We start from the raw sequence: 576,716 nt of genomic DNA on the forward strand, positions 1-576,716 counted from the left end.
CCACCCCTGCTGTAAAACTAAGCCCCTTTGGGCATGTCTGTGGGGTGGGAATACAGCTGTGGGGTCACTTAGGCCAAGTTCACCCATGGGAATCTCAGCTGGGCCTGATTCAAACATGAAATACTGTCTGAGATGTTTGCCATGACCAGAACTGAGAGAAATCGGAACTTTTTTTGTGTCTAGCATTAATAAATGAGAGTATACTCGGAGGAATCCAGCTGGTAACCCAGCCTCCAGCCGGTGCGCCACCATGGTTTGTTAAAATGCTCTGTTCAGGGAAGCATCTGACAGTGTTACGTGGGTTTCTGTACGGGTACCGGCATCTCCAAGAAAAGTGAAACTCCTGGATCAGATTTGCTCTCAATTAAGCAAGTGAGGTAGAGATAATCAATCACTTTATTACCCTGGAGTCTCAGCTTTAGAACAGAGAAGCAACACCATCACCTCCCCTTCCCCAAAGCACGCACCAGCCGCTCCGGGGTGGCAGAGGAGCGCTGGCTGCGAGTTGCTGCTCTCTGCTCGGGTCAACGCCTCTTGTGCTGAACAAGCAGATGGTGTGTATCAGCAGTGAGGGGAGCCCAGTGACCGAGAGCTGGAGTTAATGGAGATAATTAATACTAAGGTAGTCTCAACGAGCTGATCATTACCCTTTATTAGGTATTTATCGGTCTCCTGGTGGTTTATTTGGATGATGCACAAGGCAGGTGTTTAAGTCACGGTTTAAGCACTCTACTTCACACGCATGATATTTGATCTAATTAGAAAAAAAATACTAAATTATACCAAAACTAATCCATACCTGTCACTCAAATACTTGATTACCACATCACTGCCATTCTTGCCCTTGTGACCGCTGCCCTTAGGCCTTCAGTGGGATCAGGTGCTAACAGATTTCAGTGAGGTCTCTTTGCTCAGTGGGAATCAGGAAGCACTTGGCAATCCAGTGTATCTGCCGGAGCTTGTGAGGCTCTTCTCACACAACACCTCTGGTGAGTGGAGTAACGCAGGCAGTTTGCTCTAATGCTGTAGCATCAGAACAAGAGAGCTGTGACCTGATGGACTCCTTTAAGAACTGCATGACTACAGAAGATGATGGTCCCCGTCCAAGAGAATTTTACAGCCTTAAGGTAAGCTCCATCATAGCTGAATCATCAAGGAGCTAATTGTAATTTGAGTGTTAGTTCTCCTTGCTTGGGGGGGGGGGGGGCATCAGTAACTGCCGAAGTTAGAGAATAAATTACAAGGAATTTTTTGGACAAGTGTTAAAACAAGGGTGATTTTTGGAATGATAAAAATAAGGGGGGGCTTTAGCAATATAGTTATTATAATATATATAATATAATCAATTATCTTTAACTTGAACAAGAGGATGCATGGTGATTTGTTGGACTGAGGTATTCTAAATGTTGTATTTAAACAGCCCAATGTTGACCAATTATTTATGTTGGCACTGTAGCATGGATGAAGAATATGTTTGGTTATTTTTTTATGGCCATATTGCAAAGTGTTTTCTAAAATATGTTACTTTGAGAAAAGTTGTGTTCAGTATTACACCTTTAGGCTTCTATGCACTGTGTTGCAAAAGAAATTGTTTTCAAACAAGAGTCCAACAGAAATGACAACACGTGCCTCAAGCGTGGCCTCTTGCTAGTGCAGAAATGTGGAGAAAGATATTTCTGAAATTAAAACATAAACCTAATTTTCTACTCAGAGAGGAACCTATAAACTGGATAAGCAGCTAAAAAAACTTACTCTGAATTCCTAGTGTGTGTGTTTGATAATGGAGATTCTAAAAGGTCGGTTTGAAGGGCCAGGGATGATGGTAGCGGAGGAAGCAATGATCTGTACTGGTGGTTTGGAGCAGAATACAGCGCTTTTAGGAGAGATGCTAAGTATGTCTTTCATCTTGAACAGCATTAATCTGAGTGGAATTTGCAGTACGTCAAATAGAGCCTGTATTAGTGCTCATTAAAAAAAAAAAAAATATCCAGCTCTAGCCTTTTTCTTTGTTAAAATACAATTTCTAGGCTGAACTGGTACTAAATCATGGCAAACTGCATGCCAGGGATGGAAGAAAGTTAAAGGATCTGCCTTCCAGTGTGATCTGCCTACGAACTGTTGTACAGATTAACCAGAGGTGGGAACAACGTAGAGTTGGAAAATTAAAAGGCCAGAAAACAGTCTATGAAAAGGCTGATGAAGTCAGGAATGCCCCAGTATTCATGGTTTACTTGGTGAAGCCAGGTAAACTGTAACAGTGGCCGAATTGGAAATATTTTTACTGGTGCTAAGGTCGTATGCCAGTGACTTGGAAGTTGTGGATTAAAAAGTAAGATGTTAATACAGTTTATAATTCATTATTATTGATCTTTAGGACTCTTGGAAGTGGTTTATTAATTATTGATACTATCATAAAGTACCTGTTAAGAGTATGCCTATGGGAGCGTAATCCTGGTTTTGCTGAACTAAATGGCAAAGGCTTCCTCTAAACCCAGCGGTAACGTGATCAAGACCTACAGAAAGAGGTCATCTGCAACAAAACACAAAATGTTGCGAGATGTTGGATTATTTTAGATAACCACAGGGGGATTATTTAATTTCAGAGATCCCTTAGACGCATCCGTTTGCAGATTGGAAAGGGCAATATTTTCATACTCCTCTTGTGATGCCGAGCATCTGCAGTGGTGGACTAACGACATCAAATCCTTCTGAAAATTCTTGTTGAGAAATCCATAGAAGACAGGATTGATGCATGTTGAGATCATGGCCACAAGGTGGCATATTGTAAATGCCAGGTTATGATTACAGCTCATTAGTGCCTCATGGTTCCAGTCAAAAACAACATTGAATATATTGAGAGGCAACCAGCAAGCTGCAAAAGTGACAACAATTGATATCAACATCATATTAATCCTTTTGTTTTCACTCAGTCTGCTGTCATTCTCTCTCAACCTGTCTATTTTACCGTGTCTCCTTCGAAGACATACGAATATCCTGAGATAGCAGATAAAAATGAACCCCAGTGGGAAGCAGTACTGGAAAACCAGCAGACTAGTGGTAAAAATCAGTCGCTCTGTAACAGATGGCCATGCTTCGATGCAAGCAACCTTGTTCTTGTAGAAATCGCTATGGACAGACAGATGTTTGAAGGGTTCATCCGTTAATTGGTGAAATACTAGAAAAGGAATGGATATTATGAGGGAAAACCCCCAGATGAAAAGAATTCCCCAGTAAGCATGTGAAATATTAGGCTTCCAGCCACGTGGGTTCACAATTAACTGATATCTCTCGATGGCAATCAGTACAAGTGAGAAAATGGAGACTGTGACGGATATACTTTGTATAAAAGAACTTACTTTACACATAGCTTCCCCAAATATCCAGTAGTCCATTAAGGTATATGCAACTGTGACAGGAATACACATGATACAGATCAAAACATCTGATAAAGAGAGGTTGGCAATCAGAATGTTGGTAACGTTTTGAGCTTCTTTCCGTCTCTTTATTATAAAAATCAAGCAAAGATTTCCAAAAAGCCCCACTATTGTAACTAATGCGTAGGCTGTAATGAGCAAAAATTCTGCAAGGAAGGAAGGCTGGCACGTATCAAAGTTCAAAAACTGAGAATAGCTAATATTAGAGAGAGTCTGATTAAACAGAATCTCACTGGGATGCTGTATGGCTTTATCCATCGTGAAGCATCCCCCAACCTATGGACAAAACCTAGTATGGTTTAGAATACGCTTTGTATGGGGCTTTCCAAGGCAACGATTACTATGAGTCTATCATAGTTGTTGTCCTTGAAGTTTTGATCAAATTTAATTTAATTAATTATAGCACTGGAAAAGCCCGTGGTTGAGCATTAGTGGGTGTATGTATATAGTTATAGATAGATGCAGGCTGTTGCCTTTCCGAGGTTCTGCACTGGCAGCGTTACAGACCTGTAACTGATGGTGAAGTACAAGAAATAGCAGTGATAGCTCTGATTAAACTTGTATGAACATTTTCATACAACTCTTCTTTTAGCAACTGTGGATAAACTTTTCAAAATAAAATAATTTAAGATCTCTCTCAGCCAAAGATTTATCAAAGTTTAAGGAATTCCAGTAAGGATAATCAGTTGCTTTTTTTATGATCAGAAAAGAAGAATTGGGTCCTGCCATCACATTGCTAGCTTAGACATCACACACATTTTCTCTAGAACTACAAAGCAATGTAAGCTAATACATCAAATCCCTCTGGCTTAATCAAAATGATAGGTGCTAGAGCTTAAGTGATATTTAACACCTCTATGAATGGCACCTGTAAGGGAGTTTCCTTTCTGTTTATGTATTAAAGACAGCGTGTCCTTTTTCGTCAATCTAATTTGACAAAAATGTAAACCAAAGATCACATCTTAGTTCTACACATAGTTAATTCCATATCAGTGGTTGCCAAAGGTTGTCTCATTTCCCTACACACCTTTCACTGTTGTACAAGTTTGACAAATGATGCCCCCCAAATTTTCTCAAATTTTTTTGACCCAGAGTTGATTCTTCTTCCAGTTCTAACTTAAACAGGTGTCAAGCAGAAAAATCTATTAGCACAATTCCATTGCTATAAAAGTAATATTAATGCGAAGAATTGGCTTCAGCAGAATATCTTGATGGGTCTGAATTTATCACTGAGTTAAAAAGTTAATCTTAAATCAAAGGCTCACCAGCTCTCTGGCCAGAAAGAGGTTGTTTCCAACCTGGGAAAGGAAAAAAAGAAGGATGTGAAGAGTTGTTGTTAAAATTGAAAGATAAGTATGTTCTATGCGTACCTTTCAAAACTCAACTCTTAACTCACCTTAATTCCTTTTTGAAGTAGGAATTATTGGGAAACTAGCTGGAAGGAGGTCATTCTTCACCTCTAGTAATAAATACCATAGTGTTGAGAGCCTGTGGAGAAAGAATGAAGAAGCAGTGGGAAGTTAAAGAGAATGCACAGGAAGAAGGGATAGGTGGATGTTTTGTTATTACTAGAAATAAACTCTTTATGCATAGAAATTTGTCAACCTTTTTATAGAAATGATTGCCATTATTTAATCACTAAGGAATAAAGTTTTTTTTCGTTGCTTGCATGAGATTAAACATCAAATCCAGGGTTAAGCTGAGAACTATGATTCTATAACTGTTTGCCCCACAGGCACTCAAAGAATATTCCAGCCAGAGCTACATCCTGGACTGATTTATCCTGGTACTTTTGCTTGACAGAGGTCTGGGTTCTTCAAATTAAGATTCTAAAAAACACCCCCAAAACAACACAACCACCTCTGGAGCATTATTACTACTCTCTTTCTGACTAAAATACACTTTTCAACTAACGTAGTCATGTTGGAGTGAAAGTGGCTGTAGATTTATGTGACTATGTGTGGCCCTGATGTTCCAAATACAACTGAATTTGTGGTCAGGGGCTAACGTTAAGCCCTGTAGCCCCCCTGAATAACCCACCTGGCTTGGTTACAGCTGTATTTTGGGAATGACATGGAAACCTGTACAATCATGCTGCAAAAGCTGTTGAAGTCTAGTGGCCCAGGTAGGGTGTGTAGTCCCTCACAGGTGTCCCTACCCCAGCAGGGCAAGAGCCAGAGCCATGTACCATACTGTGCGTGTGTGTATATATATATATACGCATATATATATATATATATACACACATACATATATATATATACACACACACACGCACATGTATACTACTGTGCATGTGCCAGCTTGCAGAAACTCTTCCAGTGAGTCCAGGAGGAGTGAAAGGGATGCCGAAGGTAGCACAGTCGCACCCTGCACACACTGATGATGTGGCTGGGCAACACCCTGAAATGCCCTGTAAACCCTGGGGCAGCACGAACTGCCTGGCTGAACTTCTCACACAGAAGGATCCGTGAGCTGGATGGGCAAGGGGCCGGGCGGTGGTAAATGTTGCCCTAATGAGCTTCGCTGCCTCTTTAGATGTGTAAGGTTCTAGAGCCTGGCTGCTTTATCCCAAGGGTGATCTTTCTCGGTGCGCTGCCCGCGGTTTTCACCCGACTCACACAGATCTGTGCCCTGCCCTTTGAGAACAGATCAAGTGTTAGCAGGGGATCGGGCTTGGAAGCAAGATACTTTCAAAGACAAGCTCTGCTCTTCTCTGCTTTTTATGTGAGCAGGAGAAGCTGTGGGGACTCTAAGGACATGAGGCTGAGCCAGGTTTGTAATATTTTATGCACTATTTATTATGCTTGCTTATTTATCCATGGTTGCACAACACAGTTTGATAGCAAGTGCTGAATGTCCTCTCCCAAGAATTCACTGTGGGTAGCAGGGCTTCTTTGGCACTTTCTACCATTAAGGAAAAGTCCCTGTACCGACCTTCTGATCAGTTCACTCACTACATCAGCTTTAGGCACACTAATCATCTACATTGTCCTTTTTTCAGGAAAAAGATTAATTTCCTTACACTGCTTGGTTTGTACAGTGAGTTAAAAAGTGTAGGTTTTGGTACATGTCATTCTGCAAGGCAATTTAAGCATTTCCGTGGCAATAAAACAATTACACCTGTCTTGTTTAAACATCTAGAGTATTCATAGTATTAGAAAAATAAGTTACACAAGTACTTACTGCAGCATGTTGAACTATGTTGTAATACATACTGGTATTTTTTTTAAGCTAATAAATATTAGCAGAATCGGCATCCTTCAACTGCAACTACAGCTGATATCAGAATTGATGTATTTAATAAGAGAACTAATTACTTCAACCCCTAACCCATGTATTTTGAAAAAGATTCTCTACCATAGTGAGAGTTTAACGCTGTGAGAAATGATAATCCACCAAGCCTAGTTGTTTCATTCCTCTAGATTCAGAAACGTTACTGAAACATGCATAAGCAAAAGAAAGTTAAAAGCATAGTCTAAAGAAAATGAGTTTTAAAAAAGCTTTCTCTCCTAAATATTTTCTTACCTATGTTAGAGATGCATAGCCCCATCCTTTCAAAGTGACCAGTAAATGTTTCAGTTGTAAACATCATCTGTTTATTAAGTTCCAAAGTATTCCACAGATAAAATGTGAAGGAAACTTTCCATTCAGTTTTAAATATAGGATATAGAGAATACAATAATCCTTTAAAATATATATTTCAGGAACTTTTGCCAGTTTTATGGATTTTCTGACTTCTTACCTGATGAAAAATTCAAGTCATATCCACACTGCCTTTCACAATTTGTCTTTTTCCTTTTTGAGTTAATTACAAAGCCAGCAAACACATCTCCTTTGTGTATAAAAGAATCCAAAGCAGAGCCATCTGCTGCCAAAGCAATACTTAAACTCTCCTTTCTTCTCTTTCCGAAACAAACCACAGTTCCACAATTTTCAACTGTGACTGAATCCACCAGTCTGTAGAAAGGCTGCTGAGGAATAAAGCAAGCTCTGGAATCCACGAAGAGGCGAGCAGCAATGAGCAGGGAGCAGAAAGGGCTAGTAGTCATGGGGATGGATTTTCCTCCACGGTGCGGCTTCCCTCCACCCTGTCAAACACCTTATCTTGCAATTTCATTTTCAATTATCTTATCTGTTCTGCAGTGCAAATGTTTTCCTTATGTTGGATTTCGAACATAAACATCTGCAGATGGCTTATTGCTTTTTTAACTGAGAGAGATATGAAAATACAGTAAGCTGCTTAGAAAGGGCATGCACATCCTATCAAGTGTATCATTTGCTCTCTTGCAATTAAGATCATCATATTTTCCTTATGAATTACTATTTTAGCTTATACTCTAGAGATACGAAATTACTCCTGAAAAGCAAAGCATGGCACACTACACTGGCACATATTACAAAGGGACTTTATTGTTTTCACTGTTTTCCCAGTAAAAGCCCATACCTTTTATAGTCACTTCTTTATAAAAATTAGCATTCAACGTTTCCCTGTTAAATATTTAGAATGGATGTTTATGGGACAGGAAAGGAACTGTTTTTTTTCTTAGGGTGTGCTATCTGGTACATTGCTGTTTAAACTCTTGAATTTGTACCTGGGTCCACTTAACCCCCAGTATCTCAGTCTCTTACACTGAACCATCTTGTGGCTCTCCAGTACTAGAAAAAGCAACAGCAACAGAAAATGGTCCAGAGTTAGAATGTGTCTGTATGGGGACAGACTCGGGAAAACTAGACGAGAAGTCCCTGTTAAATTAGAGAAGTTGAAACCTGCAGACAAAATATTTGAGAGTATTGGAGTCTGTTTTACTGCATCTGGGTTTTTTGGGTTTGGTTTTTTTTTTGAGAGAGAATGATTCTGAAAAGCAGTAGTATTTTTGAGATGAGCAAGACTGATGCTGTACCTAAAGTACAGGTTAGAACTAATTATCTGAAACTAATTGTTAGTTGTCATGCTATTCTATTTGTAGAAAATAGAGGTGGAGGAAGCCTCTGAGATCAGCCAGATGAACCTCCTGCTTCTAGTATATTTGCAACTATTCATGATATGTTTGTCTAACCTGGTTTTAAACATCTGTGGTAATCCTAGATTAGCTATTCAAGTGCCTAATTTACTGTTAGTAAGACTTCCTTAACACCTCCCCCTAAAATTTCCTTCACTTTAGTTTAGCCCATTGCTTTTTATTCTAGGAGTTTTAACGAAAATGCTACAATCTAGCAATGTGAATATGATTTTCTAAAACATTTCTAGCACTTGCTGGTTTTGATAATGTCAAAAATACTAGAAAAACAAAGCTTCTAGTTGTAGTGTGACCCAGGAAGTTAATCAAGACCTAAACACGCAATGTGCTGGATATGCATCAGAACAAGCCATAAAAATGCATTGTCTGTTTATAAAGGAAATACATGAATAAAATTAAAAGGTGTTCTGATTCTATTTATAAATTTCAAACAAAGGTTGGGTTGCTTATTTACATAGGTCTCTGTTTCTAATATAACACTCTATGCAAGTCCTCTGTCTCTGGAAAGACTGAAGTGTTTAACGAGTGGTCCCCTCGGTTTTATAGTCACATCAATCTGCTGCCTTCTGTGGATTTAATTTTGTCATAACCCATTTTGTTGTGAATTAGATTGCATCTGATATCAGAAGCTTGTGGGCGTTAGCTGCTCTTGGTTTGTTTATGCCTGATGTCAAAGGTATGTATGCTAAATGGAACCTATAGCTGTGTAGGAGGGGATCAAGATACGCTATTTTCAGCCAAATGCTGTAGCGTCTGTTTGCAAAAAAGGTTAATGGATAGCGGAATTGCATTTACTTTATGTAAATGATAGTGTTTATTTCTAAATTGCTCAATATTAAGTGATGGGAAAATAGCCTTTATCAGTAGATGCTGATAATGAACTGCAAGGCAGAACTGCAATTGTAGTGCAAAGCAGACTTTGTATGTAGCCTGATAACAAACATTTAAAACATATTGCAAATAAGACTGCAATTGGCTTGCCAATGTCAAGTGTAAATTTAGTAACTCTGCCTTTGTGGGATTTCAGCAGTTCAAAGTTGACTCTATACCGGGGGAAGTGGTAGGCGTTTTGATATGATTTTCAAAGAGTTTTATTAGGGATTTCTGTCTCGTTTTGCAAAACAAACAAATGAACGAGAAACCTCAGAAAAATCAGTGTGCTGATTCTTGCTATACTGAATGCCAATCATTGTACTGATTATCACCTCATCACAATCCTTGCTGTAAAAGTCTGATCCTAAAAGCTTTCCAGGCATGATATTCATATTGAAATCAATTGGAACATCTTTTCCAAACATCGGGTTACACAGCAGCTAGAGGCATGACCTCAGCTTGTGTAGATGTTCCCAAGGTGGTTTTAAACCAAGTAGCAGTTAACTAGTACAAGCACAAAGCTCGGGGCACTGTCGCCTGAACCAGCCAGCTCACAGCTAAACAGTGTCCGTGTCCGTGAAGTGCAGTCTCGTCTTGAGCGCAGTGAAGGCTCCCGGGCTATGGCATATAGACCATGTGTGGAAAACCAGGGGAAGTGATTGGGTGCCACAATAAACACGTTTTGGAACTTTAAGTGGGTAATAACATCTGTTGTGCTGGCAACAGCCCGTTGGTGAAAAATGCTGTAGCATGTTAAGTCCTTTGAGCTCACCTTTTGCTTTGGCATTTACACGATTCCTTGCCCAGCAGGAATCTTTGCTGATGGGTGACCACACTAAGCTTTGCTTGGTTGCTTCTCCCATGTAGCTGTGCAGCAGTCCTTGTTCCTGCCAGGTGCAGCCGCCTTCTTCAGGAAGAAAGATTTAGTAGAGATGTAGACATACGATTTCTCAGCTTCTTAGGTGAAAGAGTTCTTTAACAGCAGTTTGGCTAAGAGCTGGTTCAGTGACCTGTAACATCTCTGAAGGATCTGGAATATTTCTTCCTAATAAGTATTATTCTTTTATAGCCCTTCAAAGAGGCACAGAGAAATAAGCAAGAATAACTGGACATCTCTTGTGTTAGTGTCAGATCTGCCGGTTAATGTCAGGAAAGTAAGATAATATGCTATGATGGAGGAAAAACACGGTCCCTTCACATTTTCCTGTTTCAGGGAGACATCAACACCCTAATACAGTATCTCAGCAAATAGGTTATAATTTGACCAAACTAGCAACATCTGAACATCAACTAAGTATGCACTGTAAGTTTTTCTCCAAAGATAATGCAGATAAAGAATCACAGGACGGGTCAGGGTTGGAAGAGACCTCTGGAGATCACCTAGTCCAATCCCCTGCTAGAGCAGGTTGTTCAGAGTCATGTCCAGGCAATCCAAGAAGGACTGATGTATATGTGTAAGTTGGAGTACTGCTCCATGATGCAGAGTTTTTTTCCTAATTGGAAAAAATTATCGGAAAAGTAACTCGGGTTCACTACCTGGAATGTAGGTTTCACTCCATTGTATTGCGTAGCTCAGGGGAATAGTTTTGCAATATCCTGGATGCTTCATTCTGGTCCGTACCTCTCAATTAGGTCATGCCTAGAATGAAAAGTCAACTGTTCTAAAATATGCTTTAACTTTAAATGAGTTACTTATAACAGCATATCCATTTTTAAAATTATATCATGTCATGAACTTTCAGCTAATTTCTGGACCTTATTCAGCCGGCATACAATCGAGATGGAGATTGGTATACTCTCTGGCTGGAAGGTTAGCATCTTTGTTTTTTGGGTCAGCCTACTAGAAACTAAATATGTGAGCAACTGTAATAACAGTGTGACAGCATTAATTCATATTTTATAATAGTTTTCACTTTCCAAACCCTGATTCAGTCCTTTGTAGCTTTCTACAGCTTCCTCAGCTGATCTTTTCCAAGAGGGATCTCTGCCATAGAATGAGTTATTTCAATAGCTCTCAGATTTTGGGGGAGTATGATAATCTGCATCTCTGCTTTTGTGTTTTCAACCCCCCCGCATTCTACAGTCTTTTTATAATGACATTGTGAGCACCAAACCCTGTGATTCTCATGCCAGCACATCTTTCACTGCCCTAATTGTTAATTAAGAAATACTTAAATAATCAGAAGTTTTTTTCCCATTAATCTCAGTCTTTTTCAATTTTCCTACATGCTTCAAACTGTAGTAACAGTTTTGATTTTTCTGAATTAAAAATATGAATTCTAGATTGCTATTTTGTGTCTAGAAAGCCTTGCCTGTATACACCAACTAATTTTAAAATTTCTTTGATAGCATGGATACTTACAGCTAATTTCGGGCAGGTATATACTGAACTTCATAGCATAACTCCTCTGCTGTTTTCAAATAAAGCTAAATGTCAGTCATGCAAAAACACCACAACAAACACCCTATAGAGGCTCTGTGGAGTTAGAAATAGATGGGACCCAGGAATAGCTAGCGGGGGGAAAAGCAAGTAGATCTTAATTTAACTGAAAAGCGCATAAAGAAAGATTTGTAGATGAGAAAAGGTCAGAGCATGGCTGAGATTGCTTCTGGCTCCAGCTCTTTCCTTGGCAAAACTTACGATCCTGGTCTGCCCTCAACTAAGATACAGTGAAAGATCTACCCCCTTGCGTCTGTCACTGCATTGCTAGATTCTTTGATCCTTACAAGAACCTTGATTTTTCCGACCGTATTTTGCTGTCTTACCTTCATCCCATCACTCCAAATTATGACCAGCTCTTACATAAACTTTTAAGCAAAAGAAAAAAAGGAAACAATCAGTTATGACAGAATAGCGAAAAGATGAAAGAGGGAAAAAAGAAACAGAGCTTCAGAGGGAAGAGGACAGAGGGCAGGATTTAAGGAGAAATGGTAATGTAGGTCCAGAGAAAAGGATGCAAATTCAATTCTCTGATGATTTTCCTCTTCACCTTTCACAAAGGCGTGTTTCTCCCTTTCAGAACACTCCCCTTACATTGGCCTCAGGGAAGATTTTGTTCAGCAAGCTTGAACTATTGATACTACTTACTGAAGAAATAGTTCCTCTGGGTTATTCTGTAGTTACCTTTTTATCTGTAGAATCTTATTTTGCATTAAGCAAATAAGAGAGGTGTAGTGTTTTATTCCCCATCTGAATTTACACATGGTAGAAATTTTTATCCAGAGGAGTGTCATGTTCAAACTTCAGGTAGGCAGAAGACTTACCTAGTTTCCTCTCAGTGCATTTTTATCAATCTTTTTCAATGTAAACCAGTGCTAATTCATGACAGTCACAAAAGCAAGATCACAGATTTCATGTTTATGCAGATTGGCGTACAAACAGCAGAACAGAGTGAAAGATAAATCTTTTGCCAAAAAAGTAAGAGCTCTCTCGAGGACAATTGTATCTCTTATAAGAAGCTCTTCACACTCGTAGCTAAAGCAAGGGGCCAGGATGGGGAAGTTTGTGCTGCTGCTGCATGTTTTATCGAAAATATCTTCCTATGAACTGCAAAATTATCCTCTGCCTGAGGTGTCGATTTGGGTAGGAGCAAGGCTTCCAAAAGTCTAAATAATATCTCTTTGACATGATTGGATTAAAAAACCTTTCCTGGGTGTGTGAGGATCTCAGAGTAATCAGGGAAATTATGGTTTGAATGCCCTCTATGCCCAACTGTTTCCACCTATGCACATTTAGAAAAATCAGGATTAGATCTGTCTATAGCAGGGATGATGTCATTCCAGTCTTCAAGGACCATAATGTCAATGCAGAACTAATTGAGCAAACAGTCTGCGTGACGGAATCCTGTAGGCTGCAAAATGCTTTCCGTCTGCCGAAAGGCAAAACCAGACCTAAATCTAGAGGACTGCACTATACTAACAAAACAAACTCATAAAAAATCCGGTTGATATGCTTATATTGTTTTAAAAAGATGAAGCAACACTTGTTGACTATGGAAGCCAACACACCGATACAATCTAGATTAGAGGCTAAACAAATTAAAAGGCTAGGACTTTGTGTTTATATGAGGGTTTAGATAATCAAAATATCTGTTAGAGCTGATTTTGACTTCCTAGTGTCCTTCTATTGCCCCGATGCTCTTTTCCAAAACTTCAATAGTCATTTTCTGTCTCAGAAGATTGGACCCATTAAACAGCATGACAGAAGTGTGTTTCTTTAGTGTCAAAAATTGCTGTAAAAACTTCCTTAATTTATTTTTCATCAACTTTGACTAAGAATATATGGTAGCATAAGAAGCCTGGTGCTGGAAAGGGACTGTTCAGGCCTGTGTTTTACGATCTCTTAAGCGGTGATGCCCTCCTGTGGGCTCTAGGTAGTGTGCTTTCTACTGGAATAATGAATGTTTTATGCATGAAAACAATGTGTTTTTCCTTCCTTCTGGTACTGTATCGCTAACATATCCCATGAGGACATTAACACAGCGCATTATTTGGCCAGTGCCTCTGGTTTGAGAAACACATTTCCTTTAGGTAATATTACAAGCGCAGCTTTTTTACTTGTGTTAGAAACTGACGCTACTTATACAATGAATTTTATTCTATAGGTTGCTATCAGAATTGAAACAATGTAATGCTGTGACTGCCCAGTCAGGAGCAGGACAGTATGTATTTCTCTGTAATGGTGTTTGCCTAAGAACTTTTAAATACGTGGGATGATACTATGTATTTACTTGCATGCAGTTAAAAGCAGTTTAAAAATACAGTGGAGAAACTGCTGTAGCTGTTGGAGTGCTGTCTGTTCTAGCAGACTTGTCACATCTCACATGCACAGTGCCAGACTTGCTCTTTGGTGCTGTGCTTGTGTATCTCGCGTTCGCGATGGCTCACTTAGCAAGAGGGAAAGGCATGTTTCAGGAGCACATAAAGGCACGCAGTTCACAGGAATGTATATATAAGTGACGTGGTGCGCTGATCGAGTGACTGGACGCCTCACCAGGCAGGAATCCAAGAGGAGCTGGAGGTCTGGTTGGAGTCTGTGGTGGCTCGGATGACCTGGGAGGTATGAAGGTCTGTGGGGTATGCAGGAGAAACTGGGGCTCAGCTATCTGGGAAAGTCAGCGTCACGGGAGCCTGGTGGTACGTGTCAGGGCACATGTACGTTTGCTGGGTGCTTGGTCCTGCGTGGGCTGGACTCTGAGAACGTGATTTTGAGCGAATACATGAACTACGCGAGGTCACTTACGTGGCAGCTGGGAAAGGACAGTGGGCAGGAGGGCACCAGGTCAAGTGAAGTTTGGTCTTTCTGTAGTATCAGAGGAGACATTTCTAACTGCAGGAGATGGGTATATGTATTTTAAAGGCGTTTTCCTTTCATTAATCAAGCAGTCAGAAGTGCAAATGAAGAGGAAGCTGTTGGGCTATACCTGAGTTGTGTCAGTGACTGATTTTGCTGACTGATTTGCTCACATCTTAAAGACCCTCATCTCCTCCTCCTGCTGAAAGCAGCAGTGACTCCTGTCTTTGATCTCTTCCTTGGCCTACTTGTCTGTCTTGCTTTCAGGGAGAAAATATGAGCGGTAAACAAGTGCTCTGTTTTCTTTGTTACCCGTTGAGAATTAGCCTCTCTTAATTTTCCTTCCTTTTTGCTGTAAATTATTAAGGTTCTATAAAACTCTCATGGGTTGTTTTCTACATGAACCAGATATTAATTTATCTTGGGAAAGGCCACACATTTCTTACAATAAGTGGTAGGCAAAATATATTTTTGTATTTCCTGTAATTGTGTGGAGCTTGCAGACAGCCTTTGGGAAGAAACTTTTTTTTTAATAAGTAGGATGTGCTTAGTTTAAAACCACAAATATTTGAGTGACTTTATGGGCACATTCTCTTTTCTAAAGTTAGATAAAATGATTGTGTCTGTTCATGCATTGAGATAAATGGATCTAAACAGGTGACATCTTTCCCTGTAAGTGGTTGTCAAACATGGTCATTTAATATTCCTGTCATAATAATAAGATACTCTTAACAGACTTGGCTCTAACAGAGAAAAAAAAATCCAATTTAATAAAACAGAGATCACCATATTGCAAGTAATATTCCTACTGGTTAATGGTAATCATAGTGTTTGAGACTAAAGCATGAAAACTTGGCTTGCTGATAGGAAGGAAGGCAGAATTTTACCAGCAGTTAAACTCTGGAGTTGACACCATCTGATGAGGAGTAAGGAAGAATATTCATGCTGAAAATGTTCAGCCCTCTGGACTTCATCTGGGGCTGTAGTTAACTGACCTTGTGGCACAGTCCATGTTACATGTGTCTGCGAGTCTCCACGGGTGTGTTTCCACAGCAGCTGATCTAAATCAGGGGGATGTAGCAGCTCTGCTTCCTCCCTCCTGCCAGCGCCAGCACACATGGGATTGTGCAAAAACCAGAAAGCTGAGGCGGCTACAAAATAAGCTCCCTTTCATGGTAAAATTATTTTTGGCTGTCTCAGTTCTCGTCAGTGGATGGCTGTGTGTTTGCCCAAGTGACAGGGCTGGCACATGGGAGAAGGCAGGATCACATGGCTGGAGGGCTGGAGTGCAGCATTCCCAGCACAAATCAGTTCCGACAACTGTGAAACTACATCCTGATACTATGCCTAGTACAAAGCTACCCACCAGGTCGGGAGGATTGGAATATTCAGTTTATACCTTTATAAAGGCTCCCAAGATGGGTGTTGGATGGAAGACTATACTCTTCTCCCTGAACAAGGGACAAATATTGTGTCTGTCAGGGGATCCAGGGCATGATCTTGCTGGAAACCAGGTGGTCTGATAGTTATTTTGTATTAACCCAGTTCCCCAAGCCTCTGATTTCCAGTACACTACTCTGGATTTCCCATCTGTGACTCAGGAGGGTGAGATGACTTGTGCCTGTGAGGTTTGGTGTTAATGTTCTTGGATGGTGTGGAGAATAAAATAACACGGACAGGCTTTTGAAAGCCAAGCACTGGAATATAAAACAAGTACTACATAGGTGATGTCAAGATTTTTTGCGGGACAAACTCTTTCTTTGGAGGTGCAGTGTCTGACAAATACTGCAATGGTCAGAAATATTCCCAACCTTTGCTAATTGGTAGAGATAATAAGACCCTTTTTCATCGGGAACAGTGTCCTGAAATTTTTGGAAAACATCTCTTTTGCATTATCATCATGGATGAGACAAGACAGACCCGCTTTTCAGGATCTAGCGCCTGAAAAAGCAAAGCAACAGAAAACAAGGAGCAGAGCAAAGAGGGAGAGGTGCCCGAACCGAGGAGAAAGTCTTATCGTGAGTAGACCCCACAGCGTATTAGCATATAGATGTACTCAATAAAGAGGGAGAGTGGGTGGGGTGCTCTATGTATGGATGCTTTAGTGCTTCATGAGTTCTTGAGGTTTGTGCTCACTTTAATATATTTGATTATATGGTTATTCTTTCAAAGACTGTCTCAATGTCTAAGGAGAAACTTTTCTCATTGTGGAAGTAATGAACAAAGGAAGAAGCCACCTGAAAAGGTTGTGAAACTGCCTTCACTTGAAGGTTTTAGAAACAGATTAGGTAGTTATCTGTGAGGAAGACTAAGTTAACATGAGTTTCAGAAACTGTGCGGTGCAGGTGCTAGCGTGACTAGTAAAATGGCAAGTCACCTTGTCACCTTCAGGGAAAGAAAATCTCACCACAAAAATCGTTTGGAGCTCCAAAAAGAAAAAGGTTTGCACACCCTTGAGCAGCTCTAGTTATTTCTCTACGAAAATACCGCCTTTTCAGCGCTAAGGAGAGATTTAGGGGTGAGAACAGAAGGCAGTGAGAGGGCTGGAAAAAGTCTGGGAAGCAGGGGAGGCGAGAAGGAAGCTTCTTGAGTGAGCAGGTTTGGTAGCTGGGAGCGTGCTGGAAAGGCGAAACCGGATGCGAACGAGGGGCGAAGAGCCAGCTAACGCTGGGGGGGGTGGGACGGGACGGCGGGGCAGGCGGGAACGGGACAACCCGGCACGGCTCCAACCCCCGGAGCAGGGAGCCGCTGCCCGCCAGCACTGCCCTGCCCGCGGGGCTGGGGGCGGCCGGCCCGCCGGGGAGGCGAGGGCGCAGGGCTGGGCTGGCCGAGGCGAGAACGGAAGGCAGCCAGATGGCAACGAGAGTCCTGCCGGCCGTCCATCGGCCCCGCGCCGGCCGTCCATCGGCCCCGGCCCCGCCCGCGCCCCGCAGGCCGAGGGAGGCGCCGCGGCCGCGCGCCCCTAACGGTCACCCTTTCAAACCCTCCCGCGCGAGCCGCCCACCGACCCTCGCCCGCTGCGCCCGCCCGCGGGGCGGGGCCGCCGGCAGAAGGCGCGCGGCCAGCCCGGAGGCGGCCCATTGGCTCGCGTCCGCGGGCTTGACGCATTGGCGCTGCCCGGGCCGGCGGTGGCCCCGCCCCTCCGCTCGGCGCGCGCAGAAGAGACTTCGCGTCGCCGGCCGCTACAGCGCGACGCTATTGGCCGCCCGCCGCGTCTGTCAGCGGCCAACCCCGGGCCTCGCTCCGGCGCGCGGCGGAGGTCGCGCCCTCTGGTTAGTCGTCGCGCTCGTCGATCGCGGCCGGAGCCCCGCCCCTAAAGGTGAGTCGCGGGCGGCTCCAGCGGCGAGCTCTCATTGGCTGCGCGGGCGCGGGGGGCGTGCGCGGCGGCGGCCGGGCGGGCGGGGCTCCCAGCGTCCCCTTTGTGTGGGCACCAGTCGCCGGCCGAGCTCTTGAGAAGTAGCAGCCGCCATTTTGTGCGTGCCTGTGTTTTCCCCCACCCCCACCCCCCTTTCTGCGGGAGCGGCGGCAGCCGGGACGCCCCGTCTCTTCTGCGGGTCAGGTGAGGCGAAGCGAAGGCGTTGGGCCAGGCCGAGGGGACCATTGCCGGCGGCTGCCGCAGCCGTGAGGTCGCGCTGTTCGCAGCCAGCGAGGGGGAAGAAGCGGCAAGACGGAGAAGGGGGGGAAAAAACCGTCAGAGCTGCCCCCCAACAGGAGGAGGAGTCTCGGCGCCAGGCCCAGGCGCAGCTCCGGCACCGGCGGCAGCATGGAGAACTCGCAGCTATGCAAGCTGTTCATCGGCGGCCTGAACGTGCAGACGACGGAGGCCGGGCTGCGGGAGCACTTCGCGGCCTACGGCACCCTCACCGACTGCGTGGTGGTGCTCAACCCGCAGACCAAGCGCTCCCGCTGCTTCGGTTTCGTCACCTACTCGGCGGTGGAGGAGGCCGACGCCGCCATGGCCGCCTCCCCCCACGCCGTGGACGGCAACGCGGTGGAGCTGAAGCGGGCCGTGTCCCGGGAGGACTCGGCCAAACCGGGGGCCCACGCTAAGGTGAAGAAGCTCTTTGTGGGCGGCCTCAAAGGGGACGTGGGCGAAGGGGACCTGGTGCAGCATTTCAGCCAGTTCGGCCCCGTGGAGAAGGCCGAGATCATCGCCGACAAACAGAGCGGGAAGAAGCGCGGCTTTGGCTTCGTCTATTTCCAAAACCACGACGCCGCCGACAAGGCGGCCGTGGTCAAGTTCCACCCGATCCAGGGCCACCGCGTGGAGGTCAAGAAGGCCGTGCCCAAGGAGGACATCCAGTCGGGCGGGGGTGGCGGCGGCTCCTCCAGGCCCTCCCGGGGAGGCAGAGGAGGAGGAAGGGGTCGGGGCGGCGGCGGATCCGGCAACCGGGATCACAACGGCCTTTCCAAAGGCGGCGGCGGTTACAATAGCTACGGCGGCTACGGTGGAGGAGGCGGCGGCGGCGGCGGCTACGGCTCCTATGGCAGCGGCTCCTACGGAGGCGGAGGGGGAGGCGGCGACTACGGCAACGGGTACGGCGGGTTCGGCAGCTACAGCCAGCACCAGTCCTCCTACGGCCCCATGAAGAGCGGCGGAGGAGGTGGAGGAGGGGGCGGCAACTGGGGGGGCCGCAGTAACAGTGGACCGTACAGAGGAGGCTATGGTGGGGGAGGCTATGGGGGCGGCTCTTTCTGAGCTGGAGCGCCCATACCCATCGGGGGTGGCGTGGAGAGCCCTCCCTTTGATACGGGGCAGCTTCTAAATGGTTTCTCCCCTCATTCGCCGAAGGGCAGCTCCTTTTAAATGCCTCCCTGCTGTGGGAGCAGCTCCTAAATACCCCCTGGGGGTCGCCTCTGCTGCCTGTGCCACTTCGTTCTCTCTGAAGATGGACTGGGCCCCACACACACATACTTTGTGTTACAGTCATTGATGGACTCTATTTTTTTATTATTACTTGGACCTTGGTCGTTTTTATACTAGCAACGAAAAAATGTCTTGTTTTAATTTGTTTTTTGGGGGTATGGGGTGGGAAGTGTCTTGCTGATCTGGAGTAAAAACTGGGGAGGGTTATGGGGGGATTTCCTTTGTTGTAAGGACTCGATACCTGGCTACTACATTTTTTCTACAAAATCTACTTGGATCCCATGACTGAATTAACATTTCTGTAAAGGAGGAAAAAATCGTTTTTACGTTTTTTATTTTTTAAATAAATCATTGTGTTCATTGACCTTTACATGTCTAATTTTTTTTCCTAGGATCCATTCCGTACGGTTTTAAGACTTTTCTAGGTTTGAAGCAAGTGTTGCTCTGCTTTAAAATCTATGTACTTAAAGTAAGTATTTTATTGCCAGTAAAGGTCCTAACTGACTTTTTTGCTACCCCCCAGTGGATTTATTGGATTTCGAACACTCGACAGAAAAATTTTTGAAGTACTAATCTGTGGATGTGGTCTGATGTTTGTTTTTTCTTTTAAATACTCGTTCTCACTCATGCAGTTTGTGTACATCCACCATCTTGTACTAGGCAGTTTGACGTGCTGACATGGTTGGTCAATTTTTTCTATAGGACTTTTTCATCAACGTATGTACTGTGTAGTTTTGAAGAAATAGTTTGTGTTAAGCATGTGCTTCATTCATATAAAATGTTCAGAATTTCCAATTGCTTAGTTTCAAGTCCTCTTATCGGTTTGTCTGTGTATGATTCCTTCCAGGAAAGGGTCGACGTTTATCCCTTTTATTAAACGCATACTTGTTTTCACAGTACCGGGTTAACAAGACTTTTTCACTCTGAACTATTGTCGTTCTTTAAAGTTCCCGAGAATCTCTTGCAGCACCATCTACCGACAGGATGGCAGCCCCCTTGCTGCAGGCTTCATTACAGCAGGAGTAAAATTGGTTTGCTAACAATTGTACTAGACTTGTGAAAGTTATTTTATGCCGCTAGATGACTGGTGTAGAATGCAATGACATCTGCATGTGAATAAAGATGGGCTCCATGAGTATTGACTGGAAAAAAGGAATGGATTTGCAGTACCTGCCTCAGCACGTATTCTTTTATTTTTATTTTTTAAATAATTGCAATTGCCCGTATTTCAAAAAGTGATAATCTAAACTACATGGGCAAAGTGCTATGATAAATGAGCCAGCTAAGTGTACCAGTAACATAGGTGCCAGTTGTAAAGCAAAAATATCTGTGTAGTCTGCTTGATTAACAAATGTATATTTGTAGCCCTTTCACGCAATAGAATTAAAGTTTGTTGTTTATTAAAAAGCATAATGTTTTAGGGGAAAACTGCCTTCCTGCATAGAAAAATAGAATAGCAACGTTTATGGATATCAAATAAAGAATTGAATTCCTTATATGCTTGAGTGAGAGTATGTATGATATGGGGCATGGATTTAAAAAGTACAAAGTTACTTTGACTTCAGCTTTCTAAGCACTTAGTCTTTAATGCTGATGCTTTGTGAGACTGTACCTTAAAAGCTGGTTTTTGCTTTGCTCCAGATATGCAAGAGACCGGGCATATAATTCCCACTGATTCCAGTGGAAAGTTCGATGTCTAGGACTTTGTGCCTCTGGGTTGAAGGATTTTGCATGAAACTTCAAGATACTGTCAGTCTTTGATGTCAATCTAACCTGACACTGATTGTAGTTGAAATTAGTTGTCTTGTTGCTGTTAGAAGTAAAACTAGCATCAACTTAGTTACCTATGTGAGCTTAAATAAGCAGGACAACCTTTTGCTATCATCAGGATTTTAACCAAGAGCCGAGTTTCCTCTTGATTGCTATAAGTTACGGCTTTTACAGTGAAACTGGTTCTCTTTGGCTTAGCTTTTATAAACAGGTTCCAAGTAACTTGCTATTTGCAATTGTATTGTAATTTTTTTAATCTCAAAAAGCTTGTTAGCTGCTGCTGTGAATCAGTATCGCTGATACGTTGTTGAAAGTGCAAGTCATTTCAGAGAAGTATTTGTAAAATGCTGCAAGTACCAGCTCTTGGGGGCAGACAGCTTCAGGTGGTTTGTTTTATTTCAGCTCACAGGGCTTGAAATTTTTTACTTTACCTTTGCACTTTAAAACCATGTTGGACAGTCATCCTTGAACTTCCCTTGAAGCACAGCTTTTCTTTTTGTAGCTGAAGTGAACTGCTGAGTTCTAGGTCTTGTGTTAGTTTGGGCGTGTGATTTAGACCCTTGGAATCGTGAATTGCCTTAACCTTATCAAGGGACAGCCTAGCTTGGAAAGAAATGGTTAAATTCACCTCTGTGATGTGGTTTGTCAGTTGACTTGGGAAGGTAAAGGTTTGTGCACCAACTGTAGCTTTATGGTATTTTCACGTTATGTGCCATGAAAGAGTATGTTGATACTAGAAACTAGATTTTTTAAAAAGTGACTTTGTGTGCGAATCTGGCAGTTTTGCCAGGCTGTAGCTTGATTTTGAGAATTGTACTGAAACCTGCTGTTTGATTATCTATGTAATAGTCCTCTTGTAGAACTAATGTCTTCTAGCATAAGTAGTAGATCCCAGAAATTGCACTTACATAGGGAGTATGCTAACTAATTTCTCCCTCAAAAGATTGTCATCTGCGTAACAATGTTCTGTGATGAGTGTCTTGAGTAGATGGGACTTGATTTACTCTGACCTCGTCTCTGGGGAGCAATAACTTCCTTGTAACAATGCAGGTAACATTTGAGTGACTCGTGTAAGCGCTTGTTTAGTAAGGAGCAGCAATGCTAGGATGTGCCATGGAATATAGAAAGAGGTGCAAATCTGTACTGGACAGTGTTAAAGACACAGTGATTTAAAGCCACTGACTATAAACCTGCTTCTAGTACGTTTCCTAGTGAACAGAAGAGATTTGTTGATAAAGCTTTGCTTATGTATTTAATGGAATTTAGTAATTTTCTGACCCCTGGGTGGATTTATCTGCATAGAGGTGCGTAGGAAGAACTGAGATGAAACAAAGTATATGGCTGGCAGGTAAATAAAGAAGTTTGTGACTGTGCAGTCGCTTTAGGATCATCACGGAAATAGAAATAAAGTAACTTGAGTTTGCTGTTCCTTAAGTTTGTAATTGAGATTGGAAGTATATGTGTCTGAAATTCTCTCTAATTTTAACAGCTTTCTGTTCAGGAATGAGTGCTGGATTGTGTTGGTTTAACCTGTGAGAAATAGGACATGAGAGCAATTCGTTTACTTTCAGCATTTAATAATGAAAGTAGAAGTGCAGTAGTTTTCTTAAAACACAGATGATGTTCTTTTTTGTAATTGCATGAACAAAAATTCCCCAAATGTAAGCTTTTCAGAGACTACGGTATCACAGCATAGCTCAGTGTGTTGTGATGTGCACACAGTTTTTTAACAGAGATGGGTTTTCGTGTCTGCTCTAATTTGTTCTTGATTCTGCTTCTTGTGTGACTTGTAAACTTTATTTGGCTAATAAAATTAGCCTAACATACACTTTTATAATACTGATGACTACTGCATTAAAAAGAAACATGCTAAACACCTGTATATGTAATAAATTGGTACTTGCACAGATCAGTGGAAGTACCTCTCACTTGTTTTAACATGAGGCGATGAAAAGGTAGTTTTGAACATCAGTAAGAACTGAAACAGCTTTGGTGACAGGAATTCTGTGGGTCACTGACTGTATTACAGCTGTGACAGATTTGTGAAATAAAAGCTGTGCCTTGCCCTGCAGGCTTGTGTAGTATCCCAAGGTGGACAATCTTTACCCTCCAGAATTGAGCAAGCTTTCCGAGTTGTGTTGTGTGTTGACATAGTTGCAAGCTGTGCAGCTGCAGCACTGGCTCTTGGACTCCCAGCTCCGCTTCCAGGAGCGTGGAGCTGCTGGGAGGCCAGCGGTGTGCACAGCGGGGGTACTGCCAGATGTGCTTGAACTCTTATCAGATACTCTGTGCGCACATACATAACAGTGAAGCTGAAATATTTCAGGTGGTTAAAAATGTAATCTAGAGTTCTCAAATGCTTTATGGTGTTCCTCCCCGCCCCAGCCTAGATCCCATCTGTAAAGCAAATTTTGCTTTCATTTAGCATTGAAAGACCTAAGTGGATAGCGTAGGTCGGAACACTGGTTTATTATCCTGCCCTGTCAGCTGATATTGTTGTCGCAATATAATGGCATTCCTGTTGCTGCTGAAAAGGGTCTGAGCCTGAGTGGTGCTGAGGACCCCAACCTCCTATTCAGGTCTGAAAATAGAGCAGCTTCTTTTTTCTGCGTACTTCAGAATGTTCTTCCTAAAATGCAAAGGTTTGGTTAAAATTGTTAATTAGTCTCTATAAAATAAAACTGAAGGACACCCTTCTGATAACGCACACAGTGAACAAAACCGTGGTGCGTTTGTGGGAATGGGGTTTTGCTCCTACAGTCTGTGAGATGATTGGTTTTCTAATAGAAGGTAGCTTATCCAAGCCTTTTAAAAAGGATTGCTTGTCCTGTTGTGGCTATTATGGATTAGAGTTTATCATGTAATCAAGTTAGTGCCACATTTATGTGGTATACGTTATTACGGACCTCTGTTTTCTAAGCTATTTAATTGGAAGAAGGTATTTGCAATACGTTTTTCGAACTATGTGTCTATGTATAATACCTTGGATTAGTATCAGGTGATTGAAAGTGTAACACCCAAAATGTCAGTCTTTCACCTTAACCGGAGGTATAGTTTACAAAACAATGGGTTATTTAATATTTTTTGCAGAACTGATTCTGTGATCGGGTGTATGTATCCCTTAAAGATGAGTTTTCTGCTTGTTACTTTTGTATTTCTTAAATGAATAAAACAGTTGCATCCCTGCTTCACTTTAAAATGTATTTCACGATGCAAACACGCCATAAGGAGGTTTGAGCCAGCTTGAACGAGCACTATTTGCTTTGGTCGATGGGCTTTGTTTAGGCCTCCTATTGAAGTATTACTACTCGACTATTTCTGGTATGTGCGTGTATACCCCCACACATACATCACCTCTACTTCTATTTACCTTTAATGCGTATTTATTTGGTTTGTAATGTAAGTACTAAAATTGACGGGTGTCAGATGCGTGTTTCTTGTAACAAGGTGAAAGTGTTTTTATATATCTTTACCTAGGAATTTTGTATCATTTACAAATATATACTAGGACTTGTAAAGGGGCTGATGGAGGTGGGTGCTTTCCTCCTTGATGTTCCTTTGACAAATCCTAGTTTTTCTGCCTTCTCTGCTCCCAGAACTCTCCTTGATTTCTCTAAAGGGGAGGAAATATATATATATATATAGTCACTTTTGAACTGATGCCTCTTGTTCCTGTGGTTCTAAGAGTGTTTTAATCATATCTATATTCCCTGTAAAAATGTGTAACCCATCTTGCAGGGAAAATGGGTAGTGGGAACACTGAAAGAGCAAGGGCTGTAAAATTATAGTTTGGTGCAGAAGAGAGACATTCTTCAGATTCTTCTATTTCCTGTAGTTCTATCTGAATAGATGGAACGGTTAAAAAGATGGAACACTTCACGTCTAGGCTGTAGAAAAAAAAAAAAGCATAAAATAATCAAATTCAGGTACTGTTCTCTGTCCTCGGTTCAGCCTTTGCCAGTGGGAGTCCTAACTAAAATGTGCAGCAGCATTTTCTTAAGTACTTTTTCGGTGCGGTTGATCTTGGCGTAACGTTCTTTTTCCTAGGAGTCTGTTAGGCAAAGCTGTAGCGTTGCCTGTGCTGTTCTAGAAAGCGTCAAGCTTAGAGTACTGGCTATTCTCAGGTTGTCAGCCATCCAAGTAACCAAAGCTCCTTAACTTTGAAAACTAGATGTCAAGCCCAGTCAGACTAATAATGCCATCTGTCTGAGGCATCTGGATATTAACCCTCCTAGTCTGGTGCATACAGTTTCATTCCTGAATGCTTTCACAAATGGGAAATACACAGATTTGGAAAGAACAGCTCTTCCTCAAGAAACCAAAAATCCCACTATGTAGCACTACGTATAGTTTTGATACATATTACATTCATTAAACTACTATAAATATCTCTTTTAATGTGTAATGCAGTAAGGAATTGATGCCAATTTATAAAGGGTTTAAGTTTCTGGCTGGAAATGTGTCAAGATGCTCACTACCACCAAAGTACAAATTGCTGATGAACATTGCAGGAAAATTCCTTAGAAGCAGAGTGAGCTGATGAATCTAAAATACTTAAGTTGTTCAAATGCTACTTTATACTGTGCAATTGCCAACTAATTTGTCTCACAGAAGCCCTGTTCTCACTGGGAATACTGTTTTGAATTGAAAGACGTGCAAAGCCACACGTCTGAAAATATGCTGTTAGTCTGTAATCTGGTCAGTATAACGGATGAGTATCTTCCCAGTCTCTTCTGTCATTTCTGTAACTCTTGTTGCTTTCTGTGGTTTTGCGATGGATTTTTTCTATTTTGCAAAAAATTTTGCTTTCCACAAAATCCTGGAGGGAAGGAAGCGTGATTCTTGTCACTGCAGGCACTGATTGGGAAGAAGAAAGATCAGGAGTCCAGTCTGTATTTCCAGCATGGGCTTGGATTAAAGCAATGATGGATAAAATGTATGAGTGGTGTTTGCGGCTGGAGGTTCATGCTTTTTTACTTGTTCACTTTCTCCGTGGATCAATAATCTTGTTTTCTACATACGTACTAACACGGGTTCAGTGGCAAGCCTCCCTCTCCCAGCCACACACCTCGATGAACAAATCACAAAAACGTGGGCAGGATATGGCCCTGGGGGGAGGCTGGGCTTACCTAGCTGTCACATAAAAGCACAGCACTATCAGCTGTGTTTTGAAATGGTTTACTTCTATTTCATCCTCCAGGTGCCCTCCCTGCTCAAAAGGGATGTCCTCTGGTTTCGGGCTCGCTGGCTGCTCTCTGCAGAATCACGAAAGACTTCTGATACTTGGTTCTCAGTTTTCTCTGTGTGGTTATCTAGGACCTTTTCAGGTTTTTGTTATCTTTTATCTGATAACAAACTCATCTGAAGTTCTTCACTGTCTGATTTCATTTGGGTTTGTTTCATTTTTTGCTTTCTGCCACTGCTGGAATAATGATGCTCTTACTGGGGAGAGCTCCTCTGAGTCCTGTCTGATGGCAAATTCAGGACTTCTCCCCTGCAGAGCACTGCAGGCTGGCTATAGTGATTGCTAATGCCTCTTGCGTAGGATGTGTAGCAAAGTCCATCCTGCAAGAGCAGTAATGCTGGCTTTCTGCTGTTACTTTCATGGAGATGTATCCTCCTGAAAAAAACGAGAGATGCCCAGGAGCACAAGGGGCAGTGTCAAGCACCTGGTACGCATTGCCGTGTCTTTTTGCTTTTAGGCCCACCCATCCAATGTTTTCTGCAATTTTAAATGCAGGCAAGTTTTTTTTTTTTCCTGTACTTGTATCATTTAGAAGTAATGGTTAGTTTTCTTTTACTCACCCAGTGCCAGCTAGAATCTGGGCTTCTGCTCTGGGGTATCACTGTTACTTTTAAAGCCTCTTTGAGGTGTGAGCTGAATGACGCAGGGGCACCACGTGTGTTTTGGGAATGTTGCGTTGGGTTTGTGTGTAGCTGGTGGCAGTGGACAGCTCTTACTGCCTGTGTACTGGGGAGTCAGCTGGGAGGGAGCTGAGGAACATCACCTTGGGAAGGAGGAGTGGCAAGGAAGAGCTGGGCTTGTTTTGCTGGTGCTGCCCTAGGCCAGACGCGTTGCAGCGAGCTGGTGCCACGCGCTTTCTAACGCCTTCTGAGAAGAGCGTGTTTCCTTTCTCCCTCGCAGGGTATGCTTCTGTGTGGAGAGAGACAGGATGGGAAAGCTGAGCCCTGAAAAGTACACCACGAAAGTCCGGTAAGTGCACAGAAACCCGAGCTGAGCCCCTGACGTACAGTTCCTACTCTGAATATGCTATGGAGATTGAGCAGAAAAAGGTGTTTGCCCAGAAAATACCAAGCAGGATAATGAAGGAGAATCCGTTATCTGTGAGTAAGATGTGCTGCATGGGATGGTTTTGCCTGGTAAGGTAAAATAATGTGCCTGCAGAAACAATCTCACCCAAACTTTGTGTGGCAGCTGTGTGATTTACTCATTCGTGTTAACGTTGCAGCATGTTGTGTTTCGAAACTAGGGCGGTGGATTGTGTTTCTTGGCTTTTGCAAAGAACAAAAAAATGGAATGTTTTAAAACATTTCAAGAGGAGAACGAGACAATGAGTGTACGAGGAGTAATAGTAAAGAATAATAAGTGATAGTAAGGAAACTTGGGTTGGGTTGGTGACATCCTGAATGAATATATGATTGTTGGGGTTTTTTTTTTTATGCTGGTCTTTCAGGTTTACCACATCCAAATATTAATTAAACCATACAACATCTTTATGGAGCATATGGGTAGTTTCTGCTCATTACAGAAGGTAGTAGTGGAACCATTAAGGGATATATTATAAAGACAAAGAAACATATGAAAATATCTTTAACACAAGCAAAAAATTTGGGGGAAACCAGTCCTTTTTGGACCGTAGCCTAAACTTTTTGTTTAGTTAGAATTTTTACAGTGAGAACAAGTCCCTGTGTTCAGCCTGCAGCAAGAACTGTACACTTCAGCGGGTGCAGAAATCGGAGTCAAAACTAAGGACTCATGAGGCAGAGGGACTTGGTAGTATTTAGGCGTCTGAATATTGGCCTTTGCCTTTGTTCCAGTGCCCACAATAGTTGTTTTTACAGCTTTCTTCCTTGAATGCTAATTTTCTTTTTGAGTGCACAATTCTAAACTATAAAAATCTGAAAAAGTCTTCCAGCAAGTTGTTGATAAATACGTAATATGACTACAGGGCAGGAAGCCTGGGCTTCTGACATACCTGGCTGTGGGTGACATCAACTGCTTATGCTACAGGAAGAGTAAGAGGGGGGCCAGGGAGAACATTTTCAGCTGATCTGTTTGTTGGGGCTGTGTAGGGTGAGCAGCAGGATGGCTTACACCCCAGAAATCAGCCGGGGGGCGAAGCGGCCAGCGCGTGTTATTCAAAAGGCGGGTAATGTTGTGATGAAACTATTGGAGTAAAATCCCTATTTTTATAGAAGTTATTTAAGTTAAAGATGAAAAGAAAACGTATTTCAGAAGTACCGGTTGCAGCCAGGAGCGTGAGCGCGGGACGTTTACCAGCAGAGGGCAACAGCCCCGGCGGCTGGCGGGGCCGCGTCCCGGCGGCGGGGAGCGGGCTGGGGTGGATGCTCCCGCCGCCCTCCTCTGCCCTTCACATCCTTCAGAATGTGAAAAAAGAATCCTCCTACCTCTTCAGCTTCTGCTACCAACACATCCCTGATCCCAGCGGTGGGAAGGTCCCTGGCTAGAAGGTCTCCTGGAGCTTCCTTTCCAGCCTTGCGGTAACTTGCGTCCCAGTGAGTCGCCGTAGTAGCTGAAGTTCAGCTGCTCTTTTGGGTTTGGTACGTGGGAGCAATGTGGCATGCCCCGCATCCTGGCAGTGGTTGGGTGGCAGATACCTTCAGGGCTTCTCTGCCAAGGTGCCTTGTGCTCCGGATCCGTTGGGAACCAGCACACTACCCAGGTACCACCTCCGAGTGACTGCAGTTAGCCACCAAGGTACCAGCGCATCCAGTTCCATACAGACCTTTCACTGGTTTTCTTACCTTAATTTCCTTAGTGGACCTTTTCCCAGAAAACGTGATCTAAATACAGATCTAATTAAATAAGTATTTACTTAATTAGAATCGCAGAATAAATTTAGTTGGAAGAGACTCCTGGAGGTGATCTGATTCAAACACCCCTCAAAACAGGACCAGCTTCAGGGTTTGATCAGGTTGGTCACACAAAGAGAAAAATACGCTTATACGCACTTAATATATGCATTTATAAAGATATAGATGTTTAGACATAAATGTATGTATTTATCTAAAAAAAATCTCTTTTAAAAAACAGAATGAAAAATAATTTAGGCTGAGAAGATGCAGCCCTGGAAGCTTCCCTGAATGCAGTGTTTTAGGTACGCCTTTCCAGCTCTTCAGTGCAGAAGCCATAGCTTTCTACAAAAGCTGATTAATAATTTAGTGGAGGGGATTATGCAACTAAAAAAGAGAGCTGCTAAAAAGAGCAAATTGTTTATGATATGGATCTCTGGAACCTCTATGTTGGTATATACCTGGAAACAGGTATCTACAGGGGAGTGAAGGCTTCCTGAATCACTGCTTGCACTGTGTTTAAGCTGCATGATGCTGTGTTTTGGGGCTCTTGCAGGGTCAGGAAGGGAGTTTTTTTCCTCGTTGATGCAGTTTTCTTTCTGCTGGGTTTTGGGGAAGAGCCCCTTTCTGGCTTCTGCTGAAGCTGTGGAGATTGGCAGGATGTTGTCTGAGTGTATTGAAGCTCTTCACAGAATTAAATTCTCTGAAGCACTCGGTGTGCTGTGCTTTACAACCTCAGGGTTAAACCAGCTGCCAGACTTTGCCAGAAGAGAGTTTTGAGTCAGATTGGCAGGGATTGTTTTTATTCACTCCCTTCCTGGTATTTTTATTGGAGAAATTCCTTCTTGTAGGGATGCTGCAGTGCTTTGATCTCTCCTCTCCCTATGGCTCATTAGAGTTGGGGGTGTTTGGTCTTTCACTGTAGATTTGAAGATTGTCTGGGGAATCTGGAAAGGTTTTGGTGGGCAAAGAGATGGTGGCACTGGCCAGAAGGCATTCTGTGGGCCTTTCTGCTCTGAGCATAGGTTATATGGTTGTCAGAGATCGAAGGTAGATTAGATGTAGGAGGAGTTTAGAACTATTTGCAATTAGAAATGTTTTAAAGAGGCTGGAAAGCTTCCATCCATCGGGTGTTACTAATTCCTTTTAACTGTATGCTTTTTCAAGATATCAATCTTTGTACTTAAAAACAAGCAAGAAATTTGTGTATTGGGGTTGTTACCCAGTCACAATTATTTTGCAAGGCTGCTATAAAGATAATCCCAGATTACTGGAACATCCTTTTGTCTCATCCCAGCAAGGACTATTCACTGGTTTGCTTCTGTCACACCTTTCCGAGGCTGCTGATGCATTTATAGAGTCCAGTGGTACACATGCTGGTGGGGCAAAGCAGGTAAGAAGGTATCGCTGGTTCGGTTCAACCTAGGTGCCTAGTTCCCAGCTTGACTGAAGCAAGATGTAGCTTTTTATGGTGAAAGCCTAATGTTTGGTTATTTAAAAAGGATGTGTTAATAAAAACACACAGATACTTTGCAGCAATTTCAGGACTCGGTCTGGTATCTGGACTTTTCCTGGTTGCTGAGGGACTTCCTTAATGGAAACAAGCTCCAGCCCTTGTTGTCTAGGTAAATTCTACTATTTTTAGTAGAGTCACTTTTTCTCTGGTTTGAACTCTTGTGCCTTGCAGTTTTGCACATTGTGCATCCAGAGTGTGAGACTGAATGGACGGTGGGGAAGTAATTTTGAGGATCTTGATGTCTTAAACTGGTAGTTTAACAGGATTCTCAAAGGTAAAATGCAGGAATTCTGCCTGAATCCTGTGTGAGGTTTGATGTTGGGGCTTTATCTGTATTTCTTCTGTTTATGGGGAGGCTGCCAAATGGTGTTTGAACAGCAGGACTCTGGACTCTCCATCCCCATGTGACTTTGATAAAGTCCTTTAAGTTCCAGGTGTGTTAAGTGTTCTTATCTGAAGAATGGGGGTGATGACTGGTTCAGATTCTCAACAAGCTTTTGAAACGCTGATGTGGAAGGTGCAATAGCATCTGTTCAATCGCCATTGCTGATACATTTTTAAAAGATGTATGTAACCTAGGCTGAGGACGTGGTTTGGGGAGGAATGCAGAAGAGTGAGGTAATTTTATTTATAAAAGAGATGGAATGGTATCTTGCAAGAGAAATCTCTTGATACTTCTACTTATCTCTTTGTGCAGGAGCATTTTGTGAATGAAAGAGTAATGAAGAAAGCAAATGTTCCTTGTCTTGATTATGATTAACCTCTAGGGCCTCGCTGCAGAATAAGATTGAGAAAATCTTTTAATAAAATGAGAAAAAAACCCACCCACATTTATGTAAAACTCCCTACATTTGTATCAACTGGAATGAAAATGGCAAATCTGACTTAGTCCAGTGCTTCAGGCTAAATAGCACCTGCAGTTTAGAAGGGCCCGTGTTGCCTAGGCAGCACGGATTTGGCCCGATAGACTGCCCAGAAGGGCAACAGAATTTTTACAAACTGGAGACCTGGAGGCTAGATCCCGCTTTCTGTGCAGGGAGACCTAGAGGGGCTGGGACCCTCTCCCTCGATAGCAGCTCTGAGCATCACCGGTCCTCTCCTGCTGCATCCCTGTGCGCGGGCTTGCCCTCGCGGTTTGGTACTGGGGATTTCAGTCGCTAAAACTTTTCTTTAGCTCATGGACCGCAGGCATTAAAGCACTTAAGGGCCGGCATCACCCGGGGGGGCAGCGGCGCTGGTACCGGGACGGGGCTCAACAGCCGGTGGGTGGGTGGATGCACTGGGGGGACAGGCGCTGCCCCCCGCGGTGCCCGCTCCCTGCCCCGCCGCGCAGCTCGCCACCACCGCCCCCCGGTTAGGGCGGCTCGGGGCGGGCCTGTGACCCGTTTCGTCGCTCGCTGCCGCGATGGGGGCCGTGCCCGCGGCTCCCCCCAGTCCGGTCGGGAGGGGGGGGGGGCGGCGGGGCAGCCGGTCGGGGGGGGGGGGGGGGGCGGGGGAGCCGGTCGGCAGGGCCGCCCTCCCGCCACAGCTGCCGCGGCCCGGAGCCGCCCGCCCGCCGGCCGGGGGCGGAGGCAGCGAGGGGGCGGCGGCGGGGGGCGGTGCGGGCTGCGGCGGTGGCTGCGGCGGGGCGCGCCGGGACGCTGCGCTCCGCTCCCGCAGGAAGCGGCCCGGGGCGGGGGCGGCCGCTCGCAGCCATGCCGGGCCCGGGGCGCTGAGCTTGCCCCGCCGCCCGCCCCGGCCCCGGCCCCCGCCGCGCCGCACGATGGAGGAGGAGAGGTGGGTGCCGCCGCCGAGCCTTTGTGTCCGCGCCGGGCTGCGCCGTGCCTGCCCAGGGGGAGGGGGGGGCTGGGGGCGCCGCTCCCCCGCGGCGGTGCGCAGGGACGCGGCTTGCGGGGACCCCCCCCCGCCCCCCTTCCTTTCCCCTTGCAGCCCCCTGCGGTGGGCGCCTGCCGTGTTATTTATGCCGCGATGTTGCAATGTCATGGTGACAGGCTGCTTCGCCCCGCGCACCCGAAGCGAGGGAGCAGAGCGGGTTTGCAGGAGGATGCGTGTCGGGGGGGGGCTGGAATCGCTGGTGGGGTGGCCGGGGCCCCTTTGCCTCCCGAGCGCTGGGCTCGTCTCTGTCTTGCTGCTGTCTGGACCTGATTTTGTGATTCGGTCGAAGACCCACCGCTGCTGCTCGTTGCTTTTTTGGGTAATGAATGAAAATCCGTAGCATCTGCGGAGCCCTCGGGGGTCTCCTGCAGCCGTGGGAGCTGTGCGGTGCGGTGTTACAGCATCCCGCATCTCCCGCACACGGGGCCGGGGCCGTGGGTACTTTATTGCCATCAAGGCGGCCGTTTTGCCCCACACCCTGTGTGCAGAAGTGCTTGGGAGTCGGTGTAACGTCCACCGCACGCAAAAATGAGGTTATTGCTGCACAGGGACTTCATCGCTCAGTATCTGCTCTGCCCCCATTCCTCCCCGCTGTCGAGTACACACGAGCTCACTTATACTGCTTCAAACTAAACATGATGCTGTTTTTTTGGTTTTCTCTACACCACCCCCACCCCCCCCTTTTGGGTATTTTTTAAAAAAAACAGGATATGCTGAGTGCTTCCTTTTGTGCCCGTGACCTTACAGGGAGTGGGGGACCAGAGCAGGGGCTTGACCTGCTGGTAGTACCTATCGCCTGGGCTTGACACGAGTTTTGTTTAAATACGATACATTGAAAAATTAAGCTGGGGCCAACCCCCAAATTCTGGAAAATTTTCCTCTGTTGAGGGAAAACACTTGCAGCAGCCTGTGGGAGCTGCTTTCCAAGCTCCAAAGGGCAGCTTTCTGCCTTCTGTGACTCACAGGTTGTAATCGTTTGAGTATTTAATGTGCAAAACAAAACTTTGTCTGCCACATCTCTGTGGTTACATTGTAGAGTTGCCGCTTCCCATAAGGATGTGAATGACCACCTCTGGGTATGAATTCAGATATTAATTGGTTTCAAGTGCCTTGAAATATTAGCTTGTTATGCTAGTTGCTAGCCCTTGGAATGCGTTTTCCTTCTTTTTTAATTTATCTATCTATCTATCTATCTCAATGAGCCTGGTGTTTGAGGAAGTGGAGTGGAGCTGTTTCGGTACCCCAGGCTGGGATCATCCTTGGCACTATTACTTATTTTTTTATGGTTACCAGTAATGGTCTTTATTTGACTGGGGGTCTTTTGCTGGGAATACAATGGTGAAAAAGCCCCTGGGAAAGTACCTGGACTGTTCTGCCTCATCTTTTTTTTCCAGACCATCTGTTTTTAGGGCACGAAGGAGTGTCCCCATCAGCATGTTCTCTGCCTCTGGAAGTGAGGAATGATCACCCAAATTGCTGCTTGTATTTCTAGCTTTTGGGAAGAGGAAGGTGGTCCTGAACTCGGTGCAAGCAGTAGCAATGTGGGATTTGACTATGGCCAAGGAAAGCTGGAAATCTTCACCTGCTTTCTGATTTGAAAGGGTATGTTATATGGGACTGCGCCGAGGCTGCTTTGCCTGCACTGAACAAGTCCTGGGAGGAGGCACTAAAAATGCCCTTGGTGGGCGAGCACCGCGGGCTGGTTCTGTTCCCGGTTTTGTACTTTTGCCCCCCACTTCACCTCAGATCTATGTCATGCAGATTAAGCCTCAAATTTTACACTGTGACTTTCATGACAGCAGAATTCCCCCTGGTTTTTAATGTTACTGCTTCTTCCGTTTTTGTAGTCAGTGAGGAACATGCTCGTGTCACCTCTGACTCTGGTCCCAAGCCTGCCTGGACTCAAATGTCCTGGTAACTTGCACGTCCGTGTTGGTCAGTAGTATCATGTGCCCATGTCATTGCACATGGGCAGAAGCAGCTGGGGGCAAGGGGGATCTAACCTGAAACGTTCACGTTTGGCAATAAATTATTTCAGAATCCTGATTTTCTTTTACTGTGCCAATAAGGACATCTATTTTATGGAGAAAGTACATAAGACTGTATGGTCAGGCATGGTACCGTGGTTCTGAATTTGCGAGATGTGTTGAGTAGGAAAAGAACCCTGGAATGTTAATTTTTTTGGTTAAAGAATTAAAATGCCTGTAATTTTAACTTCATCTTTGAGTGGGGGTAGTCTCTTCATAGTATTTATTTGAAAAATACAGTATTTTCCTTTGAAAGCAAATGGTATTGTCATATTTGAGTTATTTTGTGTTGTTTCCATTACTGTCAGCAAAGACTTTTCTTCTCAGTAGTTCCTGAAGTCTGCTTTTCCCCCGAGGTCTCCTTTGATATGAATATCCTTTTGGGGATCTGTTGTATACCAATTGTGTGTTTTTTCTAAGCTAATGTCTCCATGTTGATGTAGGCACTGAAAAAATGCAACAAAATGGGAAAATAATATTGCTATTAAAAATGAAAAAGTCCTTTCCATTGTGCTACCTTCCATATGTTTTAATGATGATATGTTTCTCTGAAATCCTCTCAAAATCCATCTTGGTATTTGGATTCCTTCAGTCACCTTTTTGTACTATCTATGCATATACCTAAAGACAAATTCAGAAATTGAGTTTTTTATAAATACGCCATTACACTGACATCTTTTTCTTACTGTGGCTGCCTGACTTGAGGAATAAAATACTTGAGGCTAATGTATTTGCACCATGATTTTGGCCATTGATTCTAAACAGAGAGTTATGCCAGTTAAGATAAAATGATTCTTCATTTTGCTAAGACTAAATTGATATTTTGGTCTCCGTGTATCTTACTAGAGGCATTTAAATTCTGAACACTGGTAACTGCTATTGGGCTATTAAATTTTTAGCTATGTCAGAACTCTCAGAAGCTGAAGATTAACATTTTACGGTGATGATTGTAACGTATCCCACGAAGAAGCTCCACAGGCTTTGAAGATTTACAGTCAGCATGTCCCTGGTAAGTTAATACGAGCATATGAAGTGCCCGCAGAGGGGCTGGATTGCTGCGCTGTGGGAGGGCATGTCACCGAGCCCTGTTGGCTTCTTGGCCAGCCTTGGGTGGCCGAAGCTCTGCTGTGTAATGGGACAGCCCAGGAGAGTGGACCTCAGCCTGTGGTGCACAGGCAGGGGATGAGAGCATCTCCGAGAGACCCCCCCAGTGCTGCACGGCGGGATGAGGCTGGACTGGACGTGTCAGGAGTCCCATCATCTCGCTGATGTGAGAGCCCGGTCGAGAGGGACCTTCGTGGTGCCCACATGTGGGCTAGGAGCTGAGTCCACCAGCTGTGCTCCCAAAAACATGAGCAGAAGCTTGTCCTTCTGTGCTCCGTAGGAGAGCACATTTGAGATCTGCCCCTCCTTTAGGGTGAACTGGCTCCAGTAAAACCGGTGGTGGAATTGGTTTTGGCGAGCCAGGAGTTTTGTTCCTGGGGTTTACCAGCTCTCTGCACAGCAATAATCTTGCCAGGGGACAGTTTAGCTCTAAGGAAGGCTTTTTTTTTTTTCTTTCACGTAATCTACAAAGACATCTGTAATTACTGCTGGTAACTAAGGCAACCCAACTTTATAGTTGATACATGCACGCAGCGGAGCTACGGGTTATGGGTTTTTAAAATACCTTTCTGTTGGTGGGTATGCGGCTCTGCTGTGAGCCCGCGGGGACTCAAGCCGAGCCCTGCTAGTGGGTCTTGGAGAGGAGGAACACGGTGTAAATGGGCTTGTCGTTAGCTTCGCTGGCTTAACTGGGGACTCTCAAATGGGGGTTCATTTGTTCTACCTGGGGCCATGCGGGAGGTGGCAGTGGGGTTGGTGCTGTTGGGAAGTAAGAGCCTCTTTGCTTGTTTTGGGAGAATCCTGCTGTGTCCTTAATGAGGATGTTCATCTGGCCCAGGGAAATTGAAATGGTTTGTCCATTCGCTCGGTGCGTGGCCTCGGATAGCCCAGGAACTGAACAAATTGCTCCTGGCAGCCGGCTCGCGAGTCCCAGTGGTGCAGTAGGACATCAGCGAGGCAAACGTGGAGGTGCTGGGGAGAGAGGCTCTGTGACCACGGGGTGCAGGAGCTCCAGCACCTCTGGGTGGTCTCGGCCAGATCAGAGGACCATGTTCCTCCTTTGCTTTGCTCCGTTAATATAACAACAGTGTAATAAGTATAATAATTCTTAAATGTTGTAGGGAAAAAAACCTCTCAGAAAAGGGCTGTGCAAGGCACCGTTTTGGTCTTCTCAGGGGCAGCTTTTGCTTTGTGGCAGGTTGCGTTTGCATGGAGCATTTAGGTTCTTGCATTTTTTTATGTTGGAAATGTGTGGGTGATTTCTGAGAGTGCGTGCACGGGGGTGTGAAATCTTTCTCCCAGATAAAATTGTCTTCCATCCATTACTGGAACACACTTATGTGGAAGCTGAGTCAGTCTCAAAGATGAGTTAAAGGCTCTTGGCCATTAATTTTTCAAATGTGTTTTTTATGTGAGTCATATGGAAAAACTTTAAATAACATATCTTTATTTTTTTGAAACGAGTATTTAACCAGACAATCTGCAGTATTTTCTTATGGTAAGCCTTTGGCAAAATGTGAGATCCACCCCTGCTAATAAAACTGAGGATGTCTTTTAGGATGCTTTTAAAAAAGTTTTCATGCTTTTTAGGAAGAACTGATTGATCTTTTTTAGAAATTCTGAAGTGAGGTTTTTGCTTTGAAAATACACAGACAAGTGTTGGTAGAGTTGAGGCTTTACAAAGGCTTGTTGATCTGACAGTTACTTTGGTGTTCAATGAAACTTGCCATGTCCTTTGAACCATATCTTTTGCCAGCAGCAAAGTTTGAACATGGTGAATATTTGCTCTGTGGCACTGGCGTGCTAATAAACAGATCTCAGTGGTGTGCTTTTTCTTATTAAAGCAGCCCCATGGCTTTTGTGTGCATCACTTGAGTTTGGATCCCGCGAGGTCTGCCTTTGACAGCAACCAGAGTGATGTCCCGCGGTGGTCCAGCTGTCCTGCCCTGGAGCGATGGGTACCGCTGTCCTTGCCACCGCCTTTTGGTTTCGCTTTCTTTTATTTCTTATTCTTTCTTTTCTGTTTGTTTTGTTTGCTTCCTGTGAGGGTTTTGGCTTTGGAGACTGAAAGTGCAGTGAAGTCACTTGCACTTCCAGAGCCTCGTGTTTCACCCCTTGGCTCGGGCGCGCTGCAGGGGCAGGTTTAGCTGTTTTAAAAGCAAAGGGTTTGCGCTGAGGTGTTTAAAGCTGTGGTCAGGCTTCACTCGGCCTAAGGTTTCAACCAAGGCTTTTGATAGATACAACACTGAGGCTTAGTTGAACTTGGCCGCGTCCCTGGAGCAAGGAGACTGCCTCGCTGGGGTGTGTGGGCTTGGGGAAGAGCCGAGAGCTGCCGCTGCTCCGTGCCCATGAACGCTGCTGGCGGTACGTGCCGCACAGAATGAGTTAGCTTTCCTCGGGGACGGAAAAGCTCGTTGTCTTGTTCCTGGTACCAGTCCCTTGAACACCCAGCATTTAACAGGAGGTACTCTCTGATTATTATTATTTTTTTCTTTTTAGTGCAGCCATACTAAGCCATTTGGCTGCTGACTGTAACGGAGTCTGGGAAGTTGTCTCCCTCCCTGGGACATGTGCTGAGTGATGTTGTGCTCAGCCTTGTGGCTTCGCTTATGACTGAAAATATTTCACTTGCTCAGCAAAGTGAAAGAATTGGACTTGGCTGGTTTTTGGCGTTAACCTTTGTCTCGGGCACAAAGCTGGAGGCTGCTCAGTATGCAGGCATGTATTCGAGCTGCGTGCAGCTTGGCTGCTGTTCAGTGTCTTGTTTCTAGAAGGAGGACAATGGAACCCACCGAGGACAGCTGGAAGGGCAAAGAGCTCCGTGGGGTCTCAGGGGGCATGGTGCTAGTAACAGCCATCCGTTAGGAGCAGAAAACGGGGAGGGTGTGATGTTCAGCAAGGGCTTCGTGCTGTCAAGGTGTTGTGAATTGTGAATAATTGTGTTTTTCAAAGGAAAAGTCGCTCTGTGTGAGTATACATGTATATAGGTACAGATGTGCGTGCATACACACCTTGGCAGAGGCTGGCAGGCTGTTCTGGGGAAGGATTCTTCCACACTTCCCTGGCTTTGTACCCTTCTTCAGCCATCATCTTCTGGTCACCCCTGGAGCTGGGATGCTGGGCTGCCCAGACTGTTGGCTTAACTTGAATCAGCCTGTTCTTTATTGTCATACAAGCCCAACTAAGAAAGGTGGCAGCGAGGAGGGGACAAATGTGAAACTGAGGGAGATTGTTCTTTGGAAGGAAAGCTCTGAGAAGGTCCCCAGTTGGGTGCGTGGTGGCGATGGGGTTACCTCCTGACATCTGCCATTCGCTTGGGGTTGGCTTTCGATACAGACAGCTTTGCTTGACTTGTCTCGTTTGCCTTTGCCTGCTGGCAGGTTTGAGGGGCGAGCCGTGGCTGTCAGCAGAACAAGGACCTTGGCTCTAAAGTGTTCCTTTTTTCATAGGTGGAAACCTTCAGCTCCGAGTGATTTCACACACTCTCAGATCAGGGAGGTAGAGATATTGACCTGATGTCAATTCTGTACAAAGAGTCAATGCTCCCAACAAAGTAATGAGGACACGTCTGTGCCTTAGGCACCTGTTGGCCTGGTTAAACACAGCACATAACTGGGTGCATCTGGTTTGACATTACCTATGTAGCTGGTGGGTCTGGTAGGAAGGTCTGGTTTAATAAATCCTCTCATACGTTTCAGTGGCACTAAACAGACCTATTTCTAAAATGGAAATGGGATGTGGCCCCTGCAAAGCTAATGCTTCGGAAGCTGTGCAGGGAGTTCTAATAGTCCTTTTTTACTTGCCTCTGTAGAAGACGATACAAGTCTTGTATTGTATGCTTGCACTTTGCAGATGGGACATTGACAACTAAACTCTTTCTCTGTATGGATGTTAAAGTATCCATGGTACTCTTGTAGTTCCCAGTGCTGAAGTCTATTTCTATTCAGTGAGGGAATTATGTTCTGGCTTGAATTTCAACTTATACTGCTTTCCTGGCCTGAAGCCTCTAAAAGGCTGGGCTTTGTCCTCAAGTGTTTGGCACTTTTTCCTTTTCTTCCCTGCTGACTGAAATGTGGGCTGGGTTGGCTTTCAACATCCACGCAGAAGTAGCTGTGTTTTGTGATGCTCTTCATTCACACAGTGAACCTGAGCCGACTAACAAACATGCAAGTAACTCCATGCATAATACCCTGTGCTGCAGTTTTATGATACTTTTTTTTTTTAAAATGTAATTGAATCAAACTTTCTACTCTTTTTTTTGTCCCTGTTTTTAGCATTAAGCAGAGTTCCCGATCCTCTGAGGCAGCTGAAGATGAAAAGGACCAGCGCACAGTGACAGTCAACCCCTCTCACATGAGGAAGGCGTTCAAGGTCATGAATGAACTGCGGAGGTACACCTTTGACTTAATGGGCACCCTCTCTGGTTTAGCAGAAACGTGCTGATTGGAACAGAAGGGCTCCTGGGAGACTTAAAAAAAAAGTATCTGTGCCCTCTTTGTCACAGCTAATGATTGCATGTAAGGAATTAAGCAATGAGTAGAAAGAGACAGGTAAAATGTAGCCCTTTTGTGATGGGTTGCTCTTGCCAATCTCAGACCTTTCTCTCTTCCCAGCAGAAGGAAGCCAGCTATGGCTCAAAAACATTATCTGAGCAATAGCCTGCATTTATAGATGATAATTCATTTAGTCTTTTCCATTACTTACAGCAAATTCAGCTGTAAACTATGTTCTTAACTGAGCTAATGGTCTGAAAACCGATAATAGAACATTACAGACATTAAGACACCTACACGTAATTACAGACCAAAGATTATTAATGCGCTGTTCTTACTCTAACTAGCAGTGTCGCTCAGTCTGGGCTTAGCACTCCAAAATAGGGGTGACAAGAAAGCAACAACTCAGGAAGAATGTTACGTCTCTACTTGCAAATTTAAAAATCCTAATACTGCTTCAAAGAGAACACCTTGGTCTCTACGCAGTTGTGTGGGTACAGGGAGGATGGAGGCTGAAAAAGTGTCAGTGAATGCAATCTTCAAGAGCTGCTGTCATTGCATCAGCGATGTGGTGGCAGTGGTTGAACCCGAGTTGTTTCTTGGTGTTTGTTCAGTGCGTGTTTCTCTGGCTAGTTCATTTGAGTCCTTTACCATTCAAACAGAGACCTAGAAACCCAAATTTTGAAAAAATTCCCATGGAAAGTACATGTGTCATACACCCGAATGTGTGTGCTCCCTTGCTATCCAGATGGTGTGACGAAAGCAGGTAACACCCTTTACTGTTCCTGCACGCTCAAAGTACTCAAAAGATGCTGTAAGAGCCGCCTCTCTTCTGTGGATTAAGTAGTTTCCCAATATACATGTTCTCTGCTGTGGGGAAGGATTAGAAATGTCTCCTTCCACAGATGTCTGACTGTGATTCTCAGTTGCATGTGAACAGAAAATGGAAATATCTTTCCCCTGTAACAATTACATGTAGTGGAGTGCGGTTTTGTTGTTGGTTTTTTTTTTTTTTTTGAATTGGCATCCCTCTAGTCCTTTCTTTGTACTGAAAGCAAAGGATCTGAAAGTAGAGGTTTGTGCAGCTATATTCAGAAATCTATTGTGCTACTATTATTCCTTTATTAATTGAAGCATAGTGGGAATAGCTGGAGACGGACAATGTTCAGTGTTTCTTAGTGCCTGTAGTTAGCTAGATCTTGTGTAGTACTGAAGTGATAAAAACATAGAAGACTGAAAGCTGCCCTTAAGCACCTGTTTGATGTTTTCTTCTTCTGGGTACTCTTTTTTGTCAGCTCCTCCTGCTGTTCTGGAATATACAGTTCTCACATCTATTGTATGTGCATTGAGCTTGCGATCCATTAAGCTGTCAACAATCAGTGTTAATAGCCACCTGGAATAATAGTGCCTCCATTCAAATACATCCAGAAATCTCATACAGAGGGTCTAGGAAAATCTTGCTAAGCCTTTAACCTATTTGCTCTGTGTTGCTCACTTGAAATTTTTACCTTTCAAATATAGACAAAATTAACTTAATGAGTGCTACTTTAGGTAACTATAGTCCAAAGGGGAATTGAACAAAGCACCTTTGACATAAGCTGAAGGAAATGAGGGAGGCTGTCCAAGAGCCCCTCTCATTGCAGTCACCCCTTCCCAACGGGGCTGAACGCAGAGCACAGCATCTCATTCCTACTTTCTTCCTGTTTTCCAACTGTAACCCTCCATTTCACTGATGTTCTGTTCATGTGTTCCAGTCTATGGAGGAGACATACCTAGGCTGTTAGAAGCATATCAAATATGCAGTTTCCTAAAGACAAAGTGCGGCGTGGTGAGGAGAAGGCGACATCTAGATTTACAGACACTGATCCTTTTTCAGGCTTGACATTTGAAAAGAACACCCTTGTTTTGCATTTGTATGCTCAAACATCTTAAACCAACTTATTGGGAGGCTGAGCACTTCTAGCTGTCGGCATCTCCCAAGCCCTGTGCAAACATTAACTAATGAATCCTCAAAGGCCATACGTGGGGCTAGTAGGAAAAGGTCACGAGTTAATGAAGTGACTTTTCCAAAGCTGTACAATGAATCAGTGGGGGAGCTCAGAAGTTTTTTGGTTTCTGTTTGGAATCCCGTGCTTTATCCCAGCGACTTTTAATCCCAGACTAATTCATGTGGTAAACGAAGTCCTCAGGCCCATGGATAAACTCCAGTGATTGACATCTTCTCACTGGGAGATGGCTGAGGCAGCCTCTGGGCTGGTCAGTGCCAGGAGATGTTTTGGTGGTCACGTTCATTAGGGCCAAACACGGAAGGAAGTACAGAAATAACTTCATTCTTTCCCCTGTGGAAAGACGAAAGCACTGCTGGTGTTCCCTTGCACAGCTCTTTCTTGTCTTGTAGATTGACTAGGGCTTGCCTCCAGGGAGTGCCCAAATTCTTAAGCTCTTCTGTGTCTTCTCCAAGCCTTGATTGAAAACATGCTGTTCTTTGGGCTGCATGTATACCTAGTTAGGCTTCCAGGTTTGTGGTGGGTTTTTTTTTTGTTTGTTTGTTTTTTTATTTTGTTTTGTTTTGTTTTTTTCCTGGGAAAAGCAGAACCACTGGTAGGGCTGCAGCATCGGGAGGATTCAGGCTTTGCTTTATAGGCAAACACCGGTAGGAGCTGGTAGCTGAAGGATTAGAGAACCTTCCACTGGGATCTGGCAGAAGCTCAGGTGCCTTGTCTGTAGTGGTGGGTCTTCTGCTTTCTGTACCATTCTGTACCAATGTAATTTTTTGCCTGACCAGGAGCTGTGAAATGATCTTTGTCTTTTCTGGTGTTTTTCCAGCAAGCGGCTCCTCTGTGATGTAGTGATTGTGGCTGAAACCGTGGAGATGGAAGCCCACCGCGTGGTCCTTGCAGCCTGCAGCCCTTACTTTTGTGCGATGTTTACAGGTACTCTTCCTGACACCAGACACTGTACTGCGGTTTGCCACGCTTGATGGATGATGCTGGTCATCCTTGACTAATTCCTTGAGGCATGGTGTATGGGTATGGGGCGATTGTATGGGTGTGGGGCGAGTGGGTAGCATGTGAGTCACAGGAAGGTTACTATGAGGTTTGGCTCACTGCTTTTTGGGTTGGTTTCCCCCTCCCCCCCCCCCCCCTTAACAAGACCTTGGGTCATGAAAACACATCATTAACATCAAGCACGTGTACAGTGCCCTAAATGTTCATGGTGCACATCAAAGAGATTGCTGGCACAGGAGTTGTAGTTTCAAGGCTCAGCCCTGCCGATGCCGGTTTGCAGTCATGGATGTTTAATCTCCCATGGCACTTTCTGCTGCTGCCCGAAATAACACCATTGTTCTCTTGATCCCAGCGCGTTTTAGCAGCCCTGCTTTTTTGCAGGGTGCGTTGCTGCAGTCTGGTATATTTTGGTAATGGCAACCTCAGTGTGAAGGGAAGGACAAAATCCTTGCTCTGTTGGCCTGATCCCTATAGCAGGTGCCCTTTGGAGGCTGTGCCCAGGTGGGGCAGCAAAAATGCTGTGCCAGTCCCAGGGCAGGGGAGTGACCAGCTTGTTTAAGTTATTCTAGTAAAATTAGTCTGGTTGGGAGCTCCTTAGCTTCCTTGCTTTTCCTTGCCCTCCTTTCCAGGACAGGAACTGACTTAACCAAATACAAAGCAAATGCGTGTATGCTCCAGGGAATGGTTGTTGCAGTCCCTCAGCTTCAGCATAAATCAGGTTTGGGGTTTTGCCGCTGTTTCATGTTCCTTTGCCTGTGGTCTAGGGGTTGCTTCTTACTTTTAAAAGCCTTGAGATTAGCCCCGATTTATTTGCTTTACTGGAAGCAGAACACAACATTTCTTAGGAGAAAGCTTGTCATTTGGGAAGCTTTTTTTCCCTTCTGTAATGGGGGTGGGTGGGTGGGGGGTGGGACTCAGGTGTAAACAGATGTTTGAATGTGAGATGTGAGGTTCGCCACGGTGGCTTTATGAGCGTGGTGGGGAGCATCTGTGCTTTCTCAGGAACGGGCGCTTCCTAACTGGAAGCGGGTGCTGGCCGCAGTGGGGAGGCAGGGGAGCAGATGCTGCTCAGAGGCAACGATTCGTGCAGGGCACCTCGAGGAGGACTTAGTGCAAGTGTGATGCCCGTTCCTGACAAGAAGTTTAAAAAAGAAAAATAATTGGAAAAACCCTCTGACCCTTAGAGGTCACCTGAGAGGGAAGGTGGTGGTGCAGGGCTGCTCGTGTTTCCATGCAGGAATTCTCCAGGCTGTGTAATCCCTTATGCTGCGGGTTAAACAGTAATCAGCTAACCACCATCATGTGGCTGGCTCGGCAGCTCCCCTGGGCTGGGTGACAGCCTTGGCGGCCGCCGGTCCCCTCCCCCTGACATGTCCCTGGGGGCAGCGGGTCAGGCAAAGAGCAGTTCTCCCTTCGCTTCTGGTCTGGCTAGTCTCAACTGTCTAAGGTCTGGATCTCCCTCTTGCAAAGACTGAGTGCGTGATCTCCTTCCAGCTGTGTGGTGGTTCACTCGCTGGAGGGGAACAGTTTAAAATCACAGCTTGAACATTGGTTGGTTGTTGTGGCTTGTGGTGGTTTTTTTGTGTGTTTTGGTTTTTTTTGTTGTTTGTTTTTTTGTTTTGTGGTTGTGTTTGTTTTTTTTTTTTTTTTTTTTTGCATTGCAAGTTGGTGATGCAACCCCCTGGCTCCAGAGCATCTGCACCACATGGGTGTTTGCAGGAGCAGCTTGTGCATGCTGAGTCCCTGCTGGACGAGCCACTCTGGGGGGGTAGGGGGAGCTGGAGGGGTCCCCCAGCAGTGCTGGCAGCCATGTGGTAGTGCATGATCAGTGTAAAGCTGTGAACAGCGGGAACCAAACTGAGACTTGCGGCTCATCCACCTTTGCCTGATGCTTGCTCTGCAGGCCCTGTCCCTGTAGGTTGGGCTTGATTTTGGGCTCATGAATGACCTTGTGATGACCTTGGGGTCTTTCCTAAACCATCTAGCATCCTCTGGCTGGGCATTCCTCTTCAAAATAGCCTTGGGGAGTCTGAAAATAAGCAGGCACATCTTCCATTTGTGTCTTCCACTGCTGAAGGACAGATGGAGCCCAGCACTTTTAACGGAGTGTCCCTTCCCATACTGGCTTTCTAGAGCATTTTGGACAGTGGCTGGTCCTCGTCGGCACCATTCTATCTTTTTAGAAGAAACCACAATCATTTCAGAAAGTATAACAGATACTTCAGTGATGCTGCTAGCACCGCTCCTGTGAGATACCCGGGGGAGCTGCAGAAGTGCTGAAGGAGTGTGTCGCGGCTTCCAAACCACCAGTCTCACGTGCTGCTTCAAAGCACTCGCCCCATGTGCGAGAAGTCGTGGTTTTGTTATCGGATGCACTCGTATTCCCCTTCAGCACGCCTCTGACTTACGAAACAGCAAAAGCTGTCGCTGTGCACGGGGAAGCCTCTCTGGAGTGGGCTGTGTAGGAGGCAGGGCGAGCTGCTGTGCTGGGTAAACAAGGCACCACGAGCTGCTGGAGTTTATCTTGTGACAGAGCAGGAGAGCTCTGCTGTCCCTGCCCTGGTGAGCAGAGGGGAATGGAGGGAGCACCCCTGGATGCTGACCACGATGTGTGAAGGGCTTGCCTTCGCAGGGGGCTGGCTTCTGCAAACTCTGTCCCCTAAAGAGGCCGTGCTTGGAGCCGCTCTGCCTGTCCTGACTGCCTTTGCTCCCTCCTCGCCTGTCCCTCGTGTCTGCCCAGCCACAGCGCTGGGGGGACAGGGGCTGTGCAGCCCCTCGTGCAGGGCAGCCCTTTCTCAGCACAGCTCTTAGATACGATGCTGGCGCTTTGGGTTATTCTGTAACGAGCTTACCAGGCAAGGCTGGAGTCTGCCTCACGGAAGAAATCCTAGGGGTTGGGTTTTGTGGGCTTTAAGTTTTGGGTTTTTTTCTGAAGGGGGTGTGGGACGAGATGCCTTAATTGACCCTCCCATTCAGCTGCCTGCAGCCGTGCTATAGAGGCTGTGTTCGCCTTGGGTCTGTGCCTGGAGGAGGGGGCAGCTTTCTGCCTGCTCCCGCTCTGCACCAACCCCCACCTTGGCTCTCCCGAGGTGTCTTCAGGTTCTTCCTCGCTCTGCCATGTTAGACACGTCCAGAGCAGCACCCTCTGGCCAGCGGCAGCCGCCTGTCCGCACTGGTGCGGCTGGAGGGGCTGGATCCCACCTGGCTGTGGGGTGCAGCACCCGAGCCCCCCCCCCATCGAGCGCTGGGCTGTTAGCAGCGCAGAGGCAGCGGAGGCCATTAGTATGCAGGACTGGCAGCTTGCTGGTGGGTGTGGAAGCCCACACAGCCTGTATTTTTGTTGCCTGTGTCACGTGAATGCCACAAAGAGAGACGATGTTATTGGATCGGTCCCTCCAAGCTATTTCTGCATCAGTCTCTGGGTGCATGCGGCCGAGCGTCCCCTCTGCCCCGCGGGTCCTGGTGGGTGCTGCAGGTCCCCGGCTGCTCCGCTCACCCCCAGCTCCGCAGGTGGGCTTTGGCTGGGTGCTCCTTGCAGGCACCGCCAGCTCCACAGAGGCTGCTGGGGGCTGGCCTGGTCTCAGAAGTCCCCTCTCATCTCTGGAGATGTTTGAGGTGTTTTGCAGGGAGGAAGTATGTGAAGGAGATGACGTTTATTTTGTCAATTAAAGTCCTACTTGCTTTGAAGGCCTCCCAAATGTGGGTTGTGTATCCCTTTGTACTTGTGCATTTGTATTCATGGGCTTCTCTGAGTAACATTTCATTATTCAGTTTAAGAAATTGAATTTGGGGCAAATATTATTTCAGTCTACATGTCCCTTGGGACATTGTTGGCTCTTCTAATACTTATGGTCTGACCCTAGTCCTGTTATTTACCTCCTTATTGGCATAAATGAAGCCGGCAAAGTTTAATTTCCAGGATCCAGATTTTGCTCAGGCTTGGACACCCTTTAAGCATCTGACTGTGCTGTGGACTTAATGAGCCTGGCCGTGTCTTGTCACATGCTGCACGGAGATGTAGGCTTTAATTACGGCTCCCATAGGCTGCAGGAACCATTTTTCGACTTAATCCCCCACAGCAGTACTGAGTCACCAGATTTCTTGGAGTAGTGATTATTCATACCCAGGTTTAAGAATTGACATTTCTTCATGCTCCCCTTTGTTTAGCTTCCCCACCCCCCACCCCCACCCCCTTATTGTTTTCTTTCCGCTTGGGAGTTTGTTCTCTCTTTTCTGCGGTTCCTCAAGATCTCGGTGTTTAAAACCTGGGTGAGGTCACGGTGTGCCTGGACACTAGAAGTGCCACAGGGAGGCCTTTCTCCTCCCCGCAGCATGCTTTTGTTCTGGTGATGTGCTCCTGTCATGCACAGCATATGTGGGCATGGTGCCTGCACAGCAGTGGCCATAGCAGCGATGGGGAAGATGTGCAGAAAGCTCTGGTTCATGTATAGGCTCTTACACAGATACATGTTTTACTTGTCTATCTATAGAGGAAACTGTTGGTCTAGTTTTGCATGTTTGGTGTTGGTTGTTGGTTTTTGGGGTTTTTTTTTTTTGAAAGTTACGTGTTTGGAGAAAGGCTGCAATTTGGATCCAAAGGCTGCATTGCCTTTGAGGTGCAAGACTGGGAAGGTGAGAGATGAGAAACACAGCTTTCTGCAGAGATGCTTTGCGTAATGTTTGACCGTGCGGGCAGCTTACGGCAGGGTGATTTAGGAGAGAAGCCTGCATTGCACTAGATGTGACTTCTGGCATGTATGCTTGTTTTCCTGAGCAGGTTTCAAGTTTTTCCTAAAGAAAGAGAGTAATGCTGCCTTGCTTTTATTGTAGGGTATATGACAAAGCACCCTAACTTAGCTGTTGCAACTTACTCATCTACCTGTATGTGTGTATATATGTAAAAATTTCTAAAAAATATAGTACCTATATAAAATATACATATTTTTTAAAAAGCCCTCCTAAGATTTGTCCACAGTCTCTTTGAGTCTCTCCCTCTGCTGAGACATGGTTGAGGGTCATGCTGTTTTTTTTTTTTTTTCTTTAGCCCCTATATGTGTTTGAATGCAGGTGAACTATGCCAGATTCTTTTCTGGCAAGAAGTTGAGCTTGTTGCGTTTATTGTCTTATTTTATTTTACACTAATGTCTTCAAATGCTAAGATGTGTTTTAGGTGGCATTATGAGGCTTCTGGGAATCTTGCTGGTTGTCCTTTGATGGTCAGCGATAGCGCTAGGGTGGTCTTTTAGTCAAATACCAGGAGAATGTGCTGGATGTATGGGGAGCAATGTCCTGCAAAGCAACCTATAACTTCCCTTTTGAAATTAATTTCAGGAGACATGTCTGAAAGTAAAGCCAAGAAGATTGAGATAAAAGACGTTGATGGGCAGACGCTGAGGAAGCTGATTGATTACATCTACACTGCCGAGATCGAGGTCACGGAGGAGAACGTGCAGGTAGGCCTGGGTCAGCGGCTCCCGCGGAGACCCACATAAAAAGCTTGGAACTCGAAGGCAGAGGTCCTTTGGTAGTGAGTGATCTCTTCAGGCTGCAGAAGGTGAAAGGCTGAGCTTGAAAAGAGCTGCTTCCAGCCTCTGTTTAGTCTTGAGGCGCTTTGGTGCTTTCCTTGCGCTTAAGTCATGTTGCATTTGGGGTTTGTGTCGAGCTCGTGTAACGAGAGCAGGCACTTGCCTTCCAAGGAGCTGGGCTGGCTGGCGGGTCACTCTGTCGAAGGTCAAAATCAACTCAAACAAGCAGCGAGTCAAACGTTGTTCTAAGGGCATGGCAGAGGAATCTGGCTGTTGGTTTTTAGATTCTTCTGGGTAGTTTGTTTAGCAGAGCTTGGAGTCAAATGCACTGTACGAATGAGGGCATTCTTCCCCCCGTGTGTGTGCGCGCGCTGTCGTGAACTCCTTTGAGGTAAATATTTGTCCAGAAGTGGAAATAGTAATTCAGAAGCAGTCTAGGGATCAAGTTGGATGCTCAGGAAGACATTTCGCCATGTCACGTGGCTGTGGCTGCTGAAGTTTTCTCTTTCACTCTTATTTGTGGTAAGAAAACGGTTGTGCGCTTCGCCACTGATTTCTGGAAGGGACGTGGGATCTCACGTGCAGATGTGCTTTTTGGTTTGGCCCCATTATTGCTTGCAGGTGGCAACTTTCCTCTCTGTGACTTGAATCAGAGCACAGTCAGGGTGGGAAGGGACCTCCGGAGCTCACCCCGTCCCCCCAGTTGCAGCAGCTCTCCTAGAGCAGGACCCACCACGTCCAGGCGGGTTTGAATGTCTCCAGAGAAGGAGACCCCCCCGCCTCGCTGGGCAGCCTGTGCCAGGGCTCCGTCACCCGCAGGGCAGGGAAGTTCTTCCTCACGTGGAGCTGGAACTTCTCATGGTGCGGTTTGTGCCCGTTGCCCCTTGTCCTGTCGCTGGGCACCACTGGAAAGAGCCCAGCCCCCTCCTCCTGGCACTCGCCCTGTAGATATTTGTAGCCATTGCTAAGGTCCCCTCTCAGCCTTCTCCTCTCCAGGCTGAACTCCCAGCTCTCCCAGCCCTTCCTCACCAGGGAGATGCTCCAGTCCCCCCATCATCTCCGTAGCCCTGCGCTGGCCCCTCTCCAGCAGCCCCCTGTCTCTCCTAAACTGGGGAGCCCAGCAGTGGATGCAGCACTCCGGCAGCCTCCCCAGGGCAGAGCAGAGGGGAGCATCACCTCCCTTGCCCTGCTGGCCACGCTCCTCCTGATGCCCCCCCAGACACCACTGGCCTTCTTGAAGGCTGGTCCATGGGCAGCTTGCTGCCCCGCAGCACTCCCAGGTCCCTCTCCGCAGAGCTGCCCCCAGCAGGTCATCCCCAGCCTGTGCCGGTGCATGGGGTCATTCCTACCCAGGGCAGGACCCTACACTTGCCTTTGCTGAACTTCATCAAGTTCTTCACTGCTCAGCTCTCTGGCCTGTCCAGGTCTTGCTGAACAGCAGCAAAAGGGCACACTGTCCCCTCATCCAGGTCACTGGTGCTTAAGTTGAATGGGACTGGACCCAGCACTGACCCGTGGAGAACACTGGTAGCTACTGGCTTCCAGCTAGCCTCTGCATGCTGATTGCAGCCCCTGAGCTCTGCTGTTAGTTCTTGCTGTGGATGGGACATGCTCCTCTTCTGCCTCTCAGGGAGGATGCAGGTTGTTGCTGACCTGTCATTCTTCCTGCAGCAACCTGGACAAAACCCTGAGCTACGTCTGCTTTGCAGCCTAAGCCCTGTGCCATCCTTTGACCTGAGTCTGTGGGTGCCTTTTCTTGCCCCTTCTGCCCTCTGGTTTTACAAACCTGACTTTCTGGCAGTTGTCACATTGATAGGAGTGTGGACCCTGGTTGCTCTATGGTGAGGCTGAGGACCAGCGGTGAGGAGACCTTCAAGTTGCCATTACAGCAAAGAAGCTGAGGTTCAGACCCAACCGTGAGTTGCTTGAACTTAGCTGTTGGCTGTGTAGCCCATGCTCAGTGTGTAGTCAGGGTCACCAGGAGGTGAGATACAGCGTTACTTCAGTGGGGAACCAGGCTGGAGTTCCTTGCACCTCTGGGATCTTCCATGGCTGGAGGAAAAATGACATTTACACACTCGGGCTGGTCCCTCTTTCTGTGGGACATGTGAAGACTATATCCACATGCTTTCTGAAACGTATGCTTTCCTTCCACGCTGCTGGTGGTTAGGTGGCCCAGAAGCACCCACTCGGCATGTGGGACGTGCTGAGCTCAGGATACCATCTGGTGTGCTGGCCCCAGTCAGTCTGCCTTGAATGAAGCTTGCTTGGAGGGACTACGCGTGCTCTGGCTGTTTTCCCATGAGAACATTTCAGTGCTCGAGTACGTCTGCACCTGGCTGTGAGCAGCGTTGTGGGAGCTGGAGCAGGCTGGAGAGCCCGCTCAGTCCTGCTCCGTGCTGGCAGCGGAGGCTTGCCCAGGAGGTCTATGAAGAAGTCCAGATGTTACCTTTTCTGAGCAACTGAAAAGCTATTTTTATTTGTAATATCTAACCAAAGCGTACCTTCTGTGGCTTAGGGATTACAAAGAGTTAAAGAGCCCTGTCTATGTTTTGGCTTCCATCTCTCAGTAATACTAAGAAAATGTAAGTTTGGTGAACACTAAGGTTTGGGCATAGTTTCCCAATGTAGTAAAGCAGGTCCTTTTACCACAGGTTTTATTTAAATAACCACTCTCTGAGTAACTCTTTCAGCTGGAGATAAATTAATTCATGGGAACTAAGAAATGAAGCTGATCTAATACAAGATTAACTGATTAGTTTAGATTTTAATATGTGTTAAAATGTCCATGCCGAAAATGTTTTATGGAATTTAATATAATTTTGTGATGACACCAATAGAAAGTTTAAACAGGAACTTCCATTCTGTCTCTGGGTGTTCACCCGTGAATAGGTTAATATTCGCCAGGAAGAAAAACTTACAGTAAAGAGCTTTCTGGATTCATTGGAAAGGTTCACATCAGTGAAGGCAAACATGAACAACAAAATGCTAAGCTCCTTGCAGTCTCTGGTTTGGATTGGCAATGTCAGCCCTAGGAAGAAGTGAGGAGGTTTGGTCCCTTGCGCTGTCACATCCTTCTGCTGCGCAGCTTTGTGTCAGCCGCCCAGCTGGAAGGATGCTGCGGCAGCGCCTGTCTGGCTTCAGCAACGTTCCTTCGCAGTCTTGCTTGGGCATGGCAAGACTTTCTCTTTTCCCAGCAGGTATCTCCTGAGGGGGCTGCTATTGCTGTGTCAGGCACTCTGATTTTCTAGCAGGGCAAGGGTGCATTTTTAAAGGTTTTTTTCCAGACTTCCTCAACAGCTGGAAGAAGCGATGTCTGGGCATAGGTGCCAGGTAATTTCATTGTAGGTCCTACAAGAAAAAAGTTTGATAAATGGCAATAACTGAACAGGTGCAGCCAAGCTACCAAAATGTGTGAATAAATGCAAAGACAAGTTTGTATCTTCTTAATGAGCAAAAAAAACCCCAACCAAAAAAACCCAACAGAACTGAAATGAGAAAAAGATGAGCAGTAAATGTAACATGGAATGCAGGAACGTGTGTTCCCAAGTGTGCCTAGCACTTCACAACCAGAAGCCTTTGAACAGTAATTTTGTTGTTTCTTTTCTAAAAGAAACCTGTGTTGTTTGGGTTTTTTTTGTTTTTTTTTGGGTTTTTTTTTTCCCTTTTATGAGCCTGTTATGGCTTTCAGGAAATGAGTCTCTTTTTCTAAGCACGTATTTTTGTAGCTAGTTGTCATTTTGTTGCGCAAAGTGTTTGGTTTTGGTTTTTTTTTTTTCTTTTTTTGTTAGCTTTTTTAAAGGAAGGAAGGATGTATGTATGAAAAGGGTCAAGCCTGTACAGTCAGTTCCAGTCATCATCTGTGTAGTGAATTTACGGGGGGAAATTCATGCATTTTCTCCTCAACAGTGGTCCCAGGTGTGCAGGTAAAGAGGATTTTCAGTCCACTGTAGCTCCATGAAAGACAGCACTGAGCACATGTGGGAGCAAATATGCTCTTCTAGCTCTGGTGGTGGTACGTGAGTGAGAATTGCCCAGACAAATGCATTTCTGCTTTATGCATTGGAACTATTGGAACTTCATTTTTAGAGTGAGATTTCAAGACACTATAGATGCACTAGTAGGAGGCCGTAGGGATGATGAATGATGGAGAGACTTCTGTGCTGAGCAGTGTTTTGCCTCTGAACACATACCTGGGATTTAACCTCCCACTTGTTTGGAAGGCGTGGAGCAGAGGAAGAATTTCTGTCTTCACTGCAGTCATGTTGTAGTCTCAGGAAAAATCCACCCTGGGATTTCTGTCCCTGCTGCCTTCTGTTCCTTTTCTGTTGCACCCCACATCAGGGTTGGTTGTAAAGATTCACATGCCTGACAAAAAAACTCATTCATGTGAAGGTGCAGCTTAACAAATTTATTTGGAAGGAAGTTGTGCCATGCAGTTTCTATAAAAGTGAGAAAAACTAAAGTGAGCGACTCAGGGAAGTTCATAGATGCTTACACGCAGCCCTGGTTGGCTTCCATGGAAACCACGTGCACATGTCCAACAGAGCACAGGACCTGCTGCTCCCTACCTGTACGGAACAGCTGGCTGTGGTAACATACTGGTTCCTTCGATTTTTCAGTTAGGTCTTGATTCTGCAGCTGAACTGGCTGCGTTACTGCTTGCTTTGCAACACTCGTATCAAACCTGCTAGGTCAGTGAAGAGCGATGGGAGCAAAGTCCAGAGATGGATCATCGTGGTGTCCTTCAGCAGAGCTGAAAGAAGAGGAGATTTGGGACCTGGACGTCTCTGGCTGTAGACAGTGAATACAGTCCCTCTCCAACGAGTCCCGCCCACCCTTACTGATGGTCCTTAATTACTTGCAGGCAGCCTGAGAATTACCCTCCCAGTTAAGAAAGTCATTACCATTATGTTGTAATGATTCCCTGGGAAAAGTCCTGATTAACCTGATTTCACAATTAAATTCTTAAAAATGAGGTGCAGTGTACCACGTGTATGATGTGTCCTTGTGTACTATCACAGTTCGAGATCAGACTCTTATAGGAAGAACGAAATCTGAAATGAGCTGTCTGGAGGAAATAGATATTGAAACCGTCAGCTTTGCAGACATAGTAATTATAATAAAAAATGGCTTGAGAAAGGAGGAAAAAGGCTTTGCTAGAAGCTGTAGCATTTCCTTGTCAGAAGCGTGCTGCTGCACCGCAGCTTTCCCTAGGGACTGAGGGCTCCACAACAAGGAAGGAGAGTATCCGTGGCAGATGCAGTTTTGATGATAAAGGGGTGATAAATGGGTCAGTTCATCTCCCTTCCCCCTGCTCGTTCCAGAAGCTGCAATGACAGTAGGTGCAAGCCCCGGCTGAGGCAGAGTGCCTTTCAGGTCAGCTTTGGGAGACGCAATAAATCAGGGCTGCCTTCCTCCCTGGAGCCAAAGCTCCTTGCCATGCATCGCCCTCCCGGAGCGCCAGGCTGGGTGTCAGGGCTGGCTGCTCGGGGGTTTTCCGAGGCCCATGGAAAGTCTTTTAAATTGGATTGGCCTAATAGAAGGGTGAGGAGAAACTTGTGGATGTGGCACCAGAGGACTACGCTGTGTCTGAGGGGTGTGTCTCCATGTTTTCATCCCGCTTTTTAACCAAGGGACGGTGTATCTGCTCTGTGCGGTGACGTTGGAGAAGGTGGAGCAAGCAGGAGGGAAGCTGCGAGTTGCTCCCGTTTTCTCCATTGCCTCTATAATCCCTGGTCCTTCTCCCTGTGCTGGGCACTGGTGGGGCCACACCACGACCCCTGGGGTCAGTGTCGGGCCCCTCACTCCCAGAGGGACGCTGAGGGGCTGGAGCGTGTCCAGGGACGGGCAGGGGGCTGGGGAAGGGGCTGGGGCACCAGCCTGATGGGGGGTGGCGGGGGGAGCTGGGGGTGCTCAGCCTGCAGAAGAGGAGGCTCAGGGGGGACCACCTCACTCCCCACAGCTGCCTGACAGGGGGGTGTAGGCAGGGGAGGTCGGTCCCTTCTCCCAGGTGACAAGTGACAGGACAAGAGGAAACTGCCTCAAGTTGTGCCGGGGAGGTTTAGGTTGGAGATTAGGAAAAAATTCTTCACGGAAAGGGTGGTCGAGCACTGGAACAGGCTGCCCAGGGAGGTGGCGGGGTCACCTGGAGGTATTTAAAAACGGTGTTGATGCAGTGCTTAGGGTCGTGGTTTAGTGGAACTTGGCAGTGCTGGGTTAACAGTTGGACTGGATCTGAAAGGTCTTTTCCAACCTAAATGATTCTGTGATTCTGTGCCTGCTCCTGGCAAGGTTTTGTGGCTCCCTGATCCCATCACACCTGCCTCTGCCTGGGCTGCTGCATCCCAGGTGGAGCATTTAAGTAGAAGCACCGTTGTTCACCCTCTGCACTGCCTGGTAGCGCCTGGGGAGTGATAAAGCCTAATTGCCTTCCTTGCACTGAAAAGCCACATTACAGTAATGTAGTTTTATCTCCCCTACTTGTGCAGTTTAGTGCTCTTCATTTCAACCTGAGTATTTAACCTGCCTTGCAAACACAAAATCTGCTTGTTTCTCTGGTCACGGCTTTCCCTGGGAGGGTGCTTGGGAGCTGTCTCGTTGGGGCAGATGTGCAGTCCCAGCTGTGGCCCTGGATGTGCTGCTGAGGATTACAGCCAGGATGCTTATTTGGCTTCCCATTTGACAAGCTGTCAAAGCTGTTCCTAAGCTTTAATACGTCCACTGCGCTGGGGAAATGCTGCTCTCCCAGTCTTGCAAAGGGAGGAATGGTGTAGGTTAACTTTTGGCCCAGGTTACCTGGGAGGCTGTGTCGGAGCAGGGAAATATCCCCATCTCTGAAGTCTAGCGTTAATGTCCTGCCTATCGAGTGAACCTTACAGCAACACAGAGCACCTTTGGCTGAAAGGTGTTTCTAGTTCAGAGACTATCAAAGTCTGTGAAAGTTTTTAATTGCAACGACAATGTTGTATAAAACTGGAGCTTGGTACAGAATCTGCAGAGCGAGAGAACACAGCTGGTGAACTAGATGGTTATGGATATATATGTATGTGTAGGTATATATACACGCACACACATATACATATATATATGCACACACCCAGGCACCATGGATGAGGTTCTAGACATAACTTACATAACAAAGAAGTTAGACTCAGTAGTAATAGCAGATAATTTTGACATAGATTCAAAAGGCAGCTGGGTTTTGGTATGGAGGCTGATCGGCTAAAGAAGCCAGCTCTCTAAATTGTTCGCAGTGGTTAGAGCTCAAATATAAGAGCAAAATCCAAGCCAAAGTGAGTAACTTGCCTGGATGTTAATGGGCTTGCAGTTTGGTCCTGCTGCATGTTTAGGCAGGGCATTTCCTCTTGTTATTTCTAAAGGAAACAGACTTTGTACTAGCGGATATCCTTTGCTTGCTTTTCGCCTTCCCTGGTAAAAACAAGATGAGCGGTGAGACGTTCAACTGGGAAATAAGAAAGAGAAAACCCAGTCATCTCTTGATAGGCTATTTATATCCTACTTCTGTGAAGGATTATATGATAATGCCCAGTTCCCAATAGCTGCAGTGGTGTAAGGCTCCTTCTACACTGTCCTCTCAAGGCAGCACAAGGCTCTAATAACAGTACTAGGATGGGCAGGGGGCTGCAGCCCGTGGGTATTAGTGACGGTGGTGAGCACCTTCTGTTTTAGAGGCAATATCCCAAAACGTTCAAGGTAAGCAGCCCACCTGGATCTGCTGGCATGCACACTGGGTGGGTGGGCAGTGGACGGAGGAAGCTCTGTCTGGTACATGGCCAGAGGTAGTTTGCAGGGAATCTGACTTCTTTACCCAGCCTTTCTGCACCCCAGGTGCCTTTCTGCTGGTGTAAGGAGATGGTTCAGCTAGGTAGAAAGTGGTGCACAGCTAGGTTTCAAAAATGCAAGAGCGTTTCTATCTTGATTTAATCAAAACCACAAACTAATCTCCTCCTGGCATCAAGAGGCTTGGGCCAAAACTGTCTCCTGAGTTAATTGATTTCTTTTTTTTTATTGTTGGCTGTTGGGGTGGCTGCTTGGCAGCAGCCAGACGCTGCCGTACAGCTGGGCTGGAGCTGGAAAGTGGCTTAGAAAAGACCTGGAGCAGGTTGTGAGTGTCCTGCCCTGATGTGGAATGGGACTGTGAGGGCAGGTGGGCAGGGACAGGGAGGGGACATCTTTTTCCCTTCCCTGCCATCGAGATCCGGGGAGGTGAATGCTCTTAACCTATTGGTTATATTTAACAGCCGCTTATTTTTTTTGAATTGAAAATAATTTTCCGGAAGTCTGTGCTCAGATGGCGAGCACAGATGCCTAGATGGAAGGACATATGTGAAGCAGCCAGAGCTACGGAATTGCTAGGATTAGACACGTCTGCAGTTGCTGTACGACGTAAGGAAGCAGCTGATGTCACAGGCCTCAGAGGTGGTTTTTCCAGCAGATGTCACATTCCTGATCCACTTCTGTCTCCCTTTTCTGCACTTAGTTTTATAGATACAAAGCAGTACCCCATTTTCAGGTGCAGTCATGAAGCACAAGTGTCCACAGCATTTTGTGTGGGTGAAAACGAGGGCTGTTGGTTTGAATAGTTGCCCTCATCTTTCCTGAGAGCCTTGCTGTCCCCAAAACCTGCTTGAGCTTCTGTGCACTCCCTCTCATATACAGCAGTTAGGGCACCTGCTCGCAAGCCAACATGGTTTTGGTTTTTGTTGGAAATAAGAAAGTTCAAGGTTTCAAGGACTGCTGGGCTGTGATGGGTTTTGAGTGTGATGGTAATGCACATAAATAATATCAAGCTCTTCAGGGAAAAAAAAAAATGAATCTGTGTGCAGGACCTGCCTGCAGCAAAGTCAGAAATTCAGGTGCATCTGCGGTTGCTTGTGTTTTGCTGTCACTTTACCTGCCTTGAAGTCTTGTGGGGAGAAGATGTGAGGTGAAGAGCTCTGCTTTTAGCCCAGCATGACACGGCTGGTTCTGTCTTTCAGAGCACGGATGGGGATCTTCTGCACATAGACAGGGCTAAAACTTAACCCTTCATTCTTGTACACCACAGGGAAATTGCATCTGATTCCCTTCTTGTCTGAAGGGAAATTGCATCTTATTTGTGCAAGCTGTGAATCAAACTTTCTTTGTTGTTAACTCTAATTTTCCTTTCTTGCCTTTGCAGGTTTTGTTGCCAGCTGCTAGTTTATTGCAACTGATGGACGTTAGAAAAAACTGCTGTGACTTTCTTCAGTCCCAGCTGCATCCCACAAACTGCCTTGGAATCCGAGCTTTTGCCGACGTGCACGCGTGTACCGAACTGCTGCAGCAGGCAAATGCCTACGCAGGTGAGGGAAGGGTTGTCCGCTTGTTGGGTTAAACCTGCTTCCAGGTACAGCGACTCGTAGGTTGAGCAAGATCAGCACGTCCTGGTTGGTCTCCTTGTGCTTCTGGTATTGGAGCAGAGAAGGGACTACTTGGCTGGGCTGTAGGCTTGTAACTTTCTGTCATGCTGCAAATTGTGAAATGTGGTTTGGCCGCAGGGGAGCACCTAAGGAGGTAAAAAAACCTGATTCCCTGGATCCTAGCCCACAGAAGAGTTCCTTAGTAAGTTCCTAGTAAGCTCTTGGCTGCCTGTTCAATAGCACAGTGTTGGCATGCTGGTGTCCTCCCCGTGTGTGCTGCCCTATGAGAGCAGTAGGCAATGCTGGAATAAATGTGGGAATAAACGACACCGGGCAAAATGAAATCTTGTGAGTGGGAGCATTCAGCTAAAATTGTTACGCAGTTTGAGCCTCTGATCTGTGGAGCAGCGGCCACTTACCCCAAGGGTGAATAGACTTGTTTCCTTGAGAGTGGACGTGTGTGGTTGCAGTAAGTAGGTACAGGCAACAGCTTTCAGCATTCCTCCTCTACGTTGTAAATGTAAAGCTGTTCCCAGTGGCCCTATGCTCTTAGCTCCCCAGTGCTTTCCAGTCTCCTCCGGCAGGGTTGCCCTTGACATCTGCTTGGGAGAAGCTGGTAGTTTTCTCTACTCAGTTTGGGTTTCTGCATTTTTGCCTATTTGTATAGGGAAAAATACACCTGCTGTCTCCCAGAGCACCTGCTCTGTCCTGCAGCATTTTCCTTGGTACGGTTTTGTCCTTAATTGGACCATAAGTAGGCTCAGTGGAATTAAAATGTGCCCACCAAGCCCTCCCCTATTCTCCTGCAAATAAAAGTAAAACCTTTTCAGCTGCTCCGGCTGTATTATCCCCTGGAGGAAAAGGTACTCTGGAAGGAATGGTTAATTGTATAAAGGCTTGCTTGTAATATCTCATTATCCTTGCTTCCAGGCCCTGTTTAATCTTTAACCCAACAAGCAGTGCATTCACTGTATATTTATTTGGTTGTTTGGCAATTAGAAAGTCTGCTTTGTTGTTTTATTGGCCTTCATAAGTCCCAGTTAGTACAACAGCCCATGTAATGTTAATGGAACTCCATTAATAAAAATGCCATTAAAATTCTTTTCACTATGTTGTTTATGTAACAGCATTAAATCAAGACAGAAGTCCCCAAGCCCAAGAGTCCAGGCATGCATGAGCTCAGTTACTTGGGAAATGGTTAGTTCTGGCCACTGGATGACTTCAGTAGGCTGAGGAGCCTTCTCGATACAGGCACAAGTTACTTTAATAAAATCAGTAAATATTTTTACTAGCTCCAACTAACAACAAGAGATCAAATATCTTTCTGCTACCAGATGCCCATCCAGAATGAATAGGGGATTGTGTCCAGAAGTCGGAGTGCATCCAGCTTACTGTGCGGGGAGCGTTTCCTGCTTCTCAAGTACTTGGGGCCAGAAGGGTTCATTAGATCTTATATATGATTTCCAGCATAACAGACTGTTAAACTTTATCCAGATACTGCCGGTTTTAGTCAGAGCCTTTGGCTTAGCTGTGGTGTTTTGGTCCCTGTTAGACCAAGCGGGGTCCATGGTGGGGGAAGCCCTAGTGCCCTCTGCAGCACTGGCATTGGTGCGAAGTTGTTCAGGTGCAATCCCCAAGGAGCTCCCTCTGGAAGTTATGCCAGCTTGTGTCCCTGTGGTGCTGCTTTTTGGCAGGCAAAGCACTTTGCAGATGTGAAAATTAGAGGCAGATCTTGCTGTGGAGGGAGCTCTTTGGGAACGTGAGTCTGAGCTTCTCAAAACTAAAGGGTTAGAGCTTGAAAAAAAGCTGCTTCAGATAAAGTGTCTGAGATTCGTGTTTCTGTATTTCAACCAAAGATAAATGGGACTCAGCAAATGGCAGGTGAGATTAAATTGGCATGTATATGTAACAAATGCTTTCAAAGCTAAAATTGTCTGCAACGGGCTAACAACGGTTTTGACCTAGATAGATTTATTTTCTAGAAAATAATTCTTTCCTAGTGCCCTCTGGCTAGATTTGACAGATTTGATGATCCTTTTTGGACCTGTATTGTAATTGCTTGTAATTCTTCCAGTTTGGGGTTATAAGTAGTGATGTCTATTTTGTTTTCAGGTAACTCCCCATGTTACAAGCATGGAGGGATTTGGAGGCAAAAAGGGAGAAAAAGAAATCTAAACAATTGCAGACTTAAGTGTGAAGGGGCAAAGCTGCTGGGGAAGATGGGTGCTGAGGGTTTGGAGCAGAAGAAAGGTTATTTACACATTTTGGGGAAAGAAGTAAAAGGTGGAAGGAGAGAAGGAGATCTGATCCCATGTACGTGCATGGGACGAGGATCCCTGTTGCCCACCTCTTTGCCTGCCCCCTCGCACATCCAGATTCAGCTGCGTGCCCTGGGATCCCTCACTATTTGCTGCTGAGTGTGTGCACCAAACTGATTCGTGTTAAAAATGGACTTTCCTTTGAGTACCTACTAATGTCGAAGATCCTTGCTGCGGTCTGTCACCCAAGTGTTGAGCAGATCTGATTCTGTCTAGCTTGTTGAAGTTGCTAAGAACTGAAATCTCGAGGTGACCAGGTTATAGAAAGGCATATAGAAAGGTTACTCTAGAAAGGCATTGGCACTTTTCTCAGTTGCCGCTTCTACTCATATTTGCCCCTGGAAGGTACTTAGTGGCTTTGCAGAAAGTTGAGTTCCCATCCAGCGTCATTTATGAAAGTGTCTTGTGGGGTTTGTGTTACTTGAAATAACATCACATTTATTTAATCTGCTCTGATGCTATTTTCTGTTTCTGTTCTGCTGTGCAGTTGCAGTGTGTTGTTTGTCTCGGGTGCTCAGAGCTGTAATAATTGCGGGTCTCTGAATGCTGTAGTCCTTCCATTGACTTGAAGCATGGATTTCATTATAATTTTCTGTTCCCCCTTTTCATTTGTTGAACAGAGCAGCACTTCCCTGAGGTGATGCTAGGAGAAGAATTTCTTAGCCTTAGTCTGGACCAGGTTTGCAGTTTAATATCAAGTGACAAGCTCACAGTCTCCTCTGAAGAAAAGGTACAGTAAATTGTATAGCAACAGTGAATGTAAGAATGCTGGAACGTCTCTAGATCTTACGTCAGGACCTGCTCTCATGTTATGCTCTTAGGGGCCATTTTCCAACAGAGATCGCATGAAAGGAAAAATGAAAAATAACATGAATCCTAAAAAACACATAAAAATGACCCTCACTTGGTTGTTCTTTGCGGGAAGTAATGATTCTCAGATCCATATCACTTCCAAAGCCCCTGGAGGCCGGGACCGAATACCTTCCTTCTCTGGAAAGCTAGGAACCTCCCATCTGCTGTTGTGTAAAGCTCTTATTACCTGCTGTAAAACCTCAAAAAAGGTGAATTTCATTAGGCCAGGGAGGAGCATTGGCTTCTGTTGTATGTCAGGCAGAACGGCTACAACCAGAAAGGAAGGAAACAAACTTTTTTTTCTAACATCAGCGGTGTTTTTAAGGGAAGATGGGGGAAAAAAGGCACCGTTTGATGTTGTGTTGTGGTTGAAATGCTCAGCACATCTTGTGTAGTCCTGGGAAGGTGGCTGACTGGTGGTTGTGTGGTACCTGGTGAACACCAGGTCCAGCCCCTTTCTCCTACTTGGGCTTCTTGCACGACCTGCAGCAGGTTTCTGGGGAGAGGTGTGTGCCTCGAGTCCTTCAGCTCGCTCCACATTGTCCTGCGGGGAGATGGACGCCCGTGGGAGGCTTTGGGAGAGCTTGAGGATTACGTGGCTAGTAATTTCAGGACCCGTGTTGAATGCCTGTGTTTTGGTGGGATGGGGCTGGACCTGGGTGTGCTTGGTCCTGCTGGTCTGCGCTGGGCTGGTCAGGCTGCACGTCCAGGTGCGTGCACCCATCCTGCCCGGCCCCTCCGGGCTGCAGGCATGCAGGTGCTTGGGTGCCCATAGGGACCGTGAAGCTTGCCAGAAAACCTGCACCATGTGAGGTGTGAACGCAGCGATGCTTCATTCAGATCCTGAGCCAGCAAACTCGGAGGCTCCGGGAGCACGTTTCCGCAGACGTGGGGCTCAGCGTGGGCGTCTCAGTGGGGTGCTGTGAGGTACCACATGGGCAGGGCCACAAAGGGGGAAAAACAAATGGCACAAACCTGCAGTAGAATCGCTTTGCATGAGCCAAGCAGCCTGCAAAGGGAAGTGCAAGTTTAGTGACGAATTTTTCCAGTCCTGTGCAGCATTGTTGAAAAGCTTTTATTGGCCTTGTGCCCAGGGAAATCAAAGCACTCCCTCCCTCACCCGAGCTTTATACAATCAAACCCAGTATTTCTTTAGCTGGTTGTGAAAGTTGAGAATGCAAGGCAGTGGAAGGAAATGTAAGCATAAGCTGCATGTTCAGAACAACAGATACAGAAGTCTGGAGAGAGGCAGAGAATGGGGTTGGAAAATAAACATGAAATATGTGCTGGAGTCCAAAGAAGTGCTGAAAATTGAGGACAGACTTGTAGGCTGCTGTTTTATGTTGGCTTCATGACAGACAAGCAGTTTTCCTGACCTTTATCCTTCCTATCTGCTAATGCATGAAACTTATATTATAAAGAAATAAATATGTATATATATAAAAGTGTATATATGTGTGCATATGTATCTATGCATTCATTCACATCTATCTAGCTACGTGTATGCATGTGCCCCTGTGATGGATAGATAACTATTTTTAAGCAACAAGATGTTGTAAGTAGTCAAATACTTCAAACATCTGAGAGCTGAACTGTCACAGCCAGATGTCATGAGAGGCTCTCACCGTGTCTCGTGCACGTTCTGCAGCCTGGGAGCCAGAACGTTGCCGTCCCTGGGTCACTGGAAAGTGTTATAGCCCAGTCCTGCCAGGGCCAGCCATCCAGAAGGGGCTCCTGCTAACTCAAAACAGTGATGAAATAAATTTTTTTTAAAGGATTGGGATTTTTGGATTGGGGATTTCACAGAGTCCATTAATCGCCTCGTCGTCTCACACTGCTAACATGCAGTAGAAGCTGATGCACGGTTTGGTCGTCGCTCCTGGGAGTATCTAACAACTGGATTTTTGGCTGAAGAGACTGGGAAAACATCTGGGCTTGCCTTTTGCTTAGGTAGGGTGCAGAAAGGGAATACTCCAGGCTTTTACCCTTCTATTCCATAGAGTAGGAAATCTGCTTCTCCCAAGCTCGGGACTGCTCCTACAGCCCGGCAGGTGCCAGCCGCCCGCTCAGCCCGTGCCTCTGCTGGGAATAAAGCCGTGTGGGTAACTGCTTCATTTCATCACACCCTGGCAGCGGGTCTCGCTTGGCTGGAAAAACCCGTCTCCTGGGGGAGCGGCAGCAGCTGCTCAGGGTCTGCAGCGGGCACGGTGTGCCGAGGGCGGGCATGGCAGCGGTGGAAACAGATGTGGCCTTTAAATAGAGATATTGCTGTCTTGGATTAAGATTTCCACCCCCCCACCCCCCTTCTCAGAAAATTAGGAATCGTAGCCAACGGGAGGTGCCAGAATCTGATTTGTTTAAAAAATTCTGTTATTTTTAGAGTAGGCACAGCAGGGTATCATCAGTGTATGCCTAACCCAGGAGCGGTCTCCAGCACTGAGGAATCTGTTTATTCCTCGTGCCCATTTGCTTTTCCTTCCATTAAGACTCGTTCACTGTCATCTCGGTCGGTAGCTGGGCCTGTCCCCGTCCTGTGACCTGGTCTGTAGCTCAGCATTTGTGCAGGAGGGGTTAATGAAAAGCGTGTTTGTTGGCTAAACAGTTGCTTTATGCTCCTTCCAGGCTCATTTGCAATCAAAAATCTCACAACCACCTAAGTTTCTACTTTAAATGCCTTGTAGCCACAGTGAAATTGTTTGTTTGTTTATTTTCATTTAAAAATACTTAAAGGTTCTGTAGCAGTTACTTCCCTCTGCATTTGCTGGGGTATGATTACACAGCTCCCTGTTGCTTAAATCCTCATTGCAGTGTCCTGAATTCCAAAGAGTTTGTTTGTTGGCATAGGAAATGAGGCTGGTGCTTTACTGATTTTTTTTTTTTTTTTAAATATATGGTTTAGCCTAAGAGGAAGAAACCCCTTTCCACTCTGGCCCTGCTCTGTGGGAGGACGCGTCAGCGGTGCCTCCTGCAAATACATTGGCCAGCAAAAGCTGGGGACTGAGAGGTGGTGCCCTCAGTTCTGGTTGATTTTGTCAAATTAGAGACCTTGGACCGAACAAAATGGTTTCTTGGGGAGTGATGGAAGGGATGGAAAGAAAGAAAAAAATATCTGTGCAAATTGGCCTGGCCATTGGGTGACCCTGGAGGGAAGCTGAAGCCAAGGGCACTTGCTGAGCGTGCTGGGGCAAAGCCAGCGATGCTTTTCGGGACAAGCACGGGAGGGCTGGGGTGTGTGGGAGAGGGCTGTGCTCAGCCCCCTCTGAGTAACTGGGTTGCAGGAGCGCTTGGGGAGTTTTGCCTGTAGATGTGAGTTAAGGGTCAGAATTTAATTCTGCCTCTGTGGGGAAACTCCACTGCAACAATCCAGGTCCTGCCACGCAGCATCAGCCCCTCTCCTTGCCTTGTCTGGTGGTTCGGGAATCCTCTCCTGCTCCCAGTGACATTTTTAGGGCTTTCTTCTGGGAGGAGTGAGGCTCGCAGTTATGTAAGTTATATAAGCACATGCATATTCATACGGGAGCCCACGTAGGATGCTTCTGCCTCATGCAGGGCTCTGCATGGCTCCTGCTGTGTGGGGTTGTTTGTGAGCTGTCCGTCACACAGCAAAGTTTGGATGCTTATCTGAGCTGGTTGGATCTGGGAGTTAAACTAAGATTTTGGTTCGGACCAGGAGTCCGGTGTGCCCTTGTTTCCCAGCTGGAGGATCTGGGTATTTTTAGCAGTGAAACACATGCGGTGCAGAGGCTCTGTGGCTGCAGGCAGGGGTTTTCCTGCGTGTGTGGTGAACTTGTCCGGAAGATTTTTTGGGTTTTTGTGGGGGGGCAATGCATGACCAGTGCAGTGATTAAATACGATGGTAAGCATAGTGACTTACTGTGTGGCCAGGCTCCTTCGAGAGGGGAGATCTCCGTTCCCAGGAGTAATCGTTGTGGGTGATTTCATGAATAACGTCCAGCAGGCTAATTAAGTTTCCTGGCTGCCTTCCAGTACTAATGTCCAAGAGGTATACAATTGTCCTGGCCACATGCTTAGCTTTGAGAGTGATACAGCACTTCTAGATGTGAAGTTGCTTATTAATATGCATGGTCAGCTCACCCCTTTGCTGCCGTGGTGCTTGTGCTCTGTGCATAGTCACGACTTTCTCACCTGTTTGATAGAGATCTTGCACCTCCTTCTTTCAGTACCGTAAAATCACAATGCTTCTGATTTTGGGTAGGTGACTGTGCGAGCCAGTTCTCTCTTCGCTGTTTAATTGTACTTTATCTGTGTAGGTCTTTGAAGCGGTTATTTCTTGGATAAATTATGAGAAGGAATCTCGCTTAGAGCACATGGCTAAACTGATGGAGCATGTTCGCCTGCCCCTTTTGCCCAGAGATTATCTTGTACAGGTTAGTCTGCAAATAAGTAATTAATACTTGCACTTAAGCTGCTGGTAGCTTCTTAATTCAATGGCATGGCTGTTTGTGTCTGAGATGGGTAATTTGGCATGTTGCTGAGTCTGTAAACAGAGGTATAAAAGGAAGATCTGGGTGGACTCCGAAATCAGTGTGTGTGTGCAGAAACCTTTTTGTAAATGTGACCTGTGCTCTGCCAGGCAGTGCCGAGAGCAGAGCTCCTGCTCCTCTTGGTGGAAGCATTTAGAAGTTAGTATGTTGGGATTTTTCACCCTGAAAATACCCAGGTGGTGGTGTTACAAGCTTGTGTGGTATTTTTCCCTAATGCGCAGGTAAATTAGCTTGGTGAAAATATATCACGTGCGATAATTTTGGCTTAAGATGTGTGCTGCGCATAGAGATGGGTCTGTGTGACTGGCAGGTGAGATGCTCGCTGGCGGTCTGACTTAGAGAGAATCAATCCCCAAAGAAGGGGTTGACATACAGGCTCTTTGACTACTGTGCTTTTATCACGTGTCTAAAAAAAGCAATACAATCAAAGTAAAATTGGTATTCACAAGACGAACCCATCATGTGTTTTTTCCCCTCTCTTAACTATATTCTCTGATTGAGTAAACGGTGTTGCCTCTCCTTAAAAATTCTGACTCAAATAAAAGAAATTAACTTGCTTTGTACCCAGGTTCCTGGTGAATTCTCCTGCTGAATTAAGTGTCTGGCAGAGGGTGGTAAAATAGAGGGAGCACTGCTATGCATGAGTGATACTGGAAAAACGTGAGAAGCTTGGATGTTACTGCATGTGTTTCTTTGGGAAGAGCTGGAAGTCTGTGTGTGTCCTCTGTGTTTTGTTTTTTTTTTTTTAAATATATTGGTACTCTGGAAGAGAAATTCCAGGTTTCATGTTCTTTCCACAAAGCTCCTTGTGACCTGTGCCACCAAGTACTTCAGTTTAAATGATCTTTCATGTGTGTGCGTCTTCTCAGACAGTTGAAGAAGAAGCTTTAATCAAGAATAACAACACCTGTAAAGACTTCCTTATTGAGGCCATGAAATATCATTTGCTTCCTCTGGATCAAAGGCAACTGATCAAGAATCCCAGAACAAAGCCAAGGACTCCCGTTAGCCTGCCAAAGGTAAGCAGGGTCTCTCGTTTCGTGTCACCTCACACCATATTACTGATGGCATTTTCTGTCTTTGAAAGGAGCTTGTGTACTCGCCACATTAATTCTTACTAACTCCATCATCGTTCTTTGAAGTGTTTTACTCCCTCCTCTGGTATCGCTTATGTCCACCACAGATAGGTAATTCGGTTGGACAAACTTAGATAAACCCTTAGCAGAAGCAATATCTCTGCTCCCAGGGGCAAGATCTGCCCTTGAATCATTTCGTCAGCCACAAGTGGTTTTGTGAGCGGCTGTTGCTCCTGGAGCTGCGGTTGGGGAATTGCTGCCCTGTGGAGCGGCAGCGGCAGCAGCTGCCTGGAGCGCCGGGGGGGTCGGCTGAGGTTTCTGCAGCTGGTAGCACCATCGTGGAGCCCTGCTGAGGGGGGGTCGCAGCCAGGTGTCTTTCCTTTTCCCCGTATCCATCATCAGAAGCCAGGCCAGCAGGAAACAACGGCACCCAGACCCGCGGGCAGGAGGTCTGAAGCGATAGATTCAAAGCAGCTACTGAATAAACGATCCTTGTTACTCCCTGCGTTTATCCTGCAGGCGTGTGATGCTCTGTCCGCCACTTTATTAGTGAAGAAAAAAGTGACAACAGAAACTATTTTCCCTGTGCCCCAGGGATAAATGCGCTTTGGCACGATGTCTCTCAAGAGACTGCTGCTGAAGTTATCATTAAACATTTCGGAGATTGTAAGATGTCAAACCCACAATGTATTATTTTTCTAAGGACAAATCATAGGGAGCTTGGTTTGTGGCATGGTGTGTGAGATCCACGCTATGAGGGACTGTTCAGATGTTCAGATATTGAACTGTCCATTGAGCAATCATGGTTCTGCAGCGTGTCAGCGTGTTGTGTCCTTTCCACCTGCTGGCGCTGAGATGAAGTTGGTAGAACGTGACTTTGGGGGTACCATGAAGGGATGATGTGACCCTTGTTCAATGGCTAAAGTAGTTAAGGATAAAATGAACAGTGAACCAGCGAGTTCAGAGGTCTTCAACAACTTCTGTAGTGTAACCTCTAAGTACAAACCCAAATCTTCTGCAGGTCTCTCCTGCCGCCTTTTTAACTGTAAAGAAAGGGGGGAAGGTGATGATCTTCCAGCAATCCTATTACTGAGAAACTTTCATCTGGTCTGTTGCTCCCACTGGTGAGGGATTACCGTCTGCTGTGAAATCTCTTAATTCTGTAATCATGTGAAGCTCTGCAGCTTTCCATGGAAGACTGTTACACAACTAGTAGTCAGGCTGCTAATTTAGACTTTGTTTGCTTTCTAATGTCACGTTCTCATCTTTGTACATCAAACAGTCCACTATTTTCTTAACTTCAAATTCTTTAAATTGCTGTCTAGCTTTGTACTTTTTTAAAGCAACCGTGATTGGAGTTGAGCTCATTACCCGAGTGACCTCAAGTGACAATCTTATCCCCTCAGCTACTTGCAGCCACTGTGCAGAAGCTAAAGCTTGTTTCCCGTCTACTCTGGATATATTTGAAGCCCTGTTATCTTGCTTCTAGCTCCTTGGCCTTGTAAAAACCAGGTTGTTTTGGGTAATGTTTGCTTCTGCCAATTTGCTGTGATAAGGGGAACTAATCCTCCCTCTCGATAGGTCAGCAGGGTCGAAGGAAATGTGTTCAGAACAAAGTGCGCAGGTCGAGCAGTGTGTAGGTGCAGGAGGTCTGGACTCTGCCTGTGCACGTGCCCAGCTGGGGCTCAGCAGCGATGGGCAGCCCTCGAGCACTGAGGTTCAGGCTCCTGGGACCACTATCCCTGGACAAGTCAGTGAATCCATGGGGAGTTTGTCTTCTGGCGGCAGACAGGGCAGATTTGGGAAGGAGCACGCTGTGTGCTGTTCAGGTCTTCTCGCTTTTCCGCCAGCGTCCACCTCTTGCCATTGCTGGGAATGGAGTCTGGGGCTGGATGGACCTTCAGCCTGAGCTGGCAGAGCGCTTCTCACACTCCTGAGATTGCCCTTGATCACCTCACATAGATCTTCCCTGTCTGTAAAGAATTTAGGGTTTAATTACCGGATTTGCATCAATACATGTTGCAGCCAAAAGCTTTAATGAAGCTGACAAATCACTTCCTTTGGCAGCCCAGCACCCCGGGTCTTAATAGTCCTGGTGATTTCCCCGAGTGTCGTCTTCCCCGCAGGTGGCAATACAGCTGTCAGGTTTTATTTGCTAAGTGGCATCGATTATTTTTAGCACCACCATGGAGATAATGACTAAACAGTGGGCTGGCTGTGGAAATTACACTGGGATCTTCTTCACTTAAAAATACTTCTGCAGCGAGTCTTGCAGAAGTGTGCTGTGGTGTCAAGCAGTTTTGTGTTTCATGGGGAAACGGGGCAGGTTGCCCACGTTGGAAATGGTGAGGAAAGGTTAGGGGGCTGCCATACTTACTGTGCACTACAGTGAAGGTAACTTTTTTCCCCCTCGGAATAAATTGACTTAAAGAAGTGTTGCTGCAGAGGCTTCTAGTGGGCTTGCAGCATGTTTTTGGCAGCTACCCTTGACCAGATGTGGTGGTGGTTCCTTTGCAGAGAGCAGCTGCCTGGGCTGGTGTCTGAGGTTTCCTAGTTCTCGTCTTCCTTCTCCAGGTGATGATCGTGGTGGGTGGGCAAGCGCCCAAAGCCATTCGCAGTGTGGAGTGCTATGATTTTGAGGAGGAGCGGTGGGATCAGGTTGCTGAGCTTCCCTCCCGGAGATGCAGAGCAGGTAAATGGGAAAGTTTGCTGCAAAACCTTCTTTGTTTTACTAGTGCAGCTCTTCAGTGCTGGATGGATGTTCTCAGTCATCCCTTCAGCCTTCCTCTGTGCTCCTGGCCTCATGCAGCTCTTTCTTTTTGCCATTCCTTCCTCCTCTTTCCCTACAGACATGTGTCCTTCTCATTCAGGTGGATGCCCTGCTTGCTGGTGGGGTTGCTCCTGTCTGTCTGTCTTTCATCATCTCTCTCCTGGCTGCTCCTCCATCAGTGTTTCCCCTCCTCCTCCTGTCCTGCTGGCCTGGCAGCCCACAGGGATCCAGTTTTCCTTGCTGGTTTCCTCATGAAAATTAAAGGAGCTGAGTCAGTCCCTCTCAGTGCTGTAGAGTGGGTGATGGAGAGCAGATCTGTGAGTTAGGAGTGTTGCTCTGAAGACATCCAACAGGGTTGTGAATGCGGATCACCATTTGCTGTTCCCGCTGGCTCAGAAAACTACTCATTCAGGTGTGAAATCCATCTGTCCCTTATGTTGCCACGTATTTATGTACATTTCACCTTCCGTATGACACTATGTTTTATCATACTTGGCTCCAATGCTCTTAACCTGCAGAAAATGCCAAAGACTTGCCCACGTTCTGCTCTTCCCTGCTGTCCTACCTGCTCTGACAGACATCTGATGAGACACGCTTCCCGTACTGTTTGTAAAAGCTCCGTAAAAAAATCTCTCTCCTCTTTTGTCAGGTGTGGTATTTATGGCTGGCAATGTTTATGCTGTCGGGGGCTTTAATGGATCTTTGAGGGTACGGACGGTTGATGTGTACGATGGCGTGAAGGACCAGTGGACATCCATAGCCAGCATGCAGGAAAGACGAAGCACTTTAGGTGCAGCTGTGCTCAATGATCTCCTGTATGCAGTGGGCGGCTTTGATGGCAGCACCGGTAGGTGACTGAGCAAAAACCACCAGGCACTGCCTGACTTGCAGAGATGTTTTCAGAGACGCCTGCAAAGACTGCAGAGCTTTAGTGATGTTTCTGTGCCCTTCCTCTATGATTTTGTAGAGAAAGAGCCAGAGGCTGGCCTCCCTGCGTGTTACAGCTTGCCACGTGCGTGTTATGGCGCATCAGTAATTGCAGAGAAGTTCACCCGGGTCTTTTTCTTTAGTGATACAGTTCTTGCAGTCTCATTCTCTGTATGAATATGCTTTTTCTGGGCTGAAAAGGGATTTTTCCTTGTTTTAGTTAAATTTTTCATAGCGACATGAATAAAGTGTCAGCAAGGCATCTTATGGGGTATGTGTGCCTGGGATTTGTCTTGGCATAACTGCATGTTTAGATTCACACCTCTGCTGTAGAGCTTTGCCACTTGGTTAAGCCCTGAACTATTTCAGCTGGTGATGAGTATGATGCAACAGGGTCTGGGGGAAGTTTTAAACCTTTGCATGGACATTTTGTAATGCTTGAAAGGACGTGGGACATTTGGCCTTGGAATCTGGACTCTGCTCCGTCTTGGTGTCCCCAGCGCATCAGAGGGGCAGCAGTCCCAGGGCAGGGGCGATGGGGTAACAATTTTTCCAGCTGCTGAAGAAGTGGCACTGACGCACTGGTCACAGCCTGGAAGGCAAGGGACTAGAAAACTGGGCTGCAGGAGTGTGGGGGGAATTACGGGCTTGGGAGGAGGTAGAAGGCAGATGAAAGTGCAACACCAATCTTTTTTTCTTCTCTTTTTTTTTAATTAGAAAACCTGTGTATCCCCTTTTTAACTAGGTCTGGCATCAGTTGAGGCCTATAGCTATAAAACCAATGAGTGGTTTTTTGTGGCTCCCATGAACACAAGAAGAAGCAGTGTTGGAGTTGGAGTTGTGGAGGGTAAGAAAATCAGCAGCTGTTTCCATCAAGCTAATGTTACTGTGTCAAACCGAAGCCTGAACGGTTAAGTGCAATAGGAGGGAACTGCAGGAACTGTTCTCTAGACCAGTTGGTAAAGATTTATTTTATGTGACGTAGTTGCTGCAGCTTTTTCCATTCTCCTCTTTATCTTAGTGAAAAATCATGTGTTGCTTTCCAAGAGCCTCAGACCCATATCAGACCAGCCCATGCCTCCTGTGAATGCCATTAGGTGTGTGCAGGTTTCTTTCAATCCTTATTCTTCCTGGGCTGCTTCTGGCTGGTGAAAACCAATGGCATTGTGCAGTGAATGCTGTTGCTATCAGCAGATAGTGTGTGGATGGAGTACCCATCACAGAAAATCTGCTCAGCGAGAGAAACAGGAGCATAGTTCATCCCACGGCCCCAAGCTGGTGGTTTGGCAGGAATACTAAAACCTGTGTTTATTGACATCAGGCTCGCCGGCATGCACAGCACGCTTTGCTCTGGTTCGTAAACGAGCAGGGGCTGACGGCAGCAAACACTGGTGCTGTGGCAGCTCGGGAGGCAGGCGGGTGGGTGACAGGGCGCTTGGAGGGATGGGGGCAGCTGATGGCACCTGTGTGTCAGCACCAAACGCCAGTGAGCTGGAACTGAGCAGCTTGGTTTGGATCCGGGAGAAAGGGATGCTGAAGTAGGGATCTTTCCCTCCCTTAGCAAAATCAGTTGTGAAGCGAGTTAAAGGTTTTATTTGACCTTGTCTTCAGGGTGATGTAGCAGTTTCCAATTCGTATGGTGCAGAGCAGCCGCTGGCAGAAGCCTTGTCATAAACTGTGCTTTGAAGTGGTTTGGTTTGACCTGTTTGAATGGGGAATACATGAAATGTGTTTATGTACGTGAAATGTGTTTGTGAGAAGAGGGAGGGAGACAAAGTCAGAATAAATAGCAGTGGTTGTGCTAAATTTGCGTATTTGTTTAAGAATCATCTCCTTCAAAATCGGCCCATGTTTGTGAAATGCTGGGCTGCTGATAGTTACTGGGATTTGCTAAAGGGATTTGAATGCAGAACAAATACTAGGTATGTACCTGAGATGCATTTCTGTGGACAGGTTTTCTACTGGAGAGATATGAAATCCTTATCCTTGGCTTTGTTTGAGAGTGCAAATAAATGTTGCACATGTTGGAGTCCGTGAAAAAAGAAAAGAAGGAGGGCATGTGATGGGCAAGAAGAGCTGATCATATTGGTACCGGGGACAAGTTGCAGCCTGCAGCTAATCTGCAGTGTTCATCTGAACGTGGTGAAGATTGATCTGATGTCTGTGGGTACTGAAAATATCTAAGAATTGGTGCCAGCCAGGGAACTTTGTCTTGTCTTGCTTGGTCTGGCGCTCTCGCCTTGATTCATCGACTAACACCGAGCGGCTTGAACCAACAGCACAAATAAGAATTTGAAATGTTTATAGAGGCAGGAAGATGCAGAAGGAGCACAGTTGTTGACTTGATCCTTGCAGACCTCTCCTAAGGATCACAGCCTGAGGAGGCCATGAGTGGAGCTGAGAGAGAAAGAACAGAGCTGGCATGTTCTTGGAGCCTTGCAAACATCAAGGAAGCAGAGAATTGCATAGCTTGTTTGTGACCAGGCTCTGCTGTTACGGATTCAAAATTGGTCTTATTCATGGGTTTTGCCTAAAAATTTGGGTTAGAATTTTCCTGTGTATTTGTTGAACTTTATTAATGGTTGGTTGTTGTAGTGTCTAGGAGGTGTGGTCTTGAACCAGAATGCCTTTGAGCTAGGTGCTCTATCTAGTAAAGGAGCACAGAGAAAGGCTGTCTGCCTGGAGAGTTTACTGCCTAAATGCAAAACAAGCTGCTAGGTGATATGGGGAGATGAGGCAAGAGTATCTGCCAGGCCTGTGAACAGAGGATGTGGTGGAACATCAGCCTTGTTTCATGGATGGTGTAGTCTTGTGACATCTGATTTTGCTTCTCCAGTGTCCTGGTTTCAGCTGGGATAGCGTTAACTTTTCTCATAGTAGCTAGCTCAGTGCTGTGGTTTGCATTTGGCGTGAGAACAATGTTGATAGCACACCGATGGTTTTAGTTGTTGCTGGATCATGGTTATACCAAGTCAAGGACAAGGACAGTGAGAAGGCTGGAGGGGTGCAAGGAATTGGGAGGGGACACAGCCGGGACAGCTGACCTGAGCTAGCCAAAGGGCTGTTCATACCATATCACGTCATGCTAAGTATATAAGCTGCAGGAAGAAGGAAGCGGGGGACGTTCGGAGTGATGGTATTTGTCTTCCCAAGTAACTGTTACCTGTGATGGAGCCCTGCTTTCCATTAGGTGTGTGCAGGTTTCTTTCAATCCTTATTCTTCCTGGGCTGCTTCTGGCTGGTGAAAGCAAATGGCATTGTGCAGTGAATGCTGTTGCTATCAGCAGATAGTGTGTGGATGGAGTACCCATCACTGAAAATCTGCTCAGCGAGAGAAACAGGAGCATAGTTCATCCCATGGCCGCAGGCTGCTGGTTTGGCAGGAATACTGGGGTGGCTGAGCACCTGCCTGCCGATGTAAAGTACCCCATTAATTCCTTGTCTTGCTTTGCTTGCATGCACAGCTTTTGTTTTCCCTATTAAACTGTCTTTATCTCAACCCCCGAGTTTTCAAACTTTTACTCTGCTGATCCCCTCCCCCATCCCACTGTGGGGGGAGTGAGCGAGTGGCTGCGTGGGGCTTGTTCGGCAGCCCAGGCTAAGGTCCTTTTTGGGCACCCACCCCCAGGAAAGCAGGGCTCCATCACCAGTAGCGGTTACTTGGGAAGACAAACACCATCACACTGAACGTCTGCTGCTTCCTCCTCCTTCCCCCAGCTTATACACTCAGCATGATGCTATATGGTGTGGAACAGCCCTTTGGCTAGCTCGGGTCAGCTGTCCTGGCTGTGTCCCCTCCCCATTTCTTGCACCCCCCCAGCCCTCTTGCTGGCAGGGCCCAAGAAGCTGAGAAGTCCTTCAGCCAGTATAAACATCACCCAGCAGCAGCCAAAACCATCAGTGTGCTGTCAGCTTTGTTCTCACACCAAATCCAAACCACAGCACTGCACCAGCGACTCAGAAGAAAATTAACTCTCGCAGCTGAAACCAGGACACCAGGTCTCACTATCTGTATGTTATGTCATTGAGTTGAGGTAGGAGGACAGACATGCCGTGCTGTGAGGGTCTCCCATGGTATCTTCTGTGTCGTGGTCACTTGTAATGAGTAAGCAGGCTGGCCTCAGCTGTGCTAGCAGCGTTGGTTGGTTTTGATTTAGTCCAAGTTCTTCAAAATCAGGTCTAGGTTTCCATGCAGGTATTGTATTAACACAAGAGGCTATTGCATATTTATTGCTCATGTGATATTGTAATTAATGTACAGTATCGACCTTTGACAGCACACCTTGCTTTGTGGCACTCAAACAGAAGGAAACGCTCGATCAGCAGAACGCGCTTTGATGTTACCTCTTCTCCTGGGCTAACAAGTCATTTGGAAAACCCTCTGGGCTTTTGGGTTCTAATGAAGTTGTGTTGTGTTGTTGCCGTGCCTTAGTTGACAGCTTTAACAGCTTTAAAAACAGTCCCACCCCGTCTGCCAGTCCACTTCAGATCCTTTTGCTAGGATTTTCCCCAGACATCCCAGCAGGTTTAGCCACGTCTCCCAGGGCCTCCCTCAGCCAGGATCTGTCCTCACCTGGGGCAATCAGGCGTGATGGTAACGTACATCAGTTGTAGCTGCAATGCCAATGCCAACATGTGTCTCTTCCAGGTAAGCTGTATGCCGTGGGGGGTTACGATGGAGCGTCCCGTCAGTGCCTTAGTACCGTCGAGCAGTATAACCCAGCCACGAATGAATGGACCTACGTAGCCGACATGAGCACTCGACGCAGTGGTGCAGGTACCGCCTCCGAGATGTGTTCCTAAGAGTGATGATCCATGGGTTCTCCTTTGCTCATGGAAGGGAAGGGAAAGTGTGATTTGGCATTGCTGGGCTGGCAAATGCAACCTGTTATTTCCCACTCTTCCCATGAGGGAAAAAAAACATAACTGCTTGGAAGCTTTCAGCAGCTCTCCTGACTTTGTTAAAATCTGCCAAACTGAAATTAATTTCTGGATTAATGAAATAATGTTCAATGTTTCTAAGTAGCCTCGCTAACAGATGCACCTCACTTGCAAGCAAAAAGTTGTCTTTCCAAATCGCCAGCTGCAGGCTCAGCCGGGGACTGGAAAGTCAAGCTGCACTTCCTTCTCTCCTGTCATTTGGGGGCTGTCAGATGGATTTTCCTTTTGGATTTTCTCTGCAAACATCTAGTGGGTGCTTTGCAGCACACAGCACATCTACACTGGGTGATGTGCAGACCCAGGTAACAGAATTCATCTTGGGTTGCCCCTGCTAAGCTAGTTTTTAGTGTATCTTTTGCTGGCAAAAGTTGGTGATCCAGAGGATTAGAGGGAAGGGCTTGTTAAAAAGGGATTATATTCCAGTCTGTATTTCTGACCTACTCTGTGACGTTAGGCCAGGTAGGCGCTCGTCCTCTCTGTGGCTGTTCCTCTCTCAAAGGGATAGAAGCTCTTACCCATTGTGTTTAAGATCATCTTCAGGTGAAAGGGAATGTGTCAATGCTGGTCTTACTGCTCAGTGTGTGCAGCAGGTCCTCCCTGATGTCGAATTGTGCAGTTCTCATTGTGCAGCCGCCGAGCCGGGAGGCTGCCCTTGGCATGGGGGCTGCGGCGACCCTGCCAGGTTCAGCTGTGGGGGGAATTCCCTTCTGAGCTGGGCTGTTCAGAGGCTGCTCTCTACACACCATCCCTCTGCCCTCACTCTAACACCTTTTCTGTAACTCCAGGTGGGGAAATATGGTCACACCCCATTGGTTTGAATTCAGTTGAATTAAGTTTTTAGTATCTGCTTGATGCTTAAACCTAGCCTGATGCAACCTTATAGGATAACAGAATGAGTGTGTCATGTTGTTGACAACTTGTTGAAACACAGCAAAACAGTTTGTGGCTATAGTGAGATGGATTTTAGTGAATTTTCTTTCTTGGAAACACTCTGCTCTCAGTGCTGCTTTGCAAGTACATCTCCGTGTAGCAAGTCCAGCATTTGGAATGCTCTCACTTGCCTGCCAAAGAGCCTAGCCTTGCAATTTTCTGTTCCCAGCCTGAAAGCTGAGCTCAGGTTCTGGTTGTCACCCAGATAGCCCTCCAGCAGCCGCTGGGGAGGGGACTGCCCGGGGCTACTCATTGCCAGTGATGCTGCAGCACGATCTACCGTACAGCTCCAGCAAGGATGCTCGTGCTGCCAGCATCCCAGCATCGCCGTCCCGGTGCTGACATCTAGTGGAGGTGAGAACGGGTGTCCCCGAGTCCCCGGGGTGTCCCCGAGTCCCCGGGGTGTCCCCGAGTCCCCGGGGTGTCCCCGACACAGGCTGGGGGGGGGGTGGTGTGTGTGTGCTGCCCTTTTCCCTCCTGGCAGGGATGTTCTGGCCACGCGTGCCCTGTCCCGCTGCGCAGGGAGGCAGGTTTAGGTGGAAAACCCATAGCGTGTTTCCAACTCTTTTAAATTTTCCTCCTTGCTTAAATTAGTTTATTTCTTAGTAATTTTGATAATAGTTAATAAGTAAGTATTAATAGTTAATAATTAAGGTAATAATACCTTAATATAATGAAATTAGTAGTTTCATTAAATTATTTCTTAAAAGTGTAAGACTTCTGCTAAGAGCTGAATATAGATAAATGCTGAGGTGTTGCAAACCCAGGCTGCTGGGCTCAGATGCAGTAGACTTTCCTTACCGGTTGAGTGAGTTCCCGTTCCCCAGTCAACTGGGGGAGATACCTCATACGGCTGTGGGGCCAGGATGCAAACTGGGACGTGTTCTGCCCTTCCTAAGAGGGGCACGTTGAAGTGCCCCAGCCAGACTGAGAATTTGGTCCAGTAGGGTGGGTATTTATGGCAGTTAGACATTAATTACCAGCGTTTGCTGGAGGTGAACTGGGAATCCCAAGGTCATGTTGGGATTTCAGCACCTCTTGGTACAGCGAGGGATGGCTGGTTAAAGCCAAACCCAGCAGCAGCAAGTTATGAAAATCTGGAGAAGGGCAAGGTGATGGTGGTAGAGCTGCAGCAGCATACCTGTCCCCCAGACGACGTACCTGTCCCCCAGACGGTGGTGTGCCTGCCAGGGCGTTAATCCATCGGTCGGTCTCGGCTAGGCACTGGCCTGGTTTGGGTGAGGGAGGAGCACAAATGCTGGGATGGTTTGCTGGGATGGTTTCCCTCCCTGCCTTGTGTGCCTCCCGCAGGTGGAGCACAGCAGACGCGATGCTCTGTGCTCCTGCCGACCGTGACAAGGCTCAGAGCAATGTGACACATTGTATTTTTGGGATGTGACACACCACCAGGAGATGTTCCTGTGGCATGGGAGCTGGGGAGCCTGGATGGTACCTGCTCTCTGGCTCGCCATCGCAACTCTGCTTCTGTGCTCTCCTTTCCCTGTGCTGCATGTGGCCAACAGGAAAGATATTTGCACAGAGGCCAATTAAAAAACCCACCGGTTTTACACTGCTAGGGCCCCTCTCCTCCCTGCGCGCGCCTTTCTGGCCCCGTGCCTTTCCCTTGGCCATCAGCACGAGTCCGTCTTCAGGGCACAGGGGCTGTCCTGCTCGTTAGTGCCCGTGGTTGATATGATGCAATTCAGATCTATGTTTCTGTTTTACTAACATCCCACCTTGTTAATTTTAATAGAGGCCTTTGAACCTATTAATGAAGATATGTTGCTGGAAGTTTTAACTCTCATGGATTGGTGAACATTTTAATTCATTAATTCACTTTAACATTAGGCAGAAGCACCCTTCAGATCCCTGTCATTCCCAGAGATTGAGCCAGGGGACTGCAAAAGTGTTTGGGAGGGTGGCATCGGAGGCACCTTGTCTGTGCCAAGTGCTGCTGCCATGTCTGGGGGCACGAGTCAGGGGAGAGGAACCCAGCAGCAGCTGCAAGGGCTGGAGCCCGTATGTTGTTGAGGAGAGGACGTATCCAAGGGATGAAGCCGTGTGGTACCAAGGCAGCAGGAAAAGCAAAAACAAAGCTCCTGGAATTGGGAATCAGGCTGAAAAGCAAAGGGCCCCATGGCAGAAAGGATCGGGTAGATGGAAACAAGGTGGGGGTGGGATGCGGTGGTCGGGGAGTCTAAGGGAAGAGGAAACAAGTCAGTCCAAATAGGTCTCAGACGGGCTAACATCTACCCAAGAGGGGGCCCAGCCCTGAGGGACAGGACATCTGCCAGGCGTTGCTGCACTGGCCTGCTGCAGTGCCACGCGGCGGCTGGGTGGACGGTTGGCCACGTACCGGGTGATCGTCAGGCACCTGTAGCCCATGGTTTGGCAATGCCTTGGAGGGGCCAAGGCAATACCCAGCAGAAGACCCAGGGACACGCCGCCCCTTCCCCGCAGGCTGACGCTGGGCTCTGTTTGGCAGGTGTTGGTGTCCTCAGCGGGCTGCTGTACGCTACTGGGGGGCACGACGGTCCCTTAGTAAGGAAGAGTGTCGAAGTCTATGATCCAGGAACAAACACCTGGAAGCAAGTAGCAGACATGAATATGTGTAGAAGAAATGCAGGTAACCACAATAAGCCTTTCTGTGGTGGCTGGTTCAGTGGTCTGTGTGGTTTTTAATGTGACTAATGTGCTAGTGTAAATCATCAGTATGGTAAGAAAGTGATAAAAATGGAAGATGAAGAATCTGCTTGGGAATGACTCAGAATGTGGCAGGCGACCCGTCGTGGGAGATGAGTAGCCTGTGTCTAACCATCTGCGCTCTGCTTTGAGGTGTATGTGCGGTGAATGGTCTCCTCTACGTGGTGGGAGGAGATGATGGTTCCTGCAATTTGGCCTCGGTGGAATACTACAACCCCATCACAGACAAGTGGACGCTATTACCGACCAGCATGAGCACGGGCAGAAGTTACGCAGGTAAATAGTCAGCGGGAGAGCTGGCAACAGCTGGGGTCGTTCATAAACTTGGCGGCTGTGCCTCCTGAAGCTTTAATCTTACATTTTTGTATGTTTTATGTTGCTTTCAGTAGAGGAAACTTTCACAGAAATAGTAGACACCTCCCTCTCGGCTGCCCTGTTGCTTTGGCTTTGCAGGATGTTCTCAGCCACAGCACAGCCCAGGAGTGGCTCCCATGATAACTGTGTCTGTCTGTCCATTCTTACAACAGGTGTGGCTGTGATTCACAAACCCTTGTGACACACAATTAAGCCAAAGCGAGGAGCAGAAGTGAAGCGGATCCAGCTGGGTGGTGTTGGGAAGGTGACTGACCTTTGACTTGACCCATCTCATTGCTGTTAGTGTCTTAGCATGACAAGTGATAAGTTACAAACATCATCTGCTCTGCGGTGGATTGTGTAGCAAAGCGAAAATCCCTCTGTGGACATGTTCCATGCTAGACATGAGGTGTTGCTTGTTATCTGTGGTGCAATCAACTGTTCTTCTCAATGGCTTAGTGTCCTGAGATAAACACTGTGCTTGAACCGCAGGCACTGAATTTCTTGTGTGAAACAAAACTGCTACGTTTGGGCATGTGAGTAAAAACGAACACTTATGGATTTCTTCACTACTGATGCTCCGTGCACATTATCGGTTGAACTACTTACTCACTGTGCCTGAAGGGTGGACATTACTACTGGCAGTGGAAACTTCTGAGTACCAACTGAGAAAAGCAGTCGGCAGAAATGGACTGGAACAGGGTGCTCTGGCTTGAGTGTGACACTGTCTCAGTCATACGTTTGTATATGCCACCAGACTACTGTGTGTACCCCTGAAATGCTTGTCGTATGGTGGAAATAAATACCATGTGATTTTTCTACTTGCCATGAATGCTGTTTGCTGTACGTGATGGGACCTGCTGGGCAGTGCCTTCCCTGGGGCTGAGGTCTCGGCACCTGAACCACGCAAAACTTCACGGCCCCACAAAACGTGTGCTGCTCCAGTGGGGTTTGTTACTCCTGTGAAACAAATACTGCTTGAATAGAAGGTGTTCCCAACCTGTGCATTTCAGCTGTGCTGAAAGCTCCAGTTCTAGCTCTGTCCAGCATCTCGGTGCCATTTCATAATAGAGCATTTAGATGTTAAAAGAAATCCCTTATGGTGCCATTATTGTAGAGACATTACAGCAAGAACCCCCTGTCACCCAAGCAGGGATTAATGAGCAAAGTAAAATACCTGCAGTGTTTTAATGCTTCCAGAGTACGGAGATTAGTTAATCACTGTCACTGTAATTACTGTTTTAATCTTGCCCATACTGAAACTGTTTCTCTATTAGTATGAAGAATTCATAAGATTATTCAAAACAGACAAGTCTAGATCCAGCTGTAAGGTAGCTGTCTCGCTTACGTGCCAAATTCTTAAAGCTTTGTGTTTAAGAAGATGTTTGACTTGAAAATACCTTTTTATGTCTCCTTGTGAGCTCTGGCGCATGCTTCTGCGTATAGGAGTAGACTCCCAAAAGACTCCCCAGCTAAAGGGATTTTTTTTTTTATTTTTTTTTTTTGGTTTTCTTCCACCACTGTGGGTCAGCTGAGGCTTTCTGTAGTGGGCAGCTGGCCTGCAGGACAAACCTGCCCATGTTGCTGCTGAGCTCCAGCACTTACCAGTGTTGCTCTGCTGCTTTCTTCCTCCATAGATCTGCTGTCAAAAAGGCACCGTGTGACCTTCTACAGTAGAAAAATACTTAAAAATTTATTTCAGAGGGATCTAAGGTTACACTGCCTTCTGCAGCTTTTGTAGAGGAGCCGGGTGACTTCTGTAAATAAGTAGATTTTTAGCATTTGAGCTGACGCAGTCCTTGTAAGATGGGTGCCTGTTGGCTGTGGGTGAAACAGCACCTACCTTTGCTGCATCACCTCCCACGGAACGGGCTGACCTTCCTGGGGAGCGCTAGGTAGCACCCATTTCTCTTTGGATGTACTTGTTTTTGCAAACAAAAGCAAACTGTCCAAAGAAACGACAGGATTATTCTTGATGTCTGCCCTTCCATTGTGCGTCAGCTCAGAGGTCTTGAAAATCATCATAATTTAGAAATTCGCCTTTTCTAGAATACCCTTTAAACTTTTTGCTTTGGGTTCTGCAAGCTGCAGTGGAATGTGCCAAACTAGTAGTACAACGTGCTGCTCTTCCGTGGGCTGTCGCATGCTGTGAAAGCTGTTGGCGCTGTGGGGAACGTACCCCCATACCCCCGACTGCAGCTGCCTCTGGGTCGGAGCGAGGGGCATCTTCCCGTCTCGGACTGACTCACGTTCACTGCCCCAAAAGCAAACACCAAGAGGTGTTTTTCCCTTTCATGCAGCCTGGGGGAACAGAGGATAAAAGGGCAGAGACAAAAAAAAATATATTTGGTTAATTAGCATCTCTTGTCAGGTGGAGGCAATGGGGCAAGGGAGCGCAGGCATTTGGGCACTCATGGCCCTTGTCAGGGCTGGTGTAGGCGTCGAGAACGTAAAGCCGAATAACTAATGTATAACTACAGCTCAATAGTTGGAAATGGTTACCAGCTACTTCTCTCACCCGTGGCATTGCTGGAGCAAATGCAAATATTATCCAGAGACTGAGCTTACCTGGGCTAAAAACCTAATAGTTAGTGCTAGAGATGCAAGTTTGAAATCTGCTGTGTTTGTCAGATGTGGAAGGTGGATATGCCTGAAGGCTGGAGAATTTTTCTCCTGCAGTACATCTCTTTATAAACCTTCCTTGCTTATAAGGAAAACAGTTTTTGGTGTTCTTCTGCTATTGTAAAATGGCATTGCTGGCCTAGCGCCGCGGCTTGCTGGACAGGGCTAGGACGCAGCCTTGCCAGGGGCGAGCGATGCTGTTTCTGGCTGCAGCCACTTCTCCTCCATGGCAAATGACACGTACGTTTCTTTCCTTCTCAAACATTGCAGTGTTATGCAAGTCAAGTGACCTCGTTTTCCAGCTATGCAATATGAACAACCGTAACGTGATGAACCAGCTGTATTTCCCCACCCCACCCCCACCCCCCCATCCTGAAATGCTTTTTGAATTTGTCCATCTTCGGTGTGTGGTTTCATGTTTGTATTGTTAATTCTGAGCACCTGAGCCAGATCCTTTAAAGATTGCCTTTTTCTAGGACTGAAAACGTAGCATTAGCGCTAACAAAATTTACTGTAAATATTTTTATAAGACAATTTTAAATAATTTTTTGGATTGCTTTTTATGGTCATCGATGACACTTCGGTTAAATTCTGGATCTAATTCTTGCACTCCAGTGCAGTTTTCGCTGGCTGTGATGTAGGTGTGAATCTGTATGTTTTCTACACAAGAAATTACGTGTTGTAACTAAGATCTGGGATAGCTCTTATGTTGATTCTAACGTATTAGGAGGACAGCATTGGGCTCACCATTGAGATAAATTAAAATCCATTACCTCAGTCACCAGTATGCTCTTAGATTATTACTTATTTTATAACAACTTTAGTACTCTGATTTAATTCCCTCGTGCCGTGCGTTTGCTTCCCGATCCGGCTGCTGTTCGAGCTGTCTCAGCAGTTTTGTTTCTGGGCTCCTAGGCGAGCGCAGCACTACCTGAGGACGGAGGAGGCCGTGCACACAGCGGCACGTGTGCCACCCCGGGCTGCCAAACCCCATGATGTTATTGCAGGAGGTTTTGTAAAAGCTTTACAGACCGAACTCAGGCTACTTCCTTGCAATGGTCCTTTGTGAACATGAAGGCTTTCCTCAGCTCTCTTCTGGTGTTGGCTCTTTTTGTGGGTCACCATGTCCCTGTGGGATTCTGGCCCTGGATTTCCCCAAGGTGACTTTGCTCCCGCAGAGAGGGCATCCCTGGGGACATGCGCCTGCAAAACCGACAGCCTGGCGTGTGGGGACACACGCCGCCGGGCTTGCGAAACAGGCAAGCGTATGCAAAGCAGGATAGATTTGCCTCAAGCAATCTGTTGTTTAAACGAGTTTGAATCAAGTCCATCTTTTCCATTTGTGCCTAATAGATAAATTGGGGGTGATTAAAACCAATTTTCAGTTCATTCAGTTTATCCAAATACTTTTTCTGTACAGACGTGTACGGCACTGTAATTACCATAAATATACTTGGCAGCATTTGTATGACACCATCACGAAAGTTTAATGCTGTTCTCTCATTTGCAGTGTTTGGAGACCAAAATCTTTAATATCCAGTGAGGTGTGATTCTGTTCATCAAGCTAACGTGATGGTTCAACAGACAAATGCAGTTCATTGTTAACCTTTGGGATTCGTTACTAATAAAATGTAGTATCAAAGCAGTTGCGCCCTTGGCTTAACATCATACCCACAAATCATGTCCACACGAGCAAAATTTGTTGCTCAAAGTTACAGTGTTTGGGAGTGTGTTAGACATTATAGTCTGGAAATGAATTAATTCATGTTTTTCCCTCTGCCCTTATCTTTGTTTATGGGTTTATAAATTATTTTCCTCTACAGTGACAATAAATATTGAGAATTTTAATTTGTATATTTTATGTATAAAACCCCCTTAAGAGTAATGGATGATTGTGAAATAATTTACCTGGGTGTCAGATTCTTTGTTTTTGTAAAACAGGATTTGTTGGTTCAGTAGCTGACAGTATACCATAATGAGTTGGCTGACTGTTGAAGCTCTTTTTTTTAAGTAAAGATTTTTTGCATGAGTGTGGAGGACCAAGGACTTTGCAAAGCAGTTCTTGACAGCTGTCCTGTCCAGTGTGACGAGCGACTCAAGAAACAGCCTTCACTGACATATTTATATTATAAAAGAAGATCACGTTGTAGTTCCCCATCCATTAATTGGAATAAAAACTGGACTAATGAAGCTCTCCTGGGTCTGTTTTGATTTCGTCAGCGTTTGACAGCGAGGAATGATCTCATCACTCCACATGGCTTTTTCACCCCCCTCTTTACTTACAGCCAATACAGACCCCGGGTTTACTTTGTGTCCTTTGGAGCGGGGCAGCGGTACTCGCACGTGCCAATGCTGAGAGGCCCAAGTATGGAGGAGATGCTGCCCTGACGCCTGGCTCCGATGCTCTCCAGGGGTCTGCGCTGCTCCTTTTCCAAGGGAAGCTGAAGGATGTTTGGCTGCCGGGGTGCGGGAGAAGAGTGTTTGTCTTGGGGGTGGGAAAGCTTTGGATAGGGACACCGATGGCAGAAGGCAGAGCCTCTTAGTGAATGTGATTGCGAGGAGAGAAAACATAAAAAAAGGAGAGTTTACCCCCATGGGTTCAATATTTCTTAATAACACCATAAAGTAACACATTTCCTACACCACTGGAAAGATCAACACATACAATAAGTGGCACAACTCATTTTGTCTTATGATACGTCTCACTGAGCTCTCCAGTTTTCCTCATCTGTTAATAACAGCGTATGGCGTCAAATTTACCATGTGGGATCCTGAAATTTAATTACCTGATGAACAGATAATGACATATTGTGGGTTGCTCTGTGCAGCTGGGGGACTTTGCAACTATTCCATATTTTATTTCAAAATTACTTGTTTCCTGCACAGTTAGCCCATTTTTATTCATGTTTTAACTGGTAAAACTATAGATCTATGAACCTGTGGCTAAAGAAAATGCTTTGCACTACAGGAAGAAATCTCACTACCTTGATTTTGTTGCCTGATTTTTTTTCTGATATTATTGTTGTTTCTTTTTGCATCCTACATTTTAATATTTTGGCATGTGTTGCACCCCAGATTTCACCCTTTGCGGTAGCTCCTGCCTTGCCTCCTCCACCTCAGAAGGGTGAGTGCTTTTGCAGTGAGGAAAAGAATGGGAAAGGAAAGGAAAGACGGGGAAAACTCACCCAGCGGGGCTGTACAGCAGAGCAGTGCTGATCCCTGACCAAACTGGGCATTTCCCCACACTGGGCAGCACATGGGAGCCCAGCGAGTTCAGGTCCCGCCTCATCTCCACCAGTACACCGCACAGCTCCCTGCCTGGCAGGAGGGCTGTGTCCAGGGAGCACCACTGATGGTGTGATGTTGAGGCTTTTACCTGCTGAAAGACATTCGCTATGCCCCCCGCAATGCTCTCTCTAATAAGCCAGCTGATCGCCTGAACGTCTTGCAGGTGATGCTCGCTCCTGTTGCTCTCCTGCAGGCTCTCTTGCACCCACGCCTTTCTCAGGCTGGATGCCCCAGCCTGGGTTGCTGTTGCCAAGCTCGAACCCCAGCTCCCATTTTTGTTGCTGGGTAGCACGCATTTTGAAGTAACCCAGGGTGAGGTATGCCTCTTCTGCAAGAGCGATACTGTATGATCTGGTACGTGAGTCATCCAGAAATAGAATCAAAGGTAGGGCAGAAAACAACCTCAGCTATGGAAATTGCAAACGTCTGCTTAAAGATGAACCTACTTAATTGTAGCACCAAACAAATAAATATGGCCAGAGAGGGATTCCCTGCATTCCTGTGCCCTGAACTGCAGTGGGAAGCTTGCACCGTGTCTCCTTTTCCCAAGCAATGAGGATGTGGCCTGGAGATGGGACATGGATGTGGTGGCTTCAGAAAGCGAAATTGCTCCCTCTGGCTCCTGGCTGATGGCTTGTGTGAGGGCAAGGAATAACTGAAACTAAAAAAAAGATAAAGTCTGTTGGATACTTCTGAAAAATACAGCCTGTAGGAGGCACAGGACCTCTACGGAACATTGCCATGAACCACACAGGGGTTCCTAGAGTGTCCCACAGTTGCTCAGTGACTAATGATAGTGCTTCATATGATGTTATTCTGCACTGTAAACAAGCACAAAATCACTTAACTACTTAGTGACATGAAATATTCTAAGAAATTTGCTGGAGTGATTAATGTTAGTTTTCTTGTTCAGCAAATTGAATGAGATTTAATTGGCACAGCTGCTGAAGCTCAATGTGTTTTGATTTGGCCTTGATTTACAAACTGTATTATCATGAGCCTTCTTTCTTCCATTGCAAACCTCCACTGCCTCTGCTAAGCATATTGCTTAGTAAATTACAGGTCTTAAAATGTTAGAGTCTCTTTTTGCAATCAGTAAAACTTCTAAAGGGGCCCTTTAAAGGATGTACAACACCTGTCCCACAGGATCTGGTTTTCTTCTCTAAAGCATAAGAGGTTTAAATGTTATTTTTCAATGTCCTTCTCCTACTCCTTTATGTTATGCTATTTCTACAATGTTATCTGACCCACTGGTGAGTTTGTCCCACGGGACAAATGCTGAAATATAATGAGTATGCTTCAAGTCAGAGTTGTGTTGGGACAGAAATGTACCCTAAGGCTTTATTTGATACTTATTAAGGATTTTTAAGCACAAGCAATTTCTGCTGGTAAGCCCCAGCTGCCAGACCTGTGCAGGCAACATCAGAAAAACTGCACTTTTTCGTGAGACATTTTTTTACTGCGTTGCAACCCAGTATACATGTTGGCTGCTTATTTCCTTTTTTCATCCTGGGAAGAGGCATCTCTTTCTACCCTGCCTTTTGTTCCACACAACTCAGCTTTCCTGAATTTACCTAAAGAGGTTACTGGGCTCTGTTTATCTGCTAGAGGAGCAGGGAAAGTCACCAACAGACAGAACATTTTTTTACTTTATGCTTTACTCACAACCAGATCTCTTCTTGGTGCCCCATTCCACCTCCCTGCAACTTTCCTACCTGGAACACTTTCCCGACCCTATATATTGTAAAATACCACACAGCTCTGGTGCAAATGGAGTGAAGCTTCCAGCTTTGCGGGGCTCCTGTGCCTGCAAAGTCACCTTGTTGCTGTGCTGGGGGAGCTCCACCAGCCGCCCTTCCAGCTGGAGCTGCAGGCACCTGAGCCAAATTAGAGTTCAGGGCTTAATGACCAGGGACATGGCGTGCAGCCCCCCCCCTCCAGCTGGGCTGGAACCTTTGCCAAGTTACCCTGGGTCTGGGTTTTTTTTCATAACAGAATTTTCTCTGATGGAAACTCCAGTATTTATAGAGCTATAGTCTTCCAGATGGCTCTAATTTAAAGCAGAACTGGATAGTATTTCTTACCTGTGTAAGGAAAGTTTAATGAGCTATCAATTTGCATGTTATCACTTCAGTTTTGAATGCAATGCTATATATATAACGTGTGTCATCACACGTGCTTTAATGCATTGCTGTAGTATCCCAGGGCACACATCATGTGCCAGAGCACTGGAGCTTTGACCCAGTGCCCAGAAATCCCCGAGGCAGCTACACAGACCTGAAGTGATAAAGGACCTCAGTCACTTAGTGGAAAAAATGCTGTTGATGAGTTACAGCTAATTTGTGGACCAATGGAAAACAGCTTGGGACACTTAATCTATGGTTACCTAGACAGGCAAACATGATAAATCATTCCAGGAGTGTTAGACTTTGTATATACTGACTTTCCAAGCTCAGACCAGGTTTGAGAGTTTTAGTGGCTGGGGGCCCTTACACTAGGTGTGTTTCTATGATTTTAGGACCTATCTGTACCACCCAACCTGATGTTAGGACACCACTTGCTGGCTGTGACTCCCACTGATGCTTTTCCCTTTATCTTCCAGTCTGACCACATCCTGCCAACACACCCATCAGTTAACGAGGCCCTATGGGATCCGTGGTCCATGTTTTGTTTTGCTTTGTTTTCTCCTCTGTGGTTCTTAAAATCCCCCTTTACTCAGGTTTTGCAAGAACAAAGGCTGCAGCCCATGTCTTAGCCTGTATCTGCTGTTGTGCACCATGCTCCAGGCTTACCCCAATGGACAGAGCAAAAGCAAAAGGAGGTTTATAAAGCGTGTGGCTGACCAGAGCCCAGCGTGTGAACAGACTTGTGGTGTGTATGTCTCAAAGAGGTGCTAGGTCTCAAAAATCAGCCCAGTTACCAACTACGTACGTTGTTTTTAATAGCTATATATTGAATGTAAAATGTGCTTCTTTCTTGAAAGCATATAAGGTATCGGGAACAGTTTGGTTTATCTAACAAGATGTTATTTTTATATTCTTAGTTAAACCCAATGTTTATACAGATTGACAGAAACTCCAAGAGGAAAAGATCACATCCTCACTGTGAAACGAGTTACTCTGCATAACATGAAGACTGGGACTTGGAGCACTGGTAATGTAACTGTTAATATGGCTATAGCTACAACTGACCCTGGTGGCTATTTGGAACAAGCAGTGGCTTTGTTAGGGAGCTACCTTAAAAAAAAAAAAAAAAAAAAAAAAGGGTGGGAAACCAGGTGGAAGCAAATTACTTACAACAGGAACACCTGCTTGATGACTTAAACCTTAATTGTGATCAATTGGTTCAAGTGGCAGGTGCTGACTGCTTCACTTGCATGTCTCTCTCCACTCTTTTCCTGGCCACTCTGCATGGAGGAAGTTTAATTGCTTTTCTGGATTTTCTTCTGGTTTTTCTTTGCAAGAAATGTCTTGTGCTCCTGGTTGGTCCCAAACAACCTGTCCCACCAAGTGAAGACAGAAGAGTAGTTTCTGTGAAAGTTGCTGTGGTGGATGTTGGGGAAGGCAGTGTTGACTGTGAAGGGGGTGCTGTACCCCTGTGGCTGGAGGAGAGGGCATATTAAGGATGAAGCTGCAGGAGAAAAGGTATGTACAAAAGCGGGGGAAGCTCTCGGTGCTGGGTTATGCGTGGTGCATGGGTGGTTTGTTGCTCGAATAGAGAGGGATGCAAGTCCCTCTTGCTGCCCACGAGCTGGTGTCAGTGATGGTGGTGACGTTTGTGTGAGGTCATGGTAAAATCTTGTGTTTTCTCTGTTGTGCCTTCTCTCTACATCCCTAATAACTTGTGCTGGAAGAAGCAGTGCTGGGGTCCCTCCCTTCAGTGAAGGAGATGATGTGCTGAGGATGCAGCATCACAGACTTTTTCTTGGCTTAACCTATCCTGGGAGCTCGATGTTTTCCTGCGTAGCTATTTGATATTTAATTAGTTCCAGTATTTAACGCATTTGTTATGGCAAGATGTTGCAGCCTCTGGTGCTAAATGAAGGCATATTGGGCTCGGCACAGCAGTCTCGCAGGTGGTGGGTGCATGGAGGCACAGCCAAGGTGCTGCTGCTGTGGGGCTCCAGCTGGTTCACGGGTGGGAGTCCTGGTTCTGGCTCCCGCGGGGCTGTCCCAGCGCAGGTGATGTATGGGTGCTGTAGCAGCCTGTTTGCTGATACAGGGTTTGTGAGAAGTACAGGATCCTGAACAATACATCAAGCAATACTGCTCTCCTGGTTCATTTCCAGGGTTCTATTTATTAGTATTATTTTCCTTTCTTTTCCCTCCGCTTCAGCATTTTCCCTTTGTCCCCTGTGTGCACGTGGTGCCGATGACAGCCAGCCCTGCAGCAGGGGAGCACGGTGTGGCTCCAGCCGGGTGTCCAGCACACCCGTGACAGAAGGGGGTTCAGGGGCGATGTCCTTGTTCACAGACCCCTGAGCTCCAGCAGCGGCTCGGGAGGCAAGTGTCGGTCTAACACGTGGTGCAGGAAAAGGTGAAGGTTGGGCAGTGCAGCTGAGAACAAAGATCCTATCTTCACAGGAGGGTATATAGAGATTTTGAGAGATTTATCAGGCTGCCATTTGTGCAGAGAGGACTGGGAAGATAATCCCTGTCTCGGCTGTGGAAAAATGTCTCTTAACTGAAGAAAAACATCAGTATTCTTTTTTTTTTTCTAGGCTGAGGGTGGCATTGAGCCTTAAAAGTTAAAACGGTATGTAGGTGTGTTAAACTTGCACAGAAAAGAAGTGTTATGCCCTTATCCACAAGGAGACCTAAATTTGGCGAAGGGCAACTGTGTGGTCTTTTTAATGCCACGTTCATAATAAATGAACAGAAACACTTCAGTGAGCTCCTAGATCAAAGGAGAAGGTACAAGGCAAGAATCTGATGCTAACAGATGACAAAATACTCTCCCCCCTCCCCGCTCCAAGAAATACAAAGTCAAACCAGTACTTTTGACATTTCCAGTCTGGCAGATTTTCCTATTGTTATTTGCTGTGTGTATCCATAACTTTCAGTAGAAGTGCTGTGAACCGAACCCACACCATGAATAACTGTTTGCAGAAAATGTGTATTGCGGCAGTGATGCCTGCTCCTGTGATGATGGATGCTGCCAGTGTCCTGTGCTGGAGCAATTTTGGTCTCCATCACACTGGTTTTAACACTACAGTTGTGTTCTAAACAATAATTTCTCTTATACAGCGACCACCTAAGAATAATTAACCAAAATTATCCATCTGTTTTCTGTGTGTTTAATAATGGTTGATCAGTATGTTAGTTGTTAATATGAAAAATTATTATTTCAGAAAAATGGAAATATAAAGTTCTAAAAATGTGCGATAAACCAGTATCAGCTTCCTCCTGATTCAAGTAGTGGAAAGAAAGGATTCCCTTCTGCTACAGCTGGTGCTTATCTAGCGATAACCTGGGGTTTGCCAGGTGTGTGGCTAGAGATATCGGATATAATCAGACAGAGAAATTCATGGGGAAGCTAAGTGCTTTCATGATAGCGCCTAGGGTTTGGTTTTCCCCTTATCTAGTTAATTCTGCGGTTTCTCGTACGTGCAGCAATTTGAGGTGGCGCAGGGTACGTGCCAGTTTTCTCTCACGCTGTCAGGGTGCAATCATCCCCAGCCTGCGGGACCAATCACTCTACTCCAGCAAAACCTCTGGATTCGTGGTGCTGGGTGGGAAGCGTGTCACAGCCCGGTGGGTTTCGGCTTTGGGATGTGCCGTGCAGGGTGCTGGACTCTGGGGGTCAGCACAGCCAAATAAATGAGCACCAGCCTGGCTAGCAGAGCCGTTTGCAATGCAGGGCGGCTTCCTGAAAATAGTATTCAGGCAAAAAAATTTTTTTTTTTTTTTCTTCTCAAGCAGTGCAGCTTCATTATACAGGCACCTGTGCTTTATTTTACATATAGATTGGGATCAAAAGTACTGTGATACAAACCTTTCCCGCTCTGCTTTTCAGCCTCATTGTATCTGAGCCCCTCGTTTGATGAGACGCGTTAAAAATAACTCGTGGACAAGAAGCTGGAGGTTTTAATGTGTGTTTTCTTTAAGCCATGTAGTTTGTTATCTCCTTCTGAGTATGGGGGGGCCTGAAGGGGCAGTGAGCTGAGCCGCAGCTGACGGGAGGGGGGAGTCTTTGAACTGGACTTAGCGGGAAAGACCTGTGTAAGCCTGTGGGGCTGTAGCCTTTATTAACTGAATATTGGCTACCTGTGAACCCTTGGGGTGTCATTTACCCCGCTTCACAGTTTGATTCTCTGCTAATTGTTATGCCCTGCAGAAAACCTCAAAGCAGAAGTCATCCCTCATGGATGGAAAGGAGGGGAAAAATAAACAGGGAAGTCGAGGCTGTCTCACCAGCTGGGGCATGCCAAGGATGCTTGGGAGGAATTTGGTCTTTTGCTGCTTGTGTACAGGACCAAATCCTGCCAAAGCTCGTGCTGTTCCTTGGGTGCAGATGACAAGGACCTGGACACCAGTGGCGGTGGGTGATCCACGACAGGGGTGCTGGAACAGCACAGCTCTGCCCATGCAGCAAAATGCGAATGAGCCCATCTGGAAACGAGCTTAGAAAAAAAAAAAGCCCTGAGATAAAAGTGATGAGATCCCACCCCTGCTACAGCGCTGTGTGAAAGCTGGTGCTGGGGCAAGGAAGGGCTACCTGGGTGGGAAATGGGAAGCTGGGAGTAAGGACTGGACCGCCGCTTTTGGGAGCAATGCGGATTTAAGTTGGCATCAATTCTGTGTGATCCAAGATGTTGGATCTCTGCTTTGTGGCAGCTTAAGCCAAACAGCTGGTCTCAGCCTCTCCTTGTCCTCAATTCTTCCCCTCTCTCCAGGGAAGAGGCTAACTCTCCAAAAGGTCTCTGGGGTGTGATATGTGGATGTGTGCGCAGGGAGGGGAGGAGAACCAGAGGGGCCAGATCAGCATGAGATGCTGGGCAGCCTATTTTATGGTTCTTCTTTCACCACTCTTGTTTTTTGATTCTTCAAATAGTTAAAAACTGGGTCTCCTGCACACCTGCTGTGATCCACTGCTTGTGCATGTGGATGAATAAATGAAGGAATTATTTCAATTACATTCATTTTTCCTAAGTCCTAGAGGCATGCTGGGCGTGCGATAGGTGCGGGGCAGTCCCACAGGGCTCCTGTTCATGGGGGGAAAAGGATGTAGGTGCTGGCAAACCTCAGTCACAGGGACCCGCAAAGAACCTGCTAGTCCGGACAGATTTTGGGGGGCAACCTCCTCCTGTCATGCACTTTATCCGCACAAAGTTGTACCATGCTTATAGCTAGTTGTGTATATATAAAATATATAATTTTTTTTATATATAATAGTTTGCTTTCCCTCATAGAACTTTTTGTCAAAAATACACTGGGAAAGCTGCGGAAAGGGATGATGAAGCACAGTAATTGGTGAAACCGAGATTTGCAGCAGGACCCGATGACTACGTACTTTTTGGGTCACAGTGGCTTTCTAAATTTTTTTTTTTTTATTATTATTTGTTGGCTGTTTGGTGCCCTGCTGAGCTGTAGGAGCTCAGTATCTAGCAGATTAGGTCTTCATTCATAGGTTTTTTGGTTGTCTGGCTACTGTTTTGCTACAAGACCTTCTGGAAGTTCCTTCTAATTCCACCGGAGGCTGAAGCTTGTCCTCAGCACTGCCCAAAAGTCTTGGTGGCAATGAGACGTGCTGTGCTTGAAGTGCTTCGTTCAACTTTTAAACTGAAGGGAGCTGCCTTTTGGAAAAAGTGAGTGATTTGGAGATCCCGTTAGAGAAGAGTGAGATGGATGTTCTCCAGCCGCTGAGTTCTGGGATTCGAATCTAATGGAAACACAAGGCCAGGTTGGATGGGGCTTGGAGCAACCTGGGCTAGTGGCTGGTGTCCCTGCCCGTGGCAGGGGGCTGGGACTGGATGGTCTTGAAGGTTCCTATCAACCCACACTGTTCTATGATTCTATAATTTAAAAATCATGTCTCAATGGCATTACCTAAAAGCTGCTCCGCTCTGTAAGTAACACTTAGAAATTTCTGGAGGTCAAAGGGTATGATTTTGTTGTAGGGCAAATAATTACTCTTGGTTGAAATTAGAGCCCCTCATTTGTTTCAATCTGCCTCCTGCCTCGAGGGAATTATTTTATTTTTTTGAAAGTCAAGAAACGAGGCCCAACAGGTTATTAGCATCTCACTTTTCTATCATAACACAGAAGCCGGCATTGCCTAGGAAGGGGCTGATTGCCTGTGCTGTCACCGGCTTGTTGATGAACCAGAAAAGCTTCTATTAGTTTATGGAGATGAGATTTAGACTTACACAAAAGCTTGACACCATGCCATGTTTTTAATTAGTTTTTTTGAAAAGATATGTGAGATGAGACATGCATACACTGCCGGTTCTTAATGTGGCTGTTAAGGAGAAGGTCTTTGGTTCTGAAATCTGTATCTTTTTGCTGTTAACTCATTTTATAATTGTCATTTAAACAAATTGGGAACAGATTCCTCTAATTTTGCTCTTCCTAGAAAATAGGTTTCTTCTTCAGCTGGCCTGTTGCTTTTAATGAGAGATTGTCTGGATTTGATCTTAAGTAAATGTAAAATCAAGATCAGATACTTGAAAAATTTTGCTGTTGCATAGTTTTAGAAATAATTGAGCCCTTTCAATTAAATATTTTTCCTTGACATTTTTAATCTTATGAAGTTACAACTGATTCCTCAAATCTCATGATTTATGGATGAGATTATAGGTGGAACCTGGTCTCATTGTGGCTTCTTGAGGGAATTACTAACTTTTTGAAGCCCTTTTTCCTTTTGTGGAAGGCAAGCAGCTTCAGCAGCCTCTTGCTCACCCCCTCCACTCCCCACAGTGGAATGGGGAGGAGAACCAGGGAAAAAAGATAAAACCCGTGGGTTGAGAAAAGAACATTTTACTAATTGAAGTAAAATATAATTGTAATGAAAAGGAAGACAACAAAGAGAGAAATAAACCCCAAGGCAGACAAGCGATGCATGGTACATCTACTCACCCCCTGCTGACCGATGCCCAGCCAGTCCCTGAGCAGCGATTGGCGGCTCCCAGCCAACTCCTCCCAGTTAATATACTGGGCATGATGTTCTATGGTATGGAATATCCTTTGGTTAGGTCAGGTCAGCTGTCCCCTTGGCAGAGCCGGGGAAGCTGAGAATCCCTTGACTTGGGGTAAGCACTAGTTAGCATCAGCTAACCCATCCCTGTGTTATCAACACTGCTCTCATCCTAAATCCAAAACACAGCGCTGTGCCAGCCACCAGGAAGGAAATTAACTTTACCTCAGCTGAAACCAGGGTAGTTCTGTTGTTGGATCACCTTAAAATATCCCCTAAACCTCTTCAGGGCATCTCAGTTTCAGATTTTGACAGAATAACAGATGACCATTTGTCTCATAACCTTTGGTAAACCCAGCTTTAAGTAACTGACATTTTAATGGTCCCTGAGTGGTCACCAGCTTCAATATAACTTAATTTAATTTAAGTTGTTGGGCATGATTCTGCACACATGGAGTCTGTAGCCAAACTCATGTTATCATCCCTGCTGCAGCAGTGCCAGCCTGCCATCAGTCACTCACAAGTGTCATTAGGAGCTGGTCCAAAGCCCAGATAAAAGCAGTGTAAAGATAGCAGGAGACTTCAGAAGCTCTCCATGTAACCACAAATCTGTAAATAGCTGAGAAGTTAGGATTGTTTGTTTATTTTAAGGAAAAGACAAATTCCCTGGAGGAGTCCTGTCTGGTATAGGATGGCACTTTGCTGTGGAGCAGAGGACTCTCATGCACATCAGCGCAGCTCACTCCTCCCTAACTCAGTTTAATATCATCCCCAACCAGCCGTGAGAAACCTCCAAAAGACACTGAGAAAGAACTGGTTTGTGACCTTGCAAATGTCTGAGGCCTGCTTTCTGAGTGGATGTAGAGGACAAACGCCATAGCTGGTGAGTTCAGCGATCAGGCATCTCTGAATTGCTGAATCCTTGCTGCGTTGAGGGGATCTGTCTTCTGCAGAAAGAAATATTATTTGGAAAACCTTTCTTCTCTGAAACGGGTATTAGAAACTTAATAACTATAAATTTCCCTTTTATTAAATATATTTTTGGTTCCACTTCCCATCCTGTATCTGGGCTCCAGCCCTGGAAGACAGGCAGGAGAAATGCTTCCACCCGCTCTTCTAATGCAAGTCATATTTGTCCTGTTGAATGAAGCTGTCTGTAGCTTAAAAGTACACAAGAGATGCGCAGAGCATAAGCTGTACAAATGTTAGCACTTGAGTTTGAAGGCCTCTATTAAATTGCGCTACATATATTTGCATGTGTATTTATTTAATTCCTCCCTTTTATCAAATACATTCAGTGTGTCAGGGGAATGTTCCTCTGGTTTATTTGCTGGCAGGTCAGCTGTATCACTTCTCACCTACAAATGGTGTTACATCAATCTCTATGTGTTGCCAAAGAGGCTGATTTACCAAGAAGCTAAAATACTGTGTTTATCACATAACATTTAATTTAGTGCTTTAGAAAAAAAAAATCCCTGTGCTTGATACCCTAGCTGTTCTGGTCACTGTGCCTCTAGCTGGAACATGTACAGCTATTTTAATGAACTGTACACTTGTTTTTCTTAATGGTCAAAAAGTACAGAGATGTTCTATAATGCTGTGAACTGGTTTGGCAATACGTTATGTTTTTATAGTACCCTTTTGGTCTGAAGGTGCTGTATGGAAGTTTTTATAAACCAACACAGATGTAGGTTTAGACTATTCATTTTTACATCTCTACCCCTTAATTCTCGAAGGGCATGTTCAGCATCTGGAAGGGGTTCACCCTTGTTAGGGGAGGGTGGGGAATCCTGACAAAAGCATGCTGTGCAAGCAGGTACTCTTCAACGTTTTAAAGATAAATGGTGTGACACCCTATTTTACTCTATTGTAGCTATAATGAACAGTAATTTGGTAAGCTTACCCTGGGAGGCTTGGGATGACTATGCCAACCTGGATGGGATGACTTGGCTGTGTCTGGGTTCATCACCTGTGTCACTTAGAGACAGTTTCTCTCGAGCTCGGAACCTTGATGCTGGTTTCCATCCTTTGCTTCCCTGCTGTGTGACTGACTGATCTCTCAGCCTCCTTCTAACAGGGTTTATTTAAAACAGTAATAATGGAATTGGAATATAAAGGAACTGCGTACAACCTGGCAGTATAAGGCGCTGCCAAGAACAACTATGGAATAACAAAACCAAGTTCTCTTACAAAGCCCTAGCTAACAGGAGGATTGGCAAACTCTGCTGCTGACAGGTAGCAACTCAGCATGTGAAACTCTTACCCCAGGGGCCAAATGTCCTCTCTGGTGGCAGACCCCAGGCCATGCAGGTAAGAGGATGCTCACCCAGCCATTCCCTGGCAAAGCCCCTTTGGGGTCCACCTGAAGGCCATTTGCTATGCTCAGCATGCACTGGAATTAAAATTAATTAAGCCTAGTATTTTTTTTTTTTTAATTCCAGTGCATACTGGAATTAAAATCTAGCGCACCAAGGATTTAAAGGAAAAGTCAACTTCTTGATCCTCTTGGTGTAGTATTGCTCTACAAACTCTTCAACAGAGAATGGGAAACCTTGCCAATATTCTGAATATTGCTAAATGTTGCCTTTAAGCATGCCGCATTTTAGCACACAGGATGAAATTAATGAATCTGATGATAATGAAGGTATAACTGAATGAGATGAGCGCTGTGCCTAGAGGCTAATCATCAAGTAATTCAAGTGAGGCTGCAATTATAAGACTAGGATTTGTGTGATAACACTGTTTACCTTTATATAAACCAAACCCCAATACTTACTAAAGCAACAGCAAATTCAGCTAGACAAAAAGAAAATATAAAGAGATTTCCCCCTGCTTTTATCTTTCACAAAGCAGGCAGATTTAGTTAGCTGTGTCTGTTGTTCAGAAAAGCTTGGTGTTTCTGAGATGTGGAACACACAAGAAAACGTGCTCGAGACCCTCTGGGAAGGCGGGGATCTCACCAAGGCAGATGAATGCACAGTCTTTATTAGCTGTATCATCCCTGGTGCAGGGTACCGCAGGCAGTCATGGTGGGAGCTGTGGGCTCTCGCTCAGCAGCTACGTGTGAATTTTAGTGAAGCCAGAAAGGTTTCCACTGATGTCAGCTCAAGTGCAGTGCTCCGGTGGGAAGCACTGCAAATACCACCCCACTTTCTGTATTCTTTGCTTGTATCCAGGAACTTCATTAAGAAACAGGACTTGGAAATTAAGAAATTTTCTCTCTCACTGTCATTCATCAGACATGCTCACTCACAGGCATGGAGAGGTTTTTATTCCGGGTGTCACTCAGCCTTTGCTGGTTGATGGGCAAAGGGCTCACCTGGGCTGTACTGGGACAGGAAAATACATCTCGCAGCAGGCGAGAGGGAAACCCAGAGGCTTTCTGAAGTCTGGAGGAGGTTCTTGAGGTCAGCACATCCCACTTTCTCAGGCTTTTCCTCCTCAAGTTCTTTCTTCTTCCCTTGTTAAAGGCAAAGTTAAGCAGCAATTCCCCAGCTGTGCCCTGGCTCCTGCTCCCTCCAGTCAGCGCTTGCTCTGAGCTGTGGTCAGTACTGTTTCCCTCCCCAGCCCCACCAGCTGGGATGCTGGGAGTGCCCCTGCTGCCAAGAGGGTCAGAGCAGCCTGGGGACCCCTGGCCGTGCACCTCTGGGGGAGACACAGGTGCCCTCCTGCTCGTGGCTGGGCTGTGAGCATCAAAGCCTGGCTTGCTGTGCTGATGCTCAGGGTGATGCTCCTAACTTGGGTACCTGCTGCTGTGGGGGCTGAGGAGAAGTATGTCTGAGTTAAGAAGGTCCGTGGAGGCTTTAGGGTGGATGGTGAGCATGGCTATCTCACTGGGTAGGAGTCTGACGTACCTAAAAAACAACTGTTTTGCAGGTTGGGGCATGTAACTAATGACTGATGGGGCAACAGGTAATTGCATGCAACAGATGAAAGGCTTTGACCAAGGGAGCTTGGATCCGTGTGTGGCTCTCCTGGTCATTCTGTCCATCAGCAGATCATCCAAAATATACCAGGTGCTCTTATACTTCACAGCAGCAGTCAGCCTGGTGACGGGGTGAGAGAAGACCAGCTTGTTTTGCCTGGAGGTGTCGGGTATACTTGCACGTTGATGGGGAGGAGAGGAGACCAGGTGTCTGAAACAGATGAGGTCGGTACACAGAAAATGTAGTTGGAGAAAGATGTGAGGGGAAACATATAGGAGGATGTGAAATGTCCACAGGTGGTAGAAAGGATGAGAGACAGAGGTAGAAAGGTAGAGAGATGCACAGAGTGGTGTGAACAAAATACTGGCTTTCTTTGAAAGAAACCAAAAGTAGGGATGTCTGAAAGTAAGGAGTTTTCAATAGAAACATTTGGCAAAGAAGAAGAAGAAATCTAGTTGTTTAACATAAAAGAAGGTGGTTCTGGAAGTAGCCGCCTCAGCGTGGGCTGTCCCTGGAAGCGCTGTGCGTGCAGGGTTGGTACCTCAGACATGAATGAGGCAGGGATCTGCATGCAGGTTCAGCTCCTGAAAGCTCACACTCCAGCTCATTTCACAGTGCTGGAATAACCAGTTACAGCTTAATAGAAATACCGTTCCGAAGGCTGGGAGTCTGGAGGAGGGATGTAGGTCTGGAATATAGTCACCTCTCTTGTAACACTGAGTTAGGTGTTATTTTGGCTATTAAGGGAGACTGAAACCACCAGGAGACTGAGGGTTTTTCCACCACAAGATGGCATCAATTATGCAGGGAAGGAAGGAAAGCTTGCAGAAAGCCCTCAGACTGGAGATGGCAGTGGATTTCAAATAAAAACAACATTTCAAAATTAATAGCAGACCGGTACGAAACACGTATTTGTTATACAAGTGTCTTTTAGAAAATTGTATTATCTAAGAGCTTATTTTGGATGCATGAAATGGAATTGCCACTCACCAGATTAGCCGGTGCAGCTGCTGATAGTGATACTACTGGCATGAACAAAATTTCGCTTACAAAAGCTTTTCTGCTGTTTGTGCATACCGGATCTAAATGGTTTATGTTTCCCTCATTGGCCTCATAAAGCCTATCAGTTGTTCGCTGTAAGCTAACAACGATATTTACCCTTGTCTAATAGTCATCTAATGTGTTCTAAAGGTCTTTATTGCCGTGTGTTTTATGGAAGGTCCTCATTTAGATGCTCGGTGCTTCACATGCATTTTTTTTCCAATCCTTTTTCAGGGCTCCCTGTTGACTGTGTGGCCTCATAAAGTTTGTTTAAAGGAAAAATCCACCTAAATACTCATGTTGCCTTATGAATCTCTGAACAATCACCAGCTGGCCTGAGATTTATATTAATTGCGATAATTTTGTAGTTGTTCTTACAAATCTAGTAGTAACCTACTAGTAATCTTACAATACCTTGGTACTTCTTTGTCTTCTCTTTTCAGAGATGTCAGGGTTGTGTTTTTTTGGTAGATCCTTCTTTTTGGTTAAGAAACATCTCTCAAATCCCGTTTTATACCCTGTATCTGTGGTATTTTCTAAGAAGAGGCTCTTTACAGCATTCCAGTACGGCCACACTCCTATACAAAGAGCTAAACCCCCCCCCCCCCAAATAATTCTTTATGCTCTTAATGATTTATCTCTCCCTTTTTTGCTGATTTGGTTTTAAAAGCAACAGTTATCAAAATGTCATGCTAGAGCCTGTAACTCGTGGTGTCACAAGATTATGGCAAGGCATTTGGAGATTTATCAAGTGCTAACCATCGGTTCTCCTTTGTCGTATTTTACAACTTGAAGCTGCCAAAGGCTTATTTCTTCCAACTGTTGTGTGTATTGCTTCAGCTTTCATAGGACTCGGAATTCATATTTTGTTTTCTTGGTTTTAGAAAAAGTCATGGGCTTTAATGTCTTTCCTGCAGCCTTATGGAAGAATAGGAGCGTAAGATGGTGAAGTGTCCTCTCAAACCTTCCAGTCTAACCAGCCAAGGTGCAGAGCCCCAGCAGTGTGCCAAGCGATGCTGAGCCTCCGTTCAGCTGCACAGTAACGGGCACGCTCTCCTATTCCTCTTGCAGCTATCAATTTATTTCTGGAGCATAAAGTGCTTTTGTAAGTGGTATTGTAACAGTTGTGCTTGATCTTGCATGTACTTCACACGCGGGAACTCCACGGAAGTCGATGGGTATTTGAGCTAGCGGGCTTCCAAGCCTGGCTGCAATTGCTATTTATGACAATATTCGGTTCCTTAAAAAACAAACCCCAAAGATATGCTTGAATTGATATATTTTTTCAGCATGGCTGATACAAGATTAGACTGACATAGAGATGAAGAAGGACTTTTTCAAAACATAGCCACTCTCTGTAAGGGTTATACCCTGACTTCTCGATTAATTTTATCTAGATGGTCTCTGATGAAATTGCCAGGTTAGTACTTCAGAATAACCAGGAGGTGGTTGCTTCCACCGATGGCCTGCTAATGGAGGAGGTAATCACCTGCCCACCATGAGAAGCACTCCAGTGCCGACGCACAGGGGGATTTCATGATATCCTCACAAAATTTTAACTCTTCACCGCTTTGCATTGAAAGTTGAGGGAGCATCAAAGCGGTGACTATGTCTGTGCCTGCAGTAATCCTCACCCTTTCCCCACAAGCATCTGCTTCGCTGTCCCACAACAGATATCACAGAGCAAAAGTATTGTCTGTGTTTCCCTGCAGTGAGCTGGGAAAAGTGTACATCACTTACTGCTGGTCATCCTAGGTCGTCCCAAGCGGTGTTGGCCTTGCCCCTTAAACTGGCAGGGCAGCGCTGTGCCATGCTAGAGGAAACCCATTTCTTTCTAACCCAGTCTTGCCTCTCTCTGCACAGTGTGGTTGGAGTGTTATTATTTATTTTTCACTTTTTCTGCAGAATTTGAGGGGCAGTTACAGCTATGGTGGCTTTCTGCTAATCTGCAGCTGTGTATCCTCCATAGTCTCTTCTGGGTTTAAGTGTGCTGGCCAGTAGCATTTTCTTGAGAGAAGAAAATGTTCATTTTTTGTGTCTGTTATGCTCCTTCTTGCAAGCAGAAATGTTTCTTTTCATTTTTTTAAATGCCCCAGGAGGTAGGTTTTTGTCTTTTGATCTCAGAAATGTTTGACAACTCATGTTACCAGCCCTTTGTTTGAAAAGTGCTGGAAATAGTCCTATTATTTTGCCTTCAATAGTACCTTCCTTTCATAGTCCATTTTAACTTCTTAATCATGCAGATGTAGTATGTCATTATACAATTTTCTCTCTACATGTCCACTTAATGGCTTTTTACCCTTCTTAGTTCAAGGCACTTTGTAATTAATCCTTCATCAATTTTTTTTAAACTTTTCTTTCCTCTCCTTTTTTTAGAAAAGGAGATAAGAAAATAAAAAGTCAAATGATATAATTGCAAACTTGGTTCTTTTGCCATCAAAGCTCTGGTGTCTTTGACAGAAAACCCGCAGGACTCCAGAGCCTGGCGTACAACAGCAACGCCTGCAGCAGCTTTGCATATGCTTTAGACACAGTTTGGGGGAGATTTTGCTTTATTTCTGCAGAAGTACTGCCCTGCGCCTTGGACACCTATTGCACAGCCTTGTGTTTCATGGCATGACAATTCACTTTGGTTTTAGTGTAATCCTTTACTGGTGGCTGTAAGGAAGACGGAGTACAAAGGCTCGTGCCCCTGACCCTGTGTGTGGCTGTACGTGTCCCTCCTGGTTAAGAAGTACCTGATGGAGAAAGTCTTTCAAAATGTGCCACTTGTTTTCTGACAGAATAGAACATATATTGCCACCTGCCAATCCCCTATGCCGTGAAATACTTGTTCATATTAACTTCATAAAGTTTCTGTATTGGGGCTGAGCATGGTATGAAGCAAGGCAGATAACTTGGCTCTTCCCTCTTTCAACATTCAGCTGCTTTTTTTGCTTTAACTCCACCTGTATAGCTATACCCTCACACATAATGTATTCGGGTGTGAGCTGGCTGAACATGGTCCCCTGAGTTAGAATCAATGCCACTTACAAGCGAATAATCTCATGGGTTAGTCCCCCTGCATGGAAGATGCTGGGGGTATGGGAATGAATCTCCTCCTGCCTTGGGAAAGTGAATCAGCACTTTCAGAGTAATGGGAGGATTCCTGGAAGTGTTTACCGGCTTCAGAAAAGGAAGAGAAGAGCATTGTCAAGCCTGGATGATGCACTCACAGAATTGTCACGTACAGAGAAAGGAAAGAGGCATCTGGATGCCCAGGGAGAGGATCCAGGTGCAGAGTCTAAACAGGGTAGCAGCTCGGGTTTGAAACCAGAGGAACTGCTTATCTAGGTATGAAAGTAATACTGAATTAGCTGGAATTTTAAGGTTTTGAACCCAGATGTAGTTAGAAGTTCAGTTGGATTTGGATAGACATTTTTGGGCTGGCACATTTCTACGGAGTGCGCTGTTTGCATGACAATCCTGTATCCAGTGACCGTCACCTGCAGTCATTATAATATGTGCAGTTCTTAGATATTTGTTAATACTGACAAAAGGCCATAGTCCTCCTTTAGGGCCTCCACAGGCAGAGGTTTTGCAACATGCTGTTTTGTACCCTGCTGCTGCTCTTGGGGAAGCAACGTGCCAGGTGTGATGAGGGTGGTCCAGACACTGTGGTCACCAAGAAGCTCACCCAGAGCCTCCTCCAGAAACTGGAGAAGGACTAACAGGCCCCTCAGCTGACCCTTTGGTAGCACCCCGTTTTGCTGAAGGCGGTGTTGCTCTGGTAGAATTGCTGTGATGTTTTTCTCTGTTGTCAGGTGGGGAAAGAAAGCTTTTTCATCTAACAAGAGGATGTTTCCTTGCTAATCAGCAAGGGGCTTGGTCAGCCTTTGGATTCTTGGAACTGACTTTAAAGTGAGAGATAAGCATAAGTTTGTAATTGTTTTATGCTGGTATTATTTTGTAATGGGATTGTTGGCAGTAGCTGTTATTGGGAATTTCCCCTATATTAATTTAAACAGAGACTCATCAAATTCAATTCAGCTAAAGGGTGAGGCACTTTGAGTTCAATCCCCTTCATCTCCTCCTTTCTCCACCTTTGCTCCTGGTCCCACATATAATGTGAGTCTCCAAAGCCCTTGGCCAGCAGCCCTGCTCCAGGCTCGGCAAAGTTTTTTTCTATTTGTGAGAACAAAAGCTGTGCTGAGCCTGGAGCAGTCCCCTTAGACTTGCAGCGTGCACAGAACAGGCAACAGATGCTGGTATTTTTTTGTAAACCCAAAACCTAATTATGCTTGGAGCAGTCCCACAGGTCTGGAAAAAAACCCCAGAACAACCTGATTTATGGATTCCAGTCATCACTGCTGGGTTTTAAAGCAGCAGGTTATGTTTTTCAGTGATGCTCCTCGACCTCAGGCAAGCAGGCAGGAGCGTTACCTGAGCGGGAATGATGGTGCGTTTGGTGCAGGGCTGCGTGTTGGGGCTCCCCACATCACCAGTTGGGAGCTGGATTCTCACTGGGGCACAAAACAGGGAAGCTGGTGTTTAGCAGATGTGCAGGTGTGGACCCTACAGCTTCGTTTAGTAAGCGTTATGGGCTGATAAAGCTGCTTCTGAAGTGCTTTTAAGGATATCTTGTATTACAATGTCAAAATCCAGTGTGAACCAGCAAGCTGTTATTTTTGCCATTTCTTAGCAGGTATGCCTTGTCATTTATATTGAACAGATACTTTATTCTTATCATAGTATCTGCCCTGCAAGCCTGGATAGCTGGAGAGCCTTTACCCTTTTCTGATCCAGGCTTCCAGAGACACAGAAAGAGCCAAAAATATGAAAACCGCCTTTTAAGAAAACATAAATTATAAAGTGAATAACAATTTTTCCCTATCAGGATACAATTTGTGTACGCCTGAAGCAGGAGAAGAACTACATAGAAGAGAGGCAAGGCATTTCCCCAGTGCCTTGAGAGGGTGAGAGGGCTTGCTGGCTCCGATGAACTTCCAGTTCAACTGGACTAACAGCCCATGGCAGCTCTTGGACATCTTTCGTGTCTCTGCAGATCTCATTTTAGGTGCAAAAGACTACTTATATATATATATATATTTGCCACAAGGAGGCTAAAAGATTGAAATTCTGTGTGTTGTGCTTGTGGATGATGGAGAGAGGTTACAGCCTGTAGAAAAGTTCATTTGAATTGTACTTGCAAAACACATTAGCAAGAAGCAGAAAGTGAAATAATCCCTTCTGAGTGGAGATGAGGTGAAGGAGTGTGGAAATAGAGCTCCCTGGGATAGCTGGGAGGGTGTCCCTGTGTGCTGGGGAGGTCTGTCAGCCACCAGGGTGATGTGGGCAACTCCTCCAGCACAGGGTGGACTTGGCGGCTGGCAAAAGCTTTTGGCGTGAAGTTTTCTGGCAGAAGCATCTCCTCTTCCTTGGGAGGGGCTCGGGCCCTTGAGAGCTGAAGTCTCACCAGAAGGTGTAACCGAGGCAGGTACTAGGATTTTGGAAGGTTACAGCAGTTTGTAGAGGGGTGGGCTCTGACTGGAGTTGTTAGACACTCGTGCTGATTGTGAATCTGCTCGTCGGGTGCTTGTTTGCCCTGCAGAGCTACGATTGTGTGGCTATGTCTATGGTAGTACTGTGGTCTGGATGAGGACGTGCTCCTGAAGCGAATCCCCTGATTGTCTCCACTTCTCGCGCCTTGGTTTGCATTGCAGAGACCTCTCCAAGTGTGCAGAGCAGGTTCCCTTCGTGCGAACCCAACTGGCACGTATAGTGGGAATATGTTCCAACGCCAACACGCATTCAGACAAGGGCTGGTCTGGTGCAAATGTCTGCAACATCTGCAGTTTGGCCGTTGGCCCCAGCACCAGCCATCCCATGTGGCACGTCCCACCGCAGAGCACTGTGTTACGTATGTGCCTTGGCACAGCAGCAGGAAAGCTAACGCTGAGGCGACAGTTGGACAAAGCAGGATCGATCTTTTTAGTGCCCTGGCATGATTTGTTACAACTGACTTTTTCCAGTAAATCCTTAAAATTTTCAGCAGCTATAAGCTTTTTATAGCAAATCAGGTTTTTGCACCCATCTGGTTGACCGGTTATGAACATACATCTCTCAAGTTGGCTTGTTATGTTTTGTTGGTATTAAAAAGAAAACCCACAATGTGCGGTAGAGTATTCATCTGTATCTGCTTTTGATGACTTATGCCTCTTGCAAATGAACACAAAAAACCCCAAGAAAATCAGTTTGCATTTGAAATCTCAAAGACAAAAGACTCAACCACAACAAAGCAACAGGTTGGCATGTTGAAAAACATCAAAGTAGGCTGGCTGTGTTTGCTGCTCTGAGTCAAGAATTCTAGTAGAATAAAGAGCTTATAGGAAATTGATAGTGAGCTGTCTGGTTTTTAGGGGTGCCAGGCATCCACCAGCCTTCTCAGGGTGATGTGCCTGACTTTTGGCACCTGTATTCAAAAGTATTGACCTGGGCTGTCAGTACAAGCGTTCGCTGAGGGATAAGCAACACTAATTTTCCTCTGTTCCTCTGAATCTAGCTAATTTAAGAAACGTCTTAGTGATTGTGATTTTTGGCAAGTTAAATTTGTGTTTTGTGCGCTGTGAACATAAGGAGAACGGTTTGCCATTAAGGGCTGCAGTCAGTGACAGCATGTTGCTACTCACTTGGTATGGGAAACAAGGAGTGCTCTACTTACTGCTCCTTCTTACTCAGTTCCTGACGTTTCTGTTGCTTTGGTGCCTTGTTGTAGGCATTTTGGATGGATTCAGTAATCACAACTACAAAGGGTCTGAACCTTTTCTGCATTAAAATCTAGCATCTAGTGTACATGCCTGATCTCCGGGTGATAGTTGATAATAATCTCTCCTCCAGCATGTGTATGATTTTGGAGCATTTGAAGTAGAGAACCTCTAATGCTCCAATACAATTTACTGAAAGAACATTATTTCCGGGAGGCAATGAAATCATCTGAATGAACAATTAGCGTTTAAACTCCTGTCATCCCCATCCCGACTCCACCCACCTCTGTGTCAGAGGGAAATCTGGACAAATTCAAGCAAAATGTGGCCTGGAAGTGTATTGCTGCTGGCTGGCTGCCAGCAGCTGTGCTTTAAGGCTCATCACCTGTAGGATGTAAAATGCCAAAGAGAGAGACTGCCACATATAACATGAAATCTTTGAAGGGGGAATACACTTTGCAGTATAGATGACTCTTTCCATGGAGCCTTTCAGACTGCTCAGAAGTTACGAGCTTTTTATAGCAAGTCAAATTTCTTCACCCATCTGCTTGTCTGCTTATGAAAATGTATCCCTCTGGTGCACTTGTTACATTTCATTACTGTTAAATAAAATAAAAAGTCAACACACCTTGCCCACTGGTTTAGTCATCTGTATCTGCTTTTGATGAACTGCATCTCCTATAAAATGAACACAGATGCTCTGGACGTAAATATCACCCCCTGTTACAGCTTCCAGGCCTCTAATAACAAAATCAACTTCATTAATGATGAGTATAAAGGTAATGCACACCAAACAGAACAGCCACACTGGGAAGCTTTCCAAGTGGAAATATGATGGATATGTGATACAGATGTTGTCTTTCATGAACAATTAAATTTCCCTTGATTACACCCTCTTGAGAAGGAAAAATAGAAAAGGAAGCAGTATTATTATAGTCAGCTTTATTTCTGATTGCTTAAGTGCCCTTAGTAAGATAAGATTCAGTAGAAGTAGTCAGTAAAAACATCTGAATGGAAATGTTAGGCAGAAATTTGCTTAGGCTACAGACATTCTGTACATCAAATAAATCTCATGCTGTAGCAATCATCTGTGCTCCCTCTGCAACACTGTGGGGTTGGTCCTCTCCTCGCGGGGGATGGAGTAGCACAACAGCCCTGATCTCTAGGGACAGCCTCAATAGCTTGCGCTCATTTTGTCTCGTTGTCTTTAAGGTCTTAAAAATTAAGAACGTATTTTATTGCGCTTTGTATAAACAGTCAACCCCCAGTGGGGAAGTTAATTAAAATGGTCAATGCATCATATTACCAATCATCTGAGTAGTGCTCGGTGCTCTCTGTTCTATGGCCTCCTGAATGTAATTTTGGTTGTATAGATGCCGGCGTGAACTGACAGCGAGACTTGTAAGATGCTCTTAGTCATAGGTTCATCACGTGTTAAAATACAAATATTATTTGCTGTAAAGACAAAAATGTCTGGGGTCTAGTCCGATATCACGCCAAAGAGTAAGACACAGCTAATGAAACTGTGCCTTTAGATTAAGTGCTAATCCCTTCCCTTTTCCTTTTCTCTTTCCCTGTATCTAATTATTTTCAAGCTTCCAGTCCCACTTGCTTGAGGTTGAAAGGGCTCAATTTTATTCTGTTTTTCTTTCTGTACTTTTCCATAATCTTCAAAGTTTTTATTTTTCTTCTGTTTCCTTTGCTGGCATTTCCTTCGCCGGTTGGTGGCTAAAGTGGACTGTTGAGAACAGATTTTACAGCTTATATGTAGGCTGCCTTCAGATCCCGCTTCAGGTGAGCGTGTCCTGCCTCCCTGTGCTTCCCTGTCATCTTTGTTGGCACCAGTGTCCTCTCCACCCCAAGCTGGTTTGCAGCTAATCAGCTGCCATGTTTCTGTGCTCGGTAAAGTGATTCCTAGGTATTTAATTTGGAAAGCGTAGTGGGTTCCCTTCGCTATGACACTCCAGTAGGGGGGTTATGGTGTGAATGCAAGGTGATAATGTGGATTTTTCATCTCACGAGGAAAAGTCTCTGTGCACGATCCAGTCATTTAGGTGCTGCTCATGGGACACCTAGCTTTATTTAGCTGGATTTATGATAAAGTTCTTACCTAAGGCTAAGCTCACTTTTAAACCAGACAGTACTAAAAGTCAGTGCTACAGTACATAAACTTATCCACCCTTCCCCCCGCCCTTTTTTTCCTTTAAATGACTCTGCCATTATAATGAAATAACCAAATCCATGGTCTCCTCATAAGCAGCCGATGCCGCAGTCCTGCTCCTGATGTATTCTGGTACAGTAACTCTCTTTCTGCAGGGGGTATCTCAGGAAGCTAGGGCTGTGCTCTATCTGTTTATTTATAGGATCAAGATTAATGTAGTGTGAATGAAAATCATGTTTATTTATAGGATTGTGACTAATGTAGTGTGTGCATTCTACATCAGTAAACATTAATGATTATTCCTCGGCGTGAGGCTGAATAAGCGACTTGACTGCTGCATTGTTCCCACACAAGAAAGTGGGCACGACAGCAGCGGTGCGAGGAAATTCTGGCTCCATCACGGGACCACGTGTGCTGTACCCATTAAGGAGGCCAGAGTCAATGTTCCTGTAGTGAATGATAACTTGGGGTACTGAAATGTTTATTGAGATTAGCCAGGGGTGACACTAAACCTGGGGGATGGCACTGGTAGTACAGAATCCATTTTTTTTCAGGTAGTACCCTTCAGATTTAAGATATTTCTAAGTGCTTGAGAAAAAATTGAAATCCTGAGTGTCTGGTGACTGTGATAGCAATTATACTGGTCATCGTGAAATGAGTTGGAAAGCAGTGACAAAGCTGAAGTAAGCCCCATAAGCAATGATGATGTAGCACCACCACCAGAATGTAACCTGCACGCTCTGCCCAGCCCAGGCCTTGCTGTGTTTGCCTGCATGTGACAGATGACCAAGATCCTCAGTGCTGCATGTGCAGACCCCCAAGGGACCACTGAGGCCAAGGCTTTTAGGCACGAAGATCCTTCTGGTGCCTCCTCACCTCTGAGGACCTTGAAGCACTTGCCCAAGAGTGAGTGTGCCCTCTTTGTCAGAGTAAGGAATTGAAATACAAATTGGAAAAACCAAGTCAGGATCGTGGAATTCTTGTTTTTAACAGTTTGCTGCTTTTATTGTAACCTACCTGTTTTGTGTTATGTGCTTACTTCTCCTCTGCGAGTGGCTGCAGTGTGTCTAAAATGTGATGTGCTAGGATGTATTTCCACGGGATGTCCAGCATGTGCAGAGGCTACAGGCCATGAGTAACTGCCCTCTGCCATGGGAAGCACTTGAGAGGAGTTAAGAGACTAGTCACCTCCTCCTTCAGAGATCTGTAAAGTCGTCTTTCCACTCCTTGCAATTCCTCTCTGGGTATACCTCACTCCGTATCCATTCCTGAAGCTCTTGCTCTTTGGCATGTTCAGGACGAGCTACCCGTGAAAGACTCTCAAAACCACAATGCAAACATTTGTTCAAAAAATCAAAACGAGTGCTCTATGATACATGAAAAATAACCACAATATAATAGACAAAGAATCATAGAATCATTTTAGTTGGAAAAGACCTTTAAGATCATCAAGTCCAACAATTAACCCAGCACTGCCAAGCCCATCACTAAACTGTTCCTCTAAGCACCACATCTACACATTTTTTGAACACTCTACAGGGATGGTGGTCACTCCACATCCCTGGGCAGCTTGTTAAACATCATGAAAACACATCATGGTGTACGTTCAGGCAACAGGCTTTTTCTGCAGGTGCTCTTCAGTCTGTTGGAAGAGCAAGTAGAAGTGAGTTACCTCTCTGGATTGGAATCCCGCCTGGAGAGGTTATATCTGTTGGTGAAAGAACCCAGAATATGGGAAAGTGGCAATGTTTGTCCTTTATGGTCTTTATGATATGCTGAACTTTTGAATCTTTCCTGAGAAGGGTGGCCAGGACCACCAGCAGATGAGCAGGGCGTAACTTGCTGCAGCTCTGTGTAATGCCACTGTTAGAGGAGCTAGATCACGCCCGTGGGACTGGTTGTGCGAGCCTTTACAGCAGCTTCATTTTATACAAAATTCTTGGTAATGAAGGAAAAATAAATTGTAGAAAATTCAGAGAGGTGAATGGGAATTTGAATAAAACACCACACAGCAGAGCTGCATTCTTCTACTTGCATCAGAGCTGGCCAGCCATGATAAAGCACAAAGGTCTCACCTGGAATGATGTCCCTCAGCTCAGCATCCCACTGTTACCACTGGGCAATGCAAATGCCTGTGCAGGACTGGCACCTGAGGGCTTCCAGCCCCCAGGCAAGAACTGCTGTCCGAGCTCTTCTGCAGCTGCCTTTTGCCCTGACAACTCTCCTTACAGCTTTCTAGCCACCCGACACGTTTAAATTCCTCAAGCAATTTTGTGCACAGTTCCTGCAAATCCATCTGGGTGGAGGAGCAGCTCGGCACACCTTGCCTGTCTGTTTTGGGCTGTCACATGCAGGCTCTGCACTGGTACAAAGTGCAGTAATAGCATAAAATATGCTGACAAACCTGCCTCCGAACCACGTCGTTGCAGGTGATTAACAAGCCTTCCCAGTAATGCTTCATTGTGCTTGCTGGTCTGTCTGTGCAGATAGATGTGGGAAAAGAGAGGGCAACAGGGACTGATCCTGAGAATACAGGACAGGGCACGTGCTATATTTGACATACTAAACTGACGTGTTTGTGCATCAGGTGTGGGCTGAAGGAACTCCACCAGATCCTCTCTGGCTGGGAAGGAGAAGCATCTTTGGCTGTAGCTTGTACGTGACCTTGGGGTATCTTCTGCAGAGGTGTCTGGCTGGCAGATGCAGCCTGGGATGATGGACGGGTCCTTTGTGTACCCTCCTGAGGAGGCTTTAAGCCGTACCCTGCTCTGGCCTGTTCCTGCCTCTGCCTTGTTCCCTCCCAGCTTGTTGCATCATTGCTAAACCCTCCCCGGTGTGAAATGGCGAGGGAGCCAGCTGTGCAGCTGGTTCTGCTGGCATGACCTTGCTTGGGAGCTTTGGGGTTGTACAGGGAACGGATTGCTCTGGGAAAGTAGTTCTGGTCCATGGCCACGGTTTGGGAAATCAAACCATGAGTTCCTGCAGGCAACTCTTATTAGATAACCTGGCAAGAGCAAAAGCTACCAGCCAGGGAGTGGGCTGCTTTGGAACCCCAAAAGAGCTCATTCCTGGGGTTCTGCGTAACCTCACCATGCTTCGTTATTCCCCATTAATATTTTATCAAGCAGAAGAAGAAAGTTTCCCTTTGAAGTTTTACACTAGCAAATCAGCTTCTTATTATAGCATTAAAATAGTGACAGTTTTGCTTGGGGGAAAGGGAGGCAGGCAGCCCAGCTATAAATACTGTATTGGAGTGGTTAATAACTTTAGGAATAAGCAAGTGCTACAAACTAGAAATTTACTTTCTGTGGCCCTAAAGCTGAATCTGCAACAGCTCTGATCTTGTTCTTTCATTCTTTCATCCTTTCTGAGCCTAATGCAAACCCTTGAGGGAGCACTTCAGGCCTTAGATAGTACCAAGGACTAAGGTACTATAAAAAAGAAAATTTTCAGGATGATGTGCTGGGCTAGATGGGAACAGAGACAGAAACATACCAGGCTCAGGCTTGACTTTTTCTATCAATTACTGTAATATGGGAAAATGTAGTATATATATCTTTATTGTGTACTTACAGCTGGCCAGGCTAAAAGCTTGTCTGGGAAAAAAAAAAAAAAATCTCTTTCCTAGTGGACGCTAAGGAAAGCACTTTGTCTGGCAAGTGTAATAAAAACTGACCAGCACATGGTGTTGTAAAGATGAAAAGTGCTGTAAATGTGTCGCTACCTGTTATGTGGTTTGTATGAAAGATTTGTAGCCATCGCGACAAGCTGCCCATGGGGTGTACATTGGGAATTTGGGAAAGGGGATTGTACTTACAAGAGGATTGGACGTACAGATCCTGGTGTAATCCTTCCCATGAAGCGTTCTTTTGAAATCTCTGTTATCAGTAGCAAGACAGTAAAATCTAAATACAGACCCATTTGATCTATAGGGTTATCTCTATTTCCAGGATCAAAATCGGTCCCAGCAGGACAGTTCAGCTGTAATCAGAGAGAGCCAGGAAACCCTGTCCCTCTCCACATCAGCGTGACCACCGAGCTACCGAGTGCTGCTGAACACCCTCACTGAGACTGAGCAAAAGTTGGGCTTGTTTGCTTTGGTAGGCAACAGAAAAAAAATAATTTAGAAGCTTTTAACAAAAACTAGTTGTCCAAGCAGTGCTCTGCGATGAAATCTCTTTTGATGGGTTTTGCTGAAAAGCAAACTTCATGCTGATCAGCTGATGGCAAGTTTAATTTAATCTCGTTTTCCCTCGGGAGGCCTCGTCTGCCCCATTTCATTATCTCTTTGCAATTTGTTCATTTGGTAAAGACTTTTTTGTCGTTCCTTTTTTAACTACGTGTTTGCATAGCTACTGGCATAACCTCAAGTGGATCTGTCAATAATGACTATCTCATAAACTGCTAATGAAGACGTGTCCTGTGCAGGCACGGGGAGGTGCTTGGGTGTCTCAGACCCGATGCTGTTCCCTGCCAAAGCTCCTGCCCCTTTCCTCAGCCCAGGTGAGACCGCTGTTCCCAGCATCGTTCTGGGGAGAAAAACCTATGTCATTAGGTGGATTTCATGTGTATCTTCAAAGGCCTCTAATGTTTAGAGCTAAAAGCTTGGCCTGTCTTATCCCTCATTATACCTAGCTAATGCGTTATCCTTAACAAAAATGGAGCGAACAAGCTAATCCTTGAAGATATTAACTTAAGGAACCAATAATAATTCTAGATGCCACAATTTGCTTTCTGCTTTCAAATTTGGCTTAGCAAACTTGTGTACCTTCAGCTCAACTACTAGAAAATGGCCAGAAGATCCCCTTTGAAGTGACGGGCCCTTTTAAGGCTTTTTATCTGTTAATAGTATTTATAATCTAATGGAGAACAACTTTCCAAATCTGTTTGAAATATTTCCAAGCTGCTTATCATGATGTAGCATTATAATCTAGCACTAATTCACATTAGCCAAGGGTTGGGTTGAATTTTAATTAATAGTTGCAATACTGAAGTTTATTTAGCTAAACCATCCGCATTGGGGTGGCGTTCATAAAATCAGCATACAGTTGCCTAGATTTCTTCCCCATGCCCCTTGTAACTTTGGACCAATTTTGTAAATTATATTAAAAAATGAGATATTTTGATTTTTTTTTTTAAAGTTTTTAAATCCAGAGGGCTCTGAAGAAGAACAAGGCACATATTTCCTTGGTATCAAATTCTCTTCTATTGCCTTTTCAAACCCTGACAGAAAGAAATAGCATGAAATCCCAGTTCCAGTACTGCCTTGCATGTTTATGGCCAGACTTGCCCTGGTGGTAACAAACCCAGGCTAGAGAAAAGTGACAATGTGCAGATCAGAAAGTGCATTTCAGAATGTGCCATCGGGCTGAGTTCAAAGAAGTTTTCTTTAGTATTTTATCCTCTAAATTACTTGAACAGGATTCACTCATTCTGCTGGCGTTTCTGTGCATATTGCACAAGTGCCCCGCAGTACAAAACACAAATAAACATCAAAGCAGAGAAAATAATTTGACTTCCTCGTTTTTTGGATGTGTCAATTTTTTTATATATAATTCCTGAAGTAGCCTGTGGCATATATTAAAGTGCATTTGAAATAAAGTGACAGGCATTTATCCTCCTGAGAAAAAAGGAAACTTCTAAAGTGATGTGATCAGATCCTGAACTCTGGAAGGAGAAAAAAAAAAAGAAAAAAAAAAAAAGGAAGAAAAAAAGAGTGGAGTCTCCCTTCAACAGAACAAGCCTAAGCCAAAAATGAAATATTTCCATTTTACTTTTTTCCTTCAGCTCTCTGCTATGGGGCAGAACCTTAACAGTTTTCTTAGGGAGAAGATGGATGAGAGGGAGACCAGACGTACTTGTAGCTCTTCTGCAGTTTTTGACCTCTTCATATCTATGTCCTTTCCCTGTCTCTCACACTAATTTTTGGTGGTATCTCTATGTCCCACCAGCAGCTGCCGCAAGACCTGGGCAATGTTTATTATTTGTGGTTTTGTGACTAGCAGCAATAGCCCAAGAGGAAACATTTATTCAAAGCGGGTATTGGCAAGCAGTGTTTTTATGGAAGCAGCTTCACTTGACTCAGATTTATATGGTGCTTTTTAAAGAAATCATAAAGGAAAAATTGGAAAAAACCCCCATGTCCTCCTGTGCTGAGAGGGTGTGAGGGTTTGGAGCAGGGCTGGGAGCAGGGGTGAGCACTGCGGGGGTTGTTCCAGCCTTCCCTCTTGCTGAGCCCAGCACCTATTAACCCACCTGCTCTTGCTCCTGGCATCATTATAAAGAGGGTTTGAGATGTGCAGGGGTGGTTATTGTGCATTTAGACGCTGCAGGAGAAATGGAGAACATTAAGTACTGTGCTGCACACTAGGGTGCCCAAACCAGCTATCGGGGAATTGCTGAGGAAAAGGGACCTTTCGGAAACTTTCTCCCGGGCAGAGCAGCTGCAGAGCTGTGTTGCATACCCCTGTGAAGCTGGCATACAGCTGCTGAGGTTGTTTCTCACCTTTGGGCACGTTTGGTCTGTGTTTGTACATCCCTATTGCCATTTAACTCCATGTATTTCGCTGCATTTACTTTGCCTTTTAAGGCTGTGAGTGCCTGGGAAACCTCAGTGTCCGTTTCCCTGGTGTCCACCACGCAGCGTGTGCATCTCACCTCTCACTGCTCCCGTGTGTCCCTGCAGTCGGTTTGGAAACCTTTGAATGCAGGCGGATGAGGCCGGGACTGACCCCGAGGTACGTTAGCACTTGAGTGGAGATGGGATGTGGCACCCTGTCACTCCCTTGTCTCCCCTGGGATAATCCAGGCTGGCTGCGGCAGGGTGCAAAGCCTCCCGTTCGCCCGCAGACAGGCGACGGTGTCAGCGCCAACGCTGCTGCTTCAGCATCCACTCAGATCCCGTCTCTTAACGGCGACCGTGTTTGTCTAATGCTGCTCAGGGGTGCGTGTTTGCTTGCCTATCACTTTTGATCATCAGCAAAGTGACACCTCGAAAGCATGCAGCTCTCCCACAAGGGCACCTTGAGAAGCTGAGCGCCTTCAGGCACTCGGTGAGCCATCGTGCTCCTCACAATCCCATTTTCACTTGCTTATCTGCTGTAGCGGTTCGGGCTATGTCCTTCTGTTGCAGGGTGCAGACCTGGCCCCAGGCTTTGTATCTCCACTGGCTCACACGTATCGCCCCCTTCAACCCATGCACAGTTCCTGAGTAGCAACAGCTTTGATGTTTTCTGGCTAGCACAGCACAGAGTGATCTAACTCTAGGTGTTTCATTACCCGAATTGCACTGGGGAAATACAATGCTTAATGGCTTTGTGTCACTTGATCTAACAGTCTCCTCCCGGGCCATGTAACATGAACTATAGAAATAGTGTTGAATTTGCAGCCTACTAAAATTCTCCCTTGTTCTGCTGGGACTTGCTCTCTCCCATTGCTCACCAGTTTGCAGAAGGCACCAGGTTGCTGCTCTAGTGAGAAGGTTGGAGCCGTTCTGGCAATGTGAGTTACTGGCTCTGTCCTCCTCCTTCCCTCTGACTGTCCTGCAAGACAGAGTAGAAAATTATGTGGCTGCTTTCCACAGGCAACTATAAGATGTTGAAATGTAACAACTCCAGTAAAGAACAGCTTGTGATACTCTGCCTTTCAGCTTGGCTTATTTTCTTGTTTACTCACTATAAACATTTTTAGCTTCAGCAACTTGCAATGAAATCTCAGATATTAACAGGAATTAGCAGGATTTGGCTTTCCAGGGTAAGTCCGTTTGCTTTTGTATAGGTTATGTGCACATATACATGAAACCTGAATTTAAAGAACCAAGAGTTTGTAACAAATATGGATGGCATAATACGTGCTGTATTGTCAGTCCAAAACCAGCATATACTTTTATGTGAACTCAGCCAGATCAGGCTCCAGTTTGATCAGGGGGTTGGGCTCCAGAGGTCACTTGCAGCCTAAATTATTAGATTATAAGGACCCCTTCCCATCAATATTTCTTCTTTCCTTTCCAAGGAACACAAGGATCATCTTTCTCCTCCAGTGCTTCCATGAACCCCAGTGTCCTCTTTTTTTTCACCTGCTGCCTCATCTCCAAATCCTGGAAGTTTTTTTACTGTTTTCCAGGTTGAAGCTTCCCTCCATCCCCCATGAGGACCATTTTCCTTGTTCTTTCCATACACCATCAGTTGCTCTGGGACCACTCTTCATTCCAAATACCCTTGAATTAATTTACTGTTCTTGCTCTAGAGATCATTTGCTCCCTGTAATTAGTAGATGCCTTCAGCCCCTAATATTTGCAGGGGAAATTGTCAGAAGCATCATCTGTGGCATGTGCTGATTGACATGTCCCAAATGCCCAGTTTATTCTGTCTGTCCTCAGAGTCCACTACTCTAGCAAAAGGCAGAAATTATGACTTGAGACTAACTCCTGTTGGCATGAGCAGAGATGAGAAGGGACATTCATCTGGAGGGGGTAAGGATGGAGCCGTCTACTCACCTTTCCCTGGGTGCTCCCGAGGGCTGATGGCTCCTCCGTGGTAGCGGTTAGTGCCTACCTGTGAAAGCTGCTTGTCACAGAGCGGTGCTGGGGGCCGTTCTCCCCCTCTCTGCCCTTGGCCCTGTAGCACCCCCCTTTTCTCTCCATAAATGTGTCCTCTCATGTACCCTTTGTGTGGGATTACTGGTGCTCACCAGTACAGGACTTTGGGTTCTGCCCCCACCACAGCACAATCACCCTTCCACACTGTCTAGTTTTCATTTTATACTACTGGGAACATGCTTTGTATGTGAACTTCTTTTCCAAATACACGCTAGAAACAATGATTTCTGAGAATCCAGGAAACATCATGGGTTTGTTAATCCTCATGCAATGCAGAATGCTGGTGGGCTTCAGTTAGGAAAATAGTGAAAACTGCAAAGACAGGTTCAGATAAAAATAACAAGAGTTCTCTTAGTAGCATTATATGTTCCTCGCAGCTTTGTATGCTATTTGTAGCAATGCATTTGGCAATGCAGGTTAAATACATTCTCCTTGCAAGATTCAGATTTGGAGCTGGAAAAAACAGGGTATCTGTGTGTCCATGGGCAGCTGCACACTGAATGCTGGGACCGCATTTCCGTGGGGGTTTCTTGAATTTTTTTTAGGGAAAAAACATCTTATATTCAAATTGGCTTTGTAGATTTCAAAGATTCCATTTCTCTCTGACTTTGCAGTTTGATAACAGAGGCTTTCGACTCTCATTTGACTGCTTCTGTAGTGGCTTTGAGACCACTTCTTGTTCTTTCCTCAGCTCCACTCACCAGCTGGCCATGGCAGCCCCACTCTTGGAGGTGTTTTTAGCTCAGCCATGGGCAAGCAAAGGCTTGCCTTTGACCGAGGCTAATGTGGCTCTGGGAGCGAGGGACTCCATTTACGTCCAATGTTGCAACAGCATTTTCCACCTACTACAGCCACGCTCCTGCCACCTCTATCAAGCAGACAGGGAGGAGGAAGGATGTATGGGTGGGGGCGTGAGTTGTAAATTATTGGGGCATCCTACATACTGTCACCTTGGTCTCGCAGCATGTGGTCACCTTGGTCTCACAGCATGTGTGAGGAGCAAGAGGGACATTCCTTACCCAGTCACATTTTTTTTTTTTTTTCCTTCTGGTCTGATTTAGCCTGAAGTAGTGCAAAGGGATTCATGGGTTTAAAAAGAACGAAGACAATGTTGGTCCACACCGCTGTTACATGCTGAGCTGTCTGGTTTTAATAGCCAGAGGCCAAATGTATATCTCCAGGGATTTTTGTTTGGAGGAGTTCACAAAGAGTGACGGTTAGACATTTCACACCTGTTAAGGAGCACCTTTGCCTTCAAAAGCTAAAGGGACTCATGGTCCTAAGTCATTTAGAAATGTAGGAAAATTCCACCCTGAATCAGATCTAGATTTTTAAAAGTCTCTAATCATGACATAAATAAAAATTAAAACCTAGGGGAGATCAAAATAGAAAGAGCTATGCCAGCATCTGCCAAACAGATCTATGTGAAGAAAAGACAGTCTTTTCTCTACTGCACATCTCTTACATGAAATTCCTATACAATTTCTGCTTTAATAAACCTTTTTACCCAAGAGATTTCTCGGGGCTCTAGTCTAGTTACCAGCTTCAGACTTTAGTGAGGTTCAGACCTGGTGCTGTGCTCCTCATCCTAAACAACCAGGCTGTTTTCAGCCATCACTCAAACCTCTGATTTCTCCCTTGACTCAAAAAAGGTTCCTCCCCCACATTTCTTTTAGCACGCTCTGCACTTTTCCTCTCATTTTCTGGCTCTCTAGAGCTTTAAGAGTATTCTGGGAAATAGTAAGAGAAAAGATAAAGAGTTGATTTAGTGCTTAGCAAATATTGGAAGGAGATTTGTGCATGTGATTAGAATTTATTTGTTCTCTTCTTATGTAGCAGAGGAGGGTTTGATATAATATCTAAGAACATACATGGCAGAAATTGCTGAAGAAGGTTTTTCAGTGTTGACAGACTATGAATTTAAAATTAGCAACTGCAAGTCATAGTTAAAGAATCTTTTTTGGGATGGAGAGAGATTTCTTACCCGTGTAGATATGGCTACAGTCAATAGGCACACATCCATGGCACGTGGTTGCGAGGAATTTGAGGTGTGCCAGAAACATTCCAAGGAATGCAATGGGGAGAAGTGTTTGGGGAAAAAAAGAGAGATTATTTAGCAATTCTAAAAGTTTCTCTCTTGTCTTGTGTGGCATCAGGCCCTCATGCAGGGGAACAGTGAGTGGCTGCAGCCCCATAATGCTGAGTTCTGGCTTGGGCCAATGATTTCTGAAGCATCTTCTGTCCCCCTGTGAGTGTGTGAGGCTGGAACTGCTGAACTGCTTTTATGTTCAAACTGCGGCATGTGGGTGTTATTAGCGTGTTGTGCAGGAAAGACCTCGTTAGTCTGTGATGAACAAAAAGCAAAGGCACAGGAGAGAGGAAGGGAGTCAAGGGTGGTGGGAACTGGAAAGAGAATAAAATAACTGGGTATTTAGAAGAGGAAGTGATCTCTGTTTGAACAGATAGTCTTGTAAGAAAGTGATACAAAAATAAACTTAATTTGCTTCCTAACATGACATTGTGGCGACATAAGGTTGAAATAAATCTTGAAATGGCTTGTTGGAGAGAATACAGAGTAAAGCTTGATCAAATTGTTGGCATATAAAGAATGAAAGAACATGTAGGAAAATGGAGTTTTATTGAAGAAAAAGTGTGTTACAGAAGGAAAACAGACATGTGGTTCCAGTTCAGCAAAGCCTGTAAACGATGCTTTCATCTCTCTCACTGCTGAACACAAGGGGACTTTGTAATGAGCTCGCAGGAAGGAAGGTGGGAGTCAGACCTTAGACCAGCTGGAAATTGAGGAATTGGATGAATCCAAGGGATTGGGGATGTCCAAGGGATGTGACCACCACTCACTGGCTTCAGTGGAGACAAAGCAGCTGTGGCTCATGTTGCCAGCTGCAGTATCTTCTGGGCTTGGCTTCTGAGCGAGCACCTAGTGATTCCCATAGAGAGATGAGAGCAAGTAACACATCACTGTCCTACAAGTTAAAATACATACCTAAATTGGCTACCAAATTAGAACCTCAAAAGCATTTGAAAATGTTTTGTTGACTCTTTGTTTTGATGGCCATGAGAGCAACAGAATCTGAGAAATTCAAGAAATACATTTGAAGTGCTGAGAAGTGAAGAGATACTGTTAACAAAGTACAGTATTTTTTGTCAAGATTTATGTCTTCTAGGGAAAAACAGAGAGAGAGAGAGAGCACAGCAAGCCAGATGAACTGTCAGACCTAAGAAGTGTCGTCATTTTGGAAGTGGCTGAAAAAGTCAATAGAAGACAATTGACTTTAGATAAATTGTCAAAAAACTGTCAGCACTTGAGGTTCAGAGAAAGGCTTCTTGACAATAGAAACCTATGGTTTTCCTTGATAAAAGTCTGTTAAGATTATTAGTAATGCATTGATAGGAAGTTTATAAGCAGCTTTGAAAATAAATGACGAAAGGAAAATGACGAAGAGCAGCTCTGCCAGCGGTAGGAGAGCTACTGTTCTGTAAAAATGACCTCTGGTGGGGAGGGAAAAATGGAATGCAAGCAAACGAAATACATTTTTCTTGATTTCTACTTTTTTGTGATCACAAAATGCTATGATGTGGAATGCAAAAGAAAATTTCATATAAATGTATAATTCCTAAGCCAGAGTAACCACTAAGAAAGTCGAAGTATACAAATGATTACTCTGGTAACAATAGTGCTTGTGCCTCTGAAGACTCATTTTGCAATCTTTGCTGATAATGGTGTCTGTTTATTCATGCGAATTGTCCATTCGCTCTTTTGAATGTGCTATGAAAAAACTGCGGAGAAAAACTGAGTTTTACAGTATTTTCATTCAGTAAGTCTGGGGTGCCATAACGCACTGCTGCAATCCAGCAGCAGCACACGGAAATCCTGGGTGGCCCGGGTTTGTGAGGGGGGGAGCTGGGATACACGGCACATCAGAGCCCTCTCTAACCCTGCAGAAATCACTCCTGAGAAAATGATGGCATTCACTGCTCCTGCCAAGAGTGCTGAACGCAAGGCGCTGATGTTAAAATGGTCCAGATGTTTCTGTGGATGCTGTGAATACTTTGGGCTGGGGGAGGAAGGACCGAAACAATTGGCCTCCTTCAAAAGAAGGTCAGGAATTATGGAAAGGATGTACGTACTCTTATCCCAGTGCCCGAGCATTAACAGCAGCAGGAAAGCTCCCTATAGGCAGGTTCTTCTTATGCCTTCCTCTGAAATAATAAGTCACAGAGATGGGAGGCTGACCTGAGTGGACTGCCTGCATCCATCCATGTGCTGATCCCTGGGGTCCACCTTTACTTGGGCTCAAATTCCTTGAAGCTGGTAAAGTGGGATGTGGGGTTTGCTCTGCATCCATTTGAAGGAGATGTGCATGCAGAATAAAATATGATGGTTGAAGTACTCTATCTTGATATGATTTATTTAACTCATGAAAAATGTAAGAAGATTGAATTATATTGGCACCATATATCATATCGCTGGGTGAAAAATTAAGATATATTAGTGGAATTTAAGTGACTAGTTCTGACTGAATTTGCATTATGATTAGCCCTCTGCAGTGCACTCTGCCGTGAGCATAAAGATGAAAGCAGCAGACAGGTTGTGCAAGTGCTTTAGGAACTCCAGACTACGATAACATGTGCAGAGCTGTGTGGCTATTGCAGAGCCACGTCTTGCCTGCTTTTTGATGATATCGGACTTGATAGAGTCGCAGGAAAAAATTAAGAGGCAGGATCTGAAGTAGGGAGAAGAGCATGAGTGAAACTTTAAGTTCAAGTCTGAGGAACAAAGGTGTGGCAAATTGCAGGACAAAAAGAAATTTGAAGTGTGTTCTCTGAAACGCTGTAATTTGCCCGTAACAGCAGAAGGGGAGAGGCAATTGCAGTAATCAGCAAGAGAGGAAGAATCCTGAAGAAACCAAGAGTCCTGTACGTGCAAACATTTCTTCCTTATTAATAAAAATCAGGGAAGAAACCCAAAGCAGTTAATAAACATTGTACTTAAGCTTATTTTCTAATCCTAATTTTCAGCTATATATTTTAATTTGTTTCTAAATACTCTTGTGCCCATTTCCTAAAGGGCAATAAACTTGAATAAAAATAATTTCATTTGATATTAATTGCATGCTAGGATTTGTCAACCAATATTTTTCTAAATTTTCATGTAACACACTTTAATTCTCAATTCAAGTCTTCAAAAGCAGCCCAAATTTGTAATTTAATAGCGTAGTTTATTAGTTTTACGATCCCTACTTTTCACCTCACCCCTTGTGCTACGTTTGACTCGGTGGTTGCCATTTCAGGTTTCTATGCATGGTAAAATGGTTCTAAATGGCATTGTTCCTGTGAAAGCACGGCTGGATGGTGCTGTGCTGCTTCTCCCTGGGCTTTTCACCTGGTGCTCGTTGCATGCTTGCACTGCACAGCATCAAGGCCAGGTTTTGAAGGAGTTCTTGAAAATGTCGTGTAAGATGCAACTGAACAAATTACCAATTCAAAGGTTATGGATAGAAAAGAGCTGTCCAAGGAAAAACTACATCATGTTTGAAATCTAGACTAAGTGGCTTAAGAGGGCAAAATTTAATTAAATGCCTGGAGCCAGCCTGAACTGTCAGGAATAAATCTAAATTAAATATGATTACAAAGTGATCTAATAGAATGAGATAAGTTATACATGAATTAGGCATAGCTTGCATGACAGAAACAAATCAACAGAAAGTCCTTGGGTGTATATCAGTCCTAGTACATTTTTATGACACAGATCAAAACAGGATGAGAATTCCTGACTGTATGGCAGAACGGAGCCTATAAACATGACTGACAAATCTGCCAACAGAAGTTGAGTCTGTGCAGGGCAGAGATGGATCATGCAGCAGTTTCTGTATAACATCCCCTTAGTTGCTGAGAGGTTATAAATTATTACAAAAAGGCTGGGTTGCAGCTCTGGCTCTTTTAATAGTAGAAATGGTGGTAGATTTAAACAGGGGAACGCTTGATACAGAAATCAGATGTCATTCCAAAACACACTTAATGGTTTTACCTTACTTTCTGCCAGGGAAACATGTCTTGTGACCGCAAAGATAAGCTGGAGGAATTGCCTCCTACATTGGAATACTCATTGTGATTAAGCCAGGTCACAATTAACGGAGTAATCCAAGGATTTGATCAGTGATAAAAACATTTTACAGCATGTTTTTGTGTTACAAAAAGCAAACTGTAATTAACTTGTAGCCATTGCTTGAGCAGAGCCAATAAATAAATCAGGATGAGGCTGGCTGCTTAGCAGATTGTATCAGCAGAAAGAGAAACTGAATCAAGACAGCTCTTCGATGACAAACATCGATGTTACTACAGCTGGCAAGAGCCAGCTCTTCCCCAGTTACAACAGCCTCAAAGAGAATTCCAAGACTTCTATAATGAGAGAAATAACCTTAGAAAAAGAGAATGTGTACAAATACAGCAATTCTTGGTGTTCATCCTATTGCCCTTTGAATATTGGTGTGTCATTACTCCTCTTAGCATGGTGACACGTGGTAGGTTTGGGGGAGAGAAGCAGGTCAAGAGCAGACACAAGGGAAAAAGGGCCAGTGAAATCAAATATTTGGAATTTGACTATATCAGTGTGTTTTTTTAAAGGAGAATGTGATCAGAAGAAATGGTAGGAGTGTCAGGAGGCAGGCGAGGCTGCCTGCAGAAACATGGTCTCGAGGGGCACCGGTGTGTGACCGGCTGCTTCTGGATGGCAAAATAGCAGAGTGCTGGTGTCAGATCACTTCTGAACCAATGTCAGGATCAAAAAATACGTTGCATTTTTGCTAGAATCCTCTTGGTAGGCTTTGAAGGAAGCCTGGAGGCAGGGCAGGCTGGAGTGCTGTGTGCTTTGAAATGATTCCTCGGTGTCAGGAGCTGGGGTGTTCTGGGGCTGCAAACTTTCTCTTTGGTGGGACCACATGTTGTGCAATGGAAGCGAGGATCTTGTTCTCTGTTTTCAAAGGGATAAAGTCTTTCTGAGATAAAGATGGCATATGTTTCAAAGGTAGAAGAAAAAAGTGATCCCCTTTTTCTGGCCTGGAAGTGTCACGTTGCTCGTAGGAATCTGTACCATGGTCCTTGGGATGGTGTAGAGCTGCCTGTTGTGTTCTTACCACCCCTGATATCCACATTTGGGTGGGTTTCTCAGCTTGAACAGAGCAGCACAGATATTCTGCAATTCACTGAGATGAACTGGAACGGTGATGGAGAGAACTAGACTCCATGTTTATCTCTAAATTTCAGTGCAAGGGAGGTCAGATTTCTTGTGAATCACAGCTCTTACAGCCTGTGTTTCATTAATTGGTCACAGAGCCTGTTGCAGACTGATGATCAGCAAAATAAGACTGTTGAGTCCCCCTAAGCTGTCTCTTTCTTTTGCTTTTTATTTTCTAGCCCTTATCTTGCTTTTTTAGTACAGTGTGAACCGATACTGGCATGGAAAAACATGACAGTTCCCTGAATCAGCAGTCATAGGTTTAAGAATGAATAGGGCTTCTGTGGGAAATTTATTAGGCTTAGAAATAGAATTACAATGTTGGTGGATAAAATATAGAGGAATATAAACTTGTGCGGAAAAAACCAAAGCAGTCTTCTTCCCCGTCCTCTGCCTACTTTTCAAAGCTGACTCCATACGATCTCAGACTATTATTTCCTGGTCATCCTTTCAATTATTATTACCCTTATTTAAGACCTTTCTCCATGTGCTCTTCCCCATGCCCTTAGCAACTGGGTGTACTTGTGGCAATGTCGCAGGAAGAACGTCCTTAGCTGTCTTTAGTGGCAGAAGTGAGTAAGAGATGAGCATTTTTAAATGAGGGGTGTAACTGGGTTCCTCTGCAGGAGGGGTGGAGGGGAGGGATCCAGGGGAGCTGGGCAGTCAGCAGCTGCAGCATCATTTCCCCTCCCTGGCTAGTATGGGACTGGCTGATCCTTTGATCTGTGCAGGAAAAATGTCTTTTGGGAAAAGGCTTCACAAATCACACCCCTGTAACATTAAGTAGGTTGTAGCCTCAGGGCTGAAATTTGTCCAGTGAGCGTGACTTGATTTGTACTTCCCTTGTGCAGCTCCTCTTATTTTAAACGTAAAGCTCAGTCCTGAGTAGGTCAGCGCTGCTTTGCTGGGGGGTTATGCTGAAGCCACGTGGCTGAGCACGACGGTGGGACATCCTGCAGGAGACGTGGATGGAGGCACGTCTGCACCCACGGGACGTGCAGGGCTGGCCCCAGGCGGTGCTCACAGACGTCTGTGCTTCATGGGTGCAACCGCTGCTTCAGATACAACCCTCTTCTCTCTCACCTGCAAATTAGGGAGCCGAGCTGAGCGAGTACTTCCTAATAGTTCATTTATCTGACAAACGCAGCCTTTTTCTCCATATGAGTGTCCCTAAGTCAGCTGCAATTTGAGTTTACACCGTGGTTGGCTGTTTGATGGGTAAAACTTGAAATTGGAGCTGTGGTTTGGTGCTTGCTGGCAGTACAGCCTCTGCTGCTCAGCTCCACCAGCTCGTTTCGACTGCGGGGCTGCTGATCGAGAGCTTGCTTTAGGAGCTGGGCGAGGGCATTTTCAGGAATATTTGATTAAATCTCAGTTACTTGAACACCTGACAGAGAAAGTAAAGACCTTGCAGAAATGCAGCCGATATGAATTCATTCAAACAAACATTTGCCCAATCGCCACAGGGACCTTTTTTATTGCTTCTGTATTGGGATCCCTTTCCTGGGACAGCCTGATTTGTTAAAGATATGCATACATGAAAAATGTGGTGCAAACACTCTGGGTCAGATTTACAGCTGACTTTGCTGCCCTGCTTCATCTGGGGATTTGTCCTTCTGTACTAAGGTAGAGGGGAGCTGTTCCTGGTCAAAATGCAGCAAAACACATCCGTGGCCTAGATGTGAAATGAATTTTCTTACAGGGCATCAGTCACTCTCCCTGGTTCCAGTAACTAATGTCATTGGTGAAGTTAACTGTCCTTAATTCAAACCCAGAGAAAAGCCAGGATAAGTAATTGTTTCTTGTTGGCATCTTAATTTTGGAGCTCAGCTCAATCTATTTGATTGCTTGTCTTATGGATCTAATAATTACTTTATTTGATATCCCTACTCTAGTCTGTAATCGTTCTGTAGTTTCATTAACGAGAACAGGATATAAGGATAAATCAATCAGACTTTTCTCTTCATCACGGGGCAAGCTCTTTCTCCCGCAGAGGAAGAAAACAGCTAGAACTCAAGCTGGCCACTGCTGTAAAAGATAACAAAAAATGTTTTTACAAATGTATTGGAAACAAAAGGAGGGCCAAGCATAATCCGCATCCTTTTTTGCACACAGCAGGGAACATTGCCATAAAGGATGAGGAAAAGGCTGAGGTACTTAGTGCTTTCTTTGCCTCAGTCTTTAATAGCAAGACCAGCTTCCCCCTGGGTACCCAGCTGCCTGAGCTGGAAGACAAGGAGGAGCAGAATGAAGCCCCCATAGCCCAAGGGGAATGGTCGGTGACCTGCCACACCACTGACACACACGAGTCCGTGGGGCAGCCGGACCCCCGCAGGGCGCCAAGGGGGCTGGCAGAAGTGCTCACCGAGCGCTCTCCATCACGTGCCAGCAGCCCCGGCGCACCGGGGAGGTCCCGGTGACGGGGGTCAGCCAGCGTGACGCCCACCTACAGACAGGGCTGGAGGGACCCGGGGCACTACAGGCTGCCAGCCCCACCTCGGTGCCGGGGGGCCACGGAGCAGCTCGCCCCCAGTGCCATCGCGCGGCACAGGCAGGGCAGCCGGGGGATCGGGCCCCGCCAGCCTGGGGTGATGGAAGGCAGCTCCTGCCCCGTGGGCCTGACCTGCTGCCATGACAGGGTGACCCGCTGCTTGGCGGGGGACCAGGCTGTGGGTGATGTCTGCCCAGACTTCAGCAGAGCCTCTGGCAGCGCCTCCCGCAGCATCTCCTGAGGAAACCGGCGCTGGTGGCCAGGCCGGGCGCTGTCCCCGGGTGAGCGGCCGGGGCATGGAGTCACATCCTGCTGGTGCTGGGCACACGGGTGTTCCCTGGCTCAGGCTGGGGCCAGCCCTGTCCCGCGTCTCTGTCAGTGCCCCGGGCGAGGGCAGCCAGTGCCCCTCAGTGTGGCTGCGGGTGGCACCGGGCTGGGGGCAGCGTCGATGTGCCGGGGGGCAGGGGGCTCTGCAGGGGGCTGGGCAGGCCGGGCCCAGGGGCTGGGGCTGGTTGTGTGGGGCTGGAGCGTGTCCAGGGACGGGCAGGGGGCTGGGGAAGGGGCTGGGGCACCAGCCTGCTGGGGGGCGGCGGGGGGAGCTGGGGGTGCTCAGCCTGCAGAAGAGGAGGCTCAGGGGGGACCTTCTCGCTCCCCACAGCTGCCTGACAGGGGGGTGTAGGCAGGGGGGGTCGGTCCCTTCTCCCAGGTGACAAGTGACAGGACAAGAGGAATCAGCCTCAAGTTGTGCCGGGGAGGTTTAGGTTGGAGATTAGGAAAAATTTCTTCACGGAAAGGGTGGTCGAGCACTGGAACAGGCTGCCCAGGGAGGTGGCGGGGTCACCTGGAGGTATTTAAAAACGGTGTTGATGCAGTGCTTAGGGTCGTGGTTTAGTGGGACTTGGCAGCGCTGGGTTAACAGTTGGACTCGATGATCCCAAAGGTCTTTTCCAACCTAAATGGTTGTATGATTCTGTAAGAAGCTCTTTGTCACTTACTACAGTTTGTCACCCCTTAACTGCTGCCTTCATTCATGCTGCTGGACTCTCAACTGGTGAATTTTCTTGTCTTGGGTACAGAGGTTGGTGGACTCTGCAGCTTTAGGTTAACAGTTGGACTCAGTGGTCTTAAAGGTCTTTTCCAACCTAAATGGTTCTATGATTCTAAAAACCACACCCAAGCTTTTGCATGTGTCGGAAGAAGCTGTAGCTGCTGCCTTCCCTAAAAATAGGAAACTGGCCCTTTGGAAACCTTCATAAAAAGGGGACAGGGAGAGCCTCGTGTGTCCTGCTCTTACTGGTGCTGGAGGGGAGGATGCTCAGTTACTGCCGTTGCCTGTGTCTGACGGGCAGGCACTGGGCTCGGGCAGCAGTGGGCACGCTGCCCGCATGGGCTGTGGCCACTGGTGTTGCTCAGTGCTGGCCAATATTTAGAAGCAACTCTAATTTTGGGCTAGTTTTCCATTTTTATTACCGAGGCACTTAAAAAATTGAAAAAGTTAGTCATATCTGTGTTCACAGTCACGTCCCCGTTGTTAGCTGTGACCTAACATGCCATATTTTGCTGTTGCAGCACCCAAGTGAAATTGCATTTCTTAATAAAGAAACTCAGCTACACACAGTTTGGAAGGTGCTCTACAGAAATGTAATAACTGCTTGTGCACCTGTCAAAGTGGAAAGTAAGTTTGGTTGTTGCTTGGAGCACAATTTTTGCTGCTTCTGTACCATATTAGACTCGGATTTAATATTAAATAAATCAGAATTCATGAAAAAGGCTGCTCCTTTTTGTAGCATTAAATGGATTTTGAATACTGCACTGAACTGACAAAAATGGCACTGAAGGCAATGATTGCACAGACTGCAGACCTTTAGACTGCATTTGAAAAGGATTTAAATGCATTCTAAAGTTGGCTTTCAAATATTTGTATATTTTCTTACCCCTTCCTGCCCCTCTCTCCCTCTTCCCCCCAAAATCATGAATATAATTTCAAATATATTGGGAAAGTTTTGGCATAAATATATGTAAATTTTAAACCTGTTTAAAGGGATACTGTCAAATATGTTTCTTTAAATAGCTTCCAACAGCTTTGATTACTTCTTTTCCTCACACGGTTTGCAGAACTGCAAAAATATAATCCTCCTTGACCCATTAATGCCTTTTTCCATTTATCAAACATGGATTTTTGTGTGTTTCTACCAGAGCCTGAAATTAACAGAACCGTCTGATAACTAAAATACAAATGATCATAGCATTAGCCTTTTCATATGTAGATTGCTTAGTATAAACATCTAGATAGCTACCTGTAGCTGTTACTTATCATTTGTATTTACATATAAAAATTGAAGGAAACTTGATTAATTCAATTAAATGTTTTTTATTGGTTAAGGAAAAAAACAACAACCCAGTATTAAAAAAACATGTTTTCATCAGCATGATGAAATACTTGGGTCTTTTTTTGCTGCCCTGCTGCTGGTGACCCTCTTGGCAGGGGTTTTGGCTTTCTCGGCAAGGTGAGGGTAGGCAGCACGTCTCTCCCACTGCCAGTATTCGGTTGGGATGGCAAAGCTAGAATGCAGGGAGCTGGCTACTTCCAAAGGCGCCAGCTGCCATCGGGTCTGGCACCTCATGGAAAGGCTTAGCAGCAACAGCGTTGGGGTGGTGCGGAGTAGGACCCATGTCAAAAAACCTCTCCTGCCAAGTGATGCAGGAAAGCACACTTTGTGAGGACAGATCCACTGCTAGCAATGGAGGGATAAAGTACACCCTTTCCTCCTCTGCAAGCAACTGCACCGACCCTGGCAGTGCGGAGATGCTGTGCTAATACATGGTGCTGGCAGGCTGAGCAAACGAGGCATGGAAGAGCTGGCAAGACAGCAGCACCGTGGGGCAGGTTAGGTTTTGTCCCATTGCTCCCATCTATGGAGCAGATGAGGTACAGAAGCTATGACCAGATCTGGGGGGTTGCTTAGTGAAAACATACCTCCCCTCTGCCTGGAGAGGGACGATGTTCCTCCTGGGGTGGCCAGACCCTGGTTGGCAGCAGTTTGGTGCTGTATCTCCTGGCCCTGGAGAGGGGCCAGTGGACACTGGGCTCTGCTAGTGCCGTCACTTCATGGCATTTTTGCTTTGTGCGGAGCAGAAAAACCTTTTACTTTTGTGGTGTGAACATTTGTACCTGCCTTGCTGCCTCCCCGCTCTTGGCAGCGTGAGAGACTCTGCCCTGGCCAGGCAAGATAACTTCTGCTGGTTTCTAAGGCAACCATCACCGGCACATCCATTCGGACACATTTAAGGAGGCAGAAAGAAATGACGCTCACACCCAGACTCCTCCTCCTCCTTTTCCAGATCTGGGTAGCAAAAAATCATGCAATGGTGTGTGCACATACACACTTCTGCCGCTTGAGCATCTTCAGGAGACCACTGCACGTGTGCACATCAGTGTCCTAAAGATGCTCAGGGATAGAGGTGAAAGCAAATATACTAAAAATAGGCATTGTCAGTCAAAAAGCCAACCAAATGAAGTTTCCAGGCATGTGGATATTTAGATTGTTACCATCCACTGAGTGACTTGTAACATGTCAGTATGAACAGAGAGCATCACCCCCTCTGTAACTAGGAAAAGCCCATGATGGGCATGGGGCTTCAGAGCTGAATTTTGTTGTTTGACTCTGCTTTTTACAGGAAACTACAAATCTGGGTGCTCCTATCGAGCATTGGCTCAGCCTGTCTTTGGAGATGTGCACTTGCACACCCCCTGTGTGTGGGGTGCCCATTGTGCCAAGTTACACCATCAAGGGTTGTATGAGATTATGAACTTTATGGGATTATGAGCTTTGAGATTAGTAGGTTGTGACTTTTAAGAGTCATGCTTATGTAATAATGGCTCTCGCACTCGGACAGGAGTCAGTTTTGACTGCGTTTGGGCCAAGGAGGTGAGCTTCCTAGATCGGTTACTTGAAGCCTGATGTTAAACGGGAGAATAATTTCTTGGTACATGTGCTCTTATCCAGTGATGCAGCAGAGGCATGAACCGTAAAGAGATGCAGATGGCATTGCTTCGTAGGATTCCTGCTGGAGATTTTAGATGTAAGTCAGGTTGGGAATGGTGTTCAGTCTGCTTTGGCAGTTGACTGCAGTGAGAAGCATTTAGGTTTTGTACATAAAATCTGAAGTGACTCAATGACTGCACTAAAATAAAAGGAAAAGCATTTGGTTTGACAAACCAAACTATTCAAAACAGGTGAACCAAGGTGACCTTCCGTCCTGTTATTTTTCTTCATTCCTTTAGGAGCAAAGTACTTCACTGCTTTTTTACAGTGGGAGGTGATAATGCATAAAACTTCCCAATGAGTCTTTTAGAACAGCAAGTTTGGAGGGGAAAAAAAAGGGAAGAAAAAGAAAATCTACTGGGTTGTGAATGTCTGTTGCTTTTTTTAGGTAAGCAGTGAGTTTCTTGGGTAGCTGTAAACAGTAAGCTTTTATCCTTTTTTCACGGTCATCCTGTTGGGTGTGTTGTGCCCCGATGACAAGCAGAGTGCTGCAGGATGGCTGAGCTGGAGCCCGGCTGCTCACGTGTGGCCACCGTCCAAAGTCACCAGGCAGCTTCAGTGGAGCATATGGGCAAGAAGCGAGCGTGTGACAGCCTGCTCGTTTGGAGGGAGAACCGGTGGCACTTGCAGGGTCGGCTTCAGTTAGGGGCTGGATCTGCGGAGGGCTGGCTGAGCTCGCTGCGCGTGGGGCTGTGCGTGCCACTGGGGAAGGTCACCGGGGCTGAAACTCTGGATTGATTGTACTGTTGTACCTTGAGTAAAGGTTAAAGGAAAAGTTTTGTACCATATGAAGTGAGTATTGATTTCTTGAAGGCAACTGGGAATTGCACTATGGCTACACTTTCTTTTACTGAGGTGGTGTCATTGTTTTTCCTTTTTTTTTTTTTTTTTTTTTTTTTTTTTTAAAGGGCCATCATGTTTCTTGAAGCAAGCTCTTTGCTTTAGTGGTTAAGTGGTTGGCTTTCTGGTTTTGTGATTGAAATGAGAGTATGATTTTAATGTTCCCTGTTGCACCACCCACCAGTTCTGTGTCTGTAAGATTTCATTAACTTTAATGATACAATAAAAAAAAACCCCTAAGTATAATAATGCAGTGATGATAGAAAGGGAGTAACTCAAAGCAACTCTGAGCACTCCTGTTGTTAATGCACTCCATATGTGATCTTGCCTTTAAGTGATTTGGAAAGCAAAGTTGCAAGATTCATTTGATTCATTTTGGTACCTCTAAGACCGGTATTATAGGATTGTGTGTGCGGACCTCTCTGTATGGGGATAATTTTGGTTTTCACTTGCTACACTTGTATACACTGACATAACAGATATATCTATGTCAATAAGCAGAGATTGGGCTGAGAAGAATCAAATGACTGTGACTGAGCTCCTGCAGAAAATGCTAGGCTAAATAGCATGGCTGTATGTCTTGAAAGCAGCAGGAGAGGCACCAGAAGTGTACGCAGTGATGTAAATTAAGAGCTGTAGAGCCACGGCTCACCCCCTCCACCCCCAAACTTTAACCAGAAGTGATGCTTCTGATTCATAACTTCAACCTAGCAGGGCATAAATGCTGACTCCTCCTTTTTCAGTACGTGGTTTATTCAGCAGTCCAAGGCAACTGCAAAGTACTCTCAAATACTTCTTGCAGATAAGGTTTTGTCATTACTGAAATTTAACACTTGATACAACCTTGCCTTGAAATTGACTGGCCGGCCCTGTCACAAAACCATCACTGCTGTCCTTTTACTGTGGCCGTTCTGTAAAGATCATGATGATTTGTAATTTATTTTTGCAATAGAATTACTCACTCACTGTGAGTGGGGAGTACAATTTTGCAAGGCTGATTTAACTTGTTTTCTTGTTTCAAGGACAGATATAATCCTATATTTACAAAGTAATTACACGGTCCTTCATGTATAATACTTAGTCTGTTTGTGGAAGCTATTCATCATATAATTAAATGAGTGGTTACCCTTTACAACTTCTTGTGACAGTTAAAGAGTCCTCCAAATGTGTGCAGTACTAAACACAGCTTTACCCAAATTGCACATGCCCGTTAAAGTGACCAACAGTTTTGCTACATTATAATTATGTATTCTTTCTGTTGCTTTTCTTTGAAATTAATTCAGGTGTCTGAGTATTTAACTAGGTTTTGGGCTTTTTTTTCATTAGCTAGTGTGCTGAGGAGGGTTATATCTGAAACCAGGGATTAGAAAATGATAATTTTGCAACCTCCTAAAGTGCCCGCATCACTCATGTCCATCCTGTAATGCCCAAACCCTTTGCCAACTGTTTAGAACATTCAAAATAATAATAATGATAACGTTTTTTCATTCGTTTAGTAAAAGAGAGCGACAAAATGGAGGAGAGAAACTGAAGTGACCTTTCGTGGTAAGCAGAAATGTGCCAATATTGAAACACAATTATCTGAAGTGCCTGTGGGTACCAGCTTCCTGTTGATAACCTGTGGTGCTAATTACCTGCAAGAATTCAGGGCAGATATTTGTGACTTGAATTAATTGGCTCTCGGGAAAGCCAGCACTTGCAGGGGCTATAGAGAGAAAGTAATACAGAATAGCAGGATGGAAAATATACTTGTGACGACAGCAGGGCTTTTGGTTCTGTTTTTCACTGTTCTCTACACGTGTGGCTGTGCCTCAGCCAGCCTGTGAGATACCGTGTTTTATCACACTCCTTTAACCTTCCCAGTGATTAGAAATGTGATTTGGTAGCTTTTCCACCTCTTTGTCCCTCTATAGCCTTGCAGACCTGTGGGGCAGAAGCAAGGTGGCCAGTTAATCAAAATACAATGTACTGGAAAGGTCAAAATAGTAGAGCAGACTCAATATATTTTTCTAGAATGGGAGACATTAATATTCTGTGTCTTCACAGACCACAGCATAATGTCAAGGACTGCAACATCTGAGCAGAAAATAGAAAAAAGGCAATAGATTCCCTTGACAAAGATTTTAATTAGAATGAATAATGATACAAAATTAACTAGTGGGTTTTTTTGCATGTCTCATTTTGGAAGATACATGGAGTTCTGTGGAGTGGCTCGGAGGATACTTCTTTTTGCAAAAATCCGAAAGATTTGCACGGTGCATAAAATCAGCAACTTTGCTTTTGGAGAAAGTGGTGCCCAAATGCCCACTGATTTTAGCAGAGGTAGGACGGCATCACTTCTGTGGCATGAGATGCCCATTGCAATTCTGTGCCTGAGCCTTGCTCATCTTCTATAGCTGAGCTAATCTGCACATATCCTGGTGAAGAAGTAAATTGGCATTACATTTTAAAAGAGATTAGGTGGGATCAGGTTTTTCAAAGAGCTTGGTGCCTACCAGGGTGTTAAAAAGCCAGCAAACTTTTGTGAGGGCTTGAATCCTGCTGCCTCTGAGCGTCTGGCCGTGGAGAGCCCCAGAAGATGTTGCATAATCCCAGGAAATTTTGCAAAGCTAATCTTTACTGCCGTGCTGAAAAAGCAGCTTGGTTGCTTCCACAGAGATGCAGAGCCACTGAAGACGTGCTTTAAGCTTCAGAAATGCTCTGCTACCCACAGCTCAGCCCCTGCGAGGAGAGCTGATATCCATACACAGGGACAGCAAAACAAGGGCACCTAATTAGGTGCCTCCGTCTGCTTAGTTAATACAACCTGACCATGTCCTAAGTGATATTCCGAAGGTCACACAACTAGCCAAAGCCAGGAGCGGGCTGAGGTTGTCCTGATGCAGTCGTTCTGACCTGTGACTCCTCTAAAAAGGTGGATTTGGGGTCCTGCTGCCCCGGGAACCCCTCTCCCCTGGCAGGGACGCAGTGGGTGAGCAGCGCTCAGGCAGGTGGGCTGACATCTTTTCTGCCCTGGTGACAGATGTTCCTTGCAGGCATGTCAAAATGTGTTCTTTCTACTCCCCCTTTCCTTTTCAGGGTGTCTTTTTATTGATCAGTCCAGGCAGGTAAACCTGAGCCTAAAGTAATTACCTTCTCTTTGTTTCATAAGGTCCCTGGGCCCAATATGTTTTAATGACTTTCCTCCCCTTTAATGGATATCAAATGACTCCTCATGACGTCCATCATTTCTCCTCAGTGACACTAGTGGCTGGTTACAGCTGGTTCAGAGAATTCTGGGCAAATAGGCCTTTTAAAGATAATTAACATTCAAAAAGGTCAGTTATCCTTGCAGGTCTGCATGCCGATGTTCAGCTGTGAGTAAGAGAGTTTAGCTTCCCTTTATTATAAACACCAAATTGAAAACCCTAAGCAGAGCCAAATCCATTTGTAATAATCCCACACAGGTATGGCTTTTGCTGCACAGCATTATGAATATTGAGCTTTTAATTTTTTTTCCATTTCTTCTACCAACAAACTGCTCAGCTATTTCAATTCCTGTAAAATATTTACAAATACCAGCTTCTCCCGCCGCCTACCCCAGCGCTCACCTGCTCAGTGTGGCATTTGCATTTCTTTGTCCCCCAACAGCATTCATGAACACTTAATTAGGGTTTTTGGAGCCCTACCATCTGAACCTACTCCCTTGTTCATCTTGGACCACCTCCACGCTCCTTCCCTGATGGAGAACGCTCGTTCCCGTCCTGCACGTTTATCAGCCCCAGCTTGGCTCCTTCCAGCTGTGATTTATAGGGAACACACACCCAAAGGGAACGTCTCTGAAGGTTTGAAGGTCAGATGGGAAGAGCTGTTGCAGCTTGGTAGCATAAGCAATAGCTAATGTAGTACTTTCACATGCTTTCTTGTGTGTGTGTGTATGTATATGTGTATACATACACACGTGTATATGAACTTAAAGGCATGAGAACAAGCATTAGTCCAGCAAGGTGTGTAAGATGCGTCGGTGCTTTACTCGACTGGCGTTGTTGCGAGGGGAGCTGTGCGGGTTCTTGTGATGCGGTTTCTTTACCAGAATATATCTAAGGAATTGCAAGGCCCGAAGATGGTGATTAGATGGCAGGGCAGTTTTGCAGATACTGTCTTTCTATTTTGGCTGAAGAAAATGGCTTGGTCTTTTTTTATTGCATTTTTAAATGAGATCGAGACAGATAAAGATTTAACCTAAATTGCTGAGGTGAAAGACTCCCAAGGCTGACTGTATGGACAAAGCAGCTTTCCCAGAGAATAAGTGCTTATACAGTTATGCATCTGACCCAAATAAAGTGTCCATTAGAAACTGCAAATGGAAGCACTTTCTGAATGCATGTCCTCCTACAAACTGAACCTGAATTGGGATTTTTCTTTCATGAGAAAGCTGTGTCTGGAAACAAATGTTTTTTTGCTCTTGCTGCAAGGGTAGTTAATTAACACCGAGCTTCTGTGCTTTTATTATTCCAGTGTTACATGTTTATCTGCCAGGGATTTGTCAAAGCAGTGTTCTCTGTGGACAAGGAAAGCAAAGGGAAAATGTAATTGTTAGCAAGGGTCATGAGTTTTGGCTGGCAGTTACACATTGCCGTGTCTGCTGCATCTTTGATTTTCTTACTTTTCAGCTTGTGCTTGGCCTTGCACAAAACTTTTCAGTTCCTGTGATTCTGCACCCATGCATGGCATGGCATGGCATGCAGGCAACTGCAGCGGCTTCAGCAGAGGCACCTTAGGAACAAGCCAACCTTGTGGACGTAACAGGTATATAAGGCATGAGCAGTTTGGTGACAGTCAAACGGCTATTATGATGATGGTTAATATCTAAGATTCTGAGTTGGATGTTTAATGTGTCAGCTTGCAGATATATAAATGATAAAGTGAGGGACAAAAAGGTTTTCGACCAGAACACACCATTTATCTCTCCTACTCCTGTCACTTCTGAGAAGACAACGCTCAGGTCCTGGCCCTACCAATGAGCCCTGACCTCCACAGCCCCCCGGTCAGCCCCCAGCCTGCTGCTCAGCAGGGCCTGGGCAGCTTTTTCTAGTGGGGATGGATGTAAAGAGATGCTGCTATGTGCCACATGCCTTGCCAGATCACTGCAAAGGGCTCAAGGGGTGCTGAGTTTTGGGTGTCCAGATGGTGCCAGCAATTGTGAGTGTCGCAGTGAGGGATGGGCATTTGGGAGAGAGATGTGGAATTTGTTTTATTTCACAAGGCTGAAGAAATCTGTGAAAATAGGCAATCTCAGCCCATTTATACATGCTGTCTTTAAACTACTGCTAAAGGTAATCATTCAAAGCTGCTCAAACTGCACTGGTGACTTTGGGAAAGTCACTGCTGGCACCAGCCTGGACACTGTCGGACAATATGTTACACCAGGAGTAGGTGTCAGTTCTCCAGTTTCATTACTGCTGATGGTTATTACCGTCTTCTGGAAGTCTCCCTCCCACTGATGGTTAATCAATGAGCTTGGCATCGCTCCAAAAGAAGTTGTAGGTCAGTAGTAAAACTGCAACAATTAGTGAGTTTGCCTTTTGTGCCAAATACTGCAGCATATTTCCCCACCTCCTCCCCAAATAATCTGCTTATTGAATTGTTACTTTTTTGACACTAACAGATGGTTCCTAGTGGCTCGCATCTGCAATATTTGGGAACAGATTGATGAAATTGATAATGACCAGTTTCTGCAACAGATGGCTTATAGACAGATTTCTGTGTAAACTGACAATGCCGCAGTTAAAGAGAAGTTTCCAATGAACCCACACATTACAGCTATGATTACAACATTATTTAGACCCTGAAAAATGGATCTAAGCTTAGCATAAGCACTGTGTAGTGTCTAAGACAAAGGTTAAGAAAGATTGATTAGATAATTAGCATCACTTTATTAGCCTTTCACCACATCTGCATGATGTTCTTCCATAAACATTCCCTGCCTAAAACTGCAGTGAGGATGTTTTAATATTTATTATGCAGATAGGAGAAAACTCTATTTTATAAAATATAGTTGCCTCAAATTTGCAAATCCTGTCTAAAAGAAAACTACACACAGCAAAATCATAAAATAGAAAGAGTGAGCCCCATACCATGGTGGGATGGCAGCATGTTGACTGCAGCTATGGCTTCTGAAGGCTGCTCTCACTCACGTGAGAGAAGTCCTCTCTCACTTTGCAGTGTAGACAGGCCTGGAGTATTGCTGTGGCTGCAGAGTTGCTCTTGTCTGTTGGTCCTCTGCTCACCAACAGCTTTTCAGAACAGCTTTGACATTCCCCTTTTTTTTGTGATAGTCAATGTAAGAACATCCCTGTGATGTGGTGCTATCGCTTTGACGAGGGATTTTGTGGCTTCCATGGCATGAGAGAAGTCCAAGTTTGCAGCACCTTGAGCAGCCGTGGGCATCTGAGATGTGGCTCTTGGAGCTTGCTGAGCCCTCTGGCATCTCTGTGTGGTGCAGTGCCAGGCTGGGGTTGCTCCTGGCAATCATTGATATCTTCGTTGATCACTGGCATTGTTGCATGTCTTGTGTCAGAGCAAATGCTCTTTTGCTTTGGTCACCCATGCCCTGGGTAAAGATTGAAGATTGACTTCAACTGTGTCCCTGCGACTGTCTTGTTGGTCCATCACCCATGTTTTACTCGGCCACAGAAAATGGCTGTTGGCTAAGGTAAGTGCCACAGTCCCAAAGCAGTGTCGCTGAGGCAGAGGGGGTGCTGCTGTGCTGCTGAGCAGTGCTCCATGGCTGCTCGTCTTGCCACTTAATACGGTGCGTTTGTAAAGGCAGCACCTGCAACGTTTTAAGTAAGACATGCAGGAGAATAGTGACGCCCAGCACACCTTTACTTGTGTTGGATAGGTTTTTCACTCTGACACCTTGCTTTATTCTCCCCAAAACTGCCTGGGCTTTTGCTGTCCTCCCCGTGCCTTGTTGCCAATCGTTGCAACAACTCATTGGCACATCTCTGCCGGAACGCGCCGCCTCCTGGGCATGTTTTCCAGCAAGACGGCCGCCCCTGTCGCTTTTCTTCAGAGGCTCAGGCTGCAGCCGCGTGCGCTGTGATCAGGGCACTGATGGGCTATGGTCCCGCCCTGGGAAAACACGGGGCGGGGGGCCAGCACGTCGGTGACCTTTGAGTTAGCCAGGTATCCCTTGAGTGAAGGCTGGAAACTCTGCCACTGATAAAGCAGCAGCTGCAGGTTCATCCATCACAGGCTCCCAACCCATCAGAAACCCCGCAACGTAAAGGACGTTAAGTAAGAGTTGTGTGAGGATTTGGCCTTGCCTGGCACTGTTTTCTCCTACCTCGATCAAGGACTCTTGACATTGTGAAACAAATTATTCAAAACTTGCCTGGACACCTTAATTTGTGCTGAAGCTTTCAGAGGTCAACGGTGCTGAGGCTGTGAGGCCAGTCAATGAAGATGTATGTGGTGTGCGCTCCTCATAAATTCTCCTGCCTAAAAAAGCCCCGTCAGGGTTGGCTTGGGTTGATGGAGACAGGGACAACTATCCAGAAGGACCATGTTTGCATCTTTACTGGTAAAGCTGTTGATTGCTAACCTAGTGTTATTTTTCTAGCAATGAGAGAAGCGAGATACCATAGAGGGTACCACCCCATGAGGAATTCAGCTTCTTGTTGGTACAATTGGCATCATGGGGCAGTTTTGTTTGTTTCTTGCAACTGTATTTTTAAACCCAAGCACTCTTCCTGTAGGCAAAATTGAAATAGTTTAAGTAAAATGAATGTAAACCCAAACAAAATATCCCTTAGGGAATAGCAGTTTAACTGAAATCAGTTTCTCTCATTGAATTGGACAAACAGACTTTAAAACTGAGCTGCATTAACTACGTAGTCCTGGAAATAAATGTTTTGGTGTCTTGTGATACAGCAGTTCAGTTAGTTAAAACCCTCTGAGCTCTCTGCCTTGCAGAGCTGCACATCTATGCTGTTTCCCCCCAAAGACATTTCTTTTTAATTTGTTATTACTTCACTTTCTTTTTAATTTTTTTTTTTTCAATGGCTGCAGAGGTACTGGTGGCTAGGGACAGTGTTAGGGTCTTGCAGGAGTAACAGTTTCAAAACTACTTTTTTTCTGAGTGACAATTTCTCAGAGCTATTCCCTGTTTCGATTCAGCTCTGGTTCTGCTACAGACATTGTGATTGATGTGCAATTTTCATTGGGTTTGAATAAATCTGACAATTTGATATCAACCTGAAATTGCATGGGTAAACATAGAATTGAATTTGGCTGCAGCTATTTGCATCTAGTATCAGATTGTGGAAAATAGTTGTCCACCAAATGAAAGTGAAATATTAAAATACTTGAAGCCCTTTAATCCTGTTTGTACTTAATTTCTTTCTCTTATATGAGGTTCCTTTGGTGTAGAAAAACAAAACCCTTGTGCAATACAAATGCATCAAAATGCTAAGGTTAGTTTATTTACATAAATGCTGCTTTCACCGTCTTCCTTAGATTATTTTCAGTGCAAATCACTGTTGCTTGAATGTGCGGTGCTTATAATGATTCAAAAGCTATTATGGCTTCTGCTCCAAGGGATGATCTACTTCTTTAGCAATGCCCAGAGTAATGTTCTGCTTCCTAATTGTTGCTCAAAGGCAGCTAATATGCTCTTTTTCTGGTGCCAGGAAAAATGAGGCATGCTTACTTTATTTATCTGGATTACTTGGGCTAAGCAGAGTGAGGGATGTGGGGGCGGTTGGTGTGAGTGAGGGGATCTGCAGACCCTTCTTTGCTGTGGGTTTATCCCCTGGTATCTCTGCACCATGGCTGGGGACATTTGGGCCTCTCCTCCAGGGGAAGAAAGTCTGGGGGCATTTCTGTGCTTGCTGTTTGCAAGAGCACTCAGATGGCAGCCTGGGTTTGGGCCCGGAGGCACAGCCAGGTCTGGGTCCATCCTCCTGAGCAGGAGGAGGTCCCGTCCTGGGATTGAGTTTATTCCTGTTCTGCTTTCTCATGCATTCTGGCTTCCCATGCGCTCAGGAAAGTGTTTTCAACTCTGATCTACCCTCGGTGGTGTTGGCTGGGACATGTTCATGGCACTAAAGATAAATCTCTTCCCATTATGTTTTTGAGCAGCTTTAAGGAAGCCTTGTTTTATCACCGCTCCCATGCACCTCAGCACCTCCCCGTCACTGATCGAACATGGCAGGTCTGGTGAGGGATCATCATCACCACGTAATGAGGAGACGCTTTCTGCCAGCGAGATGCGAGGCTCAGTTTGATGAAGGTGGAATAATTCCATACAAGGATAAACTGGAAACTAATGAGATACGGAGAATATTTTTTTCACTTGCAAAATTGGAGGAGATCTGTGGGATTTTACATCCTTTATGAGCCAATGATCTAACGTTGTCTTTGCAGTACAGGATTAAATGCTAAGGTGTTTCTTTTAATTTTATTTATTTTATTTATTGTTCTTTCCTTATTTTAAGTGCCAATTTTTCTTTCTGTCCTTATCAGATGACAAGCTCCCAGGCTAGGAAACTCATGCCCAGAGGCAATGGGAAACCTGAGCTGATTTTCAGGAAGAATGAGGGAACTTCTGTCAGTAATCACCTCCTGCTGTAGAAATAAAGAAAAAAAAAAAAAACAAACCAAAGAAAAAAAACCCGACTAAAAAACCAAACAAGCTTCCTTGGAGCATCAGTGATGGTTGTAATGGTTTGGCATACTTGGGCTTTTAAGGGAAGATAAATAGACAGAGCAAAAAAGGCACAGGTAGAAACATTTTGGCAAATTTTCACAAATAAGATGTTGGCTGAAAACCAGCTCGTGCCCAGTGTTACTGGGTGCTGCTTGGCTGTCTGGTGACCACCCAGCTACAGGCAGTGCGGTGCCGTTATCACACCCAGCTACCTTCAAATGCAGCTTTGCAGGTGCTCCCCCTCACAGGCGTGCCCACACAGTCACTGGTCCACAAAGGAGGTTTGAGCCACAGTAAAATATCAATGAGGAAGCGCATCAACTCTACTGTGTAAGAAATTTAGGTTTCAATAAAAACTTGAGGCATGCTGCTGTAATGAATATCGAACTGTATTCAGGGCTCCTAACAGACACCTTAAAAGGGGGCATATTAAAAGGGCAGCCGGTTCCTATTACTTTTAGCAGTTTTCAGGGATGACTTTCTGGCTATTGCAATGAATAACAAAAATATTCATTCTGCTTTCCTATTTGCTTTTTCTAACCTACTGAGTCCCTAGAGCACTGTGGAATTGGAAGTGTATCTCTGATTGATAGCAGCAAGAAGGCAACTGAAAGTAATTTTTAAATTGCTCTAAGTGTAAGATTTATAATTAAAAAAAAAAAAAAAGGAAGGAGCATTGTTTCTTGTTAGCGAAGGAATTTATGGTTTTAATATGTAAATAGTAAGTAGCAGCCCAGTAAAATAAAGCAGGTCTCAACCGGAGGCTTGCTGAGATTTGGCTGCAGGCTGAGGTCCCAGGCAGATCTGATTCAGGCTCCATATTCCACACTGGAAGAATTCACGTGACCAAGGGGTTTAGGGACAAATCTCTTTTTATGAAAAGCCAGCATTGTACAGTATGTCTCACTGGAGCAGCCGTTCCAGCAAAAGTTTAAGAGACATCGACTGTGAGCCAGCTTTTCAGTCTTTATTAGTATTGCGCTGATTTCTTTCCGCCTCTGTAATGGTCTGAGTAGGTACCAGACATCTCCTGGGATGTTTATTCCTATAGAAAATGTGTTCACATCCAGAGTCAAAAGGACTTACGTAATAACAAATTATTCTGGTAATTCTGGTCTGTGTTTCTTAGATACAGCTGCATACAGCTTCCAAAGGGGCAGGAAAAGAGGCACCTTTTCCTCTCTGGTGCCTGTGACACATGTAATCGACAAGGGCTATTGGCTGCGCTTCTGGTGTCTCAGAAAGGGATTTGCTTTAGATCTATCAGGGCAGTGGTACTTAATTAACAATTGATTATTAAGGGAGTTTACTGATGAGTAACAGCTATTTTACGTATATGTATAACTTTACGTATAAAATGTGATTTGCGAACGCTGAAATCGTTGTTTAAAGCCCTCACTGGAACGTACCATTTTGCGGTGAGCAGGCGTCGCGCCTTGCAGGGCTGTGCCAGGGCACGCAGCTGTCCTTACAGCGGTGCCTGGGTGCCCTCTGCCACCAGCTAGGGGGGATCATCTCCCATGAGGGTGTCGGAGGGACCTTGCAGGGACAAGTCCTGGCTACAGGAGACATGTCAAAGTCTGCCCCTTTTCCAGGGAGCGGTTCCCGTGTGCTCTTACCCACCCGTGTGCCGCGGCGCTGGCACGAGGGGCTCCGGCAGAGTTAGCAAAGCCGTCTATAAACTCTGCCTTCCAGGTTTGGAAAAATGCAAATGCTGAGTTCGGGACAGATAAATAAGTCTTCTCTGGCTGCAGCTGAGCAACGGCTGCAGTTTGGTTTTGTGCCAGAAAAGTTAGTCCCCCCATACTCCTCCCATAATGGCTGAAAAGACGGGTGAGCACCCCAGAAATAACACCCTGGTGTTCAGCACCCACCGCTGGTGGAGGTGCCGTGGGCTCGGCGGCGTGCCGGCTCACCCGCCTGCTTTAGCTTTTGTGCCCTTCACCCTCTTCTGCTCCCCACGTCCTACTGCTTCCTCCGGCAGAGCTGCTCTGCTTTGCCCTCCCTTGTCTCACTCTACTAGCACCGTGGGTTTATTTGGCTTTATATACATATATATAATTGTATATATTTTACTGGTTTGGCTCCATCATTTTCTCTTGGGACTGCATTTAGCACTGTCTTGCTTCTTTCCTTTTATGTTCCCTACACCCTGAATTGCTCTAGTATATCACAGAGTATCATCCTGTCACTCTTCACCATAGCCATTTACTGCTGCCGCCGCTTCAGGCTGCGGCTCTGCCTAAACAAGCCGGCAGATGAATTATCGGGAGGGCTCAAATCGCACCTCCCGTGATCCACGGGCCATGCAGCAAGTCACGTTTACCCTGGACATGAAACGATCTTTTCCCACTATGGGCTGTGGGATAATAAAGGAGCAGTGCTTACAACAGAGTGGGCTTAAGGTGACAGAAACCCAGGATTGATTTATCCACTCTATCTGCTTTTATTTATAACTTCTGGCTTCTCTTCTTGGGGGGAATAAAATGGGTGTTTTGACTTTCCATTTCTGGGTTATGGAGTGGAGGGTCAAACCCAACTTTTGACTTAATGATCCCATGACCCAAAATAATGTGACAAGAGGAGCAAAGTGACAAATTGCCCTTTAAAATGTGTGCAGGTGTCACTGAAAGTAAATTGGGCACAGAAATTGATTTCATGGTATTTGCCTCCTATGACGAGGTAACGGCCTGAGCAACTTATTCAGATTGTCAGTAATTTGGGGCACCTATGTCTCTCTCCAGACTTGCAAAGTACCAAGTGTATTTTGTATGCAGCAGCCCTGCATCCTCAGTTCTTGGGAGCTAACGTGCTGTTGCTGCCCACAGCCAGCACCTTATTAAAACTGGACAAAAAAGGGTATTTACTAGTCACACGATTTGCACCACTGTGCCCATTTTCAAAGAAACTGAAGATTTGTGAAAAAAATAATTACTTTTTAAAGATTTTTCAGGTGGAAGTAAGTAATTTTTATACTGTAATAGTACTCAGGGGTTCAGACCTGGCGTCCAGGTGATGGATTGCATCTCTCCAGCCCTGGGGCAGCTTTTGGTACCCTCACATGTGCTTGGGAGAGCACCCAGCAAGGGGATGTCCTGGGTGGGGTTGGTCCCCATGCTTCTGCTTGCCACTGGGCTGAAGACACTACTTAGTTCTCTCTGTTACTCCTTGCTCTGAGTTTTAATGGAAATATTTGGAAAATAAACATGTTTCATCAATATTTTGAACTTTTGTACTGAGGAGAGATAAGTTGGGTTTTGTAGTTCTAGAATATTGTCTCCCAAATTTTTTGCTGTTTGGACTGTTTATCTGCAAGTTTTTTCCTGTATGGCTACAGTTTCCCATATTACCATGCTAAACAACACACCGAAGGCTTCTGAAGTAATTAACAGTAAAAAGGAGGCATATGTTATCAGCAATCTCTCCGTTTTGGGGTGGTGGAGTTACACCTTCCTGAGTGACATTTCTTCTGTCATGGTTCAGGGCAGTGGGACCATCTCCTCCTCAGTAAAAACTCTTGTGTTGGTTTCAGTGTGCCTGGAGCAGGAGCAGAGCTCCTGGGTGCTGTTCCTTGCTTTATGGGAGCGGGATTTTGCGTTTCCGTGTCCTGCGTGGGCAGAGCCAAGTGGCTTTCCCAGTGATGCCGGTGTTTGCACGTTGAAAAGTTATGTGGTTCTACATCCAAAATAGCTACACGTGGAGGGTGGGAAATAGCTTGGAGCTGTTTCCTGGCATGGATGTGTGTGGTGGGGAGCAGGCAGAGGAGGGAGCGGAGTCAAGGAAACCAGCTGCATTAACACAGGGGTTGCTAATCATGAGTCTTAGATGAGCAACTTCTAATACCTTAATTTCCAAAACTATGCATTTTTCCTCTCTTGATCTTGAAAAATAATTTAATTGATTTTTGAGATTTGGGAAAACAGAATTCATTGTCAATCATATCCTTCCTCTGCTTGCCTACCCGCTAGGTGATACTAAAGAAAAAAAAGACATTAGTGCTTCTCTGTGTAGCTACCTTCAAGCGCAGAGGATGTTTGTGCTGTGGCGGTACAGCAGTCACGGCACAGCAGCAACTTTAATTGTCAGGCTATCTATGAAATGTAGCATAACTCCCTTTGCAGAATTTGATACCGTGGCAAATGTATCTAGAGAATAGATTTTCTTAAGTAGATAAAATAGGTCATATATTTTTAAATGGCAAAGGGTGTTTTCATTTGTTAAACAGTGTTTCCTGTTTTCAGTCATTTAAGAGGATTTTCATCATGCAAACTGGATCCTAAAACACCCACCACTGACATTATAAATTTATCTCTGTAACCATAATAAAATCTTCATTTTTGCTCAGTTTAACACAGCAGGTTTAAACAGCTATTTAGCATGACAAGGATAAGTCTGTGTTCACAATTTGGAAAATAGGTCAAATGTATTAAAAAAACCTGCTTTAATGTGACTTAATCATCAGATACTAACTTTGCTGAATTAAATACCTGGGCTTCCTTGGGAGAACAGCTTAGGAGTGAAGTTTTACAAAAGTGCTGCCTCACCAGTGATACCCGGTGTGATTAGTATAGCTGACCATAGATGCCTATATACTTGTCCTTCCTGCATGACCCACAAAAGCTCTCTATATGTCCATGAAATAAAATATCTGGGGCAGAAATAGATGTGACGTTGTTTGAGGTCAAAACTTGTGGCTCTCGCCATACCTGGAGGCTGCCTTGTTGCACTGGTGCAGGCAAGAGCTGTCAGAGCCAGGGACCTGCAGCACTTTCTTATGGCCACATCGAGGGATGCGCTTAGGGAGGTGCTTAATTCAAAGCACACAGAACATCTCATTGAACCCATACAGAGCTGAAGAACACTTGTGCAATAAAGTACATTGCGCCGTTGGCTCAAACAACAAGAGTTCATGCCTGGCTTTGAAAGGCATGAAAATCACAGTCAGATGAACTAGCTGTACTGCAGCAGTTTCATCTGAATATGTATGATATTATTTAAAAAGTAACTTTTGCAGTAGCGCACTCATTTTTGGAAACAGAGCAAGTGCACTAGGAGCAGCTATTTGAGATTTGCCTTTAATGCAGTGCAACTGTTTGCCGGGCAGCTGTTCTTAATTATATATATTTTTTTCCGAAGAACTTCAGTCTAGACTTGAGTTTTGTGGATGCAGTGATCCTCACCGTCGACAGCACAGCCTCACCATCCCATACCATTGCTACAGCTATAGGAACCTACAGGTAGTTGTAACTATAAGTACTTGTTATCCAGGGAACTTGGGATGGCTGTGATCCCTGCCCAGGGTTGAGGTTAGAGTGCTCCAGGGATGCTTTGCTGGAGTTAGAAATGTGGGGTGTGTTGGATAAGAAAGTGTGTCTAAAAAGAAAGCCCCTTTCTGTCTGTGATACCCTCATTCTGTGTGGAAGGCAGGGCGGTGAAAGGCCTTCAGTCCCCAACACGACAGCAGTTGGCAGGACAGCTTACAGCAAAACCAAACCAAGCTCACCCTAACAGACCACAGCATTTTTTCTGGAGCAAAATCCCATGGCGTTGTGCCTGGAGCAGCTGTGGCTTTGCTCCATCCCATCCCTCTGCACCCAGGTGTGCTTAAACCCACCTCAATTTTATAACTGCATCTGTCCCTGTGGTAGCACCCAAGTGATGTGTTGGATCAGCAGTGACCGAAATGGCACAGACCAGTTTGGCTTTTGGTGTCTGCAGGTCAGGGGCTGGGAAGTCTGGGTGCTGCTCAGGGTGAGGTGCTGGGAAGTCACGGGGATGTGCTTTGATACATCAGCGTGAATTTGGCAATTGAATTTGCAGCTGCTTTCACAGTTGCGGACATGCACAAATGGGACTGATGGAGTTTCCTTTGCCTGCTAAAGGAAGCATGAAACAAATTATTTTATGTCCAAAGTTTGTTGTAGAGCCGCGAGGGACTTCTAATTAGAGAGCTAATGTGCACTTTCCCAGTGATTAGGTAAACACATTTTTTTGTTATTTATAATAGCTTCCATCACACGGATTCAACTAATTACAAAAAAAGTCCCTTGTAGAAACCATTTACAATTTTAATTCTAATTATTTTTTGATAATTCAGAAACATTTTTCCTACTATTCATGAGAAAGCAGAAACTTAATCCATTCATTACCACACTGAATTGCTGATTTGAAACCAATCATGGATTACAAAGTCAGACTGAAGGTGAAAACCAGGACTTGGCTGTGAAAAAAGTTGGGGGCGTGGGGGGTGGGGAGCTGTAAAATACCCCAGTAACACTTTGCTGAAAAAAGTGAATCATTTGCAGAGCTGAAGAGGAAATGCAGTGCTACATTTGCAGCTTGAACACTCCATGTTGAATGAGCCCTTTTGTAATGGCAGCAGCAGAAAGTCTGGGACGTGTTATTTGCCCAAAATAGCCTCTCTGAAATTTTTGCAGCTACGATAAGTTAGTTCAGTGGGCATGCGTCTCCTCCCGGTAACATCAGCTCCCCACTGACTCGTGCCGGGACTAAAAGAATCTGGGTACGAAGAAAAGCCGTGGCTTGTATTTGGAAACACTGGGTGTCGTGGAGTAGCAGCTTTTGCCCACTGGTCCGTTTTGCTCTCTCTGCACTCAGCCCCATGCCGAGGCCACTGTTTCCCAGCCCGCGGCCAGGGTGCCTTGAGCTCCTGCTAAGTGCCAGCCTGGGATGTGCAGGGCAGGAGATGGCCCCGGTCTCTGCCAGAACAGAAATTTTGCTTTGGATTTAGCTGGTTTTGCAGCAGCCTTAAGGCAAGCAGCTGTGGTGGGAGAGCCCTAAGGACGCTGGAGGATGGGGCTCATTGCCACTGCATCCCAGAGACATACCCCGCATCCCACATCACTCTGTTGGAAATTGTAGGTATTGTCATGTGATAGCTTTGCCTTTAAAAATACTAGTTTTAATTCAAAACATAAAAGGACCAAAGGTTCAAAGTGCCTTTGTAAGCACTGTGGGTTGACAGTGAATCTCCTGTGATTCCTTCTGATCAAAAAATTACAGGTCGGGTCCTCCCCGGTATGCATCTCCTTTTCTGCTTTCAGTGGAGCTGCACTGATTTACAGCCCTGGCCAGGGAGTGAATACATTTCTTTTAACCTAAATGACCTTTTTTTTAATGTACCCAATCTAGGAATTAAATATCGCATTTGATCTCCCATTTGTAATTTTATTATACAAAGCTGAAAGACACATACAGCTTTTTTCTCTGAAAAGTGATTATGCTCTTTGTTAGTCATGTAAAATCCTACAAAATTTGCTTCTGACTCCAATCTTTTGATTTTGTATACCAAACTCCAAATCTAGAGCCCTATAAAACTAGTTTATTGAATTCAGTGTGAAAATCTTTGATTTCTATACCAAAATACTTTAAGAAATGTATTCTTACTGTCTCTTACCTTCTCCAAATATTTATTTAAATATGTTTTTGAAAGAGATTTTCAGCTTTTTCTGAAAGGAGTTGCTGCCTAAAATGGGCTCAGCAAGCCATGAATGCAGCATTTAGGTCAAAAAATATGAAATGTTTCAGTCTCGAAATACATCTTGCAAGGCAGCTGCATATCTTTTGAAGGTGCAAACTCAGGAGGTCCATCTCGGCCTGGGTTTTGTGGCCGGTCACAGCTGACAAGTGATGTTTGGGACACCAGGGGACTGAGATGCTTTGGAAAGGGCTTTGCATGGAGCAAGGCAGAAGCAGGGAGGAAGAGGAGGGATGTAAAGGATGTCACACATGAGCACAGTGGGGGGAGCTTTGGCCTTTCAGTCCTTTAAAGACATTCCCTTTAACCTGGCTGTGCTTTTATCGCATCTGCTGTTGCCAGCACTACTGATGTGCTCCAAAAATATTTGCAGAAACAAAAAACAAGAAGACAACCTAGCGTGAGGTCTCAGCCGCTTCTTTGAGGACACCAAACTCGTCCAGCAGCCATCACTTTTCCTGAAAATGGTTCAACGAACATCTGTTGCCTCACCTTTTCTGAACCCTTTCATGTACCCCCACTCTTCTAGCCACCTTTTTTTTAAAATCAGTCTTGAGATAAGTGCTACATCTCCCTGCTACGAGTATAGTGCTGCCCAGCTAACTGGGGCTTTTGCTGAGGCAGAGCCTGATTTGATTTCAGAGGCCAACAGACACGATTGCTTTAGGCCTCATAACATAAATCGTCCCTCGCAGCCTTGCTGGATGGAATAAATCAGATCACGGGAGCAAAATGCTCTGAGGCATAGGTTCAGTGACAGAAACCAGGGAGGTAAAAGGGTCTAGGGGCTGCAGCAGAGAAACCACGGTTGAATTTCTGCTGAAAATTGGGCCTCAGAACTGAAGGGTGAAAAGATTTCCTCCATGCCTGAGCCACCACTGAGCTGGCACTTCTGTGCTGCGTCCCAGCAGATGACTTGCTCCCTTCCTAATGTGCCACATCGGTGAAACCGAGCCTCTGACTCAAAGCAGTGCTTTCTTCTTCCTTCATTCTGGTGGTGGGACAAGACTAAAACTGGGAGCTCTGTCACAACGTGGAGCTGCAGAGCAGTAAATTTAGGTTGAACATTGCTGGGTATTTCCTGGGGGATGCTGGAACCCCGAGGGACTTTGTGCTGGAGAGCCAGAACTCAGACTGGCTCATCCCTGGCAGCTAATGAGCATGGAGAGGAGGCAAAGTGATGGATCAACAGCTGAAGTGTTTTCCAGTATGCCTGCTGCATCCAGACATCTCATGGAGCTGCTTAAAGCAATGGATGTGTTAAAGTATTGCGATGCTTACAAGGGTATGGGTGGCAGCCAGGCTGCGTTTGCCAAACCCTGGACCTGAGATAGAGACCACTAAGAGACCAGTGAATGCGTTTGTCATCTCTTCAGCTTTTTGGAGACACCATCCGTAGGAAAGGCCAGATCGCCTTGGTAAAGGAATAAACACAGGTAGCGAGTCCTGGAGCAAAGCACATTGGATGACTTCCTTGTGGGATGGTGGGAAGGTTTGTGCTTTTTGGCACTCATTTCTGAAAACCTGATCTTCCTGCCTCGCCAGTCTAAGCACTGCAGCCTGTAAAGCTCCAAAGGCAAAAGCCAGACAGCAGGACCACCCCCTCTCTGCTGTTAATAAGCAAAGGGACCACCGAGGCTGGAGCAGATGGAGTGCACTTAACAGCCCCACCTGAACAGGGAGCCTCTTCATGAGAGTCCTTTGCTGGAGAGGATCCATTTGCTTCTCAGCCAGCCCCAGCAACGGGCAGGCAGGGCTCTCATCCTCATCACTAAAGATGATCACTCCAAAGGGAACACCGTGCCTGAGGTCTGCCAGAGCCGGCAAGGCTCAACGACCCTTTCAGCCCATTGAAGCTGCTTTATCAGCCTCTGAAGTGACCCAGCAATGCTGGCTGGCAGGGGAGTACCGCTGAGGGAGCACACAGAATTTCTGAGAGTTTCTAACACTCCCCTGGGAGGAGGGAAGTGGCACCGAGAGCTGAACCGATGTGCACTTGAGCAGGTCAGCAAATGCTGCCGATGTAACATGCATATTGCGTATGGTGTATGTCTCCGTAGGAAAAAGCTTCACAACTTTTAATTCTCTGCCCTAGAGTCACTGTCATCTTAAAGTTCTCTGCAAACATGAAAACAAATCATGCTGTCAAAAAATCATGCATTAGAAACAAATTATGGTCTCTAAATGCATCTTGGCAATATAATTGATAAACATGGAGTATGCGAAATAATTGAAAAAGTGGGGGGGAACATGCAGGATAAATGACTAAAATAAGGAAGTAATGAACACGTGTAAGTAAGAGCCACAATCAATAAATATAAATTACGGTGTGACAAACTGTAAATAATCAGAGTATTTCAGGCCTGAAATGTGATCCCTCTTCAGGGAAAACTTGTGTTAGTAAATCTGCAGAAGCCTTAGAGAAGAAAACAAGAAGAGACGAGGTTATCAGAGCTCTCTGAAATGGCAGACACGATGGATTAGCTCCTGGATTCATTACTCAAAAATTTCACCAGCGGTGTGGAAGTAAGATGCGTTACCAGCCCACTTCCTACCTCCACCCCAATGTACAAATGATCTTGGCAGGAGTGATGCTGCCAACCTTTCTCGGACCGCTATAGATAGATTAAAAAAAAAGGGATGGCATTTATCTTCTGTAATTTAGCCATTTAGAAGGAGCTTTTGATGGCTGACTCTTGTCTCTTGATTCACTCCACTTTCCCCCTCCTTCCCTGATGTCTCAGGAATCCTTGCGATACTCAGAAATAAATAGTCGCTGTCCCTAGCTTCTTCTGCAGATGCATGTATCAATACAGTTTTTTTGCCCACTGCGTAGGATTTTAACCCATCTCTTTGTTTCCAGGTCCTAAATCCTTTCCAGATCCTTGGGATTAAATTCTCATCAAGACCAGCCTGTGCCAAGACCCTTCAGCACAAGTGGGACTGCAGCCTGAATTAGGGATGAGGTTCAGACACTGCTGCAGACGTTATAAAGAAGCGGGAGAGGATGGACCAAGTGGTGTGGGAAGAGATTTGGGATGGATGAGGGCTGGCGGATTTACATCCTGGCCTCCTGGGTGATTCTTGACTTCTGAAAACAAAGGTGAGGGATGACCTTCATTTACTGGTTCAGAATATGGTTGGTTTCTCTTAGGACATATTTAGCTCATTGCCCAGAGCACCACAGGAAGGTCCCTGCTCACCTGCCCTCTGTGGGTGGATTAAATCCTCCAGCGTTTGGTGAAATTGCTGTGGGTTTATGTCTAGGTAGATTTAAGTGGGTTAGGACTGAGAAAACATTTCCTTAGTGGGCAGATTGAGGGAAAAGATTTGCTGCTTGCTCTGATTGAAGCTTGTCTAGAAAGCACCCTCACCCGAGCAGTGTTTAAGGCAAAGATTTCACCCCCCGCCTTGCTGCTGGCTGGCAGATGGTGTCACGTGGTAGAAATACATTGTGCTCCACGTCTAGGGGTAATAAGAAAAAGGGAAATTACATTAAAATGCGAACTATTGTCAGTGGTTATTTCCACGGATAGTCCTCTTCCATTTAATAGCACAGAATCCATCATGTTATGCTTTATTTCAGCTGTGATTGCTCCCGAGAAAAGATGTAGGTCACATCGTGTTGAACACAGTGCCTTTGAGAAGCGCTCACGATGCAGTTTTTCAGGTGGTGGGAGGGGAGGGTTGCTTTCCCACTTTATTTTATAGCTGTGCTGGCACTCACACTTGGCCAAAAGTGGGAGAAAGCGTTGCTTAGCTAAATTTGGCTGGGGGGCTGTACCACTCTGTGCAACGTGAGCGGTGGCTGGTGGTGTAAAGCAAGAGAGAGGCAACCCTGGAGTTCACAGATGCAAGGAGTAGCTGCGGGTGGAGAAGGAAAAAAAGGGGGAGAAGCTTTGAAATTTTGGGGAACAGGTAAAAACAATGTTCACACCCCAAATTCTGCATCTCTCCAGCAGCCCAGGAGCCCCGCTAAGTTAATGCTGTGCTGTGACTTGCATCACAGAGCCTGGGGCAGATGGAGCAGCCAAAATGTCCTGATTTTAATGTACCCCTACAAGCGATGGCTTGGGATGTAGCCTTGCTCCAGTTTAACAGAGGATTTCATGAGACTTAATTAGCAAGGTTATTAATTAATCAATTATGTAAAACAGATGAGCAATCAGATATCCTATTCTACAGTGATACAGCTCATTGTTAAAACTTAATTAACGCAGAGGCTTGGGGACAAAATTAAAAAAAAAAAAAAAAAAAGAAGAAAAAACCCCAAACCCTACAGAAGAATCAGGAGAGAATAATTTCAGCTGAGGATGGAAACTGGACTTGAGACTAGATGGGATGACAGCCCTGCTCTGAGAGGATATCGGGGTTATTTTGGGTAGTTTAACAACCAGCCTGATGTTTGCCTCTACTGCTACAGGCAGCTGAGCCAAATTGTACTTTATGGCTTGCCAAAATAAATCTATGGTAATTCCTTCTGTGTAACTGAATAGTGCCCACCTTTCAAAGCTGGCTGATGTGGTACGTGACAAGGGAGGACTTTAGCAGATGTATTTATTTGCATGCTGTCTCTTCTTGCCCGAGCGGCAGCTATCGCAGTAGGCGTGGAGGTGAGCTGCAGCATCAGTGTCACTAACAACCAGCACGGCTCGCTGTAGGTGTTGGATTCTTATGCCACTTGTACCAAAAGCAGTGGGAATATTGATCTTCTGTAATAGCCTCTTGTAACCCAAAGTATTTTGATAGCCGACATTAATCTGTGAAAACCTACATCTTGTTACAGTCTCAGTTTTATTTAATTTTACTTTAGGCTAAAAGTTATTTAGGTCAATTCCTTGCCAGTTCTGATAAATTGGTACATCATCTGGGATGGAGCAAAGCTGTGTGTGTATGCTCTTAGTTGTACGGACTCTTACCTGCATATATTTGCATTAACTGGATTTGTGATATTCAAGAGAGAAAAACCGGTGTCAAAATCTGTAAGTCTCTCAAAATCTGCAAATAATTTCAGCGGTAATATGTTTCCAAAGCACAAACCAATGTGCTTTTGGACCTTTCCTCCAGCAATATGCTCTGGGGTCGATTTTCCCATGTTTAAGGGCCAGATTGCAAATGTATTGGCTGGGAATGGAAGTAGAGTCATGCTCCAGCAATGATTTTTATTGAGTAACTATAGATGAGAAAAGGCAGTTACTACCTGGCAAAGACCCTGCATTTTAAGTTTTCTTTACAAACTCGCTCTCTGCCCAACCCTTTAGCACGAAATTGCAGGAATTTATAGTGATATGTGAAAGAAGTTGATAGTCAAGACCAGTAGCTGCCAGGCACCATATTTCTTCCTAAATCTGTTGTCAGCAGAGGGGTTTCTTGCACAGCTACAGCTGGGAGGGTGGCTTCACAACTGCTGAATGCACACATAAGAGCTTTTTACATACCTCTGCCTCATTACTGGGCTGATATAGTGCTGGCAAAATCAGAATTTGCTTCTGGCCTCGCTCTTCCCTTCCTCCTGGAGTGCCACTCTGCAGTTTGTGGGTTGCTTTTTTTTTTTTTTTTTTTTTTAATCCTAGTTTTCAGGGATGCATTTCAAACAGTTACTAGATATTGCACACAGGGGACAGGACCAACCCAGCCCGTGGCAGGAACCTGCCTCTGCAGTTTGTGGGTTGTGACGGGCTCATCCTGACCCGCTCAAGCCAGTGGGAATTTCCCACGGGAGCAGGCTCTGTCCTGAAAGCAGCGGGTGGGCTGCTGTGCCTGTGCTCAGGGTCTGTCCCTCTCCTTCACAGCTTACCGAAATCTATTAGTTTCACCGTTTGTTTTGCTTTTGCCGAGAGTGTACAAAGCCTGCTCTCCACTCTGCCTCCCCCACCCTCTCCTAGTCGGTCTAGTTTCAAAGATGGGAGTGCTTTGAAAGTCAAAAGCTTATTAATAGCTCTCTGCCTCTTTTTAATCTATTCAAAAAGCCGTACAGTGTGCAAAGCTGTTGTGACATGATTTTTCTTTTTAATATCTCACCCTTTGACTGTCAGTATTTAAGGAAAAATGAAACTAATCATCAGTGAAAGCATTAATGCTACTGTTTTATAGCTGGTGAGGTTCTCAACAGAAAAAATTGTTATAAAGAAAATAAAAGTCTGAGCGTGTGTGTGTGTGTATGTGTGTAAGTGTATGTGTGCATCTCACAGTGGAGGTTTCACAGAACAACCCAAGAATGGTATAGTCATTAGCAAAATACTATCAGTAAGGAAAGGGAAATAGTAATATATTGGAAACCAGGGGGTGGTGGGAAAGGCTATTTCTTTGTAAATGGTTAATCTTGTAACTTTGTCATGTGTGTCCCTTTCCATGCAGACGTGTCGACCCCCACCAGTGCGGTACTACCCGGTATGGCAGATTTTACTGAGGATGCAAAGTACAATGTTTGGCTGCAGATGGACGCCCCTGTCCTCCAGGTAAGAGCCACCTCTGCTGATCATTTTACCTTAAGGCCAAACTGACCTTTTGCCTTTGCATTACCTGGAGCAATGTTTCAGCTGCAGACACTCTTCAGTATCACTAAGGAAGCAAAGGCTGCAGCCCCTGGCAGTGAGTTAATGAAAATTAGTCCAAGATCCTCATCCAGAATGGAGGACAGAATCATGGAAAAGCGAAATATAAATCAACGCAGCTTATCAAGACATGACAGGTAGGACATAATAATCTACTAGGAGTATTTTAATGTTTGAAATCAAGTACTAATTCATAGCATTTAGCCCAGCAGAAGTTGTTACAGAGGAGATTAGTATGGGTGATCAAACACCAGCTCAACCTTATCTGAAGCATGGAAGGAATTCCCAGAAGTGGCTATCCCAAACCTAGGGGAGTCTAAAGACAGCAGTGACCGAAGCAGGAAGGTGTTAGCAGGAGGGAGCTGCCAGTTTGCTGCAGAGCAGCTCCTCAGAGGCAGCTGGCCGGGCCAACGGGGGGTTCAGTCCCCATGCTCCTTATGAGCTCCCCCTCGCTCCCCCAGAATACTGTGGCACAGGTGGTCATAACAGTGTGTGATATATATACGCACACACAAATACTCTGTGTGTATGTGTGTATACATGTACACGTACATTTGTGTATAGAAAAGAGGTGTGTGTGTATGCATACCTAGCTATGCACGTGTAATTAATACAAAACAAAGCTTGTAAGACACCTACAATTTTGAATCTAGAAGGTATATTAGAAAAAAGAAAACTCCAATCATTAACCCTGCCCAACAACTAAAATTTGCAACTCGCGTTACGTTTTAGATTTGGTTTGCTTGCCTTCCAGCCCTCAGTGCCACAGTGCTGGACATCTGGCACAGCTGAATCACGCCAACATGGGTGATCAAACACTTCCAAGCATCTCAGAGTGGTTTTGGAAAGGGAAAACTCATCTGTTCTCAGACTCAGGTAATGCAACGTACTGGAAGTAATGTGTGGTATCCACTGTAAAAATAAACTACTGAATGCATTCAACTTAACAGAAATTTAAGGCAGTTTCTGACTAGATGACACAACTCAGCCAATGGTGTACGGACAGACAAGTTATAAATGTATTATCCGATGAGATTATAATTGCACAAATGTTTGAAAATAGGTTTCGTGCTTTCATGTGGTTCTTTAATATTGCACATACAGAGGAAAGGTGATGAAATAACATTTTAAACTCTGTAATTAGCACTGTAATAATGTTGGCTGTTTAAATTAGTTAATAATATTAAAGAGGAGCTCTAATTTAATAATGGAGACACAAACCCAGGTATTTCTAAATGAGGATGGCTTCCCTCCAATCGTATTCAATATAATTTTGTTTTCATTTATACTGTAGATAATGGCCGCTGTGGCTGTGTTTATAGAATTGCCCTGGATACCTTCAGAAGAGACAGAAAAACATCACGATTTGCAAACTGGGGAGGAAATAAAAATGAAATCTAGCTTCCCCCCGCCCCTTCCCCCCAGCCCCTGCTAGATTCCTTAAAAATCAATTTTAATGTAATTTGAAAAGCTCTGATTTTGGTACAGTTATTACTTTCTGTTTGGTTTAATTTCTGCTTTTAAAATAGAGCTTTCTAGAGACCTTACCTCAGCTTCACAGATTACAGCTGACATTGGACAGAGGTATAAGGTATAAACCAAATATAAAAGACCATCCGTTTCTATGTATGATTAAATGCTGACTCAAGGTACCGCAGTATTTTTGATCCTTAAAGTTCAATAAAATTCAGGACAGGCAATAAGGAGTCGCAGACAAATTAAAATTTATTGAGACGGACAAAAATGCAACTATTTCAGACTACAGTTAAGCATTTACAGTTAACCAAAGTTAGCAAAATGCTCACATTCCACTTAACTCCTTATGGAAAAAGCATTCAGAATTTACTATGCAATTCTACTTACTATGATAGTCTACATCCATCTACAGTAGGGACATCAAACTGAAACACGTAATATTTGGATCTCTCCTTACAGATCTACACATTTAACAGTAACGGACATCAACAGCATTGAGAAAAGTATAAAAAGACCAAAACCCACCTACTGTAGAAAGGGCTTTTTGATGTATAGTAACTGTACAAAGCAGTCTATATATTAAAGGAACTTGAATGGCATACAGAAGGGACTGCAGTAAAAGCCAACAAATGTAGGAAGCTAAGCTTGAGCGATCTCATGGTCTGTATCAAGTGGTGACCTTAGATCTATGTCATCTGCTGCTTGAGGGGAAAGATGCTACAAAACTTCTAATATCAAAATATTCCCATGCCAGAAATGTACACCGAGACTAACAGACTAGGCTGGAGAGGCAAAGAGAAGCATTCACTAACAAACAGTGTTGTTTTAAATATAAACTTTACATTTTCAATATAAACTGTAGAATAAATATTAAATAAACACTTCAAATGGTTTAAAATAATAGTACAGAATAGCTTAAAAAAAAAGCAAAGAAAAGGAAAAGGATTCTTTGTGTTCACAGCGAAGGCCAGTAATGACCCAAAAAACCCAACTGTGCTGAAACCTGAACTCAAGATTTTGATTTAACCACAGTAGTTAAAAGAAACATAAAGCAATACCTAACAGTATTTCATAGTCTCTAACATGAAAAGAAAATGAGATTAAAAATTGGTTTGTGTCTCTGAAAGGGGTGGGACAACTCTGATTCCATTTTTCACAATGAGAAAATGTTGGGAATGTCAGTGACTTGATGCTGATGGGAAGCACTGCTTTGAAAAAAAAAAAAAAAAAGACAAAGAAAAAGAAAAAGAAAGGAGTTAAATTAAGCTGGAAGCAAATTAAATTCTTTCCAAAGTATGAAGAATGGAAGGGGCTTGATCTGGAAGATCTTGGTTCTTGGTAGAATCACTGCGTTCTTTTAAAGAAATAAAACATTTTCTTAATGCATCTTCCCAAATTGGACACAACACACATATGCACACACATATGTGTATAAACATATATATACAGACACACATATATACACAGGTATATATAGACTGCAGATCTTCCAGCCACTGGAGGATGCTCAAGGGCTTTGCTAAATAGCTTTGTAATACTGGGGAACTTGCTCTTAAAGCAATCCCTAGTCCGAGCTGCCCTTCCAAGCCCGGGAGCCTGCCTGCCCTGCTCCTGGCTGGGCTGCGACACCTCGGGGCCCGACACTACTGCCTTTTCTCTCTCTTGTAGTCGCACCCAACTGAACCAGTCAATACCATGGCGTTTTTCCCCCGGCGCTAGCTCTTCTTCAGAAGAATGGCTGAACAAGTGGAGCAGGTGACTGCCCGATCCCCTGGCTAGGGGTGTCACCCTGACCGCAGGCCAGCAGGCTGCCATGACGCTGCTCCACCGCGACCCGCAGCAGGTCCGTGCTGGTGAGTCCCAGCAACAGGAATTGTTTTATAGTTTAAGAGAAAGATGTAAGCCCTGCCAGCTCTGATCGGGAATAGCTGTGTATGAGAGGTTAAAGCTAGGAGAGGCTCAGCGGTGCTGCGAAATGGATGGTGGTGGCATGTCAGCTCATGTAAACTGAAGGAAGCCCACATTCACCTCTAAAGGCTTATTTAACAGCTTTTATCTAACCATCTTGCATGTTTGCATGGGACACAGAAGGGCTGCCGCTTTCGACTCTGGAGCTGCCTGCGAGGGCTCGGTTAGACTTTACCCCGGTGAGGTGCTGGGCAGGAGAGGGGATTTACTACGTGGCCTTTGGAGTGAGGTGTAGGTCCAGGGCAAGCCGCTGCAAAGGGACACGGGACTGCAGAAAAACACCTAGTTGTGTGTGGAGAATGAGCCCAGTCAGGAGGGTAAGTGTAACTCTACTGATTACAGACCTCAGCTTTATGTCGGAGTGAAATGTCAGCTCTGTGCCTTAGGCAGGTCCTGCACAGGACAGCAGAGCTAGACCCAGACAGTACGGGTTTAATTAATAACATACCATAAGGAAACCAGCCACAACCTCTGAGAAGCAAGCTACCGCTGGTGTTCAATTGCTTCTCACAAAACTATACTATTTAGGGAAACAGAAATGCTGCTTGTAGATGTTCCTCTTGCAAGTCAGCACAATTTTCCACAATTTTCTATGAAAGACAAGTAGAAAAGGCATGTGTGTGTGTGTGTGTATGTGTGCTGTGCAGCTCATGGACAACAATTTTACAATAAATTTTCAAAGGCTGTAAGAAAACCAAAGGGATTTGAGGCAGGACGGATTGTAGACCTTTTGCAAATGATTGTGATGGCAAATTTTTGGGAGGATGTGGGGTGTGAAACAACACACAACAAATTCCTCATGATTTTACACATCCTTCTGCATTAATAACAATTATGCAGGCTTGCTCTTTGTTCTCAGGTCATTGATCAAGACAAATAGGAAATGAAAGAGGAGAAAACAACTAAGCTCCTGCAACACACGGTGTCTGAAAGGAGTTCCTCTTCTGTATTGCTCTTCTGATCGTGTCTGAAAGCAGAGGTCCTCCAGCACAGAGGGGGAGGGGGGCATTGGCTTTAGAGAGGGGCTGAGGACCATAGCCCTTGGGCCAGTGTCCCTAAAAAATTGACTTCTGTCCACCAGCACAGTATTTTCCTGCTTTTGAGTGAATACGTAACCAGCCATGTTTTAACTCCATACTGTTTCCACCTCTATATCCAAAACTAACTCAGAGGGGGAAAAAAATCAATCTAATTAGTTTCTTGTGTAATAAGCACATTTTTCATTCTGCAAAATAACTCACAGGCAAATCACAGGCACTGCTGAAATACATCTGCATCCTAATGCAAGAGTGGGGTTAAGGTACCTCTTACTGTTTCTGAAAACAGCAAAACCAAAAAAAAGGTCACCACAGTACATTAGTGCATCAGAGAACTGCAACAGGAAAGGAACAGCAAATAATTTAATTTCAATATGCTGTGACATAATTGAAGAGCCATCAATACATGGGAGATGCTGAGGGAATCACAGATTGTATTTTAATACCGTTCTCTTTTATGTGTGTGTATCATGAGTGTGCAGCTTGTCACACGGAGCAAATGGGTTATGCTTTTGAAACATGACCACCTAAAGTTGCTTTTTTAAACAGGCCAAATAAATATGAACTACTTCAATTAAAGGAACGACAGCTTATCACTTCTGATGGTTAATGTCTTTGACAGCTTTGTAACTTCGGAATGAAGGATTGCTAAGAGTAAATGAAGAACAGGCAGATCCCTAGTGTGTGGCAGGAGGAAGAGGCTGCCTGTGCGATGCCAGTGCCACTCTCAGTGCAAACGAGTTCCAACAGAAGCTGAGGAATAACTATGGAGGTGGTTACGATGCTACAAATCCATAAAACACTCTTTCCTTAAACGCCCTGAAAGGCAGGTGGATTCTGTTCCCTGCTTGTAGGGCTGGGTCCATAAGAATTGCAGGTTCTCAGCATCTCTTAGGATCAAGGTCATGTTCTGTAAGCAAATAGTGTCAGTGAGCTGATCTGCACCCCGGTGGGACTTCTGGATGAAACGCCCGGTGCTGGGCAGCCAGAAGTCACTATCCAAAGAGACTTACTCTTTACTGGAACACAACTAGTTCTAATAGGGACTAAAAAATGAGGCACCTACTTCTCTTTCTTCATGAAAGAAAAAAACTGTTTCTGATATGACACAAATTCTCTAACATGAGAAGGGCTTCTAAGCCTTTTAGTGGTTTGTTGAGCCCCTTCTGCATTCTTCTTTCACAGGATGTATTTCATAAGCTGTGTGAGGATTAAGATATGAAATGTTTCTAAAACAAAACTCATTGCCCCGTGGATAGAACAAAAATCCCCCAAACCAACTGAATGAAAGCTGTATTCAAACAGTCCTTGCTGGAAAAAAAACCAGTTGTCTTCCAAATTAAATAGACTATACAAAATTAAACTCGGTAGAGAGGGAATATTTGTGCCAGGTACTCTCAGATACAATTGCAGAGATATGATGTGATTTGCAATATTGTGCAAAACGTGAGTCCTCATTATGATGGGCACTACCATATATAGCCAATTTCATCATCCTTATCATCATCTTCATCTTCATCATCTTCATTAGCTGCTCTTACATGAATCTTCAGCTTCCCTTCTTTGTCTTTTTTTGCTGCTTCAGGTTCCTCTTCCAAATCATCCAACAGTACAACAGATCCACCACTGCCAAAATCCCCTGAGGTTTCTTGCTCTTCTTCTGAAACAGGTGAGCAGGCAAGGTCATTCCCCCACACGACACCAAACCCTGTGTTCATCCCCTCCCTTGTCATTAAGCCACACTCACTTGCAATGTTACTTTTAAAATTCATTGGTTCAGCTGGTCATAAATAACCTTAAATTTCAGTTTTCATCCTGAACTGGGATGAAGATATATCAATTTACTCCGAAAATCTTACTCGCGTAAAAAACTCTGCATCACCTTCCTCCTAGAGACTTGACCAAAGAGTCTCAGTTCACACGCATGCAGGCCAGAAAATCATTACTTGTGATGAAATATCTTCATCCCACCACAGCTCTGTAAACCAGGCTAAAAATATTCTACAAATTGATTTTACTTGAGTGCATAAACCACGGTCTGCAAATGTAGCTATTGAGCCTAACATCTGTGATGCGATTCTGGCACCTCAGACCCTCCAGGTCGCTGCTTTTCCTGCCCCCTCTCAAAGAAGAAAGCTGCATCCACAGCCATCGCTGACGCACTCGGAAGCAATACGGCTGAAATCTTGCTTGCCTAGGTATAACAGCTAATTGGTGATTTCACAAATCTGCGTAATAGTGTCCCGTCAGCAATTTTATAGGGCTTGGTTATTAATTTATAAAATTTTACACATTTGGGCCTTCCTTTGTTTGAAAAGACATTACTCATGAAGTCCCAGTAAATGTTCCAGACTATACAGAACAATATGTTTAATAACCATGCATAGCAATCCCATAGCTTTAATTTAATATCATATTTAATATCAATTTCCAGGCTGGTAGCAAAAATACCTTCTTACCAGTGGTTACTGCCTGTTAACTTCTGCTGCAGCCCTCCAGTCCCCAGGACCAACATGTATACAAGGGCCCCATTTGCAGTCGGAATAGGAAAATACAGGAGCACTTTGAACACCGGTAGTCATGTTTCCTTGTTGTTACTTCTGTTATCACACTCCATCATACAGCAACAGCAGGGTTTACAACAGTGTTAATTCCTTTGTTGTCTGAGGAAAGCACATCATTACTCACCACAACTGACTGTTCCTTGCTTTCTTGAGCCGGCGATCTCGTTCCCATACTTATCAACACACCAGCACTGCCCTGTGCTGCCATGGCACTGAGTGGCTTTGTAATAACCTTCTTCATTGCACCGTGGGATGAAAGCACCTGAATAAAATATAAGGTATAATCAGTAATGCAAGCCTTTGTAGGACCAAATACAGTACTATGAACTTGTCACTTAATGACATGGAAATCTTCACAATGTTGGCAAGAAAATACATGTGATTATCTGGTGCCTAAAAGGGAGCAGAAATCTGTATGGTTAACTGTTTTAACCCTGGTCACTGCACAGTGCATAAATGTTTGCATATATGTAGCACATGGAGGTGATGCCATACGGTACTAGAGACAGGATCAGTCTGCCCCTGGATGATTAATATTCCCACAGAGCCCTTTTCAGATTTAACTCCTGGTTTTAAACTTTTCTTCCCAACTGGATTATTACCCCAACTTCATTAATTCTGCATTTCCCTTCCATTTGCACTCTTTCAGTGTTTATCATATAAGTCTTTCCACAACACTGTAATTATCCCTGGAAGCGATCTGCCATCTGCTTGCTATTCATACTCATCTCAAGCACAACTTCTGACTTACTGAGAGTTCCCACATATAAAGGCCAAGTAATGCACAAGCTTTACAGACAGGGATAACAGGATTTGAAGTCAGTCAGTCTTTGGATTTGAAGCCCAAGATTTGTCTCACAATAAAACCAAAATAGTTCAGCCTTGTAGACCGTGGTTCAGTCTGGCCTCTGCAGACAGGGAACCTCTCAGGAGAAACCTGTGTTATTGTTCCCACCATTTTCAGCAGATACAGCAAATGTACTTCAATATGAAAAGCCCTCTTGTCCTCCGAGACGAGTTAGCTTTACTCCCGGGGGAGGTCAGCACAGTCATTTTCCCTTCTTTGCCAATTGCTTCAGTTTGACACATGGCAGAAACCCTCCCTTGCCCCCAAGTTTCCTGTTTCAAATGATTTTTGAGAAAGTATTTTTCTCTATTGTCAAAGATACCAGTGATTTACTGGTAATGCAGTTAAGTTTTTTAACATGTGTCTAGCATCTCTTCAGACAGTTCATGTGTCAAAGGAGCTCTTTGCACAACATCTCACAGAAAAAATGAATGAAAGGTGCTGCCCAAATGTCATGAAATTTCGTATATAAGACATAGAAGTGGAAGTCAGTCAATCTCTCTCTCTCTCTCTCTCACACACACATCCCCCCCCATAAAGAGAATCCTTGAATTTCCAAATTCATTGTGCTGCAGATCTTGTCTAATATTTGAGTGCCACTAACACAGGTATGGAAGATGAGAACAGAAATCTGCAGAAATCTTTGTCATCGGATCACTTTTGGAGACCACTTCACATCCATTAGTGAGAGTATTTTAAATAACTTCAAAACACTTATAGTAGGTTTGCTTATAGGTACCACCATTATGTTCACATACAAATATAAGCACACCGATGGCTACCAAAGACTCACTTTCACTATTTATAAAAAAAAAAAGGTTCTAATAACTCTGCATACTCGCCTTTGCAGGTTATTGTAAGTCAGTGCTCACCATTCAGCTCTTTATTTCAATATTGATTAAGAAAGGTTTTTTTCATATTTATGCTCATGTCCTCTCCTTGTTAAGCACTCCAGGTGTTTATCAGACTACACACAACCTTGGAAAAAGTCTCAGGTGCTGATTTGCACCGCTGCGAGTCAGCATGGCTGTACCCGTGTCACTAGAGCTCTTCTGTTACCTCAAATGAGCATCTGGCTCCAGGAAAGAATCGAAGGGGGAACCTGAGTGGCATTGCGGGGTGAGCGGAGAATGGCCTCTGCATTTTAAACTGTCCTTTTTCCTTGGGCAATGCAACCTTTGCCTTCTTTGGAACAGACCTTTTTTGCATACTTTCACTGTTTTCCTTGTAAGGTATTAAAATGTTCCACACTGCCTGTAAAAGCCGTAAATTTAAAAAATAAATCATGACCCAGGCTCACTGCCAACATAACTGTGTGTGGGGAGGATCCACACTTTGGTTGGAGTAGAAGGTACTTTTCCTTCCGCATGGGAAATTTGTGCCAATTTGCATGTAACGCTGGAGCTTTAGATATTTAGCTATGCATACTAATGTCACAGTATTTGCCAACTATCAGAGGGAAGATTATAGCATGTCCTCTCCAATGTGTCAGATGCAGGTGACAACGTGGTGAGGATGGAGAGTCACTGGGAGCACGTGTTGTATGGTGTGATGATACGTCCTGTAAATCCTACAGAAATCAGCCCCTGCCTTCATTAGAAATAAGCTCTGGCCACACGTTCTGCTACTCCGGAGCATGGCATCCAGGCAGCCCATTTAGTGGGGAAATTTCACCCTATTATTCAGTTTGGCATCAGAGAACATCTGTAGACTTTGCAAGGAGAAAGGACTTTCCCTCTCCAGAGGTTCTTGCACAGCCAGTGCTTCCCGACAAGTGTGGAGAGGACCGCTGGAGGACCAGCTTTGCTATTAAGCCCTACAAAATGTTAGTCACTCCCCACTGAACTGCCTCAGGCTACTGAATTCTGCTTACCCCCCCTCTCTTTGTCCCATGGAGTATTTAATTCTTCCACACAAACTTGAACAGCACTGTTTCTATATCCTCTTTATGGATCCAGACCTATATCTCCTTTTTTTTTTTTTTTTTGGCAACATTCCCTTATCTATATAATACTCCCCTTCCTCAGAGAATATGGGGAGAATAATTACATGCTAAAGATAGTGAAGCACACAGGTAAAAGCCTGACAGAATTAAGTGCTAGCCAGCACACAGCTCCCTGTATTAGCTATTATATTAGCTGAATTCACAGGGCTGATACAGAAGAAAATAGTGACGGGAGCAGAAATTTATTACCTTAGTGATGTGGGAGAAGCATTATCAGGCTGCACAGTTGCATGCTCTAAAAGTACACTCTCTGCAGTTAATTGTACTCTAGATAAATCTGGTAGGAAAAGATGAATAGTGCTGTTTACTTTTTAATTCAGTCCCCTGGGATGCTAGACTCTATTTGAAAGCCTCCAAATTCAACATATCTAATGGCAATGGCTTTGAAGTACTTTGTTGCAACAGTCATGTGTTTTGAAAAATATATAGAGAACAAAATATCAAAAGTCATCATTTTTATCAATGGATACAAGTTAACAGAAATCTTCTACATGCATACTTCCCAGACTGTAAATGTTGTGCTCTGTATGTCAGGGACAGAGAAGGGAAGAGAATAATTAAAGGTTATTTTCTCTGAAAATATTAATCTCTCTTTTAAATTCTTTGTTGTTGCTACAAGCATGTTCTTTGTCACGTGTATGTTTTGGTTTCCATTTGCATGTTTTTTTCAGTCAGTGAAGAGAAAAGACAATGTTTTCTGCTGTATAAATAGCTATGAGATCAGATTAGAATCTCACAGACAGGTGCCATTATGCAAGCAGACTTTCAAAGTAGGTGAAGCAAAGAGTTCCTCTCTGTATTAGAATTTTTTAGCTTGTGGAACACCTTTGCCTGACACTACTTATTGAGCTTAGCCACTTTCATCCGTCATGTTTTTTTTTTTTTAATACAGTTGACTAGAAGTTATTTGTGGTAAGGGACCATTCTCACTGCTTTTACTTCATCATTTTACTCCTGCTATTGTGATCAGACCCCAGTGACACGCTACAACTGCCTGCATGTTGTACTACCTGCAGCACAGCCATCATTTTTCCCTGCACATCGGAACAAACCACTTATGTTTCAACCCAGATGACATTTACTGCATATAGCAAATAACAGCAAAGCATAAAATAAATACGGGATAGCCAAAGCTATCTATTCAGAACTGGGCTTCTTATTCTTTTAGGTGGCTCTGAAAATCATGACACTCATGAGACAGAGAACACCATGACTCCCCCTGCCACTACACGCATTTGAACACAAATGCAAAATATTCATTGAATGGAGCACACATGCAACTGAGCAATCAATCCTCCCTTCGCTCCCACAGCTATGAACAGCAGGAGCTGTAGCTCTGAAACATCTTAATCTTTATGTGAACTTTCTGTGAGAGGATGATGGAACTAAACCATAGTCCCTGTGGCCTTTGGGAATGTTTATTCTTATTTTAAACCCACAAATCCAGGTTGGGATTGTTCATGAGGAACTGAACCCCGAGGCCAAATGGCAGTGGCATCCGGGGATGGCAGGGTTTGGCAAAGACGAGCTTTGCAGCAGCTCTGTTTGCATGGTGTGTTAATGAGTATCTAGAAACATCAGGCTAAAATCTGAGAGCAACCTGAGAAGCCGACTGCAATCTGGGAAGCATTGCAGCAGCGCTGACACCCGTGCTCTGTGCTGCAACTAGTGATGCCACCAGAACCCGACACGGGTTCTCCGTGACGGGCCTGACAGCCTGGGTCCGAGGCAAGCCAGGACCTTCAAGGGTGACATGCAGTGCTGTCTGCAAACAGAGACTTTAACCTGCACTGGTATGCCTTGCAGGAGTTGGCTTTACGTACACAAACGTGCTAGGACAAAAGTTTCGGTAAGGTACCACCACAGAAACACCAGGCTACGTAACACTGTCTGATTCTAGGGTATGGAAATAGCTACATTGATAAAGTTCAACCACCTGATTTTTTAGCAATTAAACGGGAAAATGTCATATGGGGATTTATTTCACCTTATTTTAGATATCCATCAGAGCAGTGCAAGTTATGAGCCAATTCAGGCTCCCAAGCCGACAGAGAGAGGGGCAGGCATTACCAGAGCTTACAGCATGGAACGTCCTGCAGAGCTGCCTAAAACGAAATGGTACGAATTCTTGTTTTCGTATACATGGAATATACTCAAATATTTTTAAGGGTGATTAGGCAAAAATGAACCCCAAGGGATGCATGCATTGCATCATAACTGGAATAAGACATGGACCCTTGGCTATGCACTGTGGCACCTTTAGTCACCCTTCAAAAACGGGAGGCTCTGTCCTTATTCTGACCTACAAGGGGATGAAGGCAGTACAAAGCTCTGCGCTGACAAGGCTTTGTGTTTCTGGAGATCTCCGAATTAGTTCTGAACCCATTGCCATGCTGACACCTGTTCTGTATGTTGCTATCTCATTATTTGTTTAATTTCATAGTGTCAGGCCTACGCTCCATGATGCATATTCCTAACTCAAAACATTAGTCTCTAATTGAAAACCCATTACTGCATATAAAGTTACAATAATCACAGAAGCTTTAATTAGTCGAGTAAATGAATATCAAGTAATCGAACTTACCCAACAGACTCTTCCCTCTACTTAGCTTTTGAATTCTATTCATTTCATTCTGGCAAGGAAGACCTAAAATATAATGTATGAGAATCAGTTTCCAGATGGTACGGGACAGACTCTGTAATGACTGGCTTCACTGCTGACAAGAAATGTAGACTACTGTACACCTGGGAATGAAGGGAGCCCATATGCTGGTACTGTACTGCAAAACAAATCTATGTCATTAGCTCCACTAATTAAAAAAAAAAAAAAAAAGCAACGCACTGTAGTTGAGAATAGTGTTTGGGGGCCATTTTCATTGTTAAACCATTTTCCCTGTCTTTTCACCAAACTGACATAATGCCAGCTCTCCAATTTATGATTTGCTAATTGACTAATTTCTGCATTAATAAAAGCATAAGTTCTTAAGCTTGCAATCAGCCATCTACCTATCTTTCTACCTATCTATAGAGCTTATTTCTAGACTGTGTGCACTACCTCTTACTACTCCTTTGTTTGTTTTAACGATCAAGGGATATTAATACATTACTACATTAAACACTGTTACACACTGCCCTTTCACACCAGGGCTGGAGAAATGAGCTTTTTAACGCAGCTGACTGCTGATCACCAAACTACACCTATAAGCCGGTCAGTCAAACCCAAAACACAGGGACACCCAAACAACTTCTCTTTGTGCTCTGAATTTCACAACTCACCGCCCGGCTTCTGGAAGCAGTAGCACCACTCGTTGTTGGAAAGCTTTCCGTCTTTGAAGGAGTCGCAGGAGTTGAAGAGAGGCTTGACGCATGGCTCATACTTGTCCAGATAAATGGCACTGATCTCCGAGGGGTCCAGCAGCAGGTCATAGTTCATGTCAAGTTTGTTGAACATCCAGCCTAAGGAATCCTTACAGATTGGTAGTATGCTGGTGTCAAATCCTGCAAGAAAAGAAACAATTTTTTTTTTTTTTTATGAACCCCAGCACGCTCACTGCATGGGAATCATTGCTAAGCTGAAGACTTGCTAAGTTTTTTTGGCTGGACCCTAAACATTAACCCGACTTGCCGAAAGCAGAACAAAATTCTGACTGAACTGATTGCATAAAGCTTAAAACCCAAGAACTGCTACAGACTAGAGCACTACTCACACTCTTTAGGAGCTGTGGGGTGGAGAGGGTTGAGATTCGTAGCTCATTACTGTAGTTCAAAGTTATTTCTACTCAAAAAATTCTCACTTTTTTTTTTTTTTTCTGTCCTCAGTCCAAGTGGGCTGGCCTTGTTCCAAGAAACTGAAACGTGGTGAGGAAAGGCTGCATCCACTGTATTTTCAAACTACGCTTGAGTCTGAATATGATTTCAACCCTGTTTCCCAGACCCATTTCTAGTTCCCTGATCAAATTCTTCCCTACTGCGCTCTCACCTTCCACCTCTCATCCTAGCTTTTCACTCTTCAAAGCCCTGCCTCCTGTGGTGGACAATGAAATGCTTTGATCTGGATGGCAAGCTGCCTGGGGGAGGCGGGGGGAGAAAAGGGATGAAGTGTCTTTTGCTTGTACCGCTGAAGAACGGCACTGCTGCAGCTGGGGGCTCCAGAGCTGCAGATGCTCGTGTCTGCCATACTAGCACTATTCCTTCTTGTGGCCTGCAGGATTGTGTGGCAATACCGGCTTCTGCTCCTCCAGCGCTCTGGAAACCATCATCATCATTCACTTTAATAGCCCAGATCCTTAAAAGACTGCAGCAGCAGCAGCAGCAATCATAGAAAGTCCAAGCCATGCCTATAGATACCCACAATACATACAAGATACGTGCTCCAGTATTCTGCAGTCTCCACAAAAAACAGTTGCATTACCTTCTTCCACAACAAGACAGGGCATTATAAATCCATACGGTCACTCTATTTTTCAATGCTCCGTACAAACATGCACTAATTTCCAAGTTATCTATGATGTAAGGAACTATATTGGTAACGCAGAGCCAATACGTCTGATGGTCAGGGTATTGGTTTCAGAAAGGGCTCAGAAACAGGCACACGCTGGCTGGGGATGTACGAGGGGACGGAGGGTACCTGAGCCACCCAGCCTGGGCACCTCCTGCTGTTGCAGCTGTGTGCGATAACCTGCTCCTGCACTATTCCTTCTGCTATGGGCCACGTGGAGAAGTCTGACGGGCTTTTTCCTTTTGCTGCATCTTTTATTGAAAGAGGTCAAGCTTAGACTTATTTGCTGTACGTGTCAAGTCCCATTTCAGGATGGCGCTTTGTTCAAGTGAAACCTGAGATGTTGCTGGAATCACGCTGACAGCTCGTCCAAGCTCTGCAGCCTACCTGCTATTTTAAGTATTTATCCAAAGGAGGGCAGTGCTTTATGCTGGAAGCTGTGCTTTCTGTATGCAACTGCAGCTGAAGGTTGCCGGTGACATGGAGGAACAATCATCAGAAGGGTTAACTAATGGGAAGGTTTGTGTCATTTATAATACATGTTTCTCTAAGAAAGGAAGAAGGTAACACCATTTCCTCAGGGCTAGAGGCAGCTCAGGCAGGGAAGAGAGAAATCATGCTGAACATTTCATCACATTTTTGTGCTGTTATCTCCTCTAACATTATCTAATCGAGTTCGAGCACAGTGAAAAAGAAAAAGGGCACCTGAATAGATGTAGGGAGGAAGCCTGCTTGCCTTGCTGAACCAATTAGGACTACTGACTTCAATTATTTTATTCATCTGAAGAAGGCAAGCAGGATTTGGTCACTGCGCAATTGCTTGTTGAGTGAAATGATTTAAGAATCCTCGACTTCGCCTGACAAAGCACCGAGGAGCAGGGCATGCAGTCCTGCCGTGTGTGGGGGTGTGCTGTGCCTGACTCCCCACCACAGGGCAGGCTACAAGCAGTCGGAGGAGCCGGGGTGGATCATTCAGTTGCATGGTGGGACTGGGGTCAGTACATGCATCAGCTACCCCAGTTCAACGGCTTCCAGGGGAAAGAAAGCTGGGTTCTGTTGGCTGCTCTTTCCCTGCACAGGTCCTCTCCCTGGTGATGGTCTTTACGTCCTGTCATGGCACTTACTGCTGTCAAGGTGAACAACTACAAGGTCTGCTGTACAACCAGTTGAGTATGGTATTTGTTCCTCAGCCCTGGTGGGTCTCTAAAGGTCACCTCCTAACTGGCAAGGATCAACGCAGGGAGGAGGTCCTGGCACAAACTTGCCCCTGACAGTGTCTGTGGATTATTTCTCAGTCTTGTTTTCCTCCCTCCTGGGAAGCCTTTATCTGTGTGTACAACACGCGCCCAGGGATACGCCAGCAGCGTGCCCTCAGTGCCGATCTGTCTGTGCAGATCGCAAGATGGTGACTGATGTGAATGCGGCGCTGCTCTGTGACATACCATCTGGGCTTGGATGCAAGATACAATCATGAAAGGTCACTGACGAAGACAGTTAATTACATTAGCTAAAGAGCTTTTGATTGTAATTTTTTATAAACAAGGGAGCTTTCACTCTTGTGACCGGAGTTCCAGATTAGGTTTATTAAGAGGCTGCATCATTAAGCAGTGCTGGATTATTAGACAGTGTGGTCTGGAAGTCTTTAAAATTACAGTGGTAGGTGTGATGGAAAGCCTTTAGCTGGATGGTTGCTACCAGTGAAAAGGTTAATTCTTTAACTGTCCCTCAATATGTGGTTGAAGGTGAACAGTGGTATCTACCTCCTCCTCATGTTATCTCCTGGTAAAAGCTACTGCCTGTAAATCAGCTTTTGCAACACGGCTTCTGCAGTACAAAACCAGCAACCCTGGATGCTCTCAGCACCCAGCAACAGGAATGAAAGCAAAGTGTGCCCTGGGCGCGGTGCAGGCTCTGACTTACCGTGTAACCGGGGCACCTGATGGAGAACGGCTCTCAGAGCTCACTTACCTTCACTGGGAGGGTCACTGTGCTCCCATCAGCTTGGGGAGGCCAAGTGATGCTGAATGAATTAACTCCTTTTTAGAGTCTTTTGATATACTTGCTTATAAAATATGATGCAATAAGCTGGATCAAACAAACCACATACTGTAATTCTGTAATGAATTAAGCCTTGGTTAATAGGCTGGACTTCCAGCACAACAGACCCGGAACAACAGCAACTTCAGTGAGAGCTTCTCTGCATCCCCCTGTGCGCGTCAGCCCAGCGCTATGGTGAGAAGCCAGAGAATGGTGCAGGCTCCGCATCTCTCCTGCTCTTGGCTCCTTGGCAGAGGCTGCCAACACAGATACCAATTAATGTCACTTGTGGTGGTCGTTGCTTTCATTTGGACACCTGCTCACAAGGACCTGGATCGAGACCATCCCGCTTCCCATTCTGACTGACAGCTGTTCAGCATCCTAACAACTTCCATTCACTACAGATCTGGAAGGAATTCAAAGCGGTGACCTACACGTAAAAGCCTCATACCCTATTAATACGTAAAGCGCTCCACCTCCTCGGAATTAAAATGGAATGAAATTCAAAAAAGTCTTTAAGTGAAAATCCTAATTAAAAATAAACACACCTTCTGGCACATAAAACTATTTCCCCCCTTCAAGAGTTGACTTACATGAGCTGGTTTCACTTTATTAATGTATATACTACAATTAAATTAGCAGGGGAATAATTAACCTAATTTCCCCCATCGCTTAAAATAAAGGAAGGAGGAGAAGAAATGTTCCCTAGAAAAAATCCTTTATATTGCACAGATCTCTAGCAAGAGAAAAAGAACTCCCACTCCAACCAAAGAGACTATCTAGATACAATATGGGAATGTTATGATTTATCAACAGGCTCAGGAGCAATTTGAATCTGATCTTACTACCTAATTAGTTTTATTATTTCCTTATGTCAAAGCACGTCCCTGAGTTGCTTGTATTATTTATTGAGGAGACTTCAATTGTACAAAGCCTGCAAAAGACAAAAGTTCCTGGCCTGTGGTGCTTGGCTGGGACCTGGCAGATAGCTCACTGAAGGCTTGAGATTTCAAACACAATGACTTGCCCTCATCCGTTTCCTTTCAAGAGAGTTTAAAAAAAAAAAAAAAAAAAGAAAAAAAAAAGTGTACTCTTTTTCTTCACCTGGGGGGTGAACTTAATACACTCAAAAAGCTTATTTACACTCACAGTAACATCTTGAAAATTTAATGTAGCATAGAGAAATCTCTGCTGGAACACCTTCTCTAGACAGCTGATGTGTCTGAGGCATCATAGTCATCGCATCCCACCATCTGTTCCTTTTACTGCCACAGGGGCATATCCAAAATGGATTACTTTGAGGATGTACATGCCTTTTAAGACTCTACAGGCATAACCAAACCAGTTCAGTTTACTGAAGTGATCAGCCTGGTGAGGAAGGCAACACATGCAGAGCAATAAAAAAAACCAAGCCAGGCAATGCATATGTACATCAGAGTGTGTTTCCAGGGTTACATGTGTCCTGTTTGCCAGGATTCACACAAACTCTTTTTTTTCAGCTTGGGTGTGTGAACTTTGAATTCTGAGCCCTGTTTAAGATGTCTTTCATTTTTACAAATGTTTGGAGGCAGCCAAATACTGCTGTCCTTACTCTGTCGGTACTTCCAGTGCTACCAGAGAGAATTAGGCACATGCAGATTAACTCATGGATACTATTGCAAACTCTTTAAAAGAAAAACAAGCCCAAGTTTTGTGGCATTCAAAACCAATTCCAGCATCTTAACTCATAAAGTTTCTTTCTTTCTTTCTTTTTTTTAACTGACATATAAGAAAATAAGAAAACGTGCCAAACTAAGTCAACAGTCTAAAAATGAACATTGTTGAGATCAAGTGTTTAAGATCATCTAGGCAGCCTTTCATATAAAAGCTGCCAGGAATCAAACTAAACTAAAAAGAGATAACAGCTCCTCTGTGAATCAGAGCAAACACTGCAGAATTACCAGGAATGTTTTTCTCACTGAAATTGCTTCGGGGGTGGGGGTGGTGGGGGTGGGGGTGTGGGAGGGGTGGGAGAGGGAACGACAGACCTAACGCCTTTAGGAATGAATTTGGCCTTTGGCCTTTGGCAAGGTCCTCACGAGCAGCTCACAGGTCATCTGCATGAAAAACGTCCTTTTGACAATCTGATAAAATGAGATTTCACATGGCTCTGGGCCTGAAGGATTTCAGACAAAGTTTTAAGTCTCTGGTGTCTTCTGTCATGGGGTCTGAAATGAATTCACATCTTGAAGCCATGATTAGCTGTACATCCAGTTGCCTTTTTGCACTATGGATCAGCTTCCTCTGCAGGATAATACCCTTTCCTGCAGTACCGTTTAAAAAATAAGTAGGACATATGGTTTTAAAGATACTGACTTTGTTATAAATATTATGGAAAGTAAGGGACATACGAAAAAGATCATTTACACAGAACACGGCTCGTTTCACCCCATAGTTTTAAGACACAATTACTTGGCACTAATGTGCCAACTATAGCTTTGAGCAATACAGCCTGTGGTATATTCTGTCTCTTTAGGAATGTATGGCCTTTATATGTATGGTATGTATTTAGGTATACATATAAATGGTATACATTTAGGAATGTATGGTATCACTCTTTAGGTGATGTATGGCCACACGAGCTCAGAAGCAGCACAAAAGAAGAGTGACTGGGGAGACACGGACCGACAGTAGATGCCCAGCCTGACATTCCAGTCTGCTCTACTCGCTGTCAGCATCTCCAGTCTCACACTACCGGGAAACTAGGCACTGGGGCCGAAAAAGCTGCGAAAGGGAGAAGTTGACTGAACCCTTTAAATTCTGTGTGTTCAGACAGCCTGTACCAGAGAATTAGGGCAGTGAAGTGGAGTCACACACCTAGATAAAACTCGTGCATCCTACTTCGCAACCCAAGGGCCCGCGTGTTTTGGGACATACTATTTAAAAGGATTAACGAGTCCTTACAGAAAATAAAGTCACATCTGCTCTCTGATGAACATGACCTCTTTTGATGCTGTTGTCTGAATCTTTCCCCTCCCTGGTGGGTAAATGACATCAAAATCAGTCATGTTGGCTTAACCCACAGAGAGTAAATGTCCTCTAAGCTGTTCATTTTCTTCCTTTCTTAAAAAAAAAGAAGCATCAAAGGAAGTAAAGATGGTGTTGTTAAATACCTGGGACACAACAGATTCCAGCTTTCCACACCATTTAACTATTCCTGCTCTATGGCTGAGATGTGAATGTTTTATTATTTTTTGGCATAAGGAGTTAGCAGGAAATTGCAAAGTAATATCAGAGTGAGTCTTTTCCAACATCGGCAAATTGTCCCTATGCCATGTTTTGGGCTCATGCCGCTGGCAGTGGGTCAGAAAATGCCTGGCCACAAACTGGGGGGTAAGCACAGGCCAGGGTCCATCCCCAAGAAGTGACGTGGATGCAGCCACATGGATCTGGAGCATCACGGAGTTCAACTGTACAGACACGAACCAGGTCATGCCGGTTAACCTCAGGGCTGGAGAGAAGTCCCCGAGCAGTTTTATTTACTAGTATAGATGTGACCTCCGTGGCCTTCAGACACAGTTATTTGCCTGATTAACTTGTAAAGGTCTCTCTGTCTCTGACTGCCAATTTTTAGAGCAGTTTGGGCTAGAGAGAGTACAGAATGACGGCAGCTCCTTCAGAAATGGCGCAGCTATTTATTTGCAGGTTCAGGTCTCCTGTGGACCTGCTGCCTCGCTGGACCTGCCTGACACGACACTGTAGCACTAACAGCTGTCCTCAGCCAAACACCCTCAGGCTGGGAAGCTGCCTACAACACTCATTGTTCAAGGGGAAAAGTGTTTCCTTACTGCCTTGTGCCGTCTCTGAGCTGGTCGGTTTGATGACACGATTTGCGTCCTCATGCAAAGCGCCAAACCAGTCTTTTAGTCGTGAAGCGAGGTTCCTCAGTTCTTTGTCTGTGCAAGCTAGAAAAAAGAACAAAACACCAGAGTGAGTCAAGAGCATCAGCCAAGAAAACCTTCTCCAGACAGACTATTAGAAAGATATTGTTGATGGTTGTAAAGTCCTCCTCATTAAGAGCTCTGAGGTAAAAGAGAAGTTGAGGGAAAAGGATGCAAGTTAGAAAGAAAATGTAAGTCATCATGAATTACAAGTTGTACTCGAAGCGCTGCCTCGGTCGCTGACATGATTTGTGATGGAAGAAGTGACACGCAGAGCTACCCACTGTTCTCAATTAGAGCTACGTGACTATTGAACTTCAGTGTTTTCACCTTTTAGGATTCCAGAGAAAAATAGCAGTCAAACAGATGGGGAGGAGGTACGCTCTTGCCTAGACGTACTACTCGAACAAGATGCTAGGAATAATTTATAACCACATTTGGCTTAGTAGAAGGCTATTATTACAGTAACAGGAAACACATATACTTATTTATATACATAACAAAGAAAATGGTTATGTTGCTCTAGTTCTGCAAATGAGACTTTGCCACCTATGAAGGCTGTCAATTCCATTTTTTTAGCTAGGTAAAACATTTATTTCCTTATAAATTTTTACTGAGAAATACCTAATTTTTCCAGAAATTTCTGCCAAGAGATTAATGTCCAGTTGAAGCAAATATTTTTAAGGAAGAAAGCTGCATTAGTCACCAGGTTCTGTCAGAAAAAATATTCTTGTTTCTGTATCATGTTTAGTGCTTACAATTCACATGCTCAGACAATTTTATTATTCCTGCTGTGCACTCATTCTACATTTTAAATGACATTTCTTGGAGTACAGAGCAAGATTTTATGCTGTAGAGGCAGACACCCTTCACAAGGCAAACCACAATATGTCTTCTCCAATTCACTGCACATTATAATATTCCTCCTTCCACCTTATGGAAGAGCAATGAGTCCCACAGCTTGTCTTCCCAAGTTAAACTCACGGCTCCGATGACTGCAACGAACTCGCTGATATCTCACGGCTGTGGGGAGTATTTGTTTGTTCTCACCGGGTTTGCTGGGGTCAGAAACAACTCACAAGTTAAAAATAGGACATTATAGCTTTTTCTAAGGGAAAGGTTTTTCAGGATTTGGAGAGGAGGGAGAAAAAGATTTCCCAATTTTTCTGTAATGCTTGAAGAGTTTGATAGCTTTTCCTATTAAAGATAAAAATATGAAGACCTGTAACACACTAAGGCTGAGACCAGGTAAGGAAAAAATCAGGTCTTAAAGAAAAAACCCCAACAATTAATGTAAAATAGATGGAAGACAATGCAGTATCAACTGTAAAGTAGCTTACATTACTGAAAAAGCTTATCTCTTTATTTTCTAGCCTAAATTAACATTGTATTTTACTCACTGTAAAGTATCTTATCTTTGCAAGTTAAAACAAAATTCATAGAATGATAAGATTTTTGAGCCCACCGTATCATCCTTTCTATAAGGGACATCTCATGCCACTGTTGTTCCTTGGTTTTTACTCACAAAGTCTTTTATCAGAGAACAATCACAACAGAAGCAATAGCAGAACAAATTCCATTCTCCTGCCTGTAACAAGCCCCCATCAGGAGATGTTGCCTGAAGGAGTGAGGGCGTAGGAAGAAAACGGATTTTACAGGTAATAGCTATTCAGGAATGAACTAGCTCTAGACAGGCAGGAATGATTTCTTATTCCGTGAATTTAGATCCATAAAGATAAAGAAATTTCCATCATGCACTAATTTCAGCAGGAGCTGGGCACCTAAATATGTTAGAAGTGATGGAGATACTTCCCTTTACATGGGATGGGAGATGCTGTTCCTGCATCCCCTGGTGATTTGTAATCAGCTGATTTTCATCAGACATAATTTCTGCCAAAATATTATTAGGCAACAACAGCAACAAGAGGGACTATAACAGCCTTCCTTTCAATACCCTGTCTTCACAGATGTTTTTGGAGGAGTATGCCAATAATTCTATCATGGTTCAGAACTAAAAGCAGGCAGTATCTTATCTCTCCTTCTGCCAAGTAGCCACCTCGTCCTTTGAAAGTCAGTTTTGTAAAGGAAAAAAGGAGAAATACAGTGCATAACACGCCAGTGGTGTTTAGCCAATACCTCATACATGACAGGTTATGCGTATGTTCAGATTTCACACATATATCTCCAGTCAAACCTGCACGCATAAACACAGCTTTGACTACTGATTGTATCAAGTAGGTGAAAAACAAGATTCAGTTGTCAAAGATGTGTGTAACACAGTTTTACTGTGCAAACCTGGTACTCATTAAGTATTTGCTGCGGCACATGACATCTTTAGGAAACCAAGGCTGGAACTCTGGACTACAAACACCCATCCCCATGCCTTCCTGACATCCTCATCGTGCCTTCTGTACAGGAATATTGAGCTTCACAGACAGCCAGCAAGTTACAGGATAAAAAACAATATTAAAGAAAATATCCTCTAGGGCTGTGTCCCATATTCAGATCCATATACTTCCAAATACAAAGACAACTCCAGACACTAGAGAAACCTACGGTAAGTTAAACGCTCTGAGGGATATTGTATTTGCTCTCAAACTTGCAATGCCATCCTGCCAGTGCCAGGCTGGAACTCAGAGCATGCTCCCCTCCTCTCCTGGCCTCAGCACCATGCAGAATGGCCTTCCCAGTGAAAAACTAATGTCTCTGAAAGAAATTCTGCAAAGTGGTCATTTGGTTTAAACTGCCTTGACTGAGGTAATTTGAATCCATGCTTTTAAAGTGTGGTAGAAAACAGGATTGAATGCACACTGTAGGTGGAACAGAAGTAGATTAATTAATGGTAAATCAGACCTGAAACGATTTCCCTCTATAGTCCAGCCAATCAAACATGTCAGGATCTGTAAAATACCATTTGTAACAAAGTTGTCTTTTTTTTTTTTTTCCCTGCTTGTCTGTAATGCTAACCATGCCGAGAACCAGCTTTTACTATGTACATGTACACTCCTCCTTGCACCAGTTCCCTGCCACTACCCAAGTGCTGCAACACATGACCTGCAGCAGCTCGGTTACAGCTGGCGGCTGCTCAGACAGACACAGGACCCCTGTGTCCTCCTGCCATTCACTAACAACATTTCTCTTGATTTTGATGGAGCCAGAGTAGGCTTTCAGCCCCTGCTATGACATTGCTCCCTTGAAGACTGCCTCCTTCTCTCACTCCGAGGGCAGCCGGGACAAGTGGGACCCTGGATGGTGCTTTCTGTCGTTACACCCAAAATGCCCCAGGCCTGCAGGTCTCCTTTGGAATTTGGTCTGAGGCATGACAGTAAGCCCAGAACTGCAGTTTTCTGCATTCTGGAGAGGGTTTTTGCAAATAACTGAGATATTCCTTAAGAATGTTGCTTAAGGATGATTCAACAGTGGGTATTATAGTGAGGTTCGCTCTTAAAACTGCAGTCTTTCTTCACAGGAATAGCTGCTGTTTCACGAGTATAACAGGGACCAACTGTGCTGTTAATATGTAGTGAATAATAAATTTCTTCATGAGACTTCAAAAATTTAATGCAAAGTTCAGTTAAATGTCTATTCAAGTATTTCATGCCCTCAATCTTACTTTCTCATGCACATTAAAATAGAGGAAGTATTATTTTACAATTTTTTTATTAAATTTTATTTTAATGCTACCGTGCATGGTTAAAAAGATTCTGCCTCTCTACCTAATAGGACTGCATTCTATTTCATTTATTTTATTTGAACATTTTCAGAAGTCTGTAATCATTCTCAATTTGTTTATTTTGGGACACATTATTTTAGACACTTCAAAGTGGATTGACATTCAGAGGGCAGAAGTTTAATACACAGAAAGTCAGGCCCAGCCTCCAGCTGGCTATCCAGGATCCAGGGTACTTAATGATTTATTTCTGGCGGTAGAGCCCATTAGTTACATATCAAACAATTAGGAAGCATCGCTCTGAGGAGCCCCAGATCTAAGATCCTCATATATAAATTTGCATTAGTAGAAGTTATAAAGCATTTTTAAGAACCCTCTTCATGAAAAATGCAGTGCAAATGTACCTCTTTACTATTAATAGAAGTTTCAAGTAACAGTCCTCAGATGAGAATAATAGGGCTGTAGGAGGAATAGATGGGATAATGGGTCTCTTGCTATTTGAAGATCTATAAGGAGAGAATGCCTAGGTTGCAAGCAATATGGATATTGACATGACTTGAAGCACTGATTAAAAAACCTGGGACAAAGAGAAACACCAAGGAACTTCTCCACAGCCCCTCTTTAGCAACTGAAATCTGTCCAGTCAACTGTCAACCGCCATTTAAAATGCTAGTGCTGTGAAAAAGACACAAATGCAAACATGCAAATAAGCATTTTCACTGCTGTGTGTATTTTCTTCAAGATAAGAGATTCTGCCTTTAATTGATTACACCTTTTAAAAAGGGAAAAACCACAAGGCTTTACCCTTCTTGTTTTATTGATGTTACCAAAAGTCCTGCCTTAGCAGCCCTCTGATCCCAGGTCCGCACATCACGTTAATTCCTGGCTCCTTCCCTGCTGATGTGCTTGGCTGACAGCTGTTCACAGCCCACGGCTTCCCCGCGTGCAGCAGGCTGGATCGCTGCTGTTACCACCAGGGATGCCGAGGCAGGCTGGTTAACATCCAGCTTGTCAGCGCCATCACGGTGCGCGGTGCCCTGCATCTGACGTGTCAGCAGGACCACAAGCAGTGGCCGTGGCCGTCACCCCTCTGAGTCACGGCAACACCGGTGCGGGAGGATCTACCTGCTGCTGGATCCAACCGACATCCTCAGATCTGAATCCAGATGTTACGAATCATGCTGCAGAGATGATTTACTAGAAAGCACTGAAAGTGCAGATTCATTCCCAAGGGTGAAGCAATTGGTCCAGCAGTTATTTATTCTGAAAGCACTGTTGCTAAATACCTATTTTCACCAAGCAGAAAACATTAATCTGACCTAATGGAAAGACATTAGCATGCTGTAAAGGCTCAGTTTTTTATAGGCGTACTTCCATTATGGACTTTTTCGGCTCTACAGATACTAATCTGTACACATCCATGGTGAAAATTAACAGTAGAATATTTAATTTAACTTTTTCAGGGAGGGACTTTCAAAAGTGTTCAGTGCCAGAAATAACAATAAACTAAACTTACCTGTAGATGAATAAAGTTAAATCAATATTGAATATTTTCTCACATCTCATTTTTACTTGAGCCTAGCTAAACAGTATTGTAAAATCTCTGGCTGCGAACAGAACAAGCCTTATGGCTTAGTTCCACCCCTGGGAGTGTTCAAGGCCAGGCTGGATGGGGCTGGGGGCAATCTGGGCTGGTGGCAGCTGTCCCTGCCCATGGCAGAGGGTTGGAACTGGGTGGTCTTCAAGGTCCCTTCCAACCCAAACCGTTCTATGACTGTGATCTATAACTCACACTGCAGTTAACTCTAACCCAGCACTCAGGACTGCTGCGTTACTGCGTTGGTCTCACTTGCTGCCATAATGTTCTGGTACCGTGTGCCAAGCAAGGGATCCATACCGTCCAGAGAAAAGACAGCCATACATGACACCATATTTCACAACAAGCAAGCTATGCGACCAGAGTCACAGAATGTGTGTAACATGTTTTATGTCACTTGCTTTCCCTGTCACCTATCTGGCATGCACCTGTTGCCTTATCATTACTATTATTATTATAATTCTTACAAATAGCACTACATTGCTACTAATTACATGTGGAGAGACTGGTTCTTTGGGTTCTTATTATTCTTATACAACACTAAATAGTCTCTCAGGTAGAGACTGAGGAGCAAATTCCTTGTTCCCTGAGTGCCAAAGCAGAGCGTGTGAGAATTCCCTGAGAGCTGGGCTAGTTTCAGCTGTTTCTGTACTATAGAGAAAATGACAAATGCAGAGAAATGGAAAAAAAAAAAAAAAAAGAAAAAAAAAGACAAGACATAAAGTAGAAGCTGTAAGAAATGCATATTTAGCTGCTGAGGTCAGTGCCCTTTCTGTGTGAAGCAAATTTGCCATGACAGAATTCAGCTTCAGAACATGTCAGTAATTTTGAGTCACCTGCTTAAAAAGATGCAAATGCCCTGCTGTGGAACAGAACCAATGTGTTGTGACCCAGGTGACCAGCCACATAACATAAATATAACATGGAAAACACTGCAAGATGAGCCCATCTCAATCCATAGTCTGAAGTTTCAGCCTTGGAGCTCCCTGAGAAGCAAGAGGGAGTGGATGCATTGATGGAAACCAGCCCTGCTTCCTCCCAAGCAGAAAGCCAGCTGTATTTGTTAAGACATATTAGTTGTAACACGTAGTTCAGTCATTTGTCCTGCGAGCCTGGAGGACAAGACCATTTAGTTTTGATTAAAATGTGACATAGCACAAACCTACATGACATTGCCCAATAGTGATATTATATTCTTTCAGTTAGAAATAGGACAGGAATAGTTTCAACAATTCAGAAGGAAAAAAAAGCGCCTCATTTTTGTATTTTTAAAGACCAACATGAGAAAGTTGTATGGTAAACCACATATTTTAACACACTATAATAACACTGTTCAAAAAGATTGGACGTAAATGTATCATAGCATGGAAGTTGACAAGAGATAATGCTCATCTTTTGTACTAAGTGCTAATTTTTATATTATTCTTTGTATAAAAAGAATATGTGGGAATTTAAACCATGCTTTCTCTGACAAACATCACTACATTTTCTCTCTTGTAGGTAAGTCAACAACTTATTTCCCTCTGCTATAATTGTGCCCATAAGTGTGTGGGTTACCGAACAGGTTTTAAAACTAAAGTTAAAAAAAAAACCCAACCCCCCAAAAAATCCTATCAACTTTCAGGCTTCAGGGAGTGGGTCTGCTCCCATTCATGCAAAATACAAAGCGTGTTCTAAAAACGCTGCTGCAGGAGCTGCTTTGAAAGTAAACATGAAGATAAATTCAGTGCTGTGCTAACCCTCCACTTCAAATGCAACTACACACACATGCATATAAACATACACACCTGTATGTGACTTGTAGATGACTCCAAGTGGTTTATATATGATATTTTGGTGATGCAATGGTGGCAATAATTACCTTCACAAATATTTCACCGTTCTTGGTTGGAAGGGGCAATGCTCTAATTTGGTCTTTTCATTGAGGCCCCAGGCAACTTCTTATAACAATAAAAAATGAAGTATTATGCCAATAATGTTATGAAGTAGAAAGGAATGGATTGTTTACTATTACTATAAGGAAAGGTATTGTGTTCCAAACATGCCTTGCCGGTTTGATAAATGAACATCTTTAATTTAAAATCCTTCCCATAGTCACCAACATCTCACGACAAAGTTCTACAGGCTGTATTTCTTGTCCTGCGTTTTTGGCATGCACTGGCTATTCTTCCACAGGGTTGACACCTATGCTGATAACCACCTCTGATCCTTTTGTCACTTGTTTTGCCTTGTCTTATAAATACAGCAGCAGATGCCAAGATCCTGCGGTTCAGACTTTGAGATGATTACAGAAGCAGCTGAATTATTGGGAAGATGAAATAGGCTTTGATCTGAAGCTTCCTTAAAATGGTACATTTAAAACACTAAGCTCAGCTGGAACTGTATAAACAAAGATTGGGAGCTACAAAGCTCACTTTCTAAAGCTGTAGGCAAAGCATACATCTGCTTTGTAGTAGTTAATGCTAGTTCCTTTTGTGCTCACATTAATTATAAAAACCCTGGAAAGTTCATCTTTGCCAGGTGCTTAAGAAGCCTGAAGGTTTATTTTAAATACAAACTATCATGATGCTGGGGGTCTGTTGGAAGGGGGCAGGAAGGCTTGTGGGAGTAACATCCCTCGCGATATTTTGGCCATGTCAGGTACTAATTAAAATGTTATCTCCTGCATAGTCCTTACCCTCCCAAAATTAATTTGCCAGCTCATCCTAATGTTCTCATTCAAACTCCGTCATGTCACCTGAAAGGAGGAATAGACAGTCACATCAACTGCAAACTAAACCAGAGGAAATAAAAATGTCTAACTGCATGGGGACACCTTCCAGCAGCCTGCCAGTACCTGGAGGGGCCGACAAGAAAGCTGGGGAGGCTTTTTACAAGGGCATGTAGTGATAGGACAAGGGGGAATGGCTTTAAGCTGAAAGAGGGGAGGTTTAGATGAGATGTTAGGAAGAAATCCTTCCCTGTGAGGGTGGTGAGATGCTGGGATGGGCTGCCCAGAGCAGCTGTGGGTGCCCCATCCCTGGCAGTGCCCAAGGGGCTGGACGGGGCTGGGGGCAGCCTGGGCTGGTGGCCGGTGTCCCTGCCCGTGGCAGGGGGGTGGAACTGCGTGGTCTTTAAGGTCCCTTCCAACCCAGCCTGTTCTGTGAGTCTATGAATGGACTTTTCCAGAAGTTCATGCTATGCTTTGGATGAAAAAAGCGTTACTAGAATCATCGCATCCCCTCTTGCCTCCCTCCCTCTCCGTTTCCTACAGCCTGCCCTGACCAGGTGCCCCTGACCCGGCAGAGGTCCGTACGTCTCGGAGAAGGCACGCCAGCCAGTCGTGGCTTGTCAAGCACTGGCCACACTCTGCAAGGGTTTTAGAAAAACTGAACACTGGCTTGATTTTAAAGCAGCATTTAAAGCAGACCCACAGCTCACAGTCTGTAGAGGTTTGCACAGATACCCAACTTTGTTGCTAACAGCTTCACAGGTATTGTACTCTTAGTTGCTTGAAATAATAAATAAGCAAAGCTGGAAGAATAATCAAGAGTAGAAACAAAACTCACTGGGTGGGGTTAAAATGAGGGAATTGAGGGATGGTTGTTTTTAGCCAAACAGTATAGGCTACCACAGTGTGTGCATTTCAGTTTTAGATGAAATTGTTTCCTACAGCCCCTCCACAGCTGAAAGTGTTCAGACAACCTGCTGAACTTTTCCACATCCAGGAGGTTTGTTTTGCTTGACTTTCTAGAGCTGAACAGAGAGAAATTTCAGATTCTGATCTTCAGTAAAAGTGTTCTGAATTACAATAGTTGGAAATAACTTGAGCTGTTGATGTTAAGGGCAGCAGCTAGCTTCCATAATGAAAATGCCCTTGGGCTTAAAAGAGCAAAACTCAGGTAGTAAAATTAGTAATTTGATAGTATTTGAGAAGAAATGGGAAGATCTATTTATGTTCAACCAGAGCAGGAAAGCAACAGCCAAGAATATATATTAAAAGATAATATATAGAGGAAAAAAAATAAAACCACAAGATGATTTCACAGAATGCCTATGTTAGAGCATAAGCACATGCAACGCTTCTCAAAAAATAAGCTGAAAATACGAAATGTAAGACACTTCTAATTTTTACAGCTCCTTGTGCAATCACAGATGGATTTAAACTGAATTAGGAAAAAAACCCAATAGCAGTAGTTCATTTTTGTAAAGTGTTTCAGTAAACAGAGATATTCATTATTATTTGATACCATTCTTTTAAAATGCATGAATATTTGAGTGGTTCATAGCATAAAACGGCTTCTTTTACACAGTTCTGTTCTTCTGACACTACTCCATTTCAGTAAGTTTGTTCAAATCTAAAATTAATGAGCTCCCAGTTGGTTATTGGCTGTTTGTTTTGGTTTGTTTGTTTGTTTTAATGAGAAAAGGTATTATTTTTAGGGCTAGCAAGATCTAAAATGCCAGTGTCTGCTGGACTGGCAGATGCCTATTCTAGAGGTAAAGTTTGGGCTATCGACCCTTACGGTAACGATCACTGCTGCTACCAGAAGAAACTAAGCGCAGAACATTGTACAGAAATGAAAAAGCAGCACTTACATTACACAGCCCACGTGTATCCATCACGGGGCATTTCCAGAGGGCCAGCGAGCACGATGACCGATCTGCTTTCCACAGAAAAGCCCTACCCCACATCCTTCTCGGAGTCCCTGCCCTGATTTAGGATGCTGCCTCAAAGCTGCAAGAGGGACCCAGGAATTTATTAGAAAGCCTCCTTCTTTGCCAGGAACGGGTAGTCCATCACACAAAAAGAAAGGGCAGAGCAACTGAGTAGATTCACTTCATTTTTTTCTGGAGTCCACCATCTTTACTCGTTTCCTCAGGGACCCTTGAAAAGTGATAGATAAACCCAATTTGCCCATGCTTGAGCAGGATGGAGAGATACTCGTGAGTCAGCATATGCTAGCAGAAACTATTTTTCCCCCTCATTAACTTTTTTGCACATCAGCTGATTTTTATTTTATACTGTGTATATCCCTGTACTTATTTTCTGTGTTCCCTACTGAATGTTAGCACATCTGATACCACCAGGGCTTCATTAATGTAAAATGTTGTCATGTGGTGAATTATTCTTCAATGAGAAAACACAGACAACCCTAGAAGAGAAAATGAGGAGCTGTCGGACAGCATGGGGCTAGGAATATTTGAAGACGTCCCACAGGAATTCCTCCAGCAAATTGTTGGGAAAAATGATTGAAATTCAATAAGAAAGTGCAAATGAGACAACATAGCTCCCCAGTGGATTGCCCGGGAAGGAAATCCGAACTCTCTGCACTACCGCACCTTGCAAAATCAAGAAATGCACCAATAGCACCAGGAAACACAGCACAGTAATGCAGTGTTCGGGGCAGCACGAGACGGCCGAGTGAAGGCGTAATTTTAGTAAGGAAATACAACGCATTTGGGGACTCAAATTTGAATGGATTTCAGATATGAATAGGATTTTATTGGAACCAATTTTACACCAGTGCAGGTTCACAGGAATGAGCAGCAACTGGCACATCAGCAAACACATTTGTCTGAGCTGGTTCATCGATGCTCAAACGCATCACTTTAACAAAGGCATTTCAAAATGTATTTCTCACTGTAGATGAGTTTGAAGGTGAAGGAGGTGAATTACAAACAGGGGTTTGACTTCTGGTCAGACAACTGTCTTCTGTGGTGTGACAACAGGGACTGTGGAAACTCCCCAAAGGAGAGCACCTTAGTTGGGTGTGAAATGACGATGTGCTCCCTGACAGAACCAGTGCTCAGGAACCTGCCTGGATTTACACTGGCAAAGTGGTGGAGCAGCTTAATTTTTAACAAGCTTTGGTGCTTTTGGCTGAGGTAGTTACTGATGCTTCGTTTGTTCTGGTCTCTGCTTCTGGATTGAATAGCTGGGGTGCTGCTAAAGCACAAAGCAAACTTCTGTGGGATTAACAAGAGGACAGCTAAGCTGAGCTGTCAGGGAAGACTGTAGATTAAAAAGGGCTCAAAACCCCCACTGTTGTTTACCTGTTGTGACATGTACCTCCTACAGCCACAAAACTTCATTTAGTAGTATAAAGAAAAGTATGAGATGAACGTGCTAATGAGCACCTGGCCACTTAGATGCTGTGGGAATCAATAACTTCAAAAAGTATGGAATGGAGTTGCAAAAATCTCCTACTAATGCGTATTTGGAAGATTCATTTAAAAAACTGTCAATTCTTTTCTCAGCCCTTCATGCGCATTTGTATATTTTTAAAGTCTTTTAGAGGAGGGATTGAATTTTGTGCAGTCAACAATACGATTTATTGAAAACGTCCTGATTTTTCAACGTTATTTGCACTATTAAATTATTTAACACCAAAAAAAAAAAAAAGCAGCAAGTGAGATCAAAACCATCCTGTGGCATTATGAAAACCATAAGCTGAGCAATTCTGGAAAAAGAAAAAGATAAAAATGGCTTGTGTGAAAGGAATTTGTGTTTTATAAAAAATGACAGAATTGGAACTGTGGCTGAGAAACCTTTGAAAGCGGCCAGGCTGACAGAGTGTATTGTAGGGTAGTTGTAAGCCTTTGTAGAAGCAATTACTATCATCTCCCAAAGCACAGGCAAGTCTGTGAGCAAAAAAGCAAAGAGAAGGAGAAAAGACTGGCTGGGAAGCAGACCCCCTTTCCCCGGCCAAGATGCTTACTCGTTGATGGCTTAAGCCAAAGTGAAAATGATCTGAATCTAATTTGAACTTGAGTCATTCTGCTGAAAATAAAAATAGCTGGAACTGTACCTGCTGACAGAACGGGCGAGGAAAGAGCAACATCCTGGGAGGGGGCTGGCGGCACTTGTCTGGAGGTAGGTCTAGCGTGGTTCCTTCAGACCCATCTCCTGTCAGCCCTCATAAGTGTTCTTCAGAATAATTATTTAATTAGAGCAGCCATGGGTCAGTGCTCTCAAAGTGTTCGCAATTAACAAATTTTGCAAGAGGTCCAGCAAGGCATCCTGTAGAACTGAGGATTTGGAGCTCCAGATAAAATGTCACGTTGTGCAAACATCAGCAGCTTCCCAGTGGCAGCTTTTTCATTGGGAACAAAGAGCGAGGCCATGCCTCTGACACGTTTCTCTTACATGGTACAGAGGCATCTACAGAAATTAATCCTTTAGTTAAACTGGTATCTTGCCTAGATTTTTTCATCACCATGCCTGGAAGCGTGTAAGAAATGTGTTGATGTGGTACTTAGGGCCATGGGTTAGTGGTGGACTTGGCAGTGCTGGGTTAGGACTAGATGATCTTAAAGGTCTTTCCCAACCTAAATGATCCTATGAATCTATTCTATGATTTATCAGACTGTCCAGTTCATACCCCACGTTTCAGTAAATTTAGACCACGCTATTATAATTAGGCTATGGGCCTGATTCTGCTTTTCCAAGGTTCTGAATCTACTTGGGTGCAACTGAAAGTTGAGTCTGATTTCTCCAGATGCACACTGAAAAAATTTTTGAATATAATATTATGTCTCCCTCCAAAAGTATCCTCGTGTGATTTCGATTTCATTATTCTTTTGATGCTGTTTAAGGATGCAGAGATATCTTTTCACACTCTGGCCACTGAAATTTATTGTTTTTTTTTTAATTCGCTACAGAGCTGGCCTGTACTTTTCCCATTTCACCCCAAGTTGTTGGACATTAAAAGCAGGACATTAAAATATCTGTCGAGTTACAGGCCTTTAGTACAATATTTGCTGTCCCTGTCACTTTCAGAAAAAGCAGTCATTACATTAAAGGAACAAAGTCCCATTATTTTATTGTAAGCCAATAACCGGCAGGCTGTTTTGTGTGTGTCTCATTGCAAAGGATTAAAAATAATTTCCTACTATGTGTGCTATGACTGATCACAGCTGGATCCACAAATCCACAGACTTAGTATAATTCTACTTCTATAATGGGAAGAGGCAGACACTATACCCCCAATTATTCAGGACGATAGTGTCCCAGATTCCAAACCTCTGCTACCCAACGTGGTCACAGGGTAACCGACGGCTGAACTGGGTGGTTTGATTTTTTGTGTGGCTCAGAGAGGATCGCAGCTTGCCTGATAAATTTGGTCCCAAAAGGATTCAGTAAATTTGAATATTAACTTTTGCTTTAAAAGTAATCTGTGGAATGGCTTCAAGTGTCGATGTTGAATGTGGATGAGTAAATCTAAATGAGTAAAACTATGTATAACATATTAATTAACGGTAAAAACTACACGTGAAGCTGGATAAAGTTACCTATTAGGCCAATTAAGACTATTTGATTTGAGGCAGCTTTAATGTTTGCCTTTATTCTAGTGGTAACCTTTCATCTGGGAAAGAATCAGCCGAGCCGGCACCCAGCAGCGTAACAAGCATCAAGTGAACAGTGTTCTGCAGAGTCATCTGTGGGGGCTGGGGCCGCTAACTACAATAAACATTTTAAGAGTGATACCAAGCTATCTTTTGTTTCTGAATTGCCTAACCACAGCAATTATGTCCTGTACTAACTAACACAGACTGCTTCCTTCATCTTTCTTCATTTACCTTTTCCTTCTGGCTAACTGAGGCAGTGCTGCACCACCCGTGCTATCAAGTCCTTGTTTTCAGTGGGTATTTGCAAATGCCTTGAGCACCAAGGGATGCTTTTTATCCAGGGAGGCAGAAGTCATTTTATTCCTGGTTGCTAGGCAAAAGATGATGACCCATAATGAGCATGCAAATGATTTGTACAAATACGTCTAGGAGTGTGGATATAAACATTTATATTAATGGAGTTTCAGGGGGTACTTTTTGGTGTTTATCTAGAAAAGCAGTAATATTCAGGGACTAACGTACCACTTCTAAACTTTTCCTCAAAAAACAGGTGTGAGAGCAAAATGCTGTGAAGGAGCTTGGGGAGAAGATGATGACTCATTAGTGATGGAGGCTGGCTTACTTCTCCGGGGAGGGAGGGAGGGAAGAAGTGAAAACCAGAGCAATATGTTTTAGACTTGTGAAGGAGGTTTCAGGGGGGCTCTCCTGTCCCAGGACTGTAAACTACAGTCCAATCCATTAGACCAATAATCACCTACAGTCGTACAGACTTTTATTAGGTATTCCCTTTTAGCAGAAACGCTGATGTGTACTTCAACAACCAAACACAACGCAAGCCAGCCAGGATCTGAGAAAAAAATCTGCTGATATACTTCAGTGGTTCAAACACAACTATTTAAATATCAACATTCTTTGTAAGTGAAAGTATTTGCTATAAACTTGGCTGAGTTCTGTGGAAGAAAGCAGACATGAATGATCTGCTGGCACTTCACACAGTTTGATAGTTTGATTACTGTTTTATTAGGCTGTTCTGCAAAACACGCTATTTCTTTTATTCCATGGTGAAGGTGAAATGCATAGAAAGAATGACGTTATATATAGATGAAGTGGACTAGTCAAGATCTACATTCACATAAATCTGAATAGTGTGGATTTCAGCTCACTGCGTAGTATTTTCTTGGCTAATTGGTTGGAAAATGGGTTTGGAAGTCAACCCAGCATTTTCAGACTAAGCTACTGCAAGTCAAGACAGTGGGGCTGTGCTCTTCTAACAGGCATTTCCCCACCCTGCTCCCATACAAGAACAGTACAAAGCCTGTCATCTTTTTGAGGTGTAAAATTCTCAAATATTTTTACAAACATCAATTTCTGAAAAAGTTTTGCTCATTTGCAATATCTCTAAGTAACTAAACACAAGAGAAATGCACTCAGAACGTTAAGAAAATCTTCAAGAATCCACTGGGAATTTTTTTTTTCTTCTTCCAGAAACCTTCACTGACAGCTGCAGGAGACTGGATTTAAGTATCTATGTAACAACAGGTGAAGGACACACACACACACTCATTCTTTTGCATAGTAGGCAGAATCGCACAGCTACCCCCATTCAAGTAACATTGCAAGAGGAGCCTCCTTCAGGCGTCGCGAAGGCAGGCAGTAAAGAAAAAAAAAAAAAAATCACCCTTGGATTCATATCTACCTGTCTGTAAAAAGCACTGCTGAAAGCCCAATTATTTTGATGGATACCAAAGAAAGACCAAAAAAATAAGGACTTATGTAAATTACAATGAAAGAACTCAATGTATTTCTAAAAGTATCTCACTAGTTTACAGTAAATAATGCTTTCAAAAGAAATGGTAATCATTCTGCATTGAAAGCTTCTGATCTTACCATCTTCACTTCAGATCATATTAGTACTGTGCATCATTACAAGAATGTGTTCTTTGAAGCATGTGTACTCGATCTTCCTTCTATTCATCATAAATACCCTCCCTGTGAAAGTACACTTTGCCACTGTGCATGCATTTTTCTTTCTAAGATTTAATTCATTCCCTAAAGAAATGTCATGCAGAAATCAATCTTGCCAGTGCAAGTTCACAAGGCCTGATTCATTTAACAAATGATTTATTGACAACGGCGAGATAGAAAATAATGGAATGTTGTTATTAAGAGCAACGTTACACATTTCCAACAGCATATAGAGAGAGGGTATATATGGAGGATGTTAATATTCTTTCATGAACAAGTGATACGTTGCAAGAAGAAAGCAGCGAGCTTGCCGTGGTCAGCAGCTGGCTTCCAGCTTCCCATTCCAGCTCCCCCTCTGTACTCACAGCTAATGTTATTGCACAAATCCTGACCTTTGCTACTGTTGGTTTCATTGGAAAACAATAGCTTGTAGAAAAAGAGGTAAGAAAACAGGTGTCCTGTTACAGAAGATGTAATTTTGGTTGGTATCCAAATATAATCGGTTCTTCAGAGAAAATATGAACGTTCAACTGTAACTGCCTACGTAGCAGCAGACCACAACTGAGTGCAGTAGTTAATGGTTTGATAGCTAATCTGGGAAGTATTTATCTAAGCAGTGTCATGTTTGGAAATTAAATACTTCTCCTCCTCCTCCTCCTCTCTTTCCTTCCCATTTCTTTTTCAGCCAGTGCCAAAGCAAGCAGAGTTTGCAGTTCGCCAGGCTGGATATACCTTGCATTTCTTCATATGGTGTTGATATAGCTCCTTTTTATTTTCTACTGATCAAGAAACGGAGAAAAGAACCAATTCCCTGCACTATGCATTTATCTATACACTCCACAAGAATGGTGGGATCCTAGGGTGCCTCATAAAAATAAAGACTTCCCATGAGCTGTCTTCTGCTCTCATATTCATCATGACTAGAGTGATGGACTGTGACCTTCAGCATGATATGCACTCTGGCGTCCCCAAGTCAGGTGTTAAATCACCCAAATTTTAGTCCAACGGCTCCTGGAAAACTCTCCAAGCCCTAATGTCAGATGCTTATGCTCCTTGCTCAAAGTACCTGCACGCACCCTGGGCCGACAGAGCTGGCCACGGGCACGGAAAGGGTTTTACCATCTTGCTTGTCCCTGGGGACCGAGGAGCTGGGGCTGAGCTGTCCGGGAAATGCCCTGTGCGCTCCAGATCTGAAGCCCAGAAGCCCCATGGGGAGCTCGGCACACAGCGGGGCTCCTGCAAAAGACCATTTTAACTGCTAGAAAGCGGTGAGGACACATCACCATGCTGAATCAGAAAGCGAGCGCAGCCTGCCCCCCCAGGGACTGCGACCCTTTGCCAAGTTTCTGGATCACAGCACTGCACAGCTGAGAAGCTGGTACCTCTCACTGACCCGTCATGCTGAACGCTATACAAACCCAGGAAAAAACAGCTCACGCATAAAAGAGTTCATGTCAGATTTTCTTTTGGAAAAGTAAAACAAATCTTCAGTCCTTTGTATTCCCAAAGAAATGATTTCTACAGATTTCTAAAGTGCAAAAAGTGAGGAATATTTGAAATGCTTCATGAAACACAGATGAAAATATAAAACATTTTGAAAACATGTAGTTGAACAGAATATAGTATTTCCAGAGGACTCCATACAGAAAAGAAGGAAAGATTAAAATCTGTCCCCAGCAAGATAATTTAAACCCAGAGTAATACATTCCTTCCCTAGCAATCAGTCTGCAAATGGGATGATTTAACTGAGATCCTCAAAACCTCTGTAACAGAAAAGCAGGCAAACCTGATGAATTCAATTGCATTATATTGCACTGTCAAAATTATAAAGTGAAAATGTTAACTCAACCTACAAGGCCTTTTTACTGTGTAACAGAATTTCAGAAGTAATTAAAAAAAAATATCTCAAGCACCCATATTTCATGAAAACAAGTCTATATATTTCCCTACGCCAGAGGGATGCTGAATGGGAAATCCAGGAGACACAGGCTCCGGCACTGGTGTATGAGCCAACAGTCACAAGGTAGCAGCACAAAGCATTGGTCTAAAAATTTTTTTAAGATCCTACAGAGGTGGAGGTGATGTGCCATCAGTCATCAGGAGACAGCTGTGAGCGCGGAGGCAACATAACTTATCGCAATTAAGGACTTCGTGGGGAGTAAGTTGAGTGGTGCTGGGGCAGCCCGTGCTAACCCCTGCGAGCCTGCCCAGCAAAGGCCCAATAAAAAGAGAGGACCTTTCTTATTTTTTTGGATTTACTGCAGACACGATGTGTTACATGAGCCAGCATCAGGGCACAATAAGACCAGGGTACAGAGAACATCTGGTAGGGTCGTGGAGGAGAACCTTACGCCAGGCAGTCTCTCACAGCTTACAAATTGGTTGCTGGGCTCCTGAGCTGACCTCCTTTCAAACAAGAAATGATTGTTTTCCCCTGTCAGTACCCTTTATATGTGCTTTTTAAAAGAAGCAGAAGAAAGAAAGGATATCTATCAATTCTCTACACATTACATCGAATACACAGTATGATGGAATATGTACACATGTACAGTAACTTGGAATTCTTGAAAGCAAGTAAATCCATATTCTAGGTAATAAATGTAAAGGTCAATAGGTCAAGACAGATTAACGAAGTCATTCTTAAACTCCTATGAGGGGAAGAAGCACTCACAGAGGTGAACTGTGATCTGCAGTATAGTTGTAGCTGAACATTCACAGATTTTTCCAAGAGCTGGATTTTTTGTCTATTGATCTGCCAGTCACTTTTTCTCTAAGAAGAAATTCAGTTATCCACATCTCAGTGAGCCTTTTTCACCTAGATGCTTTTGCGGGAGTTGTATTTGTTCTACACCCACATCTTTTATGGTATCTCAGAAAAAAAATAAAATTCAATCGCTGCTGTGTTGAATTCTAAAGATCATTATTCTACTTGTTTAGAAAATTAAAAGGATACCCACTTTACTCTGTCCTTGCTCTTACCATCAGTTCACTTTCAGTTTTGTATATTTTACTCAATTAAAAAAAATAATAATCTTTTGTTAACTGGTGTTGCCTGGGCAAAAGCCACAGATGTTCTCAATTATGTCATCATCCCTGTCATCAGAAGAAATTTGTAATACTGAATAAAAGCTCCCTATTATAGGGATCACTATGACTTCACTTTTAAAATGTGAAATCATTTTTCATTACTTACTACAGCTCTACCAAAAACCCCACTGACCTCCCCATTGTCTGGACACTCAGTGAACTCCCTGTCCAGCAGCTCGGGTCCCACCCCAAAGCACCAGCAGGATTGCCTCTCCAGCTCACCATCCACATTCTGCACATCAGCAAAGCCAAATTCATTTCAAATGGCATGTTTGCAACTAATGTGGATGCCAACTACTCTTTCCCTATTTCTTTAACTCTCAGCTACCTTCAATGCCATTTTCTCAAGAATATTCTTCTCCTGTGGCTCTGCCTCCCACATTTTTCTGCCCATCTTTTACATGTCCCACTCCTGCTCTCTGCAGTAATCTGGGAGAGGTCATCTGTCCCCACCCTTCTTTTGTCTTTTTTGAGAGTCACAGACTCCAACACATGCACAAGACTGATGGATTGACTTTTTCCCATCAAACTGAAATTTCTGTCCATGTCTCATACATTTCACAAATGCCAACTTGTCAGCTCAAGATACCCCCAGGCAGAACTGATCTCATCCTTCCTCTCTAGTGTTCAACCCCCTTCATTGCTGTTCTCCCACCTTCTTTCTGTTGTTTTTAAGAGGGGCTGTAGCCTTTCCACAGACTATCTCAAACTGCAGCTCTGCCTGATTTTTCTTTCCAAAATCAGTAAATGACAGTTTAAAACATGACTTTCTGAGTCCATTCGCACATGTAAGCAGCTTTCATCTGCTTCCCTCCTGACTATTCTCCTGATCTTTCCTCTGGCCTTACCGAGTCCTGCCACCTCCTCTCCATATCCTTTCAAAAAGCTTCTGCAAAGGCAGTTTTGCAAAGACGATGTAGCCAAACTTCTCACGCTGCCCATGCCATCCTCTGCTGCCTGCGCTCTTCCACCAGCCTCCCAGTCCCCACCGCATCACACATAAGCTGTAAATCTGTTTCAGAACCCTTTACAATTTCTATTTTACTTTTAATCATACCTCTACTAAGCCATCATTGACTTCTCTGTTAACGATGACAGCCTTTATTACCCAGTTGCTAAATTTTGAAACAAGTATCTGCAGCTCTTCTTGTCATACCTGTCAGAAACTCTCTGTAAACACCTGCAAAGTCATGTTCAGAAAACTTCTTAAAACTCCACTTCAACGTGATGCCTACAGAAACCCAGACAAATGCATAATTAGGCTCTGAGGCACTGAGACTGCCCATACTGCTGACCTCTACTGTCACGTTTTTAATTAGCATTGCCCATATTGTTTCTTCTCTTTGCTTTACGTCTGTTGTAAACTTTTTGCTTAGAAACCATCTTTTTATTCCACACCCAAGAAATGTGCGTAGCAGATACCTGACTCTTAGTATCTTAAGCAAGCAAATTGTTAGAAGAAAGGTATCTTAAAACAGAGAACTATCTAACCCCTTCCACATGTATAAAATCTATTTTGCAACAGATAAGAAAATGGATATAACGATTTGGCACAGCGTCAGAAAAAAAATCACTAACTGGGATGGATGATGAGGAGGTAAAGGACAAATTCAAAATTCATAGCGTGATTTACTTCACTGTAAATCTCGAAAATAAGTAGTGGTATCAGTGAAAATATTCCGTATTTGTTTAACTGAGAGGCTGCAGAGGGGCACCACTCACCCTCTGTGCTTGGCCCAGCTGGACGCAGAGACGCACCCTGTGGAGAGAGAAGAACCGTGGTGCTTCTGCTGTCAGACCTTGGGGCGCTACAAGATATGCCAAGGAGTACAGGATGGTAGGTGACAGCGCATCGATGGAGATCTCTGCCTCAGACTGTCTTCTCTCCAGTCACTTACAGACACACTTCAAATCAAAATCACTAATTCTTCCTAAGAACTCCTTGAAATTACCTCTTCATTCCTATATAGTACATGTATTTCTGCTCTTCCAGTGGAAAGACAAACCGCTACCATCAGTCAACAGTTATATATAAAAATAGTAAAATAAATGGTGATCTAAGTAACACAACTAACAAAACCTGCTTTGCTTCAGATTTGTTTCCTATGTCCCAAGAGCTTAAAAACGCATAACTCGCCAATGCCACATGTGCCAAAGCCATCCCCAAATTCCCCCTGAAACAGTTCCCTTCCCACAAAACCACATCCCCAGGGATTCCCTGCTCCTGCGTGACCGCTAACAGCCCAAGCAGCCCAGGGAACAGCCGAGCCCTTCCCTGGGGTCTCTTTTCAGCTCATCTCTCAGTTTTGTCCCAAACCAGACAGGAATCACCACCTCTTCTACTCGCTTTGAGTTGACTTACAGGCTCAACAGGCATGAAAGAGATTTCAGCAAAGGTGCTGTGTAGCCTTTCTTAAAAATGCCTCCAATATACCTCAGGGCAATAAAGCAAAATAGTTCTCGATACAGATAATTCCCCTATGTGGCTGTTGCTTATTTTGAAACTAGGAAAAGTTGTGTCAAAGCCATGAATGTGGAGATGTTGAAGCCTTTCCTCTTCCTCTGTGACAGCTGTGAGGTAACAGGACTTCTGTATCTAACAAGCCACCGGGACAGCACGTGTATGTCCACTGTTGGACATGACCTCCCCTCATTAGCTTCCCTGCCCCTTAGATACATCACTAGAAGCAGTGGCAATGAATTCATATCCACATATTCAGAAAACACTGCAGTTAGGTATGAGTGGTCTGATACAAAGCCCTACTACCAGAGAACTATATCTGCACTGCAAAGAAAGCAGTAAAACCCACTTAGCCATGAATTAATACATAATGAGCAACCGACAATTATTTCAATAGTGTTTCCGACCTGCTTCAACACTTCCTTTTTCTCTAATCATATTTTTTAGAAGGTTTTGCACTTGATTTCTTAGCCACAGAGGCACTTAGTAGTTTGTATTTTCCATTAATTCTCTCTATAATAGTGAGTATCACTTCCCTCTGAGACAGAAGTGTAAACGATTGGCAGCTTTTTTTTTTTTTTTTAATTATGAGAATGCAAACCTGGTGACTTAGGGCTCAGCAGAGCTCAACACATCTCATGGACCTTTAGTCTGATAAGACGTGCTACAGAATGAGAGAATTCAGTGAAGTGTGGTAAGTGTAATTAAAATTGTGTTATGCTGCTGATCCACAGGCAGATAAATTCTATAAGCATTAAATTGCATTGGTTTGTTAAAAAAAAATCGGCTGTTCGTTTCCCTGTAAAAAACTACATCAATTTAAAGATGGTGAAACTATAAATCTGAAATGAATTACAGTAGTTCACAAGTTTCTCAGAATAAACAGAGGTCTATGTACTCCCCTACCAAGAGACTTAACACTTTATGCAGAGTGCAGTGAACCAGTCTGATAACAATTACAAGCTGAAGGGATCTACATGCACAGATTGCTGACTGGTGGCATATTAATCCACTTCCACCCAGAGTATAAACCTCTTAATGGAAAATACAGAGATTTTCTGGGAATGAAGGTCACAGGTTTAAATCAAAATGTTATGTTTGTAATTTTTTAATTTGCCATTCATTGAAACAAATTTGATTAGGTGAAAATAAGCCTGGCATCAAATGTCATGACGTGGGCAGATCTTCTGTTTGCTCTGGTTTGAAATAAAATTTCTGGCTATTTTCCTTATGTATTAATGACAATATTTCATCATCATTAGGAGTCTAATCACAATATGTTCCACATGGAATATTATAAATCAAGAACACTGTTTACTTGTCACATGGGCTTGCAAGTTCAAAGAGACTGGCCTTTTTGGAAAAGTTACCTTTATCACGTTTATCAGTCTGCAAAAATCAGAGCAAAAAGTAATCTGTTGCAATCTTGTTTAACAAAATATTAACACATCCTCTTTCACAGACAGCAGCAATTACTCACAGGGCTGTAGAGATAATGGGAAGAAACTAACTGAAATGACTTTACATGTGCAAGCAAATTCTTGAATTAAAATCAGATTAAAATTAGACAAAATGGCACTGGGTTTTAAGCTGCAGCCAGGACGTAAGTTTTTACTTAACAGGCATGCCTTCGTTCTGAAAAGAACATTAGCTCATACTGTGGAGCATCCGTTGCAGATCTACCTGCAAATATGTACAATACAGTGAATAATATTTATCCTCAAGTTATTTATGTAGTTAAGATGAGGAATTACATACAATGAAGCTTATATAAATAGGATGACAGATCGGGGCTGAAGAGCTGGAGTAGCTCACATAGAGAAGCAAAGCAGAAGGACATTTTCTAGACACAATCTGTCTCTGAAGTGTTGTGATTATGAGAGAGTCAGGATCAAACATGGATGTGGGGAGAGAAAAGAGCCAATAATCTGTACGTGCTCAGGTAGTCCGCTGGTTATGAATTAGAGGTTTTGGTGGCACCTGACAGGCTCTGAGTACAGGAAGAGTGTAACTTTTTGCCAGGGTCTAGGTGGCTCTGGGGCTGGGACAGCAGCATAGAAGCCGGGGAGAGAGGACAGAGCAGGATGCTGATGCGTGGGGTGCATGTCAGCCAGCCGAGGGGTGGTAAAGAGGGGAAAGAAAGAGAGTGAGGTGCACTGGAGGAGAGGAGCAGAGCTTAGGGAGGAGGGTATAATAAAAGGGATGATGAGATATAGACTTCCCTTCTGTTTCCGTTTCATTGCCATGCCACACATTGCCTCAAATCTTTTCATTTTCTCATTGATTTTCCAACTAAAATGATCAGCTACATCTTTATGTATAATGTCAACAGTTCTTGACAGAGACCTGAAGTCCTCTGTTCCCTTCCTCCCGAAGCTCCAGTAGCTAACAGTAAGGCAAAACATGGAAAGATGAGACTTCGATTTGGCAATACCAAGCAGTTACATTTTTCATTTCCAAAGTTTTAATTTGGACAACTTTTTCTTCCTTTCACGAAAATAAGAACATAAATGGGTACGTAATACTGAAAACTGGATGCCTGCCTTGCCCTTTTTCATACAAGCTGCAAACCTTGGAGGAAGCTTCCACTCACTCTTATCTGTTATTTCCATTTATTTGTCTTCTGGCAGATATCTGTCAGTTACTTAAGTATGTCATTTGTTACTGGGCTTTTAAAAATCTTTTCTGCAAATCTAGGTTTTTATTTTACTGTGCCTTCCCAGAATATCAGTAAGAGCTTGTTTACATATGAAGTTATTTATGGACAGGAAAAAACACATCTGCTTCCTTCAAGAATGATTCCATGGGCAGATAAACCCAGGGCTACACTATATTCTCAAGGAATTTGCAGAAAGTTAGCAGAATAAGTGGTTAGAAAGTGCTTTGGGGAAAAGCATCTTGATATCTTGTTTAGAATTAAGCTACAGTGATATTAATCTTTTCCCTCTTATCTACGTACCTATGAGACATCTGAAACACTGGTGAGCCATTTCTGGAAAATACGTTTCAATATCCTCTGAGAAGAATATAAAGGGGCAAAATTGTGATCACCAGCAGTTTTAAGAGAACAACTAGTTGTTTTGAACCCCACCCTACTTTACTAACCTGTTTTTCAAAACTGTTGACCCCTAGGTATTACACAAGTATCGTAAGGCTCCTTGTGAAAGTGTTTTTTGTGGTTATTCTGTTGAAGTTAAAACCTTCTAGAGAGAGAGGAAAACACCGCACTATCGCTGCAATAGTTGCCTGACTTAGTCACCTGAAAGTCATCTAATTCTACCGGGTCAGTGAGGTCCTTTCAGACCATCCACATCACCGTGAACATTTTATTCTCACCCCCAGAATAACTGTTGTAAGGAGGCTGCCAGCATCCAGTCCCCGCTTCTCCCAGAAATGAAGAGTCCAGAATAAGAAAAGCAGGTAATAAGAGTGTGCAAGTCCTGCCAGCCTGCATACATTGACATTTTATTCTAAAGCATAGTGTAGGCTACACTCAGGGTTTTTGTGTTTTCTCCAACTGTAAGGCTGTATGAACACTAACATATAGAGCCCATCAACTGAGGAAATGGAACCGAACGTAAAGTGACCCAGGGAGCCCAACATCGAGGGAAATTTGGTTTGGCTTTGCTTGTTTTTCACCTCCAAGTCCAGTTAGGAGGAGCTGTGCCGGTGACACTAATCATCTTAGAGCTATGAAGCTATTGGTTTGGCTTCCTTAAATTTGCATGTGGAAGCTCTTTGTTGCTCCCTGCAACTGCAGGTGTGCCAAGCACAATGATGGGTGCCAGCCCTCAGCCTGAGCGTGAGCATGCCACCAGTGCTGAAAACACCAAGCAGCCCAACACCGCAATGTTGCAGCCACAGGTTTGGGGTAAAAAGTTATATTTGAATCATTTCCTATTCTTGCAACAATCATTAACATAAAATCAATTTATGTTGTGACATTTTCAGTTCTCATTATGATCTCTGTCACAAGAGGGATGTTTTTAATCCTCCACAAAGTCTTTAAGAGACAGCAGAATAATATGCACTAAATGCATTATACATTTTCTAATATGACCTTTTCACGGTTCTTCGGTTTGACTGTCTGGTCACTCCTATTCTTTGGCTGCCTTGGTAATCTGAGAGAAATGGGTGGAATGGTAAATAATCAAAATACTGAATCTTTAAAAGGTTAACTTTATACTCCAGGTGACTCTTTCATAGGTTATATATACTGTATGTTCACATCTGCAACCCAGAAAAAAAGCTAGGGAGAAAAGTAAATGGCAGATTATGACTGTTCTCACGACAGTGATAAAAATTATTCAGGACAGGAGTAAGATGGCTGCGTGATAGGCACTGATTTTATTCTGCCAATAGTTCATATATATATTTATGCTGTGTAAAACAATATACACTTTCTGGAGATGTGGGGAGCTTTAGTCACCCTTCACCCTTAAAAGGTCTGAGAGCCTTAAATATAGAATGATTCTGAAATCGGAAGTATATTAAGACTCAATGCTAATCCCCTGCCTGGTGTTGTGTTTTGGTTTGGAGATTTTTTTGTATGAAACTTAAAAAGTAATAAAAAGTGAAACTAGTATAGAGTAAAATAAGTGGCAGTTATCGGCTTCTATTGTCACCGTTTTAAACTGTGGCATTTACTGCAAAGGGATGCGAGGTCATGCAAGAAGAGGGGATTGCAAGTGCTGAGGGAAAATATGGAGAAGCCAATACATCCACTCAAGGAGAGCATGGAGTAAACCGTGGAGGATATGACCCGTATCTGAAGTGCACTGCATTAAAACGAGAGAATCTCCTTTTGACTTTTTGATGCTTCCCTGCCATTACTTTCCTATAGTCAAGTGCAAGAATTCTCCCAGGAAAAGCGATGGGGAGACAGGCTGAGAAAGGAGGTCAGTTCCTGGAACAATTTCTGTACCAGTAGCAAAAAATTTTTTCTAAGAAAGGCTGCACAAGAAGTATAAAATATCACACGTATTAACAATGTACCCCCACAATGCACTCCTGGATATACAGGAATAAGGGAATGGCAATACACGTGTCAAATGAATTAATAAAAAACACAAAGACCCCTATATCACAAAGATGTAAAACTTTACTACAGTGTGATTTTCTCAAAGGAAAATTCTTAGAATTGAACATCAACGACAAACACCGAAAGGGAGAAAACTCCCTTTTAAGTGGTTTTTAGAAACAACCCTATTATACAGAGAGAAGAGCCCTGGCTGGAAGGGGTCTTTGTCTGGGCAGGGGAGATGTCACCCAACGAGGCACCGTGGTTTGGCAGAGAGCTTGGCTTCAAAGTTCCTACGAAGCTCTAACGCTTCCAGGTAGCTGAAACTCATAAGCAACTTCCTCCGCATGGGTCCAGGAAGACTTTCAGGAAGGGGAAAAAACCACAACCAACACGCAGCACGGCTACTCTGTTCCCTACTAAAATGGCGATAATCCCTATTGCTTTGTAGCCTACAAAGCAATAAAGAACTGCTAAGATTAATTAAACTCTGAAGGGAGGCGGAAGTGTTTAATCAATCACCAGTGTTGTTTGTTGCCACTATACCATTCATAGGGATTATTATACAGCAATTTGAATTACAAAGCGAGGCATTTGTAAAATAAGAAGGGCGTTGCCAGTCAATTTTTTGATATCTAGTTTCAGGTATTGAAACCTGCTTTTCCACAACATCCGAAAACTCTTAACACGTTCACACTGACCACTCGGTTCATTTGTGGGTGCTCATCACTTCTGCAAATGAAGCCTCACAGTTTCAAATCAGGAACCTGGAAAATTAGAAGATGTAGCTAGTGAACCTTCATGAAAAACCTGGCTTAGCAAGATGGGCAGCATTACAAAGGAAATCAGTGCCAGGAACTGCACAAGAATTAATTTCTCCAGGGCAGCACACATCAACTGGTCTGTCCATGTGACTTGTTTTTCTGCGTGTTCTTCAACCTTTGCAATTCTGCTGCCTCCGGTGCTCTGCAGCTTTGGAGAAGTACAATGAAACTGTTGTCTCCTCTACTATGCAACCTGACATATGGCCAACACAGGCACATTCTGTACTGAATGAGAAAATGATGCTATGGACTAAGGGGTCAACAAACATGTCATTAAATCCAGCGTCATACTGCATACAGAAAAGGGGTTGAACTGATCCTATCTGAAAGATGGATTTAGCAACCTCTCTCACTTTCAGGTGTACTTTGAAAACCAAACAATTATCTGAGAATGATTTCAATTATCAAAGATTTAAAAATCACATTAAGGAAGCTTTAAAAGACAGTTTCCCTGAAAAAAGTGAAAACATGATCTTGCATAATGCCCAGGCTGGTGACACAGAGGTGTGAGATGAGAAGAGAAACACGGTAATAAACCTCTGGCTTCATGCAGAAACCCTGCACTTGTTAATAACATGTTTGCTCTTACCTTCCATTCTAATAGCGGTTAACGTGTATCTCTAGGGCAGCTAGAGAAAAATGCCACTAAATTATACATAATTCTAATTTTCTAAGAAGGCCATTTACAGAATCCTAAATATACATAATAGCAGTGCAAAGGGACACACTTCCTATGGATTGGTGTGAAGTGCTTTAAACTCCTGTCCTTTCAGAGCTGGCTTTATTTCTGTTGAAAGGAGGTGGCCTTCAAACGGTGAATACTCCAGGACAGGTCCTCCACTGACATAAATCAGTCCTGACTTTAATGGAGCTATGTGGATTTACAGCAGGCAGAAATCTTGGCTGGCTGATTGTCCAGAGAGTGTTAAAGCAACTGACAGCTCTGCCATATGGACAACTCTACCGAAAATAGGTATTCCCTACAACTTCTGATTTTTGGCATCTGCCAGACCTATGTGCACAGTACAAGTCACTAACACGGAGAGATTTAAAGTCTACTTGAAGTCAAACAATCATGAAAAGAAAGGGTAGAAAAGAGTTTTCTATAATGATAATACCACTTACTGTATATCATACATGTTAAGTACTCAAAGCACTTCAGAAAAAACCCTATTCGTTTCCTTTCATAAAATGGTCAAGCGTGACTTTTAGCACACAGAAGTGAGAACTGTCACTGCATCTTTTGGAACTGATCACCACATACTGCCACAGAGAGCAGCAAATGCTGTTTCAGGAGCAATGTGAACCATTGATGTGGCTGATGCAGGAGTAGGTAATGTCTCCCTTGATGTGGAAGGATAATCTGTCACAACGCTGACAAGACACAGAGCAGCTATGAACTCTCCTTAGATTACACTAGTGCAGAAGAAGAGAAATGGAGGTTTGCTTCCCTGTCCTCGTGCAGGAGCTGGCTCCGCTTTGGCCAAGTGACAAGGACTCTGGAACTTGCATTCAAAGGGCATATGAGAAGGTTCACCCTGATCAGAACAGAAAGGACCGATGGGCATCTTCTGAGACTTAGGAAGACAAACAGTTGCTGGGGGGACGAGATGCTAGGAAATAAAAGAATATGGGATGGTCATACCAGGTTCATTTAGCCTAACGCTCTGTGATGACAGCCAGTGCCCAGTGCCATCTGGAAGAAGGTAGTCATAACTCTCCAGAACGTTCTACTAACTTCCCCACTCTTTTTTTTTTTTTTAGTTTGTTTGTTTGGTTTTTTTGCTGTTTAGAGCAGAGAGATTAAAAATGTGATCAGGAGGCTAAAATACAGACTCAAGGACAAAGTGTCTCTGAAGTCTGCCAGGAACTGAAAAGCCTTCATAAGCAAGTGGAGTTTACATACAAGCAAAATCATCACTAAAAGAAAACAACTAATATCATGGGAAGTGACTGCACTCCTGGGGAGAAAAGGATGACTACTGTTACTATTGTTGTTATTATTATTATTAGGCATACAGTGTCTGTGCTGGAAAAAGAGTTTTGAGATGATGAAAATAATTTACAAATTGGGATCAACAAGCTGAGGCACTGAAATGCTGGAATTAAGCTCATTCATTTCCAAGTGATGCCTCTGCTTCAAAATCTGTCAGATTTCATTTTTAAAGGGTTTTTAAAAAGGTCTTTTACTTTACCATGAAGAATTACCCCCTCAAATCTTGACTCTCCAGTCCAGTCAGTAAACTGAAAAATCAATTATTTGCACAGTACTGGTTTTGGGGGAAAAGGCCAGAAGAGAAGACAAGCACATACAAAAGTCAGTGGGGACTCAAACGGAGAGTGAGAGAGAATTAACACAGAATTTATCCATAGGGCTGACAGAGCCTTACAAAAAGCTGCCTGCTATTCCTAATTTATATTTAGAAACATATGGGGAAAGGTAGGAGAAAAGACTTTGCTGAAAGTGGAAAAGCTGGCAAGTGTCACAGCCACGTACAGAACCCAAGCACTCCGACTTGGCAAGAGGGCAGATGGTCTCAGCAAACGATACCGACACTTCGCAGCAGAAGACAGCCATTAAAAAAAGCAAGTGAGAAGTTGGTCTCCAAAATCTGAATAGAAATTAAAAGCATGTGCATGACACGACAGTCCCCGAGCAAAGGGAAGTGTCTCCACAAAAAAGGCCTGAGCAGAAATTGGAACAGAGCCCTCTGGCAGTCCAACTGCGATGTCTTTCTGCGGAGAAGAGTAATTATTGATTTGGAAGGAAGCTGAGTCCAGCAATTAAGCGAGAGCTTTAAACCTCTGCTAGAGGTTTCCTGAAGTATACTGTATGAATCATAGAAACCGTGTGTGCATTTGTTTACCTGCGCATAAAAACGAATCCCTAAGGCAGTAGGAGGTTGAACCATTACCATTAGCAAAGTGCCTGAAGAACTCCAATAAAGGGTTTTGCTGGCAAAAAGTGTTAAAACGCCTGCAACAGGTATGTTGGTTAGTACTTAACGGCAGCAAGAGGAACTGGATTAAGAAGGTATTCAAACACCCAGACTGTGCTTGCTTACTTTAAGATTATCCAGGTTATCCCAGAAGAGTAATGTGAGGGAGCAAGCGCCGCACAATAAATGTAATTTTTTAAGGACTTTCTGTAGCTAGGCCACATGGCACCTTTCCAACCCAATTTCTTTATGCAAAACAAATAATTTTGCATAGATTTGCATCTTACTAACATGAGAAGAGACTTATTAACAACACAAATTACATCTCACTTAGATGTCATTTATTATCCCGAATTAGCCGGTGAGTGACTGTCCTCAGGCCTCATCTCTCTGCCGAGGCATTTACAGATCTCCTATCATGGTGGCATCAATGCTGCTCTTTGTCTTTGCTTTAACGCCTGGAATACGTGTTCAAAACAGTCACCTGTGAAATACAGCAAGTTAACATCAGCTTTGCATCTTGGTATTTGGAACGAGGAAGAGAAGTCACTTGCAGAAGTCCAGGGCATTCTGTTCTATTAATGTACATTTCCTGAAAGTGTCTAATACTGTAACTGCTTTGCCTACAGCATTAAGACCAGTATTTTCAATAGAATGTGTACACCCAGCTCCTTTGTAAGCGCTGGTCTAAATCTGAAACCAGTCCTTTACAGCCAGTCTAACAACCTACCCATAAAACCAGCTGGCTGGCTGGATCTCTTCTGGCTACTTTCTTCTCCTCTTATTCCTTGTGCCCTACAGCTAAGGACGTTTTTCACACTGCAGACCCATGGAAAAGACTCTCATAATCTTATTAAAGGCTGGCATGCTTGACTTGTAATACAGAAGCCTGCATTTGTCTCCTCAGGGAAATAAACACTTTAAAAGAGTTTTTGGACCTCTAAAATTACTTAAACAAATACAATGGCCACAGTAGTAATAAGTGAACCAGTTTTCTATGTCCCACAAAAAAGTCTACGGTGAGGAATTTAGATTTTACATGCCCTTACACAAATTCATCTACGGCTTTATTTTTTTATTGCTCACATGTTCTCAAGGGAAGCCGATTTCTCTTTCAAGCAGCAGTGACTTTAGTAAGTCAAAGCATCCAATTGCTAGAGGAGGGTTTACTTTACCTCTCATCACTGAAACCCTGCTGTGGAATACAATCTGTTTTCAGAAGAGCAAAGAGGTGAAGGACAAAAACAAACGGCAATTACTCAAAGACTGTGAAGAGCTTGGAGACTGGTATTCTCTTGCATCTGAATTAGGCTAAGAAAATATACCGGTCAAAATGTTGCCAAGGAAAATGCCCTATCACTGAGCATGCTAAAATTTGTCTTGCTGTCATCTAGAATATGAAGCTGTAACATAATAGTACATAGTATTCACATTTATGACTGCTTTTAAGAAAGATTACACCAATTTGTTAACTGTCCTTTAGGACAGATGTTGGGCAAGGACATGATAATATATTCAGAGTTTGCACTAATAACTACAATTCCATTATTTCATGACTAAAAACTTTCTTGCTGCTCTCAGTCCCTTGCTGTACCAGTGAAATAAACTTCTGAACTTTCTCCTTGACTATCTACTTGAAAAATAACTGCTTTTCAATCTAAATTCATCAACACCTTTCTTAGGCATTCCACCAGTCCAACTCATTTAATCCACATTCACCTGTTTGAAGCACCAGGAGAAATAAACCACAGTATTTTTAATTCTCAATGTTGCCAGAGAAGCACTGTCTTTAGCATTAGCCAAAGAGTTGGCCACACAATACTTCTATATTCACAGCAGCTCTCCCACAAAGAACTGGTCATTCACCCAGACACGTTTCGGGTTTTCCAGTGGGTATGCTATAACACTTTCTGAGGTTACTAAATAGTCAGAGTAGGCTTGAAGTTAAACCTTTAGATCACATGTAGCAAAACCTTGTGCAAAGTACAGAGGGAAGGAAAAAGACACGAACCCTCAGTCACTTTCAACCACCTGGTAAACACACATTACACTGCGCAACCTCAAACTCTTCATGTTTATCAAAACTTCCAATTACAGAAATCTGAATTCCAATAACAATTGGAATATTGTCTGGGATTATTTGCAAACTTAAGGTGTGAATATTTATTAATATAACCACTCCTTGTGATGTATGCTAATAAAAATTAATGCCAACCAACCCACCAGACATAAACGTGTTTGAACCTGGCAGCTTTTTGCTGCAAAACAAGAAAATCTCTCTTTGTAGTAAGTTAAACGCAGGAGCTACTCTGTGGCCTTCACTAGTCCTTAAGGAGTGTGGCACACAAGTCCAGGCTTGCTTAAAACACAAACTGCTTTATTGTAATTCAGCTTCCCAAGGTCAGGAGGAGTAGTTTATTTCTGAACCCTTGCTCTTAATGGTGGTGTCGTGCAACATGAAATAGCACCATCACGTATCAGCAGGTTCTGAATTTCTTTTGAAATGCAAAGACCTGCCAATGAATCTGCTTCTCAGAAGCTTAATATATTGTTTTCACTTGCCTCTTCTTTATTGTCACTCTTTTATACCTGTACTTCAATTGCACACAGCATCTTTCTTTTATTGAGGGCTGCAGTTAATCAGCTGGTTCCATAAAGCACCACATAAATTCAGTTTTATGAATTCTTTGTCACAAGAATGTAGCCAAACGCCTTGTGCCCAAGACTCAGCAGTAACACATCACCTTTGTACAGCCTTGCAAAACGGTGATGGAAATTACAGCAGCCCAAGAACAGAAACTTCTCAATCACCTTTACTATGGTAGTATTGGTAATGAACAGAAAGAATCTAGTGATGTTTAACAGACAGGTCTTAAAAAGATGGTGAGAAAAAGAAAGAGAGAAAGAAAATCAGTCTGGGTACACGGGCAGACAGACATTTGCAAGGTTGCCTTTGCAACAGAAGAACCTCGACAGTGTGAAATGCTGCCATGAGCTCTCGTTTTCCAAATCTCTTACAAGTAGCAGATGTCTTTCCCCCTTTCTCAAATTCCTCGTTCACTTTACACCCCAAACTATATGACTAAAAAAAACCCCTATAAAATTATGTGCAAAAATATACTCTTTTTGAATTAATGCACGCTAAAAGAACTGCCTTAAAGGTATAATTATACTGTCGTTTAAATACCTATACCACGCTGATGTCTTCTCTACAGTGGCTGTAACACATCTTTTCAATAGTGCTATAACGTTAACTTTTAGGAGATGGAACTTTTTCCTTTATATTTGTACCGAGCACAAAGAAGTCAGTGACAGGAGCAGCTTAGCTCTAGACTGAGGCAGAGAAAAAACCCCTCCCTCTCTCTCCTATTTCAACTTGAAATCATGTCATGTGAACATTGCTGGTCCAAATTTACAGAAGAGCCCAGACAAGGTCTTACCAGTGTCCTGTGAAGGATTACCGGTGTTTCTGGAAGTGCCCCTCCTGACAAACCTGGGGGTTATCAAAGACTTTTTTCACAGCTCATGGTTGCTCACGGTTATTCTGTGACTAGCTAGCACACTAAGGTCATTTTCTCCTTTAGACTTTTCCAACCAAAGAGCTCTTAGATTAAAGCAGATGTTCCTATTATTAGACCCCAAGTGTATAATTATGCATTTTGTGCTAATGAACCTCTTCCCATTTCTATTGCTCCAGTTCTCAAGGACACCCAGTTGAAAATACAAAAAGGAACTTTTTAAATGTAAAATATTGTCCAGTGTTTTTGCAACCAACTTCACTTCTTTTCATAAAAACGTAAACTGAACAGATAACACTTCCCCCTACTTGCTTCTTTATTGAAAAATCTATTTTAATTATTCATTGCCTTCTGGGTAACAGCATTCTCAAATGCAGTTGCAGTATATGCTATATAGCAGTCACCGTATGTCTTTCCTCCTCATACATTCAAAAAACCCAAAACACTTTAAAATTATATCCGCTAATAAAAACAAATTCTGCTTTAAAAATTCTGATCTTTTTTTTTGGTTAGACAGTTTCTTGTTTGCTTATGGGATTTTACTAAATTGAAGAAAGTGATTCATATATAAGCTTCATTTAACAATCTGAAAAGTACAAGGCGAAGACTGGTATGAAGATTTTTTATTTAAAACGTCCAGAATGGTAGTGTGAATATATAAAATGAAAGGGCAGTATCCTGGTTTCTGCTGAAATAGGATTAATTTCCTTCCTAGTGGCTGGCACAGCGCTGTGTTTTGGATTTAGGATGAGAGCAGTGTTGATAACACAGGGATGGGTTAGCTCTTGCTAACTAGTGCTTACCCCAAGTCAAGGGATTCTCAGCTTCCCCGGCTCTGCCAACAAGAAGTTGCGATGGAGCACGGCCAGGAGAGCTGACCTGACCCAGCCAAAGGATATTCCATACCATAGAACATCATGCCCAGTATATAAACTGGGAGCAGTTGGTCAGGAGCTGCCGCTCACCGCTCGGGGACTGGCTGGGCATCGGTCAGCAGGGGGTGAGCAGTTGTACCGTGCATCACTGGGGGGTTTTCCCTTGGCTTTTATTCCTCTCTCTCCCTCTCCATTACAATTATTATTAATTTTTTTCTTTTACTTTATATAAATTATTAAACTGTTCTTAACGCATGGGGTTTACGTTTCCCTGACTTTCCTCCCCACCCGAGTGGGGCAGGCGCAGTGGGCGAGCAGCTGCGTGGTGCTCAGCTGCCGGCTGGGGTTAAACCACGAGGGGAAGCACTGTTAGTAACGGGCTTTTGGCAACTCCCCTCAAACTAATTTCTCTGCTGCCCACCAACAATGCAATTTAGAGACAAGGTGCTTCAACTATGAGACACTGCTTCCAATGCTTCTCCCCCTCATCAGGCTCAGAAGAAAGGACTGCAAACGAGGGAAGCCTTCCAACGTTACACAGGCCAATCCCACCGCACTTTGGAACTGCAGGATCTCACTTTTTTTCTGGATGGGAACAGCTAGGAACAGACATCGGGTTTGACAGAAGGAACACTCAGTCTGTAAAGCTTCCCTGTGACTTCAGTATTTTTCAAGCCCTTAAGCTCTGACTGGGACACGTGCTACACTGGTACCTGTGTACTGGGACTTCTGGAGACAAAGTTGTTTCTGGTGTTTTCCTGGTTTTCAGTTCAACTGAACACACCTCTGAAGCAGAAGCAAATTAATCCCTTTGTGAAAACCACAAAACAGAATGAGGCACCTGCTATATGAAACTATTTTCTTCACCACACCTGATTATAATACCATAAACTTAACAAAAGATATATTATGCTTGAGAAGTACTTCAGTATTGCACTTTCACAGCCAGTTATTACAGAGATCAACAACCACATACCATAACTGTTTGAAATACCACGTTGCAGACAAAAAGGTATATATGTTTTTTTCTCACCTTACAGTCCCAAATGAAGCCTAATTTTTGTTCTCTGAACCAACACTCAGGGACCTGGGTTCTTCAAAGATCACACCCCTTCTACTTTTTTTGCATCTTAGGCTCTCCAAGAATATTTGCAACCTTTTCAAGAACTGAAAGCCTAAACCTGAATTTCAATCATGAAGGATCAATGAGGCATTTGGAACAGGCAAGCCACTGCCTGAAATGACTGTGACATGATTTTATTTTACCCAGTTTTCATTTTTCCTGTTGACAGAGACTGCCTGATAAGTGAGTACTTGCTGTTACAGACCATACTTACTATTTAGACAAGAAGAGAATCTGCCTGTTTGTGCCTGATAACTCCTAGGCCCTGACTACCCTTGTAAACACACTGAGAAATGGGACACGGCATTATGTAAAATCACCTTCAGACACGCAGGATGGAGCCAACGCCATAATTTATTATATCAAAGAATACAGTGGTATCATCCTATAAAGTATATTCTCATAAAGGAAACTAAACTGTTTTTTTCCGTAAACATATCCTCCTAAACAATTAAGTCATGAAATTGTGTCTCACTTAGTGGAACACAATATTAGAAAATTCTAATTAAAACTAAGTTGGAAAATCATCATACAGTAAACAGATCGCTTGGACATAAACTCAGCCACTTTCTATGTTACTATTAATTAGAAATATTACACAGACATGTCTGAAGGCTTGTAGGGGACTAGGGCTTTGTAATTCAGCTCCAACTACAGATCTGACTGTCCAAGCTAGTCCTGAGGAGACCTCCAGAGAGGCTAGACCCCTGCAGGGAAGGATAAACTGCAATTTTGATTGAACAACCCCAGTCTCCAGAGTTTGAGCCTGTATCTAAAAAAATATTTGAATACATACGTGTATGTTTTACCATTTGGGACATAAAGATCACATGCTGGTTGCCTAGATGCTTCTCCAATATTGACATTTATTTTTTGTGTTGCGGGATATTTTAATAAGTGTTTTCTCTGTGGATGATGGGCTCTCATCTGACAGAGATGGACTTGAGCCAAATCGTTCAGATTTTAGTAACTCACAAATACAGATCCTGATTCTCATTCTAAGGAGAGACATCTGCTTTACAAGAAGCAGATAACTTTTTTTTTTATTATTATTTACATACAGTCCATTAAACTGAACTACAAAAAATTGCAATTCTTCAGAGGAAAATAAATGTAGAAATGTCCCTGTTGGAACACTGAAAGCTGTAAAATATGTAAGCATATATACTTGGAATGAGGTGGTGATACCTCAAATACCATCTCTCTTCTTCTGCACTAATAAACAGGGAATTAGAAATGGAAAAAATTAGAACTGATTTGACACAATCCTGCATAAGAAGTAAAAAACCCTCTGGAATGATCAATTAGTCTCTAGTCTATATTCATTTATACCATTATAGACGCAGAATAACTCCACCAAAGGCAATTAGCTCAACACTGTCGATAGAACTTAAAAAAAATAATAATCCAGATTAATACTGGAGTAACCAAAGATGGAATTGAGCCCTTAAGATACCAAAGGAAAATAAAAACAAACCAACAAACAACCAGAAAAAAGATGTATATGAAATTTCAAGTGTCTTACTTTCTCCTGTATTTTATTGAAAATGTTTGGGTTTTTTTCCTCTCACACCAGGGATGTTTCAGCTTAACACTGCAGTGATAAGCACCATAATTTATTTCACTGTCAGGTTTCTGGAGATTTTACAAACTTTTTATTATAGTGTTAGGGAAATATTCCCAAAAATGCAGAAGTCCATATCCATGAGAAAAACCTATATGCAACCAGTCTTAATTATTTGTTTTTGTTTATGATGAGAGAGATTTTAGTGCCCTAATTATCATTATCAGCACACAAGCACCTGCTGCTGCTAGACGGTGTTTCTATTAACACCGTGTGCCATTTCAACAGTTTTCTGTTGGCAATCCAAAATCAAATCACTTCTCATCTGAAAATTATTGTTACTTGCTGGTGCTAAGCATTTACTGTGCCTGTCATTTTCCAGCCTTTTCTTTAAAAAAATAAATAAATCAAGAGCCATTTTAACATTTTGTTTAATAAGTGTTTATGAAAGCAGTTATTGTCGAGCTGTCTAAATATGCTTTTATTGTGTTTGGTGGGTTTATACCTCCCGGTGGTGTTTGTACCCTTGGCATATCAAAGTGGGAAGGCATCTGGAGCCTCCGTATTGAATTCAACATCGCAGGAAGCAATCCACAGCTACCTGCTAGTTATATGGATGAGACCCATATTTTATATTATTTTATTTTCCCATTATTATTATATTATAATATTATAAGATTTCCATCTTAGGTGGTGACCACTCGTGGGCAAGGGGTGAAATCCAGATGCACCAGTCAGCCTGGGGTAAGAGCACAGGTATTTTGTAAGTACAGCTTACGAAAACATAAGGACTTGCTTCAGCCACAGAGAGCTGCCAGAGAAGTAGCACAGCCTCAAAAGTTTTCTTTCCTAAGATGTCAAAAGGATTTGAAACGCCGCCCCCCCCCCCCCCCCCCCCCGTTTTTAATATAATTACACCACGACACAGCTATTTTTATGCAGTTCCTGTCTTCCGGTGCCGTCTGGGATTTATTTAGCAATGATGAAGAGTTATGTCTCATGTCCTGGTTCAACCTCAAAAAAACTATGACAGGAGTTCTGGCTCAACATTATTCTATCGGCTTGTTACCTTGTGAAAGAGATGCATGCACTGGAAGTGCAAACCCTGCTGCTGGTGATGTTGCTACTACAGTCACCTGTCTCAGCCAGTACCCGACAGAAGCAAAGTGAACAGCACCCTGCGTCCGGAAGCGAAGCTGCTTTTTCCTCCTCCCTATCACTTTTGCCTCTAAAGAAGAAGTTGTCTGTTGTATTTTGGAGCCTGCTGCAATTTGACCAACTCCATGGAAGATCATGCCAGGGAAGTGACAGCTAGTCAATGGATGGTATCATCCCTAACTCGTTACCTGTCTGGGGTCTGCTATGGTCAATGCTTCTGTGCCGAGTTCCAAAACCTTTGAGCCAGACCAAAACGCAAAACAATTTCTACAGGGGACAATTCTTTCTCCTTTTCAAGTTCATGTCAAAGTAGGCTTCACATGCACACTCGAGTGTTTTCTGTGTATGATTGTCAAAAGTACAAAAAATATTAAAATTTATTCTCTTTGGCAAAAAAAGCATTCAGGTATCATAGGTTCAGACCTGAATTAACTCTTTAAACCTAACAAAGATTTCTGGGCAGGCAATTTTCCTGTACTACCCAGCTATGACAGAAAAAGCAGCAGTCTGAAAATATGAATTTCATTTCTGTTGTATAAATAGTTTGCATATAATTCAAAACCTCGGTATATGCAGAATAAATGGTGCTGAAAAATCCAATAATATTTCCTCAAACTGAGAAGTGATTTTTGATATGATGCCTGCAATCTCTTTATATTCTTTCTTTGTGAAGGTTTGAGTCCTTCAACTATACTGTTACGACTGTTCATACCTACATCCTAAAATATGATGCTCATGTATTGGTGAAAAAGAAATTTAGAATTGTTCTTTCAATTATAAAGTTTACAATTCACATTATGTGTGGGCTAATTATACAGACACAGTTAGTTGTATTTGGGAACATTCACCAAAGACAAAGGACCTACTTACTCAAGCAGTAACTGCTGAGTACAGCTGTTTGCAGTGACAAGACTCAACTTGACGTACAAGTTGGTTTTTCAATTAAGTCATTTACTTATTTTGAATTTCAAACGGCCAAGAAAAACATATTTTCAGGTATCATTATAGGAAAAAGTGCAGCTTCTCAAAAAAGATTCCTGAGAATTATTTGCTAGGACATAGAAAAATATACAGGTTCACAATGATAGTTTTGAGTCTATTTTAAATCTGTGTAGTACCTTTCTCCCATTTCTCTTCCTGGCATAGCTGATGTCTTTTGTTTACTGATGGCTACATTCTGCATTCCTTACTTTTTTTCCAAGAGTTTTTGACTAACTTTGGAATGTAGATACCAAGCCTTAACTTCTCCTCAAAAAAAAAAAAGAAAAAAAAAAAAAAAAAAGGAATATTACAAGCTGCATAAACTGAGAGGAAAGACCATTACGTGAGATCTTGACTGAATCCTGATGCACACAACCCCTACAGAAGCTGGCAATCCTTCCCACCTCGGGGTAGGTGTCTCAGCACATTTTGGGACAGAATGGGGCAATATTTTGCATACAAGGTTATGCTGTGCCTTTTCTTGCAACATTCTTTTTGCTTTCATGAAAATGTTTAAAAGGCTGCTGGCTTCTGAGTTGATCTACATGATTCAAGATGCCCTGCCTTCAGGGAAGTACCATACTTCAGGGGTGTGAGAACTACTCATTGTAAGGCCTTATGAGGTCTGTCCTAATTTGCTAACAAAAACCTAAAGCCTGCAAGTGATTTATCTGCAAGGGTTTTCAGTACCTGGATCTGTTCTGCATGATGACTTGTTAATTGTATGCCATGGAAATCCCTTCCACCTCACTTCTGCAATACAGCAAAGTCATTACAAAAATTTTGGATGTTTTTGAGGTTAAATTACATTGATTAAAGATGTTTCACTGAATTTGAAGGGGAGCAGTAACTACTATTGATCACCTCATTATATGTAGCTAGCCTTGAAATCAATGCAAAGAAGATGTATGATTTGATATAATTTCAGGGTGATATAAATAGCAGCAGTTTTAATGCTTCCAAGTCGGCAACATCTATTGCTCAGTTATAAATCCTTCAGGATGATCAGATTTTCAAGATGGACCAGAAAGAGCCTGATATCTACTGAGCACACGGAGAACTTCCCACCCAGGCAGGGAGTTACAAGCACCAAGCTTTGCTAAGGAATCCTCCGTAGTTTGTGGACGTGGTTAAGTACCGATCACGCCATCACATCAACATTTTCTTCAGCAAATGGGAGAGCCCAGTGGCCTCTCAAACCTCTTGTAAGGGCACCACCATCTTTCTGAGCTACAGTAAAAGGACTTGCATTTAATGGGTCCTTCCTGAGTTATTCCAAAGCTAGCTCTGCACATGAGCCTTGATAAAACACTTCCTTCACAGACATGGCAGAAGATACCAGAAAGATGTGGGGTAGGAACATGAAAAAAATACCAGGAAAAAACAGCACCTGTGTATCAGTCAACTAACACGTTCTCAGTCACATCGGTAGCTTTTTTGCTCGATTCCTTTTCAGCAAGTGAACGTTTTACTGATCTGGCTCTCAGCTTGCGCGTTCTATTCAACGTAACACTCCTACAAAAATACACGTTTTCCCATTACATATGTACATGCAGAACGTACAGCCTTTCCCACGCAAGCTGGGAAGATGCACGTGAGGTTGAGCTGCGGAACGAACCATCCCCAGCCACGATTACTTTGCTCTTTCTTCTGACCCTGGCAAGGACTTGCTTTTCCTGCCTCAGCCTGGAAGCTATTTGCTTTTGCCTCTGATAGGAGTGGGTGATGGCAATAGCTATCCATGAAGAGCAAAGGTATCAGTTCTTGCCTGCTTCTCACTTTCTTTTAATCAAATATTAATTGGGTGCAGCCACTTAGCTACTCACAGACAATATCTAGCAGAAATGAAAAAAGTTAATCTTTCACGCTTTCAGGAAGGGAATAATAAAGACTGATCTGCTTGTGTGAAAGCTTTCAGGCAAAATAACAGTAATAATAATAGTAATTAATACTGTAATTATTATTTACCAATACAACATAACTCAGATTTACTTGGGTAAGGTCATTTCATCATGTAACAAATTAAAAGACTGAATTGCAGTATTCATACAGAAAATTTTGGAGAAAAAAAATCAGATATTTCAGAGCTAATAATTCTACTCTCTACTGATGAAGCCCAGAGAAACATCATGTCAGTGCCTGGAACACACATCACTGTATCTCATGTCCTTGTATCTGCCCTGCACTGACAGTTACTCTTCGGTTTGAACAAACGTAATTTCTTCTCTGAAACAGTAAAGAAAACCCTCCTAGTTTTAATGTAATATACTAAAGCTTTAAAACTCTTGCTAATACTAGTTTTAGAAGGGGTTTGTTTTACCATTCCCAGAGTTTGAGACTCAAATAGGTCATTTAAAAATCTCCTTGGAAATTCAGTGTCAGGAGGAGTCTTTTTTCCAAAACTAAAGCCACAAAAGGAAACATTTCCTGGCAAATCAAACCCAGGAATCAATTTCAACTCAACCATGTTCATGACTCATACTTCATCTACACAAACTTTCAAATTACGTACTCTGCTGTCATGAAAACTTGAGAATAGCAATTTCAAACTGAAATATTTGCTGAAAGTGCATTGCAAAGAAAGACTAAATTCCAAGACTACAAATTCTCTTAGTGGTCAGTCATTCAGGCACAAGAAGTGATACAACCCATTTGGGAAAGATGACTGTGATTTCTTCAAATGAACTTCATGCACTGAGTGCTCTTTTTATAAAGGAATGGAACTGTAGACCTTCTCAACCATCACACCCAGCAGTGCTGGTAGTTAAATGCTACAATTCATATCCTAAACTATACCCTAAACAAGGCAGATTCTTGATTGAGCTTGCCAAGACCTATTCCTGTAACTTAAAGGTGTTCTCTTGGTTCTCTTTAGAAATTTAAACAGCACTCAGTATAATTGAATATATTTGCTTCTGCCTGTTGACCTTACATTTCCCTTATCAAGATAATAGCATTTTCTTAGAAGTTGCTTTGGGCATTTCTGCAAAGTCAAAAAGACACAATGCAGAGATAGGGGCAAACCTCCTTTGAATCACTGCATCCATTCATGCGCCGGTGGCTCTGCAACCCTGATGGCAACAAACGAAGGCTACTATGTTGGGAGTACAGCACTCAACTCAGAGAACACAAAAAGAGGGTACGGTCAGAAAAAGCCCTGACATGCTGTTAAACATTTACCATCCTGCCTGAGCTACTACACCATAACATATGTGAGAAACAGGAGTCACACAGGCATGGGGGAAGCCGGCAGAACCACGTTATTGCAACTACAAATTCACATTTGCCAAGACATGCCCCAATCATTGCACAATGTTGTCTTTTTGACAGAATGAACGGCACGTTCAAGGGAAAAATCTCTGCTCTTGCCAGCAGATTCCAAAGAACTAAAACTACTTGTTTCTCATTTGAAGTCCTTTGTTTACGGATGGGTTTTAGAAGCTTCAGCTAGTGTCTAAGTTATGCTTTATGAGAACTCTATTTAATATTGCAGAGCTTTTAGAAAGAGGTACCTGAAACCCACCAGCAGACAGGACTTTGTGTCTTAAGTAACTTCTATCACTTTGGTGTCACTAAGAGTCAGTTACCAGTCCTTTCACTGAAATTACAGCCTTACTCACATTACAGTACTAGATAAAAGGGCACATGCACTCTGGAAGGGCAGCTAACCCCAGGGCAGATTACAGCTCAACCTCTGTCTCTGGGCAGCCGAGTTGAAAATCAGCAGCTATCATGGGAAGCATATTGCAGGTGGGGATACTGCTGTGAATAATGAAGCGTGTCAAGTGTTTTGACAAACCAAAGGAATCTAGATGGGCCTCAAAAAGAAAAGAGAAAAAGCATTAGGGCTTGTCTTCCTTTCCAAAATCTCTCATTAGTACCCTCACAGTGTCCTGCTTTCTACCTCTCAGACTCCAACTCAAAATCCCATTTAAGAAAATGAAGAACATGATCCTGCCATCTCTTCCAAGATTTAGCTGTATGGTAGAAAGATTTTATTGTTGTTATTTGCTATTAAAGGTAATAATTTTGGTGTCGTTTTCTTTTGGTTGCATTTGTGTTCTTTTATTAACGTCTCCATTGTACCAGTTAGCACTATAAAAGGAATTCCAGTTTTATTACGATGATTATTAGTCTTGATTTTCATCCTCAAAGCAGAGATGTTTTCAAAGGAGCCCAGGGAGGAGGAAGGAATACGGCTCAGACACTGCAGCCAATTGTTACCTCCAAGCACATACACTCAGATTGCTTTTCTTTGATGCTGCTGCCAATTTTATTCACAAGCGTATAAAAAAAGGTCACGACATTTAGAATTACAGTACTCTGGAAATTAAATGTTCCTTTACATTTTTAATTTCTGAAAGTAATTTATCATGGAATAATATTTGAATGTGATTGAATGAACGTGTAAAGATTAATGCAAACTGTCTTCAATTTGGAAGTTCACAACCACATACATTTAACCTTGTTGTATAATAGGCATAAAAAAGTTTATGTGGTAGCTCTAAGATCTGCATTTCCATTTTGCTGGAAGCATTTGCACTGTAATTCTCTTTAGCATTTTTCCACTGACATGTCTGTATAAGGCATGAGGTTTAGCCCTCCATCATTTTGTACTTAAGATTACACCGTATTTGAATGGATTTCACAAACTTGGCAACTACAAAAGGAGCAGAAACCCGAGTCCCAACTGTCTACACAAATCTTTCATACAATTTCTTAGATGAGAAATCAAACGACTGACTTGTATACCAATTCAGCAATATTAATGATACTATCGTACTGTATGAGAAAAATAAAATAATTTTGTGTGAAGACTAGAGAAAAGACTACAGTACCAAGTAACCAAACTGCTAGTCAAGAAGCTCCAGACTGAGAGGTCTGGAGATCTGCTGAAGGGGAGGTCGCTCGAGCGCTGCTGTGCCCAGGCTCCAGGGGACCACCACGCTCTGCCACGTCATTGCCATCACACCTCACTCACGTCACCTCAGATACTAGTTGGGGCTTATTTCTCCGAAGCCGGGTGACACTACTTGAGCAACTAAAGGAAACTTATGAAAGGCAGCGCTAAGGAAATTTTTTGTGGTCAGCAATTAGAATTGATAATTCTCCCATAAACCTAAGGAAAGCTGGCTGGCTTCCAGCCTGTAAAGGGCAGACGCGCACAATACCGACTCTCTTTTCAGATGCTGCTAAAACTGCACCTGGGTAAAATTTATACTGATATGGAGAGTTTACTCATGTTTTCTCATGGAAACTCCTGGGAGCTCTTTGTTAAAAGTCTGACAAACTCTAAAATACTCAGTTTGAGACTCTGTTACACTCATTGGGACAACATCTGAAGAAAGGAGACTGAGAAAGTAAGTTAAAGGAGGTCTTTAACTGGCACGTTACCGGAACGTTCAAAGATCCAGAAGAAAATTTAAGATGAAGCAAGTTAGAAAGCGCCTTTGCTATTGATTATTTGATTCTCAATACCAACTCCTTTTGTGGGCATTTCAGCACCAAACCCCAGAAAGGAACAGATAGCGATAAAGCAAAACATTACACTGCTATTATTTTTTTGCATATACATGCACACACACAATCACTCCCCTGCCTGTACAGGTATTCTGCTTATAACACTATAACCAGGCTCGCAGAATCACAGAATGGTTTGGGTTGGAAGGAACCTTAAACACCATCCAGTTCCAGCCCCCTGCCATGGGCAGGGACAGCTGCTCCTAGCCCAGGTTGCTCAAAGCCCCGTCCAACCTGGCTCAGGAGCAGTTTCTTTGCATACACTTGATACAGGGGTCGAGTAGTGTCTTCAGGTTTGTGAATGTTTCCATACACGTGGCAACAATTTCCCTTATTCCCAGGTGACTGTGCTTCTGCAAGGGGGCAGAGCACCCTCCCCCCTCATGCCACACTGAAGATGCCAGAACTGAGGCATTTCATGTCCTTGTCACTGGGGCAATGGCAGAAGTACCATTAGCTCAAGTTCGGCCTCTTGAAAAACCTCTCAGGAAAGTTGCTCTGCAGATCACTCAACCCATTAAATTAATGCTTTGTTGGCTGGAGTTAAAAGTTTTGAGTCAAGGAAAACAAAAGCCTGGGTTTCAGAATACGTACACCGTGTCAAATTGCATTTATCAAGATAAGGGTTATTAGAATCTTTTTTCTCTTGTGTGAATGAAATTGTAAGCTTAAAATGTCACTGTAGATTTATTAATCTGAAACTCTTTCTGATAAGGGCAAAGAAATAGAAAGGGCAAAGAAAAAGAAATATTTCTTGTAGCCTGATAAGGGCTACAAGAAACAGAAAATATGAATAAGGCAATTTATCAGTGGGTATACTGTAACCAAAAGATTCCAGCCACATAAAGCAATATTACAGTTATATATTGATTTCAGAACCTTGCCATCTGAAATACTTCATCTGAGTTTGATAGCTATGCAGAAAAATGCCTGTGATTTGCAAAAAAGTGGAATAAACCTGAATTTTCGAAATCTAGGCTGGAGAGTCACTTCTTGTAAAATGGAGACCTGATGTGAAAACTGGTGCCATGCTCGAGGATGCGCCGTGTGGAGCAGCACCAGCAGGATCATCAGGGTTTTCAGCTGAAGAGACAAGGCCTGAACTAACCAGAGGAAGAGCTGCTGAAACTTTGGCTCAGTTTCTGTGCCCGCTACTGTCGGAATGCGTCCAGACTGGGGAGGAGTAAGAGCGAAGGGAGATTCTCAAATATTTTGGGTCAAACAGATCATTGTTAAAGCTTCATCTGGTTTAAACATATCTATCTATATATGTATAGAATCACAGAAAAAACCAGAGGTAACACACACACATTTCACTGCTTAATGTGACAGAGCTGTGTAAGTCACTGCTTTGGCTTTGTGAGCTACCAGCACAGCCAGGCGCCCCGCAGCTGCCAGCGCGTTGCCCCTCGCACTCCCCTAAGAGAGGGGAGACACGCTGGGCTTACACAGGCTAGTATTCACGCTGCCACGCATGCCCTCACCAGCACATCTGCATTCAGATCAAGAAACCACAACCACACCAACAACTCTTTTCTCTTCCAAAGGGCTTTCCCCCGAGCACGGTGGCAACTCTTAGACAGAACCTGGCTGTGGTCCTGCTGCTGGACTTCTGCTTTTACTCAGCCACTTTGCAAGAACTAATTCCCTTAGGATGAGGTCAGACCCAGACAGCTTGTGCTTACTTCCTCGGAAAAGACCTGGGGGGTGAATGGGCTCACCAGGCTTTCAGAGTGAAATGGAGCACTCACCGGAGAGCTGGCAAGAGAAATGGCCATTTGTGCCGAGACTCCAACCTTCAGCTTGGTATGTCATCATTTGCAATGAGCTTCTTGTTGAAACAATTTCATATATAAATACAAATACATGTGTCTATATGCAACGTATTTGACTTTTGATGATAACAATAATAATAAACATTAATATTATAACTCTGATCCCATGCAATATATATGTGTGACTTTAAATGACTTCATGGTTAACACACAGGCTACTGATTGCTTTTAATTTATGAAGTAATGAACCATCAAGTAGAATATTTTTCTTGTCTGTCTTTCTGTTATGATGATTCAATATTTTCACCAAAAATGAGATTCATTAGCCTGAACTCAGTTTTCCTATGATACTCTCTCAAGCAGGTGTTAGTTTTACAGCAGTTAAGGTACCTGAAAGTACTACATGTTTAGAAAAGGTGTAGTTGTACCTTAGCTTTTACTCAGAAACCATTACATATAAAATCTACTAGTTAAGAAATGCCTTTCTTACATTTGTCTAAGAACATAGCAGGAAGCAATTAATCTGCTACAATTCCATTAACAGCTCAGCTTACCAGTCTTCTCTGTCTTGTGTTTTGAACTTTCAGGTCCGGGAAGGCAGGGGCAGGGCCCTTCGCATTGAGCTGTGATGGTTTTGCCAGAAGTACATGCGTGAAACTCCAACTTGCACTAGAATCATATATTAAAAGAAAAAAAAAAAAAAAAGAAGGGAAGAATACATTTTATACATTTTGAATTAGGACAAGACATAAAAGCAGCAGCTGTGGATTAAATGAGAAATTGTATTTAGCAGTAAAGGCATTGGACAGATTGCAAAACTTCAGTCTCTATTGAAAATGCCATTGTTTTTATTATTACAGATAACAACAATAATAGCTACTTCCTACGCAGAGTTTTGCACGGCAGTTCTAAATGTGCCTTGTAAAGAGTTGTCATTATTCCCTGCTTAAATAGATGGAATCTGCAGCACAGAAAGGTGAAACAATTTCTTCCAGGTCACCTAAGAGATCAGTAGCAAAGCTAGGAGGAAAATACAGCCCAAACCTCCAGAATCCCATGTGTTTCCTATGCTGCATTACCATGTTTCAGGGATGAAATCATGCCATTATCACCTGTTACTGTTTTATTAGTTGGGTCTTTTGAGGAGCTGGAGTACTCTGCTGTGACCGTGCTGGCACCAGAGCCGCTCGCCTCAGCAACTTGTTCCTTTCCCTTCCCTAAAACCTCAGCAGACGGGATTTACAACACGTGGTGATCTCGACAGTCACCGCATTCAAACCATTTAGGACAGCAGGACATATGCAGTATTGGACAAATGAGACGACTCAGAAGAATTAATACCGCAGAAGTGTGCTAGTTAAAAGCCCTGATTTATAACACAGTATTCATAGCCTCTGCTGTTTGCATTACATATATTTTCGTGCTGACTTTCCTCTAAGAGCTTTGTGCCTGTGCAGTTGTCCTCTCTGTGTTACTGCCCCAAGGATATTTTCCCCAGGCTGTGCCCAGCAGCACAGTTCCTGGAGACTGGACTAACATACTAATAAAACAGAGTAAAAGCAAACGGCACATAGCAGCAGGAACAAAACTGTGTGAGGCATTCTCTTTGGCTTGATACTTAATGAACGGAATTCAGTTCCATTTTTTGTCTTCAAGCACTGATTTTACCAGATCAGAATCTGAGGGCTTCTAATGCAAGGGGGAGCATTGCCTGCAGTGCTAAGGCTGGTGCTCCTCCCTGCGGAGCCTGCCTCCTGCCAGGGGAAATCCGAAACGTCGGGCTGTAAAATCCCTTTGGTAACTCTGAGTTTTATTATAGATTAATTATTTTTCATTTAAAAGTCGGCCAGCATGCTTACACAGTGTGACACAATGTGTTTTTGAAACGTGCGGCTTTTTTGAAGGCTGGAGGACACACAACATAAGACCACGGTGTTAGCCGACGAGGATGCAGCGGGCAACTAGAGCTCGTCTAGCAACAGCCACTGATGAAAATCACAGCATCGTCTGCCGTTATTTTGGTACGGTGGAAGCCAAGAGAACAGAACAGGATGTTGTTACAAGATAAATGCCTCCTGCTCTGAAAGTACTGCAAATAACCTGGCTTTGCCTCTGTTTGTTTTTGTTAAAAGGGCTCATCTTTGCCCAGGCTTTAATCTAGCAGCAGGAGACCATTATCCTGTGCCTACATCCCATTCTGTTGACATTATCTCCTGGCCATTCTGAACTTCAATGCACCGTGGTGGTTGCACGCTCTGTGTGATGTTCCAATTTAGCAAATGCACGGCCACACACAAACATGTGCAAGCTTGGCTTGCCCTTTAGACTAGTACCTTGCAAGTCTGAAGGGAATGTAAGTACTTATTTTTCATCCGTTTCCTCCATAAATCACTTTGCACAGAACACAAACACAAGAGGAAACATATCAGAAGGAGAACAAGAGAAAGGAGAACGCTCTGAGCACACACTCCTGAAGGCAACGACTCTGCAGCATATTCCAATAGTCAATGTGTTATAAAGAACACAGGCATAAATCTTCACCCTGCAGCTGCAGTTGATCATTTAATCCCTTACAGAACATCAATTAGTTACATGTTTTATTATGGATAATAAATGTAAATTATGTATTTCAGCATTAGCAGTTATACTTCAAATACCACCTTTAGGATGGCAAGGCCTATTTCAAGCCCGTCATTACATGTAGTTAAGAAAGAAAGAGCTTTATATTTGGAAACAGCAAGGCAAGTCTCCCCTCAGCTTTCCTTATGATTGATAAAAATGACAACCAGAAAGCTTGAAATAGACCACAAAAGAAACTGCTTAAAAAGGGCTATCTCTGTCATCTGAGCGTGCAGGGCAAGGAGCTGAGCTGAAGTTGAAGATCACAACGGTGCAGTCACATGTGAGTAAATTTACACCTATGATTAACCACACTGTATGCCCACCTTACTTGTTTGGGATGTTTGTTTGTATACACATAGATGTGGGATGGCAGCTTGGTGTTGGAGGAGGAAAATTAAAGAACTCCATAGTTTTAAACATTAAATTAGGATGATACCGACTACTTTTCAACATCTAATCACTGCGACTGTTTTCCCCTTCTCTAAAGAAAAACTTGGAAATATCACAGTTTCCATGTGATGGTGTGCTTATTCACTGTAACGGCCTATATATGAGTAGCTCAACTTCGGATTTAATGACATTGCCTAAGCCAAACGAAGTGATATTCAGAGGCAGGGTGGCCACAGAAGGTGTCTTGTGGAGCAAAAATGAAGTGTTCAGACTACTCTGTCACTGGATCTACAGTCTAGAAGGAGCCTGCTGGCCTTCTCCAGACCACAGACCCTGCATTTCTATTTTTGTGGAGAAACCCCAAACTCCCTCTTTCCTTTTGCTATCCTCATCTCCTTTCTCACATGAAAGTAAGAAGGTATGCATTACAGGACAAAACATACTTAATGAAGGAATGATCCAACCTATTGGTCTTTCACACCGAAGGGACATTGCAGGTTTGCAGACATGAGCCGTGAAGCTCCTGGCAGCGATTCCACACGGGACTTACCAGGAGCAGTCCCACAGTTCAGGGCTGCTCCCTCTGATTTCAGGGGACACCTCACTGGTGGTAAGGCTGGATGTAGACTCTGCTGAGCTTTTTCTCCTAGCAGAGCTCCCTGCATCCTGCCAAGCTTCATTTTCTCTGCTACCTCCCCAGTGTTTGAACTGCATTTGTTTACTATGAACCCCAAGGCCCACATAAACATCTCGAAACTATTTTACTGCAAATGGAAAAGCAGCTCTGTTATTTGTTGCTAAATGTATATGGAGATCAATAAAATATATGAGGGGAGAAACGGTTGAACATATTCATGGAAAATTCATAAATTAATTTATTCAACTAAGACGTGGGAAATTATTGCAGAGTGTGTTTTGGCTAAAGTGTTCTCCTGAGAATCCACTACTCGTATAATGATTCCCTCTTTATTGTCAGTGATTCTACAGCAATGTGTTTTGCATAAGCATTTGAGGGAGAAGGCAAATAGCTACATAAAATTTATTCCCAGCTATTTTATTCTTGTCTGTCAGTCTCCAGCCTGTAGTTCCTGCTAGAGGAGAATCTAGATATTTTTTAATGATGTAATAAAACGGCGTATCTCTGCCTTTATACTGGCTTTCAATTTTTGGCAGCCAGGTTTTGATCTAACCTGCATGTTACAGTAATAGTACTGAGTAAGTCCTGTGATCTTTTGCACAAGGGTGTATATTTGACTAATGAGTGTCTACACGCGCAGCCTAGTACAGCCTCCAGACCACATTAACGGCTTGAGGAGCTTTGCATACTGACACATGGAACTCACGTGTTTGCTTAAAATGCAGCGAAGTAAGGCAGCAGCGGGGGGAAAGAGGGGCCAGCACACGGGCGGCTGCTGGCCACCACGAGCATCTGCATGGAGCGGCTCCATGGGCTGCTGCCCAGCTGGCATCGCGTGATGCACACCTCAGTGATCTGCTGCAGAGTCGAAACGCCCTCCGGCAGCCAGCTACAGGTGAGGCAGCAGCTCAGGAAGCTTCTCCTTCCACCAGCAGGTACCCAGCCGGTCCCTGCTGGGAACAGGTAATACTCCCCTGCCAGTGGAGGAGAGCAGGCAGGGGCACTACGCCAATAAATGCTCCCAACAGGAGAGACGGAATTAGTGCCCACCGACAGTATCCGATGCTTTAAGTACACGTGCTGGGATGAAGACTGGCAGCTCACACGGTAACGACATTAGCGGTGCACTTCTTCACTGTGGTTCTAATTACAATATATAGGATAAATACTGCCAGATCCCAGCCCTGACAGCACCCTTCACTGGGAGGGAGTGCAGATGTAATTGAGAACCTGCAGGTGCCCCTGATGGCCCGGGACACACTATGTGCCTAATCTGCTCTGTTCACAAAGCCACAGAGAGGACAAACCACCCGAGAACTTTGCACAGAGCGATCTCGCAGCCTTGATAACAAACACCAGGGAAGAAGATGAGGAGGGAGCACGCTTCATCCAGGATTCAGCAGAAAGGAAGCTCTCAGACCCTGATTTGGTCTTAATGCATAAAATCCATAACACAAAATCTATCATTTAAAATTTCTTGTAGTTATGCTAATCAAGGAGAAAATGTTAGCTTCCAAACTTCTATTGCTTCTGTCATTAATTGAAATCTGAATTATAAAAGAGAGAAGCGTATTTTTTGTTGGTGGGAGTATTTAGGGATTAGCAGACAATATAAAGAGATTTCATGGTAGTTCATCTTCTCAAAAGACTGAAAATTGGAATAGGTTAAATTTTATAGCATACTAATTAAAATGTATGTGAAAAAACTGAAATATTACATCTTACTAATAGCAGTGGCTCTAAAACTCTTGTTGAACAGTGTTCTCACCTGGAAGACACTGCATCTTTAGCGCCCAGCAGCTTTTTACATTTCCACCAAGAATTATTTCAGTGCAGTGTTTGTTTTATGGTGCATCTTTTGTTCACTCACAATATGTCTCTTCTAAACTTAAGATACAAATAACAAAAGCTCATTATTTTCTACCTTATCTTTTACTCGGTATCTACCACCAACAAAAGCTAAAACTTCCTGAAATTACAGCATATATATTTTTCAGTTGAGTTTCTTTATACACTAGTTTTTCGTACTTATCTGTCTGAGCAGATAATTAGAATCCATTGGAATTCAGACACTTATTTAAGAGGGGCTGTTTGTTTACAAGCTTTAGAGCAGTGCTTGCCACTGCTTCCTTAGCTAGGACTCTTACCAGTATTTTCTTTATATGCCTTTGTTTCGAGTTTTAATCAGATGGAAAAAAATTACTATATTTGGACCACACTCAGACCAAAAGACTTTTTTTTTTTTAAAAAAAAAACCCAAACACAAAAAACTTGGCACAACAAAAAAAGGTTCAGTTTCTTTTCTTCAAATCCCAAAAGAAATGTCATAGGGTACACTCTCATTGCATCCTGCTGAACAAGTACATTAAAAAGTTTTAATGGGAGTTGTCCAAACCTTTTAGGCTCTGTAAAACCTGAAATCCTAAAACCAAATGTCCCAGTTACGCAGCTGGGAGACAGCAAAGTCAACCACGTGAATTCATGTTTGCAAAAAGTCAGATGCTAACGCAAAGTCCTGACAGGAGTCTTAAATTCTGGGCTGTGGGACAGGGCTGGTGGTCCCTTGGCACTGTGTCCCCCTGCCGGGGGGTTCTGCTGCCCCACAAACCAGAGCCTGCCCGTGCCGCTGCCGGAGAGGGGCTGCGCGGGCACAGGGCAACGTGGCTCCGTGCCTCAGGGTGGCCACTGCAAACACAGACCAGGCTCTGCCCCCAAGGACTGACCACCTGGGGAGGCTTCACAGTGACAGAGCGGCTATTCCATGGCCAACCAGCATTTTGGCTAGCTGGTACAGTCGTCTCCTTTCTCCGGGCACACACATGCTGTTCCCTCTGCTTGGAGGGTAAGCCCCCTACAGCGCGTCCTGCCCCGCGTCTGCTCTGGGACTGCCTCATCTCATTGCAACAGAGATAAAGGGGAGGTCGGTAATTTTATTTTTTTTTTTTTCTATTAGAATAGTTAGCAGGCAAACATACAGCACTTCATCTTTGCAATAAAAGCTGTACAAGGAACTCCAAGTTTTCAAGATATCTAATTAGAGGCTTTGTTCTCCTTACGAGAATACATAGCTGCTGCTGATATTAATGGGAGTTAGGCATGCATACCAGTGGTGGAATTAACTCTAATTAACATAAACAACCTATTGAGTAAATACAGATTGAACCATTTTTAAACTGTGTGCTAGCTGTAGCTTTGAAGCAGATGTTATAGCCGATTGCCTCAGAAATTCTCCTTTTTGCAAGAAATGACACAAAGGACCTTATTATATCTCAGGTGAACAACAAATATTTGAGAAAGTCTCTTATTGCACACTCAGCTGACAGGCTAGTGGTTCATAATCTGCTAGCAAAAGAGAACAGCTTCCAGGTGTGGGGTCAAGAAGAAAGAGTCCCAGGTTCCAAGGCACTGATATTAAATAGGCTGAACAGATTTACGCAGCTGAATGCAGTATCGCCAAAAGGTCTCGTGCAGCAAAGCTCCGAGGACCACAAATTGCTCTACACTCCACAGCTCTGCCCTCCGCAGTCCTGCAGCTCTAATGAGGGAGAGCTGCAGGACTTTGCCCTCAGGGTAAAATTAACCACGGAGCAGAGGAAAAGCATGAGACCCAGGCAATCCTTAAATATCACTCTTTAAGTCAGGAGGTCACATCATTAATATTGCCAAACACAGGTGCTCCAAGCACATGTCTCAGGTCCTTAAATTACGCTTGTCAACTTTAAGATTTTGAAATGTAACAACACTTTTTTTTTTTTTTTAATTTTAAGTTTTTCAGCTGCTTTTTTTTTTGTTGTTAGGTCCCAGCCATATGCAACCACTAAGTATTTTTGACTCTTACATTGTAAAGTTTAAATAACTGACTACCAACTCCAGGGTAACCAGAAAGAAGGTTCATCTTCCAGGAAAAGACAATTGGTTCCTGGCCTGGGCTTCAGAAAGGATGGAGCTGAGGTGCAAGAGGCTATCACACAACTCAGGATGGCATTAATTGCTGTTGGGGTTTAACCGCAGCTGGCAACTAAGCACCACGCAGCTGCTCGCTCAGATGGGGAGGAGAATCACGAAACAGGTAAAACTTGTGGATTGAGATAATAACAATGTAATAATTGAAATAAAATATAATACTAACACCACCACTTATAATGAAAAGGAGAGAGGAAAAAAAAACCCAAAAGGGAAAAAACACCCCAAACTAAACCCCAAGTGATGCACAGTACTACTGCTCACCCCCCGCTGACCGATGCCCAGCCAGTCCCCGACCAACTCCCCCCAGTTTATATACTGGGCATGATGTTCTATGCTATGGAATACCCTTTGGCTGGGTCAGGTCAGCTCTCCTGGCCCTGCTCCGCCGCAGCTTGTTGTTGGCAGAGCCGGGGAAGCTGAGAATCCCTTGACTTGGGGTAAGCGCTAGTTAGCAAGAGCTAACCCATCCCTGTGTTATCAACACTGCTCTCATCCTAAATCCAAAACACAGCGCTGTGCCAGCTACTAAGAAGAAAATCATCTCTATCCCTGCCAAAATCAGAACAATTGCATATTTTTGACTCCAGACCATAGTAAGAACGGTGCACCCCTCTCTAAAAATACTTAGCAGCAGAACAGCAGAAGGGGCTCCTTGTTTTCGTCAAAGTTAAGAGTTGTTTTAGAAAACAATGAGCCTGACTGCTCACTAGAGGGTCAGCTTTGCTCCCAAGAAGAGTTCATGGCTCTTCCTTGCCCTCAAATTAGTGCAAGAGAGATACTTAAAAGCGAGCCTGTGCCCATGGGGTCCTACACACCAGAGCCAGGGGCAGAAGGCGGACGGGAGCGGGGCAGAGCCGCGGGGCATGTGTGCCAACACTGCACTCTCAGGGCTCCCCAGGCGCGTGGAAACCCAGGGCAATGGCACAGCTAAAGCAATGACTCCGGAGCAGAGCATTTGAGCACGCTGCAGTCAGAATATGGAGTCCTAAGCGTTCTGTCATTAATTTGTTTCTAAAGGACTGCTTGGGTGAGCTTTCATATTTGTAATTGGACTCGAAGTAGCCAAACCCTTTGCATTTAGACATTACTGCTACTACCCTGCTACCCAAAGAAGAAAGAACCACAGACTTTAAAAATAATAATAAAAAAATCCATTTCCCAAACTGACTGATAGCTGAAGAGTTAGTAGGGTAACTGCTTGTGGGCATGTTGAACCATTTCAGTGTTGAATGGCAGGACTGCAAACCAAGAAAATTATTATGTAGTTGTGCTACTGCAAACTGCCCTTATGGACAGAGCAAAATCAGCTAATTCAGGGACTTCTGGACAGGCCACTGAAGGACAAAATTATGTTTTAATACAAGACAAATCGCCCTGAGAAATAGCTGGCAATCAGCTCAGTGTGAAGCAGGAATGTTTAAAAAAAAAAATGCAGCTTAATTGCATCAGCCAGAATATATGGCATATAAGGTCACAGCACTGGATACAGGAGGTGGAGGACATTCAAGTGACCACTTGGTAATACGATGTAACAATGAAAACAAACGGTTGTCATCTTGTGCGCAAACAAGGCAGTAGTTCTAGGCATCAAAATCTAGAATGTTGTATAGAAATTAAATTTGTTTTTAAAAGTAATTTAGATGACAGCTCTGGAAACACCTAGGCCAAGGTGAGGGGGGACATATCTCAGCTGGTTTATCATCTTGTAAGAAACTCTGGTGCTCACTGGAGCAGCAGGGGCCAAGCTGGGCTGGAACTTGACACAAAAGAGACAATTCACAAGTAGAAACACTTGTGCAACGCTGATTTTGACTTTTCCTTCACTGGCTGAAGCGACCAAGACAAGTTAAAAGGTAAATGAAGACAAAGCACTTCTGCCACTAGAAATGGCCGGGTCAAAATAAAGACACCCACCCCTCCTTCTCCCTGAGATTTAACACAAAGTTCCAGCCCGTGTTAAATCTGCAAACCACCCTGCTTTCCTCTGATTCTACCTCCTGTTAGTAACCATGCAATGGCTAGTACGGGGTAGGCACACACTTGTCCTCTCCCCAGCAGAGTCACATTCTCAGGCTGAAACCCGGGCTTCAGCCTGCCGTTTGGATTTGGTGACTCTACGGGTCACTTCTAAGCAGCAAGGTCATGCCCATGCACCGGGTTGTGCAAGCTGGCTCCTCGTGCACGAACGCAGGAGCCGAGTCACCGAGTCACCGACACACAGCCACTCGTCCCACGGGGCAGCCGGGGCAGAGCAGCAGCTCTCGCTCCCCAGCCTCCTCCCGCACGCAGGGACTCGCTGCTGCAGGGTGGCACTAACTTGGGGGTCTCTGCAGGATGACGCTTCGTTGCATGGCATAATCACGCGCTGTGCCTGGTAATTACTGCTATGAACTGTCTTTGGAGATACTAATTCTGTAGTCAGGAATATTTGCAGGATGAGAATAATCCAAATGCAAATGGAGGCAGCAATGTTGGCTTGTTTAAAAAAAAATAAAAACGTATCTTATAGCCCAATGTTCCATATTCACGTACAAAAACATTTTCTGCCACTAAATACCTACTTTTTTTTCTTCCTGCAGGATTTGCATGATAGCCTACTAATGATGACCATTTTCTAGCTGCACATGGGAGTTTTTGTGTTCCAGTATACTAGCCTGCCACATCTCAAGATGCAGACTTTAAAAATCACTTTCCTACTGCATTTATTTTCTTTCATTTCTATGCATATATATTATATTGCTTTTGTCTCTATGAAATTATTCTCTGTTCTAACTTCATAATTATGAGCTGAGAGTTCATAGCTAATGGCATTGTTCAAAGTGGAAAGAAGCTACTTATTTTTAATAGACTAAAGCCATCTTAGTTTAAAAGTAAAGAAAAATCACAGGAAAACAATTGGAGATTTGGAACGATCGATGCTGCTTGAAATGTACTCGCCATGTAATTGAGATGCATTCTCATTCTGTAGCCATTTACCGATCACAGGAGAACGATGATTTGTCATTTTTACTTGCTTCAAATTACTAAAGGCAATTTAATTTCTCTCATGGAGACAACACATCAGATAACGTGAACATAACCAAGAGGTAACGATCTGTGGCTCTATGCATATACAGATAGTCCCGTTACCAGCTAAACAACTGCCTACATATGGCAGAGGGAAGGCTATGCAAGACATTCAGATCCCCAAGCACAGGCTTTCCACCCAGGCAATGCCATTTTAAACAGAGCAATTTAGCTACACCATGCAACTGTATCAATCTAGATTTCAGATGAGGCAACGCTCCATCTACTTAGTCATTCTCATATCCATCTGCCCATACCTGGGCAAAAAGCAGCATCTGCTGACCACCATAAAGGACAGGCATGTTCGCTTCAGGCTTTTATGCGACTGGTATGACAGCAATATCTCAGCATCTCAAAAAAAAAATTTCTCCGCCAACTCTCCCCATCAATCAGTAACTGCAAAGTCATGTGCTTTCTGTAGAACATAAGGAGCCTAAAGCATTAGGTGAGGGCCCTGTATTTAGTACTGTATTTGCAGTTACTGTAAGGTGTCTGATGCATCTGACAGCGAGTTATTAGGGCAAGGTTCTGACTGCTATGGCTCTGCAGGCTAAGAACAGTTCAGCAGTACAGTTCAACCCTCTGATGTATGTATTTTTAGAAATGAAAGTTGAAGAAAAGTTGCTACTACACCTTCTTCACCTCCTGAATAAGCCTACTGAACTGGTCCTCTGCTGCCTATGCCTTCTGTAGCAACCTTGCCACAAAAACTAGTAACACTTCAACTAGCACATCATGTTCGTAAAGTTTTGTGCTTCCCAGGGCTTGTGTTACAAAGAACTTGGGGAGAAGGTTGAAGTATTGGGAAATATCTCAAAGCCAAGCTACTGATGTATGAAACGTACAGTAGGAAGTAGATTTTCAGACTTCTGAGAGACTTTTTTCCTGTTGTTTATAGACAGAGAAAATCTGAAGTGTAAGTACTAATATGAAATAAACAGCATTCTGCAGCATCACTGCTCTGGTTGCTTTCAGAACAGCAACAAGCTTTAAGTGCTAAGAACGCCAAGCTATTTTTTAATTGACTTCTCAGAATTTTTATTTTGTGAAGAATAAATCAAAACAAAAGCCAAACTGAAAGCCCCAATGCTAAGGAGCGCTGAAACAAAACATTTGGCAGTTACTAGCAAAGAAGCTTCAGGAATGTATTTTGGAGCATAGCAACCAATGAAGAATAAGTTGGCTTAAGCTTTGAAGTTAAAGCTTTCAGCAATGCTTTTGATTTCTACAGAAGACAATAGAAAAAATGAATTTTTTTTGGAAAAAAAAACAAAACCCAAAACAGAAATATGGAACACCAGGCCTAGTTCAATGTGCAGTGAATGGACTCACTGTGAGAGACACCCATACAAAGAGAGCAGAATTAGTGTGTTTGCTCAGAAATCAAGTAACCACAGCTAATCCTTTTGCAGTATTATCCTGTTTTGGCCTTTATTAAATCTGCTTTAAATTAAAGATGTACCCAAGCCAAGAAACACCTCCTTTGATGTTTTCAATGGCTCAAATAAGCTGTTTGCTGGTAAAAGCTCAAAATACAAATTCTGAAACGGAAAAAAATAATCAAAAAAAGTAATTTACCGTGCTGAAAGACTAGCACCGCTCAGGAAGGTCAGAGCATTTAGGATCACAACTTTTAAGCACCTCAAGCATTGGTGCACCTCCTGTCCATGCATAAAGGGAGAAGATCCTGGAATAAAAATCCCTTACAAGCCAGCTACCCAAAGGCAGCTAATCCTCTTGTTTTACAACCCCTGTATCACATTGTCTGGGTACTGGAACAAAGATTTTCACATTTTAACTGAATGCAGGCATGGAGCTTGGAACAAGGTAACTAAATTAGCGCAAATGACGTTTTTATTTAAGCTTGTGTAATTAGCTATGAGTTGGCATAATAAGCTCTAAGATTTTCTTGTTTCCTCCTCCTCTCAAGAACACAACTTTCAACGCTTGAAATCTGAAATTCATAATGTAAATAACAGTTTTCTTCCATTTTGACTTTGGCTGCAGAAAGGAGGATTTTATAAATAATATTGGCTTTACACATCAAATGTACAACAGGCAAGCTGAACTAACAACAGGAGTAATCACGTTGTCCTTAGTTCAAAGAAAACTGTAGGCAGAGGAGTGTAATTGATGGGTTTTTAAGCTATGACCGTCACATGTTGATTTGTTTGATTTGACAGTCACAACTGGGCTTCTAATCAAGTTAGAAAAGGAGTCCTGTGATTACCATCACCAAGATTAGTAGCTTTCCCTAGCAGAACAAATACTGTATTTGCAGTCCTTACGTATTGCCAGCTCTGGTGTTTTCTTATTCAATGCACAAGAATCCATTGCATAGGGCAACTCATCAACCGGCCAGACGGCTCCAAACCAGAAAGCTACTCAAGCTTAGTTACTATATGCTTTGATCACTCCCTTCAATGGAAATTGCTGCAGCTTTAGAGGGAGCTCTGGAAACTTCTTGGGATTTCCCATAAGCTATATGAATATGCAGATGTCTGTGGGCATCAAGATTAAGTGCAAGGAAGCACATGTTCCAGTGACCTATGGCCCCTTCTCACTCCTCCGAGTAACAGGGCTGGCTCAGCATGGGTAACGATGGCAGAAAGCCCCGTAGCCATGAAACACAGCAACCACTCTCATCAGGATGCAACCATGACATTTGCTTTCATTTCCACTTTTCTCTGCCTTTCTCAGCCATGGGATCTTGATCCTACAGAATCTGAACCAGGCAGATGCAGGAATCCTTTTCCCTTCAAAGCATGCTGGGCAGAGTCTGTCTCAAACACGTTTTTGGCAAAATAATTCAGCCCAGTGGGCGCACACCTTCTAGGTCCTACTGCAGTATGCATTGACAGTAGTGAATATTACTGAAGGAGGGAATTGCTTAAAACATTTTAAATTGCATTTGCTGTAGAACAAATAAATGCCTCCATTTAAGACAAGCAGAATTGCAACTTATTCTGGTTCCTTCTAGTTTTCACCTGGAGCAGTACACACTACTTATTTCCTTGCTGCCTTCTGAATTCTCTTTAACCTTTCTGTCAAGATTGCGTTAAACATGTCCTGTTAATTCACCATGTTCTTTGAGAAATCTGACACAGATATGACAAACGCTTATCTAAAATAAAAAAAACCAAACCTATGGTTTAATGCAGTGCGTAACAAGAAACACAAAATTCTAGTTTACAACACAGGTTTGATTTTAGCTTTGCTACTTCAGTGAGTTCAACAGCAAGACTTTCCGAATAGCTTCAGTGTGTATCCTTACGGGAACAGAAAAAAGGTCATGAGCCCTGAAGAAATCTAAAGGCTTCAAGAACCTCCTCCAAAGTTGAAGCATTTTTACTATTCTAATATTCTACAGCATGCATGCCTCCTAAATAATAAAAACCCTTTACAATTAATATATACTGCTCTTACTCTCACACTATCATAGGTCAAGGTACTAAAGTTCTCAAGGAAGTTTATAACCTTGTGGGCATTGCTAGTGAGAAGTTGTTGCAATCTTGGTGCAACATAGGCCAAGGCATGAGCATTTATATTCAAATAGATTTTGTGAGAGAAATACTGTACGTTCTACAAACACCCAACAGCTAACAGAGCATTTGCTAATTCTCAAAAAAGATCCCGAAGCAGTTTAATTGACTGGTATTGATGTACTGCATCTATCCTACTAAATATTTTTTTGAAATATATTCAGTAAGACAATTATGCAGTTAAATTACCATTTATATGGCTCCCTTCATCTACAAAGAAGTCAAAGTCCTATGTATTTATAAGGGTATAAACACATACTACTGCTCAAGTGCAGCCAATTCTGCAGCAGGAAATAGCAAACGCTCTGCACCAGCAACAATATAATGGGTTGTATGACAGGAGTGATGATATTTAAATACAGAGAGACGACAACACCCAATTAACCAGATTAGAGCACTAAACATACACTCTAATTCCAGACTTTTGCTTATTTACCAGCTCCTAAAAATTCAGTCCATTATAGCATGACTTTAAGCCTCCTGAAAACAGCTTTGCTTTACTTACGTACCTTTCTTGACCAAGCAAACTAGTTCACAGACCCTGTGCCAAGCAAAGTAATTCACTGACCCCACGTCGGATGCCCATGGACCACCTGTCAGAATCCACTGCTCACTTAAAAACCTAAAACAACCAACATGGCAATCCTCCTACAGAAACTCGTTGGTTTCAATTAGAAAACTGGTTATTGGTAAGTCTCATGCTCATACCTGGAGACAGAGTCTTCTTCTGTTGACTTAGCTCGGCATTGAGTGGCACTGGATCCAATAATAAAAATAAAATTGTTGCCCCTTAGTGAAAGGAATGGTTGGAAACAAACGATTTCAAGTTGGAAAAGCCTATGAGCCACAAATTTTGTAAAAAAGACCAACACAACCCTTACAGCTGAATACTACAGGGATTTTTAGAAAAGTAAAAAAATTTTTTCCACTTATTTCTGCTAACCATTGAACATAAGGCACAATAAGTGGTTAAAACTCCTCAGTTTTTCTCCATTTAACATGCCAACTTAAAATGCAACAAGTTTACACTAAGAAAACCAGAAGAGTAGAACTGCAGAAGGTATCATATAGTCTGGACACTAGCAAAATTACTAATTCTTAGGATTAATATATCCCTAGTTTCCAGCTGGCCACTGTGCAGATGAGGTGTGTGACATGTATCTTATTACTTTCCAATATAAGTTTATTAAGAATGAATGAATCTTATTAGTAAAACTTAGATGTTATCTCCCAAAGAACTCTAGGACTCCAGAAGATTAAAAGTGTTTTCCTGCACATGAGATGTACAATGACCTCATAAATATGTAGCACCCAGTAGTAGACCCTTTGAACTGGAAAATGCCACCTATTCCAGCGTCTGCATACTAGTACAGAACTAAGCAAAGCAGAATACAAGAATGTTTCTGCTGAAGTTTACCCCCATAGAAACCTAAATAAAACTGCAGTTTGACGTCATATTTGCATGTTGCAAAAGTCCGTGAAAAACATTTGGAGAACGTATTCACACTTTTGAAGGGAGTTCAGCCCATTAGGCTAAGATTTTTTCCTAAAACATAAATAGCTCAAGATTAAAAAGATTTACCCAGATAATAAATCAGTATTTTTCACATAGTATACAATAGCCATATTTATACCATTGATATTTGTACTGTTTTAATCATGCAAGAGATTTATTTTTGTAGTTTTTGTAACTCCCTTTGAAAAAGCTACTTGATAGAATAAACAGCAAAGCTCTCGTGTCTAATATCATGCATTTTGTTGACCAGTTGGTTATCTGGGGTATACTGTATGTGCACTTGTTGCCCCTTGTACACAAACATTACATCCATCCCAAACAGCTGAGCTCAAAGCTGGTCCCAGCAATTCACGCTGCTGTGATGCTCCAGACCAAACCTCCCCTTGCCCCTCACAGGTCTGAGACATTCCCACACGTCCTCAAAAGAACTCTGAAATTACCTCTCTTAAAAGGCTCTAAAATAAATCGCCCTTCCTGCAGACTGTAATCATAATATTGTAAATCACTGCGGAAGCTTCACCAGATCAGAAGTCAAAGATGACTGCTTTTTTGGAACTGGTTTCTGGAATACTTCAATATAAAGCCTTGAAACCATTTCTTGCTGTTGAAAAAGCTGCGTGCACTTTCTGCCACAGTACCTGAATTGTCCAGAGGATGTCACCTTTGAAATGCAAGGAACTGAGGCACCTCTGCCCAAGTTCTGCTTTTACAATTGAAGCTCCAACACAGAGTTAGCCCCTGCTCAGAGAAGAGGCTAGAAAATTGCGTCCTAGAGGCGGTATCGGCTGAATACTGCAACGTGCCTTGGACAGACACTACAACGTTGCCTTTTCTCATCTGATCTGGAAAGTGTCTAAACTCCCTGCAGAATTAATGAAAGTGAGGTTAATCCAGCTGATGGCTGTTGCAGTTAGTCACATAATTAATGCCCACAGTGTCTGATAGGTGCTTAGAGAGTTGACACTTAAATGAGATTTGATGTGCTCAACTTGCAGACATTTAATGCCTTAAACAGACGCCAAGTTCTCAGGTTGGGTATCGATATGTTTGCCACACGCTTTACAAACTCATCCTCTTGGCCCTGTAGCACTACCAGCTATCCTTTGAGCTGATGCTGGAAGGACCGCTTTCAGCATTTGAAGGTTTAAATGTCATTTTAGCAGTGGTATTTTTTTCTTGAACATTATGGAGACCGTAAGTATTATGATGGGTGAACACCAAGGAAGATAGAAGGATAAAGTGACTTATTTAAGCTGTTCATTAGCTCACACAATCAATGCGATGCGTATATACACATATTGCAAAATTAACTGTACTAAAATGCTGAAAATAATGTAAGTATTTTAACTGCCACTACTTGGTACACTGTCTGAAGGTACTCTTCAGAAGACACTGAAATGAAGAGTCATTGTGCCGATTTAAAGCAATAAGCTTAAAGAGACTGTAGACTTTGTAGCACCTGCTCCTTTGCCCTGGATAGCATCATTTGGGCTTGAGCCCTTGCTTCCATGAGAAGCCATTTAGTAAGTCAGTGAGTACCAGCCTCCATCTCTCAGGAAAGGCATTAGAGTCCCTTCTCATCCTAGCCTCACCCTGACCAGTCAGATGGATAAAGCCCCGCTGCCCTTCAGCATTCTCCTGGTCTCTGGGTTGTCTCATGTCAGCAGGAAGGATTCTCCTCATCAAGGTGCTGAGGAAAGGACGTGATCTGGATCATTTCTTTTACAAATGAAATGAGACTGGGTGACCTGTGCTGCCAGAGCTGTGCCGAGGGACGGCAGCAGCATGCAGGAGTCAACTGCAGCCCTGCATACGTGAGCACCATGGAAAGCTATCCCTCCAGCAGTGCCCAGGCTGAGGGCTGGAAACCGAGGGAACATGACTGATTTGCACAACTCCCTGGGTAGAAATACATTTAATTTAAGGAATATTAGATTTCACAATTGCCCCTGACAAAAGTGTCTGTCTAGTGAGGCCTTGAGCCTATATCCTGGGCTAGCACTATGCTCTAGCCAAGACCTTAAAAATATTTGCAATACAGGCTGTCACCAGTGCTACATTTCCTTGTCATTCGCTAAGTGTGACTGATTTGCCAAGACAAGACTAAATTCATGATCAGCAGCAAGGGCACCTAACATGAATTATACAACCGGCTTTCCTTCCTAGCCTCCTGGATACCTTAACAAAAACACTTTCCCCGCATACATTGCTGCTTTTTATATCCACACCATATTCTCTGTGTAACGATGCGTGACTGCTCGGCTCATCCCACTGTCTCCTCCCCGCTCCCGAAACAAAGATGATGCTCAGTACCAAGGAGGCATCCAGCTATTAAATATCAAAGCCTGTATCAGATAATGTATTGGTATCATGGCAGAATGTCTTGGACCCTGGGATAAAAAGGAAAAACAAAAAAGAGAGGGGGGTTAGAGGTGGTGATGATTTTCTGAAGTGAATTTAGCAGCAAGGAAAGTGACTGTGTGCTTGGCGCAGTACTGGAGAGGCAGACCAGTGCCTGTGCAGAGAGCTCCACCTATGGAGACAGAAGAGCTCACCGCTGAAGATAAGGGGTAAAAAGAAAACACAAAAACAAGGGGATCAGCTGATTAGAGGAAAGGAGGAGTGGGAAAGGACCTTTCCTTTCTCTTCACCTTCCCAAAGTCACAGATAGGTAGATGAAACTGAATTGACTAAACAGACAAACTTAAAGAGTGCATCCAGCGAGAGCCTGTGAAGTCGAAGGATCGGCTTTTTAAATTTCCAACAGTGTTATCCTGGAGGTGACCAGAAGCAGGGAAATGACTGCTGATACGGAAGAAACACAAGGCTTGGAGAACATCAGATTTTGGGAGGTGGCAAATGATTCTCCTTCCAAAGCCATGATACAGACCAAAGCCAAAGTTATAAACCGAAGGAGTCAGAGATGAACAACGAGCAGAAAAATCCAGACAGTGCTCTCAGCTCTCGCAGTAGTGAAAGATGATGTCTTGAGCATATTAACAAAGCAATAAATCCCACGGAGTAATCTGCCACCCTTAAAGCACAGTGTGTGCTTAGTCTTGAGAGCTGTTGCCCAAGGGAAGAAGATACTGGAGTTTCAGTGTCAGCTCACATCTCAGATTCTCTTCTAAAGGGATCTTTAAGTGGGTCACAATTTACTGGTAAACTGCAAGATTTGATACTGAAGTTGCACAGTATCTTCTCTGAAGAGGAATTAGATGATAAAATTTTAGACAATGATGGACTAGGTTCCACTCACCATGTCAATGTAGAGATAATCACTGATAATGGAGAAAGACTTTTTTCTAAGCTGTTTCTACAGAAGTTTATAAGCTTCACTGCAGACAGTTACTTGGCAATCACCAGGCTTATTCAAAGCTTTCACATTCTGTGCTCTGTGGGGTCTCAGTCTTATACCGAGGACACTGAAAAGTTTATGATAGTGCATCAAAAGAAAAACAATAATTTAAAAGGCTTGCGATTAACAAAAATGGAAATAATGACAAAACCTAAATTTTAAATCAATTTTTAGATTAGACACAAGGAGAAGAAAAAAGCAACTTTCCAGTAACTGTCTACTTATGGAAAAGAAATGCTTTAAGCTAAACTAATAGAAGATCAGAACGAATGAGAATATTTAAGGCTGGAACGCCAGGAATCTATTGCTGATTATCATTAAATATTCTGTTGCATCAATCTGCGGGGTTGTTCCACAAGGAGATAACTGAATAATTCTTCTCATTTGGTTTTTCCAACCAATACAATCACTGTTCTTTAGTCACAGTGTAGCCTGGGTGTTGCTCAGAATGATCTCCTACTACTTTGCAATTATAAATTAAGTCTGAAAATTACTCTAATAAAAACCTATGAAACGAATAAACAGAAGAAAAGGACTGAAACTCAGATAACGATAATGCCAAATTTATCACTGCAGTAGAAATATGATTCACTTCCACCTGTACATCTACAAGAGTTTTTCACCCTTCATTCTGAATTAATAGTTATCTCATCATCTAAATCCATGTATTATTCATACTTTTCTATTATTGTGGTAATCTGAGAAAGCTGTCTAAAAAAACCCTAACAAACTTTTATCAGGCACTAGGCTGTATTTCAACATCAGAAAGCAAATCCATGGCAAATACCCTGGGATCACAGCATTACCTTCATAATGGTGTATTAGGTACTCTTGGAGACCCAGTTTTTGGCCCCAGTCAATGGCCTGAGTCCCTAAAATCCTGACTGATTTTCCTGCTAATTGCACAGAGCTAATTAAACAACAGCAAGGAACACCTCCTGTTGGGTTTTTTTTTTTTTTGATGCTGTGTGCCTTTAGCACAGACAGACGCTGTTTGCCGCAGGTTAGATTCAGATATGTCTTCTGCTTAATCCTAACCTCTAGTCACAGCCATCAATTTATATATTATTCATTTTATTAATCTTTTATCTAATATTTCACTGTATTTGACAGCAAAAGCTATCTCTGTATATGACCATATGAGCTCATAACATTCTTGCTTCATAAATGCATTCTAAATTAATCCTTACATGCCCTATTTCCTATTTCCATTTCCCAAGGAACAGCTTCTTCTTCTCTTTATAGACTCTGCACGGTCCTAAGAAATAGGTAAGTGAACACAATAAGACTTAACTGCCCTCAACCTGCAGCCCGTATCTTTTGGTATCAGTAGGAACACTTAGAGCTGCAGGACTGCATTTGGCATCTCCTATAAGTAAAATCACTGCTGCGAAGAAAGAAGTCATCTTTGAAGGCTGAAGCATCCCCACCTGACCCCTCTGTTAAGTACCAGCATCTACAGGATAGCTTTATAAAAAGCACTGATACCCTATCAAAGCCAAACACAAAATTTGCACGTGAAAACCCAAAACATGGACCGTGCCTTCCCTTGTGGAAGGGTGCAGATGAAATGGCAATCCCAGCGTCTGGCAAGAGTAAGGTAAGGTTTCTTGAATTGGTAATACTGGCAGCTTACGGCAGGTTGAAAGCACGCTGCCTGCAGGTATCGGCGCTGACGTATCCCTTGCCACCACACGGAGCGGTGCATCCTACAGGAGCACGAGCAAACCCTCACCCTGTCTGCTGCTCAGCCCATATTCGTATTTGGGCCGACTACATTCCTTGCCTCTCTGTGCCTTCTCCTGAGCAAGTTGCCTTACAGTAAGCAAAAGGTATTTCAAGAGAGCCTACAGGTGATGTAACTCACAGTCTGGAGATACAGGATCAGGCATATCAGATAAGTGTTCAAACTAAATACAACAAGATTTAGAACATGCTTTTAGATTTAAGGAAAAGTGTAGTCTTTAAATTACTGCTCTGGAATTTACTGGCTTAAAATGAAAGACCTTATGGCATCCCATCAAAGAGTTATATAACTCAAAAGGGTTTTCTTTGCTCAGTATTGCCTGTGCAAGATATATTTAAGCAATAAAACACACTTCTGATACTAACCCTCTTATGCAGGCTCTGGGATGACAGATTTTAGTTTTGAAAATACAGAGAGATCTCTGTAGAGGCTAGCATTCCTCTTCCATTTTTCTTATAGAGCCTTTTGCTGGTTATTTCTTACTGTTCATTTATTTGAACTGAAAGGCTTTTGATACCAGCTTCAGAAGAATGTGGTCATGATGTTCATCCTGCGGTCCCAGGTTTGGCATCCAGCACAAAACAGACCATATCCCAGCCTAGTGCAGTGCATCAGCTGAAACAGCCCTTCATTTCAGTCTCCCTACAGTTTAAATTGGCTACATATGATCCGTAAATGTCTTCAAGCTTCACACTGTGTCTTACAGCATTTAGCCCCCCAGGGTGGCAGGTGCCTCTCTGACATACTTCTCTTGAGAACGTTAAACTCGGAGACATTAAAAATGGAATTTCTAGCAAGTAGCTTTCATTTGTGTGAAAGACAAAATATTCCTGAAATAACCTGAAAATCTGAAGTTAAGAGGGAGAAAGCCCATTAACAAGTTGAAGCCTTTATCTACAGGAGGCTTTTAGCACTTCATCTAATCTAATTTGTATTTAATAGGACAGGTTTTTTCAAACAGTGTATCCACAATCCCCAGTAAGAACCCCTGTGAATGAAATTATTTCATACTTTCTGCAGAGTTTAGTGTTATAACTCTGGATATTCTGCTTACAACTTATAGATAGTCCTTGTGTGGCTTTTGCCTTGCAATGATGTCATTTCCACAGTTAATTAATCCCATTGATTATTTCTATTTGTTACTCTGACAGAGGCAGCTAATAGAAGTGATAATTTATGCCATTTTTATTTGTGATCTTCCATTTACAACTCTGTTATAGTTAGGTCAAAATAAAAGAAGTTGCTCACAAAAACAACCACAGGGTGGTTGTCGTTTATGACCTGGGTCAAGAAGTCTTGCAAGTTGTTAGTTATACATTGAATCTTAACCAAAGGGTGGAAGCAAAAGTATACTTTAAGTCATACCCAAACCTGACTAAAGGTTTGAGGATGCCCTTGGTTTGACAGGCAAAGTAAGTAATTATAACTCATTTTAGGTTTTAAAGTATTTGGGAACACAGATAATTTTTGCATTTCCTTTTAATATCCTCTTTATTTTACTGGAGATTAATCTCACTCCCATGTGCTATTGCTGGCAATAAACATGTAAAGATCACCTCCATCCTCCTATTTACCCTCACTTTTATCACAAATACACCCTGAATGACACTAAAAGACAAAATAATGTCACACAGTTGTCACACCAGATGTATGACTATTCCTAGCCCTTGGAGAAGCCATGTGACGGGTCATGCTGATCTTCCTTTTTGCCTAGTAAGTACTGGTGAAAGTGATGGAGCAAAATAATGGAAATAGGAAATACAGGAGCCAGTCTTCCACATGCCCAAGGGAATTAACTGTACCATCACTTATATAGTATGGTGAGGTTTTTTTATGTTTGGTGGTTGGTGGTTTGTTTTTTTAAATTTGTTAAGCAGTACTGTGCATTTCTGGATATAGACCCTTGCCAATGCCTCCATTCAAGAACAGTTTACCTTTCTATTGTCTCGCTGAAAACACCATCAGTCCTACTTTTACCTTAGGTCAATATGAAACCTGAAGTGTTAGATAAGTTTCTTTTTGGCAGGGTGAAGAGTATTGGTCTGTGCAGATACAAATCCTACAGGTTGAGGTTTGCCTTTGTGTTGATAAACTGAGTTTTAAATTTAGGGCTAGGACTAGCTCCAACCTCATGACATGTTAGAAAGACAACGGGGTAAGATGAAAAACCTCTCAAAGACTACAATTCAGCTTTGGCTATAGTCTCATCCTGTGAAACAACATTGAAAACATTCTCTACCTTTTGTCCTTTGTTCACCTGTGGCCAACATTTGTATTAAATTGTCTTTCTTGCAAGCTTTTGAAGGAGCATCTTTTATTCATTATTTATGCTCAGTCTTTTGAGCATTAATGAAACCAGGAAAAGCTGCAAACAAACAAAATTCCTGATGTTATAATAATGCTTTGAAGTAACCAAGTTGGCTCAGATCACATAGTTGAAAAATAAGCACATGGAAATCTAAAACCAGTTAAGTTTCCACTTGTGAAGTGCGCACAATTACGCATGTTCTGGACTCCAACTGTAAGACAAAGTTTCCCCAGATGTCTTCATTTGTCAGGCGTCCTGTCCGAGTGAGAGCACACTCAAATGCAAAAGTACTCTGCTCATACCAGCACACAGACATTGCTAAGAGCATGGTGCTGTGATACGTTAAGTGTAGCTGTCACACAAACTTGGCCTTCGTTTGAGTGAATACTGTTAGTACTTCATGCAAGTCTCAAGTTCACCTAGCAGGCTGCTTCACAGCAAAGCACTTGCTGCCTGCATCTGCTCAAGTTTAAGGTGCTAAGCATTCTCCCCAACCTCTGAAAGGAGCTGTACTGCAAAGGGTACATCCTGCACTCCAACGGGGTGCTGCTTCGAAGAGGTAATTTTTTTTGGAGCTGCTATTGGAAATCCAACAACAGACTTCAAGTCTTCAAATCTGTTCTCTACTTTGTGTGTGACAGAGGAAGAGAGCTGCTTCAGAGCATTTGCAGCCAGAAACAGGTTTTGGTGGGTTGGTTTTTTTATTTTACAGATATTATGTTTTGTCATCCCAAGCCAGGGAGGTGGGAGAAAGCTGTGGAAAAGATGCACTTTAACACATATAAGAGAAGGACACAGCTAATGACTAAAAAAAGCCAGATTCCATCTCTCCAGTTAGCTGGACCAATCTAACACTTCAGTTAGCTCAAACATAACACTACAAATAAAACACAAAGATTCACCTAAAGCCAAACCAGTACATGGTGGCAGACAAAATGCATTACATGATGTGATTACACGTCTGTAAGAAAAGAAACTCTATGTCTCAACACAAAATATTAACACTGCAGGCCAATTTTCAAGAACCATGTGGTGCACGGCTGCAGACAGACATGCAAGAACAGGACAAAAATATTCCCCTGCTGACTGAGCCCCGTCAGCAGTTCTAGTTCAGCACCCCAGAGCCCGTGTGGGCATGGATGTAATCTGCAGAAGGCACGCTATCAGACAGTGAGGATCTGCATGATGCCACCGTGCCCTGCCCCAGGACATGGGATCTATTTACAGAGATCCTGCAGGGTGAACTCTGCAAGGCTGGGCAGACCCCCAGATTGGAACCGAATCCTACAAGGTTTTCCTGTCGTTTCTATCCTACACAGGAATTGGAAGAAACAGCTTGAATAACACTGCCATTTCCCCTCTGAAAGCCTCTGCTTTTCTATTAATAATTTCTTGTGGTTTTGAACTCATTCTACCATGAAATGCAAATGAACACAGCGCTACGGCTATGTCACCGACGGAGGAAAGCCATCACTGTCCCCATTCAGCTACTGAAATTTTTAAAGGCTCTTTACCCTGTCTGTGCTACCCGAGGAAACTTTTCTTTTAAAGACATTTTGGCACTCTCTCTCCCTCATATCACTCATTTCAAAAGAAGTCTGTTCTGACCTGACAATGCAGGTTACTAAAAGTCTTTTGAGATGTCTGCTCTATCAATCTGCAAAAATTCATACTGAGGTCTCACAACCAGCATTACTGAAATCGAAACTAGGAAACTTCCCCCTCTCCTTTATTTCCCTACCTTTTCATCAAGCTCTCCTCCAAGAAGTGACCCACTTCATATTCTTTTCTCAATTTGAACAGGTAACAACAATCGAAGACAAACCTTGCATTAACAAGAAAATACCCTCCACTGTCATACATATGAAACAATATATCATTTTCTTCTAGGAAGAAAAGTATATTTGCAGTAGAAACTGCTTTTACTAGGATTACATTACAGCAAACTAGAAGAATGTTGTATTTTTGACTGTGATCCTTTCTCCCTACATATTTATTTCTGTGTGGAACACATTGCAACGGGTAAAAGCATAAACAGTCCAAAGCATATGGAAACACAAATTAATGAGTATAGCTGTATGTATTTTAAACTCTCCTCTATTTATGATGAAAATAGCACAGATGAGCGGAATGCAACTAAATGAGGTCTCAGTTTCTGTTTTGTGTAGTGTTACCTCTCAGAAAAGAGCTCCACTTGTATCATCTAATTGCCAGTCACTGGGCATGGGCCCAGTATGTGTAAGTTGTTCTGCAAACAGTGAAACTAAGTCCAATTTTTCTACGAATTCATGTCCCCTATATCATCCCACCCCCATGATAGGATTCTCAGAATTCTTCTTTCTCCTTCCCACAGGCTCTTTCCCAAGACCATCAGTCTCAAATCACTTTCTACACCCTCTACAGCTGATCACGGCAATCTCCCAGGCCCTCTCCACAACCCGAAATTCCTCCTGCATTTCCTTGGGTTGGATGGAGTGAAGACCTTAATGCCAAGTACCTGGAAGTGTAGGCAGGAGGGAAATGGAGAAGAGCATATGAATAGCCCTTGAAAGGAAAAGACAAAATTGTCTAGAAATGGCCCAATCCTTGTAATACCATCAAAAGTTCATCTGGATGACACCATGTTTTGAAGATCTGGAGGGCTGTGTCCCACCTCCACCACTGAACCTTTTTTTTGTTTTTGTTTGGTTTTGGTGCTTTTTGTGTGTGTGTTTCGGGGGTTTTGTTGTTGTTGTTTTTTCTTTTCTTTTAAAAAAACCCCACCCTCACTCCCTATCACCTCAGGAAGAAGTGTCAACCTGCAAGTTACTAACAAGCAGGTTCTCAGCTGATTTCCCGACCTGGGTATGGATATTTTGAGGGCCTAGACAGGTTCCTCTCCTAATTTTGCCTTAGACTCACTGAAAGTTCAGAATAGTGATTCTGATGAAAATACTGTGAGCTCAGACTGACATTTTTCTATAAAATGCTTTCACTGTTAAATAAATGTATCATTCTACCTGCAGCAACTACCACAGTACCTCCTCACTATTATGTGTATAATATCAATGTGATTTCTTCCTAACAACAAATAAACACACTTAATACAATGAAATAACTTTATGCATGACCATTTTAAATCCTATTTAGTTGTAAAACTATATTGCACAGATTTTTTGAAATATGAAGAATGTGTTCACTTGTGCACTTCATGCCATACTGACAACTCGTTGAGTAACGTCAACCCCAAGATGCATTTCCTAGTCTAATTATGCTATAGGGACACATTTGAACATGATGCACAATATATAAAGATGATACACACATAAATCCCATTATTGTTAACGGAAACCATGTGCATTGCACCTCCCACACCGTTTAAAAACTATGCCCCACAGAAACATTTAAACAACAGGTTCATACTGTGTAGAATATGAGTTATCTAAAAACTATTCTTCTGCCTGCTCTACTATAAAGGAACAGAGAACTGTTTACAAAGATCGAGCCTTACAGCTTTGGTCCCTTTGAGTTTCTAGTCTTTTCTTTTGAATACTAGAAGTGTAAAGCAGTCTGTATCATTCAAATAATCTAATTTTCCAATCCACCTTCATTAACATTGCTGGCTGAAGCCAATTACAAATGCCTTAAGGCTTACAGCCTCATAAGCATAACGTGACAGGTCAAATTTTATTGTTTGCTCCATCCATCATTACTGACACAATAATTCAAAGTACACAAGGCACAGTCTACTCACTGCTGCTTCTTTCTCCCTGTGCAGCTGCTGTAATTTTAATGTAGAAATTTATTAATAAAGTACATTGTCTTCTGTCATTCAGTGCTGGCTTCTTCCACGCATGTGAAAAGAAAAAGCCCCAAGTTATGCTTTTCTTCTAGCAGCATCTAACGTTTCCTCCTTTGGGGTAACATACCCAAAGGAAGTCATTGCCGGTGATGTGTTTCATCAACAAATAGATCTAATGCAATGGGGTAATGAGAATTAAAAAACCAAACAAACAAACAAGAAAACCCAACCCAACCCCAAAACAATTTAGCCACAGAACCACCAACACCAGGGAAAAAAACCCCAGAAAACCAAAACAACTCACTTTTGGAGTGATCTAGAGAACAAACCAAGATGTCCATTTACTGTGTAAAACATGGTTGATAGGCCTACATCTTCCAGCCTAAAGAAGGGCACATAACTCCATTTTTCAAGACACTAATGAGATGCAGTCTCATTTAAGTCAGCAAGACTTCAGCACATATATTTAAAACCACTCCCTAGAAAGAGGTTGTTTTTCTGAGTTTTTAGAATACTGAGCAGCCAACAGCGGGACTGTTACATATTCAGACTTCTAATTATTGGCAGTAGTTACCTGGGTGCCTAGATAAAAACACTGCCTTCAACACTGTAGAAGCTTGTAAATGGAAGAAGAAAAATCAGTGACACGTTAAGCATTATTTCATCTCTCCAGAAAAAACATACGTGGGCAAATCAGAAAGGCATAGGGAGCAAACATTTCCTTTTTGTGAGTTGGGCGGCGAGTTGCCCTTCTTCAGCATTGGGCTTAGTTATGTAAAAAGTCAGTCCTACACACACTTTAAAAAACCGAAACCTCCACAAACACCAAAAGCAGAATGAAGTACAAATCTAGATTTAAATTGTTTTAGCATGCTACAAATTGCCAAAAGAAAATCCCAAAATATTAATTGTTGTTTCTCAATACCTTGGCAAAGACTATTTTAGACATGTATGACTCACCCCACCCCTCCCACCATCCTTTACTCCTCCCCCTTCATAGTGGCGTTGGGGGTAATCTGGTAGCAATTGATATGTAAACAGGAGGAGCTGCATTATCATATGACGTGTCTAATTGCTAAGTGTCCTAGAGACTCTCGATGGGTAAACATGGAATGACTACCTCCAACTCAAGGAAGATACATTTAAATGAATTCTATCAACTGAGTTCTAGTCAAATTAAATGAACAAAATAATTATTAAAAAGGCATACACCACCCCACCCACCCATGCTCAACAATATACTCCTTTTGACTTGTCTAGAAGTTATCACCCGTACTCCCATGGGGTAAAACTCAACCACCACCATCACCACCACAAAAGCCTGCACTTCGGCAGGACCAAAGAGACGAGCTCTTCCAGTTGCTTCACAGACCTGTACAAGTATTATCAGAGCCATTTGGGAAAACTGGCTTGTAAAGAATTTAAGGGAGTTGGATGTGTGAGAAGCAATCTGATACTGCCCGAAACTTCATTGCTTCCTCTCCCTCAATGATGGTGCGCATTAGTTGGAAATCTGAAGGTTATTTTATTCTGCACAGGTTCTTATGCTGCATTTCCCAGCACGGTATTTATACATCCTACTGCAGATATTGAGACGGCTGTATTTTTTTTTAAGAGAGTATAGAGCAGTGCTTTCTCTATACTCAAGTTACCAAAATAATACGAAGAATGAAATACTGCTTGCAGCAACACACCTAATAGAGACATTTTACCACAATTGCCCCCAGATTCTGTGGGCTTAACTTGATAATTAAAATATTCAACGCTGACAATCCTTAACTATGGTAAAATAACAGATTCAGGAATTAAAGAAAAAGATACAGATTTAGAAACTGACAAAATACGTTAATCGCAAAGAACCCAGTCTGTGCAAAGCCAAATTGTTTCGGACTGAGCAATGTTAGAATATGGAGAAACCAACTAAAAATATCCTTTCCCTGCTAGGCAAGGTTGGAGAGAGGAGATAAATATTGTCATACCCCAATTAGACCAACTTGCTTAACCCACAGTTGTTAAAACTTGGAGGTACAACTTCGGATACATTTTGCTTTCTGTCAGGACCCTTTGCTCACTGATCCCGGTAGAAATCAAAGTGTTAGGAATTTTGTCTCATCTTTCTTAAAAGAAAATATACTAAGAAAAAACAAAACCAGGCTGTGATCCATCTCTGCCTCCTGAACGCCTCCAGTATTTCTTTATGCAGGATACAAGAGATCAGCAGCCTTCAGCAGAAACACAGCAATCCCCTTCTCTTTCCAACACTGACCAGTGGCTTCAACAGAGTTTTAAGCAGACAGCTTCCCCCAAAACAATCTGTATCCTCTGTGTAAGAGGATTCTTCATGGGATTAAAAAGACTTTTTTTTTTTTTTTCCCACTGCAGAACTGCATTAAGGAAGGCTCCTGCTCCAAAGACTAAAGGGATAGCAACAAGCAGTCTCTGAAAGAGCATCATATCTTGCCACAGCAATTTCTCATTAATTCATAGAATCTCAAATGTGACAATATGACAAAGCAGCCTTTACCCTGTAAAAAACTGCCCAGAGCATTTGGTTTTTTTTCTCTACCTGCTGATTCACTGCAAAAGCCTCTGTGTTGCCTTTTCTCACAATTCACACTACACCAGGTGAAAAATCTTGCTAACACGTATATATTCATGGGGTTTAGCTAGGAAGCTGCCACAGAAGTGGCCACAATGCACAGATCAGTGGTTATGCAGGCCTAGTTTTTCCCAGATCAGATATAGAATTGGTAGAGGATTGTTTGGGATTTTGTATTTACGATCTGACACCACTGAAAAGCAAAAGCTTCTCCACTTCAGCATAAAACTAAATGGGATTTGAAGGGAAGCTCAGGAACTTGCTGAATTGCATGGTTATTTGAGCGCGGTTCAGAAGTTGTGTTTCCCAGCGCCCTCGGAGTTTAACAAAGTTTATCCCAACCCGGGGAAAGCACAGGTCTCTCTGTCCTGGGCTCTTTATGTGTGGCCAAAACAGCTCTACAAGGCAGCACTGGAAAGAACGCGGGAGACAAAGCCTTTTCTCAATACATTAGTTGACCAAAAGATAAATGTTCTCCTTTATACGTATATGCAAAACCACCCCTTAGACATAACTACACCAAGGCACTGGGCATGGATTACAAAGCACACAAGATTTGAGATCTTAGTTCTGATTCTCTGCTCATTCCTCGAGACCACACAGAAGGGGGAAAAAAACCCCCAAAACCCAAACAAACGTATGAACAGCAGGACGTCTTTAGGACAGATAGCGCTTCATCAAGTAATGTGGCTCAGCCGATGCTTCAGGCCAAACGCACCACGCAGCTGTGACAGGCACAGCACGGCGCCGCGGGCGTTTGGCCTTCTGAGGGACAGAGTTTGTCACCTAGGACCTGACTACGCCATACCAGGTTCATATAGCTTTTGGATTGTAGGATTCGAGCCTCACTGGCCCAGAGTACAGGCTGAAGGAACATCAGCCTTATTGGGAACACAGTAGCCCAATGTGCTGCAGTCAAATGAGCAATCTTACAACGGTCCTCAGCATTGGGCAGGTTCCAGTTCTCCCGCAGTCCTCTGGAGCTTCCCTGTTGTTATTTATGAGAAAGAAAAGCCTCGTGCCAGGTGTATTGCTACAGTTAGGACCCTCCCTGCAACAAAATGACATGAATAACGGAATAGGAATGAATCTTGAAAAACTCCTACTGGGATAAGGAAGTAGTAATGATGCTGTAAAATATTTTTCCTGTAGAAAAACTCCATCAGAACAGTCATATCCCGTGAAAGCTACCAATTTCCACAAAAAGATATTTGAATACTCCATTAAAAAACCTGACCAGCTTGATCAGAAAACTCCAGGAATCCGAGCAGTGGTGTCTTACACATGACATCGGAGCTGTTATGTCTTACACAGACACATTTGGTTTACACAAACATCACACTGCCCCAACCCCTAAACCATGCATGCTTTTTGCATCATGACTTCAGCGTAGCAATCCTGGTATTTTATTAAGGGACAGTCCAGCTCTTTCCACACCAGAAATGAGGAAAATGCAAATTGCCCAGCATCACAACATCGGTCTGTGGAAGAAACGGGTAATGTATGGGATCTGCCACGTATAGGTCCCAGCCACGACAGACCGCGTCAGGCCTGAACGCTGCACCTAGAGTGGAGAGCTGAGCTCCTACATTAAAGAGAAGATGATGAAGAAAAAAGAAAAGTTGGAGAGGAAACAATAATTTATTCTTGTACCTCCCACCAACAATCTTCAAACTTTGTGAGGGAGCAGATGCATAAGGATGACAATTTTCTTATCCATACATTTCTTTAACCATATCCTACCTTTTCTTACTCTTCCTGTCTTCTCCCTCTCCCTTTTCCTTAATTTTCCCTTAAAAAACCAAACCAAAGTTAGAAGTTAACACGTTTTTAATTCAACTGTGCATCTGAGGCCAGGCCAGGCCTTAACACTTGCTAAACCTCTGCTGAGCATCTTGTTTTCCATCAGGAAAGGCTGAGTCACCCATTAGACAAAGCACGGAGAGGGAAAGGGGTGCAAAGGCGCAGCTGGGCAACAGGACCCCGCACCTAGAGGACAGGTAATCCACCCAACAGCTGCATTATGAAAAGCCAAACCATGTTGCACTAATTACTCAGCACTTGGACACTTTAACAAATATTAGTTAATTGTGCTTCTCAATACAGTCTCCTAATTAAACATAGCAGCCTTCCCATTGCACACATTTAACTAATAGTGTCTCTTTATTTTGGTCATTATTTTTCTCTCCTGTTTTAAGATTGTTGGAAAATCATTTCTCTGGTACATCCCTCAATATCAAATTTGTTATCTAATGTTATGGCAACAGGAGGTGATTTTTCCATTTCCAAACAAAAAGAGACATGATCATGGACTTAATTAGTTTGTAATGATTTAATTAAAATTTGCAGAACAACAATGTACCTAATTAGAAGAATGATAATTATACCAATGTACCTTTCCATCTTTGAAGGGACCATTAGTCATTGAGGTGGTATGTTTTGTAATTTAAGATCATCCTTATTTTCATTTTCTGATTAGTTAAGTGCAGTCATCCTCATGTTCAGGTAATTGCTTTATTAACTAGTTTAATTAAACTTGCTGTAAAACTGACAGCTACAGAGTTATTCTTTTTAATGTGTTGATGACAAAAAACATTAACTAATTACACAGCGCACTTTGCAGGGCTTACTTACCTTGTAAGCTTAATTCATTAGCACTTTCAGGAGCTTTGAAAACTTTGACTGCAATATACTATGGAAGTGCTTTAACACAAAGCACAATACATCAGAGCATTAAATAGAGCTGTTATGCCCAAGAAACAGCAATTTCTCTTTTCAAAGTTTAGAATATAGGAGAGAGAGTACGCATTTAAAAACATTTGCATTTCAAGCAGTAACTAGAGACTCAGTGATATTTTTGGCAAATGTAAAGCCCATAGAGATCAAAGTTAACAGGAAAGGGTGATAAGAGTTTCTAAAGTTTCCAGAAATATAACAAAATTATGCAAGTTCAAAAAAACGCCTGGAACAATTGCTGGAAACAGGGTATGAGGACTGAGTTGATACAGGCCACATCTGTGTTCAAATCCTGTCACGCACAAACACTGAATTATTGGTGTGACTAAAGAATCCCATCGCTCAGAAGAAATCGTTTGTCACCACAGCCAAACACCTTCACCCCCTTCAACTTTAGCACTTCTGCGAAGCAAACGAAAAAACCCCGATCAGCAGTGGAGACAAGCTTTGAAGACAGTCCAGAAAAAGAACCAGAAAGGTTTAAAGTGTGAACAGTGGTAAGGTTTTTCAGGCAGTACAACTCCCACACACAAAGCTAAATCAACTTAAGATCCATCAAAGCACTCAGTACACTGTGTCTCCTATTGTGATAGTTTAGGTGACACATAAACCCCTTGTAGCACAGGATCTGGACATAGACTTCTCATGATTTTCAACATTTTCCTCTTTGCCTTTGTGTTGGAAATCAACACCTTTGAATATTTTCCAATGGAATTTGAAAGAGATAAAAAGATTCCTTTGACTAGCCCTCAATAAATTAGTTGAGAGGCTGAAGGCTTCTATGTATTTGGCAGAACTGAGAGACCAAGTTAAAAATCCTAAGCCTCCATCTAAACCGACCAGCAAGCTTAAATGTGGTGGTTTATGGTTTACTTTTTTTTTTTTCCCCTCCTATGACCCTTGTATTATGGAGTGCTTTGGGCTGGATCAATCCCCCCAGTTTTATCATGAAATCTTGCCTCTAGGACTGCAATATCTTTCTTCACGAGGAAAAACTCATGAACTAAAAAATAAAGTTGGTTTTGAAGAAAAGTAATTCGGTTAAAAAAACTCCAGAAAGTCTGCTGCACTGACTTCCTGAGGATGCTTGGACCTGCTGTTAATGCACCATGTTTGCCCGAGTGAGGATCCATGATTCCGTTTCCCCCTTTTTCCACCCACAGTCCCAGTTACTGAGCGTCACCAGAGACGTTCAGGCATAACAGCACATTGCAGTTATGGCCTTCAAGAATATGCCACATAGCTCATATTTCTGCTGGGCCAGTAACGTTTCCTCTGCTGCTCTGCAAAAGGCTGCCTTCAGAGAATACTAATCTCTTATAATCGAGGTGGATGGGCACAGTCAGTTCCCAGAATCACCAGCACTATAATTAACAGAAGCAAAATGCTTTCTTTCCAAATGCAGTCTCTGCAGAAAGCACTAGAACAAAGAGCGTAACAGTTTGAGGATTATCAAACAGTGCAAACCAGCAAGATGATAATGCTTTTGCTGTCTTGCCATAGAGCCTTTGTGAGTGGAAGACTGTATTATCCAGTCAGGAATGACCAAGACATCATTTAAAAGAACAACAACTAAAAAATGCATTTCGTATTACTTTCCTGCAACTGAAACCTTAAAAGATTTCTTGAAGTTTTCATAAAAAGAGAACAAATCAAAGTCCTCCGGATTCCTCAAGCTCTGCTAAACATCATTCCAGATCAAGTTCTGAAGTCTTCATTTTGCTTTAAGGTCTGAAACTGAACTTTGAAGGAGTAAAAACCTCAAAATGCCAAGCAATGATACAAGGAATACTCAGGACCTGCTAAGAAAGAAATTTCAACCCAAGCAAAGTTGAAATGGAAAAGGAATACTCTCCTTTCTTAAAGAGCAGTATGTCTGCTCCATTATCAGCTTGCCTTATCTAAAGATATGGATATCTCCACTTTTGCATAAGAATCCCATTAGTCCAGCCCCTTGATCCCTCAGCCTAATACCCTGCCACGTGGAAGACCCTTAAAAGTAAGAAAGCTACAAACGAGTAAGAGTGAGCAAATTAGAAACAGAACAAATCAGTCCTGCTGGACCACACCAATCATCCCAGCTTCTGGCCACCACTGGCTTCAAGAGTCAGTGTGCTGCAGGTTTGGCAGCTGCAGAGGTTCCATTCTCCATGGACTGATATAAACCCCACTTGTATCTTTGACCTGCCCAACACTGTGCTGCAGGGAATGTCACAATTTTATTCTAAGCTGAAAAAATAAAAAACACTCTCTCTGTTTTGAAACCATTGCCTTATAATTAGGAAGTACAACATTCCTTTTCCAATTTTAGGCACGATGTCATGCAAAATCATGCTGTAGTGTTCTAGTTAATTTTGCCTCTCCTCGCAGGTTCCACACCTCTGACAGCCATCACTGCCCTTCTCTGAGCACCTCCTAGTTCTACCATGCCAGCCTTGAGACAGAGTGATGATAACCGAAGGCAATGAGAAGTCCAGGCATTTGCAGAGAAGTGTAATAATGTTTTGTGCTTGTTCCCAAGCCCTTTTTAAACTTTATTTGCATTTTTGCATGGTGGTGATCATTACAATTTTTCTGAAACAGCCAAAAGTATTATGAGATCAAGTGGCTAAATGAGAGCCTGTGATGTGCAGGTTTCATTATTTCCCATTAATGCAATTATTGTGGATTTACTGACACCCAAATTTCACCTGTATTTTATCAGTCAGTCATAATTTCTGTCATATCATTTCCTTCTCATTCATTTTCACCTCAGCTAACAGTTCAAAGCATGGAAAGCGCAACCTGCAGTACCAGCACTGCTGAGGGGTTGAACGGCCCCCGGCCACCAGCGCAACACTTTGATGCTGCTGTGCCAGGTCACCAACTGTAAGCTCAAACGCTGCCTCCTGCCCCCCCCAGCAACCCCCAAAAATCAAACCGAGCCAGGACGGATCAAAACGCAGGTGTGTACGTGTCCACTGCCCGTCAGCCTATGCGAGTGGATGGCCAGTACACAGTTTCAGAAGACTCTTTCCCCTCCTGAGATACAGCAGCTACTCTCCATCTTTTGTTTACAAGCTTAGCAAGAATCCTTTCAGTTGCCCAGCACATCATTACACGTTCACAAAGCAGCTGATGCAGAGCCAGATAGGAATACAGACAAATGCAAAGCAGCGTGGTATTTGCCCACACTCCAACGTTCACCTTTTTGCATTTTCACGGTCAATACTAGAACATGCCAGCACTGCAGTGCCAACAATAATACTGGCCAAGAGCACAGCATAGGAAAGAAAATTACCAAAGCAAAGCTTTTATTTTAGTGACTTAACAGCAAGAAAAGAGGGATCACATTGCCTAGTGAAAATAATGGCAAATTTGAGGGGAGCAGTTGTATTCTGTTCATAAAAGATACCAGAAACCCACGACCATCACTGACCATAAAAATGTTATTTGTTAGGACGTTACAATACACCGTTTCATTTTAATGCTCTGCCTAAAGTATTTTCAGCTCATTTACCAAAATTTGTCAGGAGGCAGGGGGAAAATCAACAAAGCAGAGCTTTTAGAAGTTGTAGAGAGACAGTGACATTCTACAGGTCAGCATAATAGCCCACTCACAGATTTACAGCGTACCGAGGAGTGAGAATACCAACAAGGACTGTGGTGGGTCGACCCTGGCTGGCTGCCGGGTGCCCACCCAGGGTGCTCCATCACCCCCCTCCTCAACCAGGCAGGGGAGAGCAAAGTTAATGAAAGGCTGGTGGGTCGAGTCAAGGACAGGGAGATCACTCAGCAGTTACCATCATGGGCAAAATGGACTTGACTTGGGGAAAAAACAGTTTAATTTATTGCATTCAAATCAGAGCAGGGTAATGAGAACTAAAACTCAAAACTTCAACCAACCTTCCCCCCCCCCCGACTCAACTTCACTCTGTTTCTCCCCCTCTCCGCCAGGGCTGTGGTCAGTCCATCGCAGCTGTCCCAGCCACCCCAGCACCGCAGGGAGGGCTCCACAGCCCCACCATGAGCTGCCCCAGCGTGGGTCCCTCCCACGGGGTGCAGTCCTTCAGAACAGACTGCTCCAGCCTGGGTTTTCCATGGGGTCACAAGTCCTGCCAGCAAACCTGCTTCAGCAGGGGCTTCCCACAGGTCACAGCCTCCTTCGGGCACCCCCTGCTCTGGCGCGGGGTCCTCCCTGGGCTGCAGGTGGGCAACTGCCCCACCACTAACCGCCCTGGGCTGCAGGTGGGCGCCTGCCCCACCACTAACCTCCCTGGGCTGAGGGTACAGCCTGCTTCTCTGGCTGCAATTTGTTGTGCAGATTTTGTTTCCCTTCTTAAATATGTTACCCCAGTGGTGCTACCACCATTGCTGATGGGCTCGGAGGTGGCCAGCAGCAGATCCAGCTGGAAGCCAGCTGACATTGGCTCCGTGGGACATGGAGGCAGGTTCTCACAGAAGCTGCCCCCTGCCCCTGTAGTGCCCCGCTACCCAAACCTTGCCATGCAAACCCAATACAACTGTATACAGCAAAGAATGACAGTATCGCTATAAGCATCTTCTCACTATTGCATAAAGATTAAGCAGACACGTATCCTGTCACCAGGACTGGGTATTACAGAAAGATTACCCATCAGCATGAGACTGGAAGAGCCTTCAATCAAAAAAACAAATTTAGAAAAAACAGCTACAAATGTGCCATGGGACAAGCAATCACTCCTGTCAAACAGTACTCAAGAAGCAATGAAACCCTGCCTTCCCAAGGCAGCGGTAGAGAACACGCACAAAATTTGTGGAAAAGAAGTTGCTGCTGGTGAGACACCAACAAGATGCTGTAATTTTCAATTGCTAGGACAGGAGCACAGTAATGAAGATGAGACAAAGTTATTTCAGAATGAATCTTTTTAAATTCTCCTTTAAAAAAGAAACCAAACCACTCACAGGCAACTTCTGAGAGGTATGCCTTTGATGGGCAAGCATGTCAGCTACAGGGTCGTTTACTGTCTTCATTAGAGCTGTCAAGTTCCTATCATAGTCACAATAGTTTGGTGAATTTATGACAGTGGCAGAATTTCTGGTGAAAAAACATTTGGATCTTATGGTAAGAAATACAGAAGGTGGGGAAAAAAAAGACTAACAGAGATGCAGGTAAGATGCACAGAAATGAACTCAATAGGATGACAGAATATGCAATGAAAACTATTTACTACAGATTATATACTCTCAAGAGTTCAGACAGAAAAAGTTGTTTTCAAAGCGAGCCCAATTTTAATCCTAAATACCAATGATAAATTACTGCATTACACACTCCTAGAGAGTATTAAAGAGTAGCTTGTTTAACATGCAATTTGGAGCCCTTTTTCTGCAGCCTATGTGTGCAAAGATGAGAAAGTGTCTGCTGATGTGCTCCTTTGGCCGTGCAAATCCTTCAGCCAGAACAGAAGAGGGGCTTGAATGAATTAGCCATGGCAGCATTTTAATATTTGTGTCCATTAATGGATGAATAATTAAAGCCACCCAGCTGAGAAGATAATGTAGCTGCAATATCATCATCACTGTTACATCACAGCAGACTTCTTTTTTTTCCCCCCCCCGAATCAATTTATTTCCATGGATTCTGAGGGGGCTGTTTGGATTTTAAAGGGTAGTTTTACTGGCTGTCAAGCCTTACCTTGCCTACAGGAAAAGAAAACCTTAGGGGGGCTCCCTAAGCACAGCTTCCAGCACCTGAAGTGCTGTTTATGGAACATGGATCTGAGACACGGAACGCTTTATTTGATAATGGGCATTTGGGCTGCTGAATGGTTGTGAAGCCAGTTTCTTTTATTGAGTCAAGCCCTAAGGTGATTTTCAATATAACAATGAGGCAATTTATCCCCACTGGGTTATGGGAATTTTTTTTTATGGTACCATATATGCTGCATCTGGCACACAAGCCTATTAAAACTGTGGTTTAAATGAATTGTAATATGTTATACATGCAGTCTGGGGAAAAAAAATAATAATAATAAAAAAAACTATCACAGAATGATGATACTGCCAAGTTATTTTACCATTTGGAAACCAAATCTTTATCCCAAAATCCTCATCTTAACAAGCCACTCTGATCAAATGAATTTTTTCTGTTGCATCATCAACATTGAAAGCGTTCTACTTCAATGGCAAGAATCAATCATTTACAGAAACATGAATCATGAAAGTCACAAGACTCTGATTTGTCATTCTGTTTTGTTGTTTGTCAGATATGTAAAAACCTACATTTATCAGCACTTTTTACACAAAAAAATATTCCAAATCTAAATTAGACTGGAATTTAATACTGCTAGTTAATGAACGCTATTTCATCTTCATACTGCAGCCTGAACGACTGCTACCAAGAGGATTTCAGGTCACAAGCAGAACCTACCTTGGTAGTGTATGTATGTCCATCAGATCCACAGACAGCGCTGGTGTGTGTCACGGGGCAGGGCTTGCATTTCACGATGTTAGCTGGTGCAGTCCAGTGCTTCTGGGCCAAGTTTCCTTTCTTTTGTCGAAGGCTGTAAAATAAGAAACGACAGGGTTTTTTTGAACATGTTTGTATAAAACAGAAGAATGAAAGCTTCATAAGGCAACACTGGGTTTTCAACAAGATTTAATTTAAAGCAAGTAAATTAATAGCTTCTAACAATGCTTCTATATTATGGCACATCACAGCAGGCAATCTAAAAAGTCATAAATTGGTAGGCAGCCCTAGATTTACAATCCTTGGCAGCTTCATTTGGATTTATAACTACAAATGACTTACACTTAAGGATACAGCATTTTGTTGAACTACACGGCACTCCTGGTGAAGCAGGCAAAGTAACGTAGCATCAGGTTATACTTAAGAGACACTTTCACCAGCCCTTCTCTCTTGAGAGTTGCCAAGTTAACTGTTAAGGTAGGGACAATTTTAAAACGAAATCCTTTGAAAAACATTGCATTTTATATTACACTTATAAACATGTATAAAAGTCACTGAACAATTTTGTCATGCTATGTGCGATGGTCACTCTCTATGGGTCAGCTACTGAACAGCTGTTATCCTCGGATCAATTCCAGTCCCCCTGGGAATGTTCTGAAGTGACAGAGAGCATCTCCAAATCTACAAATGCATTTGTACCACGGGAGTGACTGCAGTTGTCCTCAAGTCATGGACTACTCAATTATCGCACTTAAAATGTCTATGAAAAAGACAGCTGCTCCAAAAACTTACTGCAAAATATGTGCAATTGATTCCGATTAATAGCTCATTTTCCTGTCATAATGAACTACTTGACTGATAGGACATTAAGTAATTATCACCAGCCCACTGTTGTAAGCTGATTAAAAGTTTGCTTTAGAAACCACAAGCCAATGTTACAATGCAGATTCATTTTGGCCATGTGTCCTTGTCTTTCACTTGAAAGCATTTACAAAGGAAGGCAAGGCATCGCATCAGCTTTGCTGGAGACTGTTAAGAAAAATAACTGCCATCTGTTTTTGTACCACTGTGAAAAAAGATATGATATAACAGTTCAGCTAGAAATACATTTCAATGTGCCACTGAATGACTTCATCACAGTTTTAGAAAAATATATACAGATATTTTTTAAAGCAATTTCACTACAGCTTGCAATTTGCTACACAATACTGACTCTGATGTAATGACACATTCAGCTGCTAAAATAATAAAGTAGTCTATTCTTTCATCTCAGTTCTAGTTTTCTTCAAGTCTAACCTTTGTCAGTGATGAACAGTACTATTAAGAAGCTTGCGTCCACAGAAGGAATCCAATCATGGTATCATAAACTATGAAAATAGAAGCCCAGTATTTAAGACTAAATTCCCTTGTTATTTTGAAGAAGTTTTCTTAATGCAGAGAGCAGCTTTCTCTCTTTCAGATGCGTTTTGCCTTGCAGAGTTACCATTATGCCAGATGCTAAATGCTGCAGATGGGTGGTTGCTTGGCTTCAAACCGCCAAACACAACTCCACAGATGTGCTCTCTGCGCAAACCATTTATTTAAGTTTTCCAGAGTAAATGACTTTTCTGCAGCCCCCTTGACTCCAACAATACTTTGTTACAATAATATAATTATTATCCTATTTTTCTCAAAGTGTTTTGATTCCTGGCATTTCTTTTGTCTTTTTAACTTGAAAAGAAAATTTCCTTATTCGCTTTACTTATGCTCCCGCACTTCTAGAAACACACAAACTCAGTCAGACACATATCTGGATACAGTATTGTAGATACTGATGAGCAGAGACTGGAGACAGATGTGAGAGGTTCTGTGCCTCTCCTTTGCAGGCTGAAGAACAGATCATGCTTGCTTTGTGCTTTTTTCCCTTTTCATAGACTTTGATTTCCGCAATCTCAAAAGACAGACACTTCTCTATACGTAAAATTACTGTGAAGAAATTTTAGGATTATAGAAAGACAGCTACGAAATGTTAAAACTTGAAGTGTATGATCTATGCCATCATCATCACAGCCATTAGCCACAGAGCATGCAGGATGGAGATGAGCGACTGAACTAATGAGCACCTCATCAAAATTAAATGTAGATTGAAGTTCTTAGCTAGAGTGATGCCTAACAAATCACGGGATCGTCAGGCTCCGAGTGGCAAGTACAAAATACACTGTACAGCATTTGTGGACTAAACTACATTCAAGCATTTTACACTATAAGCTTAAAAGTCCATCGCAGACATGGTGCTCTGCACAGCCTTACACCCCCCATGCTCTTAATTTCATTAATCCTGCCTCAGTCCCTTTAAGATTCATATTGCAAAGCCAGTTTCTATTGGAAGATTCTTCCGGAGCTAATGATGTTTTCTACTCTCCCACCATCACTTTAAAAAAAAAATAAAATTAATTTATCCATTTCAAGTCATTTCAGCAGCTCATCAAGCCTGGTGGCCCTTTCCCTCACTTTGCTGAGAACAGAAAAGCACACGCACAGCCTTGGGTCTGGAGCCACGTGTGGGAACTGGAGCCCCCCCCTTAGCTGGGAACCCAAGTGGTTTCTCCTGAGCGTGATTTGCAGCATTTCACTTACAGATGCTGATGGAAACATTATTCTATTCCTCCCCCACATTCATCTTCAGGATCTTCTTTTGATAATAAGAGGAAATTAAATATCACTTTCTTTGAGACAATAAATAACAAGAAGTACTCGCATTGGAGTACATCTCCAAGCACTTTATTCTTTTAAAAAGAAGAATTTAGCACTTTTAGTAGCACTTCATGTGATGTGCATAACAAGGCAGGGGATTGCTGCAAGAAACCTGCAGCGATCCGAACACCTGCATGTGCGCAGGGCCAGCAGCGTGGTGCACAGCCATCCGGGGTGCAAGAAACAAGCTGGGCTTCAAAAATGAATATATTCAAGCTACAGTTTTGTCAGAAAAAACAGGGCAAAATGCCACCATATTCAAAGCAAAAAAATATTTTTTGCCAGCTTGGCCAAGTAAGCAATAGCTAAAAGTTTTAACTGGATTCCCAGATTCCATACCCCACCAAAAATATAGGTAAGCACCTATTTCCCGGGGAGAACATCTGTTTTCCAAAAGTAAACATGCATTTTCCTGGAGTGATATTTTGAGAGGCTGGATAAAACTTTTGGAAGCTTTTCAATCCTAGAACCCCTAACAACACATCAAACATCCAAACAAACAAATTAAAATCTAGACGAGGGTATTGGCTGCCATAAGCAGCCAGCCAGCAAATCCCTTCTCAATGGAAGTGCACATTCACATACCCTGGAACATGTTTTGCTATGCTAATCATCTTGTTTTAGAATAAATACATCAGGAGCAAGCCAGGCCAAAGCAAATTAGGCCCTTCCCCCCCCCCCCCCGACAATTTAACCAACTTTAAGGCTCAGAGTTGAAAGGGTCTACTACAAATCGATAGAAAATAACAACTGTGCAGAAAGAACAAACTAGAAACTCCCCACTGAGGTAAAAGTCTGCCACGTTTATCAGGACAAGAGGGCTGAGTACTTTCAATATTCCAAAAGCCAACAGACATGAATGTCTTGCTCAAGTATTAAGACTTACAGGCAAACCCTGCCTGCTTTTGCTTTTCAGACTGGTGAACCGACACCCCAAAAGGCATAAGATTTAAGGAGTAGTTAAGTTCTGCAGGATTCAGCCTCTTAACATTTTAATGCATAAAGAAATTTTAGCGGTCTAAAACACTCCCAGTTCAACGCAGGGAGAACATACACTGAGTCAACTTCATTACTCATTACGCAGACATACTACTTACCACATACTGTGAGAATACAGGGAGACTACAGCCGTTCTGCTCACAGAGGAACAGGGAGGATGCTGCAGGGCTGCTGGATGCCATCAGCCAGCTGGACGAAGGTGCTAGCCATGGCCAGGCACACCGTGCTGCCCGCCCCCCTGCCAGCAGCACCTGCCCACCCCCAGCACAGAGCTTTACTGGAACAGGACCTCAGGAGCTCCAGGGAAGCTGGCTCCACCCAAGGTTTTCACACCCCCAGGTGCACCCTGGTGAGAGCTGACGGGTGCAGCTGGCAGCCCCAGGGGTGGCAATCACTCAGCCCCTTCCCACCTGGCTGGTGGCTCGGGCTGCTGCTGGCCCAGACGCGGCCTGCCGGGGCGCTGGACCCTGCCTTTGTTCAGCACAAGGCCATCAAACCCAATGCCTCAAACAACACTTCACACACTGAGTCACAGTTTTTCAAAACCACCCACAGCCTTAATTCCTGACCTGCTCTCCGAGCGGGTGATGCGGGCTGTGCTGTCAGGGATCTCTGCATCTTTGCTTATAACGATTCTCTCCAGCACAGCACAGAACAGCACATATGGAAACAACCTCTGGCAAAGGCGGAGGCCGAAATAAAGTCACTTTCACAAAGGTGATGTTTTGTTTATTTACATTTACAATTTGTTTCCATTTAATTTTAAATTTTATGCAGGTCCTAGAACTATGAATTCTTTCATTTTCAGTTGCCTTGAAATACTCTTGGAAAAACTGAAATTTTAAAGTATTGTAAAGTAGCATTTTTAAAAGGGAATAATTTCTCTTTTAGTGTGAAACCTGGAGGGCATCGCCAAAGAGCATCACAACCACAATATAGGAAGTGAGAGTGGTTATGAAATGGATACACTTAAGTTTCACTCAATACTTAATTCCAAACTATTGCAGACAATTCATTTTCTTGCCATTTACTGAACTAATTGATAGATTTTAATTAATTTACTTATTGAGAAGACAATGATCTGTTAGCCTGCTCTGCAGCTAATTTCTCTTGTTGATGGAATCTCTAGGTGAAGCTGTGGTGAATATAGTACGATATGATTAGGTGGTCTATAAAGATATGAAATTAAAAATGGGACCTTGTAAATTTGATATAGAATGTGCAAATTGAGAGTATCAATCAGTGTTCAATTTTGAGACAACAGGTTACCAGACAACATGGGCATACTGTATTTTAACAAGCTGCATAATATTGCCACATAAGCTAATGACTATAACTCAGGAAAACAATTGAAAAATTACAGTATAATTTAAAATGGAAAATATATTAACTTTTTTTTGTTTCGATTAATATTTGTCTTATCACTGCAGACTAGAAACAGCCAAAATATCAACATATTCTATAAACAAGACCAATTCAGTGCTTTGATGTAGTTATATTTGATCGACCAAGTGCAAATTCAATTGAAGCTGTAAATGAACTTCAGTATTAGTAAAGATATAAGATGCACTAGAATTCAGAAGAAAATATACATTACTCCTCTTCAAGGCTAGTTATTCCCAAATACACATACATTAAATCAGCAGATTAAGCTTTCATGGGTTTAGTGCAATTACAAATCAGGCTCCATTGGATACAAGTTGACAAGCTATTATTTTGAAACTCCTGCCAAAGTTTTGGGAGGAGGGAGACAGTAAGTAGAGGTTCCTCTTTAGGACTTTGGAACCTATTTAGTAATTTTCTTGGACAAGAAAAAGACACTTCTTTACCCAGAGGAGTTTTTGTCAGATGGATTTTCAAAGGTCTGCTGCAAATAAACGGCAGGAAGTTTTCCAAAAAGACCCCAACATACAAGTTACACAGTTTCTTCTGACAGAAAGTGTCAGGGAAACAAAACAGAGAGATTGGTACTGTCTCCTCTTGTAGTCACTGCTTCGGTGACCTTACACAAGCATAGAATTTGGTTCAATACATGTTGCAAATTACTTGCAACTCTCACCTCTCTGTTTCTGCTGCCTAAAATAATACAACTACTTACTTCAGGTCCTATCTGCATAGTACTGAGCTGGTCAGGAATTTTATTTATTGTATAAAATACACCTTAATTACAAAATTACTTAATTACCTGAAAAAGAAACCCAACAAACTATTTCATGGAGATAAATTGGTGTTCCTGAACTTTCAATGACATAACTACTGGAGGTCTAGATGGTGGTGTGCCAGTTTATCTCGGGCTGCAAGTGACCTTGAGGTCCCAAGGTTGGGGCTTTGCAGATGCCTTGACACGTAAAGTGCTACAGGGACAGAAACTCTTGTTCCCATTTCTTCTGCTCTAAAGCCAGAAGCCTGAAAGCCCTCAGAGCTCTGGTCCTAGATGGGCTGATGGCATGAAAGACCATCTCTTCCCAGTGGCCCTTTCCAGAGACCACTTCCATGCAGCAAAAGGGATCTCACCACCCTCAGGGTTTGCAGGCTCCCTGGAGGCAGGCTGGAGGTGAGCTACTGCAAGGGTTCTCCATATAACCTTCTCTTCAGGCAACTGCCAGTTGTGAACATTACTTCCCAATCACAGCTCACATGGAGACATTCCTCAAGATTACGATTAACTTCATCCACTTTTCTTTCTTTGTAGCCCTGATATCAAACCAAAATGCTGTATATCACATGCAACGACTTATCAATCAAGCTCTACTGAAATAAAGATTAAAGATTTCAGTGCACCAAAGTGGGTACCGAGTATCCGTGCTTCCCGGGAAGCTGGAGGAGCTCTGACAGAGCAAACTTCAATGTTGTCCTGAAGCTGGAACAACTCATTATGGAAAGAGTTTAAAATGTACTGCCGGTACCTTCTTTATGCCTTGTGCACAGTTCATTCTTGCCTCCCTGAAGGAAGCTTATCACACTAGAGATAAACCCAGCAGTGCCTGGCTATTCCTATCTCTCCTTTGCATAAGCTGTTTCTCTTGTTCTTGAGGAAAAGAATGACAGCTGAAATTTCCCAGTATAAATGGCAACACTCTTTTTTTTCTCTTTGTATCATTGTTGAATTCTGTTTATTAGTTTGGCCTCATTTCTACAACCTTTCATACTTTCCACAAGAGCTGTATATACCTTGAGCCACTACCAGTCAAGCTATGTGAAGAAAACAGACTGCACATATTACCTTGAGGAGGAAAAAAAAAAAAAAAAAGTACGATGCTTTTGAATTAGACTCCTTATGTGATACAAACACTGTAAAATGAGAACAGACATATGATTAGAGTAATTTTTCTATCGGGAATGTACACCTTCACAAACAAAGAATAATAACATGCAGAGTTGCCTTGCATTTCAGCATCATCCCACTGGACTTACATACTACCTCTTTCTTTGGCTTCATTATTCGATGAAATAATTCCAACTATCTGATTGTGCTAATGCTGTTGATTACTTTCTCTTGCTGCCTTCATATCTGCTTCCCAGCAGATCTGGCTTAAAAGAGCCATAAGAAATAAAAGACCTCTACTCACTGTACTTTGGTAGATGTGCAAACATCCTTAATGGGATGTGGTGGTGACTGGGGACCCTTCTGGCAGAATTAGACCTGCTCAGGACTTTCTCTCACAGTAAATGGATACTCACTTGCTGTTCTTTCAAACAATGACACCAATGAGATTATATTGGGAATTAAATCTGTCCGTTGCTGGCCTATTCTCAGAAAGCAGGCTGTACCCAGAAGACAGTTGGACAAGAAAAATTCAGGGAAGAGTGAAAAGGAAAATCTCGACTGTTGAGGTGAAAGTCTATCAGGTGTCATTCCAATACAATGAAAAATAGGTATTTCCAAGCAAAGAGGAATTGCCAGGGAAGAGTCAAGCCTCTATTTCTTACCAACAATAAGGCAGTACAAAAATAATCATGGGGGAAACAAGCACCAAGAGGAACTTGTCAGCTAGGTACAGGGAAGGCTGAGAGTTCTGTTACAGCAACATGTTTTGCAAAGTAAAATCCCGACGCACCTTGCAGGGAAAATGCCCTGAAGATTCTTGCATGGACCCTACTAGGTCCAGCTAGCAACCGGCTCTTGAAAGAGAATGAAGTGTCTCAGGGCCCAGGGTGCTCAAGGTTATTGGTTCTGCAAGATGAAGGAATCTTTTTATTTTTTACTTTCTTATGTGTTTTAAAGGAACAGAGGACTTGGGAAAGCTGACATAGATTCTGAGGACCCAGAGGGACAGAAAAACTGTAGCCTGTTAGACTCAGTGGTTCGATACAACTGCTGCGGGTAATTTCTGAGATCCAGCAACACTGAGTCAGAGAATCCTCCAAATGCATCTATTTGAGCGATGCTGCTCAAAGAGCAGCAGGGGCTGTGTCTGAACAGCTCTAATATGGCTTTAAATATGGATGCTGCTAAACTCCCCAGAGAACTTGTTCTGCACAATATCAGGATCTCTCAGTACAAGTATCCATCTCAGATGTTAATACCTGCCTTATTTATTCCTGGACTAAAAATGCTAAGATTGTTTATTAAGGTCATTAGAGGAGCACATGGATTTCTGCCCTTGGCCACTTTAATATATAAAAATGGTGTTTGGAAGGTCCACTTACATCCTTAGCTAATAGATTATTGCGCTTACAGGCAGTTTATTATTTAATCTAACTTCTTAATGATTTGCAAGTTTTAGACCTAATACATATGCTCCACAGCGGCATAGATATGAAAACTGGCAAGGTACATAAAAGAAAAGAAACAAAGCAAAAAATCCACACAAACATACAATCCCAGTGTTTTTAAAAGTCATTATGCTCTTCTGAATAAATAACACAGCTTCTAAACCCTGCCTCTTCTCATGAATTTTCATAAGAGAATTATTTGCCTTTTCATCGTTATTTTTATATTAACATAAAAAGGAATCTCAGACACCAAACTATGCAAAAGTAAAATGAAGTGCCTTGAATTTCAAAGGAGGAGGGGAGATAGCAGGAAGTTCATAATTAAAGCTGAAATCTTTTCTACCAGTCCTCAGTTTATAGCAATCTTCAGTGGCCACTTCTGAACCCTGGATTTTTGCATGCTGTCAGAGACGCTGTAACTTGGCACAGAGTGCTTAAAGGTGGAGGTGTGCAGCAAATTTAATACTTTTGTTGGCATTGGCTTTCTTTTCTTCCTTCTGTGACAGCCTGCATGGTTTTTTTTTTTTTTTTCCCTGAATACTTTTTAAGAGGATAAAGATACCTTTTCTCTGCCCAGGATCTGATTATTTTGATATCAAAATACTGTATTGATCAGGTCTGCCTCCTCCTGCCGGCAGAGCTTGCCAAGATCTCTGAGGAAGCTGAATTGCTGATGACATATGAGATTAATTTGAGCTGTCACATTTGGTTGGGGAGGAAAACTGATCCTCAGTATACCCTGTTTTATGCAATTAGACAGATTCAAAATTGTTTTCACCAAATCTGGCAGAGCAGTTATTTTCCACCATTTCCCTGCTACAGCTCCCACTTCTAGTTACAATGTTGAGCCCTGCGTGGCTGAGTAGCTGTGCAAACAGAAAGGTGCAAGTTCCTTTGTAATGCTAAAAATGATGGAAGATTTCTTGGCAGCATTTAGTAACACCAGAAAGTTCCAAGATGACTGATGAATCGCCCAGCAGCTGCGGATAGACAAGTTTTTAAACAGTCCTCATTCTTGGCCAAGTGCAGGGGCCTGCCAAGTTTAACAGCATCAAAACCCCAATGCCTTACGTCTCTGCAGACATTCAGCTGCTTGGCAGAATGAAACTGTTGAGACAAACCGTTGGGCTGAAAGAGGTGGCAGACCACCACTGGCATCTTTATCAGTTCCATGTCCTTCAGCATGGCTTATCACCCACCCTTAGTTATTCCAGCAATGGCAGTAGTTCAGTCACATGCAACGCATTCCTTACTTCTATATTCCAAAAAGCCCCGCTGCCCAAAAAATTTGAGTTTGGTTTGATTCGTTTTGGTTTTTTTTTTTGAAGAAAAAAGGCTCAGAGGCCTTACTGTCACTTTTCAACTGCAGGGGGAAAATCAACAATCCCCCCAAACCAAGCACCCTTAGACAGCTCAGCTGCGTTCTGCTTCATTATGTTGATTTTGCTTTTCCTAAGGCGAATAACATGCAATCCTCACAAAAATTGACATATTGCTGGTAGGGATGAGAAAGTAAATGCATTTTAAAAAATATAGTAATAATTCTTGCCCTTAAGGCACTAAACCAAATGTTCCTGTTTAAAAATGACTGCACAGTACTTCTGTTGTGTGAATACTTGCTACCATGGTACAAACAATCAGTTACAAGCTGTGCTAGCAAAATATTTGCCCCTTCTGACACATTTTATTATGAGAAAGGCTTATTAAATTCTCAGGAAGGCTACAGCAGATTAAGCTGTTCAGGATTTTCACAATTAGCATCGATTACCTAAGAATTCATGTATGGTTTCTGAATAGAATTGGCTTGTCAAACAACAGACAATTAAAAAAAAAATAAATCAATCCCAAAACCACCTCCAGAGTGTAGTCAAAATCCACTGTTCAAGGTCAGTTTGGAAAAATAATCAGAATGCAGTTTCCTATGTCCGAATAAAACGAATGTAAGTGAAATGCATGCTAACCAAACCAGTTATAAATATTATAAGGAGCTGGGTAATTTTAAAACCCCGTCCTTTTTAGCATCTAAATAGGCTAATGCTCCTGTTGCTTATTCAGCACTGCTGATTTACAGACCTCAGTACTATGAATGTGTAAACATTCTGCTGAATTTCTCAACATATTCAGTCCTGTCTGTCTGGTTATTTGATGCTAGAGATGGAGCTCATAATATCTATACCATTCCCAGCTTCTCAAATGAGGCCATCAATAGCATTACCCATCTTATATCAGGCTATGTCTTAATGAAAGGTGACTAGAGCTTCAGGAAGGTCCTAAACCGATAGACAGAATTTACATAATCACATTAATTTATGATACGTACTGAATGCACATAATCCAGTCTAGAGACAGCACGTGGTGAAACACACCTTTAGGTAAAATTTGAAGATGAATGCAATTGACATATTTGCAGAAACTGCAAGATATACATTTCATGAGTTACTTCCACTGAGTTATTAAAATTTCACTTTGCTGTGACCTTGAATCATGAAGCCTAGCAACCACGCATTACAAACCAGCCATTCTTCCCATATTCTTCAAATGTCTAGCTCCATAGGCTCCCCTACCCATGGAGGCTGAAGGTGCCATTAAAATGCAATGTAGCTGCACATTTACACTTTTGAAAGTTTTGGCACTTTATAGCAGCTTCCTCAAAAGCTTATTTTACTGTGTGAAAAAGTGAGACTCTGCCAGCGGCATATTTAGATATATAGCATAACATTACTTGAGACTTTCACAGGTTTTGTAAAAAAAAAATAGATTTAAATACTTTGCTGCTAAGTTATTAAACAGGAATCAGTTTAGTGCAGATAATGTTGGCTTAATATGTGCCACCTTACTTTTAATCACTCCTTCCCACCGGAATTTCATACATACATACATACATACATACATACATATAGTTTCAGCATACATTGCCCTTTGTTTATCTTGCTGTGATGAACTATACATCCACATCCTCACCACTGATTTTGTCCCCGCTCACCCTTTGTGACTTAGCTTATGAGAGACTAATGGACGGAACAAGGGTCACCATTTCTTCATCTCTGTCATCTCATCTGGATGAATCCTGAATTAACCATCCCACTCATAAGAGATGGCCACTTGTTTTTCTTGTGTACTGAGCTCTACTCCTGCGAGCTCCCAGATGGCTTTCCCAACAGTTTCTCCTTCAAGCCCCCTCTCTCCACTGTCCTTCTCCTACTCACTATTGATTCCTTGTACCCTGTTCTTACTCTTTCTTTCTACCATTTCTCTGCTGCTCTGGTGAAAATCTAGACACTGCAATGATTTTTTTCACTGCAAATTAACACTATTCTTTTTGCCCCAATGTTGTTGCATTTCTTCATAAAACATTTTTTTTCTCACAAAACCTGCTGTCTGAGCTCTACTTTCTGCCTGACTGGCATCTCTGACTCTCTCCCCCAGCCCTATTTTCTCAAGATCTGGTCAGCTTGTTTAAGGGGAATTTTATAAAATTGTGGAAAAAAAATTGCAGTGCCCTTTCCTACTCGCTGTTGTATTTAACCGTTTTGATTCTAAGCCCGACCGCTCTACTCTGACTTCCTCTCACCTAATCTCCTTTTCCTCTCATCCCCCCCTCCTGCCTCTGAAACTTTATTCTGCTTCATTCAACCTCAGAAATGAGGCCCCTTGGAGAAGCCGTTATTTCTTCACCTGCTCTTAACTGCTCCTTCCATCTCTGCTAGGAAGTACCACATTAAGTATTATATTCTCTCCAGATGCTCTCTCAATGTAATTTTGGTGCTTCACCTGTAATAGTCTAGTCTTCTTATATGAAGACTACATATGAATTCATACTACTTATATGTAGTTGTACACTTGAATCCTTGGAAGTCTGAGAATCTTTACAGGTGTCCTCTCTGCTTTATCCTTCTATCTTTTTGTACTATTATTGTAATTTTCTCAGGAACATCTTGTCCTCATTAGAAGCTTGCTCCATCAAAACCAAGCATACATTCCTTCTCACATCAGCTTCTCCATTTTTCAGTCACTGTTGTCCTATCATCACATGTATCACATCAGCTGGACTTTCAACTATATCCTTCCTTTCCAGGATGCAAACTACACACCTTATCTTTCTCCTTTCCACTGTGTCCAAGAGCAAAATATTGAATTTATCTATGTCCTGTATCTTCTTCCAAAAATCCTTTCATATCACCTGAACAATCACTCTCACCTTTTGCTTGTTTACAATCTATTCTTCTCTTCTTTTCAGCCTGTATACTGTTTAGAATACAAAACGCACTTTCTCCTTTAGACCTATCCGAGTTCTGGGCCATTAGTAAATAATATTTGTGGTGAGGGAAGGAGGTATTTGCAAAGGTAAAATACAGAATATGAATTTGTTTCTTCCCAGAGCTGGGAAGTAATTTAGGTGCTTTGAGATACCTTCTGCAGGAGCCCATTTCCTTACCGATAAAGGAAGCCAAAGGTAGTTACAGCTAACTCGGAGGGCTGTGGTACAGCAGCTGTAAGGCTGTTTTATGGATCAATCGCTGTGCTTTGGATTCACACCCTCATGATCCTCGGTTTGTTCCTTTTAGAATTTAGCAAAGAGCCCTATCAACAGGTGAACTGGAGTAATGAGACCACTGAACATCGGGAACATTGAAAGTTCAGCTTGTGTTCTCTGACCAACAGCCTACAGACCATTTATCTAATCTTGATCATGATTCTAAGGTGTCAGCAATGGAGCTCTTCTCAGCTGTGAAAAAGGCAGGGTTTCCATTTCAGCACTCAACATGTTGCTGGTTTGCTGTCAAGGTCTCGGTGAAACTCATTAGGAAATGAATAGCTCTCATTGTGTTTCATCAAAAACTGGAATATGAATTTTTGAAAGGAAACCTCAGTTACACAGGCAGCTGGTCCAAAATGAAGCAAAACAAAGCAAAAATTTCTGAACCAACAAAGGAACTAATTAAAAAATCCCTCAGACTTCTCTGCTCTTCCTTTGCTAAGCTAAAATATTGCTGCAAATGAAAAATTTATACACAGATAAAACATAGGAGCGCAAGAAATTAACTATGGATGAGGTGCTAAGCAGGAATGACCGCAGTGTAATTCAATTTGGCAGTCTTGGACTTCAGGTAATCTGGGTTAGCTAAGACTAAAAAAATCTGTCGAAGGACTTAAAAGAGATTTAAAGACCAGAATAACGGCACACAGCATTAGAAAGTACAGCAATGAAGAATGGACAGACTAATTTTTACAACAAAACTAGAAAACGTCCTTTCTGTCAACACGGACCATCAGTTTAAATGCCAATAAGGTACAAAGAAAGACTTTCTAAAGACGAGGAAAGAAAAAGCAGAGGACACAGAACTTTCCTGTATTTCTATCTGTATACGGATAGATAGATAGACAGATAGATATATGGACTGTATATATATCAGTTTATTAATGTTCTTTGTTAGAATTGGTGGGAAACTCTTTTCTTGTCTCTTCACAAATATGGAGTTTTAGCTCATACATATATATACACACACATATATACGCACACATATATATATGTATATCTGTATATACAGACAGATATGCAGACATATATATATATATATAAATACAGATAGAAATCTGTATTTCTATGCCTGTCTTCTAAGCAAGGCCTGAGACTGGATGCTGGACTAGAGGGGCAGGTTTGATTCTTTCTTAGTGTTTTCAACTTTTTTTAACTAACCCTGTTCTCTTGACTTCTTAACTCACTAAACAAATGAACAAACCCCCTTATATTATGCTTTACTACTAAGGTTAATTAGTCTTCCACAGTTGATGATCACTGATTGTAACAACCAACTAATTAGAATGGTTTGTTTTGTTTCACAAAAGAGGATGGGCTGTAGGGTGATCAAAGCTAGAGGCTAGCTAAATCAGCAAAGCCAAATTCCCACCTGTCACTCCCCATACATATTAAATAGCATTTTTTTTAGGTGTTATCATAATACAGCTGTGACAGAGGAACAATCACAAAAAAAATCACAAAAAAGCATAAGCAGACTGCAGTGGTTCTTCCTAAACTTCATAGAGTGTGAGAGTGGATGATACAAAGTCAATTCTCTTTAGGAGCTGCATACACACAGATAAATACAAGAAACACATCCTAGCTAAAAGCCATAAAAAAGTGCACAATAACAGGATATTGGTGTGGACCAGGTAGTTTGTGGGACGTAAGGCATGCAGTCATCCAGGAATCCCAGCAACAGCCACCTAGCAGAGTACGAACAGCTCAGTATGCTGCTGCCAAGTAATTACCTGCTTGAAAGACCTGTTTCCCCACTTTTTTTAGTGAATTCCATCTAATTAAAAGGATAAGGTGTTATAAATACCTCTCTTTCAGCTATTTTGACATAATCTTCTAGAATAATGATTTCCAACCTACTACTGTATTTCCTGTGTGCCAGGATAAGTAGCTGGAGCCTCAATGGTCCCTGTCTTCAAACTGAGAGTACGGAAAGTTTAGACACATAATATTTCTTTCTCAAAGAAGTGAATGCTGACTCGTTGAAACCAAAATAATCCATGGGGAAAATGGGATTTCCATATCTGTAAAAATGCTGAAGAGCTTATCTTGTCAGAATGTTTTACTTATCCAAATTCAGAGTTACAGGCTAATTTGTATTAAGACCCCTTTTGTGTTTAAACAAAGCTTCCACCAGAAGTTAAGAAAGAAACATCAAAATAAAACTGAAATATTTCAAGATTAGATTAACAAATGCTTAGGGTGATTTGGCTGAACCCTACTGCGTATCTAAAAGTGACATTTTTCAAGATTTTTCATTAAGACGGAAATTTCAAGTATTTTCATTAAGACGGAAAAAATGCTAAAACTCCATATTTGTGAGGAGACAAGAAAAGAGTTTCCCACCAATTCCAACAAAGAACACTTATAAACTGATTTAATGAGAGTGATTACATCACATTTATCCTCTGTATTTATGAAGCCTCTTGAGTTTAATACAGTTGGAAGTCTCAAAATTATTGCCATGAAAGAAGAAAAAGGGGAAACAGAAGAAAACCTGACAACAGTGCAACATAATCTGAAGTGTTAAGGCTGCATTCTCCATCAGAGACCGTGTAAGCATTACTTCAGAACAGAAGTTCAGTTTTGTATCTTTAAGGTAAATTGTAAACAGCAGCTTAAATTTGAGTGTGAACAATCATTAATTTGAGTGTTAACAGTCGTTAATAAAAAGGTTGCAAAGATTTCTTTGCAAAAGTGAAGTAACTTAGTTCAAATATCTTCTCCGAAACTTTTAGAAAACTATTCCTTTCTAGTAGATTGTGCTACATGAAAAATTTACAGATGATTGATTCAGTCTGGGTCAAAACTGGGACTCCAGTAGAAAGCTCCTCTAATCCCAGTCATAACTGTCAGAACAGTCCTTCCCTGACTCCCATAAAAAATGGGCTGCATAATAAGAAGTGTAAAGTATTACAGATTCAGTAAAGTGCTGAAAGAAAGGTGAGAAAAATACAGAGATGAGAATATAGATTAGGCCAGAGGACAAACAAAAATACCCAACAATAAACAGGAGATAAAATATATCAGTGAATATAACTGGGATTCCAATGAACTGCACAGCATGCTTTAGTCCTTGGGTATATTTTTCATTATTTTTTTTTTGAAAAGTAACACAGTTTTGAAATTTTACAAGGTTGTAAAAGAGCCTCAAGGTACAATTATTTTTTATTTTATTTTAAAACTGCTTTATGTTGTACAGGAGCATGTTTATTCAGATATGTGAGACAACATAAGCCCTCATTAAGGGACAAAATAATTTCGTTTCAAAGTGCAGATCTTCTAGGCAGGATAAAAGTAGAGAAACGGCCAAAGAATATTTATTTCAGGACAAGTTTTGCTGCTAGAATTAAAATGTAATATAAGAAAAATACCGCAGTAGTTAAAGTGATCACATCACTAAGCATTCCCAAGATTTGTGAGATTTTTTTTCCCCTAAATCCTGCAAGTCTAGCAGCCAGTCCTCAGAACACTCTGAAGCATTTACTTTTCCTGGAAAAGTATGAAGAGAGGTAATGATAGAAATCGCCTATTCTTCAGCATGCAAAGAAAATTCTGAAAAAAAAAAAAGCTGGTTGAGAGTTATTGGGAAAGTGCTTTACAATATCCACTTATTAAAGATATTGTCCCAGGAAATGGAGAAGGAAGGAGACTGGGATCTTTTTTTTTAATGGTGGGCATTTGTCAGAAGGCAGTGAAGACCCAGGCAAAGGATTTAATCTTTCAGAAATCATAATCCATTGTTTCCTCTCTACCATTGTAGAAATAAGAGAGCAGCAATGCTAGATCACTTCCAAATAATGAAAAGAGGAGAGAAAATGTCTCCAGACACTTTTCCAGGAGCAAAGCCATACTCTGTCTCTTGAGAAAACAGTGAAAGAAAATAATGTTTTATTTTCTCTAGGTACAAATGATAATTGAGGTCTCCAGTCATTTGGGGGGTAACTATATGCTGTAGACTCTTTTCATAACCTTAACATAAAATAAACGTGTCATACCATCAAGGCAGGAGGTGGTGATTACGTCGGTCTGGTTTTACTGACTTCTCAAAGGTGGAACGCTGGGAAGCGGATTTTATTTACCCTCCTGTTAACAACAGCAGTACAGACTGAGTAGAGCCTGAGTGCCAGCTGAGTGCCATAACCTTTAGGCTACTGAGTGAATTTTGCATAATCAATGAAATATTCATTGGGTCAGATGCAGAGAGACAACCATCTGTCAGTCCAGTGACTAAGGCGCTCACCTGAATGGATAAGACCAAATCCCTTCTCCAATTAACACCAAGAGTAAGGGATAAAAACTACAGACTTTCAGGGAAACCATGAAGAAAAACTAATAACCACTCATCAAAAGATCCAGAAGACTATTCTATCGGGGTGACCAGGCTTGAACCTCTCTTTTTCACATGCTACATGCAAGGTTTCTTCACCATCCTACTCACATTTCTGAGGTGAGAGACTTTCTTGTCAAGAGCTATTCTTCACATTCCTAGAAAATGTTTTGTTGAATTGACAGGAAAATCATTTTGTCAGAAGTCTCCAGAACGTGTCTACTCAATCCTTAAAGCTGAAAGCTTGTTTTCATTTTAAGCTTATTTCTGTTTCCACTTTCTCAAAATGTTCCAGTGTTAAAAAAATCTCAGCAGGGAGCTGAGTGCAAACTGAGACAGCAAAGACTATTCAGATAATTCCACAAAGTTAAGAGCTAATCCAAGAACATTAACCCCCCCCCCCCCCCCCAGTTTTAAGTACTGTCTCTAATTGCAATATTTGGTTTCACAGAGGTGGCTGCAATACAAGTCTGTTTGTTTTTTTAATATGCTAAGTAGAGTAGGAAATAACTCTGTGGAATCCGCTAGAAATTTTGACTTTTTAAATTGCAATCACTGAACATTCTGTATTTACTTGCGAGGAAAGTTTTAGGGTTTCATTGCTGGAGAACACAAATCCAGTAACTGATAGCAAAATGAAGGCTTGACAATTCTGCCTTAACCAATCTGAAAACTAGTTCACCTTCCTGCCCCCGCTATTCCACAAAGATTTAACAGCACAGATCTGCAGAAATGTTTACTGGTAATTATGCTTCATTAACGTAACAGAAACTACCATGATATATTTGTGATTTATTTCTTTATTTTAGACAGCTCTAGGCTGTAGCTAGTGAAGTGGTTTAGAATGAATATACAGTCCCTGATAAAAGATATACCTGCATGCACAGGTGAGGGAGGTGAATATGGATCCTCCAAATATAAAATGACCCTGTAGGCTTCCAGCTCTACAGGCACGTAAGTATGAGATGGGCTTTAATGAATCAATATTTTCCCGTTGAGGAAAGCAAATGCCAGATCCACCAGGCCAAATCCTGAGAGCTGCGAGATTCTGAAATGATAACTCTCTTCAGCTTTAAGAAGCCATGAAAGGGAGATAAAATATGGTCTTCTGACTACTGGCACTGAGAATTAAGCACTGAGTGTCACAGCAGATTCAAGGGAGAAAGGAGGGGGAGAGGTCAAACCACAGAAGAGAATTCCCTTCTTTTCCTTAATAGTTTTTGAAGTTCAAACATCTGATCACCTCTTCCAATTATTAAAGCTCATAGAAGAATTTTGCATTGGTGACATGGACTGTAATTACAATGCACATGAGCATGGTGTTTCCTTCATTGACTCCCTTAAAAACTGGCTGCACAATAAGAAGCATTGCACAGAAATAACAAGACTTTTTTCTGCCCCTCTTTTTAAGGTGCAGGAGATGCTCATGGGAATGAAATTATCATGTATTGTAAGACTGGTTTAAATCTAGAGATACAAGCAATATGTCTTCCAAAAGTGTGCTAAGGTCTTACTCCTTTTGCCTAAAAAGCTGATGCACACCTTTGCCTTTCTGTAGTCAATTTGTAATGGAACGGCGATACCTGGACAGACATATTTAAAGATGCCGAACATTTTGGGTTAATTTCTAATCATCAATTAGTACTCCCTATGTACAGAGCTTTAAACAGACTCTACTTTCGTGGCTCACGTTCATAAATAATGTCATTTGCGGTTCATGGGTTGAATTAATCTGATATAAAATGACTAAATCGAGAATCTGTAGGTTGAGCTTTTGAGGAGTTCTGGCAGAGCACTAAGCAGGCAATCATAAGGTTATTAATGAAATGAGAATGACAGCAATTGAAATATTAAAGAAGTAGGACATAATAGATTAGAAGTTAATTTTGATAACATAACTTGCACCAAAAAAGAAAATGATTGATGCAAGAAGCTCCTTCTTATTGTTTTCATATGCTATTTCTTTCAAAAGAGTGCCACGAGATGGAACTGCATGGCTGTGAAGGGGACAAAACACCCCAGACTACCTTTTCCAACTCCTTACGTTAGCTGACATTCATGCCTTTGCTGCTAATCTAGTTTGGAGCTGGCAAACCTATGTGGAAAACATCTTCACAGTGTAAGTTTTTTGCAACCTTTAACTCAAAAATGAAAGCCAAGATACTTGCTGATGAATTCCTCAGGGTGATCTTGGATATGGCTTCATCATATTTCCTAGTGAAGTTTTATGCCTGAAATGATGAAGGATGTTGAATGTGGAATGAAATTCAGCAAAACCACTTCCAGCTTTCGAGGAGCCAGTCTTCCACCTGACAGAGCTACACACAGGGCAGAAAGCTGTGAACCATGCAAGGCAAGAGGAGTAAAGGAAGAGTCTGGCCCAACTCATTAGAGTTTTAGCCTGCTGTTATCAATTTCTTCCACTGCCAGTGAAAGGCTTTAGGAGCAATAACTGGAAAATCTCAAGTGTAACAGTAAAGTATAGAACTGTTTTACGAACAATAAAGATCACTCTTTGGTAGGTTTAAAAGATATGTATATTGAGTCTGCATAATATTGAAGACACATGAGTGTAAAAAACAGCAAACTGACCAGTATCAAACGAAATGCAGTATTTTAAAGACCTAATCTGCAAATTTCATACAAAATATATTGTTTGTAATATTCACTGCAATTGGAATGTATAATGCCATTTATCAAAAGGAAGAATTTTAAATGCTGCACATTTAATACTTGTTCTAATATAATGGGATGCTGAAAATTGAAGAAAAGCTTTAATAAAATTCCTTCGCTGTAAACATCAGTACCAATCTTACTAAAGCATGCCTTTTATTAGCACTAAAAAGACTTTTCCACTGAACACATTCATGTCCTGGGGCTTCTACAACAAAAACCAGCAATAAATTTAGAATCTCCAGTAAACAGATTATTCTATAAATACGGAATAATTTTCAGAGCATTGGAGGTCATTTGTAAACATTAAATAATAATTTCTGACTGACTGTATTACTCAACAGATTTAAGATAGGGATAAACAGCAAAAATACAGACACGTATTAAATACTGTTACAAATTTGTTTCCAGGAACTCTATGGTTAAGATTTTTAGCATACAGAAAATAGAAAGAGCGTGAATTGGGAAATACATCCTTAATCTACTGGGCTGTGATAAACCCAGAAAGACTGCAGATTCCATTGTGTGGTGATTAATGTAGCTATAGAGAAAGGCAGCCAACAGCTCAAGGTAAAACCGCACTCATGCGACCTGCTGACAAGTATATGGAAAGCCTGTAGAACTGTCCTCTTGGGTCCCACATGTTAATATAGCTACCTGCTTGTGTTTTAATAATAGTTATAATGATGATGAGTTAAGGTTGTTTGAAAAAGCATTGAAAATCCAAGAATTACCGAGCTACTCCATATGCAAAACCTAATGTCTTCTTACAGAACAAGGATATGAAGGCAGTGCGTTCCATCCGGCTTTATTCATTTGTTCATTATTCATTTGTTGGCAAATCTCTTGACATTCGCCAAGCAGATGACATTTGTACCGGTTACTGTTTTTGTTTCTTGCTCAGTTTAGAGTGAGCAAGAGGAGCTTTCCAAACGACAAAAAAAGCCAACATCCCTTATGCCATAAACAGCTCACAATCCAAGTCAGGAATATACAAATGCCATGGAGGTGGTGACTGAACTTTTAACTCAGTTTTCTTTCAGATATCTCAAGGGAAACAGGAGCTTTTGGATGCTAACTTAGCTTTGGATGCTAGCTCTCGACAAGTTGAGAAGAGCTGTATCAAGAGGTTTATATATGAGCAATTCTGCAGTCAACAAAAGAGCCGACTGAGACAGTAAAACCGTTGAAGAACATTGTCTTGCCCTTATTTTATTGTTTGCATATTTAAGTTTTCCTGCTGGCTTATGTTCCCTGTGAATCTGTTGCACAAACTTATATTCACACATTAACTTTCAAACATGCATTTCCCACCATTATACATTGAAGTTTCCTATTAGTCAGATCTCAGAGCTCTAAATGCTGAATTTTATATATAGTTTACATCTAATGCTCAAATAATTAAGGTTCACATTTATTTCAAACTCTCTCTCCACCTCCTCTAGTCATCATTTAATAAAAAATGTTTTGTTCAGAGAAAAGTAATTTTGGATACTGTATGTTTCTATTGAGGATGAAAAAAATGCAGAATGCTACGTAGAAATCCTTGAAACAGCAAACTGCACATACATCTACCATATGTATCAATCCAGAGCTACACAGAACATCAACTCCAGAACTTTTCTCCAGAGTGTTCAGCTGAAAGCCCACCTGGGATACAAACATCTGAACTGCAGATATGCCACCAGGGCTCACAGAAAGACAGCTGCAGGTTTAAAGCAGGCAAGGATAGAACAGGCACTTAAAAGAGGGGATTAATTTAAGAAATAAAGATTAAAATCTTAATAGGAAATGACTCAGAAGGAATATAATACCTAAATATCTGTAAAGAGTTTAAACAGCAAGAAGACAAAGTGATAATTCTGGGTTTCATTTCTTTACTGATCTCAGCAGCCAAACCCAATGAGCTCTGCTACAAAGGAAAACAGACAGCTGAGAGAAATGTCTTTTTAGGAGAGCTTCTTCATAAGAACAGAGTAAGAGCATTTGCTGTGGCTAGTAACAGTACAGAGGATCATTATTTCCGAATAAATACTGAGGAACCATTTGGAAAACTCAGAAGTTTTAGTTGGATTTGGATAAATTTAGGCTACATATTATCAGGTTCCTAACCAGAAAGGTTGAGATGCTAAGGATTCTTCCCAGCAGAGGTAAGGGGGCAATAAACCTTACTATCTTTGAGGCAGAAGAACTTGTTAAGCTAATGAAAAAGTTTATATGATACTGTTGCAGAGGGATTTGACTTAATGATCCAAGAAGTCACTTCTGGCCCATTTTTATATACTGCTTAAAAGTGTACAACTAGAAATATAAAGAGCAGGAATATTACAAAATGGTATTCAACCCATCCAATAATATTATCTTTAAATGCACAGACTATTTATAAATGTTAATTAAAGTGCCGAAGATATTAGGTTATTTTCTTATTCTATTAAATACAACAACTTTCTGATGATACCAAAGGTATCCGGAGGTACTGAGGTGGCTTTCCATGAGTGCCCTGATCCTGGTCTAGGAGGAGTTCTGGAGGAGGGGGATGTCTCAGTAGCCCCTGTGCTTCCTTTTGTGCTTGCGGCATCCACACAGTAAAGTAGAGCACAGTGGGACAGGAGCTGCAGAGTAAAAGACAATGACCTTAGCAGTAAGATACTCACCCCAGCAGCCAGGTGCTTGGCGACAGTGAATAAAACACCGTAAATCCCCTGTTGATAGCAAGAGCAAGTTCATCTATTGCTATTGCCAAAGCAGAGAGAGGACTGCACACTCCAAAAACCATTATCAAAGAGCTGTGCACTATCATATATTTCAAACATTACCCATGTCCAATAAGAGACAGTCACCTTGCACTACTCTAATGAGCTCTAATTGGCCTGAGGATGCAAAAAGTTTCACATCCAGGCTATTGGTGACAATCTTGTGCTATTTCCATGGGAGATACCTGTGCTCTGCCTGACCATAGTTTTGAATGTCTACGTCTTTCTGAGGCAGTTTGAAAATGCATAGAAATGCCAAAATGCATGGTGCAAAACTTGGGCACTTTTTACTTTGAGTCAGGAACTGTATTTGAATTCTGTTTTAAGGAAAAGTGGATCTTGCCTTTTACATGTTTACTAATGTTCAGCAGTCTTTTATCTCTGATTTTTGAAACGCACTGAAGTCAATAGCATATCTAGAGCTTGGGAAAGCCAGAAAACAGCCTAAATGGTACCTGAAGTCTTGTCTATTGAGAAGAGATACCATAGCCAGCTTCCTCCAGAAAAAAATAAACTGAAGGATATTTGTGCAGAAACTCCTGGCAGCAAGTAGGTCACTCTCATGACTCAGAACAGAACTTGCTTATATCACCTTGACTGATAAAGCTGTCCCTCTACAGACTCTCCCTATGGCCTCTTTAGTTAAAAGCAATTTACCTTAGGCAGCGTTGAAACTGAGAAATGGACCACTCGGAGAATGAGACTTACAGTTTACAGATTATCCTGTTCAGTAGAGTAATATCTGCTTTTAAAACCAGTGAATGCAGTTCCAATATTTAAGCATCCTTGGACTGAATCCCAGGCTGTTAAAGACAGAGACTGTCTTGGAGGAAAAGCTATTGACCTTTGGGAGTTCATGCTGAGATAGTAATTTTCATAATCAAAACTTTAAAAATAACTGTAATGGGGAATAAAGGATAGTGCCAGACTTGTGCTGTTCTCCCTTAATATTCAGAGGTCCCCTTGAGCACTTGGAGATTGATGGCACATCATACCATGTGCTCTCTGTCTTATTAAAAGGCAACTTTGCCCACAGAAGAAAAACAAACATTCCTGATTTCCACGTCTGTTACTTGTCTGCTGCAAAATCCAAAGCTTTTGCACTGTAGCAGAGGCAAGCCTTTGTTATCAGGCAGTCCACAGATGAAATACTTTTAAAAGGTTTCAACTTTTCTCTGTGGACTTGCACGCATCACTTGCACATCATATTATATGCTGTACTTGGCTGTGACCTCAAATGCCCGTCTCTTTTTGATTTTCCTGGATTCTCATTTATTTTTCTGGACAAACAGCAAGAGCTACAGTTAAACTCTGCAATGTACCATGACTGATTAGATATTAGAAGGAATAATAGCCTTTACAGAGTAATGCACTATAGTTTACAAATTGCAAAAAAATGCCATTTACTTCATCCTGTTCATGTCTAGAACTTTCATTCATAGAGGATTAAAATAATTCTCCAAGACTCTGTCAGAGGTACCTTTGGAAATAATAAGCCTAAATTTTGGCAAATTCCCCAGTACAATATATTGTTTGGAAAAATCCTAATGCAATCTGTTGGTTTTTGTGAGTGTGTGTTTAATCAAATATTTCAACACTCTTCTGAAGCAAAAATCTATGCCAGTAGATTAGAGAAATCGATGCTCAGCATTAAAGTGGATAAAATGTTTTGCATGAAAACATTCTTTGTTTTTAGGGAAAATCAGTTTTAGTGACGTTCAAAACAGTTTGCAGAGAGATGTAAATATTGTTCTATTGTTACTTGGGAAAAAAAAAACCCAACAAATTTGAAATGCCTTTCTAAAACAACAGTCAAAAGATTTTCTTTCTGCTCTTAAATGTGCAGTTTTCTTTCATTAATTCTGAAAATGTTAATCAACAGAAGAATTAATTTGGTGCCTATAAACAAATCTGCAGTAAAAATTAACTCATAACTGTGAATTCACTCCAGAACTTACAAAAAAGTCTGAAGATGTAAAAAATAATTTTGATATTTATGTTTTCTGCATCCAATGCATACATTAACGATTTAATCTTCATTACGACTTTACTGTAGAGCTGTATTATCCTAAATTATTGAGTGGAGTCCCACATCTCACCATTCAAGACATGGAGGCGTTACTCCAGGAAGGTCTCCGTGTCCCAGAACACTGGTTTTGACATGCTGCCTACCAAAGGCCGACGAACAAACCATGTTCCACTGCAGCACCATTGAAAATAACTGCGGTTTTCCTCAGCTAAGATTAAATAATAATTGAAAGATCAGTATTTGACAGCATATTTTCCCAGTTTTCTGCATAATTTTGCCTGTGTTGCATCTGCCAGCTTACAAAAAAGCATCAAGACATCAATGAAACAGGGGAGAATTCACCCTGTTAGAGCATCACATCCCTTCCCTCTTCATTTTAGCACAAACTGAAAGAAAAGTAGGGATTTACAGAGAACTTAAGAAATACTGACACTTTGCTTTGGAAACATTCTGAAGTAACAGAAGCTTACCAGAAAAACTAGTTGCATAGTCTCCACGGAGAAAGACCAAAAAAATGAATGAACTATACAGTGGTCTTGCCCTATTATTCTGCATGTTCTATCTCGCTCCTTGCAGTAGCCCTTTCAAGAAAATACATGCAAATAAAGCACATAGAGTTAACACTGATAAATATATGAGCAGGAAGCTCGACAATGTTATTTTGTAAAGTTTCCTTTGGGATATGCTTTTTTCTCTGAATTCTACTTAGTACACAAATGACCAACAATTATTTTCAGCATCAGCGTGAAAATCAACAAAAGAGTAAGAAAAAAGCTATGAACAGAGCAAGGCTAAGTGGGGAATAAGCCGATGTTATTAGCAGATCCAAAGATAATTAACCATCTCCCAGGTTTGGTTCTGTTACAAAACCTCGTATAGATTGCTCACGTATCGAGGCTTTGATAAACACTACCACGTCAATCACGCACATTAAACATCAGGAGCTTGGGAAGAAGCCCTGCCTCGCACCGCCAGGCTGCTGAGAACAGGGCAGGCGGGCGCTCAGCACCGAAGAAATTATCCCCAAAGGAGCCCTTGGTGTTGTGCCAAGCCTCGTTAGCATTTAGCAGCGAAGCAAGCAAGAGAATACACAGACATGTGTGAGTCAGGAGAGCAAAACAACAGGGTTAGGGTTTATAGGTCCTGTATTTAGTGCGTTTTAAAGGGTAACTGTTGATCCAATACAAAGACATTGAGGAATAGCGCCATTTAACATCCTTGCTTATGTGCACAACTTTTCATAAATCCCTAAAAGTGCATTTGCTGTGGGCAAAGATTTTTCTGTAATGCTCCCAAGCAGTTCTTGAAAGCAGGTGAGTCACTGACATTCTGGCAATTATTAATTTTCTTCATTCATGTATTCCCTTTTGGATGCAACTTAAAGCACACAAACAGCACATAGAATAGCAGTGGTAAGAAAATACTCAGTTTCACATATGGGGATGGATTTTATTGGACTTGTTTTCAATGAGGTCCTTCCTAACCCAAAATCAGGTATCAACTGCAGGATTTATTAAGAAAGAGAGGGAGATTTATCTGCTCATTGTTGGTAGGTGGAGCTGCCAGCATGGCCACCTTGGTCACACCAAGCTTTTGATGAGTAATTCGGAAGAACAGATGTTTTATGTGGGAACTTGTCCAGATCTTAAAAAAAAAAAAAAAAAAAAAAGTTGTGAGGAATTCAGTAGTGGCATCTTTGGTCAGCAGCAGTAGCTTCAAAAATACTGAAGCAATACTGAGTAAATAGCTGTATTTCCAAGTCACAGCAGAGAAGCAGGGACATTGCATGATTACCTTCGTGAGTGACGTACACTGCGGTGATGAACTAATTGGTGATCGCCAGTTAAATGGACTGAACAAAGCTGTAAACCCTGGACATGTTAATATGCCCATTATTTTCTCATCAATCTTCTTTTCTCATTCCGTTCTTTTCAAAAAAGCCCAGGAGTGACCCTTTTCCTTCCCATCAGCTGCACTAGCAACACCAGCCGAGACAAATGGCGAGAAGCTTTATAGGACTGCAAATGTATGAGAAATCTTTGAGAGGTATTAACTACTGCATTTCATGCAAAACTGAACTAATAAAGACTCTTCCTCATAGATCATGTCCAAATTGAAAGGGGTTTTAATCCACACAAAAGATTTCATAAGGCTTTATCATTAGTCCAGGGACTATTAAGCATATAAGAAGGTACCTTCAAATTTATCTTTTACACACTCTTCAATCACTGCTCAGTCTTGCCTTTTCTCTTAAAGCCCTGTCCAATTTGTACCGTAAACGCCTTAGAGGATGTGCTGACAAAATGCTATTGTCTGTCTGGAACACCTCTCAGCCATCTTCTCCCTTACCTTCAAGGACGGGGCTGCTCACCAGGGGACTGTGAAGGGAAGGAGGAGGAGGGATGGAGGATGCTGCACAGGAGGGGCCAGCCTGCCCCTGGGGCATGGGACTTCTAGCTGGCTCCTTTGGCACCCCTGGGGTAACCCACAACGAGACCTACCGGCACCGTGAGCTGCTCTCCCACAGACCCACATGTAGATGTGGCACTTAGGGACATAGTTTAGTGGTAGACTTGACAGTATTGGGTTTACAGTTGGACTCAATGACCTTAAAGGTCTTTTCCAACCGAAACTATTCTAGGTGCCCCGCCAGCTGGGTCAGGGGACCCCACATCCACCAGGTCCACCATGGGCAGGATCAAAACCACAGCACGATGAAATACGTGACCAGCCGTGCTGGCAGATGTAAGGGTCTTACTCTAAAGGCATGGGACTGAAAGCCTTACAGGAAGAGTTAGCCATCGCGAAGCCAGGGTCTGAGCAAATGTAAAATAACAAGTTTCTGTTTAACTCTCTTTTATACACTGCTACCGTATTCTTGCAGTGGTTTAAAAAGTGTGCATTCCAGCACAAAGGAAATTAAACAGGAATGGCATTGCGTTATCACTGGTGATTTCAAAGTTAGCTACATTCTGCCTGGAAAAATACAGCTTCCTTGTGCTGCAACTCTTCAGCGGGTGAGTTAATCAGGTGATGCAAGTTGGTGTAACTGTCTGAAAGCCTCAGCAACAACGCAAGATGTTGCTCTCCTGATTACTTTTTGCTGAGCCTACATACTTTGTAAAGCCACTACAGCAAGTTGATAATGATGCATGAAATGGAAAATCCTTCTGAGCACACCCAAAAGGGCTGTGGATGTGCAAAGCAATCGCAACAATGCTGTGTTATTTGACGGTTCTTACTACACATGCACCCATGCTACCATATTCAGGTTTTCACTGGTTTTAAATAGGTGCAACTCCACCTCTTGTAATGCATTTACTCCTGATTAACACAGCCTAAATATGACCAGAGTCAGACATACAGCAGTATTCAGGTCAGGCACAGAAAAAAGAACAGAACGTTGTAGGACTATAGATGAAGACCTTTAGTGGTGTCACTCCACTGATTCAAATCAGCAGAGAATTTGGCCTAGTTACTTTCCTCATTGACGTGCCTACCCTCTGAGGCAAGGGTAGGTATTTTGAGAATAAAAACACTCCGGGGACATATGTGCCACTCTCACACATCAGCAGTAGTTCTTTCAGCATTACAAAACTTGCTAGAAATTGTTTGGAGAATTTTCTAAGTAAGTTTTCAATACTTTTCTATTCATCTCCGTAGTCTCAGTGCTACTTAAAGGTCAGCTGAAATAGCTGTAGGCAGTGGAGGAATCATAGAGAGATCATATGAAACACAACCTGGTTTCTGAAAAAAAATAATAAAAGGATATTCAGCTCCTCCTCTACACCATTTCTCTCTACCATTTTGACTACTTTTGGGACATTAAATACTGGAAATAGCTCAGAAAGCATTTGGCTCAACATCTATATCTATATATCATAAGGACTACTATATAATGTAAGTGCTTTAAATCCATCCTAACTAGAAAATGTAAGCTACATAATGCCAAAAATGTCATTAGAACGTAAGCACTTCACATAGCCATACTCCTAACATCCTTCCAGGGTTCATCCCATATAGAAAACCACAGATTAAATATAGTGCCTCATGCACATTACACCATTAGCTTTGTATTATAAATCAAACAACTTTTTTTTACTGGATTAGCTTCCTCAGCCAGGTAGCAGTGAGAAAAGCTGAGCTGTAGTACTAGTACATGGGAATCAGATCATCCTGAATTTAGGCTGGCTTAAATCAGTTGTGGAACTACAATCTCAACTGACAACGACATTCAGGGACCTGAGTTACAGGCAAATTTTTGCTTCGCTACTAAACAGGGAAAGAAATTGCAGACCAGTCCAAAGATTTATCACTCAAATATAATGAAAGCAAGACAACATATTTCTCTTAAAGTACAGACACACCATTCAGAGTTGCCCGTTACAGCAGTACAGTTTTATTCAAAATCTGTTGGCAAGTGGAGGGGCTTATTTCCTCACTTCTATTCTGCGCCTCGACTCAGACAGACTTAGAGATACTCAAGAGCAATTTCTCTTACTGGTTCTGCTTGTTCTGCTTCCAAAACAGGGTAACATCAGGGTTTTCTTTCCTCTGAATTTTTTTCTAAATGTCTTAATTCTTGATTCTTCATAGTGTATTTCAACCTATGCTCAGTAGGTTTTTCTTTGTTTATTCATAGCTTCTCTCACTGAAGTTCTGTGGTCTAATTGGAACATCTTGACCAAAGCTTTTAACATATTAGTGATTTCATTTGCTCTTAATTCAGTCATTCAACAATCAGATCTGGAGCTTTCTGTAATTAGACGACTCCCCAGGGAGATGCTCTACAAAGTTCCACCAACATTTATCAGTTCTTTACCAAATTTAAGCAGAGGTTTGATCTATTTTAAGAAAATAATACCTTTATTAATCTCTTTTTAATTGTTTCCAATTAAGTTACCAGAACTGTAGATGTCTGTGACACAATGTTTTCATATTCCAGGTTTTCAGATTTGAAAACATGCACAGTCACTGCTCTCTGGGAGTAGAAAACCACCCCCAGAACTGGGAGAGCATTCTGCACTCCACACTACATGGTGCACCATGTTCCTGTTCACCTTTTTGGAATGGCCCCAGGTAAAAATAAGATGACTTCTCTTTGGTTTCAGGATAAAATGCAGATTAATTGATAAAGGAATATTCTAAAATTAAGTTTTTTCATGTTCATTTTGGAGCTTTTTCCTTTTACTTATCATACTGGATGTCTCTGAAGACAGAAAAACCTCAAACAACATAAAACCTCCTTACCTGTGCACCAGCTGCTTGCGGCTTACACAAATCGCAGTTTCATAGTCATGAGTGACACATACTTTATGTGGGCTGCACTTCACCTTCAAACACGGATCTTTGGATGGATCAAGGGCTATAAAAAAACAGATAGATTAAAAAAGAAAGTGAGAAATGCACATCAAGTTTTCTCTTGGTTGACAGATGACAACTGGTTAGAATGAACACTCCCTCATCTGAGTGAATAAATACTTTACCATTTCATAATATGTGCCGTTGTTTGCAGACTGCATATAGAGGTGTTGAAGTAGAAAGATAGATGGAGAGCTTAAGGACTTTGATTATTAAACAGTGACCCGAGTCTAACTTGGCATTCACATTAATACTAAACATAATGCTTTGGGATGAAGTTCTCGCATAATAACCTACATCATGCTGTTTATTTCACAGAAAAGTTACAGTGGAATATAAAATCCTCACAAGTAACAAAAGGACTAGTATCTTAGAAGCTATCTAATAACTGACGTACTGCAGAGTACTAATAAATTTGATTTCACAGATACTGTACAAAAGGCATATTATTTTGTAGAAATTATTTTTGATTTTTACAGATAAGCATCTCCCGTACTTAAAATGCTTGAGTAGAAGAGCAGTAATAACAATAAAATAATCCTGGGCTTTTATACCACCTACATCACCAGCAGTGTTGTCAGAAGTGGACAGAGAGAATGATGAGTTGCTATCTCAAAGCAAATACACCCAAGCTGCTGTCCCTGCCGATGCTCCCCAGGGAAAGTGCCTCCTCTTAATCAGTCCTTAAACTCTTTATTCTCCTTCCGACATTATATAGCCCAGAAATGTACTTCAGTACTCCAGCCAGCCCCAGGTGGTCCATCTTTCAACAGTTCTTAAGTTGCTGGAGAAAAGGACATGGCAGCAGTAAAGGGAGCTTCTCTCCCTCTGCTGTGATGGGTGATTTGTGGTACTGCAGCTAGTCAGGACTTTGGAAAAAGTGCCAGTGACATGCAGTCCTGCCTGGGGAAGTGCAGGGTATTAGGGTTTACCCTCTGGTACCCCCTTTACAGCTTTGATTAGGAGAGATCCCATGAACCTTCCTCCTGAGCATATCCAGTTACCAATCTTGTTGTTAAAATCCGCCTCGCTGTAAGTGCACGGGGAGGCAGCACAACCATGGGCTCGAAGGAGTGAATAATGCCGTACCCTAACGATGACACAGATGGACGTAAAGGCCTACGGACAGAAAATACTCGCCAGAATTTGCATTTATCCAGGAGGCAAGGATGAACACACACGTGCACTCACGCACACAGAGACACAAGCCCTGCTTCTCTGCAAAGGGTGCCGGGAGGCAGAAATGGCACAGCGATACGCTGCCAGTATTCTAACAGGAGGCTCCTGACAAGGTTCCTCATTTAGCTTGCGATGAGCCATTTCCCCCAGATGCAACCAACACTCAGAAAGGAGCAGTGGGAGTCTGACGAGCCCCTTCACTTTCTTCTGTATGCAGAGAAATGTCTCCTAACACTAATGAAGAAATTAGCACACGGCATATTACATTAGGTTTTACTAGAACTGCGCATGCCTTTCACCTGTCCTCAAATAAATGAAGATGTTAAGCTAGTATCAGTGGCCTGATGTGGTAAAATCAGGATTTGGTTTGGGATCATCCTGTTTAGCACCCAAAGTGAGCAAGAGGGTCTGATCGCAGAGGCAGGAGTGGCTCCTTCAGAGAGGCAAGAAGATGCTGGGGCATTAGGAACTGGAGCAGCCTCCTGGTCCCTACAGAAGCTCAACAGCAGCAGACAGCATTCGCTGTCCTGCCAGTGTGCAAGCCTGTCTGCTCCTGCCAAGTTTCTACAGATTGCTTCCTTAAATGAGCGGTGATTTGCTAATCCTTGAAATAAAGAAAGAGAAGCGATACAGTGCTATGCTCGATACCACTCCAATTAGAGCACTGATCCCACCTGGGAAAATCTCTTATAAATACTTTGCTGCAATCAAGTCCCATTTGAAAGGCTATCTATCTAAATTCGTTCTCTTACAAAAGGAAGCTTCTAAAGATCAGCAATAAGACATATCTGCCAGGATGAATTAGAAAGATTCAAACAATGGTTATATGAATACCTCAGAAGAAGGGAAGTCACAGCCATACAGAGAAATTTCACCTTTAAATGACTTTTAGGTAAGCTTATTTTGGACATTAATATGTCTTGGATTTGACTTTCTGTTCCTTTTACATGTCCTCAAATCCCATTTTACCTCTCCTCTCCCTCCCCCACATAAGGGGCTACTCCTGGAGATGGGCAACTCTTAGTTTCATCTTTGGGGCTGTACAAAGCTCTTCCTGCACATTATGATAATGGTCTTCCCCACTTTTACTGAACAATCAGACAAACTTTTGAAGGGTACTATTTGAAGCACAAGACATTTCAGTTTGCTATGTACCGAATTTCTTTATATGACAGCAAACGTACTTCCAACAAGTAGAGGATTCCTCAGTTTCCCTGCAGCGCTGGCGTGCTGCAGCTGTTCTGCATTGGTTTGAACAGCCACAGATCCAAGCTCCCACCACATTAACACCGATTACACGTCTGGGATGGGCAGTTGCGCTTCACTAGTGTGTATGTATTTAGTGGAATGCCTTTGGTGTAAGACATGGGGAAATCATAGAAACAATCCAAATATGTTAAAAGCTTTTTCTTCTAAAGCCATTAAAACTGATAGAAAAGGTGAAGTGAGCAAGGAAGGAGAAAAGACCATGTGTTTTCTGCACCATAAACAACACGGCATCGACATCCAATGAGTCGCCACTCGGGAAATACAAAGGCAGCGTCTGAGGGGGCAGGGTCTGTCCCACTGAAAAGCCCAAAGGCTGGAAGGGCTCTTCAGGGTGTTCTGCTGCTGCCTTTTGCTGTCTTTTCCAAGTCAGACTAACAAGCACATGTGAAGCAGCCCATCCCCTGCTCTTTACGCTCCCAGAACACAGTGGGTCAGGTACACGTTCTTAATCCTCTGCTCTCACTGGAGACTGAGTTAAAGACTGAGGTTGGTATTCGACAGGGATTGAAATAGCAAGCCACAGTTTCCTTACCGAACCGTCTACCTAGATATTCTTAAACAGCCTGAGATACCCTCCTTCTGCAAAGCCTTTCACAAGAAAGCACCACTCGAAGAGTGAAGGGTCACCAGATCACAGGTTCATTGGGCTGACGTAATGCAAAGGTCAAAACCACACAAAAAAAATTTAACGACCAGAACTTTTGCTTGCTTGCAGCTGGCCTTGCTCTTTTACTGGAGCATGTGCACACTGTCTGCTTTCGCTGGTGACACATCCTTGGTACAAAATGCTGCATCAACAGAAACCATTGCACAAACTGGCTAGGAGCCCAGGGCTAATAGCTGCCAGCATTGCTGGGCTGCTGGAGAGCACTCTCTGGCCCTGTGCTCATAGTCTTCTATCAGCCAGAGCCAGCACGAAAGGGGATGTGGGTTTAGCCTTGAAAGTCAATCCGAGTTTGGCAGGAATAAGAGAAGCAAGATTTAAGCTCACGTGGTCTATGTGGCATCATGCACAGTTTCAATATTCAGCAATTTTCATACTAAAATTTACTCTAATTGAAGAATTATAGCCACTTCTGGAACTCCTTAGGTCTTCTAAAGCAATAAACACACACGCACTTCTGAAGTGTGTATGGTCTGAAATAGTATCACAAAACACATTATTGTAAAAAGAAACACAAGTTTCAAATATTTTGCAATTAAAAGCTGTCTACCAAAAAAGAAAAAATATTGTTGAATGGTCATCAGTTTGAAGCAAAAGAATGGGAAAAGATGTAGTTGAAAATGCCAGTTACTATTTCATTCTAAATCAGGCCTCTACTTTTCTCTACTTCAGTGTCTTGCTTCTAAAATCTGAAAAGAATAACAATACTGCCAATAATAATAATAAATGAAGCTTTTCCCAACCTGTGTGCTGAATGAATCATTTTATTCATGGTGGGAAAGCTCATGAAGATCCTTAGACGGAACACACTATCACTATAGAAGCATCATTTATTATTCATTACGAAACAGCCCTTCATACAGTTCAAAACAGTAGAAGGAAGTTTATTAAATACAAGTAAAACCGTGGGCTTTGTCAGAAGACAGGAAAAAAATCCCATGATGTGGATTATTATTTCTTGAGATTTTTTTGCCACTTATGCAGAATGCACGATCCATCTGAACATAAAAGGTCAAAACAGGGATTTATATGTCTGCAAAGTTCCTCAACGTGTTAAATAAGTTTGGAAGGTTGTTCTACTGCTAAGCAACACAAGCCCTAAGGACAGCTTATAATAAGAAACAGTTTCTGAAATATGCTAATCAAAGATCATGCTTTGTTAATCAGATTTCTACATGACTAGGAGCAGATGCTCATCATCTGCAGAAGAAAAGACCCTTGGGAATAAGATGAAACATAACAACCATATTTGTCATCCCAGTTCTTTTTGTCCTAAAGCAATGAATATGAAATTTTTGAAAACGAAGAGCCAAAAGTACAAATAAATAAATGAAAGCGGGAAGAGGAGTGAGAAAAAAGCCTGAAGTTTTTTTTTTTATTAAAAAGATCTTATTTTATCAACTTGAAAGGAATATTGCAGCCATCCCTTTCCTATGTCAAAGAGTCTGCACATAGTTACTCAAGTTTGTCTGCACAGTAGTAACATAAATACCTTAACCCTGGCTTTAATATGTGAACATAGTTCCAATTTTTCTGTAGATTGGGACTAAAGGTGAAACTGGTACAGTCAGTTAACCTGACCTGACAGTGGCTGAGGACTGGCCCAAAGGTTTTGGAGGGGATATGTGTCCAGCCAGTGCTGGAATTAAAGGTTTCATTTGAACTTAAATTCTTTGCTGAATATCCACTTCAGTCACCCTGTCTAGCTTTTTGTGAGTCCAGGCTTCAATAGTTCCCAGTCCTGAGCTTTTCCCCTGTTCAGATCCCTGCACACTTGGCCTCCAAGGGAATATCCATCCCAGGAGATATCTGGCTGAAATGCAGGGAAATGCAGTGCTGCAAATTCCTCAGCATAATCGTTTGCAGAAGTTTTTATCCTAGGAAAATTTAGAATTTTGGGCTTTTTATCTTGGCTCAAAAAGTCTTATTCTTCCTCACGGAACACCAAGGTGTTCCTGCTGCTGACATTTGTTTTCTGGCCAGCTGTCCTGGTACTCTGAGCTGCGACTTCTCTTCCTCTCTGGCAGAGCAGGGGTCAAGAAGCGTTTACATGGGCTAAAGTTTCTGCTTCATTGGCCACAACAGTCTTGTAGGAAAACTGTTCTCCAGGCCAGCTGACTGCACTGCAAAGGGGAAAGGCTTTCAGACGTATGCAGGGACCCAAAACCTGTGCTAGGTCTGTCTATACAAAATAGCAGTGCAGAATCAGAATCCTGTCACCAAGAGGCAAAAGACTTGCATTCCTTTTTTTTGGTCAAACTTTTATTATGCATAGCAACCTCAGCTCCCTCCTAAAACTATAAATCTTCTGTGGTTATCTCTATAAGATAACCACAGGAGATATAAAGAGGAATAAACACCAAGGTTTGCACCAGACAATTAAACAACCTCCTAATGGTATGCTGACATCTCTTTCCAAGACCAAAAGGATTACAGACACCAACTGCATCACAAATCCCTTTCCCTCCCAGCTCCACAAAGCAGACCAGATAAAGCTGCCTTATGGACCGTACACACCTTCCTCTGCCCTCCCTGCACCATCCACCAGAAGCTGTGAGTTTGCAAGATAAATCAGTGTTGGACAAAGACCTAAGAACAGCGTTTGAGATACTTTTCTATTACATTTCATGTTTTTATATATTGCCAGTAAAAAAGAAGACTTACGACTTGCAGGAAACTCCTTAGTTCAGACAACGGCAGTACAGGGACAAGTTACTCTATAAGACTGTAGCTCTATATACTGCAACTATGGGTCACTGTGTTAATCATAACCGAGTAAATTTATTTTTCACACATTTGACTTTAAAAGGGTGATAACAAATAAATACTTTCAATGTCTTGCAGCAATGGATGTGTAATCCTGCAGAAACTGTACAACTAGTTCACAGCAAGATTTATGAGCTTGATTTTGTTTTTATGACCATTCGTTTGGGGGAAGAGAGTAATTTCATAGCTGTTTAGTGGAGCTGAAACAAACTACACAATCAAAAAGAAATGGCATTATGTAAATATTGGGTTTTTTGTTTTCAAAATTGCCTGACAATAAGTACTATGATCACTCAATGACAAAAATGCTTCCACATAATGAAATGTCAAGAGAAGTTGCTTTTATGCAACCCCCTCGGAACTGTTCTGACTATATGAGAAAAGAACTACATCTGTTGAGAAAGGTATGATGAACTGGAAAATGGGACCTGCTGCCTTCGATGCAGAGATGCTAGTGCATATTTTAAAACAAAATAAAATGATAATAAAACAAAGCCTCTGAATTAAATGATGCGTTACATTATAGGTGTGCATTTCAATATTATTATGTATTATCTGATTCTAGCGATATTCCGCAAGCAAGCAGGAGGAGGAGGGCAGAGCTCCTGGCTGTACAAGCGAGGAAGCCGCGGACACAAGGTGGTCTGGGCAGGCAGGGGCGCGAGGATGGCTCCTCACCCCGCTGCTCAGCGCGGAGCTCACGCGGCACCGCATGTCAGACTGCAGATCTAAGGGGCAACGTTTCCAATCAGCATCTTGTCGCCACTTACAGCATGGTGACAGCCAAAGAGAAAATGTGTTCAAAGCAGTTTAGTGGCTTGGAGGAGTTTTACTACGGGCTTCCACGAAAACTGGCGTAGAGCGAACATGTAAGAAACCATACAGCCAGCCGAAACATGTATAAATAAAAATCTCTACAAACTTTGTCCTTGATTTTTACTAGGAAAAGGGCATGTTCTCCACACATGATGGGTAAAAACAGGTTTGGCTTTAACATTTCAGTGTTCAAAGCAAACCATAGATTTCCTCCCAGAATTAGAGCATCTATTCAGCTTGAAAGTAGATGATGAATTTATGCCTTTTTTTCTTACTGTGATCATGGCCGTACACAATAACTTAAAGAGCACTCAGGCGAACGTTGCTCTGCTTCTCTGTGAAAACACGATAGTTTTCAATACTCCAGTGGTGAACTCCAACCAACCCATGTGCTGAGAGATATGACTGCCAGTGGAGCTTAAGCCAAGTGCAATGGGACCAGCCCATCACCCTCATATGAACAAGACACCCAAGCCCGTGATGGACTTCCAGGCTCTTATAGGTTTCTGCCTATTACCCCTTCCCCAGATTTTCTTATTTGACAGGTTGGTAAGTGGCCACGTTGAGTGACTAAGACTATGTTGTTTATTGGAACTGACTGTACATTTCTTCTCAGAGCTGATACTGCTAATAATTCTGGTTTTAAAAAATGTTATTTAATAACAGATTAATTACATCCCTCCATATCAATCGCAAATAATTACCAATAGTTTCTATTCTGCTTCTGCAAATCTTATCATAAATCATTCTGCTTCATTAGGGAGTAAACTGGTGTTAGCCCTCCCCCAAGTCTAGGGGAGACCATGTCTTCCATTAACAAGTTCAGATATTTAAGTCTCTCTCTCTCGCCTGCTCCCCCTCTCTGCATAATTACTCAGAGCAATTTGCATATAGAAATCAATTCAGCTGAAAATTAATTACCGTAAGCCTGAATGTTTCAAACATGTATGTGAATTATTTTCAGTAAATGGAATTTCTCAAGGCTGTTAAACAGTAACATCTCAAACTGTCAGCATTTATTCCATCACTGCGCAGTATTTTCATATAGTTTTGTTTTGGAGCACTCTCACGTTTGAGTGGCTGAAGAAATCAGTATAGCGCACAGAAACATCTATTTTAATTTTTACAGGCACTTTCAAAAATAATTTCTCCTAACTGACATAAAATTGCTTTTGACATTGCTGAGGGCCATCCAAGGCAAAAGATGCTTCAAAGGACTCTACAGATTTCCTTTCCAAAGCAAAGGATAAGAACCCAAGTATTTAAACAAATTTCCTTGACAAATACACAGACATCCAATGCAGTGAAAATAAGCAAAGCAAAGAAAAAAACCACAGGACTGTAAGTTAGGAAATGTGCTTCCATCGGTGGGTGTGATAATCAGTCCCAACCATCCATGTAGGTATTCAGCGACAGGTAGAGACATGTACAAGACCATAGTTGGCATTTGCTGAAGAGTCATAAAAGAGAAGCTCCTGGTTTGATTTCTAACAATGAATCATTATAATGTACAGCTTAATAAACTGCAAACGTATCTCCAATACTTCCTTACGCTGGAGCAGGTTTTAAATATTTCATATGTTTAGGTATGTTTACCTCATACATTTGTTTTTTTTTTTAAACCTTCTTTTGCATCTAAAAAGAACAAAAAAAAGCATCCACTGGAAAAAAGAGGCTGTCAGATAGCTGGGAACTTGCTTGGTGTTCCAGCCAGCACCAGGTGCCCTGTTCACAAACAACTCTGCTGCCTGCAAGGCAAGGGTCCAACCAACATGCAAGTACCGAGCACTCGCATCGGCTCGGTACAACGTGGCACCAGTGCTGTCAGTGCTCCTCTACATTTCGAGCCCTTCACTGTGTGATGATTCATGCTTGTGTGTGTCGTACCCGAGGGTGTGCTTCTGCATATCCTGGTAAGCTGATGGCAAAACAGACCTAAAACCCCCACAGACAGAGAGGTTGGTCAGATGTTCCATTCAATCATTAATTCCAGGAAGTAGTGGGGATACAAAAATACCCCCGTTCTCCAGGACTCATGGGGCTTTGGCATATGTTTAATGAAAGCAGCTCTACAGTTTCTGTTCTAGAGTCCCCCAAACCCCCAGGGTGATCCAGCTTACAGTTTCCTGGGATGGAAGTGGAGAGCTTCAAAAGATTGCTCTAATCTTTAGTTGGTGAAACATGAGAAAATGAAGGAACAACTGCTTCTGCCCTGCAGGGAGGACACAGCTCTGCGGTAGCTGTCTCAGCAGACCCTCAGCACAGGAGCAGAGCTAAAAATGTGGCTGTTCGCTTTGGTCTGCCTCAGCGCTCTGCTTGCTTTTCAGAGGTACCCTGTAACAACACAGGCATAGAATCACAGAACAGGTTGGGTTGGAAGGGACCTTATAGACCACCCAGTCCCACCCCCTGCCACCGGCAGGGACACCGGCCACCAGCCCAGGTTGCCCCCAGCCCCGTCCAGCCTGGCCTCGGGCACTGCCAGGGATGGGGCACCCACAGCTGCTCTGGGCAGCCCATCCCAGCATCTCACCACCCTCACAGGGAAGGATTTCTTCATATTATCTAACCTAAATCTACCCTCTCTCAGTTTTAAAACCATTCCCCCTTTTCCTATTGCTACAGTCCCCACTAAAAAGTCTGTCCCCACCTTTGCCGTCAGCCCAGTGAAATGCCCCTACCCCGGCGCAGGGATGCCCACCCTCCCCACACCTCCTGCCCTGCCCGTGCAGGTGTAGCTCCTGCGGCAGCAATGCTGCTCCTGCCTCCCCTGCCCTGGGCGCTCCCAGCCCAGCCATACCTCTCCTGGAATGAAATATGCTCCCTCAGACTTTCACGCTCAATTTTCTAGCAAATGATGTGAGGAAAAAAAGAGAGCAAGCACTTGGATCTCCATACTGGTAGAAGTGGCTAGCTGATAACATCTTGTGAAACGGCTGTACGTCAGGTTTCAGTTCAGTAAGCAGCTGAGGCTGCATTTTCCATATATGCCATTGAACTTGGGTCCTGTGATGCCGGCTGACTCCCTAAAATCTCTAGATCCCAGCACCAGAACAGAACTTTGCTTTTTTCTCCAAAAGCCATTTTTTTTTTTTTCTTTTTTTTTTTTTTTAAATTTAACTAACTAACTAACTAACTTATTCTCATTGCTGATGGGGAAATACTGACAGTATAAACTACAAAGGTTTTTTAAAAAAATCAAAGCCATCCAAAAGACTACAAATTACATTTTTTTTTTTAAAGGAAGTATATTTAAGATAACTTTGAGATTTCTGAATGCTTAAACTTGACAAACCTATGGTGATTTTGAAATGCCAGATGTAATTTTCCCTGTGAACTGACCTAGACTATTTCTGCTTTCTGTCACACTGGAGTGAATTATCATTTATTTAGTGGGTTTTCAATTAATGCAAATTATTTTACTCCAAGGCCAATGAAAACAAAACAGGTTATACCTTGTTCAGAAAATAGTATTTTAAATTACTCATGCATAATTAAAGATACACCCTTCCCATTTCAGATTAATACAAACATATATTTTGATTTGCTTGGAGAAAAGTTGCATTGTATGCCACGAAACACTTCTGTAATACTTGTGAAGCTTTGTAATTTATACTTAACTGAAGCAAAATTATAATGGGGAAAAAATTACCACGATTTAATTCAGATAGTTAGTTCATGAGATACTGAACCCTTTTCCAACTTTGATTAAAAAATATAATGAAGTATAATACAGTGAACTATGAGTAGAAAAAAATAAAATTGAAGCATACAACTCTTCTGTATTTTTCAGCGAGAAAAATCTCTTACCTATCAAATTTTATCATTCTTCAAATGATATTTTATGTCATTAAATCTCATTTGAAGACATGGATAACAAACAGATCTTTTAATAGTTATTTTTTAGAGGTAATGCAGAAGCAAAAGCACATCCCTGTTATTACTGATTCCATCAACAAATAGTAAAAGAAATAAGGACCAAACAACTTTTTTTACAAATTGGCATTTCAGTATGCATTATTACAAGTCTTTTCTAAGACAACGTTGTAGAGAGCTAGGCAAGCAATAAAAATTCTGGGTATGAATTCTTTGAAAGGCCGACGAGTTTGCTCTATTTGTCCACAGACTGAATGTCAACGTTGTTACAGTTACAGCAATTCCCAGCCGGGCACCTGCGTATCTCTACATATGCGTATTTAAATGTTAAACTAGATAAGACATTCAGCCCTGGAAATGAGAAAACCTCAACTTTTCCCATTAAGTTCCTTTGCTTATTTAGTAGGACAAATGAAACAGAATTTGGCTCCAAACATTATAAGCTATTGACTATAAAATATAGGAGCTCATTTTATGCTTAATTAATAAGGTACAATACGGGTAGCATTCTTGGAAACAGGAGGCCTGGAAGAATTACAACCTTTACAGTTGTTATTAGCATCTCAGTGCATGGGCAGCGGCTGCCCTAGTCAATGGGGCGCCCAGGAAGGACAGGACGCCCAGGAAGGAAAGGATGCCTTTACACCGTTTCTTGCTCTCTCTTTGCCTTTTTTGTTAATTGGATACATGAGTTAGTCACTCTGCCTCCCTCCCTTTTTCAGCATTTAAAATGGGGGTAGCAATACCGTCTAGAAATCACCCTGGGACCCTTGGGAGGCATCACAGAACACAAGCAAAGGGCCCCTGTGAATGACTTTTAATACAATGATTTCAAAACGGCCAAATTCTGCAGAACTAAGAGCTGTTTCACATTCATTTGTGGCAGCCTGATTGTCTCCATGGAAACATGGGCAAAACACTTCATTTTCTACATCAACAGAGGAAGATTTGTTTCCATATTACATTAGTTTTAGTGTGCACTGAGCAAAACAAACACAAAAATAAAAGACTTTTCAAAGACTGACTTCATTATGAAAAGCTCCTACCACGTGGAAGCAGCTCCTGTCAACCTGATGCCACAGTGGAAAACCCTGCAATATGGGTCGCATTCTACAGAACACCTCTGGGTTAGGGATGAAATTGAAAAAAAATCACACATTTAGAAGTTTACAGGTAAAGAATTTATTGTCAGAAGTAACCACTAGAATTATAATGTTCTGTGGATTTTAGCCTTGAAACATGACCACAAAGACCCTGCAGAGCGAGTGCTACTGCTACTACGTGTGGCTCGTACATAATCCAGAAATCGTAACATCATGGACCACATCAAGTGTAAATCCACTGGGGGCTGGCTTGTGTAATAGATTGTTGTCTAATGTAATTTTCATTGCTTTTGAGAGGAATTACCTGAACAGGAAAAGATGAAGCTCCTCTACAGATAATCAATTAGTCATATAATTGATATCTGGAAGAGGCTTAACTGGGAAATAAATGAAAGGACAAAGAGCTGTCCCGTCTGGTTCTGAAGTAAATACAAATGCAGCAATGAGAATTCCCTCTGCTAGCATGAGTTTAACAGAAACCACTGCTGTGAAAATCAGTGAGCAGCTAATACCATTCCTCATGCCGAGATGAAAATTCATGAACTACAAAAACATTTTGTAAAAATTAACTCCACTCTGCTGGAATTGTCCAGCAACTGCTGGAACTGTGCCAAAAGCAGAAATTTTGAGACTGGGAGTGTCTAAACAGTAGGAGGTTGGCGACTTTTTTGCACAGAATGAAATGGTAAAATAAGCAGCTAACCTCAAAAGTGGAAAAAGTGGATTGTCAAATGGGCTGGAAGAGAGAAAGTGGTCACAAGGAAGAGCATTTGCATTAAAATTTAGAAGTGGCTCTTGGTATGATAGCAACAAAAATATGAAATTATGGGACTTGTACGGCCCTGCAGAACAATACATACAGAAGGGAAAAAAGCAGCATTGGGTTCTTTCTAGAGGGTTCTTTTCTTGATACACTTTTGTTATTACAGAAGTGTGGAAAATGATGATCAATTTTTAATTCGCACAACCTACAGTTCCTCTCTTGGTTTTGAAACCTCAAAATTAATTTTAATGGTAAAATTCTACTCTCATTAATAAATTCCAGGGCATCTCGATATGTCTTTTGATAAGTGATTGGTAATAATTTTTAAACACACAAAACCAACGTTTGGAAAGCTTTACATGGATTCACAGCTTAATTAAAATGCTTTATGTTTCTCAAAAAATTATACATTGATGAAGATACCATCTGACAGATGAGAAATGCTATTTCTCTTGCCAATACTTAGCTAAAATAATTCTGATAGAAGATCTTTTATGAAGAATTACATTTTGAACAGTTCCTTGTGGATACTTGAGTAACTGTCTGGAATAACTAAAATGTTGTTTTGTCCTTTTCCCGCAGAGAAAGAGCTGAGGCTGCCTCAGGCAATACAACAGCAAAGTCTAACTTTGCACTCAGCATGGTGGCCAAAATCCACTTCTACAACAGAGGAACAACTGTTCATAAGAGAATTGCTTGATTTCTGGAACACCCAGACAAGAAATGCCTTGAGAAGGAGTGGGCTTCCTGAGCCGTGAGGTAAGACTGAATTATTCTGGGTGCCTGATGTACATGTTACTTTTTATTAGAACAAAGATAAAACATAGACCTCTAATAAAAAGGAACCATGTATATCAGTAATGCTGAATAACTCAAATACAAAGTAACAATGGAATTGGAAACTGGGTTTTACTCCCTTTCAGGGAATATGAATTATATTTCCAGAGTCAACTTGTCTGACTTATCTCTAGAAATATCTGGAGGTGTTGCCCAAAATTTGAGACAAAAATAATGTGAACAGCAAGAAAGTGTTACAGGGGTTTGGAGACAGGAGATGGGAAAGGAGGATGATGCTAGCAGGAACTACTACTATAATTCTAAATTAATTAACTACATTCAGTTTTGATCTGAAAAGATGTAAATGTTACCTGTAACTGCTATCCCCTTCTAGACCTCACTGTTCAGAGTGAATATGGAAAACCCAGGAGGATAAAGAGTGGATCTCAGATTGGAGGGAACACCAAATAACGCCAGATGCTTGTCCAATTTCAAGCAAGGTTCTTGTTGAAAAATAACAGTCAGAAGATAGAAACTGTATAAATAGGACCTTAGCATTAGGGAGAAAAAAAATATTTCAGTTTATATAAACATGCTGTGATCTTAAGGGAACAGAAATTATATTTCAGCACAATTTCTCCATCCCACTGCTGCTTCTGCAGAATATATTTCTATTTGCTTTTAATCAGTAAATTCACATTTTAATAAGGGCATCACTACATCTCTACTGCAAGAGGGTGAAGCAAGCTGCGCAGTAAGACCAACTGACAACGAGGGAGTAGCTCTGCTCCGTTCTGATCCCTCCTCCCTCCCCGTGGGGTTTGCAATACCCCCCGTGTTACTCGGGCTGACACTGAACTGGAAAATGAGTTTAGCTTGATTTTACCATAGTCAAACATTAAACTCTGAACAGAGAAAATGTGTTTATCTGACACGATGACTGAATTTGCATTTATTATTTGGGCAAGATCAGTCTTCCAGCTGATTTCATAGAACTTTCCAGGTAGAGTCGCTGCCAGAAAACCTAACTCAAAATTCTCATCCACTCCCATGGCAGAGCAAAGACTGGAGACAACCTAAATATGCTAGGTGTACAGGAGAGAAAAAACTAACCAAGAGCTTCATACTCTGTGCTCTGGCCCTTTTACAACACTTCGAATATTAAAGTAACTTTTCTTACTGAGATACAGAGGTGGGAACATCTGTACAAACCAGTAAGCCTAAGCATTAGTCAAGTTGCAGCACAACAGACTAGATCACAAGCCTTAGAAAGAAATGCTGTCACACCAGCTTCTGCTGTTGCCACAGAAGGAATCTTCGTGTTCGTTACTGTTACGTTCATCAAAAACAGAATAAAATGTGATTCTGCCCATAATGCCCGAGAGCCATTAAGTTAGACATCACAATTTGGAAGGAGGGAGTCAGTGTTTCAGTTCAGGGTATTCAATTCTGCAGCGTACATAACAATCCCTTGCTCTTTCATTTACAATACATATGCATACCAAAAAAGTGAAGTCAATAAAAAAAAACATAATTAAAAGAAATATCAGTATTTTAATGTATTATTCCACGTGCGTGTCTGGTATAAATGAGCTATGAGGATACATCACAAGAACTCAGATTAAACTACAGCAACAGCCTTTGTACTAATGTGCAAGACCTAATGAGGGAATTCCTTTTTCTCACAGTATCAATTTCATGCCCTATAGGTTTTTAAATGGTCCACAAATCTTTGTTATTTGTTTTTTTCTCTAAAGGAAGACTACCATATCAGGTCTTTTAACGCGATCTGAGCAGTCAATAACAGTCAAGATATTTATTAGGCGTAATAGGCTCCTTAAACATGGAAGAATCTATATGGGACGTGACCATTACTACGCGTGTAGCCTGTACTACTGCCTACTGGCTCTCAGTAGTTGCTGAAGGTGGCTGGTGGTGCACAGACTTTTTTAGACACAGATGGCTTTTTTAAAGGGCTTGGCAAACACTTCAGGATGGTGGGTGCCAATGTCATTGTTTCCGAAGAAACATCCTTTCCTCTGCCCAGTGGATTGTCTCGGTGGCTCCTCCCTGAAGTGTTCTCTCAAGCTAATTAATGCAGCAGTCTCTCAGGCTGCAGGATGATTTGAAACTCAGCATGTTCTCCTACTGGTAATTTGTTAGCGTGTCTAAATGTCACATCACTTAACTAAATTTTCAGGTGGATTTCCAGATCATTTGGGTTTATAATGAAACAGGACCAAGTCAAAAGGCCCTGGCTAGAAGGGCTTTACTGACCCTTGTTATTTACTTTCAGCCTGAGAAAACAAACAAATTAAGAGGAAGCTCAGCACACCCGACTACAAATCGGAAGTGTGATGTGTATTTTTACTGGCAGTGGACTGTCACATTTTTGTAGTAAAATAAAATGATCACATAGTCTCTCTTTTCTGTAAGTAACCTCAAATAAGTTTCTCATCATGTCTAAAATCCCGGAGTGTTACAGCTGGACTGCTGATCCTGTAAAATGCTGTTTATCCACAGCCTCCTCTGATGACATTAACTGGCAGTCTTAAAAATTGCCATAGAAACATCAACGTCCATGAAGGGCCATTACCTGTATGGGAAGTACAAAGTGCCTCTACCAGGGAATGCGCAAATTTAAAAATGGCCATGTTTTTACAGATACTTACCTTTTAATGATGAAACACTGGGTATTATCATAGACCAGTGGAAGCTTTGGTTTCTTTGGCATCAGGATCTCACTTTCTGCTTTTAAATGGGGTTTGTTAAATGATTCATAGGATAGACTCAATAGGAAGATAGGGAATCTCAAAGCTTATCTGAACAGCAGCTTTCGTCAGTTGGAGGATTAAAATACTTCTACTGTACTGCTGACACATTTGAGAAAAAACTGCACAAACTACAAAGAAACAAACGGAAATACAGCAACAGTAGACATAAACATTCTTGCCACCCTGGAAAAGCTGATAGCTTGGCAATACATATTACTGCTCATACTATGTTCCAGAAGAGAAAATGGAAGCAAAACCTTAGGAACAGTTTGGGTCAATGACCCTATCTTTGCATGCTGTTATGGTTCCGGTATCTTCGTTGCTCATGCTTGATGGAGCTATCAGAAAGAGCAGACCAGAATAGCTAGATTCTTACCCATTACAGCAGTTCTCATGTAGTGAATAATTCACATCTACGATATTTGCTTGAACTGCTGAATGCTGGGACTCACCACCAGAAAATTAGCTAATAAAGAATAGTGGATCTGTTGCATGCTTCACTTACCAGTTTCTCCAAATTAATGTAAAGATGACAATGTGCATTCACACAGAATACACACACAAGCAATGTAGGAAGAAGACATCTTGAAAGCATCACATCAATGCTAAAATCTAGGCAATGCACGTGGCTTCAAAATGATGTTAAAATTTGTGCACCGCTACAGTTGTACATGTGGATTTGCCCTGCAACATGTATCACTGTACTGTCTGAAATGATCCCACATCTTTTCTGTGGCTGAAATGAGAGATGGAGAAACTCCTAACTGATCACACTGTCTTTCAGACTGGAAGCTACTGGCGCTCCCCAAGAAGAAGATCAACTGGAAGCCACTTTATTGAATTACACATTTAATTAGAGTTACATCATCCATCAACATTTAAAAGCTTCCAGACTCTGTTTCATATTTCTTTGAGATGTGCCTATTATCAGCTGCCCCAGCTAATACCTTAAGAATATGCAAATGCACAGCACGGGACCAGATTCAGTAGGAACAGATAGAAAGTCCTTAAGGGACTACTGCTGCCCATTAATGACATCACAAGCTGTGCCCACATGCCCATGTCTAGTTGCTTCCTCTCCAGCACCATAAATTTTCCAAGTCCAGTATAACAAAAATACATAATATTTATCATTTTATTGGAAAGGCAAGAGTGCAGTCGGTATTTTCGTAACATTTGAAAGAAGTATTCAAGAGATAATTTGTACATCACAGAAAGGGAGGGAATAGGGCATAAGGCCATCTGTCTTCTGACAAACTGATACAGGCTTTAATAGAGTTACACTGGGGATCTGGCTTAAGTGGGCTGGCAAGGGAAGGAAACAAATGGGGAACAGTTAATGAAGCAGAATGTGAGTGAGCGTCAACCACTGTGATACCCTGTGATGACTCTGAAATAAAGATATGTGCTTTTCTTGTAGGAATTATAGACCCCTGAGGCAAATCTTTAGCAGAGAACACCTTCTTGAACAGCCCCCAGGGAATACTTAACGTGAAGACAGAAGGCTCCATGTATTGGCAACGGTGCATCCTTCAGTGAAAATAAGCAAACCTAAAAAATACCAATCAACTAATGCCTTTGAAAAGGCATGAGAGAGAGAAGTACTAAGAGACAGAAGTACCAGAGATTCCTGAGTGTTGCGCTTTCCCTGGGCCCACTGGCCCCATCGGTAGCTCTAGCGTGTGCATTACTTGAGAGCTTGCAAATGCAACTGAAGTACTACAGAAATGTTGTATTTCAGCATACCGGTATGCTTTAGTACTTTAATCACAGGCTACCTACTTGCTGACATAAAATAATCGTTATCTTACCCACAAAAGTTTTGCCCAGCTCTCACTTGCTAATTCAGCTTGCAGCCAGAGTTTAATATCTCTAGGCTGCATCCTCATCTTTGAGGAAAGACGTGCTCATCTCACTTGAAATGATTCAGAGGATTCAATATCCAATTACATTTCTGCAAATCTAGTTGTTCCATAATTTTGCCAGTTTGAGTGAGTATGTGTTAAATTTACTTTACCAACATGATCTTCTATTATAACTTGACATCTTATCTCATCAGCGTTGCCTTGAAATATTGACCTGGGAAACTACGCTGATTTTTAATTGGGAGGGGGTGTGGGGGTGGAATGAGTGTGTGTGGGGTGGAATTTCATTAATTAGCCACCCACCCAATTACTCTGCCAAGAGGGAACAAGTATAACTGATACTATATTTCCTAGACAAGTCTGCAAAGAGCACAAAGGCAAGAAATAGCATCTGTAGCTGAGTATGATCTTAACTCTCAGGCTGTAGGATAACAAATTCTGGTGTAACTAAATACCTCGATGCAGTGAAATCTATAATCTGTAGTACCTCTTACCAGTCATTTAGAAATTACTAGCCTCATCTGTCCACTACTCAGATGAAAAGAAGCGTAAATTGTCCTTCCTGCTCCCTGAGAACTGAATGGATCCTTTTGCCCTAATGAGACTACAAGCAGCACACTACCCTTATACCGTTTCAGCTGAGGGCTGCTAAATTTTACCTACAAACAGTAACTTAAAATGGATTAACCAGGTATCTGAAGATCATGTGAACATATCCAGAGATTTCTATTCAGCTCAAGTTACAGGCTCTTGAATTTACAGAAGAATTAGAATTTCATGTTGGTACCATATCTATAAAACAGCACTGACAATGCCTTCCTTCTTAGCCTTTAATTTATTATTCCGAAAATTGATCACATGCATCAAACCCAGCTGATCAGGTGAATGCACCACTGAAAATCCACGTGATCCAGATCAACAGGTTGCCTAGAAAATCAGGAGGTAAGGAAAGGAATGAGCGGCATTTACTGCTGCAGTACGCGTAGAAGAGACAATGGCAAAGCAAAAGGCAGTGATGGCGATGACAAATCAAAAGGGAGTGATGGTGATGCCAACCAGAAGGAAGATCTCCAATTCGAGCAGGTGGTCACACCGACTCCTGGGAAAGGAGCATGGGCTCGGTGACGCATTACGGAATGGGATTGGCAAAGCAGGCATCAAACGCAGAAGGCAGGGTATCAGGGCACAGATTTGGGCTGTGGCAGGCAAAGCCAGATCGCTATCGTGAGAGCTCTTGAATTCATTATGTTCCTACCTGTAGTCTAGTCAATGAATACACATTCTATCATCCTGAAGTACAGCATAAGGAATGATTTCCCTCATTAATACAAATTGAACTTTCAGTTCCAAGCAACTCAGATTATAAGAGGCTGCAAGAATGTGTAGCTAGCCCTGCCCAATTACTCAGGATATGGCCCTAATTAGCATTCTTGTGGTCAGATTTCTGATTTTATATGTTTCAGAATTTTGTGTTTCAAATACAACATGGTGTTTAGAATGTTTAGAATATGCACTAGCTAAAAAAAATGGAAAAATAAATTGATCAGATCTTATTTTAAGCATTAGCTTGTAAGCAACATGCTTTTTATTATAATAAAATATAATATATATAATAGATATTAAATAATAGAATTACGTAATGATTACAGCTATTGCTGTAGCATCCTGGTGAAACATACAGAATATGCCAAGTACTATATATTCCTGTGTATAATTGAAGCTTACATTAAAAAAAAAAAAAAATAGAGCAAGCTTGGATTCTATGGCATTGCACTTGCATGTGATAGTGATACAAGAGGAATTTTCATCTCAGCAGCTTCCCTTGCCTATATAGTCTCCGGATTTTAGCCCTCCATGACATGCGAGTTGCATACATGAAAACACGGTACTGGGCAGTAATCACAAAATGCCAGAATTTGGCATTCAAGGTTCTAAAATATTCAGTGATGATACACTTCATTAAAAGGTAATAAATACCAAGGATAGTATTTTAGGTGATGATGAACACATGCTGAATTTACCACAAAGCTGGGACCAGTTGCCTCTATGCCCAATTCAAACTCTTACTCGAGGCGGCTGGCTGAGCACCTGCTTCAAGGGATCTGTTGTATGGAAAGGTATTACACACAGCTTTTCTGTGCAGGGGCTGCTAATGGTGATGGGAACTGCCATTTCAGTAACATGCTTTCAAACTAAAGCATTTTTTTCTAATAGCTGAGGCAATTTGAAGTGCTTAGTATTTACTTCATGTAAGGGAGTGCAATCCCTTAATACATGCTGTTCCATATTTACTTACAGCCTACCTAATTCAAAGGGACAAAACACAAAAGTGTAAGATTCTCCATTGGAAAGACTAAAAGGAGAAATGGAAACATTTATATCACTTAAATCTGACTCATTCACACTTACCATTTAAGTTCAAAAAAATCTAAAATTCTCCAGTGTTTGACAACTACCAGTTGGGAAATTATGTTGATGTAGAAATGTCAAGACATAAACATAGCAGGTGGGAAACCATCTCATTTAACATTAGATTCCCACACTGTAGGCATCTAAACCCTAACTACTCCTCCGACTTGTTTTTTGACAGCTATCTGAAAATGAGATGAATTGCACCCCAGAGTATCTATTTGCCTGTACCAATGAGAAACAAAATCCAGACTATCAGATCCACAGTCACAGACACTTAAATGCAGATAGATGAATCCCTGCTGCTGTGACGATGCACCCTACTGATATTGCAATAATCCACAGGGGGAAAAATGAGACAATTTTGGCTGGCTCCTCTATTACTGAGGTAATGTTATTAAAAATATTTAATTACTAACAATGGAGGAAATAAAAGACCATAGGAAAAAAAAATCAAGTAGAAGGAGTCTCACACAATTTACTTGTGAAGAATGCACAAATTCTGTCCTTCAGTCATTTCATCTGGGCACTTTTTAAAGTGGTTTCCTTAGGTGAAGAAAAAAAGAGGGTAAGTTATCTTCAAATACTCACCCAAAAACTTTCAGAAGCACTTATGCTTGAAAATTACTCAGCAAATAGACCAACAGGTACCGCAACTACTTATTAAAGGAGCAGTATGCTCAGCCCTGTACCTGCAATCCAAGGACCTGTCCCCGCACATCTTTTGAGTACGGAGGTTTAAAAGCCTGGTAAGCAGTATTATGGGCTCTCTGTTTAGACTATATAAGTTACAGTGACTTTCTTAACCTGAGCTTTTATACTTCAGTTATCTATCAGAGCCGGTAGCTTGTTCTGATAGATACAGCCTAACATTATTAGCACCTAAGGAAGATTTTAAATTTCTTTAGTAATCCTTCAAGAACCTTATAAAATTGCAGTAGCTGCACTTTAGCCTGTGGGAAAATGAAAGCAAGAGGTTTATCAGTCTTAGGCGAGGAAATATGAAGAATAAAAGGCAGAGGTAGATAGAGAATTCTAGTATCTCTGGCTGCCAGTTCTTTGCCAGTTCACTGAAATGTGCTTCTCTGTTGTCAGGAATTAGCCAAATTGTATGCTGCACTCAGTATGTGCAAAAGTTGGAAGCTTCTGGATGCAAGTGCACCTGAGAAAGTCCTCAGCCACGAGGAGAGTGGCCTCTGCTGGCTATTTGAAGGTCTGGTATTGACAGGATTAAAGAAAGGATTATTTTATTTGTGCTGTAGACAAGAAAAATCCCTGTATATTCACAGAAACGTGAATAGAGCCCTGAATATGACATAGTAAATCTTAGAGGAGATGCAGGCTACACTCCTCATCTCCGAGCTCCCTGCTGATCTATTGCAGAGATGTACTGTGAAGCAATTTCAGAGCACACTACGTCTTGCACTGCCAGCCAAGCGATGAATAGTATGGTACCTGCCAGACTGCACTGGGACTTGGGAGAAAAAAACCCAGGACATGAAAATTTCCTGCAGCTGCAAAGTTTGATGGCTTTGGAGACAATTTCCCACCCATACGCAGGATTCAAGAAGGAGGGAGAACACTTACATACACATTACATTCCCTACAAAAAGCAAGTGAAAGAACCAGTATCAACAGGTGAAAGAATTAGAATTAATAGGCAAACTAGAATTCACATGGCATCAATAAATCATAGCGAGGTTTGAATACAATTAGCTTAATGGACATCAGCTACAGGAAACAATAGGAAGTGAACAGTGTTGCTGAAGCTCTAAAAGGACAATTTAAGCTCTTAGAAGTACTTTGATTGCATGTGTTTCATATTTGGGATGATAATACACTTTGAAAATAGAAGTTGCAAACTTGGGAAAAAATCCTTTAGATCTCAATCTAAAACAAAATTCTAAACTTCCCTCTCCCTCTGTCATGAAATGCTGGGGTTTTTTAGGTAATGATCCCTTTTAAGTGTGCTAGGCAGAGAAACCTGCCTTGTGACAAACACTGTTGAAAAAAGAATTGGATAAGAAGATTTTAAGTTTGGCAGAAGCATTCCCATATCCCATGCCTAGTGGCAAGCTTTATCCTTAAGAACACCTCCCCAGTACAAAAGTTCATTATTTGTTGGTTATTTCAATTTTAGATAGAAAAAAAAATAAAAAAGATTCTGTAACACTCTGAATGCTGACAGTATAAATATTCATACTTTCTCCTGTTGCCTATTTATTTATGCACTTGTTTCACATAGAGTTTTTGATGCCATGAATAGTTCCCTTTGGGAAAACAAGTGGTCTAAGAAAAACACAAAATGATTTTTAGTTTGTTATACTAATAACAGCAAAAGTGTGATTATTGCTGAAGGAGATTTGTGTCCCTCCAAATCCTTCTGATATTTATGCAAATACTCAAAAGGGATGTATTTTTCCATCTGTGGAGGAAATCTTTCATACCACAGTGTAAAATCTGAGTCTATATTCCCACTGAGTAGGTTAAAGAGCTTGTCAAGCACTGCGTTAAAGCATCTCATGGAACAGAGCATGCAGAAAAGGCAGGTGGAAGCAATTCTAAGGCCACTTACAAATTCCCAAAGCAGTAAGGGGCACATATGCATTCATTCCCCTAGGCATAGGCTAGAAGAGGTGCCAGGGCTACCTGATGTGCCCATGGAAAATACCAACGAGCATGAGGAACACCATTATTTTGCTATGGAGGGATTTGTGGCCACCTCAAGTGATGGATTTTGGGAGATGCTCAGTACTTTGGGATCTTGTACTGCCTCAACTCCTTTGCCAGACCTTCCTACAGATTTATGGAGAAGGAAGCAAAATGGCTCACCATAAAGCAGCTTCATGCTCTCTGTGTAAAGTTCCCTGCTGCTTTATTTGTCTTATCAGGCACTGTTCTCCTGCCTCCTTCCCTGCACTGCTGTATAGCTCCATCACATCTCCACAGTAATCTATAACAATTGAGTCTGAAGTGAGGCTATTAAGAAAAGACAAAAGCATCTTGCTTCAGAACACTCTATAAATGAAAAACATATTCCTAATTTCATATTGGTATGTCATTTATTTTAGGCTTATGAAGGGCGCTTATTCTATAATAATACAAATGGATAATATATTTCCGTTCCCATTAAGCTTCTGGCGTCAAATTTTTCTTCAGTATTGGAGTAATGGAATTTCTTATTATTTTCTCATACATTCCACTGTGGATATTTGGACGGTGTTTGTAAATAAATAGAATGGTAAGTGAGGAGATAATGATAGTTTGTATAGAGCAAAACTCTGCCTAACTATGGGGTTGTCTCTCTAAGTATCCTGGATTCTACCAAAGTAATCCTTGAAACGTTGTAATTGAAAGCCACTACACCCCTGACAGGCTTTACACTGATAAAAAAGGGCACGATAATTAATCACTTGCCTTATTAGAAAGATATGATTCTTCACAATGATTAAAAATGACTACAAGAGCTGATAACCTGTTAACTCCTCAGGAAGGCAGCTTTGTGAACTAAGAGACAATAACTGCAAGTTATGTCAGCAACAGAATACAGATGAACTGCAAGGGAAATTGTAAGTGCAGCGTGAGCATCAGGGAAGAGATTATTCAAATACAATGTACTCTAAACCCGCCTTCTGCTGAATTAAAAGAACATGCTAATACCGACTGTGATTAGCTGGAAAGAAAATCTCAACTGTAAGCGAAGGCCGAAACCTTTCCTAATTTTGTCTTTCCAATATTGTTGCATTTTTTACTCCTTAAACAATGGACCCACAGGGCTTACTTCTGGACTATTATCTCCTTGATTAATGGTATCTTTGGCTTCAAGATACACCGCAGTTTCCTCCTCATCACCTTCTACCTTATCTCTATGAACCAGGTTATGTGTGCACAGGACCCAAGAAAAATAAGACATCTGAAAAGGACCAGCTGCCTTGAAACTCTATATAAAGGAAAAACACCTTCAGCAACATTAAAAAAAACCCCAACCAACCAAACCAAAACAAAAAACCAAACAAAACCCCCCAAACAGAGAACATCTTGCTACCTCAAATGAAAACAACAGAATTTTACTGTGACCTGGTGATGATACCTTTCCTGGTGGGTCATGACTGGCATGGAAATCCTGGGTTGTTAAACACTAAATAATTACCTTTAAGTGGTTCTTCCCTTCTCCTGAAACAATAGATAAGAGGAAAGAGGCTGAAGAGACTGGGGTGCAGAGTTGGTTTGGGGGACACAGAGGCAAGCGCATACATCTGAATTTATGATGAAGTTCAATACCATCCCCAGAACAATCACAAAGTCTGCCAGAAGTCTGAAAACAGGCCCAAGTCAGTTTGAGCTGCAATGAAGCTCAGCACCTTAATGTGGATAATACTACCCTTGAAGAAAAAACACTTGAATCTTTCAAGAAAATTTAAACAATGGCTTATTTCAGAATCAATCTGATTTTTATGACCTGAGATTTTCAGGCACTGTGATTCAGCAACAATACTGTCTGACAGAGCACATAGGAAGACTAGAATGAACTCCTGGCTCTGAGAATGCATCTTCTCCGTGTCCTCCTTTCATACCTGGGGAATAAATGCAACAGGAATATGCTTGGGATATTAATGACAGCAAACTACTTCAGTTCACACTTTCTGCTGACTGTGACTCATTAGCCTTGTCTGCCCACCCATGCTTTATCTCCTCATAATTTCTTACTAATTATCATCTACATCAAAGCTTTTGGGTGGCTGTAATACTGTAAAATCATCTAATGAAGTACCATACTTCAAATTACATTTTATGTAACAGCAGGTTCTCCGATAGATAAAATATGGCAGGAAAAATGCCCAAGCATTAAACCACTGGAGCTTGCTGTGATGCTCAGGACCCTGGCAATAATGACTCTGAAATATTTAAGCACTCAAATGTTGGCACTTCCGAAGAGGGAGTGCAAAGCATGCAAGTGTGAAGGGTGGTGGACAGTACCTGTCATGAGTTAAGAGTGTTAAGCCTTGATCCAGGGGAGTATGTGAATGGGTAACACCTGTCTCTTAGATCCTCTTTTCGACTCTGTACCCAAAAGCTTTGGTGTCTTTGTCAAGACAGGGCCATCACAAATGTGAAGAAATCATGAAAGTGATGGTTCATCAAAGCTACTCATTCTCTGTAGCCTTTAATACCAGGCTCAGTAACTCAAACAGACCTGAAGTAGGTGGGCATGCTGCCACCTCTGCAGCTACTGAAGCTATTCCACCGTCAGCAGCGCACCACCTGTCCAAACACGGGATCCCGCTGTCTGACAGCATGGCCGGCTTCGGAAGAGCCAGTCAGGCACAGGAAAAGACAGAGATGACATTAAACCAGCATCTCCGTTGCCACTGGAAAAAAAAAAAAAAGGAAAAAAAAAAAAAAAAAGCCCCACATGCTGTTTCCTCTGCTGAGGCAGGTGATAAACACTGCAGAGAGCTTTCTCAGCATGACAGCACTGCCAACGCAAGAGGTTTTTGCAGTAACCTGAATATTGGCTTTCACAACAAAGGTTGAGGATTAAGGCTGGCATCAGTATTTCTTGCTCTCTACAGCAAGTGGAATTTTCTCCTGCAATGCCTGAACAAGCTTTCCAGGAGTGAAGAAATATCAGACCACTTATAGTTCCATGTGTGCAAGATGCGGTTCTTCAAACATGATATTTGTGCACATAAACACAAGCTCCAATATCAGGAAAACTGGAATTCTTTGCTCACTTTCTCAGAATTCAAAACTTTGGCTGCTGTATGGAAACCAACAGGTGGAAGTGCAAAACAAGTACTTTTTTTTCATGCTGACCCATCCTGAACAGAACTGCAGAATCACTGCTACAGGGAAGTGATGAAGCTAATAACTTAACGAGGTCCCCAAAGGATTGGGCATTTATGCAGACAGCAAAACTACCTAGAGCTATCATAATTAATCACACAAAGGATTTTAAAGCTTAAATATTTCAAGGCTTAAGCTTATATCTGCAAAAGATCAGAATATCTAATGGGAACATCTATGAAGCTGTGATGCACGGTTGTGACAGTAGCTGTGCATGGCTTTCTGGTTCACTCACTCTCCCTACACCTGGTGCCTACTGGCACCCCAAACCACTTACTGGCATATTAAGAATCTACACGTGCTTTGGCTGCAGAAGCAATTTCCCATTTTCTCTGTAGCATTCTTGCTGCCCCTGCTGTCCGCAGCTGCAGGGAATTTCACTGGTTTGGAAGGTGGCTTTGAGATGGCCTTCAAAGGACAATGTTCTGGATGTAGCAAATTCCTGCCTATTTGCTTACTGCATGATTTTAACACATTTTTTTCTGCCTCAAGCCACTGTAAGAAAGAGGACATTGGACTAGTTTGTGGCATTTAGAAAATAAATTCCTGTTTTCCTGTGTTGCTTCTTCCAGCCAGATACATGATAGACCTCTGCTGATTTAAAAAACAAATAAGCTGTGCCAGGTGGCTGACTTATTCAAACGGTGAAACTGAGCCTTTCAGAAACAGTAGAGCAATGAAAACAGAACAAGCAGCAGGTGTCACTGGGCTTACATTTATAAGAACAACTGGAGACCCCAGTAAGAGGTCAACAGTCCATTCAGGCATCAAACATACACAAAATGGGAAAAGAACCCCTACGCCTTGCAATGTTCAGCTAAGGCCAGCAACTACTGCCTCCCACCTGGGCTTAAACCTCAGTTATCACTACAGGTGTGCCAGTGCACCAGGATCTCTCTATGTTTCTATCTCACAACTGTGAGTCATTCCACCCGCAGAAGCCAGTCATCCAACAGGGAAAAACCCAAGACATGTGCATGGCTTATCTGCAGCCATATGAGTGCTGCATTCGACCCATCTGTAGCCTGTTTTGCCTGCCAGTTACTTGTGAGAGACTGGACTGGAAGTGGGGCACATTAGATATCCACAGTTAATTAATAACATTCTCTTTGCCTTTTATCTTCTCTGCCTTTCATCTATGGATGTTATGCTACAACAGATGCTGATGTACCTTTAGACACAAGAAGTGTTAACAGTGGCTTAAATATAATCCCCAAATAGTTTTAAAACATACTGACATGTGCGGGTTTTTCACCTATTCAGTGAAGTTATTACTGGTAGACAGTGTATTTAAACAAAATATCTTCTTTTGATGTGCAGATTGGCTGATCAAGGAAAGGTAATCACTGAACTAAATCTCTCTGAAAAGCACTGCAGCATACATATGCTCATTTGAGTACAATATTGTTACTTATCTCATCTCTGAGTAATATCTATAAAAGGAATAAATACAGTTATGGTGAACAGTTCAATGACTTGAATGCCTGGGCAATGTATTTGATGTACTTTAAACATGAATAAGATATGCTTTAACTTTAATTTACCTAAATATAACTGAAACTTGACAACCTGAGCCGCTACTACAGATCATGGTGAAAACCAGTTTTTTGTATTACTTGTTTGTCCTTAGTGGTTTATAAGATATATCCAATATTTCTCAAGCAAAAGATGTAATGGAATCTCAGTATGAAGACCTAGTCATCCTAAAAATCAGATACATAATTATACAAAAGATACTTTAGTTAGTGTAATATTGGAATAAACTAGAGCTCAATAACGTGAATTAGCATGGGATTTTGCTCATCAGTAAATCACACCAGAAAACAAACCTCAAAAGAAATAATCCCCTCCCTTTAGTCTGCCAGGTTTTTCAATATAGGATACCGCTATGATACATTTCTGTTGTCTTCCATCACTGCTTCTTGGTTATCTTGGTGACATGAGAAAAAACTACTTCCTTCCCAGTAATTTTTCCATCTTATTCCCAAACTCTTAAAGAATATCTAATTAAAAACCCATATATATATAAAAATCAGGATCGTTAATTATGTAAAACCAAATTATTGTACCCCCTGGTAGAAAGGGAGTGGAAAAATAAAGTGTTTGCTAAACAAATCCACCAACCACTCAACAGAAAATGAAAAAAAAACTTGGAAGCTTCAACAGAATCCCCAGTACTCAGCAAAACTCACATGCGAATACAGACACTGTGCAGGCTCTTGGCAACTGCGTGATTTCTCACAGCTACAAATAACGTGTGATAATAGAAACCTACTAAGGTAGCTGCCTTGCTCACTCTTTGGAGTCTTACTCGGTTGTTGACCGCAAGCTCTCTCCTCTCTCAACTCCCACTCTACTTTACAGAGATGAAGTAGAGAGCTCAAATGGTTTTTTGCAACTGATGTGCATCTGGAAGATCATTTCACCCATCTTTACTGCAATAGAAGAGCAAACAGGATGTTTCACACGTTTCTGAGACACTGGGAAGAATGAGAAATGAGTCGAGAAGAATTAAAAATGAGTTGATGCTTCAGCCTCCGTTTGGATATACACGTAAGACAAGGCTGTTGTCTAACCATAATCCTGAAATGCCAGTTGCTGCCCCCCGCAAGCTGCCTACACGCTTGTGCACAGATTATACCAGAGGCTCAGGATGAGGGTTTTGGTTTTGTAAATCCACAGTACACCTGAAAGGCTGGTACCTGATGTAAATTTCAGTATAAAAGAAGAAAAGAAAGTACTATTAAACCCTGAAATTAAGTAATGATCTCATGGACCTACACTATTTCATGTCTGTCATCACCACTTGACCTCTTGCTTCCCTGCGCTGGAGGTGCACGGCGATGACTCTTCATTCACCACACACGGCAAGTACCATCAATTTATTGGATGCATGATTAACTCTCTTTCCAATTTGATTTCTTGGTAAAAGAAGCTCTGACAGTAATTCTGCAGTTTTAAAGCATTATAAGGGCCCAAAGCAGCCAAGAACCATGTAGATATGAAGCACAGTTAAATTTTTTGACACACAGCTAGCACAGCTTCATCAAATACTAGTGAGAAATTCAGCGATAATTGGTGCCCAGGATGACATTTCTTTGTTCACTTATGAAACTTAAGAACTGTAAAGATTAAAAGCACCGAGACATTTCAAATAAAAATGACTGTAAAAACATACTTCTATATACCAACACACGCACATGTACAGCACATGACAACTTCTCTGGGTGACTTACACCATCTTTTGCTCCCCATGTCTCTCTGAGGTAGAACGAATTACATACTTGTCCCACTTCAAAACGATTTTGAATGTTCTTGGCCCACATTGCTGAAGAACGGTCTCTCTCTCATCTGATGAGACAAAACAGCTCTAGAAGGATGTAATGTTTGACAGTACCATGCTACCCAAGTACCTACAGCAAAGGACACAGGCTTTGCCCTACTGAAAGATGATGAAATGATGGTCTCAATTACTTTCACCGATTGAGTCTCCCTTTTTAATTCATGAAATTGGAGTAGGTGGATTAATGCCGCTTCAGGAACAAAAGGAACAGATACTTACAACATAGGAATGCTATAGTAATTGGCACTTGCGAAAACAGAGGTAGTGCTTGAAACCTATTCTGTAACTCCAGCAGACACCTGGGTTTGATTACACTGGTGAACATAAAAAGCCTCAACTATACGATTTGACTGAAAGCAGCAACAAAAGAGCTCTGAGGGCTCTTGCAAGGGAGCAGAGAAGGGCTAAACAAGTGTTAACTCTTACCAGCGTCAGTGGGAGTTAAGGGCACTTTGCATCCCCAAGGAGATACACAGGACTCGGCAGAATTGAAGCCTAGAAGAATGTATTAATTATTGTAACTTACAATACTGGCCTAGCTGCTACTACTGCAGCTATAACGCTTTAACCTTGGCACACTCCTGGAAAGGACAATGTCTAAAAGCCTGGAAATGACACACATGTCCTTGACTGCTTACACAGAGGGGCTCAAGGACCTGTCCCAACATACCAGCCCCAAGCTCATCTGTCTCCACATCTACTATAGCACCGTGTTCTACTGTTGGCATGACTGTCACAGCAAACTCACTTAGCTACAATCTATTTCACAAATATTCAAGGGTTGTGGATTGTGCTCGTTGTAATTTTTAAAATAGCTCACTGAATTTCATTAAATGTTGTAGCAGAAGCTATTTCTGAGCGTAGTTGTGAAAACAGATGTCTGGAAAGCGGCATATTACAAACCTTGAGTGAAATGACAAATCAATCTTTTTTTTACAGAGATTTCTGGGGATATAGAAACCTGACTCTGTGCCAGCAAAGGCAATGACAGCTGCCCAGCCAGGACAGAAAACGGATACAGCAAATCACTTGTATTATACCCAGCCAGAGCCACCCCTGCCCTTGTCCTCCACTCATGCAGAGAACTCTATGGCAGGCCAGCAGGTGTAGTTCTTCTGCAAGGGCAGGAGAACATTGGGAAGGTCTGCTCGGAACTGGATAGCCTGCAAGGGATTCCGTGCAAAATCTGGCTCTAAGCACAGTGGGAGCCATTGCATTAACAGAACGTGTGAGGAGGAAGATCCTGAAGGTGTTGTCCAACCCTTACTGCTGTCAATGCTGATACACAGTGATAACGTACCACTATCTAGGAAACTCGGGTGTTCGGCGCCATACAAGTACTATACAGATGAAAAGAACAAAAGGAGAGAAGGTGGGAAGCAAAGAGAGAGACCACGAGAGGTAAAGTAAAATAAAAGACTTCAGGAAATGTTTTTCTCAGAGAAGTTATAACTAACAATGCAGTAAAGGATGAAATTGGGTTTTGGCTTACGAAATCCCATCCCCTCACAAATGTTTACACAGTGCCATGGGGCTGGATTAATTTGCCTCCAGAGACTGCCCACGTATATAACAGCTATTTGCGGTATATTCCCAATTAACGTAACATTCTTTAAAGCAGACTTATCTTTTTCCAATTCAAACACAGACTTCAGTCCTGCCAAGAGGTTCTATACACACTTAACACATGTAAACTGTCCCAAATGCAACACTGACCAATTATACTGGTATTTAAACCACGGCAGAGTTTTTTTTTTTAACATATAGTCTAAAATATGCCCTGTCCTGCATTTTTTATTCATGCACAGCTTCAGCTTCCCTCAAACTCACAATGTCATGTTAATGCCCACTGCAAACCATACACTTACACCAGGCAGGTGTCTGGCCTGGAGAGTCCAGTCATGAAAATACCGCAAAATTGGCCCCAAAAGGATTTTGCCAACGCAGCTGTTTAAGCAGTAAATATAAATTCTGCTCGTATTCAGCAGAGAATGAAAGAAAATACGAATGGTAACTAGGAAACAAAGACACTTGAATAGGAGGAGGTACAATAAGTACAACCACAATGTCCTTCACCCAGCTCCCAAACTTATGCATATTTCCTTGATTTGTTTATTGACAATACACATAGTATAGAATAGTAATACAACTCAAGTGGCACTAACAGGATAAAATTGCAGTGGAGAGTAGCTTAAAAAACCTTTACAAACTGAAAGAATATTCAGTAAAAAAAAAGAATACATCTCCAATCTCTTTTCTACATTTGGTATTTTAGGTTTGGGGTTTTTTCATTCTTTGAAACAGCAATAACCTGTTGTGGAAAAGCTGGTCAGGGAAGGAAGGCGATATTGTATTTAAGCATCCTCTGTATTTAATACTGGATTGCATCCCCTGAAACCTGGAGGGAAGCTTCAGACCTATAGATTCAGTAACTGAACATCACCACTCTTACCTTCTTCAAAAATATTGCATGAAAAAGTGTGAAGGATTCATATATTGCAGTGCCAGACACTGTAAATTAATCACATTTTAATAAGCTGAAAGAGTTAATAGCCAAAATTTGAGTTACTGAAGGTTTCTCTCTGTTGGGAGGACAGTCAGATAAGCCACTGGTGAAAGCCTCATTTAAAAAAAAGAGGGGGAAAAAAAAAGGCAAATAGTCTTGCTTTCTTGAAAAACAAAATTAATCAAACAACAGATGATAGCTTCCTTGGCTAATATTGTAAACTCCTTTCTCAGCCAGCACTCTATTTTACAAGCTCTCTGCTGCTTCTATAGGCCATAGGATCAGTGTTTCTTGGCTGCTTGATCACCGTCTGCTGTAGACCGTGTTTTATGTACATCATCCCAGGTGTTTTTGACACCACGCATGCATTCTTCCATCAAAACCACTACCCTAAGGCTCGCATTTGAACCCACCAGTCACACAGGTAAGCTCCTGAGCAGGCTGGCACATAGGCTGCCTTGTGGGCAATGGATTCCAGCCTGAATCCCAAAGAAATATGTTTCTCAAATGGGGTACAATAAGAGGCAGATGCTAGATCTATCCATTTCCACTATATTTGACCCTCATTTTTTCATCGTAATTGATTACTTGGTGATGGCCTCTAGCTATTCCAGTCATAGAGTGGAACAATTTCTCTGAGGGCTACAAAAATCCTACACCAAGAAGGCTTTGCAATTAAAACTGTTACAAAAGCCTCAATGGGGAGCCTAATTTCTCTGGAACAGGAGCGTTCTGCAGAAACACGAGTTCAACAATACTCAACACAAATGTATTTCAAAGTATGATAAAATTAATTCATTTACAAATAAACCTATTACAAAAATATTTACATTTCATTAGCTCTATTTTACATTATAATGTACTGTCTGCATCATAATAAAAATTAACGAAGGGCTATCAGAACAATTAATTTTTTCTAAGTACATAAATTCTGAGGGATTTTTGACTTTTTTTCTATTGATTCATGCTGGGTTTTTTAGAAATACCATTAATTTTCACAGTAACTGAGTTCTATGTTCTGCGAAACTGAGCTCACACTTCAAGTTATGATTGTATAGGAGATTCATAAAAAAGTCTGTAAAAGACAGGCATTGATTTATATTCAGTAGGACCAATTAATTCTGTTCTACAGGAGTAAGGAACCCATTACCCAAGTCTTGAGAAGGTTGCTGCTTTACAAATGATCACACATTTTCCTCTCCATCAGCATCCTAATTCCCTGAAGATAACTTCATTTTATCACTACCACACTGGAAGTCCACAACTGAAATCTGCCTCCGAGATGTATGCTTTACTTTCAGTTGTTTTTATTGTTATCTTTTCAGCTAATTAATTGTTAGATGAATCGTGGTCTGGATGAACTGGTCTATCTGAAACCACCAGCACCAATGCGATGTCAGCGCTGCGCCGCAGGCTGTGCTCAAGTCCTGTATGAATTCATCTCCCTTCATCCTCTAGTGCTGGGATGCTGCTTTACAAATGCCCAGTGAAGCAAATGAATTCCCTTGTAGAAATGAATGGTATGTCCTGTACCCAGCAGAATTGCACGGCATACATTTAAAACAGAAAATTTATTTGTATGAGCTGCTCGAGAAGTTGTATTGTTATCCAGTCAAGCCCAGACAACATGGAATGGGTGGATAAATATGTAAACTGAAACTACACAGGGTCATCACCAACTGCACATATTTTAAAATGTATATTCACTTGCCTGAGCACCTCAAGATCATTTGAATATGCCTCTGGAACAAGCACAAATGTTTTGGTTTTCTTTTTGTGGCCCCAGAACAACATCACAACAGGGCACAAGCCCTGGGGGACTCTGCTGCACGGTATCTATCTCATGGGACTCGCCTTTATTCCAGCCACTTTCACAGCTCCTGCAGCACCTGCTCTCCTCCCTCCGGGCTCTGCTCAACGGGCCAAACTTGTTTAATTTTCCATCTCTGGAGAACACGAGCAAACTGTGATACTGCTCACACTTGGCACTGCGACTCAACGCTGTTCTCTAAATCAAATCCCCTCTTCTCATCAGATGCTAAGATAACTTAGAATACCATAAGAGGATAAACAGGAGGCAGGAGAATGCCAGTCCTGATGAAGGAATTATCCGTAATTCAAAGATTTCAGGAAGCTGCACACCAGAAGGTCTCTAAATTTTTGTGTTCTGAGCTTTCTCACTTTGTAAAGTGGCTGCGTTGAGAGATAAATATCTGAGCTGCACATCTTCATGAATTCTGTAGCTGAAACAAACGCCACAAATCACAGTTGCCTGACAGAGTGCAGTGGGGAGAAAAAGGTTCAATTCATTCTGTGTGACTTCTGGAATAAGCATTTATCATGTAAACATTATTTTTTGAAATACTGAATTTGAAATTGTTAAGATCAGTGAAGTTGACTCTTTCTAATGTTTGTTCACCTAGTTGTACCAAAATTTGCTAAGAACTATTCTCTTAAAGCAAGCAAAAATCCCACAGTTGATTTCTTTCCTCAGGAATATTTTCATATTCATTAATTTTAATAGTAACTCAGAACTTTCAGACATTGTAATTACCCAGTCAAGAGGTCACAGAAGAAAAATTCCGATTCCAAGTTAAAATCTGACACAATTCAACAAAACCAACAAAACATTTCCACTGAGTTTAATCTTTTCTTTGTCTGCATGCTTTCATCATGCAGGGCACTTCCACAACAAATTCAAATTCTACTTATCAAAGATTTCCCTTTTAATTTTTCAGTTGTTCCAAATGCCCTGTCGCATGGTCCTGTGACATGTATGTACCAAAGTTAAACTCCATATTGTATTTTAGAGATGTCTTTCTCTCTGGGGCTACTCTACTTACTTCTTTCTGTAGTTGATGTTCCTTCTAGCAGAAAAAAAAACCAAACCAAAAAAAGACAAATGTTTTTCCTTCTCCAGGTTCTGTTTTTCTTGCCATATATTTCAGAAAAACATCCAAGGAACTAACTGGCTGTGAGATCTTACGTTGCAGTCACTGCCTACTATAGAATAAAAGTAATCTATGGAAATTGGCTCTCATATATATATATATTTTACATGAACATGGCGTTTTCTCAACCTAAAACCAATTCAGAAAAGAACCGAATCTACTATAAAGTAAAGCAAATAACAGGGGAGCTGTTATTCCTTCTTCATCAGTTCAGGGATGGGTCCCCTAATTTTCTCCTAAGGTTGCAAAAGACCTCCAGTGCTTTAGGGTTTTGTGGAGAGACTCTACCGCAACCCACCAAAGCTCTTCACAGAGCATGACAAAAATCTTTGAAGAACACTGAGAAATACCATTTACTGGTCAGACTTTAAAGGGGACACAGATATGTGACAAGTTGGAAACCTGTAAATATTTTTTATGAAGAATACCAAGACGTACAGGACCACGTGCTGGTATTATCTTCATGAACCTTACTGAAAAGAACTTGTTCACCCTTAACTTATTCAGAAAACTGGGAGTTTTTTAATCATAGCTGCTACTGTAATGAATCATGTAGACCATAATACAGTTGTATTTCAAAAGCAGCTAATTAATCCACTAATCCTGTCAGTAGCTATCACCAATTTAATTCTTTCAGAGTAAACTAAAACATACAACCTAACCAGAGATTTTGTTCCTCTCCAAACGATACTGTGCTTCCAGGTTTCCATTTTCATCGGTTGTTCTTGTTTATTATTTAACTATTGCTTTTATATATGACTTATTATTGTTACTATGTCATAAGCTTGGTACACAGTGGAAAAAATGTTTCAAATAAGCAAATGGAGCACTTAATCTTCAAAATGTCAAAACAAACCATTTTGACTTTGTTAACTTTCTCCTATATATAAGATGGCAAACCCCAACAACTTCAAAACATGACCGTCAATTTGTTTCTGTCACTTTTTCAATGAAAAAATCTATTCCCTCCTTGACAAATCTCGCTGTCAAATGAGACTCCCGTCAAATTGGTGGCTTTGGCAAATCTCAAAATCTTTGGAATCTCACTGGACTTCTATCTATTACAATTGCTAGCGCAGGATTGCTTTTCTCCCCTCTGGGGTTTTCTTGTGTTGCACTCAGGACTTAAATCATCATGTAACTCTTTTGTCAGCTTGTCACTTCAGTGTACAAAGGGCAGTTCTGCTTGACAAGTGTGTTATAGGTGTTCAAAATTTAATGAACACCACCACAAAATAGGAACCAATAGAATAGTAATAATTTCATAGAATGATAATAATGATAATGAATCTTTGCAACTAAAAATTAAAACATCACTAACATTCTCATAAATGCACCCAAAATAAAAGATGTTTGCTGTGAAGTCAGACATACTTATCTGCATTATATAACATTAATGAGGTTCCCTGCTGTTTCTGAATTAACTTCAAGTACTCTCGATGTAATATTTGTTTATAAAAAATGTAATGTTATAATATTTCAATTTCCTTTTATGGGGATTTTAATATTTCCCTTGTTAATAGACTCTGCTGTATTGAAAAAAAGTCCCAGATAGCTGTATCAGGATCTTATCCAAAACCTGCTGCCAATTTCAGATTTTATCATTTTAAATTAATCTGTGTTAAAATTCAATGCTGATAGCTATGTAATGTTATATATTGTTATCCCCCCAAAAAACCAGTGATTGAGTGTTGTAGTATAAAGCCCCAACTAGATTAGATGACCGCAAGGAGGACCAGAAGGTTTAATTCATTGAGATACAGGCAGAATCTGCATGACAGAAGCTGAAGTAAGGGCTTACCATGACATAGTAACAGAGCTCACACTTAAGGAGTAGTTTACATTTCTGAAGTCCAGTAGAACACATCAAAACCCTTCTAACTCTGCTATAGGGAAGATAAAATTAATTGCATTTTAGAGATGAAGAAAGGTACCGTAAAGGAGTGCCTCAGTACGTCTCAGGCAGCCCTTTCATTCAACACTAGAAAAAATAATCCTCACGGTCAACTTTTTCAGCAGGTCGGCACAATCAGGCTCCTCAGAGCTTAGCCTGGACTGCAACATGTTCCCTAAGGTCAGCAGATTTCAGAGGTGTTAGCTGCTCTTGTTGCAAGTGCCAACATTTTGGGTGAGAGAGGAGGAGGGAAGATGGGAAGAAGGAAAGGTGAACAACTGGGCAACATCCCCACCCCCACCCCCATCCCTCGCTGTACATTCATTGACATACGCTGCGGCTGTGCAGCCCCCTTCCCTGCCACCCCACGCACATCAGGACCCAAGTGCCGGAATGTTCCAGGTGTTTGTAGCCCAAAAGCAGAGCTGGGTAGACAGCCTTCCCTTAACCTACATTTTCAGGCAGAGTTCTGACACCCCCAAGCTGTTGATAAAAGTACACAAATCACCTAGAAGGTATAAACTGACAGAAATTTCTGCATTCCACATATCCAGGACTCCTTTGGTTTTAAAGAAAAACACAGGTACCTACGAAACCACCCTCTTGGATAACATTCAAGACCTCTTCCTAAATTTGAGTTCCTGTTTAGGTACCGCTCTGCTAAAAAAGCAATTGTAAAAACCTCACAAGACTGTATTGGAACATGTTGGAAACAAGAAAGGAAAGAAAACCTAAATCCCCAAGAAATCACACCCTATTTGTTATCACAGACTGACCGGCTGGTCATCAACAGCCACCTCCTACTCAAGGGCCAAGGAACAAAACTGGAGGTTTCACTTATAAATGCATGTATAAATGAATATTCATTAACTGTAAACCATTCAAACTTGCTGGACAAGTGATTTCATAAAAAAAAAAAAAATAAAAATCATCTACTAATCTGAGGATGTTGATTTAGGAATCTCATACATATTCAGTACCTAGATGTTTCTTAACTAATCAAAACACTTGACTAATTGAATGTTGATTGCTTTCTGCAGTAGGGTGAAAGCCAGGTCTCCCAGACCTGGTTGGTGTTATTCCAAGAACTGATCATAGCTAGTTTTTATAGCTGACTGACTCTTAACAACTGCATTATCTGTCACGAAAATTAATTCCATTCTACTTATTACCTAAGTTTGAAGAGAAGCTGACTGTTGCTATCAGATTTCTTTCTAGTTGTCTTAGCAATGTTTGATACACTTCACACACGTCTGCATTTAAAAGTCACCAGACAGATTACTATTAGGGCTCTAGGAAGAATGTTCTGCTGAAAGCCTTGATGGATCACCAGGTGAAATAAAAGCTTTGGGACCTGATAATGCAATCCATTTTCAGGAAAAAACTGCTACCGATGTCATGCTAAGCTTTCTGTTTAAGGAGTATTTGAAAACAACAGAAAAACCAGTCCCTATTCTGTGTCATACTCCTGCAACAAGAGGGGCCTTTTCTTAACTCCAGGATATTCCTTGGTTGCTTTCCCAAACATTGCTTCCAATTTCATTGTTTTCCTATTGTAGCAGAAATACTTTTTAAACAGCGTTTGGAAAGTAAATGACAAAAATGTGGGGGTTTTTTTTTCATTTTAATGCATACCTGAAAACATTTGAACTAACATTAATGTTTTTGATAAAGCTTTTATGTCAACAGTTAGATTCAATGGAAAACTCCCATTTCAACACATACACGACAAGAACCCATTTCATATGGTTCTGAGGAATCATCTTTATTGCTACATTCTTCCTAAATTAATTAATCAAAGTGACAGGTTGAGGGAAGATCACTGAAGAGAAATATCTGAAGATGCCTAAAGATACGGACTAATGATAGGTTTAAAAATTCAAATGAAGCTATTTAAATATTCCGCAGATGATGCTGAACGCGAGGGGTGAGATGGGAGGCTGTTACCTGTTGCTCTTGAATTCCATTCTCCTAGGAGTATTGCTGTCAGATTCCAGAAAGGAATTAAAGGCTACTGTCACTTGGCAGCAAATGAGTTTCCTTGTGGAACTTACTTTTATTGTTTTGGCTACATTTAAGATCCATAAAGATGATGAACTGGTCTCACAGCCCTGGAAACTAAGGCTATTTGTGGATCTAGGCAACTGAAGTCACAAATTCAAAGCAAAGAAAATTAATGTTTCTTGACATGACTATCACTCAAGCTCCCTAACTTAAAGGGCAATATGGCATCTATACCCATTTAAACACAAGTCCAGAGACTTGCAAAAGTCATAAGCAAAGAACGAAATTTTTCTAATGGGAATATTCACCCACTGAAAACAGCACGTTTATATTCCTTGGTGTATAGCTTACACTTTCAAAGAGGGTACACATGAGAAAAACCACATTAATCATAGCACTAGAAGGTTTATACTTGCTCAAGTCAAACACCAAAATCTTGTCATGCATACCAAAATCTTGGGAGAAGACTGTTCCCTTGGGGGGAAGCTAGACAAATACTTTAACATAAATGCTACCTTTCAGAGTTTCAGAATTTAAACAAACCAAAAAAGATATATAACATAAAAGCAGTGCATTTGCTTATAACATCTTTGTATGCAGAACCAGTGTATCATGCAATCACTTTGGTACGGCAATAAATGCACTAAATAGAGAAAATCTTGAGTTCGCAAGAAATGAGCCTGAAGGAAAAAGCAAAAATACTAATTCCTTCAATAAGATGCTTACAATCTGGAAAGGCCTTTCTTCTAAGCACGACCTTGACACTGTGATGATCTAGTCACATACTCCTGTGACTAAACCTGCAGAGCTGGCAGTATAATTTGCTGCTATCCTGGGATTGTAGTTTTACTCTTATATAAAATTTCAAGGACAGCTTTTTTATTTTTCCTTTACTTTTACTGTAAGAGCCAGAACTCCTTCTTGTCCTCAGTTATTCCAGTGTAAATTGAAAGCAAAGCCTTCAAACTCTAGCATTATTGTGGATTTACAGTTTTATAACTGAGAGCAGAAAGGTGGCCCTAAACGTTCTAGGTTATTATGGAATGCTTTTATAGGAGAGAAAGGTATTACTTTAAGGATAAAATAGGGAAATTAATCAAAAAGGATTAAAGTCAGAAAAATCTGATGTTTCCAATCACTTAAACAGCACAAGGATGAAATCAACTTGTCTTACCATAGTTATATTACACTAATCCATTTACATATTTTTGTTTTTCCAGGAGGAAGAGGTGTAAAGTAATTGCAGAACTAGCTAGATCCCAAGAGTATACTGCTGTATAAGAAAAACAATCCACTGAAAATTTTTCCAAAGCTTTTTAGAACAAGCCTTACTGCTTGACAACAATGGCTTTTTTTGCAGCACACTCATGTCTGCCTTCTGTATTGCACATGCATTCAGTGAAGTATAAGAACATTCTGGTGAGTACGTGCTTGTTCCTCAGTCTTTCTGCAAAGATGCTCAACAGTTTCATCAGCAGCTTTGTGTGCTGATGGGAGGAAGCTGGAAGCAGCATGAAGAGCATTGTGGGACCTCATAGTGTATACCGCAAAGACCAGAGAAGCAGCACAGCTTGAGTCAAATACAGTGGGTTAACTAGCTATTGCCATTGTTGCTAGTGGGAGAAAGTAGGGATAAGCCATAAAGACCCCCAACTTTTCCTCCCTTCTACTCCCAGCAAACCCACAGTGGCTAGCCAACCACTGAGCAAAGCAGAGCCACAACCGAACCAAAGGTCAGATGCTGAGATTAAAGCAAACTTCCCAAATTTTTCAAACACATTTTTATCATGCCAGCAAATCCCAAGAATACGGTCTGTCAGAAGCTAGTCACATATTTCACAATGATTTATGTAACATTCACACAACCAAAAGTTGAAGCACTGATCTCAGTATTTATGGTTTTTAGGTCTGGAAGACAAAAAAAAAAAAAAAAAAAAAAAAAGGCTGAAAGAACCTAGTTTTTAAGAAGAGAGCCAGAACACAAATGTGCAGTATTTCAAAATCTCTTTGTATGCCGTGCCAGGTAAATGGACTTTATCACTGACAGACATGGCCCCAAAAACTGTTCTATTAACATCCTAACCCTAGGAAAGTATGACAGAAAAGTTGTCATCATCAAAGTATATTAAAAAAGAAAACATGCTTCAGCAAAACTGACTTTTTTTTTTTTTTTTTAAATCTAGATTTGTTGTAAATTTCATCTTTTTTAAGCTGATGTTACCAAAAACCTCAAAAGTTTGGGGAAAAAATATCTAAGTGTAAGCTGAGACAGAGTAATCTGAAATGTAAGAAAACGTCTTCTTTTCTGGATTTACTCAATCTGATAGAGGCATTCTAAATTTACTTAATAGAAATAGCAAATGAAGAACGTTACCACAGGCAGGGAATAGAGAACTATTTTCATAACAATTTGTTCAGCCAAGTATCAAGAGACTCTTTATTCCTACCTGGTGAAAAAGATTAGAAAATGTTGCATTTGACTGAACCTGGCTAAATGTATATTGCTTTACATAAAATGCCTTTAAAGAACTTAATGCTGAAGTAAGTTAAAGGAGATGCAAAAATAAATATTTTGAGAGATCAGAATAATCATGGAATTGACAAAAAATATAAGTAAAACTTGAATTTGCATTAATTGGTGTATTTATCAGTTTGCTACTAGAGAACAAAAAAATTGTAACATCACCAATTTTCAGACCAGTAAGAAAGCTCAGCTGGGGAGGAAAGCCAATTTAACTCTTTTAGCAGTGGGTTTACTACTTGTGGTTCCCTTTTTCAGGCTCCTTTAAAGTAGCCCATAAAGTCCTCAGGGGGTCTGTAGACTACCCAGCTGAAAGCCACTGCATTACAGTAATACATCCTGCAGGTAGATCAGGAGGGGAAAAAATACAGTCTAAAAAGTCTAAAAATACAAAAGCACTAATTGCAGAAGGCAAACCTAAATGTCATACCCTTGCTTTAGTGCTTATATATTACGATTTCTGATTTCTCGTTACTGAGATGTTTGACTGTCATCTGCTCCTCCCTGTAATTTGCCTGCAAAATTTCCATGGGAAAATTGATTTGATACATATTTTTCATTTTAGAACTTGTATCTGTAGTATCATCAGACTAAATGTATTATTACCTGTAGCAACACAATTCTAGTGTTTCATTTTTCCCGGTCACAATGTATTTAGGGAAAAACTAATTTATACAGATATGCAGTAGGGCAGGAGAAAGGTTTAATTTTCCTTTTTCCCTAGAGCAGGACAAGACACAAACTGGTTAACCACAAATATTTTACACATTAGAGGTTCTGCTAGTAAAAATTAATGCCAATAACTTATAAGTCCAATGACCTCTTATATCTGTTAAAGTTCTTCGAAGCTAAGTATTTTGATGGTGCTCATGTACAGAAAGACATGCAGTTCTGTCCACTTTCTATTCTGTGCCCAACAAACACTTCCCTGCAGTGGGCATTCTCCATGTTCCAAGGTATTACCTGCTGCATAAGGATGTTAACATATGATAGAATATGTTACGGGGAAGCTCTCGATCTCAAAACACTTTCTGTCATTTTATCTAAAAAAGCAATATTAAGCATGAATATCATAACTGGTTTACTTATTCAGCTTTTGATTACACTCCCCTAAAATCGTACTGCCATAAAACAGGTAAAAATGTACTGATTATGATAAAGGTCCTTACATGATTAAGTTCATCGGTCTTATTTCTGACTGAGGTCTCTTTCTACTGGGTTTTTTTGGGTCCTACTTTCAAACCTTCACATCACACAAAACCTTGTGTATAACCTACAGGCAATTTAATGCAATAATCTGGGAAAATCTTCCTTCTGATTGCAAGAGAATGGATTATAGTTGGTACTCTGGTGGTGGTGTTTGGAGAGTCTGGTATCTTTGCTAAGGATTCCTTTTGCATCCTACTAATGATATCTCACTAGAATGTCTGCTTCAGTAGATAATTTTGGTTTCTGTTTGTAGTCATTGAACGTATTGGGGGGTTTATGAAAAATGTACCCACTGGTTGACAGGCTATATGAAAAAGGATGTATTTGCTCACGTGGCTTGTAGCTTGCTTCCACGTAACAAATTTGTCCAACGGAAATATTTTGCTCTTAACAGGATTTCTAGGTTGTCGTTCGTAGGAGCTTCTGATCTTGCTGACTGTACTGGCTTCCAGCTCTTGTGTGTTGCTTCTCCTTTCTGCCCATTGCCTCCTTGACTACCGCTGTTTCCAGTGTTGCCGAAGGCAGAGATATCCCTATAGGTGCATATCTGGCCAAGAAGGATAGCAACTGAGGCCACCTATGGAATTCTTATGCATTCAGTAATCGCATGCCAATACATTTCTTTGCTCCTTTTTCTAATCAGGTCTTAACAATTAAATTCTCGCTTGGCCACTGTATGCTTAAACTCTCTGCAAGAAGATTTGGAATCCACTGTCTTTCCACAGCTACACAATATTACACCATCAGCTCTACACAGATCCTTGCACCCTATTAGTATTTTTTGCTTGTGGCATTGATGTTTGTCCACCTGCTAGACTAATCCCAAATGATATTCTCCAGCATCTGCATCTGTTGGCTGATGTCCAGTATGCGGTAAACTGAAGAACTAACATGCATTTTCCCTTCAATTTTCCCATCTGTAAGTTTGATTTCTTTTGCTGCAATAGTCCCTACGCTGGTTATTTTCCATTGTCATGTTATTTTTTGTACTACCTACAGGTATTCTATTGTCTTTTATCTGCTAATTGTACATTTCTCTTTTCACATTAGCTGTGTTTCAATTTTTCTACCTTTCTGAATTCCCTAACTGAACGATGTACACCTCTGTCTGCTCCTTTTATTCTCTGTGTTTAGTATGAGCCTGCTCACTGTTTTTTAAATGCCTAGAGATCTTGATAAACTTAGGATAGATTCTCTGAATGCTCATTTGATCTCCTTCTTTGTTCTTATTACTAATCTACCAGGAATTAACTCATCTTTTAAGATTTGATAATTGTATGAGCCACTCATTTGGTACAGCTTAGCTAAATAGTCCTTTAGTGTTTATTCAGGTCCTTGATTGCACAGGTTGAGTATCTTGTGACATTTCTGTGGTTTGCAAATATTCCTGGAGCGCTCCTCGCGCTTTGTATGGATCCCTTTGTTTGCTGCTAACTAATTGCTGGTGGTCTGTGTAATAGTACTTCTGCTCATGTTTTGTTTCCCTTTTCATTCAGCACCCACTGTGATCTGAAGAATATTCAACAGTAAACACATCCCATTTCATGTCCATCTGCTCAAAGGATGGAGTTTGGTATTTTTCCATTAATACTGTTTGAGCTTTCTGTTTTGTTTGCTTATATGCACCTTTAGGAGTAGCCTCACTTTTAACGTTATGTTCTCTCCTCAGCATGAGAAGGAAGAAGGATCAAAACTATACAGTGTTCAGGCTTTGTCTCTTTGCTCAACAGAGAATTTTTCTTCTCAACTTCAGCAGGCATGTTATCATACTCCCTGTTGATTACTACCTAACATCATTCTCCCTGTTGAAAGGAATAAATTGCTGTTAGAGGAAACTCTTTTCCAACCTCCAGCAAGCTTCCTGTGGCTCACAGAATCCAGATATTAAGCCATGTTTTTAACCACCATCTGCTGGTTCTTCATCTGTTAATTAACTATTTACTCCTTGCAGCTCTCCTGCAATGCTTTGAACGAACGTTTCTCTGAATGTGGGGTTTGCACAGAGGGACAGAACACAAACCATAGCCAAAAAAGTCTGTACACTTCATCTGTCATTGTCACGAAAGCAGCCAATTACAAACGAGCTGGCAACACAACTTTAATCTAACCGGTTTTTATTTTGCTTGTCATTAATTCGTTAGACCAAACCCAGACAGTAACAGAAAAGAGTTAGTTCACTTCCAATGTAAAATCGGGAAAGAGAAGTAGTTAACAAAATTTTCCAAAAATCTATGGAAGCTAATAATGCCCATTTATACCTTCGTCTCTAAAAATGCTGCAGCCTAACATGAAACTGACTGTCAGATTTCACTGGATTTGCTGATTGCTCATCTCTCCATATATAATAAAAGAAAATCTTGACTTCAGGACATAAAGACTGTCAGCCAAGTTGATTGCATTAACTGGAGATCAATGCCAGAAATATGGAAATTATTACAAAGGCGTATGAAACCTTCCAGAGAGAATCAGAGCAACCCATTCCCAGTCCAAAATTCAGAAATATTCTAGGTGGAATAAAATGCTATTTGCATGGGGTTCAGATGGGGTTTGGTACAATTTGTAACAAGCACTACCAGGTGTTATTAAGTGCATGTATATAAGCTAAGCAGATCGTTGGAAATGCAGGCAGTGTTTCAGATTTTTCCGACACAGACCTTCAGCGTACCTGTCTGTACAGGCAGAACAACCCAGTTAAAAGAGGAAATTGCAGCTAAACCTGAAGTTAAAATTTTGGTTGATTTAAATTAACAGTCTTTATGAAGAGTTTCTTCTTCCCTCTTTGCTCCTACTCGCTGCTTTGGCTGCCAGCTGTCCACCTCCGTGCAGGGCTACGAGGGGATCTCCAGTTCACACCCACGGTCACTGCCAGGGTCTTGACTGCTGCCAGGGGATTCCAGTTCACCGAGGATCTGACTTGCAAGACCCCACCCATAATCCTGCCCCCACGCTCAACTACACCTGAGGGCTGGTGGGTACAGTCTGGCTGGGAACGCTGCATGTTCATCGTCCACAGCCTTTTGTCTTTCCCCCCTTTAAATTCCATGCAATTTTCTTAAAACAGATTCGTTAATTGAAAATTGAATTTTGCAGTGACAATGACTTAGCCCTGACAAAATAAAGGAATAAAACCTGGCTGATCATAATTATTTTAATAACTCTGGACTATGGGAATATTGTCATAAGTATGATCGCTCATTTCCAAAATTCATCTTGAAGACCCTGAAAGTCAGGAGGCAGAGTTTTGAAGATGTACATATATGTTAAGATACATATGCAGTATGTGTAAGAATCATCATAATGCTCTATTTAAACTCGTATTTAAAACAGAGTTGCTTCCCAGAGCAATTCTGGAGATGATATCACTAGAGATATCTCCTAGATATGATACTTCCTAGAGGTGACATCACTAAACCTGTCTTTATAAGCCTAAGTACCATTGGTTTCAAAACCATCAAGTGGCAGACCACATTTGAAAATTCAACCCGGTATCCCAAGTCACTCCTTTAACCAAGTTTTATAGGCAAATCTTTCACCTTGGGTCATGCATTGACTGGAATGTAATTCCCACAACCTTCTCTCTATTCCTGGGGCAGTCATTAGAGATAAACTCAAAGAGTTGAGTCTATTTGATGCAAAGCTTTTTACTGCTTTAAATTACCAAATCCTTAAAAATTTAAGATAAGCAACAAACATGCCTACAGGAAAAACTTTCATCATCTAAAAAATTTGTCCAACAAGATGTTTACATAAAATATGGTGGTTTTTTTTTTAATAGGAACAAGGCTAGTAATGTTCAAGCGGGAAAAATCATTCATTCCAAATGATGTGCACAGTGGTAGGTATTAAGATTTTGTGCAATACAAATCTGCAAAGCATGTTTCATGAATATTAACAAGAAGCTGTAAGAGCAGATTCAGTGATGTATGATGTTGGAATGGAAGACATCTTCAAAATCTCACTGATAGTTGCAAGGGGGGACTGGGGCTGATACCACTGGTCCAGGCGGTTACACAGGCATACAATTAGTTAGAAAGCTATATTTTAAAATACGTTTCCTTTTCAATGCAAGGCTGTTGATGGTAAAGACAGCATTACTTGAATGTTGAAAGTTACTATACAATTCTAGTCACTTATCTATCAACAAATATTGCCTTTAGCCAAAGTGTATCAGTAAACAAATTCCATATATTATAAAAACTGGGTATGAACCAGCATGGTGTCTTCCTTTAAAAACATGCAGTTATTTGCACTTAGGGAGAGTCAGAGTAAAGTAGGTATAAAATCAGTGTTGCTAACAAAGCCAAATGTCCTACATCCATTTTGCACAGCTACAGAGAACAGCCATTTCCCAGGGAGTGGAAATAAGGCCCATTGTTTGTTGGCTTGTCTACACCACTGTGACAGAAAGAGCTATCCAGAGATGGTAAAATCCCCATCACTCTAAATCAAGCTTGATTTAGGAGAGCAAACCCCGCCTCCTATAGAATACCGTATGTCTCCCTATCGATATTCCTGTTGATTTCTGTGAGTGTGGTTATCGTTCCAAGACTACAGATCACAACATCTGTCAGAACCAAGCACCTGAGTAACAATTTCCCCACAGGAAGAGGATTATGCTCTCAGAGCTCTACTGATGAGGCATAAAGAGTGAAAGCCCCGTCCTTTTTAGCTTAGCTAATACGATTGCATATGTATATGTTGAATCTTTTTATTACGTATCAAAGACACTTACTACTTTGTATAAGACTTGAAAGAATATTTTCAGGATTTGCCAGCAATAACTTTTAAAGAAAGGTTTACAAGAAAAACAGGATAAATTACAGGTTTTCAAAACTATTCAGTATATGAGCCTTAAAAAAGTTGTAGGAAGGGTATTTTCTGCACTACCTAAAAACAGCTGCTGTGCTGTAGTACCCACTTCCATGAAAAAAAAATCATTTAAGAAATAATAGAAGAATATTTTTGTTGCTTTCCATACCATCTGAAACTAATATAACGTACCCTTAATTTGGGTGATCTTCTGGAGAAAACATTCTAACCTCTCCTGAAAATGAGTAGGGTCATATATGCCCTTAAACTTTGCTAATGAGCAAGGTAAAGGAAAATCTTTCCACCACCTGCAGCAGCTTATCTTTTCCCTGACCAAACAGCTGACTTTGGGATTCTCCAAGCACTGTCGGACAAACTTTGCTCCTAGGGAAAGAGCACAGACTTGGTTCCAGCTCCAGTAAGTACAGCTACAACCTTCATCTTGAGGAGTGCAAGCTCTACTGTACGTCACCTCTATGACAGATCCACTATTGGTCATTCTGAAGTCCTTCTGTAATTTAATAGACTTAAAAAGCACAAGCATGTAGTATATCCAGGGATATCAAAACAAAGGCCCTGCCTCAGGTAATGGCAATTTATGGAGTGGTCCTAAACCACACTACCTGTTTACACTGTAGACTATGGCTGATAGTGATGGTCACGTCAGTTAAAATAATTTCTCTTCTACTCATCCAAGTGTCCCCAAGCCACTTTAAATTCACTAACTGCAACTGAAGAAAATGGATAAAAATCAATTTTCAGGTTTGCAGAATACTGCAACTTCTCCTGTACCTCTTTTGTACCTCTGTCCATTCATGATTTTACAACTCATTAACAACTATTTTAATGTTGCTCAAGCTTCCACAACTTTTTCCCAGTGCCAAAAAGCAACCACTAGAATACCATTTTGCTCCATGAAACAGTTTTGGACCAATAGCAGCCAAAATGCAACGCCAGAGAACTCATATAGCCATTTTTTCCAAAGTTATTATCATGGCTTCAGAATTTTACTGCCTCCCTGCTGAAATAGTTGGTTGCACTTTTTAATCCTTCATGCACCTGAACAAACAGTTTGAGCAACACAGAAGATTAAAAAAATGCTGAACAGATTCAAAAAGTTAATATCTTACTCCTATTATGATAACTTGCTTATGCAGTCATCTTAGGTCATCCCTTATCTATTTATAAAAAAAACTGGTTACCCATAATGCTTCTTTTCCCTCAAAATTGATTGTATTAATGTTTTCTCTATTTTTCACTAATTTAAGCAAATCTGAGGAGATCCAAATGATTAGGAGCTTGATTTACTTTGTCTCTTAAGCAATGACTGTAGGTAGGTTTGGAGCCGATCTTCCATCACGCAAAACGTGTTATGAGCAGCAGTACAGCTTTCATTCAATAAAAGGCTGCTGCCAGAGCTCAAATACAAATAAAACTTCTTAAAATCAAGGGCCCCATTATATCACTCATTTTCCTGGCTGCTCTCCAGGCCAACAGCCACTATTTATGAATAATAATAAAAAAAATCTTTTCACTATATCTTACAGTTTTAATGAAGAGAGTTGTTAATGTCTATGGAATAAGCAACAAAGAAAGCAAAACTCTTTCATTTCAGTGGCAGGGTTTGGCCTTTTGAAGAATTGTAAAATAATTATGTGCCTGTCTTGCAGCACATTTCAGCAGAACATCAACAGCTCTTTTCCATGAGAAACCCAAGAAAAAATTCCAGACTAATGTTTTCCTGCTACGTGAATGTAATCCATCTGTTATTGCCACATTAAATTGGGAACTGTTTGCTTTCTAGCCCTCAACACCATGCTTATAAGATCTTCAAATGATAAATTCCTATCTCCCTATTCTGCAAATCAGGGGAACATTTTTGACATATTCCAAGGTAGGCAACTTTGAACAGAGAGTGAACTTCTCTGTTCAAGGCAACTATAGAGCCCTTGTTAAACCCTGTTGCTGATGCCATTCAATCATTTCAATGGACTGCAATGGAATTTGAAAAATTCCCCACACCACCTACCACCCACCAATTTTTATCCTAGCTCATGCCCTATCTGAAGACTCCTGAAATGAAGCAGCAAGAAGTTTCTTCCAGCAGTTTTCCTAGCTTAGTGGAGAGCTACAAATGAACGTCACATGGACTACGCAAGAACCACTGTTCTGACACGGCAGCCTACAGAAATGCTACCCCAAAAAAAGTTACCCTGGTCATGGGGCAGGTTACACGCTGCAAAGGGAACAGATGAAGTGGGACGAGAAGAAACTCAAGACAATTCTATTGAACGCCTTAATAACAAGCACCTGGTGTTCACACCTATCATTTGAAGTCCTGAATGTGCATTCGTTCTAGAATGTCCAACAAACTGAAGAACCAATCAGCACTGAAAAATCATTTTTTCCCCTTGTTCTTTGCATCTCACCCCCCTCCAGGAAGCTCAGGGACATGACATCCCCTACAAAATGTTAAACACATTTATGCAAAATGCACAAGAGGAATAAGTGTCATGAATGTTTTACACTAATTCCAGTGATGAATTTCCCGTAAATTCAGCACAAGACACAAAGGTAAAACAGAGTATATATTACAGGCTTAGTAGACATGCCCAAACTCAACATATCATCACACTTCCATTGGGTTTTTTTCTGCAGGCTTATCCTAGAAATTTTTTTCCCATTTTGTTTGAGTTGTAATACACAGTAAAGTAAATACAAAGTAAAATACACAGTACAGTATTTGAATTTGATAATTGGGCCCCAAGTTAGAAGAAATGCAAATACTGTTTCCCTGAGCACCTCGTATTTATTTATTTTAGCTGAAATTTTAAAAGCAATGAAAAAATCGCAAGCTTTGAATTTTCCCACATTCTGGCTGCCCTTGTTATATGGCAGGAAAATTATCTGACACTAAAGAATTCAAAGCTTATCTTCCTACAGCCCATTTCTGAGGCTTTGATTGCTACAGGACACCAAGAAATACCCTTGGAGATGTCAATTTTTCTTGCACAAACCTATTTAGATTTATGGTTTTTCATATTTATCACTTAGCGATCTATATCTTGATAACATAGCTAACACATGCAACTGAACTAGCCTGCCTGACCACAGTTGTGTATCACTAGAAAAAAAAAGCCCTAATACCCAAGTTTCTATTATGAAAGGAAAAAAAAAATCACAGCTATACTTATAAGACACAGAAATGTAGAAAGTAAGCCATACCTTCTTTCAGCAAAGCAGTACCACTTGGGCTATGCATGAACTATATGGCATTTGAGGTGCCAGAAACCTCTAGAAGTTATATTTGGGGTGATTAAAATCTAATTGATTTCACAAAGATTGTTTTTTGTAATTCAAATCCACAGCTTACCCCAGGAGTGATTCATTTCAAGAATAACGCACAGTATTTCCAGTTTATAGAAAAAGTGCTGTTTATTGCAATTAAAAGAGTAACTTTTAAGTAAAGACAGGAAGAATAAACTTCTATAGAAGAATGTGGGGAATCTGCATGGAAAATTAGAGCTACATGCCTAAGAACTATTACTTTAACACCATATCCATAATCAATGGCTCAAATACCTCATACCTGTAATACCTTTGTACAGCACTCACTATGTAGCCCCAGATGTTACAAGGCATACGGAGCTCCTCAGTTTCAGCTGGAAGAAGTTTTAAGCAGTTTTTCTATAAAATCCTTCATAAAAATATTTCTGTTTCAATAATGCACCTATTTAATAAATATTGCCATACTATCAATGTGTCTAATGATACCTTTCTGTCCACCTCCCCAGCTTCTTCTCCATTCCTTGCTGTTTGTTGAGTCCAGTTTTGGGCTCATGCTCAAGATTACTTATATAAGAAAGCAATAACAAGGATTTGGAAAGAAAACAGTGAGACACAGACATCAGTGATGAAGGTAGAAGCATTTAGCAGGGTTAAACATACCGGGGCACTGAGACCAAGCAAAGCAAAACCAGTCTTTACCGTCTCTAATAAAAATAAATACAAATTTATTCTGTATCTTAAATAAAATAAAAAAAGGGAAGGATGTCTTTAATAATCCAGGGTATTCTCCTGTGAGGGATCTGAGATTCCAGACACCTAGATGGTTACTTGCACATACCATCAAACCGAAGCATTTCACGAAAGCAATTAGCAATCTCTTCACTGTATTCTCTATTGGGGAAACTCACAGGACTGACGTGGTTACACCGTTCCTTCATCTGGGGGCCTGAACCCAGTAATGAAGAATTTTCCAAAGAGTCATATAAAACCGATGGAGTGAACTGATGCAACAGATAACTGAGTATTATTAATGTCATATGTATCTGGCCTCTGGGGTACCTCAAGCAAAAAACATTCTGGATTTAATAATCAGCAGTTTCAAGTGCTGCATCTTGATCTGATTGTAAAGAATTAATGCACTTTTGTCCATTTTCCCCCTTTCACAGCCCAGCCGCTTATAAAGAAATCAACTGCAAGTTACTATATTTTAACACAAGGATATGAAAAACCTGCTGGGTTTAAGTATCATTACAACACTTCCAACGTCCAAACCAAAGGTTTTTCTGCGTAAGATGCAGTTGCAGCAAATCATGCCTAGGTGGTAGGCAGCAATATATAAAAGTTAACACAGCTCATTCTGTAGTTAAAAGTTCTGCAGTTAAAGATGCTTTCGCAGTATTTTTGAGAGGACAGGAAAAGACTTCCAGATATCAAGGACAGTTATTTTGTTGGACTATATGAGGGACTGAATAGGCTTTTAAAATAAATTAAGAATGTTAATCTCACTAATAATTGTGTCCCAAAATCACTGACCTACTCAAGCAACTAAAAACCTAATTCTGTTTTCAACGTTGTGGATTTCAGCAACAGAGCTATAGGCCTGCAAAACTTGAGAGAGGTTGGAATGCAGTAAAAATTGAGCGATTACCAGAGTTTCTCAACATTCTGCGATGTCAACAAGGTGGCTACAAATATGCAACTGACACAAACATTTTGACTCAAAAATGGGGAAGTTATAGGGAACCCTGTAAAATAACATCTTAGAAGCAACAGAAATAACTTAGTTCAGTCTTATTTCATGTCAGTTGTAATTAATGACTGAAAAATCACCAATCTTGTGTAATACACTCTGAGTAAAGAAAGCAGAGTAGATAATTTCCTGCTCACTCACCTTTTTAAGGCTGACCTTATTGTCTTCCCATGCATGAAACTCCTACTCCAATCAACAGGAGCTCTGCATGCAAAGGAAGAGTGATACTGGTGCATAAGGCATTCCTGAATCTAATAAGGAAACATACAGCTTTATGTTTTAAGCAACTGGGGGAAGGTATGTTAATTTTTTTCTAGGGCTTGACTGTGTCACAATATGACTTTTATGCTCACACACATAGGATCTGAACCCTAGATCATGAAAATCAATGGGAATATCTTTTATTTCCATGCTTTTCTGATTAGACTCACAGCGGTTCATCCAATACAAGATATAAAACCATTTACAAGGTTAATTTATGTCCATTTTTTCCCAAAGTGTACAAGCTGTGCAGTATATAATGCTATAAAATAGAATGTGTTCATAATAGCCAGGCCAATTTACAACAGATTCTCAGGATCTTTTTGCAGAGGTAATATCAATTCCAGTGATACTCTTCATACCTAAAATGTTGGATATTTCAGCTACTACTAACACTTCTAAAATTGGAACGAACTTTTAAAGTGCATCTACTGGAACATTTATCTTCTGCTCTCAATATAGGATGCTGTGAACTATTTTGCTAGATAGGACTAATAGCAGCCAGCTGAACTAGAAGTGACTTTGCAGCATGTAGGTGATAGAATGTACCTTCCTGCGTGCACTTTATCTGATTTCAGGTCAGACAGTCCTTTTGATGGGTAAGAAACACAGGTTATCCTGCAAAGCTTCTCAAAATAAAATATTTAGTATTGTCCACAGGCTGAGGAATGATAACAAAAAAGCGCAAGCTAGAATTAAAATTGTGCTCAAAAAGAATGAAAAGTAGCAATGCTGAGAATTTCTCAAGACAACCCTATCAGTTGCTGCACACATTTCTGTTCAATTATACCACCTTTACTTCAGAGTTAATAAAATTCTACTACATAATGCTTCTTTATGGAGATTGATGGACATATTTCATGCTAATTCCTTCTAGAGTTAGTAAGCCTTTATTTGCCCTGTCAAGGCTAAAATGATAGCAGGCAGCCTAGCAGAAATGCCAGCGCATACTTTAAAATGTCATTAAGTTGCAGACCAAATTAAACTATTGACCAAATTAAATTGTTTACCACACATACCATCTATGCCTTGCTATCGTTAAAGGGTAAAGTGACACCACATGGGTATCAAAGTGCATTTCACATAACTGACACAGACTTCACGGCACAGATCATATGATACTGTGCCTGTGGGAGAAGCGTTGATGTGTTTTCCCCATGCACTGAACCAGTGAAAAGAAAACTGGGAAATAAAAAGAAAAGCATCAATTATTACTGAAAATATGAGTCACTTCCCGGTATTTGCATTTGATTTTATTTACTGTACGATCCTGATTTGGAAATCTGCTGACATAGAGAAGCTCTAAAGCTGGAAGGATTGGCCGCAAAGAATATTCTGGTCCCAGCTGGTAGAGAAACCGGAGGATCCAGTGGTGTAACTGCCTACCCACAGCAAAACCACAGGCTGGTACTGACTCCAGCGATCACATACTATTTGCCCGCAGCTCCAGCCACCACAGCTCTCCCACAGGCAGCACAGACACAGGCGCAGTGCACAAAGGACACGCTCTCAGATGTCTCTTATGTACTGAGATATGTGACTCGCATTTCTTGTTCCATGCCCGTTGCAGCTATCAGCCTCAAATAGTTGATTTTCCTTACACGAAATAGCTCTCTTCTTGTTAAGAAGTTTTCAGCAGCTCAGTTTTTCATTAGGAAAAAAAAAAAAAAATTAATCCCACAAACCTGAGAAATCCACCTTGACTTCTTGTTGTCACTTTGCCAGTACTTTAGGAATTAGTACTTTGCTCCTAATGGCCTTGATTTAGGTTCAGGCACTATCAGCAGGAAAGATGCTCAGTTCCCAACAGTGAGAAGCAGGCTCCTGGGTTTTGACCAGTTGGATAATCACCTTGCCAAACAGAATGAACATTACCCTGGATCAGCATCCTGTTCCCATGGATCCGTGAAGCTGGTACATCTGCTCCTTTCCTATGGACTGCTGGGCAGGCTCTGAGCCTCCGGAGGCTCAGTCTTCAGAGAATGTAGATAATACCAAGATAACTGAGAGTAACTGCTAAACAGACAACCTCCTCCTCACCTTCAAACATCAGCAATCAAAACCACCCAGCCAGCATAAGATACACTAAAATGAACACAGGGATTGGAGGAGCTTTATTTCATATTTTACTTTAGACTGTCTTCACATGAGGGACTTTTTGCTAATTGGTGGGATTCAGTTAAATGAGGAGGTATTTTGAGATTAAAAACCCCATAGATCAGCTGTTTGGATAATGGAATGGGGAGCAGGCAAAGAAACCACAGAAATGAGAAAAGAAGCTGTCATGCTCTGGAGGTTACAGAGAAAAATGATCTTGGGAAATGGGAGGAATGAATAAGGCAACAGTCGGTATACACAAACACAAAGCAGCATCACTACAAAGCAGAAATCAAAGGAACAAACACGAAATGGGGATTGACTAGGTAGAAATAATACAAAAGAGGATCCCAGAGTGTCAATAGACTGTAGGCTGAATAGGAATCAAAATTGTCAAGCTGTTGCCAAAAAAGTAAACTCTTTTTACTGGAGTGTATTAGCGGGAAAGTCTTAACTAAAACATGGGAGATAATTATTCTGCTCTATTAAGCATTGTTGATGCCCTCAGTTGGAATATGGTTCTGTCTGGGTAGAAGTATAAACAAGACATACAGGATAAGAGGATAAGATGAGGATAAGAGTTCAGAGGGGAACAGTAAAATTGATAAAATTTTGAATATGACTTGTAAGGAAATGAAAAAAGGAAATAGATTGAACTAGTCGAGAAAGGAAAGACTCGACAAGGGAGCCATGATATGTCTTGAAATGAGAAAATGCTTGTCATAAAGCAAGCAGTTACCCTTGAAGATTGTTCTCTGTATCTATGAGGACAGAACAAGGAACAACAGACAAATTACAGCACAGGGGTTTTGGTGAAGCATTGGGGGAATCATTCTGAGGAATCAGAAAACCCACTTCAGAAGTTTATGATTAGCTTGGGCAAACAATTGTTAGAGCTACATGATCTCTTTGAGACCTCTCTTGGGGTTAGGTCCGAGCAGAAGGCTGGGAAGAGAAGATGAAAGCATTCCTTGCTGCCTTCCTGGCACTGGGGGACCACAGGTTCTGCTACCAAATTGCTCGCTTTGGGGAAGAAGTGGGAAAGACCATGCCCCACCTCACTGGGAAAGAGTATGAAAAGCAGGGAGCCAAGGTAAAGGTTTTGTTTCTGACGGGCTGGTTTCATGTGGTAAAGGTTTTTGTAATTGGTAAGAAATAATGAATTTCTGGGAGCCTGAATTCTTTGGAGATAACTGGGTTACAGATTTTCAATATAAAAGCACAATGAGGAATGTGTTGAGTATCCTTGAGGAATAAGATTCTATCCAGTCTGAGTATGAACATGACATCCTCATCCTTATTTTCCTTCTCATCTGTAAATATTTTAACTCTAAATGCGAGACACAGGGGCTCTAGAGAATGCGCGAGGGATATTTATGTGTAATTTTTGTGTGACTGACTCTAGCTGCAAAAAATTCTAAAGCCTTTCTAGCAATATCTTCTCTAATTATCTGGTTTTGTTGACATTGGTTATAAACCCATTTCAGGGGCACATTAAAGCAAAAGCTCTGACACATCCTAATACGACAAATTAATGAAAATATGGCCAATGTCACTATATCCATCTACAAAAGATGGCAAACCATCACATCTAGTGACAACCTAATAAAGATACACGTTCTGCATTTTAGACGATGTTTGGAGTGATAATTATGGTGCAGAAGAAGAAAGAAAACTTTGAGAGAATCTATAAACGCTGTATTTTGCAAGTGAAGGAACACATTACAACAAGATATTCTTTTGGCCACTTTTCTATTTCTTTATGAACAAATAAGGCAGATTGGAAAAATGATCGTTCCCATCAGGAGGTTCAGAAAAGACATAAAACAGATTAAACAGCTCTTGCCTCTGTGTGTGAATAAAGAACCAACAAAAAGTAATTTCAGTTCAGAGAAACTGAAGGTAAACAACAGTAATCTTCAGTTTCATTTTTGTTCTGCCAGGTCTCCGTGCTGATGGTTTGCCCTTAATTGCTTTTTTAATTACCTAGTTGAGCGTAACTGTGTGAGATCATACTTAAACAAACTCACTTTGTTTTCCTAAATCATGCAGAACCAACCTTATTTTTTGACCCTGGAATGTGCAGTTCTGACTTCTATGAGTAAAGCAACAACCTTTTAGCTCTTTTTGGTTTTTTAAACTTAGTATTCTTCGTATTACTATTTTCTGACTCCATATAGATAGGCAGTGTCTGATAGCAAACTTTTCATTCATGATTCCCAGTTGCCTTACAGTCATGGAAGCATCTCGCTGCTCTCTAGTTTTATCTTTCCCTTTTTCTCTGATGACTTTAAATGTTAGAGAAAACACCAACTGTTATGCCCACAACATGGGGGCTAATCTGCTCTGCCTGATCACATACCTGCTCCTACAAAAAGATACTGGGAAATCATTAATGGGAGCAATCAGCCCTGAACATATCAGCACTTCCACATGAGCGAGAGGGATCCACGCTGAAGCAGTAAGAAAACGGGTAACAATACTTGGGATGGAGAGAGCAAAAAGTAGTGGAATGAAATAAAAGGCATAAAAGGCAGAGAGAATGGCAAAATTCACAGAAGCCAGGAAGATAAGGCATCAGAAGATGCAACAGAAATTCTGAAAAAATGAGGCCAACCCCAGACCCAATTCAAGAAAATCAACATGTTTAACAAAGTCTTATCCTGAGATTCAACAGGGCCTTTTTGACTCTGGAGAGGTTCACCCAAGCTAACGACTCTTCAATGCAAGTTTCAGTAGTAGCTGGATTTCATGAATTTCCAGTGATATGAAAACTGTACAGAAGAAAACCAAAATAGTATCTCACAACTGCTAAATTTAGGGTAAAATCTGGAACTAAAGGAAGAAAAATGTTACAAGCAGATGGAGGATGAAAATTAATATAGACAAAACTAACGTGTAAGAGGAAGAAGCTGTAAAGAGACCATTGTAGTCACTTTTTTTTTCCTTCCTTTTTCTTAACCTGGCTTTCCTAAAAAGATATGTAGCTGTGGTGCTGAGGGACATGGTGGACTTGGCAGTGCTGGGTTAACAGCTGGACTCAATGATCTCAAAGGCTGTTTCCAACCTAAACGATTCTATGGTTCTATGAGCTTTGCCTTGCACCTGTGGGGAGAGTGGCACCTGCAGGGACCCACAGGCAGTGTCTGAGCACCAAGGACAAAGGATTTGCCATGACTCCACTGCCACTAACCATGACTCCGTGTTGCTCCACAGCCCTCCCACTACAACTCACTCATAACAGAATAATTTTGCTCTTTTCCCTTCCAGTATTCTCCCGACTTCATTCATTCTTTTTTTTTTTTTTTGCCACTTTTTCTCCAAGTTTTCTTTCATCTTTGAATCTCTCTTCCTCACCAAACAGATCACTCCCATCTTCCTCTTATTACTCTTCCCCAAATTCAATCAACCCAGACTCTTCTCATTTACTCCTCTATTTCTGTTCCTTTTGCACCTTTACCAGTCTGCAAACCACATCTGCTTGGCCCTGGCCCTCCTTGGGCTCTGGAGTGGAACCTGGGATCTGAAAATACCCTGTAGCATCTGTGACTCCAGTGAAAACAGTATATTTATTTGGCGCATGGTCCCTCTAGGATGCTTTCTTGCATCCTGTCTTTTACCCCAAACAACAGTATCTCCTACTTTCTCCCTTAAAAAAACCTCCACAATCAGTCTAGTTAACTCTGAACTAAATCAATTCAAAAAGAAAGCAAGCACCTGGGTTGAAATTCTGCCCCCACTAAGATAAATGATATAGTTCCCATTGACTACATGGGGGCTGATGCTTCATCCTTAGAATATATTGGGCCTCTGAACTTTAAATCCTACAGGATTACACAGAACAAAAGAGTGTCAAAAAGATTTAATGACTTTTTTTTTCTTATGAATTTACAGAAATTAGTAGCTGAAGGGTATACAGAAATGTAATACTTTTCCATTTTAACGAAATAGTGGATAGAATTTGTATGATCAGACTCAAAAGTTTATAAAAATTCACTTGGCCATAAGGGACAGTCGAATGGCATGAAGCTGAATGAGCTGAAGGACCATCAGCAGTGATTAATAATGAAGCCACTAACTGGATGTGAGGCAAACAGGAGGTTTTCATCCTCAGTGAAAGCTTGCAGGTGCTGATCAGTAAAGGGCAGGATGGGGATGTGGCTGAGAAAAAAAAGTAAGCCTGTTAAATGGTACCTGGCTTATCAGTGACTGCTTCACAACCACCTGGAGGGGCTCCTGCCCCTTTTTTGCGTCCATTCTGTTAGTTCATCACTATCTCAATATTGAACACTGATTATTAAATGCTCAATCTTGAATCCTGTTTTAATATTTGGGTCAGGGTGGCAGAACCTTGGACATATGACGGACTACATGGGAAGAAGAGGGATCGGCACAACTTCTGCAACTGTTTGGTCTTTTTCCCACAAGTGGTTCTGTCAAAACTAAGAAAGCAGCCCTAGTAAAGAACTACAGAGCACACACTTCATGGAGGTAACACACACACGCATGTAAACTAAACAGGGGAGTAAGGGAAAAAGAAAATGCTATTAATCCAATTACACGCACAAGGAACTAAAACTCAGTTTATATGAACCCATCCCAGGTTCCCAAGAAGCTGATATTAGAGCTGGAAAACAAAATTTTATCTCATCATTCTCAATCTAACTTTTCATGGAGTTGGGATACAGATTCATTCACAGATGTGAAGGCTAGAATTAATTATTAGAACATTGAATGTCATGTCTATGTATTGTTATGAGAAAGTCCAGGAATGGGAATTTAAATGGGAATATTCCATAACTTTCCATGGCCGTTTTCTATTATACTAAAGGTGCAGAATGTAGTTGCACATTCTAAAAATGTAAGTGTATTTTCCAATTTGAATTAATCTGGGTTTATTTCTGGCAGTTGTTCTTACAATTTTCCTCTGTGAGATTAAAGATGCTTCAGCAGTCCAAGTTTCCTTAGCATGAAGGAATTTATACTACACAATCCATCACCTTCAATTTGCTTTTTTATAAACTAAGCCTATCAAATGGTTTAAGTAAAAGGTGGCTGCACCTGTACTTTCCCTAACATATGTGCTACAAATCTGGCAGAAAGATGATGATCACAAGGGACAGATTCCTACTGTATGGACATTCAGGAATGAAGCTTATTTACTTCTTTCCAATAGGCGGGATCCTTAGTTATAGATCAGTTTTGCTAACTTTCCAGTATGTTCAGAATGATACAAAAAGGTTTTCCGTACAAGAGAGGAAAAAACAGAGGAACACACAAGCAAACCAACTAGAAACAAAATTGAGATGCTTTATATCATCGTCCCAGCTTGTTCCTAACTTTTTTAAGGTGATTTGCATGTATGGGAAGCTACACAAGCAAATTGGCCACAATCACAGAATGGTTATTAAATGTTTAAAAAGTAGCAATAAAAAACAGGAGTTTGCAATGCAGTAGGGATTCGTGCTATGTCTTAGTGACCCTGTTTCACAAACTTAATGGTTTTGGGGTACCTGAAGGCAGAGATTAACTGGATCCTGTATTCTGCTACTCTTTTACCAGCACTTTTTCCATTCAACTTACCCTCATAGCTTTCATTATTGGAGCGAGGACATTCTCAGGCAGCCTCTAGCTGTATCCAGAGAAGAGCAACATCTAGAACAACATATCCACCCATTTGCTTGCCCTTTGCGTATGGAAGGCCTCTCTCATGACAACCATTGACCAAACTTGACTGGTTTTTCCATCAAGCATTGTGCATTTATGTCTTTATGCCAGAAAAATAGAAACAGTGCTCACTTTATGATATGTAGTTTATAGACAGCTTTTGGTGCCAAGAATGTCTAATTGGTGTGCAACCAGATCCTTGTGCAAACCATGAAGTGGAAATTCTAGGAAAGAGAAGGGCTGTACAGAAAAGCATGTCATTACCTGCACAGCTTGTCTTCTACTGAGCCATACTAACGTTGCCAGTCAGTAGCTGAATAGGACTTTTCTGACAAGAGTGGCTTGGCACAGAAATTCCAATCACAACATCGCTGCTCAGAGTCACGTTTAAGTAACAAGAGTTATTCTTTGTCGCATCAATAATTCACTTATTTGTAACGCAAAAGAAAAAAGTCAGCCCTCTATATAGCAAAGAATCTTTGCCTTCCCTTTTTTTTTTTTTATTTAATTTGATCCAGGAGACCATACTATCTCAAACTGCACAAATCAAAGCACAGAAGTTAAATCATCACTAGCATCTAGTGATTCAGGGAGAGAGGTGTGCACACTCAACACACATAAATCATATAGTTGTGGTATCCTGCAGGCAAAAGGAATGGTTTTGGGAATGCACAATATTTTAAAGTTCAAAACATAATCTAAAGATGCTAAACCCTTACTAGAAATCCTCATGTGTCGTCTCTCCCTGCCCCCCCTCCCCCTCAATCTCCTGTTAAATGTAACACTAGGACTTCTAAAGGAATTCTTCTCTAATATAATGCCATAATTTAATGCACTGATGGTAATGCTGATTCAATTGTCTGCTTGCATAAATATTTTCTAAACCTGCATTATAAAAAAACCCAAACATCACTGGCCCTAGGTGTAAAAATCTGTACTTCTAATCATCTATGTAATCAGAATTAATTGTCTAGTAGTAACTGTCATTTGAGAAACTGATCAATCATACTTTAACTGCATGACCATAGCATAAGTAAACACCTTACAAAATAAAAGATCTGTTGGTTCTGAGCAATGATTAAATGATTATTTAACAAGATGAAAGCCATGAGGGTGGAATTATTTCAAACAACATGGAACCACAATTTTTTTCAAACTGAAAAATAGAGATTCTAGTGAAAAGCACAAAGAATACAAACACTAGGTTGCCCTAAGAAAAAATAAAAAAAAAATGCCTGAATTCTCTTTCATTTTACACTCAAAAAAGTTTATATTGAAGAAAGATCAAACATATTTTGTTCAAATGAATGTACAGGACAAGCATATGAATGCAATGTCTAAAAGCAGTCAAATAAAATATGAACAGTCATATAAAACAATAAAAATGTACCACTAGCTTGTTTATTCCATTAAGACTGATATTCTTTATGTGTCTGAGGAATTACTAGTCCAGTTTAGGAAAACCTTCCCAGATTTCATGCCTGGAGCTTTACAGCAGGGTGCGCACATGAAATCGTATCTCATTTCTCTGCACATTCAAAGCACCCAAAACAAGTTCAAAGTGTTGAAGAGGAGTGACAAACAAACAGTACATGCCTATGCTTGCAGTCAGAAGAGTTAGATTTGGCATCATAGACCTTTGGAGAGGTGATTAAAGAATCTCAGGTGCACGGCAAACTCTTGATTCTGGCAATTCTGCCAACTCCATAATGCCAGTTGTCAACAAGTCCAAGGGGATGGAACAGATCACAACCCACCTCAGACCCTTAACACACAGAGAATGACACTAGGTGAAAAAGGTAGCAAAGAGGAATGTTAACAGGTACAGTTTATCTGCCCTGATAATATCCTAAATTTGTTGCAGTCCCAGTTGCATGTGCAGGTTTTATCACTGAACTGCATAATTACGGTCTTAACACACATACACGCGCTCCCATGTCCAGGTCCCCTAGCAGTGAGGAACTGGGAGCCATAAAACAGCTGGCATGGTCCCTGGAAAACATACCGGCAACTCTTTGTGACAGAAACTGTGTTACCACTTCTGTATCTTGGGAGGACGTGCTAAGAATCCCTTTCAAACTATCTAGCTTAACGGGAAAGAACACAATATAGAAGTGCCGTTTCAAATCCTAGTGCAGATCATTTTTGCAGCTCTGATCCCACCTGTTTGCAAAACCAGCATCAAATGCGTTCACCTCCATGCCCATGTTTACCAGATTGTTCCACACACACAGAGAAACTCACAGGCATGTTGTGGTTTAACGTGGCACGCAGCCACACAGCCACTCGCTCAACCCCCCTGCAGTGGGATGGGGGAAAGAATTAGGGAAAAAAGTAAAATTCATGGGTTGAGGTACAGACAGTTCAATAGGACAGAAAAGGAAGGGAAAATAATAATAAAATAATGATAAACCAATTAGAATATACAAGTGATGCGCAATGCAGTTGCTCACCACGCACTGACTGACACCCAGCCAGTCCCCGAGCAGTGCCCCCCCGCCAGCTTTCCCCCTGGTTTATATACTGTGTGATGCCATATGGTATGGAATATCCCTTTGTCCAGCTGGGATCAGCTGTCCGGGTGGTGTCCCCTCCCAGCTTCTTGTGCCCCCCAGTCTTCTTGCTTGTGGGGTGGTGTGAGAGCTGGAAAGTCCTTGACTTAGTGTAAACACTGCCTCGTGACAACGAAACCATCTCTGTGTTATCAATATGATACTCATCCTAAATCCAAAACACAGCAGCACTGCAGCAGCTGCTAGGAAGAAAATTAACTCTATCCCCGCCAAAACCAGGACACGTGCACAGGTGCACCACCATACACAGTAGATGACCCTCCAGTTTCTAAAGTTGGTCTCTTTGTATCTGCTGTCATGAGTTTGAAATGCCACATTTTGGTCAGTTTGGCTAATAAGGCTAGTAAATGCTCTGTGAGGAAGAACTAACAGATGTGTGGTTAAGATGACAGCACTGAAGGCAAACATAACAACGAGCCTTCACAGAAATAAAAGGCCAGTAAATTAACTGTGGCACCCAATTGTCACATCAACGGCACGCAACAGAAAAGTTTTCAAACAAAAGTCTGAACTGCAAAAAGGGATGTTAATAGCCAAGAGTGCCAGAGGAGAGCGCCAGTATTACCTGCTGGAGAGACCATGGAGTGCCCTGCACTGAAGGTCTTTAAGAGCACAGTGAGTAAGTGTCAGGAGTGATGCAGGTGCAGTTGGTGCTGCCTTGGGTGGAGGGGTGGATTAGCTAATTCCTTGAGGCTCTTGAGATAACGTCACCCCATGCCATTTCCAAAGCCTTGCAAATTTAGTGGATTGAGGAAGTGATGAACTAATTATTTATGTGAAAAGATTCCAATAGGATGATATACCTACTAAACTAAGGTTTTGCTGGATTTATAGTTTGTTCCCTGCCATTTTCATCTCTAGCAGATGAGGTGTGAAATTGCTTCAGTAGAAGGACGCAGCACATAACAGCATCAGACAGCATTTAGAAGAATAGAACTAAGACTGTCAAGCTTTGGGTTTGTGCTGAGCTCATCACTACCTCTGGATCTGCAGATTCTTTCTTTACGGCATATTTGCTAGGAAACTGTAGAAGTGAGAGATCTGGTCACATGCTCATTTTTTAGTGGTTGGACTACTGATTTTTTTTCAGTTCCTGCTATGAAGTCATTCCCTAGAAAACAGCCATGACAGCAAAACCACAAAATGGGGCACATACATAATCCTTCTGCTTCACATGTGCTTTATTCACTTTGAAACTTCTTTCAATTCCATGGCATGATAATTCATATGCATTTGAAGAATGAGGCCAGATACCTTAGACACCATCTTCTTATCCCCAGTATAGTCCAATTCTGCTAAAATAAATATACACACACACATCCGAGAGAGACAAGGCCACCGACATGTTGGTCCCTACTCATAAGTACACCTCCAGCAAAACTGATGAAGACATCTGAGGCACTGTTGTGACTAGTGTTAAGGGAGGGCAAGAGATGAGAAGGCTGCTTCCCAATCCCTCAAAAGTTTTAGGTATTTCTACCAACACTACTTTTTCACCTTTGAACTTTTATCTGCCAGAGTAGAAATGGGTTAAATCCACAACTCACTTAAGTTTAAAAAAAGAGAAGCTAATCTGGCCCAGTTTTGCACAACTATTCTTACAACGTATTATGTCCATATGGATAAGAAAATGCACGTGACACAAATGCCCAGTAACCAGGTTTATATCAGAATGATTGAAAAAGTGAAATACCCAAATGAGCATGCATTTTCCATCCAACTAATGCAAGTCTAAGCTAAATTTCAATCACTGTAACTACACCAAGGAGCCGGCACGTAACTGAGGGCAGAATTTTACACTGATGTAATTCTGCCTTTGTGTTCTACCTCTTAGTAATCCGTTTAAATCTATTCGTCATACACGTCTTCCAGCTTTATAAGCTTAAAGGAATTTTTAGTACTTCCTCTGCTCTCCCCAAAGAAAAAAAGGATGCAAAGGAATTAATGAATTAAGATTTAATGCTCAACCTTAATTGCCAAGACAGGGCAATTATATTATAATTCATTAAAATAAAATCCATTCACCACACATACCCACACCCTAGGCTCTTTATGTTTCAGACACATCACGTAAATTCACACCGCTGAATGGAAAATAAATGTTACTACTAATTTTTATTAAAATATTAGTTAATTCACATCTACCATAATTGAAATACAAGACAAAACATTGTTATTACCCTTCCTACTACAGACCATACAAAGATTTTAATGAACTTTTTTATTTAGTCAGTGTGCTGAAAATTAATTTCTCAAACTAAGAGTTCTTATCATTGAGGAAATTGCCTACATATAAGAACGGTCTCTTATAATTGTTCAGTGCCTTAAAAAAAGCACACTTGTGAATATTTCAGACTTTGATTTTTAATACTTTTCTTTTGAAACATCTTATTACGCCAATGTACTGGACTAACACATGGAGGGAGATACCAAAACAGAATTTAATGTAGACATCCCAAAAATTAATAGAAGTGTTGTCCTAAGAAAAAAATTTTGCTGCAGACATAGCTTTAAACCTCCCCTCCCTGGCCTCCCCACCACACAGAAAGCAGCATTTCCATCTCATACTACCTTGCTCCAGCAGCCTCCTGAAACCCCATCCCTTCGTTGACTGCATACTAACTAGAAGCGACATAAAAAAACTTTGAATCTTAAGGTCTGGAGAGTCTGGATTCAGCATTTTAATTCAAAACAATACTTTTTAATTTAAAAGCTGCACAGAGATCACAGAATTCCAGTTCTTTCAGAAAAGCAAGCAAAAGACTCTTTCCTCTTTGCTAGACCGACAAAAAGACAGCATACTAATGGACAGGTAAAAATCATCTTGCTAAAGGACTGTCACAGAGAAAATCCATTATTAAACTATCTGATTCTTTTTCAGTGTTAAACACCATCTACTGCATACTTTATTTTCACTTCTCTGAGCTCGCTCTTTCTTCCTCATCCCAACTCAGAGGAAAACAGTAAAGGTGACACTATCACAAATTTCCAGCCCCTGCAGCCTTCAACCCATCCCACCCTTTCCCCCCCCACCCCCATCGACTATCTGGTGCTTTGCCATATTCTTAGCTGGGTAATCTTCCAATACTCCGGCCTTTTCACAGATGATAGAACTGCTTAGAGGGGTGTGTTCCAGGGGAATCCTGCTGGTAAGGGACACCTGCCATGGTAATTTCATGTCACACATTTCCTCTGAGTTTTCTTCATTGGAAAGCCTGGCAGAATCTGTTGTTCTTCAACGTTTCAGAAGACATGGATAAAGCAATTTCCAAACATCTTGTGTCGGTGTATAAACTAACAGGAGTTCTGTCTAATTAGCACAGTTGTTGGTGTAAGCCTGTGAAATTTAGCTGACTTGGTTTCAGCAGAAGTAGACCACATAGGACGTGCCTCTTGTCCCAAACAATAGGATGAACCTTGAATAGTTTTTTGTGCACGGGGAAAGCATGCAAACAACCTGCTGATCATCAAGAAGTGTAAACATGTTCAGAAGTGTCCTGAACGAGCACGCTGTGGCCACCAACAATGGCAACAGGAAATCAGAAAATGGACCGGTCTCTAAGGAGGTATTGTCTACCCCATCCTATAACTAAGGGAACCAAAGAATTTTTGGAGAGACTCTGGAGGGAAGCCAGAAGAAAGTGGAATGCAGGAAACTGAAAAGCATTGAGGACCCTGTACCAACACTATGCATAGCATAGTTGGTACCACCATGCTACTCCACCCGACTCGTCTGGAGAGCAGCACCCCTCCTGCAAAACAGGGAGGTCCTGTAACGACCTACAATAACCTGCACAACTTCTCTCCTGGACTGCACCATCTCTTCCACAAAACACAGAAGTACTTTCAACAATAAAATTCACTTAATTTGAGCTTCCAAACCAGGACATGATCCTCATAAATTTAACAACCATTGTGCTTTTGATGACTTCTTCTCTGGGGAAGCTGAGATCACAGTATCTAGGTCCCCATACACATCTTGACTTCCTAGACAGGATCTGTGCAATGTCTGATTCCATCTAACTTGAGTCTTCTGAAAGTTAATTAGCCTTAGGTAGACCTCCAAGTGGCTTCCTAGTCTGAAACACTTATTCCAGTGTCTGCTACAAAGACAAAATGGACAACTGCCTCAGGCTAGGCATCTGGCTTTTGGGTAGCTGTGCAGATAAGATGAAGTTAAGCGACTGTGAGCTGTTTAAAAGTGAAGCCTGTGAAAAGGAATTTATTTGTTGTATCATTATAAAACCAACACACATAGCTCTCAAGTGCATTTCTCCTTTTGGGCTCAAGCTCTGCTCCCACTAGATGGGTGGCCTCTCTCTCCTCATTTCAAACCTTTATTTTTTTCCATTTTGAAAAATGGAGTACCTGACCGACTGATACAAACAAGCCTATTTCCAAATCATATCAACAGCTCCATCCGTCAAAAAGTTCATCTTCAATGCAATTTCAAAAGCGGAGCTCTCTGCACTAGATGTTTGCAATAGTTCCATATATCAAGCATCCTACAAACAAATGCACCACATGACACTAACAGGGAATACACCTTCCTATACAAAGTCAAGGGAGAGCAAAGTAATAGAAACTGAAAGAAGATAAAATGTTTTGTAGGTAGTGGAACACCAGCTGATAGCAATTTCTCTTTCAAGCCACAGTATACTTAATTTATTTATAGGCATTGGAAAAATGTTACTGGCACAGTCCTATGTAGGAAAACACACTAGAAGTGCCACTTTATGAAAAAGCAGCTCAGACGGAGTAACATAAAGAAAATGAAAAATGTTTGCCTAAATATCAAGTCACATTTCTTGCAATAGAAAAATGATGCCGGGAGAAAAGTTAGGCAATTAGGAGTGAGAGCAACTAAGCATAGCCTATACCCAGCACGTATCGATGGCATATTTAGGAGTTCCACTGAGGAAGTATCTCAAGATGAAAAGTAATAACTCATGATCTTTATGCTCAAAACTATCAAGACCAATATATTTGTGTTTCTGATACCGGGACATATCATCCACATTAAGGTCCTGCTGGTATTTTCAGATAGATTTGTGCTTTTCCTGGCTTTACTTGAACATGGCTTTTCAGGGTTTTACTTGGATACTTTGATGGTTTGACCTGTGTAACAGTTGTCCGTTGAAGTGGACTATCAGATAGATAGGATGTTTCCTTACCATGCTAGTAAGAAACGTTTAAAAAAAAAAAAAGAGAGAAAAGAAAAAAAAGAAAAAAAGAAAAAAAAAAGAGAAGAAAAAAAGAGAAAAAAGGAAAAAGGAAAAAAGGAAAAAGGAAAAAGGAAAAAGGAAAAAGGAAAAAGGAAAAAGGAAAAAAGGAAAAAGGAAAAAGGAAAAAGGAAAAAGGAAAAAGGAAAAAGGAAAAAGGAAAAAGGAAAAAGGAAAAAGGAAAAAGGAAAAAGGAAAAAGGAAAAAGGAAAAAGGAAAAAGGAAAAAGGAAAAAGGAAAAAGGAAAAAGGAAAAAAAGGAAAAAAAAGGAAAAAAAAGAAAAAAAAGAAAGAGAAAAGAAACAAAGATGTGATTGCTGAAAAGTTTTCAGGCTCTGTCACAATTGTCAGGTTTTAGCTGACACATGCAAATGTGCCGTTTGAAGGGTTAGAAGAAGCAGTCTTCCACTTGGTGTGCGTGCAGAAGGACCAGACAATCTCAGTGTTGCTGGAGATACACACTTCTTTTAGCCTTGCATTTTTACGTCGGCAACCTGAGAATCTCACAAGATGAAGAAACCCCTCATATAATTAAGTGCAGGTTTTTAAACACTCAAGGATATTGAAGTAACTTGAGCTTACTGAAGTAAGCAATTGTGGAAGAGTTAACAAAGACAACCTGGAGGATGAATAAGAGCCTTTGACTTTTGGTTATACAAATGGCTATCACTGGATGTTCACTGTGGCTATTCACCACAGTGAAGGGGTGCTGAGAAGCCTGAATTTAAAAAGAGCACTGCTACTTGAAAAACTACATAAAAATATAATGCCCTTCTAAGGGCACACTGCAGGCAATCATCCTGTGACTCTTGTATCACTTGTACACCAGGTAAATTGTAGAAAAAATGGGAGGGAGGGAGAGAGAAACAAACACATTGGCACCTCCAGAAGAACGGACATTTTACAGTTCTGCCACTAATGTCAAGGATGCAAAGTAGTGATGACCGATAAAATCAGCGACGGAAAAGTTGCTTACAGAAGTAACTTAAGAAGTAACAATTACTGCACCATGTTCTCCTTTGAGATAGCTAAATATAATCTGGATTTTGAGGATAAATAGGTCCTACAGGTTAGAGTGAATTTACTATAACCATATAAACCATTAGTGCTAGAGTTCAGAACAGAACTAACGAATCTTGGCTACTTTTTGTTCCTTAGGTAGCTTTATAGTCTACTGAGAGAGAAGCTGACACAGTTTTTCTTAGATGTTTGTATTTAACACAATGAAAAGCAGGGGTTCTTCCCTTTCTCAGTTTTGCAGACTTCTGCAGCCTGTGTCAGCAACTCTTCATTGCTTTGTTTTATAGATGAAAGGTCATTACAAAGGTCCCCACTGAACACAGAAACAGGCTTAGATGCTGGAACCTTTACAGCAAAGATACATTTGCTCTTAGTGACTACTACACACATTTCCTGATTATTTTTTTTAACCCCAGCAATTAAAAGAAAGGAGAAACTCTGTGAAACACTGATGTATCACATTAAAATAATTACAATAATGCTGGCTTTACATTGCATTAAAGATTGCTGTAAAGTGCAATGATCCCTAGGACTGCTTATCTGTACATCCATTTATCACAGAGTTCTGTTCATCTGTTGTTGATTATTAAGGCTAAGGTGGCAAGTGAGGAACTAAGTGATGCAATTGCACAGTTTACAATTAAAGCTATCCCAGGAACAGAAGCTACTTACATTACGGGTCTGATTCTAGTGTCTTGCCTTGTGGTTAAAGTGTACATAATAGTGCCAGATTTTGGGGCAGCACTTCACCTGTATGCATCCATCTGGTACGGCTAAAGAGGCACCTGCAATGATGCACATATATATGACAATAATGCTGCTAACTTATCTCCCCCTAGATAAAACAGATCAAATCCTCAAACAGAGGTTTCAAGAAGGACAGTAAAAGTCAACTTCTGGTCTTCAGGTACAGCTTTCCTGTCCCTACAGTTTGAAGACTATGTACATACAGTCAACAAGCCCTTTAAAGCGAGCTGTTGGGCCACAGCTGACAACACAGGCCACGTACACCAGCAGCAAGGTCCCATTCAATATTGCAACAGAGGATGCAGAGGGAAAAGACAGAATATGATTAAATGACTAAACAATGCTTACCAAACTGATAAAAATTTTTCAACACATTATGCTTAGGGAACTTCTTAGCACAGAACACCACCGAATACATAGGCAAACTTTTTTTATTCATTTTGCTGTCTACTGCTTTGCACCATTCCCTAGATTTAAAGTAAATTTCCAAATGACCATTAGGACTGCAAAGCTAGAATGCAAGCAATCAGATTAGAGCAGAAATAATATTATTTTATGCAAATATGTTTAATCTGAAGCAGTAAGGACAGGAAGAAAATAGCTGTGATTCAATTAGTGTTTGATGACCTGGGTTACTTAGGTTTATAGCAGAAGGAGATTTAATTCCTAAATACACATGCATGCATCATGTTTTAGCTTAATGAATTGAAAGAGGACAGTTAACTGATTTTCATCCCAAATCTTTACACCTTAGGGTTTGATCATGACCTTTATTACTGCCTGGACAAAAAGCCCCACTAAATTATCCAAGAACAGAACCATCCATAGGAAGTTCTCCTGCCTCTCTATTAGTATTGTGGTTTATCTCCAGGCAGCGACTCAGCCCCACAGCGCTGCTCACTCCCCTCCGATGGGATGGGGGAGAGAATCTGAAAAGTGAAAGAGAAAACTTGTGGGTTGAGATAAAGATGGTTTAACGGGTAAAGCGACAGCCACACAAGCAGGCAAAGCAAAACAAGGGGTTGATTCACTGCTCCCCAGGGCAGCCGGTGCTCAGCCATCCCCAGGGCAGCGGGGCTCCATCCTGCCTAACAGGGGCCGGGGAAGACAACCGCCACCACTCCGAACGTCCCCCCTTCCTTCTCCTTCCCCAGCTCTATGTGCTGAGCACGAGGCTCATGGCAGGGGACATCCCTGGGGTCAGGCGGGGTCAGCTGTCCCGGCCGTGCCCCCTCCCAGCTCCTTGTGCCCCCCAGCCCGCTCGCTGGCGCGTGGGGTGAGGAGCAGCAGAGCCCTTGGCTCTGTGTAAGCCCCGCTCAGCAGGGACTGGGCAGCCCTGTGTTACCAGCACCCTGCCCAGCACAAACCCAAAACACAGCCCCTTAACAGCTGCTAGGAAGAAAATTAACTCTATTGCAGCCAAAACAAGGACAATTAGAAAGCCAGTGAGATAGGGAGAAGCAGTCAGAGAAAATGGGCTGCCTTTTGCCAGTCCCTGTTTATATTCATGGAGGTTTGCAAGCCCGTGACAACCATGGTCAGTATCTATCTTGAAGGTTATGCACATTACTCCCATCAAATAAGAACCTCTGTTTTTCCAGGTTGTGCCAAAATGTCTGTCAAGGATACAGATTCTTTTTTTTTTCCCCTTCTTTGCTCTGACTGGTAATCTATTTTAAAAAATACCTTCTTCAGCATTTTTTCTGTGCTTTCAATGAAATTAGCTGGTTTCCATTAATCAAAATACAGTCACAGAATCACAGTGCTGGAGTGGCAGTTCTGGGAAGGATGCTAATTCCGTTCCCCTTCTCCATAGCTAGATCAACTATCAATGTGTCATTATCTGCAAGACATTTGTTTAACCTGTGTCACAACACCTTCAAAGACAGTCCCTACAACCTCTTTAAAACCTCTCTCCCAATGCTTAAATATTGCTGTCATTACAAAGGCTAAAATTCATCCTCTTCACTGCAATGTAAACATACTGCTCCTTGTTGTATCCACAACGGATAGAGAACAAGTTATCCACTTTGCAGTTAATTTTATGCTTTTGAAAATGGAATTTGTGGGCTGTTGGGTTTTTTTCTTGTTGTTGTTGTTTTGTTTTCTCTCAACAGAGAAGGTGCTCCTCTCTTTCAATCTTTCTTCGCATAATGTATTTTCTGTGACCGATCATATTCTGTTACTTTTCTCTGGGTAGTTTCCAGTTGGATTCACACTATTCTAGATGCCTGGTACTCAAATCTGGACAACATATTCCAGCCAAGGTCTTAACTGGCGCTGACTAGAACTGAAGGATTACTCATAGTTACACATGCCAGTGCAACATTTGCCTTTTTTTGCAACAGAATGACATTGTTGACTCATGTTCTATTTGTAATCCACTGTGATCCTCTACCCTTTTTCTCCAAATTTATTACCATCTGACTGTTTTTCATCTTGTTTTGTGCAGATGATTATTCTTACCTAACTAAAGAACTTTGCATCTGCCCGGACTGAACTTTATCCTTTGTTTTCAGGTCATTTCATAAATTTCTAAAGGTGACTGTGAATTTTACTGCTGTGTTACAATCAATAAGCATACTAATGTCAATATCTACAGTTTAATGAAAATGGTGAATACTGGACCCAAAACAGATCACAAAGGAACCCTACTCAATTTATCCTTCCAGCCTGACATGTAACCATTGACAGCTACTACCAGAATGTAGTTTTCCAACTGATTTTGTATCTACTTCATAATTATTTTTAGACAATATTTCTTTAACTTGCTTATAAGACAATAATGTAATTCAACGTGAAAAGCCTTATTACAGTCAAGCTTACTCCCAAGTCTCACGGCCTGTAAATGACCCAGAAGAATCTTTTTTAGTTTGACACCCATACCAGCTTTATTCATCTCATTATCTTCCTGATGCTCACAAATATTTGTTTTAGTATTTATTCTAGTACTTTTTTTTTCAGGATTTCAGGTTCAACTTATGGATAGAATTTCCTATTTTCTTCCTTTCTCTAACTTCAAAAAATATGCATGCTGTTTGTCCTTTCCCAGTCTCCTATAATTTCATAGGTTTTAAAAGGTAAATTTTAGTATCTTTAAAGTTATTTCAGCCAGTTCACTTAAACCCTAGATCAATTCCAGTTTGCAATCTATTTCCAATTTGCAAATATTTAATTTACTCAGGCCTGTTCTTTCCCTAATCCAGCATCCTACCCTTCAGCCGAAGACGTTAGCTATGATCGCCACCTGCTCTCAGCTGGCCTTTAAGCGAAAGCCAAGGCACAGGCAGGTAACAGCGCTCTGGCCTTCTCAGCAATGCCTTTGTGTTAGGCATCTCTCTCCACTGAGCAGTGAGCCGTCATTTTTCTTGAACTTTCTCTTCTAACACAGTTGTAAAAAAATGGTATTCTCACATCCCTGCCCAAATATCTCATGTTATACTTGAATTTCTGAGTTTGGGGTACTGTTTGTGCTCCTGCACGTTCTTCATGTAGCTCCCTGCCACCGCAGTCACCAAGAGCCTCGCCATCAGCCAAGCCCTGGCTTTTGGGTAATTCCTGTTTGTGCCCTCTACATTGAGGAAATGCAAATTATCCTCATTTTTCTTCCCCCAATTTAAACCTTACACATTCTCAGTTTATCTGATATCTGATTTTGAAATAACTTGTCTTTATTTCGATCTTGTTCTCTTCCTAAAATTACTGCATTATACCTTTTTACCGCCATTGTCACTCTGCCTTCTACTTTTATTCTCCACAGGAGATCCTGTTTTCCATTTAGAATCAAATGACAGTTATTAATCACCTATTAACTCAGAAGCATAAAAACATGTTTAAATACTGTGCAAATTACTCTTCTGCCTAGCTAGTGATTTAAAACACAATTTGACATGCAGTATGAATCTACTACACCATCCAATACTTAAGTCAAATAGTATTTCAAAGCTGAAGACTTTGCCCCTGATTGGTTTGGCCTTGTTAAATCAGAATATAAACCGAAGTCGCTAGTTTGAATGATACACTGAGGTCTCTCTTGCAGCAAGTAAGGAAGGAAGATTTGCAGGCATGTATTTCTAAACACACTTCATTTTTAAAGGTTTAGGTAGGTTTCCAAAAAATGAGCTCCTATATACTGAAGCAAAGGGAAGGAGATCCCTGCTCACTAAGTGATGCCAATGAGAGCAGGGTTGGGCCTTGAAATATTCCCAAAGATTTATTTAATTAAATGAGAGCTAGATAAGCATGGGGAAGACTGAATTTCCCTTTCAAAATAATTTCTGCTTTACAGTCAATGACATAAGAGATATTAAAAGAAAGCCAGCACCATTACTGACAAAACTGACAAGTGCTCCCCAAGGGTTAATAAAATTCTAGAAGACAATCTATCGATCACTGCCTTAGTTCAAAGCACATCAGCCATAATACAGTCATAGACGGGGACCCCATCTCTGCCACTTCTGATGCCATATTTAATAGCAAAAGTGGTTGCTTACAAGCTTAAAAAGGAATTTAATATTACCCTCCTAGCACGTAAAGAGAACCATGTGCATCTGCTTGGCACATATAAGCAGCCATATGTACTTGACACGCATTTGATGGAAGACAGCGTATTTCATGTGCTGCGTCTCAGTGATTGTCTTCTGTTGATTCAGTTAGCATGTTTTAAAATTGTACTGATTTACTGAAGATCTACAAACATAATTCATGTGCAGTTGTCCTACGAATAAGGCTCTAAAACTAATTCAACCACAGTCAAAAAATAAATTGCAAAATAAGTTATTCAATTGAAATCTGCCATCTGAGGCACAGTAATAGAAAACATTTATAATAAAACTAACATATATTTGTGGCTGGAGATGTGTACAGTACTAAACAACTCTCTGAAAGGAATTTATTCAGGCTTTTCTGAAAGAACATCTTAACTGGGCTAACAGAAAATTACATGTTCAAAAATAATTGCAGGTTCTATGATTTTCATCCTGCATCACAGGCTTCCCATTATCATCCTTTCTGTTTTGGAAGGCTTATGAATTCTAGGCAAACTTTATTCTGCACAGCTGCAGGAGGCCATTTCTGGAGTCTGGATTTGCCAGTTAGACACTGGAAAGAGAGCGGTACAATTCAACACAGCAGAGGAAGCAGGAATACCAATACATTCATCTCAAGATAAGCTCTAAATCTGACAAATTCACTTCCATGGGGCTTCTGGACTGTGAAAGTCATGGGCGATGCTATGCTGGAGGCTGCAATCCACTCCAAAGCAGCACTTCCCTCTTCAAAAGTGAAGGTATTTTGCCAGTTAAAACTTTCATTAGTGCTCAAGAGGAATTCTTTGCAAAGATGGAGAGTTCACGTCTGTAAATTAATAATGATAATCAAGTCTACACAAGCATGTCTGACCTTGGCATCACTCATCGATACGTCCCATTCAGGCAGATGAAAATTTTTACACAGAATAGTGGAAAAGCGATTTTGGAATTTTGAATTTATTTTTTTTTTAATTCCCCCCCACAGGGTAGATAATGAAAGCCCTGAGAAATAATATCCCTGTCCAGACTTCTCAGTTACTGTGGAACAGGACTGGGAATAAAGACAGTGAAAATAAATACTGGAAGAGAAGGGGGAAATTCCAACTATTTCTAATAGTGAGCATCTTTTCCTGAGAAGTCCAGCAGCTTGGAACACTTGAGATTGCCGTCACCAGTGATAGGTGAGATGATACCAACGCTCCCAGCCAGCTCCTTGGGAAAAAGCTCAGCACTGCAATAGAATTAAGTTGCTCTCTGGCCCCCTCCCCCCGCCCCATGTCCTTCTACAGGTTTGTTATTAATAACAATGACAGCTCAATGGTCTAAACGTTTTTGGATTCAGAGGTTATGTATATGCAATACAAAGAACATCCCATTAATTCCGTAGTTCCAATGTTCTGGATAACGATGCTTTAAAAAAAGCCATGTGGCAAATAACTGGACACCATTCCAAAATGTTTTCCAGCAACTTTTCACCTAACAAAATGTGCTCTTACTTGAGCATCTCATCAGAAAAATTAATATCTATTTGTCTGTAGAAGAATATACTAGAGCTATTAAGAGGTGGCTTTTAGCAGAAATTCTCAATAACAAACTTATTTTTTTATTTAACAGTTAATACATAAAGTCTTAATAAGCTCATTTTCTGGCAAGTTTGAATAGGTGCAGAATATCAGACACATTTAATTACCATACCAAAATCTCCGATGTGAGAATACTATGCTAAACTTTCTCCCCGATTCCCTCTTTTCTTCATCCAATGTAGATGGAGAAGACTAGGAAAGTATGCCAAGTTAGCTGTCAAGCTCCTTAAGATCTCTCAAATGACCTTGTCAGAAAAAAAACCCCAACACTTTGATTCATATTTTAGAATCCTGACTAACTTGCTCCTTCCACTCTTCTGCAACTCTGACAGAATGGAGTTCAATATTAATGACTATCAATCATTTTCAGGCTATACGCTCTCCTGCCTTCTGCAGTCCAAATGCCTCGTTAGCTTGGCTCAGTCGGCAAGATGCTCACCGTTGTATTGGTTTCTCCTGGGTTCAAGATGAATAAAAAGCTGGGCTGGCAGCTAGGCTAAAAATAAACTCTGATCACTCAAGTACCCTCTAAGATGCAGCTGAACCATTCAAGCTGACTTCCCCTGGAAAGGCATGTTATGCAAAGATACCTCGTGTGACTCTCTAGGGGTTGTTTCAGTGGAAGTCATGTATGCTTTTCCACCTATTTCTTTTCCTGAGACACATGCAGATATTTCTCTCTGCACTGCAAGCAGAAAGCAGACAGCTTGATTACACTGCTATTGTTTTTAAATGCATAATTAAATAATTCAATCTGCTGAATAAAGCTAGCTTTGGTTTTTTTTAGAAAAGAATATAGATTTGGTTGGACCCAGCAGACTTTTCCTTAAAATATGCAAATTAAGTACAAGACTGGAAGCCGAATTCTGCTGGTTTTCAAAACTGTTGGTTTTGAAATCTGTTAAACTTACTGAATCCTCCAGCTGCCTTTGTGAGATGACTTCTGGCAGGTACCAGCCACCTTCCATTACTCCTAAACCCTGCCCTCCCAGCTCCTTCATTGTGATTCTGCACTCTGGCTTCCATGGAAAGACTTCACCTTTAGAATATTCAAACATGATTTTAGATTTAGAATTGAGAAATAGGTTTTAAACATTAACAACTTGTAAAGCTGTCCCAAAGAATGGGTTCTCAGCTTTAGCTGACTGATGCTCAGATTTCCCTTAAACCCAGAGAGAACGCAGTTGTCTTGCTTTCATTCACCCACTGGAAGAAGTTTTTTCTCCTCAGTTACTGTAGGAAGAACCTTGGTGTTGTGAGATTAAAATTTTCTTTTGGGATATCTCTCTAACAATTGTGTTGTGAAAACAGAGAGCTGCTATTGAATTCACAGCAGCAAGCTAGGGCTCCTTACTGCAGGATCTGCACAGGCTCTCTGGATGTAAGAACCCCAAGGAATACAAAATAAAAGCTTTTGTACCTCCAAAATCATACAAAAGCGCAGAGGGCATTTAAACACCCCAAGGCCAAAAGGAGCAACATGGAAAAAAATGTCAGGGCTGGGAGAATGGAGAAGACCAAAGACAGATGAAACAATTTTCTTGCAGCTTGCTCTGCATAACAGATCTAGGACAAATTCTTCTGACAATTCTTTTTTCTCTGCATGGATAATGACAGATACTAAACCTATGGCGGAAAAGACCTAGAAAAGAGATTCATAGAATCTTAGGATGTTTTGGTTTGGGAGGAATCTTAAAGATCAAGTGGTTCCAATCTCCTTGCCATGGGCAGACACGCTGGGCGCTTGACCAGGTTGCTCAGACTAAGCAACAGTTTCCTAAGGGAAATTTTTGCGTACGAAATCTCTTTAGAAAGGTATGAGTGGCTATTTTAACGTCTGAGTCAGTGTGATTTTTACCATGGCCAAAAGTAGTGTTGTCTTTGTCAAAAAGAATGAGCTATTGGCCAAATAAAATCCATCTGTAAGATTTAAATGAAACAAAAGTGCTGCACAGATCTCCGCAAGGCAGAGCATCACGCTTGGAGTAGCACCTAGTCTGCATTCTGCTTTCTGACAACAGACTATCCATAGTCTTGAAGAAATTTTAGAATGAAAGAGAAATGATTCTTTTCTCTGTAAAGAGACAGTAATCTTTAACAGATGTATGACTGTTTGTATTGCTTCCAGATATCCACGTCTGATTTCAGATTCTCTAAAACGATTTGTGGTTTTGCCCAGAGTCAGAAATCTCAGTAACACAATGAACAAGACAGTTTTAAAGCATGTCAGTTCAAAATCTTTTTGCAATATTTCGCCAGGATTTACTTTTTTGTTTTTCCTCTTGGGAAGACAGAGGGCCACAAGGCCTCTGAAAGTGGTAGGGCCATAAATTCCACTTGAAGTCAATAGGATTTGTAATCCTAAATCCCTCAAATGCCTTTGAAAATCCCTGTGGATATATGCTTTGACAAAAACCATCATCTTTCCCTTTCCTTTGACACTGAAGTTCCATTTCCATAAAGAGAGACAATCTACACTCTTCAGCTCTAACATGTACAAGCCCCCAGTGATATTCCTGGGAGCTACCTACAGATAATAAAAGGAACATGTCTGGCAATGAAACATAGAAATAGATGTAAAGTGAAATTTTCAAAAGCACCTTCAGAGAATTCTAATGGGTATTTTCTTCCTAAACACTTTAGTAATTCTGAAAATTCAAATCTCTGATCGGCCAAGGTGCTCCCTCTTATGACTCCTGTTTGTAAAATAAATGACTGCCAAAGCTGAAATCGAAAGCAAATAAAGAAAGCATTGTGGTTTCATCTCCTCTGCTGAACTGTCATTTATCTAGCTACCCCTTCATTCATTTGTTCATGCCCTTCCTTCTCCTTCTTAACCAATTTGCTCTTTGCTCTCATTTGTGGTATGATTCACAAGTATAATTTCATACTATTTGACTTCCAGAGGCATCAAAATGTTTGTCTGTAACATGACTTGCTGCTTTTTCTTTTTTAAACAGTTATTAAAAACTTAAAAACTAACTGAAGTATTGGTCAATTATGAAACACTGATATTTTCTAATATTCTTTAACCATTACCCACTGGTTAAATCCCAGTGACACCAGCCATGCCATGCTTGGAGAAGGCCATGCACGTTTTGATTTGTTGTTTCCCTCTGCGTACCACACTGTGACTGTTCCACCATGAGCTACTTGCCAGCTCAACAATTTGCTTAAGCAATTTTCTTGCAGGAATACCTTTTCTGAATGTAAAATCACAAGAGTTATATATCCAGAGAGCCACTTCACATTCTGAAGGGCAAAGTACGTCTCACACTACTTGAATGGCACTTAACTTTGACACAGGATCCAAAACAGAGGACGACTGTGCAGTGGGTCTGCGTGACTGAAGCTCATTTGTATTGGAGTTACCAGGTACATGATCATTCCTTTCTAAATGACTTTAAGATAACATCTTTTAAAATCCCTTCCAATTTCAGAGTATAAGTGGATTGAAACTGTAGAACACCATTTTGAATAAAATTTGAGGCACTGCTGTTCTACAATTTAAGAGACGTGATGTTGAATAATGAACCAAAGCGAGTTAAAGAAATCCAGGATCCTAAAAATGCCTTAAGCAGTGGAAAAAGGCTACACATCTACCTGTGATTGTGCAGCTGTAATATCCTCGTCTCATACGTGTTCTCACGCAGGAGTTATATGAGCTTCACCAAACATTACAAAGAGAAAAAAAAATGAGCAACTGTCAAAAGGCAAACCCAGAACCTAACCAACCTACGCTTTATATTGTGTGTTGTTATCTCCACAAATCAAACTGCTGATAACTGGCTCTACCAAATCAAAAGAAGCTCTGCTAAATCTAGTTTTTTACATTTGTCCTGAAAAAAACCCAAACAAACAACACAACCCCAAACCACCAAAACATTATAGAAAGCTTTAAGAAACAATGAAATCTAAGACCCAAATGGTTTAATATTACACTTTTTGAGGGTGCTCCACTATGGACTCTTACAGAATCTTAGTGTCAGAGTGACAAATATAACAAACAGTAAAGTTCAAGTACAATATCCTGACTTTAAGGACAGAATTATGGCATACTATCAGCTTGCACTACCTACTCTGTCTTTCAGAGGGTGGACTGCTGAGATTTCTTTGCATACAGTGTGTTTTACTGACAAGACATTAAGTATCAAATACAACCCACCACACCTAGCAACATCTGGGCTACTAGTATTTCCAGCAATGTTCATCTATGACATTTAGAGTGAATGTGTCTTACCATCCCATCTGAAACTATTTTTTCCTAGCTATGAACACAAAGCAGAGGATGCTTGATGGGAAGTTGCTGTCTGACATCTCTTAAGCTGTTCAATTTGAAGTTCCTTCTCCTGGCATGACTTGTTTCCAGTGCTATCCTGGACACAACAATATAGAGTTTTTTGGGGTGTTTTTCCCTATCCTTTGGTAGATGGCCTGGAAATTGCTGAAGTACTGCCATAACTTAAAAACTCACCGAGACAAAGCATAAAATGTCATTTACAGAATCTGTATCTGCATCAACAGCACATACACAACACCATTTTAAAAAAAAAAAAACAACTCTGAAATTCATACGTTACAACTGGCTTCAAAGACTTGGCCCCTTAAGTGTTAGGAAATGCAGTAATTACATTAATGACATTCATTTAGGAAAGTTTTTAACATGAAAGAAAATGTACATGAACGAAAATGTACATGAACATATCTGTTTTACATTGCATGTTAGACCAAGATTCATGGTTACAGAGAATCTAAGCATATATATCATCACTGAATATAAATTGGAATGGATATGGATTAAAAAATGTGGCTGAAAAACAGAGATGAGTCAAACCCTTACACATAAACCACCTCAAGCTGTGACTAAATTGGGAACGAGATATAAGCATGAATATAGCTCTTCACTAATGCATGGGACAGGGGGAGGAAGAAAGGCATAAAGTATATAGGGATATCATGAAATAGCAGAAGACAATTGCAAAATGAGTAATAACTTTACCTTGATCAAAAGGCTTGTTTGGATTCCAGTTTCTGAAATAATCATCCTAAATGGGGAGAAAAGAAAAGGAAACTCAGGAAAAATATAATCATTTACATAACTAAACTACAAATGAATCAACTCATCTTTTAATCCTAACATATTTAGGCCAAATCAGATAAGACTATCAACAGGTTGTATCCTAAAGAGTAGTAAACGCAGGTTAGAAATTAAAGAATAGGAAATTCCATTAATTCAGTACCTTGAAGTTTTCTTCTGAATTGTTTTTCAAAGTATGCCCATTATTAAATATTTTTCTGAAAATTCTGCATTATTTTTTATCAGTCTACAACTTTTGATAACAAAGATAAAAGCATATTGTTCAGGTAACAACATGATCCATACCATCCCGGTGTGGCAAAAGGTCAGCAAAATAAATCAAAAAATACTTAGATCCATTTGGACACATGTCAGTCCCGCCGTTGTGAATGTACAGAAACACAGCAACAGCATCATAAGTATTATACTTAAAGTACAATAACATCCAGGAGCACTTTTGTCATTGTTCCCACTATCAATTTTTTAAAAACTTCTTAAATCTGATGTAAAGATATAATCCTGCTGTGAGTCTTGTGGTTCAGTTTTACATAATTCTGACTGGAGTTTAAACTGGAGAAGGTAGCAACTGTCAGAGTACCCAGCCAAATGGTCATTCTGTTGCAAATGAGTCCTTCTGCAGAAAGAGTAGAAACCTCTTCTGTGCATTGGATCAATTTGTGTTCTATGCACTGAGCAAATATTTACATGATATTTCCCCCACTTCAGAGTTCCATCAACCCGGCTCTGAAGAACTGGGATTCAAGTCCAACTGTTATATTTGGTTTCAGCATACTCTGTACATCTCACTTGTGTCCTCTTTAAGAGGAGGTGGTAACAACAGAATAGTGTATTTGAAGTGAAAAAGCATGGAAGATTTCTTTAACATTGTGATATTTTCCTGCATGTTAAACTTTACTTCCTTTATAATATATCCAGTATTCTGTATGCATTTCTTGAGGGCTGCCACTGAAGAGATGTCTTTATCAAGCTGTCTAGAATGACATCCAGATTTCTTTTTCTGCCAGAAGAGTAACTCAAAACCCATCAGTGTGAATAAGACACCTAAATGATTTCTTCGTTGGGCTTTGTTTACTGTTTCTCTCCAATACACTGATTTTCACATGGTCTCATGCTATCTGGTCACCCTAACCAGGAATATTTGGGAAACCTGGAAGCCAGCATGTCTGTCTGGGTTCAGAGCAGCCCACGGGGCTGTAACAGGAGTGGGGCCTCTCCGTTCCCTCGCTGAACACCAGGAGATGCACCTCATGGCAGCACATTCCCTTCCGAAGGCTACGGCCAGCAGGAGCAGAAAGCACTAACGTTTCCAGCGCAGAGAACCGCGGGCTGCTTCCCTCTCCTCTGCCTGCTCGGGGGGCAGGGGGTGGGCAAGCGCCCCCTTAACAAAGAGGCCAGGAAGCAACTCTGCGTGACTGTCAGGAAGAAATGCATTTTCTTTCTCCAAGTATATTCATGCTCAGCGCCTATACTGACTTCATGGACAGTGATGATGTCCCATAACAACAAAGACTATTATTCACAATTTATTTCAGATACATCAAAAGCATCTATACTTCTTCATCAGAAGTATTGGGTTTGGCACCCAAAACAGAATTGCAGGCTTGCCTTTGAATTCCACAGCTTTGCTAATACAAACCCCCTGTCATGGTTATACAATGCTTTGTAATTGATTACGATGTACTGCTAAATTCACCAAGCATTAATCACTTTTCAGAATGTGCTGGCTTTTAAGCTTTTTGAGCAGAATAATTTTTTTCCAGCATCAAAATATTCTATTTTTGCCTGCCTATATGTTTTTTTTTCCTAGGTGTTGCTTTGCTGCTGGGTTTTCAGCATCAGAAACTGTTAAATAATTCAAATCCCAAGAAAGATTTCTTATGCTGGTGGCATATGGAACCAGTTTTGAAATAAGGATTGGAAAGGGGCTTTATCTCAATTTCAGTGTCAAAGGAATATTTTACAGCAAATGCACCTTCCTTTACAAAAAAACCTACAAAACACTATCTCTTCTGTAAACCAACTCCTTTTCTCCTTTATGCAGATGTGTTTAGTATTCCTTTTTGAAAACTGAAACTCTATTTATTTTAGAAGATGCCTGAAACTACAGTATGATAACGCAGGAAAATACACAAGAAAAAATATGGAACAAACCCTGAAAAGTAGAATAGAGAAAACCTTTGAGATTTTCAATACATAAAACTCATTATTATTTACAGGAGTAAATAATGATTATACATACATTAAAGCAATATGGTCAATAGCAGTTCAAAATAACTTATGTCAGTTGGACAACAGAAAATACAGCACTAGAGTTGCACTTCAGCACTGATACCAGCATAACTGAATGGTTATGACACCGTAAAGGTGAGATTCACCCTGTAGGTATGGCTGAGTAGAAAATCTATGTCTTATTTAAATACCACCTAAAGCTCTGACTTGAAAAATGGACAGAGCTTTGTGCTACTGCTCTGCAAGGTGCTGAAATTTATACATTAACCTGAAATGACTTTTGTTAGGAGGAGGAACTCTTAACACCCCTGAATGGACCCATTTCACTGTGAGTTCCTCCAACAGAAAACCAGCATGCTGAGAGAGCAATGCACAGTGCCTAAACACGGCACTGATTTCCAGGCGTACATCATTCTCTCTCCATGTACATTATTCATATATAAAAAACAAATACAATTGCCATGATTAAAGAGATTTAACATTCTCATTCAATGAAACACCTTCCTGACAAAAATGACTGCACAGAAATCGATGCATTTCTGAGCTTTCTACTAGGACAGATACTAATATGTTTAAAATACCTTATGTCTACTGTAACATACACAACTATTACGCCATTTTAATATTAACATGTTAATAAACCAATATTAACACATTAATAATTAACATGTATCAATACATTTCATTTATAACAATATTAACAGTTGATCATAAGACTTCAAAGTATAATATGAATTATGATATGCTGTAAATACTTTTATTCACTCTATGGATATTTACAAGTTAAAAATGAAAAACCTACCTCAACTTCCTGAATACGTAAGCATTACAAATAAGAAAAGAAAAAAGAATGAAATAAAACAATATAAAAAACATGTTAACATTCATCAGTTTTCTCCTTGGCGGCCTTTTAAATGTGAAATCACTTATTTCAGATGACTTTCACCTCCAAACGAAATAATTTTCTCTCTCTTTTCTGACCTTTCCACCTTTGCTGTCATGGCCCAGTTTTCATCAGCTGCGCTATTATCTAAATGCCATTCTATTAGCACGTTTCCTTCTCACAGAGCACAGGAAAAGGCACTTTCAGTTCCTTTGGGCTGACAAAACCACCAGAAAGTGTTTGTTCCACATAGTCATCTGTTAGACACCCGATATGAGAGAATTAATATTTTCTTTCCTAGCTGACTTTAAACACTACTTATTTGATGGACACTGAAGGAAAAGCAAAACCAGGCATGGACCCACTTCAATACAACAGGTGATGATGAACAAATATTTAAAAATATCTTTCTCCTTGCACAGAATTCACACTGTGAAGGTTTTGCCTACGGTTCAGTGGCTGCATATGACTAAGTCAATCTTTTAATTAAACGAAGGGACTCTGCACACCTAAAATCATGCATGGAAAGAGAAGAATTGATACCGCAAACCAGGGCTGGATCTGACTCCCTTAGCTCAACTCAGCGTTATGGAAATGTGATGTATTGGCTTGGCCTCTGCTCACAGCCAGGAATAAACGCGAACCCTGAAGGAGAAGCTGCCGGTCCCTCTCACAGAGCACAGACACGCTGAGGGGAACAGTACGGAATTTACTGCAAGTCCTGTGACTCCAGGTCCCTGATGGACCCAGGCTCTCACATCACAGCAAATACTCAGCTTCCACTTCCAGGAAGGGAAATCTGACTCCTGCCAAACTGGCCCCAACCCAGTTCTCAAGGATACCTTGAGTGCTGTTCTGTCCCACTGGGCACAGGATGAGGCCTCTGGCTGCCCCGTTATAAAGTCTATCACCTGCCTAGGATAGACATCCACCCAGGATAGCAAGGCATACGACCCGAGAGCCCCTCACACAGAGAACAGCTCACCTTTGACATCCCCGGACCCAATTCAACTGCAAGACTTGGGACAGGAGCGGCCTTTTCAGCTCTGTGTGTGTTCATCACTGCGCATCATGGAATCCTACTTCAAGATTTTACCCTCAGGAAACTTAACTGAGAAGTTATAGAATCACCGAACGGTTTGGGTTGGAAGGGACCTTAAAGACCACGCAGTCCCACTCCCTGCCATGGGCAGGGACACCGGCCACCAGCCCAGGTTGCCCCCAGCCCCGTCCAGCCCCTCGGGCACTGCCAGGGATGGGGCACCCACAGCTGCTCGGGGCAGCCCATCCCAGCATCTCACCACCCTCACAGGGAAGGATTTCTTCCTCTTACCTAATCTAAATCTCCCCTCTTTCAACTTAAAACCATTCCTGCTTGTCCTATTGCTACAGGCCCTTGTAAAAAGCCTCCCCAGCTTTCTTGATGGCCCCTTTAGGTACTGGAAGCTGCTGGAAGGTCTCCCTGGAGCCTTCTCTTCTCCAGGCTGAACGGCCTCAGTTCTCTCAGCCTGTCCTTACAGGAGAGATGCTCCAGCCTCTGACCACCTTCATGGCCTCCTCTGTTCTCGCTCCAACAGGTCCGTGTCCTTCTTAAGCTGAGAGCCTCAGGGCTGAACACAGTACTGCAGGTGTGCAGGTGGGGTCTCATGATCATAACAAATGAAATAATTTTACCAAGGCAAATATAAATTGCTAGACTTGGGCCCCAGTTCTTTACTGCAATTCTATTATTTTGATTTAAGTAATCAAGAGATGAAGTGAAACATATTTTGAAGTGATTTGAATTCATTTTGCTATATCAGGCATAATAAGTTATTGTTTCTCAACAAGAGCAAAATATTCTTTTATCATTCAATACATAGGTGTCAAATTCAGCCAACTTAGACTGATATGTCATCAACAAAGTCAATCAAGAGAATAATCATATGTCAAACTAAGTATGCAAAGGCCATATTAAAAGGTGCTACTTTAAAAGCTCGCAAAAAAACCCAAACCAAAACAACTTTCTTACTTTTTTACAGGCAGAACTATCAAAAACCTTCATCAGAAATCACAGATGGGGTTATGATTTGCAGAAATCAAAGCCTGAAGTAGACATGGGTCTGACACCATTTCCCATTAGTCACATCAGAAAAGTTAGCAAGTCGGAATTGACCCTAAGACCAGTACATTAACATATGACTGCTCTTCTCTCCTATTACCCTTCATATCACTACAAAAACAATAGTTAAAAACCTGAAATTAATGTTAAAACCAAACAGGTTTATCCTCTTTCCCTCTATCAACTAAGGAAGTAAACAACAGCTTCTTGCACCCCTGAAGTTGAAGTTATTCCTACCACACCTACTCTATTGTTACTTTTTGGTTTAGTTATTACCTAAGACCTGGTATTTTGGAAGAGTTAATGAAGCATGGTTAAATTAATAACACACTAGCACTCTCTATACTTTTTTATTTACTTGTCAAAAAGAAGCTCTTGCAAGATGCTCTTGCTTATAAATAGAGCCAAACATTACCTAAATGGGTGCAAAAATATTTATATTTAGTTGCGTTAATTGGGCTTGTAAGTTATTTGTATGAATCAAGCAGAAACGAGATGCTGACTGAAAAAACCTCCACAGAATATTCCCCTTATTTTGCACCTTTCCAGGACGAGCTCAGCTCAGTTCCTTCCCCTGGGGCCTGGGAAGATCGTACTGAGCAGGATGAGCCCACAGGGTACACAGCCAGCACCAGACCCTCATCGCAGAGCCTTCCTGAGGAAAATCCTATAGGAAGGCCCCAAGGACTGTCAGATAACCTTCTGGAGGTAATCTTCATTCCCAGCTCCTCCCAGCCAACAAGAGCTTCAATTTCTAAGTATCTCCAGGAGGTATGTTTATTAATGCTGGTGTGCAGCCTGCTTAGTATTTTCCTTTTCCATCCCCGATCTATGATTAAACCTTTTACCCTCATAAAGACCAGCTGGGAAAAGTGGTAATTACCAGCTCATTGCTTTTTTAAAATTAGCTCCAGAAAGATACAGCTGCATTTTCTGCCTCTTTACCTTGCAGTACGGAAGATCTTTCCAACACCAAGCAGTGTTGAAGCACCAGCTGCTGCTTGCTGAAGTCAATCTAGCCTGTATCATAAATATCTCCCCAAGGCCTATTGCCTATTTTAAGCAAATAGTTTGTGTCAGCAAATTACACATCATTTATTTATTTATTTACGAGGAAGAGAAAATATTTTACCCACCGAGTACTTCAGTGAATAAAGATTTCTCAGTGGTAGCTAGTGCCCAGGGTCTGCATTAGCATCAAGAGCTGCCTCCAAACTCATCAGCACATTAAGACATCTCTAACCACCTCTGAGCTTGGTCGCCCTCTCTTCTGGGAATCAGCCAATATGCATCCAGACAGGATGCTTTTGCTTAGTGAATTAGCGTGTGGATATTTCATTCTAAATTTGGGAGGGGAATCCATTGAAAAAATTAGTGATACGTTTCCCTGAAAGGCCAGGAATGCAGGGCTTTATTTAAAGAGCTAGCAATATTAAGTGGTGAAACTGGAAGAAATCACTCCAGACTGAAGTAGTACCACATGTAACGAATGTCAGAACCTGAACCGTCTAGAATACTGTAAGTCATTAATAAAAACAAAATTAAATGCTTTAGCCTAGAATGAAATGGTACAAAGGGTTCAAATGGTATAAAGAATTCACATTGGACTCATATATAATGCTAAATACATTAATACCAGCTCATTGATAAAAGTATAAAATAAAAAAATGCATATCCTCAGTATGTATTATATAGAAAAGACACCTGACTATGTGTTACAATCTCAGATGTCCCATAAGACCCACATTCTCAGCACATGTACATTCTGTTCAGCTACCACTAATATGCAAAAAAATTTCTTCTGCTCAATATGACCCAGAATGTTACCTTTTTATTATTTGCATGAATTAAAAGGGTTTTTTTTTTCATGGGTTGGGTTTTTTTTGTGCTACATCAAGGAACAAAATTTGCCACTCTTGTTTTACTAGAAGACTTTTCTGGAAGTTTCCATAGGCAATAAGTAAGAAAGTGGTAGTCAAAACTTACAGCATAGGCTTTTTTTCCCCACAGTCAAAATGATTCATTGGGGTGGCAAAAGCTTCTGAAATTAGATTTAAAAATAAAAAAAAAAAAAAAAAGGGGGAGAAGTTACCACTGAGCCCATGTCAGTCAGAATAAGAATTCTCATTCTTCAGAATTCTTCAGTCATATGGCCTTTTACACAGAAATCTTCCAGCTGCTCTATTGTGGTTTTTTTTTTTTTTGGGGGGGGGGGGGTTGGTTTTGGTGGTTTGGGTTTTTTTGGTAAAAAGACAAATATAGTAAGAATTAAAAACATTTCTTAAAAATACAAAACAAAACAAACAAACAAAAAGCAACCAAAAAAACCCACCAAACTCAAACCACTCTGTTTATCCATAAGAATGAAGCCAGAGGGTACGTCTACAATGTCGAGGGCAAACAGCTGCTCATTTACTCCGCTTGTGCTTCGAGCAGGATGAATGAGGGCCAGCTGTGAGCCAGCAGCTATAGAGCTGCTTTAGCACAGCGCTGTGCCAGCATACACAGCTGATATATTCGGGTGGCTGGAACAATCACAGGACTGCCTATGCTAGCTTGTGCTGAAATACCTAAAACTGGGTAAAAAAAACATGCCTTGGTTTGATTATCCTTTGCTGGCCCTTTTAGCGGATTAACTAGAAATACATTATCACTTCTGCCTGAACTCTTCCTCTCATTAGGATGCGCTAAAAAGCCCATTATCCCTGCTCAGACTTAAATAATTCTAACTTTACTTTCAGGAAGTTTTTCCCACTTTAGTACGACCCACCAGCCACCCCAGGTTATGCTGCAAGCTGTAAAGCTCTCACAAGCGCAGAAGGTAAAACTCAGGAGCAAAGCATGGGCTCACTGAACCTTGCTGTGTTGGACGGGCCATACGCTCACAGATGCTGCAACTCCAAGATCAGATTGAAAAACAGAATGTTACTTCATTGCTTACGTTGTAAATTAACAACACATACTCACTAGCTACAATGCATCCACCACACACAACTGTCTCAGAGGCACTGCAGCTTCACGTTTCATTTCTGTTCTCCAGTCACACATTCCCCTTCCATGATGTCTCAAAGAGCCTCCACCATGGCTATCAGACCCGCAGCAAAGGCAGGGAGGAATTAGCATGCAGGGAAGACAAGCGGTGGCACACTTCTAACAGGGCCTGAGGACAAGAGGTAGTGTCATGATGTTTTACCACCTCAGCTGAAACAATTTCCTCAGGCAAGCAGGTCCTGAGGCAATCTGCAGGAAAGCTCAACAGTTACTGACGCCTAAACACATCACTAAGGTCACCCCGGCATTTGGTCCCAGCCACTTGAGACTTTCCAAATTTTTTGGTTACTCTCCAATTATACCCCGACGCCTACAGCATGTTCATGCAAATCTCTGCTTAAACAAACCTCCCCATCCATCTCCCACAACAGTTGACTGAGCTTCCGAACTTCAGTCAGGGTTCCCAGTGATAGACAGTAAATTAAATTTATCATCACTTATTCAGGAACAGGACTGTTTGGGAGGGAAGGTGCAGGTGGCAAACAAGACAAATAAATGGAAGAGGATGGCAGCAGAATTCTGGGACAGAGAGGACTGAAGCTCCACAGGGTACCAGAGCTTCAGACTGCAGCAGCTGTTTGTGGATCCATCACCACAGAGCTCCCACCCATGCAGCCAAGCCCAAGCAGGGTGCAACTGGGTAGCAAAGCCGAATGCCCTCATGGGAGGGCAGAGAATAAACATATTTCAGAAAAAAAACCAGCTTGAGAGGTCCCTCTGATAAAACGATCCTTGGGATTTGTACTATCTGCCACAGGATTTATAAAACCCAGTTAGAAACCGAAAGTCTACCGTGGAACACACTTAAGTCAATGGAATTAGTTTTCGGAGGACTGGGAAAATACAGTCAAGACCAATGGGGTTTCACCTCTTAGCTAGAAAATACACACCCCCCGTTCTTCCCTGTGAGCTTGGCACTGGTTCTCAGTTTGACCCATGAAGAGCTACTTAAATTGTGCAGCAGCTTCAGCACAGAGCACAGAGAGAAGCAGCCCTGGGAGTCGCTAGCTCCCACTTTCACGAATGGAACAGCACCTAGTCAAACAGGGCTCGGGAAGCAGAGCCAGAGATTACAAAAATATATTCCCCCTCCTTCCAGGTAGAATTTCTTGAAGCAGCGTTATTTCTGATCTCTGAACTAACACTATGCATGAATTAGCAGCTGGGTAAGCAGGCTAACTCACCGAAACTAGCAATCCTTAAGGCTCCAACTAATGCATAAAGATAACATGAATGCCTGCTGTGTGAATTGAAGAGTCACAAATTGACAACCTGCCCTAGTGTTGTTTCCTCACATGATCATTTGCTTGTTTTCCACTTATCAAAAGCACTGTGCCTTTATCTAGGATTATTATTGTGAATATTGGTGAAGAATGCCCCCCTGCAGGTTCTCTCTCTATAGAGGACAGTATTGCAAATTAATCATACTAGCAATACGTGTAATATTTAAAACATACCTTGAACAGAGAGATACTAAACTTCTCACATCTTAATTTTCATTCAAAGATCCAAATTACATATTTGGAAAGCAATTGTTTTTAGGCAGCTTGAAAGCCAAACACATTAAGCTTGAAGGTTATGAAGCCACCGGCAATGTTACTTCATTTTCAATATCCTTGCTGCTTTGAGAGTACATTTGCAGTAGCTGTTTGTAACAGATTCACCGGCCCTTTTTAGCTGAACATTTGGGGTTTGTATCTGGAGAACAACATCCACACGAAAGAATCCTAAGGCTACCATTGCTTTCACATATGAGAACTGCTTTACATTGAATAAAAATTTGCATAATAATTAAATACATAGTTATTTCTTGTTTTATTTTAGAAGTAGTCTTCAGAAATCTGTTTTGAGTCATGTGATTATTTTGGGGTTTTTAATTTACCATTATGGGAATAATTTCATTATTCGAGATAAAGCAGTAATTCTCCTAATATCAAAGTTATACAATAAAAGTTATGAATAAAATCATGCTGATACTCCACTTAGATATAAAAATCCCAATGGTTAAAATGTACAAGGGTACAAACAGCAGTTGAATAAAACCAACTTATCTAACCTTGATATTTAGTGACACAATTTTCTGAGATCTATAGTAACTAGTTTAATGGTCTCTATGTCCCAAGTCTTTAAAATTACTTCTTTAAATGCATAACTAATGCCTAAAAATAGACTGTATGAATGACACTGAATTATGAGCAATGAACTCTCCCTGGGAGTACACATGCATTTGTTTGTATTTCATTTGTAGCTTCGGGGAAAATCTAGCTCCAAGCATTGTTGAAAAAAACCAAGCCTTTCCCAAACATAAAATCAAACTAGTCATGCTGCTATTGAAAAGAACATCTTTGCCACCCTTTAGCCAGTTTTAGCCAGTATTTGAAATTTCTTAGAACTTCATCAGGAAAGAAGCTGTCATGGTCAACTGGCATATGAAATCACCAGCTGCTGACTGTGTGAGGCAATTGTACACGTTTTCAGACCAGAAACCTTGTGAGGTATTGCAAACGTGTGGTTTCCATTCCAGTTTATAACATCATTTTGTTAACTGTCTCTGGCATTTTATCCATTCTAAAAAAAACCCAACACAACATCAAAAATCATTATGCACAGCTGACAGCAAGCTTAATGGGAACCAAGCAGCTAAATAATTGCAGCAGTTGCTGCAAACAGAAATCCTGTCCTCCCTCAAGAAAGCACTCCTCACTTTGTTTATCACCAGCAACTTGACCATATAGTAGGTTATTTTAAATATGTTGATCAGTTTATAAAAGTTATCATGTGATGAGGTTTTCCAGCTGGGGCTGGTTGATTCAAGTCAAGTCCTTCACGACTCTGTTTTGTTACTGACAAGACTTGCGTCTTCTCTACCCATTTCCTGAAGAATCACAGGAGGTGCATGAATGTAACATTTTACTAACAGTACCTCATTAATCTATTAAAACTGATTAAATAATACAGATTATTCTGAATATTAAGGAACCAATTTATTGTGTCAGCTGTAAAGTAACAGTAACAAAACATGACCTTTCATAAATGATTGCTACTTAGCCATCTGGTTGAAGCAATAGTATTTTGGAGTGAACTAGTTTTTGTTGGAATAGTATTTCAAAAGATTTAGCTCAAATAATCAATAATAAAAAAAAAAAAGGTTAAAAAAATTATATAAAAAGGCCAAAGAAACAAAATATTCTGGTTCAGGCAAAGGATAGCTAAACTGCAGTAATGGCTCCAGTGGGATTTAAATGCCAAGGCTTTTAGCATCCACAGTACAAAGGTTTCCATGTGCATTGATCCTATTTTATTTCAGCAGAAGACAGCACCTGACTGCCGAATTTATGCATAATTTGTTCTCAAGAATTCCATGGAACACTGTCCAAAGGCAACTTCGGAGCCATGCTGAACATTTTAATCTGCAAAAGTCGAACTAGAATTCCGCTTGAATTTGCAATGATAAAGATGATCTAACAGATTAATTCACACACTTCCAGTTGATAGCAGGAGTTCTAGCTAGCAAAGACAACATCATTATTACTGGATAAAGATTTTAGTCAACTTGGCCACTGCGACCATCTTAGTATCTTCCCCTCAAGGAGGGATAGTGACCCCTCATACCCTACACACTAGGGTAAGAACTACTCACCCCCAAAAAGTACTGCCACAGATACTACTAAATCATCGTATCAGTAACAAGTCGATATATTAACAAATATCATTGTGTCAGCTATACTCAGACTATATTTCCATTTTGTTTCAGAATCATGACAAACAAGTGAGCAGAAAGACTCAAACACGACACACTGGTGTTACATGGCTCCAGGAATTTTGAACATTTTCTTTATGCTTTCATTGGCTTTTGATTCATAATTTAAAATTCTTAATTGTGTACATAGGGAATTTAACACAGTACACACTCCAGCAACAGTATTCAGTGTCAACACTGTCAATTACTGACACACGTTCAGAGCTGCTTCGAAAAGGACAAATTAAAAATATGAAATATACATTGTACTAAGCTTCCGCAGCCGTGATCACGATGATAAAGCAACATTCAGCCAAAGTTCTTCTGACCAAATTGAGAAAACTAAGTGACCTTTCATTTTTTACAGTAGCATGCTTCTGGGATCAAGGACAGACATCTGAAGGAGTCTCCTGTAGGGAACTATAATGCACTCTTGATCTTGCCAGAACATGTGCCCCTCTGCATCAGTGATAAAAGGTCAGTATGCAGTGTGGCATGGTGAGGAATGAATAATTACATCAGAAAGTAAGATGTAACAAAAATTCCTTTCACAATCTCAGGAACTTTCTAACCAAGCAGCCATGGCTCAGGAGAATTGCTTCCAGATCTCAAAAAGGCATTTTCTGAACTGCTCTGCTGTAAACAGAAGTATGTTCCTGGATATCTAGACATTACAGTCGCTCACTTTTAAAGGGATTAAACCATTAAATGGGTCTAAAGCAAATCAAAACAGCATTTCAACAAAGAATAGAACCTGAAAAAAACAGCACTGAGAGACAACTGAAGAGTACTGAAGGTCATAAAGGCTTCTACAGGCACAAGAGAATGTTTGAATTTTGATCAGCTGTAATTTTACACCTGGGGTCTAGTACAACTGGCTATTTAATTCTAACAACAGAGAAAATAGTTCAAACACTCAGTGTAACTAATCTCCAAACCTTAGAGATGTAAAATCAGAGGAAATATATATCTTAGAGAGCAGCTGCAACTACAGAATATAGAATTACTAAGTAAGTGCACTGAGGATCTCTAGAAACTTGCTCTAATTGAACCCTCCCTCCAATACAAACACACACATTTACTATGAATTACACACATCTACTAAAATTACAGTGAGTAAACCTAAACATTAATCTCTTACTCTTAAAATACTCTTCTGTTTTCTGTTCAATACCATACACATTTTAAACTAACCTTTTTCATGGTTCCATGAACTATAACACAAAAAGGTTTAAGATATCCTTACAACTAATCTACCCATTTCTGGGGAAAAAAAAACCCCTTAAATATTTGTTTCTTTCTGTCTTTAGTGACCTAATCAATGAACATATGCCTTAAATGCTCCTCATAAACAAGTTTTCATGCTGCTAAGCCAAAGCCTCAACTTTATTCACGAGTCGCACAAGCTATGAGCCAAAGCTCTGAGAATTTCCAACAAAGTAAGACATTTTACTTGTAGATTAATAAAATAGATTTCCTTAATAACCACCAGTATTCACTCAAGTCAAGAGCTGAGATTTAGAGTCACACTTCTATTTGTTTCAATATATACAAGAATGCGCTTAGAGAGGAGTACATCCTAACTGGTTTTAACAAAATTAGTAAGATTTAAATCCAAAGAAAAATTCCCTGAAATGGGTCTACCACAGTTTTATTAAATATTTGTTGTTGGAGACAGACACAGATTTAGCATTATCTTCACAGCACCCAAGCACCATTTCCCCCCTAATTTTTAGCTCCCTTCTGCTTCTACTGAAGGCAAAATTCCCGGCTGCTGGATCCTAGGAAGGTGATGTCCTCAACTGCAGAAGTGGCTGGGAAAGCAGGCGGTGGCTTTTTCTCTTGGTTGTGTGAACCTGAATGTGAGTGGGATTTGGATAGTGTTGAGGAACTTACAGAAAACACTCTGAAACTTCCCTAAAAGTAACAGCATCTTAAAAATATATCCACAAAAATATGAGTTGAGACTGTGCAAACACTACGTGATTAAAAATACCAAATTGCTTGGTAATATAGAGTCATTACAAAACTGCAAGAAATTAAGACACAGGTTTTAGTAAGGCAGATACAATAATTTTTACATTAAAACTACAATGTCTACTTGTAGGTCCTCTAAAACAGCTTTAATACCTAAGAAAGCTCAAATTGGAAATTATACTTCAAAACCAGTAACATTACAAAATCCACAAGATAAACTTCATCTCCATAAACACTTTGAAACTGCTAATTCATGTAATTTTGTGATTTCTCAGGAACTAAACAGCAGCTCTCGCTCATTTTTTAGGAGATCCAGTGGATCAACAGATAATTAAAATAGAGCATTTCCTGCTGAAGGTACTTCTTCATAGCTGTACACTAAGGTCAATCCCATTGTTCACCCCATTATTTAAGGAACAATTTGAAATGTGCTACATTCGTTATAAGCTAACCATGAAATATGAATTATAATCATGGGTTGACAGGGAAACACAGACCAGAAAGTTTTACAATTCTAAGAAACAAACAACTGGGACTTGCCTGGTTCTAACTGTATTAAAGAAAGTCAGGAACGTGAATGCTCAGCTGCAGTAACACTCACTTAGATTATTACCTCGCATGGTATTGTCATTTCTGAAATTATATTTTGGCAGATTCCAGGAATGCTGTCAAGCCATTTGTCAGCTCAGTCAAACATAATATGAGCTGGTAGAATATTTCAACAGAGGTGAACTCCTTTTCACGGAAGTATTTTGAGAAGAGTTTGCAAGGGAAACTGCAACCTGAAATCAAAAGACAAAAATCCAGCCAAATGAAAAACACACCACGTAATTTTTACATCAGCTTGAGGACTGGAATAATCTGCCCTATATGAGACTCTCTGAAATCGCTCAGTTTGTCTGTTTCTCAGAAAATGATGGTTAACCACACTGAGACACTAAAACTGCCACGGCTTAGTGGATGCTTAAAAGGAAACCGAGTCCTCAGCACCAGTCTGGAGGCTGCATGCACTTGTCTTCGTGTTAGACCCCTGAAATCAGGTAATAATATGCAAGTGATGGTTTCACGTATTGTTTCTTAACAGTGGGTTGAGAACATTTGATGGCTGAAAAGCACCACCCTACGTGACAGGGGAAGGACTTGACCCTTCACCAGCTGCAATGTACACAAGCAGGTTTGCAGATATATGTTATGGAAGGAAAGAACATATACAATAAACCTCCTGCAGCACAGATCTGACATTTACATCAACAAGCAGCATGGTGCGTGAGGAGTGGATCTGCAGAATGGAATAATTCATGCTGAGGATCCAGCGTCTATTCTGCACATGAAGCCCACACTTTGCTTCAGACTAGCTCCAGCCTGATCCTTGGAACTGATCTCTTGGCTATTAGGTATGGATAACTCCAAGCACATCTGTTTTCTCCTTTCATCAATAAGGAATCCATTCCACATGCTCTGCAGCGCGAACAGCAGCACAGTAACTGGAGACGGCTGGGAGATAAGGCATACCTTGATGCAAACTAAAATGCTAATGAATAAATGCCTTGCACTTGCTGAGCACTACTTCTAAGACATTCTAGGACCAAAACAGATCCTGATTAAACACTAGATGATTAAGAGATCTAGATCATATGAGCTGGACTGTTGTGGGCTGAGGAACATTACTAACCAAAGAGAAAGTGATGGGTAAGTCTGATGCACTGTGAGATGATTCCAGAAGTGGAGTCTAACACAACAGCAAGAGGCCATGCAGGGACCTCAAGAACCAGCTGCCAACTGATCATTGCTTTCCTTATAGCAGGCCTTTCTCTGAGATTACATCTATAGCTCACCTCTAAGAAAGACTGGTAGATCCTGAAATTTGCTGGAAGGCATCATTATGCATCTGTAACAATCCTTTAAAAAATCAGTTGTTGACAAGAGGCAGGAAGAGCTTGAAGAGAACGGCCACATTGAGTCTCACATCTGCTCAGAGGGTTGAATAAACATACAGCCCGCACCAACATCCCGGCATGATCCGCTACTGTGTTACACTCAGCATAATCCCCTCTGTCCTGTATCTACAAATAGGCTACTAAACCGGAGCCTTTCAGTTTTGAAAACCCCACACTAAGTCAATACACTTAGAAGTCTCAGACAACTATATTCAACATTCTGTATGACTCTCTGTCACTATAAGGTGCAATCCTGTAGCGTGCTTTCCTGGTTACCGTATCTGTGCAATTACGTTTTCAACTGCAGCCTTTCGCCTTCATTCAAAACTGCCTTCATTTACTGGCCTACAGCTCATTGTATCTAGTTCTGCATGGTTAATCTAAAATTCCTGCCTCAAAAAAATCATCAAAACCTCAAAATAAGGTGGGGAGGCAAAAAGTCATTAATCATAAATCTTCATAATTCTGGATTTTAAGACCTTGAGCATCTTCTGAGTGCCTCGTCAATTTTACAGTTTTTCTCCTGTACTAACATTAGAGAACTGCAGACCTATCTGTATATATTTTATTTCTTTCTGCAAGGTTCAGTGGTTGTACATTTTACAAATATTGTAAAGATTTCTCTGTGACTGCTGACAACTCCAGCAGCAGAGTGTTTACTGAAGACTGTTAGCAGCCCTTTTTGTTCTGTGCCTATTGCTTCAACTTTAGTAGGCAACTCCCTAAAAGAGTTCTCATTACCTGTGTTTCTTCACCACGGCTCAGATTATTTTTTTTTTTGTGTTACAGTTAATCAAGCTAAAAACACCTTTGCTCTCACTGATCTGTTAAATTTCTCTCCATTTCATACTGATTTTCAGCCACACACATTTTTATTTTTTTTGGTAAAATACTATTTACAGTTACTTTTTGCTGTCTCTCTCCCATTTTCATCCAAGTACCTATAACTTGATCTTCAGGATATGCACCTAATTTTTAATTATTTTTTTTTTATTTCTTCTTACTACAACTTTAGTCTTTTTGCCATTCTGCAATTGGCACCTCCAATATATTGTCACTATCTTTCACTCTGGCATTTTAGAATAACTCCTATTCTGCTTTCTATTTCACTTCTGGCTGTCATCTGGATACCATGATTCTTCACTGCCTGTCCTGACACATTGGATAGATTCTCACTAAAGTTTCTGTCTCCTATATGTCCTTGAAATTTTTAATTACATATTTCTCTTTGTTTACTTTGCACTCGCTGGGACAGATTATGTTCTTGGTTGTATCAGTATAAATCAGGAGTATGCGAACTGAAATCAGCAGATTTGTGCAGATGTAACAGTGACAGAAATGAGAGCAGTATATGGACTAAAGAATTAATGCCTAATTTATATCCATACAAATAACAGAAAATCGTGGCTGAGAATTTACAATGCTTCTTCCTAACCTTAAGCATAACAGATTCCTTCCTGAATGTATTGGTCATTTGCAGCAACAGCACTGGCAAAAACACTGGTTCATCATCTGCTGATACTGTAGATAAAAAGCAATGACTGTTACATGTCTATTACATATCTGTCAATAAAAGAAAAGCTTAAAGGAATTCCCTGAAAATTTAGTTTATTTACAGGTTACTCACAGAACCTTGCCTTTCTTCACCATCCTGCCGCTTTCAGATTCTTTACGTATTTTTTGACGTTTGGATGAATGCTGATTATTTACACCTATAGTACTCATCAGCTAGACAGTGGATTGCCTCCTACTTTATACTTTAAACCCAGAAAACATTAGCTTTTAGAGAAATCCAAACCAGACTGTTTGAAGATTTAATCATCCACTAGCTCTGTGAAAACGGAGCCAAAGAATTTATTTGTAGAAAGTTGGACAATTGCTACAATGCAATCCTATGGGCATAGCTCAACAACTTACTGCCATTAAGCTCAGAACATAACAACACTCTCAGTTTATGGCAATTCCAGTGTTCCCATACTGGATATATCAGAATCTAGTTTCAGTTCATTCTAGCCAGGCAATAACATATTTTTTCATTAGATAGATTAAAATTTCTGCTTCACTAGGAAGAAATCGTCCAAGTGCTTCTAATCCACGATTACTTCCGATGTGTTATTTAAACTATCAGGTCTCTCTTCTTTTTTGGTGTACTTTACCATTACTTCATTCATGAAGACACACAGCAGCGGTACTCAACCTGTGATTTACCAGCACGAAGCAGCAGCCTCCTGAATGCAGACACATTTCTCCTCTTTGCAACAGGACAAACTGTGAGGTGAGTGGCACGCAAAGCGCAGGCTGTGCAGCTGTGGCAGCACCGTGAGGACATCCTTGGCAGGAGTGGATGACAAAGGAGTTCTGACAGGAGGCTGAGCATCAATCAGCTCGTCAGCAAACAGCACTCTGGGAATACTGTGTGGGGCAGAAACAGGTGAGTAGAGGTTTGGGAGTAAATTGCTACAGGTAAAACCTGTGTGGAAGGGCAAAAAATGCTGGGGGTTAAGGGCTGTTGAGATGTGAAAGGTGCTGGGGATGCCTTAGGGCTGGTAAGCAGAGAGTAGTTAAGATGTAGAGATATGCACAGACACCCCTGCTTCCAGGTCAGCTCTCCTGGACAGGTTGGACTGGACTCTGCCAGCCCCAGGGGCCAGTGGAGTGGAAGCACTGATGAAAGCAATGAAGGAGAAAGGTCTCTGATCCCTTACCCAAAATCTTTGGCTACACGGTTTTACGGGCTGTTCACACAGCTGTGATCTTGAAACTTATTTTTCTGTAGATGGCATGGTAAACTTTGAAGGTAACTTTGCCAAAGTTAAAATTGATAATTTTCCCCAAAAGGCGGCAGCTGGCCTTTGTTTGTTCTCTCACTCATCTACATGCCCTGTGCTCTGCTCCTCTGCCTGACTTGCTCTGCTGTGTTCCACACTTGGCTTATCAGAGCGTTCTCCTCTTGCCTAGACACACACAGTTTTCTTGCTTCAGACAGTCACTTTCCCCAGCTCCCTCCTCAATCATTTAAAAATGTCTCCTCCTTTCCCAGTGCTTGCACTTGGGAAACAGTCATTCAGGAGCAGCTCATCCCCCCAAAAAGTGACCTACTCAAGTTTTAGCAGCTAGGATTATCAAAATACTGATAAATCACAACACCCCAAAATACCCTTTGGATCCCAGAGAGGCACCTTTTTTTTTTTTTTTCTCAATACAATACATCTCTCTTAATGGCAAAACTTGCTTGGGTCTTTGGAGTACAGAGCTCTGAGCCACCTCTGAGCAGTGAGCTACTCCAGGTATCTCTCCAGCTCAGAAGATTGATTGCCAAGATACTGTTTTTATTAACACCATATATATTCACCTGGCTGTCACAGAGTATGCTTAGCTTTTCTGGAATGCATAGCAAAAAAGCCTGAGATGGAAGAGGGAAAGAACAGGGCTGGATGTATACGCGACAAATATTCTTCCAAAGCAAGAATCACTCTATACTGGCTGCCTTACATATCACCATTATGCACTGCAGTTCATCAGTCAAAATAAGGTAATTTCAGAAAGAATCTGGGGGATGGTCTGGGACCTCTCATTTCCTCGGTCAAATTCATGTAAATCCATGAAATACCCAATTTTGCTTAAAACAATTTTCTTCCTTTTGAAGTGTGACGACCTACACTTCTGTATGCTAAGCAAGCTCTTAACATTGTTTATTTACTGCAATATTCTCTTTAGCAACCGGAGCAATGTACCCACTGCAGTAGAGTGGCATGGTGATTGATTCTACACTTGAAAGTGATTTGGAGATGGAAAAATATATTACTATATATTCAGTTGCTGTGATATAAGGAAAGTCTGATTGCATTAGGTACAGTCTGCAAAGTTTTTAATAGGTACTTAATTTTTGCCATAAGCAATTATTGCCCTTAAAATACACAAGAACAACCAAGAAGTAGGAAAGCACATTTAGTTTCATTAGTAAACCTCCAAGGGTTTTAATATGCATGTTTGCTGTGGGCGGTTACTCACGCAATACGCCTCTGACTGCTCAAGTTCCAAACTGCCTTCTTGTTCCAGCACACTTCCAAGCCTACACAAACACACAGTCCAGCCCTCTCCATCCCCTTGCAGCACTCCACAGGGATGGGCCTGACAAGCTGTTCCCCTGTTGCTGCAGGAAAATGCTGCGGAGAGGCTGATGGATATATACAGGGTGCAAACGAAGACAGCTTCTGCAGCCATCCATAAACCCAACTCATTTAAATTGCTAGCTGTCTGCTGCCTGGGAGGAGCACCGGAAAAAGGGAAAGAAAAAGGCTTGCTCTCTTTTTTTAAAGGTATTTGTTTGGCTTTATCATCTGATATGGCAAAGCGAATGACTGGATGCTAGCACAACCCTGAGCATCACATCTGATAACAACTATGGCATGTATCTCCCAACAAACACAAACAATGCGACGGCATCAGGTTCCCTTTCCTCTGGATCAGCAAACATGGGAGATAATTTTCTGATGATGACTAACCTATCATAAGCATGAAAAGATAATTTGTTTAAAATAAATAAACCTGGACAGAACAGTGAATATACTGCTGCAGTGTTCAAAGCGGAGCTGAACGTTCCTGCAGAGATTTGCTTGAATTCTGACAACCAAATGAGGAGAGTTGACCAAACCTTGAAGGCATGTGAGTTGAGGCTGTTTCTATGAACTGACAGTCTGACACTGAGGTTTTGAATTACGTATCAAATACAGAATTATTCTCTCAATATATTTACTATTTTCTCACACAGAGATACACACACTCTAACAAGAGGGCTTTATCGAAGTCTGGTGCTACCTTCCTCTAATATGACTGTAAGAAATACCAGTGAACAGATTGCAGCTTTGCTGCCCTCTTACACATACACACAATCAAGATAGAAATTATATACTCTGACACACAGGTTAGTCACAGACTAAGGCAGCCCTAATTCAAAAACTGGAAGCAGAAAAGTGAAATATGCCGCAATGCTAGAAACCGTTAAACAGGATGGACCAGTGTGAGGAAATACAGACTCGTGTAGCTTTGTGCACTACTTTGAAAGACTATGAAGTCAGTTGCACTTGATGGCCTTATTTAATATAATAACAGACAGAAAAATTAGGTTACAGAAGATTTTGAAATCTCTGTGATCAATGAATGAAGTCAAGAAATAACTTTTATTCTGAATGGGGAAAAAAAAAAAAAAAGAGGGATTAGCACACAGGTAACAGAAGGAAGTCAGACAGTCATAAACTCTTTCCAAATAAAGTTAGGGGTAAACTTCAGCCTCTGTGGTGACTGGAAGTAACAATGCCAAGCAATGAAAAATTAGGGTCATTTCAATCAGATTTGGGCTATTCTACATTAAAAGAATGGGAACATTTTGATATAAACCAACTTAAACTCAAAAGCAGGCACACCTTGAACCATAAGAAAACATCTTGAAAACCAGAGTATGATCTTAGGAAACAAAAAGGCTAACAACAGCTGTACAAGCCACAATAAAAAGCAATAGGACTGAAGCCAAAACACTGACTGCTCAATTCAATGAAATAAAGTGATTACCATACTAGAAATAGAGACTCATGCCAAATCTTGGGCATTTTGGCTTGGATATTTATTTATTTGTGTCTTTACTCCAGCATGGAGAAACTCCAGTTCTGCCTCGAGATCTCCAATAAAATTGCAATATAAACTAACAAATACATAATGATATCAGAAAAGTTGTTGGAGAATTCAGCTCCTCTTGTCAAAGGGTAATGCAGGAAATCAGACTGAAGTATTAAACCAGACCACTGCGACTGTGAAGTTTATGAATCTGTGCGTACTGAAAAAGCCAGCACATTTCTTATGCAAAAAAAAAAAAAAAAAGGAAGGAAAATTGACTTTTAAAAATTATTTTCAAAATTAGTGTCTGCCTCATCATGCAAGGACACTACAGTCTGTGACTTTAAAATAAGTTTACCTCATTGTTATAAAGCTCTGTTGAGACTTACGTCTTGCATATTTAAAAAAGGTAGCAGTTACCCTGCTAGTAAAAACTTGACTGAAGGTGATCACCTGTAATGTTAAATTTCAGTGTTTTCAGTGTTAAACTCAGAATACGTACATGTAATGTAGCCTAAACTTTTACAAAGATATCCAGTTCCAGTTTCAGGATTTCACACGACCAAGAAGCACATGGATATCTATTAATTATTTCCTATTGTTTAAGAGCATTATTGCTACTCTGAATATGTCTAGTTTTGATTTCTAAGCATTGACAGTGACATTCTGGTGTCTTTTAACTAGCAAAAGGAATTAATTACTTTCTCTACAAATTTGGAAAAGCTGGCAAAATCTTCATCTGTTCAGCTCTCACAGAACCCGAGGGACTCCCAGGCTAAAAATGCAGACTCAAATTTTCCATGTAACCTTGGGTGTTTGGTGTAATCATATACACATAAAGAATACGACAGAAATCTTAGCCAACACACACCCTCAAATCCCATCTATTATGAGAAAATAACTAAGCTTTGATGAAATACTGTATATAATTGTTATCTATTTATAGTTTAGATGCAGATTTTTAGCTATATATTAACAAAACCCAACAGACTAGCAGATTACATCTCCCAAAGATTACGTCTGATATATTTTGCATTTGTCTTGTTATTTGAAACATTATGTTTAATTGTTTTGAATAAAACTAGACATGTAAAATAAACCATATAAAAAAATCTGGGTTTGGGGAGGTAGTCGTGTGGTTTTTTTTTCAAAAACTTATAAGAAAAAGGGCATCTTTTGAGAAAATGAAGAATTCCATGGATTTTCACCCAAAATACTAATAACTCCTGAAAATCAAATTCTTTCCCATCACCCCCTAACATGTACTGGTCAAAGGAAATGTTTTTCTTTTGTAAAAAATATTTGGGAGAAACTAACAATCCTCCCTCCCAATCTTGCCACTGAGCTCTGGCACTTGCCTTGGATTCAGTATCAGCTGATTCGACTGGCACAAAACTGTGACACATATAGTGTATTTTGGAATGGACAGCACGATCAATATTGATGTTGGCAGCCTTTCTCGAGCACAAACATAAATACACAGCACAGCAGCTCTGGAGATTCAGTGCTTTGCCGTAGCCTGGCTCCTGACTGGGCTTGAATGTGTGAGAAAGTGAGCTGTTTGCAAAGAACTTTTCCAAACGGGTCCTCCATTCTCCCTTCCAATGCTTTTCAAGTTGAGTCTACTTCAGTTTTTCTTGTACTTGAGTTCTGTTAAGCTTCACACACAGCCTTCTTTTACTTTCAGACTTCTGCTCATCTGCGATTCATTAGGTATGGGGGAGTGGGATCATCACTACTAGAGAGAAAACCATGCTCAAGAGGCAGTGACTGACACTACTTTAAACCATTCCATTAAAACAAACCTGCAAAACTAATGACTGCCTAGGTAGCCTAATGTATCTTGGCTTGACAAACAAAACTTGGGTATTTTGAGAAAAGATCAGTTATCGTTTCTTCTGATATTTCCAAAAGCACACTCCAGTTGTGGCTATTTCTCGTGAATTGAAGTCCTGTCTGCATGCAGCACAACTAATTCCTCAGGAAAACCCATCTAGCTGCTCTTATCAGAATAACCTACCTGATAGGTTTTGCGAGCACAGAGCGTATCCCCAGAATAAGCTGTTGTTCATTCCCACACAACCTTTGAGCACATTAACATCCCCTATAGAGAATCACTTTGTAGGAAGGGAAAAAAAAACACAAACAAACCACAATCACAACCCCCAACCAACAAAACCAACAAACCCAACAGAAACTGGTCTCTGTTTGCTGCAGGAGGACTGCCACAGAGGCACCAGAACACTTCCAACTCTCCCAGCACAGGACATGTCCCAGGATGTGTCCTGAAGTGGAGCACCTAAGTAAAAAGCTAGTTTTGCTTCAAAATCCAGGCTAAGCAACTTCTTATGGAAAATGCTGCCACAACACATCCAACACAGCAAGAGAGAAAGAGATCATTAATTCAAGCGTTGAGAAAACAGTCTCTTCGTCCCAAACACCGCCCATTTAATTCTCATAATTTTCTCTTAATAGCATTGAGTTCTGTACACCCAATGAAACAGATACTGAGGAAGGTTCTTCAGCTGCACTCACGCTGCCTAGTTAACACCACAGGATAGTAATGACATCACCAAAAGTGGAATTTGATCCATTTTTCTTAGATAATAGTTGGTTTTAGATCAAGTACAAATTGCAGAGGTTTAGCCTTTCCATTATGTAATTTAATTGTCATCCTCTCCCTCCTTTACACAGAATAAAGATAAACGCCTTTTCGGGTTTTTATTTTGTATCCTTCCAACAGACAAAGCATGGATGAACATACTAAACACTAAAGCTGCTGTGTCCTGGTGAGAGCGAGTGGATCATTTTCTTTGCTTCTTCTGACCTGCTATAGAAATCTATAGCACATTAATCATTTCTGAGCTCAATTCCTGTGTGAGGTGGGAACAGAGTAATTTACTGTGTCTGCATTAGATTTTTATTTCATCAGACTTTTCTACAGCTCAGTGGAAGAAACTAATACCTCTAAACTTAACAGGAATGTATTTCTGTTGAGGCCACGTTACCCTTACCCAAATGTAGAAATGAATAATTAAGTCTCTCTTAAATAAGCATCCACTGTATAATAAATCCTGAACTCATTCATGCCATAAATTGAACTAATTAAACTAGAGATGTTTCTTCGCTAATATACAACGGCTATGTAAAGCACTGAGACAGCACAGTGATGTTCATAACAGAAATGCCTACGCAGATTAGCCAAAACAAACAGATACATGGATATCATCAGTGGCAGAATGGATTAACCATGTGCTGTAACTATTAGAATAAATCCTCAATCTTCTTTATTCATGATGTAGAAATGTACTTATCAAAGCTGTACTTTGAGCAACCATGACTCCATATTACAAGGAGCGCATTTACTTCCTTCAGAGTTGGTGGTACCTTCTAAAATACAAGGTTTGAGGACACTGCAAGACATCACTGCACTGGGGAGAGAATGGCAATACACGCTTCCTTACTGGTAAGGGTGGGCCACGTATCCACAGCTGCTTGAACCTGGCATAGGCTGAAAAAAAAAAATCATCCCCACCCTCTGTCATTTTTTCCTACGTGATCTCTTCACTGGCTCAGACAAGCGAATTATGTGGTAACTGGGATCAGGAACTGCACAGATTAAAATTTTCTGTGGGATCTGTCTGCTCTTTTTGCTGTTCATCTTTCCCTCCCGCACAGGATCTCCTTTGGGAATGCTGAGAATAGCCCAAGCCCCGACGGTACTGAGCAGAGCAGCACCTAGCTACTCCAGGTACCTTCCAGGGTGCAGAGGTGTTTCTATAATTTGCTGAAGGGGCAGACCCCACAGGTGATCTCAGAGCCCTCTGCAAAACCTCCGAGGAGGGGAGGAAGAGCCAAGAGAGGAATTCAGCTCCCTCTCCATCTAACAGGATTCAAATCACACCACCTGCTTCTCAGAAAAATGTACCCACTTGATTTGTGTCTGAACAGAAGAGGAGCAGGAGGGCTCCAGTGCTCTTGAGTTTAATAACAGAAGATTCATGACTTCAAAACGGGCATTCATATTCCCTATCATTACGGGTAAAGAGGCATAGGTAGAAAGTTTTTTCTTTGTTTAAAACTTTGTCTTGACTTATATTGAGCAATAATTCACTGTCACGTAGAAAAATATATAATGTAGAACACAGCATAGTATTACTATGTACCTAAAGGGCCAAACTCATCAGTGAAATCTGCCTGTTCCCACAAAGTCTCACAAAGAACCTGTAAACAACTCACTGGCCTATTAATGCAAGCAAACAGCAGGATTTTTGTTGGTGGTGGGGCTTTTGTTATTTGTTTGTGTTTTGGGTTTTTTTAATTGGGAACTGGTCAAAATAAGCAGAAGACAGAAAAGAAACTGATCCTCCATATTTCTCTGTAATTCTCCTTAACGTATCATGAATTCACACCCTGCTTAGAACATACATATGTATTACTACTCTTCTCCACACATTCCATTCTACTCATGCCTTGGTGCTGCAGAGAACATACTGAAGTGAACAGCCAGACTCTGGAAGGTGCTACTGAACAGGGACCTTTGGTCCTCACGTTGCTGCATTTTTTGAGTAAGGAACTCTGACAGCGCTTGCATATGCCAATTGTGGGACAGAGAGATAAGGAATAAAAACGACAACTTTCAAAGTAATACTTTTCAATGCCTCAGTCTGGTTTCAGGTAATTTCTGGCTCTGGTATCTTCTTTTTCACAGAAATTTCAAGGTTGTTTGCCTCAAATTATGCAAAAGCCAAAAAAAACCCCAACAAACAAACAACAAACACCACCAAAAAAACCACCCACAAAACCAACAAACTCTTCAAATAAAGCACAATGCTCAAGAATTTCAAGTGAGGGAGGTCAATGGCAGCCAGCTTTTGTCACCCTACAAATCCCACATCAAAGGATTTGTAACACACTGTGCTGCGGTATACATTAGCTTGTACCTCTCTAAGAGCAGCGGAAACTGTGTATTGAAACCCATGGCACTTCATTACCCATGCAACAGGTCTTGCTAAAAGCTTTAGCTGCATCTGAAGACTCATCATAACAATAGAAGCAGAGGAACCAACAACTATTAAGAGGAAAGACCTTGAAAGGAAGAAGGTGTGTGTCTCAGCCTGCTAGACAAAACTAACCACGTACATAAATACCTGATGGGTTGAAGATGCGAATGTCCTAAAGATGGCTACGTTATAGCTGAGACGTTCTGAAGGCCTTAATAAAGTCAGAAAGACTTAAGTTGTGCATTTGCAAACAAAGGTTAGACTCATGAGAAGTACGAGGAGAGAAGACTGGATCTTTGCCCTTACCCATACAACATCTTTGTTTCTTTTTGATGCCTACAGTGAATTGGTGTTGCAGAGCTTTTGGGTTACTGGGTTATTGGAGTTGAGCTCACTTGTCCTTCTTGCAATGCACACTGGATTGCAAGCGAATCCCCCAGTATGTATTGCTTTGATTTTCCAGTTCTGGAATTCCCTGAACCCTTTTCATCTTAACTGGACTTTCCCACCAACAGGTAGAACGTTTTCACTCACTTTGGCTATTGATAGGTGCCTAGCGGCACATACTGGAATAACCTTATAATCACAATAGAAAGGGACAGAATATCATTGTTTTACCCCAAACTGTAAGGCTATTTGCTGTACCTAAAATTTACAGGGACATGGCATTCCTTGAATCCCCGCCACTTTCCATACTCACAATTTTTTATTTTGCCTGATGTTTACACATGGTTTGTTCAGTGCTTGCTGAGGGAGAGCATGTAATGGTGCTGCAAAGGGTCAAGTCCTCATTAGACTCTTCTAAAATTACTGAAGATTCCAACCAGGAACACTGGAAAGGGATGTCACGAGTGCCTATTCTTACCTTCTCTTCCCCCAAACCGAATGGAAAATTTTTATGCCAAGTTTTGAACTTAGCAATGTTCCTGTGAAAAAAGAAATAATACTTGGGAGTATTTCCACAGGAAGAACTCTGCATATTTTACCTTCTCCTAAAAATAAAAAAAAAGGTTTCAGGGGGGTGGACGGGGTGGCATAAAAATAGTGCAGTATGATTCAACTGTTTTAGAAGATGACAGGGGTGGGCTGAACTGGAAACAGATTACAGCTTCAACTCCAGGCACTCTCTTTGATATACATAATCCATTTATTTCTCATAATTCAGGCTTTCCATAAACAGGCAGGACAACTAGTATGTAATAGTGTGAATGTTGTCTCACTCATTGATACCTTTTCAAACCAGGAGGCATCACTGAGCGTTAGCATTAGCACATCAATATTCCATCACTGACACTGGTGAAAATTCAGAAAAGCAACAGCATTCAACTTCCAAACCACCATGGAAATAACGGGGCTTCCTCATGCTATCCGTACTTACTGCACATACCTTGGAGTGTAACAGACTCACATGACTTAATCACTGCTTCTATACACTTTTTTTTTTTTTACTGCTGCTTCCCTCCTTGCTTGCGCAATTTTCTGTTATTTAAAATGCTGAATGCAAGTGAAACAAATGCATGCATGAGCGAAAACAAACAATGCCACTTCCAGACATCAATACACACTGGCAAATACACAACTGAAATAATGGGCACATTATATATTCCTGATGTTTCTTATTAATCAAATCTTGTTTGTATTAGAAGAAGGAAATAACTGTATCCAAATTAACTGGCCAATATGATAGCCATTAATAATAACACAGACCGAAGCTCATGGAATGCAATTACGTTACCAAAGTAATAGTGGTACAAAAATAAACTATGATATAGCTGATACAAAGAGTGAAACAATATGTATTCACAACTGCATAACTAAAGGTATTTTTGCAGGTGCTTATTCCTGTAATTAAAATACCTTAGAAACGAAGACATCTATAGTCCGCTCAACAGCTCAGATTGTGGACCATCTGAGACTGTGTCACAGTGACACAATTAGAGGGGTAAGTACTGTAGTTTTTGTAGTTATGGCAGGAGATTCAAAACCTAAGTAGATTTGGTCTGGATACGTAGAAAGTACACAGACAGCTCCGTCTTTAACACATAGGGTTCTGGACAACACTATTCATTAATGATGTGAAATGAATCTCTGTAAATGAGCACACGAAAATGATAGATATAATTCTCTCCATCAAGCAGACAGCATCAGAATGCAATCTGCAGAGAGTGGCTGCCTCTAGAGGTTATTCTGCAGGATCCTTAGAAGAGAGCTGATGCATGCGTTAAAAAGTTTCTGGAGTGCGGGAAGTATCTGATTGCCATAAACCAACAAAGATGGAAGAAAAATTGATAGGTTTCATTATTTCAGTAGCAGTTCTGCTGACCTCTCTCATCCAAGAATCAAAAACTCTATCATTTCATGGTCGCTACACCTAAGACAGCCTCCAACCACCACATCACCCACCAGTTCTCCTCTGTTCACAACCAACAGGTCCAGCAGGGCACCCTCCCCAGCTGGCTCCCTCTCCAGCTGTGTCAGGAAGGTCTTTTCCACACACTCTGGGAATCTTCTAGACTGTTTCCTCTTTGTATTGTATTTCCAGCAGATATCTGATAAACTGAAGCCCTGCACAAGAACAAGGGCTAGCGATCTTAAGATTTCTCCCAGCTTTTACAGAATATTTTATCTGCCTGTTCACCCTGGTTGGGTGGTCTATAACAGACTCCCACCATGATACTGGCCTTGTTGGACTTTGCCCTGATTCTTACCTATAAACACTCAAGCCCATCGTCACCATCATTATGCTCTAGACAGTCAAAACACTCCCTTACATACCCCACCACCTCTCCTTCCTTGCCTATCCTTTCTGAGGGTTTATAGCCATCCATTGAGCACTCCAGTTGTGCCAGTCATCCTACCATGTTGGGATGGCAACTATGGCATCGTTTTCCTGTTGTATGATGGCTTCCTGCTCCTCCTGTTTGCTGCCCACGTTGCGTGCACTGGTGTAGATGCTCTTCAGTTGGGCTGTTGATCCCATGGCCCTTTTGGGGGAAGAAGCCCCAATTCCTATGTGACCATTCTCCTCTTCACCAAAGGCACTTCTGTGGTTTCTAACCTGTCAACAACCCTTGCATAGAACATATGGAGGCAATTTTCATAGTGAGTCCAATCCTTTAAGGTAACAACAGGATACACAGTAGCAGATAGAACAGCCATTTACTTCATGTAATTGGATTAAGAATAGAGATAGACCCCATAAAGTACAAGAGAAATAATCATTTTTTAGCCTACTTTCCTAAGGCTACACTGTTTATACATTCTTTCCGAATACACTGACTGATTTTAAATCAGTGTGATAGAAGGGCAGGGGGTCTCAAAGATAACTACATCCCAACACAAGAGATGGATGAGAAGAGAGCATTTCTAACTGCCCCTAATAGAATACTAAGGGAGAGGCTGTGGTATGAACAGATCTATTATTCATGCGCCTGAGGCTCCATGAAAGCTGGAAAAGCTTTCACATGGCACAAATCTGTAGGAAACCGAGGCTCGTTAGTTCGCTGCTCAGAGAATATTTGCTCACTTCAACCTAATTATCAGTGGAGACACTGCAGACTTATCTAAATTTTCAAATTCCACATGTGTGATTCTAAGACTTTGGCACTTGGCCTACAGCTGACAGGGGATGCAAGCAACATGAACAAGCCCGATACAATTGCAGGACTGTTCTCCACTCTGTGACCAATTAGTGCACTTGCTACGGTTAATACAAAAATAATCCCCAAACCAACAACAACAACCACCCCGACTAAAAAGTGGCAAGCTACTAGCAAGGTTAATTACCTTAAAAAAATACTCAGAATTTTAAAAAGCATCTTAGGACTTAAGTCGTACTACTCACATGCCCCTCTTTGGAGGTAATGCAGCATTTTCATAACACTTTATAAAGATTAGATTATTTACTCTGTAGATCTTCTCTGAAGAAAATACAATTATCCCAGCTGGGAAAAAGACAACGTAAGTCTCCTGCACTACTCTGACACACAGTAACTGATGCCTCACACCCCTCTGAAGGAGTACACCAGAGGTCAATACTCAAAAAACTTGGTGAAGAATCTCAAGCAACTAAAGCTAAGATTTCGTGGGAGGCACAGGTATCGATTGATAGGCTTGTTATTGTTTGTCTGTTTTTCATTCATACTGCCATAGCAGTAAGCGAGGAACGACTGTGATGGCAAAGGAAGACTGTATCAATTCTAAACGCCACCCACTGAGCTGCTGCAGGTAGCTGACAGCACCAAAGACAAGTCATATCAAAACAGGTCTGAAAAGTGATTTCTTTATAGGGATTGAAGACAATTTAAAAATTGTCTTACTTTAGGTATATGAGCTGAATCCTCATTATCAATCTGTCAAGAAGTCACGTTGCTTAGGAATTCTTGAAGGTAGAAGAAACTATATAAACATGTTTTGGTTTGTTGGGGTTTTTAAATTTTTTTTAATTTAAAAGCAGCCACTAAGGGCTGGATTTTGCCACCTTTCCACATCCCAGAACTCCTCAGAAATCAAAACATGATTAACCCTGAGTAATGGCAACAGTAAGGCAAAGAAAAGTAGCAGAGCAAAATACAGTAAAAAGTAATAAACATAAAATGCTACATTACGATACTACATGGCAATAATTAAGACTGCAGTCATCTTCAGCTTTTCTGGTTGATTGTCTTGGTAGCTGACACAAAGATGTGAGAAGTACTCAGTGAGGGTCAGCACACAACAGCAGGTTTATTCCTACTTGTGCTTGAAGGCGTTCTCTGACAGGCTGCAAACCTCTGCTTTGCCTTGGAATTAAATGTTTACCTATCCGTTGAAAATTTTCCAATTTGCGTAAGATACTTAAATATTTGATTCACCCAAAAGGCCAGACAGATAATTTTTCTATTGCCAGCTGGATAGAAAAGTTGGAAGACAGCCCAAACAGACCCTAACATAGGCTTTCATTAATATTTACAGATTTTTGTAGGAAGTGTAACAATATCAACCAAGGAGTCAGAGAACACACAGCACAAAACACGTCACAAGATATCTCCTCACTGTCTAGGGATATGAAGGTTAAATCTCTATAACCAGGAGGAAGATTTTAGGACAGCATGCCACATCTTTGTTTAGGTGTGTTCCCTACTTTGAAAGACACGCATACATCTCCACTAATCTCCAGTGCAGAGCATATGTTAAGTATACAGGTCACCTGAATCTCCACTGGGGTACAGCTCTTAACTAGAAATTGTTCTCAGACTTGGCACAGAACACTTAACTAGACTTGATACCAGGGAAGACTACTAACCTAGGCACAAGTCCTGGACTACTTTGATAGATGCCTGCTGGGAACTCCAAAAGAACAGTACTTAGTATCAAGCAAGAGTCAAACAATCTATTTTGAAGCAAGGGCTATTTCTGTCTTCGAAACTGATTTCCTTCACACATCTGCATGTACAGACACCCATGGATGACATCTAATCAAAATTAATAGGGTCACCCAGAGTTTTATGTAATAAAACCCATGAAGAACGGCTGCAAGTTATTGTTACCTTGGTTAAAGTATTTTAATATATTAAATAATGTATTAAATACATTAATAATACATTCAAAACATAACTAATTTATTAATGTATGTGCTAAAATTAATATTTTATTGTTAGACCATTGGCATTAGAAAATAGTCTTCATCTCACAGTATATGAGCAGACCCTACCCTCTTGTAACTCATGAGTACAATGCATAATGGAAATTACTGTGTGACTCTACCTTTAGGTTAGTAGTTGGAACATTAAATCAAAGGGTCAAACATTGTTGAAATCTCCAAGAAAATCTTTCTTCAGTAATGACAATATTACTTCCCAGAGACTGTATCAGAGGACTGGTTGCACATATTAAAGTTGCAGTGATGAAGTGAGTTTTATTTCTGTTGGCCATGACATCATTATTTTCCATTTATGGGTACCAACTAGTTTGTTTGCTCTCAAGAGAGCCCATCTATCTTGCTTATCTTGTTCTGGCTTAAAAATGTGAGACTAGAGCAGAAAAAAGTTTCTCTCACACTTTTAGTTAAATAATAAATAAAAACTGCTTTAAAATTGCAGTTTTGATATATGGTTGAAGCATTTAGATATTCATGTTTACACAGACCTCCTCTCCAGTGACAGCAGGACAGCTGAGGTCATTTCAAGTCACATCTCATTTAATTGTGGAGGATCTTCTGGTTAAAAAAAACTCAATGCATACCCTTGAATCCTAAATATAATATGAAAAATTAATACCAATATTGTCTGAAATACCCAAAATGAAGGCTAACCATAAATTTCACTTGCTGCTGTGCATTTATACAAAATAAACAAAACCCACAATAGACCAAGTAAGGTTGTTTACCACTACGCTGGAGCATCCCAATGTTCTTGTTTGGTCAGGAACATGGGTCCTCTTGTGGCCTGAAGGTCTCTGGAATTATGTTTTCTTCAGGATGTGTAGATTTACATATTAGACATCATAACCTTTTCTCCAAGCACTCAGCATGGGGACAGGGGCTCTGCACGTCAGGTGGTGTAGCACTGACACAAATGGCACATTGCCCATCCTGCATGCTGCGCTGGGGCATGTGGGCAGGAGCACCCTGCCTTAACAACAGCACATCAGGGCACACTCTACATTTTCTTGGTCATCTTTCTTTAGAATACGATCATGTTCCCCTACAGAGAGTTGAGATTTATGGCCTTTTCTGTCCACTATTTTTGTTTCGATCAATTTTGAATTATACAGCAAGAAAGCTCCATGAGAAGAACAGCTTATAACAAGAGTCCGACAGTGGCTGCAGTCAGGGGCTTGAGCCCCTTCTTTAGGCAGGCACAGAAAGGAATGTTTCTCTTCCCGGATGTCTTCTAAATTCAAACACTGATATAGAGCACTTTATTCAGCTCTGCTGCTAGTTCCCTTTGAAAAGCCTTAAAATTACATGTAAATTTAAATTATTTGAAATAATTACCTTTAATCCTGCGAAATGGGATTAAACAGTAGAACAGACTTTCCCTACATCAGGAATTACACCGGGGGATGTCAGGCCCTCTCTGCTGCTCTGACTGTGGCAGGATTTCCCTCGTGTCCTTTCTGAGTGCTTGCCTTTTAGTCGTCTCTTGATAGCTGTAAGACAGGCTATCTACACAGAACGTTTGCTGCCTGCTTTGGATCTCCTCCTGGACCAAATTTGAAGATCAGCTCCAACATGGCACCAGGGCCCAGCCCTTCATCTGGAATGCCAGAAGACCGAACCCGAATGCATTTTATTTAAATGATTTAAAAAAAAAAATAAATTGTTTCCAATAGGAAAAATGTAAAATGAATTCTCACCACCTTAAACTGCTTTGTGAAAGTACCTTCTGTGATGTGTTTGGTATATTCCCTGGGGGTATAGCCATTCTGCAGAGGATACAATTATTAGAATGAGGAAAATAACATGCTTCACCAGAACCTCCCTCTGAATTTCACCCTGTATTTTTTCTTCTCTAGGAATTTACTGTGAAAAATTATTTTGCAGCCCAAAGACCCATTCTTCTGGCTCCGAGTCCGCTTTTATTGATAAGCCCTGTTTCTCCCAGAAAATAAACTCAATCCTACGTGACTCCGTTTAAATGAACTGAGATTTCACTTGAATGATTTATCACCCTTCAACAGAAGGCAACACCAATCTTAGTGTAGTTTGGGTACAGAGAGTTTAATTAGAATAGTTTGTAGCAGGCTGTCTTATCGAAGCTAGGTGATCCGAGGTCAGTATTGACTGTATATTTATTGACGTAGATCTTTCCTTGACAGTTGTTTAGAGAAACACAAAAATAAACAGATATAACTACACATACAAAACACAGCTTAAGAGAGAAATCCATAACAGTGCTGCAAAATGAGCAATTATTTATTATAGCTCATTCCCTCTCATGAATGATCTTGCTACTGGGGGCTAGAATCTCCCCCACAAATAGTGTCTGATGATGAAATTTTACATTTATCACAGATCAGGTTTAGGAAATGTATTTACTCTGTTATCTTAAGGCTTCAACAGTATTGAAAGTTACAAATGTTAGTCAGCAGATTCCAGTACCGGCAGGATTGCTTTACCATTGTGCTGCTTTAATATTAACAGCACTGTAAAATTAACCTTAAGAAAGTTCATTCAATAGTTTTCTTGTTTCTGTCTGATGTATTTCTTACCCATAATGGATAAAAATATCCCTGGTGGTCTATTCAGAAGCCTCAGGGTGACAACGCAACACAATTACAAATGCCCTATATTTCTAAAGTAATTTTAAATTTAAGGAAAAATTAAAAATCTCATTCACCAAAAAAAAAAAGCCTATCAAAAGGAAATAATTTTTATTTTATGCTCTAAGAAATCATTTTATAAAAGGAAATAGTTTTACTCAGACATCTCTTGAAATACAGGGAACAAAGATATGGAGCAAAGCTATATATTTATTTTAAGACATCCATTTTGAAATTTTGGTTTTATCTTTGACTTAAGGGAGGTCAAGATTTCAGTGTGAATAACTATGCAAGAAACATTATAATATACTATGACTACAACTGATAAATGCATGGAAAACAGAAAGGCCTCAAAATATTTTTTCTTGAAATCCAAATCAGTTCTCAAACCAGATGCTGCTCTCAGTATGTTTTCTGATCACTCTTTCTTCTCAGCACTTTTTGTCTGAGTCAAGTCAGCTACTTTTAATGAGAAAAATCAAAGCTCAAAATTCTGCCTCAATCAACATCATGTGGAGAGAACACATATAAATGTTTTCCTCCTTCTGCATACTGGATAAACTGCAGTAAATATATAACAGGTTATCAGTGCACCCACAAAATGTACAAGCATTTCAACTCAAAAAAAAAAAAAAGACTGCCAACTAAAACACTAATAAGAGACCTATTCTACTGCAAGCATAGCATTAGAGAGATATGTAATAACCAATTATGGATATAACAAGATAGTTTATTAATTTTTAAGAAAGAACCTATTCCAGTAATTGCTAGATACATCCTACTGTGGTTTGTCTGCATATAGTCAAAGAATAACACATTCCTAACTAAAGTGATTACACTTGAGTGAAACCACATTCATAACCCTCAACCACAGTGTCTGAGTTCTGGGGGATTGTTTCCTTTTTCTTTTTTAAATGGATACTTGGAAACTATAACATCTTTAGCTTTAAATTATTTAGGTTGGCAATTAATTGTCTCTTGCTCCCACAATGTGAGGATCCATCAACTTAATATCAATGTTTTGTGAAGGACAATACAATAGATAATGTTTAAATCTTTCTTAAAAGCAAATAACTTCAACTTGGCTAATTGTTAAGACCAGTGATTTCAATATAATTGAATGGAAATAAAGCCGTTAAGCATCTGAGACTTCAATAACCTTTGTAAAAATCAATGTTTCTTTTAAACTAGCCTCCCAGCCAGGCCCAAGATTTCACAGCTTTAAAGATGACACACAAAAAAAACCCCCACCCAACCAAACAAAAAAACCCCACAAACAACAAAACAAAAAAACCCCTAAACAACAACACTGCATATTTGCCCTCTTCATACAGGATCCCTATAAAATGCATGTGTGGTGAAAATCTGTTTAAAAAGATAATCTTTGAAAAACTCTCTAAACAACGTTAAAATAACAATTTAAAAAAAAAAACAAACAAAACAAACCAAAAAAATCACTATCTCTCTGGGCAACAGAGTGCACAATATGATTACTACTTGCATGTATATGTGTGGCTGTCAAAGAATGACTGATTGTCTAGATGTCTCATGGTAAAGATCAATAGTTTCTTTAAAAGGAGACAGATTCATGGACACTATTGGATCCAAATTGTTTATTGGTTTGTGCTCATCCTTTTTTTAATGGCAGCTCTCAGAGTCACCTAGGTAATTATTCTTCAAGTTGACTTTCAAGTAACTTACTTGCTCATCACATGGCCTTTTAAAAATAGCGTTCAAAAGCACTATTTCCTTCTCCCAAAGTGTTTAGAATAGCGGTGACACATACTTCAGGATCAGATGTCACTTAATAGGAATTATGCTGTAAGGAAACATCACAATTTAATTTCAGCCTCTGGAGCAATCCTTTATCTCTGGACTTAACTACTTGTTGGAAATGTGTTGGATTTGTGTTGCTAACTTTTGAATGCCACAAGAGTCGGCAACCTATCGCAGTTCAGATAAACATCCAAATGTCTGTGAGCTCATCTCAAGGTACCCAAACTACCCAAACCTCTGTGTTTACTACAGTGGCCTGCAAATCCATTCTTCCATTATTATTTGATCACAATCAAAATAGTCATCAGTACAGTAGGTAGCTCTCATTGCTCCATAGTTCACGTAGTATTGAAATATAGATTTGCTTATTTCATAATTGTGTCATATCTGTATTTTCTATCTCCTGCCCAAATCAGTTATTCTCTTTATACCACCCTGAGTAGTCTGCCCATCCTCTCACTCCCTTCTAGTTCTGTAAGGAACATTTTAATTTTTGAATAAAACATTGGATTATGAGAAACTTTAAAAAAAAACAAAACCAAAACCAAGCCAAACCCAAACCAAAACACGTACCATCTTTCATCCAAAAAGGTAAAAAAAAAAATTTCTGGTAACTCAGGTTACTGAAAGCCAACTTGCTTTCCTCCCTCCGTGTCTGATGGAAGACCGGCCATGCCTGTCAGCTGGTTTGCTGCAGCAGACTGGACTGACTCCTGCTCTCAGTTACTCTGGCGTCACACCAGAGCGGAGCGCAGCCTCCCGTGCCTATCGTACGAGCACACACACGAGGGGAGCCATCAGCTCTTATCTGTGGGTCCCTTGCAGCAACACCAGCATGGGACTCACCCAATGTCAGAGCATTCCTCAGGCGTAGATGCAGCACAGCATGCTCTTTACTGCAAAGTTATCTTTTGTATCAGTTGTCAAAACCTGTAAAGCCTGGAAGTGACTTCTTGACAAGCTTACTTCACATTCATAATCATGTCTCAGAAAAGCAGAATACACAATCGCGATTAAAACAAAGCTAGGATTAAATATAGTGTCAGAGGCTTGTCAAGGGTTTTTAGCTGCGAGGATTCAGCTATCATGACTTGAAACCATGGCGACTGCATGATAGACAAACTTGTATTCTCCTGGTGGGAGAGAAATGGGTAGATTCAAGAGACATAGTACCTTACACTAGCTTATGTTTATTCATTAGTTGTAGAAATAGTAGCAAGAAAAGCAAAGAATATTTTGCAACTAAAAAAACCCCACAAACCTTGAGAAAAAGCAGCAGCAATTCTCACACAGGCTTTCTTTCTCCTTATCTGCTTAGGAACCATGACTATCTCCTGTTGACGCCATGTTACACTCTGCATCAATCATTGCAATGAAAATGTCACCTTCTTCACCCAGTCATTTGCCTTACACACCACTAAGAGCTACCTCTAAGGTAAGGCCACACCACTAGGTCAGAAAAGTGAAATGTTCTCTTTTCTGATCTCTGTTTTACAAGGCCAGAAGGAAAACAGCATTATGGAAGCGGCTGTGAGCAGACAAGCTCTATGCACTGCTCTGAGGAAGGCAGGCACGAAACAGAACAAATTTGATACCAGATATTCAAAAACTACTCAAAACTCCCCCACGATGTCTGCAGAGAAATATAAAGTATATACACCATGTAGCAGTTGAGAAGCTACTATGAAAGCCCCAACCTTCAGCAAAACAAACAAACAAAAATAATCCCTTATACCCTATGTATCCCAACAGCCTGCTTCCACCAGCATGTCCTCTTTCACGGAAGTATTCCAGTCCTGCGCTTCCACATTCAACCTCCCATCATCTCGTTATTTCTTCTCAACTGTACTTTCACTGTAGGTCTCCCAAGTTTTCTAGAACACGTTTAGCTCTGTATATGCTCCACAAAACACCGTGACTATCTGCAGTTCTTTAGAAGATTTAGAATTTGATTCTACCCTAAATCCCAAGTAAAGCCATCAAATGTAATGGTATGCATTATAACATGGGTATAACAGAGATCAGAATGCTGGCTTTGCCCTACTTATGTCATCAGCATACCAGCTATTTTCTTATGCCAAGTAAATACCAGAGATTAGGTTAAATTCCTTGCTTGAGCTATGTTTACTTGGTCACTTTAATTTGACATGAAACTCTGTTGCTACAGAAACAGAAAACAGGGACTTTTATATCTGTATACTTCCTACACGGCCATGCACAAGCTACAATTAGGAGAGGGCTGGAATGAATCCTTTCAGCACCAAGGAGAGAGATAGTGGGGTTTTTTGTTTGTTTTTTTTTTTAAATGAAACAACCAGGTAACCATGGCTGCAGCTCCACTGGTGTGAATTACCAACCTGTTAACACCCAAGTGGAAATACCATTTCCACCACAGGCCCACTAACAGTCGGAAGCAAACACATTAGTGCTTCTTAAGGTAGGTATCACCTCTAGATGAATAATGGATAACTAGGGCACTTGTGGATTCCTACGGTGTACCCAAAAGCGACCTAGGATTCAGCTATCTGGCTTCTACTGCAGAGGTGACCACGGGTGGGGCTAGGGCACACTATCTGCATAAAAAATAAACAGACGTATCTTATTTTGCCATAGCATGTATTTCTGTAACCCCAGCACATTATTAGCACTAGTAGCAAAAGTCAAATAAAATACCATTCATGCAAATACATAGCATAGAAATAGCATTTTCCTTATGTGAATTTCAAAAAGTTTTATCGATATATCCTATGGGTTTATGTATGTTAATTACGGCTCATAGTATGTGTAATGCACAAAATAAAGGACACTGCATTCCCAGGGGTTAGATTTAAAGTTGGAAACTTGATTTCAATGTTATTCACCTTCTTTTATTAATATTCCATTTGGCAAAAAAGCCATGCCAATTTTCACAGGTGTTTTTCTTTTGTTATCACTTTTTTCAAAGTCCTATGAGAAATTTAACAAAAATGTTAGCATAGTAATTTCTTCGCTTTTTTTTTTTTTTTTGCATCTGTATTTTGTTTTACTTCAACAATACGAATAAGCAGCCAGCCCTTGGAGAATTAAGTGCTTTGGCTTCTTCAAAGTGAGTCAGCCTAACTTGGTACTCCATTACTACACTGCTCTAGGTGGCATCTTGGAACCAGTGCCAGGTGCCTTTCTTGTGTCTGGAACAAATGTCTCTCCCATCGGACAAAAGCAGTCCACTTCAACATAGGTGAAATACACAAATTTTATTAAAATAGTGTCAAGTATGCTCAATCAACTGCCAGTGAACAGCTTTATCATCTAAGTGACAAATATTGCTAACAGCTGCAAGGGAAAACTACTCAGATATTCCCTAAGGAAGGCATCTTCTATCAGTCTGTCCACTCTTGTTATAAAAACTGTTCCAGATACTAAATACCTGGCTTTTACCAAAGAAAAAGGCACAGAAAAGGGTAAGAAAATTATGGGAAGGTAGACAAAGTGTTCTGGAACCTACTTTGATGTTTTCTCAGTAAAATATTTCACAAGAAATAAGCTAAATCTGTATTTTTATGTAATTTGGTTTTGTTCCATTTTATGGCCTCAGAGTGCTTTGTGGTCTGTTCTGTCCCCTCGCTTTCTGGCCCCTAACTTCCTTCCCCACTTTGCCCCCTCTCTCCCAAACAGCAACTGTGGGTGGGAGAAATGAAAGCCATCTTTTCTCCTAGTCTTATTTATTCTGGAGTGGGATTTTCTGAAAATTATATGCTTAGTGAACTTCTACCATGACAAGAACCAAGAATGGTGCACAAGATCAAACATAGTTGTTGAGGATATTATCAAAGCAGCACATGTTTCCTGAACATACAGCTTAGTCCCTCTCAATTAGGGACAAGGTCTGGAGACATTCATTACTAGAACAAGAATCAGCTGCAAGTATGAGTGAGACACAGCATTTGATTCTGACAGGGAAACTGCAAAGAAGAAAATATATTTAAAAACCTGCTATGGTAGCTCCTATTCCACACCCTTTAGCATTTATGGAACAAATCACGAAAGCAGCAGTAGTTTCTAGACAGGAGCAAAAGCTGTGGCAAGAGGGAGCAGAAATCTCTCCCAGGGCACAGAAATAACAGGGGAGCTGCTTCACACATACCTAAGCAGACTAAAGTTCTCTGCGGTATCTCTGCACCTGGACCTTTGCTCCTAATCTAGACACCCCTGTAAAGGTCTGGGCCACCCCCGCACCCTTCTGTTTGGTCTTAAGTCAAAACAAGTAAAAACCTCTTACAACTGCAGGTAGGAGGAGACTTAATCCCAACAGAAAAAAACAACCTGGAGGAGAGTGTGACTGTCTATAAGAATGAGACTTAAAAATCTTTCCCCCATTAATTAAGATCGATGAATTCTAAAACAGATAAAGAGTTAAGTAATCCGGTATAATAATATCAGCTCTAGTTCCTTTCACTTTTGTCTAATTTCAATACAGTGACAGGTAACAGCTGAAATCAGTGCAGGCAATCAATAATCGTTTCATGGCTGTATAACATCCTGTAACAGCTAAAAGTCTTCCTATTTCACATTTAATTGAAGTAGATATGCTGACAGATTATTCTGTTTGTCAAATGTTTGTTTCCAAACTCCTACAACACTCGGAAATACCTAACTAATGCATTAGAAATCTCTTTTCATTGGGCCAGGTTTTTAAAACAAAGTTTAGGTGCTAAGAGTTGCATGTATTTAATTTAGTCCAATTCAAAAAGAGAACATCACTACCAAATTTGCACCAATTTCTTAAATAAAATTGAATTCACGAACTTGAGCCAATACAAGAGAACAGAAGATGGAGAAAGCTTCTGGGGTAATTTTGAAATATAAGGCGAATTTTGAAATCCTGATACAGGTTTGTCTATGTCTTTTGGCACTTAAGTGCCAGGATCTAGACCTCTGCTAAGAGTAAGCAGTGAATGTTCTCTAGATAACTGCAACTTGGGACACATCTAGCATCATTTATCTTAAAAAAGTAAGTATCTGATTTCCAGATATCTTTTCCTCACCAACTGCTAGGTACAGAAGATACTAGCAGAAAGCAGCACGTGAAGAACCCAGCAGAACTCAGCTGACTGCAGCTGCAGGAGTACAATGTATTCCAACCCTATACAACAAATGGGGGGCAAATGAAGTGGTTATAGCTGGACAGGTAAGGAAACTGAGGTACAAAGTTGGGAACGCATTTCACAAGGTCACCCAGCAGCCCAACTACTCAGCTGCAAAAACAACCCACACATCCTAGTCCTGTCCCCCCATTAGCCTGCCTACCCAGACTATGCATCTCACATGAAAGCAGTCTCCTACACCCTTCCTCCCATAATTTTGTTTAACAACCTGCAAAAGTTACAGCGTATGTAATTCTCTCTAATATTTACAGCCTCTGGTTAAAACAATTGCAACCTATTAAAGTGTGTTATAACCTCACAAAAAATAACCTTGTACAAAAATCCTCCGCAGCTTAGTACACCTAAATCTTAACAAGGAAAGGTAATTGTCAGCAGTAGTTTTCCATCTCTTCAAAGCATAAAAGAGCCAAGCATCAGACAACTATATTTCAGAATGTAGACGCACAAGATAGAGTGAGACTCCTGTACATCACTGCAGCATGAGTAAGACAAGGGTCAGGGACCTCAGACACAGTTACACAGTTGAAATACAAAGCACAGGAGCCAGGCACAGAACCCACAGTACACAATGAGATGCGTCAGCCTAGCAAGCATCCTATTTGTTGGGAGAAAAAAGAATGTCTCTTGTCTTCACAAAGTCATGTGGTTAACACCCCAGCAGCATCTGCATTTTAGTCCTTCAGAAACTTGTCATCATTAGTTTCTAGTCATAAGGATTTGATTCTAATTACTTTGAAAATCCTGAAGGACAATGCACTGCGTGGTCCAGTGCACACAATTCAAGGAAGGACCATTTAATATGCCCTTAGATGTGAAGATGTTTAAGAAGCAGAACTTAATTCACTACAGAAGATGGGTAAACCAGAAACCGTATTAGTCAAGAGCAGCCCCATTTACACTGCAATTATCGAGATATAGCTAACCTTGAAATTCTAAATCCGTTATTCTGCATTTCTTCTGCTCCACTTGCTTCCCACAGCCACCACTGTGTGTCATCTAATAACCTGACCAGGCATTTTTTATTGTTTTTTCCATATGTATTGGTTGGATGTATCACAGATGGCTCTACATTTGTTATTTTCTGTATGTTTTTTTACCTTCTCAGTCCCTGTTCATTATGTTCACAGCTTTAGTTTTATAGGCAGTTTCTCCTGCTCAGTGTTGTCTGTATACTTCATTAATATGCTCATTACCTATTTGTGGGTCTTTTAGTAAAGTAAGCTAGGTTTAGTCGCATTCTCTGAAGCTTCCCACGTCACCTTCTCCATTCCTTCGCAAAACCCGTGTCTTGCCCAACCTAATTTAATACATTCTTCTAATAAGAGAGCTCAAAATCCTGAATAAAATACTTCAGTGTAATTCATCTGACTTCCTAATGTATTTACTGTGTAATATCTAGGCTCCTATTACAAAGATGAGAAGAAGCAACTTCACAGCCAGTTTAGGGCTCTGTTCTCTGTCCTGGTTACAATTTGCATGTCCATAAGCCCAGTCTCAGAGGTTTGATTGCACTAGGAAAGAAACTTTGCTTTGCTATTTTATAACCTCCCTTCTTGCAGGAAGGTCAGCATATGAAGATGAGCCTCCCACTGTGCTCTTAATTACAGAGAGTGAAGAATAAGCTAATGGACGACCTTCTTATGAGATCATTCATCCCTCGGCCTCCATGAGCTTCATAAATATTTGGAAAAACTGTAGCAAGTCGTAAGAGGAAGGACTTCAGACTTTTTTGAAAAGCAAAAATGGTTATAAACTGCAAAACCTTGTGACAGCACTTGAGAAATTTCAAATTTGTTTTTATTCTTAAAGGTCCAAAGCTGACTCAATTTTTCATAATTTTGTGATTGTCTTCCTTTTACATTTCTAGTTAGTAACTAAATTGTTTTGATTTCCCCCAATGGCCCACATTAAATAGCACTTTGAAATACACACCAGAAAAAAAAAAACAACCCAATCTGAAAAACATATTTATAGAAAAGATTTCGACATTCACATTAATAGAAGAATAATGTATTTTCACACTGATGAAAATTCATCATGATAGCCACTATCCCTTGAGAACTTCAGAAACAAAGGGGACCAAGACCATGAAGCTATTTGCTATTGCATAGGGCAGCGGTGTTGAGTTCAGTTCCTTACAAGGAGAAATAGGTTTGCAACTTAAGGCCCAACTTAAAGGTTTCTTCATAGGGAAATGGTTGCTTAAGCAGCCCTACTGCTCTGGCCCTACCTGTTCTTTCCCCCAAACCACATACAGCCATCTGTGTGTCAAACAGAACCATCCCGAACGGACCATCACAACTTAGTGGGCTGCAGAGAGGCAGGTCTACGTAAGCAGAAAGGCGTGCGTCTGCTCCTGAAAAGGTGCTTGTGAAACTGCACAAATCCTTCACCGTAATGAGTCTGAGCAAGGACTTCAGGTAGACATGTTATATCCAAGCTGATAACTTAATTACTGGCCTGATCTCATCTGTCTCTCCCAATACAGTTTGGATATGAAATCCCATCCTGTTGTGATAACAGCTCTGTGGAAACAGATACCTTCCCGCAAAAAGATTTTGATTAGAAGAAACTTATGGTTCTAAAGACGGCAATGTAAAAAACCTGCTTAGATAAGGGTTAGAAAGGCAGTTACTTATAAAAGGAATTAACTCATCCCCCCCTCGCATTTTCTGAAGCCCTTAGCTTATTCCATTATTAAAATAAGGGAACACAATTTGTCATTAATCACTTGGATTTGTTCTTCCACATAAACCTTTTTTTATTTATATATGTAGCATATTTTGGCGGCAAAAAATTTACAGCATAGATTTGAGCTGTTAGAAAAATCAGAAATAATTTTGTATGTTGACCCAAATTAAAAATAACCCTTCTTTTTACCCAACAGTTAAAATCTGTAATAAAACATATTTCACTTAATACACACATACATGCCATACAAATAAACGAAAAAATGTAACCTAATAGATGAAACTTTCACAAAGCTGTCTTCCCCTTGTGCAAAAAGTGTGTTCTGTAAATTAGAATTACTTTTTTCCCCAATAGTCTTTCAACTTCCCAACATACATTCTCGTTTTCTCCCCTGCAGTATATTTATATGTTGCAGCTAAGTCTATCTGCCAGTTGTGAAGAGGGTTTCCTTCTATTTGCTTTCTATACATACTCACCAATCAGAACCTGATTTTGCAGATTTTTTCAAAAGAATTTCCTAGGGTAGTTTAAGGACTTCAAACATGTTTTTCCTGTATCTCCTGCCTCACCATCTAGCTACCTTGAACTCCAAATGAATAGGCACTCAGTGATACCACAGAAAGAACTCAGCGACCACAAAGTCCACCAGACAGGAAAATACAGGACTGCTTTTTCGGGTATCATTTCTGGAACCGAATTTTGAAAAAATTCTCTCACAAGCCCAGTTGGTCTCAAAGGACAGCTACTGAAAATTAACTCACTAGGGAATCTTCAGTATAAGTTATACCTTAGATATACTTGTTGGGGAAATTGTGTTTAAAGTGAACACTTTTATTAGTGGGGGAGCATATAACTCTATAGGAAAGTGGCACACTAGGTCCATTTCACAAAGATGCACTTCCCATAGTCTCTTTCTCAAGCACATCAGGACTTGAGTTGCAAAGGAGTATATACAAGGCTACATAGCCTGTAACTCTTCAAAAATGTTGGGGAAGTAGGAGGAAAGCTCTTGAATTAAACAGACCACATTAAGTGCATGTAGGTGGATTACATTAACACTTCTTGAAATATCAATAGTTTGTATTTTTTGGTGGTCACGGGGTATTTTCTTTTAATTCTATAAAAGCACTGAATACCATGACTGTCTTGTAGGTCCAAGAGTTTAAAACAGCTGGAACGGGATTTGGAAAGCAAGTAGGGTTTTCATGGGGGCTGGGGGGAACTATTTTGTTGAAAATGCTGGGCCTCTCATTCCCTCCTCATATAGTTTTCAATCTGAGGACAAATTTCCACAAGAACAGATTCTACCAGAAACGTCACCACACCCAAACCTGCATTGAAAAGTTAATAGGGAAGAAAACCACAAACACCTGCCTACTCTTCAGTAAATGTAAATGATACGTAACAGTAAGCATTAACCCACCACACTGGATAGCTCAAGATGTGCCCCATCTTCACAATCCTTTGTCAGCTGTCTATAATTCTTTATAATATTCATTACTTCAAAAATGTAACTTCCCCTCTCTACCCCCCTCCCAAAAGAAAAAGATAAAGAAAACAGCTTCTGCCATTTTGTCATTGATTCTCTTTAAGAAACTCTGCACTTTATTAATCTCTGTCAAGCATTTGGAAGCAGACATTCATACATCCCAACAATTGAATCCAACTCCACAGGCAGTGCCAATTCTTCTCCAACGCAAGGGTGACATGCTACACTGCTCATAGGTCATCTAATCAGCAGTGAAATAAAGAACTGCCAGACCTAATAAAATTTAAGCTATCCACCTGAATGAAATGTGCCGCACGTAGCACCAGGAACTGGTGTACTAAACATGCACTGCAATGTTTAGAAGCCTGACTTGAAACTCATTCCAACTTACAGGTTTCCATTTTAATGAACTTGCTTCTGTTTACACAGAAGCATTTTGCTTTGCCATCATACAGTGGCACGAGAAAATACAGCCTGCTAAGCAAACAAAGATCTGTAGTCATGCAACTTAATGTAAGACTAGAAAAAAATATATATGCAGAGATATATTTTGCCCTTAGATATACAACTTCCAGTGGGCTTTGTCGTTGGTTTTTTTCCATTTAAGTCAATAGATATTTTGAACTCAAGGGGCAGAAAGTGGGTCAGAGTCATAATTGGATAAATATAAACAACCAGAAAGTAACTCAGATCTCCTCGTTCTTTACAGAGTATGCCGGGATGACACAGCTCTACTAACCGAGGGCCGAAGAGGCCTTTAGTGTGAGAACCCAGCACCTGAAGAGCTGCTGACACTATCTGAAACACATGTTGATCATGAAGAGCCGAAGAGCCATCCGAGTGGCTCCGAGAAACCTGCTGGCAGCTACGGCCTGCAGTGAGGAAGGAAACAGGACTGAGAACGAAGGCAAATGAATTTCCAGTCTGCATTCTTCTTGGCAGCCCTCCTACCTCAGAACAGCCAAAGGTCAATTCCTTCAGCAGGCAACGATTAAAAGCAGAAGCTTTTGTATTTTCAATAGCCTTAGCAAATGATTTTGCTTGAGAGCAATCTATGATGCAAGGAAAGGATTTAACTGCAGCTGTGCTAGCAGCTACAGATTGCCTCTTTAACCTGATTCTTTTTTTTTATTAGTTCTTCTTTATCTGTTTATTGGCCCAGGGAGTACAAGGTTGGAATTGAATGAGAAACCCAAGGGAGTTTCAGTCTCAGTCAATGCAATTTTCTTCCCTTCAGAGGCTAAGCACAAAGCCAATTGCTCTCCAGAGTTCCTTAAGCTCTCACCCACCTATGAAACCACATTCACCATCTTCTTCCCAACATTCTTCTCACCTAACACACTGGTCCTTCAAGTCCTACAGCCTCAGCTTTTTTTTCCCCAAAACTCACTAAGACGCAAGAAACATCAGTACTATCTTTGTTAAAATGCAGCAAAACATACAGAGACAGCTGTTACGTACATAAATTTCACATTTAACATGCATACCAAAAGGACATGTGGAATACAATTAACAGGCAATTAAGCAGTCGCAAGTGGAAGGAAAATTAAGTGAAGCTGAAACCATATTAACTTGTTCATGGACACTGAATTCTTCAATAGGCCTCTGGAATTGTTCCAGGAGTGAAAGCTGGGAAATGTAACAGGATCATGGAAAGGGCAAATGAACAGCTGGGCAGGAAACTCATACTGACTGGGTATGGACAGAAACGGGTACTGTGCCCTCTCAAGTAACCCATAATAAATGCAGTCTGCCAGTAAGATAAAGAACAGTCTCCAAAAAAATTGATGCAGAGAGGGTATCTACTCTTTATATTCACGCAAATAGGACCACGAAACAATTCCCTCGAATTCCAGCAGAAAGATTCTAACTAGACACTAGAAAATCTCACTTAAATCAAGGAGAATGAAGTGCATATGCAAGTTGTGGAGCAACGTACAGTAGAAATATCCAGTACAGAAACAGGCTTGAAAAATACGTGTCAGGAAAAGCACAGGTATTTGAGCAAAAGGATGGGCGGTCTTGCCAGCCCTGTCCTGCTATAACTTAAAACAGTCACCATGTGCTGGCTGGCCAGCCATCTAATAAGCCTGAAGTACATATATCAGAATAAAGCAAAGCATGTAACTGCAGGTGCATTTTCAAGAAGTTAATCTCGTATTTAAATTGTTTCAAGCAAAACCTCAAAAGGGATCTCACCAACACAGAAGAAAAAATAACACATAGAACTCTCGTTAGTATAATGGACAGGTGCTTACACAATTGCAACTAGTACAAACAGGGTAAGATTCAGTAGATAATATTACAAGCATATGCAGAAAGGCTTTGCAGGGTTCCTAACAGCAGCTGTTAGTGCTGGGTTCCCAGGAATCTCTTCAGCAACTCTTATTCCAGGTATGCAGAACTACTGCATTGCATCACAAATCAGTAGAGCAGTTGGGTTTTTGTTAGAACCAGTGTTTCTTTTCCAGCACAAGATATTTCCACTCACTTCTCTCATAGGTCCAGCATGGAATCTCATGATTCCAGCTGTTCGTGATTCTATTATCACCTGACATTTAGCCAATCTGAGCCCCTGAAAAAAGAATTCCCCATGCGTGCTCTTATCTTCCCTGACACTGCAATGAGCAGAGAACAAAAAAACAGCACATTAGCTATAATCACCTTGCTGCTGGAGAGACCTCTTCATAATATGCTTTATCCAAGCACCACCTACACTTCAATTGCACAAACCCCATCCATCCCAGCCAGTATCATCAGCCCAGGTCAGAATTTCTATGAAAAACTCAGCTGATCAAGCTCAAACTCCAGGGTTTGTCAAGGGACATGCTCTAGACAAACTTCAAGCCTTTGCTAGGACAATCAGCCATGCCGTGTTTCAGCCACTCCAGAAAACCTTGAACCCCCTGACATCACTTTGATATCTGAGCCAGACTGCAGACAGCGTCACTGGCTGTTCTTGGAAATGATCATTTTTAGCTGGCCAGAGGTTTTTTCCACCACATTTTGAATTCAGTCACTATTCTGGATGTGGCTTTACATCATTCACAGATTTGTCATGAGGCCTCCCAGCCTCCTCCTGCACTGATATACTGTGATTGCCTGGAATATATGTGCCCATGCAGATGACACAGGATTTAGTTCTATGACATCTGTAACTGCCTTTTCTTCAGCAACTGGGTATTCCCTCCTCACTCTCTTCAAATGCCTGCTTAATCAGAACACTTAGTCAAAATATATGAGATTTTAAGTTTATTAATGAAAAAAATGTCTCTAGAGCTCAATTTATATCACATTATAATTTACTGCATTTTAAGTATGCGCAACAACTATTATTCATGCAATCAGAAATGTTTTCCTGATTGCATTTATGCAGTTTTCAAACATGTATTATAACTGACCTTATTAAATATGCTGAAGCACCACTTACACAAAAATCATACAAAAGCACAGTTCCTCATCTGAACCTTCAAGCAGCACTTACAAGCATGAATCAGTGCTAATTGCTTCAAATTTATCATCTCTGAAATCACAGTATGGACAAGAGTTCTCAAACAAACAGCTGTGTAGGTCACAGCTTGGTAACAACTTGCTAGGCAAGCTATTTGCTCCCCAAATGCCCCCAGCCTTTTTTTTTTTTCTTCTTTTACAGTCAAATAATCTGAAGTTGCTGTTCTTTCTTGTCACCTGCATCTCTACTCTAAATTTATAAATACCTCATCAAACTGCAGTAAAATAATCAGTTTATGATCTAGAACCCTGAAGTTCAGGTTCTAAGTGCCATGTACTTCACATGCAGAAATTCTGAGAATGCATGTATTCTTGGCAATTTATTGTGCACCAAACAGTCTGATGTTGTGTTTTTATGTGTGTTTATTCCAAAACAAAATCATTTATTTAAAATTTATATGTTAAATAAAAATCAAAAGGAGTAAAAGTCAATAAATCCTTTAGAAACATATGCCCTTTTTCTTCAGTAAGCAGCTTAGAAATAAATTAGAGAACTTGATTGCCCACAACTGTCATCTTTGTACAGTCAGCGACCCTTTCAAAAGCATTGCCACAAACATCCTTCAAATTCAGTTGGAGAGTATCCTAAAATTGCTTTTACAGAAGTGTAAAGTGGTTCCATGGAATATTCTCCCAACTTCTATGAAGGTCACCCCATGTTGATTCCCAGCAGAAATATTCTGATTTATATGTTTTCTGAGTGATCTCAGTTTACATCAGGAAAGGATCTGGTCCACAGTTATGTGTTGGTTTATTGTTTTTTAAAAAATATAACAGCATTCACATGGCACTTGAACATTACAAAGTGAATGCTTGAGAACTGCATCTGGGAACATTTACTTGAGCACATAATCAACAGTTGGGCTTTGGGAATCAAGATGTCCAGAAACTCTATGATGTTAACAGCTGGAAAGAAAACAGATATAAATAACAGCCATCCTAGAAATAACCTTTCAGAGCAGATGGGCCAGTAGTGACTTGCTATTTGTGCCTGTAGGCTGTACCCAAGCCTGAGGAACCCAGCGTGTGGATGTCAATGTGATGCACAAAGACCTTGATGTGAGAGTGATGGCACACCTGCCATTAAACAGCACACAGGAGCCTAAGCACTTCAACTAATCACATCCCCACAGTGCAGCCATCCTCTCCACTTCCCTTACCAAGCAAGATCATCATGAAGACAACCTATGAAGTTTGGACAAAGACGAAGGACTTCTATGAGAACAGTGCTTGGACAACATAAAGTTGGTATGTCTAAGGCACTACCCTTCATTCTGACAAGGGGCTATGAAAAAAAATAAAAAGCTACACCCCAAATGATCTTGTGATAGGCTGACTACAGACACATCTCTCTCCATGGAAATCTCTCCAGGTTTTACGGTGCACAATGAACAGAGGGGAAAAAAAAAAACCCACACCACCTGTGAGTGTGTTTATGCAACATATTTCAGCTGATACAGTGCCCCCCTGTACCCATCACATGCACTTGAGCTGGAGGGGGCACCGAAGTCATCCCAGATGCACGAAGACGGTACGAGGCAGGGTGAAGCAGCCCGTGCTTAACTCCGGGACACTGAGCCAGACTTCTGAAGCCAGCTTCTGAGCAGCTTCGTTTCCCTTTGTGCTGCACTGCTGTCTGAAACACGCACCTACTCTGGGGCTGGAACTGTAGGATGGTGATTAGCATATTAAGTCTGGGATACTTAACCCAGCTGTTATTCCCTGTAAGAACCCATGCCAGCCCCAGCTATTCCTAAAAGAGATATCATTTACCTTCACTTGAAAAAAAGCTCCTTTCTTTTGTTTGCTGCCAAACCCAGTATAGCTGGCAGGTGTCACAGCTGCCATTAGCATCATTGCTGACACCTAAGATATTAACGCCTTCCTTGCTTCCACAGAGGTTTATTCATCTCCTAAAAGACACCAGCTTTCTTCCCTGAAACCTGCACAATTCAGGAGCAAGGCCAGAAAGGATTCTGAAATTATTTCAGGCTATAGCTGCTTTCAGAGCAAAACAAGGCCCTCTGTATGTATTTATGAGACCTCAAACTCATTTGTGGTAGTGAAGAAAAAGCAACTTAGCCCTCTTCTCTGCTGTCAAAAAAGGACAGAATGAGAAATGATGACCGTGATTGCTGTGTGAGTCCATGAGAAGATTACAATCTTAATAAAGACACTTTTAAATAAAGAACTATAATCACAAGTGATGTATAATGGTGACAAGGGGGAAGCTGAATGAGGCTAAGAAAGCTAATTTTACTTTTGCTTCAGTTTTTTGTCATTTGTAAGAATGGGAATAATACAGCGAAAGGCGCTTTGGAATGGACTGGTGAGCAGTAACATTTTAAAACTGGGGATTACTATTCCACTTTAAGATTAGAGGTAAAATGTGGCTTTAAATGAAGAAACATTAACTTGATTGACAGAATTATTAATATTCTCACACTTCTTTGACTTACATAATGTGCTGTGTAGCCCTTCTTGCAAACCAGGAGTATGATGCACGTCTGATTTATCTTCATAAATCATTTTATTTTTAGCTATAACAGCAAACTACCTAACAGCAATAAACCCAGGCCTGAATGGTATGGAATTCTCACTTCTAAGACAATTTGATAATCAGATGCAAGTCTTAATTTTTTCCCAGAGTTCTTTAAATGGCAATGAACATCACTTAACCAATGCTAACAAGGCTATAAAAGGAAAGGGAAAGTGAAAGGTGAGGAATAAAAACCAGCAAATTCAAAGCAGGAGGGCGTTGGAGAGGAATGAACCAAATGGCAAGATGTTAAAAATAAGAGTGAAGAATTCTACTTTGAAATGTTGGCTCTGCTCAATGGCACTTACTCAAGAAAAAATATGCCAAGATAATACGCTACACCAGAGTTCGTAACGTGGACCTTTTTTGGCATTTTGCTGAAATGGTAAAGTCACCAGTGCATTAAAAGAGGCTTCAAATGAGCGATGCCATCTTTCTCCATCACATATAAACCCATTATATTCTTTTCAGCAATAATGAAATTTCTCTTATAATGATTTTTCCTCACTTTTGAGAACATAATTTCTGTCCATGAAATGTTTCCCTGAAGAAACAAAGCCAGAGTTTTGCCTTCGTTACCTTTGTCAATGCATTTACCTTCGTAGTATTTTCCTAGGAAAGGTCATTTCAGATTAAGTTCATAACCATAAACGGGGTCAAATATATTCAGTCCTCAGTAAATATGGAGGGAATGTAATAAGCTGCTTCAAAGTTTGGGGATGCTTCCCCCCGACCCCAATTCAAGTTCCAGTCAGTAATATGCTTGAAATGATGTACAGTTAGACTAGTCGAAATTTTCTATAAAAACCACACTTTGATCGAAAGTAACATTTTTGATAATATGCTGTTTCTTAAAGATGACATCTGCTGTCCTTAAAAAAAGTGAATGTTTTGGTTTGCCAGAATATTTGGAAGAAATCTTTCTATTCAGTCAGCGAAGACTTCATTAAGAAAAAGGCTTTAGTCTTTCCACAAAGAAAAAGAATATATTTCACTTGGCTCTAAAAATTAATGAAAACAAAGATTTAATGGTTGGAAAGATGAGAAGGAGGAGGAAATTCTACCGAGACTTTACTGAAACCAGAAATCCTTATCATACATGGAAAACATTTCCAAGTATACCACTTACTACAGCTCAAAAAAAGAGATTCCACAGCTATGGTGTAATGAGGAATTTGTTCAGAAATCTCTCATCTATTTAAGAAAAAAATAAAATAAAATTAAATAAATCTATTTTCTTAAAATAAATTTATTTTAAGAAATCTTCCTCTGACATGGTTCATTCCAATTCTTAAGTAAGGATAGGGGCAGAAAAACTATTTCCTGACAAACATGTTTAAGGGCAATGACACCAGAAAGATTAGGTGTACTCAGACTAAGTACTTTTGAGTAGAACCTCCCTATTACTCCATATTTATACATTTTTTTACACAGTACAGATTTAGCACCCATTATCCCTAACCTTTCCTGTAATACACACACAGAGCTAATGCATCAGAGGTGAAAGAATTCCAGGTGCTTTTAAGGAGTGTTTTTGTATAACTGGTAAGTGTTCACTAAGAGGCTTTTCCAGATTCCTTTTCAGAGGCCCTTGTTCTATAAGCTTTCTTCTGTATGGTGTTCGGCCCTATCCTGGATTCTGCAGACCAAAAATATTTGCTCATCTTTTCGTCTGAGTTACTCGAGGATTTTGCATAAAGTTACTTGGAAAAAGCGTGAGAAGGCCTTAAATACTAAAAATACATTTAAAATTAGGGGAAAGGGCTGGTTTAGATATACGGCATCATCTCAAAAGCACGTTGGGAGGCACTGCAAAGGGATACAAAACAGCTGCCCATTTACCTAGATTTTATCAAAATATAAACTGGCCTGATGATGATGACAGGCTAAAATTTAGCTCAGGACTAGAAATATACAGAAATGCTTTTGATGGAACAAATAAACTAATAATTAATGAAGCCAACTATAATAATCACAGCCCAATTTGAAATGCAGCCTGATGACAGTGGCGCAACAAGATCACATTGCTTTCTCCTAAGTATCAGAGTCAATAATTTTAAATATGGAGAAGTCCTGCTTCTTCCTCCTGCATTGATGCTTTTAAGCTTTGTAATTGCCTGTACGAAAATGTTTCACACATACGTTAATGAAATACGTTCTTTTACATAGTTATCAGAAATTTAATAAATCTAATTTTCTTCTTTATTAAGTAGTGCCACAACTGTGAAAAAATCAAGGCATTTCGTGAGTCTGCATTTCCCAAATCTGCATAAAATCAGACTGTCAGAGTGAGAAGGGATGCTCTGGAAGGTAAGTTTTAGTTGTGGAAAGTCTCAGGCCCTGATGTATCAATAACTTAAAATTTTATTTATGACTTACAGATAATGATCATAGAATCACAGAACAGTTTGGGTTGGAAGGGACCTTGAAGACCACCCAGTTCCACCCCCCTGCCACGGGCAGGGACACCGGCCACCAGCCCAGGTTGCCCCCAGCCCCGTCCAGCCTGGCCTTGGGCACTGCCAGGGATGGGGCACCCACAGCTGCTCAGGGCAGCCCATCCCAGCATCTCGCCACCCTCACAGGGAAGGATTTCTTCCAAATATCTAATGTAATTATGATTTATATAGCACAATCATAGCAACATACCAATATGCTGGCTGTATATTAACAATTCACAATATGCCTATAACAAAATAATTTTAACAAATTTAATTAAAAACCTTCACCATTTCCACACAAGTTGAGTTTGACAGCTTTGCTGACTTCAAGGTTCTCAGTGAAGAACTGAGCAGAAGGCACAGGGGAGGGCTGGTAATTGACCTGTAATCCTAATCAATAATCAAATGAGAAAAGAAAGAGGTAGGAAAATGCTCTAAGAATTTAATCATACCTTCAATGCAATTTATGCCACTGACTGTGGTTTTCAATTGACTGACAGTCCTGATGGTCTTCCCCAAAACCCACCTCGTTGTTCCTAAATGTTTCTCACCAGTGGCCAAGCCAGTTCCCCAGCTCCCTTGGCCTGCCCAGGTTCCACGCTGCCCTGGCACAGCTAGTCCCCAGCACCATGCAGAGAGCAGACCGGCATCTCAAACTGCCCGGGAAGACTGCCAGGGGAGACGGTACACTCGAGCCGAGCCACCACTGTCTGCTTACACAGGACACTGGAAACCCCAAATTACTTATGTTTTTCCTAAGGTAGCCTTCCAAGTCCCCTAAACTATCATCATCTGCACTTTCAGAGATGCTCAGCAACTAAACATGCTACTTTAATTCAATTATTTTTTGTGAAACTGATAACTGAGAAAGTGTTCAATAGGTCTAGCAGGAAAGACCCGTATATTTATGCTGCCACCTCAGTGTTTTTCCAATCACTCCGTAACAACGTCAGTCTAGGAACCCTCACATAGGAATACAACTCACAAGCTTCCCATGAAACTTTTCCTTACTAGAAGCTGGTACTGCAAAAAGAAGGTTTGTGTAGAGACAAACTCAGGAACATCTAAAATAAAATAATAATCTAACAATTCTTAAGTTAGCAACACAGATATGCTAAAGAAATATATTACAGAATTTTTTAAAACAACATAAAGAGACAATTCCTCCCTGACCCACTTTCTCTAACCTGAATGCATGAGGACCTGAAGGCAGGTGATCGAAGTTAGACTTAAGAACTGCAATTAGTTTGTAATGCAAGTTATACTCAGATATTTAAATACAAAACTCTTTAGGTAACTGTATAGGAGAGGGAGAAAGAAAAAAACTCCAGCAGCTCTGCCAATGCTTTAATAAATGCTGAAAATAAAAAAAGTAAATAAGAGGAGGGCACAGGACCTTGACCTCACAGCTTCACAATTTGTATCACAGAATCATATTTCGAGTCCCTGTGTAGCAAAAGAAAATAAATAGGAATCATGTCTAAGGAAAAAATAAACCAACCAAAACCAAACCAAACATCCCAACACTCCTCCTCCCTCCCCCCAAAAAGTAACAAAAAATGCCGCAACCCAGCATGGCAAGGAAGAAACTTCTTAACACAACGTTAATCCAGCAGCATGTCTCTGAGCTCTGTTAAAGTCAAGAGCTCTGGTTTTGCAGATCTCAGCAGGAAGCTAATATCAGCCTTTCACCACAACAAAGATGCACTGTGCATTTGAAATGGTTTTCATTATCCTGAATATATGTTAATCTCCTTAAACATAAAATAGATCAAACAAACACAGATTCATCCTCACCTCAAAGACAGAGAATTCCCAGACTATAAGGGAAAGTGTTTCTGAGGCTTTAGTGTACAAGAAGAGAGACTTAATGTTCAAAAGATGCTGCTAAAATGGCAATGTCTTTTTACGCTTACTTTTCATGAAGCTGTTTGCAGGGCAAAAAGCTTTCTTTGCAATGGTTTCTAACAGCTGTAGAACGTCTCAGAATTTTTCAACCCTGTAATAACACAAGGGAAGCAAATTATTTTTTTCAGCTCTTTGTTTTGCTTATTCTATTAATAATCTCTTATGTATGACACCACTGCAAATACCCCCTTTAGAAAGCCAAATAATTTTGGCAGACGGACATATCAGTCATTTGGGCTTGACACATTTCAAATGGCACGGTTCCTTTCAAGTTTTGCTTCCTCGGGAGATTCAGCAAATGAGCAAGTTTTCAAAAACTATTCAGATCTTATTAACAATACTTTAACAAGCAGAAATAATAACGTTACTAAAGAGGACAATTCCTTTTTGTGAAATGAGCCAAACCAAATACTATCACCTTACCACTTAATGTTGTGTTTCATTTCAGTTTGTTCTTTCCTAAATTGTATACATCTTTAATATTGCTACGAGGTTTCAAGACACATTAAATCACTTTTAACAGCCATTATTTCTGCTAAAAAAAGCATATTATCCATCATATGGTAGAGTCACTTGTGCCTCCAAAACTCCCACACAAATCCAGGAAGACTTTGCAGTGATCAAGCATCCATTCACATACTGAAATTACTTTTGTTTATGCCAAAAGGAAATAGGAACGTTTCACTTCTGTCCCCAAGAGAACGAGGCAGCACCCAGCTTCTCTGGGGAACGCCTGCAGGAGGTTATGGTTCAGAGAAACAAAATCTGTTTTCCAAGTATAAAAAGCTCAATGACGCGCTTGCTTCATTAGGAAAAAAATTACTACTGCTGACTCAGGGAGACCCTTTCCTTGAACCTTCATGAAACCATAGATGAAAGGTACATCTCTACAGAGTGTAGGTAGTAAATACAGGTAGGAAAGCTTCTTAACTAGTAAGCTTAACACCAAAGTACCTTGAAATCGCATGTGGAAGACATGGAGCCTGCTTTCGTCTGTTGATCAATTTCTATATGTGCACACAACTGAGAAATCAATTTTATTGGTCATGTGGCAGTTTTCTGAGTGAAATGACATACAGCAAAGAAAATCTTTAACTGCTGTAGGAGAGAGGGAAATTTCAAAAGGTCGTTAGGAGTGCTAGAGCAGAAACACAAACACTGGATATAGTAACTTCTGATGACCAGGGGCTGCAGCCTGCTCTGTATTTCTGCAGCATCCTCAGATTTACTCTTCTGCCCTGTTATGGGAATACTCTATGTCCTGTGGAGCTTGCAGCAATATGCTTATACTCAGCTAGCAGTTTTCTAAATTGCCCATTGAGCAACACACAGCAAGGTTGTTTTATACTTTGCATGTAGCACAGGCTGCAGTTACATCAACATTTCAAGTTTAATTACAAGCACGATAAATACACCACAGAAGTTATGTGACATATTCTACTGGAAAAAACATGCAAATTATTTAGGCTTCCTTGCTGGGCTCTAACAAGATTTTACTTTTTAAAAGCTAGTTTATATATATATATATACATATACATATATATATATATGCACACACCCCTCTCTTGGGTATTTTTACAAGGACTTCTTAATCATTCCGCTACACCTATTCACAATTGCATCAGAGGACGATTTAAGAGGGACTGTAATGATGATCTGTAGGAATGAGAATGGGTTGCTAAGTCACTTTTCAAGAGCTGCCACTGAATTCTGGAAATTAGTTGAGAACAGATCTCTGAATTGTCCCTAGCCCCGTAGAAATATGCACAATGAGACTAAACAGCTTGTCCGTTTTACTGCATCAGCTAAAATCTGCACTCAACATATTCATTGCAGTAAAACCCAAAACAGATTTGGCTTATAAATAAATACAGATCACTTACAGTAAAAATACAGTTAATTATATTACTCTATAATTCTGTGTTAAATATTCATCTCTGTTATCCATGATGTTCATTTGGAAATAAATCATCTAACATTGTTAGAATGGTTCCTGGAAACACAAACTGCTTTGGTACAGATCCATTCATCTTCACTCAGCAGTCAGCTCTCAAGAATGTTATGCACTGAATTTGCTATATACTTGTTGTGTTTTCCTAACATTATTTTTGTAAGTTACTTTAAAATACACTTTGCCTCACACAGCTTTAACATCAGAGAAACCAGTCCTATTTCATTCCATTTTAGCTAAACCACAAATTCACAAAAATTTTCATCCAAGCTTTACGCTCTTAGTAAAATAATATTCCGGTTGTTTCAGGCAGAATTTCTGTTCAGTCAAGATTATTTTTAAAAACGCACAATCAAAAAAACTCTTGCAATATGGTCAGCATACAATAAAGGACAAATAAAAATGTGTTAGCTTCTCTTATATCCTACCAGCCAAACGCAGGCCAGAAGTAATGAATGTAGAAAAAAAAACCCCACAGATCAGACTGGAATAGTCTAAGGTTTATTATTTCTCAGTTTCAGAGGCAGCAAGTCTTCTAAGCGTACCGTTTAGCAGCCTGGCTGTAAATGAATTAATTGCCATACCAACTGGCTACCCCTCTACCAAAATTCAGCCACTAGAGAAGGCTCCATTCTAAAGCTCATTAGAGAAGACGTTTCTGTGGTGCTGATCTGAAACTGCACAAGATAACAGTCCTCACAATCAGCACATCTATGGAATACATTGGAAAATATTCATCCCTGGCATTTAATTCTCTCCCTCCTTCTGACATGCTGTAAAACTTAGCAGAACGTAACCCACAATAGATAAGCACTACGTGTACCAGCTGGATTCTAACGCAAGCTGGGCACACGCTAAGCACTCCTTGTGTTCTTGGAGCAACCACCACAATTTCCAGAAAATTATCATCACTGGAAGAAGTAGAAAAGTTTAGATAAAAGGCTTAAGACGACACAGAAAAAAAGCAATGTAAAACATCTTTCCACAGAACGAATTAAAAATTGTATTCTGTCAATATGGTTTTTTTTCATATATGGTATGCATAGGCTTTTAAAAAAATAAAACAATTCCTCCCTACCCCATTTTTCGTTTCACTGAAACTGATTTCTTTCTTCCCCTCTTCAAATTTTCCTGTTCAGAAACTGAATTAAAAAAATTGACCTCCGCTGCTTAAGCTGACCCTGAGAAGTATTCAGCTTCCTTAATTGCAAAATTTAATATGAGTTACAATTATTCTGCTTTTCTAGATTAAATTTATTGAAATCTAGTACAACAGCAGCAAATGATCCATGGAGAAAATGTAAGGTCACTATGGAAAATGTAAGGACAATAAACCGTTCATTAAGAAAGTGGACTCAGTTACTGGTTCAATCTACTCTTCTGAACAATATCTGAATAAATCTATAGGTTATGGTCTACACCCCGAGTTGTGACCTAGGATAAATGATTCTGTAACTCGAAAGTCTTGCAACAATGAAATTAATACTTGCAGTCGTTCAGACGATACAAGAAAAAAGAACACAAGAAAGAAGTCTTCTAAAATCTTCAGACCAGTGTTATCAATGTCCAGAGAACAGATCATTCCCTTCTTCTCATTACATCCAAATCTGATGACTAACCTATTCATCCTGTTCAGCTCCCCAGAGAATCTGGAATTACTACCTTGAAAAAGTTCAGATTCCTGCTGTAATATCCTCAGAACTGTAAGGTTTCTAAAGCTTGTTCTAAAACTGCCCTTTCCAAGACATCATTCTTGTCCTGCTCTATCTTGGTGCTGTATAAATATTACACGGCTAGCAGCAGTGCTGCTAAGAGCCGACTAAGCACACAGCACAGTACCTTCAACATATCCGACCTGTTATAAAGACTCTTTTTGATCTCCACATTGCTTTTAAATAAGTTATTTGAAATATTGATTCTCTTTGCCACAATCCAATTTTCTTTAAACAGAGAATTTAAGAGAGCCAAATAACTCCTTCTATTGACTATGCAAAGGTTTGTACCAGTTATGCTGGAAAAAGAGCTGGGTTGGGGTGGTCAACCCTCATTCACTGTTAATAATTCACTTGTCATTATACACAGCACTTTTTAAAAATTTTAAATTTATATAATTGCAGTAGGCAAGAAAACAGGAAACTGCACACAGCTTTTAGAGACATTCAAAAGCTATTCAAGATTTTGAAGGGGTTCCCAGAAGCATTCTGAATTATTTTTACAAGTACTTTCTGTTTTTTTCATCCATTACATTCAGCAGTAAGTAACCATCACCTTTTGTAACGCTGCTCACAGGGGTAGGGATGCCAATTCTATGGCTTAGAAGAGTCTACTGAGCCACATCTCTTGAATGATGAGAGGAGAAAATAATCCAAAGGAATACTTCAGCGTGATATGACACAGGAAAAAAGTAAACCAAAACGCAGAAAAAATGTTTTGCTTAAATTAATATTTTCTAATATACTTATAAAACTGTGCTTTAAAAATATATTTCTATAAAAAAATATCTAAATTCTGAGACCACGTTTCACACATATATATTCTGTTTGGTTTACAGTAACTATCACATGTACTAGGATCCAAGTGCTGGGACACATATAGAACAGTCATTGCAACTAAAGACAACTTCAGAGAGTAGACGAGCAAGCTTCAAACTATGAACCAGATGGCTCCCTAAGAAGGGAAGCCTCCCCCTCAAATTTTCCTCCAAGTTATTCTGTCCATTTAGAATGAGGTTTCCTCATCAAAACGATAGAGCTTGGAAACATGTATTGTGAGATCAATACAGAACTTCCAGAGATGCAACAAAATGTCCTTTGTCATCAGGGAATTCCTTTCCCACCTGGTAGAGCAGCCTCCCTCTGCTAATCGTCTTATTGAAACATTTCTTTCAGATTATGCGACCTGCAGCTCTTCCTTAGAGGCTGTGGGTTTGGTGTTGAATAATTTTAGATTTTTAACTCATATGACACCTAGATCCCTCTACCTTTGATATTAGAAAAGGAGAAAAATATAAAAAACCTTTTCAAAGTATTCTTGCCCCACACTTAGTCTGATCATCATTACAAGGACCATCCACCAAGTCTTTCACAAAAGGCCTGCAAATTGTTAACCACTTTGATACCAGATACAGCAATCAGTCTCATAAAAATATTTTATGTATCATTAGATGGTACTTTTAGCATTACTAGGCCCAAACATTCAAAGAGTAAGAGAGAAGCTACAACAAAAAGGAAAGCACAGTGATTCAAAAGGAATAAAAAAGCTATTATGGTGTTAAGAAAAATAAACGTGTGAGTCTAGCAGCTTCTAAGTTGTGGTTTGCAAACTTTTTCGACAGCCTTAAACATAAAAGATGATATTCAGATATAACCAAATGACTCTAGGAATAGGATATTAAAAAGAAATTACCTTCTGCAAGTGTCTAGTGCTCTTATGCATCATATTGCGTCTTCAGGCACTCAGAGTGGCTCTGTGCAACTGATTTACCTCTAAAAGCACAGAAAATACTTTTAGATAGTTACACTACATCTGAGCCATAGCACAAAATCAAAGGCAAACCAGCTGACCTGTACAGCCACTGGTTTGGTTTGATTTAACTCACAAAACACCCTTTGTTGTGTGATGGGATGTGTTCAATTGTACATTTCCATTTCAGCACACTGCTGCATGCTAATTCTTCTCGAGCCTTCTCTAGAAGAACTTGAGAATGGATGGTTCTGATTGATTTTTCAATTTACATTAGAACACCATTAAATTATTTTTGCATTTAATATTTAATTTATGCGTCGCAGAATCACAGAAAGGTTTGAGTTGGAAAGGACCTAAAAGACCATCCAGTTCCAATCCCCTGCCACGGGCAGGGACACCAGTTATCAGCCCAGGTTGCTCCAAGCCCCACCCAACCTGGTCTTGAACGTTCCCAGGGATGGGGCAATGACAACTTCTCTGAGCAATCTGTTCCCATGCATATACAAACATATATTATCAGACATCCAAATAAACTGATTTTGGAATACACTAGAACAAGGGTTTTAGATAAAAATATTCTAAGCTGTTACTGCTAAAATGTGTTGTTCTTTTGAGGTGGAATTTGAAATAGTACAATAATTTGTTAAAAAGCATGTAATGTCCTAATAAGTAGTAAACTACTTTTTAAATGTCATTCTACACATTAGAAAGTGAAATCTGAAATCCTCAGCAGCAATTGCATGTACTGGATTATGGAACTACTTATTAGACAAACAGGGGACTCAATCTGTCAAAACTTACTTTCAAGCTCATTATGCCAGAAAATTGCTCTTCTTGAAGCATTTAAAGCAAACTTCTGACACATTGATAAAAATAAGAAAAAAAATATTTTTGCTTTGAAATTCTTAACTCTCCAGATGGTGTAGAAATATAGAACATAACTATAAAACTACATGTTTACAAAGCATGTGAACAGAAAGATTATAACATTAATGAATTCTAGTTTTTTTTCCACCATCCCTTTTTTTTTTCCAAAGCATATTTTTCCAACCCAACTTCTCTTTTCTGAACCATTCTTTTAATTCTTAAAAAATCCATGAAAAAGCCAAAGATTTTTGTTCTCCAAATGGCATTACCACATAAATGAGGAAAAGCCAGCAGGCTTGATTTTAGAGGTACTTTGCTTTTGCAATGAAATGAAACATTACCTGGACAAAGTTGTTAGACAACGTGTCTAGTAATTAGCTTGATCATAGACAACACCTACAAATTAACAATGGCCAAATAACAAAATAGCAGAGGATGCGAACTGACAGTGAAAAGAGGTGTAGTCCAGATGTCTCATATTGAGATCCCAACTGAATAACCTTCACCCTCGATGGTAAGGCTGTGTCTTGCCCTCCAGACCTGCAGTGTCCTTGGAGCAGCCTGTCCCTCTGACCTGCTGTCTCAAGTCTGTACTTTGATACGCATGGAGTCTCACCTGCCTCTGGCTCCTCCGTGTGTGCCGTGTTCTTAGCTCAGTGCTTCTGGGCACACGCAGCCACTCACTTCTTGCTCCAGTCTAGACATGGAAATCGTGAGCCTGGCACCTCTGAGCTCCGCTGTTACCTGACGGCAATACTCACCTCAGCTTGTTAATACCTGAACCCCACACCTGATATAGTGCTATTTCCCTCTGTGTTGCAGAGTGGAAAATTAGAGTACATTTTTACACGCCAAGTTCCTGTGTAGATTTTCTATCAGGAAACCCAAGGGTCACTGGGGCATGGAGAGAAGAGAATGCTCTACTTCTACCCTCTTCCCAGTACATTCCCTTCTGCGGTTTGCTGGTTAAGGATATCTTACTACTGGGGAGGGAAGGCCACATTTTCTCACATTTCCCACTGGTGATCTACACTTCTTTCTCCTCTTCAGCAAAATAACCATTATTTATCTTTTAAAGAGATCACTACTGCATATTAGATATCAAGACATATTAGAATCATAACATGGCACCAGTCTCTTCCATGCTGCCAACTGATTGCCTCTTGAGTACAGCAGTAGAGTAATATCTAAAACTCTTTTGAGCCACTGGTTAGTGATAATTATATCAGATAATCCCATGAAGCTTCATGTTCATCTATCCACAAGTATTTCTAAAAAAAAAAAAAAAAAAAAAAAATCCTAAACAAGACAGACTGATATGACCATATCTTTTCAGGACATATAGAAAAGAATTCCCATGTGGTGCAGCTTGTTAAAGGCTCATTCAATGCCCACCCTTATTCAGAAAGAATTTAGATGTTATAGAAACTTCACAACACATGAGTGCTGTAATTCAAATGCCTAAGAAAGGAAGGGAGGGGAAAAGACCGATCAGTTCTAACAAGAGAATCTGTGAAACAATTCAGAAAGTCTCTAAAGAATGCTTAGCAGAAAGCACAAGAATAAAAGGGCATATGACCTGAACGAACCCAAGTGATATCTTCCTTAGCCCGAGTAAATGGGGGCAGAGTTCAATACCTCTGGAATATCCATGAGTTTAGGCATTTTCATGTGTACGGTACTAGAGTCTTACAGTAGGTGCATCTTCCCCCAAACCAAGGGAATATCCCCTGATCCGAGACTTTACCCAGGAGCTGGATGTTCAGACGCTTTTCATGTCTTGGATCACCCTTAATCCTCTTACAGTTTGACTAACACAGTCAACTACGTTGCTGAACCAGTCAACAAATCCAATGGGAAAAAATAATTAAAAAACACTGGCCCTCTTAGTAACTTTTGGCTATAGAAGGAGGACTAGAGAGACAATCTTGCAATAGAGACTCCAATAAATTGAAGTAAGAATTGGCTCTGTCCCGTGGCAAAAGATGTGACCGTCAAAGCTTCAAAGTTGTCTTTTTTTTTCCTGCTAGTTTTTTTGGTTTTGGTTTGGTTTTGTTTTTTTTTTTTAGTGTACAATAAAGAAATTTAGGTAGTTTCTAAAGAGACATAGAGAGGTTCTTTGGAAGGATGGATGGATGACTACCAGTTTTCAGCAGTATTTTTAATAATCCATTTGAAGAATATCCATCCGTTTAAACCGAAGATTAAACAGCACAAGGGAATCTAAAACAAAAGAGGAGTAAAGAGACCCAGTTTCATTCAGGAGCTCCTCCACAAGAAGTCTCAGATCTGTCTCTCCACATTTGGGTTTGCACAAAGTCACATACGCAAGTCTACTAACATTAATGATGAGTCTAATAGCTATCCCTTAATGCTTATTTGGTTGTCCCATATAGAAAACATATTGCCAATGAATCAAGTATGCTATCGTGATGCTGGTCAATGAGAATACCTCTTGCACACAGCTAGCTAGAAACACTATTTCAAGTATACATAAGAAAGTCTCTCTTTATGAACAGAAACTTGTATGTAAAAAAAATGTTCACTTTAAAATAAAATCTTTATCTTAGGTCTGTTATAATATGTGACAGTGACAGAATATACCAAGAAAACCCATAAGACTCCTTTCGCTGCTGTGGAGCAGCTGAATGGAGCTGCTGGAAGCATTGAAGATTGCATGTTCAAGCTATGAAGAAACACACACCTGGAGACACTTTCAGGAAATACAAGGTCTACCGTGTCCACTCACCGAAATTTCTCAAATGCTAGATAAAGGGCATCGGCAATGTGCAGCCGTGGTACTCTCCCCATCTCCAACACCTAATCAAGATGCACGATTGTAAGTCTGAACTGTGCGTCAGCCAGCAAGCAACTAGCCAGACTCAGTTCACTTGTCCCCTCCTCACCAATTAGAAGAAATATTCTCCAAAAATGGCTTTGTTAGACCTTACAAGCATTCTGATGGAAATAAACCCTGGCTTTTATTGAAATGACCACAAACAGATTCCCCTCCATAGCTTAGAGCTGTTCACTCAGGTCTCTCACGCTGTTAAATTCTAAATCCTTAATGGTAACATCTGACTTGAGGCTATTACAGGTATGCTAGAGCTCCTTTGCATTAATGAAACCAGGAAAAGTTTGGTAAAATCAATCTGATCATTACCAAAATGAACCTGAGACAAATCAATACTTGCTACTTCACCAGATTCTATCCAAAGAAAGAAAGAGAGAAGTTTCTTTATGATAAAGTTCTCTTGGTAAGCTGTGCAGCATCCACTTCAGATTGCCAGGGAGTACATTTTGTCATGAGAAAAGCGTATCTTTATTAGATTTCTGGAAAAATCCAAAATTTCTGGTTTCAACTTACAAGTGTTTACCAGTCTTAAAATTACAAATTTTGGATTATTCATCAACTACATTAAATAGAAAATTTTGCCATTTTTCCCAGGATAGAAGGTTTAAACATCTCACTTCTGAAGGTACAGACCAGGAGCATTTCTAATCAAGTTAGCAGAGTTGTATGGTCGCAGGGGGAAGTGATGATCATCTCCCCTCACATCCAAAGTATCACAGAAGTCACCTGCTTTGTTACAAAACAATCACTTCCTCTGAAATGCATATCAGAGAATTAAGCTATAGAAACTGTTCACAGTTAAAGTAAGGTTTAAGTTGGGTTTGTGCATCTTGAGAATCTCTATTCAACTCTATAGCAAAAAAGAATACAATACAAAAATCCAACTGCAAATTTGATATGTTACACTTTAGTGGCCACCACTTTTACAAGTATGAGGTTACCTTTATGCTATTCTTTGGAGTTCAGCATTGTCATCTGTCAACGTACGTTTTGCTGTGATTACCATAAAATGATCCTCTAATCTTTATCCACTGAATGGAAATGAAGTGCTATGACTGTTACAGCAGGAACTCTGAGGGTTACTGAATTGCTTTTAGAATGGCCTATTACTATCATTGCTACAATGAAATACTGAAGAACTTTCAACAAAAGTGAGAAGTACAAAAAAAAAATTATCTAGGACACACTAAATCCTGTAATGTATTGATCTTTATCTTTTATGCTGAAACTACTGACAAATACGCAGGTATTATAACTGTTTTCTGTGGAACAAGAATAGACTTTAAGAATATTTTCTCGATAGGTCAGATTATCTTAATCTATTTTAGAACATTACAATTTTAATATTGCAATGCTGAGAATTTTTGCCCATATATAGACTATAATTTAAAAAGTATAACATTGCAGTATTTAAAGAATTGCATATATAGACTGTTTCAAAAAGTTACAACTCTGCAACCCAAAGACATGGACTTGGTAAGATTTTGTGTCATTTTAAAGAAGAAAACTTGTTCCATTCAGGACTATACGTTGCCTGAGCTTGAAGTATAGAAAAATGGTGTATCAGAAGATACCTGAATATTGACATGAAAAGTAGGATTCATCGAAGTTAGTTGCCTAGGTTTCGTTTAGTCGATAGGCAGAAGCAAGCACCATTCATCTCATTTACACAGCTATCCAAATTAGGTCAGATGAACCACATCTAAGAATTAATTGTCTGCTCCACTCCAGTAGCTGCAAAACAAGTCTAACCAGTTGGCTCAAATACAACTACAGTGTAGCTAGCTTGAGTTAGATGAGATGAATCACATTTAAAGTCTATCTTTTGCTCTGTTAAAGCCTAAAAGATCACCAGCCTGGCAGAGTCCTATAATGAAAAATCAAGACTGAAATGCCACTGCGGTGCTTCCCTAGCAGTATGGACACAGATGCCAATTCACTTGGAAAGGGATTTTTACTACCTGTTCATACAAGTTGCTCCCTGAAAGTAAGATCTGTCCTCCCCTTCAAAAAAATGAAAATAGTTTATAGGTGACTTTGCCCCACTGAGCCAACATATGGTACTTCAGTTTAATCACGGCAGGTGTTCCTGCTGGAACCCTGATTATTTCAGCTAACTGTAGAATGATAAACAGGGAACAGGAGAATAATTGGAAGCAAGTATAGAAAGGAAAGGTCAGGGTAAAGTCCTAGCACTTTCAACACCTGAGATTTTTAGCTTATGGAAAAACTGATATTCTCCAGAGCTAGAGTGGTTGACAGCACGAGGAGACCATTTCCTACAGTTCATCTAAGGCACTTTGAGGCCACACCACGGAGATCTTTGTGAGCCTCACAAATGCTGCTATATTCTATGCAGTGTCCCCACAGGAACGGCAAATAACATTCCCATTCCAAAGGTGTCTGAACAGTAACCTGGGGTATATGGTAGTTCAGTGACTTCAGTCACAGGGGAAACACGAAGGGACATGAAATGAAAGGCAGTTTTGTAAATCCCAGATTTGCACCTTCTTGATGGAACTGCACTTCCTCTGTGATACGTTCACAGCTGAAACGCCTGCGTATTTGTCTTCTTGGTGAAACACCCCCTGTAACAGCTCCAGAAAGGCCGAGACAATGGGATAAAGACTTGGATCTATGCAGATGTGATGGACGGCTTCAACACAGTACAAGTGACACTTAAAACCTGCAGTTGCTGCTCCAGCTCTTAGATGAAAACTATGCCGCTCTCACCTGCTCCTATATTCTTCAGTCCAGTCATGGGTAAGGGTGGTACATTTTAGTTACAGACTGCTTTCAATTTTGTGTACAGGCTGATTAATCAGGCTGTATGTGGGAGAAATTGGTTTCTCTTAGATGGAAAACTCAGTAACACAGTAGCAGCTGTGTTGTACATAAAACAGCATGACTAGGCATGCATCTGTGGGTACATAAGAGCCAAATAACACCCTTTAGCTTGCACTATCTAAATCAAACCAAGTCACAAGATGGTATGACTAATATTATAATGAGGTATTTATATTTATTTGTTATTTAAAATGCTATAATAAAGTATTCTGAACCAAAAGCAGTGCACTGCAATATGAGACAGAACAGACAACTGAAAATCCAGAATTCAAATGAATTCAAGTTTTTCATTATTTAAATAGAAACCTTTATCGATTAATTTTAAGCAATTTTCACTCATCAGACATATTGAACAATGATACAGAAATAGTATAGAGAGCCTACCTGTTAAATGTGCAGACTCCAGTCCTGCACCAACTGAAATACGAAAGCAGCCAAGGCTGCACATCTCCGTACACGTGACAGAAGCAGTATCACAGCGCTGTGGCCACATACTCCTCTGCCCTTTTCTGGTCCCTCTGTCCTGCCTTGCCTGAAATTTTATAGCCGTTTCATTTTCCTGGCGTGCAATAACATTTAGCAATTCTCACACTCCTAATTCTGGGATTTAAGGAAGACATCCTCAACTGGGCCATTTAACTGCAACCACGCATAAACCAGAATCTGTGCTCCTATAAGGAGCCTGGGACCAGGGTTTAAAGTGACTGGTATCACCTTGAACAGCTGCATTTACCACTAAATAGAACAAAGCATTATAGAACATTATTACAGGATAATACAACTCAGCTCATCTAAACTTACGCTTCTCTGCTACCCAGCAAAGTTATAGGAACAAGTTTAATTTATAGCCTTTTAGGAAATTCAGTCCTCCTGTGACTGACTTCTCAGCAAGCGAATCTCTTGCTGCACCTCTCAGGGTTCACGCCATTACCTCTGCCCAACGAACCATGCTGCAGAGCACTCGTTTTTGCCTTACTCTCCTTCAATCTCATCAGTCACCCAAACAGCCACGTATGAGCTCTCTTCCACAAGAATACCATCATTTGGCAGCTCAACTCAGTGAAGCCACAGGACTTTCAATCAGGGTGCTAGAGCACAGCCTCCCACCTGCCGTGACAGCCTGACACGGATCCCGACACAGGAAACCTGTGATACACAAGTGCTACCAGAGCCGACCGCTGACAGACAACACCATTTCATCAACACCTGAAAAGTTTCAAATTTGTTCCCTTATTTCCCAGTGGAATGAGATTCCTAAATATTTGAAAACTTTTTTGTAAAAGTAGAAGTTTACCACGATGCCTGTTTTCCGGCTGGAAAAATAAACAAGACTGAAACATTTCCAGTGCTCCTCTCTTACTAATTGCACCAAGAGAGCCCTGGAGTGTGGATGTCTTCCAAGCTTGAAAACAGGACATTTAAAAGGTACCTTGTAACATTTTGCGGTTCAAAAAAATGCCGATTTTGACAAAATACTCTGAACAGTTCTATTCATGACAGAGTAATCTGTGAAAAAGATGGCAGGGGGAGAACAGGGCTTACTGTGTTTGCCACCTACCAATGTTTCTGTTTTCAGTCAAGTTTTTAATTGCTAGAGAAATAATTTAAGTTAAGCTGATTTTTAAAAAAGTAACGAGACTTGAAATACCTTAGCAAAAAGCACGTTACAGGTGTTGAAGAGAGAAGGGAGCTGCATCCTGCGGAGCACATACCCAAAAAGTGTAATGGATCCTGACAAAATAAAGCAGGTATTAAGGGCTTTTTTTATTCTGCATTGTAAAGTCACTAGTTAGTCTGTACAAATGACTGTGGCAGGTTTCCCTTCTTCTGTTCATCGTGGCCCAATTCTCATTTACACTACTTGCACCTTCATGTCGCTCTGCATTGCCAAAGCGGCCAAAAGGGGTCTTAAAGTAAGTGACGATTAGGCACTGTGGCCAGGTAATTTTTATTTCCTTGTTGTACTTCAGTTCCTTCCAAGTCTACATTCTGCAAACCTTAATGTCTGTGCAGGTCTTCAACTTTTTATCCCCTTATTACCATGTTCTTAATATCTTGTTTTCACAGACTGTTAGAATGACTTTATGTTTTAGAATAAACCACCTATCAGCTGTTAGGTGCTTTTCAGATCACACAGAGTGCAACAACCCATTTCCTCTGATATTTTCAGTGCTTTTCTACAGGCATCCTTTGTTTAACTTCCTTTCTGGTAACCTGCCATTTAAAAGGATAAACTCTGGGATGTCAGAGCAAGTTTTCAAAGGATTTCAAATGCCAGCTGTCCTTGAAATCACATCTTTTTCTGGCAGTTCTAAGCAACAAGTGGAAAAGGAGGGCAATGGGAAAATATGGTGAATTCCAGACTCATTTGCATGTAGACTTTTTGGCATTGCCTCCTGTTTCCATGTTTGCTTTGTTCAACATACCTACTATGAAAGCAGACACATGGAGGGAGTGATCCAATTCTTAAACACTACTGCTGAAACTCCCCTTTAGAACAGGATTGCAAGCATTGTTCCCATGTCCAGCCAGACATATTAGAATCCATTGAAATATAGACATTTATACAAGTGAAAGAATTAGACCAATAAGCAAGCTGTATTTATTTTCACCATGTCTAGCTACAAATATCAGAAGAATCAAGAAATAAAAACAACTGACCAAGCAGCATTTGATGAGAGCTCCTCCAAAGCAGCTTTCTTCTATTTGTATTTTTACACACCATTTTTTGAGGATCAGCTATCAGTATATGAAATAGAAGTATTATTTTTAAAGGCTGCTCATAATGCATGTGAATATTCCCCCCAAGGAGTAACCAGAAATAAAACCTCAAGGCTTAGGGGTTAAACAGAATCTTTTCTTCCCTGCTTCGTTTGCTGAACCACTTTGAAATGGTTACGTAAAGATGATGTGCCATAAATCTGAAAGAACTGCACTACTATTGCATAAAGAGAGAGAAAAAAGACACCTTAATACTTAAAAGCCATATTTTACATAAGCATCAAGCTTCGAAAATGACAGCCATATCTACTGAAAAGAACACTGTGTCTCAACTCCCACAGAGCACAGCTCAGCAGGAGTTACATGCATCACAACTGTTCATGCAACCACTCAGTAAGGACAACAAATTTCAGCTATAAGGGGACCATCAACAGTTTATGAAGCCTCTGCCTCTTTGCTCTCCCCTCCCTCATCCCACCAGAAACGGGAAGAAATACCGCTTGTGGGTCCTCTAGGTCTCTGTCTTTCCAGAGCCACCTTCTGGAACAGAAAACATAGGTTTTCATAGGTCACAACTACCCACACTTACACCTCTGAAGTAGTCAATGCCACCTGATTTCAACTTGATAGTTCTAGAACACAATAAGCGAAGAACAAACCAACCACCCCAAAGCCTTTTGGTTGAACATATCTGCATCAGGACACAAACCACAGAATCACCATTAGCACTCAGGTTGGAAGGGGCCAGGATGTCTCTAGTCCAACCTCCCCATGAACACACAAATACACAATTGTTTTTATATGTGTGTTACTGAATGCCCAATATGTACAGAAATAGGCAATTTTTTAGATGAGGATGACGTGCAAAAAATTTTTTTAGGACTGTCCTCATGGTCTATTACTTTCAAGAACATGCCTTGGAGCCATTTGTTCTAAAACTGGCTCTGGGCATCTGGGCTCAATCATCTCAGTACCTGCTCCTTACAGGAGTCAGGAACTGCCACTTATTCGAGATGTTTGTCCCGATTCCGATGAACAGGATCTCTTCACTCTTTCTAGCTGCAAAGGTATTATTTCTGAACTACGTATGACCTAAGTATGTTCTGAAATACATAATAAAATGGCACTGACTGGTCAGAAGACAGAGCTGTATCTACGCAGTGCTTCTGGGAATTTCCACATCACAAGCTTCTTTTCTACACAAGCCAGTCCACAGAATTGACTTTCACCTATTTCACTAAAGGCAGTAACAGAATTTTCTAATACTGAAGACAGGATACCTGGGACCACTCCTCTATCGATTGGCCCATCACCCTTTCTCATGTGCAACATTGTAAACCTACACTTTGTTCAGATGCAACACAATGTGGCTCCTCACCCAAGAGAATAACATTTATTTCTAAGGCTTGTATTGATCTTCATTTTTGTTATTTGCCTGAATGTTGCTAAAACCATGGTATCAGCAAAGCAGCCTAATGCTTAGAACATGCCAAAAGTCTTTAATACGCTGCATTACATCAACCATGCTGATCAATATTTTCCTTTCAGCCACTATTGGAAAAACATGCAGTTACCTTTCAGAAACTTCTGTAACAACTCATTAGGATTAAGAGATAGAGGCTTGACTATTACGGATGTTCTTTTCATGCCAGTGAACATCAGCTTTTGCTACGCTTTCAAAGGCTTTTCATATTATTGCTTGAGTGATGCTACTTGCCCAGTGACATACATATGAATTTTGATGATGCTCTTTTTGTATGCTAACAGAGAATCCATATTAATCATGAAAAATCTATGTGATTCCAGAAAAGTCACAGATGTGCAACAATAATAAAGCACATTATAATTTCAGGAAAACACAGTGTCTGGGTTTTTTGAGCCCCTGAAAAACATCTCATTTACTTCATTCTGCAGAAGCAGGATAGTTGGAATTATATCAGCAGATTTCTGGCTAACAGCCAACCCTGATTCATCATAACAGTATTATGCTTTGTGATTCTATTAATGTCATTTCAGTGAAGTTACATGGGCTTATAAACAACTATAGTGAATTAGGCTGAGAATACCTGAATCCCTTCTGGAGATGGCTCATATAGAACTGTGGGGGACAGAAAGACAGAGGGCTAGAATAGAAGTTATTTATATAAACAATAAAATAGAATATTAAAAAAAAATAAACCAACTGTAAATCATTAAGTACATGCAACAAGAGGAAATAAGGAAAATTACACTTCTTAGGAACTACCCCAAAACATACCAGGTTATTTCCAGCAAAAGCTACTACTCAGCCGATAGCAAACTCTCACTGTATTCCCAATGAAACAGTCTTTGTCAGCTCCATAAAGCACAACAAATCACATACAATATATTTAAAATAAACAAAAGATTTGAGTGACCCCTTGAAAGACAAATAATCACTAGTTTAGAAATGTTCTGGAAACTGATAACTTGTATAAGTGGAAAATTGCGAATGCAAACTGATTCCACTCAGTTCCCAGTGGTAATAATAGATTCATGCTTAATTCATTAATCACTGGAAAAGACAGTATTGTTACAAAAGAAACGTGTTGGGACTGCTGCATTGATGTTCACCATGGTGTGAGATTAGTGTGTGGCCTACTCAATAAGTGCCTAGCCAGTGATATTGTCATTTATAAAACCAAACCTTTTTTCTGTCTTAACCTTTTTATTCAACAGCCTGCCTGGAAATCAAAGCTATAGAGCATATTGTATTTTCTGATCCCACAGCATCTTTGGTTTGCTCAGAAAGCACCAAACTACAGTCACAACGCTAACTTTCTATGTTTCAAGCACTATGTTGCCAAGGTACCAGTTAATATTAGCTTTGATCTGACTGACAATCACAGTCTCCTCCAACAGACACTGGAATTGGCTTCCAAGTGTTTTACTGGCGATTCTCAAGAGCTGGTCAGCATCAGTGTCTCTGTACGTACCGTGTTTCTTACCTTTCTCTGACTCCTTCTTTAATACCTATTCGGCATGCTCCCCATGCTGCTTAATTTTCCATTACAGCAAGGGATTTGTAATAAACACTTGATAAATACAGCACTTCCCACAGGCATCACTGCAAATCTTCCGTCGCTTGACAGAATTACCACATAAATGGTAAGATGCAAGTGCAGTGACTTTCAATAACCGAGAGAAAAATCACCAATTGCAGTTACATGAAGCACATGCACAGTTCAGTAAAATTTGGCTGTCCCCAAATTTGCTTGCAGCTGGGTCAGCAAGCCTCTAGTAGCAGCAGGCTGAAAGAACCAGGCAGGGCAGCTAGAGCTGGATCACACTGCAGAGACCTGAATTCTATTCTTGGCTCTGCCCTTCAAAGTGTCAAAACCCGAAGTTACATCATCTCTTTGCTTCAGATTCCTGAAGTGGAAACATGCTTTGTGACTGCACAGAAAGCATGAGGCACAAGGCTATTTCCTGTTACTCCAGCCTCATTAAGGGTGTTGAGGACATTTTCACTTCTGCGGACACGTTAAGACACCTTTACATCCCAAGAACAATGAGAAAGCTTTGTGACCCTATTCAAGAATGGATCAAAGTGCCTGATTTTCCACCGACTCATTTGTTAAGGGCAGGGGGGCAACACCCGAAGCCAGGTGTCAGTGTGAAGGAAAATCTGGTCCCAGTTTTTAAATATCATGTAGCAGCTCTATTGAAAAGGTCAGTCTTGAATTAAAATAATCCTTAGTCTCAAATACCAGTGTCTGATGAATTAAATTACATCATCAACTGGCATCTTCCATAGATTTCTGTGTTTTAATCTTGTTATTTTAAATGATATGAACGTAAACATTGTAAGCCAGGAAGTCATAGAAATCTGGAGATCAATTTGTCAGCCAAGGGATTTCAAAAAGATAAGCAGATTTTATGTGAAAGGGGGTTGGTTTGCCTTTTAGCTTTAGAACATTTACAGTACATCTTACTATCATTTTCAATTATTTCCCTACATTTTGAAGAATTCTAAATTTTGATTTCAAGAATGAAATCTAGATGAGCTGATCTGCCCCTAAGAGCTGGTTAAAACCTACAAAAAAGAAAATTAGTTTAAAATCATTCTCACATTCAGATGACAATGTGCAGTTAAGGTCTGCTTCATTCAGTACCCAAATCCTCGCTCACCGTGCCATGCAAGAGGACTCTCCATTCAACAAAACAACCACAAGAGTCCTGCAAGGACCCATGGTAGTAGGATGCTCCCACCTTCCTTTCTGCCTCGCATAACAATAACCATTAACCTCATCATCCTACAGAACTTTGAAAATATAATAAACAGCCTACCAATTAATAGTGCTAATTGGTCTCTGCAGCCCCCTTGCTCGGTGATGCAGGCTGTTGGCGTGGTGGAGATGAACACCATGCCCCAGGCAGGCACCACCAGCCGCTGAGCCAGCAGCGGACAGAAGCCAGGCAACGTATTAGTGCAGTGACAGCAGCAAGCTGAGAAAGCCAACCTGGCAGAGCGGGGCTAACCTGCACCTCGTGGCTTTTGGTTGATCGCAAAACACAGCCAGAGGGACTTGGTATCTGCCCAGAACATACCACATTAACTTACCATTTGCAGAGACGCTAGGGCTGAGATGTCTTGGGCAGCAACTGCCATACAGTGAAACCCCCAGAAGATCACACTTGGATCTCTACATATAACTGCTGAAAAGCCCTAATCACTATAGAAACAACCCTTGAATCAGGGACCGAAATGCAGGTATTGCCCTTCCAGGTATTGCCTGTGTTGCTGCTTGGATATTTTTTTTTTTTTTAATTTTTTAATTTTTTTTTTTTATGAAACAGATTTTCATTCAATGACATGCATTTAGAAATGTGAGTCTTGGCACAAGAATGTAATGCTTTGGAATGAATCCAACTCAGCTTACATCTGGGTCACAATAGCTCTGTTTCTCAATTTCTTCCTCTCCCAGCCAGCAGTCCCTTCAGGTGCTTCAATAAAAGAGTAGTAACGGGTTTTAGGGAAATACACATAAAATTTAACTAAGAGAAAAAGAAAATAAGATACATAAGAAAGATATAAAAAACCGTGAACCTATAGTAAAAGGTAATTCAAACTGAACCCAATTATATAAAATTATTTTCAAAGTTCTAATAGCTATAAATGAGGAAACAATTCATGACAGAAATTCCAATTACTAAAAGGAATTATCTGCTCTACAGCAACTAGTTTTGTGACATTTATAATACATAAGAAATCACGAAACTTAATTATTTGAATTTACCAGTGCTACAGATGCTGCACTGAAATCTAATTAAATAGATCCAGTAAGACTTACAGATGGTAGACTACAAATAAGGAATTTGCTGATCTGTGCATTGTTTTAAAAAGAATTCATATGACCTCTAAATAAAATGGGAATCAACCTTTATTTTAACATGTTATAATGTGAAAATTCATTGCAAATCAAGAAAATATTTTCAGCTTGATTTAACATGCTTAAATCCACCAGGATGAAAAATGGGATGTTTTCCTTGGTCTCAGAGTATGTCTGCAGGAACACTATCACTTCCATGTTGCATTTTTTACAAACTTAACTACAAAGGCATGTCTCTTGCACTGAGATTTTCCCAGGAAAAAAAAAAAAAAGGAACATTCTCTTTTTAATAGAGTTCTCTCTTCCTCGTCCTTCCCCTGACTCCCCTCCTATGTTCTTAAAATTTTTCAAATGATCCAGACCCAGTGGAGCCACAGGTTTTAGGGAAGTCCACAGATTGCTCTGTGACTTCCTCTGCCTTTTGAACTTCCCAAATGATTTTTTTCCACTATCTATAAATGTAATGAATTAAGATAAATTCACAGCAACTTCGCAAAACCACCACACTGTGATAAGTGAAAAGGTATGGCTCCTGCATTCTTGGTAGCTTTCTAAAATTGTCATGGTTATTCTGAAAAGCATGGTGGGCAGAGGGGGATGATGGACCAAAAAACTCCCAAGCCGCAGCTTACTGGATTTCCCAGAATCACTTTCTAAAGAATTCACAGTCCATCAGAATTTTCTGAGGGGTTCCTATATGCGTGAATGCATTGAAGTACAAACAATACTCTGTATTAACTCTTCAAAATAGAGCTTCTACAATCCTACAAATACTTGCACTCAATATGGTCTCTAGAAGATGCCAATGAAGTTTCCATTTTCCATTAGATAGTAAAGTGGCGTTCACTAACACTGGATCTAAGAATACATCACTTATTCCATGTGATGTTCTCTTTGGCACTCCCTCAGCCCAATCAAAATTCAAAACAGGGGCCTCAAAAAAAGAAAAAAAAAAAAAACCAAAACCCAAAACCCACACCACCAAAAAACCCCACACAAAAAGCCAAGCAAAAACACACCAAACCCAAAAGAACCCAAAAAATCCCCAAACCCAAAACCAACAACAAAAAACACAAACCACCCAAACAGAATAACAAAACAGAACCCATACCAAAATAATGAAGAACAAGGAAAAAAAGGTTGGTGGTGATGGCTTGCAGGTTTTAGCCCCTGATTAACAGCCGTCATTGCCTGAACAATTCCAAACATCATCACAGCACTCAGGGTTGAATGTAAACTGAATATTCATTCCCTCACTCCTGAATGAATGTTTAAAATACTGCCACTTACCCAAAATCCTTTCAAAATTAAAGCATCTTTGTGGGTCCTTGTAGTTTCATGTATTGAGCCCCTGGGCTCAGAGTTGTGTCTTGCCAATCTGTGTCTGATTAAAAAAAATTATTACAGCTTTACTGCTCTCCTCTTGGAGTTCCATAAACTTGCAAAATTCTTGCTGCAGTAGCAATATAGTTTTATTTCTCTTCAGCTATAGGTTGTTGCAAATTATTTGGAACATTGCTTATTATTATGCTATGAATTTGCATTTCTGATGCATTTGATTTTCTGCCATAATACATGGTGCCACAAGCAGTATTTTGGTAGCAGTCTGAATCTCTCTAGCGATTCGTAGACAGTGTTTTTATTTAGACTAATTACATTTATGCTAATTAATATCAACTGATTTATTAAATTTGTTCATATGGTTCCTCTAATATGAGCATACTAGATGCCTTCAGTATGGACTGATTTTTATCTAGATTGAAGTTGGTTGCTCAGCACCAAATCTTAGGCAATTTTATTTGCCATCAGATGCTTCAGCCAGAGACATATTCAAAAGAAGGGATGCAATTGGGCTCTCCTCACATACTACACATATCCAGATTGATACAATACTCTGCAGGACTAGAACAGGCCATTATAGGGTACAGAAACTGTGTCCTTGCTGACCTGTCACAGAAAAGCCTCAGAATCAAGGACATTTTTGAACCCTTAGCCTGTAACTTGCACTAAGCAATACCTAGAACTTGCTTCTGCTCCATTTATTGCTGTTCCTTTCCTTACCTTCATTAAAAACTGGCTCTAATTAAGTGGATAGTATATCATTCTAGCTGCATGGCAATAAAGGCAAAATATGATCCTAGATCAATTATTTTGACATGCTACTCTGTACTGCAAAACTAGAAAATATATAGCATATTAACCAGCATTACGTTAAGGTTCCTGAGCATTAGAAAACACTAGGCAGATGAGCCCGAACGCCTTGACACCAAGTATCTCTAGTGTTCACTGCTTAATCCATGTTAACATTCATTAGGTTATTGACTGTAAGAGCTGAATGTTACTGCATATGTCCCTTTTCCGTGTGGTGGTCACTGAGTACCCTGCAACAGGACAGACACGAAAGGGCATCTCTCCTGAGCACTAGAAAGCCTTGACAAAGACACAATCAATGACAGAACGAAGCGACGTCCATGCATCACGTGGCAATCAGATCAGGCCTCAAAGCAGAAGCAAAACAAAGATGAAAAATTCCTCCAAAGGAGAAGTTTTTCACTGAGAATTGCTGTAACAGAAAGAACGCTGCTATTTCCTCGGAAGGTCAGCAAGCAATCTGTATGTCAGACTGAAAGCAGCAAACTTCCCGATGAACTCTCACCTGAACAGGCTGCTAGGAATTTCATCTCCTTTTTCACTGAGACGCCTTTCCACGCCAAGTCCAGCAGCATTCATTCTCTCAGTAAGTCACTAAGCGCGAGTCAGACAGCGACTTCCACTCTGCCTGCCTAGTCACATAAAATAAACCCTGCTCCCAGCAGCCACAGGTAACTACAGCAGGGGAGCTCGCTGGGAGAGCTACTGTACCCTGGAAATAACCAGCAAACACTGACGACTTTTGACAAGCGTGTCCTATGGGCAAGCAAACCAGTTCCTTCTGTCTTGGGCCATAGGTAATTCCTCCTTGCAAACCTTTGTGGCTCAGGCTGTAAGTTATGAGCTGAAACTTGGCTTTAGAGAAGAATTTCATGCTGGCAAGAATCTGATTTTACTTTGCAATAATGAGGCATTTCCCTTCCATTACCTGCTTCTAGAGCAGCGCTCTGCCCCGACTCCTGCCAGAATTCACTAAAGCCCATCACCCCCAGGACTCACAAACCTGCCAGCTGCCCTGAACGCAGGCGCTCTGCTGTGTGTTGGTAAGGAGAAGCATGCTAATGACAGAACAATTCTTGCACGTCTTTACACTGCCTAGCAGGACTGATACTACCAGAAACAATTCTGCTTCTATACAACAGCTACACTTGCTGTATAGCTACAGCAAGAGATTTGTGAGGATGATGATCATCTTCGAACAAGCAGCAAAAAGCTTTCAGTAACTTGCAAGAGAAGCAGAAGGAACTATGCAAAACTCAAGCTCTTTTTTCAAGATGTGAATTACAACTCCTACATCTAAACTCATCCAGCTCTCCCCGGTGCCTCTGGGAGAACATGCGCCACCAGGCCAGGTGATGTGACTTTTCACTGAAGTGTTTTCACCTGGAGAGGGCAATGTTCATTGACAACCAAGGTCAATTTGTTTGGTTGTATACAGCTTCTCAATTAGATGTAATTACATTTAATTTCTCATTGGTATATAGAGGGAAAGGATAACAAAAGACTTAATACAGACTTTAAGTCAGCTACTCAACTGTTATGAGGTCTGCTGTTTAATTTCATCAAGGCTTGCTGATTTTAGCATTCATTCAGCAGGAGACAGTGGTTCAGCTTCAGTTCTTCTGGACTCTCAACTGATGGCCACTATTTCCTGCCTACCTGCAACTGCTCTTCAAGAGACTGGAAGAAATATGGAACATCTCTGAAAGATACAGGAATTCTTCCTGAGGTCTGTGGAAAAAAGCAGTCCAGATCAGAGACCAACTTTTCCACTGTCCTATTCTAGAACTTCTGGCTTTACCTGCCAACTCACATCAAAGACATTTTCATCTGAAGTGAATTTCCCCTTTGGGTGTGAACCATGCAACACCAGAGACATGAACATATTTCTAGATAGCGTGAGAGAGAACACTCACCAACCACTCCTACTGCTGGATTTAGCTGGCAGAACTCTGAACTGATCTAGTTAATGGCTCGGGAGATTCTTCAAGTGTGCTGGACCTAAACTGGCTGTCACAGCAAACACACCTTTCTGTTGCATCACACCACAGAAACACAAGAAGTCAGCACAGGCAAGTAACATGTGCTTGGGTAAAATAAGAACTGTAGACGACAATAGCTCTGATTTTCTTGCTAACTTCTCCAAGTGCACAGGAGTTCTTCAGCATCACTTAAAGGCACCACATGTAAACAGAAAGCTAGTTAAAAAAACCCTGTGTAATAAACTACCTGATTTTAACCTTCTACTCAAACCATGTACAGTTATGTAGCTATGTTTGATAGAAAAGTGATTGTTGGCACATAATGAATCATATTTGACAACAAGTTATTTTCATTATCATCCAGGATAATACATCATCAAATACCGCAAAACAGTCTCCATGACAAAAGAAAATCCATAGGAGAATCCTTTCAAATACAGGAAATGTTTCCCAGTAGCTGACAGCACTGCATTGTATAATGGAAAGTGTCACTCATGCCCTCTTATCTGATGTTTAACAGTTATCTATTTACACCAAGAAATCACGCTACACAATGACCAAGGACAAGTGTATAACAAATCAATAGCAACCCTAAATCAAAGGGTAATTATATGAAGAGGAAGGAAAAAGGGGGTGGGGGGAGTGAGGTGTTTCAAAACACTGTAGCATCATTCATTAATGTCAATGCATAAGACTTAATTGGAAATTAAAAATCTCCTTTCATAAATTACTAAATAGCCAGACTAGTTTGAAATAGGGATCCAAAGCAAAGCAAGTATAATACAAACTATGGAGGTAGATCCAGTTCAGAACAATGAATGAGGAACAGCCACTTCTGCCCATTCTCTTAGGATGACCCTTCTCCTTCCCTAGGGCTGCCAGTCTCTCCATCACATCCATGTGTTGATACTTTGGAGACATCTACCAGATTGCTAAAACTTGGAGTCCATTGAATCAACAGCAGGTAGTGAACACACTGCTCTGGGACAAAATAAAACATATTTATTTCTTTTATCATCTTCTCTTGCTGCTGATGGCCAGTACAAGCGAGTGAACTAATGCTTTCTGATCATGAACTTTTCACTGCCACATAATTTTGCTCAAAAGTTGAAATCAAATATAGCACCATTGGTCAAATGTAGCTATTTCAGTCACATTGCAAGCTCCTATCACTGCCAACATCTTGTTACTGTGGATAAGAGCAGATACAGACCATACGAAGAAAATCTGAGCGAGAGATTTTGTTTTAAACCCTCACACACGAGCCAAACCCATTACACAATTTTCTAAAGATACAAGAAAAATGAAAATGTAGGGGTTTGGCACAACCTTCTATTTTTTAGTTATTTTTTATATTATTTTTCAGTCATACCTCCAACAAGATAAAAGCATAACAGTATATTTGCACCTTTCAGTATATTTGCACCTTTGTCACAACAGAAGTTCATGAGAATTGTTATTTATATGAATCACTGCCATTAGATAACTATTTTTCAAGAATATACCCTACACACCTGAACATACCTGGTTTTATTTTTAAGAAGGATAGCAGGATACACTTCCGTATATACCCAAGTATAACACAACTTGAAAAAACCTGGATGTAAAGCTTCAAATTTGCCATACCAGTCTCTTCGAAGGAAATCTTGGGAGCTCACTACGAAGGGTAGCAATAGATCAATCAAACTCTGGCTTTAATATTCTCATCCAGTCAATATGCAAACTGAAGCAGTACAAAGTACTATATTTGGGGAACTTTAGATGGGTTGTCAGATGAAATGCTGGCAGGAAAAATTGTCATATCAAATGCAATATCACAGGGAATCAAATCAATAGAGAAGACTGCCTGTATCTGAAATTACTCCGAACAACAGGATCAGAAAAGACACACAGATTGATTGAGTAGAAATACCAGACCTCCCTTAGATTAGAGATGCAAATTTAAACAGATTAAAACTGCTAAATCATAATCCCCCCTCCCCCTTATAAAGTTACCATACATTACAAACAAAGGAAGACCTCAAGGTAGTTCAAGGTTTGAGTTTTCTTCCCTCCTCCCTTGCCTTTAGTACCTGTTACTATTTCCATGAAATTTTAGTTCATACTGTTAAGAGTACTGGACATGACATATATGAGTACGTGCTTTGGGATTCTTCTATTAAGGTGCAGAAAAGAATCTAAGAATTAAGTAGTATCCAGGATGCCTTTTTGCATGGCTCATACAACTACCTTATCATAGCGCCACGCTACAGGCATTCATGCTGATACTGCTCTAACACACAGTAAATAAATTAAAAAAAAAAAATATCTGTCGTCTGCACCTAATGCAAGTTAGAAATAAGACTCTGAAAAACGGTTATGGAGTTCTGGTGGGCGTGGACACCAGTGTCCCCAGTACAAACGCTGCCCCTAAGAGAAAACATGGAATAAGCAGTTACACCCTGTTTCTTACAGTTTTTATCTTGACACCTGCCTCTGGACACAGGTTGGATGTTAGGTTAGGTACAGACTTGGACTTAGTATGATTGCTGTTATAAGCACAAGAAAGATGACTGGGGAATTAAAAAAAAATAAAAATAGAGTGTTATGCTAGTGGTGGAAAGAAAATCATTTTAACAAACTGCATGCAGCATTGTCAACATTAGGAGCATGGACAGAAACACTTATATACAAACAGAGTCCTTTTTGTGAAGGTTAATGTCATCTTCAAAGACAGCAGATTCTATTTCCTGCCAGTGATTAATTCCTGCATTTTCACTTATTCAGTGGAGAAGGACAAGAAAACAAGCATGATGCTAGTCATTTCAATCACACATTGCAGTAAGCCACCCAACAGCTCTTCTACTGAGGCACCGCGACAAACACAGCGGTGACAAAGCTGCTAGTCTGGAAGCACATATACTCTTTCATCTTTTGTGCATCATCTGTATTCTAAGAGAGATTTCATATGCAGATTTTAACACAGAAGAATTTAGATACTGCCGAACACTCCGAGTTGAAAAATAACAATGATTTGGTTTAAAAAAAAAGTAATAAATCAGCACTTCCACTGGTGTAAATCAGCATAGCTTCAGTGACTTCTTGGAGGTTGACTACAATTTAATCCCCAAGAAAATAATTTAGATTCTAGTTGGTGTTTCATTCTGACCTGCTATAACTCCTTAGTAAAAGTAAATATTCTGGAATGTTATAGTTGAAAGTGTTCCAGAAAGGTACTTTCAATTAAACCATATGAAAATTAACCATAATACATAGCAATGTCTTGAATAATTCCAGCAGATATGGGCGCTAATGGACGAAATTAAAAAATAGAGAAGAACAAAACAGGAACCTAAGAGAGGAGAAATTTATTGGAAGCAGAGTACAGGGCAAAGGGATACAGAAAAACACACAAATCGTTAAAAGAAAGGATGAAGGTCAATGGAGAAACACATTTAAAGAAGAAAGAATTACATACAGACAAAATGGTAAGCCAGAACAAACCACATTATGCAGCTGAAGAAAATAATTGAAAGACATAAGGCTGAGGCTGTGAGAGAAAGGAAATACGTGAAGCTCTAACACCAGAAGACAGACATCCAAGCTTACTATTATGCGAAGAGCTGGATTTATTATTGTCAAATTAATTTTGTTGTCTTCTTGGCCAAGCTTCACATTGAGAAAACCAAATAAGAGCAAAAATAAGATATTAGATACAAAAAAGAAAGGTAAAAGTCAAAGTGAACAACATAATTCTTGGGATAGCAGTGCTGCAAACTAAATATCTGAACATCCCAGAAGCGGATGAATTTTTACATGCCTAAGCTGCCCTTACTGGGAACCACTGGTTTGGTTCAGGTATGCGGACGAACATTCAGGATCAGGACTGTGCATTCTTGGTTCTTGCAGTCACCAGCACAGACATTGTCTGCAACAACAGATCATCGAACAGGGAAAAAGTAGTGGTGGCTGAATATACCCTGGGGGTGATTTAACGATTAATGCTCATTTTGTTATACTTGTGCAAGACTTAAAAAAAAATATATTGTTGACATAGTACTAAACTGCTTGTCTTCTCTGAAAGGTATTGGTATTCCCTCGTTCCCCCTCTCTCCATTCACTTGAAAATGAAGCACAGAAATATGTGCTCCTACAATCCTGCCTGTGAAGGTCCCCTTCCTCAGCTCCGGCGGGTATCTAACACTTCTGAGGAATGCTTAAGCCCTACAGTGACAACTGCCATTAACAGAGGAGAAACAGCAAGTCTGGATGAAAAAGGTTAGCTGAGTTTATCTGGTATGTTATAATTGAAGGAAAAGGGGAGTATCGATCTTCATATCTATTTAAAGCCATGACATTAAAAACCAATTAAAAATACAAAAATAAAGCAGCTTATTCTATCAACTGACAGCTTTAAATTGACCTTTTGCTAAAATCTAATTTTAAAACTTTTGTTCCAAAAGGAAGAAAAAAACCCAACCGTCACAATCACCACCATCTGAGAAACATCTGTCTCTTGACCACGACTGGACCATGGCAGGCAGCTAAGAACCACCAGCCACAGTTCGAGGACAGTACTCACAGGGCAAGGCAAAGCAGCGAGGCACATGCTAAATTTCAGACAACACTGAACAATTTCTACAGGCCACCTGCAATAGTCTTCCTGTGTTCTGACTTGAAATTTTATTTTTCTGCCTACCTCTCTAAATTTTTACTTAAGGCTACTGACTCGTATAGCAAAAAACAGACATGGGGTTTTTTGCTATTGATAGGATTATTTTCTTGTCTTCAGAAGGGAAGAAGCTTTAAAGTAAAGGATGAGGTTTAATGTTTTCACGGGGAAAACGTGACCACACTAAAGGTAAATTTGACTGCCCTCAGTGGGACCACAATTTCAACCTTAAACACTAGGCACTTGAAAATTACAAATAACTAACATCTATAAGTGGCTGACAACTGGAAAACACTGATAGAGGTTCAAGTTTAGGAATAAGCATTTAATTTTATTTTGATCAGCAACAGCGGGAAGAACGCTGCATTGTAGATACACTTTTTTTATTATTTTATTCATTAGTTTGCAATGCAAACTAGATACACAGGCATTCAACCACAAAACAAAAGCTAAGACAACCATTAGGGTTGGTTTGTTTCTGTTTAAAGTAAAAGCTGCAGAGCACCAATATGTCACCAGACTTCCTAAAATAGTGGCAAATCTCTCCCAGTGACTAATATTTCAGCCCTGCCAGCACTCAGAATTTAACAACACTGAAACGGGGAAAGAAAATACCGTCACCTTGTCATTCTGAAATGGACCCATAATCAAAACCGCTGAAGTGAGTTCACAGAGAAGTATCAACCCTGCTAAAACAGAAGGCAACTTCAAAAAAAGTAAGCTTCAAAACACACCTGATCTCGCAAAATATAATGCATTTTATATATTTCACGATCTCACAAAGTAAAAAATACCAAATGGCACATTCTGTATCTCCTACACCACTTAGTCATTTATTTGGAATTGTCAGTTTATGCTGCTTATTTGCAGGTCTGCCTGCAGCCTTACAGCCTCATGCTATGATTTTGTCAGATACGAGCCTTGCAGGGTCAGGCTGGGTTAACTCTTGTGCGTAAAACCAGCTGCTACATTTTACCCTGCAGACAGCTGCATTTCAAAGGCAGGTAAAGTGTTTCAGAATTTTATGCAATCTTAGGAATAGGTCAGTCACTAGAAGATTTCCCTAAATACTGTTTGTAGGATTCAAACACATCTATTCTTTTGGCAGCCAGTTCATGACTTTATAGCATCAACAGATGGTAACAATAAAAATCAAACTTCTGATTGTTTATAACAAAAGTCTTGTTATAAAGACTGAATAAGTAAATTATTTTTCTAAAATAAATAGCTTTAGGCAAACAGATTTTGAAACTTGCAACCATGCAACTACACATTGGGGCTCAAACGTCAACCACTAGCTAATCAAACGCATCTCTAAACATAAATCCTGCGAACAGCTATGGAAGACCCTGCTTTGGAGCATGCACGCTAGCCCACCGAGTTCTGGAGCACTACTCTTTGGAAGTTAAACACGTACTTAAACATCTGCAGATTTAGAAACTCTAAACATCCTGTCTACATATTTAACAAACTTAATTGTTAACATGTTACAGTTACCAAAATTCATAATGAATTGCCATTGTTTTATTTTTACCTTCTCTAAGAGGAAGGTATTCTCCACACCCCCTTCCCAGAAGCTGGCTTTTTTCTTTTTTTCTTTTTTTTTAGTTTCCCCATTTACTCACATCAGAAACAACACTGTGAAGAAGTAAATATGGAGAAGCAGAGATTGATTTGAATAGACTGCTGTAAGCTGGTTATAAAACTTCATTGATGTAACAGATTGCTATACCTTATTGTATCATACACAAGAATCGTAAGATAAATTATCAGAAGGCAACTTAATAGAAAGACAACTTGTACTCAGTTGGCTGTCAAAATTAGTAGAAAAGAAAGAAAGAATATCTTTATTTTTGTTTGTTTGTTTTACTTTGAGGTGTGAGGAGCCCAATTGCTTGAACAGCTTCCTGGAATCTATAAAAAGTCTCCTGGTTGCATCAGGTCTAAACACAAATAAGCACATGTTCAACTTACTGAACAATCAGAACTCCCTTGAGGAGAATGGAAAAATTAGACTTTCATCCCTGTGGTTACACAATGTGTATGCAACTAAAGTAGAAGGATACCAACAACTCTGGTGGATTTTCTTTCAGAAAAAAATGGAGTGGGACTTAAAGAGGCAATTATATGCCTCACAATCTTCTCAAGCTCTCAGGGAAACCGTTGTGGCAGATGAGTGACTATATAAGTAGAAACTATGATTTTCCATGAAGAAGATAAGAGAAACGGGGGGGGGGGGGGGGGGGGGGGAAGAGGGTATTATGAATTTCTGAAATATGCTGAAACCGTATCTTCAATCTGAACATGATAAAGCTTTATCAGGGAGAGCACTCACTTCACAACTTCATTATAAACAGCTATTTGTTTGAAGCTTCAGGCACAGTACTGAAATCTTAACATACCCCTGCTGTCCGCTTTGTACTTCTGGCTACAGAAATTAGTTAACATAATATTGACTTAATCAAAAGAATGCATGGTATTTTATGTAGTAACGGTATGGCTACCATCTTCCTGAAATAGAGTATGACACAAATTAAATTAATTTTTGTAGCGCCTATAAAATGCTGACTATTCTGCACAAAGCATTAACCTTGAGTTTCAAACAGGTCTTTCACATAATAAAGGTATTGCGTAAAGCAAGTTGTATTTGCTACATTAAATGATACAGCTGCTTTATGTTGGTGTCTATCCTTCGTGCAATATTCCAAGAGGCTCTGTTCAATTTATTTGCAGGGCAGGCAAAATTACACTTTTTAATGATCTCTTGTCTAACAGAAAAATTAATGTTGCTAGCTAGGCCTTAAACTTGCCGGAAAAACTGTACAGATCTGGTACCTATACACCACTTTCTCAGAAATTCAAAGTCTTACTAATCTGATATCTATATACCACTTAATCAGGAATCCAAATTATTACAGACAAATGCTATGCTAAAGCATTGACTTATCACTACATATTCACAGATATACCCAACCCTAACATACCAGATTTCACCCATAAAAAGGATGCATGGAGCTAATAACTGCAGCACAGAAAAGGGGAAAACCCAAACAAACAATAAAAATCAACCAAAAAACAGAACACCCAAAGCAACCACATAAATGAGTTTAAGGTTAGTGACTCTACATACAGGAAAATAAGGAAGAGAAGGAAGGAATGAAAGCAGCGGTTCAGACAACTAACCAGAAGAGACACCAGAGTGGGACAGCGGAGGTGATGCTGCACTAGCCCACAGCATCACAAAATGGTCAGGGTCAGAAGGGACCTCTGGGGATCATTTAGTCCAACCCTCTGCTGAAGCAGGTTCTCCTACAGCAGGTTGCACAGGACCACGTCCAGGTGGGTTTTGAGTATCTCCAGAGAAGGAGACTGAAGCTGCAGCTCTGCTAAATTACACAGCTCACTTTCCAGGGAGGAGACACCTCATGTCACTGCATATGATCACAAGGAACGATCAGGAGTAGTCAGTGTCACATCCAGTCATTGCATTTTTTGCTTGGTGAGTTGTCTCCAGGTGATTAGAAAGAAAGGAATATGAAGCCATTCCAAAACAAGAAAAGCATTCAAAAACATACCAGCAAACCTTAGAGAGTGACACATCCTAGAAAAGAACCTTGCCCAGCTGATTAGGGATAAATGAGGAAAAAACCATCATAGTTCAGCTTAGAAGCCACTGCAGACAGGGTTATGCTTGAGCTTAGTGTCAAAGCTTCTTATGTAGCATAAATTTCATCTTCTAGAGTATAAATAAATGCTCCTGTAGGGTTATAGAAGGAGAAATATCACTTCCATTATTTAAATATTTTGAGATCAACGATAATAAATTTCAAAATTACTACACTTAGAAGAAAGCATGGCACTTGGCTGTAACGTGGCTCCTAGAAAAAACTTCAACTGCTAAGCCTTCCAGTTCATGTCTGAAGATTTGTATTATTAGATTCCTTAAGTCAGAAAAGTATTAAAAACATGTTTCATGGATATAATGATAATAGCCATTTAAGTCAGTGATGTTAAGCTTTATGGCAGACATAGCAATAAAGAGTAGCTGCATCTTCATCTCCTTTCCACTCTTTTGAACTGGAAGTAGGGATTTTCTTTTATGTTGCATGCTAGAAAGTTTTTCAAAACTCCCCCCCCCCCCCTTTTTTTTTTTCCTGCAAAGCTGTGACTATGGAACTTGAACGAATGTCGCCAATTATAAGTTCTACAGAGTACTAGAGAAATTAGGACTCTAAAGTAGTCCCTGCACTTCTTTTGCCAAGGTTGTGTCATCTTGCAGTACTGGCTCAGTCTTCGAGTACTGCTTCCCCATGGTGCACAGTGCAGGAACGTACAGCAGTTTTCAGCGAGTCAGGTTTACATCAAAACCAGCCAGACTGACCATAACGTGTTTGCATAAAATAGCTCCATGCTGTTGTGACTTACTGGCTAACAATACTTGGTAGCAAACTCACAGGACTTGGCTAATGGAAAAATGAATGAAAGATACCTAGAAATGAGGGAAGAAAGATCAACACTAGAAAAATGCAGGAAAGAAAGAGGATGGACAACAGACATGACAGACGAAGGAGTTAAAAAAAAAGTATAAGACGTGAAGTAAAGAAGGTGCTGTAGAGTCAATTACAAGAGAGAAATAAACAACAGACAATAAGAGATAGAGAAGGGCAAGCAAAAAAAGCCCATCAATCTGAGGGTCAACTGTTAGATGTCAGAGTGAGAGCGTGGTCTGTATTTACAATCCAGATGCAAGAGTGAATCACTTTGGGTAGCACACAGCTGGGAGGAGAAGATACTTGCACAGGCCCAGGCATTTTGAGAGAAAGATTGCATGAGAGATGTCTGCACAGAGCCTCACAGAGCTTGTGCACAAGTTAAGAAAAAAAAAATATATATTTTCAGGATGACAGATGCTCTGAGGTGGAAGTCTCCTGTAAAGCTTTGTCAGTAGCAGAGTTTACAGCCATTACCACAACACAGGGCTTCATTGTAATTTTCCATGTGAAAGGAGGCAAAAAAAACCCAACCAAAACCACCCAAAAAAACCAACCAACTCTCCCCTTCACTGGACAAGTGAGTCAAGTATAAAAATACTCTCAAGCAAACGAGAGCTTTTTAGTTCATCTTTACGTCTAACAATGACAGCTGTTTGCATGACTCAGAGGGATGATTCAACTGGTGTCCTCTCAGCTCACTCTAGAAAGGAAAGAAGGAGAGAAGCAGTTTATTTTTAAGTATGCCTTGCTGACAACATTTTGATGAGAAATCCTTTAAAATACTTTCTTTCCTTGAGAGCTGAGGTCTTGCTTTAAGTCAGCTTCAGAGATAAATAACAGTAGATGGCTTCCATGGAATCTGGAGACAAAGTGGAAAGCCTTAAAGAATAGAAAAAAACCACACTTTGAAAACAGTGTGACACTATGTGCTCAGTCGTGTCTTAAGCAAAAACCAAGAGTCAAGTCTCTGCTTGAAAAGGGCTGCAGAGACCCATAGTTTTGATAGTTTGGAAACAGCATTATCGAGTGACTTATTAATTACTGGACAATCTAGACTCTCAGGGCTGTTTGAATTAGTCAAGAGACTGGCCAGACCGACGAACAATTCAAGGAAACACTTTCTCACATCAAGAGCTTCCAGAGATGCTTTGTCTAGTCCCCTGCCATTCAAAATGGGTCCAGAGTTAGATGCTGTAATCCAAAAATCTCCTCCGGGAAGCACAGCACCTACCCCTATATTGTTGATAAGTATTTCAAATACAGGGTTTTAAACATCAGTACCGAGTTTCCAAAGGGAGAGAGCACTGCCCAAAGGACAATCTATACTAGTAAAAGCCCTTTCAGAAATACTAACTTAACTTTGCATGGAGCAGGAAGATATCAGATCTGTTTCTCAGAGAGACTTCGCTTGAGTATAAAATGGTCACCAAACAGGTGAAAGTCAAAGAACTGGTCACCAGAAGGAAAAATAAAGGGCAGTTAATTGTTTATACTTTCTCTAGACAACACTCCAAAATGGAGGTAGGAAACATCCATTTTCCATTATCAAAGACTCTTTTAAACTCTAGTATCATGTTAAAATTTTTATCTCCAGAAATCATGAAAGTTTCGCCTGTTATCAGTGTCTCTTTTTTCCACAGGAGAGTGCAGCGTGTTCGAAGGGATTCCCTCACAGCCCAGCTCACTGCAGCGCACAGCAACGCACAGACGGAGTACCACTTATTTCTGGGACGAAACTAAAACAGTATCATAGAATCGTACAGTGTGTCTACTTGATAGCAAGGAGAACAGTAACAAAAGCAGCTTGTTTTACTCCTGGATATCTTTGATGACAAAGCAGCTCTTAGAGAACAATGTAAATTCATTCTACAGACGACATCTTCATAAAATGTGCATGGAGATTCCTGAAACATTTTTGATGAAAAATACTACCGATTTTTCAATGAGAATAAACAGTAAAACTTACCAAAGCAGGCTTATATTTAGGCTTAAAACTCTGCACCTTAGACAACTGTTTGAATTAATCTCCTCCAAGTGCAAATAATTTCCATGCAAACAATCTGCCAGAGCCAATTTTAATCTGGGTTCTTTGTTTGTTTTAACTTCAGGGTTTTTTAGCCTCAGAATCTCAGTAGTAGAGACACTGGTGCTTCATACTGTCAGAACTTCTAAGGTACTGAAAAAAACCAGTGGATCCTTTCTACGAGGGTCTCAAGCCCGTTAGGACCCCTCTCCCAGCGCAGCCATCCTACTCAAGGGAGACAAGCAGAAATCCCAGTGCTCTCCTGGGATAAAAAGTCAGAAGTGTCGAACGATTTAGTGGCCTAGTGCAATCGTACCCAGGCCCACTACCAACACTCAGCACCTGCCTAGGGCCTTGCCAACTGCACAGCGATACAAGCAGCGTCACTCGGCTATTCTTTTCAACGCTGGCTGGTAGCTCGCCATTTCATCTGTTAAGTGAGGCTGGCCATGACTTTTAGTCTGGCATTTTCTTGTTGGTTTTAGTATCCAAATTATAGCGATAGCTCCCACTGCTTCACTTTTGGGAATTTCCTATGAATGTCTGAGGCACAATCTAAGGTCTATGTCTGGAAAACAGCCTTGGTTTTCTTATATTCAGTAGGGTACAAACAATTTAGAGATTAGAAATGCACATATTCTGCTTTGATTTTCAGAAAGCAAAAGCTAAAAATAAAAATAAAACCATTTATGTAACAGAAATGATGAGGCTGAAACAAAGGCAGAGTTATTCCTGCAGCATTCTAGCTCTTCCTATTTTCATACTGTGTGCATGTGAAAGCAAAAGATAACAGAAGTGCCCTTAACTAAAAACAGAATTGAAATCATTGTCAGATTTACAAGGAGCGATGAACTGGAAGACACAGATGAAACACTAGGTACTTCCTGTGTTCTGTGCAGGAATATAAAGGAAGGCACTATCCACCTCCTACCTATATGGTCTCTGTATATAGGCCCTGTAAAAAGGATTTGTAGTGCTCAGTGATGGTAAGCAAGCAAAGGCATAGCACTGCCACTGCCATACGTGAAGTGAGGAGGAGAAAGAGTTGTATGATCGCAGCAGGGTGCAAATGTTACACGGTTTGAGTTAGCAGAACATTTGCCTTGCTAGAAAGCTCAGGAAGGTGGCCATTCCTCCAGATCAGGAATTCACGCTATAAACAGTGTTTTGGAACAAGTGAGCAATGACTCGCAATCTCCCTTCCCACAGAAAGAAACACTCCCTAGGCAGCAAATGAAAATTTGCTTTATGAAATTCCTTTTTATTTTCCCTCCTGTCATTGCTCCAAACTGTTAACAATAAGCTGTTTACTCCCTGTCATTGGATTTCATGTAGTTTTCTACAGCACCATACCAGGCATATTTTTCATGTTCTATTGCTGAGTAGAGTAACTTAATGATCCTTTCAAAAAGAACAAGTGAGGTCCCCAACCCTCTGTACCTTCTTGTGGTACGTCCCCCACGCTTTCTCAACATATCCGCAGCTAGTCAATAAACAGTCCTAAGCACGACTCTGCCAGCAGTGCTGGGTGAGTGGGTTAGGTGGTCTTTTAGTGGGTTAGGTTAGGCCTTGGTTTTTTGCAGTCTCATTAGTACAAGCTATAGTCTAACCTGAAAGGAACAATTCCGCAACTCAGCAGGCAGCGGTAAGCTCCATGGTTCTAGGGAGTGCTGTGTAATTCTGCAGCCTTTCAAGGCAGTTGAAGTTGCAAGTAGCACAGCTGCAGGAACTTCAGATCCCAGGTGAGAAATCATTTTGTCTTGCCATTCTGTACTTTCAGCAATTAAGAAACGTCATCTTCTGAAGCCATGAACATGCCAGTAAGATACATTGATGTGATGTTCACGAATCACTATGAAAAAAAAAAGCATCTTAAAAATACACTGGCAGCTTCAAAGACGAGGGAGAGAGTAGAAGTCTTCTGGGCAAAATTCCTATGACCCATGAACTTGCTGGCTCAAGTGGTTGCAATAAGCTAAATAACTTCTGAAAACTTGGGTTAAGGAAGTGTTTCTGACTAAAGCTGGAAATAGCTCAGGCTTAGTTCTGTTACTGGGCAGCAAAGTACATTGCTTCTACAGCTCCTGTAGCTGAATACTAAGGTGGCTAGAATGCTGTTACCCAATTACACGATGGTCGTGACTGTTTTGGCAATATCTATATTGAAAACAAACATTCCATTCGATACTAAATTGAAAATACTCCAGCTAACTTAGAAAAGGCTATTCCTGAACCCAAACAGGTTTTAAGAGCTCTACAAGAGGAAAGGGAAAGTACACAGGGCGCAGAAGTCAAACTCTGCACAAGTGCAGGTCTTTCAAAAACTTAGCTGAAGTTTGTTTCTAGTCTGAGCAAAACACTTAACAAGAGCAGCATACTGAGAAGGCACAGAGACACTCAACAAAAAAAGACCCCATAGTGACACAGATGTTTTAACTTAGCTCTACTACTCGCCAGGTTGATTTGCAATAAAAAAATAATTATTTATATTAAAAAAATTTTATTGGTCCGCAGCCCTTGCAAAGATGACAGTCCCCAGTGAGCTGGCTTCTCCAAAGTCAAACACATAGAAGTGTTTCCACTCCAAAAAGTTTCTGATCTAAATACATAAAAAAATAAAAAAAAAAATAATTAAAAGAATACCCAAACACAAAAAAAACCCCTGTCAATTGAACTGAATAAGCACAAACAATTTGTTCAGTCTTCTCAATGAAGAAACTGGCGCAGTTGAAAACTTTAATTTTCATACTGGAAAAAATTTGAGTCAGTTTTACATGAAGATCAGAGATTAGAAAGATGTCTAGGCAAACAGAAAACTATGTTTACTCTGTGAATTACTTGTTGTAAGGAGATAAAGGGAGTTTATGATGGAAAAAAGAAACAGTGCACAACGTATTTAAATTTATAGTTCAGCATATGGAGAAAAATAGGAGCCATCAAAGATCATTTCATTGGCTATTACAGATACTGCCCAAACCATTCCATACATAGAGGGAATGACACTACTGTTTTCACTGAAATATTTTATGTCTGTATCACTAGAGTCTGCAGAGAGAAAGAGTGATATAAAATTGTTTCACAGACTAAGAAAATACCCAATTCACTGTGACTTGAAAGTAAATACAGGTCATCTCACAGAGATAAACATCTCAACATGGGTTCATTTATCTTTAAAAAAAAAAAAAGAGAGAAAAGAAAAAAGAAAATGTGATCTTGACTAGATTGGATGGTTGCAATAATCCATCCAGCTCCTTTGGGATGGAGAATACCATATTTTTACTTTATTGATGAAAACCATATTTATTTTGCTTTATATTTTCTGCTTTAGCAACCTTCTGTTTTCCTCCTTGCGCCTGCCTCTACTTAAAATCAAATATTTTTAGGTTTTGAATTTGAAGAATGGAATCATGCAACTAATCAATCAGCCTTTACATCTGAGATCTCATCATTCTGAACATTACCTCATCTGAATCTCAGTGATTGTGCCTGCAGGGCTACTACTGCTTTCTAAAAAGATTACACGGACCAAAAGAAAGCACTTTGTTTTGCCCTCTGGCTTTTTATGTGAAACAAGTGTCATGGTGAAATGCTGACAAAATCCTCTCATGTTTTCTAGCTTTGAAAGATTGCAGCACAGGGCTAATGTTTGAAGCACACAAGCAAAATATATATCTGGGGGGGTTTGATTTGTTTTCTTATTTGGTTTTTTTGTGGTTTGTTTTTTGTTGTATTTTTGTTTTTTTAAAAAAAAAAAGTTACAGAACAATACTTACCAAAATTTGAGCAGAGTACACAATTGTTCCCTTCTGTGCAGATATAAGGACAGGGAAAAGGAGAAATCTTAGGGACGTTTTGTTATAGTTACCCTATATATGAATGCATATGTAACAGGTTTCAGCGATACAGGACAATACAAGTTGAAATTCATCCTTGTGCAGCATGATGCGCTAGCATCCAGGAGATGTTTTGAAAGTTTAGATGCTTGTTGTATGTCCTCCACACTGAACTATGTCAACTGTTACAAATTCTTCTCCTACTTTACTTCTGCACCGCTGTATTAGAGCACTATCCAAGGGAACAGAGCAAACTGCAACCCAAATAAGCTTGTAGCAGCACATGATCACTCAGTGAATGCTCTGTTTTAAACCAAGCTTTTGCCATCTGTTCCTCTGCTAATTATAAGTGCTACAGATATCCCCAACTACGTTGCAAGGAAAAAAAGTGATTAAAGCACATGTGTGCTTTCTACAATGCATCTTTGTTGTTTATCTTAAATTAAAAGCGATACCACTTGCCACACCACACACAAGTCACACAGTAAGAAGACCACATAAGCTTCTCATCTGGCAGTGAAACAGTGGTCATTGCTTGGGAGTCCAAAACTTTTACAATTGTGCCCAGAATCACATGCATGTCTTAAGTGGGGCTTACCAGTAGCTTTGCTCACAAGAATACTTGCTGCTCAGGTCAGGGTCATGCAGGACACTGATCAGCAGGTAACTAACTCTCAGTTGTATACCCTCTACATCCCTTCCTGCTCTCCTCTCCCTCTGCCCCTAACACCATCAGCAACCTCCCATTTTGGAATCCTCTCTAACAAAGCAAAACATGTTTTTCCTTACCTACCCCCTTCCCATTCTGTCTGTGTTTATAAATTCATTACCTAGGTACACAGACTCCTGTGACGTTCTTAATTCCCCCCTTCTGCCAGGCGTTTTCCATGAGAAGAGGTCTCTGGGCTTTAGAAACGATTGTTCCAACTGTGATTTCTCACCTAACAGGGCATGTCTCCATCTCACCCATGACTCCTCTGGCTGGATCCCCTACATTATCCAGCATACCTTTGCCTATGACACAGACCGTACATTTCAGGGTTTTTTTGTTTGTGGTTGGTTTTTGTTTGGGTTTTTTTGTGGTTTTTTTTTTTGTTGGTTTGTTTTTTTTTTTTCCATTTGCTTGCACCTGTAGTTTCTCTTTTTAAGGAATGACTGAGGAAAACACATTTATTCCATCATTACAGGTTCACTAACTTCTCATTTCAGGAAACTTCAGCGTTAAAATCAGCCATGCCCTAAGGCTTCAGCTTAGTATCTTATTTTATATCTACATGTCTCCTTACTGAGTTCAAAGTTTATAGACAATCTTGCATCATTCTGGATGGAACACATCAACCGCACCATCTCTGATATATCAGTAATGGTTTTGCAATGATGGAGGCAGGTTTCAAAATTGCTTCCTGTTTGCAGCTTCTTTCACTGCTAATGAAAACTGCAGCTGTACTGAGCACATGCCACATCTATCTCCATTTGTACATTGCCCTGCTGTAATAGAATATTGCTCATTCTTGATTACATAGGGCCATATTCTGCCATTAAACCATGGCTGGAGTATCTCAACAGAAACTAATGCTAAGGGTCTGCAATTACTTAAAAACAAAATACTGATGGCAAATATGGCCTATAAGTCGTTTGGCATTTTTTCCCTTTACATACAGAGATGGGACTACTTGTGATGGCAGATGTTGCTTTAGAAGTGGAATTTTTAATATATTTTTAAATGGTTCTGAAATTGCTTATATTTTTATGAACGCTCAAAGATTGTCCATTTACACCGATTAAAGTTTCTTGTACTTGCATTGAGTCTTCTCTTTTACAAGGCATTGCACTTGGATAGGAATGCTTACTCACAGTCTCTAACAGCACGATCTCGGGGGGGGGGGGGAGGGGGAGCAAAAGAAATTACCTTTCATCTCCGGTTATAAGAAGTTCATTACAAGCCACAAAATCTTTGCTCTGTCAATCATGGTAACATTTATTAAGATAAGACACATGCATAAGACACAAAGCACCTCTTCATGAGAAGAGCCAAAGGCTTTATAGGAGGAAAAGGAGACTAGATATAAAAGTAAGACATTTGTGTCATATAAGGATCATCATTTCAGTCCATCTTGCCTCATACTCCAATGAGAACAGACCATTAACTCTTGTTATATCCAACTTAACTTTGTTATATAAGCATGAAGACGCCAATAAATCTTGGCCACCTATCTGAATTACTACATACTTTCTTATGAGCAAATGTATCTGGTTTACCAGTTTCCTTCATGCTTCAGAACTGCAGTTATATGCATAGCTGAGTTGTGCAGCATTTTTCCAGTTTATATTTATTCTAATTAAATGTGACACGAATTATTTTTGGATGCTTTTGTCCTGAGTGAACTATAATGTGGAGATTCATGACTGTGTTTAAGGAATATGGCAGACAATTCTGTATTTAAATCATTAATTATCCTGTGCTTCTAGATATCCTTACTGAATGCAGCACTGCAGTGATCTTTTATGTGATACAATTTCTTTTTCAGCCATACAAAACAAGTTTTTAAAAGACCAGTAGATGTAAAAATCCTAAGTCACCAGTTTCACCAGGTATAGTTTAACATACAAATAAAACAAGATATAGGAAATCCGCTTTGTCTAATACCGCTGCTTTCACAGGACAGAGCTCATCCCCCTTCAATATGATAGCAAACTAGAGGTATACCTACCTAGCACTAAATAAATAACATCTAGCTAGCTTCAAAAAGATTGGTTACCCTGCCTTCACTTACAAAAAAAATGAACAAAATTTATCCCTTATATACTTTGAGTGACGCTTATGTTATCAAACAAGAAATGAATTTGACCCAATGAACACTGCTGTCAGATCCTAGCACATACATCCCACGGAAGACTGCAGACCTGTTAAGCTTTGTCTTTCTGCATTCCAACACAGTACATCGCTCAGTCGAAGAGTACTGTCCTGGGACTTACACAACATAAATTCTCTGGCTAGATCTGGCATGAGCTTGATGGATAGCTGTGAACTAGCTTCATCCTCTGCTTCCACATCTGTCTAATCTAGATACGCATCTCTGTATGCCGAACCACATTGGAAAAGTGCTTTGAGATGTAGCAAAATTCAGGTATTCTTAATCGACTTGAAGGAGTCCTCACCCACTCCATGCAGTCTGGGACCCCGCGGTGGGTTCAGCACCAGGCAGCCCTGTGCTGGACAGGCTCACTCGGCTGAGCTGGCTGCGTGGCACGTACCACCACGGATGAACACACTTGGCAAAACCCTCACAAGCAAGGAGTACCAGCGCTTACAGTACAGTAGGTGTTGGCACATACACAAACACTGGAAGACTAACAGAGCTGTCCTAGAAATCTGTCTTCATAATACAACACTCTCGTTATCAAACAAGAAACGACAAGCATTTCTGAACTCCCTAAAATCGATTTTTATCAGTATTTAGCAACTGCAATCAAATTCCACCAAGAACCTCAACATCCCTAGTACACACTGAAATACTACTCTAAAAACGTTTTCTGCTCACTCCCTTGAACAAGCAACCCCACCTCGCTTCTTCTTAATCCTGCATTTATAATTTTCAATTTCCCTCCCATTCCATTCTCTAAAATACAAGCATCCCCTCTGCCAATTGCAGCCAAAAGGCAGCTGCCGCTACCTCTCTACCTTAATCTTCTGTGCAGCTTCAAGGTCTCTAACTGCTACAACTTGAAGAGAAAGGCAGAGTGCAATATACAAACACTACAAGAGAACGCTAAAATAAATTTTTGAACGGCCAGTGGAACTCAGAGAAGGAAGAAAACTGATCTCCAAGCTAAGAAGTGCATAAAAACTATTTACAGAAGAATATGCTGTGAAGTTTCAAATCAAATTGTATACACAGCTGAATTTCCTGATTAGACAGTTTCAAAATAACCTGCATGGACAGACAAGTATCACTACCTCTATAAATCCCAGCGTTAGTCGGAATTCAACCGTAAAGCCATGATATATTGAAACCTTTTTCAAAAACCAATCTGAATACAGTTCCTCTAAGAGTAATTTTTAATAAATTATTTTTCTGTCTGCCCAGGAGAAAGCAATCAGTGAAGTGGATTTATGACACTAAGTTCATTAAGAGGACAGCTTAGATCACAGAATTAATTGATGCCCCCTTGTACCTATTTAATGAGAATGATTTTCTGTTACCCTGGATTACAAACCAAGCTATAGAAGTGGCAGATAAAGACCAATCTACTCCCTGCCAAAGCCTCTATTCAGTAGCTTAGCAATTTATCTGTAAACTGAATTTTGAATCATATCTGAGCCTTGAAACTCATTAGATGTTAGATGTTCAGTCCTAAAGTATAATTCAATTTAGCTGCCAACCTGCAACAGTATATCCCGCAATGATAATGGCCAGTTATCTACCCGATGACAGACTACTTAAATGGAGTTAAGACTTGGTAACTTCACAGCAGTAACGCCTCGTGTAAAGCTGAAACAGAGTTAGCAGTTGGAAGTACAAAACCTCACACCGGAGGCAGCACCATTACCTTAACTTTGCTCTGTTTCAACTCCACTTTCTTGTTTTGGTTGCAATCTATACAATGTGTACTTTGTAGACTGTAGATGTTTGATTTTCAGATAGTTTCATTCTTCCAAGGACTTCAAGGGAGCTTCTTTATTTATGTTGGCCAGACACCTGTCTTTCACCCTTTTCCAATTACACAATGTCCTCCAAAAGCCAAACAGAACTGTTTAATCTAACTGGTCTTTCATGTACAGTTTTCTTTGTCTAAGAGAACAGGAAGATGAGGAATATGAAAATCAAACTCAGGCCTTTACTAAAGTCTTTGAGAATTTGGTCATCAGCTTCAACATAACCAAGACTTCACTACAGCTCTTTTGGGCAAATCTCATTTTTGGTTATGCAAGGAAAGAAACAATCTTTCTTTGTTTGAATAAACAGATGTTATCTAAAAAGAGACATTTTCCTTCTCTAGATGTAGTATTTGACCTCCACTACCCTCATGAAGTCCTGCCTCTTGTAAAAGCAGCTCAGCTGCGAAACACAAATTCAGATGGTCTCGTATTTTATCCTCAAAAATGCACACATGCTGACTGGAGTTACTTACTTCTAGCCTCCTGGTTGAAACCATAAATAGAGAGCAAACAGTTAAAATATCCACCAAAAAAAAAAAAAAAAGCAGTAATTCCTCCATTTGCAAAACAGTATTAAAACTAAAACTAAGCTTTAACTTCTGGCACTTGAGAATAGTGAGTCTGATTTTTGCAACCCTAATCCTGGACAATTTAACTGAAATAAAACTGGTATTATTTACCCATAGGTACCTGAGCCTGATAATAGTTGTTACAGACATCAGAACTCAGCCTCCTATGATTATTTTCAATCCACCCATTTTATATTATACTGACATGCTTTGACATGACACATGGCTCATTCGTGTGGGTTTTCCCCCTCTTTTCCTTTTACAAGGGTGAGTTTTGACAAATATGTAAACAAAATCTATGCCGCAACTGTGTACCTGGTTTTGATTGCTGTTTTTTTCAGCCCCCTTGCCCCCAAGATGCTAACACTGCAATACATCAAAACTGGCTCTTCCACTTTTTTATTCATTTTTGACCTCACGCTCATCAAGAAACAAAATATTTCTCTTTTCGCCTTACAAAGCTGCAGCATGCTCTTCACATGATTCTATTTCTTGTCGTTCCTGGTGCAACTCTTAAAACATACAGGCTACATCCAGAAAGGTAACAGAAGACTCAGCTCCCAGGAATCTGACAAAATTACAGTTTAAACTTGTAAATAAAGCAAGCCTCTATGGAAAAGTAATCCTATAAAATGATGGGTGGGCGGGGGGGGGGGGGGGGGGGGGGGCGGGGAACACGACACAGATGGACAGGGACATGGCACCAGTAGAATACAGGGATGGTTACTCTAAAAACCTGGAACACATTAGTGAAAACTTCAAATCTACAGAAATCTATAGCAAGGATACAATTTGTGACTGCAGTCCACAGAACATTTCTGTGAGGAAACTAAGTTATTATTCCAAACATATAATACAGAAACTAACACTCTAGTTCTTTACTGACCTATTTAGCTTTGGAGTCTTGGGTATTTCCTGAGGAAGCTGGATAAGTGTCAGTTAATTACTAAAAGCTGGCTCTCTGCACCTTCCAGGTTAATTATTCTGCAATAAATGACATTATTTTTCCCCTTGTCCACTGCAGAAGAAATGCAAGAAATGTGTCAAGTTTGAGAAGGGCATTTTTAGTAATTGTATCTCTTTGTAAGAAGCTGATTAGGAATTACATTTGCATAGATGCAGTCTCATGTTTTGCTATTCTTTTAAACTTCATGCAGCTTTGGCAAGTACATCTCAGCTGTACTTTTCAATCACATTTATATTCCAGCCTTGTCCCTCCGTTGAGTAAGAACTGCCCTAAGAGACAACCTACGCTAAGAGTGTCTGGGTAGACTTATAAATCACATTTCAACTCCGTTGTACTTCAGTCCAGATCCACTGGCATCCATACACACAATCTTCACCTTCAATTAAATCTCAGGGTGGTCTTGGAATGATAATCTCCTGGGAAGCAAGCCTGAGGTGCCTGTGTCCCATCACATAACCCAGACACTTTACTGACTGGGTACGTTCATCACCTAGCTAGTGGGTATTCTTCTATGTACTAGCCTTCCTTTATGGCTGTCTTCGCTTCTACGTAATTACCTGGGCCCGAATAGTTTCTCCAGGAATATATGTAATGAATGTATTGATCATTGAATCACAGAAACACTTGTGCTTATATTTGAGGTGAAGAAATTAGAAAATGTGATGTACTGGTAATAAATTATAGGCAGAAAAATACTTCATTCTGCTGGAGACCTAAATACAACATAGAAAAAGAAAGTTCAACCCCAAACCAAGGAACCTCCCCTTAGTACCTAGTGTATCAGGTGGTACCTTGAAACTGAGTCCTTGGCAGTGAGATCACATCGAAGGCACGTATCTGTCAGAGAAGAGACAGCAGAAGGAACCCAGCCTGCAACAGACTGTTAGCTCAAAAATCCCAACGGATCAGGGGATACTTGGGTACTGCAGATCCGGTTCCACCACACTAGAAGCTGCATGGATAGGGAGCAACACAACCATGTGCAAAGGGCTTTAAACTTAAAGAACAGACATATGTGAACAAAACGCCAAGGCCTCTAGAAACTCAAAATCCAGGTTCTTTTATCACAGTTTTCTACACCATAATCTTTTCTATTGACATACAATCTACCTATTAAAACCAAAGTGCTCATTAAGATAACTTTTTAAAACATAACTATGGGTGGAGTAATTCCTTATTCCTAAATTCAGAAATAAGGTTATTTTTGTCACCGATTATCTACTTCCTTCTTATCTCAACTTCATGCAAGGCAGCTTTTGCTGTCTGTCCCTCAATAAACATTCTGAAGCAAATCTACTCTTACACAATTAGCTTTGTGTGAGTAAACTGATATAGTATATTACTCTAAAACGGGCTCTTTTCCCCTATGATGCTGGAAAGCCTTTGGCTCACCAACTGTACAAAAATGTGTCCTTGAATTTCAGTGATTAGAACCACTCACAATATTCATTATTAGGTATTCTTTCCTATACACTGTACAGTTTTATTTCTTCCTTCAACAGAACCAGGAATCTTTCATTTTATGCATTCCTACATTACATTTGCTCTCCTCAGAGTAGCACTACTTTTGTTACTTAGAATAACTCTGCAAATCAATAGAAGTACACAGGTTTTCCCTTTCATCTATTTCAAGCTGAGCTGCCAGGACCCAGAATAAATTCATGTTAGCTCTCACTTCCATGACCTTCTACTTTGTACTTTTAAATTTCATTTCATTTCTATTACTTGAGTTCCCAAGGTCTTCCAATTCTGCCTGCTTGGTATTCCAATCCTTCTCAGTATTGGTCATGTTTTCCAACTCCCTGCTATCAAGTTTCACTACCACACTTCTAATTTTGGGCTAAACAATTCATAGAAGGGTGAGCGCAACAAGGGGAAAAGCACTTAAGTGTGAAGACCCAGCCCAAAATCCAACAATCCATCACTGGCAAAGCTGGAACAATACAGGTCCCCCAGTTCCTAGCTCTGTACTTGCTCTAGTCACGTAACACTACACTTCTGACCAGGTGTGAGGAGGAACTCATAGACTCAGAAAGGTGACGTATATAGGTAACTGCCAAAATTGCCTCTTCAGTGGATTAAACCACGGGATGGTAGTCTATGACCAACCTGGGAAATCTAAACTACTTATATATGTTCATGCTTGTAACTATGCCTGCTCCTGATAGTTATATGTAAGTATTTATCCACAGTAGTCTGAGAAATGTATATGCACAGATGATGACATTTCATGCCTTGCTTCTTAGGCATGCACAGTCTCAGAGCATCTCCAGGCATTATAATACATGGGGGTTTTAACATGATAGCCTGAACTGAAACTCTATAAGCAATAAAATTTAGAGAAACAGCTTAGTTAATGCTCAGAACGTGGTCTGGCAGCCTGCCATGCATAAACATGCACTGAAACCAGAGTTCATGCCAAGATTCTTAGCTTTCAACTTCATAGAAATCCCTTGTATGGTTTATACTAGATCCTCTAAGTTCATTTAACTTTTTTCTTCCTTTTTGCAGTTTAATCCATAGCTAGTTGAACTTCCTACCTGTTTATATATAAGCATTAATAATTTAATAGACATAACTCCAAGTAGAAGTAATAGAATTACTCTGTTCGTATCATTTTGATTAAAGACAGGCCTAACACTGAGAGGACACCCAATCTATGCTCTGTGCCAAGCTCTATGAACACAGCGAGGTGCTGCAGTGTGACCTATTTCAATAACATGCATGGCTATTCACAGAAAAATGCTTTCTAAGGCTCATAAGAATTCCCTTCACATTCAGGTGACAATTTGCAGTGAAGCTCCTCTTAAGCCAAAGGATCTCTCTCAACAGATTTGATCGAAAGATCGAGGACTTAACATCTGTGTTCAAAATATCAAGAGGTCTAATTTGACCCTCATATCCCTGACGTCTGCTTTTCCAAGCCTCACATCTGTACAAAGGAAATCGCTGCAGTCCTTCCTACAGACTCCACCTTGCTATCTTTTTTCTTTCTTTGGTAATAATTATATTGATTTAGTTTTTGGGTTTTAGATATTTACTAAACTGGACCTAGTCAGTTACTTCAGTACATATCAAGCCACATTCAATATATGGAGTAGATGAATAGTAAATTCCATACTACCACAGATCCTGAACTCTATCTTTTCTTTTTCAGAGCTCCAACACAAGTTCTGAGGAAAAGAAATACTTTTATCACCAGCTATAAAATGGGACTTCAAACAGAGATCAGATTTTGTCACTGGTCAGATAGAAAGCCCATGGCAGAGAGGGAAAAATGGGTGGAAGACAGACAGCAACAGCAAGTTCAGATAGTACTGAAAGCTTATTAACACATCAGACATTACACCACTATTGATACTAGACAGCTGGACAATACACAAGGTTTTCAACAGCATGTGCTTCACAGCACATCAGTCACATTGGGCTTACTATTCATTTACAGGCTCTGCTTGTTTTTGAAAATGGAGCACTTAAATATTCTACAAATTGTGTCCATATCATGTAAAAAGATAATATTATAAAGTACTGCTTTAAACAGATACCTTGAGGCCTTTTGAAAATGTTGACAGGTGATCATTTCACACCATTAAATTCAGTTGGAGTTAAAAATTTAGCCTGATTATGTGGATGCAATGCAGACTTCAAATGAGGTGTATTTCTGCGTTCTCTTTTCACAGAAGAGTAATGACTGCTGGGCCATTAAGTGCAACTACCATGCTGTCTTTGCCCAAAAGAAATATGGGTCATACTAAAAAAAAAGCAATCAATAGCTGTCTTCTCAAAATCAGGCCATATTGGACCATAGCTCAATAAGGCTGACCAACCAATTGATTTTAAAAAAGAATAACTGAAAAAGTTGAGAGAAGCACAATTTAAATTTTTATGTTCAATTATACATCATCTGTAAAAAAAAACACCCCGTACTGCAACATTATGACAGATTTATAGACACGTATGTGCACACAGATGTTTGTGCTGCAAGGACGGATGGAGTTTAAAGTGGGCACACCCAAAACAATCAAATCTCAGCTCCATATGTGCATTGTTTCGCCTATTGTACATAAAGACATAGTTACGTAAATATTTGTGCAATTTTATTTCTATAACATGACATAAAATCCAGAAAGCTACTAAAGGTAGTTCTGATAATTACTGCAACCTCGCTTCTGCTGATATACAGGGTATGATCTAGGCTTTCTGCTCTGTAGTAGCTGTAATGCCAGACCCAAGAAGGCTTTAACTGAAATGCCATTTTTGTACTCCAGCCTTCTACGAAAAGTCCATTTTGAGAACCTCATCCAGTGATGATGTATATATGTAGTTACAGTTGGGGAGCAAAGGGAAGATGGGAAGATATTTTCCCTACGATTCAACAGTTATGAAATGTTAGTCTACCCCATATAAAGCAGTTAATACTGTCATGCTGCATCTCACCAGGCAGCCTTTTAACAAATATCTATCCCCGACACCACAGCCTTCATCAAGCAAGGACTGCATTTCTTCTAATGACATCTTCGCATGCAAGGAGCACACTGTCTCTACTGTACCAACTAAGTTGGCAGCAACTCTACCTACGCATGTCTTCATCTGTGGACACAGAACATTATGATGCGGTAAATCACTGTAGCTGAAGACATGTTATTAAGAGCTTAATGACATACAAAAGCTTTTTATTTTTTCTTTTTGGAAAAGCTTAGTAGGAGATGATTAGTAGCTTGTTAATCTGCACCATAAAAGGTTTCATGGATAATCATGTGCATTTGTAACATGCCAGTTTGAAGTAATTAAATAGAGCCATTGAGACAGCTGGGTAGAAAAAACCCTAAACTTTGCATTAACTTTCTACTATTTGCTTTTGCTTGGCAGAGGACGCGTTAAGAGGGTTTTATTCATAAATTGACTCTTCCTATAGAAAACATTTTTGAGGCTTTACAGGTTTTGTTAGCATTTTCAGAAAATCTAAAAATGCATTTTCAGTTGTGAAAGCTTAAAACACGGGAGAGGTAATCTTCACAAACATCTTCCATGGGAAGAGGAGTAATTTCTCTGTCAATTTCACTTGTGAGATTGAGGAAAAGGGAGAAGAGGTTGCAAGAACTCCAGGCTTGAAAAAACAACCAACCAACCAAACCCAAACAACCATCACCTGCATAAAATTAAATAAAACCTTTAAGCTCAAGAAGCGTGATTAATAGAATGCCAATCTGGAAGGAGACTGTTGAAAGATGTCCCTTGCTATAAATCTGTCCCTAGTGGTTTTGGATTCATCAGTCCTTCATTCAATTTACCATTTTCAAATGCTGCTGAATTCTCACATTAGGTTGGATGTAGAAATTAACAAGTGAAATCCTTAGCCTGTGCTCCCCAGGAGACTACACCAAATACTAACAAAGATTCCCTTGGACTCTGGTAAATATCTATGAAAACACGTTAACTGTAGAATCCTCTTAATAAACCAGTAGTTAGAGCACAAGCATAGGCTTTTCCAGACACCTATTATACAAGAACTTCAACAGTCCCAGTAGGTGGATGTCGTTACAGTCACTGCACACAAATATACATTCTGACATATCTGTTGATACCATTGTTAATGCTGTACTCTGTCATATTGAGATTCAGAGCAGCACGATTTCTCAAACACAGAGATGACCACAACTACAGAAAAACGTAGAAAGAATAACCTAGGCAGAGACTGGTCACATTTAACTGCAATACTCTGACTTCCTCTGCAAAATAAGATACAGTGTTAAGACCACATAGACAAACGCATAGCATCAAAGTTTAACTTGTTAGTTTATTATAAAATACCAGAGCTTCCTAAACAAACAAACAATAGTGCCAGCAGAACTGCTAGCCAGCTCTACTCTTCCCTTTCCCAGGGTCACACTGCAGCCACAGGGCACAAATCCCATGCAATAAAGAACACTTAACCTCAATGTGCTCATCATCAACCTTAACAGTAATGTTTCCCTCACCCTGCTTGGGCAGATGGAAGCAGGGTTTCCTCTGTGTGCTCCAAGAAAGCTTTTTCAGCATACAGACAGCAGAAGCAAAAGGAGCTCTGTAAATATTGCATTTACCATAAATGTTGCATTTCCCTTTTTCCAGTCATTGACTTAATACATGCAGTTGTATTCAAACTAGGGGAATTCAAGACTTAATTTCAAGCTTAAGTGACTTGTTTTGTACAGATACATGTCAAAACACATCTTGAAGTTACCCCTATTTTCCAGACCGAAAAAAACCCTGAGTCAAAGCATTGCTTCCTCCAACCCTATACCAGCGTCAAAGATTTCCATGAGCAGAACTGACAATAAAGTGTTTTCCACCAAATCTGCAGGCAAAAAGAAAAGCTTCACTGTTTTCCACCTTGTGGTTTGAACTGGTAAACATTCCCTTCTTACACACACACCCCTTTCCATCATTTTACAGTTAACTAGCCTCTTAATCAGCAGGCACAGAAACTTCGCTCAAAGTTCCTCCCGAAAGGAAAATTGAAGACCTTTGCGTGAGAGTGACATCGTGCCTAAGCTGCCCCAATCGATGGGGTAATCAGGAAGGCCAGGACCGTCTGTCCGGCTTCCAAACAGCTCTGAACAGCTCTGAACATCCTTCATACAAGCAGCAACCGGTTGCCCGAGCTGCATCTCTCTTCCACCCGCCGCTTCTAAAAGCCCGCAGCCACCCACGGGAAGGATGCTACGGCCGAACGGAACGAGCGAGTACGCGCAAGCGAAGAGGTACTCACATCCCGGAATTTGTTCCAGTACTTGTCTTTATCGTACTGCGAAACGGTGCTCAGCCATTTGTCGTTGTCCAGGAAATTCCCGTGGTTGCTGTTACTCGTGATGATCTCGGGATGCCGGCTCTCCACTTGCAGGAAGCACCAGGCAGCGATTACCAGCACCCCCGACATCTGCGAGGAGAGGAGAGGGGCGGCGGGCAGCGGCGGGCAGCGCCGGGGGGCGGCGGGGGCCGGCGAGCAGCGCCGGGGGGCGGCGGGGGCTTCCCCGGGCAGGGAACTTCGCGGGGACCCAAGTCGGGGCTCGCCTCCCCTCACGCCCCTCGCCAACTTCTGCCTGCGGAGCCGCCGGGTCCGCGGAGAACCCACCCCCCCACCCCCGCCCAGCCTGGAGAGGCGGGGAACAGCGAAGGTTACAATAATTAAAATAAAACGGATCACCCGGCGCTGGGCCAGGGGGGAGCGCGGCGTTCCGAGCCCCCAGGACACCCCCCGCCGGAGCCGCCCGCGCCAGCTCCGCGAAGTTTGGCTGCCAGGGCGCGGAGCGAGCCCCTACCTCCGGGCAGTGCCACCGAGCGCGGCTCCGAGCGCCGTGCGCGCCGCTCCCTCCTCCAGCTCCCGCTCCGCTCCTTTGTGCGGCGCCGCTGCCGGGCGGCGGGTCGGAGCGCGGCGAGCCCCGAGTAGGCGCCGTCAGCGGCTCCGGCCGTGTGTGCGCGGCGGCGGGCGGGCGGCCGGGCGCCTCCAGCCGAGGTCTGGCGCCATCTACCGCCGAGCGGCGGCGGCGCGGGGGCGGAGCGCGGCGGCAGCGCCCGCCTGAGGGGAAGGGCGCGGCGGGGCGCCGCTCGCGCGCCCGACGGTCGCCCCTGCACCTGTGGAGGCCGCGGCGGGGCAGGGCAGGGCGGCCGGGTGTCGGTGGGGTGGCCGGGTGTCGGTGGGCCGGCCGGGTGTCGGTGGGGCCGGCCGGGTGTCGGTGGGGCTGCCGGGTGTCGGTGGGGCGGCCGGGTGTCGGTGGGGGCGGCCGGGTGTCGGTGGGGGCGGCCGGGTGTCACTGGGGCCACCGGGTGCAGCCTCCTCGGAGGGCTCGACAATGAAAGCCTCACCGCAGCCGGAAGGGTGATGGAGCCGTCGAACTGGCCTTTAAAACATCAAACCCCACAAATACCAGGTCTATAAGCCCTGGGTAGCGTACACACACCCTGAGTCAATAGTTTAATTTCTTTTGGCAAGGAGCTCCCCTCCCTTGGCCAACGCAACCCACGCTGCGAGCGGGTTTCTGCTCCCGCACCAGGCAGTGAAGCGTGGGGCTGCCTGGGCCGTGGGGAGGGTACAGGCGAGAGCCAGAGCCATCTTCCATCCCTAAAAACGGGAAGAGGCAGAGGAGGGGAGCTCTTAGCTACGTGCTGGTCTAGGAGCCAGGGTGAAAGGTGGAGACCTTCTCCTGCAAGAAAGGAGAAAGACCTCCATTGTCCACCGAGGAGGTGGGAACGGGGGCTGGGCTATTTCCCACATCAGGGTTTGGGTGATAGTTGCTGTATCCATCCCCAAGGACCATGAGGAAGGCACTCTTCATCCTCTCACCTCCGAGCGTTTCAAGGGATAGGGAAATTTCACACCCACATTTGATTTTAAGAATACAGAGTGGAGGCTCTCACTGAGGGTCTCGTTCTTTGCACCTGGATGGAAGAGAGAACTCAGCCCCTGCTAATTAATAGAATGCCCAAGAATGAGGACATATACTTTTGCTTATCATTTTAAATGCAGCAGTAAATACTGTTCCATCTGACATTTTTCAAATATGGTTCATTAAAGTGTCTTGTAAATACCACCTTTTCTCTCCAAGAAAACTATCAACAGGGTTAATTCCATTTTTTACAGGCACATTAGGCGTTTCTTCAGTGATGTAGAAAAGGGTGATGTTTATTCATTTTTTGCTCTATATCTGAGCACTAAACTCAGTATACAGTTCTGTTCCTAGATCTGATTTTAAATACAGTTCCTAAGTGCCACGAAACCACAATAAAAGCCTCTGGGACTGAAAAAAAACCCCAATGTTAATTTTGACGGTAGAGAACAAGCACGTATGCACATTGCATTCTCCCCTTGGTGCACACAGAATCTAATGAAAGCAACATACCTGCAGGAGGGCAAAATATAACCCAATAAAAGCAACAAATAGAAGACATCCAAACCAAAGCCCTGCAGATTGGGATGTAAATCCATATCCAAATGCCTTGCTGCACCTTCCTTCCTATACTGTACTATACCATTCTTCTGATGGTGGTCCAGGGTAAGTATTCCTCTCAAATATCTCTCTGTTGTGCACAGATGTTCCTATAAAACTGTTAGTTTCAGTGACAGATAAGGTTTATATAACTTCCACCTGGCAGGGTGAACACAAGCTTTCTCATTTCTTACTTAGATTAACAGAGTACTGTGCAGTTTGTTCTGTATGGGCCTTTTCTGTAAGGTTTTTAACAACAGAGGATTTGTCTTCTCTGCACAGCCATTAAAGATCTTGCACCATCTTAAATCTCATGGTTAAGAGATTTCCCCAGTGAGCTTACAGAAATCTATTGCCACTCAGCTGCATACAGTTCCATTTGAGTCATGTGTTTCACCCCAGACATTTCAGCACCATCATACGCAAACCAAGTTACCTACTAAATATTTGAGGATTTTTATACACAAGGAGCTGCATCAGTGCTTCCAGTTTTGTGTAGATGCACTAGGTACTGCTTTCTTGATCCCACTGCAGGTCAGACCAATTTAATCCTCCCTTGACCATTCCTTCAACTCACGAATTGCCAGGCCAGGCTAGTAAAAAGCAGCAGAACACAGTTTCCCCCAAAACTTGGAGTTCTACCCACTATATTTTTATAGCAGCAGTTAGTTCATCCCTGCAAAACACACTTGTTAGCACAGCAAACCAGGCACAGTCCTTCAGTGACTTCAGTACAGTTGACTTCACTTAGCATGAAGCAGGCTGATATGCTTGCCAGTCAAAGGTTGAATGATAAATTACATAAATATTGTCTATAACGTGAGTAATTACATTCTTACTTGTAGCATTTGTGTCAGAAATGTGTCTTCATTTATTTAATTACTTCATAATCCCATATTCAACACATGGCTAATCTTTCTTGATCCAGTAAAGCGCAGGCTTCCCGTTTAATCCTGATAGCAATCTCTCACTCAGCAGCTGCAGCGTTTCACCTCCACACTGTTTATCATCCATGACTAGAATTGAAACATCCTTGTTGGCTGGTTTTTATCTCTGGACAGTGCTATAATTGCCTCTAATTCTCATCCATGAATATAATATTAGAGGTCTCTCTCTATAGTGGATGACTCAACTATTTGGCATTTTGGATGTGGAAAGCTCCTTTGTTTCAAGTTAGAAGAACTACTGAAGAGTTAAAAATCTCTCCTTTTTTTTGGTGCTTGCAGCTGTAAAAAGTGCTACAGTATTGATTTTGTATATTATTTGATAGCTCACTTCAACTGTATAAATTATTTTATCGGAAGTTGTAATAATAACCATGCCCTGCCAGCTTCTCCATGCTGTAGCCTGTCCGGCTTCATTCTGGAAGCAGAACCTTCTGGTGCAGAAAGCATTTCACACACACAAGAATCAAGGGCCAGATCTCATCTCCAGCTAAATTCCCCATGCAGAGGAATGTGATAGTTGTCTTAATAGGGCACTTTGGGACTTGCAGTTAATAGAGAAAGCCTGCAGCATCAGTCTTGCAGGCAACATAACTGAAGCATGTTAACTTCCCCCTAGACCAAAATAAGGATGCCTGGAGAACCAACTCAGCCACTCTTGTTTTCCCTAAAGCTACACTGACCTTGTCCCACATCATAGCCAGTAGCCAGCAGCGTGTACCCAGCAGAGTAAAGTCAGCAGCAGTAGCACATAAGCATTGCCATGTGAAGGATTTTACTTCCCCCAGTTATACTTGGCAGCAAAAGTCACTTTTTCACCTCCTTGATTACTTCCATAGTTCTTGAGGCAGTGGCTGCAGCCTTTGTAGTAGAGCCTTGGAAATCTTCTGTGGACTTTTATTGATGGTTTTTTCCACTCCTCTTGTGAGGCCCAATTCCACTGACTTCATTTTTTAAACATTCACTCAGGAAAGAAAATCTTTACAGTAACAAATGTTTAACGTGCATTTCTGTACTTTACTGTGCACCAGAGTCCTTCACTACTGGATTAGGAAAATTCAATTCTTATAATTTAACTGGATTTAAAAATACACCACTAAAAAGGAACATGCAGGGGGACAGACCTTTATTTAACAACCCTTTATCTCTTCCATATACTGTTGTATCCTTTTAATAGACAGGGGGTTTATTTCCTTCCATGATTCTCAGAACTGCAGATTCAGCTTTGTTAGCTTTGCTGGGCAATTGTGCAGAAAAATACTAGTTTAACCTGTGCAATGAGTGATTGTTGGCTTATACAAAGTTCCTGAAACATTTGTCCACTTTACAACAGACTGTAATTCCTCTTCTTTAAAAATACTATAAATAGTTTCTTGATTTGACCTCTTTATTCGCCTCTGCTCCTGGCCTCTTCTCTATATAAGGCTAAGACAGCTGTATTTTATTGCAATAGTGCCTGGAATTTTGCAAGAATTTGCTGAATGCTTACAACCAGAAGTGCTGCAAATATGTCACATGGCAGGGAAGTTATGGATTTCTTGCAGGTAAAGTGGCACCAGCTGCTTTGGAGACATGGCCATTGGTGCAATCCCCTGTATTCTCATCCTTTTGAAGCACTTAGCCCCAACGTCAGTGATTTCAGTGTAAGAGAAAACACCTCTTGACCTGGAAAGATCCTACAACATTGTAATACCCCAGATTAAAATGAATTGAAATACTGGCAAGTCCTGGGCAAAGTAAAAGCTGAACACAATTTATGGTAAAGAGGCACAAGACAAAAAACTCAGGCAAAAGAACAGAAAAAAACCAATGAATAATTAAAGTGACTTACCACCTACAGAAGTTGGAGGTAGATTTCAGGACCGAGTTTTTCCCACCTTGCAAAGCTATCTTGCCCACAGGTGTCTAGAAGAGGAAAGAAAAATACATTCAGAGTTGAAAACACTGGTGTACACATAAAATGTATAATCAAATACAAGGTTACATTTAAAGTGAAAGATGAGATTGAGGCAGGTATTCACGACAATCAACTTCTGCCTTCTGACGCTAATCCTCAATTTCCTCTGTCATAAGGAAAAAGAAACAAGTCCTTCCGAACGATTCCTCAGAGCCGAAGTCTATCCTAGCCACTGTAGATTGTTTTCTGAAGGATGTTATTGACTCCAGAGAGAGCCTACCAAACCAGAGGCATGCTAGGTAAAAGCTAGGTCCTGTGATTATTGCCCTCAGGACCTGCAGGGTAACAAAAAAATCATCCTTACCCACATGACTCAGTCTTTTGGGTCACATCAGAACATTCATCAGTTTAAAGTTTTTAATGGGAAGATAATCCCTGAATATTTGACAAATAGTTTCACTTTCCTATCTTTCCAGTCGATATGGTGATCATGACAAAAGTAATTTTATAGAATTTCACAAAGTATCTTGTAAAACGGCAACCTTATTTTATAGCGGCTTTTATTACTACTGGAACTTTTACTAGGAATTGCATCACAAAAATCGGTTAACATAAATATTGCAGTGAAGAGCTCTCACCATTTAACGCCAGAGTTAACTCTGCCAATGCAGCCTTCATCTTCAGATGGAAAAGGTCACTAGAATTAAATTTGTCCTCAGACTTCATAGTTAGCTGGGATGAAACACTGTTATGAAGTTTTGTAGCTCTGTTCAGCATGGAAAATGCCATCCCAAGATGTGCCACTGTCAGGCAGTCTCAGAGAGTTGCCTTAAGCCCTTTCTGTAATATACGAACAGAAACAGAGATCTGGAAATTAACAAGTGGAATATCAAATGGGTTTGTTCAATGTTTACTGCAGTAAGATCCTGTTTTGAACATCCACAAGACACCACAGCACCAAACAATAATCAATAACACCATTTACATTAATAGTCAGATTTCAGAAGTGAAATCTGCATGGAATATAGAGCATCATTAATGGCTGAACTACAAAAATAAAATGTCTATTCATGTAAATGTTAGGGAAGCCTCAAGTGTGTTTGTTCTTTCCCCGTTATCCTTTGCTTCTTTTTAAACTGTCTCAAATTTCCCCATATTTGCTACTTTTTTTCTTTTCCCTCTTACATGATCTTCTGCAGATTTTGCATTTTGAGGTCTTTATGGTTCCTTTATGATCATTTCTTCCATTCTTCCCTTTCTACTTTCATTTACTTCACCCATCCCATCCCATCCCATCCCCCTTTTTTCTTGCCCATATAAACAGATGCTAAGATCCTTACAAAAGCAGCAGCTTTCCTGAGAGATTGGAGAGATTCCAGTCTGGAAGCGTTGCTGCCTGATGGCCCACAAGTCCCAAAACATCTTGCAGCTTCAGAGGCCAGGCTTCGCGTCAGCCCAATTACATACACATGGTTAACAGCAGTTTCAGATTTGCTGAGTAACGTGAAAATGACAAGAACCAGGGATTTGTTGGACCAAACAATCTTCTGGCTCTCACTAAACCCTCTTTTCATTAAAGAAAATAAAACAAAAGTATTGATGTCCATAGATGAAGACAATAAAGATGAGCCACAGAGGGGCCATAATGGTTTGCATACTCGTAAACCCTTCTCAGTCTTTGCGGCTTCAGTGTTTTCCTATGGGGGATAACGTTAAGAATGTGCTAGAATGCAACACTCCCAGATAATGTAGAGAAACAATTTTCTTTGTCCCTGCCACTACATTTTAGACATGAAGCTGAAGCTCTCCAGGGAAGCTGATGATTCGTTTTGCCAATAACTTGAACCCTTATGGAAAACCAGATGCTATTTTACACAATCACTGAATCCCTTGAAGTGAGTGTGCTTAAGACGAAGACTTTGGGTAGGGAGAGAAGAGAGGCGTTAGGTGTGGCAATAGCTGAAAGAGAGGTACAAAGTGCAAGTTATGGTCAGCATCAGTGTCTGCTAGCATCCCAGGGTGGCTGTAAGAAATTTGAGGAATGTGGACCATGCGCCCCAGGTGTGGCACAAGGGTTCTGAACACCTGATTCTCAGAGGCAGCTTTGGGCCTTGGGATACTGAAGGCAACTGACAAAAACGTGGCCGTTGGCTCAGCTCTGCTATGAGCCTGTACTGCTGTACCTACCCCAGCAGCGCCATGGCTCAAGCATGGCGGGGGCAGACCTTGGTCTAGGTAAACAGTCCTGCTGCTATGAACTGTTGGTCCAGTCATGCATACTTCAAGCAGGTCCTTGCACCAGGGACAGTATTCTGTGAAGGACCGTGTGGTGGTCAGAAAATGGACAAAAATTTCTAAAAAATTCTCAGCATCTTCCTCTGCTTTAAGCAATTACTGAATTGTCTATGATAACAGCATTATAAAGCCAAAGAAAAATATCCCCCAAACCCTACTAATACTCTTAAGGGCAGGAATTATAAAGGAGGAAAATGCCTTACCTGCAGTGACAGTGTCTAGAAATATGGAGGATTCACCTCGTGTCAGCAAGCATGGAGACTGGCAGAAAGGAAGGCAGACAGGCAGCAGCCTTATTTCTCACAATAGGCGATTCCGAAGTGCTTGATGTGTTTTCAGTTAACTGGCCATGTTTGAAAGTGTATTAAAGAAATCTAAGTAGCACTTCATTCTGCATAGGAATGAAAGATGAGTGTTAAGTTTTTAAATGCGGAGTGCAAAAAGCATGGAAGAATTTGTCCACGTTCTAATGCAACTCCAGATCTTGCAATTCCAAGGTGTGTGGGAGAAAATGAATCCACCAAGGGAGGAGGAGACCAGCTCACACGTGCAGACAAAGCTCTGGCAGAGATGCTGCAGAAAACCCAGAATTCACCCTAGACAAAGCAATCAGGATCTGCCAAGTAAAATTCATGCTACAGTGAAATTTATGGAAGGTGGGCAGTGCTTTGATTCCATAGGGAGTAGAAACAATCTGCTAATATTTCAAGAAAGTATGCCTGGGGTCAGGAATATATACAGAACCCAATGTCAAAGTCCACTCAAAAAGTAGTACATGGGGTGGCACACTGTGCTATATATTTGAGCCAAAATTTTGCTGATGCCTAAAAAGAAATGCAATAATGGCAAAGGCTTACATAATTTCACATGCCCTAGAAGAGCGTGTGCTGCATCAAAACCCATGACAATGTCATTAGCAGCTCAGAAAAATTTTTCATAGGAGCAGTTCATAACACTGCAGCAGAAGATGGACTACCTGCCTGAAAGGAAGTGAGATGTATTAATTTTAGGTTGGATTTTGGCGCTAAACGCAATGAAATGCCAAAAATAGTATTCTTAGTTAAAAAAAAAATAAAATCAAAGAAAAACAAACAATGAGCTAAGTGATTGTAGCTCTGGGCATTTTAGTGGGGAGCTCACACATTCTCTTAAGAGGGTTAATCAAATCAACAGGGATATGAATTTGAGAAAAGCTACAGATTACATTTACTTCAAGAGAAAATAAGCCTATTGTTTGATTCCTGCTCTTGATGATGCCAAGTCACTGGAAAGGCAAAGAATACAAAATAAATAAGGAGGATATGTGAGTGTCTTCCAGGGAATGGAGAAGGTATTTCAGAACACAGAAAAAAACCCTGGGAAAGTTCCTTTCACTTTAAGGACAGGATGAAAAGCAATGAGGTGCATTTCTCACTGCTTTATCCTAAGGCAAGTAATCCCTTGAGATGGGAAAAAGTAGAACCTTTTCCTTATGATTCGACTCAAAGGATCTAACCGCATAAACTGGAAGCGTTTTTCACCAAGGGACAGAAGTCCTTGAAACTATAGACCTTTCCTCTTTGTGCATTGTCAGGCTCTGAAAAGGATCTGTAGGGAGGGAAACAAAATATAAGCAGACAAGATGACTTCTGAGACTCCTTGCAGTTTGACTAGATGGCTTCTTGAAGTCTTCCCAGCCCTATGCTTTTGATTCCTTATTCTTGTATATTCAACATCCCTTTCAGGAAAGACTTTTTCCATTCTTCTGTCTTTTTCCATTCTTTCTGAGAGTTTTTTGGTAGAAAAATAATTTTTTTGATGAAACACAAGATATTGAGATTTTCATCAGAGCAAACCCACAGTATCAATATAAAATCTCCAGGCAGCTCTGGAGGTAACAAAAGCTACCAAACTAAAAGACCCTACAAATAAAATTAAGTAGATTCCATGAGGTATAAATAATAAATGAAGCAATGAGAGAAGCTAATAGGGCCAGGAAGATCATCCATTGACACCATAAATCTGTTCCCCCAACACACAAAAAGAAGGTGTGAGGATTTCTTGAATTAATTAAGTGCAGAAAGGTATTTGCATTTAATACAACTTCTGAAACCTGAAAGTTAAGATGGAGATGGAATTTAATTTTCCAGGTATCATAACTTGATCTGGACAGTTCTGGTTTCAGATAAGAGAGCTATATTAAACATATAAGTACAAGTGAGCCCAGTTGAAAACCAGATGGTCTGTCTCACGTGATACAGGTTCCCCACACCAGCATCTATGGGGTCAACAAAACAGGAACAGTGCTACTCTGTCTGGACCCAGTTTTGATCTTGCAAATCTATCCTGACTTGCCAGTCATGTCAAACTAACCAATTTTGAAGTCCAGGGAACTACAAGGAGTAAACGAAGTTGGTTATAGAAAACTTTTCAAAGACGGTACTCAGTCCTCTTACTCTGGAGTCCATTATGTCTGCAAAACTCTAATAGCAATAGGCTCAGATAGACAGGGAGTTTTTCACCTCAGTCAAAGGTTTAACATTTTCTTTAAGTACTTTAGGATCCTAAAGTCAGCTCAAACTGAATATAGAAACCTTATTGCCATTGCCAGAGGATCTGGCATATAACCTGTTGAGAAGATTATTTTTCCTCTTCTACAAGCACAGGATTCTTGGTTGCCTGCACACACTCTGGAGATTTTGACAGAAGTGCAACCATGCAAAGTGCAGAGCTTGATTACATACAAGTTTTTCTAAACCCAATTCATAAAACCAGCCTGTTTGACCTCAGATGAAGCAAAACCTGCAAGTTCCAAAGGTATAGCTGAAATTCCCCTGCAGAAAGAAATTAATACTATTAGCAAAAGTCAGGTCTGCATGTTCCTGACCTATATACCTTTTTTAATGAGATTATTAAATTGTTAAAGGGGCAAAGATAGTGATCTCCCAAGGCTTCATAGAAAAATGGGTGACTTTAGACATTGAAAAGTCTAAGAAAAGGTCTGAAGTCTGGCCTCAAAAGAAGCATGAACTATTAAATATTGTCACCTAGGCCAGCAATGGAGACAACACGGAATGAAAGAGCACATAAGGAGACAATCTCCATCACACTGATGCCACATAAAAAGAATTGCCTGTCCTTTGCTGTCCTCTCCAATAGAAGGATTTAACAACAATGACGAGAAATAACTATATAATAGTTACATTATTCTCTGTCCCCCTCAGCAGCTTCCTTGCAAGAAGCTACAATTAAATAGACAATCCTATGTCTCAATTTATTTTTCTAGATATGTAAATACTGACAAGCTCAATAGGCTGCTTAGTATGTGTGAGTTTAAGCCATCAATTTGAAATGTGGCTTCAGACTCCTGACCAATATTTCTCACCATTCATAGTCCAAACGGTTGCTGGGAGAAAATGTCAAAAGAACAAAGAACCTGCTCAGACAGACTGGAGTTGTTCCCAGACTTCACAGTAAAAGTAAAAAATAATTTTAGCAAAACTTGCTGACATTTTATCCAACAGAAAACTGAAAACCTGTTGCCTGGATGTTCAAAAGCTAAAGGCTAAAGCTGTGCTTATCAGAGACACAGAGCTAAAAAGTCACAAGAAGGTGCAAACCCAGCAGTATGGCTTGGGTCCCAGATTCATCCCACAGCTCTCAGACGAGACTTCTCTGTCTCTAAATCCGAAAAGGATATAAGGCACCAAAACCTAACTCTTTCTGGCTTACTATAGTAATTCTGTTTTCCTTATTAGGGATGAATTCAAACTGTTGTGCTCCCTGCAAAATACAAAGACTGTGTAATTAAGACCAGATGTTTACATCCTGGTTTATGCCTAATAAATACGCAGTGACAGGGAAGCATATGAAGTACAATTCATCAAGAACAAAATGTTGTTTAAGGTCATATGGGGAAGCACTGAGTAATGCATTTTTCTCAACTGCCACCCTTTCAAATGGTGGAATATCTGTAATAGAGATGCACTGCCATTACAGCATCGGAATACGTGTTGTCACAGAAAAAACATAACTTTCAACCTTTATAAATAATGAGAAGGAACAACATGGTATAAAATGTAAGGAATGAGCAAAATTTCTGGTGAGATGAAGATGCTGAGACTCAGTTACCTTTCAAAAATCAAGTTCAGTATTATCATGGGTCTAAATGTCTCCCCACTGAACAGTTAAAATTTATGCTCATGGTTTTAATTTCAATATGCATTTTTATTAACTAAAGATTACATATTTTATTTTTCTTGCAGAAGCTGTGTAAGAATTTCAGATAAATTGGTGGCAATACAATGAAAAAAGGTTTTTGAAACTTATGCTCAGTTAAACAGCAAGGTTGTTTTGGCAGTTTTGCATTCACCGGCCTGAACGTGTCTGGTTTTACTTATACCTCCTCACAGAAGAATTCTTTCAGTTATTTGGATGATTATTCAAAAACACTGAGAATTTCATTTTTACAGAGGATGTCTGTAAGGGCGACTATGCCAAAGTCAAAGGCTGGCCTTGGAAAGGTTGGCCCATCTGGAAAGATTATTCTTACTGAATCCTAGACAAGCCAAAATATAAAGTATTTGTCGAAGTGGGGATGAATCCAGCAGCAGTGCCGGGTGGGAAGGAAGCGTCTTTGCGGAGCAGCACCTCAGGGTGCACCGTAGCCTGTGGCTGGATATTCTTCCTGCTCTGTATGTGGTGGAACATATGAACGGGTTACATCTGTACTAGGGCTGTAAGACTTGCCAGCTAGAAATGAACGGTGGAAGAAAGACCCGTAAATATGTTAGTCAAACACTCGAGACACTACCTGGTGGGAAACAAGCAGAAAGCAAGTAGGTATGAACGTTAGGATTGTCTTACTTAACACCGACCTCAGTTACCTGGTAAAAGGAGTCTACAGCCCAGTACTGAAATTTCTGGAGTATACTAAACAGGGAGTGATCAGGATAATGAAATACAGAGAAGTCAAAACATAAAGTTTAACACTGATGAAGGCAAAAAGGAAAAAAAAAAAAAAACCAAGGAGAAGATGGAGTGTTTTGGTTAATTTCACGAAAAAAGTCCCTTAGAAAATGATACGTAGCTTATATTCTCTACTCATTTAAATAACTCATACACTTCCTAAATGCAAAGTACAGATGCTTGGAAGAGCCTTTGATTAAAGTTCCTCACATCAGTCATAGGTGTTACAGCATGGATAGTAGATTCTTTAATGGAGACAAACAGAGCGTAAGCAAAAATATTTCATAGGAGATGTCAACAAATTAACACCTTGTCTGGATCCTATTAGGAATTTTGAATTAAAATTGTATTTTAGATTTGGTTTAGAAAACTGCCTTGTAGAATGAAGTGTGAGATAAAATGAATCAATTCATATTCTCTAGGGCCCAATTTTTTGAGTTTTAAGACATCTTATAATTTAATGGAAGTGAAGAAAGGCTTGACGGTGGAAGCATAAATAATTATCCCAACACCTGAGCCTTCAGTAATCATAGGAAAGTAACTTCCTGCATTCTGCCTTGCACTGGTGTAGCAGGGGCTTGGGAAGGATAGAGACACAAAGGACTCTGGCTTAATAAGTACAGGATGAATATAAATAAGTATTGTCTAGCACTAAGATCTAATAGACTGTGCAGTGAACTCCCAAAGGAGACATTGCTTGAGACTCTTAAGAACAGGATGATTAAGGCATTGGTGAATATACTCAGGGGAGCTATCCTGCAGTGGCAGAGAAATGGGCTAAAAGACAAAACAGGTAATTTCTAGCAACTTTAAGGCATGGAATTCCATCCCCAGCAGCCATTCAGAAAACTCCAGAGAGGCCAGGTTATTTCCTATGTACATAAAATTTGTGCATGGGAATCAGAAACTTCTGTATTCAGCATATAAATGCACACAGTTGTGTGATCTTAATACAGAATATAAATAAACAGTGACAGAGATGCTTAAGATATACACACAGTAGCTGACAAGGTATTGCCCTTAATGTATCCGAATGCAAAATGGGATATGGCTGCTCTGCATTACATTCCTTTCAATTTTTAAGTTTTTCCACATTCTTCAAGGGCTGTATTATTTACTTTTAGCATTAAAGAGTACCAAGGGTGAATTTACATCTGATCCTTAATCCAAATGGACTTTCTCCACAATTAAAATCAGTGTTTAAAATAAAAAGTTTTAATATTGTGACATTCAAAAGGCAACCAAAGGTTTTCACTGATTATAAGTAGAAAGAGGAAATAATGTATTATTCAAGCTCCAGAGCTTGCTTAATGCAAGATCAATTTTGTTAAGTGTTGCTTAGCAATGGATTATGAGTGCAGATCCTGAATATTAATGCAGGATGGGTATGGCAGCAATTCCTGTGAAAGTACATTTTAAAAAGGAAAGGATTTTCCTGGTGAACCACAGACAAATAAATACTTGCAGAGTTCCATAAATGAAGAGAGGTCACGTCTTCTTCACCTCATGCATCATTTATTGGTTACCAAGCCACATAACTGGAACTTTTAGATCATCTTGGTTGTATTGCAGATATGTATCCAAAAGGCTGTGAATCCGCTCCCAAACCCTGAGGCAGCAGCAAAACTTTACAATGGCACAGCATTCGGTCAAAGCAACAGGATCAAGTTTCAGTAATAGTTTTCCAGAGGATGTGAAATTTTCTTGTGATATTTTGTATTGGCAATCCAATATATCAAGTTGCTTATACTCATTATATATCTAATATATCTAAGACTTTTATCTTCTCACAGATAGTGGTGGTGTAGCTCTGCCTTATAATCAAAGCAAAGACCTTACTGCTTGGCATTTGGCTGGTTTTGTTGTTGTTATAAAAGAAAGTACCCATCACTCTATGCAGAAAAACCCTGCGTCCTGTTTTATCCTGTATTTTATTTTTATACGGTCTGTAGAAGAGACCACAGCTGGGACAGGCTGTGCTGTGAGAATGATGGAATACTGGAGAGAAACGGAGGTGCAGGAGCCACAGAGCCATGCAAGATTTGCACCTGAAGTGGAAGCTCCAAGGTGGGTTTGCTTTGATTGAGATTCCTTGCACAAACTGGGTCTGTCTCATGCATCTGAAAACAGTCTGCTCTGACAACACTTTAACAAAGCACTAACGATGCTGCTTTGTTCTAAATATAGACCCCTCTATATTTAAGGTTGCAGTACAGTTTGTAATGTAGATTGCAAATTTTGACTCCGGCTTTGGCAATCCCTAAAGATGGCAGAATGTCATTTTGTCCTTTTACACGAGGTACAACCTCTGTTGTTTTTATAGTACCCAATTACTTGAATTTCTTGATTTTTTGGTGTGAAATTGAAACTACATAAAGATCTTTATATTATGCTATTGTTAAAAACTCCTGCATGTTTATTCTAAACCCTGATGTTGTTAACTAATTTTTTTCTGTCACTTCACAGACTTAAGCATATAGGATCAAGCACACTAAGGTCATTGTTCTGGAAGCTTATCAGATGTCTGTCTACATGACTCTTTTGGGACTTTGGTGTTATTTTTCAAAATCTATCTTTGCTAAACATGTACATTTATAAGAAAGTACTTATTTGATCCTCATTGATTGTTTTCCAACTTGTGTGAACATGTTCTGCCTAATAAAACAATACCTTTTCATGTGTATTTCTTCCTAATCCCATACTTTCTGTGCAGCTTGGGAAATCCTACTCGCATATTTCTCTCCCCTCAGACTCAGCTTTATTTACTACATCTCATTTTCTTTAAATACAACTTTAAACAAGATACAGATTTGTTTTTGTGTATCTCTCTGGGGAACTGAGGAGGAAAATATATGTGTATGTAGATGTGTGATTGCTGATCCTCTGATGGCTTTCAACTAATAATTAGACTGCAAACTTTTCAGGACAAGGGCAGCTTCACAGTCTACATCTGTTAGAGCGATGGAATCCAGTATCTGACTGCTATCTTCAGCCTTAACGTTAAAAATAATTACTAGTGTTTATATTATAACATCAACCAGGGATTTCAGAGTTCATACATAAAATATGAGACAGTCCTTGCCAGAGCCCTAATAGCCAAAGTTAGTTCAGCTAAGTGCTTAAACATAGATATGACCTTGTGAGTAAACTTAGAGGCAGCTTCTGTTTTTTTCTGTTGTGTTTTTTTTCTTCTTTTTTTTTTTTTTTCCTTTAAAATTCTTGCTCCCCAGCTTGCAGGGTAGTTAGGAACCCAAAAGAGAAGCACAGTGGTAAGGGAAACTCAGGAGACATAACCATCTTTGTAGTAACTTTGTTCCTTAGCAGGAGGTAGAATTACTTGCCTTTTTATTTTGGAAACATTTTACTAAGGTTGAATATCAGAAGCACGATACAGTATCTTAACCCAACCAGTAGTGACTTCCTTCTTCCAAGTTCTACTGCACAGCTAAAACGTTAAGTAATTCACGCTCAGAAATTCAATGAAGACCTTCAGAGACAGCTTCAGAGAAACCTTATTCCTCAGGATCAGGATGGTCTGGCTACTCGGGTCCCAGATAAGCAGCAGAAAACCTGCCAGCCTGTTTTTTTCATGCACTATTCTTGATTGGTAACCCCTAGATAGCATTTATTTTCTGTTCTATTCTCACGAGCTTACATAAGGGTTTTTTTGTTTTGTTTTCAGAAAGCTTCTTTCATTCACTGTTACTTTAGACATTTGTCTTTCATTGGCGTTCTTGCTTAGGTTACATTTCCTTTCTGTCTTATACCATAGGAAGAAAGCTGAATGCTGTGTCAGTCTGTAATGTGAGGGTAAAAATTTTACTAAGGAACTGGCTACAGTGAGTATGTTCAGGGCCTGCTACTGACTGAGTTAGATATGTCCAGCTGTGTCCAAAGGCTTGCACGGGTGTGCATGTGGATAATGCTTTTATGAAAGTTTCTTCCAGCTCAGGAAGCGTAGCCCACATAACCGCCATTGTCTGCAATAACCAATGAGGGCCCAGGTTTCGTGATTTTGAGTTCTCCCTCCCACGTGTAAGGAACAGGACTTATCACAGCTCCAAGTATCCCATGACTTTCTTCACCCCAGCATCACTGCATTCAGCATGCATGCATGGCACACAACTGCGTATTTGCCCAGCACTCGGCAGGCACTTTCCGTATCCAGCCAGCTACACACGCACCCCCACGTACACACAGAGCTGCTGAACAGCAAAGCCTTTCTGTGAAATGGACTTCTACCCAAAACACAGTTCCGATCTTCAAAATTCAGCTATGCTGTACAGTTTAACATTTGCCATCTCCTGTCTTCAGCCCCACCAATAATTTCTGTCATTTAGCTATATATGATAAATTTAATAAACATGGGTCAAACCAAATACTGAATACCATTATGGGCAGGACTCTGCATTTACAAAGAAAGCCAGTCAGGCCTAATTTTAGAATTCATATTTACAGCATGCTATCTTATTCATGAAAACAGCTTCCCTGAAGTCACTGCCTATACTCTTTTTAGTGAATATTACTCAATAAATATGAAAAGCAGTTTTTAAAATTATGTGATTATTCTCCTAGATAAAATTTTCCTTAAAATGCATTGAAGTAGCTGAGATAGGGTGAAAAAAATCTCTGAATCTAGGAAATCCTGCTATGACCTTTAATTATATGTGTCAAATTAAGACTGTCACGTTGAATTTGCACATAATCAGACTAGATTGCAGAATCTAGCCCATTAATCCATCTATAGTTGATAAAAATTATGTTTAGAATTTATCTCAGTATACGGGATACATATATTTCATGGCATGCATTGACCAGAGAGAGTGGGAACACAGCTTTTGCTTCATTATAGAGAGATGCCAGGCTGAGTCCTTCCTCATCGCGCTCTGTGTTTTGATCACTTTTCAGTCACTGCTGCAACCCACTGTGTATAAACAACTTTAGGAACCGGCTTAAGGCATTGACAGTTCATCTCTTCTTTACTTGCACAGTAGGCAAACAAAATTCTCTTTTACTTTTATGCCTTCTTTCTATGAGCTGTGTTTGAAAAACTAAATTTTTATTTACATTTTTATATATTTGTATATAATGTGTATTTGTTTGTGATTACCATCTCTAACCCTAAAAATTATGTTCTATTTCAGCTGATGAATTTTGATGTCACCTATATTGCTGTAATAAATGCCCTTCCTCTAGCATGTAAGGGCTTAAAACTTTTTCTTAATTGTATTTTTCCCTTTTTTATCTTATCAGATGGAGAATGACATGCTTTTTTTGTTAATCAATTGTTTTTAACTTTCCTGTCATTTGTATGCTTTTGCCTGTCACTTTCTATGGTATACATCACATTTAGCAACTGAAACAGGTGTATTTTGCACAGAAATTGAGGAAGATTTTGACTCTCCTCTGGAGAAGGCAGTTCCAGTTTCAGATTGGCTAATGAGAAAAAGTGTCTAATTAGCACATAAATCACATAAAACCTACTGGCACACTTGTCTTATGTCAGAACAGGGATTCAGAATGAACCTTTTATTCAATCATGTCCAAATCCACAGTGGTTCTTTAAGGAAGAAGTATTAAGTAATTCTTCAGCAAGTCATCATGCCTTCATCAAGGTTTGAAGAGATGGGAGCAGACTAAATCCCAGTGACACTGGTTAGCGGAAAGGGTTTTACTAAATCAGATCCACCGCTGTGTGAATACAGGTTTGGTAGTTTATGACTGTATCTTGAACTAGCAAAGGCTAATTCAGAAATAAACCCTTTTGTACCACAAGGATGCTTCTGTTAAATGATAAGCTTTAGGAAAGTCTTATTACCCCTGTGCAATGTTGCTGCTGAAGGAGAAGGTGCAAGCAACAAGGCTGGATGCCTGCAGTGATTAAAAAAAAAATAAAGCACCTCCTTTCTTGCAATGCACAAGCCATCTATTATGCTATTATTCTGGGCTGGATCATAAGCTAGTATAAGAAGACATCATACATAATTAAAATCAATAGTGGTATGCTGATTTACATCTGCTAAGGATCTAGTTCTCTACTTCAAGCATCCAAACCCCAGGTGGAACTAGGAAGTAATTTAGATAAGAAACACCAGCTTCTCTAACCGCTAACATAACTGGTTTCTGAGGAAAGATATGCAGAGATTTCCTAAAGGACGGCTCACAGCATATCAAGGTACAGGATGATAGGAAGGCTCTATTGCTTGTAAGAATTTATTTCCATAGGATGTGAATCAAGAGGGAAAAAGAGGATGAACCTTAGTGATAGGCAAAATTCAGAAGGGTAAAATGAAAAGGAATAAGAGTAAATATTTTCAGTGGCTATAGTAATTGAACATGGAATAATTTGGCTAAGGATAATGATAAAGATATGCAGCTATGATACCACAAAACTAGATGCAGATGAGTCTCTGAAAATATTCCATTTACACTCAACTTTAATGGGATTTTTCTGCCTTCTTTTTATCATATAGGAATTTTATATGATACAGTATTTTACTTATATTGTATTATCCTAACCAGTAACAGTAGATGATAATTAGTTGAAAGGGCATTTATCTATTTTTTCTTGAATTCTTTTACAGGCCAACCCTGTGGTTAAGCTATGTGGCCCCCCTGGAGAGGACGCAGAGACAAATATTGCCTAATGCCCATTAATCTCTCTTCGTATAGCTGCTTCATTGCCAACTAAACAAAGATGAATTCTTAGAAGGTGAGCAGGGCATAATACAAAATGAAAGAGTGTAAGCCCACTAACAGGATTCTTTCAGCAGACGTCCGAAATGCTGAATTGTATTTGTTAGCAAGCTTGAGTAGAAAACCAATAGTCTGATTTTTGCTGGATGGTGCAGATGCTGAGGAAAAGGAAGAACAAGTCCAAACATTCGCTTGTGCACCTCCAACAGTGCCTTACCTTTCAGAGCCAAAAAGAGAAAGAGAAAGTGTAAAATATCACCTCGAGTCTGTGGTTCCCTGCTGCTACTTCTCAGAATGAAATCTGGATTAGAGTGGTAAAGAATAGGATATAAACTCCCACAGCAACATCTAAACAGCTGAGACAACTGCCTTTTCATGGTTTCATGATGGCAAGCATGGAGTTAAACAGCAAAGACCAATTACAAAGAGAGATGGGCCAAAGTCAGAAGGAAAAAAAAAATTAAAACCATAAATTGGGATTATGCTAGAAGTGGTGAGATAAAAGCAAGATGAGCACCTGGCTATATAAATGTAGTAGTTACTTGAAAGAGAATACTTGAGACTGTTTTATTAAAATTGGGCTTTTATTATAAAAGAGGGGGCTTATTTAATAAGTATTTCTAAAGACTTAAAGTGTCCTCTGCCCATGCAGCCTGCATTCCAAGGTTATCAGAAGAACTGTTGCTATGGGCTGAACTCAATTTAGCACATGCTTTTTGTGTGGTGAGTGGATGTGAAAAGGATTCAGCAACACAAATCTGTCTGTGTTCTGAATGTGAAATGAACTTTTGTTAAAGATCTTGCAAAGCTCAACTACAGCTGCACAATGCTGATACAGCCAGGCAAGAGAGGATGACCTATTTGTGTCTATCTGAACTTTGTATTCATCTTTTGATCACAAGCAATGAAACCTGCAGCAATACATCGAACAGGAAGATGTAAGGAAGTGAGACCCTCTCTATTTAATTATCTTTCTATGCTGCTGAACTTAAGATTTTCACTTAAGATATTTCTTTTAGAAAATCTTTTAACATCAGAAAATACTTTATGCTCAGGAAATTTTTAATCATTATTATGATCAAGGAAAGTTTGAACGCTGCAGGCAGAAGGTTAGAAAGGCCATGCATTGTAATGCAAATTTCATTGTTAGGATCTACAGAAAAAGACGTCATTTCTCTAAAGAGGGAAAAAAATCGGATCCCATCATTATCTGGATACATGGCACAACACAGGATCATGAATAAGACAGTTTGCAAAAAGGCCTATCATCTGTCTGCCCCAAGTATTAGTGCCTTACAGTATTTTTACACATTTCTTTGTAAAATGTGAGATAAAACTGTTCTGTTGGCTTATGTGCAGACTGTTCAAGAACCAGAATGTTTACTGAAATGCTACAATATGGTCACCATAATCTAAGAGCATCTAATGATATTCTTGCTCCGGTTCATAACTCTCCCCCATGGAGAAGTTCTGAGACCCATCACAAATGACATCGTTTCACCCAGCTAAGGTTTCGCTACAGGAGAGGTAGAGCAGGATCTTTCACATGGCCCCAATGTGTAAGATACACCTTAACAAGCACTCTGGGTTTTAAAAGATGCCCTTTATGTAGTCTGTCATTAGCAAAGCAAAGACCAGCTTTGATATTGTCTAGAAACTCCTGTTAAAACTAAAAGTAAAAATTGAATTGTTTAAATATTTTTGTCAATTACTTAGATATAACATTTATACTTTCAGGCATTTTCGTCACTGTTTGTCCCTCTCTTCCCATACAGGAACTCTCAGAATATATCTCGTGTCTTTCCTTTTCTAGAAAGTGCAAGGGGAAAGATGGACACAGTTCATCTCATAAGGCAACAAAAACTGTCTGTGGCTTTTGGCTCATCTCACAGTTCTGGGTATTATTTAATTAGTTCAGTAGGGTCTGGTGCTTATTGACATCACAGTCACCTCAAGCAAACATTCTAATCAGCTCTCTTTATGGCCAAATAAGTGGCTGGAGGCAGCTCCCCCCAGATTCACTTGTTTTAGATCTGTTTCTGTATAATTGGAGCTCCTGCACCAGCACTCACAGGAAGATTGTTCCAGCAGCTAAGTTGTCATGGAGCTGGTATATTGCTTCTTGATCAAGTGTCACAAATCCAGAATTACTCCACTGGGCAAGAGTGTCCAGGTAGGAAACCAAGAGTAGAGCAGTGCTTGCCTTGCTTCTGAACCTAGCACCACTCAAGTCTGACTCTTGCACTGGAGCTATCAAGTAGTTCTCTCCAGGCTTTACCTTGAACAAATGCTCCTGTCCAATTACACACAACATTTATGACACAGCTCATACAGAAAGACTCCTGAAGTGTACAACTTAACACACTATCTAGAGTCAACAAGGATCAACACTGCAGTCTATGAGCTAAGACTTGTATATGCTGCATAAACGATGGTGAGAGCCGGCTCTTGTCCTCCCTCCCCAGAGCAGTGGAGAGATTCTTTCCCCTGTGGGCTTTCTAGCTCCATCTTTTAATAGCTTTCCTGTGCCAAGTCCTATAAAACACATCCCAGATTCACTGCAGAGGCAAACTGTGTACACAAGTCACCCATCAGCTCATAAGTATTTTTGTTAGCTATGTAGAGAATATCATGTAATTACAAGGTAGTCACATTCACGATCATTAAAACAGAGTTCTGTGTAATAGCCATATTATGTTGTGATAATCTGTTACACTTTTGAGCATGCACCCATCTCAGAGTTAACATGCCTGAAGATATTTTCTGTAAGGCAAGTACATCTCAATGTTTAGATCAATAAAAAGACTCTTAAATTTGGTACTTGTGTCTTTTTATGCATGAAATTGTACTGAGTTTCACTCTCATATACATATAACAAAGAGAGCGAACACATTCACTGGAATTTTAAGTACTGCATTCACTAAACTTGACTTATGGAAATCAAAACCACACAGCACTGGGGAAAAAAATTCAAATTCTGAGAATTTCCAATCAAAAGAAGATCTCTCTATTAGGATTCTGCTGGAAGAATTCAGTTGTGAGAATAGAACAAAGAAGCTCCTGCCAGAGAAAACAAGCAGCGCAGAAGAATAGGAGTATTTCATAAGATAGTTCTGTCATCCAGGTGCAGACCGTTACCGGAATCAGAGCAGTTCACTACATATATTAAGGCACAGCCTAGATGCCAACACACAAATGTCCACATTAAGAAGAAATGAAGGGGCATGAAATAATGAAGTGAAGGTGGGCAAGCTGAATCCCTAAGAAGCAGGCAGGAGACAGCAAGCAATCATAACGAACGTGCCTGTGACAGCAGCGCGAGGGGAGTGGGGAAGACTGGTGTGGACCCCCACAGCAAGGGGGAGAACACAGAAGGAATCAACCTTCCAAGTGCCATGCAGGGCACCTATTGATCCAAAGCATCATTGGCTATTCACATAACTCAGTACACAAGTAAGCAAGATGGTTTAAATGAAAAGGTGGTGTGGTTAGTAGGAATGAGCATCAGCGAAGAGGTTGACAGTTTTTACATTAGCTTTGGATGTGTTTTCAGTAGTATCCATCCCTGTGATCCTGAGCCTCTGAGTCGGCTTCTGTGGCTCTCCTGACTCACCTTTCCTGAGCCCAACAATTCAGACAGCTAGGCAGAGCTGTTCTTCCTCTTCTCTTTGAACAAAAAGCCAACCCAGGAAGCTTAAATCACCCATCATTAAAGCAGCCCTTTCTGACTTCAGGTTACCGGGAGCCACCCACACAGTCTTGAGTAAGATTTGGTGGAAAGAGACAGCTTGCAGGACTCATTCATGCTACAGACACCGAGCCCTCAGATTACCCAAAAGGTCTGGCAACAAATTGAAATGACACGATATGATACTATCGATAAGACATGATATAATGATAACCAAAGGGTGGAAGGAGATAAAGGTGCAGGGTAAATAAGGACACAAACCTGAACTAAATGTACAGGGAAGGTGTATCCTTTAAACTCCAAGCTTTGTTTTGGCTGTGTGTAGCGTGGAAGTAATCATGTCAACGACAAGCAAAGCTGCTGGAAGCATGCACGTTCTGTTCCATGGCAGCTTTCCAGAGCAGAATTCTATTTCACAGCAAGCAGGAATGGGACCAAAGCCCTGTGAAAGTTATCCTGAAAAAAGCAGTTCCAAAGCATTCAGTGGCTGATCAAAACCTGAACATTTCATCTCTGGACAGAAATGCAGTCCTCCAGCAGGGCTTACCTTTCCTGTAGGACACTGAGTGTTAAATTCCTGGTGCCTTTATTCACAGTATAGCATTGTTGTTTTTCTCCTCGAGCACACAATACATTGTCAGAATAAAAACCCAAATCTTTTTCTTGGCATCCCAGGGTGCTCTAACAAGTTCTTAGAGCTGTTTCCGCTTCCCATAGCACAGCTCTCCTTCCATACCATACTCTTCAGGGTTTCTGTCATGTTTAGATGCTGTTGTTTGTATAGAATCTCTTAACAGAACATGGTTTGCCACACTGGGACAGGTTGCTCAGCACCGGTGTGCTCAGCCATGAGAATTGCTAAATTTACTTGTCCATTCTATATGTGTCTCTGCAGCGTGGCACAGCAGGCAGTATATTCCTATCCACGGGGTAGCAGAGGTGCTTTGAAATAGGAACCACAGCCACAGGGTCATGGTGTGAACTGACCTGTTACCTGCTGGAAAACTTGAAGTCTTTTTTTGTCTCCACTTTGGAGCGAAGGAAGGAATTATGAAGTCTCCATAGTGCAAGCAACCCAGCTGTTTCCTCAGAAATGTGCAAATCTTGATTAGAAAAATAAGAAGTTCAAACAATGCACCCACAGTTAATAGGCTCAGTCTGTTTGGCAAGTTGTAAATATTCTTGGAGAGTTGTCAGCATCTTTCAAAAACACAAGAAGTTTTGCTTTGTTAGGATTGCTGTTGTGCACATATTGCAAGGCATCAAAAAGAAAGTGACCTGGCATGGTTTCTCAGAACTGAATTATTTACATGAAAGGGTTGTGAAATTAGATCCTTACTACGTAATCAAAAGACTCTTAACAATGGTCTGAAACATAATGCTTTCACCGAGTGTATAAATCACTCCTGTATTTTATCTTTATATCCCATCTCCTTTAATCTCATAGCATGATGTGGACATCAGTTGAATCTACAAGCCTTTTTAGTTCTGCCGAAATACTGCCTGGAAAAAATATATGTGTCTGTGATGATGTGCGTATTAGAAGTAAGATATACTGATGACTCTTCACTTCTTTTGCCTATTTTCTTTGTTTCACAACTATTTTGTCTCCATTTCTAAACAGTGGTGCAACATGGTACAGAAATACAACCTGAACCTTTGTTAGTTGAACTAACAAGTATAGTTTATTATCTAGTATTCCTTGGTATACTTCCCAGAAGTATGGCACTGACTATATGTACAGCTGAAAGCTGCTGGTTGTCATTAGAGTAGCATCATTCTGATCATCATTTGACATCAATCCAAATCTCTTATAGAAATGTAGCAATCAACCTGGAGCATTTGGTTTTCAACTAACAAACATGATCATGAATCAGAGAAAGGTTCTGATAAGCAACCTTACAGTCCTTAGTGTGTTCCTAAGATCTTTGTGTAGGACTTTGGATCATCTTGGTTTGTATTTTACAATATTTTCCTTCTCCTCACACAACTTTGTAAGCTTTCCTCTTATTTTGCAATATGCAGGAGAACTGAATGTGAACAAAACCAAACCATAAACTAGGAGAAGAAATTTGACCATCAAAACACTTGACATTCTGAAATTAAATCACTTCTGAAATCAAATGTCTTCAGCTGGGGTATTGGAAGCCTAGAACGTACCAGTTTTCAAGGCAGCTTACAATGGCTATACGGAGACTGCAGGCAGACGTAGAGATTTAGTCTTCAAGAAGGAACATTTATGAGTTCTCAGGTGATACAGTCTGTATTTTAGAGAATCTTCCACTGTTGTGCAGTGTCTGTAAGTTTATATTACAGCTAGTCAGAACTAGAGCAGAACTATTTTCTATTTTAATGTCATTTAATAATACATTGAAGTTTTTCTGAATCTTGGAAGCTGTAAGAAAAACCCTTCACACCTGGTGAAACGAAACATTTTAGGCAGAATAGCTAACATGTATAGTATAATTATTCAGAAGTTTTGCTTTTATTTTAGTCATTAGTCACAAGACCTAACAATTTACTATAGAACATCTACTTGAAAATTAAAGACATGCATTTGTTGTGACAAACAGCATATGAAAGCTTTTCCTAAACCGGGACATCCCTAAATTCGGAGTGTTGTGGTTTGGGATTTTTTAAGGCACTTGCTGAACTTTCTGAATAGCATGAAAGTCAGCTTTGTTCATCTGCTGCAGATTCATCACAGCTGCATATCTAGTTTGCACATTTGTCGTCTTATATATGACAACTTCAAACATTTTTTTAACATCTAATGAATCATATAGTGAGTGATGGCTCTGGTGAATTACCAAGAAGCCATGCCTCTGAATATATAAAGGAACGGGATGGAATGTCTTCTGTCTTATATGTTTCCAAGGGCAATTGCTCATTAGCTGTTTTCAGGTTTTGTCTGCAGGTATTTGCATTTTAAGAAGTGAGCGGTCTTTTCAATGGGCCACCATCAGTCATCATGACAGCTGTAGCAAGCAATATTTTCATGCATTGTTTCATGGTGATAACTAAAGGGAACATTTGGGATTGCATTTATTTCAAATTGTATTATTTCTGAGAGAATGATGACAACTGGCTTGGGCACAGCCTGCCTAACTTTATGGTGCTCAGAATGTTATAAATTTCATTCACATTGCAATAATGGTGAGTGCTTAGTAGAATGGAAGGAGGGTGTTATATTCTCTGTCAGCAAAGATGAAGGCACTAAGAAAATAATTTCCCTGGTCCAAAAGATAGGACTGATCAGCCTAAGACAGCTAAAAACCTTCCCTCAAAAGTAGAACTTCTGATGCTGAGATATTTCTGCCTATGCTTCTTACAGTGGATGAAATGGCCCCTTTCTAGGTAGCTGAACCATTGACTGATTACTAACAAGGGAGAGTAATTTTCACATCCTAGACATTACACAGCTATAAGTAGTTTCTTTACATTTGTATTCATCTTAGATTTCATTTTCTTCTGTCAGAAACAGAAGCTCACACAAGTTGAAATTTTAACATTGAATTCAGCCTGTTTTGACTGTTATCACCAGGTTAATGGGTTATACTACAGAAGGTCTCTTAAACAGGCAGAGAGAGACTGTTAAGACTGAACAAAGAGACTGTTTTTCATCCCCCCAATCGTAAGCTTCACTTCAACCTCATGTTTGTGACTCCCTTACACAGCATTTCATAGGTTGGTTTATCTTCTAGGAATGCAATCTACTTAATTGTTACTAAGCTGGCCTTCAAGGAGAATAAAGGAATTAATTTGGACTGAATTTAAGGAGTCCAATTTAGTCTTAAAAGTCTTAAGACTCCAATAGTGACTAATAAATGCCCAGTTAGAGGCAACTGGTAACAGTGAGTTTTGTCCTACATTCTCCATACAAATTAAAACTTTCCCTTCATTACTTAGATATGGATAATCGGCTCTTTTTTCTGCTCCAAAATCACAAGATTTTGCAAATATTCATGAAATTTTCCTTGCCATTCTCAGAAAACTCTAGGGTTTCTGCATCAGAAGTATGTTCGGAGAGTGACAGTTTGGTCACTGGGTGATGGGGGTCTCGGGGCCAGGGTCCATACCTGAGGCCTCTGATTTAAATGTCTTCAGAGAGTATTTCAAGTGCCATTAACTCTCTATCAAATGCAATGACAGAGCTAGTCCCCAAACCAGCAAAAAATTAAGCAACAGAAGCAATAATACCTGCTTTGACACATAAACTCTATTATCAGTGGGGGGACCACAGTTAAGTGTGAAAAGGATCCCATCTTCCTCTTCAGTAACCCAACCTGCTGAAAGAGAGGAGTTAACTGAGGACTTATTCTTGCAAAATTTCAGTCTTTTTCAAAGTTTTCGGTAGAACTACCTGTTCCTTGGCATAAATGCAATCCCTGCCACCTCTCATCTAACCCCAGACAGTGTCTTTGCGTTTATGACACAAGATGGGCTTACGGAAGGCTTCTTGTAGTAGACAGTCAGCTGGATCGGGCACCTGGGGGTGCCTAGTTGCCTACTTGAGGAGGAGTCACTTGCACTGATTTGAATCAAGTTTTTACCTTCCTCACTGCATATGATGTGATAATAGTAATGGAAAGAGAGGGCTATAGATGTAATTTTCTATAAATTCTTTTTCATACTCATTTTAAATCTGAACTTTGCAAGCAAATTCTGAATGCTACAACATGGACAGCATATCTTAAACACCTCAAAAGCTTGCAACTGTGATGCCTGTGGCCGAGTCAAGCACATTCCTGACAGAAATGTCAGCTCTGCTTTCTCTTCCCTATTACAATAAAAATGCAATGGCTTCACCAATGGATATATATCCAAAGTTTAAACTCAAATCCTCATGTTTACTTGAGACATCTCACTGAATTAATCATCCCACTCTGTTAGTTAACTTTGCTTGGTACCATTAAATAACTACAAGGTTTCTGTTCATCCATGGAATCAAAGTTATTTGTTACTTATTTGAGTACAAAGAATCACGCAATGACTCCCCAGAGATGTTTTATGAGAGGGACCATGGAAGAGCTTAATCTCACCATGGTGATTTTTGGACTGTTTACTGTTGTTAATTTTAGGCTCAATAAAGCAAAGCAAAAAACCATGAGTTTGGACTCAGAAAACAGATTAGGAAAGCAAAGAACTAAATCTGATTTTAGACTTGTTTCCTTTATACAGGTAAAAAGTTTGAGCCTAGCTTAGTGAGGCTCAGATACTATCGGTGAACTCTTGTTCTCAGCAAAATCCACAAACACTAAGTTGTGAAATACTGCTCTTCCTTCCCTGTCCAGCTCCTTACAAAACCAGCAAAAAGGCATAATTAATCAAGTATCAGCCTTTTTGCACAGAACCCATTATCATCTTTAGGAATAATTGCTCCCCTAGAAGTGATGTTGTAAATAGTAATACATGTTACTTGGCAAAGAGGTGTGCTGTCTCAGCAAATTTATTCCAAGCAACAGCAACCCAACAAAGCATTGTAGGTATCAATTATTCAGCCAGGAAGGACAAGTGAAAAATACATAAGTGACAAATGTTACCTATAGCATGCTTTAATACACCATAACTCCTTAATCTGAAAGCCTGCTAAGTTTTATATGGAATATTCAAATTTGAAAATATAGTAAGAAGTCCGTATTAGGCACTAGAAGTCTATCAAGTAGGAATCAAACAAGTATGGTTATTGTCCTTTGAAGTACACAGCCTCAGACAAAGTAAACGCTCAAATCCACATACTTTGGACCAGTTTTCCAGAGAGCACACTCAGGTACAGGCTCAGGAAGGTGCCTAGCTTTACTTCTTCAGCAGGTCTGAGACTGGAATACCAGGAGAAGTCAAGTTTCATAATGCAAATGTCAGCAAGTTGTTATAGTATTTCAATCCCTCCAAAAATGGGAAAACAACCCCTGCTGTTTATTGTAGGATCCTTTCTATTCTCAAATGCAGCACAGATCACAGTATCAACAGCCCTTCTGGTATTTTGCCTTTCAACACAGCATTATGTGAACGACTGCACACCAGCTGTAGCTTAGATCAAACCAGAAGGCAAGCTCCAGCTTGTTGGGTCTGACTTTACAAACCTTGAAAGAGCAGAATCCTGATTAGGTCTGTAATTTGATGGCATCTTCCTTTTCAAGGAGAAACTACAAGATTTTTGATCTGAATGTTTTGTTTTGCACCTTTCTGTCTTTCAAAGGTAGGCCTTACTACTGTTGGGTTTGTGTTTCTTTGTTAAGATTTAGGGGTTTAGATTTTTTTCCTTTTCACATGGCTGGAAAGACTCTAGCTAATTATTTTTGAAAGAAGCTTTTCTGCTTCACCTGTTTTAAATCAACTTTTTAGCAAAAAAAGAATGTAAAGGTAGAGAGAGCAAATACTGGGGACCCAAGTCTGGCTCCTATTCTCTAGCCATCTGTCTCGTTTGTGTAAGAGACCAGGGGAGACAATAATACTCAAATCTGTACCCCTTCCTCCCCTGAAAAGGTAGCTGAAAACCACTGTAAACAGGGGGGAAGGGAATGATTGGTGGGAAATCCATTAATCTATTTTAAGAGAGGAAGAGATTGGGTAACATTGAAGAGTCAACAAAACAAAAGTTGAATTGTAACGATTCCCTGGAGGTTCTATTGAGAAGTTTGCTTCAGATAATCCTCCTCAAAGACTCATTTTACTCTGTAAATACAGGAACGTTTCATCTCTTGCTGTATCGGTGGGATGCATCTGCACCTGCCATGGCCGTGACTGCAATACACCTTCCTTAGAGCTGCACTGGTTAATGCCAGCTAGCTCAGGCGCTGGTTGCAATCCAGCTGAGACAATAGGGCTAGAGGCTCAAATCTTTGCTGGTACTACAGCTGATAGAGACTCCCAAGGTACCGCAGCGAGCCCACTTGTGGTATTACAGCTACAGTTAAACCTGATTTGACTGTATGTGTTACAGACTTCTCAGGTTTGATACATCTGTGTGGGAGAAGGGACACATCCAGGGATACGGTCCTGCTTAGGGCATCTTCTCTGATGTATGGTGACGTGTCGCTTGCAGCACTGTAGTTACCTGTTAGTCTCCCTTGTGGCAGCTGTTTCAGCTTTGACCCAGGTCTTACTGAAAAGTTGGAAAGTCTATTGCAGGTTATAAGGGGGATAAAGTAAAGATGAGTTTACAGGGTTAAATATTTTTAAGAAATGTTTTCCTTGATAACCTGTGTACCCTGTTTACAGTGCAGGAGCATTAGTTGAGTTGTCTCTGTTGCCTTCAGGTGGGATCATTTATAAGGCTGATACTGATGGGACACCAAAAGCCATCTGGACAGCTCTTCGCAGGGAAGAGGTAGCACCCCTCTCCAAAGATGAAAAGATCTTGGGAAGCCCAGGCTCAATGTCATATTCATTAATGTTCTTCTAACAATGTCAATCTGCTAAAAAAAAGAGCCAGACAAAGCAAACAGAGGATGTCTGAATACTTTTGTGTTATCCAAACCAGGAGATATTAAAGCTGTGTGTTCAACACACCTTTATATGTCGAAGAGTCTTTGCTGAGGTAACAACAACAAGGTCATTTCAATAAACTAGAAGAGTCATTATCTTAGCACCATGATGTTTACCTAGCAAGTCAGAAGGCAAGCTTAAAGTAGAGATTATTTGGAACCAGTTGAGCTGAAATAGTGTCTTTTTTATTACCTCCACGACAGGACTTTGCGTTCTGCACAGACGGCTTTGTCAGTCCCACTCTAACAGAGCTTTTCTTCCAGCTCTGCAGCAACCCATCTGCCAGCGTTATTATTCTTTTGTCACAAAGGAAATAACGTTTCTTTCCCAGGCACAGCAATAGATAACTATTTTTTAAAGCTAGCTTCTCGTTTTTAATTACAATATATTTCCTAACCTAACACCCTAGAAAGGCTGCAAGAGTAATGAAAGATAATGCAGCTTTATATGCAGTGAGTGTAAATAAACATTATTCATTCAGTCTTAAGAAGCAAACAAAAGTCCAAAACATTACCTTGAAAAGCAAACAATGGCTCTTTTTAATAAATATATATCTTCTTCAGCAAGGAATATTATGTTTATTAGAAAATCATAGTTCTCAGGTAAAAAACTAACGTCTCCAGCAATTCTTTTCATTTCACGTTTTGCCTGTATTATAGCCTCATAAGAAAATATTTGAATAATTTAATGGGATTTATTTTTTTTCACATTATGTACTTAGTTTTCAAAAAAGAGCATAAACCAGCATAACGGGAAAGTCAAAATAACATCATACACCACCATCTGGAACATCAAATTACAGTATTTGAAAGCTTTGACTAAAACCATTTGCTACCTGCTGCAGCCTGCAGAAAATACCACCAAAAAAATGGTCCAGCTACAGAAAGGTCATCACACAGCCCTCATTCCAGGGCTGGCCCACTGCAGTTTAGAACTGCACATCTCTGCTTCCGACTAAAGAAAGGTATCCCCTGGGGAAGCTAAAGGAAGGTAAAATAGAAACAGCTATTTGTTTGGACAAGCTATGTGAAGTATATATTTTCTCTACCACCACCTAGTCTGCAGTGGAAACAGAGCGGGTCCTCTCGCAGGCTGAATCTTTGCCCATAGGCAGCCTGCCCCTCCAGGGTGCCTTAGAGGTACAGAGCCACCCCCTGCCAAGGGACAGCGCTGAACCGTGTAGCAACGCCCTCGTGACAAAGCAAACTTCATCATTCACAAATACTTGTACATTGAAGGTCTTACCCTGATTAGAGTCACGATTGTGCAATAAAGTTGACAGAAATGGATAGTCCCAAATCTGGTCCCCACTAGCCCTTGCTCCCTTTACTTCCAGGGCTTTGGTTCCCCTTTTCTACCAGTGATGGGAAATAGCGACTCTTTCCAACGGGATCCCGCCTGGGGATGCAAAAGGCTCCCTTCACTGCTTTCCAGAACCTACATCTTTAAATTTTCTCAACAAATAACTGTACGGCCTTACTACTAGCTTTCCCACTTCTTCCTGGGCAGCTTTTTTAGATGCTGTTTCTAATTGTCTCCTTGAATATAAGTGAAAGGTGTAATTAGTTGTTTGTTCCTGAGCTGTAGCTGTGCAGGCTGCGTGTGTTCTGGCATATGTCCTCGCAGGAATGGTCTCCCCTGGACATTCTCTGTTACTAGTCAAATTCTAACTCCCTGCTATCTCCTGATTACTACAGAGGTCATGTAATACATAGACAATCTGATCCATCTACTTTGATTAATGCCCTAAAGCAACAGTGCAGAGAAAAAAAAAAAAAAATCATGTTGTATGCTGGGAAGAAAGAAAAGCCCAGGTTATAGAAAATAAATTTCTTTAAGCTTAGTACACAAACAGGCAACTACAACATACCAACCACATTTCCAGCTGTTTGAATTTGCCACGAAGAACTTTTAAGTCATAGAAGCAAAGTCATAAGCTTTCTACCTTCAAAAATCTCACCTGAGTGTCCTTTGCATAGGGTGAGAGAATCACCACCTCCTAATATTTTCTGCAGAAAGTAATGCTGCCTGTGTTACGCTCTGCTCAAGCGCTGTCCTCATTAGACAACGGGAAATATAGGTTCAGATCCCAGCTATACGCCAACCACCCGAGAGGGCAGATTTTTCCGTTCAATGAAAAGTGACTAGTGACCTGAAAAGCTACCTTCAGTAATTCTCTTCTGTAACAACAGCCTCAAAGCAGAGCGCCGTCGGTACTCCAGTGCTGACAAAGGCGGGTATAAAATACATTTCCCTTGCAAATAGAAGCAATCTTTAGTGGAGCAGTCATCTTTAGCAAGCAATTTAAAAACTAACTTGATATAACAGTTAAAAGATTGATCTCAAATAATTTGCAATGTCTTCAGTGTTTCTGGATAAAATTGGATGGCAGTAAACCAGAGACCATCCTTTCTGAAATCTGTATTTCCACTTCATCCCTCATACCATGGTGGTCAAGAACGGCACAGCTGATCCGCCTTCAGCTCGCTCAGTTCTTTTGATCTCTCTTCCTAGAAACAGCTCTTTGCACTTAAATCTCACCGTATGTGCGTGCACAGTACTATGTACTGTAGGGTTTTTTGTAGGATGTAGGATAACTATAAAGGTATTGGAGCCCAGTGCAATATTGTGAAATCTACTGTATGTGAAAACTGTATGTCTTCATATACTGCTCTTGAATGTTACATTGCAATTCAGTTTTCTATTTGAAACAGATCCTAATCAAGCTGTAATATTTGTATTACATAAACATACCTGTAATGCTGTAATGTGATATCTGTATGCTCTCCCTTATGAAATCCTCTGCAATCCCTGGTTTATTAGATTGGCTGAGCTCCCTATTTTTTAATATGCTTTAGGAGGACAGGACTTCCCCACTTTAAAGACAAACTAAGACTGAGGCAGAGAAGGCAAGCCATTAGGAATCAGATTATTAAAGTGTTTACTTTGCAAAGAGGGAAGCCTAGTGGGGACTTTCACAAGTACTTAAGAAACTTTTTTAATTCCCACTGGACTTAAATCCATTTCTCTGCAGACGTGCCTGCAGAGGCTGATCCGAGCTCTTTCTTCCCTCAGGCCGGCAAGATGTAAGGCTGCTGGAGGGCAGAAGCCAGGCAGTTACTCTAAGCACAGCGCTCCGTGCCCGCTGAGAGCCGGGATATATCTACTCAAGCCTCAGCCTCAAGTCTAGCTCTGCCAGACAGGTCATGTTGGCAGCTTGGAGCACCACTTGGATTTGGGTCTGTCTGAACCCTTTGGGTAGATGCTCCCTAAATCCTTGTCACTGAGCCACCCTCATACCAAACACACCGAGTGAACCCGCCACTGCTGAAAACCCAGAGAGAAATTTCTGTCAACAGCAAAGTGAAGCATAAGTTGACCCTTTGGTCTTCTACCTCTAACTAGTTGCAAGACCTTAACGTACTGCAGTGTCTGAATGTAAGGTTTAGTGATCCATTCAAAAAATGGAGATGCATTTTATAAAATTGAAATTTGCATTCAGGCGCAATTCCTGGGTACTATGACTCCCGACTTAGGTGAAGACCGCTCCTGCTAACTTAGTCATTGATACAGCATGGCTGACCACAGGAGACTGTTACAGCCCAATTTGTCTTTATTTAACTCTGAATAATTTAGAGCAAGACCTATTTTTGTTTTTTAAATCTGCACAGGTTACGCTGCTGCAGTTTTCCTGTGGACAATGTGATATGTTCTCCGACATTACAATACAACCCATTGAACTTCCCTGCTCAACCCTTTCTTCTTTTGTCACATGGGGAAAATCTACAGCTAAGCAGACCCCGAAGCCTCTCCCTTAGGAGCAGGGTTACCCGTCAGTTGGCTGATGGTGCTGAAGGTTCCAAATGCGGACACCTGTTCTCCTCAGGGCATTTATTATGGGAAAGAAAGGTTGTGCACAGCAAATTCAACCAAGAGAAAAAGAGCCTTACGCACACACAGAAAAATACAGCTTTTGACAATGTATAGCTCCATTTAAAAATAAATTGAAAAAAGCTTTTAGAGATATTGAGGACTCTGTGTGTGGAGATAAAGGTATTAACTTTCTGGACCATTTTTTTGACGAAGGAGTTCTGCTTTTGTCTTTGCAGAGACACTCTATCCCTCAGAGACTCATGCAAAAAACGCGCATGACAAGCCATGGAACTTTTTGTGTGTGTGTGCGCGCGCTGATGAAGTCTTCAGGGATTCAAAATACAGAATCAAACGAAAAGTGCTGAGAGTTTACTGTGAGATGGCCAAACAGAAAACAGGGAGGCTTCTCAGCACTGCGTTACTTCCCAGGAGTTCTTCCCTCTACAGTTCACCACGTTATTTTGCTAAAACCCCATCCTATTAACTTAAGGGATTATACACACACACATACACAGATCCCTCTGCATTGAGTGGGGGGACTGAGGAATCATGGAGTCGCAGAACGGTTTGGGTTGGAAGGGACCTTAAAGAGTGTCCAGTTTCAACCCCCTGCCACGGGCAGGGACACCAGCAACCTGGGATGGGGCACCCACAGCTGCTCTGGGCAGCCGGTGCCAGCACCTCGCCACCCTCACAGGGAAGAATTTCTTCCTATTATCTAATCTAAATCTACCCTCTTTCAGTCTCCTTGAATTTACAAGAACAGCGCAAACCCAAATTAATGTCTGCAACTGGTGTTCTGCCTGTTTCCTTCTATCCTACAGAACATCGTGGTTTTTCAGCCTTCAGAGTTACCCATTTTTCAAGAAAAGGAAATGAATTTAATGCCATCACTAACCACCCTTGTCACAGCTGGAACTTTGATGTCTCATCAAAGCCTTTGATACTATCTGCCACTGATGGATGTGAAACTACATAGCCCTTTCTGTATTTAATATTTACCTACATAGTGACCCAAGATGCAAAGCTGTGTTTTAGCACTTAATTTATCTGCACGGTTAAAGTCCAGTCTCCTGCCTGATACTCATCTCCCCTCCCTCTTTTCCTGCACATACAAATAGTTACAATGCTTTACTTGTTTGTCATTACTTACAGATGGAATCCAACTCACATTTTAAACAAAACAGTATGTGAAGTTATTTTGTCTCAGCATGCAACAGCTTCTGTAGCCATCTATTCAGCACTGATTTTTTTTCAATTCCTTACTGTTATTGAAAAGAAAAGACCATATCCAAACCATCACAGGTTCATCCTTTTTCAAGGAATTTCATATTTTCATGTGTTGAAAATAGATTGCTGTTGACGCTGGGCATCCACAGTCACATATGTGCCTATGAAAGGGATGTCACAGAGAGAGATAAGTCAATAAGACTGCTGACCTGCAGCTGATTTCGATGTGATCAAGGCTCTTATAAAATTTTTGGCTAACGACTTCAGAGTTCTATAAAGGCTAACTGGAAAACAAAGCAGAACAAAAGCCCAGCAGACTTCTCAGTGGGAAGAGAGCTTTGGGAGTATGAGAAACCTTTACTGAAAATTATCAGTGTGAGCAGCCAGTGGTTGCTAAGGCTGCAGCTTGGCCTTAGGCTGATTTAATGTCTCTCTGCTGCTGAACAGGATGGCCTCAAGCTAAATGACTCACCTGCAGCCTCATGAGAGGCAGTGGTGTATGTGAAATGGGGAGGTGGAAGAAGCCTTCCCATTTGCAACTAGCTGTTTTGGAAGGCTCAGGTGTTAATCTAAGGCACACTGTTGGTCTCTGAGAGTAAGAGCACAAGGGAGACACAGAGATATCTTTAGAAGACAAACAGAAAGCTTGCATAGTCTCTCGGAGAAGCACAGTGTAGTTTTCAAATTCTCAGTTCTTGCAACGTTTCTTAGGCTTCAAAATATTTCATACTTTCCTTTAGAGTCTGGGTTCCCTGAGCCCCCCTGAGAATCAGCTGTCATTATTTTTAAATGCAAATTTCTATCTTCTATACTGCTTTGATTCCCTGAACCCCATACCAGCAACTTCTAATAGCTCAGAAAACTGAAAGGCAACCCAATTGAATCTAATTTAAAATGGTTTTTAAAATCCCTGACTATCTTGCACTTCTGGGGAGCTTGATTCTCAAATTATTTTAGAAATTATTCTTGGTATGGCTTAAACCATGACAAGGACAAGGAGAGAGTTTCAGAATGAGAGAAGCAGACGTTGGACTGAAAGGCGGTGAGGAGCATCCCCAAGTCATACAGTCTGGATGAAGAAGTAGGGGCAGTGAACTGAATTGACTGTTCTGTTGCACAGGAGACCAATGTGAACCTCATTAACAGAGTTCCTAATTCTGGTGCCCTTTCTAATTATTTATGCTGTTTTCTCTAGAGTACACAGGATGGAAAAATATTCCAGTAGCACTCAAGGCCTGACAGGATAAAAATCTTTTCCCTTTCACCCTGTTACTCAGTATTAATCTTGAGTGGCAAAGAACTGATTAGAAGAATTTCATGGTAACTCTGTCATTGCAAATGAAAGGGCAGTGGTAGAGAGATAACCCACATATTTATTTTCTTCTCACATCAGTTCCCAATTGATGCAAGTATATCTTAACACTAATGGAGCTACACTAATGGAGCTACTTGTGGTATGCTCTAGTGCAGTTGAGCAAGAATTAGCTCTTTATCTTTCTCAGACCTGTAATACCATCTTTTGGGATCATGGCTGTAGAACCTCTGGATGAAGAGAGTCTTTGGCCAATGTAACACCACGAAAGTAAACTTGCGAGAGCCCAGTGATGCCTCCAGCTGACCGCTCTCCAGGCGTTTTATCAATTCCCCTATGTTGTCAAAAATCAACAATAAAGAAAACTTTATAAAAAAATCAGTGGGAAACATAATAGATGTATTTTCTTTTTAAAAGTTACAGTGACTTTCTATGAGACCTGAATTTATTTGAGAGAAATTGATTTAAAGTTGTTCACCTTTCAAGGAAGATCTGGCAGCAGGACAGCTTTCCACACAGGGGATCTCTCTCAGCAGAACTTGTTTTGCAAAAGGATTTGGGGATGTAGGGCTAGGAATCCCAAGGCTTACTTACAGATTTGAAATAAATAATCAGTTTTCTTACAAGCATACTGAATCAGAAGGCTGCTGCACTTCTGATTTATACGAGAAGGCACATTATCGTTACTGTAGATGTAAATAGGAATTGGTCATTATAAGCAGTCAGAAACATAACTTGTGCATGAAATATTCTATTTCTTTTCCCATCACACAAAATTGTATAAGATGATGTTTCAGTGGTTAGAATTAGATTCTTTAGAAAAAAGTCATGCTATAAATCCTACCAGATGGAGGGCTTCTGTTGACAGAGTATCCCTTACAACTCTTGAAATACCTTTTCGACTTGGACTAAAATATCATGCGTCATTAATAAAGAGCTTTGAGATGCTTGCATACAGAAAAAACCACACATAACTGCAAAGGACCAACATATAAAAGCTGACTAATTTTTGGCATCCATGACTTCAGCTAAAGAAATAATTAGTTTTCAGGCTAGGAGAGTATAATTTGGTAAGACATTATAAGTCTGTACAATAACAGCAGCAACCTTTAAATCACTAAATATTTGCAGAACTTCTAGCAAATATACTCTTCTGGCTACAGTGATTACCTGCCTACTGAAATGTTTGCATACTTGCCTGTTTTTAGTATCACCCTTTGTCTGCTCAGTGTAATACAATGTTAAATCATTTTTCAGTGTAATCTTGTAAAGGACAATTGCTGTTTGAGCTACAACGGCTAAAACCGAGCTTAATTACAGAGAGGAAAAAATGGAAGAGCAGCCCAGGACTGAGCAAGAAATAACTCCATGGAAATGTTTGCCATTATAGTGACTGTCACATTGGTAACTAAGAGGGGCCTCAAGGTTGGCTTCAAGGTGAGATCCTCAACACTTCCCAAAGAGCCAGCACAAGAGGTGGGTCCTGCCTGCAGCCGGGTGGTGCTTGGTGCATTACTGAGCTGGCAGCACCATCACAGGAGCAACATGGCAGACATAGTTGGAGGGCAAGAATACCTGCACACCTGGCTTCTCTGGAAGGCTCCTTTCTGGAGCTTCCCAAGTGTTGATTTTTGTTTATTTTCCCAAATCCAGCTTCAGCTTCATGCTTGTTCTCCTCCCCAAGGGTTACAACAGGTAGCGGTACAACTAGCATCCTTCAGCAATTTATAGAGCTGTTGCAAAAAGGAAGAGACTCTATAGAGCTTTCTTAAATGTATTTTCTGTTATATACAATGTATGCACACTTTGAAGGGTGGATTACATGACAGAATCCCACTTCTCAACCCCTATTTACTTGACAGGCATTGACTCAAAAATTTTGGATTTTTGCTTCTTGGATGCAGCTCTGATTTTGTCTTTTAGGTTTGAGATTGGTGAGCAGTAACATTCTGGTGACAAAATGACCAATTTTGACATTCTTGGAGCACAGTTTACTGTTCAAATTATTGCACTACAACATATTATGACAGATGAAATAAACAGACCGTACTTCCCATTTTTTTGAACATTACACATTCATTAATGCTTATTCAAAGTGGATATTAGCTTATTCAAAGTGGATATTAGACACCATTTTATTCTGGCATCCAGATCACTCCATAAAGATGAAGTACAGAGATTTCTGCCTCCAGTACTGGTGCATTAGGAGCTTTCACACCCTTTTATTCTGCTAAAACATTTTTGCATGCTTCTTATATGCGCAAGATCCTTTCACTCTTCAGTCTACCTCTCATTACCACTGCTGACATGGAATTGTCTTTAGCTTGTCAGATGTTATTTCTGAACACAGGGGTTTTTATCTGTTATACCATGCAGATGGGGACTTAGAGATTAATAATGATACAGCAGTTGGAGCTTTTTTGATTCGTAATTCAGCATAGCTTTTGGCTTGTGACCACATGCATGGCCTAAAACATTATGCACTTATAAAATGCTTGGGCGTTAATGTTAATGTAAAGGGCAGGAGCCATGGAATAAATGTAGACTGAATTCCCACCAAGCAATCTCATTGCATTTTTACCTTCATTTAAAAAAGTATCTTAATCTAAAACCTGCACATAAAGGGTTTCAGTGTTACTACCTTTAGAGAAATTGTCCCTGATGCTGCTTTTCTGTCCATGATTTACAGCAGCCTATGTCACAGACATCTTATTCAGAAGACAGATATGCCAGAAGAAAAGTATCAAACAAGTTCTGAAGCAGTTTTGAAATACATCCTCTGATGATGCATAATCTACATCAAAATCAACAACTTACAATAAGTAACAGAACAGCCCCAAACTGAGTATTTCAAAGAAATTAAATATATGGCTTGGTGGAAAGGCAGCAAAGGGACATGCTTATCGGTGAGAACAGATATAGGGTACAGTAAACAGAAATTACATACTTAATATTTAATTGTTGTAATTTTGCTTTAGATGTTACTTTCAAGTCAAGCGTTTTCCAAACCAGAAACTTAGCTAAAGTGCCACAGCAGGACTGAAACAGCAGAGATATCATAAATTGCTTTCTCCCTTCTCCCTTTTCTTTCCCTTGTATCACAGTGTGGTGTCTGTCTGCACAGTGAAGCATCGTCACTTGAGGGAATCTTGGAGGAGCAACACAACCTTTCCACTGTGCCTCCAAACAGGCACGCTGAGCAGCATGCAGGTTGTTCCCAGGGTTTGGCAGCGGTGCTGGGTAATGCACTCAGTCCTCTCCCATTACCTTGTTCTGAGAATACTTCAAACCCAAGTTTCTTCTGAGCATTAAATAGGCCTCGAAATGAAACAGCTGTCTGAGTTTCCTTGGAGGGAGGCCAGCCGACTGTTAAGGCAGGCATTGGATATCCTAAGCAATATCTTGTCCTTTCATCTAGTGTCCCGTGACACAGAATGATCTCTTTCTGGAAGCTATCTTGCAGTTTGTGAATGTATTAGAGATGCTGGTTAAACAGCTTCTCCTCTTTCCTCTACCTCATTACTCTTCATTCCCATTTTTAAAGCAGTTTAAAAAGCCGCTCAATAGCATCAACCTCAAGTAAAAGCTTTAGCCTAGGACTGTGCAGATATCACATTCTCAGAGTACCCACATGACCTAAACACTAACATAATACAAACAAATGGGCAAAAAGCAGCAGGTAATGAAGAGGCAGGTGTACCACGTTAGCTCTGTGCTGTCAGCATCCACCGCCGAAGTGAGGTGTGTGTTCCCATGGGACACGGGGACAGCACCACCTCCCACCCCCCCCTCCCAACCCACCACAGCTGGGCCCTTTATTCTGAATTGCCTTTGATAATAAAATCCACAAGTACAAAACAAAAGCATGAAGTAAAGAACACTTCCTTTTTGTTGGAAGAAAATGTACAGATGCATGAGTATTATTTTGGAAAATCTGACCTTTTCTGCTTTTCTCCAGATTCAGAGTAAAAACCGATCTCAAATCACTGCAGTCTCTAATGAGACAGAACTGCTGTCCTCTTCACGGCCCCTTGCAGCTGACTCAACAAGTCATTACACAGGACAGCAACGTTTTTGAAAAAGGCAGGTTGAAACACTGATACTTTTCTCACCATATTGGAATAATTCATGATTAAAAAACATTCTTTCAACAAGCTCGGTAGTTCAGTGTTTATTAAAATCTAGAGATCAATGGGGTTTCTTAGTATGTAATGCCTTTGGGTATCATATGCCATCATAAAATAGAAGAATTCCTACAAGCTGTGTGCTTGATATTCAAATGAAAATTTTAACCTTTCTGGAGAAAAAACCACCCTCGTCTCCCCCACCCCTGGCTTCCCTCAAGAATCCATTTAATCATATTTTGAAATCTAATAGGTTTTAGGAGTGATAACAGTATTCTAGGTTGCAGCAATGGAAAGGAATAGATTATTCTAACCTTTAACAAGAGCGAATGTGAAGGGCAATTAGTTTGTGAGGCTTTCTGAGGTTGGAGATGAAATCCTAGCTCCCTTGAAGTCTATAGTTTCAGCTTCTATTGAGATTATCTATGCACAGCAAGGAATGCACCCCAGCTCCTCTTTTGCTTCCTACAACAAGTAGCCTGGAGTTACAGCATCACCAAATAAGCTGTCCCCACACACAGAAAAGAAATTAATAGTTGTACGATACAACTTGAATAGGAGGTAAGAGCTTAATGCAGAAATGGGGCAAAGCACCTCTCCCAAGGTTTGCAATAGATCAGAGTAGATTATCACCATGGTTCTTGTTTTAGACGTAACCAACGAACAGAGGAATCTACTCACACGAGAGTCCCTGGAGGGTTAGAATACATGCGTTGTTGAACTCCGGTAACAGCAGAACAAATAATATGCAAATAGCCACTTTGAAAACCTTGTTACGATAACGTGTTTTCATTCCCACCGAAGGGTACTTCTCAGTAGAGGCTTTGATCAAATAGACTTTGGTGATAACTTTGATTATACTTTTTCTTAGCAAATTGTTCTGTTCTTTGCAGTAACCTGAAATTGCCTGCATTCACTTGGTTGGAAAGTTTCCATCGCTTCGGTGTATGCATTATGGAACGTCTATAACGTGAACTGGGAAGAAAGACAGGATGGAAAGGACGGGGGAGAACCTGGTGTAGAGTGGTGGGATGGTTGGAGGTGTGTTTCTTTTTCTTTTGGGGCTTGGGTCTCAGAGACAGAGAAACGTGCTGTGATACAGAAAAATCAAGTCACTCTTAAATCATGCATTTTCAGAAACTGAATTGGGGGTACCATTTTTAGCACTAGGAGCTATTTTTCTGGTGCGCAGTTGACAGCAGATTTGTTTTCTGTATCGTGAAGTAGTTCTTCACAATGGTTGTGGTTTCTTCTTTTTTTACATAGCACAATTATGCAATAAGGTTCTGATATTTTTCCTTTTCCGGTCACTAGAAATTTATGACTCACCTAAAAAGCAATATAGAGCGAGCCCTTGATTATAGATACACAAAACTGTCACCTACTGTACCTACTGAGATAGCTCCTGTATTTGTCTGTCTCTGTGTCAGACATATCTTCAACCTTCACTTCTTATTTTGATCCTCCCTATTGTGTCTGGGTTGAAACACTTCTACTGCATCTACTGCTGCATCTACTTTGAATGAGATTCTCTACAACCCAGAACTGACAGAATTTGGGAAGACAAGAAGAAGATACAGCAAAATTATTTTAAAAGCTTGGACACTTTTTGAAAAAATTCTAATAAAAAGGAAAGATAGCACACAAGAAAATGCTTTGATGTATATAGGAGAAATGCAAGTGATAGACAGTATTAAATCATCATAGATACAGCTTCTCATGGAAACTCAGGCATGACACTGTAATCAGTTTGTAAACATTTTACTAGTAACCAAGGCACCATAGCAAAGTTTGTATCACTTATACCCATGCAAGCAAGCATACAGTCATTTTTATTAAAGAGGCATTTTTAGGTTGTGTTTTGGACTTTTCTTTTTAAAGCTGACTACATTTGAGAGTTTATGATTCTCATACGCTACATTCAAAATTCTTTATATTAAATATTTATTTAATTTTTTTTTTTACTTTTCTGTGATAGAAAAAATTTCAAAACTTAAACACCCCAGGTGATGAGTACAGCTGAAACTTTTTTTCAGTCCAGCAGATCTGTAATTTCTACACCTAATCCCCTACAGAATATAAAATGTCACAGCAGACTGAAATGGCTTCAGGCCTTTCTCTTCCCACTGCAGACAGTAATTGTAATCGAAGAGTCACAGGATAGAAGGATGCAAATATGTCAAACACCCCTCTTGCTCGATACCACCCATTTCCCTAGATTTTTGCGTGGGTCGACTCAGCTCAGGGTCTCATCTGGGAAACATCAGACTTCAGGGCTGTGAAATTTGGCTTCCACAGCTTCACTGTAGGGATGACCTAACACTTGCCCATGAAGTGCTTTCTTGTATGGTTTTAATACAGATTTGCAAAATGATTCTGCAACAATGGGAAATGAGATGTGGTGAGCAGGAAAGCACAAGAGGCAATCCACGTAGGCATTGCGCATTATTGCTGCAGACTGAGGAAAGCACTGTTGGCTCATTAATTCCTAGCCGTTGTTAATCTTAGATGCTCACTTGTTCTGTGATCCCTCTAGGTTTCCATCTAACACTGCCCGCTCTAATATTCCTTTTTTCCAGCCTGTTTTCACTGGAACACTGCTGCTCTCTAGCTTTCAAATGCTTCTTGTATCCTCCACCTTCCCCTCACAAGTGCTTTCTCCACACACTTCACTGATTTCCTGTCTAAATTAAACTGGAAACATACTATCCATGTCTAAGCCAGAGATGCCACATCGCTTTTGTGTGCTTTTAACATGCAGTAGCAGAGATTACCCACCTCTACAAGGAAGATGATCAAAAGCAATCTGTCTGCCAGGACCAAAGACATAGATGAGGCGCAAATATTTACAGCATGTGGGAAACATGCTGCTCTCGTGGACATGATACTCCCCATTGAGAAGTCAAAGCTGAAAAGTATATATACAGGCAGAAATCATGGATCAAGTCACACATGTTCACCGTTTTTCCTGCTCACTGGGACAACCACAACTATCACCTGTGCTGAAGCCAGTTCCCTACACACCTCAGTGGCTCATCTGCCCACCCAGCAGTATGAAATTTGATTGCACATTGTATCATGAGTATGTGCAAGTCTTCAAACTTCAGGTCTCTTTGAAAGCGTGCCCTCCTCTGGCTACACAGGCACTATGTAACTCTCGTTAGTAGCATGATCGATTTATTCGGGACAGCTTCTAGCGCCACTGAACACCAGATGTGAAGCTGGGTTTCCCTCTGCAGCTTTGGCGTTTCGGAGCTTGTAAAGGTCCTGGACCAGTGGGCAAGAGAAGGGCTAATGAGACCATCGTGAGCAGTGACTTGTTTTTACAGTTTATCCATTGCTTTTACATAGACAGAAAAGAAAGAATAAAGAAAGAGAAAAAAGGGGACATTTAGCCTGCTGATGAAGATGCTGCCATACAGAAGAGAGGTAACAGCTCTGATACCTCTGGGTGGCCTTGGGAAGGATTCTGCAGCTGCATGCGGGAGGCGCCGGGTGCTGCAGGGGAAGGGCACTGCCTTGAGACCCCCAAAGAGCCCAGGGACTGCAGGAGCCACGTGGTGGTCTGCACACAGACGTTACCTGGTCTGTTAAGGATGCTTGTTGTGTCATTCACACTGAGGGCTGACAGCAAATGAAACACTAGTACTGGGAAAGTCGGGGATTTTAGAACAAGTGAGGTTTGTAGAGAAATCCGACATCGCAGAACACTCTTCATAACCTCCAGAACAGTGATTGGAGTTTTTCTCTCAAGATAAAGGTACAATCTCTGGTAAATCACCCTTTTAATGTAACATTTGTGTAAGAAAGGTCTGAGGCTTGGCCAGCTCATAAAAGGTATGTTTCAAAATGGAGTGCAGAGCTCTGGTTATGGCTCTTACTGTCCTGCCAGGATGGATGCACCTCTCCCCCCGCTGCAGCCCCAAGGGAACGCTCCCCTTCACAGCTCTATGTGCTCAAAGTTATGGTGATGACTTGGAAATCACTCGGATCTAAAGGTATTTGATCAATGAACTGACTTTCATTTCACAGATCTAAAGACAACTTCAGAAGCCTGAACTTTGGAGAGAGGGGCTGTCCTTTGTGCAACCAGATTTGTTAGCGAGGGAAAGCTCTTTGATCTGGATCACTTTGCAAAGGCTTCTCCTGACCTTTCTTCCCACACAGAGGCATCCCTGGGGACATGGATCCAGGAGAGGCTTTGAATTCAGTTCATATTCTTGGACCTTTCCTGTGAGTTCACTCACTATTTGAATTATTAATCTCAGAGCAAAATTCAGCTTTCTTTACAGCCTTCATGTGAGAAGACAAGTTCAGTTTTGCATTTGCTATCTGACTGTTGATTCCTTTAGACCTACAGAAATTTGCAAGTAGGAGTATCAGCTGTGGAAACTGCGTCATGCAGCTCCCAACTTTACCAGCGCTTGACAGTGTCGACCTGCCCAGGCAGCTGTGGGTCGGACTCCTTGGTAAAGGAGGGGAGAGATCCTGGGTGAGCTCTCTCCTTAGTAAACACGAGACCATCAACACCCATCCCCGGCTGAGTTTTGTTGCACAAAATGTTATGAAAAGTCACATAAAACTGGGACCAAGTGCTTAAACAGATGGGGAACCCCTGCTTCATGCATTTGCAACAGCCAGAGCACTAACTACAGTCCTACTCGCTCAGCACTGGTTGTCAACAGAATGATCCACAGTTGTCCTCGTTTCAGCTAGGATAGAGTTCATTTTCTTCTTAGTAGCTAGTACAGCGCTGCGTTTTGGATTTGAGAACAACGTTGATAGAACGCTGATGTTTCCAGTTGTTGCTGGGTGGTGTTTATACTGAATCAAGGATTTTTCAGTTCCTTGGGTAGCCCTGCCAGCGAGAGGGCTAGAGGGGCACTGGAAACTGGGAGGGGGCACAGCTAGGACAGGTGACCCAAGCTAGCCAAAGAGGTATTCCATACCATATGACGTCATGCTCAGTATATGAACTGGGGGAAGAAGAAGGAAGGGGGGAACATCTGGCATTATGGTGTTTGTCTTCCCCAGGAACCGTTACGTGTGATGGAGCCCGACTTCCCTGGGGATGGCCGGACACCTGCCTGCCCATGGGAGCTGATGAATTAATTCCTTGCTTTCCTTTGCTTGCATGTGCAGCTTTTGCTTTACCTATTAAATTGTTCTTATCTCAACCCTTGCGTTTTACATTCCTTTCCGATTCTCCTCCCCATCCCTCTGGGTGAGGGGGGGTGAGCAAGCGGCTGTTGTGGGGCTGGCTGCCGGCTGAGGTTCAACAACAACAGTTTAGGGCACAGATGATCATTGGCTAAAACTGACTTAACCAAGAACCACCAACACTTCTGTTAATCATTACAGTAACGTGTAAATGCTACTGAGCCCAGGTTCCTAGTACTCCCCCCCCCCCCCCCCCCCCCCCCCCCCCACTTTGGCCAAATGCAACGTGAGTCTTGCAGGTGGCAGGCTTGGGCAAAGAGGGGAATAGAAAAGCGGTTTGCAACGTGCCCCCTTAAAGCAGCCAACATTGCCCTCTCCTGGGCTCCTGCTGAATTTATTCCAGTAAAAAACGCCTTTAAAACCCGCTGGCTGGAAACTGTTTTGCCATGGTTTTATCACTCATCGCATCCTTAAAAAAAATTGATACGTGCAACACTAAGCAGCAGCTGGGAAACAAAATCATTCTAAAATCGTTTTTCAAACTGTAAATTTCAATACTAGGTACTGGCTGTCAGACAGACTACTTGGATCTCTAGACTATAGTCCAGCATATTTATACTTTACTTGTAGCATATAATAAGATAGCAAAAAATTCCTACTAACAATAAGTCACATAGTAAACTCACTAGATGCTGGTGTGGATGCTCAAATACTCAGGACTTGGGTCCAGGTTCAATATCATAAATGAGAAATTCTCCGGACTTTGGTAAAAAATCTGAAAATGTTACTCTGTGCCCAGCAGCATCACTACCACACGACCCTGGTGTGCAACGTCTGCAGCAATTCAGCTCCACTGTAACCCACTCAGAGAAGCTCCTGCTCCACACCACCTAAAAAGATATCTCGGGAGCCCTGAAGACCTTCTTGACTTCACATCCCTTGAAGTGTTGTTTAAATGCCCTCATCTGGATCTTGGCCACTTGAGTCTCTCCCACCCCTATTCCTCTTCACAGTGAGAAGCCCAGAGAGAAATCCTCTAAGTCTTTCTGAGCTATGAGATTATATGAGATTCACCTGCAGGGTTAAACTCCAGGTGTGTTAAAGCCACTATAAATACTCAAACTTGTAAAAAAGACCTCAGTTCTTAAAGTTTTCAAAGCTTAATTAATCACAACAGCGATAGATAGTTGCTTGGCAATTTGTGAAAAGGCTGTATTGATCCTACATGTGTACTCAACATAATTGAAAGACCATCAAAGTAACTTGTAGTGGCAGAACAGCTGCTAACTGCAAATAATAATCAAAAATAGGTAATGCACAGCTATGGAAGATAAAATGAAGTTTGATGGGCACAACTGAAATTTAGGGAGAAATAATCACAAAGTCTGACATCTGTTTTCAAATACAAACCCCTTGTAGCAATAGTAATGGTGCTCTGCCCGTGGCTACAGACAACTGCACGAGAATCAGTCTGAGGAAGGGCAGAAGGCTAATAAGAGGAAAGGAAAGCGAGTAAACAAATGAACAGGTAAAATTTCTGGAGCTGAAAGAATTAAGGAGGTTGTTTTTTGGGGTTTTTTTTCAGGTTTTGGAGATAAGCTGAAATGGAACCTCGGGGTTTCCGCTTCGTGGGGAGAGAAAAAAAGTTCCTGCCTTGTGTAGAGAGAGAGAAGAAAAAAAAATCAACACCAAACTGCAGCATCAAGGATTACTGATTGATCTGTAATACAGCATTTTAGTGATGGATGCTTAGCTGCTCTAAAAGACACAGAAACATTGTGGAACACAGCCAGAGTACTTAATCTATGAAGAATCAGAATAAAGGCATTTTTATTTTAAAAGGTGTGATGCTGTAGCTCAAACAGGCTGGATACAACAGCACTGCACAGCTGGCTGTAACAGCTCCAGCGCTCAGGCATGAAGTCACCATCTATGTGCTGGGGAGGCCAGAGCAGGTGTAATAAACACCTCCCGGACATTTGCTGCTCCGCACTGCAGCAGTGTCTTGGTTTGGTTACATTCTGACTTGTCTTTTCTTCTGCATTGTGCAGATCTCCCTGCATGTCCTGCTTCAGACAGGAGTTAATTGCCTTCCCCCCCCCCCAGCCCCAAGGCTGCCTGTGCAGTTGTGGGTGCCTGGGAGCTGGGAACTGTTCAGGCTCCTGAGAAGGCTGACAAGCAATTAGCTGAAGGTTCACGTGTTGGCAAAGACCGTGATCCGTGCTGGTAATCTGTTCAGACTCTTGTTTCCTGAAGTTTGGTGAAAAAGCGCAAATTACTGTTCTCACGGAACAGTTGTTCATTGTCAAGAGCAAACAAAGCATATCTTTAGCACAAACCTGTGATCTGTTTGCACACTCATGATAAAAGTGAGTGGTATGGCCAGACCAAACTACAGATTACAGACTTTTCTTGCAGCTGACTTTGCTTTAGAAGGACAAATCCAGTCCCAGGGTGCGCCTCCAACCCCCTGCAGCCCAGCCTCTGTCCCCGACGACACTTAGAACATAGGACAGCTTAAGGAAGAAAACTAAGTTCAGTAATAAGGAAGCTTTATAACCAGATAAGCTCCTGGAGTTTTCAGTATTGTGTAAATCCTCTTCAGCTTCATCTCTTAGGGATCTATGCAACTGCAAATGCATCCAAGGCACTTCCAACACTGACCAGACAGAAGGAAAAAAGTTTAGCTTAGGCCTGACTAAAACTATTTCCTCCACTGTTACTAGCCCTTTAACATGACAAAATACATCTCTCTTTTCCTACCATTTTTAATAGAAATGATACAAAAAATAAAAATAAAATAAAATAAAAAATAATAAAAAAGAATTACACTACACATAAACACTGGTTTTCCCCATATAAACTCTCACCCTCACCCTATAAAGAGAAGTTAAGTAACAAGGTCATTTGTAAAGTTTTTACAGACATGTTTTCGTATGTTTGGTTTTAAACTCTTGCAAAGAACTAAAAGACTCAAACATCCCTCAAAGTCAGCAGTATGTGTGGTGGGCAATGTGTTCAGTCTCCTGACCATCACTGGGGAGCGGCTAGTGGGATGAATGCTGGTGGCAGACCTGACATACAACCTTACATCTACTAACTATAAAAGTTAAAATGTGCTGATACATTTGCACTAAGCAGCTTCCACATTGCAAGGAGGAGGAGGGCTTATTTTTAGCTCTAGGTATTACAGAGATGTTAAGTGTTGATGTTGGAGGGGACAGCACATGATTAGCTAAAAGCGAGACACGGGTGTTCTTGTAATGACAGCTATCGTACTATGTGTCACTTGCAAATGGAAGCGTAGCTAAAAATATACAGCAATGGGATAAAAATATGCTGTGCAAAAATTACAGAGCTGATGGAAACATAAAAAAAAAAAATAATGGTAAGACACCGTTGTGTTTCTACAGCAGCACAGAATTACCTTCATCAGACAGTAAAGAAGTATACCCTCTAACAGGGTTCTCTGGGACGGCTTTAATGCTCTGCAAAAGTGACTCTGCAGGGTGGCATCACAGCTCCAGGGCATTTCTTGGGAACCAGCTGGTTTTAATTTGACTGCATGCTACTTGTTTCTCTGTGACCTGCGGCAACGAGCGTAACCAGGACAGAGCTTGGCACAACCACGTCAGGACTGACACAAACATTGTTTGCACTCCCACCCCAATCCCGTGAGCAAGCAGAGCTGTGGCAGACGTACCCTGATACAGCGGGTTTATGAGTATGTTAGTTTTTGAGCAGCCCAGTCGGGTAGTGACTCCATACATCTACATGTATCAGCCAGTAAAACAGTGGTATTTAATCTATCAGGGACTTTTTTACCCCAAAGAATTAAAAAATCACTTGTTGGAGCAGCTCAGAGGTGCCAAGTCTTACTGATTTTTTTCTCAGCTACCAAGGACATATTCTTTGCCAGGATAGCATGTGTCTGTCCCGTGGGATTTAGCAAGGGAGAGCTGCCCTCAGGCAAGTCTAAATTCAGACCCGGCAGTGATGGGCAGAGCAGTAGAGGGCACCAGCACCCCGTGCAGACAAAAAACATCATCGGCAGAAATCCCTCCTGCTGTGTTTTTCAGTAGAGAGAGGAAAAAATATTGCAAAGGAAATAGCAATATAAAAAATTCAAACTCCAGTTTATCAGCCATGAAAACCTCTTGATTTACACATGCCTGACCCAGAGCCAGTGGCTGGGGTGCTGGGGATGCGTGTTGTGACAGAGTGACGGAAGGTGGGAGGTTCACGAGTCCTTCAAAGTAACAGGGTGTTTAAGCGGTGCTGTCCACAGATCCTTCTGCCTGTGTTTCAGTGTTTTGAGCAGGACAATAATCTTCCCAATTCCGAAAGGCCTTCGTAACAAGCACATCATAGAAAAGAATGGTTACAGCAGGAGCTGGTACAGCAAATGTATATTTAATCATCAAACTAGCCTTTTAGCACCTGAAGCATGAAACTGGGGGGGGTGTCTCACTGCTTGCTTCTACCCGTTACTTGACATAACAAGTGCTGGGAAATCTCATGCTTCTCTTCCAAGGTGACATTTTGTTTGTCACTCAAACCCCCCATTTTGCCATACCGTAAGCTTCCTGCACTCCAAAAATCATACACTAGAGCTGACTATTGCCTGCAGCAGAGGAGAGTTAAAAAGCACAACCATGCTGCTGCTGGGTACTTTGTGCTTTCTTGTCCTTTGCTGGGACCCCTCTGCCTCTGGCTGTACAGCTCTTGGTGAAGTGACCGTCCCCTTGCCGTGTGCTCGTGGGGCACCTGGGGAGGTTTCCAAGGGGCTCTGGCAAGCCCTGGAGAAAGCACAATGGCTCTCTTGCACTGAATGGAGCGCCAGGCGGGGGAAAACTGGGTAAGTCCTGCGAGAGCCAAGTCATGCACCCAGTCATTAACAGCATCCCGGTGGTGGTGATCTTATCAGGTAGTGACCTTTTGGAGTGACACCCCAGAGATGCGCAGCAGCCGGCCTCTGCCCTTAGCTCCTCCACTGAGCCCCGCTGTGCCCAGGGAGGACGGAGCACGAGCCGGTCAGTGGTGGCAATGGCTGTGTGACCCCTGTGGGGCTCGTGTCCACCTCCTCGAAGCCCCTGCTCTGGGGGCCAGAGGCAGCCCTAGCCGTCCGCTCTGGAGATGACAGATTTCAAAGCAAGACAGTGTGACGGTACCTCTGCTGCTTTCCAAGTACCAGCTGCCTCACTGACCTTTGGCAGCCTAAAGCGCAGTAATTGTCTCAGGCAGCGAGTCAGCACAGTTAATCAATCGCCCTGAGCCGTGCACCTTCCCATCCTCCTTCTGTAGGCAAGAGCTTCTTTAATCTCCTTTTTTGCCACTGAGACCCAGAATATATTCCTCAATGAGGAGACAATGCAGAGGTGCTGGTCACGTTACGGGTGGGAGGATTATGTTATCTCATGGGAAAAATATAGCAGTGTATTAGTCATACAGATCTGAAAATACAGGCAAATAGGTCACACATTGATTTCAGTGATTAGGAATCAATGAATTGATAAATTCCCATTAATCTAAAGAAATATTTTAAACGTATTTCAATCAACAACTTGTCAGCAGTTTACACAGAAACTGCTGAAATTAAATGATGCTGACAGCTGGAAGAAAGGGTACAGACAGTGACCTTTACCTAATTATTTAAATTACTTTGAAGTATGTGAAAGTAAATGATAAAGAAGTTCCATTATAATCAAAATAATTCTGCTTCCTTTCATACATTCAATATTCAGCTTCAGCACCAAACACAATTAATATTCTCCTTCTGAATTAGAGGATTTTTAATAATGCATTAAATTATTCCTTGGGGTTCACTGAAAACTCGTAGCATGTACCATGGTTTTCTTCAGTGCTCATTTACACAAAGCAGCACATTGATTACCCAGGCAGTGTCTGACCAACATCCTTCACATCTTTACAAAAGAAAATCTTGCACTTAATGGTCAACAGTCACACTGTGATCTTAATTACAGTGGTCAGTGCTTATCAGTCTGGAGCCTCTTCACTGAATTAAATCAAGGTGGCTCTTACAAGTGCTGGATATGTATTTGGAATATGAATTACTTATTACAAATAATACAACCATCTAAAATGCTCTCCCTTCCATACAGGAACCGGGTGTGATGGGCTCGGTCACTGGGCGGTGCAATCTTGCACGTGCACCGAGTGCCCCTGGGTTGCACCGTTGCCCTGTTCTCTGACCTCAGCATCATACCTTCAAACCTCCTCTCGAGCCACGCAAAAATTACTGCCAAATAACAAAAAGTCTCTTCAAGTGCCTACGACAGTACTGCAGTTAAGAAAAATCCTGTGAACATATATAAAGCATTGACAAGGATTTTATTTTCCACAATTATGCTTCATACTAAAGTTTGTACTGGTTATGAACCCTGGATAAGTGGGTTCCTGGCAGACTATCCCTGAATCATTTTGCACACTAATACTGCTAGCAAGCGAACGGCTTTCAAATTTTAGACATGATTGTCATTCTCACCTCAGGCCTAGAAGTGGCAGTGACAAAATGGTGCGACATACTTTAGCTAATTGTTTCCTCTTGCCAGTGAATATGGAAATGGTGGTCCCACAATTATTATTAAAGGAGATTATCGAGCCAAGACAACGTGTGTCTGCTTAGGGTTTTTTTTCCTCCCTTGCCCAGTTTTCAGGTGGAGACCTGACTATGATTTTTTTTATTTTTTTTTTGCCTGTTCTAGATTATACAGTAACAAAATGCCCTCTGCCATTTTCTGTACGGGACCTTCTGTTCAGGAAATAAAGCCATTGCGGTTTTGGATCCAGAGCAGATAAATAGCACTCAGACTCTCAAATTCTGCTGTATGACGCCAGGAGCAATTTGGGACTTTTAGATTCAGCTCGGCGGCTGCTCTGCTACAGCAGCAGAATGCAATCAGCAGGGAGCCCAGGGCTGGGAGACTTCTAGGTTAAACGTCAACAGTTTGGGGACAGGGATTTCTGCAGCACAGATAAACTCTGGAGCTCCCTTTGGTGCAGGTCCCCGAGACAGGGCTCAGCTGTAAAGGTTTATCACCTGCCAACGCTCTTCAAAGCTTTCTGGGACAGAGCTGCTTGGGATAAGGGAACCTCTTATTTACAACCTCCTGTTTACTGAAGGAGCAATAGTGCCTTGAGGGATGCAGGACTGGCATCTTCCAAGTCTCCCAGTACTGCCCCTGTGCATATATACGGATCTCAGTATGTGTGTCAGCCTGAAAGTCTACAGTTCTGCTTTATTTCTGCAATATTTTAGCTGGAAGGGTTATATAGAAATATCGCCATCTTTGCAGATGCACTTGAGTTGGCAATAAGGGAAAGTTATAGCTGCACCTTTCATCGAATTTCTTGAAAGGCAGACAGCAAAGCTATTAATATCCCAGCTCTAAGCCTGCCTATACACATTTTCGGAGGCTTTCAAATTTCATTCCAGCTTTGAGCTACCCTTTCATTTCTTTTCATTCTTTTATTCTCATGGGATTTCTCAGATTTACTGGATTGTCACGGATATTTGCTTTTGCTCAGTTCTAATTATTGCCCTTCCTATATTTTTTAGTACAGGTGTCTCTCCATGCTAAAATGAGCAAGTAAATTGTTTATAAGCCACACTGTGGGGATGTGACATTATACTGAATTTTAGGTTTAACAGCACTACCAGAACAAAATAGTAACCTATAACCTGATGTGTTTGTTTTGACTGTGTAGAGTTAATTTTCTTCTCAGTAGCTGCTACGGGGCTGGTTTGGGTTTGTGCTGGGGAGGGTGCTGGTAACACAGGGCTGCCCAGTCCCTGCTGAGCGGGGCTTACACAGAGCCAAGGGCTCTGCTGCTCCTCACCCCACGCGCCAGCGAGCGGGCTGGGGGGCACAAGGAGCTGGGAGGGGGCACGGCCGGGACAGCTGACCCCGCCTGACCCCAGGGATGTCCCCTGCCATGAGCCTCGTGCTCAGCACATAGAGCTGGGGAAGGAGAAGGAAGGGGGGACGTTCGGAGTGGTGGCGTTTGTCTTCCCCGGCCCCTGTTAGGCAGGATGGAGCCCCGCTGCCCTGGGGATGGCTGAGCACCGGCTGCCCTGGGGAGCGGTGAACGGGTTCCTCGCTTCGCTCTGCCTGTGCGGCTTTTGCTTTGCCTGTTGAACTGTCCTGATCTCAGCCCCCGAGTGAGTTTTGTCACTTTTACCCTTCCAGTGCTCCCCCCATCCCGCCACGGGGGAGTGAGCGAGCGGTGCTGGGGGCTGAGTTGCTGGCTGTACCACCTTGCACTGAAGATCTGGGAAAGACTAACAATTCCTCCAAAGGGATGCTCCCTATTAAACTGAAAACATATGGAAACTTGCATAAACTATAAGTTTAAAGCGTTAATCTCATCTTCAGCTAGCCTTTTCTTGGGTTTAAGAAAATTACACACAAGCTTCTGGACAGACATTATCATACTGCTTATAATATCATTACTTTACAGTGTGAATATAAAATCAGAAACCCTTCTATTTTTACATTTGTTGTTTACTTCTTGATGAGCCTTTGCTCCTTCTCCAGGATTCCCAAGGCTCATGCAAGCTTTGAATACCAAAATCTTTTCAGATAGTTCACTTTTCTGGGTAGGCTTTGAGGACAAGGCTGGCTGGATGTTGTGAAATAGGAAGGTTAAAAGCTGCCCAGGTCTGGAGAAACAGGGTATTTAAGGGGAATAAGGACCAAGAAAAATGTGAAAAATTAAGTCACTTATTTTTTCTTATTCTCCTCTAAGAAGAGGATACCTAGAAACTAGAATTCATCTTTGAGTCTATCCTGATTTCTCTGCCTATCATTTATTGAAAAGAGAACCTTGTGTTCTATTAATAAAAGTGAAGACCTATATTCTTAGAAAATTAATCTATAATTTCTGTCATTGTGATGCTTGGACCAATTTTTGCTGGCATTAATTAGCCAGGAGTATGTATGAGCATTTGTTTAAAAAGAAAAAAATCCAAACCACCCAAACACCCGTCTTATCACAAAATGAAATCATGCCCACCGTTCACTTTTTTATGCCTAGTAGCCTTCATGCTTTGCTTTCTTCTCCCTCAAATGAATCATGTGTGACAAAGATGCTGTTATCCCAGAGATAACAAGTTTCTGCAAGTTTTGTGAAAATGGATAGCCAAGAAGAGAAGAGACTTGTTAACGCCTCCGCTAGGGAACAAGCGCAGCAGAAACAACACTGCTGGGGGATCAGAAAGCCCAGATGAGAGTCTGTCCAACACCCAAGCACCACGACAAACAGCAATCGCTGCTGGCGTCTACCTTAGAGAGCTCCCTCCTTGGGCACGGGTGAGTTTTGTGGTTTGCTGGGGTTTAGTTTTTTTTGGGGGGGTTGTGTTTGGTTTTTTTGTTTCGGTTTGGTTTTTGTTTTTTGAGGGTTTTTTTTGTGGTTTTATATATATATATATATATATATATATATATATAGTGTCTCTGATATCTAAAGAGGATGAAATCGTGCTGAAGCTTTGGTGAAGTTCTGCTAAGTATAAAGACTTGCTCTGCCTGGGTCAGCCTGGGAGAGCGTGGAACCCCCTGCACAGCAATTAGTAACTCACTTGGTAGGAAGTTCCTTAACTCTGACTTTCCTCACTATCCTATTGCCCAGGGCTGCTTGTTGGCACAACTATAGTATCCACCGTCATTAGAGGAAGGAAGCATCCACTTCTGAACTTCAGAAAAGAAACTACAGCTTTTCAAAACAGAGCTTCTCTGGACACCCTGAGTTATTCCTCAAGCTCATACCTGGCAAGGAAGACTGTCCAGGGCAAGGTGTCAGAAACAGAGGATCAGAGGCCAAAACCTGAAAGAATTTGGTACTCTTGCCCTCAGGAGCAAATACGCTTGATTTATTCATTTCTACCTTATACCAATCTTAGTGTAAAACGAGCTTGCAACTCAGTCTCGGCTTTTATTAGGCTTGACAGAATTAAGCAGTCAAGTTTCATAGCTGATTTTAGATTCCAAGGGATGTTTTAATTCCTGAGAAATAAAAGCACATCACCTATCATGAGGAACAGGGGACATGTCAAACAGCTCAATTTTCCTTGGTACCAGAAAGTTGTAATAATATCCAGGACTTTCCTCCTGTGGCAGGCCCAGAGGCGCCTGCAGACACGCTTGCTGCTCTTCGTTCGTTAGATACCCTTACAGCCTGAAGCTTTAAATAGCATCTGCTTTTTCTGACAGGATACAACGTACTCATCACCCAAACCAGAGACACGGTTTTACGTTGCTCATGTGAGGGTAAGCAAGCAGAGAACAAGGGAGAAAAGATGAGAAACCTTGCCAATGCCGTAACACATCCCTGCTCTTTCATCAAATTTCTGGTCTGGAGAACTGCCAGGGTATTGAAAGGAAACCGGGAGACATGCAAAGAGTGAGGGGAAAAAGGAAATTAACACAAAGCTAATTGTATTGGATTTTCACAAGAAGAATCACCGTCTGCCTTAGCAGACACACTGGCAGAACACGCACCAAGAGAAACAGCAGATTTGACCTCACATTTCACCCCCACCCCAGGATATGGATGACAGTCTCTAGCAGAATGAAGTAGCTGGTTTTCCTTTGAAAAACCAAGTTCCTCATTAAATCATAAAAAATAAAGCACGGCAGTGACCTCAGAAACAGCTTGTCCAGTCCACCACTCCTGGGGGATGCTCAGGAAGACCTCAATGATGGGGGGGGGGGGGTGGGGTGGTGTCTGCAGCCCCCCTAGGCAGGGGACCTCAGCACTTAGCTCTGCTCAGCTTCGAAATACTTTCCATAACCAGAACTGCACTTACTGTAGCTCAAATTCCTTATTTCCATACCTGGGAATTTCATGCGGCAGCAGAAGTTCCTATAAACTGGAACTGACTTGTGGCTACAACTGCTTAAAATCGGACATCTGCTGAAGCATCATGCTAAGTCTGGGTTTAAATTAATTCCTACATCTCCACTGTTCAGTCTCTACTCGCTGCCCCACCTCCTTCAAACCACTGTAACAACAGTGACCTCTAAGTACACACTGTAGCATATGACATTTTGAAGGAATAGAAAGCCTACTGGTCAAGTAATACAAATTAATTTAATTTCATTCATGGATTTTAATTTACTTCCTACAGAGTGATGTTTTGCATCCCAGCAAGTTAATGTCAAAGTCAATAATGACTATCATCGTCATTCCAACCTCTCAGTTCAGTTTCCTGAATCACATCTGTAAATCAAATAAGTTATTGCCATAAAATGCATGTGCCGGTTATTTGATTAGCTCCCTATAAAGGCACTGTCATTCCCTGCCACAAAAGTAATTGCAACTATAACTTCTTAAACCAAAGCTTGACTTTATGAGGCTCTGTGCTAGAGGCTGCAGAGCGTTCTGCTGCCTTCCTACCCATGGCTGCGGCTCAGCTCCAGCCCGGGCATCGTGCCACACCGCACCGCATCAGGCCAGCAGGTCCTTACAGCGCGCTTGTGGGTACCCGAGGCTGTCATCCCCCACGGACATCACTATTTCGGGCTTCTCCTAGCTGGTTTACAAGATACTGTAACTGGTAAGATCTGCACATTTCCACTAGCAAGCAGATCCTTGGGCACCAGGTTGTGGGTGCTCAACACACCCCTCGGAGAGAGTCCGTGCCAGGGAGGGAGCCAAGGTGCCCTGGCAACATCTCAGTCCTCCCAGCCTGGCTTCTCTTGCTCTCCCCATGGCGAGTGCCAGCCAGCCAGGCCCCGCAAGCAAAGCTGCACCCGGGTGCTGTTCTCCCCGGTTCTGCTGGGCTCCAGCATCAGCTCAAGCCAAGGGAGAATCTTGTTGACATTAATGATGACCCCAGAAAAAATGAAGGGTTTCCAAAGGAATTGTTGTTTTCAAATGAGAAGTAAAGCTAACAAAGTCATTGCTGGTAATTTTCTTGCAAGTGATATGTACAGCTGTCAATCAGTGAAATAAAACCCAAGTTTATTCCTTTTTGAAATGTTCAGCATGTCTTTTCCCAGCTGAGATATTCTGGCTAAAGAAGCACAGCAAGAATCCTTCAATTTGAATTGTCCTTACTAACTTCAGTCTTCTGACATCTCTGGGTCTCATGGCAAATATAAATTATATTCAAGGTCTGTACACTTTGTTCTCTGGTACAGTCAAAGAGACATTTGCTGGCATGGAAACCTCTCTTCCTCTGCATGCTTTACCAGGCAGCACACCACTACCGTGTATCAATTCACAAAATGTTTCAGCACTTCAAATTGATTTCTGTTCAAGTTTCCTTAAAACTCAAGAAAGTACATTGCCAGGGTGTAATGGACACATTTCAGATTCCCAGCTCTGCCTGCCAGTCGGTTTGCAAGCCTTTGGAGTACTGTAAATAGGACAGCAGCAAAGGAAATTGTCCTTTGCACCAAAACAGAATGATTTGTATGAAAAAGCGTGTATTAAAGGCTAATCAGGGCATCACTATAGGGATTTAATTTGCGATTTAGTGATAGTGTCTGTTGCTCTGTAAAATGTTGCCTGCAGTTTCTCACAGTAGACCCTTTTATTGATACATTAAAGTAAATAAACAATATTACAGTCCATTTTTTCCTATGACATAGAAAGTAGAAAAAGCAGATGGGAAATATCAGAGCACATTTATGTGACAGGGCAAGATCCTGGACCCCCTGCCTGTTGACATCAAAATGGCAAATACGATAGTCTTGAATTGCAAATATGTAATAAGTTCATCAGTTTAGGACTGTTGCATCTTTTCTACTTTCCTGTATAATACACAGTGCACTTAAAGACATGACAAATATCCTTTCCATGATTTTTTTTTTTTTAATCTGAAAAGGAATGTCTACAAATTGCAACCCTCACAAATGTTGCTGCTTTTAGCATGCATTCACCTTGGTGAACCTTACAGTTACATCTACAAAGATGGCAAACAGAGCATCGTAGGTTTTCACTGTTCTTTTTGGCAGGTACAATGTTCTTCCTTAGGAAGATTCTTAAATAACTTCATTGCAGTGCTCATTTTCAGAGCTCAGTGCATAAAAGTACAAATCACAACTCAGCTGCATTTAGCTGAAACATTTTCTAAGGCTCTTGAACTTTTCAAGTAATCCAGACCTGATTTACAGTTTCCTATAAAAGTCAAGCAGCATTTCAAGGTTTCATGTGCGTGTGTCACTGGTGAAACGATTCCATTTTAGCTGCCATTTGCTTCCTTTTTGTCACCTTTGAACCCTGACTACAAAAATATCCATTTATGTTAACTAGTCCTACATGATAAGAATCAAATGAAACATTCACCCGAATCTCTCTGCAGCTTTGCATCTTCCATTTTCAGATATCTTTTAATGTTCCTTAACTTACAGCACATGTATCACGATGCCTGTCTTCTGTGACGTCTCGATGCAAGACAAACCCGAGACACCCCCTCTACTAGTGCAAACCCTGAGCTCTTCTCCCCCTTTCCCCAGGGAGCCAGATTTCCTCAGCATTTACACAAACCAGGCTACTGCTGCTGACTCCACTGGAACTGCTTCCAGATCGTGCTGATATTGTTTCTGATTCTGATCTTTGCAACGTTCATTTGTAAATTTATGGGTTAACCTTTAAAGCAATAACCCTCCCCCCAACATTTTGCCAAACTGCTGATGACACAATTACGTATCTCAAAATAATGAGATTCATAATTCGTTGGTATCTCCCAATTTGTCTCTCCCAAATGCATCCTCAACTTTATACCCCCTTCACAACGTATTTTGCATCCTCCAAAACTGATTAGGGGAGGCTCTCATTTCCCTTCACTTTGGTCCCAGTAGATGGCATAATAGATGTCTAACTACCGAAATAACCCATCCTAATGCAATGCAAATCTGGATCAAGCTCATGGTCTTGTAAAGAACTGAAATGGTGTGGAAGAAAAAAAAATTTCCTGAAATATTTCTCCCTGAGAAGTTCCACTGACATTGTTATAGTTTGGTGATTACTCTTTTTAAAATCAAAACTTTTTTTTTTTTTTTTACAACAAAACATCTCTAAGAAACACCAGTTGTGAGCTGTTCTGCATTGTAAACTGTATTCTCTGCATCTGAATTCTGATATAAAATACCTCCAGGTATAATATGAAATTGAAAAAATAAATCATACTAATAAAGCTCTTCATTCTACTGTTTTTTTCCCAGCTTTGATACCTCCTAATAAAGCATTCTGTAGGAAAACTATGTCCTGAAAGAAATTAAAGTGTGTAATATACAGAAGTCTCAGTCTGCCTTATCACACATTTTCTTCTTTTTAATATAGAAGGAAATTCTGGCTGTGTGACATCTGCAAGAGGTTAAGGGACATAAAACAAGTAAAACAACATTTACAACAGGAAGCAAATAGTGCAGGCTGCAGGCTACTCAATTCCTACATTCATTTGAGCATCCCCAAAACTTTAAGCAATAATTAATTACTTGTATTAGAAAATTACTTTTTAAAAATTGATAACTGGATGCTGAATAAATGGAGTGCGTGTTAAGCATGCAATTATTTTACTTAGGTAATTCCATTAGGTGGACATAACTCTGTACATATGTCCTTTTAGTGATGTCTTCAGACTTCACTTAATAAAATAATAGGTTTAAACAATGTATCCTTTAACATTCCCTGTACCCTGTTCAAAGAAGTATCTTAGGATCCCAGGGTAAGATCTGGGAGTATTTCTTCTGGTGCCGCTCCAGCAGGAAAAGCTGGGTGGAGGAGATGCTGCCGGCTCTGCTCACAACACCTAACCTGAGCCTCGGGGCTGGCAGGTTCTTCTGATCAATTCAGGTTGCTAAAGGCCATCTGATGTCCTCATCTAAGCACATTTATATTGTAGAACAGTATATTGTACCAACTGGTGCTCGACCAAGCAATGAGTTTTCACTAAGGCACAGATTTCAGAGAGACTTCTAATCTTGATGACAAGACCCTGATTAAAAAAAAGGAGAAAAAGAAAAAAAAAGAAAAAAAAGAAGAAAAAAACAAAGGAATGTATCACTATCCTCAGCACATCCTTCCAGTAGCTAGTCATGAACACTGATAAAAACATCCATCAGATTTCTAAATTGGGCTTGTTTGGTCTCAGGTTCCAATCACTGGCTCTTCTCATCCCTTTCTCCTAGATGAAAGAGTACCAGTGGAGATATAACTTTGGCTGGTAATCATATCCTCTCTCATCTTGCTGTATTCAATGGAAAGAACCTTTGTAGAGGTTTTTGCCCAACATCAAACTGATCTTGCAGCTCTTTCCTGTAACAATTTCAGGATTTGAGCATCCGGTTTACAACACAGACAACGGTATCACAATATGCAGCAGTCAAAACCAGTTTTCACACAGTAAGTTTTAATTTTAATTTATATCTAAATGTTTTGTCCTAACTAAATGCATCTAAGATTTTCTGCAGTGCCTTAGAAATCAATATTTGTGCAACCTTGGAAGTGCATACAACTGTTAAGACTTGTCTTAATCTTTCCCTCTCAGTTATAAACATACAATTCTATGTTATCGTCACCACCACCAATTTCCTTTCCTGTGGACAGTTGATCTTTGCTTACTGTAACAAGGAAGTCTAAAATTTTCCTTCTGATGTGTCTTTACCACATTAGAAAACATGCAGCTTTGGTATTTAGAATAGTGATGCCATTATTCATATTTTACTAGTGAATGCAAATGATTCCCAGTATATCACAAGGGAACTGAAATCCCTCATAGTGCGTGTGTGTTTCCACACTGGAAATGCAGAACCTAGAATATTTTTCCCTGGCTGGTACGCAGGGACTGCCTGCAGTATGGTTGGAAACGCAGAGCAACCATTAACATCCGATTTTTTATGAAGTATAAATTGAGAAGCTGCAATAATAGACCCTTTAGAAAATTTTGCAGTGAAAATTAGCATTTGGAAGCTTCTTACAGAGACTATCAGCAGTCTGTGTGGGCTCGTTGTGAAGAGTCTGGCTGAGGGACACAGCAGTTTTATTCCTCAGTGCAGGTTTGGTTGCTCACAGGAGTTAAGCTGGCAGTTAGCAATCCCCATAACCACCGAGTACAAAGCCAACACCCTTTCAGTACCAAAAGCAGTGAAAGAAGAGGAGCAAACACAGGCAAGTGATTGCTGGAGTCAGCCTGGCTCTGCACGAGGTTTTCCTAACAGCTCCAGGAACGCAGAGAGCAGGGAGGACCAGACCCTCTTCGTTATCTGCAAATGCAGTGGGCCAAATTCTGTGGAAGGTCAGTGACACCTTTAAAATTGCCCTCCAGAGTATAATTAAAATTATTCTCTGGCTTTTACCTCAACATATCTAATAGTCAGACCCCAAACTTCAAAGCAAATCATCCAAATCATGAAGATAATTCTTAATAAGTACATTAGTAGGTGCACATAATAGCTAGAGGATAAAGTGCAATGCAAGAGCAAGAAGTTGTAAATGATGTTTTGGTAAGATCTTTTAAATCTTTCCTTCTTTACAAAAAGTCCTTCCAGAGAGGCAGAAAATTGATTCTTGTCGCTAACTGGAAGCTGTCCTGGCACATTACAGGAAAGGTACAAATAGCTGCTGTGTAAATATTCAGCATATGCTGAAGAACAAGGAGCAAGACTGCCAAATGTATTAACAAATCTTGAGGCTAAGAGTACACTGTGTGGTGATACTAATGACCTGAGACACAAGAATATCTTCCTGAGGAAGTGAAGAAGCACCTAAATGTGAACGCAAAAGCATCGTAACATTTGCATAAACCTTGCTCAGGCTCCAAATCATCCTGGGTCAAGGTTTCAGTAGTTTGCAAGCACCTGCAGATGCAGATCCTCTACTTATTCCTCCTCCTTTCGTCTTGGCGAGGTTAGACCTCAGTGAGCCCTCCACTTAGCGTTTGCTTAACCATTCTTGAAACTATTGCAAAATATACAGACGAGCTCAACAGAAAATGTCTATCCAAAATAAATAAATTGTTGTAACTACCATTTAAAAGTTGATTCCAGTCTCCATAATATAATCCTTATATTAGTGTTTTTCTGGCTGAGAACGTTAAAGCCATAAGCGTATCACTAAATTTATCTGTAAATGTTTTTTTAGTAAAGTTATTGCAACATTTATGCTAGGAGATGGCAACTCAGCAACCATCTGCGAATGGCTAGAGGTATCTGTAGATCCAAATGTTTATGTCTCCCACTAAATCTAATAATAATACACGCAAGCCCTTGTCATATCATATTTTATGGCAAAGCAGCTGGCTTCCACAATAAAACTCAAAAAATGGAACGATGCAGCCAAAACCAAAGCAAGGGATGGGGAGCTGGGCACGTTCTGTCCCAGCAGGTTGCTTTGTGAAATGTGCCATGCAAGATTCAAATGACACGTAGGAGTCACATGCATCGGAAATTATTGAGGGCATACAGTAATTTGGTGCTGCTTAGAACACAGGGCTTGCTGATTCCTCTGCAACACCACTTACAGTGGTCACAGTTTGATGCTCCCAAGTAACAACCACCGGCATCACACAGACCCCATTGCAGGCACAGCCTGTCCATTCCAGCTGCCCAGGTAAGAATACTGCTGCCAGTAGAACACCAGTTCTTTGGGAAAAAAAAAAAAAAATATTTTTTTTTGCTAAAACAAATCACAAAGTTACAAAATCATGAGAAACAGTGGTGCGTATAACTAGATACAACCTATTTCTATGTCTTTGCCGATATAGGAGAACCAGAAGGAAAATAAATCCCTTCCCCAGAACTACCCAGAGATCAGGATGAAGAAGAGGTTTCTTTGTGCTTTGTCCTGGAGCTATTTTTGTTCCCCATCTTCAGCTGAAGTCGCTCTGCATCTCTCAACTCCTTGGCCTTTCAACTTTTTGTGGAGACGCTTGGGCCTATAAATAGTTACAGCCAAGTTAAAATTGTGCTTTTTGCAGTGGCAGAAAGATCCCTTTGAAGGGCTGGTCCTGAAAACCGTCTTGTTCTAAATAGCATCGCAACGAAGCCACACAAATAGGGACAGGTGAAATTAGAGCACCTTCCTGCCCCGACACCTTATTCTGGAGAAAACCTGATTTTTCCTCTCTCTAGCTAGCTCATGACTGAACCAGTCTGTTGAAGCCACATCCAGTTATGAGATAACTAGTATTGCAGGGAGGGTTGCACCTGGGGTTTTTATTGGCACGGGTTGAAGCAGGCAGCAGCTACCCCTTGTGCACCAAGCCCCAGCTCTGCCGGCACAGCCGCTGCCCAGAGCAGCTCCCACGTCCAGCCCGGCATCCCCAGGCACCCCCACATCGCCCCCCCCGGGCTCCGCTGCACGGGAGATGCCCAGGGCAGCCTGAACACACATGTTTGTGGGGAGGGAAAGGTGGATTTAATATACCGCGCTTAAAATGCGTCAGAGGAAGCCTCCTAGGGTTCCCCAAACACCCATCCCAGTTCTCTGCAGTGATCATGGCAGAGAGAAAGGCAGTCACCCAAAGCTATGGGGGTCCATCTCCAAATATGCAGCACCCATGCTATAGGGCCCAAAAGGAAAAATCTCCTCTCTATTTTCTGGCACATTCTCATGCTGTTCCTGTCAGTCTGTTTCTTTGGACTGAAATCTCTGCTTTCGTTCCATCACTGCTAGCAAAAAATGGACGTGGTATAAAACTACTAATCCAAATATTTCCCAAAATATCAAGAAAATTTAAATCTGCATTGAAATGTCATACCTCAGGCCCTTTATTAAATGCAAATTATTCTCGTTAAAAGTAGTATATTGAAGACTGATCCCCAGCCATACAACCGACTTGATCAAGCCTCCTGCTGAACAAAGCTATAAATGTTACCATAAATATTAATGAAGTTCATGTAAATAATGTCTCCCACAGTGCTGCTGCTGCTGCACAGGTAGAACGCGTAACACATTTATTTATTTATTTTCACAGGGAGGTGGTCCACTTCTCTATCAGGGAAAGAAGAGAGCCTTGAAGAAATCCAAGGAGAACCTAAGAGGGAGGGAGAAGCTGAGTCACCAGCAAGGCCAACCCCCGGTGTAGTTAGAGCAACTTGATCCCATCCAGCAGATACGGCTTGGTTTCCAGAAGCAAACGATTGCTGCCCTGCCCACAGCAGAAGCCTGGTTTGGATGCTGCCTCACGTACCCAAATTAACACCAGAACCCCTTGCAAGCAGGGAATGGTTTATTTTGCAGAGGTACGCGCGCAGTGGCACAGACCCAAGGATCTCTCCCCGTGGCAGACGGTGCCGTCTCCGCAGAGGAAGCCGTGGCCGAGCCGGTGGGGACGGGCAGGCTGCAGCACCACATGAGCTGGGCTCCATCCCCTCCGTGCCACGGGCACAGGGCAAGGTGGCTTCTAGCTACCACCTCACCGCTGCCTAGAAACTGGCAAGACGCCCTCAACTTTTTGCTTCTCTACTCAAAACACCCCCCACCCCTCCCTGAAAATAATTTTTGGCACAAGCAGACACAAAGCTGGGTAACAATCGAGAGCGCCTTGTCCTTCCCCATCCGGCCAGTCCCTTGTGGTGCCCCACGATGATGCCAAGGTCAGAGAGGACCCCAAGCCTGTGCCCCAAGGTGGGTTACCTCAGCTGCTCTGCGGCAGGACGGTTTTAGCAGGCAGCTGGCAGCGTCCCAGGGCTCTCTCATGAAACCGTGACGGGGCTGCAGATGAAGTTAGTCACATAACTCGGTGACAAGGAACTTAATGCAGAGTGAAGGGTGCCTAGAGGTTTTCCAGAACACTGAATTCAGCACAATTAAGACCTCTAAAAGGGAAGATAGGGGCCAGACAGCTCTTACTCCATCTCCTGTTCTTTGAGCAGACAACTGCTGCTGGGAAGTTTTTCATATCCTTTCTGATCTGCTCCACGAGGAAGGAGCAGCCTCCCACCCCTCCCAGCCAGGCGCTGCCGGAGAGGTCACTGCGTCACTGCACCTGCCAGTGGGAGCTTTGCCACATGACCAAGGCAGTTCCTGGGTTATTAACACTGTGATTTTTACCTTTTTTTTGTCACTGTACTTTGTCCCATTGTATTAGGGCTTGAGATGAGAGAATAAGGTCTCTCCAGGACAGCAGAAAGAGGGAATTTGAAGAGAAAAACCTCGTTAATAGCTCATACTGATAAAACTGCTCTGAACCACTCTCTTCAAGGGAGAATAATGGCTACAAAACCTTCACTCTGCCTTGCTTTATTTTTATATTGGAAAAGTTTGAAATTAAAAAGAAATCTCAGTGGCAGTAGAGAAGAATGTTTGAGGTTTGTGTTGGTTTTTTTTTTTTAATAATGAGACGTTTTGCTTTTTTTGGTTAGAAATAAAGGTAATTAAAAGTTGCCTTTCTTGTTTACATTGCAATTTTGCTCTGCAAGACAGTGAGTCTTCAAACCCAGAGCTCTTCTGATTCTCCCTGCATATGACAAATTTCCTTAGTGATCAACAGGCAGAATATGTATCCATGAGTGAGTTGCAGACATTGAGCTATAATTCATTAGCAAGATGTGCTTTTTTTTTTTTTCATTTTCAAATTACCTTCTAAATATTCAGGAGCATGATGTAGAATAGGGCTCACCTACATACCTCCTATTCACATCATTGACGTGTCTTATTTTGGGACTTTGGAAATGCATATATACGAGGAAAGAAATGAATAATTAGCATGATGATTGCCAAGAAATCAGAAGCTAGGCTCATGGATGATAGCTGAGATCCAGTGAGCTGAAGCATCAGCACAAGGCAAGAGAAGTAGCAGCAATCACAGTTCATTTGTATGGGCTCAGCACCAACTCAGTTCTCCACAGCCTTGTGGCCAGGATACCGCTGCGGGAAGATGGGCTGAGAAAACAGAGTCAGCCCGACTACAAAAATCTTTGGGTCCTCTTTTTCTCAAACAAGAAAGAAAAATTGCTTGACCCAGAACTGAATTGTTACTTCTTTGACAGTGGGGATACAGCCTGCAAGGGGAGTGCTCTGTTATCGTGACATTTGGCGTAAGCTCCTCATCCCTGTGGGAATGTCACCTGCAGACAACTTTACAGCTTCCCCTGCGTTCCTCGCCTTGCCCCTTTGGCTGTGGGGACCCTCAGCAAGAGGACCAGCCTCCCTACCCACAGCTCTTGTGCAGTGGACAGGCACAGGATCAGAGGAGCTTGTGCTTGTATGACCTTTCTTCCACGGTTTTTGATTTGTGGACATGCTGCTTTTATTCTTCTTGCTGTGAACGGGGCAAATAGTTTCTGCTATCTCCTATGCCAGTGCTGTAACACAGGCTCTGCTCTTGCTATCCATTAGCAGAGTTTGAATTAGTCCATTTCCTGGAGCTTGGGGAGAGCAAATGTAGGTGGCAGACAGGACTGGTTTTTGAAACATCATTTTCTTCCTCTTAATCAGAGCTGCAAAAGTGGCGGTGCTTGATTATCTACAACCCAGACACCTTCACGTCTGAGCAGCTGGAGCAGCAGTCACTCGGTCTGGTGAATGTGTTTGCTTCCCTCTTCTGCTCAGCACTGTCTCCCCACAACCCTGTCAGGTGAACCTGTCTTCACCCTTTGCCAATAGCACTGGGGTACTTATATGGATGCTCTTGAGACCTTGCCAAAACCTGCCAGACTCATTTTCTTTCTCCCTAGATGGATTCCTTGAGTGAGAAGTAGGTGTTTCTGTCAGACAGAGAGGCTCTGCATCGCGTGAAAGATTGATACTGCACCAGTCTAGAAATCAAGTACTACTTCGAAGGAGAGATCTGCAAAAGCTAGAGTGGATCTAACTGCTCAATCGTAACTAGCTGAAGTACAGATATTTAAAGTGGCTTTAATTCAGAAAGCGAGTCAAAGAAAAACAAGATTTAGAAAGAACACTAAAAAAATATTGTAGGGGAATTACCTGAATGTACTGATCACATTCATCCCAAGTTATAAGAATTATGAACACAAATAAAAAGAAATCAGACTCTTCAAGATATGTCGACAAATGGGCTCAATGATCTTAAAAGTCCTTTCCAACCTAAATAATTCTGTCATGGGGTGTAATCCTGAAAGAAAACTGTCAGGACAGAAATATGGCAGTGACAGAAAACTGCAGTGGTGTTAGTTCTGCACTCGCTCCTTCTGCACAGCTCTGCATTTGGTCATTTATTCTAGTATTGCATATATAAAATGTACTGCGTAAAAGCTAAAAATATTGGCTACGGACATAATGTGCCTATAACAATTGACAATGAAATAACTGCATGAAACAGGAGCGTGAGCAATTGCAGATTTAGGTGGCAATACCTGACCGTGCTAAACACATGTGTTCTTTTAATGGTGTGACATAACACGTCTTTAGATATTCTACCCACACTTATGTCCGCAGCTGCAGATTTGCAGCATAAACCGGAAATTATTTTGGTCCAGTTTCTCTTCCTATAATGCTTCCCTACATTTCTTCACATGTTGAAGAACAAGCCACATTTGGTAAGCAGAATTGAGTATTTTTAAACAGGAAACCCACTGGTAATTGTGGTTTTCTTGGTTTCAGGGTTGGGTTGGGATTTTTTTTGCAACAAATAGCTGTTCTGAAAAATAAGTACTCCATGTCTGTCTTCCACTGAAAATACCTAAACAGATAGTAGTGTTCCTGGCATTTAATAAGCACGTGACATTTCACAGCTGTAATGCTTATTTTTGCAAGGGAAGATGGTGAATTCAATCAAATTTTTATTGACCCATGACAAGCCTCACTAAAAATGCAGTTTTGTCTTAAATTCATGGAATCATGAAAGATGGGGTGAGAAAGTTTTTAAAAGGATGTCTAGTCTATTCTTCCATCCCAAGGCACAGTCAAGCCCACTATGTCATTCCTTGAAAGTCTTTGCTTTAACATTCAGGTTAAGTAAGAAAAAGAACAGTGAAAAAATTACCCAGGGAAAAATTAGAGACAAGATCGCAGCAGTGAACAGACAGGCTGTCAAAGAAAGAAAGGGAGACATACAGGAAGGTAAGTAATCCCAGGTCAAGTCATATCTCAGCAGTAGTAAATCTACCTTGAGTACATTGCATCCACAAGCCTGTGGTGTAGAAATCATACAGTCCTCTTTATGGCTGATGCTTTTCTTGCCACCACAAATACTAAGTCTACCAGAACTAAGTTGGTTTTGCCAAGATGTTCACAGTTTGACCAATATGCCAGGCAGGAGAGCGCATATTACTGTTAGCAAGGGAGACCAAGTTTTGGAGACACAACAACTTTTCTTTAAAATCTTTACTTTCTTAGAATCATAAAATAGTTTGAGTTGGAAGGGACATTCAAAGATCATCTAGTCCAACCCTCCCACCACGGACAGGGACTTCTTTCACTAGATCAGGTTGCTCAAAGCTCTGTCTAACCTGACTTTCAGCAGTTTCAGTGATGGGGCATCCACAATTTCTTTAGGCGACTTGTTTCATCTCAAAGTTCAGTTGAAGATATTAGTAAGGTTGTTTCCAGGCAGGAACCTCTGGAAATGTAAAAATGCAGCCACGAACAAAACCCATGCAAAAGTTTAATAGACAGGGTTGTATCGCTTTATTAGCATTTCGCCAGTTGTATGTAACTGCTGGTTCATCTGGCCCTCAGTGCTAAATTTAAGTCTCAGTGCAGGTCTATACTTAAATAAGCAATTAACTTTAAACATCTAACACTTCATATGTATCTACAAAAAAAAAATAAAATTGAAAAAATCACACCTAGTTCCTGAACAAATCAATCAAATGCCCTATTTCTTTTAAACTTTCTACGTACAAAGAAATTGTAGCTATTAGCCCAGAGGGTATAATTCCAGTAAATCCATCAGTCTGAATGTAAGGAGGGATAATGCACCTTATATGAAAAGCACATCAGCAATATCACTCCTGAGTTGGACTGAAGAGCTATCTCAATACTGTTAGTCCAAGTTATTACTTCACATAGTGGTCAGAGCCAGCATCCTGCCAAGTATTACTCATTAAAAAAGCCAAATAGCACAAAAGAGCTGGGTGTAATGATGCCACCTTTACATGGGCGAAAATATGGAGGCTTTCCCTTCTGAATGGCTTCTGTCCTTAAACAGAAACCAAGGCATAAATCAGAAACTCACCAGTGAATTACCTTTTACTTAAGAACAGTTACTCAGGGTCCATATGAGCCTTTGAGGAGAACAGGCTAACACAGGATGGCAAGCGATCAAACTGGTCTGTGGTCTGCCAAATTGCTTCTGCCTTTGCTGAACAGTGTGGGTAAGGCTCAAAACCGAATCATTGTTAGGCTTTTAATTGTTTTTGTTGTTTGGGGTTTTTTTTTGCAGGGGGTGGGTTGTTTGGTTTTTGACTGCTCAAGACAGCATGCACTTGGCTTTCTGCACCCAGGCAGAAAGGAATTGCTCTCCCTGGCTCTACTGCACTGCTCTTTAAAAGGCAGTCCCTTCCAACTTCTTTAAGCATTGGGTACATTTTTTTCCCCCCCTGCTGATGCAGGAAGATTAGTGTTGAACAACATATTCTTCCACCCTGAAAAATCCTCCTGGCCACACCACTCTTCTGGCCCCCACGTTTTTAGGCCAGCAGAAGGGCTCAGGCAGATACCCAGCAGTGCTCTTCGCTGCCTGCCCTGGTCTTCATGCACCATCCTGCTTGTGGGGAGACAGGACCCCTCCTGTGCTGGCAGGGAGGTTGTAGCAACATGCCTCAGTAAGCCCTGGGTCTGAGGCTATCCAGGATTTACACCAGGGTGCGTCATCTGAAGGCTGGTGGTCACTCAAGGGATAGAAATCAGCGAGTATGGAACCAACACTGCTCAGCGTGCCGACACAGCGTGCACACTCCGGGCTGCGAGTGTCTTGGTTTTCTCTCTTTCCACCAAGGAAAGCCAATCCAACTCATTCTTAGCACCAGCCAGAGACTACAGATTTGCAGCCTGTGATGCTTTGTATGCCCAGTACTAAAACCCTCCTGGTCAAAGGAAGAAGATACATAATACAATTTGATTGCTTTAATTTGTGTCAGAGAAGTTTTTATCTTTTATGACTATGGACGTTGTCAGCAGGAGAAAGCCAAGCTATGAGGAGGCTTGTAAGTCAGCATAGAATGTTCTGTAAGCTCACGCAAGGGAGAGGAAGATACCCTGATGGGAAGTAACTGGGAATCCTTCCTCACTCTGCACCACACCCCAAACGAGGTGCAAATGCAAAGCTATCCACTTCGTAACACCCACCTCCTCGGGGCAGCACAGGCATTACTGGTTACAGCTCTGCCTGAGAAAGAGCAGCTGCTGAGGTCTCCAAACAGCATCCCTCACCAAGAGGGGGACTTGCAGCATTCCTCCGACAGAGTCTCTGTTCCCTGAAACTGTGAACATACTGTTTCAGGGGAGTAACAGGGTCACTTTGCTCTGAAGGGGAAGAATAAAGCCAAAGGAGCATTGCCAAGCATTTAGTGAAAAACTGAACGGAACTGCTCAGGCAATGTTTATGCAGCCAACAGCAGCTGCTTCATACCTTAATTCTGACAGAAGTAGATGCCAAAAGCAGGTGATAAGGTGCTGGCACTCTGAGTTCATCTCATTCTTATATCACCTCATTCACCAGGTGCCTCTGACCAGAAAGAACATGAATTTTAACACTGCACAGAGAAGCGGCAGATCTATTAATCTGTGATTTTGGAATAGCTATTTTTGAAACTTTGTACTGACTTCCATAAATAAAATAATACACAGGACTGAAGGACATTCATCTTGGAGCAAAACGCTTCTTAGGTGACAGGTGGATTTGGAATATGGACTGCCAGTAATCTGATAGCATTTGGGATTTAAGGGGATTTTATTCCTTTCAGAGCGATAGTTTGTAACAGGCAAATGTACACACACCAAAAATTAATTTTGCCAATGAAAACTCTTTTCTGAGAAAGGTCATCCCGTCACAGCACACAGGAATTGGGGCTGGCCACTGAAGTAAGGGTATATGGGAACACTCGTTCCTGATGTGCAACAAGAGGTACATTGCTATACCAGGATGGATTCTGTAACCTCTTAGCTCTGCAGGTCTTATCACTCATTTTGGATGGATTTCAAGGGTCCTGCTCCCTTCTTAATCCACTGACACTATTATTTTCCTGCCTAAAATTCTGCAAGCTCCAGGACAGGATCCAGCGCAGAATTCAGCTTTCTTGTGAAGCAGAACCATGCTTCACACCAAGCTGGAGATGCACCTAAGCAGGTTTTGGGTGACAAACACATAAGCAGTTCATGCAACCATAGAAATACACCTGTATAAACTGAGGGATGAGTAGCTGCTAACGACAGGGCAAGTAGCTGCTAACGACAATTTAAAACAGCACAGGCACTGGCTATGAAACCACAACACTGAAATGAAGTCTCCTTGCATGTCAAACCTCATACTTCTTGTAGACAAGAAATCATCAAATGCATTTTGCACGCATCCATAAATGTCATTAGCACATGCAACTCGCTGCGGACCTTTAAGATCAAACAAAACAGCAACGAATGAATTTGGATCAGAATGAGTGAACTAGCATTCCAGTCTTGTTTTGAAGGGATACCTTGACACCAGTTTAATGGGACAGTAATGAATTTCTTGCAGTCTTTACAGAGCAAACCTCCCAATGGCATCCATGGGAGCTAAGCTAATTGCTAGAGCAACCTCAGTCTCCTAAATGAACTGCAAAGTCCATTACTATACAGGGGAGAGCACACAGCGCAAAAATCAGAAGTCTAGCTGATTAACTTTTCAATTTATGCTAAATACATTTCTTATCCACTATGTGCAAGATATTCTGCCAGGTGCAGAGAGGGCACCACTAATTTCAAACTTGAATTCACCCATCTGAGACAAGGGGATCATCCCATTTGACACTGATTAATATGTAAAAGAGTCCACAATGCTGAGAATCAAGCTATTGGAGTTCTACAGACACCTCAGCTTGCTGTACTTTCATGTACAGTTTTCTTCCAGTTCAGGCCTGAGTCATTCTCTATGGATGACTTATCTCCTGCTTTGATCCCCAAGCTTGCTACCTGTGTGTAAACCTGCAAAGCTGGAGTGGCTGGCTGGGGTGTAGCAGCGATGCAAAGTCAAACGACACATCTTGTGTCAGCAAAAGCTCACAAGAGCATCAAAGCAATAGTGATAAGGCTAAGATAAATTCACAAGACAGTGGCAAAGACAGAAGAAGAAATGCTGTTATCCTTCCAAGGGTGTTATACCCTCATTACCTTTTATGTTTTACAAGAAAATAGAACTTTGGTTCCCCTGTAATACTTGGGAACACACATTGCCACAGCAAGAAAAAAATCCCTGCCCCAAAGATCTCCTGGTTTAAAGGGAGAAAGACACAAGGTCTCTAAAAAAGGACATTGGGACTGTAGGTAACAGCAAGAGGTGGTTTATGTACTGCTACAGATTTTATAGATATACGCGCACACACACACCTTAAGCACAGTAATTACATGAATTATCGTGTTTTCACATTTTGCTATTAAAATGAAATGGGGAACTGAGGTTACTCTCAAGACAGCCTGGGTTGTTTCTTCTGTGGCCAAACACAATGCAATGAAAGAAAATAGAGATGTTCCTGATAAAAGGAGAAAAAGAAAATGGGCACATAGAAATAAATCCTTGTAGTAAGCTATAAGTCTTCTGCCCAGAAAATTTCCCAAACCAGGTAACAGTCTGTACTGAAACCCTGTTCTGAGCCTGCAAAAAATTCAGAGCTGCTTAACCCCAGCCTTGGGGTCTGGGTCAGAGTTTTGCTTTAGTTTATCATTTCCAGGTGGAAAATACTGGTAACTCAGCCAAATAAAAACTCTTGGTGTTCTTTCCTGTTGGAATTATGGCAATAAACAATCATCATATTAATATTTTTTTTTTCCTCTCTGCAATAGGTTTCGGCAGATTGACTTGTTTCTTCAGAGGAAAGCACCTTGTGCCCCGGTTATCAGATAAGATACACATTTTGCAATCCTGGTCTAATATGCCTAGGCACAGTCTGAATCACTGAGAAGTATTTTTACCACTGAAAATCTTTAGCAAGTGTCAAAGCTTGTTTCAGTAAAATGTACTCACAAGGAGCTCATAAACATTCAGCCTATGAAACAAGCCTGAGCTAATACAATATGTGTTGTGTTTGTAAGGGGAAGAGGAACACAAACTGTGACAGTTTACTTCACACTTTAGAAAATTAGGTTCTGTTTTCTTCCATGGAGTAGCTGTTGCAGAAGTGGATGTATTTTAATGAGTGAAATAACCCAGTCTGAGGACATGGCTCAGATCCACGTTAGGAGCACAGTCATGATGACGGACCTGCCTTTGCCCCCAACACTTTATTACCTGCACTAAACCAAGATGACACAAGTGAGACCCTGACCCTCAATAGCTGCCAGGCACTGGGCACACTGCACACCTCACCTTGCACCTCCTGGCCAGGGAGGCCAAATTCTGTAAAGCTTCAGTTCTCCCCTGTGCAGGTCCACGGAATCATTTTTTAATTATTTTTTTTTTTTGACTTTCAAGTGAAGGAACTAACTGGGTAAGGCACTGAGCTGCCAGAGTGCTGCCTGGGGGTCTACCACACAATCAGAAGAAAAATCAAGCTGCATGCTGTCAGAGAGAAGCAAGCAGTGACTTATGGGCACAGCCTTGCTATTAAGAAGCAAAGTCATCATGAATAGTTAAAAATCTCTGAGAGTTATGATGCTTGGCTACATTTTAAATAGTATTCTTCCACTTCAGCATCTGAACCTGTCCTTTGTTTAACCAGCTAGAACACCACTGAAAATGCTTTGTTCTGCAACAGTGGTTTATGTGGCATAATTTGTTCTCTCTGCAAATGATTGCTCAGTTAGCATGTTACAATTGACGACATAAAGCTAAAGGAAGATTCTGAAGTCCTACTAGATTATTGTTCTAAAGAGAAACGTTTACGGAACTGGAACTCATACATGTAATTGGTATCATTATCTTTTTACTGGGTAAATGCAAAATTTAATAATGTCTCTATAACAGCTCTCGCAGATCTCACTTATCACCACAGATAATTAAACACAAATATTCTATTGAAAGAAAAATGCCAGCAAGATATTCCAACAAAATGTTTGCCTCGAACTAATGAAATCCATCATGCCCTTAGATTATTCTTATTATTCAGTTCATTGTAATATCTCTTTCTTTTTTTTTAACATGCATTTTTACTGCTTTTTATTGGTTCCCCGGTAAATCAACATGGTTATATTGAATGATTTCATAGAGGAAGAATAGAACAAACCCCCTGACAATGAGCTGAAGCATTACCCTAAAACACATTGCAAACCGCACTTCCCGCTGCCTCCAGCTTTAGCTGAGATGTCAGGGGAGCCAGCTAGAACAGATAAGAGTTTGATAGCCCCAATGCAGTGCGGGTGGGGAGGACCAGCATGGCCAGGGCAGCTTTATGCCCTCAGGACATTTGTCACCTACGTCTCAGGGCTGCAGACAGCTAACACAGACACCCTTCCAGACAGGGAGCAGCTGAATGCTCTCCAGGATGGAAAAAAATAAAAAATTATTCTTGAAGTCATTTTAGCTAACCCCTCCTGAGCTTCTTCTAGCACTAAGTGCCTTTTCTTCAGGAAGATGTATTGTAGGGTGAAAAACCATAAGGGAAGACCTCCCGTTTCTCATTCTCCTAGAATTACAAATGTTAACGCTGAGATTACTTTTACTGTTGTGGTGTGATGGGAGATGAGGGACTGTATTATAAAAATATAAAATAGACTATGTCTATTTCAGGCAATTAATAATGTATACGGTGCTTGCAACATTCATATAACTATAGATTTATAATTGTGCTTCAAAATGAGGAACAAGTATAACAAATTTTTATTACTGAGTGAAGAGAAAGGAATTATTTGGAGGAGTTTTTTCCAATATTCTTTTGGCTTGCTGAAATTTGGAATTTGCCCTTTTAGAGTAATTTAAATCAAAATGCTTCTTGGGAATGAGGTATTTCAGAGTCCTGGATTTATTTCTAGCCAGAAAGCAAAGGTTACACATCCTTTCCGAGTTTTCCTCGGAGTTGTGTTGCCTGTTATTTGCAATGACTGGAAATTGCTGCGAACAGCCCCTGGGGCAGCAGCAGTACATATTTCCCAGGAACAGGCAGTAACTACAAAGTGCATATATGTTTCTTCAGCGGGAAGGAAGCTGAAGTTCCATAAGTGGAAACAGGAGCTGAATTGGTGTAGGACACTTTTTTCCGCCCCAAGAGTTTGTCCTGGTGCTTCTGAATTCCCCTTTGACTGCTTGATCTGCATTTACCCTTAAATGAAAAGTTAAAGCCTTGGAAATTACCCAGCTTTTCTCTGGCTAACGAGAGCCATCTGGGGAGGTGGCTACACTGGCACGAGTTGCAGTCCATTGGAAATTTGTGCTAGAGAAGACACGACTGAGCTGGGACAGAACAAAATCAAGGAACCACAACTCATTCCCTGCCAGTCCTTCCTCCTCCACCTTCCCCCTCATCCATCTTTCTTCCTTCCCACACTGCTTCCTGCTTCATTAATCAGTGTTCTGCAGAGGAGATTCTCCTGCTCAGTGTATCCAGAGCAAGTGGGATGAGAAGCCTCTGCAAGAAGCAGGGAGACAACCTGGTACTTCTGCCTTCGAGCCCATCTGCCTCGGGCAGCCCTGGCTACACTGAGGCATCACTGGTGCCACTATAAGGTGAAGACACCAGCAGGGACGACTTCAGGCCACCAAGCTAAGTTGTAATCATGTATCTCCCACTAACGTCAGAAGAAATTACATGGCTAGATCCCTGCAAGCTGTTTTGAACATCTGAAAGTTAATTCTGCAGTTATTGCTGGGGCAAAGAAATAGGACTGCCCACTGGGACAGGCGGTGAGTAACAGAGACTAGCAGGACAGAAAAAGATTAGCGGCTGAAAAACCACATCCCATTCCATTATTCCCCTCCAGCAGGATAACGATGCTTTTGGCATGTCATACGTTACTGTCACCCCCAGTGCGTAGGAGCCAGCATACTGCATGTACTCCAGGCCTGCTCCCCTCTTGGGAAGGACACGGATGCAGGATCATTGCAAGGGTTTCTGTACACAGGCACCTCATTGCCTCTGGAACACTTGGACAGCTTGTTGCCAGGCCAAGGAACTACCTTTAACAACAGCCTCAGGCTTCCTGAGCTAACTGCCAGCGACAGAAACATTATCATTCTTCCTTAGTATTCACAGACAGCACTCAACACAGCGCCCAACACAGCGCCCCTGCTCGCTCCGTCACACGAAAGAGGAATTCACCCAGCCAGAGGAGCTAAGGCACCTTCCTCAGGGGCTCTGGGCACCCCTCTGTTTCTAGAAGGAGCAGGAACAGGAATGCTCCCCCAGCCCCAGCACGTGCAGCGCAGGCATGCGTGGAGGTGGCAAGTTGTCTTGCAAATTTATTTTCCTTTCACTCCCAGATAACAGTTCTAAGGTTGGGTTTGTATGTGTGTTAGTGTGGTGGGGTTTTTTGGGTTTTTTTTTCAGGCAATTTTAGGGACCTGTGTCCTTCCACTTCTGAATCCACTAGTGTGCTCCCACCACTGTCCCTTCCGGGCAAGGCTCTATCATACAGGAAAAGGAGACAGCAAGCAGAGATACATAGAGATGGCTTCAAAGGTTTTATGTTTAAAGATGGATCCAAGTAAGTTTTTGCCTACCAAAGCATACTATACTACTAAAATTAGTGAAGTCCCGTACAGTTCCTTGAAGCACTCAGCATCTCGCCCTCTCACTTTACCTTCTGTGTGCTTCATTCAACAGTTGCAGGTTTAATGTCACCACAGCTGGGGAAGCACTTAACATGTGGCCAGCTCACTCCAAGCCTCCCTGGAGGGAATTTTTGGCCATTCAGGAGAGAGTTCCATGGGATAATACCACTTTTCATCTCAATAATAAGCATTGCATGCATACAGGTTTCATTTAGCAGTAGTGAGGCCAGCTTAGATTATGCCAGTCAGGCTACATCTGACAAAACTAGGCACTGAGTATTTGGGAAAAACTCAGTTATTGTGGAATGAATTCATAGTGGCAGTCAACTGCTTTTGGATTAGCTCAGGTTAGACTGGGAAAGAGGAAATCATGGGATTGGCAGGCGTTAGAAGAGGGAGAAATCTAGATTTAAGATATGTAAACAACTGAAACGTCTTTGGGTGGTACATTAGTATGTTTTCCAGAATTCTGAACTATTTATTACTATATTAGAAGCCTCTGTGACATGAAATCGAAGTGAACAATCTCTTCCATTTATCATAGAATTTATTGCATTTCTAAGAATCCCTACAACTCCATCACCCGCAGCATTTTAGCACCAAGCACTACGATCTGCAGTCTCTGCTTGAAATTCAGGTCCCGACACGTTATTTCTGACCACTTCAAATCTGTGCTGGATCTTTCCATCTGAATGCCAAACTTTTGTCCTAAATACCACGATTTTCTTTGCCTAGAAAAAAAAAATAATTATGACTGTGTCTGGAAACATTAGCATTACACTGCGGCATGTATTGGCATAGCCTTAGGTAACAGGGACACGCTATCATTTAAGGAACCATGCTCATAAATCCAACCTGTAATGGGCTTCATCAGTATCAAAGTTACACTTAGCTGCTGCCTCTGTGCTGCAAAAGCAGCTTGCAGAGTCCTGTTTGCTGTTGTCTCCAACCTAAAGTTACAGGAGACTCTCCTAGAAGGGAGCCAAGTTCCTTCCTACTTATAATTATTTTTTTTCCTTTGGGCTATTAATCCAAACATTATTCAAAAAGCATTTAAATGTGAAAATACATTGCCTTAAGGAAACTCATACACAAAGATGGTGGCGTTCAGACAAGGGGGAAAAATAAGTTTTGAAAATCCAAGTAACATTAATGGACAGGAAAATTAAATTAGCTGTCATTTGCAAGTGATATAATTAAAAAAGCACTAGTAAGCTGCCGAAACAGTGCAACACCTATCATGCAGCTACCACTAGAAAACAACTACTTGTGGTCTCTGAAAAACAAGGAGTCCCTCCAGCATCCCTTCTTTTTATTAAGGAAGATATAAAACTTGAAATTATTAATTATCCTCTGTGAGCAGGCAAAGAAGCCTAATACTTCTAGGATTCAGCTTCCATACATTCCTCATGCTTATGGAAAGCATTACCTTACTTTGCAAACTGTTCATCGGAGGAGAAAGTGGTTTAATACAGATATGTTGGTTTTCAGTTTTTTTTTCCTTAAAGTCCCTGTCCTGCAATGGTTTAAGAATGAGCATAATTTTATACCAACTAAGTGGGCAACATGTGCACTTTCATATATGTGACAGGATCAAACCACAAGATAAAAATTAAAGCAAGCCGGGTGTGTTTTTTCCTGCTCACAAAAACAACGGATAAATCCACTAAAAAGCAGCAAAGCGCTCATTCCTTCCTTCATATCTATGCTAGCGGTGATGTAAGTGGGTTTGCACATATGACAGAAGTGAATCTGGCTCTAGATGTGAATTTTAAAATCTTCCTCAGGAAAATCAGTGATGGAAGAAACCGGGACAGAGCTTTTCACACATTTTTAAAACTGAGACAAAGGCGGTGAAGTTAACAGCAAAGTAAATATTGTTCTTTGTGCTGATTAAACCTAGCACAGAACAAGGGCAAATCTGTCACAGATAATGTTTTTCCAACACTCACTGCTGAATCCATTTAATTAATTGTTCTCTTGGGGTCAGTATCGAGTTATGTTAATAAGCATTTGAGATCATCCAGAACTGATCATCTGAATCTGTGTGAGCTGGCATTTATGTCTTGTAAACATGGCTCTCCCTTTGAACCCTAAGAGCACCTCAGTAATTTCATTTTTTTTTTTGTTTTCAAGTTTATAGAACAATTGGACCCATGGCAGTTGAAAAGTACCATTGTCAGTTTTTTTGGGGTTTTTTTTCTAAAGTGAGATAGAGTTCCCTTTGCAGAAAAAAAGCTGGTGAAGAAAAGAGCATCTGGGGAGTATTAATGGCTTTTTTCTAGCTGATGTAAGGATAATACACAAGATTTGTCTTCCTTTTTGCAAAGGGGTGTTCTGAAAGATTTTTTTTTTTCCCCCTCCTTTTAGAGACATAAATACCTTCAAGAGAAGGAAGACAGATTGCCAAAGCTGAGGTCTTTATTATAAGAAAATACAAGTGGTTGAGTATCTATCATCAGGCCTAGAACAAAAAAACCTGAACTAAACCATAAGCTTTTGGCATTTGAGACACCATATTCAGGAGTGAGCCCTCTTATTTCTTCTGGTTTTTCCGCAGCCAGCACTGCATCTGAATAGCACACCTCCCATCACTCAGGAGACACCCCTGGCGAGGCAGCGCGCAGCCGCCGGCTTGGCACTTTTCTGAGTTGGCCACATGAAATGTTGTTTCAATGTGGAACTAATCCAATGAGCTGGAAGCGATAAGAAATTCTTTCACAGGAGGGATTATTTCCTATTCCAGTTCACAGAAATTGGGCCACAGTGGGAACTGGGCAGTCAATGGGTTATATCAGTTAGCTCCCAGTTGCTACCACTTGGGGTTTCCTAGCAAATAAGCAGCACAGGAGCATAAAGGTTTGGCAGGCTCTAGAACAGTTTTTAATGCTGGAATTTGAACGAAGAGTATAGCGGTTAGCTGCCTTACATACTTTCCATACCAAACATACCCTCTGGTGTCATCAGACAGTTTCTCCTGTGCGTCCACTGTGGTGGAGCTGGGTACATAACTCTAAACCTGAGGAACTAGGAAAAGGTGAAAACCCTAGAAAATGTGAAAGTATCCAGGGAAGCAGAAGGTTATAGGTGTGTGCAGATGTGCAGCAAGAAAGCACCCACAAGTTGGCTGCTCCGATTTGTGCTTAAAAGTCACCACTGACGGCAAGAATTAATATTTTTGGGATGAGTGGACTTCTCACATGATAGCTCTTTCCCACTATTTATGATCTATTATAATTTTGGTATGGGATACCACCTTTTCAAGTTAAAGATAACAAGACAAGTTGCCTTCATCAAATGGGCTGAGCCCCCCCAGGAGGGGCATCTGCCTTAAATTCCCCAACCATCCCCACCAAGGTGGGTGTCACCAGCCTGGAATACACTGCACAGCTGACAGGATCCCGGAAAGAGCTGAGCTTTCCAGATATCCCAGTATGCTTTCAGCATGAGCAAAGATCTTTTTAATGAGATGCCAGGTGTCAAAATTAGTTAATTACTAGTTATAAGACTATTAGCATGGAGAAGGGTCCACTCTGTGTGTAGCCTGTTGGTAAATGACCCACTCCGAGTACATCGTCTGCCATCGTACAGAAATGGTCTTGCTTGAAACAAAGTTTAGACTTTTAGTATTCACCAAGGATGAAACCACACAATAAAAAGTAAAAGCATTTTACTTTGTGGCACTTGATTATGCAGCTTTTACTTCTCAAGCATGTCATCCAATGTGCTGGAAAACCCTGTATCCTGGAGCGTTTTTCTATTAACATACAACCACCTCTTGATAAGGGGGGAGATGGATCTCTCTTCTCTGATACATTAACATCTCACTATGTTGGACTGAAAAGACTTGCAGAACAGAGAACTTCTGCCAATACTGTGAATTATTTAGTTGCTGGGGTGCAACACATTTGTTAGATTGTAATTGGTTTGCTTTTGCCAAGAGGAAGCTGTTTGTCATTCCCACCTCTGCATTAGCGCAGTTTATAGCACTGGAGCGCTTTAAGGAAAGCTACATCTGGTTTGAACTGCAGCTCTCCTGCTTTGATCTAGTGGTTCCTGAAGCAATAAAAAGTGGGTAGGTCCCATCAACCTCTAGTATGTACAGAAATAATAAATACCATGTTGGATTCTGTTAAGGAGTACTAGATATTCAGTGTGACAATAGAATTATTGTGCAACATCCAGATGGATTTACGCTTTGAATACAGAAACCAAAGTTAACAGCAGGTAATTTTCTGTTGAGAATTCGCTGCCGGTCCAAAGTGAGTGGATTCAGCTACAAACCAAGTTACTAACGAGCTCTGAGCACTTACTGAGGATCACAAGAGCAGGAAATTCATACTACGTGAGACTGAAAGTAACCGGTACTTAGGAAGTGCACTGGATAAAGGAGTCCTTAGGCATCACCTGAGCTAGGTCTCTCATAGAGGAAGTGGGAAAATTGCCATTTTGTCTTCATTTTTGTGGTGGGATATAACAGTCATATATTGAATACACACAGAACCTCTGAGGATTAGAAAATAGCTACGAAAGCTGTGCAGAACTCTCACTTCTATTTTTCTTCTGCACTATTTTAAATTGTAAAATGGCTAGACTATTCAAAAAACTACAGCATGTTGCTTGTTCATATTCCAGGATGTTTGTTCACTTTTCACATTTAATACACTGAAATATATGCACAATCATGCTGAGTGGGGTAATTGAAAATTAAACAGACAGAATTACTCACAACAGCAATATTTTAAATTCAAATAAGTTTCATAACATATGGCATTCATGACCTAGTCTAACAAAACATTTTGTGGTTGCTTAGATGAAGCAGGTGCCTTTTTTCTGTACTGCTGGGTCTGCACCTGTATTGCCTAGAGGCACAACTCAAGCCTGCTGCCACATCAGGGACAGGCCTGGCCAAACAGATTTCACATCACAGTGCTTCATCAATAGCCTTGTCCCCTTGACAGTGACACCATCAGACCAAGTTCCCTTTTTTCCTTGCAAGGTACAACATCTCTTGGGTGTTTGAGTGTGAAAACTACTGTTGTCAACCAGCTTAAGCATCATCCCCAAATGCCAAGCAGACAAAGCACTACCACAGTCTAACGTCAGATGTCCAATATATGCACTAAACTTTGAAGCAGTGAGTTCTTTCTTACTTCACAGTTTCTAGAGGTGGTTCAAAAATCACCCCTTTGCTGCTCTCAACGCAGGGACCCAGCCCCACTACCACAAACCTCTCCCCCACAGGCGCTGTCAAGGGCAAGCTGCTGGGACACCCCGTCATCTTTGGTGACTAAAACTGCTCTCTCTGATTTTAGATGGGAGGGAAGTTTCCCCCAACGGAACGACCCAGAACATGCAGGTGCTCTTATTTTGCAATATAACGGCCCCAAATAAGAAACTCAAAGAAACAAATCTTAGACAATTCCCTATTTCATGCTTTTTCCTGCCATATCAGAAGTGGGAATATCTATACAAGAAGAAGGAGTTGACACCAGTTAAATGTGTTTTGTAAATAACTAAATTTATCTTCCCTTGCTTGTATCCTTCAATATGTCTCTTCAATATGTATCTCCTATAAATTTGCTCATTCTAGAGATCATTCCACACAGGTTTCCTGTAATTAAGATGCGATGCACATGGGCATATACACACTATGTATTTTTAAGAAGGTACTAATAAAAGTAACATCTACTTTCACATGTGTAGCCACAGATTACTTCAACATTTATTGGAGTAGACAGTAGAGCTGTCTATTATATTGTGAATTAGAGATTGTACCAAGTTATCAAATTGTTTAGTGTATTGCCCGGTGTTGGGGTACATGGCTGCCTGATGGCTTGTTCCACCCTGCACACACAGCAACACAACTGGGATCACTGGGGCAGGAGCCATGACTTCAGATTCCTGGATTCCATGGGCATGTGGGAACCAAGCCAAAGAGTGTTAATTACTTTCCCCTTTAATGACAGGTAGCAGTCCTCTGTCCTTTGTTGCTCTCTTTTTCCAATACTTTTTGATCTATTCGTGGGAAACTCTTTTAACAGTAATGCTCCTTGGCTGGGAAACAATGAGATGTAGAGGAGAAAACTCATGCTCTTCATTACAGCAATTTCCAACCTGTCTGACAGCAATAGGAATTCAATTACAGTCCTCCAGTGGCAATAAGCTCCGTGCACTAGGTCTTAATTGTTCAACCATTAGTTTGCAATTTGCATTTGTACTGTAGTGACAGCTGACCATTTCCATCAGAAGAAGACATTTATATTCACAAAGAACTAAATACATCAGTATATGTAGCTCAGCAAGTAAACCTCCTATAATGATAAACCCAACATATTTACTTAAATTATTGTGATAATTTGCAGCTCTGGAGCCTGACATATAGCTTTTCTGTGTTATCACAACCGAGAGGTACTGTGTATTTTGAGAGGTAGTTCTATTTACTATCAATGTTGTTCACATTTTGATTCCCTCCTCCCTTAAAGAAATCAAGTGAAATTTAATAGGAAAATGTTTCCTGTATAAATGGGTACAATCTGAACGCTACAGTTCTGAAGTACACACGTTATGAATTTGCACAAGTACAAATATAGGTAAGTATGTTTGTGATGGTGCAAACAAACCCTTTATCTTTTGTACGAGTACAGGGATAGTCCCTACACACAAGACAGATAGGAGAAACCTTATGCATACCTGTACCTAGCCAAAGCCTTTCTTAGGCAACTGGGGTCAGTCTCTTTTTGTATACACTTAAAGATTCACAAGTCCTGTTTGCTAAGCATAATATTCCTCTGCAGCAGTAAAGAGCTCATGGATTCCTTCAGAAGAAAGGAAGCATAGAGCAGAGGCGAGGGCGAGCAGAGCAGCATTGCTGCAGCCTGGTCAGAGGCAGCAGGCACAGGGCACGGCTGCAGGACAAACAAGAGTCCCTTTCTGCTGGTGCATCTACTTGCAGGTCCTTTCTGGCAGATGCAGCACACCTTCCCGCTTGTGTAGTCCCACCAGCTCTCACAGCAATGTCAGCTGTGCTAGAAAAAGCATTCCTCCCAAAAACACCACTATGCAAAGTTTCACTGGCACAGTGTCATTAGCAAGGGGTAAGCAAGTCCCTCCAAGCAGCCAATAGAAACAGCTCAGTAGGGCAGTTGTGGGGCATCCAAGGGAGTTTGTCAAACCATAATAGGTGCAGCACCAGCAATATACCATCTGCTTGGAAGCTACCCAGCGCTGACCACAGCCGGGGCGAGGAGGGGCTTTGCTGGTGACTGAGCCTCCCGATGGCTTCGGTCAGAAACTCCTGTCCAGAGTGATGTTTGATAAAGGCCTTGGTAATAATTCATTAACTCAATAGCTGGCAGCCTTCACTGCCCAGGTATCTGCTAACACCAATTTACAACCCGTGCCAAAGGAATGAGGCGGGAAGCCTGGCTGTTACCAGGGCGTGCAAGGTGGACATCACCCAGCGTACGAGCGGGCAGTAGCAGAGCAGTACATGGCTGCGAGAAGGGAAATTCAGGACTGGGAAAGCAAACGGTCAGGACTAATATTCAGTAGCAAGGGAAGCAGTCAAAATACCTGGTCTTGTATCACCTCTATTTGGCAACTTGCATCAACCTTCACCACTTTTTTTTTTTTTTTAAAGTTATTAATTGCTGGGGAAAACAATGACAACTTGATGTCGTGTCCTGCAGGTAGCTGCTTTGCCCTGGTGAATTGCTGCTGCCTCTCACACCACCCAGCACCGCAAGGCACAGGGAGCAGGAGGAAATACCAGAGATTTCTGTCTAGGGCTAAAAACCCTTTTCCTTCCATGCAAATAACACAGCCTGAGACCAGCAATCCTGGATGTTATCTGGCACAAATCTCTCAGCCTAGAGATGCAAGAGATTACCAGTCTGAGGAGTAATTCTGGCAGTGTCTATATTTACTGTTTACGTGTTCAGGATTGAGCCTGCTCATAACAACAGGGAAAATTAATTATTCCAAAGGGCTGTGGACACTATTTATGTTCTTGGTATTTGTGTCAGTGTCATGGACCAGGACAGTCAGATATGTTCCCTGGCATCCTAAATCTAAATAGTAATTTGTTACTGACAGTTTTTATTTTATGGAAAAGCATTGTACCTGCAATAGTAGGAAAAAAGCACGAGAAAAATTTTAGAGTCTTTAGTTTTTTGTGGGGTTTTTTTGTTTGGTTGGTTGCAGGGGTTTTTTTTTGTGGTTTTTTTTTTTTTACTTTTCATTCTTAGAATATATAAACTCCCCATTATTTTGATTCAGGGTAGTTTAAAACAGTTTGGTTTAATTGTCTAAACTAAATCAAACCAACTGAGCTTTCATCAGTACAAACAGGGGTTGCAGCCACGCTTCAGAAATGTTAGTTTAGATGTTTCATGCTCCTGTTTTCCTTCACAGGCAAGACAACCCACAGCACCAGGCCAGCACTGATTTCTAAGACCCAAACACTATTTTGCTTTATGGGATTATCCCTATCTTAACCTAAATTTTATTTTTAATTAGGTTACAAGAACTCAGTTAAATGAGCAAACTGGAGGAGTGAACTGAGGTAGTAGCTGGATTTTCAGGGAAACATTTTTCTTACAGAAGAGGAGGTTCAGCTCCATAAAATGATGACTAGATCATAATCCAAATCCTGTTGCTACAGAGAAATAAGTCAATCACTAGTATGCTGTCCAGAAGGAAAAAAAATCCCACTGGTATTTACCTGGGTGCAGGATAAACACACCCCTAGGTAACTGTTCTAGGTTGCAGACTATTAGCAAAATATTCTTAACAGTACTAATTACATTATCACTCACACAAAAAAAATATTATATTATTTCACTAACAAAAGCAGCACAGATGTGAATCTTTATGACTAGAACAAGCAATCTTTCAGATGGGCAGTAGGATACTGTGTAAACATTATATGAAAGCACTGCAAGAGAATTTAAGATGATAAAAAGGTGTAGTTTTGATCTACATAACCACTTTGAAAAGGGTAAATCTTTATCAACCTGAGGTATGCAACACGTCAGATGTTATTGTCAGCTCTCAGCTGCCTGCTCTGAGCCTGATAAGAGCAAGGAGTTGTAATGAGCGTGCTGCCAGAAATATTACAAGCAATAAGCTCAAAAAAAAAAAACCAAAAAAAAAAAATCAATGAAGCATGTACCCTTCAAGTCAGTCTGGTGAAGTAACGTCAAGTGTTATTTCAGGTGTTATTACAGCTTTGCATGCAACGTTTACCCAGACTGATTTTGTAAGACAAGCCTTTTAAGCACTTTTCCCAACCCCAAAATATACAATCAGTGTTATTAGTGAATATAAAACACAAAGCCTCTTTGGATTTTTTTTGTGTTCCTTGAAAATCATAAATCTCTTCTCCCTCCTGGTATAAAGAAAAAAACAAAAAAACACACCACCACAAAAAAAAAGTGTCAAACTCAGGGTTACCATTTGAGACAGAAAAACTTGTATCTGTATTTCCTCCTTTGCATAAAACATAATTCTGCTTGACTGCACATCAAACATTTATTCCAGTGAGCTTTGACTGCAGAAGATACTGTCATGATTCATCACGCCATGTATGTTTACTAAATTTTATAAATAGCGGAAAATAGGCCATAAATGCTGCTTTATGTTTTAAATCATCATTTTGTCTAGCCAAAAATGTCTCTAGAGTAGCAGTGCTAGAAATCCAGATGATGAAAATTAAATAGGCATGTACTTTCCCTTTATATAGCAAACTTAAGAGATTTACTGTCCCATCAATCTAAGTGACATGGGAACAACAAAGAATAAGATGGTCCAACCTGCAGGAAAAGAGCCAGACTCCACAGTCTTTATCCCGAGCTGAGCTCTGCTGCACAGAACAGCACATGATCTGCTTTTCCCAGACTAGCAAGAACCAGAAAAGCTAGACTCTGCCTTAAGTGAGCTGTATTTCAACAGTAAAATATATTTTAAACATGAGTTCCAGTTCAGCGGCTGCATTGCAATGCCAGAGGGAGGGACTGTTTGCCCCCGGCTGAGCTTTGCTCCAGGCATGGCCCCAGCACAGAGGTGGGGGAGCAGCCGGGTCCTTCCAGGCCCCTCACCAGACCATCAGGGCTGTGCTAACGCAGGAGCAGACAGTGCCAGCACGCTGCTCATGTTACTCCCCACTCCATCCCCTCTTTATAGAAGTCCCCAAACCTTCAGTATAAACTCAGGGAGTTCACAGGGGGAACATCAGGATTTTAACATCCAAGCAGTTTCGTTTTTCCTTTGCTTCCCACCACACGTGTGGATTGCAGAGCCTTCTGCTCTCCACCCCTCTTGTCCAAGGGTTGTTGACATGCTGGGGACATACCCGGAGAGCAGCAGGTGATGGACCCACCACAGTGTGGGCACTGGGCGTGTGCCGTGACAGTAACCTCCAGCCACCAGCCAAACACGTGCCCCAGGACCGAGCTGCCTAAGCACCACAGAAGCAGGTCAGTTAAATGCCACCAAATGAGGACAGGTTGAGGCTTATTGAACAGTTCAAAGTAATTATGTCCTACCTTTCTAACCTCACTCAAATACCTTCAAGGAAAGGGCTAAATCCAAATGCACATCAGGGGTTTGTGCAATGATTTGGCTAAACCCTTATGGTCTGGCTGCACCCGTTTTACCAAGGTGCTCTGCTCTCCCCTGCTTCAGCCTGGAAGCAAACTGAAGTGCTTGCATCAGACTCCTCTACTTGAGAAAGGTAGTGAGGTTTGTCTCCAGGAAGGAAGGGAATTCCTTCTCCAGACCAGATCATCTATAAGCCAAGAGGATCCGAGTGAAAGCCTCGAGGTTGCCTTTTGGGGTTGGAAGTCACACTGGTGCTCCTTGCCTGCCTGCCTTAGAGCACCTTTCACATGAAGGCTGCACAAAGAAGGAATTCCCATGACAGGCACTGGTATTCAAGCACCTGGTGTGAGATGAAGAAAGGTTTACCCATAGTGTTAGGAGCATGTCTGCTAGAAGCTAGGAGGTATCCCACACTACAAGTGCTATCCATCTTTTACAGCAAGGAGATAATACGCTCTGGGTGTTTGACTAGGGACTGCACATGGAGCATGTGTTGTGGTCCGTTATATATCAGGCCAGTTAAACTTGTTATCATAAGGCACAATATTCACAACTCTCCTGGGTTGGATGCTAACCAAAGTCAAGAATTCCCAAGTGGAATTATTAAAACACTTAATTTTGCACTAAATCTTGAGATCAGTTTTAAGAGCCTGCAAGATCTAGACCTGTATTAATATTCCAGGAAAAGCTGATGTAATTGCGATATAATTTTCAATAACCTACTTCTAAAGATTAAAAACCAATGCAACAAAAGCCACCCTCTTTTTCCTACATCTCAGAGCTGTGCTGTCAACGTGTACACTTATATCACTGAGCAACATTGAGAAATTCCTGTCTTGCTGGATGAGATGTTAAAATGAGTAGACAGGCTGAGTAAGCTTAGGATCCCTCGAGAGAAAAAGCAGCAGCTTGAATTGCCTTTGACTGTAGCTTAATTAATGTTTTCACGGAAGTAAGACCCCAGAATTGCAAAGTTTCATATTTCTTTTTATCTTTTTCCAACAGCAAACTTCAGAATAGAGTAGGATGTGTTGGAGTGCACAAATTCACATGCACTGATACAGAAAATACAAATGCTTATTGCATGTCTAGCCTTCAGCGAGCAGGTGGCAAAGGTACAGGAGATGGGACAGAGGAGAATAACAATCAACAAATGTTTAATGGATGCAAAACTCACAAGAAAGTACAGGGAAGGCTGAGCAATGCCAAGACTGTCTTTGTCTCACCGGAGGTCAAAACTCATGACTTGCTGTTTGGTTATAAAGACAAAGGGCTAACGGAGAGGTTCTCCGTTACCGATAGTTCCTTTATACCCCCTGCAGCCTCCAGCAGTTTTCATTAGTACTCTTTACCAGTTTATCAGTTTCTAATGTCATAGATTATTTCTGCATGCAATGTTTCTTTGTTATTCAAGCCACTTGTGTCTTGAAAAAAAAAAATAATCCAGTGTTTGTTTTTAGTCCATCTGTTGCATTGAAGAACATTACCACGCCATCAGTTTATTGGTCTTTCCCACAGAAAGGTTGCCTGCTTTGCTTTTCCATTTATAAATTGAGACCATTTATTGAGCTTTTAGCAGACTTCTGGCATTAAAATGCCGCAGCATATATATCATAAAATGTGTGATCAAAGGAGACTAGCTCCACTAAAGTTTCTCTTCTTCTAATCTTCCGTCCTCAGGCAAAAACCTGGATGAATAGATAAATTAGTCCCACAAGATGGATGAAACTTCGATAACAAAGCTTATGCTACTTACACCGATACTCACTCAGATTTGCTAAAGTCCATTTAAACAATCTGATTAAAGAAACACAAGACTCCACTTTCTTTCAGTGTTCAAATATATTTCACCCACAAAACAAAAGCAAGATTGCATCCTGCTCTTCCTACACTTCAAAAAGACCATACATCAATACTAGCTCCCATAATAGTTTACAGGGGGAAAGCTGTAGAGGTAGGAAAAAGTCTTGTTTCAGACGGTGTACAAAGGTAAGCCAGTAAAATACAGCAAGGCAGTGCAGGATAGTAATTTTAATACATTTGAATATGTTTCTAAAAATCAATGAAAACGTGTTCAGGAAGAATATCTGACATACTCGAATAACACGTTACCAAGGTGGCCTTGTTCATCTTTTTATTACTTGGGGAACTGCAACATTTTAGGTACCTCTTTGCATCCTTCTGATCTTAACAGACCTAAAAACTAGTCCAGAAACTGTTATTGAAACTTATTTTTGAAAATCAGCTAAAGGATTTAATGCTCTTTTAAAGACTGAGACACAAGGGACAGAATCATTGGACTTTAAATCCCTGCCAGCAGTTTTAATGAATAAATAAATGCGTGCCTTTTTGCTGTTACCATACCAACCTGAGTCAAGGGTGGTATCCTTTTATTCTACACACAGGCAACTCCCATCTACTGAAAATAATTGCATTAGCTTTCTACTAACTAGGTGGAAATACCTACAAATTGTCTCACCAATTGTATGAAGTTCTGCTTGAAGAGGAATGTTATGAAGGTGGGTTTTTTGGGGGATGGGGGAACGGATGACACACCTTGGGCAGGGTTATTTTTTTAAAGGAAATTGTCTAAAGCAGCAAAATGGAGAAGACCAGGAATATTTTTGGCCAGTCTTTGTTTTCCTTGAGAGGCCAGGAGTGAGCCTCACATGTCCTGCAGGGTGGCTCTCCACTGGCTCATGCCCAGCATTCAGACTGCAGCCACCACCCAAAGCAAAACAGCTAAACCAGAGGGTAAAATAATTCCTGTGCGTGACAGAACACCCAATTCCACCTTTGACATAGGAACAGTTCAGAGAGCTGACCCCACTATCACTTCAGTGTTCTCGGGGCTGGTAGACTTACAGCAGCCCATTTAAACTACCAGGATGTGTGGTCAAGGGATGCATTTCTTCCCAATTAAAAAAAACAAACCTGCAAGCATTCCTATTAAAAAATGGCATTTGTATACATATATGTACAAGCATATACACTAACTGCATTACCTAAGCAGCTTCTTGAACAAAACAGCCTCTGTCTCTTTGCATACTACAAGCTTCACAAGTACACTGTGATCCACGGGGATGGAGTAGATTTCTGCCAAAAGTTTCTAATAGCTTTCTGGCTCAACAGACTCATTCTTTGAAGTCTCATCTATATTATTTCAATAGCCTTCCCTCCGCATTGCCAGGCAGGTAGAGATACATTTTGCCAGCATGGAAGACTGGACTTTAGCACATGTCCTGCTAATCTGTACTTTTTCCAGTGACAGACATGACCGTTGGCACAAGATGCAGAAAAGTCAGCTCTAGTCAAGTATTTCAAACCCTGGTCAGGTGACGAAGCAAAATTGTTTGAGGGAAAATAAAAACAAAAACTCTGCTGCCCCTGGGGATGCACCCCGAGGGCTGTTAGTCAACTGCCAGATGCTATCAGCTTCAGCTGAACCTGAATCCAGCAGTTTCTTCATTCTGGGGGTAGAGTCTTAGGAAAACAAAGAGCAAATTGCTTCTTCCAGGCTTGGATTATCTGGTTGCAAGGAAAGCTGCCACTCTAAGAGGATTTGCACTAATTACATGAAGTATCATATGAAACAGTGTTCAGAAAATAATAGATTTCAAAGCCAGAAGGTTAATAAGCACACTGATTCTGAACCTCTCACTAGCCTGAATTCCCACATAAAGAAACGCTGTCAGGATGCCTAGTAAAGACACAAACCACAATTGCTGTGTTGAAATGATTTCTTGGCAATGAAATGCTTAAGAGTTCCCTTCCGCACTCGTTTAAATGACTAGTGAAGTAAATAGCAAGATCAATAACCACGAAACTCGATCTCGTTTTTGTAATTAAGAAAGCAGAGACAGAATCTATCCGTAATTTGCTCCTAGCAATCAGGGGGTGATTGCAGTCTGCCTGCTTTATTGGGCCAGCCAGCTCATTCCTATGCAGCAGGTGTGGAGGAACATTTCCTACATAAACTCACTTTAAACTGCTCGAGTAGGTATCTGCAAACACCTTATACATGGATCTATAAAGGGGTATATGAATATTTGTCAGCTCAGTGAACACGTTAACTACTGAAATTGGAAATATGTTTGGTTTAAGAGTATGATTTATTAGAAATTTTTGAAATAACAGTTGGTTTCAGCAAAGAGTATATTTTAGTAGAACTTCGACTCTGCCAGATTCAAGAAGTGCATCCCACAGTGCAAACCGGCACCGCTCTGGTGACAGTGTGGTCACATGTGATTTTATAGCTTTGTGTAACAGAGACATCTATGAGAAGAAACTGCAGCCCTGAGGGAACACGCAGGGTCAAGAGGCGATGTGATAAAAGCTTTCTCCTTTTAAAGCAGGCTGAGAAAAGCCATTTTAGCCACTGCATCAAGGGCAAAAAGAATATGTTCCCTATCCAGCAGGGGCTCAGGATGTAAGTACACAGAGACAGGCTCGACTGCACCAAATCCACAGGCCTCCCCTTCAGTCCCAGGAGCAAAATGAGCAGAATTAGTTTAAACAACTCATGCAAGAGAATCTCTATTTTTTTTTAAATGCATCCATATACTGAAATAGCAGTGAGAAATGAAAATGTCCAGTTTTCAGCAACAGAAAACTACTGAACTGGTATAAAATGTTAAACGCATACAGGTTCAGATTTCCTTAGCTTGTGCTCCTACACACCTTGAAAAAGACTAGAAATTACCTATTTTGATAAAGTCAAATTAAAACATACAATAAAATCAGAAAATTCCTGCCAATACCTCCAGCTGTAACCAAGACTTTACTTTAGGAAATAAGAAGATTGTAATCAGAAATTTTAAATCAATTTGATGAGCATCACCTATATTTTATATCTATACCTATCTCCTTGGCTGACCACCCTGCTTCACTCACAGGAGTATCTCACACACACACACCTTCCCAGTTGTATGGAGAAACAGGATCAGTTATTGAAATATCGATCTTTCCAAAAACAATGAGAGTTCTGCCATCTGACCCTGCTGCAGTCACTTTTTCCTTGCTTCAAAATTTACCGGGATTACACAGAGCTGATTTTCCTAATAGGTTTTTCCCCACAGGCAAGACTTGTGGAATAACACTTCATTGTTGCAGGGATCCACTCCCTTAATGACATTAAGGAAAAACAAGGTAACTCACGTACATTATTCCACCGCCATGCAGCTGAACACCTATGCAGCTTGGGAAGTCATTGGAGAAGTTTTTCCACTTCTTCCCCTTTTTTGTTTCCAAGTCATACATAAGTATATTACATAGTGCCCACAGGAAGGAAAGCTCCCTGGAGAACGTTCATTAATAACTGGGGAAGGGAGGGAGGAAAATGAGTACAACAGGTGCTCAGCTGCTTCCCCCATATGGCTGTTACTGCAGGTTTGTTGCTTAAAGTATAAACAAAAGCTACAGTAGAAAATACGTTGTATTATGACAAAAGAAACTGCATCCCACCTCTGGTTCTGCATTGACTTGTGTTACTCAGAGGCCACATCATCTCAGCCTAAAGGGATCTCCAACTGCCAGATCGTGTCTACATGATGAATTCCTATGCCCAGACTGGATCTAAGACCCAGGGAAGCACACAAATCAAAGCAGAGCCAGTGTCCTTGAGGAACAGTGAAACCCAAGTATTTTTAGGATGGAATCCAAAATGTACTACCGTTTTAATCTTGTTTTGAAACATATTCCATGTCATACAGTTTAGACCAAGCTGGAAAGACATCATGCAGCTATAAAACTAACCGCGAAGGCAGAGGAGCAGGACTAACAAGGCAGATGCTTTATGAAGTTGGCCAGTAGCACGTTTGCAGCTAAAATCCACCAGATGGCTCAGTGAAGAGAGTCCCCGCACGAGAACAGCGATTTCAGGCTGGCAGGGCATGACATTTATTCCACAGGCAGATAAGAAATGAAAGGCACGTGAAAAATGCCCTGCTTCAAAGCCCAGGCACACCTGCTTGCCACAGCCACGCTGATGCAGCACGGAACAGTACATGGGTTTACAAATCTGTCCTCAACACCATAAACTCCCATTTTGAAGCAGTTTACACAGAACCTCCATCCTTGATAAAGAGCCTATTTCAGGAGGTATATGGAGAGGAAAGAACTGGAGAATGTTTCCTGGCAGAAGTTACCCTGGCTGAACACCACATGCAAGTGACTCTGCACAATTTACCCTTGCGGTTTAACAAAAGTAGGGTTTGAGCAACTGGCAAGGAAACTCATAATTTAAGCATAGGAACTTTCCCTCAGTATCAGGAAAGCTTCATGGGAAGAGCAGCGTGTCCCACAGGCAAGCAATGAAAAGCACTTTGCTTACAGATTCTTAAGATTATTTTATAGCAGCTATCAGCAGTTTGAGGGCATGGGTTTGAATCTCAGAGCCAATAACAAAGCATGAAAGGAAAACAGAATCAGTCTTACTGTATAGAAAAGGACAGAACAGACAGAATGAAGGATAGGTGCACGGAAGGGATTCGTTTGATAGCTTTGGAATAACAAATAACCTGCTTCACTTGGCTGCAAGGAGTAAGAGAGAATATAAATACTAAGTGAGAAAAGGACTACAGCATGGCATTTAAGGGTTTTGGTACAACCTGCACGGACTTGCATCCATTAGACTTGATGGACACTTAAGTTTTTCACTGATAGGACACCTGCAGGGAAACCTACATTACCCACCAGCAGAAAGAGGCTGCTTAGGGCATCCTAAAAGTTGATACTGAACGTAGAATCAGAAAAATATGCAAAAGAAAAGGAGAAAAAGAATCATTTTGCTGGTGTACATTTTATAATACCAGCCTGTCCAATTGGTAAATAGGTGGCAGTTGTGGCCCTGAAGGCTGTTTTGCCTAAAACAAGAAAACAAGGCATAAAAATAACCCACACCAGGAGCAGAAGAGAAACATTTCCCACCCAACACATCCTATACCCATCCCTACTTATTTTTTTTGTCCTGAGAAGATTTACAACGTGTTTCTGGAAAACACATCTCAACGACTGCATTAAAACCTTCTACTTAACTGTGAGAGTCCTGTTAACATCACAAAAGCAAGTTTTGCTCATATTTTCACTTTTCTAGCTACAGACAAGCCTCTGCACTTATAATGAATGAGTATTTTTGTTCAGTGTGCTTTATTGATTAGCCACTTTATTCAACAGCATCATCAGAAACTCATCTACTTATTAATTTCAGCTTTGTAAGTTATCTTAACAGTCTCCCCTAGACACTAGTTCTTCCTCAGGCATATCTGTCATTTCTGTCAAGAGTACTTCCAATTAATTGGCAAGAGAACCGAGGAAGCACTGACTTTGTGGAAAAACTACACTGGCATGGATTTATGAATTGCACTAGAGATATATAAAATAATGAACAGCAGAACAGAGGTAAATTGGTGCTCGTTGCACCATGTCAGCATGGATACAGCTTACAAGAAATTAAATGCAACACAAAGAAAACTTTGAAAAGAAACAGCACATGCACAATGCAAACTCTGACTGAAGGGCTCATATGCACATCATGGCAGTGGGGGCAGGAGTTCAGAAAGATTACAAGCATTAGGCAGTAGCAACTAAGTGGAGAGAAAGAACCAGGGTTTATCTATTCTGAGAATATAGGCACACTATATTATTTTTGTTGTTTCATCCATTTTACACAGTTGCAGTGAGCAGAATAAGCAGCTTATAAAGCACTGTATATGTGCAGGGCCACAAAGTTTGTTCAAATACCATTCCCAGCTGAACCACACACACTGAACATGT

General features: G+C 41.6%; 4 protein-coding genes across 6 annotated transcripts; 2 read left to right on the top strand and 2 right to left on the bottom strand.

The window, feature by feature from the left end:
* Positions 1-1,390: 1,390 nt before the first annotated feature.
* LOC114013668 (neuropeptide Y receptor type 6-like) lies at positions 1,391-7,430 on the bottom strand. The gene is made up of 3 exons (XM_055812465.1): positions 7,180-7,430; positions 4,831-4,922; positions 1,391-4,732 (listed from the first exon to the last, which is right to left on the bottom strand). The coding sequence occupies exon 3, from the start codon at positions 3,690-3,692 to the stop codon at positions 2,571-2,573; it is 1,122 nt and encodes a 373-aa protein (XP_055668440.1). The 5' UTR covers positions 3,693-4,732; positions 4,831-4,922; positions 7,180-7,430; the 3' UTR covers positions 1,391-2,570.
* Positions 7,431-18,032: 10,602 nt separating this feature from the next.
* HNRNPA0 (heterogeneous nuclear ribonucleoprotein A0) lies at positions 18,033-19,858 on the top strand. Its single transcript, XM_055812815.1, has one exon. It carries the CDS (start codon positions 18,385-18,387, stop codon positions 19,318-19,320), a length of 936 nt encoding a protein of 311 aa, XP_055668790.1. The 5' UTR covers positions 18,033-18,384; the 3' UTR covers positions 19,321-19,858.
* Positions 19,859-32,421: 12,563 nt separating this feature from the next.
* On the top strand, positions 32,422-80,462 carry KLHL3 (kelch like family member 3). Of its 3 annotated transcripts, XM_055812257.1 has the most exons (16): positions 32,424-32,605; positions 34,197-34,306; positions 40,110-40,226; positions 43,155-43,261; positions 48,668-48,789; positions 58,046-58,208; positions 61,204-61,313; positions 65,707-65,823; positions 66,810-66,959; positions 69,591-69,708; positions 70,436-70,633; positions 71,459-71,560; positions 75,362-75,490; positions 79,070-79,210; positions 79,420-79,563; positions 79,815-80,462. In XM_055812257.1, exons 3-16 carry the CDS (start codon positions 40,189-40,191, stop codon positions 79,841-79,843), a joined length of 1,668 nt encoding a protein of 555 aa, XP_055668232.1. In that variant the 5' UTR covers positions 32,424-32,605; positions 34,197-34,306; positions 40,110-40,188; the 3' UTR covers positions 79,844-80,462. The 3 variants fall into 3 exon arrangements, with proteins under 3 accessions (XP_055668231.1, XP_055668233.1, XP_055668232.1); XM_055812256.1 differs by lacking the exon at positions 34,197-34,306 and having other exon boundaries at positions 32,422-32,605; XM_055812258.1 differs by lacking the exons at positions 34,197-34,306; positions 71,459-71,560 and having other exon boundaries at positions 32,422-32,605.
* A 76,776-nt stretch (positions 80,463-157,238) lies between these two features.
* Positions 157,239-481,429, bottom strand: SPOCK1 (SPARC (osteonectin), cwcv and kazal like domains proteoglycan 1). Its single transcript, XM_055813067.1, has 11 exons — positions 481,255-481,429; positions 480,705-480,872; positions 372,198-372,243; positions 291,007-291,121; positions 260,948-261,080; positions 222,846-222,960; positions 175,791-175,907; positions 168,705-168,926; positions 168,013-168,075; positions 162,701-162,838; positions 157,239-161,672 (listed from the first exon to the last, which is right to left on the bottom strand). Exons 2-11 carry the CDS (start codon positions 480,870-480,872, stop codon positions 161,482-161,484), a joined length of 1,308 nt encoding a protein of 435 aa, XP_055669042.1. The 5' UTR covers positions 481,255-481,429; the 3' UTR covers positions 157,239-161,481.
* Positions 481,430-576,716: the final 95,287 nt, after the last annotated feature.

Source organism: Falco peregrinus, chromosome 8 (assembly GCF_023634155.1).
Source record: "Falco peregrinus isolate bFalPer1 chromosome 8, bFalPer1.pri, whole genome shotgun sequence".
Lineage (NCBI taxonomy): Eukaryota > Metazoa > Chordata > Aves > Falconiformes > Falconidae > Falco > Falco peregrinus.

Excerpts from the sequence above, each read along its gene's own strand:
- LOC114013668 (XM_055812465.1), bottom strand. The coding sequence starts at position 3,692 with ATGGATAAAGCCATACAGCATCCCAGTGAGATTCTGTTTAATCAGACT.
- HNRNPA0 (XM_055812815.1), top strand. The coding sequence starts at position 18,385 with ATGGAGAACTCGCAGCTATGCAAGCTGTTCATCGGCGGCCTGAACGTG.
- KLHL3 (XM_055812256.1), top strand. Across the intron at positions 58,209-61,203 it reads GCAGGCAAATGCCTACGCAG|AGCAGCACTTCCCTGAGGTG; the intron begins GTGAGGGAAGGG and ends TTTGTTGAACAG. Across the intron at positions 66,960-69,590 it reads CTCCCGTTAGCCTGCCAAAG|GTGATGATCGTGGTGGGTGG; the intron begins GTAAGCAGGGTC and ends TTCCTTCTCCAG.
- SPOCK1 (XM_055813067.1), bottom strand. The coding sequence starts at position 480,872 with ATGTCGGGGGTGCTGGTAATCGCTGCCTGGTGCTTCCTGCAAGTGGAG. Across the intron at positions 162,839-168,012 it reads TAGAGGGAAGAGTCTGTTGG|GTGCTTTCATCCCACGGTGC; the intron begins GTAAGTTCGATT and ends TATTTTATTCAG. Across the intron at positions 161,673-162,700 it reads GCAAGGAACAGTCAGTTGTG|AAGAAGAGCAAGAAACCTCA; the intron begins GTGAGTAATGAT and ends CACCTGTTTCAG.